Source organism: Tachyglossus aculeatus, chromosome 1 (assembly GCF_015852505.1).
Source record: "Tachyglossus aculeatus isolate mTacAcu1 chromosome 1, mTacAcu1.pri, whole genome shotgun sequence".
Classification (NCBI taxonomy): Eukaryota; Metazoa; Chordata; class Mammalia; order Monotremata; family Tachyglossidae; genus Tachyglossus; species Tachyglossus aculeatus.
Genome location: NC_052066.1, coordinates 93,093,508 through 93,670,223, shown reverse-complemented (window position 1 = coordinate 93,670,223; position 576,716 = coordinate 93,093,508). Strand labels below are relative to the sequence as shown.

The 576,716-nt window shown below is 42.1% G+C and overlaps 1 protein-coding gene and 8 non-coding genes across 25 annotated transcripts; 3 read left to right on the top strand and 6 right to left on the bottom strand.

The window, feature by feature from the left end:
- Window positions 1-20,477: 20,477 nt before the first annotated feature.
- On the bottom strand, window positions 20,478-20,614 carry LOC119937670. The gene has a single exon (XR_005454180.1). It is a non-coding gene; the product is annotated as a small nucleolar RNA SNORA7 (small nucleolar RNA).
- Window positions 20,615-50,401: 29,787 nt separating this feature from the next.
- Window positions 50,402-50,539, bottom strand: LOC119937540. The gene has a single exon (XR_005454151.1). It is a non-coding gene; the product is annotated as a small nucleolar RNA SNORA7 (small nucleolar RNA).
- Window positions 50,540-64,744: 14,205 nt separating this feature from the next.
- Window positions 64,745-64,882, bottom strand: LOC119934675. Its single transcript, XR_005452996.1, has one exon. It is a non-coding gene; the product is annotated as a small nucleolar RNA SNORA7 (small nucleolar RNA).
- Window positions 64,883-140,637: 75,755 nt separating this feature from the next.
- On the bottom strand, window positions 140,638-140,775 carry LOC119936580. Its single transcript, XR_005453805.1, has one exon. It is a non-coding gene; the product is annotated as a small nucleolar RNA SNORA7 (small nucleolar RNA).
- Window positions 140,776-161,156: 20,381 nt separating this feature from the next.
- On the top strand, window positions 161,157-161,294 carry LOC119936184. Its single transcript, XR_005453659.1, has one exon. It is a non-coding gene; the product is annotated as a small nucleolar RNA SNORA7 (small nucleolar RNA).
- Window positions 161,295-183,292: 21,998 nt separating this feature from the next.
- On the bottom strand, window positions 183,293-183,430 carry LOC119933464. The gene has a single exon (XR_005452546.1). It is a non-coding gene; the product is annotated as a small nucleolar RNA SNORA7 (small nucleolar RNA).
- A 15,383-nt stretch (window positions 183,431-198,813) lies between these two features.
- LOC119936401 lies at window positions 198,814-198,951 on the bottom strand. Its single transcript, XR_005453733.1, has one exon. It is a non-coding gene; the product is annotated as a small nucleolar RNA SNORA7 (small nucleolar RNA).
- Window positions 198,952-205,419: 6,468 nt separating this feature from the next.
- On the top strand, window positions 205,420-510,866 carry MBNL1 (muscleblind like splicing regulator 1). Of its 17 annotated transcripts, none has more exons than XM_038758800.1 (12): window positions 205,420-205,558; window positions 304,643-305,606; window positions 445,102-445,272; window positions 446,696-446,806; window positions 466,879-467,079; window positions 483,833-484,090; window positions 485,249-485,302; window positions 486,119-486,272; window positions 496,221-496,256; window positions 496,950-497,044; window positions 500,416-500,490; window positions 507,450-510,866. In XM_038758800.1, the coding sequence occupies exons 2-11, from the start codon at window positions 305,433-305,435 to the stop codon at window positions 500,470-500,472; spliced, it is 1,311 nt and encodes a 436-aa protein (XP_038614728.1). In that variant the 5' UTR covers window positions 205,420-205,558; window positions 304,643-305,432; the 3' UTR covers window positions 500,473-500,490; window positions 507,450-510,866. The 17 variants fall into 17 exon arrangements, with proteins under 17 accessions (XP_038614728.1, XP_038614786.1, XP_038615445.1 ...); XM_038758858.1 differs by lacking the exon at window positions 205,420-205,558 and adding an exon at window positions 223,147-223,225; XM_038758728.1 differs by lacking the exon at window positions 205,420-205,558 and adding an exon at window positions 261,742-262,176.
- A 51,502-nt stretch (window positions 510,867-562,368) lies between these two features.
- LOC119937169 lies at window positions 562,369-562,506 on the top strand. Its single transcript, XR_005453936.1, has one exon. It is a non-coding gene; the product is annotated as a small nucleolar RNA SNORA7 (small nucleolar RNA).
- The last annotated feature ends 14,210 nt before the right edge of the window (window positions 562,507-576,716 follow it).

Sequence of the window (576,716 nt, the reverse complement as noted above, 5' to 3'; positions counted from 1 at the left end):
GAAGACCTTGTTACAGCCAAGTAGGGGAAAATGATTGAAGGAATAAATAAACAGAGTAGGAGAAACAATACACACTATAGTGAAGTGCAGAGGGCAGATGTTGACATGCCATGAGTAGAGGAAGAAGTGAATTGAGAAATGCATCCTGTTGAAAGAGAGTTTCAGAGGGCTTTGAAGCTGGTGAATGATGTAGTCTAGTGGATATGAAAAGAGAAAGGGTTTCAGAAAGAGGAAAGGCATAAGGAATTGATCGGAGGTAAGAAGTTGAGTAAGACAGTTTAGGAGGAGAAAAGAGTGACACCTGGGAAATAGGAATTGAAGGGAAAAAATATGTAAGGAAAAAGGGCTGGTGGAAGATCTTGGAACTAGTGGACAGGATTTTTGTGTAATAATAATACTAATGATAATTGTGGTATTTGTTAAGTGCTTACTATGTGCAAGGCACTGTACTAAGCTCTAGGGTGGAGAAGCAGTGTGGCTTAGTGGGAAGAGCACGGACTTGGGAGTCAGAGGGCATAGGTTCTAATCCTAATTCCGCCATTTATCAGCTGTGTGACTTTGGGCAAGTCACTTAACTTCTCTGGGCCTCAGTTACCTCATCTGTTAAATGGGGATTAAGACTGTGAGCCCCACATAGGATGACCTGATTACCTTGTGTCTCCCCCAGTTCTTAGAACAGTGCTTGGAACATTGTAAGTGCTTAACAAATACCTTCAATATTATTATTATTATTACAAGCTAAACAGGTTGGATACAGTCCCTGACCCAAGTGGGGCTCATAGTCTCAATCCCCATTTTATAGATGAGATAACTAAGGCACAGAGAAGTAAAGTGACTTGTCCAAGGTCACACAACAAAGTGGGAGAGCTGAGTTCAGAACCCATGACCTTCTGACTCCCAGGTCCCTGCTCTGTCCACTATGCCATGCTGCTTCATATGATGAAGAATGACCTAGACTGTAAGCTCATTGTGGGCAGGGAATGGGTATGTTTATTGCTGTATTACACTCTCCCAAGCACTCAGTACCGTGATCTACAAACAGTAAGTGCTCAGTTAATATGACTGAACGAACGAAAGGAAATAGCATTTGGAAGTTTCTGAGAAAACAAATAGTAAGTGCTCAGTAAATATGACTGAATGAATGAAAGGAAATAGGCAGCATTTGGAGATGCTGGCAGAAAACAGTTTAAAACAATTCTTGAGCAAGATGATGCTGGCAGCCAAGTGTAGGATAGACTGGGGAGGGGAGAGGTTGGATACAGGAAGAACAGTGAGGAGACCGATTCCATAGTTTAGTCAAGAGATGAAAAAAGACTTGAACCAGGGTGATGGCAATAAGGGAGGAGGGACATATCGCTTCTGAGATGAAAACAATATGTGAGGAATGTGTAATGTCTGTCTCCCGCTCTAGACTGAGCTCACTGTGGGCTGGGAATGTGTCTGATATTACATTGTACTCTCCCAAGTGCATAGTACAGCACTTTTCACACAGACAGTGCTCAATAAATACAATTGAATGAATGACTATCCCCTTGTTATTTTGTGAGTGTTATACTAAACATGCCAAATTAGGACCAGAGGATAGCATAATCTAAAATGCTTCTTTTCAGAGAACGGTTTTAAACACCTCCCGGCAGCAGGACTTGGTGGTAAGAGCATCAGACTGGGAATCAGGGGACCCAGGTTTTCACCCAGGCCTTGCCATAGACTTGCTGTGTAGCCCTGGGTGATTCAGTTTTTCTGTGCTTCAGTTTCCTCACCCATAAAATGGGAGTAAAATACTTCTTCCCTCTTCAGTGGGGATCTCCATGTGGAGTGGGGATTGCTTCCCACCTGATTGTCTGGTATCTACCCCAGTGCTTAACACAGCACTTGGCACTGCTTAATGAATGGTAATCAGTTAATTCATTCCTACAATCATATTTATTGAGTGCTTACTGTGTGCAGAGCATTATACTAAAAGCTTGGAAAATACAATTCAGCAACAAAGAGAGACAATCTCTGCCCACATCAGGCTCACAGTCTAGAAGGGGGGAGACAGGCATCAAAACAAGTGAACAGGCATCAATAGCATCAATATAAATCGAATTAGATATGTATATATATATATATATACACATCAGAACAAGCAAAACAGGCATTAATATAAATAAATAGAAGTATAGATATGTACAAATGTACACAAGTGCTGTAGAGCGGGGAGAGGGGGCAGAGCAAAGGGAGTGAGTTGGGGCGAGGGGACAGGGGAGGGGGAGCTGAGGAAAAGGAAGGCTTAGTCTGGGAAGGCCTCCTGGAGGAATTGAGCCTTCAGTAGGGCTTTGAAGAGGGGGGAAGTGTGATTGTTGTTGCGATAAATGAAATCATCATCATTACATGAAATTCATTACGGGAAGTTGTGCAGGTGGAAAATGTTCTTAGGTTCAGGAATGATTTGGATAAATTCACAAAAAAGCAGTCCTTAATGCTCTCCTCGAGGGAAGATGGGAATAGAGGGGGAAATGGGGGATTCGTCCACCCCTGACCTGTAGAATGGATGTTAAAGTGAATGAACATCAGTTGTTTACTCCAACCATTAGGTTTCCGCTTTTGGTCAAGAATACTGGGTAGGAAAGACTGTTGATCTACTCCAATAATGGCAGTACAAATGAAAATAAAAATAATAGCAATGGTATTTGTTAAATGCTTACTATATTCAGTCATGTTTATTGAGCACTTACTGTGCGCAGAGCACTCTATTAAGCATTTGGGAGAGTACACTACAACAATGAATAGACACATTCCCTGCCCATAATATCAAGCACTGTCCTAAGTGCTCAGGTAGATACAAGTGAATCGGGTTGGACACGATCCCTTATCCCACATGGGGCTCACTGTCTAAGTAGGAGGGAGAACAGGTATTGAAACCCCATTTTCAGTTGAGGAAACTAAGGCACAGAAAGTTAAGTGACACAGCAGGTCACACAGCAGGTAAGTGGCAGAGCAGGGATTAGAACCGAGGTCCTCTGACTCCCAGGCTCAAGATCTTCCCATCAGGCCACACTGTTTCCCGATCTTAGTATCAGGATTTTATGATCTTACCACTGTGGTAGACAAACAAGGATCATCTTGGATGAATTAGCTGTAGTCATGAATGGAGCCAGGAGCCAGAATGAGAGGATCCAGATCTATGATGAGTGGTCTAGTGGTTAGGCCATAAGCCCCAGGGGTCAGAGGACCTTCTTGACTGCTGAAATACCATGTGCAGGTCACTTAACGTACCTGTATTTCAGTTTCCTCAACTGTAAAATGAGGATCAAATCAATCAATTAATCAATCGTATTTATTGAGCACTTACTGTGTGCAGAGCACTGTACTAAGCGCTTGGGAAGTACAAGTTGGCAACATATAGAGACAGTCCCTACCCAACAGTGGGCTCACGGTCTAGAAGGGGGAGACAGAGAACAAAACCAAACATATTAACAAAATAAAATAAATAGAATAGATATGTACAAGTAAGATAAATAAATGAATAGAGTAATAAATATGTACAAACATATATACAAATGCTGTGGGGAAGGGAAGGAGGTAAGACAGGGCGGGATGGAGAGGGGGACAAGGGGCAGAAAGGGGAGCAGGGGGAGAGGGGGGTAAAGGGGAGAGGAGGAGAGATACCTGTTCAAATACCTGAGATATCAAATACCTGTTCTCCCTCCCTCTTAACACTGTGAGCACCCTGGGTTACAGAGATTATGCCCTACGTGATTATCCTGAATCTACCCTGAGGACTTAACACAGTGCTTGTTACACAATATTAAACAAAGACCACAATTTGCAGCATGGCCTAGTGGAAAGTGCATGGGCTTGGGAATCAGAAGGACCTGGGTTCTAATCCTAGCTCTGCCACTCATCTTCTGTGTGACCTTGGGCAAGTCAAACTTCTCCATGCCTCAGTTACCTCCTCTGTAAAATGGAGATTAAGACTGTGATCCTTGATTAATTTATATCTACAGTGCTTAGCACATAGTAAGCTCTCAACAATGACCATTTTAAAGAAGTGAAGGATAATAAATGAACAAAATTTTTACATAGGTGATAGGGTGCAGTACCCCACTGCACTTTGTTCAGCATGCTGGGTGGAGGAGGTCAGATGTCTACCTGCCATGGAAACATGTGCCTCAGTAGTGGATTTGATTTTGATCAGGCACTGATAATAATAATAATAATTATTATTATTATTATTGTGGTACTTGTTAAACCCTACTATGAGCCAGACACTACACTACTGTACTAAGCACTGGGGACATAGAAGTGAATCAGGTTGGATACAGTCCCCATCCCACATGGGGCTCACAGTCTTAATCACCATTTTACACATGAGGTAACTGAGGCCCAGAGAAGTTAAGTGACTCACCCAAGATCACACAGCAGACAAATGGGGAAGCCGGGATTAGAAATCAGGTCCTCTGACTCCCAGGCCTGTTTTCCTTCCACTAGGCCATACTGCTTCCCTGTTTATAATACAGATTTTCATTCTGCTACAGTCACTTGAGCTGGACTGCATTCTACCCTGACCACTAATCAACCAATCAGTCAGTCAATCAATGGTATTTATTGTGTGCTTTTTGTGTGCAGAACACTCTACCAGCCACTTGGGCGAATACAATACAACAGAATCAGCAAATATGTTCCCTGTCCATAATGAGCTTAGAGCATAGAGGAGGAGACAGACATTAGTATAAATAATTTATAATATATAATGTAAAGATTTGTGCATAATTTAAAGATATGTACATAACAATACTAGGAATAATTATAACAATATTTATTAAATGCTTACTATGTGTCAAGCCCTGGGAGGATAGGGGTTACAGTTCCTGTCACATAGCCTAAGAGGGAGGGAGAGGGGGTATTGTAAGCAGGGTGGCTCAGTTGAAAGAGCTCGGGCTTTGGAGTCAGAGGTCACGGGTTCAAATTCCATCTCCGCCAATTGTCAGCTGTGTGACTTTGAGCAAGTCACCTAACTTCTCTGTGCCTGTTACCTCATCTGAAAAATGGGGATCAAGACTGTGAAGCCCCATGTGGGATGACCTGATCACCTTGTATCCCCCCAGTGCTTAGAACAGTGCTTTGCACATAGTAAGCGCTTAACAAATACCATTATTATTATTATTATTGTAACCTCATAGTTCAGATAGGAAAACTGAGTGACAGAAAAGTCAACTGATTTGTCTAAAGATACCCAGCAGGCAAATGGCAGAGGCAGACCTAGAACCCAGATCTCCTAAATCATAGTCCTGTGTTCCTCTTCCCCCACTCCCCTCTGCATCACCCTGACTTGCTCCCTCTATAAATCCCATCTCCCACCCCCATGGCATTGGCTTACAAAGCTATAATTGCTGTATTTATTCATTTATTTATTTAGTCATATTATCTGTCTCCCCTGCTAGACTATAAGCTCGCTGTGGGCAGGGAATGCATCCATTTATTGTTGTACTCTCCCAAGGGCTTTGTACAATGCTTTGCTAATAGTAAGCGCTCAGTAAATACGATTGAATTGAATCAAATTGAAATTGTTCTTTCCCCTTAGCCGCTACTGTGGCAATCCAGCACACTATTGTTTGAAGCGAAAGTATTTATTTGGGGAAGCCAGGAAAAGCAGCAAGATTAATCCTCCCAGAGACCCAGTTATGTCTTACTTTATGCTGTTGAGTCGTCTCCGACCCATAGTGACACCATGGACACAGCTCTCCCAGAAATGCCCCACCTCCATCCAAAATTGATCTGGTAGTATATCCATAGAGTTTTCTTGGTTAAAATAAGGAGGTGGTTTACTTCTGCCTCCTTCCACACAGTAAACGTGAGTCACCACCCTCGACTCTCTCCCATGCTGCTGCTACCCAGCATAGGGGAGTTCTGACTTGTTGCAGATTGTTTTCCACTTGCTAGCCATTGCCCAAGCTAGGAATGGAATGGATATGCCTATGCTTGACTCTCCCTCCTGTAGTCCAGACTGGTAGAGTACTGGAAACATAAAATCAGCGGGGCTGTTTGGTTTACTCCCAGAAGAAGTAAATGCAGCCCTGCAAATTTGACAGGCCCAGAGATTCCAAGAAATGAGGGTACAAAATCAACCTGACTGCCAGCTAATGAAAAATGTGGCCCAAGTAAGTCCTGCTGAAGGCTCTAGTTTACACATGCACACTTAACTTTGCCTGAACGCAGGTTGGTGTCAGATTCACTGGGACAAATTTGCAGAGAATGAATCTGCACATTTGGTTCAATCATGACTGGACTCTTTAAGAGTCATATTAATCCACTCAAACTTCCTCTATCTCCACATAATCCTCTGCTAATTGAATTTTGAGAGAATGTGGAAATCTACGTTTACCCAAAGTACTGCTCTCTATATTATCAGTTATCTGAACATTCATTACCTAGACTTCCATTAATGTAGAGTTAATTATTCATGCACTCATTCATTTGGTAGTATTTACTGAGTGTCTACCGTGTGCAGAGCATTATAATGTATCCATGGCTTTATATGGTCATAAGGACTCTGGGTCATATTTAAATGAATGCTCTCTGAGCGGTGCCCTTAAGCAAGATAAAAAAAAAAGGATTAATTTCTAAAAACAAAACGTGAAAAACAAAGGAATTCAAAGGCACATTCATTTATGCTAACATCTTCTCCCAGCTCTGAAATTTAAGTTGCCAAAGCCAAGGAGTGTAGGATTATAATTGGAAATCAGTGTCACCTCATTACAGTCAAGTTACTGTTTATGTTTCTACTATTCATTTATGGGATGAGAGCATAAAATCTTCTGCATAAGTGATGTCACTCTTGCTGGAGGGGGCGGGAAAAGAACAATGTTACAAGGGTTCATCCGGGAGTCTTTCCTTTGACACATAAATATGGTAAATGCTGTTCACTCAACAGAAGTAGCTTTGAACTGCACATTTGAAAATAAGCGTCTGTGCAGTTCAGCTCCACCCCATCTATGGGTGTGGTTCAAGGTGTAAGAAGAAAAGTTCAACTGGCTCCGTGTGTATGATTTAGGAGTCCTTGATTGTTTTTCAAAAATGGACAAGGAAATCCTTTCACATCTTTTTCTGGCGTTGCTTTGGCAATTTGAAGCCATAAAACGGCCTGTAGTGTGCAGCGCGGGTTTTCTCTAAAAGCCACCCAGGAGGAAACAAGCATTAAGTAGACACATGCCAAAGAGTAAAGATCATAAGGATGGATTTGGGGCTTTTTGGCTTATGTGAACGTTTTTGAACCAAGCTGGAAACTTCATTTTCTGTCATATATTGTCTTCCATCAAGGCTGCCCCTGTACTCTAGCGACCCGTCTTCTTGCCATCTATGGGTTTACGTGGGAAAACCACTTTTATTTACTCATTTGTCTGGAAACAAGACACCATCCAGTGTCATATCAAAATCAGAGAGGCTAACACAGCTCTTTGGTTGGTGGTAATGAGTTTGAGGAAATATCCTGTGAGTAATGCAATGGAGGAGAATAGATTCTGGCATGCCAAGAGAGCGGGTAGACAGACTTGGCTAAGTCAGTTACACCCTAGCTTCCCTTCTGCACCCTGCCCTCACCCATTCTACGATTACAGGTGTTGCTCAACAGGGTAGACTTTGCTTTCATGCAATGATGCATCTCTTCAGGGAACTCAGTAAAGGTCTCCTTATTCTCAACCCAAGAAAAACCAGAAAAGGTTCCAGGTCAAGAACACTTGGGAACTTGTGGCATTTTGGCTTTCAGGCAATGTGGTTCAGAAGAGATTCCCTTGGTATTCCCAAGCACTGCCTCCTAGGCTTTCTGTTCCATAGCAGCTGAGTGAAATGTGTTCCCTGTACACTCTCAGCCCTCCCACCAAGGCTGAGGAAATCTCTGCCAGCCCCTGACATGCTCTGTGACTGTCGGGCTGGAGATAAGAGCCATTACTGTGCTTTTTTTGTTGTTTTTATGGTATTCATTAAGCACGTACTATGTACCAGGCTCTGTTCAATGCACTGGGGCAGGTACAAGCTAATCAGGTTGGATACAGTCCCTGTTCTTCATGGGGCTCCCAGTCTTAATCCACATTTTATAGATGAGGTAACCGAGGCCCGGAGAATAACAATAATAATAATAATAATAATAATAATAATAATAATAGTATTTGTTAAGCTCTTATTATGTGCCAAGTATTGTTCTAAGTGCTGGGATAGCTACAAGATAATCATGTTGTCCCATGCAGGCTCACAGTCTTATTCCCCATTTTACAGATGAGGTAACTAAGGTGCAGAGAAGTTAAGTGACTTGCCCAAAGTCATGCAGTTGACTAGTGGCAAAGTCGGGATTAGAACCCATGACCTCTGACTCCCAAGCCCATGCTCTTTCCACTAAGCCATGACTTGCCCGAAGTCACACATCAGACAAGTAGTGGAGCCGGAATTTGAACCCAGGTCTTTCTGACTCCCAGGCCTGTGCTCTCTCCACTAGACAATGAAGCTTCTCCACGATTAGAATCCAGGTCTGTTCTAACTCTCAAGCCCAAGCTCTATCCACTATGCCATTCTGCTTCTCTAGCCCCTCTAGATCTGGAGCCAAACTAAACACCCAGCAATTTCAGGCTTGCCTCCCTGTATGCTCTCAGCCCCTCTTGGGGCTGTGCTCTTATAAGCTGCCTTCTCTCCTTGCCCCCCAGTGCTGGCAAAGGCTCCCCTCTGCTCTGGCGATGAGACCCCCATCCCATCCTCTATTCCACCGCCCCGGTGGAGATGAGAACAGCACTTGTACCATTTAGTCTGCATGGCCTCGTTGATAGAGCACAGACCTGGGAGTCAGAGGGACCTGAGTTCTAATTCCGGCTCCACTACTTATCTGCTGTGTGACCTTGGGCAAGTCACTTCACTTCTCGGCGTCTCAGTCACCTCAGCTGTGAAATGGAGACTAATACTGGGAGCCTCATGTGAGAGGGGGACTGTGTCCAAACTGACTATCTTGTATCTACACCAGTGCTTAGTTCAGTGCTTGGCACATGGTAAGTGCCTAACAAATACCATCAAAAAGAAAACATAACTAAAAGCCTCAGAAAAGCTAGTGACTGTGAAAACTATTGCTGTGGACTCTGAACCATGGGGAGAAATTCTACTCCTCTAGCCACAGATCCTTACTGACTTTTGTTTTAATTTTGTGTATTGCGTATTTGTCCTTGTCCCTTATGTTGTTGTACTGTCTGTTTCATTACTTCCTATATGTCTGTCTCCAGTCATCTTCCCCACCTATATTCAAAGACTGTGACCCATTCAAGGGACAGGGTCCATTTCTAATCCCCACATGTATACTTATTCCCACACCTTAGTACAGGTATTCTGCACACAGTGAGCTCTTAATAAATATTACTTACTTCAGCTACTGCTACTACTACTTCTACTATTACTACTGATTATACTTGTTTTCTAAAGTAGCAGAAGTGGGCATTTGGAGGGTTCCAAGACAGGGGTACATTTTTCTCTCCAGCACCTTATTCAGGCAGTTCTTCAAGATGAAATATGGGTGGCATTTTCCAATGTCTTCAGGACAATCTCTCTCTCTCTCTCTGTTTGAATTACTAGGTACCCCAATCTGGCATGCCGGAGGTAGCTGGGGAAGTGGGAGGGGGACTTTCTGTGGAGGTGGGAAGGGAGGACCCAGGATGATGGTGGGTTTGCCTCCAAAATGGGGGGGGGGGGGAGAGAGAGAGAGAGAGAGAGAGAGAGAGAGAGAGAGAGAGAGAGAGAGAGTCAGTCAGTCAGTCAGTCTGGAGCTGATCCCCACAGCAGGGGAAAGCCCAGCATAGCAGGGGGAAGGGCTTCTATGAGCCACCTTCATGGAGCACTCATGCAGGGTTCATATTGTTAATAATAATAATAATAATGGTATTTGTTAAGTGCTTACTATGTGCCAGGCACTGTACGAAGAGCTGGGGTGAATACAAGCAAATCAGGTTGGACACAGTCCCTGTCCCACATGGGGCTCACCATCTCAATCCCTATTTTACAGATGAGGTAACTGAAGCCCAGAGAATTCATTCATTCATCCGATCATATTTATTGAGCACTTACTGTGTGCAGGGCACTGTACTAAGCGCTTAGGAAGTACAAATTGGCAACATATAGAGACGGTGCCTACGCAACAGCGGGCTCAAAGTCTAGAAGGGGGAGAGTGAGAACAAAACAAAACATATTAACAAAATAAAATAAATAGAATAAATATGTACAAATAAAATAAATAGAGTAATAAATACGTACAAACATATATACATATATACAGGTGCTGTGGGGAGGGGAAGGAGGTAAGGTGGGAGGATGGGGAGGGGGAAGAGGAGGAGAGGAAGGAGGGGGCTCAGTCTGGGAAGGCCTCCTGGAGGAGGTGAGCTCTCAGTAGGGCTTTGAAGGGAGGAAGAGAACTAGCTTGGTGGATGTGCGGAGGGAGGGCATTCTAGGCCAGGGGGATGATGTGGGCCAGGGGTTGAGTTGACGGCGGGACAGGCAAGAACGAGGCACAGTGAGGAGATTAGCGGCAGAGGAGCGGAGGGTGCTGGCTGGGCTGTAGAAGGAGAAAAGGGAGGAGAGGTAGGAGGGGGCGAGATGATGGAGAGCCTTGAAGCCGAGGGTGAGGAGTGAGAAGTGAAATGATTTGCCCAAGGTCACACAACAGACAAGTGGCAGAGCTGGGATTAGGACCCATGACCTCTGACTCCCAGGCCCATATTCTATCCCTAAGCCATGCTGCTTCCCAAGCACTTACTATGTACCAGGCACTATACTAAGCGCTGGGGTGGATACAAGCAAATCAGGTTGGACACAATCCCTGCCCCACATGGGGCTCACAGTTTTAATCCCCATTTCACAGATTAGATAACTGAGGCGGAGAGACGTGAAGTGAACTGCCCAAGGTCACATAGCAGACAAGTGTCAGAGGCAGAATTAGAACCCAGGTCCTTCTGACTCCCCATCCCTAGCTCTCGCCACTGGACTACAATGCTTTCGGCGCCGTCTTAAATCATCTTCACTTTGGGATTGGCTGAATTGATAAGATACCCAGACAGCTTCATAAAGCAACCACAAGCCTTAAGTGCGAATCGCTGTGGCGTCACGTCTCTCTTAGGAGGGGACTATTATGACATGCTGCAAGATGCAAGGATTAACTTTAAATCAAACAAGAAATGAAAGAAGATAAACAATACCAAATACTAAAAAAGGAAGGGGAAAGAGGAAAAGGGAATGAGGTCAGAAAGATTAATTCAGAGTAGAAGATGAATTAGGGAAACCTAAACCAGAAGCACTTGACTAAGTAATCTTCAAACTCAGCCTTTATCTCTGGGCATATTACTCTGATTGTGAAAGGAACTATAGAAATGTAATATAATGATAATTCCTAGGATTTGTATAGCACTTTAATTGTACCAAAGAAGTTTCACAACAACTGTCTCAGTCTCATTTCACAACACCCTTGTGTGGTAGGGAGACACAGACGTTAATATCCCCAATTATAGATGGGGAAAATGTGGCCCAGAGAGGATGACTTGCCCAAAGTCACACAGGAAACCAGCAGTAGAAATGGAGCTAGTCACGGGTTTCATGATTCCCTGACCCATGCCTGTTCCATTAGGCCATCTTGCCTTCATTAGTAGTCCTTTTGTGTATTAAATACTGAAAGAAAAGAAACTTAATGACCTAAAAACATGGTGCTATATCATAATATTTAAGGCTTTCGTGTCTTGTAGCACCAGAAATATGAGCAATGATATGGGTGAGGTATTAGCTTTTACTTTTGCAATATTATTATTGAGTTCAACCAAGAAATTTATTTTATTGGGTGCTTATTCTATCAGAGCGTTGTAGGAGTGTACAGAATGAGCAGACACATTCCCTGCCCATAGGATACTTACAGTCTACAGGCTTGAGACAAGGACTGTGTCTGTCTGGATTCCCTTGTATCTACCCAAGTGCTTAGTATTGTACTTGTCTCAGAGTAAGTGCTTAACCAGTACCACAATTATCCTTATTACAGGGGGTGGAAGACAGCTGGTTTTATAGAGTCCCTCGTCGTACCTCAGGCCTAGACCTTGAGCTCTCCTCCTCTGTCCAGTCTTTTTTCCTGTCCCCATCCTTGGATATGTGGGACCTATTCTAGTAGTTGGCTGGCTGTGTGGCTTAGTACTGCCTTGTGAAATAACTGGAGATGTCCAAGTCCTATTTCATTATCTCTCTGTTATCTCAGGCTAGAAGGTGAGCGCCTCCTGGGCAAAGAATTTACCTCCTGCTTCTGTTGTACCTTTACAAGAGCTCAAAACAGTGCTTCCAGGAGTGAAAGTCAAAGTTGACTGCTAACATAGACCAGGCCAAGGCAGGTAAAGCTGCCACCGCCGCCACTGTCGTATTGGTATCTTTAATATCTGGCTTTTTTTAATTCATTCATTCAATTGTATTGTGCACTTACTGAGTGCAAAGCACTGTACTAAGCGCTTGGGAAGTACAAGTTGGCAACATATAGGGACGGTCCCTACCCAACAACAGGCTCCCAGTCTAGAAGGGGAAGACAGGCAACAAAACAAAACATGTAGACAGGTGTCAAAATGGTCAGAACAAATTAAATTATAGTGATATGCACATCATTAACAAAATGAATAGAATAGTAAATATGTTCCAGTAAAGGATCAGGTATTATTCCATGACAAGAATAGTATCGACCAACTCTATTGTCTTGTACTCTCCCAAGTCCTTAGGGCAGTACTCTGGACACATTAAGTGCTCATTAAATGCCACTGATTTTGTGTGTGTGAGGAGAGGGGGCGGTGTTTGTTAAGAACTTACTACCAGCCAGCCACTGTTCTAGGCACTGGGATAGATACAAGCTAATCAGGTTGGACACAATCCTTGTCCCACAAGGGACTCACAGTCTTAATGAGGCGGAGAAGTTAAGTGACTTGCCTGAGGCCACACTTCTTCTCAATTGATTGATTGAGAGGGTGGGTGGAAGGTCAATCAATCGATCAATCATTGGTATTTATTGAGTGCTTTCTATGTGCAGAACACTATACTAAGGGCTTGGGGGAGTATGATACAACAGAAGCAGCAGTCACATTCCCTGCCCAAAACGAGCTTACAGGTTGAGAACCACGGAGGCTTTGACTCAGCCCCATCGAAAAGAAATGATTCATACTGCAACGGACATACCGGCACTTACTATTATTTTTTTGGTTTCCTGTTCTAGTCAGTTCTTGTGGGTTTCCTTGTTTTTTTATGGTAGTTGTTAAGTTGTTAAGTGCTTTCTTTGTGGGGCTCACAGTCTTAATCGCCATTTTACAGATGAAGTAACTGAGGCACCTACAAGAATACAAAATAGACAAGTGGTGGAGCTAGGATTAGAACCCAGATCCTGTGACTCTCAGGCCCGTGCTCTATCCACTAGGCCTCTCTGTTTTTCTTATATTCCCTGAGTGCATTGTAGTCAGTAAACACTCGAGGAATACTATGTTGCTTCTTTTCAAGGCCAAATCTGAAGAAGTCTTATTCCAAAATAGAAATAAAGACAGAAGCCCGTTATTTGGGAAGGGTATGATGATTTTTTTAAAATCAAAGTCAAAAATCCTTTCTCATCATTTTGAAGACCAGAGAGGGTGGCTGCTAGATAGAGAGCAGGACTAGCCTTCATCTTTGGTCATAGAAAAGACAGTCTCAGAGGAATTCTCAGGGGACTCCTCACTCTTGGCTTCCAAACTCTCCATAACATCACCTCCTCCTACCTCACCTCCCTTCTCTCCTTCTCCAGCCCAACCAGCACACTCTGTTTCTCTGCTGCTAACCTCCTCACTGTGCCTCGTTCTCGTCTGTTCTGCTGTCGACCCCGGACCACATCCTACCTCTGGCCTGGAATGCCCTCCCTCCACACATCTGCCAAGCTATCTCTCTTCCTCCCCTCAAAGCCCTACTAAGAGCTCACCTCCTCCAGGAGGCCTTCCCAGACGGAGCCCCCTCTTTTCCTCTCCTCCTCCCCTCCCAATCACCCCCTCCCTCCCTCTGCCCTATCCCCTTCCCCTCCCTACAGCAGTTGTGTATATTTGTACATATGCATTACTCTATGTTATTAATGATGTGTATATAGCTATAATTCTATTTATTTTCATGGTATTGACACCTGTCTACTTGTTTTGTTCTGTTGTCTGTCTCTCCCTTCTAGACTGTGAGCTCTTTGTTGGGTAGGGACCATCTCTGTATGTTGCCGATTTGTACTTCCCAAGGACTTACTACAGTGCTCTGCACACAGTAAGCACTCAATATGATTGAATGAGTGAATGAATGAATGAATGCTTCTCTGAGGACCTCTCACTCCCCATCGTAGTTACTAGGGCTCTGCTCCGAGCATGCCTAGTGACCCTTGGGCCATGTGGACTTGAACCACTGGGGATCACAGTCAGTCGGTCAATCAACCAATTTTATTGAGTGCTTCCAATGTGCAGAGTACTGTACTAAGCACTTGGTAGAATACACTAGAACGATGTAACAGACACATTCCCTGCCTAGAGTGAGCTAACAGTCTAGTCTAGAGGGGGAGACAGATATTAATGTAAATAAATGGCTTAGTGGAAAGAGCCCGGGCTTTGGAGTCAGAGGTCATGGGTTCAAGCCCCGGCTCCACCAAGTGTCAGCTGTGTGACTTTGGGCGAGTCACTTCACTTCTCTGTGCCTCAGTTCCCTCACCTGTAAAATGGGGATTAAAACTGTGAGTCCCCCGTGGGACAACCTGATCACCTTGTAACCTCCCCAGCGCTTAGAACAGTGATTTGCACATAGCGCTTAATAAATGTCATCATCATTATTATTATTATTATTATAAATAAATTACAGACATGTGTAGAAGTGTTGTGGAGCTGGGATTGGGGGATGATCACATCTTGGACCTGTCCACCTGATAATAATTGTGCTACTTGTTTAGTGCTGATTATATGCCAAGCACCGTATTAGGCTCTGGGGTAAATACAAGATAATCGGGTAGTACCCAGTTCCTGTCCCACAGAGGACTCACAGTCTTAATCCTCATTTTACAGATGAAGTAACCGAGGCACAGAGAAGTGAAGGGACTTGTTCAAGGTCACACAGGAGACAAGTGGCAGAGCTGGGATTAGACCCCAGGTCCTTCTGACTCCCAGGCTGGTGCTTTATCCACTATGCCACAGTGCTTCTCATGACAGATGGTGCCTGATGGAACCATTGTGGTTCCCAGTCCCTCAGAATCCTCTCCCGGGCTGCCAACCTGCCTTCGTGGGATCCCACACTAGTTCTCCTCTGCATCACTGAGAAGCCTTCTTCTCGACCTTTCCTCCACCACCCAGAAGGAACAGAGGAAAGCTGGCTCAGGATGCTGCCAACTTCACCAATCCAATCAGGTTGGCCATGGCGGGAGCTGTTTTTGCTGCTGCAATGGTGTCTCTGCCTGCAGCTGTGATCGGACTCTGCAGCCCGAGGAGCTTGAAATTCCACTCCACTATTCATGCTATTATTCAGCCATATTCATTGAGTGCTTACTGTGTGCACAGCTTAGTATTAAGTGCTTGGGAGAGTACAATATAACAATAAGCAGACACATTTCCTGCCAATAATGGGCCTGCGGTCTAGAGGGGGAGACAGACTTTAATATAAATAAATTAATTAAAGATGTGTACATAAGTGCTGTGGGCCTGGGAGGGGAGATGAATAAAGGGAGATAGAGTGACGCAGAAGGGAGTGGGAGAAGAGGAGAGGAGGGCTTAGTCATGGTGGGTCTCTTGGAGGAGATGTGCTACAGTACCGTACTGATCTTTTTTTTACTCTACATGGTGTCTCAGTGTTTTATTTCATATCTCCTTAATTAGCTGTTGCCAATCCTGTCTTCCCTTCTTTTTCTCAGACTGCAAGTGCCCTGAAGGACAGGGACCATGTCTAATTCCCAGAGCTCTGTACAGTGCTGTGCAAATAATGATTGCTTAATAAATACTATTACTATATCTAATTCTCTGGGCCAGCCTGCATGAAACTCTAAAGAGAAGCTACCTCTCCTTTCCATATCTTTGCTATTGTGTACATTTAGAAAGACAGCTGTTGCTAGATTATTCACAATGGTTAACTGGAACTTCATTCATTCATTCATTCAACTGTATTTATTGAGCACTTACTGTGTGCAAAGCACTGTACTAAGAGCTTGGAGGAGTACAATGCAACAACAAACAGACACATTCCTGCCCACAACGAGCTCACAGTCTAGCGGGGGAGACAGATGATAATATAATTAAATAAATAAATAAATAAATAAATAGGTAAATAAATAATTAAATTACAGATATATACATGCAGCTATCTATACACAGAAATAGATAGATGCAAATATATACAGAACTATATATATATATATATATATATATATATATATATGCATAGGCTCACTAATTCTTCCATCTCAACCTCCACCTACCTTCAACCAGAGTGGATCAAGAGAAGTAAATGCATTCAATAATAATCATCATCATTATTATAACTGTTAAATGTTTACTATAATAATAATAATGTTGGTATTTGTTAAGTGCTTACTATGTGCCAAGCACTGTTCTAAGCGCTGGGGTAGATACAAGGTAATCAGGTGGTCCCTTGTGGGGCTCACAGTCTTTGTCCCCATTTTACAGATGAGGCAACTGAGGCCCAGAGAAGTGAAGTGACTTGCCCAAAGTCACACAGCTGACAATTGGCGCAGCCGGGATTTGAACCCCTGGCCTCTGACTCCAAAGCCCTGGCTCTTTCCAATGAGCCACGCTGCGCCACGCACTGTTCTAAGCACTGGAGTAGATGCGAGTTAATCAGATTGGACACAGTCCCTGTCCCACATTGTGCTCCCAGTCTAAGTAGGACAGAGAACAGGTATTTAATCCCCATTGCACAGGCAAGAAAACCGAGGCCCAGAAAAAATGAGTGATTTTCCCATGGTCACACCACAGACAATAGGCAGAGTCAGGATTAGAACCCACATCCTCTAACTACCAGGCCCATGCTCTTTCCATTAGGCAATCTTTTTTTCTTTTCTCCGTCTACCATAGGGGAAGACATTGGTGATCATGGGAATGAATAAAAACCAGGAAGCATGAGTCTGAGGAGAGGAAGACCAGGTCCTGGATAATCCACAGGAACCCAACTGGCAGGGATTAGAGAGTGATAATTGTATTAAGCAAGCCACTCACACAATAATCAATTCCTCTCCCCAAGTTCTTAGACCCAAATTCTCTGGGATTGAACCATGGCCCATCCACAGTTTAGGACTCGGGGCTCCATCCATAATCATCAAGAAGTTGGATTTGCACAAATTTTTCAGTTAACTTTTGCTCCGGCATTTCATAGTCTTCAACCAAATGAGGAACCGACTCTGAACTTTTAGAGTTTTTTTTTCCCCTTCACTTTTTTCTTTTTCCTCCAATTTTCCCCCCTCCTAGATGGTAAGCTCCTGAAGGGCAAGCATTGTGACAACTGTAATGTACTTTCTCAGTGTTCTGCATAAAGTAAACACTCAGTGAATAGCATGAGAAGCAGTGTAGCATATGGACCTGGAAGTCAGAAGGACCCAGGTTTTAATCCAGGATCCACCACTTTTCTAATCTGTGACCTTGGGCAAATCACTTCACTTCTCTGTGCCTCAGCTACCTCATATGTAAAGTGGGGATTAAGGCTGTGAGCCCCATGTGGGTCAGGGACTGTTACCAACTGAACTTGCATGTATCTACCCCAGTGCTTAGTACAGTGTCCGACACATAGTAAGCGCTTAACAAATATCACAATTATTATTATTACTATGTATCAAACACCTTTCTAAGCACTGGGATACATGCAAGTTAATTAGGTCAGACACAGTCCCTTTCCAGCATGGGGCTCCCAGTCTAAGTAGGAGGGAGAACAAGTATTTAATCCCAATTTTACAGTAATAATAATAATGATGGCATTTATTAAGTGCTTACTATGTGCAAAGCACTGTTCTAAGCACTGGGGAGGTTACAAGGTGACCAGGTTGTCCCACGGTGTGCTCACAGTCTTAATCCCCATTTACAGACGAGGTAACTGAGGCACAGAGAAGTGAAGTGACCCAAAGTCACACAGCTGACAATTGGTGGAGCCAGGATTTGAATCCGTGACCTCTGACTCCAAAGCCCATGCTCTTTCCACTGAGCCATGCTGCTTCTCTACAGTAGAGGGAACTGAGGCACAGAGAAGTAAAGTGACTTGTCCAAGGTCATACAGCAACCAATTGGCAGAGCCGGAATTGGAACCCAGGTCCTCTGACTGGCTCAGGCTCTTTCCACTAGACCATTCTGCTTCTTTACTGACTGATGTTTCCTGCTAGAAACAGTCTCAAAGGCCATGCTCTTTTGGAGATCTGAGGGTTGTGCCCAGGAGAGAGTTCGAATTAGCATGGTGGCAATTAACCATGATTTTAATTTTGCTTAGGTAGAGTGATCAGGGATGGATCTGTATGATTCTTCTCCTAGTTACTCTATTGCACTCTCACAAGCACCCACAGCACAATGTTATGTACAGGGTAAGCATTCCATAAATACCATTGATCGATTCTTCTGAGGCCAGTGCATAGGTAATTTAAATGGAGAATAAGGAGAGGATGGAAGTTGTGCTGTTCTTTGTGGCTCTCACATATCTGTGAATGCAAAACTGGAAGCTAAGGAGGAAAGAGTCGAACTGAATATCCTTTAGGGTAGCTTTATCATGCCCCTTCTCAGGGTCACAGCTGGAGAGCATCTAGTACTCTACCAGTCTCGACTATGGGAGGAAGAATCAAGTAGATGCCTACCCATTCCATTCCTATCTTGGGAAGTGGCTAGCGAGTGGAAGGCAATATGCTAACAAATCCAAACTCATGGGCAGCAGCAGCATGGGAGAGAGTCGAGGGCAGAGATTCAAGTTCACTGAGCAGAGGAAGGCAGTGATAAACCACTTCCACATATTTACCAAGAAAACTCTGTGGATACACTACTAGAATGATGGCAGATGGAGGTGGGGCATTCTGGGAGAGAAGTGTCCATGGAGTCACTATAGGTGGGAGATGGCTCAACAGCATAAGACAAAACAAGCTGTATTATGACTGGCAAAGTCATAGATCGAAGTCATTTCCTTCCTATTCAAGGTCCAACACCAGCAGACATGCCTCTGTGGGATAGACATTCAGAAAGTTGAAAATATCTAATGAGAAATAGATCACTTCACTAGATGATTGTGGTAAATTAAATTAGGAAAATAGACCATTGACATATACTGCCTCAGTACAAGACTCTTCAGCAAAAGAGGGTAAATATTTAATTTCGTGGAAAAGATGAGAAATGATTTATCTGCTGCTTGGGGCAGAATATGTAAAACAAAAACGTTTGACTGTAGTTAACTTCTAAATTCCCCCGCATGAAGATAGATGTGCTGACGGGGATAAGGGCTGGCATTTACCCTCACGAACCACTAACTCAATTGGTGATTTGACTTAGTATGATGTCCAAAGTTTGCAAAAATCCAAAGATTATTCAAACAAGAAAAATTTCTTAGCAACTAGAAAACTCTCAGTTGGAAACCTTGTCCTGCTTATTGAGGGGCTGAATGCAGTAAGCCACTAATCTCTTTGTCACAAAAGAAATAAAACACCAGTAGAATTTACCTTAATAGATGAGTTACTGCTCCTTCTCTATGAACTTGGTTTGCAGAACGTATTAAAATGTAATGAACTGTAGCTTTTTGAAGGCATTTTTATGTTTCCATTCTGTAGATGATTAATGGAGATTGAGTAAGCCTTTAAAAATGACTTAATAGGATTTTCTATTGTAAAAATAACCCCATTGTAAAAATAGTAAGGAAGCAGTGTTGCTTAGTAGAGAGAACCCAGCCCTGGGAGTCAGAGGATCTAGGCTCTACTCCTGGCTCCGCAACTAGTCTGCTGTGTGATCTTGCTTGGGGAAGTCACTTAGCTACTTTGTGCCTCAGTTATCTCACCTGTAAAATGGAGATTAAATCCTCCTACCTCCAATTTAGACTCTGATCCCCACTTGGGACAGACACTGTGTCCAACCTGATCATCTTGTACCTACAACAGCACGTAGTACAGTGCCAAGCATGAGGTAAAGGCTTAACAAATGCCATTTTTGTTTTGTTTTGTTTTTTTTTTAATATATATTGCCATCCTCTAACTGCCCCAGCTCTTAGTAGAGTCCTCGGTACATAGTAAGTGCTTAACATGTCTTATCCTAACAAGTCATTTCTTACCCATAGCGACATCACAGATGCATCTCTCCCAAATGCCCCGCTCGCCCTCTGCAATTGTTCTGGTAGTGGATCCATAGATTTTTCTTGGTAAAAATATGGAAGTAGTTTACCACTTCTGCCTTCCATGTAGTAAACTTGAGTCTCTGCCCTTGACTCTCTTCCATGCCACTGCTGTCCAGTACGGGTGAGTTTTGACTTGTAGCAGATTGCTTTCCACTGGCTAGCTACTGGTCAAGCTAGGAATGGAACGGGTAGGCCTCTGCTTGACTCTCCCTCCATAGCCAAGACTGGTAGAGACCTGGAAACTCTCCAGGTGTGACCCTGAGAGGGGAGTTCTTAACTAGTACCAAGAAAAAAAAAGTAGCAGGAACTATCAGGGAGTCTAATGAAGAGATTAAAAAGGAATTAACACCAATTATTATTGGTTCATGAATCATTCAAGGCATACTTACATTATATAATGCAAATATATATGTATATATATTTACATACATAAAAATCCAGGAGAAAATATTGATTTAATAAACCTACCAATACTAAACTTGCTATGAAAAATGGTGGCAAAATTATTTTGAAATGCACCCTGTCCATTTTTCAAACAATAATGTCATTCTAAACTTGGTATGGAGAAAGATGACAAAATTGTTTTGAAATTCACCCTATACATTTTTCAAATAATAACACCATACATCACTGCACTTTTCAAGATTTTTATTTCTCTGAAAAAGATCTCATTGGGCAATGTATCTATAAAAACACATTTTTTTCCCTTTTAAAATATGGGTATTTGTTTCCAATATCAAGGCAGGTTAAAAAGTAGCAGGTTTCTTTTCAAAATCCTCAATTCCACCATATATTTTAATGGCATAGCTCAGGTTACCTCCCCTTACCACGAGATATCTTAGGGCAATAAAGCATCTGGTTCTGATATTTCAGTGACTTAGGGCATTGAAGCAACATGGTCTAGTGGAAAGAGCACTTCCACTCAGAGGAATCAGAGGACATGGGTTCTAACCCTGGATCTGTCACATGTCTGCTGTGTGACCTTGGGCAATCCATTTCACTTCTCTGGGCCGCAGTTACCTCATCTGTAAAATACTGTGAGCCCCATATAGGATGGAGTCTGTGCCCAACCTGATTACCTTGTATCTACCTCAGTGCTTAGAAGAGTTCTTGGCACATAGTACTCACTTAACCAATTCTGCAATTATTATTATTATCATTATTATTATTGTTCAGAATGTATGCAGTACTCACAGTGGAGAGAAAAATGCAGAAAATAGTTGCTGAAGGGTTTATACATATTTATTCACTCATTCAATCATATTTATTCAGCACTTACTGTGTGCAGAGCACTGTACTAAGTGCTTGGAAAGTACAATTCGGCAACAAATAGAGACAATTTCTACCCACGGTCTAGCAACCATTTAACTCCCACTGCAGGGAACAAGACCCTTATTCATTAGGCAGTTATATGCCTGTCCCCATAGCTCTTTTCTGACTTGACTTTGAATTATTAGTAGGCTTTTTGTTTCGGGGTTTTTTCATGACTTTCTTTTCTAGAAGGTAGTTTAAAGCCATTGTGGTCTTACCATCCAGGCAAAAAACCAAATAAAGCAATCAAAATGTGGAATTGTTTTCTTCTGGCAAATTTATTAAAGGAAATCCTCCTTCTGAGGGAGCACAATGGATCTTGATTTCTCCAGGGTCTGCTGGAGCCAGTAAAAACAAGCATTATCCTGTTAGTGCATTTTAATCTAGACCTGTACAAAATGCCCTATCCCTGTATGGCTCTGAGAACCACGCAAAAGACAGAAATGAATAATGTTTTGGGGTTGAAAGGACTTTGAATCATTTTTATTCGATTTATTATGTGAAGGGAGGGGACCAAAGTGAACTGAAGAAAGTCGAGCCAACTGCACTGTTGCTTTAAGGCTGGGGAAGATGGAATCAATCAATCAATAGTATTTATTGAGCTCTTACAATGTGCAGAACAATCAATCAATCATATTTATGGAGTGCTTACTGTGTGCAGAATACTGTATTAAGTCATGGGAGAGTACAATACAACAGACACTTTCCTTGCCCACAATGAGCTTACGCTCTAGATGACTTTAATAAATACTTGGGAAAATACAATACAGCAGATTTGGATAGAGCATGGGCTTGGGGGTTAAAACGACTTAGGTTCTAGTCCCAGCCCCATACCAAGTCTGCTGTTACCTGGGCAAGTCATTTAATTTCTCTGGGCCTCAGTTACCTCATCTATAAAATGGGGATCGTGACTATGAGCTCAATGTGGGACAACCTGATGAACTTATCTACCTCAGGGCTTAGAATTGTACTGGGTACATAGGTAAGTGCTTAACAAGTGCCATAATCATTATTATTATTTTTATTATTGTTATCATTATTATTAGATTTAGCAGACATATTCCCAGCCCACAACAATCTGAAAGTCTAGAGGATATTGGCAATATATCAAATTATATTTCTCCTCAGAATTGCCTGTTGATTTTTAGGTGCTTCTCATTTTTACTTTAGTGGAAGATCTATTGAGGATGAAAAAGGTTAATTCATTTTCAGGGCCTGGTTAATACCCAAGCCGTTTTTGTTCTTATCTCTAATTACGCTGTACTCTTTTGACACGCACAGCTCATTCCTGGATCAGCAACAGGGTCAGCTCTGAATTTGAGCTAATTTCCCCAAAGATAAAAATAGACAGTGTGTTTGTCATGTCTTGATATTCCTAATCCCTCAGGACTCCAATTTGTAGACCGCTGTGCAATGCTCTTCAGCTGGATTCTGATCTGTCAGGAACTCAGAAACAGGCCTAGATGAGTTGTTCAAACGTGAACAGCTAGGGAATACCAGGAGACAGAGGTGATGCCTTAATTATACCCATGAGATGGAGAATGGGTATTCAGCTCCTATCTCGGAAACGGCAACAAGCCCCATCACAGTGCTTTGTAAGAAGTACCATGGCATAGTGGATAGAGCATGGGGCTGGGAGCCAGAAGGTCATGGGCTCTAATTCCAGCTCTGCTACTTGTCTGCCGTGTGACCTTGGGCAAGTCACTTCACTTCTCTGGGCCTCAGCTGCTTCATCTGTAAAATGGGATTGAGACTCTGAGCCCCATATGGGGCAGGGACTGTATTCAACACGATTTGCTTGTAATAATAATAATAATAATAATAATAATAATAATAATGATGGCATTTGTTAAGTGCTTACTATGTGCAAAGCACTGTTCTAAGTGCTTGTATCCACCTCTGCACTTAGTATAGGGCCGGGCACATAGTAACTGCTTAATAAATACCATAAGTATTATTATAATCCTGCAAAGTTTACAGAAAACCAAGTTATCCAAACATTGATGATGGTAATACTTTCCACACTTCGTTGAGGGCAGGTAATGCATCTAACCTGCTCTGTTATATTGTCCTCTCCCATGTGCTTAGTACAGAGCTCTGCACAGAGTGAGTGCTCGCTAAAAAAGAGTCATTGATTCAATCTTCCATTTAAAGGTGCTTTGGTGTGTACTCCCCTTCCTCACCCATCTCCATCATCATCATCATCAATCGTATTTATTGAGCGCTTACTATGTGCAGAGCACTGTACTAAGCGCTTGGGAAGTACAAACTGGCAACATATAGAGACAGTCCCTACCCAACAGTGGGCTCACAGTCTAAAAGGGGGACTTTTAGTCTCCATGCAGGACTTGAGTCCTAACACCCACCAGGAGTGGCCAAGAATGAGGAAAATGGCTGAGGGATTCCAAAGACTGGGAAGGCTGCTCGGTTTCCAGTTTGAAATACAGTCAGTTTGAGGGAATTTGTCCATTTTTTGTTATATTTTACTCTCCCAAGTGCTTAGTACAGTATTCTGAACATGGTAAGCACTCAATAAATACAAATGAATGAATGAATGAATGGAATTAACTAGGACTTTTTGTGACTATCCCCAGGACTCATGCTCCACACACACTGATCTCAACCCAGTAACAACCCCCAAATTCATAATTCTGTTCAGTCATCTTATCATTACCAAGCTGTTGATTCAATGTAAAAGCACCTGAAGATAGCCAGTATGGCTTGTAGAAAGAGCATGGGCTTGGGAGCCAGAGGATGTGGCTTTTAATCCCACCTCTGCCATTTCTCCGCTGTGTGATCTTGGGCAAGTCACTTAACTTCTCTGTGCCTCACTTACCTCATCTGTAAAATGCTGATTTAAAGTATGAGCCCGACATGGGACAACCTGACTACCCTGTCTGTACCCTGGCACTTAGAACAGTTCTTGGCATGTAGTAAGCGTTTAACAAATACCATAATTATCATTATTATTATTTTAACCAGGGCTTCTCTCATGAACCTCCCCATCCTGAAGTGGCAGACAAGCCAATTGAGACACATGCCTGATTGTTTGAGGGAGTTTTCTCCTGGAGAAGCTGAAGTTGCCACAGAGTGATGCTGCATTATTTGATTCTGTGTATTCCCCGCAACACTGATTCCAAAACACAGAGGTTACACTGAGTCACTCTCTAGGTCAACTGCCCTGACTTTAACTCTTGCTGCATAAAAGTAGATTTATCATTCTTTCCAAGAGCTCAGAGTCTTAAAAGTGAAATTCCCTCCTGGACTGGGGTATATATTCCATGGAAACTGGCTTTGGAGGGTTACCTCTAGGCTAACAATAATAATAAGAAAAAGAACAATAATAATAATGATATAATGGTGGTATTTGTTAAGCACTTAACTATGTGTCCAAGCACTGGGGTAAATACAAGCTAATCAAGTTGGACACAGTTCCTGTCCCACATAGAGCGCACAGTCTTAATCACCATCTAGCAGATGGAGTAACTGAGGCATAGAGAAGTGAAGTGACTTGTCCAAGGCCACACAGCTGACAAGTGGCAGAGTCGGGATTAGAATCCATGTCCTTCTGACTACCAAGCCTATGGTTTATCCACTAGTCCAGGCTGCTCTTTGTTTGGAAGCATAGGCTCGGTGTATCATGATGTCGCCTGTTCAGTTCTTTGAGGAAAATAAACAGAATCCTATCCAAGAATCATCCCAGAGTGGGCAGCCTTCACCCTGTGGTCAAGGAGTGACAGTGAACTTGAGAGTTTTGGGTCTTGACACATCTCCCTCATGGTTTATTTCCTCTGACTGTAAGCTCATTGTGGGCGGGGAACATGTCTACCAACTCTGTTTTATCATACTCTCCCAGTTGCTTAGTATGTTCTGCACACAGATAGTGCTCGATAGAATTGATTAATTTCTAATTTGAAGTCAAATCTCAGGGACCTTCACCACTGAGCTAGTTTCTTTAGAGAGATTCTTCTCAAGAGGCAGTGGTCCCCCAGGGAAGATCCTAGAGACAATTTGAATTTAGTAACAAATGCTGAAACCTCCCCAGTCAAGGTCAACTAAGGACGAGTCACTCTGCCTAGGGTAAAGACTGAGAAGGACCCTACTTGGGCCAGCTCTAGCATAGAGGCTCTGGATGGGGAACTTTTTTTTTGCCAAAGATAATGAAAACTTCAAGCTGTTAATTTGTGGAGAGCCATGGTGATAAGGCTTATCTCTTACCGTTAGGCCATTCCGTCTCAGTGGCTCCTCCTCTGCCTCCCATCCCCTAATTATGAGGGGGTCCTTCAAGGTTCAGTTCTGGGTCCCCTTCTATTCTGGATCTACACCTACTCCCTTGGAGACCTCATTTATCCCATGACTTCAACTATCACCTCTAAGCAGATGATTCCCAAATCGATATCTCCAGCCCTGATCTGTCTCCCTCACTCACCTCACATTTCCTCTTGCCTTCAAGATATATCTACTAGGATATCTTTCCATCTCCTCAAACCTTACATGTCCAAAACAAAACTCCTCTTCCCACCCAAACTCTTCCCTCCCCCAGACGGGAGATGGCACCATCATCCTTCCTGTCTCACAAGCCAGTAACCTTAGCATTATCCTTGACTTCTCTCTCGCACTCAAACCACATATTCGATTCAACTCTAAATCCTGTCAGTCCCTCCTTCACAACATTGCTAAAATCCACCCTTTGCTCTCCATCCAAACTGCTACCATGTTAATACAATACTCATCCTATCTTGCCTAGATTACTGCATGAGCCTCCTTGCTGACCTCCCAGCCTCCTGTCTCTCCCCATTCCAGTCTATACTTCACTCTACTACTCAGGTAATTTTTCTACAAAAACCCTTGGGACATGTCATCCTGCTCCTCAAAAAACTCCAGTGGTTGCCCATCCACCTCTTCATCAAAAAGCCCTCCTTACCATTGGCTTTAAAGCACTCCACCACCTTGCCCCCTTCTACCTCATCTCGCTACTCTCCTTCTACAATCCAGCCCACATGCTTAAATCCTCTAGTGCTAACCATTATCACTGAGTCTCAGCCTCACCTATCTCTCTGCCAACCCCTTGCCCTTTTCCTGCCTCTGTCCTGGAATATTCATTCATTTGTTCATTCAATCATATCTGTTGAGTGCTTACTGTGTGCAGAGAACTGTACTAAGCACTTGGAAAGTACAAATTGGCTCCTCAAATCGACTACTCACCCTCCTCAAATATGACAGACAATTATTTCCCCAGTCTTCAAAGCCTTATTGAAAACACATCTCCTCCCAAAGGCCTTCTCAGACTAAGACCCACTTTGGTTTTCTCTCACTCCCTTCTGCATCTCCCTGACTTGCTCCCTCTAGTCTTCCCCCATCCCATCGCCACAGCACTTATGTACATATCTGTAATTCATTTATTTGTATTGATGTCTTTCTCTCCCCCCTGCCCCACCCTCATCCCACCTGGACTGTAAGCTTGTTGTGGACAGAAAATGTGTATGTTTATTGTTGTATTGTACTGTCCCAAGTACTTAGTACAGTGCTTTGCACACAGTAAGCGCTCAATAAATACAATCAAATGAATGGATGAATGAATATGGCTTCGCATGTGGCACATGACATCATTACGTCACACAGTGTGGCTTAGTGGAAAGAGCACGGCCCTAGGAGTCAGAAGGACATGGGTTCAACTCTCAGCTCCACCACTCATCTACTGTGTGACCTTGGGCAAGTCACTTTGCTTCTTTTTGCCTCAGTTACTTCATCTGTAAAAAGGAGATTAAGATTATGAGCCCCATGTGGGACATGTTTTATGCCCAAAATTCATTGATTCATTCAATCATATTTATTGAGTGCTTACTGTGTGCAGAGCACTGTACTAAGTGCTTGGGAAGTACAAAATAATTAGCTTGTATCTACCTCAGCACTTAGTGCAGTGTCTGTCACACAGTAAGCACTCAACAAATACCTTTGAGAACAAAAAAAAAATACACACAGTACGTGGCAAAACATGATGATGTCATTGCATGGCATGGCTGCTTAATACCAACAGCCAAGGGACAAGGTAAAGGTACAGAGATGGGAAAGGAGAAGGGACACAAGAGAAAGGGAGAAGGGGAAGGGAAGGGAAGGGAACAAAAGGAGAAGAGGAGAGAAGATAAGGAGAAAAGAAGAAAAGAACCCCTAGATCCTCTGACCTTTGAGGATTTGTGTCACATAATAATAATAATAATAATAATGGTATTTAAGCACCATCATTATCATTATCATTATCAGTATTATTGTTATCATCATTATTATTATTACATTATTAATAATAATATTATTATGTGCCAAGCACTATTCTAAGCATTGGGGTAGATACAAGGTAATCAGGTTGTCCCAGGTTGGACTCACAGTCTTAATCCCCATTTTACAGATGAGGTAACTGAGACACAGAGACGTTAAGTGACTTGCCCAAAGTCACACAGATGACAAGTGGCAGAGCAGAGATTAGAGCCCACAACCTCTGATTCACAAGTGCATGCTGTTTTCACCATGCCACATGGCTCTCTGAGTAGTAGTGGAGTAGCAGCAGCAGCAGCATTTTGCAGGTGTTTACTTGGTAAGGGAAGGTGTACTAGGTACTTGGGTACATTCACTGCCCACAAGGGGCTTACACTTGAAAGGGGTTGGAATATTTGAATATTTGAAAGCCGGACTCCACATGGAGCTTGTGAGCTTGATTCATCATATGGTCATAAGGAGGGCTTGGACCATGTTCCCTTTTGCGGTGGAGAAGAGAGAAGAATCCTGCCCATGTCTCTTTATCAGTGAGGTTTCCTCCCACCTGAATGAAAATAATGGGTCTTCCCAACTTGTAGCTCTAAAGGTCATAGGGTCAGGGGTGGACAGGGAAAGTGTTACCCATTTCTTTGCTAAAGAACTAGAAGAAAGCTCTTCCCAGGAAGGGGAATAAGAGAGCCTCAACCACTTATGGCTGTCAGATTTTGCCGCCTCCAGTTCCCTTTCCTGTGGTGGGCAGGGAGAGTCCATTTAGCAGGGAGAGGCAATAATACTAATGATGGTATTTGTTAAATGCCTACTGTGTGTCAAGCACTGTTTTAAGCTCTGGGTAGATACAAGCTAATTAGGTTGGGCACAGTCCCTGTCATTCATCCATTCATTCATTCATTCAATCATATTTATTGAGTGCTTACTGTGTGCACAGCACTGTACTAAGCACTTGGGAAGTACAATTCGGCAACAGATAGAGACAGTTCCTACCCGACAACAGGCTCACAGTCTATAAAGGGGAGACAGACAACAAAACACAACAAGTAATAATAATAATATTGGCATTTATTAAGTGCTTACTATCTGCAAAGCACTGTTCTAAGCACTGGAGAGGTTACAAGGTGATCAGTTTGTCCCACAGGGGGCTCACAGTTTTAATACCCATTTTACAGATGAGGTAACTGAGGCACAGAGAAGTTAAGTGACTTGCCCAAAGTCACACAGCTGACAATTGGCAGAGCTGGGATTTGACCCCATGACTTCTGACTCCAAAGCCCGTGCTCTTTCCACTGAGCCACGAAGTAGACAGGTGTCAATACCATCAGAATAGAGTTCAAGCTATAAACACATCAATAAAATAGAGTAATAAATATGTACAAATATACACAAATGTTGTGGGGAGGGGAAGCGGGTAGGGACAATGGGGAGGGGAGGAGCAGAGGAAAAGGGAGGGCTCAGTCTGGAAAGGCCTCCTGGAGGAAGCGAGCTCTCAGTAGGGCTTTGAAGGGAGGAAGAAAGCTACTTTGGCAGATGTGTGAAGGGAGGGCATACCAGGCTAGAGGTAGGACGTGGGCCAGAGTGGGACAGGTGAGAATGAGGCAAATGAGGAAGTTAGCGGCAGAGGAGCAGAGAGTGCGGGCTGGGCTGTAGAAGGAGGGAAGGGAGGTATGGTAGGAAGGGGCGAGGTGATGGAGAGCTTTGAAGCCAACAGTGAGGAGTTTTTGCTTGATGTGATGGTTGATAGGCAACCACTGGAGATTTTTGAGGAGGGGAGTGACATGCCCAGAATGTTTCTGTACAAAGTCCACCTGGGCAGCAGAGTGAAGTATAGACTGAAGTGGGGAGAGACAGGAGGATGGGAGATCAGAAAGGAGGCTGATGCAGTAATCCAGTCGGGATAGGATGTGAGATTGAAAACCAACAAAGTAGAGGTTCGGATGGAGAGGAAAGGGTGGATCTTGGCGATGTTGTGAAGGTGAGACCGACAGGCTTTGGTGACAGATTGGATGTGTGGGGTGAATGAAAGAGCAGAATCAAGGATGACACCAAGGTTGTGGGCTTTTGAGATGGGAAGGATGGTAATAAATACAGTAATGGGAAAGTCAAGGAGAGGACAGGGTTTGTGAGGGAAGATAAGGAGCTCCGTCTTGGACATGTTGAGCTTTAGGTGGCAGGCAGACATCCAGGTGGAGATGTCCTGAAGAAAGGAGGAGATACGAGCCTGGAGGGAGGGAGAGAAAACAGGGGAGGAGATGTAGATTTGGGTGTCATCTGCATATAGATGGTAGCTGAAGCCGTGGGAGCAAGTGAGTTCACCAAGGGAGTAAGTATAGATGGAGAACAGAAGGGGACCAAGAACTGACCCTTGAGGAACCCCTACGGTAAGGGGTTGGGAGGGGGAGGAGAAGCCCATGAAGGAGACTGAGAACATACGGCCAGAGATAAGAGGAGAACCAGGAGTGGATGGAGTCCATGAAACCAAGATTGGATAACATGTTAAGGCAAAGGGGAGGGTCCACAGTGTCGAAGGCAGCTGAGTGGTCGAGGAGGACTAGGATAGAATAAGAGCCATTGGATTTGACAAGAAGGAGGTCATTGGTGACCTTTGAGAGAGTGGTTTTGGTAGAGTATAGCGGAAGGAAAACAGATTGGAGGGGATCTAGGAGAGAGTTGGAGTTGAGGAATGCAAGGCAGCGAGTGTAGATGCCTCTTTCTAGGAGTTTGGAAAGAAGGGTATGAGGGAGATAGGGCGATAACTGGAAGGGGCAGTGGGGTCAAGAGTGGGTTTTTTTTAGGATGGGGGAGATGTGGGCATGTTTGAAGGCAGAGGGGAAGAAACCATTGGAGAGTGAGCAGTTGAAGATGGAAGTTAGGAGGGGAGGAGGGAAGGGGTGAGAGTTTTTATAAGATGAGGGGGAATGGGGTCTAAAGCACAGGTGGATGGGGTGCACTTGAGAGGAGGGAGGGTATCTCATCTGAAGGTATTACTAGGAAGTATGGAAAAGTAGAGGAGAGGGTTGAGAATGGGGGGATGGAGAAGAGGGAGGGTGACATGGGGCTCACAGTCTTCATCACCAATAACAGATGAGGGAACTGAGGCACAGAGAAGTTAAGTGACTTGCCCAAGGTCACAGAGCAGGTTGGTGGCAGTGATAGGCTTAGAACACAGGTCCTTCTGATGTCCAGGCTCGTGCTTTATCCACTAGGCCATGTACAACCCACTCTGCTTTCCCGGAGAAGCCAACCACCCCATTGCATGGTCTGGGGCAGCGTAAGGACAGAGGAAAGGGCCAGGAGTGTCTATGGGGAAAACTAGGACATAATAATACATTTCAACCCAGAATTTTTCTCAAAATCTAAATTTTGAGGCCAACCTGTCCTTTTACATAATATGAAATCCAAGTTAAGTGGTAAAAACTGCTCTTTATGATTGATCACAGAGGCCTGTGATTTTTCTTTTAATTGCAGGTTTCAAAGATCACGATATAGGCATCTCCTACTGCAAACCCCATAATATTGGGTGGCATCTCATTAATCTCTGAGAGTTTTTCTTTGCAAAGATTTAGACAATCATCACTGAGAAACCCATTTTAAGGTCTGCTGGTATTTGATGAATGAGTCATCGATCAAAGCCAAAGTCCAAGTAATTCTCTTGTGGTACAATAACCTCATCAGTTAATTAGTCTTGATACTAAAAATGCTCTAGATTAATAAACTTTTTTTGTACTGCTATAAATCAGATTGGTACTAATGCTTCAATCCAGGATATGTTATCTCCAAGTATATTTTGAATAATGCATGTTCATACCAAAACTCATTTTATCAAAAAGTTATGCAAGAGTCTTGCTGACAGTCTGAATATGTTTAAGAACATTTCATATTATTTCCACAAGAAAGCAAATAATTTAAGAAAGCAAAAATTATTTGTGATGGATTTCCTCTAAATGAGATTCATAAGATAAATATATTTAGCTCTTTCTTTCTGAATTGTAATGGGTCCAGACAATATTAAATAAGGCTGAAGAAACAGGCTCAAATTGGAATGCAAAAGGCATTCGTGGGCTGGAAGGTTTATACTGAAATGGAACTTTTAGGAGGGAACATTTTTCCTTTGGCAAAGCGCAACTTGCCTATTTTTAGAAAAAAAGGATGCAAAAAGATCAATTAAATGTTACTTTTTTCTGGATGGCTACAGCTTTTGAGACCCCAAAATATCTTCTAGATCATTTTAATTCAGATGATGATAAATTCAAAGAGCTAACTTTCCTAGGTAGGCTTTACTGTACTGAGCGTTCAACATTGCAGATTGAATTTAAGATCTTGTAGGAACCAGAATCAAATGAATTTCCTCCACCCCAAGTCTTAAAGCCCACACTAACACACACCAAATAAACAGTACTAGACTGAGAGAAGATCATCGCAAGCCTGGAAAATAAATCATAGGGCATCGTCATAATATCGACTCACTGGGGAGGAGGAAATGGCATTTAAGCCTTTTCAATTTCCCAGGTCTCTGTTTTCCTCATCTGTAAATAGAGAGCAATAAGAACTTGATTTTTGTTAGTCCAAAGGGATGGTGAAACAACCAAGATACTTGGAAAGACTTGTTTTGGGGGGAAGAAATGTTCAATCTAAATGCATAGCCGGTAGGTTTTGTGATCCTTAGCTCTTGGGAGCCTTTGTAGAAACATTTTGGGTTTCGATACTCACATTTAATGTGTGAATGTTGGCGGGAATAGAGACTTGGCCATGTACTGTAATTTGTAGACAGTCGGAGACTATTTATCAGCATCTGTGAGTAGAATAGCCTCCCTCTCAAAGAATTTCATTCTTGGCCTCATTTGACTGGAAAAAAAAAGTAGCTTCTGTAGGGTGTGCCTTTGGAAAATGCTAAAAGCTTCCATTTGTGGAAAGTCTACTAGTGATACTCAGAAATATTTTATACTTCATGGAATGAAATAAACTTTTCTAGGATGTCCTTGTTAGGGGCTTTTGACTTCAGCAGAGTGATTCAGCTGAAAGCTTGTTTTCTTTCCCTGCTACTAAAATGGGTGGTAAACCTTAGGTGGTGAAAGAGGGATTTTTAAATGAAAGATAATTAACTAGTCCCCTAGCCAGTTAGCCAGTAATGAAAAGGTCCTTTGTGGGTTGCTTGCCTTTTGTCTCTAGCACATTAAAAAACATTGCAGGTAGATTAACACATGCTACGGCACATTTACTGCTGAACTTTTCAAGGAAATAAGCTCCATTTAAAATGAACTCCACTTTAGTTCTTTAATATTTTATGAAGGGATGGGGAAGAAGACAAAGGACAGAGAGAGAGAGAGAGAGAGAGAGAGAGAGAGAGAGGCAGAGAAAGACAAAGATGGACAGCAGAAACCTACGCTGTCCTTCATTTTCAAAGATCACACCTTGCTACTGGGAATCTGTCCACTAATTAATCAATTGTATTTGCTGAGTGCTTCCTGGGTGTAGAACACTGTATTATGTGCCTGCGAGAAAACAGTAAAATAGAGTTGGTTGGTAGAGTTGAGAAGCAGAGTGGCTCAGCGGAAACGGGCTTTGGAGTCAGAGGTCATGGGTTCAAATCCCGGCTCCGCCAATTGTCAGCTGTGTGACTTTGGGCAAGTCGCTTAACTTCTCTGTGCCTCAGTTACTTCATCTGTGAAATGGGGATTAAGACTGTGAGCCCCACGTGGGACAACCCGATCACACTGTAACCTCCCCAGTACTTAGAACAGTGCTTTGCACATAGGAAGCACTTAATAAATGCCATCATCATTATCATTTTTATGGCATTTGGTAAGTGCTTACTATGTGCTGGGAACTGTATTAAGTTCTGGGGTAGGTTCAAACTAAACAGGTTGGACACAGTCCCTGTCCCACATGGGGCTCACGGTCTTCATTCCATTTTGTACACCAGATAACTGAGGAGCAAAGAAGTGAAATGACTTGCCCAGAGTCACACAGCAGACAAGTGGTGGAGCCAGGATAAGACTCCCAGATCTGTGCTCTATCCACTAGGTCCTGCTGCTTCTTTGAGGCAACTGTATGCAGAGCATCGTACCAAGTGTAAGGAAGAGTACAGTGGAGTTAATAGACAATGTCCATCAGAGCGATTGTCCACCAGATATGAGGGGGGAGGGCATTCCAGGCCACACCATCTCTTGAAAACATAGACAACCAACCCACTTATGTTTTCCATTTGCAGTGCCAGCCATTTTCTAATCATCATCATCAATCGTATTTATTGAGCGCTTACTATGTGCAGAGCACTGTACTAAGTGCTTGGGAAGTACAAATTGGCAACATATAGAGACAGTCCCTACCCAACAGTGGGCTCACAGTCTAAAAGGGGGAGACAGAGAACAAAACCAAACATACTAACAAAATAAAATAAATAGAATAGATATGTACAAATAAAATAAATAAATAAATAGAGTAATAAATATGTACAAACATATATACATATATACAGGTGCTGTGGGGAAGGGAAGGAGGTAAGATGGGGGGATGAAGAGGGGGACGAGGTGGAGAGGAAGGAAGGGGCTCAGTCTGGGAAGGCCTCCTGGAGGAGGTGAGCTCTCAGCAGGGCCTTGAAGGGAGGAAGAGAGCTAGCTTGGTGGATGGGCAGAGGGAGGGCATTCCAGGCCCGGGGGATGACGTGGGCCGGGGGTCAATGGTGGGACAGGCGAGAATGAGGTACGGTGAGGAGATTAGCGGCAGAGGAGCAGAGGGTGCGGGCTGGCCTGTAGAAGGAGAGAAGGGAGGTGAGGTAGGAGGGGACGAGGTGATGGAGAGCCTTGAAGCCCAGGGTAAGGAGTTTCTGCCTGATGCGCAGATTGATTGGTAGCCACTGGAGATTTTTGAGTAATCAACCTCTCACTATCATACTGAAGCCTCTATTCAAGGAAGACATCCTTTGTTCTGATTCCTGCCCAGCAGACTAATGCTCTGTCAGTTTTAGTGATCTCCCACAAATCCATTGCTTTGCCTTAATGTTTGTGACTGCTTCATACCACAAGTAAATCATTTCTTTGGGCATCCTAACTAGTATGTGCCTCCTTTCATTATGAGCGGAGAATATGTCTGCTAATTCATTCATTCATTCATTCATTCAGTTGTATTTAGTGAACACTTATAGTGGGCATAGCACTGTACTAAGCACTTGGGAGAGTACAATACAACAATTGTATTGCATTGTTGTATTGTATTGTACTGAATTGTACACTCCCAAGTGCTTAATAGAGTGCTCTTCATATAGTAAGCACTCAATAAGTTCATTGATTGATTTCAATTCCCCTCAGAGCACTGCTTACACATCCATCCTCATGACAGTCCCAATCAGAGAAACAGGGTGCGATGAACATTTCTTAGATGCTTTGTGAGTCTATGTCATGCCAGGACAGCATTGCAGGTAATCCAATTCATTTATTCAATCATATTTAGTGAGAGCCTAGTGTATCTAATGGAGAGATAAATCCCATCAATACATTCCCATAGTCTACTGTTCCTGTGTGGGAAAGTAATGATGTTCATTCATTCATTTCATTCAATCATATTTATTGAGGGCTTACTGTGTGCAGAGCACTGTACTAAGCGCTTGGGAAGTATAAGTTGGCAACATATAGAGACTGTCCCTACCCAACAGTGGGCTCATAGTCTAGAAGGGGGAGACAGACAACAAAACAAAGTAAAACATGTAGACAGGTGTCAAGTCATCAGAATGAATAGAATTAAAGCTAAATGCACATCATTAACAAAATAAATAGAATAGTAAATATGTACAAGTGAAATAAATAGAGTGATAAATCTGTACAAATATATATACAGGTGATATGGGGAGGGGAAGGAGGTAGGGCATGGGGGATGGGGAGGAGGAGAGAAAAAAGCGGGCTCAGTCTGGGAAAGCCTCTTGGAGGAGGTGAGCTCTCAGTAGGGCTTTGAAGGGAGGAAGAGAACTTGCTTGGCAGATGTGTGGAGGGAGTGCATTCCAGGCCAGGGGGAGGACGTGGGCCAGGGGTCGACGGCGGGACAGGTGAGAACGAGGTACAGTGAGGAGGTTAATGGCTGAGGAGTGGAGGGTGCATGCTGGGATGTAGAAGGAGAGAAGGGAGGTGAGGTAGGAGGGGGCAAGGTGATGGAGAGCCTTGAAGCCAAGAGTGAGGAGTTTTTGCTTGATGCATAGGTTGACAGGCAGCCACTGGAGATTTTTGAGGAGGGGAGTGATATGCCCAGACCGTTTCTGCATACAGATGATCCAGGCAGCAGCATGAAGTATAGACTGAAGTCGGGAGAAACAGGAGGATGGGAGATCAGAGAGGGGGCTGATGCGGTAATCCAGTCGGGATAGGATGAGAGATTGAACCAGCAAGGTAGTGGTTTGGATGGAGAGGAAAGGGCGGATCTTGGCGATGTTGTGGAGGTGAGACCAGCAGGTTTTGATGACGGATTGGATGTAAGGGGTGAAAGAGAGAGTGGAGTTGAGGATGACACCAAGGTTGCAGGCTTGTGAGACTGGGAGGATGGTAGTGCTGTCTACAGGGACGGGAATGTCAGGGAGAGGGCTGGATTTGGGAGGGAAGAAAGATATGGGACGCTTCACGAATTTCCATTGTTCTCAATCAATTAATCAGTCAGTGTTATTTGTTGAGCCCTTACTGTGTGCAGAACACTGTACTAAGTACTTGGGACAATGCACTCCAATAGAGTTGGAAAACATGTTCCCTGCCCTCAAGGAGCTTACAGGAAGTCTTCACCCTGAAAAGTTAACAGGAAAGGGTGGTATTTCAAAAGATGACATGAAACCATTCAGGAGCATTATGTCAGTTTGCATAATAATATTCCCTCATTCATTATGGATGAAATAAGTGGTATTTCCGAAAAGCATAAATGGAGAATAATAGAGTCTGACAACATGAATTTGAATAAGGAATACAAATGCTATTTATCACATGCTTGAGAGTATCATAAATCTAACAGAATTATCCATTTGGGGCAGTCCATTCCTGATGCTGAGGAGAAATGTAGTCCGGTTTCTTTTCAAATGATGACTATATAATGCTCCCAAACTAGTCTTAAGTAAATTGTTTCTGAAAAAAAAAAATGTGAAAATGGCTTTCTTCTCCTTTCCCTGCACTACGGCTAATTGAAATGTGTTGTTGTGGGCATTCAGGACCGCAGGAGGAACCCCTGAGAGGGCTTCATCAGGCTGGCAGCTCCTTGTTAATGATGTGCATCTAGCTTTACTTCTATTTATTCAGATGACTTGACACCTGTCCACATGTTTTGTTTTGTTGTCTGTCTCCCCCTTCTAGACTGTGAGCCTGTTGTTGGGTAGGGACAGTCTCTATATGTTGCCAACTTGTACTTCTCAAGTGCTTAGTACTCTGCTCTGCACACAGTAAGCGCTCAATAAATGCGATTGAAATGAATTGAATTGAACTGAATTGAATTCAGAACAGCGCCAGGCTGTGGCCCCGGACACAAACTCTGTCCACCACAATGTCCTTAGTGATCTACTGCTTATATTTCGTGGAGTGTTGAATGCCAAAGCTTAGTCAGGATAAAAATGGAGTAAGAGCAAAAGAAATGACTGGGTGTTTTGAATAGTGTTCCCTTGAGTTGCCCAATTTCCTGTTTTGACTCTAAACTTTCTCTGCCTTGTAGGTGATGGGGCTTTCAATCCATCCATCAATCAATCAGTGGTATTTATTGTGTGCTGACCATGTGCAGGACACTGTACTTTGAGCTTGGGCTCACTTTGAGCTTGGGCTTGTCCAGAAACGCTCTGGGCATGTTACTCCCCTCCTCAAAAATCTCCAGTGGCTACCAATCAATCTGCGCATCAGGCAGAAACTCCTCACCCTCGGCTTGAAGGCTGTCCATCACCTCACCCCCTCCTACCTCACCTCCCTTCTCTCCTTCTCCAGCCCAGCCCGCACCCTCCGCTCCTCTGCTGCTAAACTCCTCACCCTGCCTTGTTTCTGCCTGTCCCACTATCGACCCCTGGGCCTGGAATGCCCTCCCTCTGCACATCCGCCAAGCTAGCACTCTTCCTCCCTTCAAGGCCCTCCTGAAAGCTCACCTCCTCCAGTAGGCCTTCCCAGACTGAGCCCCCTCCTTCCTCTCCCCCTCTTCCCCCTCCCCGTCCCTCTGTCTTTACCTCCTTCCCTTCCCCACAGAACCTGTATATATGTATATATGTTTGTACTTATTTATTACTCTATTTATTTATTTATTTAATTTACTTGTACATATCTATTCTATTTATTTTATTTTGTTAATATGTTTGGTTTTGTTCTCTGTCTCCCTCTTCTAGACTGTGAGCCCACTTTTGGGTAGGGACTGTCTCTATATGTTGCCAACTTGTACTTCCCAAGCACTTAGTACAGTGCTCTGCACACAGTAAGTGCTCAATAAATATGATTGATTGATTGATTGAGGGGACACTACAATAGAGACTGTGTACCTACAATATTGTCTCTACAATAGAGACAGTCCCTTCTGGACTATGAGCCCCATGTTGGGTAAGGACTGTCTCTATATTCATTCATTCATTCAATCGTATTTATTGAGTGCTTACTGTGTGCAGAGCACTGTATTAATAATGATAATAATAATAATAATGGCATTTATTAAGTGCTTACTATAAGCAAAGCACTGTTCTAAGCGCTGGGGAGGTCACAAGGTGATAAAGTTGTCCCACAGGGGGCGCACAGTCTTAATCCCCATTTTACAGATGAGGGACTGAGGCACAGAGAAGTTAAGTGACTTGCCCAAAGTCACACAGCTGACAATTGGAGGGACCAGGATTCGAACCCTCAACCTCTGACTCCAAAGCCCAGGCTCTTTCCACTGAGCCACGCTGCTTCTCTAAGAGCTTGGGAAGTATAAGTTGGCAACATATAGAGACAGTCCCTACCCATCAATGGGCTCACAGTCTAGAAGCATAAAAGCATAAAGATATATATAAACATAAGCTATATGCATATACATCTATAATATATATAAATAAAGCATAAGCTATAAGCATAAGGTATATGTTTCCAACATGTACTTCCCAAGTGCTTAGCACAGTGCTCTGCACACAGTAAGCACTCAATAAATACGATTGAATAGAGTTGGTAGATATAATCCCTGCCCATGAAGACATTACGGTCTAGAAGGGGAGACAGACTGTAAAATAAATTACAGTTAGGGCAAAAGGCAGAGTATAAAGATCTGTACTGACATCTTTGTCCTTATGGCATAATCTTACTAGTAAATAGGGAGTGTGGGAGTGTGTGTGTGTGTGTGTGTGTGTGTGTGTGTAGAGTGGTGGTTGTGGTGATCTTGGGAAGATAGAAAAAACATAAAACACAGAGAAGCAGCATGGCTCAGTGAGCAAGCTGTTGGGGATACTGTTTTCCCAAATTAAAAATGGAAACAAAAACCATCTCCACTTCGAAATAGCAGGGATGTTAGAAAGGATAGCTATTACTGACACACATCTGAATAACATGTAAAAAAGATCCCCTAGTGTTCTGCCTTTAGACCCTTTTCATCATTTGATGTTGAATATGACTTGTGGTGATACTTATTAGTATTAATAATAAGAAATGCCACAATTATTATTCAATATGAAACTTCATGACCAATTGTGACTTTATTTTATCTAACTCCATTGCTACTGTTCCAATCAATAAATGGTGTTTATTGAGTGCTTACTATGTGCAGAGCACAGTAAGAAGCACATGGGAGAGTACAACAGAATTATCAGATACATTCCCTGCCCAAAATGAGCTTACAGTCTAGAGGGGAGCTTACAGTCTCCACTCTCTCCATGCGACAATAAAGGGTGCCAAGTAGCAGAACAGGACATGACATTCAGCTTTGAGTTGTGGAAAGTCTTCGGTAGTGTGTAGAATATTCTGGATTCAGATTGGTAAATGTTTGTTTTCAGCCCCTAGCACTAAGTCTGACAGGGCATCATCGCTGGCCCTATAAGAGTATCCTAAGGATCTTGGGAAATTTCCCAGGACAGCAAAATATTCTTGGTCTTTTCCAGAGCTCAGATGTGTTAGTAATCAATGGCTCGTGTAATATATATGAAAGCAGAATAGAGGGCTTAGTATTGCTTTCTGCACTTTAACTGGTGTGCTGTGAAAGTCGTCTTCGTGGGACTGTATAGTGGTTATGGAAAAATAGCACACCTCGTTAGGAAAGAAGAAACATTCAGACAGACCAATTAGAATGGTTAGGTTTGTGAATGTTGGGCTATTTTGTGTGATAAGGCCTAGATTTGGTACATAGTGTGTGAATTTTACACATGAACACTACATTTTTGTTAGCATAGGTATGCAGTAGTGATTTATGTTGCCTGTAAAAGTTAACGTATAACACATACAGCATTGCCAGCTGTGCTCATTACTCAATCTGAGGAGTTAGACTAGCTTTTCAGTGAAGGCTAAGATTACCAGATGTCCAAAAAATACAGGACTGACCCTTATATCATTTCCTTGTTCTTCTGGCCCAGAAAGGTCTAAATGGAGGAGATGCATGATTGTTCCACATTTGACAGGCTACGAGCTTCATCCAACTCTGCAAGGCCAGAGCATGGGAGAAGCTACTTTGTAGCCTGGATGCTATAAAGTGCAAATTGTAAACAAACAACCTTCATTCAGTCCTATTCATTGAGCGCTATCTGTGTGCAGAGCACTGCACTAAGTGTTTGGGAGAGTACATTAGAACAATAAACAGACACATTTCCTTCCCACAACTTACAGATTTGAAAACATGGCATTGGAGGTCTGTTCGCAACTGTTGCTATCAGCATCACAGAAGAAGTTAAAACTCTTAAACCTTCATCAGGTAGAGACCTACTTACCTATTCGGGACTTAAATTCTCTCCTCCACTTCAAAGTCCATTCAGTACACCACAGTCCAGATTTCTCAGCCACCCACCTACTATTTCGCTTGAAACCCCTGAGATTCGAAATAGAATATTAAGGGGAAACAGCTTTGAATTGAACATTTCCCCAAGGTTCTGATCTGAGACATCAGGAAGATGGGTCAGTCAAGAGATACACTGGAAAACAGAGATAGTTGTTTCAAGCGGCTAACATGCCCATGCTACAGAATGCCAAGTTTTACTTTGCACAGTGTGGAAGGCAAGTTTGTTCATGCAAAGGTTGCTTCAGCCATATCTTTACATCTTTTATTATGAAGGAAACCATCTTTCCTCCAAGAGGCCTTCCTGCCTAAACCCTTATTCCACCTACTCCCTCTCCATTCTGTGTCACCTCTGCACTTGGTTCTGTACCTTTTAAATACCCTTGATGTCCACATTTGAACTTACCCATTATTTTTAATGTCTGTTTCCTTGGCTCTAGACTATTAGGAGCTTGGCCTAGGGGAACAACCTGGGGCCTAGGAATCAGAAGACCTGGGTTCTAATCCCAGCTTCACTTAAAAAAACACAATAATCATGATAATCCTCCTCATCCTCATCATCCTCATCATTATTATTATTGTTATGCTACTTCTGGGTAGAGAACATGTCCAGGACTGAACTCCTTGTCTTCCCTCCCAAACCCTGCCCTCTCCTTGACTTTCCCATCACTGTTGATGGCACCACCATCCTTCCCGTCTCACAAGCCCGCAAACTTGGTGTCATCCTCGACTCTGCTCTCTCATTCACCCCTCACATCCAAGCCGTCACCAAAACCTGCTGGTCTCAGCTCCGCAACATTGCCAAGATCTGCCCTTTCCTCTCCATCCAAACCGCTACCCTGCTCGTTCAAGCTCTCATCCTATCCCGTCTGGACTACTGCATCAGCCTCCTCTCTGATCTCCCATCCTTGTGTCTCTCCCCACTTCAATCCATACTTCATGCTGCTGCCTGGATTGTCTTTGTCCAGAAACACTCTGGGCATGTTACTCCCCTCCTCAAAAATCTCCAGTGGCTACCAATCAATCTGCACATCAGGCAGAAACTCCTCACCCTCGGCTTCAAGGCTCTCCATCACCTCGCCCCCTCCTAACTCACCTCCCTTCTCTCCTACAGCCCAGCCTGCACCCTCCACTCCTCCGTTGCTAATCTCCTCACTGTGCCTCGTTCTCGCCTGTCCCGCCATCGACCCCCAACCCACGTCATCCCCTGGGCCTGGAATGCCCTCCCTCCCCACATCTGCCAAGCTAGCTCTCTTCCTCCCTTCAAGGCCCTACTGAGAGCTCACCTCCTCCAGGAGGCCTTCCCAAACTGAGCCCCCTCCTTCCTCTCCCCCTCACCCCCCTCTCCATCCCCACCGTCTTACCTCCTTCCCTTCCCCACAGCACCTGTATATATGTATATATGTTTGTACATATTTATTACTCTATTTTACTTGTACATATCTATTCTATTTATTTTATTTTGTTAATATGTTTGGTTTTGTTCTCTATCTCCCCCTTCTAGACTGTGAGCCCACTGTTGGGTAGAGACTGTCTCTATATGTTGCCAACTTGTACTTCCCAAGCGCTTAGTACAGTGCTCTGCACACAGTAAGCACTCAATAAATACGATTGTCTACCAACTCTGCTGTTTTGTACTTTCCAAAGTGCTTATTACAGTGCTCTGCACACAATAAATTCTCAGTATCATTGATTGATTTATCCCTTCTCCTCTACCTGTATGCGGGTGTATGTGTGTGTGTGTGTGTGTGTGTGTGTGTGTGTGTGTGTGTGTGTGTGTGTGTAAAATGGTGGTTGTGGTGATCTTGGAAAGATAGAAAAAACATGAAACATAGAGAAGCAGCATGGCTCAGTGGAAAGAGCATGGATTTGGGAGTCAGAGGTCATGGATTCTAATCCTGGCTTTGTCACTTGTGAGCTGTGTGACTTTTGGCAAGTAACTTAACTTCTCTGTGCCTCATTTCCCTCATCTGTAAAATGGGGATTAAGACTGTGAGCCCCATGTGGGACAACATGATTGCCTTGTATCCCCCACCGCTTAGAACAGTGCTCGGCACGTAGTAAGTGCTTAACAAATGCCATCAGCATCATCATAAAACAATTCCACTGAGAAATAAAAGGAAAGTAAATGACTTTTTACAAAAGCCAAAGGAAATAATTACAGGAATTGCGCAAATGTCAGTCAGTCAATCATATATATTGAGCACTTACTGTGTGCAAAGCACTGTACTAAGCTCTTCGGAGAGTATACTATAACAAAACAGACACAATCCTAGTCCATAGCAAGCTTACAGTCTAGAGGATGACAGACATTAATATACAAAATTAATTTTTCTGAGATAGAAGGGGTAATTATTTTTGTTTTATTACAAAAAATACTTGTTTTTAATGGTCTGAGCCCGTGATTGCAAGGTATTTATCTACTTCCATATTTAAAAACTTGGAAATTTTCCCTGATTTCCTTCATAAACAGTGTCAGTTCTCATCTCCAGTCCCCTTACTGGACCCCTGTATGTGTTTTTGTGGTTCAGTTTTCCTTTCCATTTATTATTCTTTGCTCTTACTCTGGTTTTCCTAGCAATGTGGAAAATATCCCCCGTGAGTCTTACTAACATCTCTGTGAATATCATGTCTAGGGAAGGGAACGTGTCTACCTAGTCTGTTGTGTTGTAATCAATCAATCAATCAATCAATCAATCATATTTATTGAGCGCTTACTATGTGCAGAGCACTGTACTAAGCGCTTGAGAAGTACAAATTGGCAACACATAGAGACAGTCCCTACCCAACAGTGGGCTCACAGTCTAAAAGGGGGAGACAGAGAACAGAACCAAACATACCAACAAAATAAAATAAATAGGATAGAAATGTACAAGTAAAATAAATAAATAAATAGAGTAACAAATATGTACAACCATATATACATATATACAGGTGCTGTGGGGAAGGGAAGGAGGTAAGATGGGGGGATGGAGAGGGGGACGAGGGGGAGAGGAAGGAAGGGGCTCAGTCTGGGAAGGCCTCCTGGAGGAGGTGAGCTCTCAGCAGGGCCTTGAAGGGAGGAAGAGAGCTAGCTTGGTGGATGTGCGGAGGGAAGGCATTCCAGGCCAGGGGATGACATGGGCCGGGGGTCGACGGCAAGACAGGCGAGAACGAGGTACAGTGAGGAGATTAGCGGTGGAGGAGCGGAGGTTGCGGGCTGGGCAGTAGAAGGAGAGAAGGGAGGTGAGGTAGGAGGGGGCGAGGTGATGGAGAGCCTTGAAGCCCAGGGTGAGGAGTTTCTGCCTGATGCGCAGATTGATTGGTAGCCACTGGAGATTTTTGAGGAGGGGAGTGATATGCCCAGAGCGTTTCTGGACAAAGATAATCCGGGCAGCAGCATGAAGTATGGATTGAAGTGGAGAGAGACACGAGGATGGGAGATCAGAGAGAACGCTGGTGCAGTAGTCCAGACGGGATAGGATGAGAGCTTGAATGAGCAGGGTAGCAGTTTGGATGGAGAGGAAAGGGCGGATCTTGGCAATGTTGCGGAGCTGAGACCGGCAGGTTTTGGTGACGGCTTGGATGTGAGGGGTGAATGAGAGAGCGGAGTCGAGGATGACACCAAGGTTGCGGGCTTGTGAGATGGGAAGGATGGTAGTGCCGTCAACAGAGATGGGAAAGTCATGGAGAGGACAAGGTTTGGGAGGGAAGACAAGGAGCTCAGTCTTCGACATGTTGAGCTTTAGGTGGCGGGTGGACATCCAGATGGAGATGTCCTGAAGGCAGGAGGAGATGCGAGCCTGGAGGGAGGGGGAGAGAGCAGGGGCAGAGACGTAGATCTGGGTGTCATCAGCGTAGAGATGATAGTTGAAGCCGTGGGAGCGAATGAGGTCACCAAGGGAGTGAGTGTAGATTGAGAACAGAAGGGGACCAAGCACTGAACCTTGGGGAACCCCCACAGTAAGAGGATGGGAGGGGGAGGAGGAGCCTGCAAAAGAGACAGAGAAAGAATGACCGGAGAGATAAGAGGAGAACCAGGAGAGGATGGAGTCTGTGAAGCCAAGGTCAGATAGCGTGTTGAGGAGAAGGGGGTGGTCCACAGTGTCAAAGGCAGCTGAGAGGTCGAGGAGGATTAGGACAGAATATGAGCCGTTGGATTTGGCAAGCAGGAGGTCATTGGTGACCTTTGAGAGGGCAGTTTCCGTGGAATGAAGGGGACGGAAGCCAGACTGGAGGGGGTCGAGAAGAGAGTTGTTGTTGAGGAATTCTAGGCAGCGCGTGTAGACAACTCGTTCAAGGAGTTTGGAAAGGAATGGTAGGAGGGATATGGGACGATAACTAGAAGGTGAGGTGGGGTCAAGAGAGGGTTTTTTAGGATGGGAGAGACATGGGCATGTTTGAAGGCAGAGGGGAAGGAACCAGTGGAAAGTGAGCGGTTGAAGATGGAAGTTAAGGAGGGAAGAAGGGATGGAGCGAGAGATTTCATAAGATGAGAGGGAATGGGGTCAGAAGCACACTCTGTGTTGTACTCTCCCATGTGCTCAGTACACCACTCTGCAGACAGTAAGCACTCAGTAGATGCCATGGATTGATTGACCTATGATGGCTCACGAATCAGGTGAGAGCACAGTGGAGGCTGCTGCTTTTGAGGTCCAAAAGATAATCTTCTTACTGCATCTATTCTCCTTACTATGATAATAATGATGGCATTTGTTCAGCACTTGCTATGTACCAAGCACTGTCATCAGGTTGGATGCAGTCCCTGTTCCACTTGGGGCTCACAGTCTTAGTCCCTATTTTCCAGATGAGGTAACTGAGACAAAGAGAAGGGAAGTGACTTGCCTGAGGTCACACAGCAGACAAGTGGCAGTGCTGGGAACAAGTGTAATATCAAAGTAATAATAACAACAACCACCACAATAATGATAATAATAATAATAATGAGATTTGTTAAGCACTTCCTATGTGCAAAGCACTGTTCTAAGCACTAGGGGGATACAGGGTGATGAGGTTGTCCCTCTTGGGGCTCACAGTCTTAATCCCCATTTTACAGATGAGGGAACTGAGGCACAGAGAAGTTAAGTGACTTGCCCAAAGTCACACAGCTGACAATTGGCAGAGCTGGGATTTGAACCCACGACCTCTGACTCCAAAGACCAGGCTCTTTCCACTAAGAGTACATATCACTGGCTACAATGGGATCCGGGTAAAGAGTATGGATGGCTCAGCACTAACCATCACTTCTAGTTCTGAAGCAATTCAAGTTCTTGTCCTTACCCCTTTCCCCTCCTGGTCATTGGTACCTGAGCAAAACTCATCCCATATGGTTGCAGAGCAGAAAAGATATACTAATAATAATGATAATAATTACGGTATTGGTTAGGCGCTTATAATGTGCCAACACTGTTCTAAGCACAAGGGTAGATAACTGGCACATAGTAAACTCTTAACAAATCGATCAATCAAGAAATCAATCAAAAGATATTTATGGGCAAACTGCAAATAGTAGTAGTAAGCCTGTTTATTAAGTGCTTACTGTGCACAGAATACTGTACTAAGCACTGGGAAAGAATCCACAGTTGGATTTACACACACACACACACACACACACACACACACACACACACACACACACACACACACACACACACACACACATCCTTGGGGTTCTCCAATCTAAAGAGGTTCTTTCTTAAATACAAGAGATGCAAAAAATTTCCTCTCAATATACTCACCCTTATGGATGCCACCTCACTAACAGCAGTGTGTCCTTTGAATTGGAGGGCAATGCCAAGGAACTACAGTTCCCTTGAGCCAAAAAGTGATGGTGTTTAATTGGATTTTTAAGGACCTGATTTCCCATGCTCATATGTCTCTGTGCACAATTTGCACCACCTTTAGAGTCATTTTCCTGCAATTATGCAGCTGAGATGGTAGTGAGCTAAGGCCTTTCCCTCCTACTTAGGCTGTGAGCCTCATGTGGGACAGGAACTGTGTCCAACCTGATTATCATGCATAGTAATCATGTTAACCGCTTGCTATGTGCCAAGCACTGTACTAGTTCTAGGGTAGGTACAAGACAATCAGGCAGGAGAACAGTTATTGAATCCCCATTTTGCAGATGAGGCAACTGAGGCACAGAGAAGGTAAGTGACTTGCCCAAGGTCACATAGCAGGTAAGTGATGGAGCTGGGATTAGAACCCAGGTCCTCTGACTCCTAGGCCTGGGTTCTTTCCCCTAAGCCACACTGCTTGAATCTACCATAAGGCTAAGAATAATAATAATTGTAATAATTATAATAATAGTGGTATTTGTTAAGCACTTACTATGTACCAAGCACTATTCTAAGCCCTGAAGTAGATACAAACTAATCAGTTTGTACACGGTTCCTGTTCCACATGGGGCTCACACTCTTGATCCCTATATGAGTCCCAGAGAAGTGAACTAACTTGCCCAAGGTCATATAGCAGACAATTGGCGGAGCTGGCATTGTAGCTCAGGTCTTTCTGACTCCCAGGCTGATGCTCTATCCACTAAGTCACGCTGCTTCTCTAACAGTGCATCATACCTAGTAAGTGCTCAACAAACACAATAATTATTCATCTAGTATAAAATGTGTGCAGAAATCTCTTCCTTGAAAGAAGGCAGGAAAGAAAGAGCAACTGAGAAGACCCAGAATAAAGCCCGAACTAAAGAGAGAAACAGGAGTAGCCCATCAGGGACAGAGCCAGGAACATGGGATGAGGGAAAATGATCACCATGAAACAATGCGCACGTATTCACTGAGTGTGTAAAACAGCTGTGTGCCCTGAAGTCTTCAGTGCAATAGCACCTGCTGGTGTCATGTAAACATGATTTAAAAATAAAAGAGGCAATAAGTATGTTCCAGATTACTGGATGAAAGACCGCTGGAAAGCTAAATCGGTGGCTATGTAGTTTTCCTATTTCCAACTCAACTCTGTCTGTCGTCTATTCAACATGATGTGGGTGTGGCTTCTTTAGCTTTTGGGAATGCTTCAGGAAATCACTTAGGAGAAGCAGCAGGGCCTAATGGATAGATCAGGGTCCTGAGAGTCAGAAGGACCTCTGCCACTTTTCTGCTGTGTGACCTTGGGGAAGTTACTTCACTTCTCTGGGCCTCAGTTACCTTATCTGTAAAATGGGGAATAGACAGTGTGGCTAAGTGAAGTGTTTTGCCCAAGGTCACACAGCAGACATAACAATAATGGCATTTATTAAGTGCTTACTATGTGCAAAGCACTGTTAGCGCTGGGGGGGATATAAGGTGATCAGATTGTCCCACGTGCGGCTCACAGGCTTAATCCCCATTGTACAGATGAGGTAACTGAGGCACAGAGAAGTTAAGTGACTTGCCCAAAGTCACACAGCTGACAAATGGAGCTGGGATTAGAACCCATGACCTCTGACTCCCAAGCCCGTGCTCTTTCCACTAGGCCACGATGCTTCTCTATGTGAAGAGACATGTGGCAGAGCTGGGATTACAACCCAAGTCCTTCTGAGTCCTGGGCCTGGGCTCTGTACTATAATTACTATAATTATAATTATAATGAGTTTGCTTTAATTCTGATCACTTTGCATTAAATGGCAAAAAAAGCATTTCACTAATGAGTCGAGGAGATTAGATCAGCCTTGGGGCTAAGGTTGCAGCAAAGGTTTTCAGTAGCAGAAAGGCTATTCCAGGGTTAGCTGCACTTATAAACAGATGGCAGTCTTCTTGAACCTTGCATGACTCTTACTGCTCCCATTATATCTTGGATCAGGCTGTAATGTCACTTGGAAATATTTTCATATTTAGATTGGTAACTTTTCTATTTTTAAAACACCTTTATGCGTGACTTTTATAAACACCTACAAAGTAGAAGAAATATCAGAATTGACCTCAGAAATCATGGAGCTGAAAGTAGATCAAATTACTCCAAACTGGTTTGCAGTAACCCAGCCTAAAGTACCATATTCATCACCTTATTAGAGGTTCCAGACTCTAAAAGACCTCCTTGTTTTGGAATAAAATTCAGGAAACATGAGCTCCAAAACTTGACAAAAGTGAAAAGGTAAAACAGTCATTATTTTTCCCTAAATTTTTCATTTGAAAACTTTGGTGTATCCCAGTCTGAAATGCTCATGTTTTCTCAAATCATAATGAGGCAGCGAGAACAGCAAACACGCCTACAGATACAGACACAAAAAAAGAATTAGGGGCAAGGGAAGGAATGAGAAACTAAATCAATTTCCCCTGAAGTACTTGTGGCTTGTTTTTGCTGTTTCTTTCCTCAGGTTCTGTGTTGTTGATTCATTTAGAGGATTGCCCCAGACACCTGGCCCAAGTCCTACCTCTGGCCTGGAACGCCCTCCCTCCTCAAATCCTCCACTCACTCTCACTCCCCCTTTAAATCCCAACTGAAGGCACACCTCCTCCAAGAGGTCTTCCCAGACTAACCCCCCTTTTCCACAGCTCCCCGTCCCTTGCGCGTCACCTCGATTCACTCCCTTTGCTCTTCCCCCATCCCCATCCGACAGCACTTATTTATATTTGTATATAACTATCATTTTATTCGTTTATATTGATGCATGTTTACTTGTTTTGATGTCTGTCCACCCCTTTCTAGACTGAGCACCCATTGTGGCAGGGATTGTCTCTCTTTAATACTGTATTGTACTTTCCAAGTGCTTAGGACAGTGCTCTGCACACAGTAAGCACTCAATAAATATGATTGAATTCATCCAGAGAGAGAGAGAGAGAGTGGCTGTTATTCATTCTTGGCAATGAAACTATACTTTATTGGATCCTGGCCATATCAGAGAGTATGGTAGAAAAGTTGATGGAAGCGATTGAGACTGTGAGCCCATTGTGGCAGGGGGATTGTTTCTTTTTGTTGCTGAGTTGTAGTTCCCAAGTGCTTAGTGCTCTGCACACAGTAAGTGCTCAATAAATGCGATTGAATGAATGAATGAGCAGTGTTCTAAGTGCTTGGGAAAGTGCAGTATAGTAGGTAGACATGATGCCTGCCCTCAAAGAGCTGACAGTCTAGCAGGAAGTTCACAATATATCTGAGGTCTAGCAAACTTTCATTCCCTTTTTTATTTGCATGTAGAGATGGGTCCTTACTGGGTTAATAGGATTGACCCACCCAGGTCCTGATTTGCAAGCCTGCCTCTTGGAATCCCTGTCTTTGCAATGCTTTTGCTGAAAGAGAGCAATCCCTCTCCTAGTCAATGTCCACTAGGCTGTTCTGCTGCTGCCACCCATCTCACAACAATGCCCCATGCTTATTTCAGCATGTTTGAGACTGTTCTGTTAACTTCAGGCTAGTGAATGCCTTGTCTTGTCTTACGCCGTCGAGTCTTCTCCGACCCTTAACGATGCCATGGTCACATCTCTCCCAGATCACCCCACCTCCATCCGCAGTCATTCTGGTAGTATATCCATAAAGTTTTTTTGGTAAAAGTACAGACATGGTTTACCATTGCATCCTTCCATGCAGTAAACTAGAGTCTCCGCCCTGGACTCTCTCTCATGCTGCTGCTGCCCAGCAAAGGTAAGTTTTGACTTGTAGCAGATTGCCTTCCACTCACTAGCCACTGGCCAAGCTAGGAATGGAATGGGTATGCCTCTGCTTCACTCTCCCTCCCATAGTAGAGATTGGTAGAGTACTGGAAACTCTCCAGGTGTGACCCTGAGAGGGGCTGATGAATGTACCCTTGAAGTTAACCATGAAGCAGATGACTGGATTGCCTGCTGTCTTTTTTTATGTCATTTGTTAAGCACTTACTACATGTCAAACACTGTTCTAAACGCTGGGGTAGGTACAAGTGAATTGGGTCAGACACAGTCCCTGTCCCTCATGGGGCTCACAGTCTAGGTAGGCGGGACAAAAGGTATTCTCATTTTTCGGTTGAGAAAACTGAGGCACAGAGAAGTAAAGTGACTTGCCCAAGGTCACACAGTAGAACCGGGATTAGAACCCAGGTTCTTCTGACTCCCAGGCCTGTGCTGTCTCCACTAGGCCACTCTGTTTCAATGCTATCTTCCACTGTCTTCATTCATTCCCACCCAACCTTCTAGATTGTAAACTCGTTGCAGGCAGAGAATGTGTCTGTTTATTGTTGTACTTTACTTTCCCAAGCACTTACTACAGTGCTCTGCATACAGTAAATAAATATGACTGACTGACTGACAGTCATGCCTCGTGAACATTGTAGCGTGGCTGAGGGATGAGAGCACCACCTTGCGAGTCAGATGATATGAATTCTAAACCCTGTTCTCCCACTTGCAAGCTGTGTGATCTTCGGTAAGTCACTTAGCTTCTCTGTGCCTCAGTTTCCTGTAAAATGGGGTTTAAATCTCTGTCCTCCCTCCCCCTTAGACTGTGAGCCTCATGTGGGACAGAGGCTGCGTCCACCTGATTGTCATGTATCTAGTGTTTAGTATGTGTTTCGCACATAATAAACGATTAACAAATACCATGATTATTATCGCTTTGCAGCTGATTCATTCATTCATTCAATTGTATTTATTGAGCACTTACTGTGTGCAGAGTGCCTGGAGAGTACAATTCAGGAATAAAGAGAGGCAATCCCTGACCACACCGGGTTTACAGCCTAGAAATTTATGAGTCAATTGTGTTCCTAGATGCCATTGTTGGTAATCCTGTCTCGCCATTGGAAGCTGAGTGGTACTGGACTAGTTGCTCCTGAAGCCAGATCAATCAATCAATCAATCGTATTTATTGAGTGCTTAATGTGTGCCGAGCACTGTACTAAGTGCTTGGGAAGTACAAGTTGGCAACATATAGAGACAGTCCCTACCCGACAGTGGGCTCACAGTCTAGAAGGGGGAGACAAATGATAACATTTATTAAGTACTTACTATGTGCAAAGCACTGTTCTAAGCACTGGGGAGGTTACAAGGTGATCAGGTTGGCCCACGGGGGGCTCACAGTCAATCCCTATTTTACAGATGAGGTAACTGAGGCGCAGAGAAGTTAAATGACTTGCCCAAAGTCACACAGCTGACAATTGGCAGAGCAGGGATTTGAACCCATGACCTCTGACTCCAAAGCCCGGGCTCTTTCCGGTGAGCCACGCTGCTTCTCTAAGCAGATGTGCTTTAGATGTGTCTTCTGTAAACAGTTCAGGTCTCAGAACCCCATTAGAGTAGTAGACACCACATCTTTGTAGACCTTCAATTTAGCATGGAATCGGAAACTCCTCGTTGTCATCATATTCCATCTGATACTCTGTAGAAAGGCATGCTGGCTTTTTTTTCCCCTCTTGATTATAAATTCTTTTGGACTGAGAGTAGGGCTGAAGAAAGTTGGATTCATGTACCAGTCTTTACATGAAGGGAAGCAGTGTTGCCTAGTGGATAGAGCTTGACCTTGGAGTCAGAAGTACCTGGGTTCTAATCTCGGCTCCACCTCTTGTTGCTTTTTGATGGTGGCCAAGTCACTTCACTTCTCTGGGACTCGGTTACCTCATCTGTAAAATGGGGAGTAAAACCATGAGGCCCCATGTGGGACAGGGACTGTGTCCAACCCAATTTGCTTGTATTCACCCAGCACTCAGTACAGTGCCGGCACATAGTAAGTGCTTAGCAAACACCACAGTTATTAGTATGAAAATCCTACACACAACCAGAGGTTTTCAATCAGTAAAGCTGAACTCAGTGCTATTCCTGAATTAACCCGAATCTTGATACAACACGTTTTCATTATACAGTGATAGAATCTTCACATAATATGAGTCTGTTCTGGTATAACATGATTCATATGTTGGCACAAGAAGAGTCAGTGAAACAAGAAGTCGTTGTGAATGGCGTATTGGGCAAGGTGTGATAATGACGTGCTTCCCTGTCTCCTCCTCGCCTTACTGAACTGTTCCACACAGTACTCAGTGTTTCTGCAACTTTACATAATTTAATATTGTAAAATTATGAAGGGTGTCAAGAGTATAAAACAACCTTCTCATGCGGGGAGTACAATTATATGGAAATTTTTATCCACCGTTGTCAATCGTAGTGAAGCAGGGTGACCTAGTGGAAAAACCAGGGGCCTGGGGGTCAGAGGACCTGGCTTCTAATGCTGTTGTGACCTAGAGCAAGACTTAACTTCTCTGTGCCTTTATTTCCTCATCTGTTGAATGGGGATTAAATACCTGCTCTCCCTGCCCCTTAGATCAAGCCCCAGGTGGGACAGGGCTTTGTCAGACCTTATTATCTTGTATCTACCCCAGCAATTTTAGGATAGTGCTTGGCACAGAGTATATGGTTAACAAATACCACAATTATCATTATTATATCTTTACACTGCCCTTATCCAGCAATTCCCAATAAATCAAGGATTACTATAACATGATTTTCCCATAGCACGAGATTCTTCAGCAAAATAATCTCTGCTTTACAGTATCTTTCTCTTTAGCACTTTGTATAAATGAACTACATTGCCACAGTTAGAGCTTAATGAATGGAAATGAGTGTTTTATGCATGAATATTCTGCTTCTTGGTAATGAAAAGCCACAGGCAAAATGTTCTTTTGTTTTTAGCCAAAAGTCCTTCAGCAACACAAATCATACTATTTCCCCATATTTTGAAAGATATGCTAGTTCAGCTCTTTGGGATTCCATGGCATAAAGTTCCTGGTTGAAAAGATAAATAACCACTCTATTCTAGTTCTGCACCTAAACTTATCCACCCTTGAAGAATGGGAGAATTATGTTGAATTCATGTAGCTTTATAATATTTCCACTTCAATGAACTCAAAGTGCAAAGACTAAATGTTCCTAGTTCTTCTGAACATCATTTATCCAAGCATTAAGAGGTTGTTAATTTCATGAAGTCAACTGATTCTTTATCCTGGAATGATTTTTGAGCAATCAGTTTTCATCCATTCATTCATTCATTCAATCATATTTATTGAGTGCTTACTATGTGCAAATTCTCCCTGTGAGTTCTAGGGACTGAATTTTTTTTTCCAATCTGCTTTCTCACAAATTATTCACTGAGGCAATCATTCCATACTCCTCAATACGACTCCTTGCTCACTCTCCCTAATTCCATCATTTGTAAAGATTTTTATCTCTATCTTCCCTATTAGAGTACAAGCTTCTTGTGGATAGGAAAAGTGTCTTATGTTTCTTTTGTACTTTCTCAAACACTTGGCTGAATGCATTGCATACAGCAGGTGCTTGATGCATACCTTTGGTACTACTTTGCCACTATATAACTATATTGTACTCTCCCATGTGCTTAGAATATTGCTCTGCACAAAGTAAGAGTCCAAAACATACCATTGACTGATTGATTGATACTTGGAAACTGAACGGCTAACCTTCTCACTGTACCTTGATCTCATCTATCTCACCATCGACCTCTTGCCCACATCCTGCCTCTGGCCTGGAATGCCCTCGCTCTGACAGACAGTGACTCTCCCCCACTTCAAAGCCTTATTGAAGGCACAACTCCTTCAAGAGGCCTTCCCTGATTAAGGCCTCCTTTCCTTGCCTCCCACTCCCTTCTGCATCACCCTGACTTGCTCCCTTCATTCATCCCCCTTCCCAGCCCAACAGCACTTATATACATAGCTGTAATTTATTTATAGTAATGTCTGTCTCCCCCTCTAGATTGTAAGTTGATTGTAGGCAGAGAATGTGTCTGTTTATTGTTATACTGTACTTTCCCGAGCACTTAGTACAATGCTCTGCACATGGTAAGCCCTCAATAAGTATGATTGACTGATTAACTGATTACCAAGAGGGTTGAGAATGAGATGAATGTCAGTAGTCCTTCAGAAGCCAGGGGAACTCACTAGCCTGTGAAAATAGTCATCTTAAAATTGAAGCAGAAAATGGAAAGGTTTATCCTGAGTGATGTCTTGAAGAGTATTGTGCTCTACTGTGGACTTTTATACCCTACATCTTTTGGCTTCTCCTTACTAAGCCTTTTCAGTGTGAAGAGGGAGCATCTGAGGTCCATGTCATGTCTGATACTTTCCTTGCGGACAACATATCAGGAGAAATAAGCCTGATTTTTCAAGGAACTAGCCTCACAAAGGTTTGCACTCTGATTTAAAATAAAAAAAAAAACATTAGAGCACAAAGTGCAAATGACTCTTGAACCTTGATACTGGTGGTAGTGGCAGTGTGACACATCTTTCTAGGTCTCAGTTTCTTAGCTCAGGCAGTGAAGTTAGAGGGTCAAGATAAAAGCAGATTGAGACCTCATGTGCTGATCCTACATTAATAAGCAGCAGGATGAAGAAGGAAAAGTAGATACGCTAGTTAACAAAGACCGGAAACATCCCTAGAGAAGAGAGTGGTTCATTCAGGATGGTTTCTTCCAATTTACTAGTTGCCAATTTATTCTTTTCACTGATTTTTTTGCCCTGAGTAACTTATAGTAATGACTTTGGGAAAATGAGTGACCTCACAAACTCAGAATTCATGTTTCACTCTCTACGAGAGATTGGCCAAAAGCCTACTTATTACTCTATGGCAAACCAATACACAGGCATCTTAATATTCAACAATAAATGCAATTAAGAAAAAATCTGGTGCAACTTCTCTTTTGAAAATACTCTATAGTGGTGTTCACATTTTGAAACTGTAGTGTTGGGGAAAAAACCATATGCATATACAAGCACTTAGCACAGTGCTTTGCATAGAGTAAGCACTCAATAAATATGGTTGAGTGAATATACTTTTAGATAAAGATGTCTTCAAAACCCCGTAAAAAGAATGCAATTTAGATGAGTTTATCATTGAAATTGTCAGAGTTCCTGCTTAATAACTTTTGCATATTTCTGACCTTTGCATTTGACTGGAATAATGTGGGATTGGACTATGGCATCAAACTTTCACAGTTGAAAGAAGTATTTTTTATGCATGTTCATATTTTCAAATGTCACTGGACTCCGTAATATTTCTTTGTGAATATCATTAATTAAATTGTGCTTTTGCTCATTAGTGTACTTTTTTGTTACCAATTGTAATGACTTTTTCTAATGAAACATTTTTCCAGCTCTTTCCTTTCCAAAAATAATGCAGCCAGGCTCTTCAAAGACAATTTAGTAGATACAAGTCTTCAGACTCACTCTCTGGAATGCTAGTGATAGGGCCCATTCATATTCTAGAGAACATTCCCTAGTCTTTTTTTTGTTTTGTTTTGTTTCACCTTGTAACCCCCAGTGCTTAGAACAGTGTTTTGCCCCTAGTAAGTGCTTAACAAATACCATTATTATTATTATTTTATGGTGTATGTTAAGCACTATGTGCCAGACACTGTACTAAGTACTGGTGTAGATAAAAGCTAATCGGGTTAGATGCAATTTCTGTCCTACAGGGAGGTTACTGCCTTAATCCCCACTTTACAGAAGAGGTAATTGAGGCATTAAGAATTTAAGTGACTTGCCCAAGGCCACACAGCAGACAAGTGGCAGAGCCAGGATTAGAACCCAGGTCCTGACTCCTAGACTCATGCTGTATCCACTAGGCCATGCTACTTCTCATAGTCTTGTTAACACTATAGTATGCATCATTCAAGCGCTTAGCACAGTGCTCTGCACACAGTAAGCACTCAATAAATACGATTGAATGAATGAATCATTCTCGATGATATATTACTGAAGCCAGGCCTGGTGTGTGGGTATCACAGGTGGGGAAGGTGTTCTGTGTACAGGGGTACACAGTACAGATGGGAGAGCTAGATTGTAAACCCGCTGCATTAAGAGATTATTGCAGGCAGGGCAAGCATTCAATCAGTCAATCATATTTATTGAGCACTTACTCTGTTCAGAACACTATACACACTTGCTTCTCTTTTTTTTACAACCAGGCCCTCTAACCTTCTCAATGTGAAACACTATTGCCTGTCTCATGGCCGACCCCTCACCAATGTCTTACCTTTTACCTAGAATGTCCCCTCTTCTCAAATCCTACAGGCAGTTATTCTCCCTGCCTTCAAAGCCTTATTGAAGGCACATCTCCTCCAAAAGGCCTTCCCAGATTAATCTCCACTTTTCCACATCTCCCACTCCCCCTGTGTCACCCTGACTTGCTCTCTTTGCTCTACCCACCTCCCAGCCCCTCAGCACTTATGTACATATCTGTAATTTCATTTGTTTGTATTGATATCTTTGTTCCCCACCTTCTAGACTGTAAGCCCACTGTGGGCAGGAAATGTCACTGTTTATTGTTGTATTGTCCTTTCCCAAGTGCTTAGTACAATGCTCTGCATACAGTAAATGCTCAATAAATATGATCGAATGAATAAATTTCCTGTCTGCAATGAGCTTACAGTCTAGAGGGGGAGTACTGTACTCTCTCACAAGCACAAACTACAGAGTTAAGCATTCAATGAACACAGTGAACGATCAATTTAGCATGAGTCCAAATTGAAGGAGAGTGGCCGCTGCCATTAGTCGTCATCTTAGAGAAGCATCATGGCTCAGTGGAAAGAGCACAGGCTTGGGAGTCAGAGGACATGGGTTCTAATTCTCCACTTCTCTGCTCTGTGACCTTGGGCAAACCACTTAACTTCTCTGTGCCTCAGTTACCTCATCTGTAAAATGGGGATTGAGACTGTGAGCCCCACATGGGATAATCTGATTACCTTGTATCTACCCCAGTGCTTAGAACAGTGCTTGGCACATAGTAAGCACTTAACAAATACTATTATTATTATTATTATTATTATCTTACTTCCTGCTCCACTTGCATTTGCTGAGCTGCAGTTACAACAAGAAGGCCTTTATTTTCATGTTTGTCACCTACCCTTTTCCCCACATTATTCTCTGTTTGGGAGCATCGGGGAAGGCAGTGACTATACATATGACACCCATGTCCTTTTCTCCCACAGTTTATCGTACTCTGCACATAATGGATGTCTATTAAATACTATTCCTCCTGCTGATACTGAGGGCAGTGGGGACATTGTCACAGATGGATGTTCATTCATTCATCCATTAGATCATATTTATTAAGTGCTTGCTATGTGCAAAGCACTGTACTAAGCATTCGGTAGAGTATGATATAACAATAAAGAGACACATTCCCTGCCCACAGTGAGCTTACATTCTAGAAGGACAGGGGACGAGGGTACTGCTTGAGACCATGTTCTGATTCTAATAAAACCCCTTTCCATATATGCACTTATTCTTTTTCATCCACTTGAGCTGTATTGCTGCCGTTTGCCTCTTTCTGGCCTGCTTTGAACAGAGACTCTCAAAGCATAAAAACATGAGACTATGTGTGTGTCTGTTAGCAGTCCAGACTGATGGGGCTTTGAGCCCAGTTTTCTGCCCAGAGAGTCACAACAGGATTCTTGCCCTCTTTGACATCTGTGGACTGCACATCATGAATCGATCCAAAACACTGTAACAATCCAAACCAGAGCATTTTTTGTGGACACAGCTTTGATAAAACCAGTCTAAAGATGATTAATGGTTCTGCACTGAGAAGGTGTCTAGGCAAAACAAGAACTTAATAAAATAGCTAAGTGGAAGTTTAGATGAGCACTTTTGTTCTTTTGATCATTTGCTTTCTTGTTCATGGCTATGCTAACCTCACCAGCTAGCTGTCTGTGTGCTTTCTGGCTACCCTAAGAATTGCTGTTTATCTGCTGTTAACTATTATTGATTTTCTAGTTCTAATTGTTATTAGCTCTTGATTAGCTAGTGAGTAGCCATTCTCTTACCAATGTTTATTTTTCCAAAGGCTTCAATTTTTATCCTCGAGGGAGTACTAGTGCCTGCTCCTGATCTTAAGAAAGTCACAACTTCCTTGTGCCTCAGTTTCCTCATCTCTAAAATGGGGATTAAGTACCTATTCTCCTTTCTACTCAGAACTGTGAGCCATATGTGGGGCAGGGACTGTGTCTGACCTGATTGGAGAAGCACCGTGGCCTAATGGATATAGCATGGCCCTTGGAGTCAGAAGGACCTGCGTTGTAATTGTGGCTCTGCCAGTTGCTTGCTGGGTGGCTTTCAACAAATCACTTAACTTCTCTCTGTCTCAGTTTCCTCAAATGTAAAATGAGGATACCTGTCCTCCCTCCTACTTAGACAGTGAACCCCATGAGGGACAGGGACTGTCTGACCTAAGTCACTTCTACCAACCCCAACACTTAGTACAGTGTTTGACACAAAGTAAGCACTTAAATACTATAAAAAACAAACCAAAAAAAATTGTCTTCGATAATAATAACAATTTTGGTATTTCTTAAGCACTTACTATGTGCAAGGCACTATACTAAGTATCCTCCCTAGAACTTAGAACAGTGCCTGACACAGTAAACCCTTAACAAATGCTACCATTATTACGGCTATTATTATTTAATACTAATTATTATTATGGTATTTGTTAAATGCGTGGCTCATTGGAAAGAGCACAGGCTTTGGAGTCAAAGGTTAAGGGTTCTAATCTCTACTCTGCCTCTTGTCAGCTGTGTGACTTTGGGTAAGTCACTTAACTTCTCTGTGCCTCAGTTACCTCATCTGTAAAATGGGGATTAAGATTGTGAGCCCTACGTGGGACAACCTGATCACCTTGTATCCCCCCAGCGCTTAAAACAGTGCTTTGCACATAGTAAGTGCTTAACAAATGCCATCATTATTAGTATGTGCCAAACACTGTTCTAAGCACTGGGGTAGATACAAGGCAATCAGGTTGACCCACATGGGGCTCACAGTCTTAATCCCCATTTTACAGGTGAGATAACTGAGGCACAGAGAAGTTAAGCGGCTTGCCCAGGGTCACACAGTGACAAATGGTGGAGCCAGAATTAGAACCCACATCCTTCTGACTCTCAAACCCATGCTCTTCCCACTAAGTCACGCTGTTGCAGGATTCTGTTCTAGTTGCAAAGAGATTTTCAGAAGTAGAAGACTCAGTTCCTATCCTTAAGGAGATTACAAGGTATAGAGTGAACCATGACATGATAAATGCCAATGTATGTGTCTTAAACCAAGTGACAGAACAAATGAAAATGTATATAACTATAGACATACAGCTTAGTGCTAAGTAGTTAAGAAGAAATATAGGCTGCAGGAAAGACAAGTTTACTGGGCCTCTGGGATGCTGTCCTTCCTAGTGTTGATAATAATAATAATGATAATTATGATATTTGTTAAGCACTTACTATGTGCCATGCACTGTTCTAAGCACTGGGGTAGATATAAAGTAATCAGGTTATCCCACGTGGGGCTCACAGTCTTAATCCCCATTTTACAGATGAGGTAACTGAGGCACAGAGAAGATAAGTGGCTTGCACAAGGTCACACAGCAGACAAATGGCAGAGCTGGGATTAGAACCCATGTCCTCTGACTCCCAAGCCCTTGCTCTTTCCACAAAACCACACTACTTCTTTTTAGTGATAATACCAGAGCCTAATTTACTGAGGGACACTTTTTTAAGGCAGTGATGTGTAATGGAAACAACATTGGACTACGAGTCAGGGGACCAAGGGTCGATTCCCAAGATCTGTTACCGACTCACTGTGTTACCTCGAGCAAATCGCTTAACCTACCTGAGCCTCAATTTCCTCATCTGTAAACTAGGGTGAAGATACCTGCTCTCCCCACCTCTTCGATTGTAAACCCTCTGTGTGACATAGTCTGTGTCTGATCAACCTCAATATTTACCTCAGTGACTTAGCACCTAGGAAGCACTTAGTAAATAACCATGATCAGTATTACTATCATTAATAACAATCATCATCCTTTTAGGTGATTGTTTCTACAAATTCACACCTGTTTAAGTCAACTAAGGTAAAATAGCTGGAACCCCATAATCTAATCGGAAACAACTTTCCAGATTGTAGCTTTGGTTGAAAGATATTGAAGCTTTGAATCTGAGACCAAAAAGTGCAAAATCCAAATTCAGTAGGACTCCCTGAGAGATGAGAATCAAGAGAAGATGCAGAAAGGAGATCACTATAAAACTTTGTTTCTCCTACCTCTCTGTTTAGGGACACTGAAGCAGAGAGGCACCAGCCCAAATCTCCGGTGCATATGAAGAGTCACATGGCCATCTGGGACCCAGAAATCACAAGTTTAGCGCAAATGAACAAACTGGATCGAAACATAGCTTTAATTGCCGAGAACATCAACAGGTACTTCCATCCACCAGAACAAAACCCTTATAGCAGTTCAAGTCGGCGTTTTTAAGGATCACAACTAGTAAACAATGCTTCTCATTTCTCAGTTATGCCCATTTCCCCCATCAGTTCACCTGTTAATACCGACCTTTACCTTCCACGTGAACACCCGTCCCATGACTCCCCATCAACCTAATCCATTCGGTTGATGAAAAAATTAAAATGATAGGGTGTGAGCTCCCCAAAGTATCCCTCAACTCTCAAACTCCCTCCCACTCCCACATCCACTCTTTCCTCTTTGGCCATCTCTCAAGAGGAAAGTCCCCTCTCAGGATCACACCTGAAGAGTTTCCAGTACTCTACTAGTCCCTGTTACAGGAGGGAGAGTCAAGCAGAGGCCTACCCATTCCATTCTGAGCTTGAGCAGTGGCTAGCAAGTGGAAGACCATCTGCTACAAGTCAAGACTCCTCTGTGCTGGGCAGCAGCAGCATGGGAGAGAGTCGAGGGTGGAGACTCAAGTTTACTGAGTGGAAGGCAATGATAAACCCCTTCCTTATTTTTACCAAGGAAACTCTATGGATACACTACTAGAAGGATTGCAGATGGAGGACGGATGTTCTGGTAGATGTGTCCATGGAGTCGCTATGAGTCAGAGTCGACGACAGCATAAGACAGGACAAGAGGAAATGACCCCCCTGCTTTTAAAATCTACCCTCTCCATCTATGCCTCTGACCGCATCCCTTCTCACCTTCTAGTACTGGTAGCAATATCATTCATTCAAATATATTTATTGAGCACATACTGTGTGCAGAGCACTGTACTAAGCGCTTGGGAAGTACAAGTTGGCAACATATAGAGATGGTCCCTACCCAACAGCGGGCTCACAGTCTAGAAGGGGGAGACAGACAACAAAACAAAACATATTAACAAAATAAAATAAATGGAATAGTAAATATGTACAAGTAAAATAAATAGAGTAATAAATATGTACAAACATATATACAGGTGCTGTGGGGAGGGGAAGGAGGTAAGGTGGGGGGGATGCGGAGGGCGGGGAAGGGAAGGGGAAGGAGGGAAGGCCTCCTGGAGGAGGTGAGCTCTCAGTAGGGCTTTGAAGAGAGGAAGAGAGCTAGCTTGGCAGATGTGTGGAGAGAGGGCATTCCAGGCCAGGGGGAGGACAAGGGCCAGGGGTCGACAGTGGGACAGGCGAGAACGAGGAACAGTGAGGAGGTTAGCAGCAGAGGAGCGGAGGGTGCAGTCTGGGCTGTAGAAGGAAAGAAGGGAGGTGAGGTAGGAGGGGGTGAGGTGATGGAGAGCCTTGAAGCCAAAAGTGAGGAGTTTTTGCCTGATGCTTTGGTTGATTGGTAGCCACTGGAGATTTTGGGGGAAATACACGGTACTTGGGAAGCACAAAATCAAGGGACATTTTTTCTGCCCATATTGAGCTTACATTCTAATGAGAGGATGGCCATAAAAGTATTTACTAACAGAGCAATCAAAATAAATAATTGAATTTGTGATTTAATAAATGCATATACATAAATGTTAAGTATGTAGAGAGGCCCTCCTCCACACAACGGGGGTCAGGGACCATACCAGAGTGAAGGGGCAACCATTCCTAAACCCTACCAGTGCAGGCTGAGGGGCTGGAACCTAGTTAAGGGGAGTATTGATGATTCCCCTATCTGTTCCTCCATAACCTGGGGGTCTGGGACCACAGTGGAGGAAGGGAACCCTGGCCTCCTCAATGCTCCCCTCCATGCCCTAGTGGTTAAGAGGAGGGTTGCCAACCATCCTAGCAACTGCTCTCCTACCCCCAGCAATGTGCCCAGGGCCTGGGACTGTGCCAAGAGAGAGGGGGAACCCCTCGGACCACTCTGTGGAGACTGTTAGCCCATTGTTGAGTAGGGACTGTCTCTATATGTTGCCGATTTGTACTTCCCAAGCACTTAATACATTGTTCTGCACATAGTAATTGCTCAATAAATACGATTAAATGAATGAATGAATGAACGAACCAGGGGCCTGGGATTGAGCCATGACAAAGAAATGCCAAATGCCCCCCCACTTCCCCTTCCCTTCCACAAACCAGCGTCCCTTCATCATTGACCTGTTCCTGACCTGTTCCTTACCCAATCACTGCTTCTCATTGCCATCATTGAAATCTGGCTCATCCCAGATGATACTGCTTCTCCTGCCACTCTCACTGGGGGACTCATTTTTTCCCACTTCCCCAGACTCACTGGGAAAGGGGGAGGAGTTGGCTTCCTTCTCTCTCCCCAGTGCCACTTTGGCACCATTCCACCACCCCCATTGCTCCCTTTCCCTTCCCTCAAAGCCCATATCATCCACTTCTACTACCCATTCCAATTACTTGTCTGGTCTTCTACCGCCCTCCAGACCCTACCTATAACTTTATGCATCATTTTAATCCCTTTCTCACATGCTTTCTCTCTTTCTCCATCACTACATTGATCCTTGGGGACTTCAATATCCATGTGGATGTTCCCGACAACACTTCCATTCATTCATTCAATTGTATCTATTGACTGCTTACAGTGTGCAAAGGACTGCACTAAGCACTTGAGAGAGTATAGTAGAACAACCAACAACTTCCCCAGTTTGTTTCCTCTCACTTCTTAACTCCACTGACCTTATGCTCCACCTCACCTCACTCGCTCACCAATTTCTGGTCACTTGTACAATCTCTACCCTCACCCTTGCCTCACAAACTCTGAAATTCCTCCAATCAGACCACATCCTCCTCACCTGACTTTTCTCCCACACATCCTCTCCACATAGATCTGTTCTGTTCCCTCACAAAGACCTTTGATGTTTTGACTACCTCCATTTTCTTAAATCATCACTTCTCACTTGGTCTCCATACCCAAATAACTTCTCTTAATGCACAATCCAAAGCCCTCAACAAGCCCCTCTCTAATAAACTTAACTTCCTCACTCTCCTACCCCTCCACTGATCTCCTACCAGTACCCCGACCACTCTCATTCCCCTGTCTTTCCCATAACTATAGACAGCACTGCCATCTTTCCTGTCTCACAAGCTGATAATTTTGGCATAATACTCGACTCATCTCTCTCATTCAACCCACATATTCAATCTGTCACTAAATTTTGTCGGTTTAGTTTTCACAATAGCACTAAAATCCATGCTTTCTTCTCCATCCAAACTTCTACCACATCAATCCAAACACTTATCTTATCCCACCTTGATTACTGTATCATCCTCCTTGCTCACCTCTCTGCTTCCTGTCTCTCCTGACTCCAGTCCATACTGTGCTCCGCTGCCTGAATCATTTTTCTACAGAAATGCTCAGTCCATGTTTCCTTACTCCTCAGGAACCTCTGGTGGTTGCCCATCCACCTCTACATCTCACAGAAACTCCTTACAATCAACTTCAAAGCGCTCAATCACCTTGCCCCCTCCTACCTGACCTCGTGTTTTAAAGCCTATGTTGAGGAGTTTCTCCTTGCTGTGGAGGTGAAAAACAATAGGTGTGGTATTGTTTAAGGGCTTACCACTTGTCAATCAATGTTCTAAGCACTGCGGTCTTGTCTTGCCTTATGTTGTCAAGTAGCGTCTGACTCACAGTGACACCATGGACACGTCTCTCCCAGAACACCCCACTCTCCATCTGCAATCATTCTGGTAGCGTATCCATAGAGTTTTCTTGGTAAAAATACAGAAAGTGTTTACCACTGCCTTCCTCTTCACAGTAAACTTGAGTCTCCACTCTCAACTCTCTCCCATGCCTCTGCTGCCCAGCACAGGGGAGGTTTGAGTTATAAAAGATTGCCTTCCACTCTCTAGCCACTGCCCAAGCTAGGAATGGAATGGTTAGGCCTCTGCTTGACTCTCCCTCTTGTAGCTGAGACTGGTAGAGTACTGGAAACTCTCCAGGTGTGACCCTGAGAAGGGAAGCACTGCAGTAAATACAAGTTTATTAGGTCAGACACAGTCCCAGTTCCATGAGGAGCTCACAGTCTAAGTGGGAGGGAGTGGATGAGAAACAACTGAAGGTTCGTGATGAGTAGAGAGACATGGACTGACCATTTGTTTAGAAAAATGACCTGGGCACTAGAGTGTATTGTGGATTGGAGCAGGGAGAGACAGGAGGTCAGCAAGGAGTACAATACAGTAGTCAAGCCAGAATAGGTTAACTGCTTGGATCAGTGTAGTAACAGTTTGGACAGAGAAGAAAAGGAGGATTTTAGCAACGTTGTGTAGGTGGAACCAACAGGATTTGGCAACAGATTGAATATGTGAGTTGGGTGAGAGAGATGAATCGAGGGTAATGCCAAGGTCAAAGGATTGAGAAACAGGTATCATAATAGTGTTATCTACAGTGATTAATCAATAGTATTTATTGAATGCTTATTGTTCACAGAGCACTGTAGTAAACACTACGGAGAGAACAATATAATAGAATTGAAAGGCACATTCTCTGCCCACAAGGAGCTTACAGTATAGTCGGGGAGACAGAAATTAATATAAATAAATATATTACAGACATGTACATAGGTGCTGTATAGGCTGAGGGAAGGAAGAAAAAAGGGAGCAAAAAAGGTTCAAGGGTGATGTAGAAGGGAGTTGGAGAAGAGGAAATGAGGTATTAGTCAGGGAAGGCCTCTTGAAAGAGATGTGCCTTCAATAAGATTTAGAAGGTGGGGAGAATAATTGTCTGTCAGATGTGAAGAAGAAGGCCAGGTGCAGGACAGTGAGTGAGAGATCAGCAGTGAGATAGGTGAGATCGAAGTACAGTGAGTAGGTTGGCTTTAAAAGCGTGAAGTGTACGGGCTGGATTGTATTGACAGGTGGTAAGCCCTTAAACAATACCACACCTATTGTTTTTCACCTCCACAGCAAGGAGAAACTCCTTAACATAGGCTTTAAAACACTGTCAGCTCCACCTCTCCTTCCTTATATTGCTAATTTCCTAATACAACACATACTTTGCTCCCTTAATGCCAATTAACTCACTGAACCTTGATCTCATCTATAATAATAATAATGGCATTTATTAAGCACTTACTATGTGCAATTGCCCTCAACTTCTTGACCATGTCCTCCTTCTGACCTGGAACTCCCTCCCTCTCCATATAGGACAGACCACCACTCTCCCTGTTTTCAAAGACTTATTAAAATGATATCTCCTCCAAGAGGCCTTTATCAACCAAGCTTTCTTTTCCCCAACTCCCTCCCCCTTTTGCGTTGCTTATGCTCTTGGACCCTTTAAGCACTTGATATTCATCCCATTCTCAGACCCACAGCACTTACGTACATCTCTTGACATTTCTGCATTTATATTAATGTTTATCTCCCACTCTAGATCTACACTCATTGTGGGCAGAGAACATGTCTACCAACTCTCTTGAATTTTACTCTCCCAAGCTCTCAGTACAGTGCTCTGCACATAGTCAATGCTCAATAACTACCACTGATTGATTGATTGATGGGTATAAATAAGTTCCTAACTTCTAGAGTTAGTTAATTAGCTTATGTGACTTGGGATGCTACGATTTAAACAGAAAAAGCTTATTATAGGGCGTGGGATTTCAAGAAGACTGTGAATATGGAGGAGGCTGTGGTTTGTTGGATTTGGGAGGGAGAGAGTTCCAAACTGGGGAACTGTGTTCTATAACTCCTTCACTGCCAACTCAAACTCAACATATCATTCATCCATCCATTCAATCATATTTATTGAGTGCTTACTGTGTGCAGAGCACTGTACTAAGTATTTGGAAAGTACAATTCCACAATAAAGAGAGATAACCCCTCCCCACAATGGGCTTACAGTCCAGAATGGGAAAGACAGACATCAAAACAAGTAAAAGGGCATCAATAGTATCAATATAAATAAATAGAATTAGCGATATATACACATCATAACAAGTAAACAGACATTAATATAAATAGAATTATAGATATGTACATATATACACAAGTTCTGTGGGGTGGAGGGGGGGTAGAGCAAAGGGAGTGAGTAGGGGCCATGGGGAAGGGAGGAGGAGCTAAGGAAAAGGAGGGCTTAGTCTGGGAAGGCCTCCTGGAGGAGGTGAGGCTTCCATAGGGCTTTGAAGGGAGAAAGTGTGATTATTTGGCAGATTTGAGGAGGGAGTGTGTTCTAGGTCAGAGGTAGGATGTGGTCCAGGGGTCAACAGCAGGACAGATGAGAACGAGGCACAGTGAGAAAGTTATCACCAGAGGAGCGGAGTGTGTGGGTGGGGATATAGAACTTAAGTCCCCATCTTCCCTTCCATACTCTCCTTTATTAACTATCAATCAATCAGTCAGTCAATACAGTGCTCTGCCCACAGTTTAGCACTTATCAATCACACTGATTGATTGATTATTTCATTGAATGTCCCAAACACTAGGGAAGAGTTTGATTGAGATCACCCTTCAGTCAGGAAAGACTTTAAGAGGAAAGTGGGAACTGAGCTTCATAAATACAGAAGGGGAAGAAATTGGAGAGGGGGAGAGTAGGACCGTTCTAAGAAAAGGTGGAGATTGTGATTCACTCTGGGGATAGTCATCAAATTATACCCTGCTTTGAATTAACTCACTTCAAATTAATGATTTTAAGGTAACCAGGAAGAACAATAAATTCCCTTCTGTGCCCTTTGAAATGAGGCATTTAACACTTCATTTAGCTGATCATTTGGATAAAATGCCATTTCTCTTTATAGTGCTTCCCCATGCTTTAATACAGTCATAAGTGAATTAGCAAATGTATGCCTTTCATATAAAATACTGAGCATTTTAATAAGTGGCTTCACCTCAAAATAACACAGATGTCCAAAGCCATAGATAACTGAAAACAGATAAAGGACATTTTCAGTTAAACCTGCTGCTAAGGAAAATTAAATTATTGCTAGGAAAATTAAAATAGCCCAATATGCATTTTATTTTGTCGATCCTTTAGCTTGTTGCAACAAAAATGTTGACAATTATAAATATAGTACTTTCTCTCTGCCAATGTAGCTATCATATCTTCCTCATAAAAGTCACATGTGAGAGATGAATTTCACATCTGGGGTAGGAAATTGAATAGGAGAAAAGAAATCAAGTATAAATTCTTATCTCCCCCACAACTCTCCCAGCAAAATATGAAAGTCACTTTCATAATAGAGTGACTTTTCTGAGAATGCAGAATTGGAATTTTAAGGATGAGTTTATTTCTCAATCAATACAATTTCAGAGATAAGCATTCATTTCCCTTTGGAGAATACTGTATATTGTCATTCTGAGTAGGTGAATCAGCATTTATGAAATGCCCTAGAAGAACAAAAGAGGAATTTAAAAGACAAAATTATCATCAATAACAAAAAATCCAAAACTGAAAAAATGGGCATCACATAGAAAAATATTTCCCAGTAATTAAATTATAGCTCAGTGAAAGGACAACATACCCTCTCAGAATTGCACCTGGAGAGTTTCCAGTACTCTACCAGTCTGGACTACAGGAAGTAGAACCAAGCAGAGGCATAGCCATTTCATTCCTAGCTTGGGCAGTGGCTAACAAGTGGAAGGCAATCTGCTACAAGTCAAAACTCAACTGTACTGGGCAGCAGTGACATGGGAGAGAGTTGATGGTGGAGACTCATTTACTGCGCAGAAGGTGACAATGGTAAACCACTTCTGTATTTTTACCTAGAAAACTCTATGTATGCACTACCAGAACAATTGCAGATGGAGAGATGTGTCCATGGTGTCTCTAGGGGTCAGGCACGATTTGACAGCATAAGACAACAACAACAACAACAACAGGACAACATGTTTTGCAATCAAGGATAGTAAAATACCTGCTTTAGCCAGAACTTACCCCACTACCTGGACACAAGCAATCTTTTTTGAGAAGCTATAATCAATCAATCACTTATACTGACTGCTTACACAACAAACAGAATCTTCTCATCAATGGCGTTCAATAGGATTCCCACCTCCAGCTTCCACCACTTAGCTTCACTCCTCTCCCACTACAACTGAGGCAGCACACTTTGCTCTTCTGGCAACAACCTACTCACTGTACCTCAATCTCCTCTGTCTTGCCACTGACTCCTTGGCCATATTCCCCTCCTAGGCTAGACCTCCTCAAAAATCTCCAGTGGCTACCAATCAACCATCAGGCAGAAACTCCTCACCCTCGGCTTCAAGGCTCTCCATCACCTTGCCCCCTCCTACCTCACCTCCCTTCTCTCCTTCTACAGCCCAGCCCACACCCTCCGCTCCTCTGCTGCTAACCTCCTCACTGTTCCTTGTTCTTGCCTGTCCTGCCATTGACCCCTGGCCCATGTCCTCCCCCTGGTCTGGAATGCCCTCCCTCCCCACATCTACCAAGCTAGCTCTCTTCCTCCCTTCAAGGCCCTACTGAGAGCTCACCTCCTCCAGGAGGCCTTCCCAGACTGAGCCCCCTCTTTCCTCTCCCCCTCCTTCCCTTCTCCATCCCCCAACCTTACCTCCTTCCGTTCCCCACAGCACCTGTATATATGTATATATGTTTGTACGTATTTATTACTCTATTTATTTATTTATGTTACTTGTACATAACTATTCTATTTATTTTATTTTGTTAATATGTTTTGTTTTGTTCTCTGTCTCCCCCTTCTAGACTGTGAGCCCACTGTTGGGTAGGGACTGTCTCTATGTTGCCAACTTGTACTTCCCAAGTGCTTAGTACAGTGCTCTGCACACAGGAAGTGCTCAATAAATACGATTGATTGATTGATTAGACCTCCTTCCCCAGTCACATGATGATGATGAAGACAATGATATTCGTTAAGTGCTTATTTATTCATTCATTCATTCAGTTGTATTTATTCAGAGCTTACTGTGTGCCAAGCACTGTACTAAGCACTTGGGAAGTACAAATTGGCAATTGGCAACATATAGAGATGGTCCCTACCCAACAAGGGGCTCACAGTCTAGAAGGGGGAGACAGACAACAAAACAAAACAGGTAGACAACTGCCAATACCATCAGAATAAATAGAATTATAGCTATGTACGCATCATTGATAAGAGAAATAAATATGTACAAATATATACAAGTGCTGTGGGGAGGGGAAGGGAGTAGGGCGGGGTTGCGATGGGGAGGGAAGGAGGAGGAGGAGAGGAAAAAGGGGGGACTCAGACTGGGAAGGCCTCCTGGAAGAGGTGAATTCTCAGTAGGGCTTTGAAGGGAGGAAGAGAGCTAGTTTGGCGGTTGTGTGGATGGAGGGTATTCTGGGCCAGAGGTAGGAGATGGGTCAGGGGTCGACTGCGGCACAAGCAAGAATGAGGCACAGTGAGGAGTTTAGCAGCAGAGGAGTGGAGTGTATGGGCTGGGCTATAGAAGGAGAGAAGGGAGGTGAGGTAGGAGGGAGTGAGGTGATGGAGAGCCTTGAAGCTGAGAGTGAGGAGTTTTTGCTTACTATGTGTCAAGTGCTTACTTTGTACCTTACTAAGCTTACTAAGTGCTTACTATGTGTCAAGTACGGTACTAAGAACTGGGGAAGATACAAGCTAATCAGGATGGACACAGTCCCTTTCCCACATGGGACTCACAGTCTTAATCCCCGTTTGGCAGATGAGGTAACTGTGGCACAGGAGAGTTAATCAACTTGCCCAAGATCACATAGCAAGTAAGTGGTACAGCCGGTATTAGAACCTAGGTCCTTCTGACTCCCTGGCATGAGTTCTACCCTCTAGGTCATGCTACTTCCCGAGATCCTACATGTTTATTCATTCATTCATTCAATTGTATTTATTGAGTGCTTACTGTGTGCAGAGCACTGTACTAAGCACTTGGGAAGTACAAGTTGGCAACATATAGAGATGGTCCCTACCCAACAATGGGCTCACAGTCTAGAAGGGGGAGATAGACAACAAAACAAAACATATTAACAAAATAAAATGAATAGAATAGTAATTATGTACAAGTAAAATAAAGTAATAACTCTGTACAAACATATGTACAGGTGCCGTGGGAAGGGGAAGGAGGTAGGGCAAGGGGAAGAGGAGGGGGAGAAGAAGGAGGGGGCTCAGTCTGGGAAGGCCTCCTGGAGGAGGTGAGCTCTCAGTAGGGCTTTGAAGGGAGGAAGAGAGCTAGCTTGGTGGATGTGCGAAGGGAGGGCCTTCCAGGCCAGGGGGAGGACGTGGGCCAGGGGTCGACGGTGGGACAGGCGAGAACGAGGCACAGTGAGGATGTTAGCGGCAGAGAAGAGGAGGGTGCAGGCTGGGCTGTAGAAGGAAAGAAGGGAGGTGAGTTAGGAGGGGGCGCGGTGATGGAGAGCCTTGAGCCAAGAGTGAGGAGTTTTTGCTTGATGTGTAGGTTGACTGGTAGCCACTGGAGATTTTTGAGGAGGGGAGTAACATGCCCAGAGTTTTTCTGCACAAAGATGATCCAGTCAGCGGCGTGAACTATAGACTGAAGCGGGGAGAGACAGGAGGATGGGAGATCGGAGAGGAGGCTGATGCAGTAATCCAGTCGGGTTACATATACTACTTATGGTATTTGTTAAGCACATACTATGTGCCAGGAACTGTACTAAGCACTGAAATAATTTTGGTATTAAGCACTTACTATGTACCAGGCACTGTACTAAGTACTGGGGTAGGTACAAGCAAATTGGGTTGGGCACAGTCCCTGTCCTACATGGGGCTCACAATCTTAATCCCCATTTTACAGATGAAGTAACTGAGGCACAGAAAAATGAAGTGACTTGCCCAAGGCCACACAGCAGACAAGTGGCAGAGACAGGATTAGAATTTATGGCCTTCTGACTCCCAGACCTGTGCTCTATCCACTACACCATGCTGCTTCTGTAAAATGTAGGATACTTTACAGACCACCACTCTCCTCATCTTCAAAGCCTATGAAATTCATTTCTCCTCCAAGAAGGCTTCCCTAACTAACCTCTTTCCCCCATCCTACTCGCCCTCTCTTCTGTGTCACCTATGCACTAGAGTCTCACCCCTCCTCCATAGGCAGAGTACATGTACTCTGCCATTTCCCCTCTCTGTAATTTCTTTTAATGTCTGTTTCCCTCACTAGTCATATTTACCAATTCTCTTATATTACCCTCTTCCAAGCATTTAGTACTGTGCTCGGAACAAAACAGACACTGAATAAATACTAGAGAAATCCTGTATTCTCCAAAAACCTTAGTACAGTGCTCTGCACACTGTAAATGCTCAATAAATACCACTGATTGATAGATGCTGTGTACAGAACATTGTGTTAAGTGCTTTGGAGAATACAATAATAGTTAAGAGGCATTCTAGACTGTAAACTCACCCTCTAGATTGTAAACTCTGTCCTGTAGACTGTAAGCTCATTGTGGACAGGGAAAGCAGTGTGGCTTAGTGGAAAGAGCCCGGGCTTGGGAGTCAGCGGTGGTAGGTTTTAATCCCGGCTCCGGCACTTGTCTGCTGTGTGACCTTGGACAAGTCACTTCACTTCTCTGGGCCTCAGTTCCCTCATCTGTAAAATGGGGATTATACATTTGAGCCCCACATGGGACAACCCAATTACCCTGTACCTACCCAGTGCTTAGAACAGTGCTTAGCACATAGTAAACAGTTATCAAATACAATCATCATCATCACATTGTACTCTCCCAAGTGCTTAGTACAGTGCTCTGCACACATTAAGTGCTCAATAAATATTATTGGCTGACTGACTGACATGACTCCTGCCTTCAAAGAGCTTCCCATCTAGCATCTTTCAGGAGCTTCCCAGAAAAGCCTGGTGCCTGAAGAGCAATGGGACAGTTAAGATACAGTATATGTCATTGGCCTCCCATATGGTCAGAGTCTGGATACACAATAACAATAATAACTGTGGTGTTTGTTAAGCACTAACTATGTGCCAGGCATTGAACTAAGCACTGGGATAGGTATGAATGAATAAGGTTGGACACATTCCCTGTCCTACATAGGGCTCACAGTCTAAATCCCTACTTTACAGATGAGGTAACTGAGGCATAGAGAAGCCAAGTGACTTGCCCAGGGTCATTCAGCAGACAAGTGATGGATGTGGCATTCTGACTCCCAGGCCAATGCTCTATCTACTAGGCCATGCTGAACTGCACTTCTGTCAACCTCGAATCCCAAATCGCCTTCTAGGATGGCCCTGATTGGAAGCATCTTTGATTCTAACTCCCCATTGTCCAGGTTCAGAACATGATCCACCTGTTGGCAGGCATTCATGTACTAACCTGAAGCAGCCTAATTACCATCTGGGTGCCTTCAAGGAACTAATGAAACTTCCCAAAGGACCTTATTTGCAATTATTCTCACTCTAATTAGGAATATTATGAATATAAGTGCATGATGGCACTTAGCTGCAAGGTCTAATCAATCAAAAAGTGGTACTTACTGAGCACTAATGTGCAAAGCACTCTACTTAGCGCTTGAGAAAGTACAGTATGATAAAGTTGGTAGAGATGTTCCCTGCCTACAAGGAGGATGACCTAGTGGAGAGAACCTGGTCCTGGGAATCAGACAACCTGGATTCAAATCTATGCTCCACCACCTTTCTACTGTGTGACCACGGACAAGTCACTTAACTTATCAGTGGCTTAGTTATCTCATCTGTAAAATGGGGGTTCAATTCTCCTCCCTCCAACTTAGACTGTGAGCCCCTTGTGGTACATGGACTGTGTCCAATATGACTGTCTTGACTCCAGCGCTTAGTCCAGTGCCTGGCACAGATTAGCGCTTAACAATTTAGATTTACAAAACATAGGAGTTTGTGGTACCTTTCTTCATCCCTATGTTGATCCTCAGAGACTTTAATATCCATATGGACATTCCTGATGGCCCTTCCACTGCCCATTTTCTATCACTCCCTGACTCTCCCGACCTCCTGCTCCACCTCACCTCACTTCACCACCTTGGACGCACACTCGATCTCATCACCTCTAGTCAGGGTATAAGCTCTGCCCACCCTCACCAACTCTGAAATCCCTCTATCCATCCATAACCTCCTCACTTGTGTTCTCTCCCACACATCCCCTCTCTGCAAATCTCTCCTGTTCCCTCACAGAAACCTCCAACCTTTTCACCTTATATAATTTTCTCGAGTCATCATGCTCCATATAATCTCAGTACACAAACTACCTTCACTTCATGACCAAATTGACACCCTCAATACCAACTTCTCTGCTGAACTCAATTCACTCACTCACCTATCCCTTCACTGATCTCGTACCACTAACTCCCAGCCCTGGATTACCTCCACAGTCAACTGCATTCACTCTTTTACCAAAGCCTTAGAACGCTGCTGGCAGAAATCTAAATATCAGGCTGACCTCATCCACTTCAAGTTCATTCTTGCCTGCTTAAACACTGCCCTCACCTCTGCCTGGCAATATTATTTCTCCATCCTTATTGACTCCCATGTCCATTGCCCTTGCCAGTTGTTTCAGACATTTAACTCTTTCCTCAATACCATCCTTCCCCCATCTCTTTCCCCTAATGAACTGGCCACATACTTTACCAAGAAAATTGAAACATCAGGCTTATCTCCCTAAAATCTCCCCTTGACTTCTCCAATTCCTCCCTTCTCCACCCCTTCTTCAACTTTCTCATCTTTCTCAGCAGTGCCTCAAAAGAAGATGTTACTTACTATGTGCCAAGCTCTGTAGTAAGCACTGGGGTAGATACAAGATAATCAGGTGATGATGATGATGGTATTTGTTAAGCGCTTACTATATGGTGAGCACTGTTTTAAACGCTAGGGTAGATGCAAGATAATTAGGTTGTCCCATGTGGGGCTCACAGTCTTAATCCCCATTTAACAGATGAGGGAACTGAGGCACAGAAAAGTGAAGTGATTTTCCCAAAGTCATACAGCTAAGTGGTGGAGCTGGGATTAGAACCCATGACTTAGGTCCCACATGGGACTAAACATTCTATGTAGGAAGGAGTAAAGGGACTGAATACCCAGTTTGCAGATGATGGAACTGAGGAACAGAGAAGATTAACGACTGACTTGCCCAAGGTCACACAGCAGGTAAGTGCTGGAGCCAGGATTAGAACCCTGGTCCTTTGATTCCCAGGCCCATGCTCTTTCCACAAGGCCACACTGCTACTATCTTATAATTAATTTGTCTCCAATTACAATGATAATTGTGGTATTTGTTAAATGAACTTTTCTAAGAGCTGGGTTCGATACGCAATAATCAAATAGGAGACAGTCCCTGTCCCACATGGGTCTAACAGTCTCAGAGGGAGGGGCGACAGATATTTAATCCCCATTTTACAGATATGGAAATGGTGGCACAGAAAATTGAAGTGACTCACCCAAGGTCACACAGCAGATGGAGCTGGAATTAGAACACCAGATTCTCTGACTGGTAAGGTCTTTGGGGCAGACATCTTGCTTGTGACCAATGATGTACTCTCCCAGGTAGCTATATAGTAGACTTTCAACAAGTATTATTAATCGGTTGAGCTCTGTGAGTGTTTCAAAATAATATAGAGGGAACAGTTGTAGCTGACAATCGGGTCAGATAAAATGAATTCTAGAAGCATTAGGAGCAGGAGATAAGGTAAGCATGTCCCATGCTATTGTGTAATATGTTTGTCAAATCTGAGATCTTTACAAAAGATCAACTGCACACTGATAAGAAAATTAAAGACTTGATATGTAACATAGCAATAATCAAAACAACTGAAGATGTTACGTATACATACACATAGTAGTAGCAGTATTGATATTTATTAAGCACTTTACTGTGTTTCAAGCACTGTATTAAGCTTAAAGGGGAAAGTTACTAGCAACGGACAAATATGGAAAGATAAAGCAATAAAAAGACAAAACAATATAAAAGACAAGGTCAGGGATACCTACAACAATAAAATGTGTCTAAAAGAACAGCTTCAGGCTCTTCACAGTTTAGGGTCCAATAGTCATAACCACAGCCTCCATAAATGCCAGTTACAATTTGCCTGTCTCCAAGAGCATTGTTCATTCACTTCATTCATTCATTCCATCATATTTATTGAGTGCTTACTGTATTCAGAGCACTGAATGCAGAATATGGGCCTGGAAGGCTGAAGGTCGTGGGTTCGAAACTCACCTCCGCCACTTCTCTGCTGTGTGACCTTGGGCAAGTCACACTACTTTTCTGGGCAACAGTTACCACATCTATACAATGGGAATTAAGATTGTGAACCCATGAGGCACAGTGACTGTGTCCAACCCGATTTGCTTGTATCCACCCAGTCCTTAGTACAGTGTCTGTCACACAGTAAGCACTTACCAAATACCACAATTATCATTATTATTATTACTGTATTAAGCACCTGGGAGAGTAAATATAACAATAAACAGACACATTCCTTGCCCACAACGAGCTTACAGTCTAGAGGAGGACAGACATTAATATTAATAAATGAATTGCAATAATAATTTACAATAATAAATTCATTACTGCATTAAAGCTGTGTCATCAACACCTACAGGTAGAGCCTATTGCAGAGAGATATCTCATGCTGAACATGTCACCTTCCTGGGGCTCTTCCAATCTTGGAACAGAAAAGAAAGTCCTAAACACTTGTGTTATAAATGTCAACCCTGGAATTCCAGAGGTCTGTTCTTTGACTTGATCTGTAAAGATTGCAGGAAGATGATTTGGAATTCTGTAAGTGCATTGGAATTTGAATATTTTTAGTGTTAATATCAAGAGCACTTTCACGGAAGAAATCAAGTTTATATTAGCATGAAGAAATTAATCAACTCTGCAGTCTGTGCTGTTTTAGATTTTTTAGTTTGTTTGAATATGTTTCAGGGCAACAGGATGATATTACGCTCATAACAGTTAACATAGTTACAGATTGCAGAAGGGTATAATAATGTATGATTCTGAAAGTATGTAATAGGAAAAAAATTAATTACATTTAAACAGTTCACACTGTCGAAGCATGTTTTCATTAAGCAACACATGATAATGTCAGATTATGTCTAAAACTCTGAATCAGAGGAAAGGAAATTTTTAACAAAATGACATTATTTAACCTTCATTTTATAAATTACTCTCACCTACAGCAACTGTGAAAATAAAGTCCCAGAATGAGCATAGACCTCTTCGTATTTTGAATGCAATTCCTTTTAAGTAAAAAGAACTGGGTTGTAAATAAAGAAGCATTTCCTTTCCCTTTTAGCGTTAAGCACTGCTTGGTTAAATCCAGGAGAAAGAGTCGTATTTCTGGCTGTATTTTAGAGTGCTTTCTCAAATTACTGGAAAAGAAGGATATGTTAGCTTTTGAACTGGGAACTGTTTATGTAAGAATCGGTGCAGAATGTATTAATCTCAAATATTGAGGAAAAGTTGTTCTTGCTTTCATTCATATTATAAGAAAAGGACAATTCATGTAAATGAAGCAAGGTGACAACTTTCAAGAGATATGAAGCATCAGATTCATGAATGCAAAGTAAAGGTGTGCTTTACCTCCCACGCCAAACAGGAATTGTTTACAAGAAAGTTGAAAACTTGCAGAGGAATGGGTTCCTTGAAGCTTTACTATGTCATAATATCTCACCACTTTATCTATTTCTAAGTGATTGAAACTACATCTTGGGTAGGGAATGTGTCTACCAAGTCGGCTATACTTCACTATACTATGCTGTACTTCACAAGTGCTTAGTACAGTGTTCTGCACACAGTAAGCTCTCAATAAATATGATTGAATGAATGAATGCTTTATTGTACTCTCCCATGTGCTTAGTACAATGTTCTGCACACAGAAAGCACTCAATGAATACAAGTGATTGATTTGATCAGTGGCTGGTCTAGAGAAAAGGGGGCAGATCCAGGAAAGAAGAAAATGGGACAGTCCAGTGAGCCTGGCTTTTACCTCTCCTGCTGTGCCCTCTCTGTCCCCCTCCATGAACACCACGCCCCCATGAGCACCCCTTTGCCTCATCTCTGTACCCCGGAGGAGGGATAATGCAGGAAATGCCCTGGGTGGACATGCCCCTCCTGAAAATAATGATAATAATAATAACTGTGGTATTTGCTAAGCCCTTTCTAGGTGCCAGGTACTGTACTATGCAATGGGGTTACTACACGCACATCGAGGTTGGACCCAACCCCATCCCACCTGGGGCTTACAGTCTCAATCTCCATTTTATAGATGAGTTAATCAAGGCAAAGATAAGTGGTGTGACTTGCCCAAGGTCACACAGCAAACAGGTGGTGGGGTTGGGATTAGAACCCATGACCTCCTGACTCCCAGGCCTATGCTGTATCCACTAGGCCATGTTGCTTCTCACAAACTGGGACAGAGTTGCTTTAGATTTTCCTCCCCTACACTGAGGGGTAAATTGGAGAAAATTTGCAGAGAAAGATTTAGCTTAAATGAGTCTGGAATATGAACTCAAAAAAAAAGGGGGTGGGGTCAAAGATTATCCAGAGGTTTTGGCTTTGGGAAATGGAAATCAATGACTAAATCAATGGTATTCACTGAGTGCTTGAATATAATGATTATGATCATTATGATATTTGTTAAGTGCTTACTAGGTGCCAGGCACTGTACTAAGCACTGGGGTGGACACAAGCAAATCGGGTTGCACACAGTCCCTATCCTGCATGGGGCTCACAGTCTTAATTTCCATTTTACAGATGAGGTAACAGGCACAGAGAAGTGAAGTGACTTGGCCAGGGTCACACAGCAGAGAAGTGGCAGAGCCGGGATTAGAACCTGTTACCTTCTGACTCCCAGGCCTGTACTCTAAATGAACACACTAGCCAAGGTGATAGAGAAGATGCACTACAGGGAAAGCCTTGAGGGAGTGTAGGAGATGCAGCATGGAGTAGTGGATAGAGCATGGGCTTGGGAGTTAGAAGGTTATGGGTTCTAATCCAGGCTCTGCCACTTGTCTGCTGTGTGACCTTGGGCAAGTCACTTAATATCTCTGTGCCTCAGTTCCCTCATCTGTAAAATGGGGATTGAGACTGTGAGCCCCACGTGGGACAGGGACTATGTCCAACCAATTTGCGTAGTCTCTAGACCAGTGTTTAGTACAGTGCCTGGCACTTAGTAAGCACGTAACAAAATACCATAATTATTATCATTATTTTTATTATTATTAATATTGATTGTCTGGACTAGATCTTGAGCAGGATAGCATTTACTTTTGGTTAGATACTTTGAAAATGTGAGCTCCTTGAGAACAGGGACCATATCTATTAACTCTATTTTATTGTATGCTTATTAGCACGTAGTCTAGTTTTCTGCACACACTAAGTGCTGAATAAGTGCTTCGAGAAGTCAGTGTGGCCTAATGGAAAGAGCATGGGCCTGGGAGTTCAGATTACCTGGGTTCTAATTCCAACTCTGCCATTTTTCTGCTGTGTGACCTTGGGCGTGTCAATTAATTTTTCTGTGCCTCAGGTACCTCATCTGTAAAATGGGGATTAAGACTGTAAACCCCATGTGGAACATGGACTGAGTCAGTGGGTAGATAGAAGGTAATCGGGTTGGACACAGTCCCTGTCCCACATGGGGCTCACAGTCTTAATCCCCAATTTAACTGAGGCATAGAGATGTTAAGTGAACTCCTCAAGGTCTCACAGTAGAGAGATAGTGGAGCTGGGATTAGAACCCAAGACCCCTGACTCCCAAACCCGTGCTCTTGCCCCTAAGCCATGCTGCTTCTCAAGCAGTAACCAAGCACTTATCCTATCCTGCCTTCACTACTGCATCTGCCTCCTTGCTGACTTCCTGGCTTCCTGTCTTTTACTACTCCAATCCATACTTCACTCTGCTGCACAGATCGTTTATCAACAAAAAATGTCCCACCCGTGTCTCCCCACTCCTCAAGAATCTCTGACGGCTGCCCATCCATCTCTATATCAAATAGAAACTCCTTAACATTAGCTTTAAAGCATTCAATCAGCTCACCCCATCCTTACCTCACCTCACTAATCATCTACTACAGCCCAGCCCTCACACTCTGCTCTTCTGTCAGCTTCCTCATTTATCTTGTCTATCTCACTGTTGACCCCTTTCCCACATCCTACCCTTAGTCTGGAACTCGATTCCTCCTCCATATATGCCAGACCACCACTCTCTCTACCTTCAAAGCATTACTACATTACTAAGGTCACACCTTCTCCAAGAGGCCTTCCCCGATTAAGCTCCCTTTTCCCCGGCTCGCTCTCCCTTCTGCATTGTTTATGGACTTGGATCTGTGATTTTTGGACATTTGATATTCTCCTTATCCCCGACCCAGAGCACTTGTGTACATATCTTTAAATTATATGGCATAAAGTATTTTTTCATATTAATATTTGTCTCCCCCTCTAGACTGTAAGCTTGTTATGGGCTGGGAACGTGTCTGTTAATTCCATTGTATTGTACTCTCCCAATTGCTTAATACAGTGTTCTGCACATAGGAAATGCTCAGCAAATACCATTGACTGCTTGATGGTAAATTCAAAAAAGTAGTATAGAAAAATTAAAATAACAATTGTAGTATTCAGCACTTGATATGTGCCAAGCACTGTACTAAGCACTGGAGTAGATACAAGGAAATTAATGCTCATTTTGCAGATGAGTAAACTGAGGCATAGAGAAATTAAGTGTTTTACTCAAGGTCGCTCAATAAGCAAGTGACAGAGCTCGATTAGAACCCAGCTCCTCTGACTCCGAGTCCCATGTTTTTTTCCAGTAGGCCATATTGCTTCTCTATGTTTACTCCCAATCTCCCTGTAGATGACCGCATTACCAGGTTCCCCATGAACTTATCATTTGGTAAGTTTGTAAATCTTGTTAGAGTCATGCAGATGAGATTATATCAGTCAGTGGTATTTTTTGAGTGCTAACTGTGTGCAGAGCATTGTCCTAAGAATTTGGGAGAGAACATTGAAATAGAGTTGGTAGATACATTCCTTGTCGACAAGGAGTTTGCAACCTAGAGAGAATATAATTATATACTCAACAACTGATCCTAGGTTAATAAATAGTTGATCCTCAATCCATATTTAGATTCTCAAATGATACCCAGACACCTAGCAATAGTAAATTACCCTGCTACCTCACTTCTGTATCAGGCAGTGGTAGGAATTGAGTGGTACATATAGTAACTGAATCTTCGCCCCCCCTCATTTGTCAAGGAAGGTACATAGCTCTGCTATCAAGTCTGTTAGAAGAACAAATATGACAACTGAGATGTCAAATGATTTGTCCAGAATGCAGAATAAATGTTGGTATTCTAAATTATTTTTTTAAAAAACTTCCAGTTTAGATCTCATCACATTCAGGAGAAGATGCTATGTTTATGCTGCTATTATGAACTGATCTTGTAGATAAACTCAACCTTTGATAGAGGACGTTACTCCACTTGTATGGGCAGGGATCATGTCTACCAACCCTGCTGTGTCATACTTTCTCATACTATCTCTAAGGCTAACCTTCTCACTGTACCTCGATCTCAGCTATTTCACCATAGACCTTTTGCCCACATCCTACCTCTGGCCTGGAACATCCTCCCCCCTCATTTTAGACGGATAACTGCTCTCCCCCACTTCAAAGTCTTATTGAAGGCACAACTCCTCCGAGATGCCTTCCCTGACTAAGCCCTCCTCTCCTCTTCTCCCACTCCCTTCTGCATTTCCCTGACTTGCTCCCTTCATTCATCCTCCTCCTATCCTCACAGAACATTTACATATATATATAATTTATTCATTTATTTATATTCATGTTTTTCTCCCCCTCTAAACTGTTAAGTCACTGTGGGCAGAGAGTGTGTCTGTTGTTGTTGTATTGTACTCTCCCAAACGCTCAGTACAGTGCTTTGCACACATTCATTCATTCATTCAGTTGTAATTATTGAGCACTTAACTGTGTGCAAAGCACTGTACTAAGCACATGGGAGAATCCAGTATAATAACAAACAGACACATTCCTGCCCACAAAGAACTCACAGTCTAGAGGAGGAGGCAGACATTAATATAAATAAATAGATAAATGAATTACAGATATATACAGGTATATATATAATACCGATATATACATACATACAGAATAAGCGCTCAATAAATATGATTGAATGAAATGAATGAATGAGTCCCAAGTGGTTAGCACAGTGCCCTCCACACAGGGAGCACTCAATAAATACCACTGATTGACTGAGTCTTTCTCCAGTATGTCCACGATATCCTCTACAGAAATCTAAGCAATATACTTTCTTTTCCTGAGATAATTTTTGCTCTTTGATATTCTTCTAAATTCTTTTATAAACACTAACACATTGCTGAACATAATAGCCAAGTCATGGGATACCTGACTGCCCTTCCAAATGTACAGTACCACATTTAAAAGAATTGGGTTGAATTGAAGAAGCTGTAAATATGAAAGTTGGGCCATAAAGCAAGAAGTGAAATTGGGCCTACAGACCTTAATAATGAGACAAAACTAATTTAAACATTTTGTGGGCATTAATACAGGACTGCTCTTTGATGTATAATTAACAATTAAAGAGGAGTAATTCCTGTTAAGCTACTCCACCCTTAATGGAAGTAAATTGATGTGCATTTTTCATCCCTCTTCAGATAAACTATAGCATAATCTTAATCTTTCCTTAAAAATTTAAAGTTTCAGTGCTAGCAAAGGCTTAAATATCCTTGACTCATTTTTCCTTTACAGAAAATGAGAGTAGTAAATTTCAATTGAATTCCAGAGAGGATGTCAGCATGAATTCATGTTATGAGAACATGGAGAATTAATTGTTACCCCAGTTACAAACCATTCCAAGCAGTTGTACGTTACCTCAGAAGACTATGGCTGCCATGTGGACAAGGCTTCCCAAGATCTCAGGGACATACTCACATGGCCTGCTTGTTGCCCAGAGCTAGGTTTAGCCAGTTAGAAAAGTTTGAGGGCCCAGAGAGTGAAACTTCTCAGGATTGCACCTGGAGAGTTTCCAGTACTCTACCATTCATTCATTCATTCATTCATTCAATCATATTTATTGAGCACTTACTGTGTACAGAGTTCTGTACTAAGCACTTAGAAAGTACAAGTCAGAAACATATAGAGACGGTCCCTACCCAATAACAGGCTCACAGTCTAGAAGGGGGAGGCAGACAACAAAACAACACATGTAGACACGTGTCAAAATCGCCAGAACAAATAGAATTAAAGCTATATGCACATCATTAACAAAATAAATAGAATGGTAAATATGCACAAATAAAATAGAGTAATAAATCTGTACAAATATATGTACAAGTGCTGTGGGGAGGGGAAGGAGGTAGGACAGGGGGATGGGGAGGAGGAGAGGAAAAAGGGGGTTCAGTCTGGGAAGGCCTCCTGGGGGAGGTGAGCTCTCAGTAGGGCTTTGAAGGGAGGGAGAGAGCTAGATTGGCGGATGCGTGAAGGGAGGGCATTCCAGGCCAGAGGAAGGACGTGGGCCGGGGGATGATGGCAGGACAAGCAAGAACGAGGTACAGTGAGGAGGTTAGCAGCAGAGGAGCAGAGGGTGTGGGCTGGGCTGGAGAAGGAGAGAAGGGAGGTGAGGTATGAGGGGGCAAGGTGATGGAGAGCCTTGAAGCTGAGAGTGAGGAGTTTTTGCTTGATTCATAGGTTGACAGGCAGCCATTGGTGATTTTTGAGGAGAGGAGTAACATGCCCAGAGCATTTCTGCACAAAGATGATCCGGGCAGCAGAGTGAAGTATAGATTGAAGTGGAAAGAGACGGGAGGATGGGAGATCAGAGAGGAGGCTGATGCAGTAATCCAGTCGGGTTAGGATGAGAGATTGAACTAGCAAAGTAGCAGTTTAGATGGAGAGGAAAGGGCAGATCTTGGCAATGTTGTGGAGGTGAGACTGGCAGGTTTTGGTGACGGATTGGATATGAGGGGTGAACAAGACTCAACTACGGGAGGGAAAATCAAGCAGAGGCCTATCCATTCCATTCCTAACTTGGCCAGTGGCTAGCGAGTGGAAGGCAATCGGCTACAAATCAAAACTCACCTGTGTTGAGCAGCAGCAGTATGGGAGAGAGTGGAGGGCAGAGATTAAAGTTTACTGCATGGAAGAAGACAATGGCAAACCATTTCTGAATTTTCACCAAGAACACTCTATGGTTACACTACCAGAACGATTGCAGCTGGAAGTGGGGCATTCTGGAAGAGATGTGTCTATGGAGTAACTAAGGGTCAGAAACGACTTGACAGCATAAGACAGAATAGCGAAAGCCCTAATCCGATCCTCCATGTTTAAGGCGGAGAATTGATTTAGTCCTCACCCAGGATTGCCTACTCCTGAGATTGGTTTTTACAGCGATGAGTAAAAATGAGTGACTTTGAGATTTTTGTACTGACAGACTAAACGTAAGAGTCAGTCATTCAGTCCTTATATTTAAGGAATTTTTACTTTGTGCAGAGCACTCTACTAAGTCCTTGGGAGAGAACAAAATAGTTGATAATCATCAATCAATCAGTGGTATTTATTGAGAATTTACTGTGTTCAGAGTACTGTAGTAAACACTTGGGAGAGTACAATTCAGCAGAGTTATTATTATCATTAATATTCATTCAGTCATATTTATTGTGCACTTACTGTGTGTAGAGCACTATATTAAGCTCTTGGGAGAGTACGATACAGCAATAAACAGTCACAGTCTCTGTCCACCATGGGCTTACAGTCTAAAGTGGGGGCGGCAGGCATGAATGCGAATAAATGAAATAACAGATATGTACATAATTGCTGTGGGGTTGGGAGTGGAGAAGAACAAAGAGAGCAAGTCAGGGCAATGCAGAAGTGGGAGATGAGGAGATGACAAAAGCGGGGCTTAGTTGGGGCTTAGTCAGTGATAATTGTGGTATTTGGTAAGTGCTTTCTATGAGCCAGGCACTGTTCTAAGCATTGGGGTAGATACAATATAATCATGCTGGGCACAGTTCCAGTTCCACATAGGGCTCAAAGTCTTAAAACCACTTTACAGAGGAGGGAACTGAGGCACAAAGAAGTGAAGTGACTTGCCCAAAGTCATCAACAATACTAATGATAATAACTGTGGTATTTGTTAAGCACTTACTATGTGCCAGGCACTGTACTTAGCACTGGGGTGGATACAAGCAAATCGGGTTGGGCACAGTCCCTGTCCCATGTGGAGCTCACAGTCTCATTCCCCATTTTACAGATGAGGCACAAAGAAGCAATATGACTTTCCCAAGGTCACATAGCAGACAAGTGGCACAGCTGGAATTATTCATTCATTCATTCAATTGTATTTATTGAGTGCTTACTGTGTGCAGAGCACTGTACTAAGCGCTTAGGAAGTACAAGTTGGCAACATATAGAGACGGTCCCTACCCAACAATGGGCTCCCAGTCTACAAGTGGGAGGCAGACCACAAAACAAAACATGTGGAAAGGTGTCAAGAATTAGAAGCCAGATTCTTCTCATTCACTCCCAGGCTTGTACGCTATCCACTAGTCCATGTAGACATGATCCTTGCCTTCCAGGAGCTTACAGTCTAGTGGTAGATGTGATCCTTGACCTCGAGAAGTATCCTGTCTAATGGGGCTTACAAGACAGCAGGGAGGCATTCTTGGAGGGCTGCAAGGTGGAGTCTGTTCACTTAGGAGCTGCCGGCCTGACTCACAAAAACTCCCCATTCAGGCTCCTGCCCTTTTGAAGGAAGAGACAGCAATGCGGTGTCAGGGGCTGTTGCCGTGGCAAAGACACCCCTTGATTTCTCCAGCCAGATCTTCAGTGTGGTGGCTGCCCACATTTATACACATTGAAATGTCTGTACCATCTTCACAGGAACAGTATATTTTAGCACATATTTTACGGTCCGTTCATAAGACAGGTGGCAACCCTATGTTACCATCCAAAACCCAACCAAGGTATAGCAGGTGACGGAGCATTGTGAATTCTGGGTAGAGAACTCCAGTGGCTACCAATCAATCTGCGCATCAGGCAGAAACTCCTCACCCTGGGCTTCAAGGCTCTCCATCACCTCTCCCCCTCCTACCTCGCCTCCCTTCTCTCCTTCTACAGCCCACCCCGCACCCTCCGCTCCTCTGCCGCTAATCTCCTCACCGTACCTCGTTCTCGCCTGTCCCGCCATCGACCCCCGGCCCACGTCATCCCCCGGGCCTGGAATGCCCTCCCTCTGCCCATCCGCCAAGCTAGCTCTCTTTCTCCCTTCAAGGCCCTACTGAGAGCTCACCTCCTCCAGGAGGCCTTCCCAGACTGAACCCCTTCCTTCCTCTCCCCCTCGTCCCCCCTCCATCCCCCCATCTTACCTCCTTCCCTTCCCCACAGCACCTGTATACATGTATATATGTTTGTACATATTTGTTACTCTATTTATTTATTTATGTATTTTACTTGTACATATCTATTCTATTTATTTTATTTTGTTAGTATGTTTGGTTTTGTTCTCTGTCTCCCCATTTTAGACTGTGAGCCCACTGTTGGGTAGGGACTGTCTCTATATGTTGCCAACTTGTACTTCCCAAGTGCTTAGTACAGTGCTCTGCACACAGTAAGCGCTCAATAAATACGATTGATGATGATGATGATAGAGAGAGCAGGAGTTAGAAGTGACTATTTCTACTGAGGCAAAAATACAGCTTATTCAATGCCAAAAAAATTTTTGTCCCCAGGTATTCAGACAAATCAGGTTTGGAAACAGAAATACCTGGAACGTTATATGAAACCTTTCCTTTGTGGTTTCAGAGGGATCTCATTTTTGCCAATGGGTTCCTCAATACTGATGGGATTTTTAAAAGCTCTGACGGCACCACCAGGAACCCATTTCAGAATTCTCTGATGTATCATAAATGTACCCACCAAACTCATTACTCTTTGCAAATGCTAAAAGTGAAGGAAACCATTTTGCATTCAATACTTAAATATTTGATTATGAAAAAAAAGTATTCACTGGTTAGTTTTTCAGAGCATAGGCCTGAGTGTCAGAGGACTTGCTCTCCACTTCGTGTTGTGTGACTTTAAGCAAGACACTTCTCTGTATTTCATTTTCTTCATCTGCAAAATGAGGATTCAAAACCTGCTCTTCCTCCCCCCTTAACAAAATGCTTAGCACAAAGTAAATGCTTAACAAATCCTTCCATTATTATAATAATTATAATTATTGATGTTATTATTAACATTAGCAGTAATGTAGTGTAGTGGAAGAGTGCTAATCTGGAAACCAGAGAACCCCAGCTTTGAATCCAAACTCTGCCACTGGCCAACTGTTATGTCTTGGAGAAATCACTCTATGTTCCTCAGTTTCCTCAAATGGAGAATGGGGATAAAATACCTGTTCTCTCTCCCTCTTAAACTGTGTGCTCTGTGTAGAATAGAGATTGTGTCATTATCATCTTGTATCTATCGAAGTCTTAGCACAGTGCTTGTCACGCAGAACTCAATAAAGTAGAAAAATCAGGACAACTAAATTGAAGAGAAAAAATGAATTCAGGTAGAGCAATTTGGAAATGAAAAGAATTTAAAACCAGGATATCATTATAGGAATATTTTTTTATGATTCAGATTTCAAATATAACAAGTACTTGGTGTTTGGGGACTTACACAAAACTTCATAACCAGACTTGTTCCCTCAAAATCTCAACTCGGGGAGCTGAATCTTGGCCAGAATTGTATTTTTTCTCTTAGTAATAATTGTGATGTTAAGGGCTTACTCTGAGCCTAGAACTATACTGAGGGCTGAGGTAGATAACAGTGTGGTTCGGTGGAAAGAGCCCGGGCTTTGGAGTCAGAGGTCATGGGTTCAAATACCAGCTCCCCTACATGTCAGCTGTGTGGCTGTGAGCAAGTCACTTAACTTCTCTGTGCCTCAGTTACCTCACCTTTAAAATGGGGATTAAGACTGTGAGCCCCCCGTGGGACAACCTGATCACCTTGTAACCTCCCCAGTGCTTAGAACAGTGCATTGCACATAGTAAGCGCTTAATAAATGCTATCATCATTATTATTATAACAAAGTATTCAAGTAGGACACAGTCCCTGTCCTGCATGGGTCTCACAATCTAAAGGGAAGGGAGAAAAGACAGTTGATTGACATTTTACAGATGAGAAAACTGTGGCACAGAGAAATTAAATGACTTGCCCAATGTCACGCATTCTGCTGTGTTGGAAAGTATCAATTTATATTAAATTAATGAAATTCAAAAGAGCCACCAACCAATTCTGGCTAATCATTGATCAGGGATGAACAAGGAATGAGAAACAACACGTTATTTTCCTAATATCCTTAAGATTAATCAGTCAATGAATCAGTGCTATTTACTGAGCATCTACGGAGTGCTAGGCAGTGTATTAAGCAACTACTTCTCACTTCATATATTGCAGACCACCCCTCTCCCCATTTTCAAAGTCTTATTAAAATCACATCTCATGTATCTTGCCGCCGACCTCTTGCCCATGACTTGCCTCTGGCCTGGAATGTCTTCCCTCCTCATATATGTCATTTATGTCCTTGGATCTGTGTCCTTTAGGCACTTGATATTCACCACCCACCCCTGGACTTGGTCCCACAACATTTATGTCCACATCTGCAATTTATTTTAATGTTTGTCTCCTTCTCTAATAATAATGATGGCATTTATTAAGCACTTACTATGTGCAAAACACTGTTCTAAGCACTGGGGAGGTAACAACGTGATCAGGTTGTCCACGGGGGGCTCACAGTCTTAATCCCCATTTTACAGATGAGGTAACTGAGGCACAGAGAAGTGAAGGAACTTGCCCCAAGTCACACAACTGACAATTGGTGGAGCTGGGATTTGAACCCATGACCTCTGACTTCAAAGCCCGGGCTCTTTCCACTGAGCCACGCTGCTTCTCTAAGCTTCTTATGGGCAGGAAATGTGTCTACCAAATTTGTGGTATTGTACTTAAGTGCTTAGTACACTGGTCTCACACAGTAAGTGCTCAATTAATCCATTCATTCAATCATATTTATTGAGCACTTACTGTGTGCAGAGCACTATACTAAGCTCTTGGAAAGTACAAATTGGCAACATATAGAGATGGGCCCTTCTGAACAGCGGGCTCACAGTCTGTAAGGGGGAGACAGACAACAAAACAAAATGAATAGACAGGTGTCAAAACCACCAGAATAGACAAATAGAATTGTAGCTATATACACATCATTAATAAAATATAGAAATGATTATGTACAAATGTATACAAGTGCTGTGGGGAGGGGAAAGGGGTGGGGCAGAGGGAGGGAGTGGGGGTGATAGAGAGGGGAAGAGGAGCAGAGGAAAGGGGTGGGGGGCTCAGGCCTCCTTGAGGAAGTGAGCTCTCAGTAAGGCTATGAAGGGAGAAAGAGAGCTAGTTTGGCAGATGTGTGGAGGGAGGGCCTTCCAGGCCAGGGGTAGGGTGCCCAATAAATTCCTTTGATTGAGAGGGTACAAAAGTAGCAAGGGAAATGTTCCCTGCCCTTAGGAGCTTGCAGTACAACGGGAGAGATGGACAGACAAAAAAAAAAAAAACTTTACAGGTAGCGAAAACCAAAGAAATGCCAACTACAAAGAAGGAAACAGTGTAAATCTATTGACCAAACTGCTGAAAAGTTAAATTAATAATTTAATATACAGATAAATGCATTTAGTACAGTGTTCTGTGTATAAAAAGCTCTCAATAAATATCATTTATTGATTGATCATTCATTCATTCAATTGTATTTATTGAGAGCTTACTGTGTGCAGATCACTTGTACTAAGTGCTTGGAAAGTACAATTCAGCAACAAAGAGAGACAATCCATGCCCACAGTGGGCTCACCATCTAGAATAGGGGTGACAGACATCAAAACAAGAAAACAGGCATCAATAGCATCAATATAAATAAATAGAATTAGAGCTATATATATACACCAGAACAAGTAAAACAGGCATTAATATAAATACATAGCATTATAGATATGTACATATATACACAAGGGCTGTGGGGCAGGGAGGGAGGGTAGAGTAAAGGGAGAAATTTGGGGTGACGGGGAGGGGAGGGGGAGCTGAGGAAAGGGAGGGCTTAGTCTGGAGAGGCCTCCTGGGGGAGACGTGCCTTCAGTAGGGCTTTGAAGGAGGGAGTGTGATTGTTTGGCAGAATTGAGGAGGGAGGGCATTCCAAGCGAGAGGTAAGACATGGGTTGGGGTCGACGGCGGGACGGGAAAGATTGAGGCCCAGTGAGAAGGTTAGCACCAGAGAAGCGGAATGTGCGGGCTGGGATGTAGAAGGCAAGAAGCGAGGTGAGGTAGGAGGGGACAAAGTGATGGAGAGCTTTGAAGCCAATAGTGAGGAGTTTTTGCTTGATACAGAGGTTGATAGGCAACCACTGGAAATTTTTGAGGAGGGAGGTGACGTGCCCTGAAAGTTTCTGTAAAAAGATAATCCATGTAGCAGAGTGAAGTATAGATGGAAGATGGGAGAAACAGGAGGTTGGGAGATCAGAAAGGATGCTGATGCAGTAATCCAGTCAGGATACGATGAGTGGTTATACTAACCTGGTTGCGGTTTGGATGAAGAGGAAAGGGCAGATTTTGGCAATTTTGTGAAGGTGAGACCGGCAGGGTTTGGTGCCGATTTGGATGTGGAGAACATTTCTTGGCACATAGTGAGCACTTAACAAATACCATCATTATTATTAAGTGTGAGGTAAATGAAAGATCAGAGCCAAGAATGACACCATGTTTGCGGGTTTGTGAAATGGAAAGGATTGTAGTGCCACCCACAGTAATGGGAAAGTCAGGGAGAGGACAGGGTTTGGGAGGGAAGATAAGGAGCTCAGTCTTGGACAGGTTGAGTTTTAGTTGGCAGGAGGACATCCTGGTGGAGATGTCCTGAAGGCAGGAGGAGATGCCGGCCTGGAGGGAGGGAAAGAGGACAGGGAGGAGACATAGACTTGGTTATCATCCTCGTAGATGTGATAGTTGAAGTTGGGAGCAAATGAGTTCAGCAAGGGAGTGAGTATAGATGGAGAATAGAAGGGGACCAAGAACTGACCCTTGAGGAATTGAGGAACCCCTACAGTAAGGGCATGGGAGGAGGAGGAGGAGCCCGCGAAGGAGACTGAGAATGAATGGCCAGAGAGTTAAGAGGAGAACCAGGAGAGGATGGAGTTAGTGAAGCTAAGGCTGGGGAATCTGTTGAGGAGAAGGGGATGGTCGACAGTGTCAAAGGCAGCTGAGAGGTCGAGGAGGATTAGGATGGAGTAGGAGCCGTTGGATTTAGCAAGAAGGAGGTCACTGGTGACATTTGAGTGGGTGACCTCTAAATGACCTTTGAGACCTTTGAAATTGATCATAACTCTGTATCAGAAGAATTTCAGTGTTTAAATGAAATCAGTTTCGCCCTGATGCATCTCCTACCTGGTATCATAGAGTGGTTTAAAAGAACACCTCAAAAGATCATTAACAATATTATTATTGTTAACAATATTATTACTTACAATGTTGTACTTTCCAATTATTAACAATAATAATGATATTTGTTAAGCACTTACTTTCTGCCGAGCACTGCACTAAGTGGTGGAATAGACGCGAGACAATCAGATCCTGCCTGGGGCTCATAGTCTAAGTAGGAGAGAGAAATGGGTATTGAATCCCCAGTTGACGCATAAGGGAACTGAGGCACAGAGAAGTAAAGTTACTTGTTCAAGATCGCACAGCAGACAAGTGGAAGAGCTGAGATTTGAACTCAGTTCCTCCAAATCCCATGCCCATGCTCTTTCCTGTAGACCACACTGCATCTCATCATTCCATCATTAGCTCCAGGGACAGGAAACACATAGAGATCTTCACATTGAAAGGAAGTTAGTTTTCATTGAGTTGAATCAAGTTCACTTTTTGAAATCCCTATCTAACGTTGATTGGGAGCTGGGGTTAAGAGAAGTACCAGTCACTCTCATTGGTAATAAAAATAATGATAACTGTGATATTTATATATTACATATTACTCTATTTTACTTGTACATATCTATTCTATTTATTTTATTTTGTTAGTATGTTTGGTTTTGTTCTCTGTCTCCCCCTTCTAGACTGTGAGCCCACTGTTGGGTAGGGACTGTCTCTATATGTTGCCAACTTGTACTTCCGAAGCGCTTAGTACAGTGCTCTGCACACAGTGAGTGCTCAATGAATACGATTGATTGATTGATTGATTATTTGTTAAGCACTTACTTTGTTCCAGGCACTGTACTAAGTGCTATGGTGAATACAAGCAAATTGGGTTGGACATAGTCCCTGTCCCACATGAGGCTCACAGCTCACAGTCTTAACTGCCATTTTGAGGTAACTGAAGCACAGAGAAGTGACTTGCCCAAGGTCACACAGCAGACAAGTGGTGTTGTTGGGATGAAAACCCAGCTCCTTCTGACCTCCAGGCCAGTGCTCTATTCACTAGACCACACCACAGTGTTTCTCTACTAGTTTGTATTAGAGCACTATATTGCTCTATATTTCCTCTAATACTGAGGAAAAGGAATAGAAAGAAAAACTATTGTTCCACGGTTATGAACTGGGAGAGAAAAGAGACATTTTACAAGAAGCAGCATGGTGTAGTGGATAGAGTGCGGGCCTGGGAGTCATTAGGTCATGGGTTCTAATCCCAGCTCTGCCATTTGTCCGCTGTGTTACCTTGGGCAAGTTACTTCACTTCTCTGGGGCCTTAGTTACTTCATCTATAAAACAGTGATTGAGATTGAGCTCTTCACGGGACAGGGACTGTATCCAAACTGATTTGCTTGTAGCCATTCCAGTACTTAGAACAGTGCCTGGCAAATAGTAAGTGGCTAACAAATGCCATAATTACCATAATTACTATTACCTTGTATCTGCCCCAGTGCTTAGTACAGTGCCAGGCACATAGTAAGTGCTTAACAAATACCATAATCATTATTATTATCATCTTGATTTCACTCATTGGATATAGATTATAACTGGAAAATTTTTTCAGTTTTTTTTTCAAATTAGGATTTGGGTCAAAGTGGGTTCTATCCCAAGCAGCACAATGACCAGGTTCATTTAAGTTCCCCTCTGAAAGTCTTTCTTGACTGCGTCCATTCCATGATATTGTTACTTTTCGTCTGCATCCTATTTTCTTGGCCTAGCACTTGGGAGAATTTGCCACGTTCAACTCAGGATAGGAAAAAAGGATTGAATGCTCATTTTAGGCATTTGTCAACCAATTTAGCTAAATGGAAAGCATTATAAAGCACAGGAAGGAAGGAAAAGATAAAAAGAGAAAGGAGTAAAAACTGAACTATGATTGAGTATGGGCAATAGTAAGTGATTACACTCACTTCACATGTGCAAGGAAAGTCCCTGAAAATATGCTCTTTGCACAGAGGAGTTAAGTGACATTGAAAGGAAGAAATGATCCTTTTAATCTGTCTGGCAAGCCTCACCTGGAATAAAATATTCCACTCTTAATACTTAGATACTAAAAAGATCTAGCATTGTTCAGGGTAATCTGAGAGACTGACATGATTAAAGGGCTCGGGGAAGCAATTTAGGTGGCAGATTAAGAGTAAAAATATATTTAGCACTGGCCAAATTGCAACCAAATGGGTAAAGGCTTAAAAGGACTGTGGGTGTTTGAAGAGTGAAATTTTCAAGTAAGAAAATTAGTAATTAGAAGACATATGATAGTCTTAGTATTACTTTTCATCTACATCCCTCATGAGTCCTCGAATATGGCATTCAAAAGGAAAGGGAAAACCATAACAATTTTATAAGATCCTGAAAGAGTTGCAAGGGAAAATCAAAGTCAGAGTATTTCACTGAAGTGGGCAAATAGTATTACATTATGGTGTCACACGTATTTCTAGTTTTTTTTTTGAGCTCTGTTACATAACCATATGTTGCCAAGAAATTCTGGTTTTTTTGCTATATTGAGCTGGGGTCCCAGGTGGACTGTACTTCCACGGGTGATAGCCTGTTGGATCAGACTAAAGGATAACCCACCCCCATATTCTACTCAACAGTTGAGTCAAAGAATATTTCAAAGAGCTGTGCAGTGGCTACTACCATCAATAACTAATTGTACTTATTGAGTGCTTACTCTGTGCAGAGCACTGTATTAAACACTTGGGTGAATAGAATACGACAGAGTTGGTAGACACATTCCCTGCCCAAGTTGAGTGTACAGTCTAGAGGAATACAAACATCTATACAAAAATCCTATACAAACATTTTTATGGTCAAGGATAAATGCTAACGTCTGCTTTTCTTTTGAAGTAGCGTGACCTAGACTGTAAGCTCTTGTACTTAATACATATTGTACTCCACTCTTGGGAGAGTACAATATAATAATAATAATAATTTTGGTATTTGTTAAGCGCTTACTATGTGCAAAGCACTGTTCTAAGCGCTGAGGAGGATACAAGGTGATCAGGTTGTCCCATGTGGGGCTCACAATCTTAATCCCCATTTTACAGATGAGGTAATTGAGGCCCAGATAAGCGAAGTGACTTGCCCAAATTCACACAGCTGACAATTGGCGGAGCCGGAATTTGAACCCATGACCTCTGACTCCAAAGCCCGGGCTCTTTCCACTGAGCCACGCTACAATATAATAATAAAACATTTTCCCTGCCCACAATGAGCTTACAGTATAGTGGGGGAGACAGATCTTAATATAAATAAATAAATTACAAATATGTACATAAGTGCTATATGGCTGGGAGGGGAAAGAACCAAGGGAGCAAATCAGAGAGAAGCAGAAGGGAGTAGGAGAAGAGGAATGGAGGAATTAAGGAAGGCCTCTTGGAGGAGATGTGCCCTCAGGAAGGCTTTGAAGTGGGGTAGAGTAATTGTCTGTCAGATTTGAGGAGGGAAGGTGTTCCAGGGCAGAGGAAGGACATGGGTGAGGGGTTGACGTCAAGATAGGTGAGATGGAGGCATAGCAAGAAGGTTAGCATTTGAGGAAGAAAATGTGCAGGCTGGGTTGTAGTAGAAGAGTAGCAAAGTGAAGTAGGAGGTGGCAAGGTGATGGAGTGTTTTAAAGCCAATGGTGAGGAGTTTTTGTTTGATGCAGAGGCGAATGGGCAGCCACTGGAGTTTCTTGAGAAATGGGGAAATATGTCCTGAGCCTTTTTGTAGAAAAATGACCCTGACAGCAAAGTGAAGTATGGACTAGAGTGGGGAAAGACAGAAAGCTGGGAGCTCAAACAACATTTCCCCACTCCTGGACTGGGAGTCAGAGGCCCGAATTTATTATGAATATTAATGTCTGTCTTCCTTTCTAAACTGTGAGCTCCTTGTGGGCAGGGAATGTGTCTGTTTGTTCTTGTATTGTACTCTCCCAAGTGTTTAGTAAAGTGTTTTGAACACAAGCACTCATTACCACAATTGAGTGAACCTGGGTTCTAAGCCTGGCACAGCCAGTTTTTTATTTCAAATGGTATTTCTTTAGAACTTACTATGAGCCAGGCACTGTACTTAGCACTGGGGTAGGTAAAAGCTAATCAGGTTGGACACAGTCCAAGTCTCACACGGGGCTCACAGTCTTAATCCTCATTGTATAGATGATAGCAAAGTGGCAGAATTGGGATTGGAGCCCAGGTCCTCTGATTCCCAGACCCGTGCTTTTTCCACCAGGCCATGCTACTTGTTGTATGCCCTTGGACAAGTCACTTAACTTCTCTGTGCCTCGGTGTCTGCAACTGTAAAATGGGAAAATAGTACCTGTTCTCCCTTCTTTTTAGGCTTTGAGCCCCATGAGGGGCGGTGACAGTCAAATCTGATTATCTTGTATATACCCCAGCACTTGGTACAACGTTTTACACATAGTAAGCTCTTGACAAATATAAAAATAATGTCACTGAAGGCAGGGCTCATGTATACTAATTGTACCATACTCTCCCAAGCACTTATTACAATGCTTTGCAAACAGTAAACGCTCAGTAAATATTTTTGATTGATCAAGGGAAGGGGCATGAGGATAATAGCTTGAGATAGGTGAAGGGGGTCAACATTGTAGAGGTCATGTCAAGGGAGCTAGTGGGCTTTTGTAGTAATAACAGTAATAATGATGTCCAAGACTAAGCTCCTTATCTTCCTTCCCAACCCTGTCCTTTCCCTGACTTTCCCATCACTGTGGACGGCACTGCCATCCTTCCCGTCTCACAAGCCCGCAACCTTGGTGTCATCCTTGACTCCACTCTCTCATTCACCCCTCACACCCAATCTGTCACCAAAACCTGCCGGTCTCACCTCCACAACATCGCCAAGATCCTCTCTTTCCTCTCCATCCAAACCGCTACCTTGTCTGTTCAATCTCTCATCCTATCCTGACTAGATTATTGCATCAGCCTCCTTTCTGATCTCCCATCTTCCTGTCACTCCCTGCTTCAGTCTATACTTCACTCTGCCGCCCGGATTATCTTTCTACAGAAATGCTCTGGGCATGTCACTCCCCTCCTCAAAAATATCCAGTGGTTGTCTATCAACCGTCGCATGAAGCAAAAGCTCCACACTATTGGCTTCAATGTACTCCATCCCCTTGCCCCCTCCTACCTCACCTCCCTTCTCTCCTACTACAGCCCAGCCCGCACATTCCGCTCCTCTGCCACCGCTAACTTCCTCACTGGGCCTTGTTCTCACCTGTCCCGCCATCGACCTCAGGCCCACTTCCTACCTCGGGCCTGGAATGACCTCCCTCTACACATCCACCAAACTAGCTCTCCCCATCCCTTCAAAGCCCTACTGAGAGCTCACCTCTTCCAGGAGGCCTTCCTGGACTGAACCACCCTTACCCTCTGCTCCTCCTCTCCTCTCCATCGCCCTCACTCTTTCCCTCTCCCCTACCCCCTTCCCCTCCCCACAACGCTTGTGTATATTTGTACATATTGATTACTCTATTCATTTTATTAATGATGTGTATATATCTTTAATTCTATTTATTTTGATGGTATTGACACCTGTCTACTTGTTTTGTTCTGTTGTCTGTCTCCCCCTTCTAGACTGTGAGCCCATTGTTGGTAGGGACTTTCTCTGTCTGTTGCCAAATTGTACTTTCCAAGTGCTTAATACAGTGCTCTGCATACAGTAAGCCCTCAATAAAGTGAATGAATGAATTCATTCATTCAATGATATTTATTGAGCACTTACTGTGTGTAGAGCACTATACTAAGTGCTTGTAAAGTACAATACAATAATAAAGACATTCCCTTCCCACAACGGGTTTACAGTCTTGGGGGTGGCGGGGTGGGGGGAGACAGACATCAGAACAAGTAAATAGGCATCAATATAAATAGAATTATAAGTGCTGTGGGGAGGGGAAGAGGGGAAAGAGCAAAACGAGTGAATCAAGGTGAAGCAGAAGGGAGGGGGAGCTGAGGAGAAGGGAGACCAAAGATCCGGGGGGTAGAAAAGAGAGCAGAGGCACGTGGGGGCCCATAATAATAATAATGGTGGTATTTGTTAAGCGCTTACTATGTGCAGTTTACTATGTGGAATTTATTAAGTGTTTACTATGTGCCAAGCTTCCCAGACTTCCCAGACTTCAGGAGGCCTTCCCAGACTGAGCCCCCTCCTTCCTCTTCCCCTCCTTCCCCGTCCATCCCCCCTGCCTTACCTCCTTCCCTTCCCCACAGCACCTGTATATATGTATACATGTTTGTACGTATTTATTACTCTATTTATTTTACTTGTACATATTCTATTTATTTTATTTTGTTAATATGTTTTGTTCTCTGTCTCCCCCTTCTAGACTGTGAGCCCACTGTTGGGTAGGGACCGTCTCTATATATTGCCAACTTGTACTTCCGAAGCGCTTAGTACAGTGCTCTGCACACAGTAAGTGCTCAATAAATACGATTGAATGAATGAATGAATTGAATGAATGAATGAAGCTCTGTTCCAAGCACTGGAGTAGATACAAGGTAATCAGGTCAGATACAGTCCCTGTCCCACATGGAGCTCGCAGGCTTAATCCCCATTTGACAGATGAGGTAACTGAAGCACAGAAAAGTTCATTCATTCACATTATTGAGTGCTTACTATGCTTACTACTTACTACTTTGCTTACATCAAGCAAAAACTCCTCAATCTTGGCTTCAAGGCTCTCCATCACCATGCCCCCTCCTACCTCACCTCCCTTCTCTCTTTCTACAGCCCAGCCCGCACCCTCCGCTCCTCTGCCACTAACCTCCTCACTGTACCTCGTTCTCGCCTGTGCCACCGTCGACCACTGGCCCACGTCTTTCCCCTGGCCTGGAATGCCCTCCCTCCACACATCTGCCAAGCTAACTCTCTTCCTCCCTTCAAAGCCCTACTGAAATCTCATCTCCTCCAAGAGGCCTTCCCAGACTGAATCCCCTTTTTCCCCTCCTCCTCCCCATCCCCCCCATCCTACCTCCTTCCCCTTCCCACAGCACTTGTATATATGTTTGTACAAATTTATTACTCTATTTTACTTGTACATATTTACTATTCTATTTATTTTGTTAATGATGTGCATTTAGCTTTAATTCTATTTGTTCTGACGACTTGACACCTGCCTGCATGTTTTGTTTTGTTGTCTGTCTTCCCCTTCTAGACTGTGAGCCCGTTGTTAGGTAGGAACCATCTCTATATGTTGCCAACTTGTACTTCCCAAGGGCTTAGTACAGTGCTCTGCACACAGTAAGTGCTCAATAAATATGATTGAATGAATGAATGTGCAGAGCACTGTACTAAGCACTTGGTAAAGTACAATACAACAATAAACAGTGACATTCCCTGCTCACAGTGAACTTCAGTCCAGAGGGGGAGCCGAGGGGGAGAGATAGACATGAATACAAATAAATAAAATTACAGATCTGTAGATATAAGTGCTGTGGGGGTGGGATGGGGAAGAGCAAAAGGAGCAAGTCAGGACAACGCAGAAGGGAGTGGGAGATGAGGAAATGTGGGGCTTAGTCTGGGGAGACCTCTTGGAGGAGCTGTGTCTTCAATAATAATAATAATAATAGTGGTATTTGTTAAGTGTTTACCATGTGCCAAGCACTGTTCTAAGTGCTGGGGTAGATACAAGGTAATCAGGTTGACCCACATGGGGCTCACAGTCTTAATCCCCATTTTACAGATGAGGTAAATGAGGTGCAGAGAAGTTAAATGACTTGCCCAAAGTCACACAGCTGATAAGTAGTGGAGCTGGGATTAGAACCCATGATCTCTGACTCCCAAGCCCGGGCTCTTTCCACTACACCATGCTGCTCCAATAAGGCATTGACAAGGGGAGAGTAACTGTCTATTGGATTAGAGGAAGGAGAGCATTCCAGATCAGAGACAGGACGTGGCCTAAGGGTCGGCGGTGAGACAGGTGAGATGGAGTGATTTGCCAAAGGTTACAAAGCAGATAAGTGGCGGAGACAGGATTAGAACCCATATTTTTCTGATTCCCAGGCCCGTGCTCTAGCCACTAGGCAATACTGCTTCTCACTGGTGGCTGAGGCAGAGTAAAGCTGAAGGTGAGCAGAGTTGACAAGTGACCAGAAGCTGATACAGGCACGCCTGGCCAGGATATTATGAGTGACCAGACCAGGATGGTGACCATTTGAATGGAGAATAATAATAATGGTATTATTGGAGAAGAAGAATAATGGAGAAGAAGAGATAGGTCTGGAAAAAATTGTGGATGAAAAATTGACAGGATTTAGCCATGAGATTGAATGTGAGAGTTGAGCAACTGAGGAGTCCAAGACAATCCTGAGACTAAAGGGTTAATATGTGAACCTCATCTATGGGAATCTAGGTGCCCGGGGACAGTGTCTACAATAAAGGATTCTCAAAGCAATCACACTATCCTACCTACAAGGGCATATTGACTCCAGATTATGAGAATTGGAGGAGGATGCCAAGCAAGTGTCATATTTGCAACGAAATGATGTTCAGAGTAACGGTCTCAACCGATCATAAAAATAATGGTATTGTTACGTGCTTACTATATGTCAGGCACTGTTCTAAGTGCTGGAGAGATAAAAGCTAATCAGGTTGGACACAGTCCCTGTCCCACTTGGGGCTCACAGTCTTTATCCTCCTTTTATTCATTCATTCATTCAATTGTATTTATTGTGCGCTTATTCTGTGCACAGCATGTACTAAGCTCCTGCGAAGTACAAGTCAGCAACATATAGAGATGGTCCCTACCCAACAACGGGCTCACAGTCTAGAAGGGGTAGACAGACAACAAAACAAAACATGTAGACAAGTGTCAAAATAATCAGAACAAAAATAATTATAGCTATATGCACATCATTAACAAAATAAATAGAATAGTAAATATGTGAGGCCCAGAGAAGTGAAATGATTTGCCCAAGGTCACACAGCAGACTAGTGGAGGAGCTGGAATTAGAACTTCTGACTCCCAAGCCCCTGTTCTATCCACTAGGCCCCATTGCTAAACAGGGTTGATTTGGTCCTGTGCAGAAGGGTCCAAGGCATTGCTTCCAAGGCAGTCTGCAGCCAAAATTTCTGACTTTCTCACCAATGTTTTCTTAGTTATAGTGTATTTTTCGAGATGGCAAAGACTTGGATTCAGTTGGAAAAAGCACAGACCACAGTGTATATGATCTCCATTGGTGATCAGCCCTGTTTGTTTAACATTATCTGAGCTGGGGAATTCCCTTGCTTTCGTTGGAAATCCCACCATTGAAACTGAGCATTCTTGTGGTGGCTTGATGATAAACTCTCTACTTTGAAGCTGTGAAAAATAGGCAGGTAAATTCCAAAATGATGTCCTAATAGAGAAAGAAATGTTGAGAGAAAATAACCTCTGATATTGGATAGCATGTGATTGCCCTCAAGAAAGCCTAACAAAATTGTTTCATTGCCAATTTAATTCCTCCGGAGCCGTTCTCTGCCCCAGTTGCTTTTTAACATCATTTCCCTGTTGACTGTAAGCTCGTTTTGGGCAGGGATTGCATCTCCCAACTCTGTTGCTTCATACTCTGCCAAGCGCTTAGTACAGTGCACACAGTAAGCTTTCAATAAATACCACTGATTGCTTTGGCATCATCTGAGCACTTTAGTACCCACATGCCCTTGTAGCACTTAAGAAGATTTTATATTTTATTGCTTCCTCTAATCTGTAATTTATTTGTATCCTAAGATCCAAAAGGGCAGAGTGCACAGCACATGCTCAATACTTACTATTGATTGACTGGTTAATGGATCGAAAGGGGGCATTTCATTGTTGAAACCCTGGGAGTGTTGAGTGATGGAGATATTTGCCAGCCTCACTGTTGTGATTCTCCAAACTCTGCCTAATTAGCTTCCTTCAGCACCTTACACCATTCCCTCCACAGATTCCACAGTGGAATGAGAAGCAGTGTCCCCTAGTGGCTAGAGCATGGGCCCAGGAGTCAGAAGGATCTGAGTTCTAATCCTGCCCTGCCACTTGCCGGCTGGTCACTTAACTTCTCTGGGTCTCAGTTACCTTATCTGTAAAATGAGGAGTAAGACTTTGAGCCTTATGTGGGACATGGATAATAATAAATAATAATGATGGCATTTGGTAAGTGCTTACTATGTGTGAAGCACTGTTCTAAGCGCTGGGGGGATACAAAGTGATCAGATTGTCCCCTGCGGGACTCATAGTCTTAATCCCCATTTTACAGATGAGGGAACTGAGGCTCAAAGAATTTTTTGTGACTTGGCCAAAGTCACATAGCTGACAACTGGAGGAGCTGGGATTTGAACCCATGACCTCTGACTCCAAAGCCTATACTCTTTCTACTGAGCCACGTGTGTCCAACATGATTACTTTCTATTTACCACCGCACAGAGAACAGTGCCTGGCACATAGTAAGTGCTTAACAAATGCCATAAAAAATATTAGAATCCTGAGATTATCTAAAGCAGTTGCAACTTTTGTTTACTTTGTTCATGATGCTTTATTAAAAAGCATTTTTAATTAAGGTTGTCTATTATGTCACCTATTATACAGTCTCTATTGGTAAATCAACTAACCTATTTGATAATATTTTAACATAGATTTGCCTTTGAGACTATGTTCATTGTAAACAGGGTGGATAGGAGAAAGATTTAGAGGCAAAGTGTGGCAAAATCTCAGGAAAAATAATTCAATTCAGTCATATTTATTGAGCACTTACTGTGCGCCGTGCACTGTACTGAGCACTTGGGAGAGTACTAAATAACAATAGACACATTCCCTGCCCACCAATATGACATAGCAGCAGAAAGATGGAAGACAGTGCAGTAGGTAGGTCAGACAGCATTCAACCATCACAACTGAGGTGGTTGTTGTGGTCAGCAACGTCTACCAACTCTATCATATTGTACTCTCCTAATATTGTTCTGTGCACTGTAAGTGCTCAATAAATACCATTGATTCATGAAGACCGCAACCCGACAGGGAGAAATAAAACCAGTTTTAAGCACTGGGGGTAAAAAATGAAAGAGGAGCGATACTCATGTACACACAGCACACAGGAGGTTGTCCTTCAAAAAGACATTGGCCACCAATTCTCTCATCTTTGAAACTGTAGGACAGCTCTCTGTATAAATATATAGAAGGAATGCGTCTCCCTTTTCACATTTACTGAACCTTCAGGATTCAGCAGCAAAATCGTATTTCACAAGGTTTAGTTTCATTTATCTTCTCATTTTATGACTTGAGTTTTACAGATTTATCCATAAGCAAACCACTTCAGTGTTTGCATAGCTTGAGGTTTGCATTAGCTGACACCTCCCTCCGGATCTTCCCTCTGCCACTTGAACTCTTTACAAATTTTTAACCATCAATGAAGAGATAATTCAGAACACTAATCCTATCTTGGGGGCTTGGTTTTCTTTAGGAAAGGACATTATTATAAAAGGTCCTAAATTATTGATCTTTAGGGAACATTATTTTACAAGGCAGCACTTAAACAATCCTATATACTAATCGAATTGCTTTTATGAATGGAAATATCAGCCACTAAGTTGCACCCTGACTTTTGATCTCAGCAGCCCACATCCCATAAGCTTTTTCCACCAGTTTAAAATTCATTAAAGCTCATATTTCACTTTCAAGGAGCATCAAAAGGTGTCACAAGCCACCTGATCCTGGGTAAACATGATCTCTTCCAAACCAGCTTCCAGGATTGAATGAAAAATGGAAATGTCTATCTCATCTATATGCTATCTTGTTCATCTTGCTGCCAACCTTTCACTCATGTCCAGCCTCAGGCTTGGAAATCCTTCCACCTTCATATCCAACAGATGATCACTCTTCCCACCTCCAAAACCTTGGTAAAATCACATCTCCTCCAAGAGTCCTTCTTTGTCTTCTCCCACTCACTTCTGCATTGCCCTGACTTATTCCCTTTATTCATCCCCCTTCCCAGCCCCACAGCACTTATGTACCTATTTGTAATTTATTTATTCATTCATTCGATCGTATTTATTGAGTACTTACTGTGTGCAGAGCACTGTACTAAGTGCTTGGGAAGTACAGTTCAGCAAAAAATAGACAACCCCTTCCCACAATGGGCTCACAATTAGAAGAGTGGAGACAGACATCAAAGCAAATAAATGGGCATCAGTAGCATCATTATAAATAAATAGAATTATAGATATATACACATCATTAATAAAATAAATGGAATTATAAATATGTACAAATATACATAAGTGCTGTGGGTTGGGGAGGGAGGTAGAGCAAAGAGAGTGAGTAGGGGCAATAGGGAGGGGAGGTGGAACAGAGGAAAAGTGGGGCTTAGTCTGGGAAGTCCTCCTGGAGGAGGTGAGCTTTCAGTAGGGATTTAAAGGGTGGAAGTGTGCTGGTTTGTTGGATGTGAGGAGGGAGGGCATTCCAGGCCAGAGGTAGGATATGGGCCAGTGGTCATGGGTGGAACAGGCGAGAATGAGGTATAGTGAGAAGGTTAGTACCAGAGGAGTAGAATGTGTGGGCTGGGATGTAGAAGGAGAGAAGGTAGTTGAGATAAGAAGGGACAATGTGATGGAGAGCTTTGAAGCCAATAGTGAGGAGTTTTTGCTTGACATTTATTTATATTAACATCTGCCACCCTCCAGACTGTAAATTTCTTGCGGGAAGGAAATGTGTCTGTTTATTGTTATATTGTACTCTCCCAAGCACTTACTACAGTGCTCTGCACAGAGTAATTAATAAATATGATTGTCTAGGTTTTCATTTCCCCTACTCCCTCTCCCTTCACTGTTGCCCTTGCACACAGTAAGCACTCAGTAAATGTGATTGAGTAAATAAATTTGTACCCGTTATTCACCCCACCTTCAGTTCCATAATACCTATGGACATAGCCATAATTTATTTTAATATCCTTCTCCTCCTCTAGACTCTAAGCTCCTTGTGGATAGGGATCATGTTTACCAACTATTATACTGGACTCTCCCAAGTGCTTAATGCAGTGCCCTCTGCACAGTAAGTATTCCATAAAAATGATTGATTGATAGATATGCTAGGAGTAATCCATTCCATGTGTCATTCAGACAAGTGGAACGGTAGGGCTCACACTCTGGTGAATCACATAAGCCTTCCTCATGATTCAGCTGGCTTCTGAACTACCAGACAGTGTGTCACTTCATAACAAATGTGTGTTTCTTTTGGATTTGGGGAGGCAGAATGAGTTTGCTTATCAGAGGCCCATAGAAAAAAGGCATTCCATTACTGTGCCCAAACTTTCATATCCCCTACAATGTTGAACTCAGTTTATCATCGTGAAGCAACAATTTCCATTTTGAAATTTCAGTTTCCACAGGGTGACATAAAGACAAAGAAATAAAGTCAAGTTTGGTTAATCCTGAAGCTGGAATTCCTCCTCACAATAATGGAAAAGCATTTGGGTCTGGTTTAACCTTCTCCTCTTTCTCAAGTTAGTTTACAGCTCATCTGTGTCTGGAGGAAGCATGAACTGTTCTTGGATTCCTCCCCCAATAATCCAAAATCTGCCAAATGCCTTATGGATAGTCAGGCACGTCTGAGCTTCGAATTGTCATCTGAGACCACTTGAAAAGCTCAGGGACAACAGTTCCCAAATAGGAGATCTTTCTCCCATAGCAAAGTCAGATGCTAAATGACAAACTGGTTAGTTTGTGATGGTTTGTCATTCATTCATTCATTCAATCAATCATATTTATTGAGCACTTATTATGTGCAGAGCACTGTACTAAGCACTTAGGAAAGTACAATATAACAATAATAACATCCCCGCCTACAATGAGCTTACAATCTAGAGGTGGAGACAGACATTAATGTAAATAAATGAATTACAGATATGAACATAAATGTTGTAGGGCTGGGAGAGGGGATGAATAAAGGAAGCAAATCAGGGCAACACAGAAGGGAGTTGGAGAAGAGGAAAGGAAGTATTAGTCAGGGTAGGCCTGTTGGAGAAGATGTGCCTTCAATAAGGTTTTGAAAGCTGGGGGAGTAATTCCCTGTAGGATTTGAGGAGGAAGAGTGTTCCAGACCAGAGGCAGGAAGTGGGCAAGGGGTCTGCAGTGAGAAAGATGAGATTGAGGTACAATGAGAAGCTTGGCAATAGAGGAGCAAAGTCTTCGGGCTGGGTTGTAGTAGGAGAGTAGCCAGGTAAGGTAGATAATAATAATAATAATAATAATAATGGCATTTATTAAGCACTTACTATGTGCAAAGCACTGTTCTAAGCACTGGGGAGATACAAGGTGATCAGGTTGCCCCACGGGGGGCTCACAGTCAATCCCCATTTTACAGATGAGGTAACTGAGACACAGAGAAGTTAAGTGACTTGCCCAAGGTCACACAGCTGGCAACTGGTGGAGGCAGGATTTGAACCCATGACCACTATCTCCAAAGCCCGTGCTCTTTCCATTGAGCCATGCCGCTTCTCTAGATGGGGACAAGGTGATGAAGGCTTTTTCAACCGATCCATTAGTATCTTGATTTAGGATACACCCACAATACACAGCTCTTTCCATCTTCTAAGCTTATGGTGAATTTTAACAGAGCATCATGTGACCTTTTTATGGAATATGTCAGCACTTAGTATGTGTCAAACACTGTTCTAAGTGCTGGGGTAGGTATAAGTTAATTAGATCAGACAAGGTCCCTGTCCCACATGGAGCTCACAGTCTAAGTAGGAGGAAGAACAGGCAACTCATCCCTTATATCCCCATTTTACAGTTGAGGAAACTGAGGCACAGAGAAATTAAGTGAGTTGCCCAGGGCACATAGCAAGCAATTGTCAGAGCTGGGATAAGAAACCAGTTTCTCTGAGTCTGAGGCCCATTCTACTTCTTTATTTCTAGTTACTGTCCTTGCCTTATTGCATTAGCCCTAAAAATCTTGCTCTATATGGTGAGACCCCTTGGTTCATTTGCAACATATTTCCTGTGGTTATATTTTGCTATAAAGTCACGTGAGGAATATTGATTCCATTTTGCGAGGGCTGTTTAAATCCTAAATTGAGTGTCAAGGGCTAGGTTCCCAAGAAGAGTGTTTGACTTGGTGATTCATTAAGTGTTTCTTAAAGTCTAATTACCCTTAAGTAAACATGGTACTCTGAAAAAATGTTTAGGGGTAATCTAGACAAATTTTACAGATATCTCATCAAAGAAGACAGAGTTTCTTTCAAATATTTACAGAAGCAATGTAGCCTTGTGGAAAGAGCAGGTGCTTGGAAGTCAGAGGACCTGGATTCTAATCCTGGCTCCACCACTTGCCTGCTGTGTGACCTCGACCAAATCACTTCACTTTCCTGTGCCTCAATTCCCTCATCAGCAAAATGGGGATTCAATATCTGATCAATCAATCACATTTATTGCACACTTACTGTGTACACAGCACTCTTACAAAGTGCTTGGGAGAGTAAATAAATGAATATATATATAGTATATATAAAGTATATATATACTTTCATTCATTCATTCAATCATATTTATTGAGCGCTTACTGTGTGGAGAGAACTGTACTAAGCGCTTGGGAAATACAAGTTGCATTTACAGATATATACATAAGTGTTATGGGAACCAGAGAGGGGTGAATAAAGGATGCAAATCCTAGTGCAAGTGTGATGCAGAAGGGAGTGGGAGGGGAGGAAATTACGGCTTACTCAGAGAAGGCCTCTAGGAGGAGATGAGCCCTTAGTAAGGCTTTGAAGGTGAGAAGGGTGAATGTCTGTCAAATATGAAGAGGTAGGGAGTTCCAGGCCAGAGGTAGGATAGGGGGGAGGCTTCAGCAGTGAGAGAGATTAGCTCATATTACTGTCTCTCTTCCCCTCTAGGCCGTAAACTAGTATGCAGGGAACCTATCTGCTAATTATGTTGTAATGTGTTCTCTCTAGCACTTAGAACAGTGTTCTTTACAGAGTAATTGCTCAAAAAATACAATTGATTGATTGATTGATCAAGGTACAGTGAGTAGGTTGGCATTAGAGGAGCAAAGTGTGCAGACTGGGTTGTAATAGAAAACGGGGGAGGAAAGGAAGGTGGAGGCAAGGTAATTGAATGCTCTAAAGCCAATGGTAAAGCATTTCTGTTAGATGGATGGGTAACCATTGGAGATTCTTGAGGAGTGGAGAAACATGGACTACGGTTTTGTAGAAAAATAATCCTGGCAGCAGAGTGGAGTATGGACTGGAGTAGGGAGAGACAGGAGGCAGGGAGATCAGCAAGGAGGCTGATACAATAATCAAGGTGGGTTAAGATAAGTGCTTGCATTAATGTGGTAGCAGTTTGGATGGAGAGGAAGGGGGAGGATTTTAGCGATGTTGTGAAGGTAGAACTGACAGGAGTTAGTGATGGCATGAATATATGGGTTAATCAATGTAGGGATGGACAAAGAGAGAAGAAATCTGAGAAAGGGACCAAAATCAATAATAAAGTTAGAGGTGGGGTCTGGACAGGGTGATAAATGACAGTAACTGGAGTTAGTGGTAAAGGCAGGTGATATGGGCATTATAGAAAAGGAAAGAGAGGAATAGGGGAGGTGGAATGGTGAAAGAGTGGTATTGGAAAATGAGAAGGAAGCCAACTTTTCCACTAAGTCCTGGGGAGTGGGAGAATATGAGGTCCTTTTTAGAGAGAAGAGCAAGGGAGACTGTGTTTTCTGGGGATAGCTGGGTTACTGTTATGTCAAGGAGGATCAGTAACTGGATCAGGATTAGGATTAAGGGAAGCTTTCCAATTACGGAGCGGGGTTCCACAGGCCATATTCAATAATAATTTATTTCTTAATAATATTAATATTTATTAATGATAATAATAATTGTATTTGTTGAATGCTTACTATATGCCAGGCACTGTTCTATTCAAAGTGCTGGGTTAGACACAAGATCACTGGGTTGGATACAGTCCCTGTCCCACATAGGTCTTAATCCCTACTTTACAGATGAGGGAACTGAGGCCCAGAGAAGTTAAGTGACTTGCCCAGGATCACACAAAAGACAAGTAGCAGGGCTCGGATTATGAACCCAAGTCCTTCTAACTCCCAGGCCCACGGTCAGGGTACACACAGGCTGAGTCTGTATTGTGTATGTGCATGTGTGAGGTGGGAAGGGGAGCAGGGAGGAGTAGAGAGGACAGTGTGAGGGGTGGGGAGGGATTAGATGGGCATGATCAGTCAGGGGCCAGCATGGGGTGGGGGGAAAGGGGAATGAAGAGTTGGCAGCCTGGGACAGGGTAACAGGAATAATAATGATGGTATTTGTTAAGCGTTTACTATATGCCGAGCACCATTCTGAGCACTGGGATAGAAACAAGGTCATCATGTTGCCCCACATGGGGCTCACGGTCTTAATCCCCATTTTACAGATGAGGTAACTGAGGAACAGAGAGATTAGCTTGCCCAAGATCACACAGCAGACAAGTGGTGGAACTGGGATTAGAACCCACATCCTTTGACTCCCAAGTCCGTGCTCTTTCCACTAAGCCACGGGCTTTGGGGAGGACCCTGGGGGTGATACAGGACATGGGGAGGGGTTGGGTGGATGGAGATGATGGGGTTTGCTGGGAAGGAAGGACTGAGATGGGCTAATTAGATGGAGGGGATTAGGGGGACATATTTGGGTCAGAGAAGTTTAAGGGCTATAGACAAGGTTGTCAGCAGTAATAACTGCTTAGTCTGGTGGTTCCTTTGAGTAATTACTGAAATGAATGCAACTCCTTGGATCCTTGAAAATGCCCAGAATATCTTTTTTTTCCACTCCCCACCCCACGGCTTTCCTACTTGGACTGTGAGTTCCATGTGGGATCTGATTATCTCATATCAACCCTAGTGCTTAGTATAGTGCTTGGCACAAAGCAAGTGCACAACAAATATTATTATCATCAGTAGTAGCAGTCCGCCCTTTCCTCTCCATCCAAACCACTACCCTGCTGGTTCAATCTCTCATCCTATCCTGACTGGATTACTGCATCAGCCTCCTCTCTGATCTCCCATCCTCTGGACTCTCCCCACTTCAGTCTATACTTTACGCTGCTGCACAGATCATCTTTGTGCAGAAATGCTCTGGGCATGTTACTCCCCTCCTCAAAAATCCCCAGTGGCTACCAGTCAACCTACGCATCAGGCAAAAACTCCCCACTCTCGGCTTCAAGAGTCTCCATCACCTCGCCCCCTCCTACCTCACCTCCCTTCTTTCCTTCTACAGCCCAGCCCGCACCCTCTGCTTCTCTGCTGCTAACCTCCTCACTGTGCCTCGTTCTCACCTGTCCCACTGTCGACCCCCGGCCCACGTCCTCCCTCTGACCTGGAAAGCCCTCCCTCCGCACATCCGTCAAGCGAGCTCTCTTCCTCCTTTCAAAACCCTATTGAGAGCTCACTTCCTCCAGGAGGCCTTCCCATATTGAGCCCCCTCCTTCCTCTTCGCCTCCTCCCCCTCCCCATCCCCCCACTTTACCTCCTTCCCCTCCCTACAGTGCCTGTATATATGTTTGTACAGATTTATTACTGTATTTATTTTACTTGTACATATTTACTATTCTATTTATTTTATTTTGTTAATATATTTTGTTTTGTTGTCTGTCTCCCCCTTCTAGACTGTGAGCCCATTGTTGGGTAGGGACTGTCTCTCTATGTTGCCAACTTGTACTTCTCAAGCACTTATTACAGTGCTCTGCACACAGTATGTGCTCAATAAATATGATTAAATGAATTAATGAATAGTAATAGCAATAGTAGTGATAGCATAGTAAATGTTTCCCAAATTCTGTTCCTCCAAACTTGAGGTTGCAACCTCATTCCAAATTTTCCTATCAACGGATTCATTCATACAAATTTTTCAGTAATCCTTTAAAAGTGGCAGCTGAGACATCTTTTGAAAATTATCCCAAGCTCAAGTTTGAGGGTGTAGCTTTACTTCAAAGTCAATGATTGAAGACAGCATAGCAACCTACACAGAGATCGTTAGGCATAAAATCTTAAAAACCCAATCATTATATTTTCTTTCCTTTTTGTTTAGCATAGGTTTTTTGTATTTGTAGAACAAGGATGCTTTTCTTAGTGAAGTTTCCCAAGCATATCCTCGTCCTTTGTTTTTGTCTTTGACTCCTACAGTGATTGCAGAGTGTGTGTGTGTGTGTGTGTGTGTGTGTGTGTCTGTGTGTGCGTGTCTGTGTGTGTGTATTTTGAGGGGGGATTGTGAGGAAAGAAAGGGAGAGGGAAATTGTGGCTAAAAGACTGATGCAAGACCAACAATTCTTTCCACATTTCCCACACAGAAAGATGCTATTTACAGAGCCTGAGCACTTTTGTCACCTTCTAACCCAGAAGTTACGATAATTTTGCATCTCACAACCTAAGGTCCTTGTGCCTTCAGGACTTTGGGCTCTGCTGGGGATCCCTGCCTATCCCCTGAGAGGCTCCTTCATCCCCAGTGACCAGTGGGGGAGTGAGAAACACTATTTCTTCCCCTGGAGGTCATTCATTCTTTCATTCAGTCATATTTATTGAGCACTTACCATATTCAGAACACTGTACTACTACTAATAATAATGATAGCATTTATTAAGCACTTACTATGTGCAAAGCACTGTTCTAAGTGCTGGGGAGGTTACAAGGTGATCAGGTTGTCCCACGGGGGCTCACAGTCTTCATCCCCATTTTACAGATGAGGTAACTGAGGCATAGAGAAGTTAAGTGACTTTCCAAAGTCACACAGCTGGCAATTGATGGAGCCGGGATTTGAACCCATGACCTCTGACTCCAAAGCCCGGACTCTTTCCACTGAGCCACGCTGCTTCTTTAAGCGATTGGAGAGTACAATAGAGCAATAAATGGAGACAATCCCTGCCCACAGCGGGCTCACAGTCTAGAAGATTGTGAACAGAATCCCCGTTCAATAGTATGTAAGAGACAGGAAAGTGGCCAGGAGAAATAACATGGCCTCTATGCAGTATTCATAAATGTTATTAAAGAATTTGACACCATTAGAAGATGTAGACTCTGGAAATTAGTAAATTTGGCTGCATTAAGAAGTTCATCAAGTTTCTGAGACCTCTCCCATATCTACCAATTCTGTTGTATCGTACTCTGACAAGCGCTTTGCACAGTTCCCTGTAATAACGATAATAATTATGCAATTTGTTAAGCCCTTAATATGTGTCAAACAGTGTTCTAAGGGCTGGGGTAGTTACAAGGTAATCAAGATGTCCCACGTAGGGCTCACAGTCTAATCTCCATTTTACAGATGAGGTAACTGAGGAACAGAGAAGTTAAGTGTCTTGTCCAAGGTCACACAGCATACAAGTGGCAGAGCTGGGATTAGAACCCATGTCTTCTGACTGCCAAGTCCCTGCTGCACACAGTAAGCACTAAATAAATGCTACTGAGTGAGTGATTGGGTGAAATGGCTGAAAGGAGACTATGGCTCAGGGTTCTGGGAAGTTAGGGAACGTTTGCTGAAGAGAGTGGGGATTTGAATGTGGGGAGAGCCTTAGTTTGATATGGGGAGAGAGGGAATTCTAAGCCTTAGAAATAATGTAAGTGAGGGAATGAAGGCAGGTAGAATTGAGAGAGAGATACAGCTGAAGAATGAAGACAGCAGGTTGGGGAAAAATGTGAAGAGAGCAGATATTAAAGGCAGGGCAAGATGGTGGAGCGCCTTGAAGCCAGTTGTGAGCATTTGTTTGCTGTAAAGAGACACGTAGTGGCAACAAAAGGTTTTGAGGAGAGGCAAGTGGCAAGCGATGCTTGAGGAAGGTGATCCATTCATTCATTCATTCATTCATTCAATCGTATTTATTGAGCACTTACTGTGTGCAGAGCACTGTACTAAGTGCTTGGGAAGTGCAAGTTGGCACCATATAGAGACGGTCCCTACCCAACAGTGGGCTCACAGTCTAGAGGGGGGAGACAGACAGCAAAACAAAATATATTAACAAAATAAAATAAATAGAATAAATATGTACAAGTAAAATGAACAAATAAATAGAGTAATAAATGTGTACAAACATATATACATATATGCAGGTGCTGTGGGGAGGGGAAGGAGGTAAGGCAAGAGGATGGGGAGGGGGAGGAGGGGTAGAGGAAGGAGGGGGCTCAGTCTGAGAAGGCCTCCTGGAGGAGGTGAGCTCTCAGTAGGGCTTTGAAGGGAGGAAGAGAGCTAGCTTGGTGGATGTGTGAAGGGAGGGCATTCCAGGCCAGGAGGATGACGTGGGCCGGGGGTCGACGGCGGAACAGGCGAGAACGAGGCACGGTGAGGAGATTAGCAGCAGAGGAGTGGAGGGTGCGGGCTGGGCTGTAGAAGGAGAGAAGGGAGGTGAGGTAGGAGGGGGCGAGGTGATGGAGAGACTTGAAGCCGAGGGTGAGGAGTTTTTGCCTGAGATCCATGCAAAGGCATGTAGAATAGATTGGCAGAAGAGAGGCCAGAGGCTGGGAGACCAGGTAGGAGGCTACTGGAATGCATAGTCTAACTGTGGCAAGAATGGAACTTGTACCAGGGTGGTAGCGCTTAGGGTGGAAAAGAATGTGAGCCTTGAATGATAGGGGATCAGACAGGGTGACCCCAAGGTCGTGGGAATCTGAGACAGGGAGGATAGTGGTGGGATTGAGATGGGGAAGTAAGAGGTCAAAAATATTTTAGGCAAGTCATATTTTGGAAATAAAGCAATACATTTGTATAGCAATTGAAAGTTATGTTGAAATAAAAAAAGCATACCAAGCTGTATGTTTTAAGGGTGTATCAATTTTTTGTTGGGGAGAATTCGGTCCCTTTATGTCATATTTTCCTGTGCTGCTAAGAGCTAATGTGTCTGTTTATTGTTGATTGTACTCTTCAAGCTCTTAGTACAGTACTCCGCACACAGTAAATGCTCAATAAATATGATTCAGTTAATGAATCGTAATGATGGTATTTATTAAGTCCTTACTATGTGCTAGGTACTGTATTCAGCACTGGAGTGGATACAAGCAAATCGAGTTGGACACCATTCCTGTCCCACGTGGGGCTCACAGTCTCAATCCCCATTTTACAGATGAGGTAACTGAGGCACAGAGAAATGAAGTTACTTGTCCCAGGTTACACAGCCGAAAAGTGGAAAATGAATGACAATATGGCTGGTCTTTCTTTGATATTTGTTCAGCACTATTTTTAATGGTATTTGTTAAGCACTTATGTGTGCCAGGCTCTATACTAAGCTCTGGGGTAGATACAAACTAATCAGGTTGGACACTGTCCATGTTCTAATGGGGATCTCAGTCTTAAACCCCATTTTACAGATGAGGGATCTGAGGCCCAGAGAATTTAAGTGGCTTGCCCAAGATCACACAGCAGACACATGGCAGAGCCAGGATTAGAACCAAGGTCTTTCTGACTCCAAGACCCGTGCTCTATCCACTAGGCTTTTCTGCTTCCCTATTCTTGTCAGAACTGGGGTGCTCCATCCAATCCATTCCCTATCTTCAATTCCCCATCTCCTTCTACATCCCAGACCTCACACTTCATTCCTCTGGTGCTAACCTTCTTAATGTGCCTTGATCTCGTGTGTCCCGCCGTCAACCCCTGGCCCAAGTCCTACCTCTGACCTGGAATGCCTTCCCTCCTCAGATCCCACTATACAATCACTCTTTCCTTGCTTCAAAGCCCTACTGAAGCCTCATCCCCTCTAATAGGCTTTTCCAGACTAAGCCCCCCTTTTCCTTAGCTCCCCCTCCCTTCCGCATCACCTCGACTCGCTTCCTTTGCTCTTCCCCTCCTCTCCCAGCCCCACAGCACTTAAGCATATATGTATAAAGCTACAATTCTATTTATTTATATTGATGCCTGTTTACTTGTTTTGATGTGTATATATCTATAATTCTGTTTATTTGCATTGCTGCCTGTTTACTTGTTTTGATGTCTGCCTCCCCCCCTTCTAGACTGTAAGCCTGGTGTGGGCAGGGATTTTCTCTCTTTACTGCTGAATTGTACTTTCCAAGTGCTTAGAACAGTGCTCTGCACACAGTAAAGCTCAATAAATACGAATGAATGAATGAATGGAGCAAAGCAAGAATGACTATTGAGTCTACATAGCTATGCTTTAAGATGCAACAAGACACCTAGATGATAGGGTTAAAATGTATTGCTGCTCTGGACTCCATACACAAGAACTGTGGTACTCAGATGACTCTATCCTAGAGGCATACTCCTCCTAGGAAAACATGCAAATTATAGCAAACTGCTCCAAAATATCATCCAGGTGACCTGGACTGATGTAAGTCTAAAAGAAAAACTACTGAGGTAATGCATCTGGCTGCACTGGGGAAGTCATACATACAACCAAAGATCTGTATTGGCAACACAGAGCTTAACCCGGTCACAGAATTCTGTTACCTCAGTAGCACTGACCAATGATTCAATCATAGTAAAGAAAGTAAAAGGTGGAATCTAGAAGGCCAACACATCCTTTGAGAGACTGTCTCAGGTGGTGTGATATTCGACTCCAGGCCAAATATTGCAACTATAGAGTTGTAATATTGTCCAACCTTCTCTGTAGTTGTGAGGCCTGAACTCCCCCTTGTTGACACTTCTGAGTCCTACAACAATTCCACCAACATAACATAGGATAAACTCGGCATCAGACGAAAGACAAGATCACAAACACTCTGAAACAAAGTCAGCCTTCTAGCATCGAAGCTGTATTCACTGCAACACAGCTGTGCTGGGTGGGCCATGCAAAGAAAATGGACAATAGCAGGATACTGAAACAGCTGCTCAGTGGTGCCCTGAAATTGGGAAATCAGAAGTGAGGAGGACAAAAGACACATTTTAAGAATACAATAAAACAAAGCTTCAGACAATGCTGCATCCCAGCTGCAAACTGTTAGCTTATTTTATTACTTTTTATTTGTTTTGTTTTGTTTTTTAATGGTATTTGTTAAACACTTATTATGCGCTGGGCCCTCTGCTAAGCCTGGATACAAGATACACAGTTGATAAAAGATTATGAGGTTGGATCCAGCTTATGTCCTGCCTGGAGCTCACAGTCTTATTCCCCATTTTACAGATGAGGTAACTGAGGCACAGAGAATTTACGTGTCTTGTCTGAGGTCACACAGCAGGCAAGTGACAGAGCCAGAATTAGAACCCATGCCCCTTGACTACCAGACCTGTGTTCTTTCCACTGGGCTAGCTGCTTCGCAGACGACACAGAGATGCTAATGTAGTTATCGCTGGGGACTTAATTGTCAGTCCATCCGGGGGTGGAAAGGCGGGGTGGGGGTTTAATAGCCGAGAGGATGACGGCGCAGCTTAACCATAGCCGGGGGTAGGGGGGACTTAATCTATCGCTGGAGGAGATAGGTTGGAATTGTGTCCGGTTGATCTGGCCAGCTGACGGAGTCCAGGTCAACCTGGTGACTGTCACGGTACCGGTCGACCTCGTGGCCTGACGGGGGTCGAGGTTAACCTGGTGGCCCGTTGGGCTGCAGGTGTGCTTAGGCTTCATTAGTTGCAGACCGTGAGCCTGCTGTTGGGTAGGGACCGTCTCTATATGTTGCCAACTTGTACCCCCAAGCGCTTAGTACAGTGCTCTGCACACAGGAAGTGCTCAATAAATACAGTTGAATGAATGAATGAATGAATGAATCAGTTAGTTTTGATATTTATCAGGAGGGATTGTCTCTGTTATTGAATTGTACTTTCTAAGCACTTAATACAGTGCTCTGTGCACAGTAAGTGCTCAATAAATATGATTGAATGAATAAATTAATTAGGAGCTTACTATGGACTAAATGCTGAGATAGAAACAAACAGATCAGAAGCAGCCCCCATCCCATAAGGAACTCACAGTTTAGGTGGGGGTAGGCTGAAGATAAGGGTAACAGTGGAATGCAAAAATGAGCATTCAAGCAATCGATAGTATTTATTGAGTACCTACTGTATGCACAGCACTGTAATGATCACTTGGACCAATGCAAGAGGATTAGTGTACATGATCCAAGCCCTTAAGGAGTTTACAGTGAAGCAAGGAAGACAGACTCTGAAATAAATTATGGATCAGTGGAAGAAGGAAATGGGAACATGCACCCCAATTAGTGCTTAGGTAATAGAATCTGTAAATGATGAAGAAAAGTGCAGTAGAAGTTATGAGTAATTAAGTGCTTAGGTAGCAGAAATCCTAAACAAGAACTAAAGGGTAATATAACCAGAGGAAATTAGAAAATAATGAACATAGTCCTATTGGAGGAGATGTGATTTCAGGAGGGTGTCAGGGAGAGTAGCCTAGAGGAAAAAGCATGAACCCGGGAGTCAGAAGGACAAAGGTTCTAGTTTTTCCACTGTCACTTCTCTGGCTTGTGACCTTGGGCAAACCCCCTAAATTATCTGTGCCTCAGATACCTTATGTGTAAAATGAACCTGAACTATTAGGCACAAATGGGACAGGGACAGTTAGATCTGATTACCAATCAATCAATCAATCAATCATTGGCATTTATTGAGTGCACACTACGTGCAGAGCACTGCAATGTGACTTAGTGGAAAGAGCACTAAGAGAAAGTGGAAAACCTTGGGAGTGAGAGGACATGAGGTCTAATCCTGGTTCCACCACTTGTCTGCTGTGTGACCTTGGGGAAACCACTTAACTTCTCTGTGCCTCAGTTACCTCATCTGCAAAACGAGGATTAAGACTATGAGCCCCATGTGGGGCAAACTTATTACCTTGTATATACCCCAGCGCTTTGAACAGTGCTTGGCACCTAGTAAGTGCTTAACAAATACCATCATCATCATCATCATGACTGTACTAAGCACTTGGGAGAAAACACTACAACAGAGTTGATAGTCACATTCCCTGCCCCAAATGAGATAACAGTCTAGAGCTTACAGTCTAGAGAAGCAGCGTGGCTCAGTGGAAAGAGCACGGGCTTTGGAGTCAGAGGTCATAGGTTCAAATCCCAGCTCTGCCAATTGTCAGCTGTGTGACTTTGGGCAAGTCATTTCACTTCTCTGTGCCTCAGTTACCTCATCTGTAAAATGGGGATTAAGACTGTGAGTCCCCCTGGTACAACCTGATCACATTGTAACCTCCCCAGCGCTTAGAACAGTGCTTTGCACATAGTAAGCACTTAATAAATGCCATTATTATTATTATTATTATTAAATATATACATGTATATGAGGTGGGCATTAATATAAATAAATAAATTATGGATAGGTACATAAATGCTGTATCTTCTCAGAATTTAGTCCAATAAGTGGCACACAATAAGTACTTAACAAAAAAGCAATTATTATTTAGAGGGCTTTAGAAATGGGAAGAACTATAGCTATTGAATTTGAATCAGTAAAGAATTCCAGATAGAGGAGAGGTTGGCAATAGCAGAAACAAGTGTAAGGCACAGTGAGTAGATTAGATTAAAAGGAATGAAAAAGCCTCATTGGGGTATTGTGGGAGAAGACAGGGAATAAGACAGAGAGAGCTGATTGAGTGCCATTGGTTGATAATATCTCTTTGATGTGGAGAGGAAAAGGTAATAATTTGAATTTTTAAGGAGTAAGGAGGCATGTATAGAATGACATTTTAGAAAAATGATGCAATCAGCAGAGTGAAGTATGGTCTGCTGGGAGAAACTGAAGACAGGGAGTCATTAAGGAAACTGATGCACTAGTCAAATCAGAATGTCTGAAATGCTTGAACAAGTGTAGTAGCTGTTTGGATGGAAGGAGGGGGTAGAATTGGGAAATATTGTGGAGGAAAAACCAACCGAATTTAGTGAGATTGAATATGGCAGATGAAAGGGAGAGAGGGGATTAAGGGAAAATGCCAAGTTGTGGGCTTCAGGGAGAGAAAGGATGGTAGTGTTGTCAACTTTACAGGAGAGTATTTGGTAATGAAGGTGAGGAGTACAGTTTTGGACTTTTTGAGTTTGAGACGCTGGTAGGACACCTATGAAGAGATGATTTAGAGATAATAGGGGCTATGCAGAGAAAGGGCAAGATTGGGGCTATTTTGGCAGACTTTGTTTCCCTGACACTGCCTTCTCATGGTTTTCCTCCAGTGCCTCTGGCCGCTCCTTCTGGATCTCTTTCCAAAGCTCTACCTCACCCTCCCAGCCTTTAACTGTGGGTATCCCTCAAGGCTCAGCTCTAGGTCCCCTTTAATGCTTCATCTACACACACTCCCTTGGAAAACTCATTCACTCTCATGATGTCAAAATCATTTCTCCTGATGATTCCCCAATATATATCTCCAGCTCAGACTTCCCTCCTTTTAAATAGTCTCGAATTTCCTCCACCTTCAGGACATCTCTACTCTGATGTGCCACCAACACCTTAAACTTAATATGTCTAAAACAGAACTCCTGGTCTCCCTACCCAAACCCTGTCCTCCCCTGTCTTCCTATCATTGTAGAAAACACCGCTGTCCTCCTTATCTCACAAGATTGTAACAGGGAAGTAATATGGCCTATTGGAAAAAGCGGGAGGCCAGAGAGTCAGAAGGATCTGGGTTCTACTAACAGCTTTGCCATTTGTCTGCTGTGTGACCTTGGGCAAGTCACATAACTTCTCTGTGACTCAGTTACCTCACTGTAAAATGGGGGTTAAGACTGAGAGCCCCCGGTGGGACAGGGATTTTGTCCAACCCAATTACCTTATATCTACCCCAGGGCATATAGTAAGCACCTAACAAATACCAGAATTATTACTATTGTTATTATTATTATTATTATTATTATTATCTTGACATTTTCTCCACCTATCTTTCTCATTCAACACACATATTCAATCTGTCACCAAATCCTCTCAGTTCTATCTTCACGACATCTCTAAAATCCACCTTTTCCTCTCCATCCAAACTAATACCATACTGATCCAAGCACTTATCATATCCCACTACAACTACTGCATCAGACTCCTAACTGAACCCCTTGCTTCCTGTCTCTCTCCAATCTACTCCATACTCCACTCTGCTGCCAAGATCATTTTTCTAAAAAAAATTCAGTCCATATCTCCCTTCCTCAAAAACCTCCAGTGGTTGTACATCCATTTCCACAGCACTTAGCTGGGGAAGGCCTCTTAGAGAAGATGCAATTTTAAAAGGACTTTGAGGACAGGGAGAGTGATAATCTGTTGTACATGAAAAGGGAGGGAGCTCCAGGCCAGAGGTATGACAGGGGGAAGGGGTTGGTACTGAGTTAGAAGAGATTAAGGTACAGTGAGTAGTTGGCTGTACAGCACAGTGTGGGGCCTGGGCTGTAACAGGAAAGCAGTTTGGTAAGGTAGGAGAGGGCAAACTGATTGAGTGCTTTAAAGCTGATGATAAGGAGTTTTGTGTAATGAGGAGAAGATGGGCAACCACTGAGAACATGGTAAGTTTGAGGAGTCAGCAGGACATCCAAGTAGAAATGTCCTGAAGTTAGGAAGAAATGTGAGACTGCAAAGGAGAGGTAAATACTAGAGAGGTAAATTTAGGAATCATTTGACTAGAGATGATATTTGAAACCATGGGAGTGAATGAATTCTCCAAGGGAGCAAATAATAACTACTTTTCCTTTCAATTTTCTACTGTATTTTGTAAATAATCAATCAGTCGAGCAAACAATCAGTGGTATTCATTGAGCACCTTTTGTGTGCAGAACAATCAATCAATAATATTTATTGAGCTCTTTCTGGATGCAAAACACTGCAGTAAGTACTAGGAAGAGCACAATAAAACAGAGTTGGCTCATTCCCTGATTACAAGGAGCTTACAGTCTCAAGGGAGATAAAGACATTATTCTAAATTAATTAATTATAGATATGTACAGCAGTGCTGAGGAGCTGAGTGCTGTGATATTAATAAGACTTTGAAGGTGGAGAGTGTGATTGTCCATCCAGTATGAAGTGGGAGGGAGTTCCAGGCCAGTAGCAGGGAGTGGCTGAGAGGTCCGTGGTGAGATAGATGAGATTGAGGTACAGTGAGTGGGTTGGCATTAGAGGAGGAAAGTGAGCATGCTGGGTTCTAGCAGGAAATCAGCAAGGTAAGATAGGAGCGGGCAACGGGATTGAATGCTTTAAAGGAACACCAGCATGTTGGATTCTTAATCTGCTGGGGTTGTTTCAGGACTGACAAGCCCTAAAGACAGAGTGCTGACTAGGGTAACCTTGTAGAGTCCTTTCTAGATCTATCTTTTTTTTAAATTGTCACTGCCTAGAGAATGACACAGATGTAGCTTTGGCCTTCCCGCTGCCTGGCTGTACTAGTCCAACACAAAAAATGGTTTTCTTTGGCTAGGATTCTCGGGGAACAAGAAAGCAAGTTCTCCACAAGAAGCAGTCTAAAACCAAAACCAAACAGCCTAAAACCAAAGTTTCAGAAGAAGGAATTTCTCTTGTCCATTGTGAGCCTGCGGCTCTAAGAACAGAGTAGGCCTGCCTGCCCTGCTCCCTGAAGCTGGGACATTTTACAGTTCCCCAGAGAAGTGAATCCACTATTTTTATGCAGCCAGACAGCACTTCTCATTTGCCTGACACAGTCTCTGGAATTGTGGGTATTTAGCGGTGGTCTTTTCTCTGCTCGGAAGATGTTAACCCTCTCGGTGCCAACAACAGAGTTGGATGAATCATCCTGTGGCAACTATGTACATGTGTTTTTATTTTATTTTTATTTAGCCTTACTAAGGTCACATCTCCTCCAAGAGGCCTTCCCCGATTTTGCACTCATTTCCCAATCTCCCTCTCCCTTCAGTTTTGTCTATGCACTTGGATCTGTACCCTATGGGCATTAACTAATAATAATAATAATACTAATGGCATTTGTTAAGTGCTTACTATGTGCAAATTACTGTTCTAAGCTATGGGTGTATACAAGGTAATCAGGTTGTCCCACTTGGGGCTCACAGTCTTAATCCCTGTTTTACAGATGATGTAACTGAGGCACAGAGAAGTGAAGTGACTTGCTTAAAGTCACACAGCTGACAAGTGGTAGAGCTGGGATTAGAACCCATGACCTTCTGATTCCCAGGCCTGTGCTCCATCAACCACACTGTGTTTAAATATTGTAGCAATCTCAGATCTTTGATGTCTGCCTGTGGTAGAGGCTGATGAAGAAGTCAGGGAGACATGTGTCTTGGGGAGCCAGGAGCAGGAGTTCCCTGTCCACAATCTTCCTGCAGCCATCCCTGGGAGAGGGTGGGAGAGAGTTCCCGATGGCCTTTACACCTTTGCTCTATGTCTGGGCTTCAGCCATAGAGCAGTGGCAGTAAGAGGGTTGCAGAAAACTGGGAGGCAGTGAGTAGAATGCCCCCAATCTGTGGTAGAAAAGGAGATATGGAGGTCCTTCGCACCTAGTGGAGGCTGACTGTGATCCGGGCATTCCTAAAGTGACTTAGGGGGCTCTTTCAGCCAGGATTCATTCTTTCATTCATTCACTCAATGGCATTTATTGAGTGCTTATTGTGTGCAGGGCACTGTACTAAGCCCTTGGGAAGTACAAATCGCCAACATATAGAGACGGGCCCTACCCAACAACAGGCTCACAGTCTGGAAGGGGGAGACAGACAACAAAACAAAACAAGTAGACAGGTGTCAATACCATCAGAATAAATAGAATTATAGTTATATACACATCATTAATAAAATAGAGTAATAAATATGTACAAATATACACAAGTGCTGTGGAAAGGGGAAGGGGGTAGGGCAGAAGGAGGGAGACGTGGTGGTGAGGAAGAGGAATGGAAAAAGGGGGCCTCAGTCTGGGAAGGCTTCTTGGAGGAGGTGAGGTCCCAGTAGGGCTTTGAAGAGAGGAAGAGAGCTAGTTTGGCAGATATGTGGAGGGAAGACATTCCAGGCCAGAGGGAGGACATGGGCCAGGGGTTGACAGCAGAACAGGTGAGAATGAGGCACAGTGAGGAGGTCAACGGCAGAGGAGCGGAGTGTGCAGGCTGGGCTGTAGAAGGAGAGAAGAGAGGTGAGGTAAGAGAGGGCGAGGAGATGGAGAGCTTTGAAGCCAATAGTGAGAAGATAACTATAATGATGGTATTTGTTAAACACCTACTATGTGCCCAGCACTGTTTTAAGAGCTATGGGTGATACAAGGTGATCAGGTTGTCCCACATGGGGCTCACAGTCTTAATCCCCATTTTACAGATGAGGTAACTGATGCACAGGAACATTAAGTGACTTGCCCAAAGTCACCCAGCTGACAAGTGGCAGAGCTGGGATTTGAACCCACAACCTCTGACTCCCAAGTCCATGTTCTTGCCACTGAGCCACGTTGCTCAATAACCCCCCAGTAATATCACTGACTCTTCAGGGGGAAATAGGGTGGAGGGATGAGAGATTGACTGGGGAAGGATTCCTGGAGGAAATGTGATTTCAGAAGGGCTTTGACGAATCACAGAGAAGTGTTCTACCAAATTTGAAAGGGAGGGAGTTCCTGGCAGAAGGGAAGGCACGGACAGGAGATCGGAGGCAAAAGAGAGGAGAATGACGCAGGGTGGGTAGGTTGACAGTAGTGGAGAGAAGTGTTCAATCTGGGGTGTAGAGGGAGAGAAGTGGGGATCAGAGTCATTAAGCAGATGGGCAGCCTCTTTCTGATCCGGACTGAGGGTAATTCGAGCTGGAAGAATAATGTAGTGTTTCGATCTGAAAGTGGTGAGGTAACAAAACATAATCTCCTAGACTGCAAAATGGGAGAATGTTCATTCATTCATTCATTCATTCATTCAATCGTATTTATTGAGTGCTTACTGTGTGCAGAGCACTGTACTAAGCGCTTGGGAAGTCCAAGTTGGCAACATATAGAGACGGCCCCTACCCAACAGCAGGCTCACAGTCTAGAAGAGGGAGACAGACAACAAAACAAAACATATTAACAAAATAAAATAAATAGAATAGTAAATATGTGCAAGTAAAATAAATAGAGTAATAAATATGTACAAACGTATATACAGGTGCTGTGGGGAGGGGAAGGAGGCAGGGGTGATGGGGAGGAGGGGGAAAGGAAGGAGGGGGCTCAGTGTGGGAAGGCCTCCTGGAGGAGGTGAGCTCTCAGTAGGGCTTTGAAGGGAGGAAGAGAGCTAGCTTGGTGGATGTGCGGACGGAGGGCATTCCAGGCCAGGGGGAGGACATGGGCCAGGGGTTGACAGCGGGACAGGTGAGAACGAGGCACAGTGAGGAGGTTAGCGGCAGAGGAGTGGAGGGTGCGGGCTGGGATGTAGAAGGAAAGAAGGGAGGTGAGGTAGGAGGGGGCGAGGTGATGGAGAGCCTTGAAGCTGAGAGTGAGGAGATTTTGCCTGATGCGTAGGTTGAGATTTTTGAGGAGGGGAGTAACATGCCCAAAGCGTTTCTGCACAAAGATGATCTGGGCAGCAGCGTGAAGTATAGATTGAAGTGGGGAGAGACAGGAGGATGGGAGATCAGAGAGGAGGCTGATGCAGTAATCCAGTCAGGATAGGATGAGAGATTGAACCAGCAGGGTAGCAGTTTGGATGGAGAGGAAAGGGCGGATCTTGGCAATGTTGCAGGGGTGAGACTGGCAGGTTTTGGTGACGGATTAGATTTGAGGGGTGATCGAGAGAGCAGAGTCGAGGATGACACCAAGGTTACGGGCTTATGAGAGGGGAAGGATGGTAGTGCCATCTACAGTGATGGGAAAGTCAGGGAGAGGGCAGGGTTTGGGAGGGAAGATAAGGAGTTCAGTCTTGGACATACTGAGATGGCGGCCAGACATCCAGATGGAGATGTCTTGAAGGTAGGAGGAGACACGAGCCTGAAGGGAGGGAGAGAGAGCAGGGGCAGAGATGTTCAGCAAAGGGGGCAGATCTGGGGAGTGAAAACATTATCCTAAAGGTATCTGTGGAAAAGAGTGCACATTTATTATACATGTGGTAGGGTATTCTATAGAGACTGATGCAAATACTTGCACAGCACTATTCTTTCTAGGCATCTGTGGGCAAAAAAGCCAATTAAGGAATCTGAAAGGCCAGAAGTTTACATGAACTTGTAAAATATTACTTAACAAAAAAAAGCACCTAGAATTGAGCAGCAGAGAAGAAACAGCTCTATTTGTTCTGCTAGGTAAGATGAACTGCAGTCTTCCAGGACTGGTTTTCAATGACTGACCCTGTTTATATAAATAATTATTTACCTATCAAATGAGTAATTGTAAGTAGTTTGAGGGGTCCAAGAAATGACCAGAGGCAGCGGTAATGAGGGAACAGGGCCCAGAAAGGAAACCTGGTGATGTTGACATTCACCTTGGAGGCAAGGAGCGCTACAGAGAGAAGCAGAAGGGCCCTACGTCAACCCCAGCCTTGGGAATCCTCCTGCCCCCACAGATTTTAGGGGATTTGGGCTAGAAGGGGATGCAGAAGTGATACCACAGTCATATCTCACGCAATAGCTTGAGATCATAATAATAATTGTGTTATTTGTTAAGAAACTTACTATGTGTCAAACAGTGTCCTAAGCAATGGAGTAGATACCACATAGTTGGATTGGAAGCAGTCACTGACCTACATGGGGCTCGCAGTCTCTGGTGGCTGGGAAAAGAGATATTTAATCCCCATTTTTACATATGAGGAAACTGAGGCATGGAGAATAACAATAATAATAATAGTGGCATGTGTTAAGTGCTTACTATGCATGAAGCACTGCTGTAGGCACTGGGGAGGCTACAAGGTGATAAGGTTGTCCCACGGGGGACTCACAGACTTAATTCCCATTTTACAGATGAGGAAACTGAGGCACAGAGAAGTTAAGTGACTTGCCCAAAGTCACACAGCTGACAGTTGGTGGAGCCAGGATTTGAACCCATTACCACTGACTCCAAAGCCTGTGCTCTTTCCAGTGAGCCACGCTGCTTCTCTGTACTGTACTTTCCCAAGTGCTTAGTACAGTGCTCTGCACACAGTAAGTGCTCAATAAATACCATTGAATAAATGAATATCCTCATAGTCTATAATTTATTTTAGTGTCTGTCTCCCCTACTAGACTGCACACTTGAGGTTTAGAGAAGTTAAATTACTTGAGCTTACAGTCTCATCTACACTCTGACATTGAGCACCAGTGGCCATCTTGAGAGGTAGCATGAAGCTAATATGACTATATGGATTGTGATTCACCAAGATTGTTTTCCAAGAGCCTTTTACAAAGTGACCATTTCCTGTCTGAAGTCTACTGAGGCTCTATTTCAGCACTGCTAGGAAAGAGGGGTTATGTGGGTAGTGGAAGTAGGGTGGATCAGGGGTCTGCCTGGCTTTTTCAAGAGAAACTGAGAGCGAGCAACAGAAACGCTGACAGAAAAGTTCTCCTGGGCCAATTTGTAAACTATAAGCTCCTGGTGGGCAGGGATCATATCTACTAGACATGATTCTACATATCCCTGTTCTAGAATATGAACCCGTTGTGGGCATGGATTGTCCCTATTTGTTGCTGAATTGTAATACTAATACTAATAATAATGGCATTTGTTAAGTGCTTATTATTATGTGCAGAGCACTGATCTAAGCGCTGGGGGGGATACAAGGTGATCACGTTGTCCCACGTGGGGCTCACAGTCTTAATCCCCATTTTACAGATTAGGTAACTGAGGCTCAGAGAAGTTAAGTGACTTGCCCAAGGTCACACAACAGACATGTGGCAGAGCCCGGATTAGGACCCATGACCTCTGACTCCCAAGTGCTTAGTACAGTGCTCTGCACACAGTAAGCGCTCAGTAAATACTATTGAATGAATGAATGAATACTAACTCTATTGTATTGTACTTTCCCAAGCGAATAGTACGGTGCTCCCACATAGGAAATACTACATACATACCATTAATTGATTGGGTTCTCTGAGAGAGTGATTTGGCTCAGACCAAGCCTCTCACTCATCCATCTGAACTCCACTTCCTCCTCCACCTGCCACCTCCAGCAGTTTCTGATATCCTTTTCCCCAGAGTTTTTGCATTTGCTATCAGGGGGAGCTGGGAAACAAAGAGCCTTCTGCCATTAGTAGAAAGATACAGTGCATGTTGAGGTCCTACCATACACACCTTCCCTCGTTCAAAGTGAGAAGGGCTGTTTCACTGGTTCAGGGGACTCAACAAACACATTTTCCCACCAATTAGATCTGGCCTAGGCTTGGCAAGCACTCAAAAGGTAGATTTGTCCACCATTCAGATCCTGCCTTGGGGAACCAATCAGAGAAGGAGCAGTTCCTGAACCAAGGCATTCATTAGAAGTATCCTAGCAACAAAGACTTCTGAAAGCCTAGCTTGTTTCAGATGCCATCTATATAATGTTCCAAGAGGTGGCCATGATTCCAAGTGACAAATTCCCTCTCAGCAGGGGAGTGGGGGAGAGGATGGAGAGGGAGGGAAGGCAAAAGGTTTCTCTAGCCTGGGGCCCAGGGTCTGTAGTCCCACTAACCCTTTCAAAAATCCATCCAAGTACATGTTTATTCATTCATTCAATCATTCGTATTGAGCACTTACTGTGTGAAGAGCACTGTACTAAGCGCTTGGAAAGTACAATTCAGCAGTAAAGAGAAAATCCCTGTCCACACCAGGCTTACAGAGAAATGTCTTTACTCTCTGAAATCAATGATGCCTGAAAGTGACCTCAGGAGATTGTTGAGGCTGAGACACAGTTCAATAACCTGGCAGGCATGTGCCTTGGTAGACACCATGGTCTTCATTACCCATGTGTCAGCATTCCTGCTGACGCAATACTTTACATGGTTCTTTGGTCAAAACCTTCACTGTTGATGGCATTGCTGCAGCAGGCAAACTTTAGGTCCTAATTCCCAAACAAATGCTCTTTTCACTGGTCTGACTGGGGCGAAAAAGAGAGAGAGAGTGAGAGAGAGGAGAGAAAGAGAGAGAAAAGAGAGAGAGAGAGAGAGAGTGTGTGCACTGTCTTCTTGGTGTTGAAAACCAGAGCACCACCAAGAAAAGCAGCATGGATTAGTGAATAGAGCATGGGCCTGGGAGTTCAGAAGGATCTGGGTTTTAATCTCGGCTCCACCATGTGTCTGCTGTGTGACCTTCGCCAAGTTACTTAACTACTCTGGGCCTCAGTTACCTCATCTGTGAAGTGGGGAATAAGAGCGTGAGCCCCATATAGGACAGGGATTATGTCAAGCCTGATTGATTTATATCTACCCCAGTGCTTAGAACAGTGGTTGGCACATAGGAAGTGCTTAACAAGTACCATTATTATTGTTATTATTAATACCATTATATTATATAATACTATAATACCATTATTAATAATAACAATGGGACACCAACCATATCTGTAAGTATCACTGAAGGCAGCCTGCAAGCATTCCTGGGAAAGAATGCTTGAGAGAATCACTTTCATATAAAGTCAACAGAAACAGAAATAGGTAACTCATTATCTTGCCTTAAGCTGTTCAAGTTCAGGCACAACACTGGAATCAGTTAGGATTGCCATGACATGGGAAAGTGAATGCAAGATTCTCAACTTTTTTATTTCCTTTCTAACAGGGTGTTAGTGTTGAAGTTGATCCTCCAGCAAGTAGAAGAGGAAATATCCAGGCTTCTCAAAACATTTCTTTGATTCCTTCTCTGATTCATCTGTCAGAATCTTGGCTTTGGCACTCCAGATTATTTCTTATTTGTTCTTTTGTATTCAGGTATAGACTTTGTGCTTTTACACACATATGCAGTCAGATTTGATGAGAACATGAACGATCCCAAAGATAAGGAACTGGAGTTTCTGAAAAGCAAGAAATAACATCCCAAGCCCTTAGAGTAGAAAACAAAATTAAAAGTCCCTAATCTTCCTCTGGAATATAAAATCATTGTGGGTAGGGAATATTTTTGCCAACTCTGTTATATTGTATTCTCCCAAGCACTTAGTACAGTATACTTGCCACAGGTAGTGTTCAATAAATATGATTGATCGATTATAATTTTGTGCTTGTGAAAAGACAGTTGTGGAGCTCCAGAGTAGGTTATAACTGGGCTGAAATATTTAAGCAAGACTGCCTCCTGAGCGTTTTTATTTTCTAAGTGCTGGACATCAATTTAAATCCTTGAATAATGAATTTCTTAATGAGGGATGGAAGTATGTGTGTGTGTGTGAGTGTGTGTACGTGTGCATGCACACACGCTCATGCGTGTGTGTATGTCAGAGTATATGTGCATGTGGGGGTTTTTGTGCATGATTGTAATGAGAATGTTTGTCACAGTGAGCTATTTGTTGCTGAAATATGAAGTAAACATTTCTGTAAAAGTGAATCTAGTGTTCTGTTTTTCAGATCAGACAAACCCAGGATGGACACTCTCTTCCCCTTTTTTATTTTTCCTTTCAGCTCAAATTTGTCTTCAGCAGCATTTAATGCAGTTGTCTTTCCCCCCCCAGTTTGTACAATTACTCATTCCTTCGATGAGTAATTGAGAAGTGGCCGGTTACACCCATGAGATTGCAGGCTTTGTGAATCATTCTTCACAGGATAACAATGTTTGTATGAGCAAAACTAGATTTATGTGAAAAGGATATAGGAATTTTTTTAATAACCATCATCCTCAGATTGGGCAAGCCTGGCAGGCAGCATGTCCATGCATTCAAGCTGCAAATTACAGCTCCTTGATACTGTTCAGATGTCACATGCCTTCGTCCTGTTAGGTGATTTTGAACAAGAGTATTTACAGTGGGTTTCTACTCTAAAGGTGAAGACCTTCATGACACTGAAAGGAATGTTTTTAAGCCTCCAGTTGGTAAGATCTATTTCCTGTGGTGAATTTGGATTAACAACTACTTTAAAGACACTGTTGAATATTCCACTGTTATTTTGATAAATTGAACTTTGTGCTGTGGCACTTTTAGCCGGCTGAATTTTCCTTGGTTTATCAACCTCTATCTCCCACTTCCCTTGTTAGCGGTGTCTAGGGGAAAATAAGAATTCTCTTTCGCAGTGAGTGTGTAAGACTATGCCAAGCAGCCAGCTTTCCTGATGGTGGCTAGACTTAATCCAGTGCTCTATACCCAGTAAGGGCTCAATAAATACCATTGATTATTAGGCTGGCACAGTCTCTGGAGGCCATGGTGGACCTTGAGTTCACGTCTAGCTCTGTGGATCCAGAAAAATATGTAAATTTGTAACGTGAGAAAAGAACAGATGGACTCTCTCGAGCACTTAATACAGTGTTCTGCAAACAGTAAGTGCTCAGTGAATGCAATTGACTGATTGATTCAAGTACACAAATATACAAGATAGGCATATAGCACGAAAGAAGCTCAGATCTAAAAGACATTCAAGTGAACAATCAGATCATTTATCCCTACTGTACTTGAAATAATTGAGGTTTGAGGCACTTATGCCAAGCACTGTATTAAGCACTGGGGTTGATAGAAGACAATCAGGTCCCTCATGGGGTTCACAATCTAAGTAGGAGGATAAACCAGGTGTTGAATTCCCCCATTCTGCAAATGAGCAAAAAGAGGGACTGAAAAGTGAAGTGACTTGCCCCAGGTCACACAGCAGACGAGTATCTGGGTCAGGATTAGAACGCAAGTCCTCTGACTTTCAGGCCCATGCTCTTTCTTTTCACTAAGTCCTGCTCCTTCTTGTATAGGGAGAGAAAACCATAAGATTAAGTCACTCAATCAGCTGCCCATTATCCTACCTATCCTCACTCCTCTCCCACTAGAACCCAACCGGTACACTTTGCTCCTTTCATGCCTATCTGCTCACGGTACCTCCATCTCATCTATCTCGGTTCCAAACTCTTGCTCACATCCTCCCCCTGGCCTGGGACTTCCTCACTTTTAATACCCAACAGAGAAACACTCTCCCCATTTTTAAAAACTCTAGTAGAATCATATTTCCTCCCAGAAGACTTCTCTGACTAATCTCTCATATCCCCACCCTATTTGTTTTCCTTTCCATGCTGCCTATGCATTTGGGTCTCAACTTCTTAATCCATCAATTGTATTTATTAAATGCTTACTGTTGGGTAGGGACTGTCTCTATGTGTTGCCAATTTGTACTTCCCAAGTGCTTAGTACAGTGCTCTGCACATAGTAAGCGCTCAATAAATACGATTGATTGATTGATTGATTGATTGGGCAGAGCACTGTACTAAGTGCCTTGATAGTCACCCCTCCCCCAGCCCCACAGCAGTTTTGTACTGTTTATTGTTTTACTGCAATAATAATAATAATAACGGTATTTGTTAAGCACTTACTGTATGCAAAGCACTGTTCTAAGCGCTGATAATAATGATGGCATTTTTTAAGCACTTACTATGTGCCAGCACTGTTCTAAGCACTGGGGAGGTTACAAGGTGATCAGGATGTCCCACGGGGGGCTCACAGTCCTAATCCCCATTTTACAGATGTGGTAACTGAGGCACAGAGAAGTTAAGTGACTTGCCCAAAGTCACACAGCTGACAATTGGTGGAGCCGGGATTTGAACTCATGACCTCTGACTCCAAAGCCCGTGCTCTTTCCAGTGAGCCACGCTGCTTCTCTGTACTGTACTTTCCCAAGCGCTTAGTACAGTGCTCTGCACACAGTAAGTGCTCAATAAATACCATTGAATAAATGAATATCTTCATAGTCTATAATTTATTTTAGTGTCTGTCTCCCCTACTAGACTGCACACTTGAGGTCAAGGTTATTAATATATATTATTATTGTATTATATAATTGTATTATATGTATTATTATTTTATTATGCTCCCCCAAGCATTAAGAATAGTTCTTTATTCACAGTAAGCACTCAATAAATACGATCGATTGATTGACTACACAAGACATTGGGTTGGAGAGTGGGAGCATGGGGAAATTGCTTTTGCTTATTTGCTATTGTGGACAGAGTGTTGACTCTTTTCCGTGCTTACCCATTTTCTCATCTCAGCACTTCTTCTAGGGTTTAAAACACAGCTGTTTCTCTGTATATCTTCAGAGAGTAGGAGAAGAAGAGAGCCAGGATGTTTCTGCTTGGTGGAGTCATTGTAGAGTGGGGAGGGGTCAAAACTGGGCAATTGGGCTGCTACTGCTGAATTGTTATTTATCTGTATCTGTCGCCTGTGGGCAATGAGTTCTCTGTGGGCAAAAAAAGCAGTAACCTCTTATCATTCATTCATTCATTCATTCATTAAATCATATTTCTTGAGAGCTTACCTTACCAGGTTCATGTTTCAGGGATTTGCACAAATTAATGGAGACTTTGGAGCTAAGACTCAGTAAAGGGAGTAATGGAATAATAATGATGATACCAATGATGGTATTTGTAAAGCACTATTCTAAGCACTACCATAGATAAAAGGTAATCAGGGAAGAGATAGTAAAGCAGGTATAATGCCAGCATGCCAAATTACATGAACAGGAGGAGAAATAGTGTGATTATTAGCCAGGCAAGCTTTTGGCATGCCACCTTTTGATCTTATTGTTAAGGATCACAGTAAGCCATTACTACCCCTTTAAATCCACCAAACCAGCTCCCTTCCAATCTAAGAATATTATAATAATGATGGTATTTGCCAAGTGCTGTTCTAAGCACTAGGGTAGATACAAGGTAATCAGATTGTCCCACATGGGACTTGCAGTTGTAATCCCCATTGTACAGATGAGGTCACTGAGGCAGAGAAGTTAAGTGACTTACACAAAATCACACAGCTGACAAGTGGCGGAGCCTGAATTAGAACCCATGACCTCTGATTCTCAAGCCAGTGCTCTTTCCACTAAGCCACACTACTTCTCTGCATGGAAATGTTATTTAAGTTCCTGTCTACCCCATTAGACTTGAAGTTCCTTGAGGGCAGGGATCATATCTTCTATCTATTTTGTACTCTCTTACACACAAAGTACACACTAAGTACAGTATACATACTGTACACACTAAGTACAGTACTCTGCACATAGTAAACAATAAATGCTACTCTTGATGATGATGATGAAGTCCTGCTAAAAACCCACCTTCTTTGATGATGATGGTATTTGTTAGTGCTTACTATGTATCAAGCAAAATTTCCTGCCTAACCCCCCACCTTCCTCCTCAGATCACCTCATCAGCCACCTTTGTGCTCACTTGACTATTTTGTCATGAGTAATTTATTTTCTTATAATAATTGATAATTATCACTATGATATTGATTAAGCACTGTATCTCTCTGTCTCACATGGGGTTCACAGTCTAAGAAGGAAGAACAGTTAATGAGTCTCCATGTTACAATTGAAGAAACTGAGGCACAGAAAAGTGACTTGTCCAGGGTCACACACAGCAAGTAAGTGGGGGAACCAGTATTAGAACCCAGGTCCTCTGATTCCCAAGCCTGTGCTCTTTCCACTAGGTCAAAGCTGCTTTCCTTCTCTACTTATTTATCTCTTATTTAATTTTACATTTATGTAGCCATTACTTTGTTTCACTGATACATAGCTACATATTTTTCAACGGTATTTGTTAAGTGCTTACCACGTGCCAGGCACTGTACTAAGTTCTGAGGTAGATGCAAGCTAATCAGTTTGGACACAGTCCATGTCCCACCTGGGGCTTACTGACTTAATTGCCTATTTGCAGATAAGGTAACTGAGGCTCAGAGAAGTGAATTGCCAGAGATCACACAGCAGACAAGTGGCGGAGCAGGGATTAGAACCCAGATCCTTCTGATTCCCAGGCCTGTGCTTTATCCACTTAGACCACACTGCTACATTTGATCTATGCTCTTTTATCTAATGTACTTTTGGAAATGTGTGTCTTTTGATGAGTCTTATCTGTGTAGTGTGTTCTCAAGGACTTAGTTCGGGGCCAAGCATAAAATACATATAAATAAAAACCGAGTATGGTCATCATGATGATCACAATGACATTCCATTCCATCATGAAGTTTACAATCCAGTGGAGAAGACAAACACATTTAATACCTTTGGATCTGTTCCCACTGAGCACTTGATATTCCCCCCCACCCTCAACCCCAAGGGACTGATTTACATATCTGTAATTTATTTATTTATATTAATGCCCATTTACCCCTCAAGACTGTAAACGCCTTGTGGGCGAGAAACTAGTCTGCCAAATACACTGTATTGTATTCTCCCAAGCACTTAGTACAATGTTCTGCACACAGTAAGTATTCCATAAATACCATGGATTAATTGCCTGATTGAAGTACCGTTAAAATGATGCCCATTACTGATATGAGTGTATATAGTAGTTCCCTGCACTTGAAGAAGATTCCACTGTTGGTGAAAATTACCTCTGGTTGCATGTACTAGACCAAAAAGGCCTAAGTGGAACTGTGGCCCCAGGTGTATCAAGCACACAAAAGGTTATACAATGTTGTCATGTTTGATGTTTGTGGTGCTTTGCACTGTTTTTGCTTTAACCAACCTGAATTTTTTTATGGTTTTGGCTAGCCTTTACTATATGGCAGACACTACACTAAGCACTGGGGCATATTTAAACTGAATGGGTTTGTCCCAGTCCCACTCCCATGTGGAGTTCACAGTCTTAATCCCCATTTTAGTGATGAGGTAACTGAGGCCCAGAGAAGTGAAGTGAATTGCCCAAGGTCGCACAGCAGACAAGAGGTGGAGCTGGGTTTAAAATCCAGGTCCTCCTGACTCCCAAGTCCATGATCTAACCAGATGTCCATACTGCTTCTCTTATTTTGTATTATCCACCCCAGGGCTTAGTACTTTGGCTTGGTATATAGTACAGAGGTGCTTAACAAATACCAGAATCATTATCATTATTGTTATTTATTTTCTTTTGTTAGTATGTTTGGTTTTTTTCTCTGTCTCCCCCTTTTAGACTGTGAGCCCACTGTTGGGTAGGGACTGTCTCTATATGTTGCCAAATTGTACTTCCCAAGCGCTTAGTACAGTGCTCTGCACACAGTAAGCGCTCAATAAATACGATTGATGATGATCATTATTGTTATCATTTTATTATCATTAATATTAGCAATAATAAAAATAATGTGGCTGTTTTATAAAAAGCTGTTTCTTTGTCCATCAATAAAATCATTGAGGCAACAATTCATCATTGATATTTATTGAGCTCTTACTGTGAGCAAAGCACTATATTAAATGTTCGGGTTCAATAGTGTAGTTCAGTGCTCAAATGCTTAGTAATAATAATAATAATGATGATGGTATATGGCATTTTTTAAGCACATACTATGTGCCAAGCATTGTTCTAAGCTCTGGGGTAGATACAAGGTAATCAGGTTGTTCCACGTGAGCTCACAGACTTAATCCCAATTTTACAGATAAGGTCACTGAGGCACAGAGAAGTTAAATGACTTACCTGAAGTTGCACAGCTGATAAGTGGCAGAGCTGGAATTTGAACCCATGACCTCTGACTCCCAAACCCAAGCTTTTTCCACTAAGCCATGTTGCTTCTTAGTACACTGCTCAAGTGCTTAATACAGTGTTTTGCACACAGTAAGTACTAAGTAAATACAATTGAATGAATGGAGTAGGTAGGCAGGATCTCTGCCCTCAGGGAAGTTCAACAGGCCTATACCAGAGTGGTGGAAAGGAAGAAGTCGATCCCTGAAATATTCCAGTCCAGCAGGACCAAGGAGGTAACTGCAGTCAGGAGGAAATGCTAGAGAGAATAAGAAGTTGAGGCTGGAGACATAAATTTGCGAATTACCTGCTTACAGTGGGAAGTTGAAACCATGTGAACTGACGAGAGTGAGTGCAAAGTGAAACAGAGAACTTAGAACTGAGCCCTTCAGGACTCTTGCTAGGGCTGGAAAAATTGTGCAGGTCTGTCTAGAGATGGAATTGGCCTGGGATATTTATATAATTGCAATCTTGAAGTCAGTTCTGAATGTACAATATAGCATTTTAAAGTAGGTCAGCATTTTGAAGTGCACCAGCTTAGCAGTATGCTTTCAAGAAGACAAAATTTTTAAAGCAAGTCCATGCCAAAAAACAACTGGAGTTTCCAAAATCAGTTATCATTGTAGGAGTCTGCTATCACCAATAAAGTTGGGAAGAGGTACGTTTAAGAGTCTACATAGAAACACAAACACACAGAATTATACTACTGAATGGAATGATATTTTTTTATCAGCATGTCAGGTTGTTTTTTGAAAGCTTAAGTGTCTATCTGCTAGATGGTTCTAAAAACTTTGAATCTCTTGGTGTAGTTCCAGTCATAACATTTAGAACTTTATTTCAAACCCGTAATAGCAAGCTTAAGTAATGTCTAAATATTTTTTTTCAAACCACAATATCCTATTTTCAGCGATGAACTATAAACCATCTTACCCTGGTTCTGCTGCTTTCTACAATGGAATAGACCTTCTGTGGAACTCTTGTGGGCTACTTAGAACCTTGCCAGGTGCAGTGAGGTTTAAAGACCAACTAGAAAAAAGGAATAAGATTTGAATTCTTGCCTTTCAGGGCCTCTCTCTACCCTGAAACTGATTTGAGTGCAGGCATTTATAATAATTTCACTTTGGACATGAATTACTTGGTAACTTTTTAAAATATCTTATGTTATCTCTGATATTCGATAATATGCAATTAAAGAAACATGATTTGTGTTAGTGTGCAGCTTGAGGAATCCAAATGCCAAATGCCATTTCAACTATTTGGCTTGTGATGCTTTGTACTTTCCACATTTGATGTGTTTGTTACTCTTGGACAGAGGTATTGACAGTAGGTTAGAGAAACATCTGCTCCAAGTTTACGTTAATTTGTTTGGCTTGTTGTCTGACTTTCTTTCCCAAATTAGAATGATGAAAAAAGAAGATTTACAGTTCTAAAATATGTAAACTCTAAAAAAACTCACAGATGTACGGAAGACTTTGTGTTTTATTGGAATGGAAATGTACTAACAGGGAGACATGACAGACAGTTCTTTTTGCTCCGGATCTGAACAATAGGCAGATTTTGGTTATTTCTACTCAATCATTAGCAAATACCAGATTACAGGCAAATAAGAGAGAATACCTCACAGGTCGGGCATATCAACAGAAGGAAATGTTGGGGGGATGAATGAGGGAAATTTAATTTAATTTTTCTCTAGTTTTCTTGAATTGTTCTCTCTAGAATTTTGTTGCATACTGACATAGATTTCCATTCCTCATACTTCTTTCTAAAACAGGGAAGCCTTCCCTGTGTAAGATCCCACCCCCTAACCCTATCCATCCTCCTACCAGTGATGCCTATTCATTTAATTCCACCTCCTGAGCTCTTAGTTACAGACCCCAGCCCCACCCACAGCACTTACATATTTATTTTTATACCCAGTTGCTTCCCCTTCCTGTAATTCATTTTAATATCTGCCTCCCTCAGTAGACTTGAAGGCAGAGATCGGTTCCACCAACTCAAATTGTGTTTTAGATTGTGAGATCAATCAGAGGCAGGGATCATGTGTAATTCACAACTGTGTATTTTCTCCCAGTGCTTAGTACAATGCTTTGCACACAGTAAGCATTTAATAAATACTATTACTATTACTATCAATCAATCAATCAATTGTATTTATTGAGCGCTTACTGTGTGCAGAGCACTGTGCTAAGCACTTGGGAAGTACAAGTTGGCAACATATAGAGACAGTCCCTACTCAACAGTGGGCTCACAGTCTAGAAGGGGGAGACAGAGAACAAAACCAAACATATCAACAAAATAAAATAGAATAGATATGTACAAGTAAAATAAATAAATAAATAGAGTAATAAATATGTACAAACGTATATACAGGTGCTGTGGGGAAGGGAAGGAGGTAAGATGAGGGGGACGAGGGGGAGAGGAAGGAAGGGGCTCAGTCTGGGAAGGCCTCCTGGAGGAGGTGAGCTCTCAGTAGGGCCTTGAAGGGAGGAAGAGAGCTAGCTTGGCGGATTTGCGGAGGGAGGGCATTCCAGGTCAGGGGGATGACGTGGGCTGGGGGTCGACAGCGGGACAGGCGAGAATGAGGCACGGTGAGGAGATTAGCGGCGGAGGAGCGGAGGGTGCAGGCTGGGCTGTAGAAGGAGAGAAGGGAGGTGAGGTAGGAGGGGGCGAGGTGATGGAGAGCCTTGAAGCCGAGGGTGAGGAGTTTCTGCCTGATGTGCAGATTGATTGGTAGCCACTGGAGATTTTTGAGGAGGGGAGTAACATGCCCAGAGTGTTTCTGGACAAAGACAATCCGGGCAGCGGCGTGAAGTATGGATTGAAGTGGGGAGAGACACGAGGATGGGAGATCAGAGAGGAGGTTGATGCAGTAGTCCAGACAGGATAGGATGAGAGCTTGAACGAACAGGGTAGTGGTTTGGATGGAGAGGAAAGGGCGGATCTTGGCAATGTTGCGGAGCTGTGACCGGCAGGTTTTGGTGATGGCTTGGATGTGAGGGGTGAATGAGAGAACGGAGTCGAGGATGACACCAAGGTTGCGGGCTTGTGAGACGGGAAGGATGGTAGTGCTGTCAACTGTATTCTACTCTCCCAAGCTCTGCACACAGCAATTGCTTAATAAATGCCATTGACAGAATTAATTGATAACATCTAAAAGCATCTGTTTTTAATAGCAGTCCTAAACACAATAACCCTTGGTCATCAGGTTGTATTTTGCCAAGTAGCTCTTATTGTCTAAAAATAATAACAGCTCACCATGATGCAACTGAAGTAAAATGACTGCTTCAGCCTCCTCTCAGACTTCCCTGCCTCTAGCCTCTCCCCCTCTCCATTCCATAGTTTGGGTTCCAGGAAGGATTATCACCATTTTGAACTATGACCTGTTTATCCATTTAGGCCTTCCAAGATGAGTGGATAAGCTATTGCAATATCTCACCACCCCATCCATTATCCAGGTGATTTAAATTTTGTGTGCTGCTGGCCTTGTGACAGGAGGATGGAGCTGGGGAAGAGGAGGTGGAACAGTCCAGGGATCCCATGTTCTTTTCGTGGTGGATAGAACACAGGCCTGAGAGTCAGAAGGTCAAGGGTTCTAATTCCTGCTCTGTTATTTCTCTGCTGTGTGACCTCAGACAAGTCACTTCACTTCTCTGAGCCTCAGTTACCTCATCTGTAAAAGGGGGATTGAGACTATAAGCCATATGTGGGACAGGGACTGTCCAGCCCGATTAGCCTGTATCCACCCCAGCACTTGGTACAGTGCCCAACACAGAGTGAGTGCTCAACAATTACCAAAACTATTATTATTATTAGTTCTCCTGCAGTGGTCTCTCTGTCTCATCCACCTTTACCACCCTTCCCGGAGTTCTCCCCCCAACACCCCACTTCCTCCTCCTCCTCCTCTGTGTCCCCTGGAGATTAGGGTTTATGGAGGGGGAAAGTCCCACATGGGCATGACCTCTCCCAAGGAGTAGGGACAGATATGCCTTGGATTTCCTCCCCCATCCTAAATATTGTGAGGCAGCATTACCCTCAGGTGGGAGACAGTGGCAGTGACATAAGTCATGATGCTATCCCAAGGAGCCGGGAAATGGTGTAATGAGGCTCAGGGGGACGAGGGAAGCGGAAACAGGTATGACACTCCTCCGAGGAACTAGGATGCAGTGGTATGAGGATTGTGGGGACAGCAGAGGTGAAAGAAACAACCCTCCCTGAGGAGCCAAGATGCGGCATTGTGAGTCTGGGAGGAGATGAATGTGGTCAGGCAATGGAATTGGGGACAGGGAAGGATACCGATTTTGATTTTTCAGAAACATTCTCCTTGTCTCTCTCTCTCAGTGTCTGTGTCTCAGTAAGATTTCACTGCAACAGAAGATTGTGGAGATCTCCCGATCGACCTGGGAGATATGCAAGACCCTAATGGAGGACTCGGCTCATGAGTGTGTCATGAATCAACCCCTTCAAATGGGTGTGAGGCAATCAGATAGGGGCTCCCAGGGACAGCCATAATTGAATCAAACAGACTTTGGCAATCCTCATGAGTATCATACTTCACTATATATATACCATACTATACTATACTATACTATACTAAACGTCACTAAACTTCACTATACTATACTAATATGCCCATACTTCACTATGCTGCCCAGATCACTTTTCTAAAATTTTTGCTTTGTGCATGTCTCCCACTCCTCCAAATCCTCCAACAGTCATCCATCCTCTCTGCATTGAGCAGATTCTCTTCACCATTGGCTTTAAAACACTCAATCAGCTCTCTTCCCCCTTCTTATCTTTGTTACCCTCCTATTACAACCAGGTTCACACACTAACTGTTCTCACACCAACCTATTCACTGCCTCAATCTCAATCCTCTCTCACCGTCAACCTCTTGCTCACCCCTCCTTTCTGCCCGGAATTCCCTACCCCCATCACATCCACCAGACCATTCCTTTCACCTCAGCAAACTCTAAATGAATACTATTGATTTATTGACTGGTAGATAGTAAAGCCCCTATGAAATCATATATCCCCTGAAGGCCTCCCTGATTCATCTCTCCTTTATGGGCATGGAACACATCTGCATAATCTATTGTGCTGTAAAAAAATAATAATAATGGCATTTATTAAGCTCTTACTATATGCAAAGCACTGTTCTAAGTGCTGGGGAGGTTACAAGGTGATCAGGTTGTTCCACAGGGGGCTCACAGTCTTAATCCCCATTTTACAGATGAGGTAACTGAGGCACAGAGAAGTTAACTGACTTGCCCAAAGTCACACAGCTGATAAGTGGCAGAGCTGGAATTTGAACCCATGACCTCTGACTCCAAAGCCTGTGCTCTTTCCACTGAGCCACACTGCCCTCCATGCTGCCCTCCAAGTATTCTCCAAGTATTCTCCTAAGTGTTCAGTGCAGTGCTCTGCACATAGTAAGCGCTCAGTAAATACTCGGAAACTACTCGATGGCATGACAAGACTATTACATGTACTAGTACTTTTACTATTACTACTAGTAATAGTAATAGTAATAGTAGTAATAGTACTACTACTACTTGTACTAGCACTAGTATTGCTTTCACTACTACTACTACTTCTACTACTAGTACTACTACATCTGCTACTACTTTTACAACTACTGCTACTACTACATCTACTACTACTATTACTACTAGAAGGTATGCTGAGTCAAATGATTTTCAAACTCCCCATGTCCTTCTGACTTTCTCAGGCCTTTCTGCCTGTTTCCCAGCCACACTGGACTAACCCCTAATCTCCCCACCTTTCCACTGCCACAGGCAAGCTCCTAGGTTTTCCATCCCTGTACTTGTCTTATGCCATTGAGTCGTTTCCGACCCATAGCAACACCACGGAACCATCCCTCCCAGAACGCCCTGCTCTCCATCTGAAATCATTCTGGTAGTTTATCCATAGAGTTTTCCTGGTGAAAATATGGAAGTTTACTGCCTTCCATGCAGTAAACCTGAGTCTCCGCCCTTGACTGTCTCCCTTGCTGCTGCTGCCCAGCATGGGTGATCTTTGACTTGTAGCAGATTGCCTTCCACTCGCTAGCCACTGGCCAAGCTAGGGATGGAATTGGTATGCCTCTGCTTGACTCTCCCTCCCATAGCCAAGACTGGTAGAGTATTGGAAACTCTCCAGATGTGACCCTGAAAGATCAGCCCTGGACTAATCTCATATTTCATTTTGGGGTATAGGGAGCAAAAGTTAGACACGCATCCTCTGTCCCTCAACCCCTTTCACTAATCTTGTGTCCCTGGAGAATCATCTGAGCCAATTAAAATGTTTCGGGGGTAGAGAATTAGGCTGGGCCATGTTGCCATTTTATACATCTAGAAGGGCTGGCAAAATGACATGGTCTAAATTTGCTTTTATGCTTAAAGTAAAAATGCCAGCTGAGCCAAGGAACTCCTATAAAAGCTATGGAAGACCTAGCCGAAAGTCTGAATTCTTCTTATTAATCCTTGTTCTGGCTCAATGGAAGCACCACACTGATAGGGACAACAAATCAAAAAATCAATTTTCGTGATTATACAAATATGGAAGAAAAATACTTCATTGAAACAGAAACATTGGGATAATGGGAGAGTGAAGAACACTCGCTTCAGGCTTTCAAAAGAAACAGTTACAGATTCATTTAAAACCAGAGTTTATAGTGCATTTTTCATTCCATTTACAAATTCACATCTACACTTTAGATGCCTTCTGAATAATTAAATCATGAATACAGAATAGCTGTTTACCAAAAAACCCTCCTCAGCTCCAAAACTGAAAACAGCTTTTCAGGGTGTTTAAGGGAACAGAAGAGTCTGTGGGATTGAGAAGGTTAGGGGTAAGCAGTGAGTGTGAAGAGGGAAGTGGGGAAGAGGAGAGGGAGGAAGGCAAAGGAGAGATTATCAAAAAACTCAGTTTTGCTAGTGTACTTCCATTTTTAGACATTCTAGCACTCTGTAGTGGTGGTCAATACACCTGGATGTTTCCACAGATACATTTTTTTTTCCTTTGCCCACAGGGTTTTGTCTCCATTGTCCATTTCTATTTGAGGTGCATGGAGAGGTTCTAATTTTAAAATCTTACTTCCAGATGTTTTCCAGATAGGAGAGAAGAAAAACCCAGTCTGGATAGCTATTGTTTATAGAAAATATTCTTCCACCACAAGATGGAAAGTGGTTTTTGTGACCATCCACAAAGCTTTTACCTCCGCTGGCAATTAACTTTTTGGCACTCTGCTATCTAGAATTATATAAATTCAGAACAGAATTGGGGAGAAGAATGTGTCTTCCATTTCTCCATCAATCAGTCAATGGTATTCATTCATTCATTCAATCCAATTTATTGAGTGCTTACTCTGTGCAGAGCACTGTACTAAGTGCTTGAGAGAGTACAATACAACTAAGATGGTAGGCACATTCCCTGACCATAATGAGCATGTCAGGTGCCCCAACATTATACAAAAGGAAAAAAAAAACCTGATGTGGGAAAATTTTCCTGTCCACAGCTTTCACTAGCATCCTGGACCTGTTTATTCTTATGGAAATTATTTTTTGTTAGGGACAAATGGAACACAAATGTGCTGTATGACCTTGGAAAAGTCACTTCACTTCTCTGTGTCTCAGTTCTCTGAACTGCAAAATGGGGATTCAATACTTGTGCTCCCTCCTCCTTAGACTGTGGGCCCCATGTAGGACCTGATTATCTTTTATCTGCCCCAGCTTTTAATACAGTGTTAGGCACATAGTAAATACTTAACAAACACTACAATTATTATTATTATCATTATTATCATATGATTCCATAGTCCCAGGAATCTATATATGCCTTCTTAATTCCAACAGTAAGTTAATTTCTAATTAATGACAAAAATCATTAATTTCAACTACTGCCCACATACCCTGAATATTTAAAGAAATAGGTCTCCAAGATTTCTGTTTTGGTTTAGTTCACTAATATAAACAATTCTATGCCTGGTTGCAATGACCTGAACAAACTGCTTGGGAAAGTACAATAGAAGAACATATTTTTTTTCCTTGTTCACCAGGCACTTACTTGGCTATGTGATTTTTGAGAAAAGGAATAATTATTTTTGGAAATTTTCTTCCAGTGTTCTGATCATTCTTTTTTTGCTCTTACATTATTTTGTAATGTTTCCTCTGCATCACAACATGTCCAGTGGGTCTATAACCCTAATTGTATAAAAAGCTTGGAAAAAGTGGGTGAAAGGTAAATCAGGCTGGAATCGACTCATTTTTCTTTTCCCCAATAAGCAGACAGACAAATCCCATTATGGTGGCTTGGTAATTAAAATGCAGTTATTAATTTGACTATTTAACCTCTTCATCAACAGCTATTGATTTTACAAACAACTATTTAAGCATCTATATCCAGCCAGCCATGGTCCAATTGGATTTTGTTGGTATAGACAATCATGGCAAATGTTAGTAAATTCAAGAGTAAATGAATAAACATTTTGATATAACAATACATGACTTCACTGGCAGTCGTAAATGGTCCATAACATTATTGAAGTCAATAATATTTTACTTCAATAAATGGCCCCAAAATTTTCCTTGGTAGCATTTTAAAAACTGTGTTTGTGGTGTTTTGTTTTTTTTTTGTTACGCTCTTTAATATGTGCCGAGGATTGTACTAAGCTCTGGGGTAGATACAAGATAATCAGATCCAACATGGGATTCATTGTCTAAGTAGGAGGGAGAACAGGTATTGAATCCCCATTTTGCAGATGAAAAAACTGAGGCTCAAAGAAGTTAAGTGACTTGCCCAAGGTCACTCAGCAGGCAAGTGGCAGAGCTGGGATGAGAATTCAGGTAATAATAATAATGATAATTGTGGTTTCTTAAGCACGTACTATGTGCTAGGCTCTGTAATAAGAACTAGGGTGGATACCAGCTAATTGGTTTGGACACAGTCCCTGTCCCATGTGGGGTTCACAATCTCAATCCCCATTTTGCAGAGGAGGTAACTGAGGCACAGAGAAGTGAAGTGACTTCCCCAAGGTCACACAGCTGACAGGTGGAAGAGCTGGAATTAGAACCAATTATCTTCTGACACCCAGGCCCGTGCTCTATTCACTATGCCATGCTGCTTCTCAATTTTCAGTTGGATACTGACCATTATTTATGTCTATTTGAGGGCATTACCTCCCCTGTAAGATCTGGTCTGTGGGAGTACTGCCATCCTAGGAACTGGCCCCTCTCCCAGCCCCTATACTTCATCCCTTCTAGAGTCTTTTCAATATTTAGAAAAGGTAGTTAAGGGCAAGTACCTAGGGGTGATTGGTGGTTTGGTACCCAGAAGGCCTGAAGTTAGCATTAGACTAGGCCTCTTGTGGCACCTGTGCCATTCATGTTGATTGAAGTCAAATGAGTTGAATTCTAAGATTTTTATCATTTTTTCTAAGATTTACCAGTACATTGCCTCTTCTGTTGTATTTCCAATAAAGTATAAACCATCTGAAATTTTAAGCATTTTAAACAAAATCATGACTTTATAGTTTATGGAGTGTACAAATGATTGTCATTATCATGAAGTTATTAAATCTACTAAAGCTTTTAGAGTGCCCATTTCCTCAGACTCTCCAACCATTTTGGAGACACTAAACCCCCGACTATCCCCTCTAGTTCAATGCTATTATTTTCCCTTGTTTCTGTGAGGAGTGGAATGCAGATGAGCCTTGTTAACTCCTTCAGGAAAATGAGATAGTAGAGTCTTCTGGCCTCCCACAGATCTAGGAATGAGCATATTATACTGTGGGAATAAGCCAATCTAATGGTAATAACCTATTCAAGTATATTAGGGCACATACCATCTAGGGCAAGGGAGAAAATGTGAAGCAGCATGGCAGGTGGAGAGAGCACCTAATCCCAGATCTGCCACTTTCATTCATTCATTCGATCATATTTATTGAGCACTTAATGTGTGCAGAGCACTGTACTAAGCACTTGGGAAGTACAGGTTGGCAACATATAGAGACGGTCCCTACCCAGCAACGGGCTCACAGTCTACAAGGGGGAGACAGACAACAAAACAAAACATATGGACAGGTGTCAAGTCATCAGAACAAACAGCTCTGCCACCTCTGTAACTTTGAGCAAGTCACTTCACATTTCTCTGTGCCTCAGTTACCTCATTTGTAAAATGGAGCTCAAGACTGTGATACCCATGTGGTGTTGGACTGTGTCCAACCCGTTTATTTTTTATCTACTCCAGTGCTTATTTCAGTGCCTGGCACATAATGCTGAACAAATACCATAAAAAAATAAAAATCTGTAAAGGGCAGTGTGCTTTCTAATATGGAGTTCAATTTCAATTTTCTCAATTTACCAGCTGAAGAAGATAATATCAGTCACTAGCTCTGAAATCTCTGCAAGTCTCCAGTGGAAGATCATACAATGCTACATCTGACCCGATAGGCTTTGATAGAAAATTTTCCAATACAAATTCAGAAATGAGCATTTCCACACTGGCTATCATGCAGTAATGCTGCAGAAAACTTTGGAAAGTGTTTGAATATGTCAGACAGGTTAAACTGGTTATGGACTCAGTAGGTTTTACAACCTGAAAATACATATCAGTAGGATTCAGGAGGAGTGTGGACAAAGTGAAGAATTAGTAGATGGGAAGTTAAGGATGTACAAGAAGCAAGTTTAGGTTATAAGATGGTCCACCCTTTACCATAAGGATGGATGTCCAGGAAGTTAATAATAATGATAATTGTGATATTTGTTAAGCCCTTACTAAGTGTCAAATGCTGTTCTAAATGCTTGGGTAGATATTAGTTAATCAGGTCGGACACAGTCCCTGCCCCACATGTGGCTCACACTCTTATTCCCCATTTTACAGATGAGGTAACTGAGACCCAGAGAAGTGAAGTGACTTGCCAAGGTCACACAGCAGACAAGTGGTGGAGCTGGGATTGGAACACAGGTCCTCCTGATTCTCAGGCCCTCGATCTATCCACTATGCCACTAGGTACCCCTAAGCACCTCATTGCCACTGTTGAAGACAATTGGACTAACCATGGTAATGTCCGTGTCCTTGTATTATTAGTCGGCAACCTACAGCAGCATTAGCAGTTCAGACAAGGGGCCTCCATTCCAGGATTCAAATGCTTTCTTGAGAAGAAGGCAATGCTTTTCTTTCATTCATTCATTAAACTGTATTTATTGAGCACTTACTGTGTGCAGAGCACTGTACTAAACACTTGAGAGAGTATGATGCAACAATAAAGACATATATTCCCTTCCCACAACAAGCTTACAGTTTAGAAGGTGGGAGACAACATTAATATAAATAAATAAATTATTCATTCACTCATTCAATCATATTTATGAAGCGCTTACTGTGTGCAGGGCACTGTACTAAGTGCTTGGGAAGTACAAGTAGGTAACGTATAGAGACAGTCCCTACCCAATAAAGGGCTCACAGTCTAGAAGGGGGAGACAGACAACAAAACAAGTAGACAGGTGTCAGTACCACCAGAATCAATAGAATTATAGCTATATACACATCATTAATAAAATAGAGTAATAAATATGTACAAATAAAATAGAATAATACATATGTACAAATAAAATAGAGTAATAAATATGTACAAATATATACAAGTGCTGTGGGGAGGGGAAGGAGGTAGGGCAGAGGGCTGGACGGGGCGATGGGGAGGGGAAGAGGAGGAGGAAGAGAGGAAAAAGGGGGCGCTCAGTCTGGGAAGGCCTGGAAGAGGTGAGCTCTTAGTAGGATTTTGAAGAGAGGAAGAGAGCTAGATATGTACATTAGTGCTGTGGGGCTGGGAAGGGGATGAACGTGGCTCAGTGGAAAGAGCACGGATTTTGGAGTCGGAGGTCGTGTGTTCAAATCCCCGCTCTGCCATTTGTCAGCTGTGTGACTTTGGGCAAGTCACTTAACTTCTCTGTGCCTCAGTTACCTCATCTGGTAAATGGGGATTAAGACTGTGAGCCCCACGTGGGACAACCTGATCATCTTGTATCCCCCCGCCAGCACTTAGAACAGTGCTTTGCACATAGTAGGTGCTTATTAAATGCCATTATTAATATTATTAAGTCAGGATGACACAGAAGAGAGTGGGAGAAGGGGAAGGCAGGGGCTTAGTCAGGAAAGGTCTCTTGGAGGATATGTGCCCTCAATAAGGCTTTGAAGAAGTGGAGCATAATTGTCTGTCGGTTTTGAGGAGGGAGGGTGTTTTCCTATTCTACTGACACTTTGATGGTCTCCCCAACCTCACTGCCACCTTCCCACACTCTGCCCCAACCGACTCCTAAGCTTGTGTTAACCCAGAAAGTGAAACCCACCCCCTGCTCTGAGACACTGCTCTAGCTCCAACTGCCCCTGGCGTGGAATCCAGTGAGTGAGCTACAACCCCAAAGCTATGGACTCTTCTTAAAATGGCTTATTAATCTTTCTGGACTCAAAGGTGGCTCACCCACATCAGCAACTTCAGAGGCACTTCTGGGCTGGCATGGTATAGAGAAATCTGCGCTTACAGGGTTGCAATCTATGGGATGTTAGCCATATTGACGGGAAGCCATAGCCCAACCTGTCATAGTAGTGGTTACTAGGTTCTCTAGACTGTGAGCTCGTGGTGGGCGGGACTGTGTCCAGTTCTTCTTATATTGTACTTGCCCAGGTGCTTCGTACAGTGCTATGCACACCGTAAACTCTCAATAAATATGACTGAATGAATGGGAGATTTCTCAGATTCTGGCTCTCTGGACTGGAGTAAGAATCGATCAGTCAATTGTATTAATTGAGCAGAGGAAATGACTCAATGGCATTTGAAGAAGAAGGAAAGTGTGTGCAGAGCACTGTACTAAGAGCTTAGGAGGGTACAATATAACAGAGTTAGTAGACACAGTCCCTTCCCACAATGAGTTTATAGTCTTGAGGATGAGCTTATGGAAGCAGCATGCCGTAGTGGCTAGAGCATGGACCTGCGAGTCAGAAGGTCATGGGTTCTAATCCCACTCTGCCACTTCTCTGCTGTGTGACCTTGGGCAATTCACTTCACTTCTCTGGGCCTCAGTACCCGCATCTGTAAAATGGGGTTTGAGACTGTGAGCCCCATGTGGGAAAGGGACTGTGTCCAACTCAATTTAAGTATTTCCATCCCAAAGCTTAGTACGCTGCCTGGCACATAGTAAGCGCTTAACAAATACCATACTTATTATTCTAGATCCCAGCTACCATTCATCTCTCTGAATGCTCCAAAATACTCTCTACTCCAGGAAACACCTCCCACTCTAGCAGATGTTCTTGCATAATTATAGGACTGTTAACTTTCCAACTATAGCAGCCCTGGACCCCATTCAATCTCTGACTCGTCTATGTGGCAACAGTGAATAGTCACCAAACCTAAATGTGGCCAGATCCCTTAGATTCTGGGATGTCCCAGAGCCAGAATGATTCAAGGTCCAAGAGCCTGCTGCTACCAGGCTCAAGGCCTGAGAGGATCTTGAATCTTTCTAAAGACATTACCAGACTCCAACCTACTACGGAATGATACCATAAAAACATGATGGTTGGGTCAGACTTTGTATGATCACTGCAGTGTTCTGCCTCTGGCTGAGGCTAGAGAATGTTTGATGGAGCCTACTTGAGTTAGCATAGTTTATCACTGACTACATGAGGCTGGGGCTCTGTTTACTCTTTTACTCCTCACTGGAAGCCTCCTGCAGCTACTGCTATAAACCCTGTTAGTTCTCTGGACTTATCCCTTTAAGGTTGTGCACTGAAATCCTTCATTTGAGCATCTGAGTTGTGAGCCAGCAGTAGCCAAACAAGCCTGAGGTGCCATACTGGGAATATTATTTCACCCCCACCATTTAATGAACCATTCCTTAATTGCCTACTGAGGTGTAAGCTCCTCGAGGGCTCCTGACTCTGGCTCTTGTCTGCTGTGTGACCTTGGGCAAGTCACTTTACTTCTCTGGGCCTCAGTTACCTCATCTACAAAATGGGAGTTGAGACTATGAGCTCCACGTGGGACTGGGACTGTGTCCAACCCAATTTGCTGGTATCCACCCCAGCGCATAGTACAGTGCCTGGCACATATTCATTGAACTCATTCAGTTGTATTTAATAATAATAATGATAATGATGGTATTTGTTAAGCATTTACTATGTGCAAATCATTGTTCTAAGTGCTGGGGAGGTTACAAGGAGATCAGGTTGTCCCACGGGGGCTCACAGTCTTAATCCCCATTTTACAGATGAGGTAACTGAGGCACAGAGAAGTTAAGTGACTTGCCCAAAGTCACACAGCTGACAGTTGGCGGAGCTGGGATTTGAACCCATGACCTCTGACTCCAAAGCCCATGCTCTACCCACAGAGCCACACTGTGCTGCTTCTTGCTGCTTCGATTTACTGAGCGCTTACTGTGCAGAGCACTATACTAAGCACTTGGGAAAGTATAATATAGCAATAAAGAGAGACAGTCCTGCCCACAAGTCTAGAGGGGGAAGACAAACATTAATACAAGTAAACAAATCAATATAAATAAATTAAATTATGGATATATGCATAAGTGCTGTGGAGTGGGGGGAAACAGCAAAGTAAGCGAGTCAGGGTGATACAGAAGGGAGTGGGAAATGAGGAAAAGTGGGGCTTAGTCTGGTAAGGTGTCGGAGGAAATGTGCCTTCAGTAAGGTTTTGAAGGAGGGGAGAGTAATTGTTTGTCGGATTTGAGGAGGGAGGGCATTCCAGGCCAGACGTAAGACATGGGCCAGGAGTTGGCGGTGAGTCAGGCGAGATTGAGGCACAGTTAGAAGGTTAACACCAAAGGAGATAGTAAGTGCTTAACAAATACCATAATTATTAGGTGGAACAAGCACACCAATTATATTGTACTCTTCCAAGCACTTTCTTTTAATGGTATTTCCTAAGTACTTACTATGTGCCAGGCACAGTATTAAACACTGGGGTAGATACAAGATAATTGCATTAGACACATCCATGTTTTATGTGGGGCTCTCAGTCTTAATCCCTATTTGGTCCCCATTTTATAGATGTGTTAACTGAGGACTGGGAAATTAAGTGACATGCCCAAGGTCACACAGTGGACAAGTGGAGGAGTCGGGATTAGAAAAGCAGCGTGGCTCTGTGGAAAGAGCACAGGCTTTGGAGTCAGAGGTAATGGGTTCAAATCCTGGCTCCGCCAATTGTCAGCTATGTGACTTTGGGCAAGTCACTTAACTTCTCTGGGCCTCAGTTACCTCATCTGTAAAGTGGGGATTAAGACCGTGAGCCCCCTGTGGGACAACCTGATCACCTTGTAATTTCCCCAGCACTTAGAACAGTGCTTTGCACATAGTAAGTGCTTAATAAATGTCATCATTATTATTAGTAGTATTATTATTAGTATTATTAAAACATAAATCCTCTGACATCTAGGCCCGTACTCTACTTTTTTCACTTGGCCATGCTGCTACTCTAGGCCACCAGGCCACTGAACTTAGTATAGTGCTCTGTACCCCATAGGCGCTAACTAAATATTATTGATTGGAATGTGTTGCATTTAGTCAGGCAGATTTGGCTTAGGGAGGGCAGAGGGAGTTCTATGTAAGGGGGAACATGACCAAAGGACCAGTGGTAGGAAAGTTGAGACTAAAGTACAGTACCCAAGGGAGTGAAAGTTTCTGCACTGATGGGTAACTCTTGCTAGGTTAGTGTTTTAATGGCTAATTTAAGAAGGACCCGAAAGTTCAGTTTGACTTTACCACATACAAAGTTTCATTTTCCATCATCTGAAGTCACAGAAGCATTAACAAAGACAGAACCTTCGGCCTTGAATTTTTCTGAGTGATTTCTAAAGCAAATTATGAAAAATGCTTATCAATTAGAACCTGTATGACTCAATCATCTTCTGCAGACTTCCTGAAATGGAAGATTAACTCTGGAATTGACACAGAAATTTCAACAGTATGTCCAACTTTGGAAAGGAAGTGTTATTTGACTTTTATTTAAAGGTAGGATTTCAACCCCTTACTCTTAAAAAGAAAAACCCACCTAATAAAATAGGGGAGGATTATTTTTTCCCCCTGATTTCACGGGAAATGGAAATTTCATAGCGTTGAAAAGACTACTACCTGTAAACAAAACATCCCTTCCAAACAAATTTACATTTAATTGACTGATAGAAAGAGCAGCACACTTAGAAAAGTGACGATCACCAGAGGAATACATTTTGTTTTATAATCCTAAGGAAAGTTTAGGGCCCTGTCCCTCTGATTCAGCTCATCTCTTTGTTTTATTTTTTTGTTCAGGATTCACTATCCTTACGACCTAATCTAAAAGAGTGGTTCATACTCTTTTTTCAGATCTTTCATCCCCTTTTTGGCTTCTTTCTTACTAACTTCTAACCTTGAGAATGTGGAAAGTAGTTTTCACAGACTTTAGAAATGCCCAATGCCTAGTGCTTAGAAGGGCTCGAAGAAAAAGTGCACTCTGCATGCATTATGACTTAGATTAGAACCAATGCAATTCATTCCCAGATTCAACCCACACAGTCAATGGGTAATGGAGTCCTCTACAGCTCAACAGAGCCTGTTGTTGGGTAGGGACTCTCTCTATCTGTTGCCAAATTGTACTTTCCAAGAGGTTAGTACAGTGCTCTGCACACAGTAAGTTCTGAATAAATATGACTGAAAGAATGAATATAGGCCATGAGCTCCAGGACTAACTAGGGAGTGGAAAGGAGACTTTATCTATTGGGAGGACATTACACAGAACAAAAGTTTCTACTGTTCCCTTCATTTATACATAAGAAAACTGAGGTTCAGATAACCTAGAGGCCAACTGAAGGTCACAGTTATCTGGGCCAGCATAAGCTTGAGAAATCTTAGTTACTGCCTCTCTAGCTTTTCAGTAGTCCAATTAAGCCACACAAACTCCACATCTTCGCAGAGAAGGTTATCGGCAACATCATGACACTTAACCATCTGCTTCTCTACTGTGTGTCCTTGGGAGAGTAACTTAACTTCTCTGTGCCTCAGATACCTCATCTGCAAAATGGGGATTTTTTTTAGTGGTATTTGTTAAATAATAATAATGATGATGGTATTTCAGTGCTTACTATGTGCAAAGCACTGTTCTAAGCTCTGGGGAGGATACAAGGTGATCAGGTTGTCCCACGTGGGTTCACAGTCTTAATCCCCATTTTACAGATGAGGGAACTGAGACACAGAGAAGTTAAGTGACTTGCCCAAGGTCACACAGCTGAGAAGTGGCAGAGCCGGGATTAGAACCCATGACCTCTGACTCCCAAGCCCAGGCTCTTCCCACTGAGCCATGCTGCTTCCTTAGCCACACTGTGTGCCAGGCTCTGAACTAAATGCTGTATAATAACACCATGTTTCTATGTGGTGCTTTTACTACCAAAGTGCCTTACATTAGCTAGTTATTTACTCCTCGCAACTCCCTTAAGAGGTAAGGTTCAGGTATTATTATCCCCAATTTGCAGCTGGGGAAACTGAGAAATGGGGCGGTTAAAGGGCTTGTCCAAGGCCACACAGGGAATGGGTGTCTGGGACTTGAAACGAGGACCTCCAGCTTTCAGGACCGCGGCTGTTCCGTTGCTCCACGCTGTGAGCCCCACATGGGATACAGACTATGTCCAACCCAATTTACTTGTATGCAAACCAGCACTTAGTATGGTACCTGCCACATAATAAGCACTTACCAAATACCGTCATTGTTATTATTAATTATTATTGTTATTGTCTTGCACCTACCCCAAGGTTTAGTACAGTGCCTGTCACATAGTAAGCACTTAACAATCAGTCATATTTTATTGAGCACTTACTGTGTGCAGAGCACTGTACTAAGCTCTTGAGAAGGGACAAAGAGAAACAGTGTGGCTCAGTGGAAAGAGCACGGGCTTTGGAGTTAGAGGTCATTCAAATCCCGGCTCCACCAGTTGTCAGCTGTGTGACTTTGGGCAAGTCACTTCACTTCTCTGTGCCTCAGTTATCTCATCTGTAAAATGGGGATTACAACTGTGAGCCCCCATGGGACAACCTGATCCCCAGGGCTTAGAGCAGTGCTTTACACAGAGTAAGTGCTTAATAAATGACATCATTATTATTATGATTATTATCATAGACACATTCCTTGCCCACAACAAACTTACAGTCTACAGAGGGAGAATAATAATAATTATTAATATTATTAATAATAATAATACATCAAAGATCTGCAAGGATAGGCAAATTTGTACCTATATGAAATGAAATCAAGTGAATTATATATCCATTCACAAATGAGATTAATGTAAGTTCTGACTTGTTTTCTTCTGATACTTTAAAAACACAGTTTGATTCAGTTTACTCAGGCAGGACAAATGTGTGAAAAAATTGCAGCAGCACAGTTTCTTGTTTGGATTGCTTTTATACATCTCTGAAGAAGTGAGAATCCTGTGCTGTGTACCTAGAATCTCCTAAGGGCAAATAACAGATGAGTGCTTGCTCTGATCTGAGAACAAGCCCTTAATAATAATGATGGCATCTGTTAAGCACTTACTATGTGCCAAATACTGTTCTAAGTGCTGGGTTAGGAAAGTACTAAACAATATTGTTGGGAGACATGACCCTTGCCCTGAAGGAGATTATGCTCCAATAGGGAACACAGATGCTAAAATGAGCTACAGGTTGGGGGTAGCAACAGAGATTAAGCATGTTTACTTACATGCCACAGGTAGCAGGGAGTGAATGCACAGGTGCTTAGGTGACAGGGAAGTGCTGAAGTAACAGCAGTGGGGAAAGAGGTTGTGGAGATGAGAGATCAATCAGGGAAGGCATCCTAGAGGAGACAAGATTTCAGAAAGGCTTTGAAGATGGGGAATGTGTTGGCCTGCTGGAATGAACTGGGAGGATGTTGCAGACAAAAAGGCACTGATTTCCTCAATGGATTTAAACATTTCTTCAGTTTCCTATCTCACCAACAATGCCTGCACAGAAGAAAATGGGCCTGTAAGACAGCTGAGAAGCAGAATGGCCTAGTGGAAAGAATGTGGGCCTGAAAATCAGAGGATGTGGACTCCAAACATGGCTTTGCCACTTACCCGCTGTGTGATCTTGGGTGAGTCACTTAAAAGCGAAGTAATTCCTAATCTGCAAAATGGGAATTCAATACCTGGGTGTTTTTGCTGTTGTTTTTTCATGGTAATTGTTAAGCACTTGCTATCTGCCATGCACTGTACTAAGCACTAGGATAAGCACAAACTTATCAGATTGGACACAGTCCCTGACCCACATAGGGCTTGCAGTCTCATTCCCCATTTTACAAATGAGGTAACGGAACCAAAGAGAAGTTAAATGACTTGCCAAGGATACATAGCAGACAAGTGTCAGAGCCAGGAGTAAAACCCAGGCAGTCCTGGCTCCCAGGCCTATGCTCTACCCCCTAGGCAACACTGTTCTCCCTACAGCGTGGCTCAGTGGAAAGAGCACGGGCTTTGGAGTCAGAGGTCCCGGGTTCAAATCCCAGCTCCGCCACTTGTCAGCTGGGTGACTCTGGGCAAGTCATTTAACTTTTCTGTGCCTCAGTTACCTCATCTGTAAAATGGGGACTAAAACTGAAATGGGGATTAAGGCTGTGTACCCCCCGTGGGACAACCTGATCACCTTGTAACCTCCCCAGTGCTTAGAACAGTGCTTGGCACATAGTAAGCTTTTAACAAATACCATTATTATTATTCCTACCGAGACTGTCAGCCCCATGTGGGACCTGACTATCTTGTATCTACCCCAGTACTTAGTACAGTGCTTGATGCATAGTAAAAACTTAACTAATACCATATTTATTATTAATTTGCAGGAGAGCTACACAAGACGTGAGTGTCCTATTAATATTGAAGCAACTGTCCATTATAAAGGGTTATGACTTCATGATTAGGTACACAAAACCCACAATCTCATTCATTCATTCATTCAATTATATTTATTGAGTGCTTATTGTGTACAAAGCACTTTACTAAGCACCTGGGAGAGTACAACGAGCTTACAGTCTAAAGAAGGGGAGACAGACATCAATACGAATACAAAAATTATAGATATGTACATAAATGCTGTGGGACTGAGAGGGGGGAAGAACAGAGGGAGCAAGACATGGTGATGCAGAAGGGAGTGGGAGAAAACGAAATGGGGGAGGCCTAGTATGGGAAGGCCGCTTGGAGGAAATGTGCCTTCAATAAGGCTGTGATGTGGGGAGAGCAATTTTCTGTCGGATTTGAAGGGGGAGATGCTCCAGTCAGGAAGCAGGATGTGAGCAAGGGGTTGTCAGTGAGACAGGAGATACAGTAATAATAATAATGACGGTATTTGTTAAAAGCTTATTATGTGCCAAGCATTGTTCTAAACACTGGGGTAGATACAAGGTAATCAGATTGTCCCACGTGGGGTACACAGCCTTAATCCCCATTTCAGTTTTAGTCCCTATTTTACAGATGAGGCAACTTAGGCACAGAGAAGTTAAGTGACTTGCCCAAAGTCACACAGCTGACAAGTGGCGAAGCTGGGATTAGAACCCATTACCTCTGACTCTGAGGCCCTTCTCTTTCCACTAAGCCACGCTGCAAGGCACATTGAGAAGATTAGCACTAGAGGAGCAAAGTGTGCGGGCTGGGTTCAAGACCAACTCACCCTTTCTGTTCAACCACAGACAAACACATTTTATTGGGAAACACCTGGATGGTTTCCATGATCTAATCTGCTCCAGAATCCATGTAAAGACAAGCCTTCCAGAGGTTCTTTCATCTCCCCAACCTCCGACTGTCACCTGGGAGTTTCTCTAGAATCAAGAATTCTGGGAGAATTCATTCATTCAATCATTTTTATTGAGCACTTACTGTGTGCAGAGCACTGTAGTAAGCATTCGGGAAGTACATTTCGGCAACAGATACAGACAGTCCCTACCCAACAACGGGCTCACAGTCTAGAAATGCAAGTACTCCTAGTACAGACTGGGAAGAGTTGAATAAGGTAACTAACAACCCAATGATAGGTAAACCTTAGTAATAATTGTGGTGTTCTTTAAGCATTTACTATGTGCCAAGCATTGTACTAAACACTAGGATCTCTTCTTCAAATGCTGTCATCATTTCCAATCCATAGAGGCTCCTTGGAAGCACCCTCTCCAGAACATCCCATCTTCTACCATAAATTCATTCTGGTATGTGCATCCATAGAGGTTTTTTGCTAAAGACAGGGAAGAGATTTACCATTGCCTTCTTCTGTGCAGTAAAAATTTGAGTCTGCCATTGTCTTTGATCAACTTTTTGATGCCTCTTTACTTGTTTTGATGTTTGTCTCCCCTCTTCTAGACTGTGAGACCAGTGTGAGCAGGAATTGTCTCTATTTGTTGCTGAATTGTACTTCCCAAGCACTTAGTATCGTGCTCTGAACACAGTAAGCACTCAAAAAATACTATTGAATGAATGAATGAATCACTAAGATAGATACAAGATAATCAAATCCCATAAGAGGCTAACAGTTTAAGTAGGAGGGAGAACAGTAATTGAACCCTGATTTTGCAGAGGAGGAAACTGAGGTACTAAGTGAAGTGACTTGCCCAAGGTCACACAGAGGACAGGTGGCAGAGCTGAGATTGGAACTCAGATCCTCTGAGTCAGTCAGTCAGTCATATTTATTGAGCGCTTAATGTGTGCTGAGCCCACTGTTGGGTAGGGACTGTCTCTATATGTTGCCAACTTGTACTTGCCAAGCGCTTAGTACAGTGATCTGCACAAAGTAAGCGCTCAATAAATACGATTGATTGATTGATTGATTTTGGGTTCTTATTGTTTTATTTTGTCCTTTTAAGTCTGTTTCCAGCCCCCTTTCATAATGGTATTTGTTAAGCACTTACTATGTTCCAGGCACTGTATTAAGTGCTGGGGTACATATAAGGTAACTGGGTTGGACACAGTCCCTGTCTCACATAGGGCTCACAGTCTTGATCCCCATTTTCTAGCTGAAAGAACTGAGGCACAGAGAAGTTAAATGACTTGAGCAAGGTCACACAGCAGACAAGTGGTGGAGTTGGAATTAGATCCCAGGTTCTTCTGGCTCCCAGAGCCATGCGCTAACCACTAGACCTTGCTGCTTTCCTTTCCGCAGTCCTCTAGACTATAAGCTCGTTATGGCCAGGCTATGCATCTACCAACTCCGTTGTACCCTCCCAGGTGCTTAGTATAGTGCTTTGAACACAGTAAGTTCTCAATAAATATAATTGATTGATTGATGCTGAGACTGGGAGCCCCTTGATGACCAGGAACCCTGTCTGATTCTTACCAGTGTATTCTTTCCCAGTGTTTAGCATACTGCTTTTTGCAAAGTTGGCACTTAATGAATACTATTCATTGTAAGCTCCTTTGGGGCAGGGATCAGATCTATCAACCCTATTTTATTTTACTTCCCCAAGCATTTAGTTCAGTTCTCTGTTCAAGGTCAATGCTCTATACATTCCATTGATTGACTGATTGATTGATTTGGAGATGCTTGTCTCCCTACCTACCTTCAGCAGTGAGAGCGACCCAGATTCCCTCCCCGACCCTTTCAGTCCCAATACTCACAAAAAATCAGCTGAGCAGGGAGAAGAGGTAGGAAGAGCCATGCCCTGACTAATAGGAGAAGTGTCCAGTGGCCTTCCTAGTCCCATCCCTGAAGCTATCCCAGCCGTAGACTTCATAAACTGGGATTCATTCAATCGTATGTATTGACCACTTACCGTGTGCAGAGTACCGTACTAAGTGCTAGGGGGAGTACGATTTAACAGTAAACAGCCCAGATGAACCCTGCCAACTCAACCATTCAATTAATGTTTTTTTGTCTTGAAACTCCCCCAAACAAGCAGTCTTTTCTTGGGTTCCTTTATTTCTGTTTCCTTTCAATGGACTGTGGGACTCCATTACCTCTGTCTGGCTCCTCTTCAATCGTATTTATTAGGCACTTACTGTGTGCAGAGCACTGTACGAACCTGTTGGGAGACTAAAATATAACAATAAAAGACACATTCCCTGCCCTCAACGTGCTTACAGTCTAGAGAGGGAGACAGACATTAATATAAATTAATACTACATCTTGTTGAAAATAATTCTGTCGATGCATTCCCTTGGAAACTCCCTGGAGCTCTGCAAGGGAAAAGTGATATGTCCTAAAAAGAACAAAAAACAAATACCCTATGTTCCTAAATAGGATGATTTAGTTCTGAAATAGTTCCCCACATCAGACTGTGCCCTCAAATGTCTCCTTTAAAATATATTCAGTGAAAAACTGTATTGGGCAGTAGGAATGATATGCATGCATATGTTGCAACACCCAGGCTAAATATCAAAAAAAAACTAACCAGTTATTTTACTAGGCTTTGGGGAAAATCTGGAGCAACAGAAAGTTTTGCAATGTTACATTTGAAACGCTGTTAACTTTCATCAATACAATGCATTAGTACCTGCGGAGAGAGATTCTAATTTTCCAGACATTTCTGCAGTGAGCTCCTGAATAATAATCTGTATGCATAGCATGCTTGTTAAAAATATGCTCATTTATTAAGCACCAGTTTCTGCACCAGCTTTAAAAGATTCAAAGGAGAAGTGGCCAGTAGAAAACAGTAGTTCAACTGATACTTTTCATAAAGCATATTTCATCTCCAACTCACCATTTGCTCATTTTCTCTGTAGTCTCTATTTCAATCTCTGGCTAGGAGAACTCCCCCAAAATCTGTGTTTTGGAAGAGAGTATGGAATGCATTTTTCCCCTCTAAATTATTCAGCCCTTTCCTAGCCTCCTCAAAGAAATGCTATATCATCATTTATTGGCAAATGATTCTGATTTCCTTTAAAAAAAACAACCTGTGATTCTTCTAAAGATGAACAGGCATTGGATCCAATGTAGAGGGGGATATGAATAATAATAATGATAATAATAATAATAATGGTATTTGTTAAGCTCTTACTATGTGTCAAGCACTGTTCTAAGCGCTGGGGGAGATACAAGATAATCAGGTTGTCCCACGTGGGGCTTACACTCTTCATCCCCATTTTACAGATGAGGTAACTGAGGCACAGAGAAGTGAAGTGACTTGCCCAAAGTCACACAGCTGACTAGTGGCAGAGCTGGGATTAGAACCCATGACCTCTGACTCCCAAGCCCGGGCTCTTTCCACTGAGAAACGCTGCTTCTCTGAGTCACATTTTCATTTCATTTCTCCAAAAAAAGGTAAATAAAATAACCAAATTAAAAATGTACATATATGTATTATATATATAAAATCATTGTATATATTTCAAATAGATATCTATACACAAAATCATGTAATTCATTTGAAGTAATCCATCAATCAATGGTATTTATTGAGCACTTACTAAGATCTTGGTAGAGTACAATACAAGTTAAAGCATTAAAGAATAATAATAATAATAATAATGGCATTTGTTAAGTGCTTACTATGTGCAAAGCACTGTTCTAAGCACTGGGGGGGATACAAGGTGATCAGGTTGTCCCACGTGGGGATCACAGTTGTAATCCCCATTTTACAGATGAGGTAACTGAGGCTCAGAGAAGTTAAGTGACTTGCCCAAGCTCACACAGCAGACATGTGGTGGAGCCACAGTAGTCCTATCCCGTTTGGACTACTGTATCAGCCTTCTCTCTGATCTCCTATCCTCATGTCTCTCCCCACTTCAATCCATACTTCATGCTGCTGCCCGGATTGTCTTTGTCCAGAAATGCTCTGGGCATGTTACTCCCCTCCTCAAAAATCTCCAGTGGCTACCAATCAATCTGCACATCAGGCAAAAACTCCTCACCCTGGGCTTCAAGGCTCTCCATCACCTCGCCCCCCCCTACCTCACCTCCCTTCTCTCCTTCTACAGCCCACCCCGCACCCTCCACTCCTCTGCCGCTAATCTCCACACCGTGCCTCGTTCTCGCCTGTCCCGCCATTGACCCCCGGCCCACTTCATCCCCCGGGCCTGGAATGCCCTCCCTCTGCCCATCCGCCAAGCTAGCTCTCTTCCTCCCTTCAAGGCCCTACTGAGAGCTCACCTCCTCCAAGAGGCCTTCCCAGACTGAGCCCCTTCCTTCCTCTCCCCCTCGTCCCCCTCTCCATGCCCCTCATCTTACCTCCTTCCCTTCCCCACAGCACCTGCATATATGTATATATGTTTGTACATATTTATTACTCTATTTATTTATTTATTTATTTTACTTGTACATATCTATTCTAGTTATTTTATTTTGTTAGTATGTTTGGTTTTGTTCTCTGTCTCCCCCTTTTAGACTGTGAGCCCACTGTTGGGTAGGGACTGTCTCTATATGTTGCCAACTTGTACTTCCCAAGCGCTTAGTACAGTGCTCTGCACACAGTAAGCGCTCAATAAATACGATTGATTGATTGATTGATTGTCAGGATTCGAGCCCATGACCTCTGACTCCAAAGCCCGTGCTCTTTCCACTGAGCCACACTGCTTCTGTGTAGATGTCCAAAGTATAGACCTTTGGACATCCACTTTGGCATTGCACATCTTCTGTGTAGATGTCCAAAGTATAGACCTTTGGACATCTGCTTTAGCATTAGCCACCTATAAATGCCTGTGCAAGCCAATACTGTGTATAAACCCATAAAAGGGAAGAAATATAATTTCATTTGCTCACACTTACTATTGAAAGGCTAAGATAGAAGAATATCAGAAATCAATTTTGCCAGCTCAAACTGAGAGGGTTGTGAAAGAACATCCATTCTTACAACTTACAACTTACATTCTCACAACTTACAACATTGTAAGTTATGCAGACAATGTTTGAGTTAACAATATATTTAACTTTCTATAATAGAATCTAAATACACTATGACTGATAACTATAAAACCCTGGAGTGCTTATGGGATGTATATGTATATTTGGGCTGTGGTAGTGAAATTGTTTTTTATATAGTATTTGCTGAAGTGTTTTTACTCTAAAATTGCCTTCCTATTCATGGCAAAGTGAAATAGAGATAGTGTCCTAGGTGTATCTTTTATCACTCAATAGAAAGAACGGCTTTTGTCTGGCCATTCTGTAAGTGCATTAATGGAAACATGTGAAATGATTCATTTCTTTAGGAAAGGATTGTGCACATCTTCTCTTCATATTTATTGGAGATTTAAAGACCATAAAATCCTTTTTCTGGCTATTCATAAATAGAGAATTCTTCAGTAAAGGCTTGGATGGGTTAGATTCTGCTGCAACACTCCTAATATGCAAGATCCCATTAGCAAATGCCTTGGTTCCTGAAATGGCTGATTGCTCTATTGGCAACCATTTATGCTGTAACTGGGTAACTGTCAGTTTTGCAATGTGTCTGTGCAGTTTGCAATAATGGCTTTGAAGAGCAAATACACACACGGAACCTAGTGAAACCCAAGAAAAAGATTGCTAAAATGCCTGTGTTCTAGTGCTTTTATGCTCTCAACAAGAAGGGTATCTTTGAATCGGAATTATTGGGGAATTACCAAATCTCAACTTCTAATATTTGCTACCTCTCAGGGTTGCACCTGGAGAGTTTCCAGTACTCTACCAGTCTCAACTGTGGGAGGGAGAGTCAAGCAGAGGCATATCCATTCCATTCCTAGCTTGGGCAGTGGCTAGCGAGTGGAAGGCAATCTGCTACGTCAATCAATCAATCAATCGTATTTATTGAGTGCTTACTGTGTGCAGAGCACTGTACTAAGCGCTTGGGAAGTACAAGTTGGCAACATATAGAGACAGTCCCTACCCAACAGTGGGCTCACAGTCTAGAAGGGGGAGACAGAGAACAAAACCAAATATATTAACAAAATGAAATAAATAGAATAGATATATACAAGTAAAATAAATAAATAAATAAATAAATAGAGTAATAAATATGTACAAACATATGTACATATATACAGGTGCTGTGGGGAAGGGAAGGAGGTAAGACGGAGGGGATGGAGAGGGGGACGAGGGGGAGAGGAAGGAGGGGGCCTTCTCCTCACCTTTCGACCGGTGAGTCGAAACTCACCTGTGCTGGGCAGCAGCGGCGTGAGAAACAGTCAAGGGTGGAGACTCAGGTTCACTGCACGGAAGGAGGCAATGGTAAACCGCTTCTGTATTTTTACCAAGAAAACTCTTTGGATACAATACCAGAATAATTGCAGATGGAGGTGGGGCATTCGGGGAGAGATGTATCCATGGCGTCGCTTTGGGTCGGACATGACTCGACAGCATAAGACAATAACAACAACAACATTTGCTAATTTCCACTGGAGGCCTGGATACCTGCTAGAACCACTGAATCCATCGGTAGTTGACGGTCCTTCTAATTTCAGTTCTAAGTCCTACTTCATCTCCAAGGCACATAATGGGAGTTTCAATTACTTGTAAAGTCTGCTGCGTCATCTTGGGTGGGTAACTTCATTTCTCAGTGACTCCACTGCCTTGTCTGCAAAATGGCAATTGAATCTTCCTCCATCTGATTTAGACTGTGAGCCTCATTTGGGACAGGGAACGTGTCCGGTCCAATTATCCTATATCTACCCCAGTGCTTAGTACAGTGATTGGTTCATAGTAAGTCCTGTTTAAAATAAATGTCAGAAGTATCTCTGATGCATTTATGAAAATATTTTGGTTTTCCTGAAATTTAAATTTCCCTCAAAACTTACACTTAAATCCTAAACCCCTAGCTCGGCTCATCATTTAGCATTTTTCCAGCGACATATATATATATATATATATGTATATATATATATATATATATATATATGTATATATATATATACATATATTGGTATACCTTACTTTCTTATCCAAAAATATTTTGTATATTTTTTCTGGAGGTGTATTTTTCAAAAAGTCCTCCATGAGGATCTTTCCATGAGTAATATTTCTACTTATAGTGCACTTGTGGTGACATAATTATCACAAAAATCATGGTTCTCACAAGGGGTCAACTAGACATATGTAGATTGATGGCCCACACAGTTTTGTGCATGTGGTTTGCAACAGTGGTTGCAAAAGTCTTGAATACAAAATACCACTTTTCAGAGAATGATATTAATATTCAAAGAACACTTTAAAATAGACTATTGAAACAAACAATTGTCTCAATCAATATGTTCTGACCAGAGGCTTTTATTTGTAGCTTGAAATAAGGATCTTGTTACTTGCCACTTTCAGGCTTTTTAAAAGGTCTCAAGTTTCTTTCCCAATGATATATGGTTAATTGTGCTTTAGTAATACAATTTAACCAGAATAATACGATAACATGTAATTAGCTTATGCTCATTTTAACCAGCAATCATATGCAAGAAACTGAGATTCAAAAATGTCTTAATACTCAGTGCTGTCCATGTTTGGTAATAAAGCAATCCCAAAAAAAGAGTTTCGGAAACTGGGTCCATTTTGAAACTTCTATTAATAAATTATGGAATTCTGTGCTATAATGTCATTGTTGCTGTTGATCAGTCACATCCTTGGAGGGTATTCATGTATCTGTAGTTAGCTTCACTTTCCAAAACTGATAGATTGTCATCCTCAAAGTACAGTTTTTCAATAACAATTATTTAGAAATCTAGGCAAGGCTCACCAAGTTCTCCCTATGGGTGGTAAAATGTAGAAAATCTATACTATTTATCTAACCACTTTCAACCTAATTTGCAGTTCTGTGGTGATCTGACAATTTAACGCAATACATAGAATTTTCAGCTCTTAGACCTCAGTGAGTTTTGTAAAAGTTTCTAATTTGAATCAGATGTTTGGTGCAGTGGTAAGGTTGGTAGACTTGTTTTTCTTCTTAGGACATCAATCAATCGATCATATTTTCTGAGCTCTCACTGTATGCAGAGTACTGTACTAAGCACTTGGGAGTACAATGCCACAATAGACACATTCCTTGACCACAATGAGCTTACAGTGTAGAGGGGGAGATATACATGAACATAAATCCATAAATTACAGACACGTACATAAGTGCTGTGGGACTGGGAGAGGGGATGACTAAAGGGAGCAAGTCAGGGCAACATAGAAGGGAGTAGGAGAAGAGGAAAGGAGGGCTAATTCAGGGAAGGCCTCTTGGAGGAGGTATGCCTTCAATAAGGCTTTGAAGAGAAGGGAGTGATTGTCTGTCAGATATGAGGAGGGAGGGCATTCCGGGCCAGAGGTGTGATGTGGCAAGAGGTCAGTGGCAAGATAGATGAGATCGAGGTACAGTAAGAAGGTTAGCACTAGAAGAGCAAAATGTGCGGGCTTGGTTATACTAGGAGAGTTGTGAGGTGAGGTAAGAGGGAGCAAGGTGATAGAGTGCTTTAATGCCAATGGTGAGGAGTTTCTGTTTGATGCAGAGGTTGGACAACCACTGGAGGGTTCTTGAGGAATGGGGAAACGTGGTCTGAATGATTTGCAGAAAAATGATCCAGGCAGCAAAGTGAAGTATGGACTGGAGTGGAGAGATTCAGGAGGCTGGGAGGTCAGCAAGGAGGCTGATACAGTAATCCAGGTGCTATAGGATAAGTGATTGCATTAGTGTAGAAGCAATTTGGATGGAGAGGAAAGTGCATATTTTAGCAATGTTGTGAAGGTTGAACCCACAAGATTTGGTGACACATTGCACAAGTGGGTTGAATAATGGAGATCAGTTGAGGATATCGCCAAAGTATGGGCTTGTGAGATAGGGAGGATGGTGGTGCTGTCTACAGTGTTGGGAAAGTCACAGAGAGGAAAGTCAGGAGGAGGAGAGGGTTTAGGTGGGAAGTTAAGGATTTCTGTTCTGGACCTGTTAAGTTTCGAGGAGTCAGTGAGACAGCCAAGTAGAGATGTACTGATGACAAGGGGAAATGTGAGGCTGCAGAGATGGAGATCACGCTTGGAGTCATAGATTTGGGAATCATCTGCATATTACGGGCATACTATGTCCACATAGAGACATGCTCCTACCTTCAATCCAATAATAATGATGGCATTTATTAATTTTTTACTCTGTGCCAGTATTGTACTATGAGTTGGAGTAGATACAAGGTAGTTCGATCAGAAACAGTTCTTTTTTTTAATAGTATGTACTAAGCACTTACTGTGTGCCAGGAGCAGTAGTAAGCACTTACTAAGTAAGAAGCAGTGTGGCTTAGTGGAAAGAAAATGGGCTTCAGAATCAGAGGACATAGGTTCTAATACCGGCTCTGCCACTTGTCTGCTCTGTGACTTTGGGCAAGTCACTTAACTTCTCTGTGCCTCAGCTACCTTATCAGTAAAATGGAGATTAAAAGTGTGAGCCCCACTTGGGACAACCTGATTACCCTGTATCTACCCCAGCGCAGAGAACAATGCTTGGCACATAGTAAGTGCTTTTTTTTTCCTTCTAGACTGTAAGCCCCTCTTCTAGATTGTGAGCCCATTGTTGGGTAGGGATTGTCTCTATCTGTTATTAAATTGTACTTTCCAAGCACTTAGTACAGTGTTCTGAACACAGTACACACAATAAATAATAATAATAATGATGGTATTTGTTAAATGCTTACTATGTGCGAAGCACTGTTCTAAGCACTGGGGGAATACAAGGTGATCAGATCGTCCCACGTGCGGCTCACAGTATTAATCCCCATTTTACAGATGAGGGAAATGAGGCCCAGAGAAATGAAATGACTTGCTCAAAGTCACACAGCTGACAAGTGGCGGAGCCGGGATTAGAACCCATGATCTCTGACTCCCAAGACTATGCTCTTTCCACTGAGCCAAGCAATTGAATGAATGAATATAAGATAAGCGGGTTGGACAAAGTCCATGTCCCACATGGGACTCATAGTCATAAATACCCATTTTACAGATGAGTTAACTGAGCCTCAGAGAAGTTAAGTAACTTGTCTAAGGTCACAAAGTTCTTCTCCCTCCCAAGGTTCATAGTGTAGGAGAAATGGAAGCCAGGTGTTTATTACCACAGTACACATGAGGAAAATGGGGCACAGAAAGAGTAACCTGCCCAGGGTTACAGAGAAGGTAAGTGGAAGAATTGGAACTCCTGATTCCAAATCCTGAGCTCTTTCCAGTAGGCCACAATGTTTTTCACTGCCTTCCTTTCCTAATGGGAAATTCTTCCAACTCAGTCAATTGATTGTATTTATTAAGCACTTTCTGTATAGAGAGCGCTGTATTAAGTGCTTGCAAGTGTACAATACAACAGAGATGGTAGACACATTCCCTCCCCAAAATGAGTTTACAGGCTAGAGGGAGAGAAAGACAATGAAATATATAAATAAAGTTTGGGTAGATATTTAAGTGCTGTGGGGCTGAGGGTGGGGAGAATTCCAATATTAACTCAACAGACTATGAGCATCATCAAAAGAGTTCGAGGCAGTTAGTGGAAGTCTTTAGGCTCAAAGGTAACACTGCTGACAATGTGACTAGATTATGGAGTGTGAGTGTCTTTGGGAGACACTATTTGGCACAGGGATGGGAGGCAGCATGGTGCAGTGGACAGAACACCGGGGTGGGAATCAAAAGGTCATGAGTTCTAATCTTAGCTCTGCCACTTGCCTGCTGTGTGACCTTGGGCAAGTCATTTCAATTATTTGGGCCTCAGTTACTTCATCTGTAAAATGGGAATTGAAACTTTGAGCCCTATGTGGGACAAGGACTGTGTCCAACTGGATTTGCTTGCATCCACCCCAGTGCTTAGTAGAGTGCCCTGGCACATATATGCACTTAACAAATGCCATAATTATTATCGTTATTATTAGGGATATGGGCCTATAATTGATGGAAGCAGCCTGGCTTAGTGGAAAAAGCACAGGTTGGGAGTCTGAGGATGTGGGTTCTAATTCCGGCTCTGCCACGTGTCTGCTGGGTGACCTTGGGCAAGTCACTTAACTTCTCTGTGCCTCAGTTACCTCATCTGTAAAATGGAGATAAAGATTGTGAGCCCCACGTGGGACAAGCTGATTACCTTGTATCTCCCCCAGCACAAGCCCAAGGTCAAACAGCAAGCAATTGGCATTATGAGTATTTAAACTCTGATCCTCTGACTCCTAGGCCTGTGCTCTTTCTTCTAGGCAATCCTGCTTCTTTTCCTTTCTGCTCTAGGATTCTAAAATACTCTAGAAAATCTGTCTGTATGCAGGGTAGGAGATAGCATACTTATCTCTGAGTATATTTAAATAATCCATGCTTATGCATATAAAAACACACACATACAGTACACACACACACACATACACACAAACTACGCATCCTATATATATTTTATACCCTTTATACTCCCAGGAGAAAACAATCAGTGATGAGCTTTACAAATAATGAACCACGAACTTGGATTAGAGAAACAGTATAGCATAGCGTATAGAGCACGAGGCTGGGAGTCTGAAGGTCATTGGTTCTAATCCCAGCTCTGCCACTTATCTACTGTGTGACCTTGGGCAAATCAGTGTGGATCAGTGGAAAGAGCGTGGGCTTGGGAGTCAAAGGTCGTGGGTTATAATCCTGCCTCTGCCACTTGTCAGCTGTGTGACTTTGGGAAAGTCACTTAACTTCTCTGTGCCTCAGTTACCTCATGTGTAAAATGGGGATTAAGGCTGTGAGCCACACATGGGACAACCTGATTACCTTGTATCTACCCCAGTGCTCAGAACAGGGCTTGACATATGGCAAGAGCTTAACAAATACCATCATTATTATTATTACTTCACTTCTCTGGGCCTCAGTTACCTCATCTGTAAAATGGGGATTGAGACTTTGAGCACAAGTGGGACAAGGGACTGTGTCCAACATGATTTGCTTGTATCCATCCATCGTAGTGCTTAGTACAGTGCCTGGCACATAGCAGGCATTTAACAAATACCACTATTATCATCATCATTATTATTATTAATATTATGAACTCAGTTCAGAGTAAACAAATCTGTATGTAGGTATGGAACTGTACTAATATTAGAATTCTAGTATTTCTAAATACATGTTTGGTATTAGTTGGTTATTTTTCATTTCACAAGACAAAAATAACATCAACAGACTTACTACTATTGAACAAGAGGAATTTAGGGGGGTGATCCTGTAGAAATGAAAAATTCTTCCTGTCCTGGGGGAAAAAAATCACCTTCTTTTAAAAATTAAGCTGTTCAAAATAATGATTTATGGCAATTTCTGCACCCTGGGTATGAGACTCTTTGTCCTCCTCTTCATCTAACTGTCAAACATAGATGGCTACTACCCTGCTCTTCTATTTGGCCTGAGATGAATTAGGTAGAAATCTATATGTCACTTCCTGAGAGATGGGCAGAGTATTCTCGCATCGTTGTCATGAGTTTAGACCCAATGATCTTTCATTTTAGCTTGGATTTTGTTTTTCTTAGAAAAGGCCAAAATTTAAAAAAGATTCCAGGCTTTCTGAAATTCTTCTATTTTTCTTTTTAATTTCATCAGATTTTGAAGTCAGAGGCCAAGGTCACTTTAGGTCCTTTGATATTGAAAATGAGAGGCTAAGGTTTTGAAGAAAGAAACTGAAAATCAAAGATAGAAAGGCAGAGAGATTCCCTGATATGGTGTCTCTGGGACTTTACCAGCAAGGCCATTGGCAACCCAGGAACAGTTTGCTGTGTAACCTAGTAAAATAATGTTTGGGACAAGTTCTGATAGTGGACCTTAATATCCTCCTCAGAAGGGGAGGAGCCTTTACATGAATCAGTGCCCTTTATGGATTGACACAAGGGAGAGAGCTTTCTTTCTCTGTCTCTTCTCCCCTCTAGACTGTAAGCTCGTTGTGGTAGGGAATGTATCTGCTTATTGTTGTTCTGTACTCTCCCAAGTCCCCTCTCAGGATCACACCTGGAGAGTTCCCAGTACTCTACCAGTAACGACTACAGGTGGGAGACTCAGGCAGAGGCCTATCCATTCCATTCCTACCTTGGGCAGTGGATGGCAAGTGGAAGGTAATCTGTTAGAAATCAAAACTCACCTGTGCTGGGCAGCAATGGCATGGGAGAGAATCAAGGGTGAAGACAAGTTTACTGAGCAGAAGAAGGAAATGGTAAATTACTTCCGTATTTTTACCAAAAAAACTCTATGGATATACTGACAGAACAATTGCAGATGGAGGTGAGGGAGCGTGCTCAGTGGAAAGAGCCCGGGCTTGGGAGTCAGAGGTCATGGGTTCGAATTCCAGCTCCACCACTTGTCAGCTGTGTGACTTTGGGCAAGTCACTTCACTTCTCTGGGACTCAGTTACCTCATCTGTAAAATGGGGATTAAGACTGTGAGCCCCATGTGGGGCAACTTGATCACCTCGTACATGCCCCAGCGCTTAGAACAGTGCTTTGTACATAGTAAGCACTTAACAAATACCATTATTATTATTATTATTATTATTATTATTATTATTATTATTATGTGCCCGTGGTGTCACTATGGGTCGAAGACAGCTCGATGTCATAAGACAAGGCAAGACTCTCCCAAGCACTTAGTATCATGCTCTGCACATGGTAAGTGCTCAATAAATATGATGGAAAGAATGAATGAATGACTAGGGATTGTTACTGTTGATTGCTATATTGCACTCTCCCTAGCACTTCTACAGTGCTCTGCACACAGTAAGAGCTTAATAAATATGATTGAATCAATGAATTATATTCCTGCTCTATATCTTGTTGTGGACAGGGATCATGTCTCTCAAACCTGTTACATTATTATATTGTACACACCCAAGTGCTTAGTACTTTGCTCTGCATATAGTAAGTGCTTAATAAATACCACTGATTGATTGATTGAGATCCTGAACGGACGTCCTAGACAGGCAAGGTCATGCCTGTCCCTGTAAAGGTCATGACTCTACTCTTTTGGTTCAGATTGAAACATTATTTAGGGGCAGAACAAGGCCCCAATGACACATTGGAAATGTATCTGTTTATATTTGTATTGTATCCTCCCAAGAATTTAGTGCAGTGCTCTTTCTACACACAGTAAGCACTCAATAAATATGATTGAATGAATGAATGAATGAATGAATGAATGAATGAATGAATGAACATCTTGGCATTCTGTTCAGGCATGAAAGGAGAGCGTCCTATCCCCATGGGACCAAGGTGGGGGCCTGCTTCCAGTCACTGGTGTCCTTGGGCCATTTGAGGCCAGAATATTTTCTGGTTCAGGTACCCCTGAATAAGGATGGCACAGGCCTAGTGAATAGAGCACGGTGCCTGGGGATCAGAAGGTCAATGGTTTCTAATCCCAGCTCTGCCACTTGTCTGCTGTGTGATCTTGGGAAAGTCACTTCACTTTTCTGGGACATATTTATCTCATCTGTAAAATAAGGATTGAGATTGTCAAGGACTGTGTCCAACTCGATTTGCTTGTATCCACCCCAGAGTTTAGTACAGTGCCTGGCACATACTAAGAGCTTAACAAATACAATTATTATTATTATTATTATTATTATTATTATTGTTGTTGTTATTGTTATTATTATTATTATTATTATTATTAAGTACAGCTTCTCTCTCTATGCAGATGATTCCCAAATCTACATATGCAACCCTAATCTCTCCCTTCCTGGGCAGTCTCACTTTTCCTCCTTCCTTTAGGACATCCCTTCCTGGATGTCTCACCGACATCTCAAACGTAACATGTCCAAAACTGAACTCCTTATCTTTCCACTCAAACCCTTCCCCCTCATCACATCTTTCCCATTACTGTAGACAACACTACTATCATCCCTCATTCACAAGCCTGTAACCTTAATATCGTCTTTGATTCATCTCTCCTTTTCAACCCGTAAAGTCTATCTGTTACCAAGTCCTATCAGTTCTATCTTCACAACATTACTTAAATCTGCCCTTTCCTCTCCATCTAAACTGCTACCATGCGGATCCAAGCACTTATCCTATCCTGTCCTGACTTCTGCATCTGCCTCCTCTCTGACTTCATTGCCTCCTGTCTCTCCCTACTTCAGTCAGTACTTCACTCTGCTACATGGATCACTTTTCAAAAAAAAATTCAGTTGATGTTTCCCCACTCTTCAAACATCTCCAATGATTGCCCACCCATCTCCACATCAAATAGAACCTCATACCCATAGGCTGTAAAACACTCAATCAGGTTGCCCCCTCCTACCTCTCCTTACTGATCTCCTGCTACAGCTCAGCCCACACACTTCACTCCTCTTGCTCCAGCTTTCTCGCTGTACCTTCATCTCATCTACCTCACCACCAACCCCTTTCCCACATCCTTTCTCTAGTCTGGAACTCCCTCCCCTTTCATATATGCCAGACCTCCGCTCTCCCAACCTTCAATCCTTCTTAAAGTCACATCCCCTTCAAGAAGCCTTCTCCAATGAAGCCGTCTTTTTCCCAACTCACTCTCTCTTCTGCATTTTCTATGCACTTGGATCTGTGACCTTTGGGCATTTGGTATTCACCCCACCCTCAATCGCACAGCACTTGCATACATAGTTTTAAAGTTTTAAACTTTATATTAGCATTATTCATTTATATATATGCCTGCCTTCTTCTCTAGACTGTAAGCTCAGTGTGGCAGGAAATGTTTCTGCTGACTCTGTTGAACTGTACTCTCCCAAGCACTTGGGACAGTACTCTGCACAGAGTAAACCCTTCTGTTGAATGTGCCGAGGAACCTAGAATATTGCTTTGCACACAGTAGGGCCTTAATCAGTGCTGCTGTTGATGAGGAATAGTCAATCAACCAATAGTATTTGCTGAGCACTTATTCATTCATTTATTCAATCGTACTTATTGAGCGCTTACTGTGTGCAGAGCACTGTACTAAGTGCTTATTGTGTTCACAGCACTGTGTTAAGCACTGGGAGAGTGCAATAGAACTGAGTTGGTAGCAGCATGGTTAGTGGATAGAGCACAGGCCTGGGAGTTAAAAGGGCCTGAGTTCCAGTCCCTGCTCCGCCAAATGTCTGCTGTGTGACCTTGGGAAAATCACTTAATTTCTCTGTGCCTCAGTCATCTCACCTGCAAAATGGAGATTAAGACTGTGATCCCCATGTGGGACAGGCACTGCATCCAACCTGATTAGCTTGTATCTACCCCATTGCTTAGCACCATGCTGTGCACAAAGTAAGCACTTAACAGGTACCATAATTATTGTTATAATATCTCTGATCACAAGGAGCTAACAATCTTGAGGAGGAGAAAACTATTAAAATAAGATACTGATAGGGGAAATGGCAGAGTACAGGACATATACATAAGTCCTGTAGGACTGGGGTGGGAGAACATCAAGGGCTTAAGAGGTACAGATCTGAGTGAATGAGCATGCAGACGTGAAGGTGAATAGAAGTAATCAGATATGGTCTCTTGAAGGATATGTGGTTTTAGTAGGATTTTCAAGATAGGGAGAGCAGTCTTCCATCATATATGAAGAGGGAAGGAGTTCCAGTCCAGAGGGAGGAAATGGGCAAGGGGTCAGAGGTAAGATAGATGAGATTGAGGTACAGTGAATAGGTTAGCATTGGAGGAGTGGGATCAAAACGTCCAGTCAATTCATTATAACCCATGAATCTATTACTATTAGAAAGAAAGGTAGCCTGAAAGACTGAGATCTGAAAGCCAGGATGTCACTAGGAAACTAGAAAATTGAAGAAAAATAAGGACTAAACTAACTCTGGTCCCTGTGCATTAAGAAAGGCTTTCTGAGACATGACATATTTCCATTAAGATCCTTCACAAACCCTCAGTGAAGTAAACTGTGTTCAGGCAATTTAGCCCTCTCAGCAGATCTTGGATCTAGAGCAAAAATGAATACTCTGAAATGGACATTAATTCAAAGACTAAAATGCTAAATCCAAAGGAAGATATGTAACAGAGATTGGTACTTCATTCAGTTAAGTATTCAGTCAATAGAATTTATGAGAGTTTACTCTGTGTGGCTTCACCTTCCAATATTATAGATGACTTGAAGGGAGAGTGACTGCTTTGGGAACAGAGGTTGATGAAAAACTATGTTGCAAGAACAGACTCAAAAGCAAACAAGCATCACTGAAGTAAACACCACAAGACTTGGAAAGAGTAAGGATAAAGCAGTAAGAAGGAAAAACAAAGACTTTAATTCCAGACCTTTATATTTTAAAGAGTTTCCCTTCCAGTTACAGAGGCAGAGATGGAAATAGTACTTCGTAACTAACAGATGGCAAAAGTAATTTATTGGCCTTATACTCTCTGTTGACACTATTTACGAAGGAAAAACAGAACCAGAAAGCCAACCTTCCTTCTCTAGTTCCTGCCAAATAACATTTAATGAGGTTTGTGTTTAGTTCTCGAACCATCCCAAATCATATGGTTCTGGTGGTTGGAATGCTTGGAATTCGGTGCAGTTTATCCTGATGAGAAACCAGGAGTGGGTATGCCCTTATTGAACCTCTGTTCTTCACATTGTCAACTGTCACAAGCATTTTATTATGAAACCAAAACACCTCCATTAGCCTCCCAGTTGAAAATTGGGTACCTACTACAAAGACAACCAAAAAATGATTCCTGTAGAAATCAGTGGGAATTTAAAATGACAGTTGGACTCTGCTTTAGGCCCAGGTAGATTTATTACTGGTCCTGAACCAGAAATCTAATGCTAATGGTGGCCTTCTGTATACTCATAGGTTCAATTCATAAAGACTGATGTTGCATCTTATTCATTCATTCATTTATTCAATCGTATTTATTGAGTGCTTATTGTGTGCAGAGCACTGTACTAAGCATTTGGGAAGTACAAGTCGGCAACATACAGAGACGGTCCCTACCCGACAACGGGCTCACAGTCTAGAAGGGGGAGACGGACAACAAAACAAAACATGGAGATGGGTGTCAAAATCATCAGAACAAATGGAATTTTAGCTCTATGCACATCATTAATAAAATAAATAGAATACTAAATATGTACAAGGAAAATGAATAGAGTAATAAATCTGTATAAATATATACAAGTGCTGTGGGGAGGTAAAGGAGGTGGGGCAGGGGGATGGGGAAGAGGAGAGGGAAAAGGGGGCTCAGTCTGGGAAGGCCTCCTGGAGGAGGTGTGCTCTCAGTAGGGCTTTGAAGGGAGGAAGAGAATTAGCTTGGCCGCTTTGTGGAGGGAGGGCATTCCAGGCCAGGGCGAGGACGTGGGCCGGGGATTGATGGCGGGACAGGTGAGAACAAGGTACAGTGAGGAGGTTAGTGGCAGTGGAGCAGTCTGAGAAGGCCTTGTACACAGCAAGTGCTCAATAAATGCGACTGAATGAATGAACGAGCTCATTCATTGTTCAGGCCCCTTGGCCTGGGTCACCCTGCCACCGATCCGGCCCAATTCTTCCAGGTAAGATACTGCATGGCCTAGTGGAAAGAGCACAAGCCTGGGAGTCAGAGGACCTGGCTTCTAATCCCAGCTCTTCCATTTGTGTGCTGTGTGACCTTGGGCAGGTCACTTAACTTCCCTGGGTTTTAGCTACCTCATCTGTAAAATGGAGATGAAGACAGTGAGCCCCATGTGGGACAAGGACTATGTCCAGTCCGATTGTCTTGTATCTACCCCTGACACTTAGTACAGTGCCTGGCACATAATCAGCACTTAAATAAATACCATTAATTAACATTAAATACTATATATAGTATAGTATATCCTTTCTAAGATGCAGCAACAAGAACAGCACATGCTTTGGAGATATATCCAAAGCATGTGCTGTTCTTGTTGCTGCATCTTAGAAAGGACAAAATAGAGTTGGGGAAAGTACAGACTAGAATAATCAAATGGATCAGAAGAATAAAGATATGATCTTTTAACTCTGGAAACATACAGGTTGAAAATGGGCATGATTGAAGTTCATAAAATCATGAAAGATGAGGACAAGATGAACATGGTCTCATTCTCATGGTCTCTCATGGTCCTGGCTCTGCCACTTGTCTGCTGTGTGACCTGGGGCAAGACACTTATCTTCTCTGTGCTTCGGTTACCTCATCTGCAAAATGTGGATTAAGACTGTGAGACCCACATGGGACAACCTGATTACCTTGTATCTACCTCAGAGCTTAGAACAGTGCTTGGCACAGTAGGCACTTAACAAATACCATAATTATTATTATTCATTCATCATATCCCACAGCCCAAGGCTGAGGGGGAACTCACTGAAGTTTGAGGATGCCAGGTGTGATGACCAATTCCACAGGCCTCCACACTCAGGAGAAGGAGAAGGAAGCCAGGAGGATCACTCCATGGTACCCTTCCCTGATGGAAGAAATAATCGCCCCCTCCTACCTCACCTCCCTTCTCTCCTTCTATAGCCCAGTCCGCACCCTCCGCTCCTCCACCGCTGATCTTCTCACCGTACCTCGCTCTCGCCTGTCCCGCCATCGACCCCCGGCCCACGTCATCCCCCGGGCCTGGAATGCCCTCCCTCTGCCCATCCGCCAAGCTAGCTCTCTTCCTCCCTTCAAGGCCCTGCTGAGAGCTCACCTCCTCCAGGAGGCCTTCCCAGACTGAGCCCCTTCCTTCCTCTCCCCCTCGTCCCTCTCTTCATCCCCCCATCTTACCTCCTTCCCTTCCCCACAGCACCTGTATATATGTATATATGTTTGTACATATTTATTACTCTATTTATTTATTTACTTTATTTGTACATATCTATTCTATTTATTTTATTTTGTTAGTATGTTTGGTTTTGTTCTCTGTCTCCCCCTTTTAGACTGTGAGCCCACTGTTGGGTAGGGACTGTCTCTATATGTTGCCAATTTGTACTTCCCAAGCGCTTAGTGCAGTGCTCTGCCCATAGTAAGCGCTCAATAAATACGATTGATGATGATGATGAATAGTAGTAGTAGTAATAGTATTAATTAATGACTCCCTGTGCACAAAGTGTAAAGACTTAATTGAATCAAACAGTCAGAAAGATTGGGGAAGAAGTAGAGGAGCCAGGCTGTGGGAGGAAATGACTTTCAACCATCTTGGAAGCAAGGGTAGTCAGCTGTGTAGGATGCAAGAAGATCTCATGCTATGGACTCTGTAAGGACTCAGGAAACAAGAGAAGATTAAGGGGATCCTGGATTATAATACTAATAATCGTGGTATTTGTTAAGCGCTTACTTTATGTCAAGCACTGTACTAAGTGCTGGGTTGGATACAAGCAAATTGGGTTGGACACCGTTGTTGTCCCACATGGGGCTCACAGTCTCAATCCCCATTTTACAGATGAGGACACTGAGGTCCAGAAAAGTGAAGTGAGTTCCCTAAGGTCACACAGCAGACAAGTAGCAGAGCCGGGATTAGAACCCATGACCTTCTGATTCCCGGGCCTATGCTCTATCCACTATACCAGTTATGGTTTAAATACCCTGGAGGTTCAAGATCTGGAAGCTTTGCCTCGGGAGGACTTGGATCCTGTACCTGAGGGGAGAAACGACACCCTGAGACTGAACAACTCGGAGAGGGAGAGACTAGAAACAGGGCTGACCCAAGGTAAGGGGAATGTGAGCCTCGGGATGCTTAGCAGGAAGTACATAATAATAATAATAGTGATAATAGCATTTATTAAGCACTTACTATGTGCAAAGCACTGTTTCTAAGCACTGGGGAGGTTACAAGGTGATCAGGTTGTCCCACTGGGGGCTCACAGTCTTAATCCCCATTTTATAGACGAGGGAACTGAGGCCCAGAGAAGTTAAGTGACTTGCCCAAACACACAGCTGACTCCACAGCCTGGACTCTTTCCACTGAGCCATGCTGCTTCTCTATAGTTCATAGGGGGAAAGTATTAGAGCCAAGAAAAGACATTTTGAACTGAATGTGTTTTCATTATTATCTTGTTAAGAAACTATTAAATATTATTGAGATAGCATATCTCACCTTCTGCCTGGGGTAAGGGCTTGGGGAGAAACTCCAGGAACCAGGGAATCAAGTAGAACTGAGGCATTGCAGAAATGGAGAGAAAGAGAGAGAGAAAGAGAGAGAGAGAGAGAGAGAGAGAGCGCTCTGTGAGCTTCTTGCAACCAGCCCTGGAACGTGGATGGTGGCCTCATCTCCATTAACCTCTTCACCTTTGGGGATGATGATGATGATGATGGCATTTATTAAGCGCTTACTATGTGCTAAGCGCTGGGGAGGTTACAAGGTAATCACATTGTCCCACGGGGGGCTCACAGTCTTCATCCCCATTTTACAGATGAGGTAACTGAGGCCCAGAGAAGTGAATTGACTTGCCCAAAGGCACACAGCTGACAATTGGCGGAGCCGGGATTTGAACACATGACCTTTGACTCCAAAGCCCGGGCTTTTTTCCACTGAGCCACACTGCTTCTCAAGGATTGGGGAAGTCCAGGGGATATGCCTGGACTTCAGTCTTAGGGTGGTGACAGTGACAGGGGTGCAGAAACTTAGGGAGCACTTAATCTGGGGTTTCAAAAACCTTAGTTAGAAGAATGAGGAAAACTGTTGGAGTTTAGGACCCAGCCAAGGCTGGTCTGGGCCCAAGTGCTTAGTACAGTGCTCTGCACACAGTACGCACTCAATAAATACTATTGAATGAGTGAATGGGCCCTGGTAGCTCCTAAAATGACTCCAGGGACTCTCCCAGTGCTTAGAACAGTGCTTGGCTCATAGTAAGCACTTAAATACCATCATTATCATTTCAGCCAGGATTTAGGGTTGAGAACTCCCCAGTAACATCACAAAAGGTTCAAAATAAAGAAAAGGAACCACGTCTCCCAGCAGGTGATAAGTGTATGGAATTTGTTCCCAAGGGAAAGTTCTGCAACCAGAAATATCAGTAGATTTAAGAGAAGTTTGGATACATTCATGAATGAATTGTCCACATTGAGAAGCAGCGTGGCTCAGTGGAAAGAGCACGGGCTTTGGAGTCAGAGGTCATGGGTTCAAATCCTGACTCCACCACATGTCTGCTGTGTGACCTTGGGCAAGTCACTTAACTTCTCTGAGCCTCAGTTACCTCATCTGTAACATGAGGATTACTGTGAGCACCCCGTGGGACGACCTGATCACCTTGTAACCTCCCCAGCACTTAGAGCAGTGCTTGGCACATAGTAAGCGCTTAGTAAATGCCATCATTATCATTATTATTATTATTATTATTATTATTATTATTATATTGGGTTGGTAGAAGGAAAACTAGATATGTAGCTAGGGAAAGTTAGCCATGTTGGATGGTTTAAATCCCTAGTTTTAGAATGAATGTCTAGGAGGTCAAATTATACAGGTCCTTCAAGAGATTTTAGTCCACAATCAGAGTGATTTGGAAATAAGAAGTGACCTCAAACTCAGGAGGCTATGCAGGCTAAAAATATCAAGAGGTTGAGGACAAATTCAAGGATGGTTGGCCTATAATGTAAAACTAGATTACTAGCTGCTAAGTTACTATTTACTGCAAGAAGCAGTGTTGTCTAGTGGTTAGAGCATGGGCAGGGAGTCCATGTGTTCTAACCCTGGATTTGCCATATGTCGGCTGTGTGACCTTGGCCTAGTCATTTCACTTCTCTGTACCCCAGTTACCTCATCTGTAAAATGGGGATTGAGACTGTGAGCCCACTGTTGGGTAGGGACTGTCTCTATATGTTGCCAACTTGTACTTCCCAAGGGCTTAGTACAGTGTTGTGCACACAGTAAGCTCTCAATAAATACGATTGATTGATTGATTGATTGAGACAGGGACTGTGTCCAACCAAATTTGCTGTATCTACCCCAGTGCTTAGTACAGTGCCTGTCACAGAGTAAGTGCTTAAAAAAATACCAGAATTATTATTACTATCCAATAGCATTAGGATGCAAGTCCTAAGCTTTTACGCTTTTTCATGTTCTTACTAAAGACCAAAGAAAAACTTATTCACCAAGTATGAAAGAATAAACTTGGCTTGGAATGGAAAGGAAAAGCCCCAAAATAATCAAAAAATTCAGACATTATTTTAATGGCAGTAAAATAGAATAATAAATAAATAAAATAATAAAATAATGTTATTTTATACATGGAATCCTTCCATTGGACCCTTCAATGCTTCCCAGTATGATACTAGTTGTAATAGTTTTTATCAAGTGCTTACTGCATGCGGAGCACCATATTAAGCACAAGTGGAAATTAGGCATGGTCCCTGTCCCGTGGAGGGCTAAGTATTCTGTCATTTTTTCAGCAAAATATGACTAGTGTCTGCAACATTTAAGATGAGGAGATTGGGATAAATGTTCATCTTTTTCACACATTTAATGAGAACAAATTACCAAACACTTTAGTCTGCAAATCTTATAAACCTAATTATTCATTTATTATGCCAGCTGCAGGTGTTGTGACATTTTCTCTATGCTTTTAATTCAGAGTTGTGTTCATTCTTCAGTAGTAATTGAAAATACTATTTTAGGGGCAATTTAACAAAACTCCTTTTTAGAAAAAAAAAGTGAAATTTGTTTCAGAAACCGAAGTGAGGTTTTTTTGTCATTTGTTTGTTTATGTCTGTGCTGAAGCACAGCGAAAAGCAAGCCTGGTTTTCAAATTGTATGTGATTGCATGCAGATACTCTTTGCATGCTGCAGACTCTCAGCTGGGGAATTTTACTTTTTCCTCCTCACAAGTAACTCATCTGTGCCAGAAGAGAGAGCAGGGTCTAGGATTGCCAATTCTTGAATAAGGATTTCAACCCTCCAGTCATTCACAGATAACCTTTTATTTTTTAATGGTATTTGTTAAACGCTCACTATGTGCCCTGCACTATAGTAAGTGCTGTAGACACAAGGTTGGACACAGTCAATATGCCTCCTGGGGCTCACATACTTAGTCCCTATTTCACAGATGAGGTAACTGAGGCACAGAGAAGTGAAGTGACTTGCCCAAGGACACACAGCAGACACGTGGTGAAGTCAGGATTAGAACCCAGGTCCTTTGACTCCCAGGCCTAAGCTCTATCCATTAGGCCACACTGATTCCAGAAAAAAAGTATGGCGGATTCCAGCACTAGGAGATCTTCAGTGTCAGCCAAAAATAAGACATTGGGGTTTGCATACTACGCTCTACCTATGTAACCATTTGTCTTGCCCAAGGTCACAGAGCAGACAAGTGGTGGAGCTGGGATTAGAACCTATGACTTTCTGACTCCCAGGCCTGCGCTATCCACTACGCCATACTGTCTTTATGTGAGGTCTCACTCTATCTCACTCTCAGTTGCTCTCTCCTTGTCTGTCCCTTTTTGTATACTGACTGTTGTCTCTGCCTACATACTTTACTGCTATGAAAACTAAAATCAAAGGATGTACACCATCAGTTGAATGAAAACAGGGACAATACGCGAACATAGGGGAAAAAAACTTGGACAGAAAGCAGGTGGCAGGCACACAAAGGGCCAGTGAAAAGGAATGAATTATTTTTCTAAGTTGAACCATTAGATTTTATGAGGACATCTTAAATCCAAGGTTATTTTGGTTTCGTACCAAAGCAGTAGAAACTTTAACCTTCAAGATAGTGCATCATCTCTTGGCCAAGAGCCACCAGAATCAGTTTGAATAAGTTTTTATCTTTGGCATTGTCCCTAATTCATTTTGTTTTCATGTGATCTTCTCATTGTTCTAGAGTAAATTTCCAAAGAAAAGGGGGCACTGGGAGGTTAGTATCTGTACACTGGGCATGCAAGTTTACCCAAGCAAAATCTATTCTGAGCTATTGCTTTGGCTCTGCTGGACGCTTGTTTTACTACACATCAAAGCTTTCTGTTTCAACTGCAGCCCAGGATTTGCAAAATTGCTGTGTCCCAGCAGGCCTTTAGAAGGTATCCAAGCATAAGGGAGAGGGAAGATTCCTGATATTTCTTTCCTGTTCTTCTCAGTGGGGCCACTTCTATGGGGGTAAGGAGCTGCAGGATAATAGTTGCAGATTCACCTCCTCCTCCTGCCCCTTACTCCCCTAGGTTCATATCCAGGTGTCACACAGGTATGCCAACATAGACAAAAATCCAGAAGTAATGCTATGGGAGTCTTCTCAGCAGTCTTGCTGGCTGGTTGGTGTCTTAGTACCCGTTCAGCCTTAAAAGAGTTCTGGAGGGATGGTAATAATGATGATAATAATGATAATAACATTTGTTATTTGTTATTTTCTGTGTGCCAAGCATTATACTAAACTCTGGAGTAGATACAAGATAATCAGTTTAGATGTGGCTCTTGTCCCTCAAGGGCTTACACTTTCAATAGGAATGAGAACAGGTATTAAATTCCCACTTAACAAATGAGGAAACTGGAGCATAAAGAGGTTAAGTGACTTACTCAAGTTCACACAACTGGTAAATGGAAGAGCTGGGATTAGAAACTAGGTCCTCTGATCCCAAGTCATCAGGAAAAGACCCTGGAGCAGGATGAGTTTAGGGCCTCCAGGGGGGGAGGGCCTAAGGATTTTTCTGGATGAACTGGGGCAAATGGTGAGATCCATCTGGTGCACAGAGAGCTCTGGTTTGAATGATGTGGGAGTGCATGCTGACCCAAATTCATTCGGTGATTCATTCAATCAATCATATTTATTGAGTGCTTACTATGTGCCGAGTACTGTACTGCCTTAATAGTGTAATACTCTTTTGTGTCTCGTCCTTCCCAAATGCATGTATCTTCCAGAGTGTGTGTGTGTGTCTGTGTGTGTGTGTGTGTGTGTGTGTGTGTAAACCTCTCCCACACCCTTGCAATGGTCTACAAGGCCACTACATTGCTGCCTGACAGCATATTTAGTAGACATCAGCAGGTAGAGGGTCATCACAATTGAGAACACCTTTTCCTCTCCATAATGGGGAGGAAGGTGATGCTGATGACTTTCTCCCCATTTGCCATGCCAGCATGCCATTCTTCATACTTAGCCCATCTCAGAATACTTCTGGTCCCTGAACTGTGTGGCAGCTGCATGGTTAAAGTGCCCAACAGTCAATTTACAAAGTCATCATTCATGTTCCATCGTCTTTGGATTAGTATCAGCTTTTTTTCCTCTATTACAGCTCTGGCTTAAGTAATTATCCTGAATGACATCCTCTGAGCTGTGGGTGATTCACTTCAAAGCCACCTAAGAGCAGAGGAGGTTAGCTTGTCCTGACAGGTGGTGGTGGAGGAGGTGATATCACACTGGTTGAACCTCATGAACTCTGAGCGCGGGGCCTGAAACTGGGGCTCCCATTTTTCACTATCAGACACTTTGCTCCACACAGCAGGCTGAGCACCTGATCCCACAGATGTTCATGTCATCAATCCCCTGGATTAGTTACCAGTTTTGAGAGTGCCAGACTTTTAGCCCAGGACCAGTATCAGCAAGTCTGCCCTTTCACCTCTCCATTCTCTCTGAAGTCTTGGGTGAAGCAGCAGTGATTTCCTCAGCACATAGTATAACGAGGGCCTTTAACTGAAAGAAACCAAAATGGCTCTCTTGAAGGAAAAATCCACCTTTTAAGACAGTCCAAATAACCTGCTAATTATCTCTGATTATTATCATCAGTATTTATTGAGGGATTACTGTATGCAGAACATTCAGCTCAATAGCATCACCTTCAAAATAGACTTCCTGTCCCAGAAAAAGTAAAAGTGAGGAAAATTCTGTGGTGGTAGATTATATAGCATATAGACATTCCTAAAACATTGAAAGGTAATAAAGTCATTTCCACCCCTGAAGTTAGATGTCCTGTTGATTCTGGTTGGCATGTATTATGTGCTATGTCCCAAGTACTGTGCTTAACTCTGGAATAGATACAAGATAATCAGATCAGACTGACCCTATCCCACACCAGACTCACAGTCTTAGAGGGAGGGAAAGCAGGTGTTTTATCTGCATTTGACAAAGGAGGAAACTGAGGCACAGAGAAGTAAAGAGATTTGCCTAGGGTCACACAACAGGTGAGTGGTGGAGCTGAGATTCAAACCCAAGTCTCTTGACTCCCAGTCCTGGACTTTATCCACTAGGCTATGCTACGAGGAGTTCAAAACCCAGGCACAAGAGCCAAGATGAGCTACTATTGTAAATAGTTTTTGGGGGTTATAGGTACTGGAGGAAAGGTGCGGTAAGGTAGGTTAGAGAGTGAACAGGCATCTGTGAGCATGTTACCCTCTTTAGGATTCCTGTGATCTGCTGAATGGTAATATTTGTAAGTAAAATAATATTGATAATGACTATAATTATCACCATCCTTGAGCACCTACTATATGGGGTGCATTCTGCTAAATGCCTGGGAAAATACAGGGACACTCCCCATTCTTGTCTTGTCTTATGCCATTGAGTCACCTCCAGCCCATAGTGGCTCCATGGAAACATCTCTCCCAGAACACCCCACCTCCAGCTGCAAATGTTCCGGTAGTGTATCCAGAGAGTTTTCTTGGTAAAAATATGGAAGTGGTTTACCATTGCCTTCTTCTGCGCAGTAAACTACAGTCTCTACCCGTGGCTCAGTGGAAAGAGCCCGGACTTGAGAGTCAGAGGTCATGGGTTCTAATCCCAGCCCCTCCACTTGTCAGCTGTGTGACTTTGGGCAAGTCACTTAACTTCTCTGTGCCTCAGTTTCCTCATATGTAAAATGGGGATGAAGACTGTGAGCCCCATGTGGGACAACCTTGATTACCTTGTATCCCCCCCCCCCCTCAGTGGTTAGAACAGTGCTTGGCACACAGTAAGCACTTAACATTATTATTATTATTACCCTTGACTCTCTCCCATGCTGCTCCTGCCCAGCACAGGTGAGTTTTGACTTGTAGCAGATTGCCTTCCACTCGCTAGCCACTACCCAAGCAAGAAATGGAATGGGTATGCCTCTGCTAGACTCTCCCTCCCACAGCCAAGACTAGTAGAGTACTGGAAACTCTTCAGGGGCAATCCTGAGAGGGACACCCCACAATACAGCTCTAATACATTCCTTGAAAAATATGGGTAGATTGTGAAAAATGGGTCATGTCCATCATGGGGTATATCAACCCATAGGATTATGCAATACAAATTGGCATTCATTCCAGAACCTCTGAAAGAATACTATGAAATTTCTTTGCATGCAATAGTCTGTAACATTAAACATCACTAAACTATCATTTATTCTCTATTAAAGCTATCCAAAGCATAACTAAATAAGGAGCTAAATAGGGAACTAGAAGATGATGGGTAATCTTTCGCAGGAAGGTGCAGAAATAGAAGCTTGCTCTGCTGACCACTTTAGCAATTTTTCAATTTTGGTGAAAAATCCATCCAATTTAGGTTGAACAACAGCCTTCTCCTTTTCTTTACAAAGTAACGCATAGTAGGTTAAGTATCTCCTTCATTTCTACACATCTTCAAAGATTTCTCCTTATCAGGGTCTTCTTCATTCATTTTTTTTTAATCCATGCATTTCTTGAAAATTGATGTAAGATTTTTTAAAATGTAAAAGTCTTTGCTTGTGGTGATGGAGCTAAGATCTTTGCTTTAAGAACCTTAGCAGCCGCCACAATCCCTTCCTTCTCTGCTTCTGGGGAGCCTGGGGATTTGAGCATCTAAAAGCAGCACAAAATTGAAGTTAGGTAGAAGGACAAGGATTTTAGCTATATTTTGTGTCCTTTTCTACCAGCCCGCAATTGTCTCCTGCTTATAAGTATGTGTGATATAAATAACAGAGTTAGGTGTACTCTGGGTTCTGGATGACTACAATACATAAAATCCAGTGAAACCTCAGGCACCTATCTGATGTATCGCAGGATTTTATGTATCATAGTAACTGAGAAACCATGGTACACCTGATTATTGTATTTGTTAAGTAAGTGCTCACTATGTGCCAGGCACTGGAAAGAGCATGGGCTTTGGAGTCAGAGGTCATGGGTTCAAATCCCGGTTCTGCCGATTGTCAGCTGTGTGACTTTGGGCACGTCACTTAACTTCTCTACGCTGATGACACCCAGATCTACATTTCTTCCCCTGCTCTCTCCCCCTCCCTCCAGGCTCGCATCTCCTCCTGCCTTCAGGACATCTCCATCTGGATGTCCGCCCGCCACCTAAAGCTCAACATGTCGAAGACTGAGCTCCTTGTCTTCCCTCCCAAACCTTGTCCTCTCCCTGACTTTCCCATCTCTGTTGACGGCACTACCATCCTTCCCGTCTCACAAGCCCGCAACCTTGGTGTCATCCTCGACTCCGCTCTCTCATTCACCCCTCACATCCAAGCCGTCACCAAAACCTGCCGGTCTCAGCTCCGCAACATTGCCAAGATCCACCCTTTCCTCTCCATCCAAACCGCTACCCTGCTAATTCAAGCTCTCATCCTATCCCGTCTGGACTACTGCACTAGCCTTCTCTCTGATCTCCCATCCTCGTGTCTCTCTCCACTTCAATCCATACTTCATGCTGCTGCCCGGATTATCTTTGTCCAGAAACGCTCTGGACATATTACTCCCCTCCTCAAAAACCTCCAATGGCTACCGATCAATCTGCGCATCAGGCAGAAACTCCTCACCCTGGGCTTCAAGGCTGTCCATCACCTCGCCCCCTCCTACCTCACCTCCCTTCTCTCCTTCTACTGCCCAGCCCGCACCCTCCGCTCCTCCACCACTAATCTCCTCACCGTACCTCGCTCTCGCCTGTCCCGCCATCGACCCCCGGCCCACGTCATCCCCCGGGCCTGGAATGCCCTCCCTCTGCCCATCCGCCAAGCTAGCTCTCTTCCTCCCTTCAAGGCCCTGCTGAGAGCTCACCTCCTCCAGGAGGCCTTCCCAGACTGAGCCCCTTCTTTCCTCTCCCCCTCGTCCCCCTCTCCATCCCCCCGTCTTACCTCCTTCCCTTCCCCACAGCACCTGTATATATGTATATATGGTTGTACATATTTATTACTCTATTTATTTATTTATTTATTTATTTTACTTGTACATTTCTATCCTACTTATTTTATTTTGTTGGTATGTTTGGTTCTGTTCTCTGTCTCCCCCTTTTAGACTGTGAGCCCACTGTTGGGTAGGGACTGTCTCTATGTGATGCCAATTTGTACTTCCCAAGCGCTTAGTACAGTGCTCTGCACATAGTAAGCACTCAATTAATACGATTGATTGATTGATTGATTGATTCTCTGGGCCTCAGTTACCTCATCTGTAAAATGGGGATTAAGACTGTGAGTCCCACGTGGGACAATCTGATCACCTTGTAAACTCCCCAGTGCTTAGAACAGTTCTTTGCACATAGTAAGTGCTTAATAAATGCCATCATTATCATTATTATTATTATTACAAAATGCTGGGTTAGTTACAAGATAATTGGGTTGAACACAGTTGCTGTCCCGCATGGGGTTCACAGTCTTGATCCCCATTTCACAGATGAAGAGACTGAGGTACAGAGAAATTAAGTGACTTGCCCAAGGTCACACAGCAGACAAGTGGCAGAGACAGGATTAGAACCCAGGTTCTCTAACTTCCAGGGTCATGCTCTTTCTGTACACCACAACAGTAGATTCACAAGATATTTTTCCCTGCCCGCAAGGAGTTTACACTCAAATAGGAATAGGGAACATAAAATATTTATCGAGTGATCAGACCAAGGGTAGTTATAGAGGAATCAGGATCAGAGGAGCAGTGTGTCCATGGGCTTCAAAGTCAGAGGAATTAGGTCTCAGTCCCAGTTCTGCCACTTGCCTGCTGTGTAACCTTGGATAAGTCATGTAACTTCTCTGAGTTTCAGTTTCCTCATCGGTAAAATGGGGATTCAATACCCATTTTCCCTCCTACTTGGACTCTGATCCATGTCATTCAGGGACTGTGTCCAACCTGATTATCTTGTGTCTACCCCGGTGCTTAGTACAGTGAGTCACATATAATAAGTGCTGAGCAAATGTCAAAATTTATTACTATTACTATTAATAATAATAATTTAATGTATCATTGAATATACAGAAATTCTGAGGATGGTTTAAATTAATGGAGGGGGCTGTTTGGGGTAGGAGTTAGGTTAGGTGGCTGTTGGGAGAGCAGTGGAGCTTAGAGCAAACAGGGTAGAAGGAAGAATAGAGTTATGCTTTAGAAAACTTTTTTTTCCATACCTAAATAAATAAACAAGAATCAAAGGGTTCAGTTGTGGCCAGGCAGAAGCTGTGGAAGGCATAAAACAAAAAGTTGAAAGCTAAATGGAGACCTTTGTCCATCATGACAACTTGTAGAAGGCTGTTCCAAGGCTGTTTCCTACTTTTTCTTAATTCTTTTCTCTTGTGGCCTTCATTCTTAGATTTCATCTAATAATGAAGTATTTGTTAAGAGCTTATTCTGTGCAAGCACTGTACTAAGTGCTGGGGTAGATGCAAAATAATCAGGTAGGAGAGAGCCCCAGTCCCACAAGGGGCTCACGGTCCAAGTAGGAGGGAGAACAGTTATTGAATCCCCATTTTACAGATGAAGAAACTGAGGAACAAAAATATTAAGTGACTGCCCAAGGTCACACAACAGGTAAATGGCAGAGCTGGGATTTCGCACCAGATCCTCTGATCCCTGATCCAAGTCATCAGGAAAAGACCCTAGAGCAGGATGCAGGCAGGGCCTCCAGCGAGGAGAGCCTAAAGAATTTTTCTGGATGAACTGGGACAACTGGTGAGATCCATATGGGCCACAGGGAACTCTCGTTTGAAAGATCTGGGAATGCATGCTGACCCAGGTAGCCTTTTGCATCTCCTCCCCTTCCTAAATGCGTGCATCTTCCAGGGTGTGTGTATGTTGGAGTGGGTACGTATGTGTGGGTTTGTGTGTGTATGCATGTGTGTGTGTGTGTGTGTGTGTGTGTGTGTGTGTGTGTGTGTGTGTGTGTGTGTGTGTGTCTTCCATGCTCCTGCATTGCTGTACGAGGTCACTACCCTGCTGCCTGACAATATAGTTAGTCGGGGCGGGACATGTGGAGGGTCATCACAGTGCCAGGGTTAGCTCGTGCTCCTTCTATTAGGCCTTGCTGCTTCTCTTTTTTCTAATTTTTCTGTACGATTTGGTTTTTTTTCTCCATTCACCTTTCATCAGACTGAGCAGGTGCAACCCATTAGAAAATAACCTCCTTAAAAGTAACTTCACAGAGAACAAGTGGCTTCATCATTCTGTATTTCCCAAGCACTTAGGTCAGTGCACCACTCCAAGTGGTTACATATATATCTGTAATGTATTTATTTATTTATCTATATATTTATCTGCTTATTTATATTAATGTCCATCTCCCTCTCTAGATTGTCACCCCATAACAGGCAGGGAATTTATCTGTTTGTTATAATATTGTACTCTCCCAACTGCTTAGTACAATGCTTTGCACACAGTAAGTGGTTAATAAATATGATTGAATAAATGAATGAAACTCTGTGCTCAATTAAATGCTTCTACTACTTAAAGTTTCCCTACTCTCCCTATCTTTTACACCCCTCCTCTCCCCGCCTAGGTAATAATAATAATAATGGCATTTGTTAAGTGCTTACTATGTGTGAAGCACTGTTCTAAGTGCTGGGGGGATGCAGGTTGATCAGGTTGTCCCACGTGGGGCTCACAGTCTTAATCTCCATTTTACAGATGAGGTCACTGATGCACAGAGAAGTTAAGTGTCTTGCCCAAGGTCACACAGCTGACAAGCGGCGGAGCCGGGATTAGAACCTACGACCTCTGACTCCCAAGCCCATGCTATTTCCACTGAGCCATGCTGCTTCTATAGATCCAAGATCACTCAATCAGTGGCATTTAGTGAGCACGTATGGTGTACAGAATGCTGTACTAAATGCTTGGGAAAGTAGAATGCAACAGAGTTGGTAGATGTGGTCCCTGCCCAGATGGGACTTAGAGTCTTCAGGGAGAGACAGATATTAAAATAAATTACACATAGAGGAAATAGTAGAGTATAAGAATATTTACCTCAGGAACAAAGCTGAACTCCTCCTGCCCCCAATAAGTAAGGTTAGGTAAGAAATACTGCATCTGTAAAGCATCTAAGATAATGTATGGGGAAAATGTCAAATTCAGAGGAAAGGAAAACATTAGAAAAGAATTAGGGACATAATGAATCAGCTAGTCAGTGGCATTTACTGAGCACAAGTACTGACAGCTACTTGCATTTCAAATGAAATAATTCCCTTTCAAATGAAAGATTTGTTTTCAAAATTCTAAATTGGCATAGTAACCAGTCCAGCTTACCTGATAGCTAAAGAAAAGTCAGTTCTGCTGACATGGTGCAGTTCTGAGTCCTACTTAGGGCAAAGCACTGAAACTAGTGCTTGGGAGAGTAAAGCTGCAGTAAGACACATTCTTTGCCTTCAGTGAGCTTGAAATCTAATGAAAGAGACAAATAGAAATTGTTTCTAAAGAGTAGGAGCACAAGGAAAAATAAAGCTATAAAATTTAGTAGTTCTAATACATCAGTATGACAGTGCTGAATAAACAATTCATTCATTCAGTCAGTCAGTCATATTTATTGAGCGCTTACTGTGTGCAGAGCACTGTCCTAAGCACTTGAATGTATGGATTAATATACATATTTACTTCTGTTGTTGGGAATGGGGATAAAATACGTAAGGGCTAAAGACAGATGTTGAGTTGACTTATCTTGAGATTTTGTGTCTACCATTAATGGAGGAGGTAGGATTGTAGAAGGACTTTGGAGATGGGGCAGTTCAAGAATTCAAAAATTCAAGAAATGTATCTGGGTGTCAATGGGTGTAATATGCTGAAGTGTAGAGAGAAAAGGTAGTAAGAGCAGCACATTGAAGAAAGCTTTGGGGAAGCATAAAACAGAGAAGTGACAAATTTCTTTCCTGTAGGATGTTTATAATAATTATGGTGTTTGTTAAGCATTTACAATATGCCAAGTACTGTTATAAGTGCTGGGGTAGATACAAGGTAATCAGGTTGGACACAGTCCCTGTTTCATATGGGGCTCACAGTCTCAATCCCCATTTTACAGATGAGGTAAATGAGGCACAGAGAAGTTGACTTACCCGAGGTCATAGAACAGACAAGTGAAAAAGTCAGGATTAGAACCCAAGTCCTTCTGACTCCCAGACTTAAAAGTATTTACAAATGGATTAATCTAAGTAAGTTATTAAATATACAACTGAACTGTGGACATGTCAAAGTGCTTAGAGGGAGCGTGGATATAGGGAGACTAGTGAGGAGACTGATCAGTCAATCAATCAATCAAATGTATTTATTAAGTGCTTACTATGTGCATAGCATTGTACTAAGTGCTTGGGAGAGTACAGTACAACAGTAAACAGACACATTCCCTACCCATATTGAGCTTACAGCTAGAGGGGAAGACAGATATTCATATAAATAAATACATTACAGATGTGTACATAAGTGTTGTGGGCTGAAGTGACGAGGTTGTAAATAAAGGGAGCAAATCAGGTTGATGCAGAAGGGAGTGGGAGAAAAGAAAATGAGGGCTTTGTCAGAGAAGGCCTTTAGGAGGAGATGTGCCTTCAATTAGGCTTTGAAGGTGGGGAGAGTAATTAATTGTCTGTCCGATGTGAGGAAGGAGGACATACCAGGCCAGATTCAGGATGTGGGTGAGAGGTCAGCAATGAGATAGATGAGATAGAGATACAGTGAGTAGGTTGGCATTAGAGGAGTGAAGTGTGTGGCTGGGTTGTCATAGGAGAGTAACAAGGTTAGGTAGGAGGGAGCAAGGTGATTGAGTTCTTTAAAGCCATTCTCAAGGATTTTATATTGGATGTGGAGGTGAATGGGCAACCACCGGAGATTCGTGAGGAGTGAGAAAACATGGAGAAAAATGTTCGAGCTAGTAGAGTGCAATATGGACTGGAATGGGGAGAGATAGGAGGAAGGGAGGTAAGCCAGGAGGGTGACACAATAATCAAGGCAGGACAAAACAAGGGCTTGGATTAACATGGTAGCAGTTTGAATGGAGAGGAAGGGGTGGATTTTAGCAAAGTTGTGAAGGTTGAACCAACAGGATTTAGAGATTGACTGAATATGTGAGTTGAGTTGAGAGGGCTGAGTCAAGGATAATGCCAAGGTTATTGGCTTGTGAGAAGGGAAGGTTGGTAGTGCTGTCTTTGCTGATGAGAAAGTCATAATAGCTATTTGGGTGGAAAGGATGAAACAGATTTGGGAAATGTGCAGAAAATGCCCCAGCCCCATGTCAGTTGTGTACATATCCTTAATACTGTACTATTTCCCCTACCTGTAGTTTATTTTAATGTCTGCCTTCACTTGTTACCCCTGTGTTGGCAGGGATCATGTCTAAAACCTAATTGTGTTGTACTTACCCAAATGTTTAGTACAGCGCTCTACGCACAGTAAGAACTCAATACATACCTTTGATGGATTGATTGATTGATTGGATGACCAGGAAGGATTAACAGTTGTTTAAATGTGGAAGCTAAAAGAAGGTGAGGAATGGAGGATAACACACACACACACACACACACACACACATAATCTGCCTGTCTGTTACCAATAGAGACAACTTTGAGAGGCATTGGATGCCAGATCTGAGACAAAAGTAGGTGGAGATGAAAACTCAATTAATCAGTGGCATCTTTTAAGCATTTACAGTGTGCAGAGCACTGTACTAAGCACTTGGGAGAGTATAATGAAACCAAATTGGTAGAAAACATTCCATATCCACCAAGATTGCAGTTTCCATGTTGAATACTTGATTTTAGGAGTGGGAGTCATTTTAAACCTTTTTCAGGACAGTGTCAGTAACAGCTATTAAACGATTGTCTCTTGAACTTGAACTTCATCTTGATGCTTCAGGGCTTTTGACAGAGCTTCCCAGGAGCCCAAGAGCATGTTCTAACACTGGTTTCCAGTCTTCCTATTGTAAAAAGAGATGTAGTAAAATATGAAGGTGGATCCTCTAATGGTCAACACTAGAGATGATAAAAATAAACCAAAATTTGAGTCTTGACCACATTAGCCTAAGATAGTTCTTGACCTATCTGGTAGCTGTACAAAAAAAAATAGCTTTAAAAAGCCAAAACAAGGAACAAAGAGCGGATTCTGTCCAACTTGTTGTTTGAAATGCAGAAGATTCTCTTGATTTCTGTTGGCCAGGTACTATTCCTGCCACTGCTGAATTATAAATCATTGGCAACAGCTTTAAGGTTTTGTAGATTTTAGAAATTTGAAAAATAAAAGGCTGCTAGGACAAATCTTGTATGTTAGGTAAAAAGGTGCTTCCATCCCTTTGCTATATGAATTTCAATTTCTCTGGAGCCCTTAGACCATGACCTTGATCTGTTATATTTGTAATTTGTTAGGGAAGTGCTGGTAGTATTTTGAACTGGCTTCTCTCCCAAATGATTGGTGCATACTCTCTAAATATCTTTAGAGAATTATAGTTCCTCTTCGGCTCTGGTTACTTCTCAGGGCCTGCCGTGTTCAATTTCAAAGCCTATTTTGGTTTGCACTGAAATGATTCAGTTGAAGAGCATTATTCTTCTCCTGTTTTGGAGTATCAGATGGGTGCAGATGACATCATTTTTACAGACCCTAAATGGCCATCCCAGACTAAGCAACCTTGAAATTCTAACGTCTAAGTAAGATCTTAACCGGCTCTAGGTTATCATCTAAATGAATAGGAGGAAAGTGGAATTGTCAATACCAATGTACTTTTCCTTCCTAAAATTCCAACTGTCCTCAAATACCAAACCCCGTGTTCACTCCCCACTCCATTTAATTTTAAGTGAATATCTATCTTAAATACAAACACGGGAATCAAAAGCACAGATTTCAAGACAGGTTGTTAAAACTTCACAGGTAATCTCCACATAAATTGAGAAGCCACAGTGATCTGGTTAAGCATCAGATAGAGATGGAGCATGATAATTTAACCTAAAATGGAAACTTAGGTCTAAATTCCAGCCAGACAACTGTTATGTCATAGTGAGATTCAAAACTGGGCTGCATCTGCTATTTAGTATTTGTTGCTGAATTGTACTTCCCGAGCACTTACTACAGTGCTCTGAACATAGTAAGTGCTCAGTAAATACGATTGAATGAATGGAATACTGGGAGTGGAGATACTGAGGTTCAGGTAGGAGCAATTTGGAGGGCATCAATGACGATGCTACTCTGCTTCCTGACTCCCAGGAATTGTGTCCCTCTGTGACCCCCTGATTGTCTTTTTTTTATTTTCTGCCTACACTCTGCCTAATGAGCATCATTTGCCTGACAGATTACCGGATTAGTTTTACCCCATTATCATCATTATCATCATCAGCAGAATTTATTGAAACACTTACTCTGTGCAAAGCACTGTACTAAGCACTGGGGAAAGTACAATACAGCAGAGCTGGTAGGCATGATCACTGCCCACAACAAGCTTACAGTCTACAGGGGGAGATATACATTATTAATAATGATAATAATAATAATAATGGTATTTGTTAAGCACTTAACATGTGCCAAACACTGTTCTAAGCACTGGGGTAGAAACGAGGTAATCAGGTTGCCCCACGTGGGGCTCACACTTTTAATCCCCATTTTATAGGTGAAGTAACTGAGGCACAGAGAAGTTAAGGGACTTGTCCAAGGTCACACAGCAGACTAGTGGTGGTGTCAGGATTAGAACCCATGTTCTCTGACTCCAAGCCCATGCTCTTGCCACTAGGCAACGCTGTTTCTCATTAGTATAAATAAATAATTTATAATACATAATTTGTAGATATGTACATGAGTGCTGTGGGGCTGAGGGTGGTGTGAATTTCAAATGCCCAAAAGTTACAAATCCAAGTGCGTAGGTGATGCAGAAGGGAAAGGGGGTCAGAAAAAAAGAGGGTTTAATTAGGGAAGGACTCTTGGAGGAGTATGACCTTAATAAAGCTTCTCACAGGGTTCACATATAGCAACATTAGTGTATTGTTCTCTCCCAAGTTCTTAGTAAAGTGATCTGCCCACACTAAACACTCAATAAATACCATAGATTGATTAATTGAGTATTTTTAAAATGGGCAGTAGAAAACAGCAAGCAGCTATGGAGATTTTACTTAGGAGGAAATGGTAAGATTTTCCGACTGTTGGTGAATTCCCCCTGCCCTGCACCCTCTCTCTTTCACCCTCCTATTTTTCTGTTTCTCTAACTCTGTACAACACAGTTGATTACGTTTATTGAAAGTCTGTCTATATAGGCAGAAAATGCACTAGGATCATTAAAGAAAGAGGAAGCTCAAATCAGATATCTTCTAATTTGAATAATGCTTTCCCCAATTGTAATTTCTTATATAGAACAGTTACTGGTATTGTAATACCTGAAGCCCTTTTGCATATGGTATAATTGTACATTCATTCATTCAGTCATATTTATTGAGCGCTTACTTGTACTTGGGAAGTACAAGTTGGCAACTTATAGAGATGGTTCCTACACAACAGCGGGCTCACAGTCTAGAAGGGGGAGACAGACAACAAAACAAAACATATTAACAAAATAAAATAAATAGAATGAATATGTGCAAGTAAAATAAATAAATAAATAGAGTAATAAATACGTACAAACATATATACATATATACAGGTGCTGTGGGGAGGGGAAGGAGGTAAGGCAGGGGGATGGGGAGGGAGAGGAGGGGGAAAGGAAGGAGGGGGCTCAGTCTGGGAAGGCCTCCAGGAGGACGTGAGCTCTCAGTAGGGCTTTGAAGGGAGGAAGAGAGCTAGCTTGGTGGATGTGCAGACGCAGGGCATTCCAGGCCAGGGGGATGACGTGGACTGGGGGTCGATGGTACGACAATCTCCTCACCGTACCTCTCCTCACCGTACCTCGTTCTCGCCTGTCCCACCATCGACCCCCGGCCCACGTCATCCCCCCGGCCTGGAATGCCCTCCCTCTGCCCATCCGCCAAGCTAGCTCTCTTCCTCCCTTCAAGGCCCTATTGAGAGCTCACCTCCTCCAGGAGGCCTTCCCAGACTGAGCCCCTTCCTTCCTCTCCTCCTCGTCCCCCTCTCCATCCCCCCCTTCTTACCTCCTTCCCTTCCCCACAGCACCTGTATATGTGTATATATGTTTGTACATATTTATTACTCTATTTATTTATTTATTTATTTTACTTGTACATATCTATTCTATTTATTTTATTTTGTTAGTATGTTTGGTTTTGTTCTCTGTCTTCCCCTTTTAGACTGTGAGCCCACTGTTGGGTAGGGACTGTCTCTATATGTTGCCAATTTGTACTTCCCAAGCGCTTAGTACAGTGCTCTGCACATAGTAAGCGCTCAATAAATACGATTGTTGATGATGATGATGATGATGACAAGCGAGAACGAGGCACCATGAGGAGATTAGTGGCAGAGGAGCGGAAGGTGCGGGCTGGGCTGTAGAAGGAGAGAAGGGAGGTGAGGTAGGAGGGGGTGAGGTGATGGACAGCCTTGAAGCCAAGGGTGAAGAGTTTTTACCTGATGCACAGATTGATTGGTAGCCACTGGAGATTTTTGAGGAGGGGAGTAACATGCCCAGAGTGTTTCTGGACAAAGACAATCCGGGCAGCGGCGTGAAGTATGGATTGAAGTGGGGAGAGACAGGAGGATGGGAAATCAGAGAGGAGGCTGATGCAGTAATCTAGTCGGCATAGGATGAGAGATTGAACCAGCAGGGTAGCAGTTTGGATAGAGAGGAAAGGGCAGATCTTGGCAATTTTGCGGAGGTGAGACCGGCAGGTTTTGGTAACGGATGGGATGTGAGGAGTGAATGAAAGAGTGGAGTCGAGGATAACACCAAGGTTGCGGGCTTGTGAGATGGGAAGGATGGTAGTGCCGTCAACAGTGATGGGAAAGTCAGGGAGAGGGCAGGGTTTGGGAGGGAAGATAAGGAGGAGTTCAGTCTTGTACATGTTTTTCAGGACTCACTCTTGCGGAAACAGTGCTTAGTTTACATAAACACACACATACACTCACACTGTTAGAAAGAGAGAGATGGACAGACATCAGATATATAGAATGCATTCTTAGATTAGCAGTAATTATTGATTAATCTCATAATTGTAGGCAGTAATTACTAGCTTGCAAACTCCTTGTGGTCAGGGAATGTGTCTACCAACTCTACTGTACTCTACTCTCTCAAATGCTTAGTACAATGCTCTGCAAGCAGTAATAAGTATTATTGATTGATTATTAAGAACTTTAAATCTTACCTAATATGAGCTATCAAATGTAGTGATTCTCAGATTTTTTTTTAATTCCCTTGTTAAAACAAATAAAGGATGTAAGTCTGTTTTTAGTGCTTGAATAATGCTACTTTATGCAAATAGAAAAAAACCAGCTCTGTTAAACATCCTCTGGATATTTGGGGAAATTTCCCACCCTGTTTTGACAGGAAATTTTTTGCTAGATTTCTATTTGCTAGAGAAAATAGAGTGTAGCAGTAAATATATCTTGTAATTCAATTTTATTGTATTTTTGAGATTGTACTTATTAAAGGGGCAACATATAAAGACTTGAAGTTGCTCTGGAAGGACTTTTTAACTAATAAACAATACAGAGGCCAACAAAATATTATTAAATCTATATATAAACTGTAATATCTCGGTTATCTTTACACTCTGTTTTATTAACTGTCTGGATAATTTAAGTATTACTGTATCATTTGTTGTGCATTTAATTTCTACTAGACTATTCTAAGGGCCAGGACTCTATCCAGTCCCTGGATTGTAAATTACTTGCTTTGCAAAAGCCTCAGGGGACATGGTACTTAATGAATTAGGGTATTTGAATGATTCTATACCATAGAACTCCTGGAGTGAGTAGTTATTTTTAAGACAGGGTTTGCTTCTGTAATAAAATTAAGGTTTCACGTATTTGCTTTTCATTAATGTTTTAGGATTATAATTCATAAGGCCCTATTCAGGCTGATAAAACAATGTGCGAAAGCAAAATGAAACCTATCAAATGTGACTGCAAGCAAGAAAGGATCAGGAATTCTAAAATATGTTTTTCTTGACTAAATCAGCTAGAGAGTTAAAGGAAGGAGGACTAGAAAAGCCAGAACAGATTACATCGTGTCATAGTTAACCTAACCTTTATGATGAAACCTTATCATTTAAAATGATTCCCATGACTCACTCAATTTCGTTCAACTATTGGGCACTTCTGTCCCATAGAAGTTGCTCTTGAATTTGTTTCCTTCCTTGGTTTGGTAACATGTTCTTCCCCTCAACTTTTCTTATTTACTATTTACTATTTCCCACATTGCCCAGGGAAGTGACCTCTTGGAGTCTAATAACACTCACCACGCTTTCTAGCATTGCCTTGCAATCTCATATTGATTTAATCAATTGTATCATTTGTATTTATTGAGCTCTTACTGTGCACAGAGCACTATACTAAACTTTTGGTGTGTGCAGTAAAACAGTGCTGGTAGACACATTCCCTGCCCACAATGAGTTTACAGTCTAGAGGAGGAAATGGACATTAATATAAATGAATAAATTATAGACATGTTTAAAAGTGGTATGGGGTTGAGGGTAGGGTGAATAAGGTGGAATTCCAGGAGCAATAGTCCTTATCCTCAATACCATTCTTGCTGTGATACCCGCCTCCCTCACCACCTGTGGTATGGTGGATCACAGACCACTCTAGTCTCATCTAGCATTTTTCTCCCCTTCAGAGACCACCTAAAATTATTTCTCTTTAATCATTAAGGCTTTCTAGATTGAGAGGAAATCAAAATCATTGCTGATTCCCTTTCCCCTCCACATTATCCCTCCCTTCCATGAGAAAAACACAAATATTAAACTTGAGTTTTAATACCAACACTAGGTTGTTGGTCCTTTATATATATATATATATATATATATATATATATATATATATATATAATTTATAAATATAAATATATGTTCATTCATTCAATTATATTTAGTGAGCACTTACTGTATGCACACATGGGAAAAACACAAATATTAAACTTGAGTTCTAATACTAACATTAGGTTGCTAGTCCTTTATATGTGTGTGTATATATATACATGTATATATATATACATATATATATATGTTCATTCATTCAATCATATTTATTGAGCATTTACTGTGTACAGAACACTGTACTAAATACTTGGAAGGTACAATTCAGCATTAAAGAGAGACAATCCCTGCCCACACTGGCTTCATGTAATATACGTCTATGTGTATGTATATTTGTATACATAATTTTACATATTTCCATTTTAGACACCAATAGGGAAGGGCTGTAAATGAGCCGATCAATAAATAATATGTACTGAGAGTCCATTATGTGCTGAGCACTGTGCTGTCTAGATGAGAACAATGGAGGTAGAAGCTCTAACTATGCCAACAGTCAATGAATCTATCAGTCATATTTATTGAGCATTCGCTGTGTACAGAGTACAATATAACGGAGTGGTAGACACGTTCCTCGCCTATAATGAGCTTACATTATGGGGGATGTATAGGAGGGGACAAGTTGATTGAATGTTTTAAAGCCAGTAGTGAGGAGTTTCTGTATGATGCAGAGATTCTTGAGGAACGGGGAAAAAGGGCTTTTTTTTTTTTGAAAAATGATCCAGACAGCAGAGTGAAGTATGGACTGGAGTGGGGAGAGACAGGAGGGGAGGTCAGCAATTAGGTGGGATAGAACAAGTATTTGGATCAATGTGCTTGGATGGAGGGGAAAGGGCAGAATTTTGAGATGCTGTAAAGGTTGAACTGACAGGATATGGTAACAGGCTGACTATGTGGGTTGAATGAAAGAGATGAGTCGAGGATAATGTCAGAGTTAAAGGCTTGGGAGCAAGGGAGGATGGTGATCCTTTATATAATAATGGGAAAGTCCAGGGAGGACAGGGTTTGGGTGGGAAGATGAGGAATTTTGTTTGGTCTCCTAAGGGAGACCATGTGAACTTAAAAGCTCCATACAGCAGTTTCCTCATACCCAGATACCCAGGTACCCAGACATAACTGTTTTCAGTTAGTAACATTACATTGTACTCTCTCAAGCACTTAGTACAGTGCTCTGAACACAGTATATTCTTAATAAATACCATTGATTGACCATTAATTTAGTTAATGAAAGGAGAAGGAAGGATAAAGATTCAAACTGGATAAGTAGAGTAAGGAATCTTGTCTTATGCCATCAAGCCATCTCTGACATAACAATGCCATGGACACATCTCTCCTAGGACACCCCACCTCCATCTTCAATCTGGTAGTGGATCCATAGAGTTTTCTTGGTAAAAATACAGAATTGGTTTATCATTGCCTCCTTACTCACAGTGGACTTGAGTTCCCATCCTCGACTCTCTCCCATGCCTCTGCTGCCCAGCACAGGCGAGTTTTGACTTGTAGCAGATTGCTTTCCACTCTCTAGCCACTGCCCAAGCTAGGAATGGAATGGGTATGCCTCTGCTTGTCTCTCCTTCCCATAGCCAAGGCTGGTAGAGTACTGGAAACTCTCCAGGTGTGACCCTGAGATGGGAGAGTAAGGAATAGAGTAAAAAATAAGCAACTGAATTAAGAGCACATATACTGACCACAGACCACAGCTCTCCCTATTCTCAAAGTACTTTGGAAAGGTCATCTTTTCCAGGAAGGCTTTCTCTATTAACTTAACTTCCCCAGATTAAATCCTCCAACTATCATTTCAGCACATCTACACCAATTATGCTTCAGCGTCCTCACAAACACTTCTCATGCTTCTATCTGTAACAACTTGTTACATGTTACAACTTCTAGACTGTGAGCCCGTTGTTGGGTAGGGACCATCTTTATATGTTGCTGACTTGTACTTCCCAAGCGCTTAGTACAGTGCTCTGCACACAGTAAGTGCTCAATAAATACAATTGAATGAATGAACTTGTTTCAACCCCATCACTTAGTACAATGCCTGGCACATTGTGAGAGCTTTACAAATACTATTAAAAACTGACTGCAAGGGGGTATGATCTGGTCACATCAGATTTGAAAGGGTGTTAAATGTGGATCCCCTATCATCATGGAGCAGAGCTGTGTTTTTAGACTGTGAGCCCACTGTTGGGTAGGGACTGTCTCTATATGTTGCCAACTCGTACTTCCCAAGCACTTAGTATAGTGCTCTACACACAGTAAGCGCTCAATAAATATGATTGATTGATTGATTGATTGTTATATAATCTGCTCTGTCTAATTCACTCATTTCAACAGAACCATGGGAACACAAGGGATCTAATGTTATGTTCCAAATGTTAGAGAAGCAGTATGGCTCAATGGAAAGAGCACGGGCTTTGGAGTCAGAGGTCATGTGTTCAAATCCCTGCTCCACCACATGTCAGCTGTGTGACTTTGGGCAAGTCACTTAACTTCCCTAGGCCTCAGTTAGCTCATCTGTAAAATGGGGATTAAGACTGTGAGCCCCCTTGGGACAATCTGATCACCGTGTAACCTCCCCAGTGCTTAGAACAGTGCTTTGCACATAGTAAGCATTTAATAAATGCCATTACTATTATTATTATTATCATTACCTGCCTAAAAAACATTTTTTACTATGATCATGCTAATTCTGCTGTATGTACTCTCCCAGGCTCTTAGTACAGTGCTCTGCACATAGTGAGTACTCAATAAATACCACTGAATGATTGAGTACCTCCAAATCTTGGAAATGGTAGTCCTGGAGCTGCTTCTGTATTCTAATAACTGCTCTGGTGATCCAAAAAACAAGGTAGGAGGATGGTTTGGAGCCACTTTCCAGAGTCAATGCAAGCCTGTTTTGACACTCTTCTCCAAAGAAGATTGAAGTCAAGACCAACCTACACAAAAAGTGAAAAATGTTCTTAGTCAACATTAAATTGAAGCAGCCCCATTGACGCCTGGTTCTACCTTCTTCCCAAGTCAAGAGCTGTTTATGACGGACATCGGGGAGGGTGAAAACCAAACTCCTGAGGCAAGAAAGAGTAGTTCAAAAAAGTTAAAAAACCAACAAGCTTTTGAAAGACTGTGTGAAAGTCATTAGCTGTTCATCAAACTTGATTTTCACTAGTCAATAAAAATAAAAACTGGCATTTTTTAAGCCCTGACTATGTGCCATGCCTTGGTATAGATACAAGATAATCAGATCAGTTCAGTCACTGTGTCACATGAGGCTCAGTCTAAGAGAGTGGGAGAGCATTCTAGACTGGCAACCCGTTGTTGGGTAGGGACCATCTCTATATGTTGCCAATTTGTACTTTCCAAGTGCTTAGTACAGTGCTCTGCACACAGTAAGCGCTCAATAAATACAATTGAATGAATTGAATGAATGAATAATCCCCATTATAGGTGAGAAAACGGAGGCCCAGAGAAATTAAATGACTTCCCCAAGGTCACACAGCAACCAAGTGGTGGAGCCAGTATTATAACCCAGGTCCTTTGACTCCCAGCTCCATAATCTTTCAGTCAGTCGATCATATTTATTGAGTGTTTACTGTATGCAGAGTACTGTATCATGCACTCGGGAGAGTACAATATAACAATAAAAGACACATTTCTTACCCACAATGAGTTTACAGCCTAGAGAGGAGACAAACAGCAATATAAATGAATGTTACAGATATGTGCTTTAAGTGCTGTGGGCCTGGGATAAAGGGGTGAATAAAGAGAGCAGGTCAGGACTTTTCACCAGGCCACCTCTTCTCATCACAGAAAAATAGGGAGTGAATTTCTTCTGCCTTGGAGAGAGCCTTAAAGCAATGATCTACAGAAATTAGGCAGGAAAGGAATTAAGGGTTGTCCTCAAATACCCTGCCAATATAATGAAATGTGATATCAGCAACTATGCTTAGATTTGCAGGATTACACATACTTTCAGGTGATGCAATCATGATCTGAGAGCATTTTGTCCATTATATGAAATGTTCTTGACTAAAGTCTGCATCAAACTATTTATTAAGGCATATACCTTTTAGATCAGTAGTTGTCCTCTTTTAGAAATCAAACAATCAGTCAGTGGTATTTGCTGAGCATTTACTGTACTCAGAGCACTATACTAAGTGCTTGGAAAAGTATAAGACAGCAGAGTTGCTAAATCCTACCTCCTTCTCCACCCCAGAGCAACTGTATATATGTTTGTACAGATTTATTTCTCTGTTTATTTTACTTGTACTTTTAGACTGTGAGCCCACTCTTTTAGACCGTGAGCCCACTGTTGGGTAGGGACTGTCTCTATATGTTGCCAAATTGTACTTCCCAAGCACTTAGTACAGTGCTCTGCACACAGTAAGCACTCAATAAATGCGATTGATTGATTGTACATATTTACTATTCTGTTTATTTTGTTAATGATGTGCATTTAGCTTTAATTCTATTTGTTCTGATGACTTGACACTTGTCCACATGTTTTGTTTTGTTGTCTGTCTCCCCCTTCTAGACTGTGAGTCTGTTGTTGGGTAGGGACCATCTCTGTATGTTGCCAACTTGTACTTCCCAAGTGCTTAATACAGTGCTCTGCACACAGTAAGTGCTCAATAAATATGATTGAATGAATGAATGAAAATGTAATCTCTGACCACAAAGACTTTACAATTTAAAGGGGAGACAGACATTGAAGATTATGGATCAGGGAAATAGGGGAGTATAAAAATATTTACATAAGTATTGTGGAGCTGAGGTGAGTATCAAAGTTTTTAGGGGTTCACAGCCATGTTCAGAGTTGATGCAATTTGAAGGGAAAGTGAAAGAAATGAGAGCTTAGTCAAGGAAGGCCTCATAGAGGAGATGTGATTTTAGGAGAGTTTTGAAGTTTGGGAGAGTGGTGGTCTGTTTCATATGAAGTGGGAGGGTGTTCCAGGCCTGTGGGAGGACTTGGGCAAGGGGTTAGTGGTGGAATAGATGAGATCAACGTACGGAGAGTAAGTTGGTGTTAGAGGAGTGGAGTGGGTGGTCTTGGTTGTAGTCGGAGATCAGAGAGGTGGGGTAAGAGAGGAAGAGCTGACATAGTAAGTGCTCAGTGAATGCCATTGATTAATTGTGAGTGCCTTTAAGCTCTGTTAAGGAGTTTCTGTTTGATATAGAGGTGGATGGGCTCGTGTATCTCCCCACTTCAATCCATACTTCATGCTGCTGCCCGGATTGTCTTTGTCCAGAAACGCTCTGGGCATGTTACTCCCCTTCTCAAAAATCTCCAGTGGCTACCAATCAATCTGCGTATCAAGCAGAAACTCCTCACCCTGGGCTTCAAAGCTGTCCATCACCTCGCCCCCTCCTACCTCACCTCCCTTCTCTCCTTCTACAGCCCACCCCGCCCCCTCTGCTCCTCTGCTGCTAATATCCTCACCGTACCTCGTTCTCACCTGTCCCGCAGTTGACCACCGGCTCACATCATCTCCCAGGCCTGTAATGCCCTCCCTCAGCCCATCTGCCAAACTAGCTCTCTTCCTCCCTTCAAGGCCCTACTGAGAGCTCACCTCCTCCAGGAGGCCTTCCCAGACTGAGCCCCTTCTTTCCTCTCCCGCTCGTCCCCCTCTCCATCCCCCCATCTTACCTCCTTCCCTTCCCCACAGCACTTGTATATATGTATATATGTTTGTACATATTTATTACTCTATTTATTTATTTTACTTGTACATATCTATTCTATTTATTTTATTTTGTTAGTATGTTTGGTTTTGTTCTCTGTCTCCCCCTTTTAGACTGTGAGCCCACTGTTGGGTAGGGACTGTCTCTATATGTTGCCAACTTGTACTTCCCAAGCGTTTAGTACAGTGCTCTGCACACAAGTGCTCAATAAATATGATTGATTGATTGATTGATTGATTGATTGATGGGCAACTAATGGAAGATTTTTAAGGCTGTTGAAATATGACTGGTGAGCAGTTCTTCAGAAAAATGATTCCATTCCACAGAGTAAATTATAGACTGGAGATGGGAAAGAGGATGCAAGGGGGTCAGGAGGGGACTGATGCAGTAGTCAAGTTGGGAAATGATGAATGCTTAGATGAGCATGGTGGCAAATTGGATGGAGAGGAAACTGCAGATTCTAGAGGTGTTGAGAAGGTAGAACAGACAGGATTTTGTGCCTTTGTTGTAATAGGGTTGAGAAAGAGAGATAGGTACTTGATAATGCCAAGGTTATGGGCTCGTGAGATAGGGAGAATGGTGTTGCTGTCTACAGTGATAGGGAAAACAAGATTTGAGTGGGAAGGAAAGAAATTCTGTTTTGGACTTGTCAAGTTTGAGGTGTTGGTGGGAAATCCAAATGGAGGTATTCTGAAGGCAGGAGGAAATGCAAGATTTCAGAGAAGGACCGAGGTCAGGGCTGGAGATGTAGACTGGGAAATCATCCGCATAGAGATGGTAGTGGAAGCCTTGGGAGTGAATACATGATCCAAGGAAGTGGGGGTAGATGGAGACTAGAAAGGGAGTCAAAACTGAGTTTTGAGGGACTCCCACAGTTAAAGGATGTACACAGAAGAAGATCCAGTTTAAGAGACTGAGAAGAACAGGTTAGAGAGGTAGGAGGAGAAGCAGGAGAGGACAGTGTCAATCAACTTGAGGTTGGATAATGTTTCCAGGAGAATGGGGTGGTCCACAGTGTCAATGGCAGCAGAATGGTCCACGAGGATGAGGATGGAGTAGTGGCCGATGGATTTGGCAAGAAGGAGGTTTTTGGTGACCTTAAAGAAGGCTGTTTCCATGGAGTAGAGAGAGCAAAAGCCAGATTGTAGGGGGTCAAGAAAAGAATTGGAGGGGAAGAGGTGGAGGCAGAGAGTGTAGACAACTCACTCAAGGAGTTTGGAGGTGAGTAGTGAGAAGGAGATGGGGCAATAATTGGCAGGTGCCATGGGATCAAGGAAGTGTATTTTGGGTTTTTTTTTTAGGATATGGCATGGACATGTTAGAAAGCAGTGGGGAAGGAGCCACTGGAAACTGAGCAATTGAAGATGGCAGTCAGGGAGGGCAAAGAGGGGGCAATTGCTTTGATGAATGAAAGAGGGTCACAAGCACAACTGGAGGGTGTAGAATTTGCAAAGAGGCAGGAAGAAGGGATTGTAGAAGAACAGTGGCATCTCAAGGGTTGATACCTTTCTTCTCTCCTGGGTATCACAATAACCCCACATTGGCAGTTTATGAATCAGCCGGGAGTCACTTGGATTTTGGAGCCTGTACATGAAAATTCTCATCTTGTAAGAAGAGTCTGAAGGTCATGATGCCATATCTCCATAAACACTAATATGGGCATTTCTTTTTCATCATATTATTATTCAAATAAAATTAAGGCACCAGTTCAGGATGAAAGGTACAGACTGTGAGTTTTAGCTTCCTGTGCACTCTTGAAAGCAAGAAAACACAGTTCCACTATAAAATTTAATAAAGCAACTATTCAAAATTGTGAAAAAGGCTAATAATAATTGCTTTGTGAAAAATGAATCCTTCCCTTGCATTACATGCTCAGCAGAACAAAACAGAATTAAAAAAGTGTCTTCCCAAAACTTACTGAGTGATTATGTCTCATCAATGAAACCAAAATGGCCTTAAAACCAACTGGTAAGCCACTGAAGGGGATCTCAATGGAGACTTGTAAATTATTCCTCAGGGTCACTTAATGGGAATTTTTTTTCCCCCTCTGATTCCTTCAATCTCTATGGAAACAAGTTCTGTAGAATAGGAGGAGCTCAGAAGAATGGACCACATCAGCATCTGGAAAGTTTTTGCTCTCTCATCTCTATGGCAACAGCAAAACAGAGAGGAGGAGGCGGAGGAGAAGGAGCTCTGGAAAACCAGAGCCCTTGAGATTTGCAATTGTAATTCTGACTCTCCAGCTCCACCTCCTTTTGGGATCTGAAGTGAAAACACATGGACCATTCAGGGGCTTTGTGTCTGCTTGGGTCACTATAGTAACAGTAGAACAGAGAACGAATGTACCTCTGTACAGCTAGGCTAATACTTCAGGACAAAAATGTTGATGGGATCCAATTGCCCAAAGAACAGCTTAGTAATGTGTCGGCATTCTGGAGTGCCATAGGGACATTCTCTAGAGGCTGGGGCAGATTCAACACGAACGTGGTGAATTGAGTGAAAGAAAAAATGCAGAACAAGAAGACACTGTGGATGTTGGGAATGAAGATTATGAGAAGGTAAAATCAAAAGGAGAAAAAAATGATTGAGAGTATTCTCAATAATTTGGGAAAACTATGTAAACCCTCTTCACTTCCTATCATTCAAACCTGACATTTCATCTTATTCCAAATACAAGACATCTATAATGGGGAAGAAGACTGTGAGCCCCACATGGGACAACCTGATTACCTTGTATTTCTCCCAGCGCTTAGAACAGTACTTGGCACATGGTAAGCATTTAACAAATACCAACATTATTATTATTATTATAAGCTCTAGTTATGTGTAATATTGTAATAGTAGCAGTGGTAGTAGTAATAATAATAGTAGCAGTAGCAGTAGTAGTAGTAGTAATAGTAGTAGTAATACTGAACATTGAACATCCACTTAGTGCAGTGTACTCTACTAGGCCCCATGTACCTAATGATAGATTTTTATATTCATTCAAGAGTGTTGTGTTGTTCTCCTTTGCTAATTCATGCCATTCATGTTGGGGACAATCTTGTGAATCCTGAGCCTTATAAAATAAAAATTTATGAGCAAACAAGAAATAAAGCTCCTTATTTTTATAGAGGGATACAGAGGAGACCAAGGTTTCTAGATCAGATTACCAAAAGTTTGAGTGGTCATGGGCTTAAGTGCTCCAAGTTTGTTCCAGAAGTGTGGTTTGTGCTATAACTCTGTAGTCATGTCATGAAAAACTTCTTGTTATGGAAAAAATACATTCACAGAGGCTATTGATTCACTGGGAATTAATGGGTTTGGAGTTGTGTTGTACTCGTATTATACTCTTCCAAGTGCTAAGTAATAATAATAATAGTGCTTTTAAGTGCTTACTATGTGCCAGGCACTTTACTAAGCACTGGAGTCGAGGTTGGGTACAGCCCCTGTCCCACGTGGAGTTCACAGTCTCAATCCCCATTTTACAGATGAGGTAACTGAGGCACAGAGAAGTTAAGTGACTTGCCTAAGGTCATAGAGCAGACAAGTGGCAGAGCCAGAATTAGAACCCATGACCTTCTGAATCCCAGGCCCATGCTGTATCCACTATGCCAAAGAACCCACAATAAGCACTCACTAAATACTCCTGATTGATTAATATAGTTCAAATATACCACTGTGACTGAAGTTATTTGAAACTAATTCCTATATTACAGTTGTGTATTGTGTGTTCTTTTATAATTGCTTTAGGCTGGTTTGATTTCATTGCATTAACTACTATACTGTAAAATTGCAGAAGCATAAAGCTGTCCAAAATGTAATGTGGTGGCCAAAGTTTGGTGCAGTTGAATTATGCTAGTTCAGCGGCAAAAGCTTTGTATGGCTCCATTAGCCTAGTGCGGAGACATAAGGCTGAGAGAGAGGCTGCTAAGTCTAGCAATAGCACTTGATGACCTATCCCTCAGGCATTCGCTCAATATTGTCTTTACAGTGCCAAATTTCTAGTTGTGCTGATGGAATTTATGTCCATCCCAGTTCATAATTGTGGAGAAACATTCCATAACTCCATAATAGTACTCTCCTTAAATTGCACAAAGAAAACTTAAACAAATTAATAATTGAGTGTATTGATAAGTTTGGCTACAAAAATAATGACCCCTAAATACTTGGAGTTTTTCAGATCTAAGGAGAATCAAGCTTAATTACTTCCTCTCTTTTGATTTAGCCATACCAGAAACTCTGTTTTAGGCATAAGCCCAGAGCTTCAAAGAAATCAGGTCTGGTCTCGTTCACTTAAAGTTTATCCTTTCCTGCCTTAACTCAGCCCTCTCCTCTGCCAGACAAAACTATTTCTCCTCCCTTATTGACACCCATGCCCATCGCCCCCGCCAGCTGTTCCGTACATTCAACTCCCTTCTCAGGCCCCCAGTTCCTCCCCCTCCTCCTTCCCTCACCCCCAACGATCTGGCCTCCTACTTCATTGGCAAAATTAAATCCATCAGGTCCGACCTCCCCAAAGTCACTTCACCCCCTTCTCCAACCCCCCGGCTCTCAACACTCTCTGCTACTCTCCCATCCTTCCCAGCAGTATCCTCAGAGGAGCTCTCATCCCACCTCTCAAGTGCTGCTCCGGCCACCTATGCTTCTGACCCCATTCCCTCTCATCTCATGAAATCTCTCACTCCAACCCTTCTCCCCTCCTTAACTTCCATCTTCAACCACTCACTCTCCACTGGTTCCTTCCCCTCTGCCTTCAAACATGCCCATGTCTCTCCCATCCTAAAAAAACCCTCTCTTGACCCCACCTCACCTTCTAGTTATCGTCCCATATGTCTCCTACCATTCCTTTCCAAACTCCTGGAACAAGTTTTCTACACGCGCTGCCTCGAATTCCTCAACAACAACATTCTCCTCGACCCCCTCCAGTCTGGCTTCTGTCCCCTACATTCCACAGAAACTGCCCTCTCAAAGGTCACCAATGACCTACTGCTTGCAAAATCCAACGGCTCATACTCTATACTAGTCCTCCTCGACCTCTCAGCTGCCTTCGACACTGTGGACCACCCCCTTCTCCTCAACACGCTATCCGACCTTGGCTTCACAAACCCCGTCCTCTCCTGGTTCTCCTCTTATCTCTCTGGTCGTTATTCTCAGTCTCTTTTTTCAGGCTCCTCCTCCCCCTCCCATCCCCTTACTGTGGGGGTTCCCCAAGGTTCAGTGCTTGGTCCCCTTCTGTTCTCGATCTACACACACTCCCTTGGTGACCTCATTCGCTCCCACGGCTTCAACTATCAACTCTACGCTGATGACACCCAGATCTACATCTCTGCCCCTGCTCTCTCCCCCTCTCTCCAGGCTCGCATCTCCTCCTGCCTTTAGAACATCTCCATCTGGATGTCTGCCCGCCACCTAAAACTCAACATGTCCAAGACTTAACTCCTTGTCTTCCCTCCCAAACCCTGCCCTCTCCCTGACTTTCCCATCTCTGTTGACGGCACTACCATCCTTCCCGTCTCACAAGCCCGCAACCTTGGTGTCATCCTCGACTCCGCTCTCTCATTCACCCCTCACATCCAAGCCGTGACCAAAACCTGCCGGTCTCAGCTCCGCAACATTGCCAAGATCCGCCCTTTCCTCTCCATCCACATCGCTACCCTTCTCGTTCAAGCTCTCATCCTATCCCGTCTGGATTACTGCATCAGCCATCTCTCTGATCTCCCATCTTCGTGTCTCTCCCCACTTCAATCCATACTTCATGCTGCTGCCCAGATTGTCTTTGTCCAGAAACGCTCTGGGCATGTTACTCCCCTCCTCAAAAATCTCCAGTGGCTACCAATCAATCTGTGCATGAGGCAGAAACTCCTCACCCTTGGCTTCAAGGCTCTCCATCACCTCGCCCCCTCCTACCTCACCTCCCTTCTCTCCTTCTACAGCCCATCCCGCACCCTCCGCTCCTCTGCCGCTAATCTCCTCACCGTACCTCATTCTCGCCTGTCCCGCCATCGACCCCCGGCCCACGTCATCCCCCAGGCCTGGAATGCCCTCCCTCTGCCCATCCGCCAAGCTAGCTCTCTTCCTCCCTTCAAGGCCCTACTGAGAGCTCACCTCCTCCAGGAGGCCTTCCCAGACTGAGCCCCTTCCTTCCTCTCCCCCTCGTCCCCCTCTCCATGCCCTCATCTTACCTCCTTCCCTTTCCCACAGCACCTGTATATATGTATATATGTTTGTACATATTTGTTACTCTATTTATTTATTTATTTATTTTACTTGTACATATCTATTCTATTTATTTTATTTTGTTAGTATGTTTGGTTTTGTTCTCTGTCTCCCCCTTTTAGACTGTGAGCCCACTGTTCAGTAGGGACTGTCTCTATATGTTGCCAACTTGTACTTCCCAAGTGCTTAGTACAGTGCTCTGCACAGAGTAAGCACTCAGTAAATACTATTGATGATGATGATGATGATGATGATGATGGTCTGGAGGAAATTAGACCAACACATCTAATATAAATCATCAAGGGGTCTAAATACATTCTTATTCCATATTCATTTGATTTTCATGGGATTCAGAGTTGTGAGGTAGATTGATCATATGTCAGCTAGCCATATTCAGCCAGCTCAACCCTGAATTTTTGTAAGCTGCCCTGAACCCTCCCAGAAAAATAAAAAAAGTCCCAGAATTGAGTCTATCCAGTGCACTGACTCCTAGCTGCTATTTCTGTTTGACAATAATTGTAGTTTTTGTTAAGTGTTTACTATGTGCCAGGCACTGTACTAAGTGTTTAGGTGGGTACAAGCAAATTGGGTTGGACACAGTCCCTGTCCCACATGGGCTCATAGTCTTAACATCCATTTTACAGATGAGGTAACTGAGGCACAGAGAAGTTAAGTGATTTGACCAAGATCACACAGCAGACATGAGGCAGAGCTGGGATTAGGACCCATGTCCTCTGACTTCCAGTCTATGTTCTTTCCTCTAGACCACACATGCCGCTTGTCATGTCTGGTCTGGATCATGCATCTAGGAAATTCCATCTGGGTCCTACAACTTGATGAGATTGAGGAACATTCTTGAATACTGGTAGACTTTAGCCCCACTCACCCTCAAAGGGAGAATTCAAAATAATTCTGGTGCGCTATATTCATTCTATCGTATTTATTGAGTGCTTACTGGGTCCTGCCTGGTGACGATGATCTCCACTGTATATGAACCCATCAAACATCCTTAAACTCCCCTCTAGACTGTAAGCTTGTTACAGGCAGGGGTTGTTTTCCCCAAATCCGATATACTGTACTGTGCTCTGGACACAGTAAGCGTTCAATAAATCCTGTGGGTCCCACCTTCACAACATAGCTAAAATCCACTCTTTCCTCTCCATCCAAACTGCTACCATGTTAATACAATCACTCATCCTATCCCACCTAGATTACTGCATCAGCCTCCTTTCTGACCTCTCAATTTCCTGTCTGTCCCCACTCCAGTCCATACATCACTCCACTGCCCAGATCATCTTTCTACAAAAATGTTCATGACATGTCACCCCTCTCCTCAAAAATCTCCAGTGGTTGCCCATCCACCTCCTTATAAAATAAAAATTCCTCATTGGCTTTAAAGCACTCCATCACCTTGCCTCTTCCTATCTCACATTGCTTCTCTCCTTCTACAACCCAGCCCACACACTCTGCTCCTCTGCTGCTAACCTTCTCACTGTGCCTCGCCACCAACTCCTGGCCAATGTCCTGCCTCTGGCCTGGAATATTCTCCCTCCTCAAATCCTCCAAACGATTACTCTGCCCACTTCAAAGGCTTATTGAAGACACATCTCCTCCAAGAGGCCTTCCCAGACTAAGCCCCACTTTTCCTCATCTCCCACTCTCTTCTGCATTGCCCTGACTTGCTCACTTTGCTCTTCCCCTCCCACCCCAGACCCACAGCAGATAGATAGATAGATAGATAGATAGATATAGATATGTAATTGAATTTATTTGGGTTGATATCTGTCTCCCCTGCTCTAGACTGAGCTCATGGAGGGCAGGGAATGTCACTGTTTTTTGTTATATTGTACTTTCTCAAGTGCTTAATCCAGTGCTCAGCACACAATAAATGTTTAGTAAATATGATTGAATTGATTAATCATTAATTAATTAATTAATTAACAAATACCCTAGAAAATAAACTGCCAGAGATAGGATTAGAACCCAGGTATCCGACTCCTAGGCCCATGCTCTTTCCACTAAGCCACTGTGCATCCTCGAAGATAGCTCTGTTTTTAGAAAGAAGGTTGCAAGGTATTTTTTGTGACCCAAAGCAACTACCTTACTTAGACTGTGAGCCCCCTGTAGGGCAGGGACTGAGTTCAACTTGGTTACCTTGTATCTACCTTAATGTTTAGTACAGTGCTTGGGACATAATAAGCACTTAACAGATATCACAATTATAATTAAGATCTTTTCTCCACAGAGGTATGTTTCCTTTCTTAATATATGAAATGATCTGTAACTGTTATCTGAATCTGGACTCATTAAGTAAAACAACCACATACATTGCTCTTGAATTATCTTTAAATCTAACTATTATTGTAAATATGCAGTCCAATAAGTGTGCCTCTGAATAAAGAACATAAAGTATAGCTTAAAGCTCCCAAATGAATTCAGAATCCAATAGACTAATGTAACGTAAACCTTACCTGAATAGATTTTAATTTTGGAATGATGGGTGTTATCTGCATTTCAATATAATTGCAGTGATTTTAACGGATCATATTATGTACTTATAATTGGCTCATTGAGTGAACTGAGTGAAAAATAGTGCATGATTTTCCTTTCAATATTTCAAAGTAAATAAATCTAGATATTACATTTTAAATAATTTAACATAAATTTTTTAAAGTGGTATCTAGTGAAAAATGGGGAAAATTACCATTGACAAATATGCAATAGACTCATTTAAATGACTTATTCATAACGAACGAACAGCACAGATGAACTCTCCTCCCTTCTGAAAAGACACAGTTGTCATTACCTCAGTTAGTAAGTTATATCAGGAACTAAGATTCAATACTCTGAATGCCTGGAATTCTGTAACTAATTCCAAGAGATCTGTAATTTAAACAACGGATTGCACATAATCTCTTAGAAGGAAGATTAATGATCCCTTTCATAATTCGCTGATCTTCTCAATGGGAAGAAAATTAGGATCTGATTCCCTCACGATACCATATAGATTATTTAGCCTTTTAGATGTTTTGGGACTCATTATCACATCAAAAATAATTTGAAAGTCCCTGGAAGTGATCATTTTCCATATTTTATTAGGCATATAATCACTAATAGTTTTGTTAAACTCAAGGTGTAATGTAACAGTGAAGGAGAATGGATAATGCTATTCAAACAAAATATATTCAGTTGAGACATATATTAATATATTCAATTATATTCACATATGTGTGCCTACACATGCACATACTATATATGTGTATATATGTACATCTGCCCATATCAAAGATGACTGACATTAAAATGCATTCATGGGTGCAAGTAGGGCTGATCAGGCCAGGTGTAGGATGACTGACAGTCTGAATCACACCATGAGCACCAAGGGGTTGACATGTTAGCTCTCTGGAATATTCTGTGGCATCCATCCTGAAGTTCCCAATATCCCCACCTCCATCATCTCTCTTGCCCCAGGTGATTTCATTAGCTAACAGAGAAACAGCATGACAGTGTAAAGATCACAGGCCTGGGAATCAGAGGACCTGGGTTTCTATCCCAGCTCTGCCACTGGTCTGCCTTATGACTTTGGGAAAGTCACTTCAATTCTTGGTGACTCAGTTTCCTTATCTATAAAGTGGAAATTCAATACCTGTCATCCCTCCTACTTAGACTGAGAGCCTCCTGTGGTACAGGGACTGTGTCTGACCTGGTTATCTTATATCTACCTCACCATTTAGCACAGTGCTTTGCAGCTGTGTGATTTTGGGCAAGTCACGTAGCTTCTCTGTGCCTCAGTTATCTCATCAGTAAATTGGGAATTAAGACTGTGAGCCCCATGTGGGATAACCTGATCACCTTTTATCCCCCCAGTGCTTAGAACAGTGCTTTGAACATAGTAAGCACTTAACAAATACCATCATTATTATTATACAGGAAGTGCTTAGCAAGTAGTCATTCATTCATTCATTCAGTCAGATTTACTGAGCGCTCGCTGGGTGTAAAGCAGTGTACTTAACACTTGCGAGAGTATGATATAACAATAAACAGACACATTCCTTGCCCACAATGAATTTACCACTATTATCATTGACTAAATCAGTAACAACAACCAATTCTATTGTATTGTACTCCCCCAAGTGCTTGGTTCAGTGTTCTGCACACCCGCAAGTACTCAGTATGTACTATTGATAAGAATCAAAATCATCTGGCACAAAGCCTCCAAAATCTCCCTCTCCCCTCCTCAACTCCCTCCCTCCCACCTGTTTTCATTCATTCATTCATTCAGTCGTATTTATTGAGCACTTACTATGTGCAGAGCACTGTACTAAGCGCTTGGAAAGTACTGTTCAGCAGCAAATAGAGACAATCTCTGCCCACAGTGGGCTCACAGTATAGAAGGGGGGAGACATATATCAAAATAAGTAAACAGGCATCAATAGACAGAATGTAAATAAATAGTATCATCATCATCATCATCAATCGTATTTATTGAGCGCTTACTATGTGCAGAGCACTGTACTAAGCGCTTGGGAAGTACAAATTGGCGACATATAGAGACAGTCCCTACCCAACAGTGGGCTCACAGTCTAAAAGGGGGAGACAGAGAACAAAACCAAACATACTAACAAAATAAAATAAATAGAATAGATATGTACAAATAAATTAAATAAATAAATAAATAGAGTAAAAAAAATATGTACAAACATATATACATATATACAGGTGCTGTGGGGAAGGGAGGGAGGTAAGATGGGGGGATGGAGAGGGGGACGAGGGGGAGAGGAAGGAAGGGGCTCAGTCTGGGAAGGCCTCCTGGAGGAGGTGAGCTCTCAGCAGGGCCTTGAAGGGAGGAAGAGAGCTAGCTTGGCGGATGGGCAGAGGAAGGGCATTCCAGGCCCGGGGGATGACGTGGGCCGGGGGTCGATAGCAGGACAGGCGAGAGCGAGGTACGGTGAGGAGATTAGCGGCGGAGGAGCGGAGGGTGCGGACTGGGCTGTAGAAGGGGAGAAGGGAGGTGAGGTAGGAGGGGGCGAGGTGATGGACAGCCTTGAAGCCCAGGGTGAGGAGTTTCTGCCTGATGCGCAGATTGATTGGTAGCCACTGGAGATTTTTGAGGAGGGGAGTGATATGTCCAGAGCGTTTCTGGACAAAGATAATCTGGGCAGCAGCATGAAGTATGGATTGAAGTGGAGAGAGACACGAGGATGGGAGATCAGAGAGAAGGCTGATGCAGTAGTCCAGACGGGATAGGATGAGAGCTTGAATGAGCAGGGTAGCAGTTTGGATGGAGAGGAAAGGGCGGATCTTGGCAATGTTGCGGAGCTGAGACCGGCAGGTTTTGGTGACGGCTTGGATGTGAGGGGTGAATGAGAGAGCGGAGTCGAGGATGACACCAAGTTTGCGGGCTTGTGAGACGGGAAGGATGGTAGTGCCGTCAACAGAGATGGGAAAGTCAGGGAGAGGGCAAGGTTTGGGAGGGACGACAAGGAGTTCAGTCTTCGACATGTTGAGCTTTAGTATTATAGATATATACACATTAAAACATATAGAATTATAAATATGTACATATATACACAAGTGCTGTGGGGGGGAAGGGGGTAGAGTAAAGGGATTGAGTTGGGGCTATGGGGAGGGGAGGGGGAGCTGAGGAAAAAGGGGGTTTAGTCTGGGAAGGCCCCCTGGAGAAGGTGAGCTTTCAGTAGAGCTTTGAAAGGGGGAAGTGTGATTGTTTGGCAGATTTGAGGAGGGAGGGCATTCCAGGCCAGAGGTAGGATGTGGACCAGGGGTCAATGGCCGGACAGGCGAGAACAAGGCACAGTGATGAGGTTAGTGGCAGGGGAGTGGGGTGTATGCGCTGGGCTGTAGAAGGAGAGAAGGGAGGTGAGGTAGCAGGGGGTAAGGTGATGGAGAACTTTGAAGCTAATAGTGAGGAGTTTTCGCTTGATACGGAAGTTGATAGGCAACCAGTGGAGATTTTTGAGGAGAGGGGTGACATGCCCAGAGCCTTTCTGTAGAAAGATAATCTGGGCAGCAGAGTGAAGTATAGACTGAAGTGCGGAGAGACAGGAGGTTGGGAGATCAGAAAAGAGGATCATGCAGTAATCCAGTCAGGATAGGATGAGTGATTGTACTAACGTGGTAGTGGTTTGGATGGAGAGTAAAGGGTGGATCTTGGTGATGTTGTGAAGGTGGGACCGGCAGGTTTTGGTGATGGATTGGATATGTGGGGTGATTGAGAGAGCAGAGTCAAGGATGACACCAAGGTTGTGGGCTTGTGAGACGAGAAGGGGCGGGAAAGTCAGAAAGAGGACAGGGTTTGGGAGGGAAGATAAGGAGCTCTGTCTTGGACATGTTGAGTTTTAGGTGGTGGGAGGACATCCAGATGAAGATGTTCTGAAGGCAGGAGGAGATGTGAGCCTGGAGGGAGGGAGAGAGAACAGGGGAGGAGCTGTGCCTCTGAAGGGATCTCCCATCCCCTCCTAAAAATGTCTGCACTCATGTTTCCTCCCTGACCACTATATTCAGCTGGTCACCCTCTGTTGGGGCTCTGTCCTCTCTGCTTTCAAACATGCTCCTGTTTCCCAAATACTAAAAATAACCTTTTCTGGATCCTACTGTACCCTCCCACAGAAAACCCACTACCCTCTTCCCATGTTTGTCAAAACTAATACAAGCCAGCCTACACGTTTCATTCTTCTAATGCTAACCTTCTCACTATACCTTGATCTCATCTATCTCGCTGCTGACCCCTGGGCCATGTCATCCCTCTGGCCTGCAATGACCTCCTTCCTCAAATCTGACACACAATTACTCACCCCCTCCTTCAAAGCTTTATTGAAGTCACATCTCCTCCAAGAGGTCTTCCCTGAATAAGCCCCCTTTTCCTCTTCTCCCATTCCCATCTGTGTTGCCCTGACTTGCTCTCTTTATTCATTCCCCCCTCCCAGCCACACAGCACTTATTAACATATCTGTAATTCATTTCTTTATGATAATGCCTGTCTCCCCTTCTAGATTGCAAGCTCACTGTGGGAGGGAATGTGCCTGTTTATTGTTATATTGTACTCACTCAAGCACTTAGTAGTGCTCTGCACACAGGAAGTGCTCAATAAATATTATTGAAGGAATGAATGAAAGGTTTCATACAATCCTTGCCCCACTTCCTCCTTTCCAATTCCTCTTTTGGATCCTCCATCTTAGCATAGTGGATAGGGCATGGGCCCGAGAGTCAGAAGAACCTGGGTTCTAGTCTCGGTTCAGCCACTTGTCTGCTATGTGACTTTGGGGAAGTCACTTCACTTTTCTGGACCTGTTACCTCATCTATAAAATTGAGACTGAGAGCACCCTGTGGGACAGGGACTGTGTCCAACCTCATAAACTTGTGTCTACCCCAACTCCTAGTACAGTGCCTGTCACATAGTAAGCACTTAATACCCTAATTATTATTATTATTATTGGGTTCCACATCCTTCACTCTCCTGATACTGCATTCTCCATAGTCTTCAATGTCCTTTTCTCTGCAAAATCCAATGGACCCTACTCTACCCTAATCCCACTCAACTGGTGGACAACTTTTGACAGTGTGGATCATTCCCTTCTTCTTGGAAGCAATAACTAACCTTGAGTTCACAAACAATTTCCCCTAATTCTTTTCTTACCTCTTTGGCCACTTATAATAACTGTGGCATGTTTTAAATGGGTACTAGTTGCCAAGTACTGTATTATGCAACCTTTATTCACCCCATCCTCAGCCTCACAACACTTGGATACAAATCCAAAATTTATTTTAATGTCTCCCCTTCTAGACTCTAAGCTTCTTGTGGGCAGGGAACTTGATTACCAAATGTTTATATTGAATTCTCCCAAGCACTTAATACAGTGTTCTGTGCACATTAAGCACTCAGTAAGGATGACTGCTTGATCCATTGAGGTCCAACATAATCCCTGTTTCATGCTCTTAAGTAGGACGGAGAACAGTTATTGAATCCCCATTTTGCAAACTGTAGGGGTCCCTCAAGGTTCAGTTCTTGGTCCCCTTCTGTTCTCTATCTACACTCAGTCCCTTGGAGAACTCATTCACTCCCACGGCTTCAACTATCATCGTTATGCAGATGACACCTAAATCTATATCTCCTCCCCTGTTCTCTCTCCCTCCCTCCAGGCTCGCATCTCCTCCTGCCTTAGGGACATCTCTACTTGGATGTCCTCCCACCACCTAAGACTCAACATGTCCAAGACAGACCTCCTTATCTTGACTCCCGCACACTGTCCTCTACTTAACTTTCCCGTCACTGTGAAAGTCACAACTATCCTTCCCGTCATGCAACCTTGGTGCCATCCTTGACTCTGCTCTCTCATTCACCCCCCCATACCAATCCGTCACCAAAGCCTGCCGGTCTCACATTCATAACATTGCCTAGATCCGCCCTTTCCTCTCCACCCAAACCGCTACCACATTAGTACAACCACTTATCCTATCCTGACTGGATTACTGCATCAGCCTCCTTTCTGATCTCCCAACCTCCTGTCTCTCTCCACTTCAATCTATACTTCACTCTACTGCCTGGATTATCTTTCTACAGAAACGTTCTGGGCATGTTACCCCTCTCCTCAAAAATCTCCAGTGGTTAACTATCAATCTCCATATAAGAAAAACTCCTCCCTAAAGCTCTCCATCACCTTACCCCCTTCTATCTCACCTCTCTTCTTTTACAATCCAGCCTGCACACTCTGTTCCTCTGGTGCTAACCTTCTCACTGTGCCTCGATCTCACCTGTCCTGCTGTCAACCCCTGGGCCACGTCCTACCTCTGGCCTGGAATGCCCTCCCTCAGCAAATCTGCCAATCACTCTCCTCCACTTCAAAGCCCTACTGAAGGCTCACCTCCTTCAAGAGTACTTCCCAAACTAAGCCCCCTTATCCTTAGCTTCCCCTCCCCTCCGCGTCACCTCGATTTGCTTCCTTTACTCTACCCCCTCTCCTCACCCCACAGCACTTGTGTATATATATATATTATATATATAAATATATTCTATTTATTTATGTTTATATATATTATATATTTATATATAATTCTATTTATTTATATTTATGCCTGTTAACTTATTTTAATATTTATCTCCCCCCTTCTAGACTTTAAGTCTGGTGTGGGCAGGGTTTGTCTCTCTTTATTGCTGAATAGTACTTTCCAAGCGCTTAGTACAGTGCTCCGCCCACAGTAAGCTCTCAATAAATATGATTGAAAGAAAGAAAGAAAGAATGAATGAATGAATGAATGAATGAATGAAATTGAGGCAAAGAGAAAGGACTTACCTAAGGTCACACAACAGGCAAATAACAGAGCTGGGTTTAGAAACCAGATCCTTTGGCTCCCAAACCCATGCTCTTTCCACTAGGCCACATTGCTAATTGACTCCTTTTTGATCTCTTTTTCTTTCAATAGTTAAATTGTATTTATTAAGCACTTACTGTTGTCAGAGCACTGTACTAAGTGCTTGGGAGAGCACAATGTAACAGTAAAAGACACATTCCCTGCCCCTTTTCTTCTGCCTCTCATGCTCTAACTAGGGTGCCCCTCTAGGTTCTGGATCTGGATGTTCATACTTAGCACTCCTTCTTTGAGGGGTTCATCCTCCTACATGGCTTCAAATGCCATCCTTATTGATCAGTCAGTCAATAGTATTTATTGAGCTTATTGTTTGTAAAACACTGTACTAAGCACAAATAGTAAAGTTAGTAGTCATGCTCCCTGCCCTGAAGGGATTTGTAACCTAGTAGCTACAATTAAACATTATCCAACCTTGAGTTCATAATAATAATAATAATAATAATAATAATAATAATGACAACATTTGGTAAGTGTTCATAATAATAGTAATAATGGCATTTATTAAGTGCTTACTATGTGCAAAGCACTGTTCTAAGTGCTGGGAAGGCTACAAGGTGATCAGGTTGTCCCACGGGGGGCTCACAGTCTTAATCCCCATTTTACAGATGAGGTAACTGAGGCTCAGAGAAGTTAAGTGACTTGTCCAAGATCACACAGCAGACATGTGGCGGACCTGGGATTAGAACTCATGACCTCTGACTCCCAGGCACGTGTTCTTTCCACTGAGCCACACTGTCCTTTCCTGGTTCTCCACATACCACTCTGACTGCTTTCTCTCAGTCTCTTGGCAGCCTCTCCCTCTGCCTCCCACCTCTGTATGTGGTGGTCACTTAAGGCTCCGTTTTGAGACCCCTTCCATTTTCCATCTACACCCCCTCTCTTGGAGAACTCAGTCACCCATGGCTCAAATACCATCTCCATGCAGATGATGCTGTCCTTGTCTCATTTCTCTCATACAACCCACTTATTCAATCTGTCGCCAGATCTGTCACCCAATCAGTTCAGCCTCCACAACAATGCTAAAATCCTCCTTTTCTTCTTCATCCAAACTGCTACCACAATCATCCAAACACTTATCTTAACCCACCTTGATTACTGCATCAGCCTCCTGTTTCTCCCCACTTCAGCCCATCTTTCACTCTGCTGCCCAGATCAGTTTTCTAGAAAACCATTCAGTCCATGTTTCCCCATGACTCAAAAACCTCCAGTGGTTGCCCATCCACCTCCGCATCAAACTGAAATTTCTTACCATTAGCTTCAAAGCACTCACCTTCCCTGCTCCTACCTTACCTCTCTGATTTCCTACTACAACCCAGCCCGCACTCTGCTCCTCTAATGACAATCACTGAAACTCGATCTTGTCTATCTCGACACCCGCCTCTCACCCACATCCTGCCTCTGGCCTGGAACTCCTTCCCTCTTCATATCTGACAGACAATTACTCTCCTCACCTTCAAAGCCTTATCAAAAGCACATCTCCAAGAGGTTGAGTCCTCATTTCCTCTTCTCCTACTCCCTTTTGCATTGCCCTTGCACTTGGATTTGTACCCTTTATACACCTCTCCCTGTGCCCTACAGCACTTGCGTGCATATCTGTAATTTATTCATTTATATTAAACTGTGCTATACTAAACAGTGAGCTCACTGTAGCAAGGAATGTGTCTACCACCTCTGCTTCATTGTATAATAATGATAATGGTAATAATGGCATTTATTAAGTGGTTACTATGTGCAAAGCACTGTTATAAGCGCTAATAATAATAATGATGGCATTTATTAAGCACTGGGGAGGTTACAAGGTGATCAGGTCGTCCCACGGGGGGCTCACAGTCTTCATCCCTATTTTACAGATGAGGTAACTGGGGCACAGAGAAGTTGAGTGACTTGCCCAAAGTCACACTGCTGACAGTTGGCAGAGCCGGGATTTGAACCCATGACCTCTGACTCCAAAGCCCATGTTCTTTCCACTGAGCCACGCTGCTTTTCTTGTACTTGTACTTTCCCAAACGTTGTACTTTCCCCAAAATTGTACTTTCCCAAACGTTTAGTACAGTGCTTAGCACACAGTGAGTGCTCAATAAATGTCACCAATTGATTGATTGATTGGTTGATTGACGGAGGTGTTTCCCTCCCTATGACCAGGACTAGGCTCATCAATCAACTTATAGGCTTTCCCTCTAGACTGTAAGCTCATTATGGGAAGGAGCGTGTCTGCTAATTCTCTGGAATTCTACTTTCTCAAGTGCTTAGTACAGTGCTCTGCACATAGTAATTGCTCAATAAATACCACTGATTTCACGGTGGCTCCATAGTTTGAGCCCATGGATACTAAGCCTGGAATTGATAGTGACCCTCCAGGAATTTCACTGAGCTGTTTCCTAGAATTCCTCTAATACCTAATTCCTCTAATTCCAAGTTAAAAAGACCTGGAAACATGACTTCATCAACCAATCAATAAATCAATCACATTTTTTGAGTGCTTACTGTGTGCAGAGCACTGCACTAAGTGTTTGGGAGTGCACATACATCCAGAAAGCATCGCCAGGGAGGAGGAAGGTTGTTTGTTAAGTTCTACTTGAGACCACTTTGATTGTGTTAACTGATTACTTTTCATTTACTCCAGCCATTAATGCAGGACTTTGCACATAGTAAGTGTTTAAAAATGTCATCATAATAATAATATTAATGTAATATTTTCTCCTTTCATGTCTTCCCTTTCCTTCATTTTGTATCCTTGAAAATGCATGTCTGAAAATGAAATGATGTCCCAGGGAAGATGGTAGATATTTGTAAAATTGCTATTACTCCCCCACCCACCTCCACTCAAAAAATGAATAATAATGTCACCTATACTAATCACATGGCTTGGTGGATAAGACAGCTGATGTTGGATCAGAAGATTGAGGGTTTGAATCACTCTCACCTTCGCCTTACACGCTGATGGTCCCCACTTCAAAACCGGATGGGAAACACAATTTTGAGAAGCAGTGGGGCACAGTGGATAGAACACAGGTCTGGAAGTCAGAAGGACCTGGGTTCTAAACCTGGCTTCGCTTCTTGTCTGCTGTGTGACCATGGGCAAGACACTTCACTTCTCTGGGCCGCAGTTCCCAGAGAATAAGAGAGGGATAAGTGTGTGAGCCCCATGTGGAACAGGGACTATATCCCACCTGATTAACTAGTCTCTCTCCCCAGTGCTTAAAACAGTGCTTGGCACATAGTAAGCACTTAACAAATACCATTATTATTATTATTTTCTATTCAGTGTTTACTATTTGCTAGGGTAAATGCAAGTTAATGTAATCATAAGCAGCATGGCTCAGTGGAAAGAGCGTGGGCTTGAGAGTCAGAGGTCATGGGTTTGAATCCTGGCTCTGCCACTTGTCAGCTGTGTGACATTGGATAAGTCACTTAACTTCTCTGGGCATCAGTTACCTCATCTGGAAAATGGGCATTAAGACTGTTAGCCCACATGGGACAACCTGATCACCTTCTACCCCCCAGAGCTTAGAACAGTGCTTCGCACATAGTAAGTGCTTAACAGTTTAATTTTTTTAGGGGAAGCAGCATGGCTCAGTGGAAAGAGCATGGGCTTTGGAGTCAGAGGTCATGGGTTCAAATCCCGACTCCACCAATTGTCAGCTGTGTGACTCTGGGCACAAATTTTATATTTCATATTTCATCTTCAGGTGAAGATGAGGATATTGTGTAGACCACTGATGGAGCCAGGACTAGAAGACTAACAACCAGGTCTCACCTTCCAACTCTGTGCTCTTCCCATCAGGTCTTGCTCAATTATCTGAGTAACTGAGAAGATCTGGAGAAAGTAGCTTGGTGGATCTATGGAATGCAAGGTTTAGTTAGTGCCGTTCTCAAACAAAAGGCTGTCAACTAAAGACTTGCACCTGGCATGTGATCTTGGTGGTTGGATCTGGGTGAAACAGATAGCTGGCAGATAAGTAACAGTTTCAGTTTTGCAATATTTTATCTTTGGGTAACAGGCAACTCTGCATGAGGAAGGAAGTCTATAAGACCTGTGGATGATGACAAACCACTAACCAGATTCCAGGAAAATGTCAGTTTGCTCAAGTCTTCTTTTTTCAAAACCAGATGTCTGTGGTCAGATTAGCATTTGGGTCACACTGCAAAGACTTAATTGGTAGATTTGAAACCTTCCTGATCCCCGCCCTCCCCCACCCCAGGATACACACCACTTTCTGGTAGAGGGATCCTTGGGAATACTTTTCCTCCTTGGCCTCATCTCTCAGATGTTCAGGGCACGTGGCTTTAAATTAAATAGTATACTTTAATGGAATATTTATTTTAAAGTCATTTTTCATTATCCAAATATATATATAATGTACATGTGTACTATGCAAACCGCAGCCTGTTGCTATGGTTACCACTGTATGCTTTTGTGACTAGCTAATTTCACATTCTTAGACCTATAGGGTTTGGAGTGCATAATTATTCTGGTCTTTCATTGCTTCCTCTTTAGCTATCCCACCATCCTTTTTCTGAGAAAAAAAGAATGTGATAATTAGCAAAAAGTGCATAGCAGAACTCAGCTTTCTGAGGTGGTAGTAGCATTATAAAATTATTTTAGCGGCTTTACACGACAAGCTAAACACAAGGCAAACAGGTAAGAATAAGGTTTTTTTTTCTCTCTCAAATGGTTTCATGCTGATATTTAAGTTGTAACTATTCAAGTGCCTTAGTTAAGTTACAAAGTGAAGGCAGAATTTTTCATACTTCACCCTTTGAAACTCCTTGAAAAGTGTTTTACATGGTCTTAATTGTCTTAATAACAGAAAGTTGAAAAGATCACCCCCGCTCTGTTTGTGTATTTACATAAATTCTTGATAAATTATGCTTGGTTTGAAAATTCATTTTGAACATTCTTTTTGCTGTTGGTTTCTTATTTTTTTCTTCTTAGAGACTAGCCACTTCTGTCTTCCAAAGAAAGGCAATATACCATTCATTGTTTTCCCTACTTTCTTGGTCAAAATATGAAATTTCATCTCTGTTTTTGACTTTCTCCTGTGGAAATTCAGACCCTTTGTATAGAGACTTTCAGGACAGAAAATAGTATTACTGGCCAAATACAATTCAAATGAAGTGAAAACTCAGCTTTTGGTACTCTAGAGATTTTTCTGAACCCATAATGTGAGCTCTCGGTGTTTAAGGGTTAACGATAGGACTAGAAGTATCAGAAGCATTTCAAAACCGAACAGAAATCGACCATATTCTTTTTTGGTAGCTGACTTCTCATAATTAATCCAGTAATACAAGGGAGATCTCTTTACCAAATACAGTCAGAGGAGCTTATTTTATTATTTAATATTGTGATATTGGTGTTCACTGTCTTGAAGTACAGTGGTTTTGTTCAATTACTTCTTTTAAAGACTGTTTTCTTATGTTCCTCAACCTGTAGATGACAGGGATCTTTATTAGATCATCCATTTCTTTTTAGGATTCCTGAGCAGGTTTCCTTTTATTGATCAGAATGGAAAACAAAATAGTGGAGAGTTATTTGAAAAGGCCAATCAAATCTCAAATGTTCTGGCAACATCTTATTCTGAGAAACAATTTAGGTAAATAATGATGCTGGAAAATGGCAGCATGTAGAAATGTAATCCTGAGTTTTGAACAAAAATTTACCCTGGTTCTCTTTTCAACTGCTTATGCTCCATCAAAGCTGAGAATCTTTGGCTTTGGGAGCATGTCTTATGAAAGTAAAAGATCATACCCTTATTCATTTGGACATTTCTCTTTTTTTCTAATTTTTTTAAACACTTATTTGTTCCTGAAGTGAAATATAGAGTTTAGACTCTAGATAGCCTTTACATGTTCACGTTCAATTCTTGTGACTTGTACACATAATCATTTGCCATTGGTTCAAGATGTCTGGAAACGGGCCAATAACTATTCTTTAAAGTGAAATTTGAAGAATCTCTGTATGAAGTTTTAAAGCTGCACTAAATTTCTACATTGAATTAATGGCGTTATGTGAACTCTCATACCTCTTCATACAATAGGGCAATTGTGCTAGATGTGTCCTGAACTTGATGGTGTTTTTATATATTTTCCTAGTTTAAGCAAAAGCTGCAGGAATTATAGCTATGCATTATTCTTCTTCATTACTTAAGCATGTGTGATACAATACAGTAGAGGAAGCTATGCTCAACAAAGAAGAGAAACTCCACTGAAAGGAAATTACAGTCTGAAACCACAAACAGAACGGTAACAGAAGTGAAAATAAAGGCTCAAATGCAGGGAGAGGAGTCACCCCTGGGTGCTTGCTCAAGAGGAGAAAGATCAGCTCTATGCTTATTTCCATATTTGGAATCAGGGTTTAGGGGTTTGTTTTTTCATTAAAAGCTGCATTCCCCAAACCAGCCGCTGATGGGCCTACTGCGGGATGTAAGGATTATCGAAAGAGATGCTTCAGCTCAATTGGGGAGAAAAGTGGGACTGATTTCACCTTCCACTATAGTTTACATACTTAACTCTGGGAAAACAGGCTGAACCCAAAAAAGACACATTCCTGAGGTAGCAAAAGTATGGCCTGCTAAGTACTTCTGAATTATGCAGGGTCAAAAATACACCATGGGTGTTCATGTTTTAAACCAGAAGGATTTTTTCAAACTTTTAAGAAAACAGTGGGAATTTGATTTACTGATAGTAGAACTAATGTTTGTTTTTCAGAATACAGTAGTGCCTGGCAGATAACCAATGAGAAAAATGTATTGTCATTAATAGCAACAATAGTGTGAATTTCCACCCATACTGGCTGATGTCTTGCCAGGATGGCAGCAACTGCCAGTGCAAATTTCTTGAAGATGTTTTGCTTTATTTTTCTCAATTTTATAAGCTAAATCCTGCACAATACATAGTTCTGTCTGAGATGAATGGTGGCTTGAGAAAAAACTCAAACACAAGAAGTTCCTTCTGCAAGTTATTGTTACTAGCCTTGTTTTAGAGGAAATAAAAAGGGTCTCAATTATAGAGGTCGGGAAGACAACATGATTTAGTGGGAAGAGCTCTGGAGATCTAGGTTGTTGTAATGGCTTTGAAAGAATTTGTTGTATGGCCTTAGGCTAGTCACTTAACCTCTCTCTGTGTCCCCAACTGTTTAATCACCCACCCTCAGTCCCTCAGCATGTGTTTATGTATCTGTAATTTATATGTTCATATTAATATTTGTCTCCTCATTTAGACTGTAAGCCTGTTGTGGACAGGGAACTTGTCCTCCAATTCTGTTGCACTGTACTCTCCCAAGAGCTTAATACAGTGCTCTGCACACAGTATGTGCTCAATAAACACCATTGACTGATGGATTGATTAACTTGTAAAATGATGATAATAATACCATCTTCTCCCAACTTCAGAGGGATGGTGTGGGGATAAAACTGATGTTAAAATGGTATAGTTTTTTTAAAGATCTCTACAAATACTAGGTGTTATGATTGTAAGCTCACTGGGGCCGAAGATAATGTCTACCAACTCTATTGTGGTCTCTCAAGAACTCTTAGTAATAATGATAATAATTAAGTAAGTAAGTACTGTTCTAAGCTCTGGGGTAGATACAAGGAGATCATGGTGTCCTACTTAGGGCTTACAGTCTTAATCCCCATTTTACAGATGAGGTAACTAAGGCACAGAGAAGTTAAGTGGCTTGCCCAAAATCACAAGCAGACAAGTGGTGGAACTGGGATTAGAACACACGTCCTCTGACTCCCAAGCCCTGGGTCTTTCCACTTAGCCACGCTGCTTCTAGAAGTGCTTCACACTACACTTAGTAGAGTGCTGTGCGCTCAGTAAGCCCATAATAAATACCACTGATTGATTGATCATTAGTAGTAATATTCATAATGCTATTTGGGTTCCAAGTCTGCGTTAGAGAGAATGAAATGCTAGATTGGGCATGTGCGTACAAGGTGGAAGACCATGAGGATGTGCTTCCTGATTGGCTAAGGAAATCTTATGATTGTCATTGCCTACTATAAAGCATTCATGTCCATGTGTTCCTCATCTCTCTGCTTGAAGTTTACATGGCCATTTTTCCTATCATTATTATTATTATTATTATTATTATTTTAATTATGTTGAAATGCAAATCTCTAAAAAACTGGAAAATATGAATCAACAGACATAGGTTAGTCCAACAGCCAGCAAAAAAAAATTCAGGGAAGCAGTTTGGTCTGGTGGAAAGAGCACAAGCGTAGTAATCAGAGGATTTGGTTTCTAATCCTGACTCTGCCACTTGGGTGGCCATGGGTAAGCCACTTCACTTCTCTGTGCTGCAGTACCTTCATCTGTAAAATGGAGATTAAGTACTACTCCCACCTACATAGTCTTTTGAGCTTTCTGTTAAGTCTGATGATCTTGTATCTACTCCAGCGCTTAATACAGTGCTTGGTACATAGTAATTGCTTACCAAGTATGATAATACAACAATAATAACACTAACTATGATAATAACAACAGTTCAGGTAACTACAGAACCCATAGTCATTCTCCCTTCCATACCACAATCCCTCCTTATTGGCAGGAAAAGGCCCAGGATGCCTTGGTTTCCATTGCTTAGCAGACTGGAAAAAGCAACTCAGAGGCACCTGAATAACTGGTCTGGGGTTCTTTGGGCCGGTTTAGGGAGATAGGGAAGGGTGTGAGAGGGAGAAATACCTGGTCCAAGGAAGACATGAATCACTTTGGATAAGGTCTGGGCCCAGTCCTCCCCAATCAATCAATCAGAATATTTATTGAGAATTTACTGTGTGCAGAGCATCATACTAAGTGCTTGAGAGAATACTATATGACAGAGTTGGTAGACCCATTCCCTGCTCACAGATCTGTGGAGTCAGACCACAGAACCCAGGGAGCCAACCTAATTTTGTGTCAGTCCAACACCCCGCCATACAGGGTCTGGCTTGGTAGGGACTAAGTATGGTCTCGTACATCTGAGCTCCAGCTCAATTCTGTTACTTGAGTTCCTTACAGTCTCACCGTGGAGACAGCATAGCATCATTTTAGAAGATTATCATCATCATCATTTTCCAGTAAGCAAATTAAACCGACAGGGCTGATTGCAAAACTTGCCCCTACAACATATGCATCTCAATTTCAACGATGCAGAATTTACAAAGAAAAGTGAGACAAAAACTGAGGAATAGTCTTTCTTTGCTTACTCTTGAAAACATAAAAAGGAGTCAAATTGAAACTGAAATGTACCTGGCAGTTTTGACTGTTATTCTACTGAGTGCTAGATAGAAGAGGGACAATTATGTGTGTAAAATACACGATTAAGGAAAACTGCTCCTGGTTGCTCAAGAATGGCACTTAACTCTATGTAACCAGTCACTAGGAACAATGCTAGTTAGTTCTCGCCATTTTTTTCTCATTCACTCAATCGTATTTATTGACCACTTACTGTGCACAGAGCACTGTACTAAGTACCTTTTTCTCATCCCCACTTACTCCTCTCTCATTAAATGAGCCTTTTGCCTCCTACTTCTCTCATCATTAATACCAATTAGAATCAGGAGGGGATTACCCTTGGGCATAAAGGGAAGTTCAATTCTGGTCCCATCCCACAAGCCCTAGGACCAAGGGCTTTCTCTGGGGAGAGCCTTAAAGCTGATGGGAATTTCAGGGATGAGGTATCCATGGCACTATGGCACTCCCTTGTCCCTTGGTGGTGTCTAACTTTCATCTTCTACTATACTTGTAGAAAGGGTTATAGTAAGACAAGCAGATAATTTTTGTATGATATTTGGTAAGTGTTTATTATGTGCCAGGCACTGTACTAAGCACTGGGGTAGATACAAAGCTAATCAGGTTGGACACAATCTATGTCCCTCATTGGGCTCACAATTTTAATCCCCATTTTACAGATGAGGTAAAAAGTTAAAAAACTCGCCCAAGGTCAGGCAGCAAACAAGTGGTGAAGCCAGGATTAGAACCCAGATACTTTGACTCCCAGGCCAGTGCTTTATCCATTAGGCCACACTGCTTCCTTGTTTCTATTCCCTAAAGAAATCATTGCAAAACTTTTCAGACTTTCCAAATCAAGTGCACTCTAAATCAAACTGTGGGAGTTTTCTCCACTTACATGGTGTTTTTTAGTACTTTCCTGTTATCTATAAGTGATAATTAACTAACCCCATCTATGTGTAGAGATACTAGCATATTGAGGGATATTCATTCATTCAGTAGTAGGTAGTGAGTGTCCACTGTATGCAGAACACTTACTGGACATTGCCCGTGTGCTGAGCACTGTATAAGCAACTACTGTGTGCAAGGCAGAGTACTGAGTCTTTGCAGTTTACAGAGGGCTGTACTAAATGCCTACTGTATATGGTTTACTATGCTAGCATTTGAAAGAGTTGCAAGGATGAGAAGGAGCATGGCCTAATGGAAAGAGCAAGGGTGGGGGGAGTCAGGAGTCCTGGTTCTAATTCTGGCTCTTCTGCTCCTACTATGTGACATGGGACAGGTCACTTAATTTCTCTGTGCCTCAGTTTCCTCTTCTTCAAAATGGAGATGCAATACCTGTCTTTCCTCCTACTTAGACAGTGAATCTAGACTCTTCTAGATTCTTCTAGACTGTGAGCCCATTGGTGGGCAGGGACCGTCTCTATATGTTGCCAACTTGTACTTCCCAAGCGCTTAGTACAGTGCTCTGCACACAGTAAGCATTCAATAAATACGATTGAATGCATGAATGAATGAATGAATCCCACGTGGGGCAGAGACTTGATTATCTTGTATCTGCCCCATTGCTTAGAACAGAGCTTGGCACATACTAAAAGCTGAACAAATACCATGCTTACTACTTTCAATTTGGACCCAACTCCTATCCCATCAGGGGCTCACAGTCTAAGAATAAAAGAGAAGGGGTATTAGTGTCAGACACAGAAAGATTGCAATGATAAAAACAATGAAAGACAATGAAACAATTTAAACAAACAAGGAAAACAATGAAAACAATAAGAGCAAGAGGATCTGGGAGGAGAGGAGCAGCTTTCAGACTCCTCTTCGTTCTGAGCAGCTGGTCAGAATCCAAAAACCTTAACATTCAGACTCTTCTAAAGGTTGGAAGATTCCTTACTCCCCTTCCTTCTTCCTGGCACATCACATTTCCTCAGTCTGGCATTTCCTTTGAATTGAGGTTTTACTTTTTGAACACTTTAACCCTGATTTCTTCCTTTACATCAGCATTAAAGTAAATTTCTTTCATCCACATTATGTAAATGATTTCTGAGGACACATAGAACAATGTTTTCAACTCCAAGTGTCACCACGGTACTTGAGGGATTTTAGTTACAGCCCTAGTTAAACCCAAAAGGGAGTTGTTCAGAGCATAACTCTGAACACATCACAGTGAAAATCATCTGTGGATGCAGTGTCTTCAATGAATCAATGCCTCCTACATTATTAATTTGGTAACTGTCTAGTCATGGTAGGGAATTATACATGGTGATGCTGTGCCGCTGTCAGTTTTTTTTTTTTTTAAAAGAATGAGCATCTCTTAAGCTCTTTTCCTTTCCCTCTTTCTGGGATGGAGAAGAGCTGAAGGCTGAACATGCCCCACTCCATCATTATTTCTTGTCTGCAGTCTAGGTTTTATCATTCTTCCCATCTGCTAGAGGGCTGGGGAAGACATCTCCCTCCTGGGACCCTCCTTCACACTCTGCCCAACCTTCAAATACCTCCTAAAATCCCTCCTCCTCCAACAAACTTCCCCAGCTATTAATTGGGAATCTTAATCTTATCAACCCATCTTCGGTTATCTCACGTTATAAAGCCATTCATTTACTGTCTATGTGCCAAGCACTGTAGTAAATGCCCTCTCTAATAGCAAGAATAATAATAATAACTGTGGCATTTGTTAAGCGCTTATGATGTGCCAGGCACTGTACTTAGTGGAAGCAGTATGACGTAGTGGATAGAACACAGGCCTGGGAATCAGATGGTCATGGATTCTAATCTTGTCTCTACCACTTGTCTGCTGTGGGACCTTGGGCAAATCATTTGACTTTTCTGGGCCTCAGCTACCTTATCTGTAAAATGAGGATTGAGACTGTGGGACAGGGACTGTGTCCAACCCATTTTGTTTGTAACTGCTCCAGTGCTTAGTACAGAGCCTGGCACATAGTAGCCACTTACCAAATACCACAATTGTTATTATTATTATTATTGTTATTATTATTATTATTATTATTAAACAAGCAAATTGAGTTGGACACAGTCCCTGTCCCAGGTGGGGCTCACAGTCTCAATCCCTGTTTTGCAAATGAGGTAACTGAGGCATAGACAAGTGAAGGGACTTGCCCAAGGCCACACAGGAGGCAACTGGTGGAGTCGGGATTAGAACTCATGACCTTCTGACTCTCAGGGCCGTGCTCTATCCACTATGCTAAAAAGTTCCTTGTGGGCAGGAAACGTGCCTACTGACTGTTATATTGTACTCTCCCAAGTGCTTAATGCAATTCTCTACACCCAGTAGAGCTTCAGTACATATCACTGATTGATTAATTCAGGGTAGATATTATATAATCAGATTGGGCACATGGGGCTCCCAGTCCAAGAGGGCAACAGACAAGGTACCGCACTCCCATTTTACAGATGTGGAAATTCAGTCACAGAAAAGTTAAATGACTTACCCAAGGTCACAGAGCAGACAGATGGCACAGCTGGGATTAGAACCCTGGTCCTCTGACTCTCCATCCTGTTCTCTTTCCCCTAGGCCATGCTGTTTCACCAGACTACAGACTAAACATCACTCAAAACATATATGTTTCCATAGAAAAGTAACTCTCTTGGCACATGGAAATGTGATTGCTTTGATAACACAAACTCCATTAATTTATCAACCAATCAATTCATCATATTATATTTATTGAGCATTTACTGCGTACAGAGAACTGAACTAAATACTTGGAAAAGTACAATACATCAGAGTTGCTAGACATGTTTGCTGCCCACAAGGAGCTCACAGATTCACTCAGGAATTCTAAGCTCTTGGAGGTTTAGGGGATCCATATAAACCCAAAGTCCTTTCTTTTCCTATTGTAGACACTGTGACCTCTAATTCCAATGGAGAGGACTCGGGGACCAGAGAAATCCCCTTTGTGTCAGGCAAATATCACCAAAGTGGGAGTAGTTGAATCAGTGCGGCTTAGTAAATAGAGCACAGGCCTGGGAGTCAGAAGGATCTAGGTTCTAATCCTGACTCCACCACATGTCTGCTGTGTGACCTTGGGCATGTGACTTAACTTCTCTAGGCCTCAGTTACCTCACCTGTAAAATGGGAATTAAGACTTTGAGCCCAATGAGAGACAGGGACTGTGTCCAACCTGATTATCTTGGATCTACCTCAGTGCTTAGAAATGCTTGGCACATAATAATAATAATAATAAAACAATAATAATGATATTTGTTAAGCACTTACTATGTGCCATGAACTGTACTAAGCACTGGGGTGGATACAGCCAAATCAAGTTGGACATAGTCCCTGTCCCGCATAGGGCTCACAGTCTTAATCTCCATTTTACAGATGAGGTAACTGAAGCACAGAGAAGTGAAGTGACTTTCCCAAGGCCACACAGCAGACAAGTGGCAGAGCTGGGATTAGAACCCATGACCTTCTGACTCCCAGACCCAAGCTCTATCCACTAGACCATGCTGCTTCTCCAAGTAAGCATTTAACAAGTACCATTAGTACTTGTTAGTAACAAGTAGTGATTGTAAGTGCTTAACGAATAATAATAATAATAATGATAATGATGGTATTTGTTAAGTGCCACACACTGTTCTTAGCACTAGGGTAGATACAGGGTAATCAGCTTGTCCCACGTGGCGCTCACACTTTTAATCCCCATTTTACAGATAAGGTAACTGAGGCAGAGAAGTTAAGTGACTTGCCCAAGGTCACACATCAGACAAGTGGCAGAGCTGGAATTAGAACCAACATCCTCTGACGCCCAAGCCCGGGTTCTTTCCACTAAGCCACACAATTATTAGTTGCTGAAGTGAGAGTAGTTGGCAAAGGGACCAGAAGTCCCACATTTAATAGAAAGACGCAAGACAAGGTCTCTGCTCTGGTCTGCCACTCCAAGGCAGCCCAAGGGAACATGAAATATTCTTCTTTCGGAAACTGTAGCAGCAGCAGGAAACCCCGGGGCCCAGCATGGGACAAATGGAGCCTGCAGTAGTATTCATACAATCATATTTATTGAGTACTTCCTGTGTGCAGAGCACTGTATCAAGTGCTTGGGAGGGTACAATACATCAATAAACAAACACATTCCCTGCCCACAACGAGCTTACAGTCTCAAGGACTTGGATAGGTGATCCCACCAGGTTCACTCTCTTCTTCCATATCTACTTGAACCTCAAGTTTTTCCCTGAGGTTTCTACCATCCCCTCAAATGGTTGAACTAGCAACAGGCAGCAGAAACAGACCTGGGTAATGTGGGAGCTGAGGCAGGCCAGACTGCTGCTCATCTCTTTGGCAAGTCCTTTCCATTCAGTCGGTGATATTTATTGAGCACTTACTGAGTGCAGGGCACTGTACTAAGTGCTTCGGATGGGTCAGTGAAATAGGGTTGGTAGACACGATCCCTACCCACAAGGAGCTTACAGTCTAGAGGGTTTCCTTATTAAATCCCAAAGTCACTCTTTACCCCGTGTCAAGGATAAGAACGTGGAGAGAATGGGCTTCTGTGTGTGTTTGTGTGTGCTTGTATGTGTGCATATGTGTCAGTGTGTGTATAGGGGTGGTGCATATGTGGGTGTATGAATAAGCCTGCCTCGCTTTCTCTCGGTATCCTTCTGCCTGGTTCTTCTTTCTCTGTCATTATGATCATCTCCAGCAGTACTTATAGAACAAATAATGCCCCCATCCATTGGCTTGGGAGTTAGAGGTCATGGGTTCTAATTCTGACTCCACCACTTAGCTGTGTGACTTTGGGCAAGTCACTTAACTTCTCTGTGCCTCAGTTATCTCATCTGTAAAATGGGGATTAAGACTGTGAGCCCCACACTGGACGACCTAATTACCTTATACCTACCCTAACATTTAGAACAGTGCTTGGCACATCGTAAGCACTTCACAAATACCATTATTATTATTATTATTATTATTATTATTCCATGTTTGGTGGACATACATGCTCCACCTTATAAGCAAAAGGGGAAATGAGCAGATGCAAATTGGTAAATACACATTATGCAAAAGAGCATGAGGCTAGAGAAAAATGACAAAGAAAACCTCATGTAAGCAATTCACTCAATAAAGAGCTACCTATTGCCCTGTCTGGCAATTAAATCAATAAAGACTTCTCCATTTCCTTGTCTGTTTCTCTCTTTCCCCCTTTCTGTGATGTCTTGTCTATCTGTGTTTCTCTCTCCCGCCTCCCTCTTCTGTCTTTTCCCTCTATTAGCTAGCTTAGACTTTGAGCCTTAAACCTTCAAGCTCCTCTGACCCCTCTCACAACCTAGCCCCCTCCCCATTCTGAGCTGTGGGAAATAGGCAAACCATGAAGACTAGAGTCCTGAATCTGAAGTCACAGTCGTGGAGGGGAGGAGAGCCCCATAGCCAGGGAGATGGAATTCCTCACGGGTCCTTTCTGCTAGTAGTAATGCCAGACAGGCAATTTGAAACAATTCCACATTTAGGCCATGTGCCTTCTGGAGCTTGTTTCAGATAGAGCCACCCAAAAGGGACAATTATCAGAAACTATATGTCTAAGATCCAAGGCTGTCTGATTTCTACACTGAGATGCCAGTCAAGCAGCGTGGCTCAGTGGAAAGAGCATGGGCTTTGGAGTCAGAGGTCATGGGTTCAAATCCCGGCTCTGCCACTTGTCAGCTGTGTGACTTTGGGCAACTCACTTAACTTCTCTGTGCCTCAGTTACCTCACCTGTAAAATGGGGATTAAGACTGTGAGCCCCCCCGGGACAACCTGATCGCCTTGTAACCTCCCCAGCGCTTAGAACAGTGCATTGCACATAATAAGCACTTAATAAATTCCATTAAAAAAATCCATCTTATTTATTGAGCACTTCCTGTGGGAAGAGTTATTCTCAGGGCTTGGGAGAGTACAGTATAACAATATAACAGATACATTCCTTGCTCACAACGAGCTTACAGTCTAGAGGGGGCATTCATAATAATAATAAGAAGAATGGTATTTGTTAAGCACTTATATGCAAAGCACTGGGGGGATAAAAGGTGATCAGGTTGTCCCAGGCTCTTTCCAGGGAACATGCTGCTTCTCTATTCATATTCATGCATATGCTGTCTACAATATACTTTGATATCCCAGCAGCCGACTAGATTGTTGGAGGTATAGAGGTGTGACTGGCTAATTCTGGGCTGCCAGGTCATTATCTGGGCTTCCTTTGAAATTGCCAGTGAAATTTAGATCATTTTAGGTGAGCTGAGTTCTAGCTGCATGTTGTATTGGTTTCAAAGGAAGTAGGTCAGGGTGGCACAGTGAGAAGCAGCAGGTACTGGTGGAAAGAGCACAGGACTAGGAGGCTGGCTCTAATCCAGCTCTGCTGCTTGTCTGCTGTGGAATCTTGGACAAATCACTTAACTTCTTTGTGTCTCAGTGTATTTAATTGTAAAATGGAGATTCAATACCTGTTCTCCGTCCCTTAGTCTGTGAGCCCCATGTGGGACAGAAACCGTGTCTGATCTGATTGTATTTTATCAACTTCAGCATTTGGTACATATGAAGTGCTTAACAAATGATACCATTATTATCAACTCCCCCCATACACTTTTGTACCTATTTTTAAACTCTCTTTCTTCCCTTTACCTGTAATTTATTTTAGTGTCTGCTACCCCCCACTAGACAGTACACTCTTTGAGGGCAGGGATTGAGTGAGTTTATTCTATTTTTCTCCCAATAGTTTAGGACAGTTCACTGCCAGATCAAGCACTTAATAAGCACTATTAATTGCTTAATTGCTCAATTGATTAATTGCTTTTTTACTATGTAAATTTCATTTTGAAAATGGCATGATTGACTGGTATGAGTTTTGATTACACTATTTTTTTTCTGCAGAGAACAGGTTAACAGAATAGGGGCAGTGCAGCCTAGTGGAAAGAGGCTGGGCTTGGGTGTCACAGGTCCTGGATTCTAATCACAGCTCTGCCTTTTCCCTGCCTTGTGAACTTGGGCAAGTAACTTAACATCCTTGGGCCTCAGTTTCCTCATCTGAAAATGGGGATTAGATGGTTATTCTCCCCTAAACTCAGACTGTGAGCCCCATGTGGGACAGGGATTATATCCAACCGAAATTATCTTGTTTCTAACCCAGTCCTTAGTACATGCTTGCTACATAGTAAGGATTTAACAAATGTCAGTAGTAGTAGTAGTAGTAGTAGTAGTAGTAGTAGTAGTAGTAGTAGTAGTAGTAGTAGTAGTAGTAGTAGTAGTAGTAGTAGTAGTAGTAGTAGTAGTACTAGCGAAGCAGCGTGGCTCAGTGGAAAGAGCATGGGCTTTGGAGTCAGAGGTCATGGGTTCAAATCCCAGCTCTGTCAATTGTCAGCTGTGTGACTTTGGGCAAGTCACTTAACTTCTCTGTGCCTCAGTTACCTCATCTGTAAAATGGGGATTAAGACTGTGAGTCCCATGTGGGACAACCTGATCACCTTGTAACCTCTCCAGCGCTTAGAACAGTACTTTGCATATTGCAAGCACTTAATAAATATTATAATAATTATTATTAGTAGTAGTAGCTTACTGTGATCTTGTTCATTTAAGAATTCAACATTTCGGATGTCTCAATAAAAAAATAAACATTTTCAAATTCAGAGTTCCCTTTTTACTATCATGAGAAACCTTAACCCTTGATACAAATTACTACATAATTAAATAAATATTAAATGGGTAGGTCTCTTCTTTCTTCTTTTAGTTTATAAAACCTACAATTTGCTTTCTTAGAATAAAGGGGTGCTATGTGGCCTAGTAAAAAAAAGCACAGGTTGCAAGTCAAGAGACCTGTGTTCTAGTCAGGGCTGCCATGGGCCTAATATGTGACATTGTGGAAGTCACTTAACTCCTTTGTGTCTCAATTTTTCATCTGTAAAATGGGGAATAAATGTATTTTTACTTCCCTCTCAACTGTGAAAACTGTGTGGGGAAGAAGATCTTTCAAATCTGATTAAAACAATAATTGAGATATTTGTTAAAGTGGTTGTGGGTTCAAATGCCGGCTCCGCCAATTGTCAGCTGTGTGATCTTGGGCAAGTCACTTTGCTTCTCTGGGCCTCAGTTACCTCATCTGTAAAATGGGGGTTGACTGTGAGCCCCCCCGTGGGACAACCTGATCACCTTGTATCCCCCCAGCACTTAGAACAGTGCTTTTCACATAGTAAGCGCTTAATAAGTGCCATTATTATTATTATTATTATTATTATTATTATTACTAAGCACAGGGATTAAAATGGGATAAGCATTTCTGGAACAATCTCTTTCCAATATGGGACTAATAGTCTAAGGGGGAGGGAGGGAGAATAGGTGTTTAATCCCCATTTTCATAGATTAGGAAACTGAGGCACAGAGAAGTTAAGTCACTTGCAGGCAAGTGGTAGACACTGGATCAGAATCCACATCTTCTGACTCAGGATTATCTTGTATCTACTCTAGCACTTAGGGCAGAGTAAGAATTTAGTAATTACCATTACAAAAAAACAAAAACGCTATTCTTAAAAAAAGTAACAAAAATACATTTAGCCCTTCAAATTTTATCTCTCATTACTCTAACTTACTGTTAGGGGTACATATTTTCAACTCATACATAACTGACCCTTTTCTGACACTCACATATGTGTAGGAAACTCACTTTTATACCTAATGACCTTGAGTTGGATTCGTAGTAGTAACAGTTCTGTGAATCAATCAGTCAGTCAATCAATCATATTTATTGAATGCTTACTGTGTGCAGAGCACTGTACTAAGCGCTTGGGAAGTACAAGTTGGCAACATATAGAGACAGTCCCTACCCAACAGTGGGCTCACAGTCTAAAAGGGGCAGACAGAGAACAAAACCAAACATACTAACAAAATAAAATAAATGGAATAGATATGTACAAGTAAAATAAATGAATAAATAAATAGAGTAATAAATATGTACAAACATATATACATATATACAGGTGAATCATCCTCCATTGTGAAGCGACATTGAACTCTAAAGCTTCGGGACACAAACTCTGGGATTCTTTTTAAATGAAAGTCTACGCTATCCATTTGTGCAGTATTTTAAACACATGACTGAAATTAAACACGTTTTACCCATTTATTCACAGTCATCTCTAAGTAGCCTACCAAGTAGTGGTAGTACGTGAGTGGTAGCCTCTTGAAAGCAATTGAATCTTACAAATCAAATTTTTCAGCTGTCTAATAAAAGTAGGACAGTCAGGGTTTTCCTGCCAAAATCGGCACCCAAAGTGCAGCTTCAACTTCACCTCCAAATTGATGATTTTTCACAGAATTCCTATTTTTTAGCTCTTTAAATCCAGTTCCTGGTCTGATAACAAAAGCAGGTCTTTCCCCAGACATTGCAGGGAGGGCAGAGGTCAAAAATGGAAAGGATCATCGAAAGGGAACGGAGATGGTGACACAATTCTTGTTTGGTTAACATGGTGATGATGATCGGTTCTTCCTGATGACACTTCCAGAAGCGGATGCAATGGAATGTCTTCTTCAGAGCCAAGAGACCTTATTTGGTTTGGCTGCTGCTTGTCGGTATCCATCTCGTTGGAAAATAAAGACTTTCTGTAGTGTAAATCTTCCCCTTTCTGGAGATGAGGTCATCATTCCTGTGGCCTCAAGCATTTGTTACTAAACAGCCCGTGGCAACTCATATTCATTATTTTCTCCTCTTATTTGGTATCAGAGGGCACATGTGCTTATAAAGTCTAGCAATACCACTCTGAAGTGACACGTGCACAGGCTGAAACAAGCCTTCTTCTTAGGCAGCGGCTGAAGTTAAAAGATGTCTTGGACTGTTTACCTAGAAGAAGTAGCTGGCGATTAAGCCAGGACATGCAGTTGGGGAAATAGTTCAATTTTCACTCCTCTAATTAGATTTGAACAGGACGCTCCCCTACAGTTTCCAGATGGGGACAGTCTCTCTGGGAATGTACACCGTATAGTCACTTTAAAACTGGTAGGTGCATTGTTTTATTTTTCTGGTATGAGATGGGGATAGGAAGAGATGTCTGGGCATTATTCGTTTGGATTGGGGCCTAACGGGTAACCACAAAAACCTAAGTGCATCCTAATAATAATTACTGTGGTATTTGTTAAGTGCTATGTGCTGAGCACTGTACTAAACACTGGCATGGAAACATGATACTCAGGTTGGACACACTAAACATTTAGAAAATTACTTCAACAGGCTTCAATGAAAGCAATCCTATATACTATTTAGTATAATCCATGTCAAGTATCATTTCCTTTAGATTCTGCTTTAATTTAGGCTGAACTATCACCCTCGGGGCAAACTCTAAGCTTCTTGAGGGCAGAGATTGCTTCTTCTAACTCTAATGTGCTCCCAAGCACTTAGTACAGGGCTCTGCACACAGTAAGCACTCAATAAATAATTCCCAGACAAAGCCCTCCTTTTCCTCTGCTCTCCCTCCCCTCCCCATTGCTCCAATCCACTCCCTTTGCTCTACCCCCAACCCCACAGCACTTGGTATATAGGTATATATTTATAATTATAATTCCATTCATTTTTACTAATGATGTGTATATATTTATAATTCTATTTATTTATAATGGTGCTACTGCTGCCTGTTTACTTGTTTTGATGTCTGTCTCCCCCCTTCTAGACTATGAGCCCATTGTGCACAGGGATTATCTCTGTTACTAAATTGTACTTCCCAAGTGCTTAATACAGTGCTCTGCACACAGTAAGCACTCAATAAATATGATTAAATGAATAAATACCACTGACTGACTGATCTCTGGCCGAACATCTCTCTGAAGAGATTTTGCACTTGGATCTATGACTTTTGGCCATTTGATATTCACCCCACCATCAACCCCAGAGTGTTTATGTACATATCTCTAAATTACATATTATAAATTATTCCTCTTAATGTCTGTCTCCTCCTTCTAGAATGTAAGCTCATTGGGGGCAGGGAACATGTCTGCCAACTCACTTGTATTGTTCTCTCCCAAGTCCCAAGTATAGTACTCTGCACATAGTAAGCACTCAATGAATACCACTGATTGACTGACATTCAATATATGGCACAGAAGTTGCCAAGTTCTCATTCTGAGCTTTGTATCACTTAACAGAGGGTTCCTAGGATTGAAAGAGCAATCACGACAAGTTGATGGCTAGAACACAGATTTCTATTCTCAGTTCCGGAGTGGATTTTAAGAAAATGGTTGTGGTCAGTGGAGAAGTCAGTGTGCATTACTACTTTAGCAAGAGTAAATTAGAGTTTTCCATTAGCATGCTGGTCTTTCCCTTTGTTCTGTTTGAAATCACCCTGGCTCATGCATGTGTATGTCATAGAGCTGGGATTTGTGGTAGCCCATTTTCCCACACTACTGGTGTTTGCCACTGTAGTATCCAGGACTGAGAGACACTGGGATATAATCTGAGACATCGCAGCCAAATGTGGCTTATTTGCAAGGCTCCTAAAAGCATAGAGTTGGACTGGGTCAGGAGAGGAGAGATTGTCCTCCCTCTCTCCAGCAAACAGGCTTCCTCTTCTGGAAGAATAATGCCAGGCACATTTTACACTCTCTCACCTCAAAATAGATTTCATCTCTACCTCAGGCATGTCTTCCCAGAGAGAAAATGAGGTCATCGCTTCAGCCAGGTTAAGATGTTTCATCTTTTACTTGTAAGTAATGGTCAAGCATTACAAGATGCTGGCCATTAGTCTTGCAGAGAGGAGAGAGGGTTGTGGCAGAGGCAGGATATGAACTCACAGACACTCCAGCTCTCCATGCCTCCAAGGCCCTGCTAAACTTACTTCATATTGTAAAAACATTTTCCTTCCATCCCTTACCCTGGAGTTTAGAGTTCCTATGGAGTTGTAAAACCCATCTTCTGTTATCTGTGGTCACCTACCCCTGTCCAAACAAACTCTTTTTAATGGATTCCATTCTCTTTTAATGAACAGGTCATGGGCTTCCTAAAGTCAAAAAGCAGAATAAAAAGAAATACCATGTTTGCAAACGTTCCTGTAGCTCTGCATTATGAATAAACAAAAGGATATTCATACTGGCCTAAAAAATTATCCTTTTAAACTCCCAACTGTTTTTTTGCTCTTTAATTACAGAGATGATGAAAGGAACAGATTGATTAGATCTTTCTACTTCTGCTATAACTGAAAAAATAGCCCTTTACCCCTCTGACACTTTCCTGATTCTATTCAGTATTTCCTTCTATATCTTCTTTTATAAATTGGCTTTTGATGCCAAACGGTTTCTTTTAAATTTACTGAGCCAAGTCTTACTTGACCACACCAGCATCTCACAGGTGTTGCTTCAAGCTTCTCATTAATTGGAGCCACTGACAGGATTTTTAAAGAATTCCCAATCAGGTCTACCAGACTCGGTAATAACAAACAAATCTCAAAAGCTTGAAAAAAGTCAGATTAAAGGGTTTTATTTTAATTTTATGGATTATTTTAAGATGGCAAATTTGAGAGAGAGAGAAAAAAAAGAGAGGAAACAGTTCTGACAGCTTGCTTTGAATTTCTAGACTCTTCTCAGCTTTAAGTTCTTGACAAAGGCAGGAGAAAAGTGCATTCGCGGAGTGTGGGGGTGGTTAAGTAGTGCAAAGAATTCTTACCTTATATGTGGGTGGGTACTTATCAGTGCTCATCATAAGGAATTGTTATTTAGTTAATACTCTGCAGTAAAGAAGCATAAATATGTTTGTGAGTCCCCCTCTGGTAACATCAACAGAGAACTATTAATTGGGCCAGACTAGATTTCTACATTGTTTTTATCATTTGCAAAGCTTGCTGCACATTACCCTTAGCAAGTGAGTTATAGGTTAGTTTGGTGAAAAGATTACATGGATTTATATGATTAAATCTGGCACTGGAAAGACTAAAAGGGGCCTCAGTACAGAGGAGCAATCAGGTGTTTCATTGTTCCTTACATCAGGGACTATTTAATTAAGAAATTTCCATAAAAGAGAAATAAAACAAAATTATCCATGCAGCATATAGTACAAGTCTTTCTTGAAACAAGGAATGGAATTCAGATCACGTGTGTGTGTGTGTGTGTGTAAAGTTGTTCTTCAAATTTGAAAAAAACAATGATGGTGAAATTCACGTCTGAGCACATGTGTGACTGAAAAGGCTCAGGTGGAATCCACATTGTGCTCAGAAAAAGGCTATCCCTTGTGATGTTATGTTTAAAGTTTGCAGTGCATGTTTTCTATTTTGCCTTCCTGTCTCTTCCTCAAATAATGTGACCAAGTGGAACATCGTACTGTTTTGGCTGCAGTTCTTTGCGAAAGCTTAGAGAAGACTGAAACTGCGGCCCTTCCTCTGTCAGTTGTTCATTTAAGGTTATCTGCCTCTACACAAAAAAACTCAAGCTGAAAGAAATAATTGACCCACGGTCAGACATAAAAGCCAATTTTTGGACCAAATTATCCAGATAATTGGCTTAATTAGCTGTAGAATTTTCAAAAAAGCACCCATGAAAGAGATTTTCCCCAGATGATAAATGAGTACAAATACATAAAGCAGTATAGCAAGGAAACTAAGTCAGAATGAAAGCAGAACTCAACAGGGCACACAGTGAGTTTCCAACACAAGAATCGCTGGAAGGTTGAGTTGGAACTCACTCACACTGATACTAAATTATGCAGACCCAGGCAAAATTCAGAACTCAGATTCAGCACCATCTAGCAACAGGACGAACACTTGATCAGCCACCACAAACAGAAATTTCTAGATCTTTAATATTCTAGGAGCTAAGGGAAGGCCTATAAATCTGAGTGGACCTGAAATAATTACTGACACTATAACTTGGAAGGAGATTTCCTTTGGCCTGCACCCTGCCTGTCTAACTCTTGCAATTCTCAACCTGTTTATTAGTGTCCCTAATTCTACATTTTGAATAGACCATTCCTGGTATTTGGCAAGTGGGTAAGGATCATTAATATGTAGCAAATAACAGTGTAATCAAGAAGTGAAAAGGGCTGCCTTTTAGGTTGAGGTGATTCAGTGGCCTCAAAAAACATAACGTGAGAAGGAAAAGGGAGCAAGTATTAATAATGATGGCATTTGTTAAGTGCTTACTATGTGCCAAGCACTGTTCTAAATACTAGGGTAGATACAAGGTAATCAGGTTGTCCCATCTAGGGCTCACAGTCTTAATCCCCATTTTCCAGATGGGGGAACTGAAGCACAGACAAGTTGAGTGACTTGCCCAAAGTCACACAGCTGATAAGTGAAGGAACTGGGATTAGAACCCATGACTTCTGATTCTCAAGCCCGCGTTCTTTCCACTAAGCCATGCTGATTTCCTAGCTTAATTGTTGTTTCTGAGGCCTAACATAGAAGCAGCCTGGCCTACTGGTTAGAGCATGGGCCTGAGAGTCAGAAGGATCTGTATTCTAATCCTGAATCTGCCATCCTAATGCTGTATGACCTTGGGCATGTCACTTAACGTCTCTGTGCCTCAGTTGCCTCATCTGTAAAATGGGGATTAAGACTCTGAACCCCTTGTGGGACAGGGACTGTGCCCAACGTGATTAGCCTGTCTCTTCCCCAGTGCCTAGGACGGTGCTTGACTCACACACAGTAAGTACATAAAAAATTACCATCATTATTACTACTATTATTAATAATTTCCTCTGAGGTCAGAGAGGAGAGGGAGAGAAGAGAGGAGAGAAAAAAGAAGAGATAGTTGGAACAGCTGCCCAAATAAGAAGAATTAATATAAATCAATCAATTATGGATATGTACATAAGTGCTGTGGGGCTGAGGGAGGGGTGAATAAAGGGTGCAAATCCAAGTGCAAGGGTGACACATAAGGGAGTGGGATAAGAAGAAATGAACATTTAGTCATGGAAGGCGTTTTGGAGATGTGCTTTTAATGAGGCTTTGAAGGTGGGGAGAATGATCAACTGTTGGACATGAAGAGGGAGGGCATTACAGGGCAGAGGCAGTACATGGGTGAGGGGTCAGAGGTGAGATAGATGAGATCAAGGTAGAGTGAGTAGGTTGGCATTAGAGGAGTGAAGTGTGTAGGCTGAGGTGTGTTAGAAAATCAGAGAAGTAAGGCAGAAGAGGGCAAAGTTATTGAGGGCTTTATAGCCTACGGTAAGGAGTTTCTGTTTGATGTGGAGGTGGATAGGCAACCATTAGAGGTTCTTGAGGAGAGGGGAAACATAGACTGAATGTTTTTGTAGAAAAGTGATCCAGGAATCAGAGTGAAATATGGACTGAAGTGGGGAGAGACAGAAGACAGGGAGGTCAGCAAGGAGGCTGATGTGTGGTATTTTGGTTGACATGTAGGGGCAAGGGGGCTTATGTGGGTATCAAAGAACAGCCTGCACTATTCACTGGATGTTTTGCATTTAGAAGATTGACAAAACCAACTGAGTATTGAAATGCTTGTGCTAGGTCTGCTAAGCATATGGAACCTTGTACAGTGTGTTGTCAAAGATGGGTCCTTTTTAAATGTTTTTGGACAAGTTTGCATCCTTTATCCTACATCACTGAATACAGGAGATAATGAAGGATCCAAATGTCACTTTCTGGAGCCATGAAGTTTAAATCCACTGCCTCATGATTTAATTTTCTCTCAAAACATCAAATGGAACTATAGCCAGCACATGAGCCCCTTCCTTCTTGCATGGAAAAGTAAGCCTGTCCAGTGGTATTTCATTGGTTTGCCCAGTGGTAGAACTGGAAGCAGTCTGGTAATGCTGAAAAAACAGAAAAGGAAAAGCCATGAGACACACAGGGGAACGATGAGGGACATGGAAAGCTCCTAGAGACTAGGACTTCAGTTTGGAAATGGTTTCCTGTCCTCCATTTGGTTATTGCAACCCTGTTACACTGTAGTAATTTTACATTGCATACTCAGCATCAGGTGAGTATTGGAATAATCTGACTTGAGTGGCTGAGGAATCTTCTTGATGAAAATGATCAAGCCCCAAGGCTAACTCTGATGTTGAGACTCCTAATTAGTTGGTACTCCGCTGGGAGATGTGAAGAATTCCACCCCTCATGACTCTCACTAATCAAATGATGGTTGCCGGGCCCAAGAGGACCATCATGGATACACATTATCCAATTCATTCCCCCACTTATCGGTGTACACTACATTGCATTGCAAGTTCCAAGGAATCTCCCTCCAATCTAGAATTTCCCCACATGCCCCATTCACAAAATGAAGGCCCAGGTGGCCATTTTTCTGGGCTTAGACCCCTGTGAAATGTTCAAAGTAAGTTGTCTTTGAATGGCTAGATAGTGAATGCTCAACCTTATGCATCTGTTCTGTTAGACAGAGGCAAGATTTTTTTTATTAACCATGGTTCTCTTTAATTCTACAAACACTGAGACAATGATTTGATTTCTTTGCAAGATGTTATCAAAAGCAATTATGAGTATTTTCAAGAAACCTGATTGAACGTGGCATTTGGTTTTTTAAACAAGTGTACAGTGAGGCAGAAGCTCATAATGTAAGACAGATAAGTGCCTTGGAAACATATATATTTCAGGATGGTTTCCAGATGTAATGCAAGAGACCTTTAAGTACTCAAGGGTTTGAAAACCTCTGGAAACTGCTACTTAATTTGTCTTTATGGTTGTCTTTCAGAAAGATTGGGTCTCCTGATGAGGAATGGGTAGTTGAGGCCTATAGTTGGAATAAGCATTCTTAGAAACTATCCTTGCAAATTCCCCACATGCAGATGAAAGAATAGATTCCTTTGTCTTCATCTAATTGGGCAAACAGTTACTTCAGCAACAAAGATACTAGAGATTCAGAAAACATTATTGTAGTAGCCTTAGGGTAACAATTCTCTAAATTGCTCCCTGACTGTGCCAACAGAAAAAAAAATACATTGTAAAGGCAGGTGGGGCATGAAATTTGGAAATAAAGTCTAGAACAAAAATCTTTTATGTTTGTACATCTTTTTAAATGGATTTGAAAATATTATCATTAGTATTATGGTATTTGTTAAGCACTTACTATATGCCAGACACTGTACCAAGCACTCGGATGGATAAAAGCAAATCAGGATGGACACAGTCCCTGTCTCACATGGGGCTCACATTCTCAGTCCTCATTTTAGGAATTAGTTAACTGAGACACAGGGAAGTGAAGTGACTTGCCCAAGGTCCCACAGCAGACAAGTGGCAGAGCCAAGATTAGAACCCATGACCTTTTGACTCCCAGGCCCATGTTCTAGTCACTAGATCATGCTGCTTCTCATGAAAGATCACCTACATTCCACACCAAAAAGCAAGTGTTATTGATGACACAGTACAAAGTATCCCATTTTCTATTTTCCCGAAAAAAAAAGGCCTTTTCTGGTCTCTTAAATTAGATGTGTGACTTGAGTTCCAGACATTACAAACATTGGTAATGGGATAGAGCTTTCAGGTGTGACTAGACTTGGGGGGATGGTCTGAGTGAATTCTGGGCCAAAGCAAACATTTTCCAAGGGTTCCTTTCTTACAAATGAAAAAGATGAGTAAAGTTTGGAGACCAGTTTTTCCAGAGCAGTGATCAGGATTCATAGCTGTCCAGCATGAAAGACATTAGCCCAGCATGCACAAAGTTGATCCATCAAACTTTATCCTGTACCATCTTCCTGGATGTAGACTAGATAAAAAGCTAAAACAACATCTGGGGGCATTTCCGGATTATTAATCATACTGGTTAATTCCTTCAGGTAGGTGTCTACATTCATGCTTCACCATAATCATGTTTCCATATCACAGGCAAGCAATATCATACATGTAGCATCTCCATTGAGCTGTAAGCTGGTCGTAGATGGTGATTTTCTTCTTCTTTCCCATTTTTCCTTCCTCTTACCATATTTCTTATCAGGTTGTTTCTCTTTCCCTCGCAATTGCTGCTTATCCCTTTCTTTCTGCCCCTTAATAATGCCTTCCTAATTTCTCTCCCTTTACAGATTCCCTGCTGATCAACCATTCCATTAGAACAACACAAGTCTAACAATTCTCCTTTCCATTTTTGGGCCTGAGAGCAAAGTATAATATCCTATATCAACAGATATAATAATAAGTATCAACAGATATAATAATGTCCTAAATCAACAAATGATCATTTTCATATGCTTGGGAAGGATTGCATTTGAAAACTAAATTTGGTTGGGGGTTGCAACTATTCAGTCTTTCAGGGTATTCCACATGATTAGTACTGCACTGCCTAACAAGGGCATCTTTGCACTGCACATTTCCTTTATTTATCTCTGGGGCCGTGTTTCCTCCCTAAACTCTATGTGAATTACTTTACTTCCCAGACCCATTGGCAACCCTTTCTGACTTTTTTTTCCTAATATTTGCAGAGGTCTTAGAATCATTTGAGGTCTCAATTTCCATTTTTGAAAACTACCTTTTTCAAGGAGTTCTTTATCATTCAGTTGGGAACTGACTACTTTTCTACCTTTCTTGCAGGCGTTTGGGTCCCCGCACAGTCAATTACTTTTTGTCACTTTTTCATAGGAATTAGAATTTATCCATATTTATTGATGCATTTTTTATTATCTTTTGTTCTTTCAGTCATTCTATTGACTTATTTACCCAATCTCTCTAGTTTTTCAGTGTGTAGCCTATTTGCATGGCTCAGTGGAAAGAGCACAGGCTTGTGAGTCAGAGGTCATGGGTTCTAATCCTGGATCCACCACTTGTCAGCTGTGCGACTTTGGGCAAGTCACTTAACTTCTCTGAGCCTCAGTTACTTCTCATCTGTAAAATGGGGATTAAGACTTTGAGCCCCAAGTGGGACAACCTGATCATCTTGTATCACCCAGTGCTTAGAACAGTGCTTTGCACATAGTAAGCACTTAGAGAAGCAGTGTGGCTCAGTGGAAAGGGCACGGGCTTGGGACTCAGAGGTCATTGGTTCTAATCCCAGCTCCGCCACTTGTTAGCTGTGTGACCTTGGGCAAGCCACTTAACTTCTCTGTGCCTCAGTTACCTCATCTGTAAAATGGGGATTAAGACTGTGAGCCCCACGTGGGACCTCATCACCTTATATCCCCCAGTGCTTAGAATAGTGCTTTGCACATAGCAAGCACTTAACAAATACCATTATTATTATTATTATTATTATTATTAACAAATACCATCATTATTATTATTACTATGTAATCATGCATCTTTTTTTCTCTTTCTGTTTCTCTTTTCATATTTGGCAGAGATGACAGCTTTGTTTTTAGGTCTGTCATAGCTAACTAATCTATTTGGCTGTTCCTTTAAAGAATGACAATTTTCCTTACTTGTTAACTCCTTTTAAAATTTATTCTCCCCCTCCACCCTCAACTTGGCTTTGTTTCTGACATATTTTTCATTTGGCAGCTCACTATGTCTAGGAGACATGTCCTACTCTCTCAGTACAGACCCTATTCACTGGTTATCCTCTCTCTCTCTTCCTCTATTCCCTGCATCCACTGCCACCCTTACCTCCTTGTTTGGATGTGCTGGTCAACCAGGAGTCGCTCCTTGGGAACAGAGGTTTGCCCTCCATATGCTTTGGAGAAGCAGCCTGGCTTAGTGGAAAGAGAACGGGCTTGGGAGTCAGAGGTCATGAGTTCTAATCCCAGCTCTGCCACTTATCAGCTGTGTGACTTAGGGTAAGTCAGCTAACTTCTCTGTGCCTCAGTTACCTCATCTGTAAAATGGGGATTAAGACTGTAAGCCTCACGTGGGACAACTTGATAACTTTGTATCTCCCCCAGCACTTAGAACAGTGCTTGGCACATAGTAAGCGCTTACAAAATACCATCATACGTCAGAATTATGTGCTCTAAGCAAAGTGGACAGTCTGCAGACAGACTACCCTCTTAGATAAGTAGAAAGTCAGATCGATAAATAGATAGTTAAATAGCTGGATAGATACATAAATGGATGGATAGATAGATTAGATAGGTAAAGAGAAAGATGAAGAAATAATCTATTTTTTAGTTTTTAGTCAGTGTCAGTCAATCCTATTTATGGGTGCTTACTATGTGTAGAGCACTGTACCAAGTGCTTTGGAAAGTACAATATAACAATAAACAGACACATCTCCTGCCCACAATGTGCCTACAGTCTAGAGGGGGAGTCAGACATTAATATAAATACATACATTAAAAATATATACATAAGTGTTGTGGGGCTGGGAGGGGGGTGAATAGAGGGAGCATATCAGGGCGATGCAGAAGGGAGTGGGAAAAGAAGAAAGGAGGTCTTAGTCAAGGAAGGCCTCTTGGAGGAGATGTGCCTCAGTAAGGCCTTGAAGGATGGGGAGACTAATTGTCTTTTGGATTGTCCTTAGCTGTCCACTTTTTAATCTGATCTTTTTAGTACTTAAAAATGCTAAGCGTAGAATACCATGCATTTAGATTGTCAGGATACAAGGAGTGAAGGCCACCACCAGGTCAGGTTACAAAGAGTGAAGCAAAATTTAATGTCCAGAAATGAAGTAATCACACAATTTAAAGATGTGTTTCACTTTCTGATTCTACACTACAAAACAGTGGGTATTTTTTTTCTTTTGAAAAGGCACTCAATGATCCTCAAATAGAAGATGCCAAATAAAGATGTTTGCCATAGCTGTTATTTTCACTAATGATTATGATGACTTTTGGGAAAAGTGATTGGGCAGAATTCAGGGAAATGCTGATGATCATTATCATCTTCATCATCAGTAGAATCAGGGTGTTCTAATGGAACGAGCACAGGCCTGGGAATCAGAGGACTTGTGTTCTAATTCCAGACCCTCTTATTGCCTGGTGTGTGATCTTGAGCTAGTCACTAAACTTCTCAGGACCTCAGTTGCCTCATCTGCAGGATGGGGATTGAATACCTGCTCCTCCTCCTACTTAGACTGTGAGCCCCTTGTGGGACAGGGACTGTGTCCCAGCTGATTGATTTGTGTCTACCCCAACACTTAGAACAGTGCCTGACACATAGTAAGCACTTAACAAATACCATAAAAAAATCAGTAGTATTAATTGAGCATCTACTATGAACAGTGAAGTGTACTAAGCAATGGAGAGAGCATAATGGACATGAAAGACACGATCCCTGTGCTCAAGGATTTCACAATCTATTGGACAGTGTTAAAAGGACAAAATCATCATCAACAACACTGGTCTTTACTGTGGAAAATTATTTCACTGAATACTATGGGGAAGTAAATGAATGTTTAAAAAGGCCCATGTTCTTGAGGAGCTTACAATCCAAAGGAAGAAGGAGAATTTGAAATAAGCCCTCTCTTAGGTCTTAGAAAGTACAGCAGAAGTTTGATTTGAAGCCCAGGATTAAATTCTTACATCAGTTTTGGGAGATCAGTCAATCAATGGTAGTTACTGAGAGCTCGCTCAGTGCAGAGCACTATAGTAAGCACTTGGGAGAGTATGCTGTAACAGAGTTGACAAACACATTTCCTGCCCGCAGTGAGCCTACAGTATAGAGGGGAAGACAGAAATTAGTCTAAATAAACCAATTATGGGTATGTATATAAGTACTGTGGGCCTTAGAGAGGGGTGAATAAAGAGCGCAAATCCGAGTGCAAAGTTGACACAGAAGGGAGTGGGAGAAGAGGAAATGAGGGCTGAGTTGGGGAAGGCTTCTTGGAGGAGATGTGCTCTTAATAAGGCTTTGAAGGTGGAGGGAGCCATCATCTCTCATCATTCATTCATTCATTCAATCGCATTTATTGAGTGCTTACTGTGTGCAGAGCACTGTACTCTCTGAGAGTCATCAGAGAAGCAGCCTGGCTCAGTGAAAAGAGCAAGGGCTTTGGAGTCAGAGGTCATGGGTTTAAATTCCAACTCCACCAATTGTCAGCTGTGTGACTTTGGACAAGTCACTTAACTTCTCTGTGCCTCAGTTCCCTCCTCTGTAAAATGGGGATTAAGACTGTGAGCCCCACGTGGGGAACCCTGATCACCTTGTATCCCCCAGCGCTTAGAACAGTGCTTTGCACATAGTAGGCACTTAACAAATACTATTATTATTATTATTATTATTATTATTGTTATCTCTAAAATGGAGCTGAAGCCTGTGAGCCCACCATAGGACAACCCGATTACTTTGTACCCCCTAGTGCTTAGAACAGTGCTTTGCACATAGTAAGTGCTTAATAAATGCCATTATTATTATTATTATCATCTGTCAGATATGAAGAGGAAGGGCATTCCAGGACAGAGGCCAGAAGTGGGTGAGGGGTCAGTGGTGAGATAGACAAGATCAAGGGAGAGTGAGCAGGTTGGCATTAGAGTAGTGAAGTGTGTGCACTGAGTTGTAGTAGCAAATCAGGAAAGTTAGGAGGGGGCAAGCTGCTTTAAAGCCCATGGTAAGGAGTTTCTGTTTGATACAGAGGTGGGTGGGCTAATAACAATAATAACAATAACAATAATAACAATAATGGTATTTGTTAAGTGCTTACTATGTGACAGACACTGTACTAAGCTATGGGGTGGGTACAAGAAAATTGGGTGGGACACAGTCCCTATGCAGCATGGGGATCACAGTCTTGATTTTGCAGATGAGGTAACTGAGGCACAGATAAGTTAAGCAACTTGCCCAAGGCCACACAGCAGACTAGTGGTGGAACCAGGATTAGAATCCATGACCTTCTGACTCCCAAGCCCGTGCTGTAGCCACTACACCATGCTGCTTCTCAAAAATGATATTTGTTAAGTGCTTAATATGTGCCAAGCACTGTTTTAAGTGCTGGGGTAGATACAAATTAATCAGGTTGGACAGAATCCTTGTTCCACCTGGGGTTCACACTCTTAATCCCCATTTTACAGATGAGGTTACTTCAGTCCAGAGAAGTTAAGTGACTTGCCCGAGGTCACACAGCAGACATGTGGCAGAGCAGGGATTAGAACCCAAGTCTTTCTGACTCCCAGGCCTGTCTTTATCATCTAAGCCATGCTGCTACCATTGGAGGTTCTTGAGGAGTGGGAAAACATGGACTGAATGATTTTGTAGAAAACTGATCTGGGCATCAGAGTGAAGTGTGGATTGAGGTGGGGAGAGAAAGGAGGCAACAAGGTCAGCAAGGAGGTTAATATAGTAATCAAGGAGGGATAGGATAAGTGCTTGGATTAATTTGGTAGTAGTGTGGGTGGAGAGGAAAAAAACAAATTTTAGTGATGATGTGAAGGTTGAACTGGCAGGCTTTGGTGACACTTTGAATATGTGGGTTGAATGAGAGAGACGAATCGATGAGACTAAAAGGCACACATTGAAATGGAGGGCAATGCAGAAGAGAGAGACAGTAGGGGAAATGAGGTCTTAGTCAGGGAATCCCTCTTGGAGGACATATTATTTTTAAAAGGATTTAAAGGTGCTAAGAACTAAGGTCTGATGGATATGAAGCAGGAGAGATAGACAGGCCAGAAGTAAGTAATGGTCAAGGGGCATACAGGGGAGATAAATGAGATCTAGCTACAGTGAGTAGGTTGGTGTTAGAGGAGTCTGGTGAGTATGCTGGATCATAGTAGGAGAAGCAGCGTGACAGTGGAAAGAGCATGGGCTTGGGAGTCAGAGGATGTGGGTTCTAATCCCAACTCTGCCACGTATCTGCTCTGTGACCTTGGGCAAGCCACTTAACTTCTCTGTGCCTCAGTTCCCTCATTTGTAAAATGGGGATTAAGACTGTGAGCCCCATGTGGGACAACCTGATAACCTTGTATCTACCCCAGCATTTAGAACAGTTCTTGGCACATAGTAAGTACTTAACAAATTCATTCAGTCATATTTATTGAGTGCTTACTGTGTGCAGGGCACTTTACTAAGCGCTTGGGAAGTACAAGTTGGCAACATATAAAGACAATCCCTAACCAACAATGGGCTCACAGTCTAGAAGGAGGAGACAGACAACAAAATAAAACATGTAGACAGGTGTCAAAGTCGTCAGAACAAATAGAATTAAAGCTATATGCACATCATTAACAAAATAAATAGAATAGTAAATATGTACAAGTAAAATAAATAGAGTAATAAATTTGTACAAATATATATACAAGTGCTGTAGGGAGCTCTCAGTAGGGCTTTGAAGGGAGGAAGAGAGCTAGCTTGGCGGATGTGTGGAGGGAGGGCATTCCAGGCTAGGGGAAGGACGTGGGCCAGGGGTCGATGGCAGGACAGGTGAAAATGAGGTACAGTGAGGAGGTTAGTGGTGGCAGAGAAGTGGAGGGTGCGGGATGGGCTGTAGAAGGAGAGAAGGGAGGTGTGGTAGGAAGGGGCAAGGTGATGGAGAGCCTTGAAGCTGAGAGTGAGGAGTTTTTGCTTGATTTGTAGGTTGACAGGCTGGAGATTTTTACCATCATCATTATAATTATTATTATTATTGTAGTAGGAAATCACTGAGGTAATTCAGTTTTATTGAGCTCTCCCAAGTATTAGTGGCCTGTATGCAGTAAATGGTTTGCGCACAGTAAGTGCTCAAAAATACCACTGATTGATTTGTTGATTATAATTGTTGTTCACCAAAATTCTCACCACTGGGAAAGGGGAAGTTTGAGAGTGACAAATAGGAGTAGTAGTAGTGGTAGTAGTAGTAGTAATTAAGTGCCTGTGTGCAAAGCACTGTGCTAAGTAATGGGAAACATAAAAGGTGAGAATTAGATAAGATTCCTGGCCCTCCAGGAGTTCAATCTAAAGCTAAAGATACAGTGGGAAAGGCTTTGGTGACAGACACAATAGAAAAGCTGAAATTATGTAAATAGAGAAAAACATTTGGGCTTCTCCCAAGTGCTTAGTACAGTGCTTTGAACACAGTAAGCACTCGATAAATGAGATTGATTGAAAAAAGTACAATGCCCAGTAAGGTTGATGTGACGGTAATGGGAATTTGGAAATGTAGTGGCAAGTTCAAAACCAACCGGAGGAAACACTTTGTGGCTGGGAATCATGTGGAATTTGTTAAGTAGGAAGATGGAAGGCTAAAGGTAGTTGAAGAGGGGTTTGGCTAGATTGGCAGGTAAGTAGTCACTTGAGGAAAAGTTGTGGATGTTAGCCCATTTCTAACAGTGAGGATGAACGATCTTGAGGACAATTATCAGACAGCCTGATAACACTGTCAGAGACAGTATACACTGAATGGGTAGCTGATCTGAGCTAGTTATTTCACTACTTGCATCTCTATGTTTTAGATTTTTTACTTTGTATGGTATTTGTTAAGTGCTTACTATGTACCATGCACTGTACTAAGCACTGGGGTAGATAAAAGACCATCAGGTTGGACACAGTCCCTCTTCCACATGGGACTCCCAGTCTTAATCCCATTTTACCAATGAGGTAACTGAGGTCCAGAGAAGTGAAGTGACTTGCCCAAGGTCACACATTGGACAGTGGCTGAGCCAGGATTAGAACTCATGTCCTTCTGACTCCCAGGCTTGAGTTCTATCCACTATATCATGCTACTTCTTAGATCCAACAGTGACGTTATTAGTATTGTCAGTTCAAATAATAGATGATAATTATTATAACTTCGGTACTTATTAAGCTGTTACTAGGTACCAAGCACTACACTAACTGCGCTGTGGGAGATACAAGATAATCAGGTTGTACACAGTCTTTTCTCACATGGGGATCATACCTACATAGATGGGAGAAGGATTAAAACCCCATTTTATAGATGAGGAAGCTGAGGCAAATAAGCTAAGTGGCTTGCCCAAGGTCACACAGGAGGCAAGTGGCAGAGACAGAATTAGAAAAGCAGTGTGGCCCAATGAAAAGAGCATGGGCCCCAGAGTCAGAGGACCTGGTTTATAATCCCAACTTTGACATTTGCCTGCTTTGTGACCTTAGACAGTCGCTTAACTTCTCTGTGCCTCAGTGACCTCATCCAGAAAAGGTGGATTCAAAACCTTTTCTCCCTCTTGCCTGGACTATGGGACCTGATTATTTTGTAACTACCTCAGTGTTTGGCTCATAATAAATGCTTAATAGTGTTTGGCACAAAGTAAATGCTTAACAAATACTACAATAATAATTATTATTGTTGTTATTATTATTATTACTATAATGTGGGTTCTCTGACTTCTTGCCCGTGCTATTTCCACTAGGCCACACTGTTTCAGTAGGATTTTTCTAGCTCACGCAAGTTTTTGCTGCGTATGGTTCGGTTCCCATTGCCTTCTATCCTGGATATTATCTGGGTTTTCAAGTTTTGAGATCCTTTCAGCCATTACTTCTTTCTCCAGAAATTCTTTTTTTTTCTCTCCCTTGTTTCATAACTAAGAGCTCATTTCATTCTAACAACCATGGGAGTTTCCTGTATTTCTTTCTATTTTCTTAATTGTAGCAGAAATTTTTCTGGTTTTAATGTATCTTCTGTCCCCATCAGGTCTCCCCAATCCCCACTGCTGAAGAGGCAAAATCATTTCCCCAGTTTCTTCACACACGGAACTAAGTGCCTAGTTTCAAATTTGAACTTGATTGCCCCTCCCCTTCCCATTATCCTTCTTTCAGTTTTCTTTTCTCTCCTCCCTGTGGGGGATGGGATGGAAACCCTCAATGGGAAACTTGAGTTTGGGGAGGAGTCTACATATCTGTATTGGACATAGTAGCTAGGCAGGTCCCACTGACAGCACAAGAATATAATCAATTATTTTACTGGTTTGGTAGCAGTAGTAGCAGTAGCTGTGGTACTACTATTTTAATTAATTAATTATGGTATTTGTTAAGCACTTACTACGTGGAAAGCACTGTTCTAAGCGCTGGAGGGGATACAAGGTAATCAGGTTGTCCCACGTGGAGCTCACAGTCTTAATTCCCATGGACAGATGAGGTAACTGAGGCTCAGAGAAGTTAAGTGACTTGCCCAAAGTCACACAGCTGACAAGCGGCAGAGCTGGGATTAGAACCCACAACCTCTGACTCCCAAACCCGTGCTCTTTCCACTGGTACTCATAGACTAAATTAGAGGGGGTAGTATTTAATCTCCATTTTACAGATGAGGAACCTGAGGCACAGAGAAGTCAAGTGATTTGTCCAAGGTCACACAGAAGACCAGTGGTGGAGCCAAGATGAGAACCTAGGCCCTCTGACTTCCAGGCCTGTGCTCTATCCTTCTAGACTGTGAGCCCATTGTTGGGTAGGGATTGTTTTTATCTGTTGCCAAATTGTACTTTCCAAGTGCTTAGCACAGTGCTCTGCACACAGTAAGTGCTCAATAAATACGATTGAATGAATGAATAAATATCCACTAGGCTATGCTGCTTCCCAGTGTAGATGTCCCTGCCTTGGACATAGTGTATAGAAAACTAACTGGGCAGGCCCCTCCAAAAGCACAGGAATGTAACTAATTACTTTACTGGGTCAGTAGTAGTACAACAATAGTAATACCTCTCTTAATTAATTGATTGATTAATTAATTGTGGCCCCCAAAGCACTTATATTCATATTTGTAATTTTATTTATTTATATTGTGTCTCTCCCTCCAGACTTCAACCTCATTGTGGGCAGGGAATGTGCCTGCTATATTGTTATATTGCAGTTTCTCAAGGCTTAGTACAGTGCTCTGCTCACAGTAAGTGCTCAATAAATGTGATTGACTGATTGACTGACTTGTTAAATAGTTACTATGTGCAGAGCACTATTTAAAATTTGGGAAAGAGTATACAGGTGGGAATTAGACACAGACCCTATCCCTTGAGGACCTCACAATATAGATGTGGGACAGACCCATGGGGAGGAATAAAATAACTGAACATTAAAAGGGTTTAGGGACTTGGAAAGTACAATTCATGGTGAAAAACAGGATGGGATAGGGTCTCCTCGATGGTGTGGAGGGGAGCTCGTTCCAGTGGCTGGCTCACAGAATTCACTTGGCCACTGTGCTGTGGAGGGAGAGGTGCGAGAGCATATAGATACTGGATTTTTGGCTCAGCTGTGGCAGTGAAGAAGGGCTGAGAAGGCGTAGCAGTGGCTTTTATATCTGGCCCACTGCGCAGACCACTCCAGGGGCAGCTAGACTGTTCATTGGCCATGGTCAGGTCACTGGTCCTTTCAGCCCAGAGTTCCATCTTTGGAGGTGGCCTCTGGAAACTTCGAGAAACTCCGTGATGCTTGCACATCTACCTTAATTTTTAGAGATGGACCACCTAAATGGAAGTCCCTAGCTTGTCCTTCAACATCCCTAACATTCTCTCCAATGAGAATGAATTTATCCAAACTCTTCTTGGATTAGTGATATTGCTGTTTTCTGCCTCTAAAACTTCCAGAGAGAAACAACTTTTGCGTGCCTATTCCAAGATGGACCCTGGGCCTGGAAGTAGGGAAGTTCATTGCCATAGTGACTCTGCTCTATTGCAGCCTTTTAAAGCAGCTGAGTGGTTCTGTGGCTGGCTGTCTGTCCTGGGGATGGAGGCAGAAGCCATATCCCCTATCCCCTGGATTGCTGTTTTTGTGTCATCCTGAATTCACTCACTCATTCAATCGTATTTATTAATAATAATGATAATAAGTGCTTAGAACAGTGCTTGGCACATAGTAAGCACTTAATAAATGCCATCATCATTATTATTATAATAACTGTGGTATTTGTTAAGTGCTTACTGTGTGCCAGGCACTGTACTAAGCGCTGGGGTGAATGCAAGCAAATCGGGTTGGACAGTCTCTTTCCCATGTGGGGCTCACAATCTCAATCCCTATTTTACAGATGAGGTAACTGAGGCCCTGAACCGTGAATGAGTGAGTAAGGTCACACAGCTGACCAGTGATGGGTCAGGATTAGAACCCATGACCTTCTGACACCCAGGCTGTGTGCAGAGCACTGTACTAAGTGCTTGGGAGAGCAAAATACAACAATAAACAGACACATTCCCTGCCCACAATGAGTTTGCAGTTTAGAGGGAACTATGAGGGAAGGTCTGTTTCTTTAAAACATACCCATAGAAACAGGGAAACACTCGTTGGGTCATTAATACAGAACCAGAGAGAAGACTGAATACTCCCAGAGAGCTACTCATTTGCTTTGTGCAGCATCCAGGATTTTTTTTCATGGCATTTGTTAAGTGCATAGTATATGCCAGGCACTATACTAACTACTGGAGTAAACACAAGTTAATCAGGTTGGACACAGACCCTGAGAATCAATCAACCAATAGAATTTACTGAACGCTTATGAGCAGAGCGCTGTACTAAGCACTTGGTAAAGTATAATACTACATATTTAGCAGACACATTCCCTATCTATAATGAGCTAGAGGGAGAGACAGACATTAATATGAATAAATAATTTATAATATATAATTTAAAGATATGATGGTATTTGTATGCACGTATGTACATAATGCTGTCCCACAAAGGAGTCACAGTCTGAATCCCCATTCTATCGATGACATAACTGAGGCACAGAGAAGTGACTTGCCCAAGATCACACAGCTAAGTGACCAGCCAGGATTAGAACCCAGGTCCTTCTGACTCTCCCAGGTCTGTGCCTTTTACACTGGGCCACACTGCTTCTCTGTGCTTCTCTGCCTCTTGTTTGTGACCACTTACATTAACTATTCAAAACTGCACAGCTGTAGGAGGGTGCATGGCCTATGGCCCATACGTCATGCTGCTGCCCGGATTATCTTTGTCCAGAAACGCTCTGGGCATATTACTCCCCTCCTCAAAAATCTCCAGTGGCTACCAATCAATCTGCGCATCAGGCAGAAACTCCTCACCCTGGGCTTCAAGGCTCTCCATCACCTCGCCCCCTCCTACCTCACCTCCCTTCTCTCCTTCTACTGCCCAGCCCGCAACCTCCGCTCCTCCACCGCTAATCTCCTCACTGTACCTCGTTCTCGCCTGTCCCGCCATCGACCCCCGGCCCACGTCATCCCCCGGGCCTGGAATGCCCTCCCTCTGCCCCCTCCGCCAAGCTAGCTCTCTTCTTCCCTTCAAGGCCCTACTGAGAGCTCACCTCCTCCAGGAGGCCTTCCCAGACTGAGCCCCTTCCTTCCTCTCCCCCTCTTCCCCCTCTCCATCCCCCCATCTTACCTCCTTCCCTTCCCCACAGCACCTGTATATATGTATATATGGTTGCACATATTTATTACTCTATTTATTTATTTATTTATTTATTTTACTTGTACATTTCTATCCTATTTATTTTATTTTGTTGGTATGTTTGGTTCTGTTCTCTGTCTCCCCCTTTTAGACTGTGAGCCCACTGTTGGGTAGGGACTGTCTCTATGTGTTGCCAATTTGTACTTCCCAAGCGCTTAGTACAGTGCTCTGCACATAGTAAGCGCTCAATAAATACGATTGATTGATTGATTGATTGATTGGGGGTGGGGGGGCTCCTCTCATGCTGAACAATGGAATGAGGCTTACTGTGTGTGTGTGTGTGGGGGGGTCCGCACTCTGCCTGATGGGCAGGACACCAGCAGGCTGCCTTAGTGAGAGGGGGACGGTTTGTCTGGGCTCGGCAGATAACTGCTCCTGACATTTCCCTGTTTGCAAGTAGCAAACTAGAGTCCTGCTTGCAGTGAGGAATGGAATCTCATAAATCAGGAGGCCTCAAATCTATTGGTCCACCTACTCCAAATGGGCCTATGTAGCAATCACTCAATCACTCAATCAATCAATTGTATTTATTGAGCACTTACTATGTGCAGAGCACTATATGGAGCACTTGAGAGTACAAACAGCATTACAGACACCTTCCTTGCCCACAACTAGCTTACAGCCTAGAAGGGGAGACGGACATTAATATGTACAAACAAATTATGGATATATAAATAAGTGCTGTGGGTCTGGGGGTGGGGATGGTCAATAAAGGGAGCAAGTCAGGGTGACACAGGAGGAAGTGGGAAAAGAGGAAATGAGGGCTTAGTCAGGGAAGGCCTCTTGGAAAAGACGTGTTCTAGACTGTGAGCCCACTTTTGGGTAGGGACCGTCTCAATATGTTGCCAACTTGTACTTCCCAAACGCTTAGTACAGTGCTCTGCACACAGTAAGCGCTCAATAAATACAATTGAATGAATGAATGAACGAATGTGCCTCCAAAAAGGCTTTGAACGGGGAGAGTAATTGTCTCTGGGATATGAGGTGGGAGGGTGCTTCACAGGCCAGAGGCAGGACATGGGTGAGAGGTTGGCAGTGAGATAGATGAGCTTGAGGTACAATGAGTAGGTGGTAGTAGAGGAGCTAAGTGTATGGCTGTGTTGTAGTGGGAGACTAGCAAGGTGAAATAGGAGGGGTCAAGGTGATTGAGTGAAGTGCCAATATAATCAATCAATCATTGGTATTTATTGAGTGCTACTATGTTCAGAGCACTGTACCGAGGGTTTGGGCAGAGTACGTTCCCTGCCCACAAATAGCTTACAGTTTAGAGGGGGAGATGGACCATGATATAAACAAATGATGGATATGTACATTAGTGATACAGGGCTGAGGGTGGGGTGAACATCAAGTGCTTAGAGGGTACAGATCCACCTGAGTAGACAACACAGATGGGAGAGGGAGGTGGGGAAAAGGGCTTAATCGGGGAAGGGCACTTGGAGGAGATGCAACCTTAATAAGGCTTGAAAGGTGGGGAGAGCGTGTTCTGGCATATAAGGAGGGAAGGGGAGTTCCAGGCCAGAAGGGGAACTTGTGAAAAGAGTCACCAGCAGGTAGATGAGATCGAGGTACAGTGAGCAAACTGGTGTACAAAGAGCAAAGTGTGTGGAATGGGTGGTAGTATGAGATTAATTCAGTGAGGTAGGAGCAGGCAAGCCAACTGAATGCTTTAAACCTGAGGGTCAGGAGTTTCTATTTGTTGTACAGGGGGATGGTTAATCACTGGAGGTTCTTGAGGAGTGGGGAGATGCGAACTGAATTTTTATTTTTAGAAAAACCAACCTGGGCAGCAGAGTTTAGTGTGGAATGGCGTGGGAAGAGACAGAAGGCAGGAGGTCAGCAAGCAGGCCGTTACAGTAGTCAAGTAGTCAGTAAACATACACTTCATCAATGATTTTCTGCACAGACTGTAACTTCAATTTTATAAGGTCCTAATGCAAAATCCCCTAAACTAAATTATGACAGCACAGATTCATTTATAACTCTTTAGGCTAACAATGCAGGTAGTTGTTCGATTTCCACATGCACACATAACCTGATTATCCTCCACTCCAGGGTAGTACTACAGTGGACCTGTTTTTGTTTTTTGTTTTCTCCAAAGCCTATTCACAACCTGGGAAATGTTGTGTTTTGCAGTTGAACAGATTGCTCTTAATTCGTAAAACAAAACCATAAGCAAAGCAAGAAAGAGTGGGGCATTTTCCAGAAAGCATGGAGCAATTTCCCTGCAAACTGATATAGAGTCGTGATACCCAATGAACTTGAATTTGATGTTGAGAGGGCGATTACTGCTGAAATAAGGGGAGATATTTGGCCCAGAAACATGTTTACTTGGATCTGTTCCACTATTGTTGTTTAAATTAACAATGTTGATTTAAAGACGCACTTTCCAATAATAGCATTGTGCGGGGAGTGGGGGATGGAGTGGTTCAAAGGGTACATATTTTTTTTTTTTTTTGCCAGAGGGCTACAGACTTGAAGTTGAGAAGGGTCAGGTTTAGGGGACTATGGAAAAAGGGTGGCTATTACAGAGAGATCATTCCCCTCCACCCCCGCCCCCTTTGCAGACCCTCTTTCTGCAGGTTAGTACACTCGGGGAACATAATGGGTCCAGTGCATGTTCAGGAACGAGGCTCTGCAATGTCCCGGGGCTTTATTTTCATCAGAATGTAACCTTCAGCCTAACCTTGCCGGCTGTTCTTTAAGAGCCCCATCAAAGGGCCTGTCGAAAAATGAGCCTATTTGTCCGCCCAGAAAGTCCAAAGGCACGCTAGGAGGAATGTGTCATTTACACTACAGCTCGGAGCTTCTAATGTTTTCCGTATAAGATGGGAGATACCAACAGGAGAACCGAGGGGATGTTGCTCTTGAACTCTAACTTTAGACGTCGATTTCCCCTTCTTGTTGGCCCAGGAGGCCGCCCCGGGGCCTCTTCCACCGGTCCCTATTTTGGCTCTGCCTCTTTGCAAGAGAGAGAGAAAAAAGGATTGCAAGATTTTTCCTTTCCCCTTTGCATTCTTAAGGCTCAGACAACTACGCCCATTGCTTCCTGGTAGGTTTTGCTGGATGGGGGAGGGGCAGGGCAGGCAGCAACGGAAACCAGACATTAGAGATAAGAGTCTGCACAGCTTATATGCAACAGTCTTTTTCACTGCAGCTGCATGAGTTGTGCCTCTCATAATGCTCCCGTGACCAGGACCTGACCAGTTCCATTTTTTTTCCACCTTTGTCATCTTCAAATAATGCATCCCGCAATGCCTTGGGCAATCTCCCTCCAGTCTGGTTGCCTCTGAAAAAAAATAAAAAACATGTGAGAGGTAAGTTTCCATTTTTCAGTTGCTCTATGCTTTATTTGGGGGAGGGGGTTGGAAGAGCAGGGGCCTTTATTTTCTCCCCCTCCCTCCAACCCGGGTCGTCTTTTTGGGTCGTGCAGAAGGTAGATGGCCGAACGATGAAGCGAGATGAGGTTTTCGCTGGCTTTTCATCGACCGCATTTTAGGGTTTCGTATCGCCACACCATCTCGAGCCGAAAAGGAAAGCAAGGAGGTCGCAGCTGCAGTTTTGCTCCAACCAGCCTCTTCCTGTGGGTTTGCTGGCTGCAGGCACTGTCAAAAGCGCAGCAAGGAGGCAATTTTGCAGTCTTTTAGATTTTTTTGGAAAAAAAGGAAAAGAAAGAAACAGGTGCGTGGAAGGGTCCTTGCAACTTAATGAGCTTTGTTCGGGGGAGCTGCAAAGTCTGTCGGTGGCGTAGGCTCAGGGCTTGGCTGAGCTTTTTTTTTGCAGAGATAAATCGCTCTCCTTTTGGCCTGCTCGAGGGGCTTTCGGATGGGCCAAAGATGTTCACTAAAAGGTTAATTCTTTGCCTACTGCACATAAATTACGCATGGCATGTTTAGCTGGGCTTCCTTATATGGAGAGTGCTGTATTTCAGTGCAGTTTGTCTTTTGCCAAGTTTATAGGGCGGAAGACGCCCTGCAGAAGAGGTTTTCTCTTTTTTTTCACAGTTTTCTAGTGCGTCACGCAAAAAAACTGCGCGAAAAGTAAGTCTCCGAGCTGCTCCAGGGGGGCCTGATTTGGTGCCTTTCCTTTCTTTCACTAGCGATTAAGCCAGGGATAAATATTTACTGTTTTGACTGTCGTTTTTAGACAGCAGAGAGGAAAATATGCACGCTCCCGCCTTCCTTCTCTCTCTCTCTCTCTCTCTCTCTCTCTCTCTCTCTCTCTCTCTCTTTTTAAACAGAGATGGAATGTGTTATTGGTAGTGTGGTGTCATGTGAGAATCCTCAGATTCAAGGTCCTGGAGCAACAATAGGTAGATGGCAGAGTTTGTGTCTCCTCTCAGAGGTCTGCTCGACGTGGATGGCAGGGAAATTAGGAGGTGTGTGAAGGTTTGCAGGGCTAAAGGGGAAATGTTTGGTGGAATTTCTTGAAGTCTTGAATTGCGCTTGTAATTTTTCCAGACTATAAAACAAGAATGGGAAGGTGAGAGGGGCGGGGAGGGTCAGGAAACCCTGTATAAATCACCCCTACACTCATGTAAAGTCCATCCAGGGTGGCATGAAGAAGCTTCCACTCTCATTTCTTCCCCTTTAGAAAGCCGAGGCCTTAAAACCCCTCAAAATCACCGGGTTTAATTTCCCAGTCCCTTCCCAGTGAACACCCAAATATGGAACCACAACCAGGGGGTATCCTGTGCTTAGTGCCACGATACAAGATGCAAAAAGCAAAGTCAAAAACACAGAGAACATGACTCCATTATGTTTCACACCCTACGCCCATGTCCTCTTATTCTCCATGAACACTTGCGAGAACTAATGCTCTGAGCCCTGAGGTTCTGAGAGAAAATGTTATTATGACATTTGTGGCTGTGAACCTTTAAAAAACTTTAAAAATCACTTTAGGAGCTGTGTGACTATTTAAAAAATAGGATGTTTCAGGGGGCACCTTGAGAGTCAAATAGATGGGTGTCAGGTTTACATTTATAGCCAGAGGAATCGACTAAAATATTCTGTATTATTTACAGTTGGTAGCAAAAAAGTCTCCTAGAGATAGATGTTTCCGGGATCACTTAATGCTCGTGTTTTCAGATAAGTGCCCACCTTTTTGCGTGGCAAATTGGTATGGAAGTCTGGCATGGTTTCTGATGTTCCATAGCTGAAGAGACTTTCAAACTGAAAATAGGGAACAAGTAACCTAATTTCAACAACCCTCGTCAAACATTTCCTTTTAATTTTTTTAATTGGATGGTTTCCTGAATGAGGGCCATAAGGCTAGGCCTTTATGCTTCAGAAACAGGTTGGTCAGCACCAGAGAACCTGTTTGCCCTTCTGTAATTGTAGTGGCACTTAAAACATAATAACCTGCTCAAATTACCAGCTAGACTCTGCAGAGCTTCACAAATTTGTACCCCTGTGATTTTAAAGAACTGAATTTTTTTTGAGGTTCAAGGAAAATCTTCCTAAGAGAAATAAAATTGTGTTTTTTGGATGTTTAAGGAAATTCTAAGATGAATATACCAACGCTAGGAGTAGATAACTTGCAAAGAGAACGATAATAAAATTCGAGAATAAAAATGCACTTCCACATTTCAAGCAAAATGATCTGGTTTCTGTTTTGACTCCGGCTTTCTGTTGTTCTGCTGGGTCTAGAATTCCGATGAAATGAAACATAAGTTCCCTCTTTGGATCAGGAACTAAGTATTCTCAGGCCTCTCATGGGGATCGAAGTCTAAAATGTGAAGGAAGTATGTTTACTCTCTCATTCGGATCTCACTGGCTACATAACTTATCAGATATTTCATGTAGTTTACAGTTGTGCCTCTACCACGGGAATGTGCTATGGTGTCTGCTCCTTAGTTGTAGTGGGGAGCGAAGGTTCAGGTTTGGTTGCCTCGTTATACTACTTTGGAGAGCTGAAATGTAAATGTGATTTGTAGAGGTGTTCAGCATCTATCAGAAGATGAGAAATGGGTGACTAATAAGTTCTCCTTAAGTGAACGGCTCTCTGTGAACTCTACCCTGTAATCAGTCTAATTAGCGGTATTTATTGAGCGCTGACTGCGTACAGAGAACTGTACTAAACGCTTGGGAGAGTACAGTAAAACAGAGTTGGTAGACACATTCTCTGCCCACAACGAGTTGCTACTTAGGGATGATAGTAAGGTGAGTCACTTTTTTTGGCTTTCAGAGATCTCCATGTTTGGGGACTGTTTAGAGAGAGGTTGGTCATTATCAATTACTGCCTTAAGAACGTAAGCCAGGTCAAAATTTGATGTCAGGTTCATTTTCATTAGGCTTTCTTTCATTCATTCAATTGTATTTACTGAGCGCTTACTATGTGCAGAGCACAGTACTAAGCACTTCGGAAGTATAAGTCGGTAATGTATACCCAACAACAGGTTTCCAAGCTCAGTAAATGAATTCGATCCACATATTCATACAGAAGCAGTGTGGCCTAGTGGAAGAAACACAGCGGTCCTGGGAGTCAGATGACCTGGGTTCCAGTTCATTCATTCATTCATTCAAATTGTATTTATTGAGCGCTTACTGTGTGCAGAGCATTGTACTAGGCGCTTGGGAAGTACAAGTTGGCAAGATGTAGAGATGGTCCCTACCCAACAACGGGTTCACAGTCTAGAAGAGGGGGGAGACGGACAACAAAACAAAACATGTAGGCAGGTGTCAAAATGGTCAGAATAAATAGAATTACAGCTGTATGCACACCATTAACAAAATAAATAGAGTAGTAAATATGTACAAGTAAAATAAATAGAGTAATAAATCTGTACAAATATATACAAGAGCTGTGGGGAGCAGAAGGGGGTAGGGTGGAGGGGGATGGGGAGGAAGAGAGGAAAAAGGGGGCTCAGTCTGGGAAGGCCTCCTGGAGGAGGTGAGCTCTCAGTAGGGCTTTGAAGGGAGGAAGAGAGATAGTTTGGATGATGTGCCAGTTGCCTGTTTGACTTTGGGGAAGTCACTTAGCCTCTCTGTGCCTCAGTTTCCTTATCTGTTAAATGGGGAGTAAATACCTGTTCTACCTCCTGCTTTGACTCTGAGTCCCATGTGGAACAGGGACTCTGTCCAACTTCATTAACTTTTGTCTGTTACCCCAGTGCTCAGAACAATGCTTGACTGGCAGTAAGCGCTTAACAAATACCATGTAGAATGCATAACAAAACAAGAAAGAAGGCAACAGGCAGGATCAAAACACACCTCCTAACATCTATTTTTATTTTCTTAAAACTACTATTTAGTTTTTGAGATTTAATGATGAGGTAGTAATAACAGAGGAAAACCCTATATTTAGTGGGATGAGTCTTAACACCTCTTGAAGGCCAGAAAAGGGTATGATTGCTACTTAGGAGCACTTTCGAAAAACTATAGTTATCATTGTCGTGAAGTTGCTAAGCTCATACAAGGCAAGGAAATTTTTTTTAAAATAGGCTTTTCAGTAAATAGCAATTATATTTTGGTGCATAATGGGTGTTTTACTTTGTGGTAGCTTCTTCCCTTATAAAAACTGCTGACCAAAATATTAACAAAATTATATAAAGAGAGACCTTTGGCTCAGGCGAATGGTCTATTCATTTAAAGGATAATGGAAAGAAAGAATCAGGGTTCATGTTTCTGCTATAACATTCGAACAGTCGTCGTAAAGCAAGGGATTGTCTTGATAATTCCATCACTTTCTTGAGAAAGGATCTGGTTTGTAAACAGAGTACAATGGGTTAGATCCTGTGACATTCTTTTTAGATATTTTCACAACTGAGGTACATATTGCCATATCCAGTACCCTGCCAAAGAATGCAGTCTCTTTCGATCCATTTAAAGCATAAATTTCTATCCTTGAAGAATGCAGAAAGTCAAATAACAGAAAGAAGGTTTTCAGTAGAGCTCGATTCCTCAGACATTGCAAAGGAAATATTCCTGGCCTTTCATTGCTAACGAATCTCTTTTCCCAGCATTATGCAAAGGGCAACTGTCATTAGCTCCAGGAGGAATTGTGCATTTATGAAGAAAGGCTCTATGCCCATTTCATTATCTCTGTGCTGTTTACCGTGACTCCCATATCATGTAGTCCGATGGTCAAAGGGTTGTGTATTCTAGATGAATAAATAGACCAAGTTCGAGAAGAGAATGTGGACATATGGTATTTTACATCTTGGAGTCTTTCTATCTTGGACAGTTAAATTCATCCTTGGTAATTTATCTAAAATAGATGCCTGCAAATGGATATTGCATCTATTCACCATTCTTTTTCTAACACGTGAGAATTGAAAACTCCATTCTTAAAATCTTCTGTGCAGGGTTGTACTTATTTGGTGATTGTACAGGCCTGGATATCCGTCTGTCAGATTTTCAGTCATACCATCTAAAGAAGCCATCTTGTCACTTGGGTCAGAGGCAACTGTAAAAATGAAGACTAGTTGATAAATTTATGTTCCCACATTATGCATTATGGCTTGACACTCTTTTTCATTATACTCTGAGTTCTTGCTCTAAGCCTACATGATTGCCTATTGTTATAACAGCTCAGAGTATTATTAATCTCAGGATGAAATCTAGCCATATATCATGAGAATTACTTTTCCACTGAGATCAATTATTTTAAAAATGTGTATGGGCTGTCTCCCTGAAATAGGATCATGCTTCAAATTGGGTCTATGTCCCTACAGAAGAAAGAATGTCATGTGGCATGACATTAATGCAAAAAAAGTTAAGGAAATACCTAGTATACTCCAGGGAAATCTGAATATCTTACTTTCTTGTACAGTGACATTCAGTGGCTTATATTGAGAAAAACAACAAGCAAATTAATAAAAGGCATTTTTAAAGTGTAACTTTTTCAGAGGATGACTGAATTTATTCAGACCATCAGGAAACTACAATTTCCCTGATTAAACATGATATAAACGATGACTGTCCAGTGCTCAGTGCGAGATGACAGTGTTTTCAGTTCTTTCCCAGTCAAGCCAACTATTTCTCAATGCTGCTTTATAAAGCTACATAGGTCAAGTGGACAAACATGTGGAATTATGAAAATGTTTGAAAATGGAGCAGGGGCATCAGAGGGAAATTATTTTGGAAAGAATTGTAAATTCTTATTTCCCGTCCATATTTTTCCCATTGATAAACTGATGGAGATTAGGACAACTCAAATTATCCACATCAAGAAAACACATCAGAGTTCTCAAGTTTGGAGATCTTTGAGTTCCATAAAAGAAACATAACAGGAGTGTTTTGAGTCTCTATTAGGATAGAAAGTGGATGCTTTTGCAAACTGAAGTTTGTCTCTAAATGAACAGTGAATATGATTCTTTGCTACTGCTATTACTATTATTATACATTTTAGAAATCCAAAGACCCTCTTTTGTATATTTTTTCAATGTCTTAAATGGAAAATATATGAGTTGTGAAAATGTTCATATGCTCGGTCATCATTCATTAGGTCAAGATATCGAATGTGGATTATCTTATTTTAGAACTACATCTACTTGAAGTCACTTTGGCATACTTCAAATATTTTCTCTGACTGATTTAATGTTTAGTCCTTTGGAAGCATGCTGTAAGGTTGTTTATTTGTCGATTATTTCATTTATGGTTATTCTTTTAATACTAATTTCTGGTGGTGTGTTATCCTAAATAATGGAAGACTACTGTATTTCTTTTACAAGTATTTTTTAACAAGAATGCCATCAAAGTTATTGTATTCATCTTACTGAATCAGTCTTCCAAATTGAATAAAAAATACATTGTTTTTAACATCATATGTCAGATAATTTCTAAACTGAGCAATCCTGTTTATATGAGTAATGATATCACCATACTAATTCACGAAACAGTCACGGATGTACTGAGAACCCTAAGGATTCATTGCAAGTGAACTCCGATCATAGATCTTCTTTAAACACACATAGTAGATAGGCCACAAACTGACAATGACTATCCATTAGGCCAAGATTTAGTGAGTTTAAGTGGTTTCTACACCAACGGCTCTGAGACTCTAAAAATCGGTCGAAATGGTCCCGTCATTATAAATAGGGCAGAAAATAAATACTTGTAATACTAAGTGATGCACATACTTTGAAATCTTTAGCAGAAATATGGTGTTAATAATAAAGTAAACACTGGTTCTGAAAGGGAATCTGAGGCTGTCTTTCACCCCTGTTGTACTCTCCCAAATGCTTAGTGCAGTTTTATGCACACAGTAGGTGCTTAGTAAGTACTATTGATTGATTGATTGATTAAATAATAACAATGATGGTATTTGTTAGTGCTTACTATTTGCCAGGCTCTGTACTAAGTGCTGGGATAGATATAAGCAAATAGGGTTGGACAAAGTCCCTGTCCCACAGGGAGTTTACAGTTTTACTCTCCATTTTCCAGATGAGGTAACCGAGGCCCAGAGAATAATAATAATAATAATTGTGGTATTTGTTAAGCACATACTATGTGCCAGGCATTTTACTAAGTGCTGGGGTGAATACAAGCAAATTGGGTTGGTAATAATCCCTGTGCCATATGGGGCTCACAGCTCACAGTCTTAACCCCCATTTTACAGATGAGGTAACTGAGGCACAGAGAACCGACTTGCCCAAGGTCACACAGCAGACAACTGGCAGAGCTTACTGAGGTAGCGGAACCCAGGTCCTTCTGACTCCCAGGCCACTAGGCCTTGGTACGTCTCAAAATGTGGAAGCAGGAGGAAGAAGTCTTCAGCCATGGTGAATCGTAACCCGAAAGTGTTTTTTTTAAGCTCCCTGTGGGCAGGAAACACGTCTACCATGTCTGTTGTAGTCTTCCAAGTGCTTAGTATGGTGTTCTGCACACAGTAAGCCCTCAGTTAATACCCATGATTGATGAATTGATCATGTAGCTTTGGGCTCCATCTCCCATTCCCTCCCAGGTGTCTCCAGTCATGAAGGTTCCTGTTTTGTTAACTTGAGTCCCCAATTTACAGCATCAAGCCAGATTAGATGGACCTACATGGAACCCCCTCCCTGTTTCTGGGCTGCCCTCCCTGCTTGCTTTCAAAGTAGAGAAAGCCCATTCCAGTAGACACCTACCGAACTTGTGGATGTTTCCAAAAGCAAATGAAGAGTCAGTGAACGATGCTGGGGCAGGCAGGTCCTGGCAGGATTCTTCACTCACATCAGGCCACAATGAGTCACAGAACCTGTGGCTCTTTGTTATCGACAAATATAAACACCTTGGAAATATTTCCATAGTTTAAATGTTTCATAGTTGGAAAAAAAAGTGTAGGTACAAGATAATATCATTTTAATTTTTTTTTCTAATTTGGTACCACATTGTTAACAAATCTAGAAAAATTGCTGTGGGATTCAGGAGTCTTGGCAATTCTCAAATCCCCAAAATTAGGCCCTGAATTGTAGAGGATTGTCTATAATAAAATATTTTGGGTTTATCCATGACAACGCAAGCAAGAAGTGATAGTGTTTTATTTAGGAACCTGATGAAAAACAACCATCCCAAGTGGACAGGGTTAGATAATTCATGGTTTTACAGCCTCTTGCTCAGTGGCCTGTGGAAGAACCTGTACATGGTGGAGTTTTCCCGAAAGAGGCTACAGCATGTGGAAAATCCATGTGGGCTTGGAAAGCCAAATTCTGGGAGCATCAGAGGCGGGTGTGGAATTTAGGACAACCCAGTGTTGAATACCCGCCAGACTAGGCAGGGGTGCGTTTCAAGAGTGATCATTCTGCTTATGCGTCACCCTCTATTCTCTGGCACTGACTCCAATCATCCCTGAGACCTAGGCCTCTCCCCTCCTGGAGGGTCGAACTTCCCTGAACTATCTTTGACAGGAAGTAGGCCGGAGCAGTTGTGTGCCCAAGTCATTTGCTTTCTGATGGGTTGCCTACCCTCCTTCCACCACTCAACAGCTCTCCTAAGGATTTTTTTTACTGGTATTTGTTAAACACATACTGTGTGCCAGGCACTGTACAAACCACTGGGGTAGATACAAGGTAATCAGATTGGACACAGTCCATCTCCCACATGGGGTTACAGTCTTAATCCCCATTTTACAGATGAGGGAACTGAGGCACAGGGAAGTGAAACGACTTGCCCAAGGTCACACAGCAGACAGCTGGCAGAGCTCACCCAGGTCCTTCTGACTCCCAGGCCCATGCTCTTTCCATTAGATCATTATGCTTCTCTGACTACCTGGAGTAAATGTCTCAAGGTCACTTTAGAGGTAACAATGACTCTCCTTCAATTGAATGTAGCCTGAGGTAGTCCTATTTTGACAGCATTTTTTGACTTTCCAAGATGAGACCCTAGTTTCTTGCCTTACAATTTGCATTTCAGCGCACTGCGTATACTCTAGGATGAAATATTCGAACAACAAGGTTGAGGGTTTGAAATGAGGACTGCTCCACTTTGTCAAGAGAAGGCATTGCGTACCGTCGGAATCAGAGTATTTTTAAGTCCGTATTCCATGTCGTAGAATATGTTGCATTTCTAGTGCACCCAGCTCTCTTTTATCAGACACACTATTCCGCCCTCATCCTTCTCAACCTGGCTGCCGCCTTTGATATTGTGGACCACCTTTCTTCTGGAAAGACTGTCTAACCTTGGCATTTTTTTTTAATGGTATTTGGCAGGCGCTTGCTATGTGCCAGTCATTGTACCAAGCACTAGGATAGGTACAAGCTAATCAAGTTGGACCCAATTCAGGTCACAGTCTTTACCCCCCAATTTTACAGATGAAGTAATTGAGGACTGAAAAGTTAGGTGACTTGCCCAAGGTCACACAACAGACAAATGATAGCGTTGGGATTAGAACTCAGGTTCTCTGATTCTCAGGCCTGTGCTCTTTCCACTAGGACATGCTGCTTCCCCACATCCGCCAAGCTAGCTCTCTTCCTCCCTTCAAGGCCCTACTGAAAGCTCACCTCCTCCAGGAGGCCTTCCCAAACTGAACCCCCTCCTTCCTACCCCCCCCACCCCCCCGTCTTACCTCCTTCCCTTCCCCACAGCACCTGTACATATGTATATATGTTTGTATGTATTTATTACTCTATTTATTTTACTTGTACATATTCTACTTATTTTATTTTGTTAATATGTTTTGTTTTGTTCTCTGTCTCCCCCTTCTAGACTGTGAGCCCACTGTTGGGTAGGGACCGTCTCTATTTGTTGCCAACTTGTACTTCCCAAGCGCTTAGTACAGTGCTCTGCACACAGTAAGTGCTCAATAAATACGATTGAATGAATGAATGAATGAACAGATATCAAATCCCCATGTTGTAGACGAGGAAGCTGGGACACAGAGAAGTGAAATAACTTGCCCAACATCACACAACAGACAAGAGGCGGAGCTGGGATTAGAACCCAGGTCCTCTGATTACCAGCCCATGCTTTTTCTACTAGGCCATGCTGCTTCCATGTGGATGATTTCCAAATCTACATCACTAGCCCTGACCTCTGTCTAATGCAATTTCACATCTCTTCCTGCCTCCAGGGCATCACTTCACAGATATCCTATTGGCACCTCAAGTTCACCATGTCCAAAACTGAATTAGTCTTTCATCTCAAATCCACTCCTCTTCCTACCTTTCCCAGTGTAGTTGATAGCACCACTATCTTCCTGTCTCAAAAGCTCATATCCTTGACATGGTCCTTGACTTCTCCCTCCTTTTCAATCCTCACATTCAGTCAGTCACCAAGTCCCAACAGTTCTTCCCCGAAACATCTTCGGAATCCACCCCTGGAGGATTTAGGTAACCTGGCTAATTTCCCAAGTATCTTGGTCAGCTAGATGGTAAGGGAGGTGATGGCTTTCTGTTTATAGCTTTCAGTACATTTCTTTGCAATATTAAGTATACATGACAGTTACCCAGAACTCACCAGAATATTTTCCTGATAAAAAAAATTCAGCGCTAGAGCTGGGATGAGTTATCTGTGAGCACCGAGCCTCACTCTTCCTTGGCTGATCCAGACTCATGTTTACCTGGAAATGAAACACATTTTGCAGTTGCAGAAATCCCCCCCCGTCAGCTGTTGGCTTTGGGGGTGCTGCAGTGAATGCCCCAGCAGTGCTCTCTGCTACCTCAGTGAGCCCCATGTGTCTTTAGAAGCACTGTGGCTTAGTGAATAGAGCACGGGCCTATGAGGCAGAAGGACCAGGGTGCTAATCCCGGCTCCGCCATGCCCGCTGGCGGCCCATGACTTGCCCAAGATCACTTAACTGCACTGGGCTTCAATTCCCTCATCTGCAAAATTCATTCATTCATTCAGTCTTATTTATTGAGCGCTCACTGTGTGCAGAGCACTGTACTAAGCACTTGGAAAGTACAGCTCAGCAACATATAGAGACAATCCCTGCCCACAATGGGCTCACAGTCTAGAAGGGGGGAGACAGGCATCAAAACAAGTAAACAGGCATCAGTAGCATCAATATAAATAAATAGAATTATAGATATGTACACATTAATATACATAGAATTAAAATATGTACTTATATAACAAGTACCACTGTTATTATTATTATCATTTTTAATATACTAATTAGGTGTGAGAATGGCTGGGACATCCCTGAATGGGAGTTCTGCATTGCCGGGGAGGTGGGCTAGACTCTGGGGAGATAATATGATTTGAGGTGTGCAGAATTACACTGTCTGGAATTAGCCTGGATCAGTCAATTACCTACCAATCCCACTGATGATGCTGATGATGCTGATGGTGGTGGTATTTGTTATGCACTTATTATGTGCCATGCAGTGTTTTAAGCACTCAGGTAGATACGAGGTAATCAGCTTGTCCTAGGTGGGGCTCACAGTCTTAATCCCCATTTTACAGGTGAGGTAACTGAGGCACAGAGAAGTTAAGTGGCTTGCCCAAAGTCACACAGCTGACAAGTAGAGGAACCGGGATTAGAACCCATTCATTCAACCATATTTATTGAGTGCTTACTGTGTGCAAAGCACTGTACTAAGTGTTTGGGAAGTACAAGTCAGCAACATGTAGAGATGGTCCCTACCCAACAACAGGCTCACAGTCTAGAAGGGGGAGACAGACAACAAAACTAAACATGTAGACAGGTGTCAAAACCATCAGAATAAATATAATTATAGCTATATGCACATCATTAATAAAAGAGTAGTAAATATGTGCGAGTAAAATAAATAGAGTAATAAATATGTACAAATACATACAAGTGCTGTGGGGAGGTGAAGGAGGTAGGGCGGAGGGGCAGTTGGAAGGAGGAGAGGAAAAAGGGGACTCAGTTTGGGAAGGCCTCCTGGAGGAGGTGAGCTCTCAGTAGGTCTTTGAAGGGAGGAAGAGAGCTAGTTTGATGTGTGGAGGGAGGGCATTCCAGGCCAGGGGATGGACGTGGGCCAGGGGTTGATGGCGGGACAGGTGAGAACGAGGCCCAGTGAGGAGGTTAGCAGCAGAGGAGCGGAGGGCGCGGGCTGGGCTGAGAAGGAGAGGAGGGAGGTGAGGTAGGAGGGGGTGAGGTGATGGAGAGCCTTGAAACCAAGAGTGAGGAGTTTTTGCTTGCATGACCTCTGACTCCCAAGCCCATGCTGTATCTACTCTGCCAGCCACTGCTACTCTTTGAACTGTCCCCCAAACCCTAATGCACACCACATCCTAAATCAGGTGAGAGTGCTGTTTCCCTGGAGGAGGTCATAATCGACCACCCTACCTCTCTCCCTCCTGCCACTCCTGCAGAGGTCCTTGGGGCAGGAACCTTATAGGGAAAGTTCAGACTGTGAGCTCGTTGTGGGCAGGGAATGTGTCTGCTTATTGTTATAGTGTACTCTCCCAAGGGTTTAGTGTAGTGCTTTGCACACAGTAAGCACTCAATACATACAGTTGAGTGAATGAATCAGAGAACTCCGAGCAGAGGAGGAGCAGGTGGGGAGAGGAGGAGCGAGCAGCCCCAATAATAATAATAATTAATAGTAATTATTCATTCATTCATTGTCGTATTTATTGAGCGCTTACTGTCTGCAGAGCACTGTACTAAGCACTTGGGAAGTGCAAGTTGGCAACATATAGAGACAGTCCCTACCCAACAACGGGCTCACAGTCTAGAAGGGGGAGACAGACAACGGAACAAAACATGTGGACAGGTGTCAAGTTGTCAGAATAAATGGAATTAAAGCTAAATGCACATCATTAACAAAATAAATAGAATAGTAAATGTGTCAAGTCGTCAGAATAAATAGAATTAAAGCTAAATGCACATCGTTAACAAAATAAATAGAATAGTAAATATATACAAGTAAAATAAATAGAGTGATAAATCTGTACAAACATATATACAGGTGCTATGGGGAGAGGAAGGAGGTAGGGCCGGGGAGGATGGGGAGGAGGACAGGAAAAAAGGGGGCTCAGCCTGGGAAGGCCTCTTGGAGGAGGTGAGCTGTCAGTAGGGCTTTGAAGGGAGTAAGAGAGCTAGCTTGGCGGATGTTTGGAGGGAGGGCATTCCAGGCCAGGGCGAGGACATGGGCCGGGGGTCGACGGTGGGACAGGCGAGAACGAGGTACAGTGAGGAGGTTAGCGGTTTTTGCTAAGTGCTTACTATGTGCCACAAACTGTACTAACCACTGGGGTGGGTACAAGGAAATTGGGTTGGATACAGTCACTGTCCTACAAGGGGCTCACAGCCTTAATTCCCATTTTACAGATGAGGTAACTGAGGCACAGAGAAGCAAAGTGACTTGCCCAAGGTCACACAGCAGACAAGTGGTGGAGCTGGGATTAAGCTCTGCAGGGCTGTCACTGGACACTCCCTGCCTCCATCCCCTGGAGGCGGGCCTCTGGCTCGGCCTCCAGCCCTTGTGCCACCCAAACTGTGGTTCCCTCTCCACATGGGAAGGGTCTGCCACAGCCCGAGCCCAAGAGCCCCAAATCTAAGCAGTGTGGCTCAGTAGAAAGAGCACGGGCTTTGGAGTCAGTGGTCATGGGTTCAAATTCTGGCTCCGCCAATTGTCAGCTGTGTGACTTTGGGCGAGTCACTTCATTTCTCTGTGCCTTAGTTCCCTCATCTGTAAAATGGTGATTAAGACTGTGAGCCCCCCGTGGGACAACCTGATCACCTTGTAACCTCTCCAGCGCTTAGCACAGTGTTTTGCACATAGTAAGCGCTAAGTAATTGCTATTATTATTATTATTTAAACCGGGCCCTCATTCCCAGCTGGCTGTGGGGGACAGAGGTCACCATCTTGGGGTACAGTAGGGAAAGGTGGAGTGAGAGAGGAACTCTACCTGGAGTTTTTGGCCCCCTGTCTGAAAAGTGAGAGAGGCCAGGAAAGGGTTGGGGCTTTCTGCCTCCATTCTTAGCCCCTGTCTCATGTCTTGCTCTCCCCCAGCAACTTCTCCTCTCATTTATATTTTTGCCCCTGCATTGATCTGGCCCAACCTGTGATATCACCACATAAGCTCGTTGTGGGCAGGGAATAATAATGATGGCATTTGTTAAGCGCTTACTATGTGTGGAGTACAAACCCAAACCCTGCCCTCTCCCTGACTTTTCCATCACTGTTGACAGCACTACCATCCTTCCCGTCTCACAAGCCCGCAACCTTGGTGTCATCCTCGACTCCACTCTCTCGTTCACCCCTCACATCCAAGCCGTCACCAAAACCTGCCGGTCTCACCTCCGCAACATCACCAAGATCCGCCCTTTCCTCTCCATCCAAACCGCTACCCTGCTCGTTCAAGCTCTCTTCCTATACCATCTGGATTACTGCATCAGCCTCCTCTCTGATCTCCTATCCTCCTGTTTCTCCCCTCTTCAATCCATACTTCATGCCGCTGCCTAGATTGTCTTTGTCCAGAAATGCTCTGGGCTTGTTACTCCCCTCCTCAAAAATCTCCAGTGGCTACCAATCAACCTACGCAGCAGGCAGAAGCTCCTCACCCTTGGCTTCAAGGCTGTCCATCACCTCGCCCCCGCCTACCTCACCTCCCTTCTCTCCTTCTGCAGCCCAGCCCACACCTTCCGCTCCTCTGCCGCTAATCTCCTCACCGTGCCTCATTCTCGCCTGTCTTGCCGTCGACCCCCGGCCCATGTCATCCCCTGGCCTGGAATGCCTTCCCTCCGCACATCCGCCAAGCTAGCTCTCTTCCTCCCTTAAAGGCCCTACTGAGAGCTCACCTCCTCCAGGAGGCCTTCCCAGACTGAGCCCCCTCCTTCCTCTCCCCCTCCCCCCCCTCCATCCCCCGATCTTACCTCCTTCCCCTCCCCACAGCACCTGTATATATGTATGTATGTTTGTATGTATTCGTTACTCTATTTTATTTGTACATATTCTATTTATTTTCTTTTGTTAATATGTTTTGTTTTGTTCTCTGTCTCCCCCTTCCAGACTGTGAGCCCACTGTTGGGCAGGGACCGTCTCTATATGTTGCCAACTTGTACTTCCCAAGCGCTTAGTACAGTGTTCTGCACACAGTAAGCACTCAATAAATGCGATTGAATGAACAAAAGAATGAACACTGTAGTGGCTGGTTGTACAGGTAATAATTTTGTTTTTCACTTTTGCCACTGATTTTAATTCTGCCTCATCATTAGTGTTTTGTACGTTGTGTTTATAGGAAGAAAGATTACAGATTACAAGTAAATTTAGTTTCCAGAAATCCTACCTAGCCCAGGTGCTAATAATTTTAGGAAGGTGCACGTATGCCACCAGTAGGACAGTATATACGAACATGTTGCTCTTTGTCACATGAACGTGATTTTGACATACAATGGCAAAAGGCAGTAAACAGATTCAATAGATGAAAAATTGGACAGCACGAGTGGTTGGAAAGTTTAAAATTGGATTTACAAAGTAGTTTGGAGAAGCAGTGCCTAGTGGATAAAGCATGGGACTGGGAGTCCGAAGATTCCTGAAGGTTAGTCCGAAGATCAGAGAAGCAGCGTGGCTCAGTGGAAAGAGCCCAGGTTTGGGAGTCAGAGGCCATGGGTTATAATCCCTACTCCGCCACTTGTCAGTTTTGTGATTTTGGGCAAGTCACTTAACTTCTTTGTGCCTCAGTTACCTCAGCTGTAAAATGGGGATTAAGACTGTGAACCCCATGTGGGACAACCTGATTACCTTGTATCCCCCCAGTGGTTAGAACAGTGCACATAGTAAGTGCTTAACAAGTGCCATTATTATTATTGTGGGTTCTAATCCCGGCTCTGCCAATTATCTGCTTTGTGACCTTAGGCAAGTCAGTTCACTTCTCTGGGCCTCAGTTACCTCATCTGTAAAATGAGGATTAAGACTGAGCGCTGTGTGGGACAGGGACTGTGTCTAACCAGATTACCTTGTTTCTACCCCAGTGCTTTGAATGGTGCGTGGAAATAGTAAAGATTTCATAAATGCCATATATTGTTATTATTGAATAAATATGGCTTCAATAATGTGTAAAAACAAAATTTAAGAAATTTAGGAATTTGTGGCCCATGCATACCTTCCAAAAATGCATGGTACTAGTAACTATACATGTGCCTTTGGTTCAAAATTACGGGATTTGGGGATAATACCAAATCAGTCAAGGGTGCAGCATTTATAAAGGCCTCTGCACATGACTCTCCGGATTTGTTCAGACATCTTATCTTTTTCCAGGTGGTTCAGAAATGGCATGTCATCGGTTCTTGCCCTAGGATGTGTTGGGAGAATGTTAACTAGTTATCTGTTTTTCTTCCTTTTTTGAGTACAGTGGGATCCTATTAAGGAAGTCTCTTTTTGTTCCATTACTTTAATTTCTGATCTCCTTCCAGAGAATATAATGGCCTCATTGTTCTCACCCTTTTGTGATATTTGGAGACCCTTTTGGTTTTCCTCTCCATCACCTTTAGCTTCCATAGACTGATTTCCCTGAAGCCTACATCTAAGGAAGGAGCATATTTTCCATCCCCTAAGTTTCTCCGCACTTTAAATGGGGAAGAGAAATCGAAACTTCCCGTAGCTTAAACTTTCTCATTTGCATCATGAAGATGAAATGTTCATCTCTCCAATTTCAGTTTTCTTCCCTATCCCATAGCATGTGATTTCCTCAAAAGAAGAAGAGGCTTGCAGATAAAGAATGAAGAACTCTCCATCACTATGTTTTTCTTTTTCCCTGCCCATCCTCTGCAAACTCAGGTGAAGAGACTATGCCCCTCGGTTCTCTACCCGTGAAGAACCTTTCCCCCAACATGTCTTTGAGTCTTATCCTGAAACCTGATTAGGCCACCTGAATATTTGTCACTTTCGTCATCATCATCACCGGTATTTATTGAGAGCTTACTCTGTGCAGAGCACTGTACTAAAGCTCTTGGGAGAGTAAGATGAAACAGTTGGTAGACACGTTCCCTGCCCACAACGAGCTTACCGTTTAGTGACTGTCAGGGTGAAATAAAAAAAGTCATTATTTTTTCAGATCTCCTTTTTCCGTAATGGCATCAATTTAGCAGTCTTTGCTTCCCCAAATATAAATAGCTCTTTCTGAGAAGATTCAACTCGGTTCAGCTTCTGCTGCTGCAGAAGCAATCAGCTATTGCCTGCCTTCAGCCCTGGTTACAAAAGAATCTTAAGTCCATTTCAAGGCCCCTCCGTGGCCTGCTTTGAATCGAATCAGAAGGGAGAGAAGGTTCCTTGGTTAATTAGAAAGAGATGCATCTCAAGCACCTTGAGCATTTAAATTCTGTTTTCCCCAAGGGCATGCTAGAGAGTTATTCAAGGTGTGGTAATTTTGTGAAGCAGAGATTTGTCAGGTTTCTCTACTAGGATGCCAAGCTAAAGGCAACTTTAGAAGCACTTAGTACATTCATTCATTCATTCAGTCGTATTTATTGAGTGCTTACTATGTGCAAAGCACTGTACTAAACCCTTGGGAGAATACAATACAGCAACAAGGAGGCACATTCCCTGCCCACAGCGAGCTCACAGTCGGTAGGTGCTCTGCACACATAGCTCTATAAATATGATTGATTGATTGATTAGACTGTGTATGTAACCCCGTGTTCCATATGTTGTCTGCTAGGACGTTGTCTGCTCTGACACCTGACTATTTGGGGCTGATTTTTTCGGTATGGGCCGAGGCTGTCTCCCTTCATTGATGCGAGCTCTGGGAGAACTGTGATTACAAGCATTTACAACGTGTCTGAAACTGACACTTCAGTGGACTCGCTATTTTAGGCAAGGTACTGCTAGAACTCTGCCAGTCAGTTCCCAGGGAATACAATCCCTAACAACCAGTCTACTAATAAACATAGAATGATTTACATATGAGGATAAATAAACAGCAGTGTTTGGACAAAGGTCATCTGGAGCTGCAAGAAAAGAAATATTCCAAGTCGACTGCAAGGTTTTATTACAGTCTGCAGAGCATGCTTTGTTTTGATAGTCTCTATTTGATAAATAAATAATTAATGACAGTCCAAAATTTATTTTTAATAGTCTGAGATAAATTAAAGACAGATAGATGAGAATTAGAATAACAGAGGAGAAAGGTTTTACCAAATTTGCAGGAAAATCCCAACATAGTAGATTGGAACTTAGTGGATCTAATATCAGAATTTCACTGCTTTAGCCTGTTGTAGGTTGCACTTTTTCCCTCAAATGTTTAGCAAGGATTTTTTTTATTTTAAAGAATAGCTGTGTTTGCTTTTTTGGAGCCATGAAATAGAGTGATTCTCATCCTAGCGTCTTTACTGTTATAGAATTACTAGTAAAGATAAGAAGGTTAGTGTATAAGAAATCTTCCCCCCAACCCCCCATATTCATAACTGTTTTGGCTGAATCAGTATTAGTTCAGGAACTCTTTGTTTCAGGTTAGAATTTTGTGCATTGCTTGCAACATGAAAATCTGTAGGAAGTTTAGTTTTCTTTTGTTGTATAGGATACGCTCCAGTGACACCTGTGAGACTCCCCTCTCAGGAACAGGAATTTAACATTCTTTCTGCTACATTATTAGAATTCTCTATTTGCAAATTTCAGGTTTCAGGGAAAATAAGCATATGAAAAATAGGAGCATTCAAATAAGGGAGAATTACATTCCCACATGAAAGATGATGGAAAATGTGACTGCAGAGCAGAGGTGAACAATAGGGAATACAAGAAATACTTTGGAAGTAGCACAGATTTCCTCCAAGGTGCAGAGTGACCTTTCTAAAAATGGTGCAAAATGAAAAGGACGTCAGTGCACAGAATTTGTGTCACGGCAAAACTTCTTCCCTGGATCACGTTTTCTGAACATTGTATGTGGGAAATGACTACTTTGGAGAACTCTGGTTTCATGCGTTGTGGCTTTTAAAATGAATATTGTATCGGGAAACCACTAATTGAGGTGATACTATATTATTTCACTGTAGTTGTACTGTGGCCGATAATGCTGATTTGTAGCTTATCAGATAGAAACCCTCTCTAGGCTAAATGCTTCTTGTGTGTATTTTATCTACAGGGCTTTAGAGACCTTTTGAATTTGTCCAGCAGCATGTGGTGTAGCCTTTGCCCTCACCTCTTCAAAGCCCCAAGATTCTTCCACTTAGCACTTTGCTCCTTTACTCCATCAATAGGTTTCTTTTCCATAGCATTATGTATGTATTTTTAAACTCTGTTGCTTCCTCCTACTCGCAATTAATTGTAGTGTCTGTTCCCCCACTAGATTGTAACTGCTTATGGGCAGAGATCATGTTTCTACCAACTCTGTGGTACTCTTCCAAGAGAGTGCTTAGTACAGTGCTCTGCACAGAATAACTGATAAGTGCTCTTAACTGATGCAGTATTCAATGTATTTCAGCAGAGCCCAGGTCTCTGTAAATAACTGTAAAAACACTATTCTCCACTTTCCCATGATATCATGATTTTTGGGATGGGGAAAAGCATTTGGTTGGGTTAAAAAAAGGGCCAGTTTTCCCATTTGGAATGCCCATTTGGTCCTTCTGTCTTTAACAATAAATCCCGTGTTTACAGGTAGCCAGTGGCTGTTTACACTCACGCAGTCTGGTCACATTGTGCTTGCCCACAATTGGGCAACCAGTTGTGCTTGCTCACTGTTTGAGGTAGAGGAATGTGGAAAAACTCACTAGTTTTATAGCTGAGAAAGGTTCGTTGTCATTGGAACAGTGCTGGTTCACCTCCTGGGAAAGATGGCTGTTTCCCAGAATTCCCTGCCATCATGGCGATTTACTGCTGATATCAATTCCACAGCTTTAGCCCTCCCAACAGGTCTTCCCTCAACTGAAAACCTTTAGCCTTTGTAAAAAGAACCTGTATGGGGCTGAGGAGACTAGCATGACCAAAAATGGGGCCACAAGCTCTCTGGGGAGAGGGACTTACTATTGACTTAGCATCACCAACAACTTTAACCGGCCTGCAAGAGAGAGATGTTCAGTGGCCGAGCTATCATATTATTAGTTACTGGCTTGTAGTGGAGAGGCATTTTCTGATATCTATGCACTTCTGTGACTTAGTGGAAAGAGCATGGGCTTGGGAGTCAGAGGTTGTGAGTTCTAATTCCGGCTCCACCACTTACCTGCTGTGTGAGTTTGGGCAAGCCACTTCACTTCTCTGTGCCTCAGTTACCTCATCTATAAAATGGGGATTAAGACTGTGAGCCCCAAGTGGGACAACCTGATTACCTTGTATCTCCCCCAGCACTTAAAACAGTGCTTGTCACATAGTAAGCACTTAACAAATACTATAATCACTATTATTATTATTAAGACTGGTTGAATAAAGAGCAAATCAGGATGTTTGATAGTATTGTTAATGCTTATTCAAGATGTTGGAATGCCAGGAGTGATCTTACTCAGTTGCAACATTTGAATGTGGCCCTTAAAAACTTTATCGACGGATATTGGAGTTGGTAATATTATCCAATGATAAATTAAAATGTACGATTAAGAGTATAAATTGGGCCTTTTTTCTTCTAAGTGGTCAACAAACTGTAGGATCCAGTACTAAGGAAACAGGATCATTCTTCCTAATCATGGGATTGAAGGAAGAAGTAAGGGCTCAGAAAGCAGTTCATCTGGATCCCATCCATACTAAAACCAAAAATAGAAACAGATCAGAACAGTTGGTGGTGACTATCAAGATTCACTGCCTGGAAATGGCCATTAACAGAAAGCTGGAATCCATAATTGAGAAACCATGTGTTTGGCCTTCATGTGTTTGGGAATGTTTTTGGGAATCTGGGTCTTGAGATGGGCTTTCCCTCTCCTGGGACTTATTCAGTTAACTTTGTGGTCCTTTTTATGTACATTTCAACTCCCAATTATGGACCCAGAGAGGAGGTTATTATTTTGTGGGCTACCAATTCCATGGGGCGATGAACAGGCAGGTTAGCACCTCGTTCTCAGTTAAGGTTACTCGACTTGAAATCTTTTTGATTCAAGTCTTATTTTGCTGTCATTCTGCAGCCCAAACAAGCAGTCAGACCTTTACAATAGTCCTGGCTGGTATTCCTTCCCCAGATACAGTCACATTTCTAGATCCCAAACTGGAAAGCAGAAGCCCCTTCTGAATGCAAGATAATAGTAACTGTGGTGTTCGTTAAGTGCTTACTATATGCCAGGAACTGTACTGAACACTGTTGTGGATGCATGCAAATCAGGTTGGATACAGTCCCTGTCCCATTTGGGGCTCACAGTCTTGATCGCCATTATACAGACGAGGTAACTGAGGCACAGAGAAGGCCACACAACAGACAAATGGTCGAGCAGGGATCAGAACCTATGACCTCCTGACTCCTAGGCCCGTTCTCTATCCAGTAGGCCATGCTACTTCTTTAATTTGGCCACTTAAGTTTCCCGTGGCCATGCTGAAGCGGCTGCAGAGGAAATGGGCAACAGAAGGAAACTGGCATAGACTTCCAAACAGTAAGACATATTCTGAGACCAGGGTTGTGCTCAGAATGTTCATTAACATTTTTGAAGACTTATCTGTTGAAGACGTTAGGACTGTTTTTCTTTTAAGGCATTAGGACTACTTTTCTTTTTAATTTTGTTATCTCTATGGTAAAGTAAAATTGACCTGTGCGATGGTCATTAGCAACCTAAGTGAGGGTCGAAGAAGCCAGAAGAAAAAGTTATAGCTCTACATGCTCTTGTGTGTTACTAAATAGTTGAGATCAGTTGGTTAGATTAATTTACAGGCTTTTAAATTGAAGAAGGAAATATGTGCATGCACACTCAATTTGGCCGGATTGTATACCTTTCATCATGCACTTTGGCCAGAATGTCATGGCTCAATTAGGGTACGTTCTTCTGACAGTGTTGGATATAGTGTGATGCAATTTATAAAGAAAATCACAGTGCTCATGTGCATGATGCCAGACATGGGGTGTGTACTACAACATGAGTGTTCCTTAGTGTGGAGTTCTGCAAGAATGTGATCCCCACACTGTAGTGAAACTGGGCATACTTACAAGGTATGTGAAATAATTTAATATAGTGTGTTTGGGATCTAAATTTAATGTCAGCCAATAATTGAAAGAAAACAAACTTTTAAGATACAGCCTTTCATTAACCCTCCAAGATGTAAATTCTTATTTTTTTTTAAGAGACCTGTCTTTTCTTGTGTGGTTCACTAAAGTAAGGGAGTGTACACTCTGGGATCCCAAATTATTCAGTACCTGCAGTTCCATCTAAATACTCACTAATGATCCAACATAATTTTGCATTTCTGTCTAGATGATAGAATAAAGGCCTCCTGAGAAGTAGTGTGGTCCAGTGGAAAGAACACAGGCCTGGGAGTCAGAGGAACTGGGTTCTAACCCTGACTGCCAGTTGCTCTGCCAATTGCTTTCTCTGTGAGCTTGGTCAAATCATTTAACTTCTCTGTGCCTCAGTTTCCTCAAATGTAAAATGGGTATTCAATACCTGTTTTTCCTCCTACTTAAGACTGTGAGCCTCCATTTGGGACAGGGACTGTTTCGGACCTAATTAACTTGTACCAACCTCAGTGCTTAGAACAGTGTTTGACACATAGTAAGTGCTTATTAAGTACCAAAAAACAAACAGTCCTGATTCTTGTGAAACGTAAAGCAGTTAGACCCCTTTTCCTTTTCTATGAACGCAATTTTCATGGTGTTAAAATAAAGAGGCAAGATCTTAATTCAGGTATCTTTCAGAAAACTGGGAAGAAGTGCCAATTAGTGGAACAAAAAAGCAGCAACAATCAATCAATCAATCTGTTGTATTTATTGAGCACTTACTGTGTGCAGAATACTGTAATAAATGCTTGGGAGAGTACAGTATAACTCTCCCAGTATAATTGGCAGTACAGTATAATTGGCAGACACATTCCCTGCCCACAGTGAGCTTAAAGTCTAAAGACAAACTTACAGTCTACAAAGTAGCTTCTCATATTTCATTGTTAATATCAGGATATGTGTACAGTGCACAGTCTTTGATATTTAATGTTTAAATTATAAAAGAGGAACATTTTATTACATTTCTAAATGTCAATAAAGATTCCTTTAAGATCGGTAACAGGGCTCAGATGAGTGTATGTTGTGCTACATATATTCTCAAAACATACTGATTTCCCATTTGAAATTGGGGAAACTATTTTCCCCAGTGAAAAAATTGACATGTTGCTGCCTTTTTTTAATTTCATGGTATTTGTATAGTGCCAGTAACTGTTCTAAGTGCTGGGGTAGACACAAGGTAATCAGGTGGGACACAGTCGATGTTCCACTTGAGGCTCACAGTTGTAATCCCCATTTTACAGATGAGGTAACTGAGGCATAGAGAAATGAAGTGACTTGCCCAAGGTCACCCAACAGCCACGTGGCAGAGCCGGGAATAGAACCTAGGTCCTTCTGACTCCCAGTCCCTTGCTCTATCCACTACGCTGTTTAGAAGGTCATAGTGTGCCATAGGAGGTAAGCCAATTTCAGTACAAAGTTAGCTTATTCCAGCTAGGCCGGAAGGTGAATGTAGGAATCCACCTTGCCTGTATTTTAAGCCATTTTTGGACAGGGCTGTCTCACCCTGGGTCACCATGATCTGAACTCTGTATCATTGTTAAAGTAAGAGAGAGTCCTTCTTTCCTGCCCTGAGCTAAATCTCTTTTTCCTATTTAAAAGTTCAGGTTGTTGATTGCTTCTGAGGTCTTTTTACTCATCAGGCATGCCATACTGCCAGTTCCACTCTTACCAGTTTGTGGGTGCACAGACACAAATTCCTCTCCCCCAGTTTAGGAAATGGGGAATATTTGAGCTTATCATGACTGATCCCTGGTTAACCAGTTCTCAGTAGTCTGACTGCTAAAACAATTGTGGTATTTCTACAGTTGAGCAGGATTAAAACAATCAGACTAGTCCTAAGTGAAGTGCTGGGGCAAAGCTTATGTAGTAGTGCCTTGTTAAAATAAATGCCATCAGCGGGGAATTTAGCGAATAGAAACCTTTTTGTTACATCTTGCATATGCCAGATTTCTGATGTAGTATAATAATGATAATAAATATGGTATTTGTTAAGCACTTACTGTGTGCAAAGCACTGTTCTAATCACTGGGGTAGATACAAGATAGTCAGATTGTCCCGCGTGGGGCTCACAGTCTTAATCCCCATTTTACAGATGAGGTAACTGAGGCCAAGAGAAGTGAAGTGACTTGCCCAAAATCACACAGCAGACAAGTGGTGGACCCAGGATTAGAACCCATGATCTTCTGATTCCCAGGCTCGTGTTCTATCCACTGCTGTGCCACAGAATGCTCAATAAATAGTATTGATTGACCAGGAAATCTCTGAGAACTTCATGACCTGTGATTCTTGGATTTTATTCTTGTACAGAAAAAAGCATCTCCAGTCAATCAGTGGTATTTATTGAGCTGTTACTGTCTGCAGAGCACTGAACTAAGTACTTGGGGAAGTACAGCACAACAGAATTTCTAGACTGTCAGCCCGTTGTTGGGTAGGGATTGTCTCTACTTGTTTTGTAATTGTACTTTCCAAGCGCTTAGTACAGTGCTCTGCACACAGTAAGCACTCAGTAAATACAATTGAGTGAATGAATTGGTAGAAACAGTTCCTGCAGAGAGTTTCGTTTGTCTTAGAGGTGGTTCAGAAGATATGCCTGGTGCTTAGAGAAATATGTCCTGTTCCTCTCCAGAGCTTGGCTGTCCGGGTTCCCAAGTTGGGACAGAAATAGTCCTTTTTGTTTTAAGGTAATTCATACATCTGTTCTACTGTGAGTTCATTCATTCATTCATTCATTCATTCATTCATTCATTCATTCATTCATTCAATCGTATTTATTGAGCGCTTACTATGTGCAGAACCCTGTACTAAGCGCTTGATAAAGCTTGTCTTTTTCTTGCAAGGGAATACTGTAATGTGAACTTTCATCTCTATATCATTAGACTTCTAACACAACCTGCTTCTACTAGTGCTTCTCTAAAAATTTCTCTCAGCTTGCAGAACACGAAGAGATTGAATGTGACGATTTATATAAACCCCTATTACAATCAAACGTAGAGTATTCTGTGCAAATCTCGCTGCTCCACTTTAGGAAGAACATGGTAGAGCTGTGGACAGTACAGGAAATGGCACCCAAGAGGATTAAGGAGATGAAGAGGAAAAACAGGAAAAACAGATTTTATGAGGAAAAATAGAGTTATAAAGATTTAGCACTCTTTAATCTGAAAGACTCACCTTGAGAGGGAACATGATGAAAGTCTACTGCATAAGGAAAGGAGTGGGCAGAGCAAACATGGAATTGTTATTCACTAAATCAAAGAGTACCCATTGAAACTTGAGGGTGCTAGGTTCAAGACAGACAAAAGAAAACACCTCTCTATCCAGAGGGAGATGCTTATATGGAAAAAGAACAGTAGGTCTGCATAAATTAATGATGAGAGGTATATAATGTGTTGCTGGAGGGAAAGGCAAGGATGTAAGGGATGGACAAGAGAGGAAAATTAGGTGACACAACTTTAAACATTAGGATGATTGTCAAGGAAAGTGTTTAGCACATTGTTGGAGACAGGAATCTGGACTGGATGACCCGTAGGTCTGACCAGTAATGGTCAGTCAATCAGTCAATCAGTCAATCACTTGTATTTGACTGAGTGCTTACTTTTAAGTGCTTGGAAGAATACAGTATAACAGAATTGGTAGACATTTTCCCTGCCCACAATAAGCTTATACAATCACTAAATCTAAAGATCTTGCTGAAATCCTAAGAACATCCTCCAGAAAAGCAGGACTGGAGATTCCATAATGCCTAACCTCTTCCTACTAATCTTGTTATTGCAGGCAAGTTTGCGCTTGTATATGTATTTAAATATCCTAGTAATTAGATTCCTAGTCATCCAGTGGTTGTTTCTATCTTGTGAGGCTGTTTCGACAAATGGAGGAAAAAGCATCAGCGGATCATTGTGCTAGGAGTGGTACATAGTGAGTTAAACTGGCCAAGAAATAATTTTAGAACTATGCCAGTGTATTGAAGATAGTAAACACTTAATATCAAATTATGGGGAAAAAATCCCTGCTCTTTAGGAATTTAGGATTCAAGGGAGCAGTAGAAAACAAGATATTTAGAAGAAATCCCAGCCCTCACATAAAAATACTAATTTGCATTTCCAAATTATCTTTGTCATTCAGGATTTGTGATAAGCAAAACTGTAGAAGAGACAGCTGAAGGATCTTGACTATTTTATTCACATCTTCAGTCCAGAATATTAAGTGAGTCTGAATAGATTCCCAAAATTGGTGTGGCCAGTAAGTTTAGTCTTCAGAATGTCATTGTGGCCCCCAGCTAACAGTGACTTCATTGTTCTCTTTCAGCCCCCACATTCAATCTGTCGCCAAATCATGTCAGTTTTTCCTCTTCGACATCTCCAAGATCCGCCCCTTCTTTTCCATCCAAACGATCACTACTCTGTTCTTGGTACTTGTTATATCCTGTCTTGACTACCGCATCAGCCTCTTCACTTGTCTCCCTGAATCCAAGCTTTCTCCACTCCGTCATTATTATCACTATTATTATTACCATTATCATTGTAGTATTTATTAAACAAGTATGTGCTTTTCTGAATATAAAATAATCAGATTGGGCATAATTCCTGTCTTGCACAGATTTCACAGTGTTTCCCTATTTTACAAATGGGGAAACAGGGACGCAGAAAGATTAAATGAATTGGCCAGGGGTATTCGCCGTCCAGTGGCAAAACTGGCACTACAAATGGATCAGCTGATTTCCAGTCTTGAACTCTTTACTCTAGAATACACTTGACTCCTGTCAATACTTAATTCCGCTACCTGGCTCATTTCTATAAAGCACCATTCTGCATACATTTCCCCCTTGAAAACCTTCATTGGTTGCCCATTACACTCTGCATTAAGCAGAAATTCCTGACAATTGGTTATAAGGCACTGAATCAACTCTTTCTCTCTGTAATTCACTTTTCCATTCTCATCTTTCACTACAACCCAACTTTCGCTTTGTGCCCCTCTTAAACTAATATACTCAATTTGTCTTATTCTCATCTCTCCTGCTGTTTATTTCTTCTTTAGGCCCCCTGCCCCCCCCCCCCCCCCCGCCTGAAATTCTCTCTCCCTTCAAAGTTATCCAACCACACTCTCCCTATCTTCAAATTCCTTTTGAAATCACATTTCCCCAGGAGAATTTCCTAAATTATTTTCTAATCTCCCCATGTTATTATCCCCAACTGTCATTTCAGCAGTATCTCTGAACTTTTGTACTCTCAATATCCTGTATACACTTACACGTATATGTACCTGTCCTGCTAAGCATTAATTCATATTTTTCTTCTTTCATATTTTTGTTAATTATTTTAGCATCTATCTCCCCCTTAGATTGTAAACTAACTCCGTTGTTTATTTCCAAGCATGTATTACAGTGCTCTGGATATAGTAGGTACTCAGGAAATACTGTTGATTCCAGAAGCCAGTGATCCCAGCTAGTGATGAAGTTGATGTGGCTCAGATATTATCAGATGTAAACTGAACATAATCAAAATAGAATAATAATGATGGCATTTGTTAAGCGCTTACTGTGTGCAAAGCACTGTTCTAAGCGCTGGGGGGATACAAAGTAATTAGGTTGTCCCACGTGGTGCTCACAGTCTTAATCCCCATTTTACAGATGAGGTAACTGAGGCACAGAGAAGTGAAGTGACTTGCCCAAAGTCACACAGCTGACAAGTGGCGGAGCTGGGATTAGAACCCATGACCTCTGACTCCCAAGCCTGGGTTCTTTCCACTGAGCCACTCTGCTTGGAGTAAACATACATGCTGATTCCAAGTAATGATAGATTTAGGTGTGTAGAGTTTAGAAGAAAAATGATTAAGCTTCTGCTTCATGATAATAAATAAAATGAGCTAATATAAAAATGTAAAAGAAATTAACTAAAACGTTTTTCATATCTGTATCGGAAAAGAAGTGTTTATGTAAAAAATTTAAATTAAGGCATATTTTTGGATCAGTTTTGCCCAAATGATGTCATAATAATTATAATTATGGTATTTGTTAAGCACTCATGCTTCCCAGTCCTGAATCTTCAGGATTTGGATATTACCACCCCTTAGGAAATAATGTCATAAGCAACATCTCCAGAAGTTGCCAGTAAATTCTACAGATGGTTTTGTTTAAAGTAGTTAAATCACCACATCATTTTCCATTTACATTGTCTCCTACCTCTCTGCTCTCCAGTCCACACGACATTCTAGATGATTTTTGTGATTCAATCCACGTCTCCCTACTCCTTTGAAACTTCCAGTGGTTGCCCATCCACCCCCGCATCAATCAGTCTGTCAGTGGTATTTATTAAACACTGTCTTCATTGAGGGCATGGGATGTGTCCCATGCCTTAGGAGTAGCAGTGTGGCTCAGTGGAAAGAGCCTGGGCTTTGGAGTCAGAAGTCATGGGTTCAAATCCTGGCTCCACCAGTTGTCAGCTGTGTGACTTTGAGCAAGTCACTTAACTTCTCTGGGCCTCAGTTCCCTCATCTGTAAAATGGGGATGAAGACTGGGAGCCCCCCTGGGACAACCTGATCACCTTGTAACCTCCCCAGCACTTAGAACAGTGCTTTGCACATAGTAAGCACTTAATAAATGCCATCATCATTATTATTATTATGTGTCTATCAGCTCTGTTATAGTGTACTCTCCCAAGCACTTAGTATAGTTTTCTGCACACTTTATGGGCTCAATAAATATGATTGATTGACGGGTTTCAAAGCACTATACTAAGCACTTAAAAGAACACAGTACAACAGAGATGGTAGACACATTCCCTGCCCACAACAAGCATACAGTCTAGAGGGGGAGATAGATATTAAATAAGTAAATAATGGATATTTAGCTGTGGGGCTAAGGTGGGGTGATTATCAAGGGCTTGAAAGGGTACAGATTCCTGTGTCTAGATTATGCGGAAGGGAGAGGGAGTTGTGGAAAGGATGGCTTAATTGAGGAATGCCACTTAGGAATGCCACTTTGAGACGGGAGAGGCTTGAGGCAGGTGTAGACCTGTGGTTAATATAATATTATACCCATCATGTGACAATACCTTGGACCAAGGAGGAAAAATCATCAGTGTGTCACTGTGCCAGGAGCCGTACAAAGTGAGTTCAGCTGGCCAAGTGATCATCTTAGAACTACCCCAGGGGAGAGGAATGGGTGGACGAGGGAAATGTCATGTAGGGAGATCTAGCAATAGCTCGAATGTGATGGTTGAAAGGTAGTGAGGAGTGAGCACTGAAACAAAGTGTGTAGGGTTCTAGGACAGGGAGGATAGTGATGTCACAGACAGAAATAGGAAAGCTGTGAGCAGGAGAGTGTTTTGAAGGGAAGGTGAAGCAGGGTGACACAGCCAACGAGATTTCCTGCAGGCAAGAGTCAATGTGAGATGGTCAATTTGATGAAATGCCAGGCCAGGAGGGGTGAATTTGGAAGTCAGTTGCATAGAGAAGCAGCATAGTTTAGTGGATAGGGCGTTGGCCTTGGAGTCATTAGGTCATGGGCTCTAATCCTGGCTCCTCCACTTGTCTGGTGTGTAGCATTGGATAAGTCACTTCATTTCTCTGTGCCTCATTTACCTCATCTGTAAAATGGGAATTAAGACAGTGAGCCCCATGTGGGACAGGGTCCAACCCGATTTGCTCGTATCCAGCACAATGCAGTGCCTGGCATGTAGCAAGCATGTAACGAATGCCACAGTTATTATAGAGATGATGGTACTTGAGGCCATATGAGCAGATGAGCTCTTCGACAGAGCGGTAGTAGGATGAGAAGAGAAAGAGACCCGGGAGAAAGCCTTGTAGTTCACCTACAGTTCGGGGCTGTGAAACAGCAGCAGATCCAGTGAGAAGTGATCAGAGAGGTAGGAGGAGATCCAGATTCATATTGTGTCGGTAAAATGGCTGCTGTCTAGTATTTCAAGAGAAAAGGGAGTGATCTGCAGTGTCGAAGGTGGGTGAGAGGTCAAGGTGGATTAGCACAGAGTAGAGCCCATTGGGCTTGACTATAAGGAGATCACTGGTTATTCTTTGGTCACGGGAGGGTTGGTTGAAGGGAAATGAAGGTAGCAGGTGCATACAACCCGTTCCAAGAGTTTGATTGGGAATGGGAGTAGGGAGATGAGGCAGTAGCAGGTGGGGGCTGTGGGATTGAGAGAGGACATTTTTAGTACAGAGGAAATTTGAGCATGCTTGAAAGCACTAGGGAAAGTGAGCGGTTGAAGATAGCAGTGAGGGAGGGAAGGAGAGTGGAAGCGAGTGCTTTTAGGAAGTAAGAGAGGAGAGGGTCAGAAACATGGGTGGAGGAAGTGGTTTTAGAGAGCAGGTGGCAGACCTTTTTTGGAGAAATAGCAAGAAACCAGAAAGAAGAAGAGGAGGAAGGAGTAGCAACATTGTAAGGAGTTGGGGGCACTTTGGGGAGTTCAAGCCTGTTTGTTTCAGTTTTCCCCACCAAGTAGTTAGTGAGATTATCAGGCCTTAGGGAGGGAGGTGATTGGGGGACTGGGAATCTTTGGAAAGGTTGTACGCATGCAGCAATTTGGGAGGAATAGAAGAGTTGCTAGTGGAAGAGAGAGCTGAATAATAGTAGGATAGAGTGAAATTGTCAAGGCAGAAATTGGCCTGGATCCTGAATTCCCACCTCAGCAGACAGTAGAAATGTAGTAAATACTATAGCAAATCAGTGTATAAAAATAGGCACATTTTGAGGCTCCTAGAACACTGAAGTCAGTAGCTTCAATACCTCCCTCAGAGGGGACGTGGGGTCTTGAGAGCCCATCGCCTGCAGCCTGCCTTAGTGGAAAGAGCACGGTCTTGGGAGTCAGAGGATGTGGGTTCTAATTCTGACTCCGTCACTGCTCTGCTGTGTGACCTTGAGCAAGTCACTTAACTTCTCTGTGCCTCAGTTACCTCATTTGTAAAATGGGGATTAAAGTGTGAGCCCCATGTGGGACAACCCGATTTCCCTGTATCTACCCCAGCACTTAGAGCAGTGCTTGGCACATAGTAAGTGCTAATCAAATACCATTATTATTATTATTATTATTTACCTCTGTTATTCTCTGATAGTCTGGTTCCCTTGAATTGCCCAGCCATGCATCCTGTTTTAGCTGGAACAGTGTCAATTTTTGTCAGTTGCTCTGATGGTGGTCAGGGTTCTAATACTGGCTCTGCCGTATGTTTGTTATGTGACTTTGGGCAAGTCACTTACCTTTCTTGTGCTTTAGTTCCCTTAGCTGTAAAATGGGGAATAAGAGTGTGAGCCCCACGTAGGTCAGGGACTGTGTCCAAACTGATTAACTTGTATCTAACCCGGGGCTTAGAACAGTGCTTGACACACAGTAAGCTCTTAACATGTACCATAATTGTTATTAATTAGTATTTTTATTGTTAGTATCTGCCAACTTTGTCGCACTCTCTCAAGTGCTTGGTGCAATGCTCTGCATACAGTAAGTGCAGACTAATGGTATTTAATGAGTGCTTACCATGCATAGATCATTTGATTAAGCATCTGGGAAAGTACAATACCCCAGAATTGGTAGACATGTTCTCTGCCACAGTGAGTTTACAGTCTAGATGGGGAGACAGACATTAATATAATACATAAACTTTGTTTATGTACGTAGGTGTGGTGGGGCTGAAGGTGAGGTCCATATCTAGTGTTTAAAGAGTTCAGATCTATGTACATAGATGATGCAGAAGAGAGAGAGAATCAGGGAAAAGAGGAGATGACCTCTTTGAGGAGATGTCAACAAGGCTTTGAAGGTGGGGAGAATGGGGGTCTGGAGTATTTTTAGGGGGAGGGAGTTCCAGGCCAGCGGGAGGATATGGGAAAGGGGTTGGCGGCAAGGTAGACTTATATCGAGGTGAATGAGTTGGTGCTAGACCAGCTAAGTGTAAGCTTACGAGCCTTCGTAAGAGATCAGTGAGGGGGCAAGCTGATCGAGTGGTAAAACCAGTGGTAAAGAGTTTCTTTGTGATGTGGAGGTAGATGGGCAACCGTTGTAAGTTCTTAGAGACTGAAGGTTTTCTTGGGAAAATGATCTGGGCAGCAGAGTGAAGGATGGACTGGAGTGGGGAAAGACAGGTTGGCAGGGAAGTTAGTGAGGTGGTGGAGGCAGTTGTCGAGTTGGGATAGGATAAGTGCTTGGATCAGTTTAGTAGAGTTTGAAGGGAGAGGAAAGGGCAGAATTTAGTGATGTGAAGGTGGGACTGACAGGATTTGGAGGCAGATGAATATGTTGGTTGAATGAGAGAGATGGCTTCTGGGCCAAGGTTATGTGCTTGTGAGAGAGGGAGGATAATGGTATTGAATGATTGATAAATTAACAAAATACGCAAAGGTGACTGTCCTGGCTAAATTGGTCCACCTTGCTTACCCTAACCGCCAGCTTCTCTTCCTCACTTTAAGAGGTTGATTGTCCCCATTTGAGCTGGAGCTTTGACTCTTGGTGGTATGGGTAGTCCAAAATATATTGAGGCTTTAGCCCCACAATCCTCTTTCCCCCATTGAGAGAAGAAGGAAAACTGCCTGATTTGGGGACAGAATCCTGATATTCTAGCTTTCAAACAAAGTAACACAGTGAGCCTGCTGGTAGAGCTTTCCTAGGTCCACACGGCAAGAACACGTCATCCAACGTCAGTTTCCTCAGACTTCTTTAGACCCCAGGTGACTTGGGCTGCCTCGGTCTTCTGAGGTTCGGGGAAACCGAAGCCAGGCAAGTTCTACTCCAATCCTGTGGACCTGTCCGCTACATTTCCCATCAGTACCAGTTCTATCCTTATGAAAGATTGTGTTCCATTGCCATTTGCAGTCCACAGCTCTTTAACCTACAACAGAATCATTCAGAATGATCCTGTCTCTTTTCCATTGTAAAGTTGCCTAAACGTACGGTGTTGTGTCTTTCATCTTGTACCTACCTCAGTGATTAGTAAGCACTTAACAAATATCACATTTGTTGTTATTATTATTATCAGAGTGTCATTTGCCTAATTTACCTGTAATCACTCATTTTGGAGGTGGTGTGATACCCTGCTTATGCATTTGGCTGTATATCCCTTCCCTGTTCCTCACCCCAGCCGCTCAGCACTTAGTTATGTATCCTTATGCTCTACTATTTTCCAAATTCGTAATTTATTTTAACGTCCCCCTTTAGACTCTATTATCTCTGTAGTTAAGGATTGTATCTGAACTCTATTGTTTTGGACTTGCCCAAGCACTTAGTACAGTGCTGTATGCACATTAAGAACTCAATAAATACAATCAATTGATTGATTGATTGACAGTAGCCATCCAGAGCTCTTCAAATGGAAAAGGGTGTAGGTGCATTCTGTGCTGGATCAATCAATACAATGGCTGTGTGAAAAATGAAGGTTGTCATCTCTCCAGTACTTCTGGATCGTAACAGCCTAAACATTTCGATTGAACACGTATGTTTTGCCAGCAAACATTTCTAGAACCAAAGCATTTATTTCAGTCCCTTCATCGGCACAAGCGTTTATTTTGGGATACTATAAATAGGGCAACATTTTTGCAAATATTTTCCCCTGGCAGTTCGTCTCCCTACGGAGCTCACTGGTGGAAATTTTCATAAGAAAACATTTGAGGATTTGAGACAGTGGCATAGCATCTTTCTATGGGGACACACCCAGGGCAAAGATGTTTGAAGATACCTGCTCATTTCCACAAGGCATCCCAGACAGCTGAGGTTCAGGATTTCCAAGTTTTAAAGTGGACGCAGAGGATTGGATTGAAGAATTTGTACAAGGAAGGGGTATGGAAAAAAAAATTAAGGATTATGCATCTACGTCTCTCTCTGCATTTGTGTTAAGCCCACAGGTAAGGTGCATCTTTACACGTTATACCCTAATTTTCTGCGGACACATAGTAAGAGCAAAGGTTCCCAGCAATTTGAGTTTGAATTTGGGGAGAGCCAGGGAATTATTGAGCTCATCATACTAACTCCACTGCCTAGAATCACCTAAACAAGATTGATAAACAGGCATAGGTTTTTGTTCTCACGAGCCTGCTGTACATGAGGAAACGAGAGGGTGTTTAGTGCCTGCTTCTTTACACTAGGCATAAAAGTAATTTAGACAAAGCAATTTGATGGTACAATTCCTCCCCCATACCGTTCTGCACCTTAAACAAATCACCTTCTTTAATTCACAAAATGCTTTGGGTTGTCCAAACCATTTTCATTTCAAAGTGAAAGGGTATGAGGAACCATCTGTAGAGTTCTCTTCTCCATCTTTATCCTCCCTCTTCTCTCCCTCACTTGTTCCCCCACCCGGCTTCAGTGTCAGCCTTGGGAATGGGAAATAGAGTTCTTACCGACAACTGCACAGTGTGTCTGCCGCTTACCTCTGAACAGAAAAGAAGTTCTGGGTTTGCACCAGGCTTGATTGAGCATGCTTGAGGATCTATCCCTGTGTGGGCAATAAAGTCAGATCTGAAAGGGCCTTATTCTTATCTTATCATTAATAAGGCCCAGAAGCATGGTTGGGAATCAGTGCCCTAGACCAATTCTTCATTAGTGGAATCAGTTGGTCAATCAGTGGTGTTTATTGAGTTTCTGCTGCACGGGGAGCACTGTATTAAATACTTGGGAGAGTCAGTAGAGTAAATAGGCAAGATCTCTGTCTACTGAGGGAAACAGCATGGCCTTGTGAAAAGATCATGGGCCTGGAAATCAGAGGACCTGGGTTCTAATCCAAGCTCCACCACTTGTTGTGTGACCTTGAGCAAGTCACTTAACTTTTTTTCTTTATGGTATTTGTTAAGCACTAACTATGTGCCAGGCACTCCTAAGAACTACAGGCTAATCAGGTTGTACACAGTCAATGCCCCACCTGGGGCTCACAATATTAATACTCATTCTACAGATGAGGTATTTGAGGCAGAGAGAAGTGAAGTGACTTGTCCAAGGTCACACAACAGACAAGTGAGTGGGGATTAGAAACCAGGTCCTCTGACTCCCAGGACTGTGGCCTATCCACTAGGCAACGCTACTTCTCCATCTTCGGCTTCTCTAACTTCTGTGTCCTTCAGTTACCTCATCTGTAAAATGGGAATTAAGAGTGTGAGCCCCACATGGGATGTGGACTGTATCCAACATTATATCTACCTCAGTGCTTATTTCAGTATCTGACCCATGGTAAGGATTTAACAGATACCATTAAAAAATATATTGAGGCGCTTCAGATTTCACATTTCACATTTTGTCCATTTCTCGGGCTTTTTAGGAGATGAACATTTTTTCGGTTTTATGAATTTTGTGGAGATAATGGAAACCTACATTTATAATGCTATCAGTTTTATTAATTTTATTCACAAACAATCACTTTTGTACTTTCTGTATTTAATTAGAAACATAGATTTTCCTGCTTCTTCTCAGAACAATTAATGTTTAATGTAATTTATTACCAGTAGTCTACAACACATCAATTGAAAGTAAAACTATGAAATTTCATGATGAGGATATCACGCAGGACAAGGAGGTTTTAAATCAAACCTCTGGAAATCTAATTCAGTCTTGTGTTGAGACTGGGCTGAACTAGGGGTGATGTATGAGAAGTAAGCAAATGATATGGGAATAATTAAATGTTGAAATTATTTTATATTCTTAAGACTTCAAATGGATAGCTAATGTAATTAAGTTTCAGGTTCAATGGCAGAGTACATTGATGAATCATGGCCTTTGCCATACTAGCTCTGTACCTTTATTAGGAGGAGGGTTAAATTTAGAAACTTATTTTGATTTCGTCTTCTGACCATCTCAAATTTTCAGCTCATCAATTTGCCTACACATTCATTGTTGGGTATCTTCAGTATTTAAATTGAAAATGAGCTGCAAATTTAGAATCTGATTTTGATTTAGTCTTCTGACCAGCTCAAATAATCAACTCATTAGTTCACTTGCTCATTAATTGGTGGGTATCTTCAGTATTTAAATTGAAAATGAGCTGCTGGTTACATAGTGTTAGATTCAGTCGATTGGATTAGGTCATTGGTGGCAGAAGATAAACAGAATTGCGATAGTACATTAGCAGTCAAAAATCACGGAACTGAAATGTTGTGCGACTTGTTCAGAGTAATGGAATAAGAAGTAAAAAATAGGATCTTGGCTCCCCCACCCCCACCCCATGAAAATGAAAATAATCTAAATTCATGACAGCTGAAAGAATACAAACTGGCAATCATTATGACCAGGAGATGGAATTATTATTATATCAATAACCCATCTTTTGGTATTCTCAGATTAGTTATCAAAAGGATAGTTTGCTATCGCTTGAATTTTCAAGTTGTTCATGATCAGGAGATTAGAAATAGAATAATCTTAAATTTGAAGCACATAATAGCATGCTTTAAAAAATTCTAATGTAATAAATACCATTGATTGATTGATTTCACTGCCATTCTAATATATGCTAAATTATTTGTGTAACAGTCAAAGCGAAAGAATAGAAAATGACCAGTGGATTGAGATATAGAAAGAATTTAGAAAAAGGTACTGATGTGCATTAATTCACAGTATAATTAAAACCTTGAGTCACAATTTTTGGACAAAAATTGTTTTGGGAGCAAGAATATGCCATAAATAATGAAAAGTAATTTTGCTTTCTGTTTTCACAATCATGTGCCCCTCTATTGTCATAATGGAATATTTGCTTTGTCAAATTAACACGTTTGAATGATTTGGTTTGACTTTGTCTTACATACCATTTTGAATTGAATCAAATTCTATGGGTATATAATCCTTCTTTTTTCTTTGGATGGGAAAATTTTCAGTTAAAGTTGTATTTTTCCCCTGTCGAATGTACTTATCATGAATGGTTTAATTTGACTTTATTGTTGAGGTTATGTCTATTCATTATCCTTCACTGTACATCTGCTGCCTAGCATTGTAAAGATTTATGAGATTAATATCTGCACAGCGATTTATGATATTTAGGAAAGAAGGTGCAGTTGATACTAAGCAACATCATCCACTATAATTTGCCTGTTCCTTGAATTTTAAATCCTGTTCTTTGGCAGAATCAACCCAGTAGCTCCCCATATAGATACAGCTGCATTGTGTCTATTTCCCTGTCACAAATTGCACTTTCAAATAAGTAATTTCCATTTATTCCAGCTTCTTTTTAAGATAACTTAGACAATTGCTCGTGGAAATTAAATTCTAAATCTTCAGCTCAGTACTTCTGACCTCCCTTTAGTGCCATCAGTAGAAGGTCCATGTTGATGGATAGAGTGTCAAACTGACAAAGGCAGGGAGATTTAGAGAGGAAGCTTTAATATAACCTTATATTACTTATATGACCCTGGCAACCAAGCCCACCCCATCTTGGCCTGGACATTTCATCTACAATGCAATGTGTCAACCCCAATATTACATGTCCAGTACAGTGGTACGGTTTGATGGTTTCTAACTTCAGATCTTTGTGCCATGCTGCTTGACATGTGATAAAGTGAACAATTAAAGAATGGGCTAGGTGGAGAGTTTCTTAGGTAATGAAATATTATGAGGTCTCATAATGTTATATAGGGATCATATTATTTGTGGTTGTTGCCTTATAGATTTAAACCTGTCACAGAAATCATCATTAGCTCATGACAAATGTCTTAAGAGTGGTTTAATACTGTGTGTTGGCATGCCTATGTTCTATTTGTGAGAGATAAATCTAGTAACATGCCAGCTGTACTGTGTTCCAGGAGATTTAATTCTCACCCAAATTCCATCTTTCTTTTTAAAGTATGCTTTTTAACTCACCCATAGGTTTAATCCTGCACACCAGTTCTCCTTTTTGCTCTTGCTTCTGAGTCTGGGCATTCTTATCAAGCTCTGATGAGGAGTAACAAAGAGGCAGGTTACCATTTTGAATTTAAAAGGTGACACAAGGGTATTTTTGAGCTAAAGAGAGAATAGGGGATTAAAAGTAGCTTTTTGAGTGATGCAGGCTGTAAAAATGGTGCTCTCTTTTTGGCCATTATTTGACTGGCAACCTGTTTTCCAAAAGAAGTGGTTGTGTCTTGGATAAATGTGTTGTTACGACACGTCTTAACAGTGGAAACATTTGCTTTGGTTGTGAGCATTTGTTTCCCTGAGCAAGCCTTTGTAACTTGGAATCACTTTTTTCAATCGTGGGCTGCAAGAGTGGTTTGATTTGGTCCCTGAAGTTTTGTAAGCATTTTCACGGGCTGGCTTTCATGCACTTTCTTACCTTGGCCAAGATTTACAGGACGGAAGCAGTTCTCATTTCCAAAATAATTTTTGAGTACCCGAATTCTGGGAATTGTTGTGATTGATAGCTGCTGACAGGAGTTAGGGAGCCTGTAATGCTTTCCTCCCACCCCATTGCCAGTCTGCCTTTACTCCTGAGATGGTCACAGGCTTCCATGGGCAGCACCAGGATGGGAGAAGCTTGTTGTGGACAAGGAACATGTCTACCAACTCTGTTATATTTTAATATTGAACTCTCCCAAGTGCTTAGTACGGTGCTTTTCACACAGTCAGCGCTCAATAAATACAAATGATAGATTGATCGATTGATTAAGAACAGGGCTCTCTACAGAGGAGATGTGCTGACATCATCACATCCGGGATGAAATCCGTTGAGGGCCTTGTGTAAAGGCCCACAAAATGATAGTCCTGAAGAGCATGACACGGTGTCCACATATACACTCAGTTTGCCAAAGGGCCTAGAGTTGTCCAGTTTTGATTCAGGTCACAAGATGAGATGAGTTTTTTCCATTAGAAAAATGTTTTCTCTAGATATTTGTCAGCCCCTACAGATGTGCATTCACAAAACTCTAACGCTAAATCTTTGGGTAGTCATATTCTCCTGTATCTGATCCCTGTCCACAAGGAGCTTACAGTTTACAGGGTAAGAGAAATTGAAGTACATTACCGATAGGGGAAATGATAGGGTATCAGGATATGCACGTGAGTGCCATAAGGCTGAGGTTGGGGTGAATATCAAGTGCTTAAAGGATACACCACCAAGATATATGTATTGCAGAGGGGAGAGGGAGTAGGGGAAATGAGGGCTTCATCAGAGAAGGTCTCTTGGAGGATATGTGATTTTAAGATGGCTTTGAAGGTGTGGAGAGAGGTGGCCTGGTGGATATGACGGGGGAGGGATTCCCAGGCCTGAAGGAGGACCCTGGCAAGGGGTTGATGGGGAAATGGACAGGATTGAGGTAGAATGATTAGGTGGTGTTAGAGGAGCAAAATGTGTGGGCTGTGTTGTAGTAGATCAGTGAGGTAGGGGAGAGCTGATTTAATGCCTGTAAGCCGATGGTAAGGAGTCTCTGTTTGATGTGGAGGGCAACCATTGGAAGATTTTGAGAAGTGGGGAGACATGCTGAATGTATTTTTAGGAAAATGATCCAGGCTGCTAAGTGAAGTATTGCCTGGAGAGGGGAGAGGGCGGGAGATCAGGTAGGAGTCAGTAGTCAAGGTGGGATATGCTGAGTGCTTGGGTTAGCGTGGTAACAGTGTGGATGGAGAGGAAAGATTTAAGAAATGGGAGATGAGTTGTTGAAGCAAAATTGGCAAGCCTAGTCTTCCTGAAATTTTGCATAATTTAGTACTCAGCCAATTATAGATGAGCAATGTAGTTACATTAATGTATTGATATTGAATCAGATGCCACAATAGAGTTGTCAAATTGTAGTTTACAGGAAATAAATACCCTCCATCCCCACCTTGAGGTCTTTCCCAGCATCCATCCTCCAACCCTTTTTTGCCCCTCTCATCCTAGTTTTGTAAATTGTTTCTCCATTTCCCTGATATATTTGTGCATCCTTCTATCCCTGCTATCTGTGTTCATGGTAATAAAGTTGAAACCCATGTGTTCTAAAACTGAAACGACCTAAGTGCTATTTGTCCTAATCCAAAGTGTTTTAAATCAAGGCCTACCCCTATTGGAATTTGACAAGTTTTACTATACAGGTAAATTGTTGATGCTCAGATTTTCCTTGAAATTTTTAATATAATTAGTATTTACATTCCTGTTGGAGTGAAAACCTAGACATGGAACCCCATCTGGAACAGGAACAATAATAATAATAATAATAATACTAGTGTTATTTGTTAAGTACTTCCTATGTGCCAAGCGCTGTTCTAAGTGCTGGGATAGATACGAGGTTATCAGGTTGTCCCAGGTGGAGATGAGGTAACCAAGGCACAGAGAAGTTAAGTTACTTGTCCAAAGTCACACAACTGTCAAGTAGTGGAGCCGGGATTAGAACCCACAACCTCTGACTCCCAATCCTGTGCTCTTTCCAGTAAACCACGCTGCTTCTCCATGCCACGCTGTTTCTCTAAAGGAACCATGCCCGACCTGATTATCTTGTATCTACCCCAGCGCTTAGAACAGTGCTTGGGGCATTGTAAGCACTTAACAGTTACCATTATCATCCTGATCATCATTAGGTGCTCAGTGTGCCATATTTGTAACTGTGTTTGGATTTGGAGAGTTAAACTGTGTGTCCCCTAGGAATTGGCAGAGGTGTTTGAAATTAACTATGTCCCTGGTGAAGTCATGCCTGCTAGTGGAACCAGATTATTCTGAAATTTCCGTTGAAAGTTGAAGCGTAACTATAGGCATTATTCAGTTGTCTGATTGGGGAGTTGCAAATTGCATATGCCATCTGGGATTGGTGCAAGTGCAAATAAACCATTCCGGTAGATGGTGGGTTTTCAAACTTTTTTTCCGTCAGAAACTTATAGGACTTCGGAAAGCAATTGAGTCAGGAAGTTATAGTGGACTTGGATGGGTTTTTTATAATCAGCCATCAGTTTTAGAAAACTGAATGAAAATATAACTATTATTAATATGTCAAAATTAGCGAATTTGCCTACATTAGGAATATTCTTTCGCAGATAGTATCAGCATGTAATTTGCATATCAGATTCCCTCTTTAGTTAATAAATGCTTATTGAAGTGAAACAATTGCCTTTTGTCAAGTAAATTAATAGCTGTTTCTGTTAAAATTACCTATGTGTCTTTTGCCAAACAGAACGTTTTCAGTCCTTGAGTAGATAAAACAGCCTCTAATAGTTGTTTTTTTCAAGAAAATAAATAGACCACTATTTAAATAACCAAGGTTGGATCCAATATGGCTCTAATCAAAAATGAAAATGAGAATCAATTCAGTAAAAAATCACTGGTTTACTTAATTTCCACAATTCTCCTTGTGTCTCTTTAATTGGCCAGGTCCAAAACGGTAATTTTAATGAGGTGAATAACGTGAATCATCAGCATAGCACTTGGTCTCTAGAAGGGAGGGTAAAGTGTTCAACCAAGATGCCATTTTAAGATAAGCTGACTGCAACCCTGAGCTAATGACCAGCAAGCAGCAGCTGATGGCCCTGCTTTCATGGGGAAGTGTGGCCTTGAAGTGCATCACGTTGCTTAAATCAAATTGCTTCCTTCTTATTTAATGTTTCTGCGATGGAATCACATTCTCCCTTGAGGTTATAACTTATGTCTGGCCAGCCGTCCTGACAGGCCTGCAGTCCTTACGCCCCCTTCCCGACCTGGGCTTTTTTGCTGGAAAACTGTCCAAGTAAAGGATACTTTTGTTCAATATCTAGCCTGCCTGTGATGTATTTGCTGGCTGAATGGACTAGTTTTAGAGTCCGAGTGAGTGCTGATTTCGGTGGAGAGGCAGGGCTAACACGGCTTGGAAGGAAGTGAATTGGATAGGTCAGGAGACTGTACCATTTGAAATCCACCCCCCTCTCCCTTTCCTTTTTATTCACGTGTCGGATTCAGTGGGCTGTATGTTGTCGGTGCCCAAGGCTAAGCAGGAGGGAAAGCAGCCAGAAAGTGATCTGTAGTTTAAAAGCTTGCCTTTTCTGTAGTCATTCTGCAGGCGCTTGTGCTCGTGTTGGAAGCTGTTTTTAAAACTAACATGGTTTAATCCACTAACTGCATGTTGGGTAAATTCAAAACCCACATGCTCGTCCTCTTGCAGTGGAATAAGTCACATCTGATGGACATTTTCTGTGCTTATAGCATAGTAATGAACGTCTGACAGGCGCGACCTTTCATAAGACAACCCACACTATTGGCTTTCTGCCCAGAATATTGCTGCAACACTATCTGTGATTGGTTATCTCCCTATCATGCATTGCTTCACAAGGGGAAACGGCCCCTTTTTTAATAAATCTACGATGGCTGGCTGCAGTGTGCTCCTCTGTAAGTATTTCGTGTGAAAGAAAGCGACGGACTTGAGTATTGACTAGTCTAGGATCACGTGGCAAGGGTGTAAATGCTGTGGGACATCAGTGAAGTGCTGCTTGGTAAATTTTAACGTATCTGTTTTTTCTACAGGTTGGTACTAAGAAGTGCCTTTCCTGACGTCTCTGCTGCTTGGAACCGCTTCTAGATCAGTTTCTGCTTTTGCCTTGCTTGCTGCCAGCTAGACTGCGACGACAGCACGTCCACCCTCCACCTCTAGCCCAGACACCCCCATTTCTACTTATAATCAAGAGAAAAGCTCTAAGTATCTGGCATTGTCCTAGGCTGCTTTAGTGTAAAAAAAAAAAAAGAAAAAGAAAAGTTTGCTGAAAAAGTAAGATATCTTCTGCCAGAAAAATCAAGGAGGAAAAAAAAAATCATTTCTCGATTGTTGCTCTAAACTGCTGCATCTGTCTATGCCAAACTAATCAATACCAATTGCACCACAAAACCCGATTGCAAATTCAGCTGTGAGGAGATTACCTTTCAGACAACTTTACTGAAAGCAGCTTGGAAATTCTGTGTCAAAGGGTCTGCCACGTTTTCATGCTTGCATTTTGGGCTCCAAATTGGCACTGGGAATGGGTTTCTGAGAGCACAAGGCTGATTCCCAGGCCCACTTTTAAACGTTCAGTCTACTTATGATCCTAGCGTTCCTCTGAGTACCCAAACCTCTTTCGATTAACAGTTTCATGCTGTGCATTTCTAGTGGGAGATCATTTCCTTGATATCGACAACACCATTTTACGTGTTCCTGTAAAGCAGGGAGCTGGGGAAGAGCAGTTTTGGAGGTGACTATTTCACCATTTCCAGTCTATCAGTTTGGCTTTTTTGGGGGGTTTGTTTGTTTCACTGAAATTTTAACTACCTGTAAAATCTAAACATGGCTGTTAGTGTCACACCGATTCGGGACACAAAATGGCTAACGCTGGAAGTGTGTAGAGAGTTCCAAAGAGGGACTTGCTCACGACCAGACACGGAATGTAAATTTGCACATCCATCGAAAAGCTGCCAAGTTGAAAATGGACGAGTAATCGCCTGCTTTGATTCATTGAAAGTGAGTAACTGTTCTATTTTTTAAGGATAAGCATTAATTGAATGAAGGAATTATAAACAGAAACCACAGAGCCTGGGAATCCTGGCAAGCTGTCTGTGTTAGTATTTTAGATATATGGTATCTCTTTTTATTGCTGGTTTTGTGGTTTGTTTTCTTTTCCAGGGAAGGGGTGGAAAAACGGATTAAAAGCAAGAGTTCAGGCTGACATGTTTTTGTGGTTACTTTTTATCAGTTTTTTTTTAACTCCAGACTACCACCTGGAGCAAAAAAGTAGCAAAGCATATTTTACTTAGAGCCTAGTCAGTGTATAAATATGTGTGTGTGGGGGGTGGTGGTGTGTGTGTGTGTGTGTGTGTGTGTGTGTGTGTCTGTGTGTGTGAGTGTGAGAGAGAGAGAGAGAGTTTTTCCCCTATCCGTGCTAATTGGTTGACATGTATTGTGACCCACCTCTACATGGGCACACAGACTGATTGGAGAATAGAAACAGACTATTTTTATAAATGATGGAGCAGATGCCTCCGTTATGTTTACCAGAATGGATTGCAACCGTCGGAGGTTAGTGATTTGAGCTGAGAGATAGCATTTCCTTTACAGGTTAAAGCTCGTTCTAGAAAGAACACTAACAATTACAGTCCTTTGGCCTTTGTGATTTCCACCTTTCTTTCTTTCTTTCTTTGAAGTCCAGAGTGCTGTGGAGGTAGAAGCCAATATATTTCTCAGGAAATGTAATAGTAAGGTATTTGTGTAAATGCATGAATTACAAACTTGGGTAAATTTCATGAATTTGGAGGAATATTGAATCAGTAAAGCAATCATATTTGTTTTTAGCTTCCAGATTCCTTATCTAAGTAGCTTAGAGTTCTTTTTTTGGTGAATGTCATCATTTCTGCTTCAAAAGGCACAGAATCAGAACCCAATGTCAAAAAGTACTATCTTCAGTGCAGAATTCCCAGTCAGACGACCGTGTCATCTGATGCCCAGGCGAGTAGTCTGTCGGGAAATGGGTCTTCGCAAGCCCGAGCTGTGTCCTGACGTAACGTATAGTATAAAGCTTCCTACAGCTTACAGTGTGCTGCCATAGTACATTTTTCTTTCTACAATATCATTTTCTTATTTGCCCATTCCATACCTTGGAGTCAGTTTGCTCTTTTTTTTTTCACTTTTGGTCATTAAAGTTTTTTTAAAAAACATTGCCACACAAATCATTTCAAAATGATAATAGTACCAATATTGGCTCTGTTTTAATAAATAAATGGCTGGGATTCTGGTGTATGAGTTTTCTGCAGCAGCATATTTACCTGTGCTACTGCCTGGCAAACTTTAGCATTACTCTGGGGATTTCCCATCTACAGTGTCTGCATAGGGTGAGGAAGAAGGAACCGTTGAAAATGAGCAGTCAATGTTAGTTTAAATTCAGACACATCTCCGCCTGCTCCCTGAACCTTCCATCTCAGCTAATCCACTCACACCCTTCCTATCTCCCCTAACGTGTGCATGTACAATAGAAAAACTCAAGGCAGTTCCTCTGGAAAGTATTCCCCTTATCCATCTGGGGAAATTTTAGAGGCTAAACTTTAACATTTCCCTTGGACTTATTTCTTATCCTCCACAAAATGCAATTTCTCGGCCTGCAGGTAAATGCAGGTGGAAAACTATCTAGGGAAGTCATTGTGCATGTGGTCGCCTAGGCACAAGTGTAATCAGTCACTGGCCCCTTCAAAGTAGGAGACAAAGTGAGGTGCAGGGATCCAGCTATGCCCACAGGGAACCCATTTTGACCCAATTATTTGTGCGTAGCTGTGTTCTCGTCCTGACAGACCATCCAGCCTGCCCATGTGCTGGACACACCAAAGGCCACCTTTAAATTTGGCTGGTGCAGAGTGTGTTTTCGCACCAGAACAGTTGTCTTCACAATCCTCAGCTACCACAAGAACCTTTTAAGATTCAGATGTTATTTTTTCAACTCTCCTCCCATCCATCCCCTCACATTATTTTTAATCAGCCAGGTGCTTATAACTACAAAACTGTCTCCAATTGAGTAATGTGGTAGAGGTGCATGTTGTCCAGGCAGTGTTCTTAACAAGTACTGAGATAAGGTATTGAGGGGTTTCCAGAGACTTTTTTTTTCTTACTTTGTGATTCTAGGTTTCTGTGCGTGAAAATGTGACATTATTAATATGGATAATCATGCCCGCAGTACCCTGGATTAAACAGCATCTTTCTTCCCCAAGCACAAACCTTCTCATATCTATTTTCTCATTTTTAACTTTACAAGCTCTCTATTTGGTTAGAAGGGGTAGGTGTTATTTATAGCATTAAGTAACTTCCATTTTCCTTCCGTTTTATTTTTTTTAAGTTTTCAGAATAGAAATGAGCATTTATTTAATGTCATTTAAAATTTTCCATAGTTCTGTCTGCTAGTTAGAAAAAAACCCCACCAAACATCTACCAAAAGTGTAGCTCGTGTTCCCTTTAACAGCTGACTGGAAACCATAGAAGGAAAACTTTAAAAAAAAGGCTTTGGACACCCGGACGTTTCTTTTATGTACACAGCATTACCGATATTATAACGGTGAACATACCCTTTGTTTCTAAATAGGCCAGTAGTCTACTTTAAAAGCCCCATAGCTAGGTTGTCTGCAGCTTTGCGACTAAAACTGCAAATCAGACTTTACAACAATTAGGAATCATGACTCATTTGTTAGAAACCAGGGGAATTTTGGAGAGTTATGAAGTTTCCTCCATGTCAGTAATGAATAGATCATTCATGCAGTCAGAAGGAATTTTGAAAACCTGTTATATGCTGACTAGTCAGTTAAAAGGTGCGCCAGCTACTGCAGAATGCTGGAACCTTGCCTTTTCTGTGCACTTGAGCATGAAATGGATGATGTCTGTGTCATCTGCTATTTTTAGAACATCAGCGAGGCACACCAAATACTTTTGCCGGGTTCCCTGTGTAATGGTAGCACCTACCAGCCGTGCTGTTTCAGACTTTGACCATTCTCCCTGGGCCCTGTGTAAAATAGAATAGACCCCCCGCTCTGGCTGGAAGAGGAGAATTTGTTTCACTGGAAGTGAGTGGGTGAGAGGTTCTGGAAAGTGCCTGTTTATTAACTGAAAACAATTGGCCCATTGCGTCTAGCAGGAAGAAAATTGGGTGCTGATATTTTAGTTTAATAGGTAGATTTTAAGGTCAGCGAAGAAGAATACAAAAGTACAGATGGGAATTGCAGTTTATTAGCTCTCAAGAATGTATGTCACATTAAAAAGGAGAAAATCATTAAGATGAGTATATGATAATGAGGAATCAGCCAGCACTTGATAAATAGACATCAGAAACAGAGGGATAGCAAAATAATAGTACAGTGCTCTGCACACAGTAAGCACTCAATAAATAGATTGATTGAATGAATGAATGAATGAATGAAATGGTCTGGTTTTCATTGTTTTTCAGTAAGGGCTTTAATTTTTACAGTAAGAGCCTTAATTTGCTTCCCATCTCAATCTTACTGCATGCTGTCTGACAATTAAAGTGCCTTCAAATGACATATTGTACATATTAAGTATTCAAATGAATCAGCCCTTTTGAAAATGTGCTTTATGATGAAGAAGGGTGCTTTTATCATTGTTGGTGAAGGAAGAACAGAAAGAAAGGTAATCTGAGCTGCCCATAAATAACAAAATTCCACAATGTGATCAGATTCATCAGTGAAGACAAGTAAATGACAATATTCAAACTTCAAGTTACTTGTTTTGCCTGAAATTATCCAGTTGTAGGATTATGCTGTTTTTGTTATCTGAGTGAAATTGTATTAGGCGTATTTTGACTTTGAGAGGTTTGTGTCCTTGTAGATCAGGATTCTTTTTTACAATGTCATCACCTTAAAACATGTGTGTCTGGGTGTTTTTTTTTTTTTCCTGCAGCATGCTTTGCAGGTTCTGGGTTGGATGCTGCGATCTTTATTTTTAACATCATAGGGGCTTTTCAGGATACCTGTTACCATTACCTGTATCTGCAAATTCCAAACGCATTTCATCTTACTGGGTTATCACTTATCCTAAATTGTCCCTTCCTTTTCAAGCCATAGAGCAAAGAAGTGAGTTATTGGGTTTGAAAGAGTAGCAACACAGTGTACTGTAAATACAGATTTTGTGGTCACTGGAACAAACTCGATCCGTTGAATAATTGGATTGAGAATTACCAGTCACAACAGTGCTCTGCACATAGTAAGTGCTTAATAAATGCCATTATTATTATTATTATTAAGACAATTGAATTTTGAAGCTGATGTACTGGGGGTGGAAAAAAACCCCTGAAACCAAACGTGGTGTAGGAAAGGGGAGTCTTTTCTCTTCATTACTTAAAAAGAGCATAGATGTTGTCAACCAGCATGTTTTCAATTTTTAGACCATTTGTACTTTATTCCTCTTGTCTTCAGTAGTTTCTTTTAAAAAGAATCAGTCAATCGTATTTATTGATTGCTTACCTTGTGCAGAGCACTGTACTAATTGCTTGGGAGAGTACAGTATAATAGATGGTAGAATGGAAAATTTTAAATAATGAAATCTGTGTACCCCTGGAACAAAATGCATGTCTTACCAGACAAACTAAGCAATGCAGTAGGTTGTGAACTGAAGGAACAGAGACTTAAAAAGCTTGTTCTTGTGACAGTTGAGACTTTTGAGCAGTTACACTGTAGCCATACACTATATATACAATACGTAACATGTACTCCTTTTTTTTCTTAACATGGACCGTCATTACACTTTTTGGCCAGAATATTGTTATGGGCTTAGGTAATGTTTGTCCAGCATAACAAGCCTGTTTGGATCCAGGCCAGTGTGGTGCTGGAAAAAAAAAAAAAAGGATTACGTGCACATTTGCCCTGTCAGAAGAGGCAAATACTGCAGCTCAAGCTTTCCTTAATAGGGGATATTGGAAGAATGCAACCTCCACATTATAGGATAATTGGCTGAATAGTTATATGTGATTTACATTCCAACTAGAAGCAATTTTAGAGACAGACTAATTTTTTTCTAATAAGCAAGTTTACTAAGGCATACAGGCATTCCTTATTTCTATTGTGACAATTTCTCTCAATGTAAAAACATTAAGAAGTTCAGAGAAAAATAATTTCATTTTTTTGACTACTGATTCTCTACTATTAATGAACTACATCATTTTGCAGTTGAACAAGTTGAATCTTTCTGTTTTTGGAAGCTCATAGAAAAGCAAAGTATATAGTACACCCAAACTTTGAAAATTTATCATTTTGAATCGAGCAGGAAACCCCCACTGAGCATAGTACTGGTTATTTTGTTCCCTTGCTTAATATCTTAACATGTTGCTTCCCATTTTTGGTCCCACAGATGAAATCTTTTCTTAAGGTGTAACTTTGGCAAGGAAAAAGCCAATTTAAATGTAATAAAATGTGGTATTTGGGATAAAATTAGACTTTTGTTGTCGACTTCAAATCATTAATCCAAAATTCGAATTCCTCATCCTCCTCAATGCCCTGTATAGCTTCACAGAGTGTATATATGGAAGGCCTTTGGTACTACCAACGGCCATTTTATACAATGTAACTATAGTTCAAAGAGGTATGCAAAAGAACTCCACATCCATGGAGTGATCACCAAAAATGGCAGTCAGAGTAGAGAGGCAAGAGATCAAATGTCAGGACAGTAAACAGACTGAGGAACATAGGGATTCAACTTGGGAAAGCTTACCTGTCATTTCCTGTGACAAGGATAAGTAGTGGATTTCAACTATCAGCATCCCTAATCCAGTACTTTTCTTGTTGAACATAGTATCTCCCTTCTTGCAGAGAAATACAAAGCTTCTTATTTCCCTTCAAAGAGATTGCACATAGAAAGCTTTTGTTGTTTTTTCATTGTTTTGAATTGTAGCAGAAATGCTTCCTCTTACGCTGATGGAAGTCACTGATTTTCCCAGTTACTATGATTAAGGCAGAGTTAATGGTGTCCTTGAAAGTTGGAGGGAAAAGGGGAACGCTGAGGAGCAGTTGAAACCATGACCTGGATTTAGTGGAACTAATAGATGTGATATGGTGAACAGCGGTGGTATCTTATAAAAATAATTACCCATGTGAAGTCCTACTATCTATTAACACCTTCATTTCTTTATCTCTGAATATCTTGATTATTTGAAGAAGTCAAAGGGGCTGTTTCAGAATCATCACCTGGGATATCTGTGTTTAAGATTGTAAATAAGTTATCTATGTCAATGCACTTTAGCCAAATAAGCCCCTAAAATAAATATTACGTCCCCCTCATTACAATGTTTTGTACTCCCAGGGAGAAGTGTTTAAAGATTTACTTTGGGCAGAGACGCCAGTGAGTATATCTCCTGGAGTCCCTTTCCTCATAATAAATAAGGTTTTATTTACTCAAAAATATAGCCATTGAATGTTAGCTGTTGTGAAGCTGTATGTTCAACATGGCTATCTTGCATCTATCCCAGTTTTTAGTACAGTGCACATAGGTAGTCTTCCGTTTTCCTCCTCTTCCTCCTCCTCCCGCTCCTCCCTCATTATCATCATCATAATCATTATTATTATTATCATCATCATCATTTGCAGTTAGTTACGGGACTCAGCTAGTGGAGTCAAGCAAGACTGAATAAAGCCTGTAAAGAAGACACTAGTCAGAGGAGCCATCAAATAATACATCTTGGAGGAAAATGAATGCTAGGAGTGGAGAGTTTTCCACCTCATCCTTCTTTAGTGCAAAACACAGACTGTAGACGGTTCCTGTTGGCAGTCTTGATTTCAGAGACCCTTTTAAGGAAAGGAAATTCCTGAGCTCCCTCCTTAACCCAGTGTAAACTATCATTTCTACCAGGGAATGCAAACTTGTAGTGAATAATTCATAGTCAATTTTATATTTCAGGGAGAGAGTTCATTCAGTCATTCATTCAGTCGTATTTATTGAGTGCTTATTGTGTGCCGAGCAGTTACATATGTGGTCTCTTATGGCACAATTCTTTCCTCAGATTTTTCCATGAGAGTACTATTGCTGCTGGCACCCCACAATTGCAGTTAGACTCTGACTCTGGAGACATGATTATTTGTAATTAGCTTTGGGTTCATAGAGAAGCAGCGTGGCTTAATGGAAAGAGCACGGGCTTTGGAGTCAGAGGTCATGGGTTCAAATTCCGACTCCAGCACTCATCAGCTGTGTGATTTTGGGCAAGTCATTTAACTTCTCTGGGTCTCAGTCACCTCATCTGTAAAATGGGGATTAAGACCGTGAGCCCCACAGGGGACAACCTGATCACCTTGTAAATTCCCCAGCGCTTAGAACATTGCTCTGCACATAGTAAGCGCTTAATAAATGCCATTATTATTATTATTATTATTATTATTATTAACTCCAAGTGTTCTCAATAAAGAAAGAATCTGATAACTCCAAGTTTCATTTTCAGATGGAATTTGAACACTTTTTGAAGGTTTTCTCCATTGGTTGCTGTATTCTAAGTCACTTAAAACTTAGAAGTTAGAACTTAGTAACCAACTTTCTAAGAGATGCAATTCTGGATCCTCTAGAAATCTCAGTACTGAAACCTTGTTCTATTCCTTCATTGCTGTATGCATTGGGAAAGACCCAAGAAGCCTCATATTTTCCTATAAAAAGGTGGCACTGCGTATCGATTTCTAAAGAAAGTAATTTCACCAACTTAAATCCCCAAGACTGAACATTACTGTAAAGCAGCAGAACCATTTGAACATTTGCAATGAGTTTCCTATCCCATTCAGAACCTTGGGATATGCCCGAGTTATCTAGTACATGAGTATATTTTACATTACTTCTGTGTATTTCTCTCAAGGCCCAGGAAAAACATGTGTTTATCTGTCTTAGTGGGAATGAAGAAATTAGTACATTAGTTTAGACAATTCTTTTGTAACACTGAAAGACAAAATTAAGCTATATTAATTTTATAAGCCCCAGGTACAGGATTACTGCTATGAACTGTACATCTTTCCTGTAACAAAAAAATAAATAATGATTGCATTGACAGCCATTGTTTCAGTGTTAAGCAAGGAGTTTGTGAAAAGATTCAAAAAACAGGTGAAATAGTAGAGGAGATTAGCAACTGCAGGTCTTCTGTATTGTACTCTCCCAAGCACTTAGTATAGAGCTCTGCACTTTGTAAGTGCTTAATAAATATGATTGAATGAATGAATGCTTATAAACTTTGTTTAAGCAGTTTGAAATTGTGGGACTGTATCTGAAGCGCTATATTCATTCATTATCATTTTATTGTGAGCTAGCCTAAAACTGCATAAGATTTACCATTGTAGAAAACAACATGGTTACACAGTCACATTTCTCCATAATGCTAATAAGTCATCTGATCAGTAGTATTTGTTGAATGCTTATTCTGTGCAGTGCACTGTACTAAGCACTTGGGAGAGTACAGTACTGTTAGTAGATGTGGTGGCTGACTTCGAAGAGTTTACAATGTAGCAGGGGAGACAGACCAGAAAGTAAATTACAGATACAGGGTAGCAGTTTATAGATAGGTACCCAAGTCCTCATAAATTGGTACAGTGATTCTGATACCAGATCACATTGTACTATTGATTGATGCCATTCCTGCACAGAGACAAGAGATTGTTACGACCAGTTTTTTTTTTAAATGGTATTTGTTAAGTGCTTACTATGTGCCAGACACTGTTCTAAGCGCTGGGGTAGATACAAGGTAATCAGATTGGTCACAGTCCATGTCCCGCATTGGGCTCACAGTCGTAATCCCCATTTTACAGATGAGGTAACAGGCCCAGAGAAGCTAAGTTACTTGCCTAAGGTCACAGAGCAGGAAAGTGGTGGAGCCGGGACTAGAACCCAGGTCATTCTGATTCCCAGGCCTGTGCTCTACCCACTAGGCCATGTTGTTCATCAACCAGTTCATGGCTGTGTATTGCAGTACATTTCCTGCTGCTTCCTTCACCTTCTCCCCAAATTGCAGAGTGTGTTGTCACTGGAAAATAATCTTTCTATTGTTCTCTGGCTCGTTCATCTTAAATTAATTCCCCAACTGGATCTGCTTCACATGCTAGTATTACGTGGACTTGATAAATAATTCAGTGAGTATCAGTCGTGAGCCAGGTTGAGTACCAAATTGTTCTCTGAAGTGGTCCCTACCTTTTGTGAGCCCCACTAGATTATTAGCTCCTTGAGGGCAGGGATAATTGCACTATTGTACTCCCCCAAGGGCCTTGTACAGTGCTCTGCCTTTAAGAGGTGCTCAATATATTATCTTGCTGAATTGAATGATGAGCTCAGATTCTAAGGTAACAATTTTGCACTCTTTACACAGAGTTTTCACTTTGTATATAGAGACCCTACAATATTTGACAGTGCATGCTTAAGCCCCAACTGTGAGTAAATAAAAAAAGCCTCTGCATTTAATAGTTTAGAGCAAATTATGGAAAGTAAAACATGGCAAATTTAAGTTAGAAAAGCCAAGAAGATTTTGTATCATTTTCAATTTTCTGCATAAACACTGATGTAATCAGCATTTAGAATCTGCATGCGACAGATAAATTACATCTGTTTTTCATCCCTCTCCGTGTTAGTGTGTTAAAACAGAAATAATAATTCACTTTCAGAGAGTTTTTGCACATCCAAGATTCTAAAATCTTCATAGATGGAGAATGAGTGCAGAAGAGCCCTCCACCTATGTAGCAATTATAACAAGACAGAAATACAAATGGTGAAAACATTCTTAAGTGGGTGATTAAATAGGCCAAATTCAAAGCATCATTTGGGGAAACAATAGAGTCAAATTTATCTGAAGTGGCAGAATTGCATTCTGTTCTTAATGGAAAGTATTGCCTTGCATAAACCCCATCTACCTACAAGGGGAAAGAACTGAGGGAGAAAACAGAGGAAGAATAACTGAGGCACTCACTTCAGTTGCAAGAAGAGTCTCATTAAGAATTATCCATTTTAAATAAGCTATCTTTAGTTAGATTATTTTATCCTCTTTGTCAGCTAAGTGGAGGCTAATGAAGTAGATATCTGGCCTTGAGGAAATCAAGTGTTTCATTGATGGGACACATATGAATTATATGTTCATATAATTATGAACAATTATGATTGTTCATAGTTATAAACATTATGTGCTTTACAGCATACTAATTAATGGAAATCCTATTAAAATGCAAGGTAGATACTGGAAAAATGCTTCCAGGACACTGAATTCTTCCTAGGAAAGTAGGTACAAGGAACCTGACTTGTTAGGGAAGCAGATCCATTTTGGGGCTGTTTGAATCTAGAATTATCAGCTGAAAACCAAAATTTGTATGGTGCTTTTTCATCACGGGTATACATTAAATCTAGAACTGTTAGTCCATTCTCCAGTTGGCAATGTTTCATACTAAGGTTCTCAGATAATGTTACAGTAACTTTTATGCTTCATTTGCACAAAATCTCAGGTAGAGTCGGATAAAAAGTAAGATGTATGGCTCCTGATCGGGTTTAAATCCCTAGGTCTCGCAGCAATTAGCCCAGGTTACTCGCCTTTCATTTGGGCCCCAAAGAGGCCACTGGGCAACTCTCCATTTGAAAAGCAGCTCAGGTGGGTGATGTGAAACAGGAAATGATGAGTGTTCTTAAGAAGGAGCAAAGAGCAGTGGTGCATGATAAATGTAAAACTGTAAAAACAGTTTCCATTTGTTTCTACTTCATGGTCATGGCTTTTACCATTAACTAAAGGACTGCAAACTAAAACAGTTCATATTAATTGTGTCAAGCAAGCACTACATTTACTAAGAAATGTGACTAAGGGTTACTTTAGCAAAATACTTACTATACTGAGAAGAAGCATGCCCTGAAGGATCAGCGTGGCCTAGAGGAAAGAGCACAGGACTGGTAGTCAGAGGACCAGGGTTCTAATTCCATCTCCATCATTTTTCTGCTATGTGCTCTTGGGCAAGTCACTTAAACATTCTGTGCCTCATTTGCCTCATCTGTAAATTGGGGATTAATTCCTCCTCTCTCTAGTTTAGATATGAGCTCCATGTGGGGTAGGCAAGGACTGCAATGTGATTATCTTGTGTCTACCCCATCATTGAAACAGTGCTTGAAACATAGGAAGCCTTTAATATCATAAAAAATACAGGAGATTACTGTCCTGATATACACCCTCAGTTTATAAGTAGCATATAGGCTAAGAATGGAATAAGAGATTTATTATAAAACATATTGGGTGAGGTCTTCTGTCCTTTTTCATATCATCATGGCAAGAACATTACTACTTGGAAAGCATTCTGCAGTGAATAATACATATTAGAAAGCAATTGTTGCATTTGAAGGAACCGCTTACATTCCAAGTAGAAATATAATACTTTGAATTGAGTTCTCAAATCTAAAGTAATTCAACAAGAGACAAGGTTAAGAAAGAATTAAAAAAAAACTCTAGAAGGTGTAACTTCAAATTCCTTCATTTTGGCCAGTCAAGTACAAAATTAAGTTTGATGACAAATGAAACACTTCTCATGCCCAACCCTGACCCAGGAAGAAGAAATGTTCCCTATGCTCTCCCATTTCCCATATTTGTAATTTATTTTAATGTCTGTTTCCCCCTCTAGAATGTAAACTCCTTGAGGATAGGAAACATGCCTACCAACTTGAGTGTATCATACTCTCACAAGTGCTTAATACAGTGCTCTTCACAGTAAGTACTTAATGATGATATTTGATAAGCACTGTAAGAAGCACTAAGCTGGAAGGTAATCAGGCTGTGGACTCATTGACTGATTGGTTGATATAGCTGTGAAGCTGTCAACAGATAATTAGCCCTAGAAATGTTTTTTTTAATGGTATTTATTGAGTGCTTAACTATATTCATTCATTCATTCGATCATATTTATTGAGCGCTTACTGTGTGCAGAGCACTGTACTAAGTGCTTGGGAATTACAGTTGCCAACATATAGAGACGGTCCTTACCCAACAGTGGGCTCACAGTATAGAAGGGGGAGACAGAGAACAAAACAAAACATTTTAACAAAAAAAAATAAATAGAACAAATATGTACAAATAAAATAAATAAATAAATAGAGTAATGAATATGTACAAACATATATACATATATACAGGTGCTGTGGGGATGGGAAGGAGGTAAGGCGGGGGGGATGGGGAGGAGGGGGAAAGGAAGGAGGGGGCTCAGTCTGGGAAGGCCCCCTGGAGGAGGTGAGCTCTCAGTAGGGCCTTGAAGGGAAGAAGAGAGCTAGCTTGGCGGATGTGGGGAGGGAGGGCATTCCAGGCCAGGGGGATGATGTGGGCTGGGGGTTGATGGCGGGACAGGTGAGAACGAGGCACGGTGAGGAGATTAGCGGCAGAGGAGCGAGGGTGCGGGCTGGGCTGTAGAAGGAGACAAGGGAGGTGAGGTAGGAGGGGACGAGGTGATGGAGGGCCTTGAAGCCAAGTGTGAGGAGTTTTTGCCTGATGCGTAGGTTGATATGTCAAATACTGTTGTAAGCACTAGAATAGATTCAGGTTAATCAGGTAGGACGCAGTCCCTGTCCCACATGGGGTTCTCCAAGTAGGAGGGAGAACAAGTATTTAATACGTATTTTACAGTTGAGGAAACTGAGGCACACTGAAGTTATGTGACTTGCCTAAGGTCATAGAGCAAACATTTGGTAGAGGCAGGATTAGAACCCAAATCCTCGACTGCCAAGCCTGGACTCTTCCCATTAGGCCATGCTGCTTCTTCTGTCATGAGGTATTTTGGAGTTAATTACTAATTATTTCTATGTTATTATAGATGGTAGGAGTATTTTGGGAGACTTGTATTTTTTCCCATGGGTGTTGTTTCCATCCACTTTTGAATGGGATGGCCATGTGGGCACTGATGGTATGAATTCATTTTCATCATTTTTTCTCCATTGTGAAGTAAAATGAATAGCAATTGTCATTCTTCGGTGATCCATCCAATTGAGTAGCCAAATAAAGGAGCCATGGTTTACAGAGATGTTGAGGGTGCTGAGAAGAGTTTGAGAAAAAGTTGAAGGCTATCAGGTGAAGTAGGGCAGCTGATGTAGAGTTCAGACCAAGCTGCCTTTTCTGAAATTGTCCTTATAATTACTTTCCTTCAATATTCCTGATTTTATGAAGAAAAAAATTCACACTCTAGTATTTGGTCTACCGTATTTTACCTTTGACATTTCACTATCCTTTTGAAATTTGTTGTTCAATTAAGATGCTTTTGAACCTTACCTTCAAGGTTTTTTTTTTAAGTATCCAAACACTACTTTGAATTTATAAACAAACTGTGGTTTTAAGCATTTGCATTCATTGTAATTTATGCTGTATGATGTGAAAATCTAGTCACTACTCAAGTTAAACAATCTTTACAGTGTCGCACTCTGAACACATTGTTCATCTGATAATCTTTTGCATGTATGATGAGATAACCCTTTTCAGAAATGCATTACATGCATATTAGTGTATAGTACTTTTTATTTAGATGTTGAGAATCTTTAAATGGTGGATCATAATTCTTTGAACACCTGTCATAGTTAACAGTTATATTTACTAGAGGCGCACTTATGGCAGGCTGAGTTCAAATGACTGTAGATTCAGTAATTGTAATAATGCTGTTTATTACTTATAGTGTACTTAAAAAGTGCACGCATACTTTAAGCCAAATTTTGCAAACAAATCCTTTTTTACATAGAAATGAATGACACAAAAATTTTACAAAAGCAAGATAGGAATTTTTGATTGTCAGTCAGTTTTTTCAGTTGTTTCTAAAGGGTTATATAGACACAGCAGTCAGTTGTATGCAAATCTAGAAATGCAAACATGTCACGGTTAACTTTAAATACACAAATCTGGTTTAGTTCTGTCAGTCTGTACACAAATACACACACACATGCACACACACTCTCTTTACTTTATTCAAATAGTTTTCTCATCTCCCTTCTGAATTTCCAATATCAAATCACCTTCTAGTCAAACTTTATCATCAATTTATAATCACGATATACTTTCCTTAAAAGCCTTCTTTTAGTAAGGAAAACATCATGTGCTTTAAGGATGTATTACTTAGCTAATCTCCTGTCAAACTCCTTTAGCTCTTGCTTTCCCTCAGTTCAGCTTCAATTAATATTAGATGTCTTTATTGACAGGAAATTTCATATTAACTTTCTCAGGAGTAGAGGTATTTGCAACAAATGTTCATTTTTCAAGTCCGATCCTCCCGGCAAATATCAGTAATCCATAACAAGAGGGAAACTGGGATTTCAAGTTCAGTGTAAGCCATCACTGTTTAGAGGAGCATTACTCATCATCATCCCAGGTGCCAGGCTGGATCCAGTCTGGTCCAGTTCTGTTTCAGAAGCCTGATTCCAAAAATTCCCTCTCCAGATGCAGAAAGAAGCCTACAAAATAATAGTAGCAACTGACAAAGTGGCAGGATCATTTTGGTAGTGAATGTTTGTGGAGAGTACTTCTCAAGCACTAGTTGTGCCCCATTTAAGAAAGAGTGAACCAGATCCAAGCTAAAGACCAATGAAAGAGTTTCTTGCAACTCCAATAGGAGGAAAAGTTTTCACATTCCAAAACTGCACTTGGCAGCAGTGAGACAGAGGAATTGTGGCCAGGAAAATCAAGCCTAATGCACTCTAATAGAACATCACATTACGTTTGAGCCGTGTTTGGCTCTTTGTTGTGCAACTCTGGTGAGGTGGTGGTGCGGCAGTGTTAGGTAATTGTACAGGATGCCCTGAATTTTGTAAAAAGAAACAATATAACAAAGCATTCTCTTGCCCTTTTAAAGGGAATGGCTTCTGACAAGCTTTCTTGCTTTTTTGGGAAAAAAACATCCGTAAGTTGGGGATTTCAGCAGAGGCTTCCTGGAAATCTTTCACCTGATAGTTTGAGACACTCTGCTCTGCCTACCCCCACCCACCTGACTGCTGCTTGAGGAGTATGACTTATTCATTAGTTGTATTTTTTTGTATTCTTATTTTTATTTTATGGTACTTGTTAAGTGTTTACTATGTGCCAGGCACCATACCGAGTGCTGGGATAGATACAAGATAATCAGGTTGGACATAGTCCATGTCCCTCATGGGGCTTGCAGTCGTAACTTCAGCTGACTCATTTGTAAAATGGGAATTTACGACTGCAAGCCCCATGAGGGACATGGACTATGTCCAACCTGATTATCTTGTATCTATCCCAGCACTTGGTATGGTGCCTGGTCTCTGTGCCTCAGCTGACTCATCTGTAAAATGGGAATCACAGAGAAGCGAAGTGACTGTCCCAAGGTCACACACAGCCCACAAGTGTTGGAGCCAGGATTAGAACCCAGGTAATTCTGTCTCTTAGGTCCATGCTCTATCCTTCCTTTAGCTGATAGCTGAAGGACACTAATGTAAAGACAGTCAGATGGCTCGAGAAGAATTCAAGGATGCCTAAGTTGACACTGGAGAGTAGCTAGTTGTACTGTTTCTTTTTAAAAAAAAATTTAATGGTTCAGAAAATTAAAGCTTTATATTTGATATAACATTTCAATGAAGTCAATCTGCAATACATGTTAAAGTGAAGAAGAGAGTTGGGAAAGCACATACCCTCTTCCGTAATGAACAATGTATAGGATAAGTTAAGGCAATCTTCTAACTGAACTTGGAAGAAGGTTGACCATGTTTCTCCAAAACAAGAAAGTTGAAATTGCTTTAAATGAATTGTTTTCCATGAAGACACACATATAAAAAAAACTGAGCATTATAAAATAGAGAAATGTATTCTTGCCCATGAATACAAGACTATGCACCTCTCCATTACTTGATGAGATTAATGTTCCAGGGTCCAGTTTCCAGTCTCCCCCTCTAGGTTGTAAGCTCATTGTGGGCAGGGAACTGGTCTACCCAGTCTGTTCTATTGTACTTTACCAAGTGCTTAATGCAGTGCTCTGCACAAGGAAAACACTCAATAAATACCATTAATTGATTGATTGATTTTGATAGTGGCAAACAACTATTTGATGGTTGCCTCCTAATCATCTATGGTAATGGCTAGAAATGGATTTACTAACATCCTTAACTTTTCCCTCTAAAACCCTAACTTTACTGCGAGTAACTCCTTAAAGGACATCTTGGCCATAAATTCACCCCCAACCCCATTTGTACTTACTCATTTCCTGTACTTGTCCAGCTTCCTGTGGTAACAAATTCCATACAAATTCCACATTTATATAACTCACTGAATTAAAAAAAGTTTCCCTTTGCTTATTTTGAATTTTCATATTAGAGAGTCTAGAAATACAGTTACAGGACTGATACAGTTTGAATATGTTTCCATCCAAAATTATTAACACTATATTAAAAAAATCAAAAATACCAAATTAATGCCTCAATATAGAATGAGGTTTTTGAATTACCCTCATATTTTTATTCATTCAATCATATTTATTGAGTGCTTACTGTATGCAGAACACTGTACTAAGCGCTCGAGAAGTACAAATCGGCAACAAATAGAGATGGTCCCTACCCAACAACGGGCTCACAATCTAGAGCGAGGAGAACAGTCTAGAAGGGGAAGAATATGAATTTCTGATCTGTGAAAATGTGCACTTCTATCATTTTTATGCCTTCTTGGAAAATAATATGAAGAGGGCAGTTGTAAATATTTGGAAAACTGGATTTCCATCTTGTGAAATAGAACTGTGTGGTGTCAGCAGTAGGCTTAATTTGTCTCTGTTATTATTTGTGGAAGTTTATTATTCGTTTAAGATTTGCAGGGTAATTTTCAAATACAGGTAAAAATAAAACTTCATGTAAATGTTCAAAGTGAATATCTTCAATTTGAATTAAACCAAAATCCTAGATTACTAAGGACTTCTCATCACACCTTTACCTCATGATCACATTAATTGTTCTGATGTATTTTTATTGTAAGCAGATGTTGTTCACACGCTACCCAAGATGTCCTTTGTTTTAATCATCCAAATTCAGCAGTATTAGGGAACAGGAACTCTAAAGTGATGTAGTAATAATTAGTTTATGAAGTATAGGTTCTCATATGTAGTGTCTGAGGATATAATCTTTGGGAAGCTTAGGTGGGCACAACAAGAGATAAAACTACAGTTTAATGCAGTTCGGCTTGTGAAATGGGTACTCCCTGTTTTGGCTGACAAAAAATATATATTAAATCGAAGGTATCTGTCTCCTAATATACCTTTAGGTCAAAATGCAGGTTGTCTAGAAGATTCCAAGTTGCAATGTAGATCTTCACACTTCATCTCTTCGAAGATGATGTACTAGCCCAAGTGCTTAGTACATTGCTTTGTACACATAAAGTGCTGAATGAATACAATTAATAATAACAATAATAATTATGATGATGATGCTTCTCTGTCATGAGATAGCAATCCCAATATTCATTTAAACTTCATTAATGAAGTAAAATTACTACACCCTATCTCCTTGAATTGTTTGACTTCAAAAATATTGCTTCCCGATTTAGCCTTGTACCCCAATATATTTTAGTTTCAAAAATGTGTTCTTTTTTTCACAGGAATATAGCGAATTCCATACAGGGTCAGACCCAGCCTTAGTATTCTGACTCAAGGCATGGTAACAAAAATGCATAGATGCTTCTCAATAATTTTCACCTGCAAGATTAGGGATACATAACTGGGAACCCACTACTCTTCCTTATGGGTCCCATTCCTGACCTACCTATTACCTATGAATTTGTGAAACCCATCTTAAATCTGGTGGAGTTATGTGTTGTCTCAAAGTAAATCCAAGGCTATAATAAGGACATCAGTAACCACCTGACATTTTGTATATCATACTGTTTTGTTACATCACCCCCTAAAATGTTCCCTGAACTGCTTTTACAAAGTGTGTAATATTTTAGAAAGGCGAATTCCTGCACCTGGATGGCAGATGAATTACTTTCTTATTTATGATTCCCATTTTTTCCAAACCTCAGTCGAGTTTCTTCTGGTTAATCAATCAATCAATCAATACTATTTATTGAGCGCTTACTGTGTGCAGAGCACTGTACTAAGCGCTTGGGAAGTACAAGTTGGCAACATATAGGGATGGTCCCTATCCAACAGTGGGCTCACAGTCTAGAAGGGGGAGACAGAGAACAAAACCAAACATATTAAAATAAAATAAATAGAATAGATATGTACAAGTAAAATAAATAAATAAATAGAGTGATAAATATGTACAAACATATACAGGTGCTGTGGGGAAGGGAAGGAGGTAAGACGGGGGGATGGAGGGGGGACGAGGGGGAGAGGAAGGAAGGGGCTCCCAACTTTTTTCCTCTCCTCCTCCACATCCCTCCCGCCCCACCTCCTTCCCCTCTCCACAGCACCTGTATATATGTTTGTACCGATTTATTACTCTATTTATTTTACTTGTACATATTTACTACTCTATTTTGTTAATGATGTGCATATAGCTATAATTCTATTTGTTCATTCATTCATTGTCGTATTTATTGAGCGCTTACTGTGTGCAGAGCACTGCATCAAGCGCTTGGGAAGTACAAGTTGGCAACATATAGGTTAAAGTATGTGATTAGAATTTTTTGAGCAGTATTCAAACCACCTCTCTTTCTTACCTCCCTTGTCTCTTCCATTCCACATTGCTATCCTCAAGTACACAGACCTATTTTCACTTACCCATAATTTTTAATGTTTGATATGTTCCTGTGACTTTCTTTCCAGCTAATCAGCTTTTTTCCCTACCATGCAGAAATGATCTAAAAGCAGTCATAACCAGTTGAAAAACTATTCCCATCTATCCTTTAATTAATGGCTTAAAATAATTTGATGAATTCATATTTTTGCAAACAGCTATTGGAACTGAAACAACACTTACTTTTTAACAGCATGGCCTAGTGGATAGAGCCTGGACCTGGGAGAGAAGGACCTAGGTTCTCATCCTGGCTCAGCCACTTGTCTGCTGTGTGACCTTCAGCAAGTTACTTAAATGATTTGTGCTGCAGTCGCCTCATCTGTAGAATGGGGGTTGACTGTGAGCCCCATATGGGACATGGACTGTGTCCAATCTGGTCAGCTTCTGTCTACCTCTGTAATTAGTACAGTTCCTGGTACATAGTAAGCACTTAACAAATACTATTAAAAAACAAGAATCAGAACCTGGTCAAAATGATTTTAAATATGTCTGAAATTCTGTACCTGAGTCTGTTTTTCTTTTCACCGTTTAGTCTTAGAATAATATTGGGGCTTGGTTTTTTGGTCAGTACTTTTGATCTGCCTCCTTGTTGTTAACAATATTGATTATTATTCCTTCTGGTAGGTATTGATTGGATATGGGCTAAATGAGGTCTCTTGTATCGTCAGTTTAAGAAATAATGGGTAGACTAAAGCATGTAGCTATAAGCTCACTGTAGGCAAGGAAGGTGTCTGTTAAATTGTTGTGTTGTACTCTCCCACGTACTTAGTACAGTGCTCTGCAAACAGTAAGTGCTCAGTAAATACCATTGATTGATTCATGATTGCCATTGAACAGGAGTAAATGCATTCCATGGAAAATGCCTCCCAACTCTTTTAAATCTATGGCAGAGAGCATACCTAGTTTCTTAAGGAGTTTCCAATTAATGTCTGTCTCCCCCTCTAGACTGTAAGATCATTATGGGCGGGAAACATGTCTTCTAATCCTCTTGTATTATACTCTCCCAAGCACCTAGTACAGTGTTCTGCACAAAGTAAGTGCTCAATAACTATGACTGATTGATTTCATTGGTTTATCAAAAGGCAGAGTAGGATTGCCCTCAAAAGAACTTGTGGAATCAAGACAGCCTCCAGCACTAATGCAATTCTCATTTCATCCCATGTGAGGAGAATTCGTGGCTGTAGTATAACCAAGCCCTAAACCAGGTATGGGTAGCTAATTAAAATTAGTTTTACTCGGACAGGCAGGCCAAACTAACTTTTAAAGACATAGCAAGGCACCATTGCATGGACTATAGTATAACAACAGTCTTCTGGATGATAATAGCAGCAGGATATATCAGCCTGGCATGGGACATCAAGAGAAAAGTTATTCTTCTCGAAAAGTAGTTTTTTTGGAAAACTGAAATAGTAAGTGGAAGTTCTGTAAACAGCAGTGACTTTTACAAGTGACAAACACTTCATCATCTCAGTGTGGAATGAATTGGCAACTGACCAAAGGTTTCTTTCAGCCACACCTTTATGTGTGCTTACTATCCACACCAAATTCAACAGGGGACAGTATTTTCTTTTTCTCTTCTTTCTTCCTTTCATTCTTTCTTTCTCTCTCTCTCAGGAGAAACAAAGAGTAAGGGAAAGAAGTAATTGCAAGAGGTTGCTAATGACGCCTGGAAGTAGAAATATTATTTATGACTGGTCTGTTTCTTTGCCATGAAAATTTCACAGCTTTTTCTTCCCCAGCGTACTACAGCCAAGAAAAGAAGTTCACAATTAAATTTGGCTTTACGTAGAGGTTTATTTTAGCTGCCTCTCCTTAACCAAACACTTCTCTTGTCCCAAGTCTTTATTAATAAGTTGTGTTAAATGATATTTCAAGAAAAGCTCGAGTAGCCTGTGGTGGGGGTTATAGTGTATTCACCAAGTGTCATTTCCCCAGTATTCAGCCTAACTCACACTTACTGTAACAAAAAAAAAATCACCTTTAAAATGAGCTCATGGGGCAGCTGGCCTGCTGCTGAATGTTACCTTGTTTCATCCGCTCGCTTGGCCCCTGCCCACGGAAAGGGTTTAATTTCCCATCAGCTCCAAGTCAGCAGCCAAGCCCAAGTCTTTAAGTTAAAGAAAAGTTTTCAGGCAGACATGTTTCTGCAGATAACATCAGCACTTTTCTTTTTGTTCTTTTCTGTGAAAGATTAGGGTCAGGGAAAAGTGTTGAAATTCCCTTAATGAAATGTAAACTCTAGCGTTCATAAAGACTTGAAGTTATCCCACAATAATTACTTGCACTTAACAGAAATACGTCTCTTCCCCTCACACCGGTGACTGGAGGTTTCTTTAGAGTTCCATTTGGCTTTTTCTGAACTTGAACGAGCACATTATCCCCTCAAAATGCCCACCTCCGAGGACTCCATGTTCCTTTGGTTTTCGCCACGGTTCTCTGCTTGGCGAAGGGTGGATTATGATTGAGTGGAGATGAGCAGAGCACAGCCCTGACTGGCTTGGGCAGAGGGAGGCTCTGTTTTGGCATACCTGACAACGAACCACTAGGTATCCCATTCAGATTCTTTGCTAGGGAAAATCAGAAAACCAGTATTTAGGTCAGAAGCTGGATCAGAGCCTTGGCTAAATTGGACCCGGCTGTTAGCGTGCCAAGCTTTTAGCCCAACACCAGTTCCTAGCACAGTGTTCACTTTTACAACAATGTCTCCCATCATCCCTCACTGACTTACACAGTTTTCTTAAGAAAGTAGTCTATGTGCTTAGAGAGTCTCTTGAATCCCCTGTGCTTGAAAAAAATTAAGCATCTGGAGTAGGGAGGGGAAAATTTTTCTCCCTCCCTTTGTTCTCCCTTCTGTCTCCTTATTCTAAGGAATTCTGATCCCACCTGTTGTAGATATAGGCATTTCCCTTCCCACCTCCTTCTCTTCTGGAGTTCTGCTGTTTCATTCTTAGGACACAGTATTTCTAACATGTGATTTTCGGTAGGTTTACATTTTATGCAGATATATTCCCGAGTGGGATAACACCATTCAGGGAATTCCACGTGCTGCAGCTTGCTTATAGTGCTGGCTTTGTTCCCCTGTTAACTCTGTGGATAATTTGACAAACACAGTCTCTAAAAATGAATAGCCCATTCCCCAGTTTAGAAATTCCGCATTCATATGTGTCACATAGAATATTTTCTACACCTCTACTTTCCCTGGAGTTTCCCCAGTTGAAAATACTATTTCTCTTTGAACATTATTTTAAGTTCTGCACTCAGAACCCAACAACTCCATTACCAACTGTTGTACTGTTACCAACTTTGTTACATTGTACTCTCCCATGTGCTTAGTACTGTCTGCAGACAGTAAGCGCTTAATAAAACCGACTGATTGATAACTAATAATTAACTGACAAAATTATTTCTTCCACATATATTGCCTAACATTTTATCTTGCTTGGGCCAAAATGCCGGTAAAATTCAGAGCATTGTGATGGAAGAGAACTACATTGACTTTGTGTATTCAAAAAATAAAAGGAAATGTCACATTTAACACCTAGGTTAGTGGGTCTCAAAAAATATTTTGTGATATCTAGTATTGTGGATTTCCCCTCATTTCTCTGGTGGCACTTTTTAAAAAATGATACTAATAAAGATTAAGAGTTTTTAGGTGATGGTAACTGGGCATATATGAACTTAGTACATGATACATGATTACAGTGAGTATTGGTGAGAAAAATTAACATGTTGGATGTTCAGTTATTTTGTTGATGGCTACAGCATAGTTGTTAGGATACCATGGTCATTCTTTTGTATTCTATGCTTTATCCTGTGATTTTTAGTTGAAGGAAGCCCTGAGGTTCTTCCTTTGCAAAAAGAATGGAAAATTCTATCAAGATTTTGTAGGAATACATACCTGTTATTAACATGAGACACAATCAAATATGAATATTATTTTTTAAGGACTTTGGCAGGCAGCGAAGATGTCAGATCTGTGTGGACAATTGATTACTAGTTCTGAAGTCCGTAATAGTGATGATGATGATTATTATAAATAATAATATTACTGACAGCAATAATAAAATATTTATTATTCATGTAGTATACACCACCAACTAAATTAAGTGGTGGGATAGATGCAGCCTAATTAGGTGAGACAGTCCCTGTCCCTCATAGGGCTCACAGTGTACGGAAGAACAAGTATTTCATCCTCATTTTATAGTTATGGATGAGGAGGCCAAGGCACAGAAAAGTTAAGTGAGTTGCCCGAGTAACAGGCAACTGGGAGAGCCAGAATTAGAACCCAGGTCCTCCTTCCACTAGGCTATGCCACTACTCTGTCAAAGTAATGGGAATATTAATAGTATTTAGTAAGTGCTTACTGTGTGTGCAGAGCGATGTATTAAGTGCCAGAAAAGAATACACATGGGGGAATTAGACACAGTCCCTGACCCTCAGGCACACAATCTATAAATAAAAATGGGGAGAGAAGCCTGGTGACAGACACATAAGAAGAGATGAAATAAAACAGCAAGATAAAGACATGGACAAATTCACAAAATAAAAAAAGAGAAAGAATGATCAAGTATCTGTGAAACCCTTTCTTTCCAAATGAGAATCTTTTGGCTTTGAACATCAACAAAAAAAAAGTTGTTCTTTGGAAGCCCATCGTGGTGTTATAAAGGAGGACTGGGGAGACTTTTACATTTTGAAATTTGTCAACTTTGGGCTTTATAATTACGAGCAATTGTGGAACCACCCCACCTTTCCCCCGACCTCTGTTTTTAAAAGAAAGAGCTGCTTACAAAAGCATACTTAGTCGATGTGACCCAATTAGGCTGGCAAGGATGGCTTTGAATTGACAAACTATTGATCCATTGTTCTGGCGTGAAAGTTGGGAATGCACTTAGTTTAGACGGCCTTGCACAAAACACGTTTGTTATCCTAGGAAGCTGGTACGGATTTTACCTCTGCTTGTGGAGTCTTGTGTCGGCCCCTCTGAGTAGAGTGATTTACCAGCTGTTAAAAGAGTGCAATGGAAAGGACATTTTGGGTGCCATTGGCATTCCAATGATGTGATGAAACATATTTTTGTTAGGAACTCATCTGGAAAAAAACAGGTCACATCCTGAAAAGAAATGGTAAACGACAATGATGCTGCAAATGATCTCATCTTAAAGATATGTTTATCTCATCGGTAAACTTCTTAAAATAAATATGTTCAGTAAAGTTGCCTGAGGTTTTAGCACTGCAGGAAATACTGAAACCATCTTATAGGTCTTAATTTCACCTGCAATGAAAAGTACAGTCACTTGAGTTTCTATTCCGTGTTCTTGATGTTTCATTAGACTGAGTACAGTGTTCTCAGCTATTTCATGCAAATTTAAAAATAACTGAAAATTCATTCTGGATACTGGTGGCTTCGAACTTTGATTGAAAGCCACTTGTTTGTGGTTTCGCATCACTGTTTTCCAGGGAGTTGGAAAAGATGCATTGGCCAGCAGGTCACATTCATCCTGTGACCTGTCACTAGTGGGAATATGTGGGATAGATCACTGGTCTAATCGCCATTTCACAGGTTTTTTGAAGCGACTCTTTGCCAGTCTTATTTTTTTCTCAGGCACCCTAAGCTAGCCCGAGGAGCCACTCAAAATTCACTCCCTGAATATTCAGCCAGATTAGCTATCTATCCAGTATAAATACTTTGGCTCTCCCTACGTGGGTCTTATTGGTGCCGGTATAAGATTGTCAACAGTGTTCTAAAGGAGAAAATCTGAGGAATAATTTTCTAAAGCATGCTGGTGGCATTTGAAACCACTCCGTTTCTATTTTTACTTTTGATTGTGTAGCCTACTATAACGGACTGAAGATATTCTAGAAGTATTTGTAGTGAAAATAGAAAATCCCTTGGAATCCCAACTGAGACCATGCGTGGTAAATTTCAGCCAGAGCAAATATTGTATTGGCAAGTCCTTATGTCTCTGAGCCTATATCTTCAGCCAAAATTGTAATCAGATTTTTAGGGTTGGGACACCTTTAGAGTATGTTGTTAATGTGTGACCTTGACCCTGCCTGTTGTAGCAGTCAAAGGAGTAATCCCTTCCTGGAGTCTGGTGGGAGCCCCCAGCCTACTGCAGTTTAGCCGACACGATGATGCTCTGCCTCATGTTGGCTTCTTCTGCGATACTTTTACTTTCAAAAAGGATTACTAACGGGAAGAGCAATAATGCATTTGTTCTGATCAGTTTTTCTAATAATAATAATATGAATGGTCTTTGGTAAGTGCTTACTATGTGCCAAGCACTGTACAGATGTAAAATTATCAGATCGCCTTCAGTCCCTGTCCCATAGAGAAGCAGCGTGGCTCAGTGGAAAGAGCACAGACTGGGGAGCCAGAGGTCATGGGTTCTAATCCTGACTCTGCCACTTGTCAGCTGTGTGACCTTGGGCAAGTCACTTAACTTCTCTGGGCCTCAGTTCCCTCATCTGTAAAATGGGGATGAAGACTGTGAGCCCCACATGGGATAACTTGATTACCTTGTATCTACCCCAGTGCTTAGAACAGTGCTTGGCACATAGTAAGTACTTAACAAATACCAACATTATTATTATTATTATCATTATATGGGGCTATCAGTCCAGAAGGGAGGAGAACAGATTGTGTTTTCCCATTGTATGGATGAGGAAACTGAGACACAGAGAGGTTAAAGGTCACAAAGCAGAAAACTGGAGGGGAAATGGCAGAGTGGGGACAAAAATGGAGGTGTCCTGACCTTCAGTCCCATTCCTTCAGAACATCCTGTGTCCTTTCTGAAGGACATTTCTAATTATAGACTTAGGATTTAACAATGAGGTCCCTGGGGTCCCTTTAGGAAAGTGAGGTGTGGGAAGAGTGAATTGTGAGTGGTGTAAATGAATCACACAAGTAAGGTTTAGTGTACTGAGAGTAACTTTGAGCCTTTGCTTATCCTACAATTCACCCAGTCATTCATTCATTCCATCATATTTATTGAGTGCTTACTGTGTGCAAAGCACTGTACTAAATGAACATTTCAAGTCCAGTCAAGGCTAGGAGAAGTAGCATGGTGTAGTGGATAGAGCATAGGCCTGGGAGTCAGAAGGTCATGGGTTCTAATGTTGGCTCTGCCACTTGTCTGCCGTATGACCTTGAGCAAGTCACTTCACTTCTCTGGGTTTCAGTGACCTCATCTGTAAAATAGGGATTTCAAATGTGAGCCCCAAATGGGACAGGGCTACAGATCTGACTCGATTTCCTTGTTTCCACCCCAGTGCTTACTAAAGTTCCTGGCACATAATAAGCGCTTAACAAATACCATCATTATTATAATTATCATTATTATTATTATTATTCATGTGTTTGGTATAGGATGGCTTTTCAAAGTTTCATCTGGGTCACCTGCAAGCCAAACTAACCATCCTGAACAGCAAAGGGCAGAAGAGGAACAGTAACAAGTGGAGCTTTGGAAAGCAGTCAGCTCACCACCCTTGAAATAATGTTTAGAACAGTAACACAGCTTTGCAAAACAGAACACATCAGGAGAATTGATGTTAGTGGGATACCCACACACTTCTTATAGTGCTAACTGAGTTGAGGAAGGCAGATAAATATTTGAAAGGCAGTAGAGAGCGTCAAACATCGAAGCATCTGAGAGATCTTGGAAATAAACACCTCTCACATGGACATGGTTTTAAAATACATAATGTGTGGAGAAACACGGCCTTGGTATTTGAAGTGAAACTAGTAACGGCGAGGTCCTCTCCAAGTGTGTGAACGTATCTGAAAAAAACAACGTGAGATCAACATTCTCTCCTGTGTTTTTTGCAAGTGAGGACAGGTCCTCATTGTGCTTGTTGGTTTGTCCCACATGGGCCATCCCTGTTTTCAACTCTGCCTCCTTATGTTTCGATTTCACGAAGGCCTTGTTTTGGAAGAACCTCTTCTGTCCTGATTTTTACCTGCTAGCCTTGTCTGTCTGCTGCGGGGATCTCCCTATTATGTTGCATTGTTACTCTAAATCTTTAAAACATTGTTTATGACCCTTCAGGGTTATGTGCACCCCTTCCAGTTTCTCATGAAGCAGTGGTTTTCGAACCCTGCTGTCATCCATTCTCCTCACATGCACCACCCAGCAAAGTATTGGAGAACCGGAGGGTTCCAGAATCTCCCTGTTGATGTGACATTTGTTCTGTCATTTGAAATTGGGTGTGGTGTCCAGAAGATGTTGATGTGAAACAGCTCCAGAGGCTGCTGGTGTCTCCTATACTGTGGCCTAGGAGAAAGAGCACTGGCCTGGGAGTCAGAGGACTTGGGTTCTAATCCTATTTCTACCACTTGGCTGCTGTGGGACCTTAGACAAGTCACTAACTTCTCAGTGTGCAGTATCCTCATCTGTAGATTGTCTTTTGAGTAACTGTTCTCCCTCCTACTTAGACTGTAAGTGCCATTTGGAAATGCAGCTGTGCCTGATGTGGTTATTTTTTAATGCCAGTGCTTAGTACAGTGCTGGGCACATAGTAAGCACTTAACAGATGTCACGATTATTTTTAGTAGCACTGAGAATAAAGCCCAGGTTTACAGAAACACTGTTAAACCCTGAGAATCAGCATGGCCTAGTGGAAAGTACATGGGCCTGGGAATCAGAGGACCTGAGTTCTAATCCCTACTGCATCAGCCTTCTGACTACTGCATCAGCCTTCTGACTACTGCATCAGCCTTCTGACTACTGCATCAGCCGTCTCTCTGATCTCCCATCCTCGTGTCTCTCTCCACTTCAATCCATACTTCATGCTGCTGCCCGGATTATCTTTGTCCAGAAACGCTCTGGGCATATCACTCCCCTCCTCAAAAATCTCCAGTGGCTACCAATCAATCTGCGCATCAGGCAGAAACTCCTCACCCTGGGCTTCAAGGCTGTCCATCACCTCGCCCCCTCCTACCTCACCTCCCTTCTCTCCTTCTACAGCCCAGTCAGCACCCTCCGCTCCTCCACCGCTGATCTCCTCACCGTACCTCGCTCTCGCCTGTCCCGCCATCGACCCCCGGCCCACGTCATCCCCCGGGCCTGGAATGCCCTCCCTCTGCCCATCCGCCAAGCTAGCTCTCTTCCTCCCTTCAAGGCCCTGCTGAGAGCTCACCTCCTCCAGGAGGCCTTCCCAGACTGAGCCCCTTCCTTCCTCTCCCCCTCGTCCCCCTCTCCATCCCCCCATCTTACCTCCTTCCCTTCCCCACAGCACCTGTATATATGTATATATGTTTGTACATATTTTTTACTCTATTTATTTATTTATTTTATTTGTACATATCTATTCTATTTATTATATTTTGTTAGTATGTTTGGTTCTGTTCTCTGTCTCCCCCTTTTAGACTGTGAGCCCACTGTCGGGTAGGGACTGTCTCTATTTGTTGCCAATTTGTACTTCCCAATCGCTTAGTACAGTGCTCTGCACATAGTAAGCGCTCAATAAATACGATTGATGATGATGATGATCCCTATTCTGCCACTTGCCTGCTCTGTGACCTTGGGTAAGTCACTTCACTTTTCTGTGCCTCAATTACCTCATCTGTAAAATGGGGATTAAAACTATGAGTCCCATGTGGGACATGGACAGTGTCAAACCTGATTACCTTGTTTATACCTCAGCACAGAGTACAGTGCCTAGTACATAATAAGTACTTAAAAAACAATTTCCAGTACAGAGAAAAGTAAAAACTTGATTCACAGCTATTAGTTGCATTGTAACTGAATATCATTTAGACTGCAAGCTTGTTGTGGGCAAGATTTAACAACTCTGTTGTATTGTGTTCGACCAAGCACCTAGTACAGTATCCTGCACATAGTAAATGCTCAATAAATGTGATTGATGATGATTACTAATGAGGTAAGAGAACTAGGTTGGTCCATATTTTGGACAGGATTATAGGATAAATTTAAAGTTTAGTACTACATTCGCTTAAGGGGTGTCGAGGGAAGGATTAGGGAAGCTGGTAACACATTTTGCAAATCCCATTACGTCAGAAGGATATATTGCCTTGTGTGACTTTGCTGGCTTTCGGTCTTAGAGTAATTTGAACAATTTGCACATCTCATCTTCTGCTCAGGGAGGGAGATTTGCTATCCCATTATCTTAAAATGTGCATGTCTTTTTACAAACCAAAATCTATATCTTGCTGAGAAGGGAACACTTCAGTAATAGACCTGAAGAGACTAACAAATATATGAGCTGTAGACAATCACCTTACCCATAAAGTAATAGCATCGTGATCTGGTTCTCTGAGTCTCTTTATGATTAAAATGTCAGGAGTGGGGGGAAACGTCTAGTCATGGTAGACCCTCACGGATTGCCTTGACAAATAGGGAATCTATTAAAAATGGCCAGATCTGGCAAATTAGAAATTCATATATATTTATGATGAAAAATAAATAAACCACATCTATCATAGGAGCAGGTGAGGTGTTTCTCTAACCTTTATTACATCCTTTTCCAAACTTTAAAAGTCTGGAATGACAACATTTAAAGAATACATCCATCCTATATCCAATCACTTATCATTTGTCTTCATTTTGGAACTGTTGGAATCACAGTGGATTTTTTTTTCTACTCCGTCACATAATAAACACTACTTCATTAGTCACTGAAATTTAATGTGATATTATTTTTATCAAACATGCAAATCATTTTCTTCTTCACCTGGCAGCATCAAAGGTCACACTCAAGAGTTCTATCAATCTAGTATTTATTGAGCGCTAACTGTATGCAGAGCACTCTGCTGAAGCACTTTGTTAGTTGTACAGAGATATACTAATCAAGTGGTCCTCTAATCATGCTGCATTTCCTATCCTCTTATTTTTGTCTGGTAATAGTAGTTTTCATGTTAGTTATTAAGTACTTACTATGTGTGAAGCACCTTGCAAAGCTCTGGAGTAATTACAATGTAAACAGATTAGACCCAGTTACTCTCCCATAAACCTCACAATCTAAATGACCTAAACAGACACAGAATTTTAAGGATGAGAAACAAAACAACTATAAATGATCAAATGAACAATTCAAGATAACACAGTAAAACAGTAGCTGAGCAAGATACTCAGAGGGAGGAGCCCTTTCACTCCTCCTGGCTCCATTGGAACCGTTTAATTATGGTTCTGTGATTTCTGTCCATGTCTCTGAAACATGCCCCCAAATTAATTCAGTACAAGTAGCCTGCTGTTTTGATCAATGGTGTTTATTGAATGCTTACTGTTTACTGAACTCTTAAGTGCTTGAGAGAGTACAGTGTCACAGAGTTTGTGGGCATGGTTCCTGGCCTCAAGAAGTTTACAGTCTAGCATTTCCTCCACCATTGCTGCAGAATTGAAAATTCTTGTCTTCTGGAATTTAGTTGTTTTCTCTGTCATTCATTCATTCATTCAGTTGTATTTATTGAGTGCTTACTGTGTGCAGAGCACTGTACTAAGCGCTTGGGAAGTACAAGTTGGCAACATATATAGATAGTCTCTACCCAACAGCGGGCTCACAGTCTCGAAAGGGGAGACACCTAGAAGGGGGAGACACCTGTCCCACCTGTTCTTTCCCACTTAAGGGTCCTGGAAGATACGCTAAAGCCATTTAATAATTACTGTGGTTTTTGTTAAATTCTGACTCTGTACCAAGCACTGGATTAGATGATAATTGTAGCATTTGTTAAATGCTTACTATCTTCCAAGCCCTGTACCAAGCACTGGGGTAAATACAGGTTAATCAGGTCAGGCAGTCTCTGTTCCAGATGGAGCTCAAACCGTGAGGTGAAGGGGGGAAGAACAGGTACATAATCCCCATTTTACAAATGAGGGAATACCTAATCCCCATTTTTACAGATGAAGAAACTGAGTCACAGTGAAGTTAAATTACCTTCCTGGAGTCAAACAGCAGACAAGCAGCAGAGCTGGGATTCGAATACAGGTCTTCTGACTCTCAGGCCTGTGCTGTTTGCCCTGAAAAACATGACGTCTATAAAATAATCTGATTGTTCACAGTCCCTGGCCAACACAGGAATCATGCAATGAGGAAGATGGAAAAATATATTCAATCCCCATTTTACATCTGGGGAAACTGAGTCACAGAGCTATTAAATGATTTGCCAAAGGCCACAGATATTTTCCATTATTAACTGATTTTTTTTCTGCAGTGAGATTACCTGTGTTATGCCTAGCTATTTCATAATGAGTATAGTTTACTGTGGTTTGGTGAGCTCTGGAAGGGATAGCCATGCATTTACGTAAGAATGGTGGACTTCGAGGGGAGCAATTGTTTTTTAACGGTATTTGCTGAGCACTTACAATGTGCCATACACTGTACTGTGTGCTGGGTTATGCACAAGATAATCGGGTAAGACACATTTCATGTCCCACATGAGGCTCACAGTCTTAACTCTGTTTTATAGATGAGGTAATTGAGGCACAGTGAATTGCCCAAGGTCACACAGAAGACAAGTGGTAGAACAGGAATTAGAACCCAGGTCCTCCGACTCCCAGGTTCTTGCTTTTTCCACTAGGCCTTGGCGCTTCTGTAGAGGAATTTCAATGAGGTTGACTTTTCATATTGAGTTTATTTTCTTCCAGTAGTGCATTAGAGTTAGACATGATAGGAGTGTGTGGCTCTGCACCATCTTTCTCTATCTGCTGCATAGTATAGCTTTAGGTATGAAGCAACAGCAGTAGTATCGAAATTCTAGGGCCTCATTGTAATCACATTAGCAGAGGAAGGAAATCCACCTTTTCCCAGAAGAACAGCACCAGCTTGTCCTGGTCAATAAGAATACCACTGGATCAATCCCCAAATTGTATAAATTCACAAGCAACAGAATAACCGATTGATTTGCTTGAATGTGTTCTTATTCCAGTCCCATTTCCTCTGACAGTTTCCGAAATATATCTAGGGCTATGATTGGTTGCATACCAGAGCCAAACAAATGTTTTTTTCATTCTCATTTCTCTATTTGACTATCACAAGAGTCCGAATCCATCTTGTTCCAGAATTCACTCAGTCATGTTGCTTGAGCACTTACTGGGTGGAGAGCAGTGTACTAAGCACTTGGGAGAGTATACTCCCAAGCAGCGTGGCTCAGTGGAAAGACCCCGGGCTTGGGAGTCAGAGGTCATGGGTTCTATTCCCGGCTCCGCCACTATCAGCTGTGTGACTTTGGGCAAGTCACTTAACTTCTCTGTGCCTCAGTTACCTCATCTGGAAAATGGGGATTAAGACTGTGAGCTCCGTGTGGGGCAACCGGATGACCTTGTATCTACCCAGTGCTTAGAACAGTGCTTGGCACATAGTAAGCGCTAAACAAATACCAAAATTATTATCATTATTATTACAGTACAACAGAGTTAGTAGAACATTCCTTACTCACAGCGAGCTCACAGTCTAGAATGCGTTCACAGTCTAAGGATCCTTAACTTTTACAAATACTCACTGCTTGGGAGAGTACACTACAACAGAGTTGGTAGAACATTCCTCTCTCACAATGAGCTCACAGTCCAGAATGCATTCACAGTCTAAGGACTTCAAATTTTTTAAATTAGGGATTGTCTCGTATGTATTCCTTAAAGGACAACTATTGTAATGGAAAAATCAAGTTTGTAATTATAATTTATTAGCCTTCCTCACTATCACCAATAGCATTTATTGAGTGTAGGGCACTGTTCTACATTCCTGGGGACACACATTGACAGTGGGATTTTTTTTTGAAGCCCCCTTCAAATCTCACCACTCTTTTGGAGCAGGTGCATGATTCTCCCTATCTGATTAACTCTCTTACTTTGTCCTGTGTTCCTCTATTGTCCTGGGAGTTACTGTTTCAAATAGGAAATGGCCATTGGTTTTTATACATTAGTGTTGTAGATAAGGTTTTTAAGTATGCAAAGTGGTAGTTATTCCCCTTATTTTGATGTATCATTTTCCCTGTCAGCTGTGCACTCAGCTCTTTCACCTGTCCCCATGTGGAGTCCTGGAGGGCCACAGATTGTTTTCCAGATTTACAAACATGAACAGCACTATGGATTTTTCCCAGTTGGGTTCCATTTTCAAGCTATACTCTTTTCTCTCTATTTCCTGGGTAAACCCGATTCAGTCTATTTTCTTTAAAAGTTCAGCCATATGTATCATTGGTATAATTTTTTTAGGTGCCAAAGTTTCTGGCTAGTACTTTTCTTCCGAATTCTCTGTCTGTGCCATTCAGAATAAGTTAATCCGTTTTCAGAAAAGCACCCATCGTCTTTCCTTTAAAACCATTGTCAAGTGATTAGCTTGTCTGGTGCAAAGTATCTTTTCTTGAGAATAGTCATCTAATTGGTTTGTTCATTTCAGCTGTTATATCAAGAAAGGAGTGGCTCATTTGAGCAAAACACTATAAAGAATGAAAGACAAGGAGTTAGAAAAGAAAATAAGTAATAGGCAAATTTCACTGTCAGCCGTGTCTTCATCCAGTATGAAGGACAGATATATAATATGTTATATTATGTTATAATGCCATATTATATTATATATTATATGTTATAGTAAGTTATGTTATAATATATAATATAATATAATATAATATAATCATGGTATTTTTAGGTGCTCACTACATCAATTAATGGTATTTATTGAGCACTTAATAAATACAGAGCATTGTTCTAAGTACTTGGGAAAGTACAACTCAACAGAATTAGTAGACAAATTCCCTGCTCATAATGCGCTTATAGGCACTATACTAAGCACTGGGGTAGGTGCAAGCTAATGAGCTTGAACACCTGTCCATGTTCCAAATGTGACTCACAGTAGTAATTCTCATTTTGCAGATGTGGTGACTGAAGCACAGAGAAGTTAAGTGACTTACCAAGTTCACATAACATATGTAAAAATAGCACAGCATATATACATAGCATATATGTAAATAAATGTAAAAAGACAGTTTCTATATTGTTTATATTTTGTCTATAATTTTGTCTATAATTGTCTATATTGTTTCTATATTGTTTATATTTACTGTCTTTCCCTATTATTCACCAAAGAATCTCCCACTTTGAAAAAAAGAAACTTGAACTTTTTTTTCCCCACACAATGCTAGTTCCCCAGGGGCCCAAATTCCTGTGGCCTCTATAGCATTTTCAGAGATGTTCCATATTGTGTACATGGGAGCAAGTACTGCACGTTGCAGCTGAAAACATCTGTCATCATGAGTCAGGAACAGCCCTTTTACCTCATATTCTAAAATAGGGTTAGACAAAGGAACTTTGAAATATAGTGTCAGGTGGCCAGGAAGATCTGTTCAGAGGAAAAGCAGTAGTATCAGATGCAGATCGATGAAGAGGGTGATTCTTTTCCCTGGCTAGAAAGAGAAGGTAGAAAGAGGGAAAGGGGACCAAAAAGACTTGATTGATGTAGGAGTTGATAAATTTTGCAGAAAATTAGTCAGTACCTTTAGTGGCTCCACATTGTTTACAGGGAGTGAGGGTAGCATAAAAATGGGTTGCAGGGGTTGGGGTGTAGGGAGAACTCAGAAGAGGCATAGAGATGTAAATATCTCAGTATTTAGTTGTTTTTCTGCTTTTTCATGCATTTGATTTCCATGAATTTCCTATTCTGGGATCTGACTGAAAATGATTGAGAAACTGATTGTGTGCTTTTTATATGGTATTTGTTATGTTCTTACTATGTGCCAGGCACTGTATTAAGCACTCGAGTAGTTGCAATGTCGTCAGGTTGGACACATTTCCATATCCAACAAGGGACTCAAAGTCTTAATCCCCATTTTACAGATGACCCAGACTGGCCCCAGATTCTTGTTCTGAAAAGAGCCAAAATTTTGCACATTTTGGTACACCTGCAGGGAACAGAATACTTTGTTAGGCCAGTCTTCTGGAGTGCTTTGAAAGTACTAGGAAGAAGAGTCATTAGGGCTAGCAGAACCCAGGTTATGATCATTTGAAGTAGTATGGGAGCTTAAGCTGAGGGGAAAAATGCAAACCTAACTTGTTGCCAGCACTTACAATTCTTGGTGCCTAAGTAAGTGTTTAATGGATATCAAATATCAAAATTAGTATTATTATTATCATGATTACCATTGTTCTGTATGATTCCCATGAAGAGATGACTGGAAAATATTATTGTTTGCTGTGGTTGTGCAGTGAATCAGGAGAGTAAGCTGAGTCCTTGTGGATGCTATGTCTGCCATCCTAGGGATTAGGCTGAATTTGACCTTTGGGGTCAACATGATGTTTATATTTTTCCCATGCAGAGAATGGTCAACATTTTGGTATGGGGAGACCTCTTAATTTGAACACCAAGAGTCGGATAATAAATGAACATCCACTTTGTTTCAGACTGGGAAGGAATAGAGAGTAGTACAAAGGAGACGGAATAGGATTAAGACCAAAGGAAGCCCTTGGCAAGCAAACATTACTCATCATGAAAAGAATATTGGGGGAAAATCTGACAGAGTGGAATAACAGGAAAGTTAGTCACTTCTGAGAGAAAAGAAGCCTCCCCACTCCCCCGCCAAAAGGGAAGAGATATTTAAAATAGGAGTGCAGAACTGAAAGTGCAAGTGCTGAGAGACAGATATGAGCTAATTGGGAGAGCCGAGAGAGAAAAAGAATTTGACTGGCAGGGTGAAAGCATCAACCTAAGAAGATTGTAGAAGGGCTAAACAGAAACAAAACTGGAGGAAGTTTGTTGTTTTGGATAAAGAAAAGTCTGAAAATAAATAAAAGAATGACATATGCTTCTGCGCCTAGCACACCAGAATCAGTCAAAAACAAACAAATAGATAAACAGTATGGAACATAAGAAAAAAAAATCATTTCCTTTACAAAACACACCCTTGATTCCTCTTTTCCCCCTTCCAGGTTTTTTTTCACATATACATATGCATATGAAAATATGTGATGGTTAGAAAGCTTTAAATCAGTGCCACTTTTATTCCAAGACCACATTTTCATTTTGATGCATTCCATTACTTTAGAATTAATGAAGATAACCATTTTGGAAATGCATTAGTGAGCTTGTCTTATCTTTTGCTGTCGAGTTGCTTCCGACCCATAGCATCTCCATGGACACATCACTCCCAGAGCTCCCCACCTGCATCTGCAATGGTTCTGATAGTCTATCCATGGAATTTTCTTGGTCAGAATATGGAAGTGGCTTACCATTGCCGCCTTCCGCTCAGTCAACGTGAGTCTCTGCCCTCGACTCTCTCCCATGTTGCTGCTTCCCAGCACAGGTGAGTTTTGACTCAGATTGCTTTCCACTCGTTAGCCACTGCTCAAGCTAGGAATGGATTGGGTATGCCTCTGCTTGACTCTTCTGCCCATAGCCAAGACTGGTAGAGTACTGGAAACTCTTCAGGTGCGATCCTGAGAGGGGATTAGTAAGCTATATCCCTTCAAACACTTTGTAGAGCTAATGGCAAAGTAGTTTGGGGCTGAAGAAGAGGTATATTTCTAGAAAAAGAATGCTAGATATTGCAGACTGTGTGTAACATTTACCCTTCCATTTGGGATTCCACCTGAAGTAAAACTTGTCTGTTTTTTTGGCTTTCTTTTCGGTCAGGGAGACCCATTACCATGTGGGAAGTGGAGAATCCCTAGAGACTGCAGTACCTTTGTCCACCTGGATATGGGCCTTGATCATGGAAGGGTTAAAAAAAGAGGTTGCTTAAAAATAGAGCCCAAAGGCAATACATCCATTCATTCATTGTCATATTTATTGAGTGGTTATGTTTTTCAGAGCACTGTAATAAGCACTTGGAAGCATATAGTGTGACAATAGACAGGCACATTCCTTGCCCACAATGAGCTTACAGTCTAGATGGAGTACGCTGTAAGATAGACTATTCTACAATCTAGTCTATAGTCTAGAGTAGTCTGCCATCAGAGATATGATTGAAAGACATGTGAGTCATAGAAATTGGGACATGAACAAAAGCTTCCAATGTTTGAGTGAAATAGGAAAGCATTAGATGATTTCAGCCTGGATGAAGCATTCCTGTTGATGCTACAACAAAGTAATATGGAGATTTTCCCAGAATCCTAACCTGACCAGAATAGTACCTTTCATGCAATACTAATGTAACTAAGAGGACACCCTGATTACAGGACAGTGATTTTGCATTTCCCAAAACTCTAGGGTCATCTGACCTTAGTTAAATGGATCCTGTAAGCATCACAGATGAAAGAAAACTAAGGACAATTTTAAAGCAAACAACAACAAAAACCTTCTCACATATCAAAGAGGCCACAAGGGAGTTTGTTTGAATTCAGAAATGTTTCTTTCCAAAACACTTGACAGTGAATATTACCTCAAACTCTGAATGTTTGTTCTTTTTCTGCCTTGGAAATAGTGTCATACTGAGCCAGTAGCAGACCTGCTTGACAGATCATTTTGGTATATTTGAGACAAACTTAAGAGGACTGAGTGTCTCAGGAAGTATGGAACGTCCTGGGACATTGGAGCCTTCCATTTTTCAGTCGCTAGTTCAACTTGGCTCCAGGCACTGATGATTGATAGTTGCTCATACCTGGGGGGGATCCCAGCTCTACCACCTGTCTTGCTGTGTGTCTTTGGGCAAGTCACTTAAATTATTTGTACCTCAGTTACCTCATCTGGAAAATGGGGATTAAGACTGTGAGCCCCATGTGGACCACGGAATGTGTCCAACTTGCTTAGCACGTATTTACCCCAGCTCTTAGAACAGTGCTTGGCACAAAGTAAGCACTTAACAAATACAATTATTATTATGTGTCATATTCAGTGGGAAATCACTTTCCACCCTACATCCCTACCAGACTTATCTAGTGACATGCTTCTCCCTGGTGTCCCCCAGGAGAAGCAGATAAAACTTAAAAGGGGGTAAATGAAATCAAAAGAGCAGTGCACCTGAGATGGAAGCCCTGATCCAGGATCAACCGTCTAACACTGTTCACAAGAAATGTCTCCCCTTTGAGAAGCAAGTGTAATAAAGATCTTTGGAATGCTTTTCCAGATCACCTGGTTGTAAACAGAGCATCCTTTTGAGCCAATGTAACAGTTTGCCTTCTGTACATCTAACCATTTGGGTGTGCAGGGGTGTTCTCCCATAGCTAATGTATGAGCCAGGTGAATGAAATTTAGCTGTTTGGTTACACAGGAACAACAACCTGTTTTTAGCTACCATCCATGATTCCCCAGCATCTGTGCCCAAGCCACTCTGAGCACATAAAACAACCCTTGGTTTTTACACTTTATCCTGATAGATATATTACAGGGTTACCATTTCCAGAAAATGTCAGCGAATGCTTCTAAAATCTTTTTGAATAATTTTGTTTGTTTTCAGTGAGTATACTAGGAACACAGACAAGATGGACTTGTGCCACCAGCAAAATAAGTATGACTTGTTTTTTTAATGTAGACTTCATAGTCACTACCCGAAGAAGCAAGGTGGAGGTGCTAAAAATAGTTTCACAGTAGCTTCTGTTTTCTCTTGACAGGCTTCTTCTGTAAGGTACTTCAAAAAAGTGTAACAAACTGCATGATTGATGCTTTTCATCTAAAGATCACAGCTCTTTATGGTCATCAGTTCACTAAGCCTCTCAGTATCCTGTTAGATTAAGATATAGCTTTAAGCATGTTTAAACTTCTTGAAGTTTTGGTTATAAAACCAACTTTAATCAAGGTACTGGGGTACCTCATTTTTCCACATTTTTGACAGAGGGAGTATTTGCCATCTCCTTCTGCCTCAAACATAGAAATAAAAAACCCAAAACACTCCATAACTGGAACTGTAATGGACCCCAGATCTTGTGATTCTTACCAGACTGGAACTCTGATATTTTTTGAGGAATGAGTAGTTCAGGCAAACCATGGTAAAAGCAAATTGACAGAAAGGATAATAGCAAGGGTAGAATAAAATCATATTGAAATTCTGCTAAGGTGAATACTGTATGGAAGTTTACAGTCTCAATGATAATAATAATGATGGCACTTATTAAGTGCTTATTATGTGCAAATCAATCAATCAATCAATCGTATTTATTGAGCGCTTACTATGTGCAGAGCACTGTACTAAGCGCTTGGGAAGTACAAATTGGCATCACATAGAGACAGTCCCTACCCGATAGTGGGCTCACAGTCTAAAAGGTGCAAAGCACTGTTCTAAGCGCTGAGGAGGTTACAAGGTAATTAAGTTGTCCCACGGGGGGCCTCACAGTCTTAATCCCCATTTTACAGATGAGGTAACTGAGGCACAGATAAATTAAGTGACTTGCCTAAAGTCACACAGGTGACAGTTGGCGGAGTTGGGATTTGAATGGAGAATAGATTGTGCCCACACTGTATGTGTGCATAGTTTTCACTAATGCTAATGAGGAATTTCATTTGTCCATGGAGAAGAGAGTAGACCTCTTGATGTTTATATTCCTTCCCTAAATGATTGCATGATAAAGAATATAGTACGTCTAATTTCCCTTAGTCTCAGTTTGGTGTAATTTCCATGGAAAAGTTCTAGATACTTTTGGTACACATATTCTTTTTGAGAAAGTACTGATGGAGAAAGGAAATGCTGTGTTAGAAAACACTTGCCTATCTTGTCACATCCTATCACGGTCTTGTGAATTGAGCATTATTACCAGGCAGGCAGCATGATCCCATTGTGTCTCATTTGGAAAAAAAAAATTACAATAATTTGCTGTCTATGTATCCCGCTCCACCATCAGGAGTCATGAAGGGATCATAACAAAACAAACATATCTTAAATTTGATAATGGGTTTAAAGGCTGTAGCCTGAATATCGTTAAGTATACGCTGGGAACAAAAATGGGGTAAAAATCCTTTGTACTGCAAAACAGTGGAGCTTTGCTTTTTCCTGTTGTCAAGGAATTTCAGCATTACGCACTGTCCCATTGCAAATATCCCCAAAATCACCAGCAATATCCATGTTTTACCACACCTGGCCCATGAACCGATATTTACTCCATCACCCCAGAATGTGCCCATTGGGAAGGTTTAAAAGGTCATTAGAGAGAAACACACTCGCATTTTGCCTCTGACAGGAGATGGTGTCCGGTCTTTGGTGTAAGCAGATAAACGGTGTCTCTAGGTGAACGGTAAATGGGAACGCTTTGGCACAGGCTCTTCAAAGAGGTGGGTCTGTCTGGACTCACCCCAGCTTCTGCTGCTGCTGCTGCTTCCATTTTTGCTGGCCAAGAGAAAGCGGCTGACCTGGCATATCCTTTGCTCTTGGTGGTCCAGCAGTGGGTTAAAGGGCACCTTCTTGGATTCTTACCGCAGCACCCCGGCAAGAGGAAGCCGTGTCCTCTCTGTTGGAAGATACAGCATGGAGGTGGCTAATGGATGCTGGTGAGTGAATCAATTGACCGGCCCGGGAAAACTAGATGTCACCAAGGTGGGGCTTGAGTTCAGGAGTCCCCGAGGAGTGGTTGAGGATTTTATCTGAAAACCACACAGTGCACCATCCACTCTGCGAGGTGATTTTAAACTAGATGGTCTTATTTTGACTTGCCATTATGTAGGCAATTACTTTATACCCGTGCAAACTAGTCTTCAATACCATTTTACTTTACTCAGCCTAGTTGCTTGAAGGTCTCCCAGTGAGGTGTGTTAAATATAGTGTAAGGAACATGATTTTCCTACTGTTTTCCAAATCACTCCCGAGCTTGTTTTTTTTTTTTTTTCATTTGTTTGGCTTCTGGTGGCAACAGAATCAGTTTTATTAAAAATGATGGCAACTATCATCCTCTGTTATTGAACAGAGATTTCCCATTATGTAGGGCGGATAGATGACTACTTTTCATTGGTAGAATCATGAATTGGGTTATGAGACAAAGACCACAATTCTTGCCTGAGAATGGGATTGATTTTTTCAGTTCTTCCCATTCAGTGAGTGACTTGGAGGCAAAATAACAAGGTGAGTTATCTGGATTGGGCCAGGGAAAGTGTCAATGAGGTGTTTTTACTGTAAATTTGCCTCCATTCCCAAAACCGCTCTGCAGCCTGCCTTGTTCATTGAATGGGTGTGGTACCCAAAATGAAAATGGATTGAGGTGGGAATTTGGTTTAAATTCAAAGAAGGATCAGTTTTCATCTTGGGACAGTAAAAAGAACATTGGTACATTTGAACTTCACCTGGGGGTGCTCTACAACTTCAGGTAATAGGAATAGTTTTGTTGGGCAGGGATCTTGTCTATCTACTCGAGTGTCTTTTTCTCCCAAGCTATAGTATAGTACTCTGCACAAAGTAAGTAAGCACTCAGTAAGTACTATTAATTAATTGATCAATTGATTCAGTGTTAGGGGATTGAGACAGGGAATCCCTTTATTAAGCAGTGCTGTGGGAACATCTTTCCAAGTGTGAATTGTACTTTCCTAGCGCTTAGTACAGTGCTCTGCACACAGTAAGTGCTTAATAAATATGATTGAATGAATGAATCAGAGAAGCTATAAAAATATGAACATATGTGTCACCAAATTCTCTGATATTTTCCCACTGCAATTGATGTTGAAATCTATAAGAATCCAAGGGACCTTGAACAAGGACAATATCTATAAGGCTGATGTGGAATTTATTCCAAATTGCTCTGGAGTAGAGAATGCTTGGTTGCAAATATTTCGGTTTCTACCCTTGTTAAAGCTGCATATGTCTCTGTGCTGAAGAAATCGGTTGCTTCTGTGGCCTGGATTTAATTTCCTTTTTTTTCAATGATAAAACAAGGATTATTTGAACTAATTAGTAATTATATTGGTCAGGTAACCATAGAGAAAGTTACTATATGTCAGATTGCCCTTTGATGAAACTTAGAATTTTTCTTTGCATCTGATAAAATGATGCAGGTGAAACCTAAAATGTCAACACTTTACTTGCATCACATTGATGCGTTTTGCTATCTTCTGTCAGAGACAAAATTGTAGGAGGATATACAATTGGAATTGATCATCAGCAAGTCAAAAATAACTATCAAGGTTTTATTTAAAGTTGAAATGGAATCATTTTAGGTCATTCCCATTTGGATTAAGTAGCGATTAACCATCAGAGGCTGTTCTGTTTCAAACCACTTCAAATATAATGAGAATTCTATGTTAGTTGCTTTTGAGGATCTAGATTAATCTAGAAGCCCAAATAGTGTGATATGATGAGGTACCCTAGATTTAATTATGCAAATGTAGTAGATAATTTGACATGGCGATGGGAGGCATTGTGGGAGCCATAGTACTTAGTGACTATAAGCAAATAAATTTGAAGGTCACAAGTCTATTCATCTTTGACACCGAATTGACTTTTCTTCAAGTTTAAGCCATTAAATCCCATTAGGCTTGGCTGATTTATTTCAAAGACCAAAAACGTGAGTGCCTTCGAGAAGATAATTATGGTCATTTATGTAAAATGAAGACTGGTGTGTCATGGGGACCTTCTTGAGCTCAGTTAAATATTGCAAACTGGGATCAAATTGAAATACTAACACGTATTCCTTGCTCTTCTCTTTAGAGCTTTATATCTATTCCCACTCTAAAGTTGTGGCTTCTATGGGATACTAAGCATTACTTATCTCCATGATCCTCGTGTCCCTTCCACATGGCTCTGCTGTTTCCAAATTCTTTCCCTATCATTCTTGTTGGGCAGCTGCTCCCCTCATTCTAGGATCATTCTGTTGGGTTATGTGATCATTTTCCCCATCTCTTTACCTCTACCTATATGACAGTAACTCTGGGTTTTAAGCATCCCTTCTCCTGCCTCAACCTGGGCTGCTGTACTGTTTGCCCTTTAATAATGATAATTGTGGTATTTGTTAAGCGCTTACTATGTGCTAAGCACTGTACTAAGCGCTGGTGTAGATACAAGGTGATTGGGTTGGACCCAGTCCCTGACCCACATGGGGCTTGCAGTCTTAATCCCCATTTGACAGATATAGGATAGTGACTTACCCAAGATCACACAGTAGACAAGTGGCAGAGTCAGGATTAGAACCCAGGTCCTCCTGACTCCCAGGCCCAGGCGCTATCCACAAGGCCACGCTTCTTCCTTAAACTTGCATTCAATTTACTGAGATTCATTCATTCAGTTGTATTTACTGAGCACTTACTGTGTGCAGAGCACTGTACTAAGCACTTGGAAAGTTCAATTCAGCAACAAAGAGAGACAATCCCTGCCCACAATGGGCTCACAGTCTAGAAGAGGTTTTCCAAGCTGTGACTACAACTTACTACTCCAACTGACAAAAGCTCAGTGTTCTCCAAGCTTCAGGTCAGTGGTAGTAGCAGGTTCTGGACTGTCTCCTGTCCACCTGCTGTGGTGGCCTGTACGCCAAAGAACGTGGGGTAAAGAGAATGACTGTTGAACTTAGTGGGTCAGGAGTCTTCAAGGCACCAAGAACCCTCTGCAGAAGATTTCAAAAGGTAAGACTGTTCCAGTATCTGCAATAAGAGGGCAGGGATCAGGTGAAATCATGAGGGCATTTTAAGATCTGAAGTGCTCTGTGAAACTGCTGATTAATGATCCCAGCTCTGCCACTTGTCAGCTGTGTGACTTTGGGCAAGTCACTTCAATTCTCTGGACTTCAGTTCCCTAATCTGTAAAATGGGGATGAAGACTGTGAGCCCCACGTGGGACAACCTGATCACCTTGTATCCCCCCCAGTACTTAGAACAGTGCTTGGCACATAGTAAGCACTTAACAAATGCCATCAGTATTATTATTATTATGACATCAGAAACCAGAGGTACTCTCCAGCTGGAAACTTAAGCACTGAGATTGGCCCATCACTTGCTTGACATCAGAGTTGAGATTTTTAGTATTAAGTTTTCATATTCTTCTAGACTCCCCTTCTAGACTCCCCCTTTTAATAATAATAATAATAATGTCAGTATTTGTTAAGCACTTACTATGTGCAAAGCACTGTTCTAAGCGCTGGGGAGGCTACAAGGTGATCAGGTTGTCCCACGGGGGGCTCACAATTCTAATCCCCATTTTACAGATGAGGTAACTGAGGCACAGAGAAGTTAAGTGACTTGCCCAAAGTCACACAGCTGACAGTTGGCAGAGCAGCTTCTAGACTGTGAGCCCACTGTTGGGTAGGGACTGTCTCTATATGTTGCCAACTTGTACTTCCCAAGCGCTTAGTACAGTGCTCTGCACACAGTAAGCGCTCAATAAATACGATTGATTGATTGAGAAGCAGCGTGGCTCAGCGGAAAGAGCACGGGCTTTGGAGTCAGAGGTCATGGGTTTGAATCCCAGCTCTGCCAATTGTCAGCTGTGTGACTCTGGGCAAGTCACTTCACTTCTCTGTGCCTTGGTTCCCTCATCTGTAAAATGGGGATGAAGACTGTGAGCCCCCCGTGGGACAACCTAATCACCTTGTAACCTCCCCAGCGCTTAGAACAGTGCTTTGCGCATAGTAAGCGCTTAATAAATGTCATTATTATTATTGATTGATATTCTTATCCCCAAATCTGCCTTTTTTGATCTATGTATTGCAAACTGACCCTAGAATGAGAAAAAATATGTAGTCAATGAACTCCAGCTATCCCATCTCCTTAGAAGGGACATCAGATCCTCACATAAGTAAACCATTGAACAATGCACATGTGTTTTAATTATAATAATAAGAAATAAATGACCTGAGTTTATGTTATTGAAGGTACTTCTCCAATTCTTCACCCTCATGGCAAGCATTCTGATTACCACAAAAAGGAATGACAAATAATAATAAAAAAAACTAGACTTCATAATTTTGGTTTTACCATTGGGTTCATTTTTATTTATTTGTTTATGTATTCATTTATTACTAAGTGCAGTTCAAATAAAGTGACTTTTTGCTAATCTTTCCTGCCAAAAATGTTGGAAGCCAGTAGCTGCTTTTGAAGGAATCAGCAGATTGACTGGCCAGCTTGGTAGCATGACAGAGTGTTAATATCTTTGGATCAAAATCAGAGTCTTGCTTTGAAGACAGAACCCACTACCTTCATTAAGAGATGCATTTTCTGCCCCATTTACAGAGCCTTCACCTTTACTCCTGGCATTCAGATTGTAAAGTTTGGAATATTTTTTTTTCTTCCAATTGGCATGGCACAAGGCTATCTAAACATAAATGTAGAAGCTGGTTTGGAGCCACTTGGAAAGTTTTGCTCATTCAGTTTAGGTAGGATAGGCACTGTCAGCCCTCCCATAGGCTGGTAATGGAGATGCAAGTGAGGTCCCCCACTTTAGTGTTTCTCTGGGAGTACCCTGACTGCTCCAGAGGCTTTGCGCCCCCTTCTCAGAACAGCATCCCAACCATAAAGCTTGGCAACAGGAGGAGTAACAATCGATCAATCAGTCAATCAATTGTATTGAGTGAGTGCTTACTATGTGCAGAGTGCTATATTAAGTGCTTGGGAGAGTACAGTACAACAAGATTAGCTGACACTTTCCCTTTCTATAACAAGCAGTAACATATGGAGGCTTAGTGCTGAAACTTAAAAAATAGCTTTAGAAGTGGCAGATATTAGAAGCAGGCAAGGGACAGTTGAGCTGAAACTGGATTTTTTGGTATAAAAGTCTAGTGTCTGGCCGCACTAGTATATGTCCAAATCAACAGTTTCCCACAGAATGCTGGATGCATGCCAAGGGTTAATCTAAGCCCCTTCCTCCCCCAGCCTAGAACTCCCTCCCTCTCCAGATAAGCCATGTCATCACTCTCTCCATCTTCAAAGCATTATTAAGGTCACATCTCCTCCAAAAGGCTTTCCCTGATTAAGCTCTCTTTTCCCCAACTCATTTTCCCTTCTCTTTCATCTTTGCACTTCGATCTGTGTGACCTTTGGTCATTTGATATTCTCCCCAGCCCCACAGCACTTATGTGCATATATTTAAATTATATATTATAAATTAATTATTTATTCATATTGCTTCCTGTCTCCCCCTGTAGATTTGAAGCTTATGAGCAGAGAACGTATCTCCTAATTTGGTTGTATTATACTCTTCCAAGTGCTTACTACAGTGCGCTGCACATAGTAAGTGCTCAGTAAATTCTATTGATTGATTCTTTGGTGCTGGGACCCTAAGGTTCAAATTCAGAGGAACAAATGTAGGTGAGGACAGCATTTGCAGCTCCCAAAAATGGAAAATTGACACAGTACTCCAAGTCTCCTGCCTTTCTCTTAGCCCCAGGACCCGGGGACCTGCCGTCCAACACATAATAAATTCCCTTGGTAGGCTGAAAGCCTCCACAGTGGTCACACTGGCCAACACCCTAACAGTAGTGGTAATAATAATAACAATAACGGTATTTGTTAAGCCCTTACTATGTGTCAAGCACAGTTCTAAGGTCTTATGTAGATACAAGGTAATCAGGTTGGACATAATCCCTGTCCCTGTCCCACAAGGGGCTAACAGTTTTAATCCCCATTTTACAGATGAGGGAGCTGAGACCCAGAGAAGTTAAGTGACCTGTCCAAGGTCACACAGCAGACAAGTAGTGGAATCAGGATTAGACTCTACGTCCCTCTGACTCTCAAACCCGTGCTCCATTCACAAGGCCATGCTGCTTCAGTCTCTCAGGAGTTTCCTGCTCTGACTATAGCCTTGTTAGTGGCTCTTTTGTCTTTTTCATCCCTTTTTTTCCTTCACTGAGGAAGAGCCCTAACATAGGCTCTTCCAAGAGTATTAAATTGTAGTTCATCCTCCCTACATTTCAGGCCTTAAGTCCTAGGACTGAGGGTGGTGCTTCTTGACATACTTTATCTGGCTGGATCCAGTGTTTTGAAAAATTGGGAATTCCACACTAAATAAAGGAAGATTCATTCATTCAGTCAGTCGTATTTATTGAGTGCTTACTGTGTGCAGAGCACTGTACTAAGCGTTTGGAAAGTACAATTCAGCAACAAAGAGAGGTAATCCCTGACCACAATGGGCTCACAGTCTAGAAAGATCCCAGAAGATCCCATACATGGTTATCAAGGATGATGAAAAGGGAATCTTTAGAGCTATTCAGAGCAATCTTTCCTAATTGGTCTTCTGCCTTCTTTATGCTTTAATCTTGTACCAAAGGATCTGGAAGACGAGAGAGAATTTTAGGAGAGTACTGAAATGCCTTGGTAATGGGACAATTGGCAGTGCCCCATAATCTCAGGAACACAGATCTAGCAGACCTTTATGTGGAAATAGTTAACTGACAAATTACATAGCTAGAGTAGATTTATTGTGTTCATAAGATAAAAAAAACACACACACGGGGACACTCGATCACCTTTACACTTGTTCTTCCCAGTGTGGCAGTTAGAGGAAGGGTCAAAAACTAGAGATCAGCATTTTATTTCTAGTGTCTAATGATGTGAAAGTAAATATCTACGTGGTTATCCCATATTTTATGAACCGATAAAACCATGCAAATCAAGTGTTTTCATAAGCACACTAATGATTATGAATAAACAGTGAATAAGTCTGTTATTTGTATGGTGAAAATTACATTAAAATTACATTAAAACTGTGAAAAATGGAACATTTGCCTATAATAGATGAAGAGAAGGGTGAAGTTTGAATTCCAAAGTAACTGCCTAGTAGCCTGGTATTCCTGAACAATAGGACATAAAGTTCCCTTTTTAGGCATCTAGTCCTATGAAGACAATTTTTATTCATTTCTCATGTGCTTCTTTTGGAAGCAAAAATTGTCCTGAAAAACATCATTATTAGGTACTGTCAGAATTGGTTTACAGTGGAGGCTCTCAGTTCATCCAGTGCTGGAAATATATGTTCTTCCAGAAATATTGGAATCATAATACTAATACTACTACTATTACTAGTAATAATAGTACTTGTTAAGCGCCTACTATGTGCCCAGGATTGTTCTAAGCATTGGGGTAGATACAAGTTAATAAGGTTGGACACAGTCCACGTCATCTTCAGTGGTATTTATTCAGCACTTAGTGTGTGCAGAACACTGTACTAAGCATTTGGGAGAATACAGTGGAGTTGGTGAGACCCATTACTGCTCATAACGTATTGTCTAGAAGGGGAGACAAACATGAATATAGGTAAATAATTTGTAATTAAAATGTAGTGTTAATATGAATAATTTGTAAGGGGGAAAGAAGTTAATCTCAATGACATGAGGGCAGCTCCCAGGAATCAACTCAAAAGTGTGAGTCCCAAGGTCCAGCCCTTCAGCTCTTCGAGGTTAAACAGCCCTGGCGGTCAAATAAGATTGGGTACCAGTAACTTTAGGTTGACCCATCTTTACTATTCCTTGCCTGAGGGATCAACCCGTGTACCACAACTGTCCCAGCATGGCTTAGTGGATAGAGCGTGGGCCTGGGAGTCAGGTGGTCGTGGGTTCTAATCCCAGCACTTCCGCTTGTCTGCCTTTAGACTTTAGGCAAGCCATTTCTGTTCTCTGGTCCTCAGTTGCCTCCTCTGGGGATCGAGAATATGAGCCCTATGTGGGTCAGGGACTGTGTTCAACCCAGTTTGCTTGTATCCACCCCAGCACCAAGTGCAGTGCCTGGCACATAGGAAGCACTCAACAAATACCACCATTATTATTATTATTACCTTGGTGAAGGGCAAACATCAGCACTGGAATCCAAGTCAGAGCTGCAAGGCTCTTCTAATCTCGGACTGAACCCCACATCCAGGCTGGTGGAGTGTGAGGTGAAGGAGCATCTCATCCACCTCCTCAGCTGCTTACCCAGCCAGGGCTGGGCCTGCTCTGGGCTGCCTCCCCCGCTGAAGGCTCCAGTCACGGCACTATGTCCCACATGGGACTCACATTCTGTGTAGGCGGGAGTATGATTGACCCCCCGCTGAGGCAACAGGGGCATTAAGTGACTTGCCCAAGATCACACCATAGACACAATATTAGAACCCAGATCCTCTGACTCCCAGGTTAATGCTCTTTCCACTAGACCACACTGCTTCTCTTCATTTCAGGGAGATCAAATAATTTTTTTGAACACAAGTATTTCATTGTTTTTGTTTTTGTTTTTCTTTCGGTGGGATGCACTTTTGAAGAGGGTACTTGAAAGGCCATCTTAAATACATATTTTCTAAAATGCACAGAAACAATTCCCAGATCAAAACCCACCTTTGAGCCCCTAAAGTTATTGGGATTTCTTAATGTTCATTCAGTTGTATTATTGAGCACCTGCTGTGTGCAGAACACTGTACTAAGTGCTTATCCTGTTGGTGCCAAATACTGTATTGTATTCAGAAATTTGGGGGTGATTCCAGGAAGCTGTGGAATCTGAAAAAGTCCATAGGGTCAAGCAGAGTGTAGATAAATTTGTTGGTGAGAGATCCATAGTGGGCTTGCCAAAAGAACAGCTTGGCACATAGTAAATGCTTAACAATTACCGTAGCTATTATTATTATTAGCATTATTATTAAAGTATAGATGGGACATCTCTAATGGTTAGGATGGGTGACCAAGTGTCCTATTGCCATTGTCAGAACAGAATGCTGGGATGAATGGACCATTTGTATAGTGGCTAGAGAATGAGTCTGGGAGTCAGAAAGTCATCATGGGTTCTAATCCTGGGTCTGCCACTTGTCTGCTATATGATCTTGAACAGTTACTCCATTTTTCTGAGCCTCAGTTACCTCATCTGTGACATGGGGATTGAGACTGTAAAACCCCATGTGGGACAGGGACTGGGTCCAGCCTGATTTGTTTGTATCCACCCCAGCACGTAATACAGTACCTGTTACATACTAGGCACTTAACAAATACCGTGATTATTATTGTTACCTGGTTATGGGGTTGCGTTTCGTCTTATGTTCTTTCGAATTCCATACTGCAGCAATGAAATGTAGGCTCCACGTATTCAACTGAACATCCTTACAAAAGGACAAAAGGAAGGCCATTTCTTTTGATTCACTCAGAAAAACTTGGCAATTGGACAACACAGATAACCTTCTTTGACATTTCACATTAATAGAAAGAAGGTTCTGGTCTCAGCTTTCACAGATAAAGCTCTGTAGCACCACCAGTTCAGAGACCATTTTTACTTGACGATTGTTGTGATCAGTGGACTCCAGAATCTGCCTGCCTATTACTCGGAAAGAAAGTCGAATATTTTCATCACTCTGGGCATCCCCTTAACATTTTAAAGCAAGTCTGCAGAGGCATTAATGCTTCTGCAAGGAGCAAATGGTGCAATCCCCTGCAGAACAACCTAAGAACAGGCTATTAAATCACTTCCTCTAGTGAGTTCTGAATTATTACTCTGGTTTATTTTTCTCTTTCCCCTCTGTCTGCTAATGTCTCCACAGAGGAGTACAAGAAAGTGATTGCCTTGAATGCAAAACATAAACATGAACAAAAGCAGTCAAGGTTTACCGCTGACACATGCATCCTGCTTTATAATGAAGTATTATGTGGGACAGTAACATCAATGCTAAATATCTCTTTATGGCATGCAGATGTGGTTGTAAACACCAACAAATACAGGAGAATTTCATTAATATTGTATTGCTTTACCGGAGACCCTTATTTTTACAAAGTTGATCTCAATCCCCAGCAAAGAAATCATTTTAGGATTTGAAGTATGTCTTAGGACATCTGGTTATTTCTTACAATGTCAGTGCTTTCCTTAAGTGCTGTTCTAGTTATATGTTTTAAGTAACTGATATCATTCTTTCTCCTCTGGATCATGATCATAGTGTTCATTGAATGAAGGGGTGTCCGAGTCCCTGGGGTACAGTTTCAGAGAAGCGGTGGGTGTTGGGAGATGGGAGATAGCAGCCTTTGCTTTATTCTCAATTGCCTCAGAAGCTGGCTTCTTCAGGAGAACCCTCTCCTCTTACCTCATCTGGAAAAGGCTCTTCCACCATCAAGAAATCCCAATCTTCAGGCCTCTAAGATCTCAGGAAGTGACACTTCTTTCCCATGAGCCCAGAGGTGCACCCCCAAAGGCAGAGCCACACTGCAGATTCAGAAATCTCAACTGGGAAACCATGGCCCACACCCTTGATGGGTGCCAAGGGTTGGAGTGTTGACTGGGGAGGAGAACTTTCAGTTCTTCCAACTGGCTCCATGCAGTTCTCTGCCTACTCAGAACTTCAGGTCTCATCTCCAGGAACCTCCCCTGGCCCCTTAGTCCTGCCCTCATATTTCCCCTTGGCAATGTGTTCATTTCCTTTCCCCTCTGTAGGTAGAATAATGAGTAGGATGTCCACCATTCCTCCATATCAAGGCCTACAATCAATACAATATAGTAAAGTCTTAACTGTGAGCGGAGCACTGTACACTTGGGAGAGTACAGTAGCATTAGTAGATATGTTCCGTACCCTCAGGTTGCCGACAATCTAGGGGTTTGAGACTTCACACTCCTGCCCAAATAAAGTGTCCAGGTTCTTCACTACCAAGCCCCAGTAGACAGGACTGGAACTGGCTTGTGAAGATACAGTGGTGATTTATTACTCTGTAGCAGGCACTGTGGTGGATTCAAGATGGTCAGATCAGACACTGTCACTGTCCCACAGAGGGCCCACAGTCTAAGCGAGAGGGAGAACAGAGGAGGGATCCCCGTTCTACAGATGAGGAAACTGAGGCACAGAAAAATTAGCGACTTGGCCAAAATCACACAGCAAAGAGGCAGAGTTTAGATTAGAACCCAGGTCCTCTGGCTCCCAGGCCTACACCCTTTCCTTTGGGCTACGCTGCTTCTGCATGGAAAATGTCGGAAGGGTGGTGCCCATTGAGGCTGGTGAGAATTGTGTTTGTCCCTGCACTTTCATAAAACATCCTGCTTCCATCTGCCACTTCCTCCTCTCAGTTAGGATCCAGTGGCTCCCTGAAAGCTAGTCGCCTGGCCAAGATAGGAGCTGATCTTAGCCAGTTTAAGAGGGCGATGATGACCAAAAGTAAAGGAAATTCCGCTCTTCAAAACCTCTCTCACCTACCTCATTCCCTGTCTGATCTTAGTATTGAAAAGGATGACAGAACAGGTGAGTAAAATAGAGCGTCAAAGTAGATGTTAGAGTGGGGCTGCATAATAACAATAATGATTGTGCTATTTGTTATGCGCTTATTATGTCCCATGTGGGGCTCACAGCCTCAACCCCCATTTCATAGATGAGGTGAGGCACGAAGAAATGAAGTGGCTAACTCAAGGTCACACAGCAGACAAGTTGTGGAACCGGGATTTGAACCTACAACCTTCTTACTCCCAGGCCGATGCTGTATCCATTGTGCCTTAGCGGCTGAATCCATGTACAGTGTGGTTCGGACCTGGGTTTATTTTTGAAAGAAAAGACTGTCTACTTGACTGTCCTGAAAATACTACTGAAAAAATCACCTCCCCCAAGCTTATTTATATAGTTCTGTATTCGCAGATGGCAGGGATCTTCCCTCTTCATGTAAAATACAATCAAGGGTTAAAAATGATTAGTTTCCACTACCATGAAGCATGTGACATAAGTTTCGTGTCTGGACATAACATTTTTACAACAAGTTCAGATTAATTATTTAGGTGTTATGCCTGTACATGTGTGAGTAATATTTGTTCATTCTGATAGGCATAGAAGCATTTTTATTCAACATAAATTCTGGAGAGAGAGTGTCTTTGTCTTGGTTCCCTGACATCCTCCTCTCGTTTGTGTTTAGTGACTGCTTTTCATTTATTTGGGCAATTCGTTATGTGAGTTTTAATTAGGTAGCGAGCTTTGGATGTTATTGAAACAATATGTTTTAACTCGTGAGTTTACTTTATTGTAAAATGCCTTACACATGTTGGGGTTTTGGCGCCAAAGTAGTTTTCTCTCTGCTGTACTTGGATCTTTAAATTCTATTTCAGTCTCTGTGCATTTTGGTATTTTTCAGGGTAGGAAAGACTTGGGCATGAATCAAGCCAGTGCGTTTTTGTATAATTAAACTAAAATGTATGTGGACCCTGAAAGGCAAATAGCTGCAAGAAGCATTTATTGTTTGATAATCATCATTTAAAAGTTTTCACGTGGAGTTTAGTCCTTAGTAGTGGTGGTGGTGTTTTAGCAGTTCTCTCATTTTTAACAATGATTAAATGAAATACGGTGGTGACCAATTACCCCCACCAAGAAAATATGTTTTTTCACTCGTAAATGTGGGAAGACGTCTGTATTTGCAGTGAAGTATGCACGTTTTAGTTCCTTACTCCCTAGTCTGAGGGGAAAAACAATAATAATACAAGCTCCAGTCTGTGAGTTAGAAATACATCTAGAAATACAATATCAACCATCTCTTTAAAGATTTCCAGAGTCATTCCTTCCTACTTCGTTTCTGAGAGCACTCCAGTGACTTAGGACAATCTTCCTAATAACTCAGAAAACCCTTCCTTGTCCAATTCAAGACTCTTTCCTTTTGTCTTGTTTTCAATGGAAATGGAAAATGCTATTTTCCATATATAGCCCTTCAAACACATGAGGACTATTTTTCTGTTTTCCCTCTCATTTCATCACTCCAGGCTAAATAACCACAACTCTTTTAGCCTTTTAGTAAAGGCCTTTAATTGGCTTTGTCCTCTCTGTTGGACCCTTTCCAATTTCTCTTATCCTGCTCCGAATCCAAATGGCTGACATCTCCCTCCTTGTGCTAAAACGAGACTCAGTTCTCTAAGATCAGTACTTAGTTCAGAAGATCAGTAATAGTAGCCCACTGATTCACTTCCGGGCTACTAAAATCAACTGTTTGACCATAACACAGACTACAGTGAGTTGTTCCTTGTGTCTGTTTATTGTTGTATTGTACTCTCCCAAGCGCTTAGTACAATACTCTGCACACAGTTAGTGCTCAATAAATACTATCGACTGACTGACTCTGTGTGTACCTCTAAATTTAGGGAGTAGAGAGTTTTTCTTAATACAGGTTTTTCAGAACAAAGCCCCATTGTTACAGGGAAATCAATTATAATAATAATACTGTACCAGCACCAGGGTTGTTTCCCTGGTTTAGAGCCAACCAAAGGAAGTAAGCCAATAATATTCAAGCTAGGCTCAGGAATGTGAGACACTTTTTTAAGGGGATTTTTGGGCCATTTTTTTCCCCTCAAGTACCATAGTGTATATTTCATGTGGTGCACTACCCTTATCACTGTTTACCACTAAAGAATACAAATTGGGCTTGATGATTGTAGAGTGTATTTGAAATACCCCTTCCTTCATATATATCTTGCATTTCTCCAAGATGTTTGCGCAGACATGAATTTACATACCTAAGAAGAGGTTATCTGAACCAAATGAAGTTATTTTGGGAAATGATGCACCGTAAAATGATTCCTTGGATTATTTCTCAGACCTCCTGAGTACCCTAGTGCAGGAAGTACTGTGTTCTTCAAAAGATAGATTCACAGAAGCTTCTCCTGCTTTGGATCAGTGAGTCCAAGAAGGGTTCTCTGGTCTGTAAGCTCCTTGTGGGCAGGGGATGTCTATACCAGCTCTGTTATATTGTATTCTCCCAAGTAGTTAGTACAGTACTCTGCACTCAGCGCTCAATAAATATGATTGATTGATAAGGGGCATGTTCTCGTTATTCTTCATAGCATTGGAGTCCCCGAGCCTACATTCGTGTCCTGGAGTTTGGATCATGTGGCATTTGGGCTCTGATGCAAATCTAGAGTTTGCAATGGAGAAATGCAAACTGCTAGGAAAAGGGAGGTTTCAAACAGCCATGAAAATAATTTACTGGTTCATGCATCCAAGGTTCTGAAATAAACAAAATTGGGGGAAGTAGGATTCAGGCAGTAGGAATTAAAGATGTATTGAGTATTTTGGGGTACCCTCTTTAGTCCTCATCTGATTTTCATGGATTAAAGTTTTAAGAAAGGGGACTTGGAGCAATAAATCAATCAATTGTGCATTTACTTTTCTTGGCTTCTCCTTTTAGGGAGCAGGAGAAGGAGGGGAAGTACAGTTATTTGAGTGACACAGTGTGGCCTAGGCCAGTACAAATTTTGTGGCCCTAATAGAATTGTTTTGAGCCCAGGGGCTTTTGGAGCTAATTTTCAGGTGGTTTTGCATTGGGAAGTATTAATCAACCTCTAAACTGTTGTGGGCTGGGAATGTGTCTACCAACTCTGTTGTAATCTTCCAAACAGTTATTAGATTGCTATGCACTCAGGAAGGGCTTAATAAATGCCTTGATTGATAATAATTAAATTAGTGGTATCTTTTGAGTGCTCACTGACGCAGAGTGCTGCACTAAGCTCTTGGGAGAATACAAGCTCCTTGTTTATTGTTGTATTGTACTCTGCCAAGTGCTTAATACAGTGGTCTGCACACAGGAAGTTATCAGTAAATATGATTGAATGAATGAGTGAACGAATGAACAGTATAATGCAATCTAATTAAGCCTGGTAAGCACCTACAGATATTGTTTATTTTGTGGACTTTCACACACAGAACAAGAGGCATGGTAGTAGTGGGAAGCAGCATGTCCCAGTGGAAAGAGTATGGAACTGGGATTCAGGGGACCTAGGTTCTAATCCTGGCTCTGCCACCTGACTGCTGTGTGACTGTGGGCAAGTCACAACTTCCCTGTGCCTCAATTTTCTCAGCTGTAAAATGGGGATTCAACATCTGTTCTTCCTGCTACTTAGACTCTGGGCCCCATGTGGGACAGGTCTGTGTCCCATTTGACTGATATATGTCTGTCCCAGAGCTTAGATCAATGCATGGCACATGGTAAGTGCTTGACAAATACCATAAATAACCCCCAAAACAACTTCATCATATGTTTTTCAGACATATAGAAAGGACGTGGTGCTTGTTTACAAATGATACTTTTTATAAATTCCTAGCTATCATTTTGGTTTATCCAAATTAACTGCTTTCTGAGCAGTTAATTTAAATTTATTTAAATGACTGTCCTGTGGGTTATAATTACCTTGACCTGTAGCTTGTATCTTTTAATCAACTTGAAAAGAAGCCTATTTTTGACTGTTTTAACCTACAGTACCCTGTTTCATGCAGTTTAAATAAGCGCATGAATGTTTAAGCAGAAATGCAAACAGCGCTGGTTTACTTGGGTAAGTAATCCAATAGAGGACTTTATCTTTGAGTCCCTAAAAAGTGTGCTTTCAGGTTTTAAAAATATTTTCAACTTCTGAGACTGAAATATCAAACTATATTGGGACTTTTTGTTATCCAAACTTCACTGTAGCAGTTTTCAGGCCAAAAAAAGTAGAAAGATCTAGTTGAGAAAATGAAAGAGCTATGCTCTAAATTCAGTTTCTTCACTGTGGTTTTAATAAATTAACCTGTCTATGGCTTGGTTTTTCCATCTGTAAAATGGGACAAATGACATCTGTCTCCCATCAATTACACATGGATGTCATAAAAATTGAAATGGTTTTGTTCATTTAATCAGTGAAGTGCTTTGAATTTAATGACTGAAGTCACTGTCTAAATCCAGGGGAGTGGCTTCCAAAGGCTCTCTCTTCTCTAACAATTTATGCAATTCACTTCTGGTCCAGTGTTTGTATAAAGTGCTCTTTCCAGCAGACCACACCTCTTGTCTCTTTTACTGCTCAGTTTCCTTTAATGATAGGCATTAACTTCTAGTGCTTGCTAAATTCTATTCCCTACATTTTTGGCTGAAATATACATATATGTGTGTATCTCTATGTGTATATGCTGTATAAAAGGGGGATAAAATGCCTGTTCTCCCTCCCTCTTAGACCTAACCCAGGTGGGTTAGGTACTGTGTCTAATCTGATTATTCTGTTTTTACCCCCGTGCTTAGAACAGTGCTTGGTACATAGTTGATGTGGAACTGTGAGCCCGTTGTTGGGTAAGGACTGTCTCTATATGCTGCCAACTTGTACTTCCCAAGTGCTTAGTACAGTGCTTTGCACATAGTAAGAGCTCAGTAACTACGATTGAATGAATGAATGAATGAACTGAGGAAAGGTTTGAATATCTCATGTTAAAGGGTACAGGGGGCAAAGTTTATACATAAGGGAGTAGGAGCAGGGGAAATGAGGGCTTAGTCTGGGAAGGCCTCTTGGTGGAAATGTGATTTTGAAAGGACTGTGAAGGTGGAGAAAGTGGTGGTCTTTTGTATATGAAGGGGGAGGGAGTTCCAGGGCAGGGCAGAGGGAGGATGTGGGTGAGGGGTTGGCGGTGAGATAGGTTCAAGGTACAGTGAGTGGGTTGGTATCAGAATATCAAAGGGTTGCAGTAGAAAATCAGTGAGGTGAGGTAAGGTAAGGAGGGGAAGAGCTGATTGCCTTAAAACCTATGATGGTAAGGAGTTTCTGTTTGATGTGGAAGTGGGTGGACAACCCCTGGAGGTTCTTGAGGAGTGAGGAGAAGTGGACTAAAAGGTTTTTTAGAAAACGAGCTGGGGGAGCAGTGTGAAGTACAAACTGGATTTGGGAGAGGCAGGAGGCAGGGCGGTCAGCCAAGGCAATGCAGTAATCAGGGCTGGCTGTGGTAAGTGCTTGAATCAGTATAGAGCAGTTAGGCTGGAGAAGAAGGGGTGGATTTTACTGGTGTTGTGAAGGTAGAATTAACAGGATTTGGGGACAGATTGAATATGTGGGATGAATGAAACAGGTGAGTCAAGGGTATAGCATGGGCCTTGAAGTCAGAAGGATGTGGTTTCTAATCATCATCAATCGTATTTATTGAGCGCTTACTATGTGCAGAGCACTGTACTAAGCGCTTGGGAAGTACAAATTGGCAACATATAGAGACAGTCCCTACCCAACAGTGGGCTCCAGCCTTGAACTTGGGCAAGTCACTTAACTTCCGTGTGCCTCAGTTATCTCATCTGTAAAATGGGGATTAATACTTTGAGCCCCTGTGGGGCATGGCCTGAGTCCAACCTAATTAGCTTCTATCTACCCCAGTGATTAGAACAGTGCCTGGACATAGTAAGCACATGTGAGACTGGGAAGAGTGATATTGTCTATGGTGCTGGGAAAGACAGGCGGCACACAGGATTTGGATGGGCAGAAGAGGAGTTCTGTTATGGATAGGTTGTTTGCTAATCAAAGCAATGTATGTTCTAGTTAAAAAACTTAAAGAGATCAAGGTTCAAAAGATGTTAAATATATGTTAAATAAAATAGGTATGCATATGTATAGAGAAGCAGTGTCGCTTAGTGGAAAGAGCACAGGCTTGGGAGTTAGAGGACGTGGGTTTTAATTCTGGCTCCACCACTTGTCTGCTGTGTGACCTTGGGTAAATCACCTAATTTCTCTGTGCCTCAGTTCCCTCATCTCTAAAATGGGGATTAAGACTGTGAGCCCCAAGTGGGACAACCTGATTACCTTGTATCTACCCCAGCACTTTGAACAATGCTTGGCACATTAGTAACTGCTTAACAAATGCTGTAATTATTATTATTATTATTATTATCATTATCATTACATAGTTGTCCTTAAAATTTGAAGATGCCACTGACAGTGAAATTCACCTGTGAGTGCATATGTGACTGATAAGGTCTATTTGAGATCAAAAGTCCAGATCCATTGTATGCACAAGAATACAAAATTTTGTGCTGTCAAATATCATGTTTTCAGCTTAATGGCTGAAACAATTTCTCTTCATTTTCTTTACTGATAATGGAAAGCTTTATTGAGATACCAATTTTCATTTCCAGGTAATTATTTGTGATGTCACAACAAATATCTGTGCAGTGGGAAAAAATAGTTTAAGCACTTGATGAGAATTTAATTATGAAATTCTTGTGACCATGAAAGAGGTGATTACAGGGTAGGCTGTAAAAGTAATAGTTACAATGACCCGTTAGTTTATCTGGTAATTCCTTTGAATTTTTTCACAGCATGTTTAGCATCTTTGTGAAATTCAGTAAATGGATAACAAAGTCCGTATTTTTTCAAGTCAGAATATTTTCCTCATATTGACAGTTTTCCTTTTTCTCAGAGGTGTTGATTTAATACTGTCTTTCATAGATGCAATATTTATCGTTGATTACTTTCACAAAACATGAACTAAACTGGAGATAAATATATTTTACAAATATATGCTATATTAAGAACTGCAGTCAAAACATCTTTAAGCATGGAAAACATAGACAATTTTATGGAATTACCCTGCAGGCTGCCCTCAAATTAGTAGCCACCTAAAAGCTATTTTATAAGAAACCTGCCCAAGTGCACTGTTATTCATGTCTTCCTCGATGACACATTATATTGTAAAAGGGCATGCAAATATTGGTGGAGATCATCAAAAATAGAAAATTAAGATTATATAAATTATAAATATAAAAATATAGTTCAAACATATTTTTTGGCTTTTTTCTTGATTAAAAATCATACTTAAATTTCCTGTGAAGTATGTATTAATTAAAGCAGTAGAGGTTGAACGTGTAACAAAAATTCCCCTTTTATATTTTTGGACATTTCTGTTGTATTTTTGCTCTCTTACCATCGTATTTATCTTCATGTAGTCACCTAAGATTCTTGTTATTATAAAATACAGATGGTATTATATCTGTCTTTTATTTCAAAAGTGGAGAGTATGCATGGAGCTTTTGATTCTGGATAATCTGTTGCATTGTTTCCAATGGAAAATACTGAAATGACAAATGACCTAATGGTGGGAGAGAGAAAGTGATGATAGCAGCCAAATAAAATGCCGAATTCCTGACTGGCTATTGTAGACACTGCCTTAAAAAATTGGGGAGTATTTGAGAATGTGACAGGTGAATTATTACTTTTCTTGTGTTGAATTGCTTATCAATAACTTCTTGAAAGGATTCTTATATTGTATGCCTATGGAAATATAATTTGGTTTCCATTCAAATTCAGAAAATGGGGTGAATTTTACTGTTAATGTTGAAGCTTTGCTCTTTAACACTGCATTTCTTCTGATGAAGCGTGTTTGGCTTCGAAATGAAAATTGACGTGGAAAAGGGGGAAAAAAGATCTCCCTCTACGTTTAGTAATAACTATTTAGAAGACCATCTGCACAGATATACCAATTAATTTGAACAAGTAGTGGAAGTAACAATTTCATCCCATATTTAGTTTTTTAGTTGGGCCAAGCTCCATGATTCACATAATCATATTTTCTGAGACAGTTGAGAACAAAGAGAAAATGTGCCTTTCCCCTTTCTCTCCCCATAATGGGAAATCAAAAGAATCTAATTCCGCACATGTTACTCTGATATTCTAAATTTCCAGTGGTTCTCAAAGGCAGTTTTGTTGACAGCTCCTTTTTCCTTTTTACCCTTGATAAATGACTTGAAGTTAAAGGTATCTAATGAAATGCATGCAAATACAATTTTCAGTGAGAATATATCATTTAGATTGTTTTGGTTATTACATTAATTTGATGATGACAGTTTTCAAACTCCATGGCTGCCCCTGAGATCCACTGGAGTAGATGCTTAGGGTAACTTCAACTTTCAGTAATACAGTTTTCTGCTGATTGTATTTATACAAATAGTATCAGACCTTCTTTAATGTTTGTCCTTTTCCTTATCATAGACTTGTAGTGCTCTATAAATCAAGACAAGAAATATTTTGTTAATTGTACTTTAAAAATGTAAATAGCTAACTCTCTGGACTGAACCTAAAGAATTGTAACTCAAACAGAAAAGCTTTAGAAAAGTTATAATGAAGTGAAAACAGAAGTCTCACTTCCAAAATCAGTTTAGGGGTGAGGTTCTATTTACTGGATTAAAGGTATAATTCAGATGTGTTCATCACTATAATGGAGAGTCCTCCAGTGAATTTAGAGTTAGAAGAAAACACTAATCATCCAGTTTAAATGTCTGTGACAACCTGTTTATTCATGAGTTTTGGGAGAAAGGCTTAAAGTAATATCTCTAGACCAAATCAAAGGATACTCCTAGTTACTGTAATAAAGCTCAAACCAAACCTATATGAATGCATATTTATATCAATATAATTCATACAAATACCATATATGTGGAAACATAGATGCAAAATTAAATGAAATCGAACTGAAAATGTTCTTGAAACATAAAGATTATGAGCCTCTATTGCTGTTAATTAGGAAGATACATCAATTATTTTGAAAGATTATTGGTAGAGTTTTCATAGAACCTCTATTTGCCAGAATTTTCTAAAACTGTTTTTCTTTTAAGGGATGTCCACCATGTAAGCCTATCAGTAAAACAATAATCAACCTTACCTAAGCATTTATTCTCACATTTTTACAATTGTTTTAAAACTAGATCCTACAATTAAATTAAGAAACAATTTATAGAAAATTAAATTAAATCTATTCATCTGAAAAATAGCACTATCTCGAGAAAATTCAGGAACAATTAACATTTCAATGCGATTGACTATTTAGTGGTTAAAGTTATTGAGTCATTCTGCCAGTGAATTGTAGACAGTTGCTGGAATTGTTGATGAAAGTCATCCACTATACCTGCAGCTGAGTGCTCTCTGAAGATTGGTCCTTTATTCATAGGCCCTTGCTGGTAGACCTTACATGAAGTTGTAATGATAAATAGATGGAATTGTTTATGTGTCTTAATTTATCATAGAAAAAGTCACTGCTTAACTGTTAGATATATTTTGTATGGTGAAGAATGTACTGATTAATTAAAAAAAATACCAATGGCTTCTAAAGGTGCATTCCACCCTCTGTTATTCATCTTATTTTTTTTACAAAATATAAAGTAATTCTCTGCAGTCAGTCCTCCAATGGAACACTTGCAGCCCCTGAACATTTAATTTGACTTTGGTCACATAAAAAAGTAGGTAAAATTTGGCCAGTTGATATGTGTGCTTGGGTTTTCTCACAAATGATTTTAGTTGAGAACCACATGCAAAACCTTTATTAAAATCATGCAATTATTAAAATATTTTCAAAGATAATTTTTTATCTTATATTGCCATCATAAATTCACCCTAGATACTGGCTATGTTCTCAGTGCTCACAGACTATAATGTCAAAATTTCAAAAAAATTATCCAAGCAGTATATCAAATCCATTATTTCTCATCACTCTTACCTCATTTTAGGAACATATTTATTTTATACTTTTCCTATCATGCTAAAGAGATCTTTGGCATTCAGTGTGTGTTTTAAGGAGACAGTTGACAGAAAACATAGTGAAAACAATCACTGATATCATAATTATTGACACAGGAGGACAGTTATTTGCACAGTAAGGTAATTTGATCATTGTTGTCAATTGACCTGTAATTTTGTTTCATCCCACAACTTGAGTAGATAAAAATCAAATCTGGAAGCAGTGTCCCAGGTTAAAAAGTGAATGTTAATACATCCTCTTGGTATTTTCAATATGGAACTTTGACACTAAGAATTTGATAATGTGGACTGTCACTATATAAAGTGGTAAGGTTGAAATATAAAGTAATTTAAATACTTACCTGGTTCTTTATAAGAAAAGATACTTTGAATTTTGGTTGAATTGAAAACAAATTCAGAATCCCAGTTTAGAAACAGCGTGGGCTAGTGGAAAGAGCATGGGCATGGAAGTCAGGAGTTCTGGGCTCTGACTCTTGCCTCCTGTATGACGCTAGGCAAGTCACTTAACTTTTCTGTGCCTCAGTCTCTTCATCTCTAATAATGGGGACAAGATATGTGCTCTCCCTACCCTTTAGAATATGAGCCCCATGTGGGTCAGGGACTGTGTCCAGTCTGTTTAAATTGTGCTTACCACATGATTATTATTTCAATCCTGCAGAATAAGTTCCTTGTGTTTGCTGATGGTTGAGTGAATGAGCCAAGAGGAAACTTTGAATTCTCACATGAAAATATCAGAACTTTGCTTATAAATGAAATTTCCTCACTAGAGTAAATTTAGTCAACAGGTGACCCCTTGGCATTTTGAAATGAGGCATATATTAATGATGGCATTTATTAAGCGCTTACTATGTACAAAGCACTGTTCTAAGCGCTGGGGAGGTTACAGGGTGATCAGGTTGTCCCACTGGGGACTCACAGCCTTAATCCCCATTTTACAGATGAGGTAACTGAGGCACAGAGAAGTGAAGTGACTTGCCCAAAGTCACACAGCTGACACTTGGTGGAGTTGGGATTTGAACCCGTGACCTGTGACTCCAAAGCCCGGGCTCTTTCCACCGAGCCACGCTGCTGAAGAACACCAATTCACCATTTACCCTACAATTGTATAGCTGTCATAAGATTTCCTACCGACAGCTCCTTTTACAACTATTCCTCATGAAGGATATAAATAAGTAGTTTATTAAGGTAAGAGCCCATATGAGAACAGTCTATTCTTTCCCTTCCTTGTATAGAGTAGAAGATTGAAAGTCCTTCTACCTAAAATTCACAGACATTTGAAATCCACGGTGCAGCCCATATGGGAGCTAGGTAGTTTTGCAGCTTTGTACAACTTGTAGCCTGAGAAGTTTGTATATAATGCAAAAATGAAATACTGAAAAACTCCATTAAGTATACAAAGCATAGGCTTTTGAGACCTTCAGAATACCGTACTTTTAAAATATTTTAAAAACTTTTGTGAGAAGCAGTGTTGTTCAGTGGGTAGAGCATGGGCCTGGGAGTCAGAAGGACCTGGGTTGTAATCCTGACTCTGCCACTTGACTGCTGTATGGCCTTGGGTGAGTCACTTCACTTCTCTGTGTTTCAGTTCCTCATCTGGAAAATGGGGATTAAGACTGTGAGCCCCATGTGGGACAGGGACCTGTGTCCAACCCAATTTGCTTGTATCTACCCCCGCACTTAGTACAGTGCCTAGCACATAGTAGGTGCTTAACAAGTACCACAGTTATTATTATCATTATTATTGTTATCATAATCCACAAAATTCCGAAGTCCACCCATTGTTTAGTCCCAGGTTTTTCAGAACCGTGATCAGCTGTGAACCTGCTCCATCACTTGCCTGCTGTGTGACCTTGGGCAAATCACTGAACTTCCCTGTGCCTCAGTTACCTCATCTGTAAAATGGGGATTAAGACTTTGAGCCCCACGTGGGACAGCCTGATTACCTTGTATCTGCCTCAGCACTTAGACCCATGCTTAGCACATAGTAAGCACTTAACAAATACTATTATTATTATTATTATTATTATTATTATTATTACTATTATATTCAGCTATACCACCTGAGAAATTCAGAGTGCTTTATAAAACTTTTGAGTCCAGTTTTTCTGGTATTCCAAGGAGTCTAAACTCAGGTATATGGGACCATGTGGTACACAGATGTCAAAAACTAGAATTAGAGGCCATAATTCTGTATTTAAGTTCAAAACCAGGAAATTAGGCTCTATTCCAAGATTATGTGCTTTTTTCTTCCTTCTTGGTTAATTTGAGGAAGAGGGAGGGAAACAAAGTAGTTTAAAGTACTTTGGCATTCTGAGATGTCTTAGTACTGTGCTCTGCAAACAGTATGCACTCAATAGACTGTGAGCCCACTGTTGGGTAGGGACTGTCTCTATGTTGCCAACTTGTACTTCCCAAGTGCTTAGTACAGTGCTCTGCACACAGTAAGTGCTCAATAAATATGATTGATGATGATAATAGATACGATTGAATGAATGAATAAATGAATGTCTGAACTTCAACTCCCAAAATGGTGAACTAATATTCAGCTCTACTGGGCATGCTCCAGTTCAGATTTGCCAGTCTGAGAATTCCAAGGAAGGAAGGCCAAGGGGTGATCAGTTTAAGAGCAAAATATCTAGCAGCAAAACTGGGGCATTTGTATACTTTGACTAAAGTTGTTTATATCTGCTGGTAAAAATGTGACAATGTCCTAGCCGAACCAAGATGTACAGTGTGCTTAAATCAATGTTATGGCAAATTGCATGTGTTTAGACCATCACATTCCAACTAAGTTCTAAAGGGATAAACTCAAAACAGCCTTTCAAATAAGGGAAGATGAGAGTAACTCCACAATCCTCTCTGAGAATGAGGCTGTGTTTTGCATATAACTAATCAGGATGATTCAGATATGAAGATTTATCAAGATATTCAGAGAGATGTTTTATTTGTCTGGAATATGTAGACAGTGGGTTCAAAATTTTTTAACTCTCAATGATTTAGGTAATTCTGGCACATTAAACTTCACTCTGCAAGGAATGGTGATAGCCTGTAGAACTCTGAAATAGAGAAGGTATGTGCTTTAGTTTTTATAGTGAGGGAAAACAACAAACATCCATGAATTCAGTGTGTGGGGCTAGGGAGAATTTTGAATAGCCCTATTGTCCATCCTTTGGAAAGAGCACTACTCTGGGAATGAGGGCAAACATCACATAAGCGCTTCACAGTGTGTCTTATCCTTGCCCTCCAACTTCCTTGTTCTGCTCCGTGCTCCAGCAGGAATGTGATTGGCAGGGATTGGCAGGGAGTGTAAGTAGCCCAGAGCAAGTCAATAGCATGATAATCAGTGCCTCTGCACAAGAATTTGGTCCTGAAGTCTCAAGGCTTGAGTCCCATTTGTCTTTCCTGTTGGCAGACTCCATTATTGTCACCATGTGAGTGGGTGAATTAGTGGTTGGAGCCCTATAAGGTCCATACTTTTACTGAACTCCTTTAACTCTACTCACTTGCTTCTCTTCTTTGTATTCAAATGATACTCTGCAGGCTTTTAAAAAGCCCCTTCGAGGGATATAAAGCAAATATAATACTTTTCGATTATTGCAAAAAAATCATTGCAGAATCATCATTATGGTAAGTCACTTTGCACGCTTTAGTAAGAAACTGATGTTAAAGTATATGGATATCAAGGAAAAAATGAACCCCAGAACCTGCAAAGTTTTAATTTATCAGAAAGGTAATCATATCATCATATGAATTGAGAAAATTGGGGAGAATTTTCCACTAAATTAACAAGTGATCACCATCAGTACTTGAGGAACGGTGCACAGAGCAATGTACTAAGTACTTGGGATCTTGCAGTTGAAATGACAGACTTCCTACCCTTCAGTAGTTTACAGTTTTGTAATAGCTTTTATGAGGAAAATTACTATCCAACTTCTCTAAGAAAAGGGCTTAAAATATTGAATGAATACTTTAATATTGAATATATTTATTACTCTAGGAAAGTTTATCCATCCATTGTATTTTTGAAGTAAGAAATATCTTTTATTTCTCTAAAATTCACAAACATTCTAAAAACATTTGCTTTGTAGTGGTAGAAAAAAATGGTTTGAGATTTAAAGTGAAAGAAAATGAAAAGTCTAAAAAATCATTTAGCAATGACACCTTTCTTGGGACAACCTAATTACTTTTATCGACCCCAGCATGTAGAACAGTGCTTGGCACATAGTAAGCACTTAGCCAATACCATAATTATTATTATTATTGTTACTAGAGCTTGAATTGCATTGATATGGCAGTGCAGCATATCAAGAACTAAATTATCATTATTGGGTCATGGGGAATAAAATAGGCAGATTTTCTAAAAAAACTGCAGGACAACCCCTTTTTCCAAATAATAATAATAATAATGATGACATTTATTAAGTGCTTACTATGTTCAAAGCACTGTTATGAGCACTGACATTGTTCTAAGCACTGATTTTTAAATATGATTGAATGAAAGAATGAATGAATGGAGTCAGAGGTCATGGGTTTGAATCCCTGTTCCACCACATGCCTGCTGTGTGACCTTGGGCAAGTCAATTCTCTTCTCTGAGCCTCAGTTACCTCATCTGGAAAATGGGGATTAAGACTGTGAGCCCCACGTGGGACAACCTGATCACCTTGTATCCCCCCAGCGCTTAGAGCAGTGCTTTGCACATAGTAAGCGCTTAACAAATGCCATCATTATTATTATTATTATTTTTGGAGCACACAGATTCTGTTGCTATTTTATATTCACTCATTTTCAAACATCCTCTTAAAGTGCATAGGTCAGGTTGAAAATTAACAACCTTTAATTGATATATGAAGCAGGTGGCTCTGCTAATCTAATGTATTCATTAATGTGCTTTTAGGCTTTGTAGTACTAACATAATGAACATCAGTACTGCTCTATTATAGCCTTCTGAAGGAAAAATTAGTTAAACAAAAACAAGTGATTAAGAAAATTAGCCTCTGGCTGTAAGGTGCTTTTCTTTCTAAAGTATTTAATGTATACTCTGGGATTCCTTTTCACCCCCAAAAAACCAGTCTCATTCTAATAGATTTCAGAGGAACTTGCCCAATATATAGTTCAGCCTTAAGTTTCATGAAACATGCTAGAACTCCATTAAAGACATAAATTTAAAATGTGCACCTTAATAAAGCATCTAGCACCCTGTGAATTCTCCATAAATGTTAAGCAAGAATAGCAGGTGTTACCATTAAAAGCCCTAAATGATGCTATGGAGGGCTAAAGAGGAAGAACATTGAAATTACTTCGCTGACATCTATAAAACTGTCTCTATCCTCAGCTTCATGACTCATCATTTGTAATGGGATTGATTTTCCATCTATTAACAGTAAGCGAGAGCAACGGATATGTGTGAGGTTTAAGTAAGGCTGATACTCATTTCAGCAGATGGGTCTGGTAACCCTTTGTAGCAGAAAGGGGACAGGTTCGTCATTAGTAGTGGTCAGAAGGCAAACATCCATCACTCTTTTGAGTGTTCCACGGCTCCCTTTTCCTTCTTTGTCAAAGCCTGCATTGATCAAGGTTAACTGCACCTTTAGTCATCTGCAGCCCCAGCTGCACTCTGGGTGATGTGCCCCTGAAGTCAGAAGGTTAGCTCCGGGGCCATCATCTCTCTGGCTGTTACGTAGAATTCCTTGGTGCTGTGGTAGTTCTCCTTTTGAAATGTTGTTCCCCTCACCAACTCAGGTATGAAATTAGGCCTTGGAACCTTCTGGGATTGCCCAGTTTCCCAGACTTAATCTGGGGAAGGGAGTGTTCACGGAGTGAGCCTACTAGAGAGGCAAGTAGTTTGACTCTTTAACTGCCCCTTCTTTACCTCCTGCCTTTCTCTCCTGGGTGTTTGGGCCTCTGAACTGCTAGCTCTGGACCCTGAGTCTGACTGTGCTAAGAATGGAAGTTTTCTTTTTTGATTGGGGTACTAAAATAGCCAGTTCTAGCCCTGATTTACTTCTCTGACTGAGATGTAGTGGGAAAATAGCACCTGTTTTTCAATATCAGAATAAAAAGTTACCTAATATTTCAGATGCATATGACCAACAATTTAAAAAATCCCACTGGTGGTTCATGGGCTGCTTGCCCAGGTGAGATTATACTAAGGCAGACACATTGAATAAATCTGTTTCTCCAATATTTTAAAGGAACTCTGATTCACCTGGGAGGGGTTTTATAGAGCAAAAATCACACACTGGTTTAGTCGAGGACACTTTTGTCCCACCCAGTGCCATAGATCCTCATTTACAGTCCCTTCAAAGTAGGAGAGATTTTTAAAAAACACATTTTAAGTTAAAGGAAAATAAGCATAAGGGTTTCTTGTCTGTGTTAGTTTTGAATGTGAAACTAATTTTTCTGGGCATCTCACAGGTATATTACATTTTTAATATATTTTTTGATTAAGAACAGGGTTTTTCATTATTTCATCCCACCTAGAAATTAGAGGTAGCATCTTACAAATCAGTCAACCAATCAATGTATATTAGGCCCTTACAGAACAAGCTCATACAATAGAAGTTTTTATGGTATTTGTTAAGCACTAACTATGTGTTAAGCACTGACTATGTGTTAAGCACTGTTCCAAGTGCTGGGATAGATACAAATAGATCAGTTTAGACAGAGTCCCTTTCACACATGAGGCTCACAGTCTGAGGAGGTGGGAGAACAGGTGTTAAATCCCCATTTTACAGGTGAGAATACTGAGGCACTGAGAAGTTAAATGACTTTACCAAAGTCATGCAACAGGTATGTGGCAGAGCTGAAGTTAGAACCCAGGTTCTCTGACTCTCAGGCCTTTGTTTAAGAAATGGTTTTAATTGGGAGATAAGTAAAGATAGTTTAGAAACATAGTAGTGGTCTGTTCAAAATACTGGTTACTACAGCTGCAGGGTGTGATGTCATCTGGAGGTAAAAACTTGTGTGTTGGTCAAATCTCCTGCTTGGAAGTGGCAATACATTTTCTTGAGGACTTGTACTTTTAACCCAAGAATAGCATGAAGTTCTAGACAGCAGATTGGACACATATAGCCAAACTAAAATGAAGCATTGAGCAGCTATTTGGTAATTGCTTCCTCGTTTGTATATGTGTAGACATATGCCATTTTCCTCTGTGCTCAAAGGAACTGACAGTGCAATGTATCTATGGGTGCAAGTTTGGTTGCAGATTCCAGTCTAGGGCACACAGCCTCCACTGCATTGTGTCCACACAAAGACTGATCATAGCTCCCTTGTCGACAACCCAAACATATCATTGAGGCCAAAAAAGACCCTTTAGAGCCCTAAATTATCATTCAGCGTGGCTCGGTGGAAAGAGCACGGGCTTGGGGGTCAGAGGTCATGGGTTCTAAAACCGATTCTGCCACATGTCTGTTGTATGACCTTGGGCAAGTCACTTAACTTCTCTGAACCTGTTGCCTCATCTGTAAAATGGGGATTAGAACTGTGAGCCCCACATGGGACAACCTAATCACCTTGTATCCCCCCCATCGCTTAGAACAGTGCTTTGCACATAGTAAGTCTTAACAAATGCTATTATTATTATTATTATTATGGCCATCAACATGGAGCCACTCAACCAGAATTCTGCTCAAGCCTCCTCTTCCCTTGGGCTGTTCAGGCTCAGCTTCTGGTCCTACTTTGCTGATAAGAGAAGAGCTTTCATGTTGACCATATTCTTTGAGCTGAAGAAATGTTATCAGAAATTCCAATTCCATTCATGAAGGATTCAGGGCTGTGTCAACTCTCCTGCCCTTGGGTCGCATTTAAATGCTGGCTTAGATTTGACTCAGTGACTCTATGCTCCCTTGATCTATTAGTATATATCATCCTAAGTATTTTTTTGATTTAATATTCCCCTCACAGCCACCCTATTAAGAAGGGTACAAAGGGTGGTGTTCCTGCTTTGTAGGAAGAGTCAATGTGACAGAAGTTTAAGGCTGCTAGGATGGAGTTATCTATTAATATTAACATGGGTTAATAGCATGTTAACATATTATTAACTTCCAGGGCCTAAATATTTTTGGTTCAGAGACCCTTCCTCTTTCTCACTAAACCCTCTCCACTGAAGGGCATCTTTGGATGAGCTACTGGTTCAGGCACAAAAGGGATATCTTTATGTTCAGTGTTGTCTCATGTGCCTTTTTACTCTAAAAAAAATATAACCACAAGTTTCTGATCTCTGATTCATCCTCAGAATGTTAGCCCTAAAGAGATTTAGAAAATAAAAAGCATAAAACAAATTGCCATTTCTTTTACTCTTCTGCACCTCACTTGGGCTCAGGGTCTTAGGAAGTCAATCAGTCTTTTACTGCTGTGGATGAGGCATGGCATACAGGTTGCTAGATGGACACTCTGGTAACTCTCCAGTGGGGTTTCTAAGAAATGACATGGCCTAGTGGAAAGAGCGCGGGCCTAGGAGTCAGAGGTCCGGGGTTCTAATTCCTGCTCTGTCGCTTGCCTGCTGTGTGACTGTGGGAGTTCACTTACCCTCTCTGTGCCTGTTACCTCATTTTTAAAATGGGTACTAAGAAGGTGAGCTCCGTGTGGGACATGGATTTTGTCCAACCTATTTACTCCAGCATTTAGTACAGTGCTGAAACAGTAAGCGCTCCACAAATACAATTAAAAAACAAAAAAATTAATAGAAATAACTCTCATAGTCCTGTATCCTGTTTTGTTCTCTTAGTCTAATCACCTTCGTACCCCAGTGTCTTTGGCTTGGTCCTCCCATTGGGCTCTTATGTATCAGCAGAGATGTCTAGAAAACGGTGTTTTTCTCTATTAGAGGATACAAAAGTGGATCCATCTTGCTTTATCAGGTGAAGAGCCTGCTTCTTCCTTTTTTTATGTTTTCCTGATCAGATTCTCTTCTTATAGCTAAGAGTAGTAACTCCATCCTCCTCCCGCTTGATTGATAACTTCGTTAAAGTCAGGAATTCAACTTTGAACAAAGGGGTGAAATTTGGCTTGTGAAATGAGGTGCCCCAAATCTGAGATGGAGTAAATTTGACATTAGTAAGAACAAGAATGTGTTCCCACTGCTGGAAGTATTCAGGTGAGGAGTAGAGATAGAGTGGGAAGAGAGAAGGAGAAGGTGCCATGGAGAAGCAGCATGGCCTAGTGGCAAGAGCACAGGCTTGGGAGTCAGAGGACTTGGGTTCTCACTTCATTTCTATGTGCCTCAGTTACCTCATCTATGAAATGGGAATTAAGACCGTGAGCCTCACTTGGGACAAACTGATTGCCTTATATCTACCCAGTGCTTAGAACAGTGTTTAGCACATAGTAAGTGCTTAACAAATGCTATTATTATTATTATTATTATAGAGAAATAGAAACTCATTCCATTGGAGAGCTGTCTAATTTATGTTTTGTGATGGACTTTTTTTACATATTTCCCACTCTTAATAAGTCATCTTTGTATGTTTCCTCCACTTCCCAATTATAGATTATAGGTTTTTCAAAGGCATGCATTATGTGGCATGGATCACATCTACCAACTCTATTCTATTGTACTTTCCCAAACGTTTATTTCAGTCCTCAGCACACAATAAATATGCAATAAATACCATTTATTGTATTTACTGCATGTCTCTTCCAGGTGCCCATTATAGTGTTCTTCACTGAGTATGTACTGTTGAGGTTGGTGATAGAGTTGGAGCTAACTTTAGATGAGAGAAAGATTCATATGAAATTTTTAGGAAAGGATTTAAATTTCATCAGTCTCCATTTTTTAGAATATAGCCCCCTACTTTGTTCAGGTGTGCCTGGGTTGATTTAGTAAAATTAATTAACCTTTTATGTCCTGAGCTGTTTCTCAAAACTTACCTCCAAGAGCTGTTCTTCTGATTGTTCTAATTTACAATCATTGTGTTTTGCAAGGATTGGGCTGACAGTATGGAGTCAGGCAAATCACATTCTGCTGCTAATGGTACCTGATTTTTAAAAGGATGTTACTAAAATTAGCCACATAGAGAATGGCATTGTAAATCATATTACCTCTCAGTGCAAAATGGTCTTTCTGTTGGGTAAATGAGAAGGAATGAATCGATTGAAAACATGACAGTGATTGTGAAGATTTTGTAATTGATGTAATGTTTTTGTTTATTAGACCAATTAAGCATGATTGACTTGCAGATTACACCAGCACTGCTTTCACCATTTCCTCTCACTCTGCTATTTTGCTGCAGTGCAGAAACCCAGTTGGAAAGAATGGGTGACTTGGCTTTATTTCAGAGATGATATTATAAACAGTTTGTGCATACAGAAGTTTCGGCTCTGTTCCCGTGCTTTCAATAATAATAATCTTGTTCATGAATTATTATTCTAAGTTTGAACCACTGCAATTAGCTACTTAGAAGCAATTGATCAACTAGCCGGTGAGCAAAATTGTGTCCGCCCCCCCCCCCTGGCACTGAATTGATGCTTTAATGATTTAACCCGTTAGAGTAGAGATAAGGGGTAAGAATCAGTTTTCTTTACCTTTTTTGAATTGAAAGCTTCAACATGGGGGAATATAAAGCATCCTTAATGTCTTATTTAAGATACTGTACTGGATATATATATATATATATATATGTAAAAGTTAACAATATGTTTCTTTAAAGAGTGTTTATGTGTATATTTAGTCAACTATTCTAAGTATTGGGACAGATACTATTCTCATACCTATTCTTGGGCAGGTCTGTAGGAGATAAAGTACAGTCAAATTATGCCATCAAGCAAAAAACAACAGGGTGGAAAGAAAGTTGCTCTATGGAAATGGAGAAATCAGAAAGAAATCATGATTCCTAATAATGATAGACTTTCTAATCAAATAAAACACCTTCAGGTGTCATTTCATTTGAAGAATATGGCAAGTAGAATGTTGGGAGATCTTGATATGGTCTTTTCTGTATGCCTAAATGCAAAGGCAGTATGGTGCTTTTCTGACCCAAGGGTTAATTTTCAGTAGCTAAGCTTGAAGAAGGAGGAGTACGTAGGATAATGAGGAAGATGGGAGTGGGAGAGATGACTGTGAGGGAAGGAAAATATACAGTACTGAGGCATAGGGAACCAAGTCTAATGACATGGATGCTTATTATCCAAACCGATGACCCAAGCATTATTCCATCTCCTTTTCTTAGTGACAGAACTATGCAAAAATCAATTTGACTAGAAAACTAGAAAGAGTGCAAAGGGGTTTTTAATACACAGCATGTGCCTCAAGAGTGCTTCAGCCAGCTATCTTGAATATTAGCTTTTTCAGGGGCAGAGAAACAGTGTATCCACAGTTTTACGCGCTGTTTGGGATAGTTAGCATAGAGTCCTCAAAGTAGTATCCTCAGAGTGGACAGTTACCCAGGATTAAAGGGTAATTGTAAAGAGCAAAAAAGTAAATATCTCATGAGTGTCTCATAGTAAGGGGATAAACTGAGATAAGCAGTGGAAGCGTTCTTTTAGGCTCTTGAATTAGACCATTTTCCTTTTCTGAATCCTTTTATCCTCTTCTTTCTCAAGTCTGGAAGTACTTTTATATTTCAGAGACAGGTGTGATTTGGCAACTGGCAAGAGGAAGAGGTGGTAGGCCACATAGGACTTGAACTTTTCACTGGGAAAGGTATGGCCTAAAATCAAATCTCGGAGCTCAGATCTACCAGTATCTGATTAAAATCCCCAAAATTAACCTCCTAAAGCTGCCGGAATTTATTATCTAGGCTCAAGTTAGGCTTGCTAATAATGATCTCACCAGGATTTCAGGATTCAAACTGGTAGTATTTATGATGCTTTTTAGGGGTTTTATGACTTGAAAGCTTCAGCCACTTGCCTGTTAGAGGTTTAACAAGCCTAGATCCTTCACCCTAAGGTTGGGGCAAAAGCCTTTTCCCTATAATGAAAGTCAGCCATTAAAACAATTTTTTAACCTCTTTAACGAAGCAGGTTATGAGTGATGTTTGGAAAGAAAGGTCAGGGTCCATTGTATAAAGCACACACTGCCACAGCGAGCTAGACTGGTTGAGAACCTGTACCATATTTCTTTCTCTTTAATTTCTAAAGTGGCCACATCAGACAGCAAGAGGAAAATTTAATCCATCTTCATTTAATCCTTTTTTATTTGCTGAGAGGTGGCCAGAGGGGTGGGATGGTTAGGGATAAAGATGGAGATGTTGCAAAGTCCATTGTTAACTGAGATCTGTGGATAATTTCAGATATTTCATCCAGTATCCAAAAGGCAGGAAGAGTGTTCAGAATCTTTTGACTTAAGGTCCATGAGGACAGCCTTCTGTCTATTTTTAAAGCAACCAATTCTAAAGAAGCCAAAAAAGAACTAATCCTCAGTGATTCCATTTGTTCGCTAATCAAATCAAACAACTTTCAACATCTGCTTGCTGGTCTATTTAGGATATTGAGAGGCGCTCTCAGTAAATACCAATGATTGGGTGATTCTTGATAATTTTTGCTTTTCTAGTTTTGAGCAGCTCAGTTATCTGGGTTGAAGTGAAATTTTGAGGTTTTATCTTGGGCGGGGGGATTAGTTTTTGTCAGCGAAGCTCACTGTAGGCAAGCAACATGTCTACCAAGTCTGTTACAGTGTACTCTCTCCCAAGTACTTGGTACAGAGCTCCGGACAGTAAGCACTCAACTAATATGATTGATTGATCAAATTAAAAATAGGATGAGGTAAGACGTGAGCCCTTTGTGGGACAGGCACTCTGTTCAGCTCGATTAGCTTGTGTCTACCTCAGTGTTTTGTACAGTGCCTGGTGTATAGTAAGGGTTTAACAAATACCATTAAAAAAATGGCTTGAGGACTTCGCTGTCGTTCTCATTAGGAAGATCCTCTTTGAGACCTATGGAAATTTGATATTTGCCCCACCTCAAGCCCACAGCACTTGTGTATATATCTTTGTGGGCAGGGAATGTGTCTGTTTATTGTTATATTGTACTCTCCCAAGTGTTTAGTACAGTGCTATGCACATAGTATGTGCTCAATGAATATGATTGAATTGAATATTATAAATCACTTATTCATTCATATTAATATCTGTCTCTCCCTGCTCCCAACTGTAAACTTCATGGGTAGAGACAGTGTCTGCTAATTATGTTGCATTGTATTCTCCCAAGTGCTTAGGGCAGTGCTGTCACTTAGGGCTCAATAGATAACATTGATCGATCGATTGAGAATGAAAGGCAGTTATATTTCTGCTGTCATTCAGATCTGCACACCATGAATTGATTCTGGAAATATAATGTATTCTATCAAAAGTAAGACCACACCTTTGCTTTTGAAGCAGCATTGAATTTTGCACTGCCATTTATGCTTTGTCATTCAGCCTGTTTATTATTTTGTTTGGTAGCACTCATTTTTTCTCTCTTTCCATTCCATTGTTTAATACCTTATAAAGTTGTAGTGGGTAGGGACTGTCTCTATATGTTGCCAACTTGTACTTCCCAAGCGCTTAGTACAGTGCTGTGCACACAGTAAGCGCTCAATAAATACGATTGATTGATTGTCATTGCACGGGAAACTGCAGTATAATGCCTCAGTCTGTTAACTTCCCTAGGTAACATATTTTCTTGTGCAAATTCATGCTAAACAAAAATAAATCAAATTGAACTGTAATGCTTTATTTGCTGTCTCAGTGGTACTTATTAAAAAGTTTAACAAAGCAATTTTTCAATATGGTGTTCTATTTGGGAACTCAGAAATCTGATGGTCGAGTGGGAGAATTATGACAGGTACAAAATTAAATTAAAGATGGTGTGAATACTAATGAAGAAAAAAATAGTGCAATTAGGTCAGCAAACACACACTGAATGTCATCTTACCATCATCCTTTCTAGTCTTTTCATTATGAAAATGAATGACAAAATTAATTACTTACTAATATCAATTATTTTGGTTGATGAGTTAAGATAAATTTCCTCTAGGTGCAGTTTCCTATTTTCAACCTTAATTAACAGAAAAATCAGAAATTGTGGCATAGTTAGGAAATCACAGCTGTGTCTGTGGCAGCCATTTTAGGATTACTTGTAATTGACTTGACATGCTTTTAAAGTAGACTGCAATTAAATGCAATAGAAGTGAATAAAACACTTAAACATTAATAAGCCATAATGAAGCATACCAGAATTATGCAAAAATTATCTTCTATACTATCCAGTAAAAGTCTAAAATGGAACTATCTGACAATATTTGGGTGATGACCTCGCTTGTCATTTTAAGGGATTTGATTATTGTAATACGTATTGATGAAGCAGTTTGAAGTAGTTTCGTTCAATAGGTGTTTAATTCATTTCATCTTACTACAGCTTCTCAAGAAACTTTATCTTCAGCAGAAATAATAATAATAATAATAATGGCATTTATTAAGCAATTACTACATGCAATGCACTGTTCTAAGCAGTACCTTTAGGACAATCATAATGAAATGATCAGATTATATTTATGAGAATTTCAGTGCTAGTTAGATAACACACAGTATATGCTATAATTATCCTTTGATTTATAATATTCCAGTGTACTTTCTGTTATAATTTCTGCAGGTGAGGAATTATATCAATTAATCCAGTTATAAAAGACTTAGGAGAGGCAGGCACCATTTGTTTTAGTGGATGCGGTAGAGATATTGTTGTCCCTTTGCTAGAGGACAAACAAGATTAGCACTTTAATATCCTGCATCCATACCAGGAAAAAAAAATCCAAACAAAGAAGCTCTGAGACATTTTCTTCTAGGAAACATCTGTGCCGATTTCTGTGTGCTGTGTCAGACACCGATGTCCCGAGAGTGTGGCGGCAGCCTCACAAACAGCAGTTTCTCGGCCCTATTAGCAGTGATTAGACAGCAACACAGGCATCCCTCAATCCTCTCAAACTGCAGGATCCACCCTGAAAACTCCTCCATTGGCCAGGACCAGGCAAGCCTAGGTGTCCACTCATGGATATAGGAAATGGACTGAAAATTGGACGGGATCTAATTGTCAGGGAAGCAGAATCGATCCGTCATTCATCGGTTGGATACAGGTTAGACAACATGAGCAGAGTATTTAGATTGGATCAGAATGGGGCAGTAATGATTGGAAAAACAGATGAGGTCTTAAAGAGGTACTTCAACTGTTAACAAGACAGGCAGAAATAGCCATTTATCATCAGCAGCCTGCCTGCAAATAGTTTGGTTTCTTTTGGATCAAAAGAAGGTTTGTTTTAGTTGAGGCAGAAATGCTTTTCACAGAAGGGGATAGCATTGGTTCAGATATGATCCTTCATTTGCATTTTACAGCTCCACTGAACCTGTCCCCTGAAAAGGGTTCTTCAGGGTGTTGAAAATTGGATCAGTCCTCAGTGATCTTATAAAATGCCTCTCCTTTCCTGTCTCAAGCAATTACAGAAAACTATACTAAATGCAGACACAGTTTTTTTCAAGATCTCAGTGTAGGAAATTTTTGGGTGTGAGCTGAGAGAAGTCCTTTGACACTAGCTCTCTCCATGGAATTTTTGTCCCTTTCTTTAATTCCAGTTTTGCAGTGAATTGAAATATCTGAGACTTCACCACACCTCAGATAGCATTTATTTTCCTTTCAGAGAAGAAACGTGATTTCATAGCCTGATATTGGGCCTTCATTTCCTAGGGCAATTTCCATAGCAAAGGAGAAGAATGTAATGTGACAGTCACCTCTTAAAATTGAAGTGTCAGCTTTTGTGATACTTTAAAATGTATACAATATATAAACACCTTTTCCTCAGATAACAAGATATGTTGTTTCATGGTTAAAAGGAGAAATGCTTAAAAGAATAGCCCGGTCTAGCACTTTAACCCTTCGAAATTTTAAGTGACTTGTGAAAATGAGGAGTCTATTCTTCTTCTGTCATTTTGCTGAAATCGATAGAAGTCCCCACCTTACAACGGATTGCAGCTCTAACTGACTATTTGTTAAGTGTCTGGAAAGCAACTGATTAAAAAGTTCAGCTATCAGCAAATAATCCTTCGTCTTCTTTATTGCCATCATTATTGCTTCTGGTTCATACTGTTGTTCTTGATGAAGTCATCCCTGACAGGATTGCTGGGTGTTTGTTTGTGTTTGTGTATGCATATGAGAGAGAGAGAAAGAGAGAGAGTGGGAATGAATGAATGAATATGTATGACTTTCAAACCTAGTCTGTATTCTGAAGACACACATAAATAATCTTTGAGCTTGTTTCAGGTACTCAAATCCCCTCTCACCAATGAGGCAGCAGGGCCTTCTGGAAAGAGCATGAGAAGCAGCATGGCTTAGTGGATAGAGCACTGGCCTGGGAATCAGAAGGTCCTAGATTCTAATGTGGTTCTGCCATTTGTCTGCTGTGTGATTTTGGGCAAGTCACTTAACTTCTCCATGCCTTGGTTACCTTATCTGTAAAATGAGGCTATAAACTGTGAACCCTAGGTGGGACATGGACTTTGTCCAACCTGATTATCTTCTATCTAAGCAGCGTGGTTTAGTAGAAGCAGCATGGCTTAGTGGAAAGACCACGGGCTTGGGAGTCAGAGGTCATGGGTTCTAATCCTGACTCCACCACTTGTCAGCTGTGTGACTTTGGGCAAGTCACTTCTCAGTGCCTCAGTTACCCCCTCTATAAAATGGGGATTAAGACTGTGATCCCCAGGTGGGACACCCTGATTACCCTGTATCCTCCCCAGCGCTTAGAACAGTGCTTTGCACAAAGTAAGCGCTTAACAAATGCCATCATTATTGTTATTACCCCAGCTCTTAGAACAGTGCTTGGCACATAGTAAGCACGTAACAAATACCAACATTATTATTATTATTATTATCTACCCCAGTACTTAGTACAGTGCCTGGCACATAAGTAGCACTTTAAAAATACTATTAAAAAAAAGAGCATAGGTCTTTGGGTGTGGAAACATAATACCTAACTACAGCTGTGCTGCTAGTCAGCTGTGTGACATCAGTTCAGGTGCCTAATCTTGTTCTGCCTCTGTTTCCTCACCAATACAGCAGAAATGATAACTCCTTCCTCATGGGATGTTTGGAGAATAAAATACAATAAATGATGTGAAGGTGCTCTTGAGCACTTGGGCAAAGCACTGCACTAAGTGCTTGTCCATTACAACAGAGGTGATAGACAGGTTACCTGCCCACAATAAGCTTATAAAAGCAGTATCCAGTTTCAAGTTGGAGATATTTCACATAGTTTGCGTAAAACCTTGGAGTGCAACAGGAGCCAGTGGAAGGACACCAGGGTAAAAATCCCAGCTCTGCCACTTCATCATCAGTGGTATTTATTGATCGCTTACTGTGTGCCAAGCACTGTAGGAAATCTTTGGGATGTGACAGTGCTTTGCACATAGTAAGCACTTAACAAATGCCATCATTATTATTATTATGTGACCTTGGGCAAGTCATTTGCTCCCTCTGTGCCTCAGTTTCCTCATCTGTAAATTGGAGAGTAAATATTTTTCCTCTTCTCCTTTAGACTCAGTGTCCCAAGGGGGCTAGGGGCTGTATCTGCTCTGAGTGAATTGTACCTACTGTAGCCTTGACATAACTATCAGTATTATTAAGGATCTTAGAATGTAATTGGTGGACAGGCAGTCACAAAATTATTTATAAATTGGAGAGGAAGACTATGAAAAGGTATTCAACTGCTTGGAATGAGTATAGAAAGAGGAAATGGAGGACTAAAGTGAATAAATAATTACTGTATGAAGAATGATAAAAACTGCTGATCTTTATGTTGATTACATACTTAAGTGCTAAGGATAGGTGTCAGTATCGCTATGGATCTCTGTTAAGTTGATGCAACTTTGGGTAGTTGGATTTAACTGGGGAAATTCAGGAATTAGGACACAACTTTTTCCGCATAAGAATGTGCCTCAAGGAATTGGGTACAGAAGTTAAAAGATCCCAAAGCAATGCTTTTTTCTAGTGATAGTCTGTGATATTTAATGCAGTGCACCCCACAGGCTTGATAAATTGTTTTCATTGCAGAGAATTCCTTGCATAAACTCTATACCATTGGTTTTAAGACTCTACCACAGTTTTCTCCATTTTATGTATCTGCTCTCATCACCTCTTGTTACTCCCTGCTCTTACTCTTTTTTTTATTCCTTCCTGTTAAGTCCCAGCACTTCTTCTTGCTCCCACTAATTGTAAATAAATTTGTTGGTGTTCCCACCCTCTTAAATTGTAAGCTCCTGGAGGGCAGTGATCATGTGTCTTGCTTGTATTGTGCTTTACTAAGCCCTTGCAACTTCCCGTTGTTCAGTAATAGTTCAGCAAATACCATAGGTGTTGGTGATTTCACCCTGATCCAGAGCTGAGATGGTTTTGGGGAGGGCCTCCTAGAGGCTGAGAAGTGTTACTCATTCATTCATTCAGTCGTATTAATTGAGCGCTTACTGTGTGCAGAGCACTGTACTAAGCGCTTGGGAAGTACAAGTTGGCAACATATAGAGACGGTCCCTACTGGGCTCACAGTCTAGAAGGGGGAGACAGAGAATAAAGCAAGACATATTAACAAACTAAAATAAATAGAATAAATATGTACAAATAAAATAAATAAATGGAGTAATAAATACGTACAAACATATATACATATATACAGGTACTGTGGAGAGGGGAAGGAGGTAAGGCAGAGGGGATGGGGAGGGGCAGGAGGGGGAGAGAAAGCAGGGGGCTCAGACTGGGAAGGCCTCCTGGAGGAGGTGAGCTCTCAGGGCTTTGGAGGGAGGAAGAGAGCTAGCTTGGCAGATGTGCAGAGGGAGGGCATTCCAGGCCAGGGGGATGACATGGGCCGGGGGTCGACGGCAGGACAGGCGAGAACGAGGCACGGTGAGGAGATTAGCGGCAGAGGAGCAGAGGGTGCGGGCTGGGCTGTAGAAGGAGAGAAGGGAGGTGAGGTAGGAGGAGGCGAGGTGATGGAGAGCCTTGAAGCTGAGGGTGAGGATTTATGGTATATTACACTCAAACCTCCTGCTCTGAGATGACTAGGCTACTGAAATAAGTCCTGGGGGTCCTAAAGACCCTGAGAATGCACTAAAGGAGCATGAGCTAGGTTTGATAGTGTAGGAATTCACTCCAAGTATCGATAGACAGCATGCATCACCAAAATGTCTGGCCAGACTAAGCCCATTCCCTTATTGGCCTAGAAGGACGTCATCCATTAGTATGCTCCTTTAGAAAATGGAGTGTGTAACCTTGGTCTAGTCATGTAATTTCTCTGTGTCTGTTACCTCATCTATAAAATGGGGATTGACTGTGAGCCCCATGTGGGACAACCTGATTACCTCGTATCTACCCCAGTGCTTAGAACAGTGCTTGACATGTAGTAAGCACTAAGCAAATACCATCATCAGCATCACATATTCAGTTCTGAAGTAATCAGGATTTGGCAAATGGGGCTAGCAGAGAAGCAACTGATTTAAAACCAATAATGGTGGTATTTAAGCAGTTTTTTAAATGGCATTAAGTGCTTACTATGTGCCAAGCACTCTTTTGAGCACTGGGGTTATCAAGCCCCATTGGACCCATTGGACTGCATTGGACTCACAGTCTAGGTAGGAGGGAGTTGGATTTAATCTCCATTTTACAGGTGAATAAACTGAGGCACGGAGAAGTTAAGTGACTTGCCCAAGATCGCACAGCAGGCAAATGGCAGAGCTGGGACTAGAACCCAGGTCCTCTGATTCCCAGACCCGTGCTGTACCCACCAGGCCACGTTGCTTCTCAGTTATTTACTGTGTGCCAAATTAAGTGCTGGAGTAGAAACAAGATAATCACATCAGACACAGCCCCGACCTTCATGAGGCGCACAATCTCAGTAGGAGAGGAACGGGTTTTGAATCCCCAATTTGCAGATGAGGAAACTGAGGCCCAGAGAAGTTAAACCCCTTGCCCAAAGACACACAGCAGGCCAGTGGCAGAGCCAGGATTGGAAGCCAGGTGGTGTGATTCTCAGACCCGTGCTCTGTCCACTAGGCCATGCTGCTTCTACCATAGAAGTTCTTAATCTACCCCGATCCTTCTGATTTTGACGACAGCCAAATTTACTCCCTCACAATTTCTAGAATATTGTCACTATTTCAGGAAAAGTGTTGTTGTTGGAGACTGCATTTTTGGAGATGATATGCTCCCAAGGGAGTCTGGACAGAAATAGAAAAAAAATGACTTGATCCTTTCTCCATGCCTTCACGTGAACTTAAGCAGCTGGGTGGTTTTCCACAAATGAGCTATATTCCCCCAAAGAATCCTCCCTTAACAGTTTTTCCTTCTTTGAAGAAAATGACACATTCCATTTTAAAATGTTTTCTAGTTCGGCTCAGAAATCGTACCCTGTGCACAGCTTGTTTGGCTGGAACACAGTTTTTGAAAGAAAACAAATTTCACACTGGGCAGAGCAAAAAGAATTGTTCTAGAAATTGGTGGTTCTGGATGTTTTAACTTGGTCTAAACGCTAATCTAGACAGGGTTACAAGCTTGTAACGCTGTTTGAAATGGTAACTTACTAAATAAGATATACTTCCTCTGGGTGAGAAATTTAACTGCATAGGTGGCCTCTCAGTTGGGAAAACCCAGCAAATCAATAAGATTTTTAAGGAAAACACATTCCTATCATCTCATTTCTGCAGCAACCCGATGCTTCAGTAGAAGACAACAGAGAGGGTATTGGCCTTGCCTGGTTGCAATTCTTCATTAATACGGGATAATTAATTGGCACCCTCTCCTCAAATGATGTTTTGGCTGCGTGTCTAGCCGTGAAACCAGAACTGCCATTTTTGGAGTATCTCATGAAAAATGAGTGCCGGCTTTTACTTCTAAATACCATCTTAGTAATCGTTTTAAAATGCTTTTCTCAAGATGTTGCTTTTCTTTTTTTCCTTTTCTTGGCGTCATCCAGCATTGCTCTGTTATTGTTTTTAGATTTGTGGGAACACATTCTTTGGAAGGGTCAATAGGATGATTCTAAAAGGAGGGCTGGAATGGCTTTGCTGTAATTGACTAGGCAGCTTCTTTCTTGTTCCATAGAAGACTCAAGGAAAAACTGACTTTTATTTTCTCCTGTGGAGTTAGAGCACATGTTTGCTTTCTCCACTTTCTTCGGGTCGCAACAGGAATAAGAAGCGTGGCTTCAGTTACCCCTTCTATAAAATGGGGATAAAGACTGTCAGCCGTATATGGAACATGGACTGTGTCCACCCTGATCCACTTTAGTAGATACAGTGCCCTGCACCTAGTAAGCAAATAAAAACTACCATTGGATACACTACATGGGGTGATGGTATTTAGAGAAGCAGCATGTATAGTGGATAGAGCACAGGACAGGCCTGGGAATCAGAAGGTCATAGGTTCTAATTCCATCTCCTCCACTTGTCAGTGTGGGGCCTCGGGCAAGTCACTTCACTTATTTGTGCCTCAGTTCCCTCATCCATAAAATGGGGATTGAGGGACTGTGTCCAACCTGATTTGCTTGTATCCACCCCGGCACTCACTACAGTGCCTGGCACGTAGTAAGCACTTAACAAATACCACAGTTGTTATCATTATTATTGAGGGGAGGTTGTGAAGCACTATTTCCACAAGTCCCAGGAAGATTGTTTGAGATACCAAATCAAAGTTGGTATCGTTTGGTGGTTGTCCGACTCTTCTGTTGTGTTGATAGAGTGCCCGCTTTTTCATGAATAGAACCAGTGGGACAGTCTATTTATTTTATTATTTACTAGTTAAACAATGCCTATTTAGAACTGAAGTGTCAGTGTGATTTGGAGTATGCTGATGCTATATTTGGTAATATTAAGGTGCTTGGTCTGTTGAGCAATGTATTTGCGCTTAGAACAGTGCTTTGCACATAGCAAGCACTTAACAAATGCTATCATTATTATTATTATTACTATCATTATTAAGTGTTGTGTTTGGTTCTATTTACCTAGTTTTCCCTGAAAAATCTCATAGCATTCTGTAAATACCAGCTTTATGTGCTTTCTACATTTGCAAAACGTGTAAAATTGAGCTACAGGTAAGAATGGCTCTTGTATCAATCAATCAGTTGTATTTATTGAGCTCCTACTAAGTGCACAGCAATGGACTAACCACTTGGGAGAGTACAATACAACAAAATTAGCAGACATTTGCCCATAACGAGCTTAAAGTCTAGAGAGGGAGACAGACATTAATATTAATAAGTAATTTATTATGTATAATTTAAAGCTAGGTATGTAAGTGATGTGGGGTTGGGAATGGGGCGAATATCAGATAGTCAAGGCCATAGACAATGGAAGGGAGAGTGAGCTGAAGAAAAAAGGGCTTAATTGGGGAAGGTCTCTTGTACTTTTGTGACATGCTCTGTTTCCGTGGATTTACATTTGAGGACCTTTGGTTGTGTTATACTCTTCCAAGCACTTAGAGTGCTCTGCACATAGTAAGCGCTCAATAAGTTCCATTGATTGTTTGATATGATATTAGTAAAATTGAGGACAGAGAATGCAAATGCATCCAGTCTGTCATTTTTTTCTTTTATTTTAATGAATCATAAAACATAAGAACAGAACTATGAGCTGAGCCCCTTCCCAGTGTTTTGGATGAAAGTCGTTTCACATTTAATACATGTCAAGGGATCCCACTGCAGAATTTTGTAATTTGAAAATTTGTTCTCCTAAAATACTTCATTATGACTTTTGAGATGAGGTTTGATTGAAATATTTTTCCGTGATATTTGGAAGTCCAAAATGGCCTCCATCTATATCCTTGACTCTCCATTTGGGAGTGGACTTATTTCAGATGTTTTCAAATGGCAATATTTTAAAAATAGTTTTTATGAGTTTTTTTATGGTGCAGGTTTTACATTTCAGAAAGCTAGTTCTGAAATGCACACTGTTCCAAACCCCACCCACATTCAGAATTCTTTGAAACAAAGAATGAATTGATTGAAGGACTGAAGGGTTCTGGAGAGTGTGTTTATATGTTGTATATGTGTGTGGGGGGGAGAGAGAGAGAGCGAGAGCGAACAGTAGCTTTGTGTGCACTCTTTCCGTGCCAAAAGCCAAATAAAACACCCGGGAATACAAAACAGCACCCAAACTTCAACTCTTCAATTAAGGAAAACCGTTTCTGAATAACTTGGTATATGCCTGCTGTTTGAAAGTCACACCAAAAGATAAAGAAGCTTGCCGTTAGTTAATTATTGAAATACCATAATTCAAATGTATACTGACTGGAGAAATCTTCTTGTGCAATAATTGCCCTTTGGACGTAGTTTATCTGGAAATACAGAAGCTGGGTGGAGGAGTGAACTTTCTTTTGAGCCGCCCTTTTTTTTTTTCCTTTATTTTTGGCTCAGGGAGTTGAAGTATTTAAAAAATATGGAAATGAGCTAATTCGATCCTCTAGAGTCTATTCCTCACATTTATTGCTATTTCGATTTAGTTCTTGTAGAACAAGGGCCTTCTCAAGGAGCCAGCTGGTCTGAACATTTTTGTTGGCTCCATTTTAGTGGTTTTCGTTAGAAAGGAGTTCAAATGAAATCAGAACTGCGATATGAGATGGAGGGGGAAGGGAGAAATTGTATTCCCCCTGGGGTAAATCTAAGGTAGTGTTCAACCCCCTCCAGACTGAAAGATGATTTGCTCACTGCCCAGAGGACAGTGGGCTTAATGTTTAACAGAGTCAACAAATAGTAGCATGAAATCATTTACTTTTATACCCACACCAACTGGGGCAGCAAGCCTGGAAGAAGAGAGAGATGTCTGACCATGCTCATCAGTCTCCATTCAATAAAATTAGAGGCCAATGGCATCCTACCAGGGTTTATTGGGACTGGGAATATCTCCCTAAAACGACCTCATTGTGCTCTTACAAATAGTGAAGGATGGCATATTTATTTGTTCTAGAATCTAAGTTCTCTGGCATGAATGAAGGTTAAGGCCCAGAGCAAGATAAGTGGGGAGAAGAATGACAGAGAAGTTAAAATGAGAGATTAAGAATGGGAGAGCCTTGAAATTCACACCTGAGGCTTAAAGTTCATCGGTTCAAGAGACACAGAATTGAGAAGCAAAGCTATGTGTTTTGCTGTCACATAGCTAAAGCCTAGGGACAGGGGGAGTTAAGATTTGATTGAAGGAAATAAATAAAAATCCTGGAGAGAGCAGATAAATCTGCTCAATAGACCCATGAAACATACAAGAATATCTTGGGCTTCCTCTCTGCCTCCCTCCCCATCTTTTTTTTATCCATTTCCACCTCCTTCATTGTCTCCCTCCGTTACCCCAGTGGTATCTCCTGTATCTCTTCCTCTTTTCTTCCCTCACTGCCATCCTGCTGTTGGCATCCTGCCATCTTCCAACAGCACGTCTCCCCTTTTTGCTTGTCCCTTTCATTCTCTTTCCTCTCTCTCCCCCTCAGTCCTTCACAAAGTCCCATTTTCAGATGCCCTGCCTCTCTTCCCCTTCTTTTTGCCTGCCTACACTGTTACAGTTTCATTATCCTATGTCTTCACCTGCTCCCTAGACAATCTCCTTTTATTGCTCCCCAAAATTCCTTCATTCCTTCCCCGTTGTAAGCTCCTTGTGGGCAAGTGCTTACTACAGTGTTTTGCACACAGTAAGCACTCAATAAATACCATTGATCTATTGACCGATGGCCCTCCCAGCTCCTACACTCCCTGATCTCCTTTCCCTTCTTCCTCTACTGCCAAGGGCAGGAAGATTCTCTCCGTCATTGGAGCCTAGAGCTGGAGTGCCCCTTCCACTCACTGCCACTGAAATCATCTACCTGGTACTTCTTCTGAATCCACATCTCATTATCGTGGCAGGCCTTGTGCCAGCTTCCAGCAGCGGTGGATGCTTCCTCCACCCAGATCATTTTGGGATTGGGAATTGGAGGGAATTGCTTTTTCCTCCCTTCCATTGCTGAAAATAGTCTTCCTTCCGAGGTGCCTTTTAGCAATGACAGCCAGACTGGTATGGTGCTTCTCAGCCCTTTGGCCTGCCGCTGTCCTCCCTTTTCATCACGGTGTCATGACTGGGGCCTCTCCTTCCTGCAGAGGTGGTAATCTGCACGAGTCGTGCCTGCCCCGATCTGGGGACAAGGGTCAGTGCTATTTCTAATAAGTGGACTTTTGGAGTAGGGTTAATCCTCACGAAGAGTGAGAACGGACAGCTATTTGCTCTTCATGTGTATATACTTACAGAGACACAGTAAAGCTGTGAGACCTGGCGATCCGCCGGAGGAGCCCATCAAGCTGATATCTCTCATTGAAAGGCAGTCTTAGCTGACTCATTCCTTCATCGGAATCCACCCCACCCACACAGCAGAGGGGTTTTAGAATGATCAAAGTCCGTCCAAGTTCCCCGAACAAACATTCCCCAGGAGTCCTCTCGGGATGGCCCTCACTTCTGCGACACTTTGAGATTTGGATCTTGTTTCCCTTAAGCACTGTGATTATCTCCCCATCCCATCCCTGCATCATCCACGTGCACTCTGATGCTTTGTTACTCGCCCCATCCACCAACCCCTCAGCACTTATTCATATACCCTGTACTCTATCATTTCCCCCATCTGTAATTTGTTTTAATGTCCATCTCCCCCACTAGACTGTAAGGTCCTTAAGGGCAAGAATTATGTCTACAAAATCTAATGAACTGTAATTGTATTGTACTGTGTCCAACCTGGTTAACTTGTATCTACCCCAGCACTTAGAACAGTGTTTGGCACATAGTAAGGGCTTAACAAGTACCATCATTTTAAAAATGATATTAATAATAATAATAATAATAATTGTAATATTTGTTAAGCCCTTACTATGTGCCGGACACTGTACTAAGTGCTGAGATAGATACAAGATAATAAGGTCCCACATGGGACTCACAATCTAAGTTGGAAGGAGCAGAGGTATTGAATCCCCATTTTGCAGATGAGGGAACTGAGGCACAGAGAAGCAGTGTGCCTTGCCCAAGGTCACAAAGCAGGAAATGGTGGAGCAGGATTAGAATCCAGGTCCCTTGACTCCCAGGCCTGTGATCTTTCCGCTAGGCCATGCCACTTCTCCATGCTGTACTCTCCTAAATGTTTAATTACATTGCTCTGTACATAGTAATCACTCAGTAACTACAGTTCAGTGATTGATTTTCCTAGTGAGGACATTGAGGCACACAGAAGTTAAGTACCTTGCCCAAGGCCACACAGTAGGGAAGTGGCAGAACACAGGTCTCTTGGCTTTCATCCCTTTGCTCTTTCCAGAGAGCCATACTGCTTCTGTGTGTCTCTCTCAAGATTGTAGGGTCGTCCAGGGCAGGGGTAGTGACAACTAACTCTCTTACACTCTTCCAGGGGCATAACTCTTGTGTTCTGCATGCAGTAGGTGTGTGTAATGAATAGGATCTGGGCAATCCTTCTTGAATACTTCTAATGTTTGGGTGGTTCGTGTTCTGGAAGGTTTTCTTCTAAATGAGAGGTCTTGGTTCTTTTGTGGGACTGTCAAAAAGAAAGCCACTTTTGAAAAGTGGTTTTGTTGCTTTGGCTGTTGTTTACTATTAATTGGTTTTATGCCTGAAAGTCATTGAACTGCCATCTGATTTGGATGGCTTTACGTGCCATTACGTGCCACCACTGGATCAGGTGCAAACTAGGCTTCAAGCACTGAAACATGAAAGTCCCTTCCCCGCTTCTTGAGCTCTTGAATTCCTCAAGGCTTAATCGGTCTTGGTTCACTGGAGTGCAATCTCAAAGGGCACAGTGAATTTTTAAGTGGAGGGCGAATGAGGAAATATGAATATGGTTGTTTGGAGAGGTTTGTAAGTGAAGCAAGCAGGAGGTCATAAAGTACAGTAAGATCCAGTGGGGAAGAACTCGTAAATCAAAGGGGAGGTAGTCATTTGACGCAAAACCGTGATGCTTGGATTATTTAATGTCCATTTCTCCTTGCAGACTTAAAGTTCTTTGTAGGCAGGGATCACGTCTACAGACCAACTCTATTTTGTCGTACTTTACAGAGTGCTTAATCCAGTTCTCTGTACACAGTAAGCGCTCTATAAATGCCATCGATTGATTGAAATCCTTTCTCATGCAGAACTGTGAACCTATTCAGATTCCATTACTCCTATTTCTAATGACATTGCTTGCTAGATTTCTAGATGCTCCACAGGTAGCAGCAATTGATGATTGCCTGTGTAACTGTTTTTAGAGTATATTTGACCGTGGGTCTCATTCTGAACACTCTGTAGAAAAAAAGGCATTTGTTTCATCAAGAAATGAACCAAAAGCTATTGATTATTTAGTGACATTCATTTCCGTGTAGCCCAAGGGAGCAGCAGAGTGTTGAAAGCTGTCATGCTTATTTTGGTAACTCAGGAGGAAGGAATGAAGTGAGCCACTATCCATACAACTCAACACAAACAAGGCCACTTTAGCAGAGCTCTTAAAATATGTAGAATTATTCCATGATGGGTCCCATTTATTCCCCCCACCTGCTTTGTTTGCCAAAGCTGTGGCCTCGGATAATTATTTCCAAAAAAAAAGAAAAAAAAAGGATAACCTGAACTCTTAGAGTGTTCGTTTACCTCTAGTTTAAGTAGCTGCTAGACATTCTAGATGTTTGTATCCTGCTAGGTTAGTCAGAAGTGCCTCCTGAGGGAGCAGCTGACTGATTTGTCTATGAGTAAGCTGTAGGATATAGAGAGTCTACTGCGTCATCATGGTTTCAGGTTCCAGTTAGATTGGCTTTCTAAGACTTGGCAGAGAAGGCATTAGAGAATAGGGAATGCATATTTTAGAGGATCTCTGGGGCAGTGGGATTCAGTCAATACTGGAGAAGAATGATGACTCTTGGATTCTGGTCTTGATCTGCCATTTAGTCCACCTTATATTATTTGGAGAAGTCCATTCCCTTTCACAGAATTCCCTTTTCTTTTTAGTACAATAGGGGGACCAGCCCTCTCTTCCTCAAAAGGGATTTGAGAGGATTACTCAGAGTGATCCCGTAAAGTTCTCAGAACTCCCATATAAATACAAAATGATGCTGTTATTGGTATTAATGATGATAATATGCTCCAAGAAAGAAACTTTTTGAGGAGAGTCAATTTAGTATTCTGGGTTTGATTAAAAGTTTTTGATAACTGAGAGCCTGGCTCAGCCTGAAAGATGACATTTTTCACTCTGTAAAAGTTAAATTTATGTTTGAATAATCACTGACCCCTCCCAAAAGCTGGTGTACATATTGGATTAATTTTAGTGTGACCTCTCCACGAATTTCCCAAGAAATTGACATTTGACACCTTCCAGAAGTTTCATGGCCTTTTATTACAGAAATTTCAAAGGGATTTTTTTTGTCTGCCCTTTTTTTTTTAAAGGCCAAACTTGGGCCACAAAAATTGATCCTTAGTAAAGCTATGTAGCAGTTGAAGCATGCTACTGCTGATGTACCCTTCAGCTGCAAACCAAAGTAGTAAGTACATTTAAAAAAATGGTTTTTACGAACAAAAATTATTTGGCCAAATGGGTGTGACTTTTGGACATCTGCCTTCGTACAGAGTCATAAGCAAACTCGCTGACTCGCTGAGAATGGAATTTGTACATTTTATAATGAAGCCAGGGTCAGTAAAATTGATTTAGACAACCCTTTGTTTTTTAGCTTCAATAAAATTTATTGTGAATTGCAGATTCAGTGCACTGAGAGCATAAATAGTCCCACCATCGCAATGTTAGTAATGGTTACTGTTAGGACAAAAAGAAAATAAAACCAAGTTGATATTTTATATCCTGTACAAGAGACTGTTAGAATACTTTTCTATGAATCAAAACAGATGTGCATCAATTGTAGGTTGTTTTTGCCATTTACAAGCAAGCCGTGGGTTTTATGTGGTGTCTGTTTTCTGATCTTTAGGTTTAGTGCACTGAGATCTCCGTTCTCAGAAATCATTCTTGCTTGCTAAGGACAGAGACTCTTTAGGCAAAAAGTACTTAACTTTGCAAAGTTGTGGTGTCATGTGGTGACTTGTATTTTATGTTGTACTAACTGAATAATTTAGGACAGTGGCAGTAAGTTTCCCTGTTTATCCAAGTGTCACTTAATACTGATTTTTAAATGGAAGGATTCTTATTAGGAGAGTTGCAGGAATTAGTGTTGACTCATTTAGGCGGGGGAAGAGTTATCAAGTCAGCAGAGGATTATTTTCAGTTTTATTTTGGATGCTCATGGAATGCAGTGTAGAGCGTTTGGAGAAGCTAAGTGCCTTACAAGTAGTGTGTCATGGGGGTGGTTTCACTACTAGTAATTTCCAGAATTAGGACTTCTGAATCTTCCCAGAGATAGAAGTGACTGTTTAATGATACTGAACTGCCCCTTAAAACATATGCCCCTCTTCATTTGTCCAGTTCCAGTCTGTTTAGCTTTGTAGGGGACAACTGCATCTCATTTTTCTTAGCGGTATTTGTTAAATGCTTACTGTGGGTCAAACACTGTTAAGTGCTGGGGTGGCTATGGGTGAATTAGGTTGGGGATAGTCTCTGACCTGTGTGGGAGGAGAGCAGGATAACTGAGGCACAGAGAAGTTAAGTGACTTGCCCAAGGTCACACAGCAAGCATTTGGCAGAGCCAGGATTAAAACCTAGGCCCTCTGACTCCCAGCTATGTGCTCTTATCACTAGGCAGTGCTGTTTCATCAGTCGGTCAATCTATTCATTCTGTGACTTGATTTAACGTGTTTCTCTCTTGCCACTGATGGGCCTTTTCAAGGAATCAGATGTGGTGTTTCAAATGGGTCATGGTCTCCCACCTATAAATAAGGATGGACAGGGATTATCCCCCAAAATATCATCACTGAAGTAAAGGAGGTTACAATCATATGAGGGAAAGAGTTGGTACAATGGATGTAAATACCAGGATTACATATCATCCTTCTACTCGGAGTGTTTTCTGTTGTCAGGTACATTGCTCTGTGCACACATCATTACTCGTATTTTCCGTGGTTACTAAAAGATGAATAACTAAACCTTAAAAGGTGAAAAGCATGAATCAGTTCAACACATTTGAGTTCCATTAACGATATTGTCTGTCAGCGTTCTGATGTGTACTCTGGGACTCCGTGTTAATGCAACCCCAATATTTATGTTTTAACAAATTGTGGCAACATTTTTTTAAATTTTATGTCTTTACTCTGTATGTCTTTCCATCATTGTCTTTAGACTGTCAAGGAATAGTTGTATGAATCCATCTTTAAGCCATCTAAAAGGAGGGGAGAGCTATTTTAGAAATTGTAGGCTGTCTCTGAGGCATACAAAAGCATTTACTGGAAATTTTGAAAATAAAAAAAACAAGATTTGTAAATAGAAAAGAAAATCATATAATCCCGTGAAAAGGTGCTGCTCTATCTTTCTGGCAGAATTGAACAACCTGAGAGGACATGAAAGCGTGTGCCTCTTTTGTGCATTCCTGGGGTTGGGGAGGAAGGGAACGAGGACAATAAACAACATATTTTGCTGGACCCCTGATGAAAACACTGATTCCCCAGAAGGCTTAGCTTCAGAAACATGAACAAGTGGTTTGATATCTTGAGGACTAGCCCAGCCTACTGGAAAGAAATATTCCGGCCGCTGGACTGTGGAGATATTTACCAAGTGACGTATTCTGAAAAATGCCACATACAGGGAATGGGTTTTACGTTGTAAAAAACAAAACCCCAAAGTTTTGCTTCTAATGAAGAAGAAAGTCCATTCCCTCTGGTAGAGTTCCAAATATATTTGTACAATATATTTCTCAGGTTTTATGCTCAAATGTAAATGACAGAAGAGATAGCGTATCCCGCTCATATTTTCTGTAGTTCATATTAAAGCTTGTTTCTATGGAAACAACCTTTATGTGGAAAACTACCACTCTGCTAGCCTGCTCTAGCATATTTTCCTTGGGTGCTTTGAATTGCTAAGAATCCTGCACAAAGGAAAAGTTAGATATGACATTGTTCTTTCGTACAAAAGTTTTTTTTCCCCCCAAGGTTAAGGATTTGGTTTTGCTGAATTATTTAGCTATACCTTACAAATGCTGTAGGTGCTGCAGTGATTCCACATCTACAGAAGCACCCTGCTGGCTTGTCAAGAAGCTTCCCAGGATTAGCACAGACAGTTCAGCCTCTTACCTGTTAGCTGTGAATAGCTAATTATGTCACTTCATAAGGGCAAAGTAGTTGGGTCTCTCACCTTGTAGAAAGAACAGACTTGTACTCAGATCATATTTCAGGCTTTAATAAATAGTATGTATGTCGTTTTTAGTCTTCTTGCGTCCGTGAACCCTCACAGAGATATTTTAGCATTCCAGCATTAGCTGATTTATGAAAAACAAGATGCTTTCCAATTGGGTGTCTCTAAGTTCTGAGTCTTGAATAAACATAGGGCGGAATGCTATAGCAGGTATTTGGTAACTTGGGTTAGGCTGCTGCAGTGTTTTAAAAATAGCCTAAATAAACAGACACAGCGAGCCTTTGCAGCTCAGGTCTGAGGCCTTCCCAGACCAAGAGCAGCTTTGAAAGTGTCGTAGCTCCAAAATAATATATTTATGAGACTTCTGTAATGGAATAATACAGAAATTTGGTAGTTTTCTTTAATTGGGGCTTTATTGTAATGACTCATTTCATAAAGCTCTTCAGGATTGCTGTGCATGTGCTTTTGCTATCCTATTTTTATATCCCTGCAGTAGCATAACCTTACCCAATGCAGGTACAGTGTTGGACTCGGCCTTGACTCTGGAACATTTGCCAGGAGAGACCAAATGAAGCCGCTGTTTGACTATGATAGAGCCGCTGGTTTTATTAGCCTTGAGATGTAGAGCTTCACTCCAAAACAGACCTGGGGGAAAAGTCATCAATAAGGTCATTCCCCAAAACATTCCTTTCAACATCATCTCCTTCCTGGAGTGTGTCTGTGTTGTCATGACAACGACCAATATTTTTGTTGTTGTTTTTGTTGTTGTTGAGACTCGGAGGGGCTGTGCACTCAAGGATTCATTCATTCATTCAATCGTGTTTATTGAGCGCTTACTTTGTGCAGAGCACTGTACTAAGTGCTTGGGAAGTAGAGGTTGGCAACATATAGAGACGGTCCCTACCCAACAGCGGGCTTACAGTCTACAAGGGGGGTAACTGATGAGGTAACTGAGGTACTGAGGGGGTAACTGATGAGGTACCTTACAGATGAGGTAACTGAGGCACAAAGAAATGAAGTGACTTGCCCAAAGTCACACAGCTGACAATTGGCGGAGCCGGGATTCGAACCTATTCATTCATTCATTCATTCATTCAGTCGTATTTATTGAGAGCTTACTGTGTGCAGAGCACTGTACTAAGCGCTTGGGAAGTCCAAGTTGGCAACATATAGAGACAGTCCCTACCCAACAGTGGGATCACAGTCTAGAAGGGGGGTAACTGATGAGGTAACTGAGGTACTGAGGGGGTAACTGATGAGGTACCTTACAGATGAGGTAAGGAGACCCGCCCCCGCCCCAGGTTTTGGGGTGTTTCGAGGGTTTTGTGATTCTGTGGAGGCCTAGTGGGAGTCCTGGAACTTATCCGGACTATAGGCTACCTCCTCCTTCCTCAGTACACCCCCTCCGGCCAGTTCTCCCCCCCAAAACCACCAGGCAGTAGCCTGAATCCCCTTAGTTGATCCTGAATGCCTTCAAGGATTCTCGGGAACATTCAGTAACCCAGACAGACTCTCCTGCATAATAATAATAACACTTATGGTATTTGTTAAACCCTTACTATGTGCCAAGCACTGTTCTAAGCACTGGGGTAGGTACAAGTTAATCAGGTTGTCCCACGTGGGGCTCACAGTCTTAATCCCCATTTTACAGGTGAGGTAACTGAGGCACAGAGAAGTCACGCAGCAGTCAAGTGGTGAAACCAGGATTAGAACCCATGTCCTCTGAATCCCAAGCCCGTGATATTTCCACTAAGCCACACTGCTTCTCAGCATCTGCATTTCAATCCCTGGGCAGACATGCCCTGATAAACTGAATTTCAGCTTGCTGGTCCATGATCATGAATTGCCATCTGCTTCCGGGAATCAGTATTCATTACACTCGCCCAAAGATACCACCATCCCCAGTCCTCCAAATGAGGCACAAATATTGTGAAGACAAAGCAGTTGAATTATTCTGATTATCACCCTTGGATATAAGTTTTTCTTGGGAATATGTCCTTCTTCCTATTTCCATGGTCTCTGCAAGCTTGGTTTCTCTTACGTGGGTAGGTATTTGTGTCGTGCACCATGAAACAGATGCTGCACTTTGCCTCTGCAGTTTCTCTTATGTAACAAACCTGGATATTCTTCAAGAAGAAAGGCAGGATTTAGCTGTTACCTAAATGGCATATGTGATTAGCAAAAAGATGACCTTGTAATTTATGCTCGTGAGTGTGCATAGAACTGCCTTAGGCTTATTGGATTTATCTCTTTGTTTTTATTTAAAACACACAAACTGCCCCTCCCCCCAGAAAACAAACCTCACAGTGATTCAACTATTGCACGCATTTTATCGGACTGAACTTTAAGGAAATACTAGTTCTACTCTCTGACGTATGCCTTCCCGGGTACTATCACTCAGTTTTGTTTTGGAAGGAAAAGATTAACCAGTGGAGAATGCTATTCATGTCTTACTATCATTTTTTTTAGATAGTCTATAAATCCAGTGAATAGTAGACTTTGTGTAGAGGTCTCCTTTTCAGGGTAGGAATTTCAGGTGGAAGAAACATCCCCAACTCCATCCACTTCAGCTGTTGCATGCATTTTCAATTGTGTAGTTTGAATATAACTAGATGGAAGATTTAGGAAATATTATAATACAATACTATGAATAATTTAGCCTATGTAGATTCTGAACAAGGCATCAGTTAAGGAGTGATGCAGCTACCAGGGGGTCATTCGTTGACTGGATGGTCTAGGTTTTGGCTGGTTGGTCCCCTCGCTGGTAAAGATTCGGATTGAACTTCCTTTATGTCTGGGATTTTGATTTTTCAGCATTCAGTCCCCCTGCGTATCCAACTCTTGCGACCAATTCCATGGATTGAAAAGATTGGTTTCTGAGAGACCTGGAAGGGGATCACAGTCTAGAGCAGATGGAGGTGCAGGTTTATCACCCGCTTCTTACCCCCGCCAGAGGAATTCTAGGTGTCTGCACACTTTTGCAGAATGGCACACGGGAGGATGTTGTGTTTCTGGGTATCCGGTTTCTGTGAGTTCTTTTGGGGGTTCCCTAGTGTCTCTGATTCCCAGTCTCTGCCTCAGCCTTCCTATACTGGATTGTGAATTTTTTTCTGTTTTGGCAGTTTTACAATTTTTAATGCAGTGAAGTAGCAATGAAGCACCAGGATGTAAAACAATCTGCTGGTGGGGGCATAACGCTAAATAGGACTATGAATTGCCGAAGGTCAGTTGCAGTGGTATCTTCAAACCATCTGGTCCCCAGGAAGCACCATGTCATAGTGGATAGAGCATGGGTCTGGGAGTTACGAGGTCATGCATGCTGATTCCTGCTCTGCCACTTGTCTGCTGTGTGACCTTGGGCAAGTCACTTCACTTCTCTGTGCCACAGTTACCTCATCTGTAAAATGGGGATTGAGACTGTGTAACCCACATGAGACAAGGACTGTGTCCAGACCCAATTTGTCTGTATCCACTACAGTGTTTAATACAGTGCCTGGCACATAGTAAGCACTTAACAAATGCCATAATTAATAGCACAATCATTAATTCATTCATTCAGTCATATTTATTGAGTCCTTACTGTGTACAGAGCACTGTACTAAGTGCTTGGGAAGTACGAGTACAATATACATCAATGGTTAAAACAGTATGACTGCCCCAAAATATGAAGTTCTTTTAGAACATAGTCACCTTTCTGTGGTTTCATTTTATGGATAGGTCTACATGCAAAAATGTTTTCTTTTAATTAATACTGGTATGTGTTCTGTTTCATCAAATCATCGATATCAGTCAGTCATATTTATTGAGTGTTTACTGTGTGTAGAGCTCTGTACTAAGTACTTGGGAGAGTACAGTATAACTGAGTTGGTGGACATGTTCCCTGCCCACAGTGAGCCTCCAGTCTAGAGGGGGAGACAAACATTACTGTAAAAAAAACCCCAAACATTAGGTTTATGTAGATCAGTCCTGTGGGGCTGAAGTACGAATGAATAAGGGTACAAATCCAGGTGCAAGGGCTTAGTCGGAGAAAGCCTCTTGGAGGTGATGTATGTATTTGGAGGCTTTGAAAGTGAGGAAGATGATCATCAGGAGAAAAGTTCCAGCACCCTCTTTGACAAAATGTAAATCACTTTGAGCTGTTGGCCTTAAATTTATGGGATTTTTATTGCTGAAGCATTCTTCCCAGATTCCATCTCCTTAGTTAGACCCAAAATAGCCTATTTCCCAAGATTAAAACATACCTCCTAGCATTAAATTATTTGTGAAGCAACGTCACATAGTGGAAAGAGCACAGGCTTGAGAGTCAGAGGTTCTGGGTTCTAATACTGGCTCTGCTACATGACCTAAGGCAAATTACATAACTTCTCTGTGCCCCAATAAAATGGGTGATGACCCCCTTCGAGATATAGACTGTGTCCAATGTGATTAGTTTCTATCTACCCTAGCACTTAGTACAGTGCCTGGCACATATTAAGCATTTGATAAATACCATTGAAAATAAAAGAATTTCTAGTGTAATTATTTGAATTGCAGCGTGATCTAAAAAGTTCAACTCTTCTCAAACAAAACCGTTTGTTCTTCAACTTTTTCTCTTGGTGCATAATTTTTCTCACTGTACCCACTGGAACCATATTCTGCAGTACCATTAGCTAAGGAGTCAAAACGGCCTCTTGGCACCCTGATAATATTGAGGGTACAAAAGCCCTAAAGATTGACTCCATCGCAATAGAGACTAGTCTCGAACACTCTGCAGTGACCCAAATCACATTCTGGGTGCCACATAATTCATGACTTTCGATGAAAGCGCTGTTGGAGCATGAGAATGCAGAGTGTTGTCCATTTTTTCTGCTTCTGCAGACACTGCAATAACCTGCAGATAGCCAAGCCTTCTTAACTGAAAGACAAACCAAAAGCATAATATGGACTGGAGCAGCAGATCGGTAGTGGTGGATGGTAGGCATTCAGGGTGGGAGAGAGAGTGAGAGGAATACATTTGGCCAAGTATATTGTCCTCAAACCAAAGATGGTGTGGCCCAGGAGAAAGGAAATTGGATTAGAGCCAGGAAGATCCAGGATCTACCCCTAGTTCTGCCACTGGCCTGATAAGTGACCTTGATTAAGTAATTCAACCTCTCTAGGTTTCAGTTTCCTTATCTGTAAAGTGCAGATAAAAATGCCTTCTCTCCCTAGCTAATAACACATCTTAGATGGGGTGCCAGGGACCTTTTCTGATATGAAAAGCATGTACCAATTCCAGTGCTTAGCACAGTGCTTAACAGTACTCAGTAAACCCCATTGTTGTGATTGGCGTCAAGTACAAGTCCGTTAGCATCTGCAGTCTGTAGTTTATAATCATTTCTATTTAGCTCCAAAATGTTCTTGAAATACTGCTGCTAAAGTTATCCTTGTTGCCTACCCCTTTGGCCCATATCATACTTTCCTCAGAATCCTACAGTGAAGCCCCAGCATCCTTTACAGTATTATGGGGCTTCTCCCCTACCCCTGGTCCTTCCCCAGGTTTCTCCACTCAACCGGGGAGGGTAAAATTAGAGTTAAAAGGAAGTCATCCCTTTTATTCCAAACATACTCAGTAATAACAGTAATCATAATAGTAACACTTACTGTGGTATTGAACTGCTTACTATGGCCCAGGCTTTGTATTAAACTCTGGGGTAGTTGGATTGGTCACAGTCCCTCTCCCCCATAAGGCTCACGTTCTTATGTTATTCTTATGTTTGGTTTTGTTCTCTGTCTCCCCCTTCTAGACTGTGAGCCCACTGTTGGGTAGGTACTGTCTCTGTGTGTTGCCAACTTGTACTTCCCAAGCGCTTAGTACAGTGCTCTGCACACAGTAAGCACTCAATAAATATAATTGATTGATTGATTCTTAATCCCCATTTTCCAGATGAGATAACTGAGGCACAGAGAAGTGAAGTGACTTGCCTAAGGTCACACAGCAGACAAGTGGGATTAGAACCCAGGTCCTTCTTACTCCCAGGCCTGTGCTCTATCCACTAAGCCACGTTGCTCCCTCTGGGAAGAATTATAGAGCGTGGATGTCACGTTTCATTTTATTCATTGCCGTAGACATCCCCTTTTAGATTATTTGCAAGATATAAGATTCAAAGTTCAATGGTTTAGTCCTGCTACTGTGGTTATTGCCAAGGCTTGTTCCAGTTAAGTGCACCAGGTTTTTTAAAATTATATTTATTGAGCATTTACTGTGTGCAGAGCACTATACTAAGTGCTTGGGAAGTACAAATCGGCAACATATGAGACGGTCCCTACCCAACAATGGGCTCACAGTCTCGAAGGGGGAGACAGACAATGAAACAAGTAGACAGGTGTCAATACCATCAGAATAAATAGAATTATAGCTATATACACATCATTAATAAAAGTAATAAATATGTACAAATAAAATAGAGTAATAAATATGTACAAGTATATACAAGTGCTGTGGGGAGGGGAAGGGGCTAGGGCAGAGAGAGGGAGTTGTGGATGGGTGTCAGTTTTCTCAGAAGTGGTTTTAGTGTGACAATCCACATTGAGTAATAGTAATTGTAGTATTTGTTAAGGGCTTACTATTGGCCTAGTACTGTACTAAGCGCTGGGGTAGATACAAGATAATCAGGCTGGATCCTGTCCCACATGGGGTTTACAGTCGAAGGGAAGGGAGAACTGTTATTAGAGAAGCAGCGTTGCCTAGTGGAAAGAGCACGGGCCTTGAAGTCAGAGGACCTGGGATCTAATCCTGGCTCTGCCACTTTTCTGATGCTTGACCTTGGGCAAGTCACTTAACTTTTCTGGGCCTCACTTACCTCATCTGTAAAATGGGGGATTAAGACTGTGAGCCCCATGTGGGATATGGATTGTGTTCAATCTCATTAGCTTGACTCTACCTCTGTACTGACTAAGCACTACATAAATACCATAATTATCATTGTTAGGTATTAAATCCCTATTTACAGATCAGGAAACTGAGGCAGAGGAAAGTGAAGTGATTTGCTCTAGGTTACCCAGCAGGCAGGTGGCAGAGCTGGGATTAATAATAATGATGGTATTTGTTAAGTGCTTACTATGTACCAAGCACTGTACCAGGTGCTGGGTTAGAATCTAGGTCCTCGGACTCCAAGGTCCATGCTCTTTCCACTATAATCCTGTAAACTCCTGGTGGAAACATATCTACTCACTCTATTTTACTGTCTTGAATGCTTAGTAAAATGCTCTGCACATAGTAAGCATTCAATAAATACCATTGATTGATTAAGCATTGACATTAAGAGTCATGCCAGTAATTTGTCTAGCCTAGCATTCCATGTCCAACGGTGACAGCAGGAGGCCTGGAGAAATAGGTTGATGGCTTCCACCCTTTACATCCTCCTCCTAGGGAAAAATGCCCCTTCTAACATTCCTAACTCTTCGCTCTGGTAACCCATTATGGACTTTTCAGCCATGGATTTATTGAACCCCCCTCTTGAATCCTATTGAGTAAAGAAGGTCATACTTGAACAGAGATTCACGTTTGGTTAAATGCCCTTTGCTCAAGTTTACTTTTCACTAATTATACTGGACAGGGTCAACAAAGGGCCTTTACTCAGCCTGTGCAGGGCATATCTTTTAAAGGGGAAGTAGAAAAGAACAAATGTGCGACATGCGCGCTACATGACCACATTCAGTCGGTTGGGAGAAATACATCTTTATGGTGGTGGTGCCCAGTTTCATTTGCAGAGGTTTCCAGATGGTTCTTCCTAATGTTTGAAGGTGCTTTTTGAATTTCAGGCAAAAACTCATTGTTTCAGAGGGAAATGCAACAAAAGCAACCCAACAATAGATGCATTCTAGTCCAAAGCCTGAGCAAAGGTAGTTATTCTAGGCTTGATTTGGGGAGTCCCAAATTTAGACGAGCCTTCATAGAAGTGAGGTTTGAAGCATATCAGAAGTCAGTAACAACTATGCCTTTTATTATGGAAGTATTACTCAGCTCCAGGCATGATATCATCTTGCAACAGGGACTCAATTATGAAATAAAAATAGGCAGTGTACCACACCTCCCCTGAGACTGTTGCACAAAGATTACTAGCAATGTGACCAGGATGTCCTTCTCTCTTTCAGTTCCAAAAATACAGGGTTACCATGCAAAATCATTTCCAACTGCATATATAACTTTGTTCTTTTCTTGCCTCTAAATGGTTAAGTTAATCCTGGGCTTTTCCCCCCTTCTGTTCCCTGCAGGGAAAAGAGTTTCTGTGTTTGGCTTTTCCTTTTACAACAGCACAATTTTTAAGCAGGCATTTATGATCTGGTTTGCAGAGACAATGCCGTTGTTATTTAATTAATGGTATTTATTGAGTGCTTAAGTGTGTGCAGAGTACTGTACTAAGCTCTTGCGAGAATATAATAATGCGGGAGGATTGGTAGGCACTGCCCTCTAGGACCGTTTTGTGTAGGAAGTAAAAATAAGTTTAAAATAATCAAGCATAAGCTCATCTAATATGTTTATGCAGCAGTGACAGTGCCTGTGTATGTGAAATGTCTGCACATGCGGTGAGTTTATTGACGAATCCACGATTCTGGGTCTCCTCTGTGAGGAATCTGGGTAACTGTGATGCCTCCAGCTTCTCTTGGACTCCCCATGGCCACCTTTCTCCGTGGCTCGGCAAGGGGAAGGCAAGACACCAGCTAAATCAGCCTCCCCATGGGCACATCGATGCCAGCCTTCCAGCCTCTCTTCCCCCTGTGATTCCCCAGGCTGGTCTTCTTTTAGCTTCCACCTTTGATTGAGGTGCCCTCTCCGTGCCCACCACCAATCGGTCGATGGGGCTCTGATGGGGCTCTGAGTTCCAGAGTGCATTCTCGTTCCTAGCAGTAACTTTTTTTTTCCTGTCCCCTTGTAGAGCCACTAAGTGTGCTGACAAAAGTTACAGAATAAGAACTACCATTTTTATTTTGTATTAAAGTCTCCCAAGCACTTAGTATGGTGCTCTGTACAAAGTGAACGCTCAGTAAATACCATTCATTCAATTGCATTTATTTAGCGCTTACTGTGTGCAGAGCACTGTACCAAGTACTTGGGAAATACAACCGATTAGTCCTTCCCGGGAGACTTTTAGAAATAGGGAAGGCAACTGGCCGAGGTATGGTCCAGACCCAGGGCCAAGAAGTTTATATGAGCTTAGTACAGTGTTCAGCACACAGTAAGTGCTCAATAAATACGACTGACTGACTGAATGAATGAACTTGAGTCAGTCTAATTGGGTTTCCTACAGTCTCACCAGGTGGTATGGTACACAGAGATTACACTGTAAAAATAGACATATTCCTGTCATTACTCGGGCAGAATCCGGGCATTTCTTGTCTGTTAGGTAGCTAAATTTGCATGTCAGGCCTTCTTGGGTGGTTTATTCAGTCAGTTGTGTTTTTTGAGGGCTTACTGTGTGCAGAGCACTTTACTGCGCACTTGGGAGAGTACAGTGTGACAGAGTTGGTTGACATGTTCCCAGCCCACAACAAACTAACGGTTCATAACATCCCACAAACAGGAAGGTGACCACCAATACATAATGTGGACAAGCAACTTAACTTAGTGGAAAGATCACAGGCCTGAGAGTTTTTCAATTGGTGGACCAATTTGTAGACAATACCAATTTGCAGGCCCTGTGCTCCAGTTTATGGATTAAAGTGCTGTGCACACAGTAAGTGCTCAATAAATACAATAGAATGAATGAATGAAGGAAGGAATTTGGCCTACTCATGCTTCTACCCCATCACTGGTTGCCCTTTAGACCCTCCCTGATAACCCCTGCTGCGAAGGAAGATAAGAGCAAAGAGAGGAGGGAAAGTTTTGCTCCAAATCATATTGGCTCTTGTTTATATCTCTGGCCAAAAATAGAAGACAGGGAATGCATCTACCAACACTGTTATATTGTACTCTAGACTATAAGCTCATTGTGGGCAGGGAATGTGTCTGTGTATTATATTGTACTCACCCAAGTTCTTAGTACAGTACTTTGCACTCAAGTGTTCAATAAATACAATTGAATGAATGAATACTCTCCCAAGTGCTTAGTACAGTGCTCTGCACACAGTAAGTGCTTAAGAAATATGACTGAGGGAGACAATAGTGGGGAAAGGAGAGAGGAAGGTAGCAGTAGGTATAGCAATTACTCTGCAACCTCTAGGGTAGTAATAGTGTGAAGGCAATGGCCTTTCATCCTGCTCTATTGGTGCTACTTCCTGCTATGCCATTGCTCTGTCTCCCATCCTTACAATTTGTGGATAATATTTGTCCCTTTGTCCCCCACTAGTAAGATAAGTTCCCTTAGGGCAGGGGACACCTCATATTAATAATAATGATGGCATTTATTAAGTGCTTACTATGTGCAAAGCACTGTTCTAAGCGCTGGGGAGGTTACAAGGTGATCAGGTTATCCCACGGGGGGCTCACAGTCTTAATCCCCATTTTACAGATGAGGTAACTGAGGCACAGAGAAGTCAAGTGACTTGCCCAAAGTCACACAACTGACAGTTGGCAGAGTCGGGATTTGAACCTATGACCTCTGACTCCAAAGCCCGCGCTCTTTCCACTGAGCTGCTATGCTGCTTCTCATCTGTTGTGCTCTCCCAAGCACCTTAGTGCAGTACTAGCACTGTATGAGAGTTCAATAAATTGCATTTATTCTTTGAGGGTCCAGGGAATACAAGTGATCAAGTCAGTTTGAAAGGGAGACCAGCAAAAGTCTTCTCCCCATGGGCTGATCTGGGATCTGTGATGATGAAGGATTAGAGTAGTGGGAAGTGACCAGTTAGGGTGCCTGTAGTCTGTACAATGTCCAGAATCCAACAGACCCAAATGTATGTGGGTATGTATGTGTGTGTTTTAAGAAATTCTGGTCATTCATTTGTTCTAGTATGTAGCCCCATAGAATTAGCAAAAGTGTTTTCTTTAATCAAGTTTGTGGCTGCTCTATAAACTTAGTAAGCAAGAAAAGTGCATAGGGGCAAGGGCAATAGAGGTAAACTCTAAGATGACCTGGAGTTAGCTCAGGGTGACAGTAGAGAAAAGCATGAAGGACTCAAACAAAGAAGCAGTGTGGCCTAGTGGAAAGAGCATGGCTTGGGAGTCAGAGAACCTGGGTTCTAATGCCGACACTGCCAAGAGTTCTGCCAGTTGCTGGCTGTGTGACTTCGGGCAAGTCACCTACCTTATCTATGCCTCAGTTTCATCAACTGTAAAATGGGGATTCGACACCATTTCTCCCCCCTACTTAGGACTGTGAGCCCCATGTGGGAAAGGGACTGTGTCTGACCTTATTGACTTGTACTTACCTCAGTGCTTAGAACAGTGTTTTGCACATAGTAAGCACTCACCAAGTACCATAAAACAAACAAACAGACCCAGGCCCAGTGAAGTGTGGGTTCAAGATCAAATTAAGACACTTTATTACTCAGGCAAGGGAGGAAGTTATTTGGCATGCATCGTCTGGTTTTCTACTTAATCTGGGTATAGTCACAACTAAATACTTTTTTTAATAGCACCTGAGCACAGGAAGCTAGTAATGTGGCCTAGTGGAAAGAACATGGGACTAGAAGTCAGAGGACCTGGTTTCTAATCCAGGTTCTGCCAACTGCCTGCTGTGTGACCTTGAGCAAGTGATTTCTCTATGCCTCAGTTTCCTCATCTGTAAAATGGGGATTCAGTACTTGTCCTCCTTTCTACTTAGTCTGTGACCACCATGTTGGACAGGGACTCTGTCCAATATGATTAACTTATGTCTTCCCCAGAGCTTAAAACAGGGCTTTCCACATAGTAAATGCTTTACAAATGTCATTATTCTTATTGTTATTTTCATTGAAATCATGAGCCATTATTTCCTTATTGAAGGTAATGTGAAATTATGTTAATTTGACAATATCTTTGAATAAGGGATTGGGGTCTCTCTGCTATGATCCTTAGTGAAATAATCAGCGCCACGACCCGTTGTGAGGTGTCACTGGGACCTGAACTCAGAGCCAAGGGATTTTAAGGTAACCCAGGCCAGCAGGGAAGACCATAAACTCCTTATGGGCCAGGAACGTGTCTACCAACTATGTTACATTTATTCTCCCAAGCACTTAGTACAGTGCTCTTCACACAGTAAGCGCTCAATACATACCGTTGATCAGGCTGGCATATTCATGCTTATTTCTGATCACAGGAACTCCCACAGAGTGATTCAGGAGAAAGTGGAGAATTCTATCCTCTTTCCAATTAAATCCACAGATTTAATGCCTCGAAGCCTCATAAAGGAGAGAATCCTAGTGGTTATTTTTAAAGGATCCATTAGGTAAGAAAATTCACATCAAAGCTGACATATTTGGAAAAACTCAGAATTCACTTCTGCTATCCCGAGGCAGTTTGTGCTCTTTGGTTAAATTGTATGGCTTCTACTGATGGGTTTTTGTGGGGCTTTTTGGTACATATTTAACACTATTTAATTCTTTAATACCATTCCTTTCCTTACAAAATGTGTGGACAGGATGTCAGAATTACTGACATTTCGGTAGAATTCCCCTGGGGAAAGAAGGTAGTAAATCCATAATTCTCCAGAATTCCAGCAATACGGGCTATGAGGAAAAATTCAGGATATTTCAAACTTAAATAATAACAGTAGTTATTAACCTCTAGAATCAAATGAGGTGATAATACATATTTTAAGTGCTTGCAGCTGTTTAGAGATGGGAAAAACTTAAACATGTATTAAAATATGAGCGACTCCAAAGGAAAAAGTCATTAGCCATCCCGAGCCTCCTAATGTTAGCACTTAACAATCTATGCCAAGTCTCCCTCAGGCAATTTTTCAAAAATCTTGCTGCACTGGCAAATGTACTGATGCTTCCAAATATCATATTCCAGCCAGAGAAGTTCAGATTTTAATTATCACATGTTCTTCCCGAATGCAGTAGTGGCTTTCTGGGTACAGTTTTTAGCTGCAGATGAAATGGACATCAAATCCAGGCAAGCCAGATCATTGATTTTTACTAAAAATGCATTACATTGTGAGAAATTGGCAAAGAAAATGTCTTGACTAATATGCAATCCTTTTATCCTTCCCCATCCTCCTTCCTTGCCACTTTTTACCCCATTTCACTTTATCGCTCTTTTCCACATAGTATCATTCATTCATTCATTCAATCATATTTATCAGGCAAGAGCAACAGTGAGGATAGCCACTGGAAGTTTCCTATAGTACAAGGAATCTCCCCTTGATCTTGTTATGTGAATTACATTGCAAATTTCAGTTTTTGAACTGCGTGTATGATGCAGGGTAAAACAAAACTTGGTTTTGTTGTGGGCAGGGAATGTGTCTATCCACTCTGATATATAACATCCTCCCAAGTGCTTAGTATAGTGCTCAGCACACAAGAAGCACTCAATAAATAAGTGAATAAATAAATAATTGTATAAATTATTTGTAGTAAATCCTTAAAATAATTAGTAACAATTCTCTGTTCTTAGCCTACAATTACTCTCCCCCCACCAAAGCCTTTATTGAAGCCACATCTCCTCCAAGAAGCTTTCGCTAAGCCATCATTTCCATTTCTCTTATTCTCTTCTGCATTGCTCTGATTTACTCTCTTTATTCACCCGTGCTCTGCCTCACAGCACTTTTGTACATAACCATAATTGATTTACTTGCATTAATGTCTTTCTCCCTCTCTAGACTGTATGATTATTGTGGGTGGGAGTGTGTCTGTTATAATAATAATAATTATTATTATGGTATTTAAATGCTTAGTATGTGTTGAGCACTGTTCTATGCGCTGGGGTAGATACAAGGTGATCAGGTTGTCCCGTGTTGGGCTCACAGTCTTAATCCCCATTTTAAGATGAGGTAACTGAGGCACAGAGAAGATAAAGAAGCGGCGTGACTCAGTGGAAAGAGCCCGGGCTTTGGACTCAGAGCTCATAGGTTCGAATCCCGGCTCCACCAATTGTCAGCTGTGTGACCTTGGGCAAGTCATTTCACTTCTCTGGGCCTCAGTTCCCTCATCTGTAAAATGGGAATTAAGACTGTGAGCCCCCCGTGGGACAACCTGATCACCTTGTAACCTCCCCAGCGCTTAGAACAGTGCTTTGCACATAGTAAGCGCTTAATAAATGCCATCATTATTATTACTATTATTACTATTATAAGTGGCTTGCTCAGAGTCACACAGCAGACATGTGATGGGAGCAGCATTAGAAACTGTATGACTCTCAAGCTCTCACTCTTTCCACTAAGCCATGCTGCTTCTGTTATATTGTGCTCTCCCAAGCACTTAGTACAGTGCTCTACATGCAGTAAATGCTCAGTAAATATGATTGAATAATTACCATTCATTGATTGACTATTTACTCCACTTACTTTCAATACAGGCCCTTTGTCTACACAGAGACATGCCAAAACTTGAAAAAGTACAGCTTATAGGAAATATGGGTATATTCCTATCATTTGTGATTCAGGTCTAGGTTTAGGCCAGGTCTTGTCAAGCAAGTTATCCAAGTAATTTCAGAAATACTCAGCAGTAATATTTCTGAGAAGTAGGCACTGGATGAATGAAAATGGGAGCAGGAGTTGGTTGTTACTGGCTTTTTCTCCTCCTGAAATGAGTTTAACATGGAGAGTGCTGAAAGGGAGGGGGTGAAATGCCAACCTTTTTTTTCTCTCATTTACTTTTATTGTTAACAAGTTGGTGCTGGATTATTTAATAATAAAGATGGTATTTGTTAAACACTTACTATGTGCTAAGCACTGGGGAAGATTTATTAAAGGCTTGAGCCCAGCGATTGACTTCAGGAATGGTTGGGCTTTGCTTTGCTGTTGAGCACAGTCAGTGGCCATAATGGCTGGAAAAACACTGAGTCTTCTTCCTCAGCAGGTGGGCATCATAGGTGTAGTTATTTTATATGTAAGAATACGTTCAGGGAGTTAACTGAATGAAAACACCCATCTGAGTGTAGGCAGGGAACGTCTACCAACTGTTATATTGTTATATTGAACTCTCCCAAGTGTTTAGTACAGTGCTCTCCGTGCAGTAAGCACACAGTAAATAAGATTGATTATTTGATCTGCCTCGCAGATCCGGAAAACATAGTGCTTCCCAGAGTTCCAGTGTTCCAGAGACAACTTTTTAATTATATTTTAAGTTCAAGAAAGTAAAATCATAGGCACCAATCTAGCTAAAATCCCAGGGCTTATCGATCAGTCGGAGACATTTTTTGAGTGCTTATTGTGTGTAGGGTACTATAGTAAGCACTTGGGAAAGTATAATACAGCAGAGTTGGTAGACACATTCCCTGCCCACAGTGAGCTGACGGTCTAGAGGGGGAGACAGATTCTAATAAAAATAAATCAATTATGGATATGTACATAAATTCTGTGGGGCAGAGGTGGGAGTGAATATCTTCCCAAAGGATACAGATCCAAGTGCATAGATAATAATAATTATTATTATGGTACTTGTTAGCAGATACTGTGTGCCAAGCATTGTTCTAAGTGCTGGGATAGATACAAATTAATCAGGTTGGATATAGTCCCTGTCCCACATTAGGCTCACACTCTTAATCCCCATTTTTTAAAGATGAGGCAACTGAGGCCCAGAGAAGTTAAGTGACTTGACCAAGGTCACACAGCAGACATGTGGTGGATCCAGGATTAGAATTCCTGAACTTCTGACTTCCGGGCTCATGCTCTAACCAGTACATCATGATGCTTTAACTATTTTTCTAGGTGGGACTTTTATTACCAAAGCACCTTACGTTACTTAGTTATTCCCTCCTTGCAATCCCACCGTGAGGTAGGTTTCGAATATTATTCCCCCCCAGTTTACAGCTGGGGATACTGAAGTATGGGAGGTTGTGACTTTCCCAAGGCCACACAGGAAACGGGTGTCAGAAATGAGTATCAGAGCCGGAACTCAAACTCGGGACCTCTGGTTTTCAGCTCCGGGGCTCTTCCATCGTGCCATGCTGCCAGGGAAAGGGAACCTGGAGAAGAGGTTTTAATTGGGACATGCCTCCTGAAGGCCTAGTCAGCCGATTTAGGTCTACATGGTTCTTTGGAGAGCTGCAGCCACCATAAAGGAATTTTTATTCCCAGCTGTGTCCTTTTCCAAACACTCTCTGCAGTGAAACCCAAGAAGGCTAACTGTTAAACTTTTATAGCAAACCCAGACCACTGCTCGTTCGCCTGCCTTCCTTTTTTCCTTGTCAAGCATCGTCACAGCGGGAGATGAGGGAAAATTTAAATTTTATTCTGGAAGAGCCAAACAAGTGACAGAAGGATTTGGGACCTAAACTGACCATTAACTGAGCATACTTCAGCACAGTTGTGGATGTCCAAATGTGTAAATTGAGCAGTGAATTGATGCAGAGTTGTCTGATCAGTGTAGCCAGGGCATTCTCAGTTCTGAGACAGTTTTTAAAAATCCGGGACTGTCCAGACCTGTTTTTTATGCTATTTAAGCACTTACTATGTGCTAGGCACCATACCAAGTGCTGGAGTAGATAGATACAAGCTAATCAAGTTGGACACAATCCATCTCCCACATCATCATCAATTGTATTTATTGAGCGCTTACTATGTGCAGAGCACTGTACTAAGCGCTTGGGAAGTACAAATTGGCAACATATAGAGACAGTCCCTACCCAACAGTGGGCTCACAGTCTAAAAGGGGGAGACAGAGAACAAAACCAAACATACTAACAAAATAAAATAAATAGAACAGATGTGTACAAGTAAAATAAATAAATAAATAAATAGAGTAATAAATATGAGCCCCACATGGGTCTCATAATCTTAATCTCCATTTTACAGATGAGGTAACAGGCCAAGAGAAGTGAAATGATTGGCCCAAGGTCATACAAGCAGGTGTTATTATTATTTATTATTATTATTATTGTTATGGTATTTAAGTGCTTACTATGTGCCAAGCACTGTTCTAAGCACTGGGGTAAATACAAGGTAATCAGGTAGTCCCACGTGGGGCTCACAGTCTCAGTCTCCGTTTTACAGATGAGGTAACTGAGGCACAGAGAAGTTAAGTGATTTGCCCAAGGTCATGCAGCAGACAAGCGTCGGAGCCAGAATTAGAATTCACGTCCTCTGTCTCCCAAGCCTGTGCTCTTTCCAGTAAGCCACGTTGCTTCGCCGAATGCGATTAGAACCCAGATCCTCTGACTCCCAGGCCTGTGCTATTTCCACTAGGCCACACTGCTTCTCTTTGCCAGAATGCGTGGCAAGCCTAACCACAAGCATTTTCCATGCCTCTCTGACCATATGAATCCAGTGAAAGCATTCAAATTGTCAGGAAAAATGTTTAATTTTATGCCTGTTTACTGAGCATCCATAGCATGCATGGCGATGTCTAAATTCCTGAGGAACTTCCTTTCTCCTGCACAGTGTCACCATGCCAATTTGCTCTCGGATTGCTAACAGCACATAACCTTATGCAGTCAACATTCTGGGATTTCAGTGGGGGTAGCCTGAAACATCTGGTTTTACTCCTGTCTCTGAGAGTAGTAGGTTTGTTGTCTTTGGTGGGCCGGCATTCAGGAAGGACGTATTAGGTGTATTTGCTGAGTGCTTTGGCAGGGAATGTGTCTGTTCTGTTGTTCTAGTGTACTCCCAAGCTCTTAGCACAGTTCCCTGCACACAGTAAGCTCTCAATAAATAAGATTGACTGACTTCCTGTGTGCAGAACACTGTACTAAGTGCTAGTACATAGATGACTGTGTATCTGAATGCACAAGAAGTGAGTTTCTGGTTTGGTTTCTTAAAAATCTCCAGTGGATGCCTGTCAACCTACGAATCAGGCAAAAATTTCTCACTCTCGGCTTCAAGGCTCTCCATCACCTCGCCCCCTCCTACCTCACTTCCCTTCTGTCCTTCTACAGCCCAGCCCGCACCCTCCGCTCTTCTGCCGCTAACCTCCTCATGGTGCCTCGTTCTCGCCTGTCCTGCCGTCGACCCCCAGCCCACGTCCTTCCCCTGGCCTGGAATGCCCTCCCTCCACACATCTACCAAACTAGCTCTCCTCCTCCCTTCAAAGCCCTACTGAGAGCTCACCTCCTCCAGGAGGCCTTCCCAGACTGAGCCCAATTTTTCCTCTCCTCCTCCCCATCCCCCCGCCCTACCTCCTTCCCCTCCCCACAGCACTTGTGTATATCTGTACAGATTTGTTACTCTATTTATTTTACTTGTACATATTTATTATTCTATTTATTTTGTTAATGATGTGCATATAGCTTTAATTCTATTTGTTCTGATAATTTTGACATCTGTCTACATGTTTTGTTGTCTATCTCCCCCTTCTAGACTGTGAGCCTGTTGTTGGGTAGGAACCATCTGTATATGTTGCTGACTTGTACTTCCCAAGCGCTTAGTACCGTGTTCTGCACGCAGTAAGCGCTCAATAAATACAACTGAATGAATGAATGAATGAATGTTTGGGGCCGTCAGTGCTCATCAAATCAATGGTTTAGGATGTCAGGTGGGTTTAAAGCAGTTTCTGTGAGGGCTGTTCTCAAACCCTGAGAGAGAATAATAATAATAATTATAATTGTGGTATTTGTTAAGCTTTTACTATGTACCAAGCACTGTACTAAGCACTTTGGTACATACAAGATAATCAGGCCCTACATGGGATGCACAGTCTGAGTAGGAGGGCGAGCAGGTATTAAATGTCCATTTTGCAGATGAAAGAACTGAGGCACAGAGAAATGGCAGAGTCAGGATTAGAATCCAGGTCCTACCTCTGACTCCCTGGCCTGTGCTCTTTCCACTAGGATGTGCTGATTCTCAGAAAGATGTCCTGGGGAGAGATGAGGCAGCAATTGGCCTAGTTTATGCTTTGTTGTGAACCCTGGAATTTAACCACACTTGGAGATGCTTGGAAAGTTGGGAAGTGATGTACAGGGTTTGTTAGAACGATATCAATTTAGGTCTCCCTGACTCTATATGTATTCTGTTTACAATATTCTGTTCTGTTTTTATAACTCACATGAAGATCAGCAAAGCGTTGTTTGTAGGTACAGTTCTGAACTTAGTTTGAATCCCAAGATTAATGTATTCTTCCTGTACCATCCACATTCTTCCCCAGCTACCACTGGGAGCTTTCTGAAGCACAACCCACTGGTTGTATTTTCAGTGAGAAGCCCTGTCAGGCAGTCAATGGTATTTATGTAGGAGCCGCATGGCCCTGGGAGTCAGATGACCTGAGTTCTCGTCCTGGCTCTGCCACGTACCTGCTGTGTGGAAAAATCACTTACCTTCTCTGTGCCTCATTTTCCTCATCTGCAAAATGGTAATTCAGTGTTTGTTCTCCCAGCTACTTAGACTGTGAGCCCCATGTGATACCTGATTATTTTGTATTTACCCCAGTCCTGGCATACACTACAGTGCTTAACAAATGCCACAGTTATTATTTATTTAACACTTACTGTATGCGGAGCAACATAATAAGCGATTCTCCTGTCTCTGTGGCTTCCCGTTTATTCCATAGTGCACAGACATGTGTAGAGAAGGTGGTGTTATCTGTCCTTCCCACTTCATTTTTTTTCCCTCATCCCCAGCTGCCTGATTCATGAAACTTTTGTCTTGAAACTGCTCATGATGTGTCATACCATGGTGGCCAGGTTCTAGCATCCCTTCAGTGTTGTTTGGCTATTCTTGTATGAGGATTTGGCATGGGCGTTCTTTAATTAGGTCTAGCTAGACCACTGCCATCCCCTACTTAACCAAGGGGCAGGGAGACTAGTAAGTTTGAACCCATTGTGTTTGTCGTGAACAGGTGTAATCAATCAGTGGTATAGATTGAGCACTTACTATGTGCAGAGCACTGTACTAATCCCTTGGGAGAGCACAATACAGCAGAATTAGCAACACGTTCCTTGACTGTAATGAGCCTACTATTACAACTAACCTACCTACACAAACCTAATTTTAATAAACTTCAGGGTTCCCTAATTTGCGTTTGTTAACCTGAGCTGATGTTTTGAAATTGGATTGGGCTAGGACCTCATGTACACTCTTTAAAATATTCTTAAAAATAAAAAGTCAGCCATACACCTCCTTAAAGCAAGAATTGACCGTACAGTACAACGTGTAACCATCGTCCAGGTTCACTTCACCCTTCCTTTTCTCAGAAGGAGTCTGAATTCACCTTCAGGTAATTATTCTTTGGCCCACGAATATCACCATTCACCTCAAGAGTATTTAGCAATATTGCACTGTATCCTCACCCTAATTTGGTAGACTAGAACAAGATAATTTTATATGTTTTGTATATTAGGGTCTATTATTCAACTAGAGTATCTTCTGTATGCTTAACACTTTATTAAACTCTTGGGAAAGCACAGTAGAGGTAGTATGACATAATTTCACAAAGGTCAATTGATCGGTGGTATTTATAGAGCATTTACTGGGTGCAGAGCACTATACTACGTGCTTAGTAATAAATAACTAATAAATAATAAATAAATACAAATAACATTTATTTATTTTACTTGTACATATCTATTCTATTTATTTTATTTTGTTAATATGTTTGGTTTTATTCTCTGACTCCCCCTTCTAGACTGTGAGCCCATTGTTGGGTAGGGACCATCTCTATATGTTGCCAACTTGTACTTCCCAAGCGCTTAGTACAGTGCTCTGCACACAGTAAGCACTCAATAAATACGATTGATGGATTGATTAGGAGAGTTCAGTACAACTGAGTTGGTAGACATGTTCTCTGCCCAAAAGAAGCTTATTCTTATAATGTAGTAGGACAGATATTAAAACAGATTACACCTAATAATAATGACTGTGATATTTTGCAGTCATTTACTATGCAATAATAATAATAGTAATGATGGTATTGGTTATGCGCTTACTGTGTCCCAAGTACTGTACTAAGTACTGGCTTAGATAAAAGAAAAATGAGGTAGGGCACAGTCCCTGTCCCTCAGGGGGCTTGCAGGCAATGGGAAAGGGAGAATGGGTGTTTATTCCCCATTTTACAGATGAAAAAAAGTTATGGTAAAAAAGTAAGTGGCAGAGCTGGGATTAGAACCTAGGTTCCCTGAATCCCAGATTCATGCTCTTTCCACTAGGCCACGCTTCAGGAAAAGGAGATATGTTTCTGAGTTTGTGACGAAGTAATAGGGTATGTAAGATATGTGCACAAAGGTATAGTCAGGAGACTGTGAGTACTTAAGTGCTTATGTGACACAAAAGTGACTAAAAGACAGTAGGGGGAGATATATAAAGTGGGGAGATTAGAAAGTAATCAGGGAAGACATCCTGGAGATTTTTTTTTCAAAAGGGCTTTGAAAATGGGGAGTCATATTTGTTCAGTTGAATTTGAATGGTATAGGAGTTCCAAGCTGGGAGAAGAGTTTGAGCAAGAGGTCATTGACAGGGGAAACTTGAACAAGATATAGGGAGTAAGTAGCCTTGAGAGGAATGAAGAATGTGAGCTGAGGAACAGGAGGAGAAGAAAGTGACTCAGCAGGAAGCAGAGAGTTGATTCCCTTAATGCCAGTGGGGAGAAGTTTTTGTCTTACATGGAGGACAGTGGATAACCACTGGAGGATTTTGAGGAGTAGGGAGACTAGCATGGAAAAATGTTGTTGAAAAATGGTCTGGGCTGAGGAGTGAAGTATGGACTAAAGAGGAGAGAAACTAGGGGCAGAGAGATCAGTGAGAAGGCTGGTGCCATGCTTGAGCCAGAATATGAAAGGTGCCTAGATCAGAGTAGCAGTCATTTGGTTGCAGAGGAAGGGGCAGAGTTGAAAATATGGAGAAAGAGCCAACAGGATTTGGTGACTGACTGGATGTGGAAGTTCAAAGAGTGTGTGAATCAAAGAAATACCAAGATTTTGGGCCTGATGATGATGATGGTGATATTGTCAACTGTCATGCCCCCCTTTTCCGCTGCTCCTCCTCCCCACAGCACTTGTGTATGTTTGTACATATTCATTATTCTATTTATATTATGAATGATGTGTATATATCTATAATTCTGTTTATTTTGATGCTATTGATCCCTGGCTACTTGTTTTGTTGTCTGTCTCCCCCTTCTAGACTGTGAGCCTGTTGTTGGGTAGGGATTGTCTCTATCTGTTACTGAATTGTACTTTCCAAGCGCTTAGTTCAATGCTCTGAACACAGTAAGCATTCAATAAATATGATTGAATAAATGAATGAATGAATGAATGGGAAAGGTTAGAAGGGGGAGGAGGAGCAGATTTGGAAGTGAAGAGGTGCTTTTTATACAGTGAGCTTTGGGGGAAACGGGGTTCTGGTGTGTCATTTGTCCAGAGTTGCCCTGAAAGTAGGAGGAAGTATGAGATTGTAGAGGAAAGAGGTCAGGGCTAGTGAGGTAAATTTGTGAGTCATCTGCATTGAGATGGTAGTTAATAATAATGATGGTGATAATATCAATCATGGTATTGGTTAAGTCCTTACTATGTACCACAAACTGAACTAAATCCTGGAGTAGATACAAGATAATCAGATACCTCAAGGGGCTCAGAGTCAAAGTAGGAGGAAGAATCCCTATAGAATCCTCATTTTGCAAGTGAGGGAACTGAGGCACAGAGAAGGCAAGTGAATTGTCCTAGGTCACACAGCAGATACGTGGAGGAGCAGGGGTTAGAATTCAGGTTCTCTAACTCCCAGGCCAATGCTCTTTCCACTAGGCCATGCTGAGAGTGAAGCCATGTGAGCAGATGAACTTACCTAGTGAGTGAATGGCTAGTAATAATAATAATCATGGTATTTGGTGATCACTTACTATGTTACAAGAGTTTTCCAAGAGTTGAGGTAGATACAAGTTAACCAGGTTGGACGAAGTCCCTGTCCCACATTGGGCTCACACTCTTAATCCCCATTTTTTATCGATGAGGTAACTGAGGCACAGAGAAGTGAAGTGATTTACCCAAGGTCACACAGCAGACAAATGGTGAAGCTGAGATTAGAACCCATGACTTCCTCCCAGGCCCGTGCTATATCCACTGCACCATGCTGCTTCTCTAGTAAAAAGAGAAAAATAATCCAGGACCAAGCATCAAGAGAGACAGAAGGAATTGCTGATGAAAGGGACTAAGAAAGTTTGATGAGAAGAAAAGCAGGAACAGGACTGTGCATGTAGAACCAAGGCTAGATGTTAATTTAAGGCAAGTTTTGTAAGCAGCATAAACATGAAGCTGTTTTGGTCTCAAAGAATATAGTCAAATCATTTATTACTGTAAACAGATATTTAAATGTATATCCAGAGGTGAACAATCCGGCCCTGCGAGGACTAGAATGCCTGATCATTAGGGTAGCCAGTCATCTGGTTTCCTAGTGGACAGACTGGTTTGCCCCTCTCTGGTACCGACATGGAAAGAAATGTTTTGCTGTGTGGTGTTCTTATTTTCCTTTCTGAGCCTCCCTCTGCTGTGGTGCCTGCTGCTGCAGTTTGGCCATGGCACCAGAGTTCACACTGACCTCTCGGGATAGGCTGTAGTGCAGGTGGGAGGAACACCCTGGAGGGCAGAAAAGCAACAAGGATCATGGGAAGTTGGCATTCCCCCACCTCCAACCCTTTTATGTAGGTGACATCATCGCCTTGCATCGTGTGCCCTGAAGCCCTATGTCTGCTGGAGAATCAGGAGTGAAACTGGAAAGAGGGGAAATCAGGAGAACCTGGAGCTGGTCTGGGGAAGAGGCAGTGGCCGGATCTGCAGCCATGCCCTCCCCTGCCCCTGAGGCAGGGAAAGGGAGCAGGCCCCTCCCCAGCCTGCCATTCACCCATCTGCCTTTCCTCACGAGAATTGTCTTTTTTTGAGTGATAACTCTGGAGGGAAACTGGGATCAGAGATCCAGACCAAGGAACAGGGTTGATGGAGAAGCAAAGGTACTCTATGCCCTGCTGAGAAAGTTGCTGAATCGTGGGAGACAAATGAGGCTCCGGGAACATAAATTGGGAATGAAAATTAAAAATCAGCAGCAGCAATAGACAGTACTCTTAATGGTATTATTATTATTGTCTTTTATTGATAATAATAATAATTGTGGCATTCGTTTCTAGGGTCAGGGGCTATATCCAGCCTCATTATCTTGTATAATAATAATAATTGTGGTATTTGTTAAGCGCTTACTATGGGTCAGGCACTGGACTAAGCACTGGGGTGGGCAGGCACAATGGGTTGGACACAGTTCCTGTCTCATATGGGCAGTCTTAATCCTCATTTTACAGATGGGGTAACTGAGGCACAGAGAAGTGAAGTGATGGCCCAATGTTACACAATACACAAGTGGCTGAGCTGGGTTTAAAACTCTCAGGCCTGTGCTCTATCCTCTCACCATTTTTGCCTTCACAACCATTCTGTGAGGTAGGTAGAAAGGCAGGTGGTAGCATCACCATTTTGCAGATCAGAAAACTAAGGTTCAAGGTGGTTAGGTTTTTTGCCCGCACTGCCTTCTCTTTGGGTCAAGATAGCAGAGTAATTATTCTGTACTCATTTTTGCCCTGCTTTTCATTAGGAAGTCATGATGTGCTGAGGTAAACTGGTAACAAGCATGAAAGCTACACCACACAAAGATCTCATAGCATTCTCAAGACCTGGACACAGTGCAAGAAAGCTATTCCTATTAGCCACCAGCGACAGGAATATTAAAACGTCCAGATCTAATGCTAAGTCAGTCCTGATTTAATGCACACAGGCTGGCGAAATAGCTGGACCTGGGCTTCCAGCCGCAATGTGGATATGATAGCAGAAGAAAAACATCATGTGACAGCCGTCTGTGCTTTCCCCTCTCACTTTCACATTCCTGCTTATTAAGATACATGTTGCTGTGGCTGACATTACTGTGAGTCACATCATCTTCATACTTCTGGGCTTAAATAAGCATTTATGAATATTCTCCGCAGCATCTAATTACAGTTCAGAAAATGGCACCACCACCCCTGAGAAGTCAAGTGTTTTAATTGGTGTTAGGGGTAAAGATAATTACACTCTGAAGGAGGGTCAAACAGCCAGATACCAGAGAATGTATCCTGATTCTCACAAAAATGCAGGACTGGGTTAAGTAAGAGCTGATGTTAGATGACTACATTTCATAACTGGTAGTTATATGGGTTTTTAATCAATCAATAGTATTTATTGAGCACATACCGTGAGCAGAGCACTGTACTAAGAGCGTGGGAGAGCACAATACAACAGAGTTGGTGGACCTCTTACCTGCCCACAACGAGAGTTCCACCATGTTGTCACAGGACTTTCTGCCTCAGCAGCCTTGTGATATTGAGTGGACACTTTTGGGACCCAAGGCAGTGAGGAAGGGGTGAATGGTACTTGGTTGATGTTACCTGAGTGAGGATACTTTCTATTTCTGAAGGTATGAAAGCCTTATTAAAAGCACATCTCCTTTGAGAGGCCTTTCCCGACTAAGCCCTCATTTACTTTTTTCCTACTCACTTCTGTATCGCCTTTGCACTTGGATTTGCACCCTTTATTTACCCCCTCCCCCTGCCCCACAGTACTTTTGTACTTATCCTTTATTTATTTTACTCTGTCCTCCTGTAGACTAAGCTCTTTGTGGTTAGGGAACATATCTACCAACTCTGTTACGTTGTACTCTCCCAAGTATAGTGCTCTGCACATGGGAAGTGCTCAGCAAATGTGATTGATTGATTGATTGTGCCCTAGTCGGTGCCTCTGCCTTGACTCAGTAACCTACCAGATGGTTAGTACAGTGCTCTGCACACAGTAAGCGCTCAATAAATACAATTGAATGAATGAATAGCCCTCCCCTGTTCCTCCCCTTCCAGACCTCTGAGGACCACACTGAGTTTGCCAAGGATGGCCGTAGGAAGGAGAGAAATCAAAAAGGTCTGGAGTGTGGATGAGGCTAAAAAGCTGTCTTTGGGCTAGGGGACAGACTGAGTGCATGCTCTCAGGGTGGGATCAGGATCGTGACTATTATATATGTCTCCAAAAACATTGGTCTTGCCTACGTGGTATGAGGCTCCTGGTTTCATCCTGCCCCTTATCTGTAGCTTGTCCTATGCCAATTCAGGGCAACGTTGGCATTTTTATTGGGTTTTTTATTTAAATGATGAGTCTTGAATACGTTTAAAAAATGGAGAAGTGATCTGGAATTAATTTTTTGTTGTTGTTTATGATAGTAAAAAAGTACTGTACCTAAAATTTCAGCCTGAAAGACTAATGCTAATATAGCCAATCCCCAGTGCAGATAAAGTCCGACCATTCCCCTGCCATAAACAGATAATAATGATAATAGCATTTATTAAGCGCTTACTTTGTGCAAAACGCTGTTCTAAGCACTGGGCAGGTTACAAGGTAATCATGTTGTCCCACGGGGGGCTCACAGTCTTCATCCCCATTTTACAGATGAGGTAACTGAGGCCCAGAGAAGTGAAGTGACTTGCCCAAAGTCACACAGCTGACCATTGGTGGAGCCGGGATTTGAACTCATGACCTCTGACTCCAAAGCCCGTGCCCTTTCCACCGAGCCACGCTGCTTCTCTGATGTCTAATCGTCCTCTCTGCTAGCAGCAGTCTGAAGGAAGTGATTGAGTGAGCCATGCTGGTATGGCCACAGACCCCAGTGGTGTCCTTTAGATGACAGTTCTTGTCTGGGGGGGGTTGAACAGGTTCATGAGAAGGGGGGCGCGGAGGGTTTGCACATGAACTGAGGTACTGCACAAGGTGCTGCCCTTTCCCCGTGAGCATCTACTCACCCTCTACCCCTCCCTTGTCCCTTGGAATGGAGTTGGGAGCCCCAGGACCTCGAAAATGAGCATGTCAGATGGAGCAAGAGGCAGGTGCTCATAGAGAAAGTTTAATTACACAAACAAACACTGCTTCCTATTTGTCCATAGCTTCCCATTCATCACTCACGCAAACATTTTCACAGCCCAAAAACAATGAGGGCAGGCAATGTCACTTTGTTTTTTGGGGGTTTTTTTACTTCCCAAGCACTTAGTTCAATTCATTGCACCCCATGGGTGCTCAGTAAATGCTATTACTATGAACACACAGATTTTCACAACCCAGCAAGCACACACACATACACATATGCATACTCGTGGGCCAAAATCCGGGTAGTAGAGGTGGAAACTGGAGCCCAGATGCAGGATTACTGCCAGTGGAATAATTCCCAAAGAGATTATTCAGACACTTAGTTCAGTGCCCCGCACAGTGTAAGTACTCAGTAAATACTACTCATGATGAAGCTCGAACACCCACTCACCCTTGTTTAGGGGCTGACAGAGATTCATGTAACTAGACTGTAATTATATTATGGGCAAGGAACATGTCTGCTAATTATTTTGTATTGTATTTTCCCAAATGCGTAGAGCAATGCTTTGCACTAGTAAGTGCTCAGTAAATACCATTGATTGATGTAACTGAATTTCAGATTCTATGGGACACAGAGGCAGCCCATTCTCTCCTTCCCTCTCTCTCCCTCTGCCTCTTAACTGGGATGAACACAGAAGTACAGCACGGACTTTCATGGTGGACGTATGATCTTCACCTGGTTTTAATTTCTGGGGATGATGATAATAATAATGGTATTTGTTAAATGCTTACTGTGTGTCAAGCACTAGGGCAGACACAAGATAATCAGTTTGGACACAATGCTGTCCCTGTCCCTTATCTGCTGTGTGACCTTGGGCAAGTCATTTAACTTCCCTGTGCCTCAGTTACTTCATCTGTAAAATGAGGATTTAAGAGTGTGAACCCCATGTGCGACAGGTATCCAACCTGATTAACTTGTATCTACCCCAGCGCTTAGAACAGTGCTTGGCATATAGTAAGCATTTAACAAGTACCATAATAATAATTATTATTATTATTATTAAATGCAACTGGCATTCTAAGTACCAGAGAGAACAGGTGTTTATTTCCCATTTTAAAGATGAGAAAACTGAGGCACAGAGAAACTAAGTGACTTGCCCAAAGCAATAGTAGTAGTATTTAGTAAGTGCTTACTATATGCAGAGAACCCTACTAAGCACTGGGCACTGTAATCAATCAAACAACCAATCAATTGTATTTATTGAGCGCTTACTGTGTGCAGAGCACTGTACTAAGCGCTTGGGAAGTACAAGTTGGCAACATATAGAGACGGTCCCTACCCAACAGTGGGCTCACAGTCTAGAAGGGGGAGACAGAGAACAAAACAAAACATATACAAAATAAAATATAACTAAGCACTGTACTGTACCAACGTCACACAAGAGGCAAGAGACTGCTGCCCGGATTATCTTTGTCCAGAAACGCTCTGGACATATCACTCCCCTCCTCAAAAACCTCCAATGGCTACCGATCAATCTGCGCATCAGGCAGAAACTCCTCACCCTGGGCTTCAAGGCTGTCCATCACCTTGCCCCCTCCTACCTCACCTCCCTTCTCTCCTTCTACTGCCCAGCCCGCACCCTCCGCTCCTCCACCACTAATCTCCTCACTGTACCTCGCTCTCGCCTGTCCCGCCATCGACCCCCGGCCCACGTCATCCCCCGGGCCTGGAATGCCCTCCCTCTGCCCATCCGCCAAGCTAGCTCTCTTCCTCCCTTCAAGGCCCTGCTGAGAGCTCACCTCCTCCAGGAGGCTTTCCCAGACTGAGCCCCTCCTTCCTCTCCCTCTCCCCCCTCCATCCCCCCGCCTTACCGCCTTCCCCTCCCCACAGCACCTGTATATATGTATATATGGTTGTACATATTTATTACTCTGTTTATTTATTTATTTATTTATTTTACTTGTACATTTCTATCCTACTTATTTTATTTTGTTGGTATGTTTGGTTCTGTTCTCTGTCTCCCCCTTTTAGACTGTGAGCCCACTATCGGGTAGGGACTGTCTCTATGTGATGCCAATTTGTACTTCCCAAGCGCTTAGTACAGTGCTCTGCACATAGTAAGCGCTCAATAAATACGATTGATTGATTGATTGAAGAGACAGAGCCAGGATTAGAACACAGGTTCTCTGACTTCTAGGGCCGTGCTCATTCCACCAGACCATGCTGGCTTTTCTGCAGTGTCTGTAAGTTTTTGGGAGTTGGAGTTCCAGTTCTTCAGAGTTCAGCTGAAGCTTACATTTTGGGAACTTGTAAAAGAAGGGTGTATCAGAAAATCCCTGCACAATGGCCACCAGGTAGTTGATATCATGTTCTCTCTGTAGTGTGAAGAGAGCCCCAGGGCCACAACATGTACTCACTGAAGGGAGAGTGTCATGAAATCAAGACTGCAAATCTTTATTGTTTGCTCATGGCTTCAGTTTGACCAAAAAAAAAAAATTATGTTGCCTTATTTAGGCACATTCATTCAGAATCCACCTACCCATGATCCCTGTAACTCTGATAATTGGCCCTTTCAGGGTGAATTCTTTCAGGTGTCCCAGCTTTCCTTCTTCCTTCTCTTCCAGTTAAGATTTTCAGTCATCTGTCCCTGAACTCCAGCAGTAATGTCTGAGTGAATTATCTTGTCCTGAGTGCATTAATTGGATGGCATGGGTTCAAAGTGGGTTTAGTGGTGACCCATACTTAGCCAGTCCTGACAGTACATGTTAGGGTGTGGGTGTCTTATGTCATTTTGCTTTTAAACCTCAACTGTCAGTATGTTCTTCCACTTGGTCCCCCAGGGCACCTGGAGATGATCACACATTTGGGAAAGCCCCAGGATTATCCCCAAGTAAATGTAGTGACTCATTAGATTGGGTAGCTCCTAGAGAGCAGAGACCATGTCCTCTGCTTCTTCTTTACCTTCATAAACACTGATAACAATCATGTCTGCTTCTTCTCTACCTTCCTAATTGTGCAGTACAATACTTTTCATATAGTAGGTACTGAAACACTCATAATCAATCAGTCGTATTTATTGAGCGCTTACTGTGTGCACAGCACTGGACTAAGCGCTTGGGAAGTACAAGTTGGCAACATATAGAGACAGTCCCTACCCAACAGTGGGCTCACAGTCTAAAAGTCATAACAGTCATGTTGATGAGCCAGTACAGTAGTATAACCGTGTTTACAGCCCCTTCTTCTCCTATCAGTGCTCCCCTGTGCCATCACCCCCAGGTTTGATAGACGACTTGAACATTGGAATTCCATTAGCATTCTTTTGTCACTTCTTAAGCAGCAGAGCCGCCTGATATCATTATTCCACTTTTAAGATGTACAGGGTTTCAACTCCATAACCTTTTTAATTTAAGACCCACAAGTGAACTATGAAGGCATGGTATGTGAATTTCACCCTCTATAAAAGTAGAGGCAAGGGAACGATAAATGGTATGGAAATTGCATTTCTTCTTATTATTAGTAACTCTAATAGTACCTAGTAGTGCAAGTGTGCTCTGTGATTAGTGATGTTTAGAACATACGAAAGGCACAGATCCAGCTCTCAGGAACCTTGGAGAAGGTTTTGCAAAATGTTCCAAACTAATGCATGGAAATGCTGCAGTAAATAGATTCATTCTATTTACCTTTATAGTGGTTTCCTGTGAGAATCAATTTGAACTACTACTGTGTAGCCTGAACTCCCTTCTCTCCTTCTACAGCCCAGCCCGCACCCTCCGCTCCTCTGCTGCTAACCTCCTCACTGTGCCTTGTTCTCGCCTGTCCCGCCGTCGACCCCCGGCCCACGTCCTCCCTCTGGCCTAGAATGCCCTCCCTCCGCACATCTGCCAAGCTAGCTCTCTTCCTCCCTTCAGAGCCCTACTGAGAGCTCACCTCCTCCAGGAGGCCTTCCCAGACTGAGCCCCCTTTTTCCTCTCCCCCTCCCCAGCCCCCCCCACCCTACCTCCTTCCCCTCCCCACAGCACCTGTATAAATGTTTGTACAGATTTATTAATCTATTTATTTTACTTGTATGTATTTACTATTCTATTTATTTTGTTAATGATGTGCATCTAGCTATACCTCTGTTTATTCTGATGACTTGACACCTGTCCACATGTTTTGTTTTGTTGTCTGTCTCCCCCTTCTAGACTGTGAGCCCGTTGTTAGGTAGGGACCGTCTCTATATGTTGCCAACTTGTACTTCCCAAGCGCTTAGTACAGTGCTCTGCACACAGTAAGCACTCAATAAATACGATTGAACGAATGAATGAATGAATGAACTCTTAGAAGAATAGGGTACAGGGACTGTCTGATCTGATTCTGTTTCTACCCAATCAGTGGTATTTATTGAACACTTACTGCATGCAGAACACTGTAGTAAGCACTTGGGAGGGTATGATACAATAGAGTTAGGCTCAGTCTCTCCCCTCAAGTAGATTACAATCTAGTGGAGGAGACAGACATTAAATAAAATACAGGTGAGGGAAGCAGTAGCACTAGTGAAAACTCGTATGTTCTGGGCAGCAGCATGGGAGAGTTGAGGGCAGAGACTCAAGTTTACTGCATGGAAGGAGGCAATGGTAAACCACTTCTATACTTTTACCAAGAAAACTCTATGGGTATACTACCAGAACGATTGCTGATGGGGGTGGTGCGTTCTGGGAGAGATGTGTCCATGGCGTCGCTATGAGACGGAGACAAGTCGACAGCATAAGACAATGCAAGGGAAGTAACTGAGTTTAAGGATATCTACACAAGTGCTGTGAGGTGAGCAGCTAGGTACTTAGGGTGTTTGGACTTAAGTGCGTCAGAAACACAGTAATAGTGAAAGGAGCACGGTCTGGGATCCCAGCTTGCTTGCTGTGTGATCTTGGGGAAATCAATCAGTCAGTGGTATTTATTGTGCGTTCGCTATGTGCAGAGCAATGTACTAAGCAATTGGGAGAGTGCAATATCAGTTAACTTCTCCGGGCCTCAGTTTACTGATCTATAAAATGAGATTTCAATACTGGTTCTCCATCCCCAGTAGCCTGGGAGCCCCATGTGGGTTGTGTCTGTTGGGTCTATCCTGTATATACCTCAGTGTTTCGTACAGAGTTTGGCACATAGTCGGTATATCAGAGGTTCCATTATTAGGAGCCCACAGTAGTACCCCAGCAGATATGACAGTACTTTTCATATAGTAAGCTCTTAATAAGTACCATGATTGTTGCCATAATATGTTGGGATAGAGGTAATGGAAACAGAAGAAGGAGGAGGGAGAAGGTAGCTCTAGTGGTATTGAAGTATGTGAAAGTCTCAGTGTTACTTTAGGCCTGCTGAGGGCAGGGGCAGCTTTGACCATAGTTTGTTCCTCCCTGTTTCCTCTCTGCTCCTCCCAGACTTCCCCTTCTTTCTATCTTCCCTGCATGTTGATGAGCTGGAATTCCAAACAGCTAACGAGTGAACATTCGGGGGAATGTACTGGAAATAATACAGCAATGGGAATAATGCTCAGCAGGCAATAATAGCCTAATTGCCAGAATTTCTCTCCTTTCTGGTTTTCTTCCCATGTCTGTGGTATGCTGTTGTTGGCTTGAAAGACAGCTGGTTTACACTTCTGACCTCTCCCAGGCACACAAACCCTTTCTTTTGTAATTCTTAGGTATCTTACCATTCACTCAGTTTCTGAGCCAAGCACAAATAAATCAGCATGAAAAATCACCTGTCCAAAGAGACAGTTTACAAGTGTAGATAACTCTAGAGTATCCGTGGTAAGGGCACAAGGAAAAGTAAAATCATGAAATTCAAAAGCTTCGATTAAAACTAACATTCTCCCTCACCAAACCTTTCTACAAGCAGCAAAAGGGACTGTTTTAGTTTTATCTCCTCTCCCTCTTCCTGCCATCTCTCTAACAGAGGTGTGATTGAACAGGGAAATGGTCACCAGCACGAAGGAAAGAGAAGTAAAGAGCAGTGAATGAGCACTCTAAACCGGATAATCAGCTGTCCTGAGCATGTCTCTGTATATGCCATTCGATTATGCAGTCCGTTACTTCCTTTATTCATATGTATTTTCATATCTGTCTTCCCCGTTGGAGTGGAGCCTCCTTGAAGGCAGTGCGTGTGTCACTTGCCTGTTCGGTACTTGTTCCTTGTGAACTGGTATCATGTGCACTTACTCTTTTGTAGTGTTCTGCACACAGTAAGTTTTCAAATTCCAGTTATTGCAGGTTTCTAGTACAGTGAGTGCTCAATAAATGCTGTTGCTACTGCCATTAGGGACCCGGATTTTTATACTAGACTACTTTGACCTGAGATGTCAAGGTTTCATGAAAGCAGCACTCTAGCCCCAGTATCTCTTCATATCCCCTCCCTATGAAGCCCAATCAATTCAGTCAGTGGAATTTTGGAATTTATTAAGAGTGTACCGTGTATAGAGAACTGTGCTGCTGCTGCTACTACTACTACTACTACTACTACTACTACTACTACTACTACTGCTGCTACCAATAAGTATGGTATTTGGTAAGTGCTTACTATGTGCCAGGCACTGTTCTAAGCAGTGTTTGAGAAGCAGTGTGGCTTAGTGGAAAGAGCACGGGCTTGGGAGTCAGAGGTTGTGGGTTTGGATCCCGGCTGCACCACTTGTCATCTGTGTGACTTTGCGCAAGCCACTTAACTTCTTTGTGCCTCAGTTACCTCATCTGAAAAATGGGTCTAAGACTGAGGCCCTCGAGGGACAACATAATAACCTTGTATCTACCTCAGTGCTTAGAACAGTGCTTGGCACATAGTAGGTACTTAACAAATGATACCATTATTATTATCATTATTATTATTATTATTATGCTCTGGGGTGAATATGAATTGGGTTGGAGGGAGTGTAGTACAGCTGAGTTGGTATAAGTGTTCCCTGCCCAAAAGAAACTAGCAGTGTATAGATGAGCTTACAGTCCAGAGGCCACTATGGAATTGCTCAGACTCAGAATTAGGGTATCGGGGATGTAGCCAAAAGAGATGAGAAGAGAAACTGCTTCTGCTGCTGAGACTCCATCAGCTCCGCAAAATGTATATATTCCGAGCTGCTTCTTATTGCCCTCCCAGCAGAGGCCCAAACACTGGAGAACCACTATCAGCCACAGCAAGAACATTTTTTCTGCTTCTTCAATTCTCCCTGAACTCCAGAAAACCTAGGAAGAAGAACCTAGCAGAAAACCATTTTGGCCTCACCCCATAAAGAATAAAAGCAATAATGATTATGGTATTTAAGTGCTTACTATGTGTGTGGCAAGCATTGTTCTGAGTGCTGGGGTAAATACAGCATAGTTGGACTGGACTCAGTCTCTGTCCCACAAAGAGCTCACAGTTTTAATCCCCACTTTACAGCTAGGGGAACTGAGGCCCAGAGAAATGAAGTGACTTGTTGAAGGTCACACAGCAGACAAGTGGCAGAGCCAGGATTAGAACCCATGACCTTCTGACTCCCAGGCTCATGCTCTATCCATGAACTGTAAATCACCCTCAGAGTGGCCTTCCCTGACTAGGCACTCATTTCCTCATTTCTCATTCTTTTAGGCATTGTTCTTGCACTTCGATTTCCATCCTTTATTCACCTCTCTCTCAGCCCCACAGCACTTAAGCACTTAAGTACATATTCATAATTTATATATTTATATTAATGTTAGTTTTTCCCTCTAATGTTGTGGGCAGGGAACATTCCAGTGCTTAGAACAGTGCTTTGCACATAATAAACGCTTAACAAATGCCATTATTATTATTATTATTATTATTATTATGTCTGCTAAATGTATTATACTGTACTCTCCCTGGAGCTTAGTACAGTGCTGTGCACATAGTAAGTGCTCAATAAATACCATTAATTGATTGATTGAGAGAGGCATATATTGGGTTGAAAACCTTTATATCATACTTAAGAAAGTAGTTACAGTCGGTATGGAACATTGAATGTAAGCACATCTAAAGAAGAGGCCAGGTTTTATAGTTCTAGAGTGGACGTGAGTGGATATAACATGCAAAGTGGTTTATTTTTGAGAAGATTGAGTGCAAACATCTTTGATTAAATATGAAATGTTGTCTGCAAAAAGCAATTTTCCTCCAGTATGAATTTTCCTGTTGGTTCCAGAAAAGGCTTCATGAAAAAGCATATTTCAGTGAGGAATCTGGCACACACACAAAAAAAAGATAGCTTGATTGAGTCTTAGGAAACAGAGCACTATAAACAGCCGCATAAAATAATTCTTAAGAGAAAAGCGAGGTAGACGCCTATAAGAGGGATAGTTTGGGTATTTATTCTCAATACCCCTAAGCTTCTGTGTTTAGTTCATTCAGCAAAATAAAGATGATTATAAAGTTATGCTACTCACGCAGTGTTATAGGATTTGTAAGCTACTATTTGTATATTGAGTTTCTCAGTTGAAAGGCATGCATTACAAATTGAATATTAATTGCCTAAGTGTTAAGGGTTATTTATCAAGATTGAGCATTGCCTGATCTAGATGACAGAGAGCTTCAAAAGGGTCTGGCCTGCAGATAGTATAAGCACTCATAAAATTATATGGTTCCAATTTGATGGCTGTACAATAGTGTGTAATCCTGGAATGAATGTCTAAGGAAATACAAAGTACTTATTTTTAGGATGTGGATTGGCAAAAGTCATTGATGTGAAAGCCAGAGAGACCTAAGGGCACTGAGGCCACAGAACAGGTGTGAGGGATAGATGAAAACTTTGTCGGTTTTCCCTGGTCCTTCTTGCCTCTAAATAAAGGAGTAACAACAACAACAATAATAATAATACTGGCATTTGTTAAGTGCTTACTATGTGCAAAGCACTGTTGTAAGCGCAGTGGTAGATACAAGGTGATCAGGTTGTCCCACGTGGGGCTCACAGTCTTAATTCCCATTTTATAGATGAGATAACTGAGTCACAGAGAAGTTAAGTGACTTGCCCAAAGTCACACAACTGGTAAATGGCGGAGCTGGGATTAGAAACGCACGACCCCTGACTCCCAAGCCCGGGCTCTTTCTATTAAGCCTCGCTGCTTGGCTGCTGTGCGACTTTCAGCAAGTCACCTTACTTCTTTGTGCTTCAGTTACCTCATCTGTAAAAAATGGGGATCAAGAATGTGAGCCCAATGTGAGACAGGGACTGTGTCCCACGTGATTAACTTGCATCTACGCCAGTGCTTAGACTGTGATCCCGTTGTTGGGTAGGGACCGTCTCTACATGTTGCCGACTTGTACTTCCCAAGTGCTTAGTACAGTGCTCTGCACACAGTAAGCGCTCATTAAATATGATTGAATGAATGAATGAACAATACTTGGCACAGAGAAGCGCTTAACAAGTATCATTATTATTATTATTATCACTTCCAGCACCGCTACCAGCCTGCACTGTGACCTTGGACAAGTCACTTAACCTCTCTGTGAGCCCCATGTAACACACGATTTATGCCCAAAATGTGCCTTTTTTTTTTTTACATGTGTTCACTGCTTACTCTACCAGGCACTGGTATGAGCCATGCTGCTTCTCTAATCTGCTGATCTAATCTCCTCTAATCTGCTAATCTAATCTTCTCTTCTGCTAATCTGTTTGGACGCAGTCCATGTCCCACATGGGGCTCACAGTCTTAGTCCACATTTTACATAGGGTAACTTAGGTATAGAGAAGTTAAATGAGTTGCCTAAAGTTACCCAGCAAACAGTTGGCAGAGCAGAGATCAGAACCCAGGTCCTTACTCTCATCACTAGGTAAACACTGCTTCTGCAGCATATTTGTAGATGTAAGGTTAACATGGCACAAAGTTTAACACCTAATTTCACCACTATTATTTTTTGGAGGACTTCAAGCAGTCATGACAATAGAGACTTTAGTACTCCGCTTTAGCCTGTATAAAGCGGATCTTCTTGGGCCTCTCTAGAGGCAAAGGAATCTGTTTTGCACACTGTTCGTTGGGTATTGGAGTCCCTGTAAGGTATGTACTAGCACCCTCAACTTGGACCTTCTGTGGTCACACTCCAGTTCGTTAGTGCTTGGGAAAATCACCCATAGGCCTCTTCTTCTGAGGCTCCATATTTGGGGGGCGAGGGTAGGACTGAAGGGAGTCAGCTGTCTGGCACTTAGAATCAAAAGGATGTTGGTGAGACTTATGCCCATGAATGAATGTATGATTTACGGCCCCACGGACGTGGCTAATAGCACTCTCACTGCTCTCATGACCCTCATCGAACTGTGTGGCGTTTCAACACTGCTGTTATCATGATGATTAATGAGAGTTGTGCAATGAAAACTACTCGAGTTTGCTGGGGTAAAGTCATAGTATCCTGATGTTCGAGTCAGCAGGTGATGTTACGTCAGCATTGAGGATATTTTGGGAAGGCATTAATGTCAACAGTGGGTGCAATGTCAGAATTCCTTCACTAAGTTTGGGACTATTCTTTATGACAAGGAGTATCCCAGTGAGAAGTTGTGGTATTTTTTTTTTTTGGATAACTGGTAAATCTCACCCAAATCCTAAATTATGAGCCAGTTTGAAAGTTGATGAAGAGCAATAATGGGATATAAACTTTGGATCATTCCTGTTATTTTGGGTAAAATATACATTTTAATCTGTAGTTAATAGAGGTTTCTCTCAGTAGCAGGCTCACACACTGGCAAAAAAATGCATTTCAGAAATTGTATTTTTTCCAAGGAAGAAAGTATATTTATTTAGAAATCCTCTTTTTTTTCCTGTGTCATTTCCTTTGAAAATCCAGAGAAGCAGCATGGCTTAGTGGAAAGACCCTGGGCTTGGAAGTCAGTGATCATGGGTTCTAATCCCAGCTCCACTGCTTGGCAGCTGTGTGACCTTGGGCAAGTCACTTAACTTCTCTTGCCTCAGTTCCCTCATCTGTAAAATGGGGATGAAAACTGTGAGCCCCTCGTGGGACAACCTGATGACCTTGTATCTACCCCAGCACTTAGAACAGTGCTTGGCACATAGTAAGCGCTTAGCAAATACCATCATTATTATTCTAAATCTGGGGGAACTTAAAAATTTTTAAGAAAAATTACATTGAAGCATGACAGAGAAATTGAATATGTTCATTGCTCTTATGGAGCAGGATAGTGATTGGGCTTGAGCACCAAATGAGTCAGTGGAATCCTGGGTTTCGGTTCCAGTTTTGCTGTTTGTTTTCCACAGCCAAAGTACTTGAGAGTCTCTTAGCCCCCACCCCATAGAGGAAGTAACAACAGTTTCTGTTTGAAAAGATTTTCAAAATGTGAAAAATTGGTCAGTTATATTTATAGCCAACAGTATTGCAATTTATATATTTTTCATGTTTTGAGAGTCTGAGAGGTTGCAGTGTCTTGCTGTAATGAATTTAATTTAAGCATGCCATTGAAAACACCACTTGTAGATTGAGACCCAAACCTGGGGATTACAGTCACACATTTGACAGTCACCAGGGGGTGACTTAAAAAAAGTAACTTTAAGCTGTTTTTTAGTTTAAAAAACAAAAATGAACCTGCTCATAAGTCCTCAAAGGCCACCAAATCATTTTGGGAGACAGGGGAACATTTCCAGAAACTTTTGACTGGATGTGTTTAGACTTCCAGTGGGTTTTGCCTGCATAGCTTTATGACAGTATTTGAGTCAATAGAAGAAATACTTTTCCAACCTTGACAGGAAGTTACTGAAGTCTTTGGAGAATTCCTGCCCAAAGGAGAAAGTTCTCAGGAGGCCAGGATCAGGGGTCCTGAATGATGAACACAAATACATAATCCCGGCTCTGCCATCTGTCTGCTGTGTGACCTTGGGCAAGTCACTTAACTTTTCTGGGCCTCAGATACCTCATCTGTAAAATGGGGATTGAGACTGTGAGCCCCACATGGGGCAGGAACTGTGTCCAACCGAATTTGCTTGTATCTACCCCAGTGCTCAGTACAGTGCCTGGCACATAGTAAGTGCTTAACAAATACCAATATTATTATTATTATATCCTACACTGTAAGCTCAGTGTGGCCAGGAAATGTGTTTACCAAGTGTGTTGTACTTTCCTAAGGACTTAAGACAGTACTCTGCATATGGCAATTGTTCAAATATAGGACTGATTGATTATACTTAGTGTACTTAGAGCAAAAAATGACATTTTTTCCATTTTGAAAGTGCTTACTAGAAACATCGTCTTCTGACCCATTATAACTGTGTGTGGACTTTTACATAAAAAGCTTACTAATAACAATAATAATAATTGTGGCATTTAAGTGTTTGCTGTGTGCCAGGCACTGTGCTAAACACTGGGGTAGATACAAATTTCTTAGCTTGGACACAGTCCCTGTCCCACATGGGGCTCACAGTCTCAGTCCCCATTTTATAGATGAGGTTGCTGAGGCACAGAGAACTTAAGTGACTTGCCCACGGCACATGTAGCGGAGCTGGGATTAGAACCCATGACTTTCTGACTCACAGGCCCGTGCTCTGTCAGCTACACCATGCTGCGTCTACTAGTAGGTAGTGATGTGGTTTAAGTCTTTCATAGTTGCCTATTTTTACTGGTATTATGTCAATAACTGTTTGGCATACCCTGTGTGTACCTAGTATATACTAGGAACCAGACCAGAACTTCTTAGGTATCTAATCAAAACCTGTGTCCCCAAGGTAACCAAACTAGCCTTTGAACTGTCCAAGAATCAGTCCACGCTTTGGCCATTTGAAGCCGTTTGTCATTAGAGAAGCAAGCAGCGTGGCTCAGTGGAAAGAACAAGAACTTGGGAGTCAGGGGATGTGGGTTCTAATCCCGGCTCCGCCACTTGTTTGCTGTGTGACCTTGGGCAAGCCACTTAACTTCTCTGTGCCTCAGTTACCTCAGCTGTAAACTGGGGATTGAGACTGTGAGCCCCATGTGGGACAGCCTGAATACCGTGTATCTACCCCAGTGCTTAGAGCAGTGCTCAGCACATAGTAAGCGCTTCACAAATACCATAATTGTTATTATTACTATTATTATAAGACAACCCAACCTTGTAATATGTAATATGATTTATTCATATCATTGATTTCAACAAACACAACTACTGTTGCTATTTTCTATATTATTATTACCATTGTTATTGATTTTATTGGATGAGAAGGGAGCAAAAAAGTATTGAATAATTTCAATCTATCATATTTATTGAGCACTTATTGGGTGCAGAGCACTATAGTAAGAACTTATTTCACCTTATAAAATTAGCTTTGGCTAAGTTTTTTTTGTCATTCTACCATGCTTGGGTTTCAATACCCTTTTTGTAATTTTTTTAAGTCTGGTCAATCCCTTCTAATATAATACTATTCACAATTTTGGTTAAACTATTTTTTTTTTGCCTTGGGTTCAACATAAATCATTATGTTTTCTGGGACGATTTTATTTTATCAGGGTTATTAGTGAAATATTTACACCATAGTTAGTATTTGATTTTAGGTTGTGAAAGTAGAAAGCAGCATAGCCTACTATTCTACACTTTTATAATAAAATTGTACCCAAGATTTGTTGCTTAAGGAACAGATGGATCAGCGAAATTGCACTAGCAATTCTTCATTAGTTTGATAAGATGACCAGAAAATAAATTGTTTGTAGTTAAACCATGGAATGACTTGTGGAGCAGCTATCGAATCCCACAACTTTCTCCTTCTTTTTAATTTCTCTCACAAGCCCCAGTCTGCAAATGAAAGTGAACTGGATAGTTGATGCCAGAGACAGAGCTATTTCAAGTCAAATTCTTCATCCACCTGAAATAGTTGGATACTTGAACCAGAGAACATTGCAGAGGCGTGAAAATATCCGGATGATTTACATTAGTACAATCAGCCACATTTTAGGTCAAAACAATGACATAGATTTCCACAAAATAGTGTTTGGAGAATTTTGAAAATTGATCATTTTCTGTCTTAAAAAATGTGCAAAAAAGATTCTGTATTAGCAGTCTAAAAATTCTAGCATTACTGTAATCTTATGAAAAATAAGGTATTCAGAAAGGATGGAGGATTTGTAGACGTTAGGTGGAATGGAAAGCAGGAATCTATTCCACAGTGTGTGATTCTTGAGAGACCTTGTTAAAATCACCTGCTTCATTTGTTTTTTTCTCTTGGCCACAGTCGAGCTGTACATTTGGAGCTAAATTAATTAATACGCAAGCACTACCTCTTTTTTTCTCTTGGGGCTTCAAAGAAGCAGCATGGCTTAGGGGATAGAGCTTGGGGGGTCTGGGAGTCCGAAGGACCTGGGTTCTAATCCCCGCTCCACCACCTGGGCATGTCACATAACTTCTCTGGGCCTCAGTTACCTCATCTGTAAAATGGGGATTGAGTGTGAGCCCCATGCAGAACAGGGACCCTGTCCAATCTGGTTAATTTGCATCTACCCCCATGGTTAGAAAAGTGCTTGGCACATAGTAAGTGCTTAACAAGTACCATAATGATTATTTCAAACTCCCTTCCCTTTCATTGGACACAGACTCTTCCCAAACCTTTTAGACTGTGAGTCTTCCCCTTCTGCCCTGCCCCGAAACAGGGGCTGGATCTGTGTATTCTTTCTCAGTGTTTAGTACTGTGTTCTACACACAGTAAGTGCTTAATAAATACTATTGGTATTACTATTGCTTAGAAGGGCTGACTATGCTTCAGTTTGGACTTTGACATCCAAGCATTTGAAGTGAGCAAGAGCAGTTGGGGCTTTGTAGAAGACACATTGACTAATTTATTCAGGATGGTACCAATCCGAGATATTTGTATATTTTTCTAAAATTGACTGGGACAACCCAGAAAAATCTGGGCCTGTCCTTGTTAAACTGGACTTTTTGTAGCTGAGTAATAAGTCCTAGTGTCTGCAATTTAGAACAGACAGTAAAGGAACAGATTATTACCTATTGCAGTTCATTATAATAGAATTATCTGTAAAGAAAAGAAGATACTTTTCTATGCCTTATCGAGGGTGAATGTTCCACATTCTTTAAGCTGTCGGCTTGCGATTAATCTGCCACATCCTGGTGCCTTGTAGATAAAACAGTATCCTACAAGAGCAATAGGCCAGATAATCTCCGGCTGTCAAAGTTGCAGAAGATTCTTGGTTCTACTGTGTTATTATGAACACCGATTAGAATTTCTCAGGATAACATGAGATGGCAATTTGACCTGTGGTAAATTCTGTAGTCCACCAGGCAGGTCTGCTAATCCTGTTCTTTTATAGTTGGATGATCTCTTTTCATGTAGGTTTGAGACTCTGCACAAGATTTTAGGACACGGTATATGCGTCGTGTACTTGTTTATATCTTCAGTTTTCCCAGTTGAGCCACACAGGCATCTGTTGCTCTAATGATGAATTTCGGTAGGCTGCCCACACTCCAATATGGTGACGGTTGTGACGAGAGGCCGTAAAATGAAGGAAGGGAAATAGAACTACTTGGCAAACCCAAAGGGAACACAATCCTTCCTGTGGTTATGTGTTACCACACAAGCAGGGAAGCAGTGTTGCTTAGTGGAAAGAGCCTGGGCTTAGGAGTCAGAGCCTGTGGGCTCTAATCCCAGCTCCACCACTTATCAGCTGTATGACTTTGGGTGAGTCACTCAACTTCTCTGTGCCTCAGTTACCTCGTTTGTAAAATGGGGATTAAGATTGGGAGCCCCACATGGGACATCCTGATTACCTTGTATCTACCCCAGCGCTTGGAACAGTGCTTGGCACATAGTAAGCGCTCAACTAATACTGTCATCATCACCAGGCTGCCATTTCTCCTCAAGGAGGTAGTAACAGGAAAGACTGCTGTTCTGTGGGATGAACCCCTGGCCCAAAACAAGAGAGCAACAGAGAAAGCAGCATGAATAGAGCACAGGCCTGGAAGTCAGAAGATCATGGGTTCTGTTTCCGGCTCTGCCACTTGTGTGCTGTGTGACCTTGGCCAAGTCACTTCACTTCTATGGGCCTCAGTTACCTCATCCGGAAAATGGGGATTAAGACTGTGAGCCCCACGGGGGACAACCTGACTACCTTGTAACCCCAGCGCTTAGAATACTATTACATAATCATTATTATTGTTATTATTGTTATTATTATAGGCTGAAAAGTCTCTTTGGTACTTGGGGATGGGCAAGGTATACCTCCCCTCTTCTCCCTTGTTTTCTCAGCGCAAAGACACTAAAGTTCTACTGTGATTTCATTATGGCAGGTCATTTTTTTTTATGGTACTTGTTAAGCACTTATGTGTCAGGCACTGTTGAAAGTGCTGGAGTAGATACAAGTTAATCAGCTTGAATACAGTCCCTGTCCTACATGGGACTTTCGGGCTAAGTAGGAGGCAGAAGAGGTTTTGAATCCCCATTTTGCAGTTGAGGACAATGAGGCACAGAGAAATTAAGTGACATACCCTGGGTCAGCAGCAAGCAAGTGGCAGAGCCAAGAATTAGAACCTAGGTACTCTGCCTCCCAACTCCATGCTTTATCCACTAAGCAACACTGCTTCTCCACAAAAAGGAAAAACACGAACCAAATCAAAAAAAGAGATTCTGGTTCTTCCAAGGAAACTCCAAGCAGTTAGTATTCATATTCAGTCATATTTACTGAGCGCTTACTGTGTGCAGAGCACTGTACTAAGCACTTGGGAGAGTACAAAATAATAAACACATTCCCTGCCCTTAGTGACCTTACAGTCTAGAAGAGGAGATAGACATTAATACAAATAAATGAATTACAGTTCTGTACTAGAGAAAGGTACACACAATGTCTTTAATTCAATCCATCCCAGATTCCAGTGTTGTTCTTCCATTCTAAGAACGTAATTCCTGAAGTTGACTCAGAACTCTTTGGAGAAATGCTTCATGAGGGTATCTTTCTGGAGGATACTTTCTCCCAGCTCGTCAAGCCAGGAAGTGATTCAGGGAGCTTGGAGAGCCTCCATATGGTGTGAAATCTATATTTCCCAGCAATCTGAGTGGGCTTTGCTACAGTTCTGGTGAACCATTCAGAGAGCGTCCGACTGACAAGTGAAGAACTTGCATTTCTTTTAGGCAGTGGTTGGGCTTTCGAGTGGTTAGTGATGGTGTCATTTCAGGGCTACCTAAAGATAAAGAGGTCAGTTTGATAGTCTAATGAGACAGAGGATCCCCAATTAAGGGTGGTTAAAATAACTTGGAGAAATTATTCTTCTGTGCTCAGAGGAAGAAATTCCTTCAATTGCACATCATGGGAATCTCTTGATTCCAAGAACACTGATGATACCAGTATGTAGATAAATTTAAAGAAAAAAAAGTGAGATGAGGGTAGTTGGCTTCAAACTTCCCTTCTAATTCCCTCTAATGGGGTTTTTTTTTTGGTGAAATAATTTTTCCCTGGGATATTTTATCCCCTAGTCCTCAGAGATCAAAGTTTTGGTGACCTTGTGGACCTGGCCAAAGAGATCATGATGTTTAGAATCCTCAACTTGGATGATAAATTGTCAGTTGTTAATGACTTGGACCTGTAGCCGAAATTTTTTTTTTTCCAGTGAGACTGATTGAAAACTGTCAAGATTTTGATGATGAATCACTTATTCAAGGCAATCTAATGTGGATCATGCCTTATACTTGGAAACTAGGTTTTATTCATGGAAACATTTTTAATAGTTATAAACAGATGTACCGTGGATTGGGATACTTTGGGATTATGAGTACACAGCTCAAATCTGATGTATAAAAAATCTTGTTATTAAAAGAACTGAATTATTCAAAGGTTATTATAGTGCATATTAGTTGGTAATGAAAATGAGGTTCATGCATGTTGAGCTGTCAAGTGTGTAGACAGGTGGTGGAAAAATCCCTGTAATCCTGATTCAAAAAAATAGAAATAGATCATCCAAATGAAGTTATTTGCAGACTTTATAACCAAAGGACTGTACGTTTCTGAGTCAAATTGCAGTGTGAGGTCAAACTCCACAAAATTGATTTTTTTCAGAAAAATCAAAGGAGGCTTAAGAAAAACAGCTCATTGTTTAAGTAAAGGTTTTTTTTTTTTTAAATCGGTAGTAATGCGTAATTATTAGATATATTGGCAGAGACAGGAAACTGGTGAATGATAAAAATCCAGCACCCATCCATTTTCCCAAACACTGCATATTTGGAGACACTCTGATTATAAATGGGGAAGGAAATGTGGAGCAAACTCCAAATGTGGGAGTTATTGTGGGATGTATTTTGCTGAATTGACTGACGTTCTTATGTCCCCGTGCAGGCTATTTAGAGTCCCCTCTTGACTGTAAGCTTGTTGTGGGCAGGAAGTGTGTCTGTTATATTGTACTCTCTCAAGCACTTAGTACAGTGCTGTGCACACACAGTAAGCACTCAATAAATATGATTGATTGATTTATTGATTCTGTGAGACCTGGCCTGCGGGGGGTGTCTTGAAAAACGTAGCATAAGATATTGCGTTCACAAACTCCACTAAGTCAAAGTGTTTAGTGCATTTTCAGGCTTTCTTCTTGATAGCAGTAGGAAGGCTACACATCAATATAGCTAGTGACCTGGGAGCTAATTAGATGACTATGGATTTTCTCGCAGATGTTCCATTTAGAAATATTAGAAGTCTGCCCTACTCAGCAAGCCCACTAAATGTCTAGTATTTTTTTCAAGAAGGTAAATTAACTACATCAAGATTGGACAGGAAGTACAATATTTCCACGTCAAACTCAGATGGCTGCAGAAATATCCGGGTAGGGAGTTTAGAAAGTGAACACTACGTTTATCTAGGGTACTGCCAGAGGTCATCAAAGTAATAATAATAATTATTATTATTATGGTATTTGTAAAGTACAAATCATTGATTTATTGATTGAGAGGAAGGGTGTGCCCAAACATTTTGGGGCTTAGGGTTCCATAGGCCCATAAAACCTAGTGTGTTTTGTTATTATTATCTTTTACAGTGCCTTCAGTGTGGTAAATACAGTGATATATAAAATGTAGTTTTTGAGCTTTGTTCAAAGACCCTAAATTGCTCTAACATCTGTTGTATGTTCCCAAGCACCTTACTAGGTTATCACTAGAGTGATAACAATGATGTTGATAATGATGATACTAAGGCTATATCATTAACTTTTAAGGGAAGTTTTTATCTTCTGTTAGACTGAAGAGATCCATTTAGTTCAAAGAGCATTGTAAAGCCTCAGTTCTCCAGTCAGCTTGGATGCTCATCATCAGTGATATTTATTGTGCACTTACTGTGTGCAGAGCACTATCTTAAACACTTGAAAGAGTACAGTACGAGAGAGTTGGAAGACATGTTACCTGCCTTCATTCTGATGAGTGATTAAGGGTTCTTTCTTTTGGTTGGGTGGATGGGGCATGGGCCTGGGAGTTGGAAGGCCCTGGTTCTAATCCTAGCTTACCCACTTGTCTGCTGAGTGACCTTGGGCAATTCACTTCATTTATCTGGGCCTCGGTTACCTCATCTGTCAAATGGAGATTAAGACTGAGAGCCCCATGTGGGACATAGGCTGTGTCCAACCTAATCTGCTTGTATCTCCTCCAATGCCTGGAACAGTGCCTGGCACGTAGTAAGTAATAACAAATGCCATGAAAAAAGGAAAAAAAGACCGAGAATCTGTCATTGGTATAAAATAGCAATCTGGGGCACTGTTAGCATGAGACTTTATTAACAGATACATCTGTGCTAGCTACCACAACAGTCAAGATGGCCTGCTTTACCGATCCACTGTATTTGCAAACGTTACCACAGAATATAGTCTTTTGCTTGTTTCCAACTGAGTATTGTTCCTTCTGTGTTTCAGGGTCGTTGTTCAAGAGAGAACTGCAAATATCTCCATCCTCCCCCACATTTGAAAACACAGTTGGAGATAAATGGACGCAATAACCTGATTCAGCAGAAGAACATGGCCATGTTGGCCCAGCAGATGCAACTAGCCAATGCCATGATGCCTGGTGCCCCATTACAACCTGTGGTAAGCAGATTTTTAACTCTCACTAATCAACCTTGTGACCCAGGGTCAAGCTTCTTGTAAGACAGCATATTGCCAGTGGATTCAGCCTGGACTAAGATAGCAAGTATCAGGTATCCCACAGTTGCCAAGAAATTTGGGCCACAGCTCCTACCCCAGTGAGAATCCGTCCACTGTACAGTTAAGCGCCACGTTGTATCGGGTGACTGTTTTCTAACAGTTTCTTTCATCCCATAAGTTGTTGCTGTGAATTTGAAACATCAGGAGAGTTTTGGGCAACACCAGTGCAGAAAGACAGCTGCTGGGCAGAGACTTTCCTTTCGGGAAGCAGCTTTTTAAAGTAGTCATGGTTTCCTGAAATTGCTGGTGCCATATTTAGCTGTACAGCAAAAAAAAAAAGCTGTGCTATAAGACACAAAATGAGGAATTTGAGTCCTCCTCCGTCCTACCTCGAGGAGCCTCTAATTTACTTGTTTTTCTTACCTGAAATGGATTCTCCTTCAGGTGGCAATGTGACTTCTTGGTCAGCTTTGCTCTTAGAGAAGACTACGTGGCAACCTGGCCCAGGTCTTTGCTTAGTGGTACTTTGATATGTGAGATCCATATGATATCTCTGCAGGCAGGAACAGGAGAGTGGGCGAATCTGAGGGCTTTTAAAATGTGAAGAGAAGAAAATCTGTCAAAAATCTGGCCAGCTCTAGCCAGCTTGCCTTGTCACCCTGGTGGGGGTTAAGAGTCCAGAAGCAAAACGTTACTTTATAGCACACTAGATTTTTTTGGTTGTGGGAACGATTGTGGAATAATAATGATAAGAGTAATAATTCTGGTACTTGTTAAGCACTTACTGTGTGCCAAGCACTGTTCTAAGCCCTGGGGTAGATACAAGTTATTCAGGTTGGACACAGTCCCTGTCCTACATGGGGCTCACAGTCTTAATCCCCATTTGACAGATGAAGTAACCGACACCCAGAGAAGTAAAGTGACTTGCCCAAGGTCACATAGCAAACATGTGGAGAAGCTGGGATTAAAATCCAGGTCCTCTGACACCCAGGCGTGGGCTCCATCCACTAAGCCATGCTGCTTCTGGTTACTAGGGAAAGTAATCCACAGGCATGACCAGAATCCAGTCCTCAATCATGTTCTACTATAAACTTTTCAAGTTTAAGGTCATTGCTCTTGTTTCCAAAAGCACTGTGATTATTCATTATTTTCTTTTAATTTGATGACATGGCAACACTTAATTTTAAATGCATAAATGTGGAGTTTGAAATGTCAACCCGCTTATTAGTGTCTTCTTTAAAACTGTTTTGTCGTAATATGGGGAGGTGCTGATTTTGCTATCACATGGATCAACTGATTGGGGATAAGTAATGATTTTCATCGATTTTTGACTATTGAACTCAATACAATTATTATTCTCTCTTAGAACTTTTTGCATCAATCATTCCAAAAAAGAGGGGGGGATTGCTTGGTGAGGTGGGAGGGATCTCCATATTACATCGTCAGTGATACCAATGATCAATTCCATACAGTCGAGGTGAGAAAATGCTATATTTTCATTCTTTTTTCTTTATTTTAACCTGCATTCTTTAAAAGTTTAAATTAATAGTAGCAGTTCAAAAAGTCCACAGAATACATTGAATTTGATACCCCCAAACTCATTTCATTTTACTACAGTGGGACGACAGTGAGTAGCTTCCAAATTCTAAATGAGGAGGGAGAGATGGAGTTCCTCCAAAGTAGAACTTGGAAAGTTCCTTTGCCTTCTTGGATCAGGGGCCCTCCACTGGCATCAATTAACAGATTGGCATCTTAGAGTGGGTACCAATATGTTGATGTGTCTCTTGATGTTTAGTAATTTATACTGATAAACTATGTAGAGCACACACACATGCACACACAACCCCCATCCCCCCATCCCCCCAACTGCCCCCCCCCCCCCCCCCAGTTTTGTCCTGGGGAGAAAGGAACAGTTCCTCATTCAATAAAGATCTCTGCATGAAACAGAGGATAGGATTCAGTCCAAATTATCACATAGGGATGGAGGGAATCACTGTAGGGCTCCGTGAAACCTCATTTTGGGTAAGGATGTGTCTACTAACTCTGTTATATTGTAGTCACCCAAATGCCTAGTGCAGTGCTCTGTATGCGGTAAGCACTCAAAATTGTGATTTACTGATTGATATGATGGGCATCTTTGACGGTAGACTATCAGCCTGTTAATACCAGTGTCAGCGTATTCTGTGCTGGACTAAGGTCATTTGTGAGGCCTGCATGAGCCAAATTAGCCTCCTGGGGTGTTCCTAATACACTTTTGTGGGACCCTAGACCTGTGCTAAAGATGTCCTCACCACTTCACCACCTAGGGTTGAGTCAGTGTATTCTGTGCTGGACTAAGGTCATTTGTGAGGCCTGCATGAGCCAAATTAGCCTCCTGGGGTGTTCCTAATACACTTTTGTGGGACCCTAGACTTGTGCTAAGGATGTCCTCACCACTTCACCACCTAGGGTTGAGTCCCAGGCAATCCCTGCTTTGTGCCTCACGCGTTGTATGCAGTGCCCTCTTGTGGGTGCCACAGAAACACTGTTATTTTTTCAGTTTTCCCCAGTTCTTAAATGGCTCTAAAGTTTTCTGTGGGCAAGCACCTCAGTAAATGTAGCGGAATTTCCCATTTTTGGATGAAAGAAAATCTTAGCGCTTACCGGGAACATAAATAGGATGAGGAGCAGAGTGGCCTACTGGGAGGGGCACGGGTTTCAGAGTCAGAGGACCTGGGTTTTAATCCCGGCTCTGCCACTTAAATTGCTGTGTTACCTTGGGTAAGGCATTTTGATACGTTGTGCACCTGTTTCCTGATCTCGAAAATGGGAGTTTGTTTTTCTCCCTTCTACTTAGACCGTGACCCCATGTGGGACAAAGGACTAGATCCAACCTGATTATGTTGAATCTACCCCAGTGCTTAAAAGAGTACTTGACACACAGTGTTTAACAACCACAATAATAATAATAACAGACACTCATTCATTCATTCAGCTTTATTGATTGAGCGCTGTGTGCAGAGCACTGTACTAAATGCTTGGAAAGTACAGTTCAGCAACAGAGACAATCCCTACCCAACAACAGGCTCACTCCTCTCAGTTATGTTCTCCCTACCATGCCCTGAATAGACTGTAAGTAAAATGTCTGACAGTACTTGAATAGAATAGAACACTAATCTACTGGAAGATGGTTTCATCATTTTAAGTATTGCATTAAATCATATGATATAATAATAATTATTGTTATTATAATGGCATTTATTAAGCGCTTAGTACGTGCAAAGCACTGTTCTAAGCACTGGGGAGGTTACAAGGTGATCAGGTTGCCCCCCGGGGGGCTCACAGTCTTAATCCCCATTTTACAGATGAGGTGACTGAGGCACAGAGAAGTGACTTGCCCAAAGCCACACAGCTGACAATTGGCGGAGTCGGGATTGGAACCCATGACCTCTGACTCCAAAACCCGTGCTCTTTCCACTGAGCCATGTTGTTCCCATATATTAATACAAGCAAAGTCTCAATTTTTCAATTAAGTTTGCCTGGTAACTCTTTGGCTGCTGACCCTGTTTTTAATGGGTAGATATGATCTGGGGTCAGGACCAGGAAATGTAAAAAGAAACAAAAACAAAGAGGAGCTGCAAATGTGTTTCTTAAACCTAGAAATGGCTCCTTATGACTCTAACACATGGTCTTCCAAAACACTAACAGCCATTTTGAGATTTTTAAAGTGAGCTCATGCCATCACCTTCCCAAGCGCTTAGTACAGTGCTCTGCACACTGTAAGCGGTCAATAAATACGATTGAATGAATGAATGAATGAATTCAAGCCTTGGAAAAACTGTAAACACTGAAGGGAATTAATTTCCCAACAGCACCCCCATTAAAGGTTGAATTCCCAAAGAGATATAAAAATAATTGAGGTATTCGTTAAGTGCTTTCTGTGTGCCTAGCAAAGCAGCGTGGCTCAGTGGAAAGAGCATGGGCTTTGAAGTCAGTGGTCATGGGTTCAAATCCTGGCTCCACCAATTGTCAGCTGTGTGACACTGGGCAAGTCACTTAACTTCTCTGTGCCTCAGTTACCTCATCTGTAAAATGGGGATTGACTGTGAGGCCCCTGTGGGACAACCTGATCACCTTGTCACCTCCCCAGCGCTTAGAACAGTGCTTTGTACATAGTAAGTGCTTAATAAATGCAATCATTATTATTAGTAGTAATAATGATAATGTAATAATAGTATTTGTTAAGCACTTACTATGTACCAGGCCCTGTACCAAGCTCAAAAGTAGATACAAGATAATCATGTCCCACCTGGGCTCACAGTCTCCATTTTGCAGATGAGGAAACTGAGGCACAGAGAAGTTAAGTGACTTACCCAAGTTCACACAGCAGACAGGTGCCAGAGCCAGATTAAAACTCAGGTCCTCTGACTCCTAGTGACCCACATTCTTTCCACAAGATCATGATGTTTTCTAGGACCCACTGCTTTGATATGTCTCAAAAACTCAGTAATGGCTAACGTAGAAGTCAGTAACATTGCATGTTTCAAGTGCTTGAAGTATAATAGTTTTTCTAGGAAATTTTGTCACTTGCGCTAGGTTTAACAGAGTTCTGAAAGTGCCAGCTGAATCAGCAATAACATTTGTTAAGGGCTTACTCCGGGCAAAGCACTGTACTAAGCACTGGGGTAGATATAACAATATAAGCAAATCAGAGATTCTCCCTGACCCTCATGGGGCTCACAGTCTTAAGAGTGCGAGTGAACAGGTATTTTATCCCCATTTTAGAGGTGAGATAACTGAGGCACAGGGACGTTAAGCGATTTGTCCAAGGTCACACGGAAGAACTGGTGGAACCAGGATTAGAATCCAGGTACTCTGTCTTCCAGACATATGCTCTATCCACTAGTCCATACTTGCTTCTTTAATTCAGTCATTTGTTTATCTCTCTCCTAAAGTATCTTTTTCCAAGAATGCAGTCTGCTCAATCTTACATTCTTGGACTCCACTATAAGTAGTGCAAACACTAAACATTGCACAATTTACTCTTTTTAAAAACCATCACCTACATTCTAGAGTGATTCATAATTCACCTGGGCAAAGGTATTATTACTTCCAAATTCCTTCTTTTTTTTTCTTTTTTTAAAAAATTTTGATCCATCATTTTCTCCAGGGAGAGGAAATCTAAAAAGATTTAGGGATCTGCTAGGCCACTGGTGCATGCTGTGCTGGGCCTCAGGACACTCTGGTGACACACCAGGGGTTTTATTGAGCACCTACTGATTGCTAAGCACTGTACTCAGCACTTGGGAAAGTACAATAGAAGTAAGATACACATCCCTATTCTCAAAATGATACTAATATAAAGAGGGAAACACATCACAGTAGCGCTTTACTTTTGATTCATTCATTCAGTCGTATTTATTGAGCACTTACCATGTGCAGAGTGCTGTACTAAGTGCTTGGAAGAGTACAATACAACAGTAAACACCCTGCCCACAATTAGCTTACAGTCTAGTGGGATTTACAGGTAGTGGGAGCAGGAAGAAGAACAATGATATTCTCAGAAGTAGTTCTAATCCCAGCTCCGCCACTTGTCTACCGTGTGACCTTGGGCAAGTCACTTCACTTCTCTGTGCCTCAGTTCCCTCATCTGTAAAATGGGGATTGAGACTGGTAGCCCCATGTGGGACAGGGGACTGCGTCCAACCCAATTTTCATGTATCCACCTCTCCCCCCACCGCCGCCCACCCAGAGCTGAGGTAACTGAAGACCAGAGAAGTGAAGTGACTTGCCCAAGGTCACACAGCAGACAAGTGGTGGAGGCAGCACTTGAATCCATGACCTTCTGACTCCCAGGCCTGTGCTCTATCCACTACACCATGCTGCAATCAGTCTAGACACCCAACTTTCCTAGCCAGATTTCAGTATTTAATAATGGCAAACTAGAGTGTTTCTGTTCATTCATTCATTCATTCATTCATTCAGTCGTATTTATTGAGCGCTTACTGTGTGCAGAACACTGTACTAAGAGCTTGGGAAGTACAAGTTGGCAACATATAGAAATGGTCCCTACCCAACAGTGGGCTCACAGTCTAGAAGGGGGAGACAGACAACAAAACAAAACATGTGGACAGGTGTCAAGTCATCAAAATAAATAGAACGAAAGCTAGATGCACATCATTAACAAAATAAGTAGAATAGTAAATATGTACAAGTAAAATGAATAGAGTAATAAATCTGCACAAACATATATACGGGAGCTGTGGGGAGGGGAAGGAGGTAGGGCGGGGGGATGGGGAGGAGGAGAGGAAAAAGGGGCTCAGTCTGGGAAGGCCTCCTGGAGGAGGTTCATGGCTGGTATGGGTTAATGAAGATTGACAAATGTAAACAGCTAATTTTACTAGTGGAAAAGTAATAAGGAAATCACAGGGAAAATCTTTTTCCTTTAGATAAGCATTTCTTCATTCATACATTTTGCTTTGTTTTTTGGTAATAGTAGCAGGTCCTGGGAATAAATTTTCAATGTATCCCACTCTGCCACACCCTTCCTAATTTTTATTGAAAATTGTGGTTTTTGTTGATGGAGGGTATGAGGTAAATAACTTCACTTTATTACAACTGCAACATTTGCTACGTATTACTTCTGTGGGGAGACCACAGCGTAGAAGAATGGCGAGACTAAAATCCAGACTGTCGGAAAACAAGCACATTATGTGCAATGTTCATTTCCAAGTAATCATTATGGAAAGTTAAAGCTTAGGGGAGAAATATTAAAAAAAAGCACTACTACTTTCAGCTATCATAAAGCTAAGTATCTTTGCTCTTTTGGGCTCCTACACCAGCTACTTCATTTTACATTTAAATATGAGCAAGTGCTTAATGAAAAACACTTATCAAAACAATGTCTTGCATTTTTTTTTGGTAGGATCACATAGAATTGAAGTTTTGTAACTTTTGTTAATTGAAGTGTTAACAAGCCCAAGGAAATGCTGAATAAATGCCAGCAGGCATTTTCATCATCAGTATTTTATAGCGTGCTTACTTAGTGTGAAGCGCTCTACTGTGGACTGAATTACAAATTAAGATGTGGGCCTTGCCTGCAGGAGTTTACAGTCCATTGGTGGAGATGTTACAAAAAAACAAATAGATAAAAAGTGCAGTCCTCAGGGGTATAAATGGTTTATAAGTAGGCATAATGATAATAATAATTATGGTACTTGTTAAGCATTTTATGCCAAGCACTGTTCTAAGCACAGGGATAGGTAGTAATAATAATAATGATGGTATGCCAAGCAACGTTCTACGCGCTGGGGAGGTTAGAAGGTGCTCAAATTGTCCCACGGGGGGCTCACAATCTTAATCCCCCATTTTACAGATGAGGTAACTGAGGCTCAGAGAAGTGAAGTGATTTGCCCAAAGGCACACAGCTGACAAGTGACAGAGCTGGGATTTGAACCCATGATCTCTGACTCCCAAACCCTTGCTCTTTCCACTAAGCCACACTGCTTCTCTAACAAGTTAACAAGGTACAAGTTAATCAGGGTGTTCACAGTCCCTGTCCCAAGTGGGGCTCACACTCTTAATCCCCATTTTAGAGATGAGGTAACTGAGGTCCCATGAAGTGACTTGCCCAGGGTCACACAGCAGACACATAGTGGAGCTGGGATAAGAACCCAGCTCCTTCTGACTCCCAGTCCCGTGCTCCGTCGACTAAGCCACACTGCTTCTCTGTAATGTATCCATGCAGTTTAAAACCGGGTCGTCCAACACCTTACCAACAAGTAAGCTCCATTTATCACGTTTCTGGCATCGCCAACTCGTGGACCATCTTGGCTTATTATTCCGTGGCCATCCCCCACATAGCAGTGATCATGCTACATCTGAGTCCTTCCCCTTGGGAGGTAAAAGGCTGAGAAAGCCAAGCTAGGCAGCATCTGGGCGGTGAGCAGTGAGGAGCCTGCTAATTTGATTAGTAAACAGCTCTCCCTCTAAACAACAGTGTCAGCTGGGGAATTTTCAGGAGCTGAATCCCCACCAAACATCTGAAGTAGACTGGGCTTCTTTGGGGATTTTCTTCCAGTTTACAGAGCTCTTTTGAGCCCTCTGCATGATCCTGACAGAGTCCCCTTCTGGGAGTGTCTCCCCAGGACAGCCCTGCCTTTTAATTAACTGGAAATCCTGACTAACTGACATTCCCCATTGTCCCAACCTGCTGGGTAGCATAGCTGTGAGTTTTTGTGTGTATGTATGTGTCCGTTTGCACATGCAGTGGTAGGTGCATTGGGTGATGTCACTATTTGGGGAGCTCTTCCAATCCCACCACTTTAACTACCCATGCTTTGCAGATGAACTCCAAAGTTTCCTCACTAGCTCTGATCACTCTCCCACCTATACAGTCACACAATTCTTCCTCCCTCCAGGACATCTCTATATAGATATCTCAATAGTGCTTTAAACTCAACTTTTCATTGATTCCTCCCAAATCCCTTCCACCTCACAACTTTCCCATCGCAGTTGACAACATCACCAGCTTTCCTTCTTCTGAAGTCTGCAACCTTCTCCTTGATTCCTCTCTCTCCTTCAGCTTCTATAAGTCTGTCACCAAATCTTGGTCGTTGTTTTTTTTTTCCCTCCATAGCATTTCCAGACTCCTCCCTTTTCTCTCCAACCAAACAGGCACCGTGCTGGTCTGGCCTTTATCATTTCCTAGCTTGACTACTGCATCAATCTCCTTGTTGTTCAGTCAATCAGTGGTATTTATTGAGTGCCTCCTTTGTGCCTAGGCCTATATTAAGTACTTTGGAGAGAACAGAACTACAGAGTGTGTAGAAACATTCCCTGCCTACAATCTCTCCGCCTCCAAACTCTCCCTACTTGAGTCCATTTTTCATTCTGCTGCCTAGATGATTTTTCTACAACATCTTTCTGCAAATATCTCACCACTCCTCAAAACCTAATTGTTCCCTCTTCCCCTGCATCAAGCAGAAAGTTGTGACAATTGGCTTCAAGGCACTCAATCAGCTTTTGCGTTTATTCATTGTCATATTTATTGAGCACTTACTGTGTGCAGAGCACTGTACCAAGCGCTTGGAAAGTACAATTCAGCCACAGAGAGAGACAATCCCTACCCAACAGTGGGCCCTCCTCCTCCTACTGTTCTCCCTCCTATTAAGACTATAAGCTCCATTTTGGACCTGATTATCTTATATCTATCCCAGCGCTTAGTACAGTGCTTGGCACCTTCTGGCACGTAACAAGTATTAATATTAGTATTACTGTTCCTTTTCCACCTCTTGTACCCTTGCACCCCACCTTTCACTTTTCATCCCTCTTGAGCAAGCGTATTAAATATGCCATGTTTTAGAAACTCCCACCCCCAAATCTTCCTTGTACTGTCCGACTGTTTGAATTTCCTTTCCCTATTGATTGATTCTCAAAGGCTCAGTCAGCCAGCGGTAATTATTGAGCACTTAATGTATGGAGAACCCAGTCCAAAAAAGTTGGTACCCATGATCTCTGACCACAAGGAGCTAACTGTCTTGCAGAGGAGACAGACTTTAAAATAAATTACAGATAGGGCAAATAGAAGGATAGAAGTGTATGTAGTTGACATGGGTGAAGTTGATCTGGAAAGACTTCTTTTAAGAGGTGGGTTTTAAGTAGGCAGCTGAAAGAGGAGAGGTGGAAGCCGACTTGCTCCCTATATTTATCCCCCCCCCGCACCAGCCCCACAACACTTATGGACATATCGGTCATTTATTCATTTACATTAAGGTCTGTCTTCCCCTCTAGATCTCTCCCTCTACACTGTAAGCTCATTGTGGACAGGGAATGTGTCTATTGTTATATTTAGTGGTGTAGTGAGTAGAGCACAGGCCTGTGAGTCAGAAGGTAATGGATTCTAATCCAGGCTCTGCCGCTTGTGTGCTTTATGGCCTTGGGTAAGTCACTGCATTTTTCTGTGCCTCAGTTCTCTCATCAGTAAAATGGATATTAGTATTTTGAGCCCAGTGCAGGACAGGGACTGTGTCCAGCCTGATTTCCTTGTACCCATCTTAGCGCTTAGTATAATGCCTGCCACACAGTAAGCACTTAACAAATACCACAATTATCGTTATTTTTATTATTGTTATTATTAGTATTATTCATTCATTGATTCATTCAATATATTTATTGAGCACTTACTATGTGCAGAGCATTGTACTAAGTGCTTGGGAAGTACAAGTTTGCAACATATAGAGGTGGTCCCAACCCAACAACGGGATCACAGTCTAGAAGGGGGAGACGGACAACAAAACAAAACATGTGGACAGGTGTCACATCATCAGAATAAATAGAAGTAAAGCTAGGTGCACATCATTAACAAAATACATTGAATAGTAAATATGTACAAGTAAAATAAATAGAGTAATAAATCTGTACAAATATATATGCAAGTGCTGTGGGGAGGGGAAGGAGGTAGGGCAGGGGGGATGGGGAGGAGGAGAAGAAAAAGGGAACTCAGTCTGGGAAGGCCTGCTGGAGGAGGTGAACTCTCAGTAGGGCTTTGAAGGGAGGAAGAGAGCTAGCTTGGTGGATGTGTGGAGGGAGGGCATTCCAGGCCAGGAGGAGGACGTGGGCTGGGGGTCGATGGCGGGACAGGTGAGAACGAGGCACAGTGAGGAGGTTAGATGCAGAGGAGCGGAGGGTGCAGGCTGGGCTGTAGAAGGAAAGAAGGGAGGTGAGGTAGAAGGGGGCGAGGTGATGGAGAGCCTTGAAGCCGAGAATGAGGAGTTTTTGCCTGATGCCTAGGTTGATTGGTCGCCACTGGAGATTTTTGAGGAGGGGAGTAATATGCCCAGAGCGTTTCTGCACAAAGATGATCCGGGCAGCAGCGTGAAGTATAGATTGAAGTGGGGAGAGACAGGAGGATGGGAGATCAGAGAGGAGGCTGATGCAGTAATCCAGTCAGGATAGGATGAGAGATTGAACCAGAGCGTAGCAGATTGGATGGAGAGGCAAGGGCGGATCTTGGCGATGTTGCGAAGGTGAGCCCTGCAGGTTTTGGTGACAGATTGGATGTGAGGGGTGAACGAGAGAGCAGAGTCGTGGATGACATCAAGGTTGTGGGCTTTTGAGACGGGAAGGATGGTAGTGCGGTCTACGGTGACAGGAAAGTCAGGGAGAGGGCAGGGTTTGGGAGGGAAGATAAGGAGTTCAGTCTTGGACATATTGAGTTTTAGATGGTGGGCAGACATCCAGATGGAGATGTCCTGAAGGCAGGAGGAGACCTGAGCCTGAAGGGAGGGAGAGAGAGCAGGGACAGAGATGTAGATTTGGGTGTCATCAGTGTAGAGATGATAGCTGAAGCTGTGGGAGCGAATGAGTTCACCAAGGGAGTGAATGTAGATAGAGAACAGAAGGGGACCAAGAACTGACCCTTGAGGAACCCCCACAGTAAGGGGATGGGAGGGGGAGGAGGAGCCCACAAAAGAGACTGAGAATGAACGGCCGGAGAGATAAGAGGAGAACCAGAAGAGGACGGAGTCTGTGAAGCCAAGGTTGGATAGTGTGTTGAGAAGAAGGGGGTGGTCCACAGTGTCGAACGCAGCTGAGAGGTCGAGGATTACAATAGAGTAGGAGCCATTGGATTTGGCAAGAAGGAGATCATTGGTGACCTTTAGTCATTATTACAACATATAACTATTTAGTAAGGTATTCTGCACACAGTAAGCTCTCAATAAATATGGTTGATTGAATGAAAGAACATTCCAGGTCGAAAGGATAGTGCTTGCTGTGTTTCTGAAACAAGGAAGCCAAGTGAACTGTCCAGTGAGTTGTTTTACTTGAGCAGAGTGAAGATCACGAGCTGGGATCCAGAAAGAGAAAAGGCAGCTAGGGAACAAGTGTCTAGGGAGGGCCTACTGGACAGAGTCAATAAAAAGTCACTTCTGCCCTTGGAAAAAATGTCCTGCCCCTGAAATGCCTCCCCAAGCAAAATGGCCTCAACTGTCTCATGTAAAGTAGACTTAAGTGGCTGACAGGAGGAGAGGACCTCTGTTCATTTTTAAAATTTTTTTTTATTAATGTTTATTTTTTTTAAGTGCTTACTACGTGCCAGGCACTGTACAAAGCACTGGAGTAGATTCAAACCAGTCAAGTTGGACTTAGTCCATGTCCCACATGGGGTTCACAGTCTAAGTCACCATTTTACAATTGAGATAGCTGCGACACTGAGCAGTTAAGTGATTTGCCGAAGGTGTCACAGCAGACAAGTGGCTTAGGTGGGATTAGAACCCAAGTCCTTCTGACTCCCAGACATGTCCTCTATCCTCTAAACCATGAAACTTCTCATAGAGAAGCAGCATGGCTCAGTGGAAAGAGCATGAGCTTTGCAGTCAGAGGTCATGGGTTTAATTCCATCTCTGCCAATTGTCAGCTGTGTGACTTTGGGCAAGTCACTTCACTTCTCTGGGCCTCAGTTACCTCATCTGTAAAATGGGGATAAAGACTATGAGCCCCCCGTGGGACAATGATCACCTTGTAACCTCCCCAGCACTTAAAACAGTGCTTTGCACATGGTAAGCACTTAATAAATGCCATTACTACTATTATTATTATAAAAATGTTACTGAGGAAGAATCAGTAAGTATTGCTGAGAGCAATTTTGTGTGGACATTGAATAAGGGAGAGGAGGTCATGGGAGATACAAAGGAAGGGAGACAGGAAATAGTATGGCTGTTGACAGTGATAGATAAATTAGAAGTCTGTGGTCAGTTTTTGAAATGTTAAATTTGAGGATCATTGTTCTGGAAAAAAAAACATTCAGTCCGTGTTTCCCCACTTCTCAAGGGCCTCCAATGGTTGTCCATCCACCTTTGCATCAAACAGAAACTACATACCACTGATTTTAAAACACTCAGTCATCTTGCCCCCTCCCATCTTCCTTCACTGATTTCCGTCATTCTTTCATTCAGTCATATTTATTGAGTGCTTACTGTGTGCAGAGCACCATACTAAATCATCATCAATCGTATTTATTGAGTGCTTACTGTGTGCAGAGCACTGTACTAAGCGCTTGAAGAGTACAATACAACAATAAATGAACATATTCCTCCTACAAATCAGTCCACTCACTTTGCACCTGTAATGCCAACCTACTCATTGTACCTTGTTCTTCTCTATCTTGCTGCCGACCCCTCGCCCACATTTTCCCTTTGGCCTGGAACTCTCTCCCCATTCTTATCTGACAGACCGCCAATCTCCCCAACTTCAAAGCTTTATTAAAATCATATTTCCTCCAAGAGGTTTTCCCCATCTAAGCCTCCATTTTCCCCACTCTCTCTCCCTTTGGATTTGTACCCTTAATTCACCCCACCCTCAGTACCACAGAACTTACGTATATGTCAATACTTTATTTCAATGCCTTCCACCCCTTCTAGATTCTGAGTTTGTTATGTGCAGAGAACATGTCTAACAACTCTGTTATAATCTACTCTCCCCAGCACTTAGTACAATGTCTGCACAGTAAACTCACAATACATACCATTGATTGATTGCTTGAGGTTGCAGTGGATTTTCCAAGGGGAGATGTCCTGAAGGTAGGACTAAATATGAAACTGGATGTGAGTCATTCAGGCAGTAATCAGATTTATTGAACACTTATTGTACACAGTGCACTGTACTAATCACTTGAGTAAGGTGGGAGCAAAATATGTAGATATGAGTTTTTGCATAGAGTTAGAATTTGGGAGCATCTGAACAGATGAGTCCCTAAGAGATTACTTGTAAAGTGAGAAGAGCAAAAGGTCCAGAATTGAACTTTGAAGGCACTCCCATTTAAAGGGCAAAGAAAAGAAGAGAAGCCAGCAAATGAAACAGATACAGAGGTCAGAGAGCTATATAAGGAGAACTGGGATCTTTCTGAGTCATGAAAAACAACCCTGTTGACACTGGCTAAGTTTGCACAGGACAGAGAAAATGTCCTTTAGATTAAAAATAAAATCCCTAAATCCTCAGTTCCTTATCAGTGGATTATGATACGAAGTAGCTTATTGTATTTTCCTTTAGACTGCAAGCTCCTTGTGGGCAGGGAACAAGTCTACCAACTCTGTTATATTGTACGCTTCCAAGTGCTTAGTATGATGCCTTGCATTCCGTAAGTGCTCAATAAATATGATTGATTCAAAACTATAAAATCAAGAATTTCTCATCTCCTGATTGCAGGGAGATATGGAGAGGAGAAAATATGAAGAACACACTCAAAGTGTTTATCAATTAATCAGTTGTATTTGTTGAGTGCTAACTGTTTGCAGAACACTGTACTAAGTGCTTGGGACAGTACAATATACAGAATTGGTAGATACATTATCTGCCCACAGCGAGCTCAGAGTCGAGAGGGGGAGTCAGATGTTAAGAGAAATAGATAAATATGGCTATGTACATTAAGTGCTGTGGGGCTTGCGGGGAGGTGAATAAAGGGAGCAAGTCAGGGTGACACAGAAGGGAGTGGAAGAAAAGGAAAAGAGGGCTGAATTAGGGAAGGCCTCTTGGAGGAGATGTGCCTTCAATAAGTCTTTAGAAGCAGGGGAGAGTAATTGTTTGTTGGATATGAAGGGGGAGGGCATTCCAGGCCAGAAGCAAGATGTGGGTGAGTGTTTGGTGCCAAGATAGACTAGATTGAGGTACAGTGAGTATGTTGGCATTAGAAGAGTGAAGTGTGTAGGCTAGGTTGTAGTAGGAGAGTAGTAAGGCAAGGTAGGAAGGAGCAAGGTGATCAAATGCTTTAAAGCCGATAGTAAGGAGTTTCTGGATGAAGTCATAAATGGAGAACCACCGGAGGTTCTTGAGGATTGGGGAATCATGGAATGAACATTTTTATAGAAAAGTGATGCAGGCAGCAGAGTGACGTATGGACTGAAGTGGGAAGGGACAGGAGGCAGGGAGGTCAGCAAGGAGGCTGATACAGTAATCAGGGTGGGATAGGATAAGTGCGTGGATTAGTGTGGTAGCAGTTTGGATGGAAAGGAAAGGGTGGATTTTAGCGAGGCTGTGCAGGTTGAACCAACAGGATTTGGGTGATAGATTGAATGTGTGGGTTGAATAAGAGAGAGGAGTCAAGGATAATGCCAAGGTTATGGGATTGTGAGACTGGAAGGATGGTGGTGCTGTCTACAGTGATTGGAAAGTTCTGTTTTTGACATGTTAAGTGTGAGGTGCCTGCAGGACATCAAAGTAGAGATTTCTTGAAGAAAGGAGGAGATGTGAAACTGTAGAAAGAGAGGGAGATCAGAACAGGAAATGTAGATTTGGGAATTGTCTGCATAGAGGTAGTAGTTGAAACCATGTGAGCAACTGAGTTCTCCAAGGGAAGGAATGTAGATGGGGAATAGAATGGGACCCAGAACTTAACCTTAAGGGACATCAACAATTAGGGGGTGGGAGGCAAAGGAGGAGCACGTGATTTACGTGTGAATGGAAGATGGGTTTAGATGTGCTTGGGAGATGGGTAATGGAACAATAGCTTGAAGAACATTGAAGCCAAAGGTTATTTTTCTTTTTTTCTGAAGCAGTTTGAGAAGGCAGGGGAGAAATTGCTGATATTAGTGAGAGAGAAGAGAAAGGAAAAAAGCAGTCTCTACAGGGTCAGCCGAAGCAGCATAAAAAACTAGGTCAGGGAAATATAAGTGGAAGGAGAGTCCTTCCTGTTCCTGATCAGAGGCCTCTGATTCCAGTGCTTAGGTCCAACATTATCTGGGAATTTTTAGAACTGGAAGTTGACCATTCTAGGAATTTTTATAATAATATTGGTGCTCTTCATTCAGGGCTTACTATGTACCAAGCACTGTGTTAAGTGCTGGGGTAGATTCAACACAATCAGATCAGGCACAGTCCCTGTCCCACATGGGTCTCCCAGTCTAAAGGGGAGGAAGAAGAGGTATGTCATCTCCACTTGGCATACGAGGAAACTTAGACCAAGAGAAGTTAAGTGATTTTTCCCAAGGTCACACAGCAGGCAAGTGGCAGAAGCAGTATTAGAATCCTGTTCTGTTGTTAAGTTCTTTGCACTTAGCCTTGCTGCTTCTCATGGGGGAAGAAAACAAACAAACAAAAATCCCTCTGTATGTATGCAATTGATATTCTTTGTTCGGAACATCCTCTCATTGAGTTAAAAATGCAGAGTAATAACAACAATGAAAAAAATATTTATTAAACACTCTGTGCCAAGTACTGTGCTAAGAGCTGGGGCAGATGCAAGATAACCAGATTGGACACAGTCCATGTCCCACATGGGACTCACAGCTTAATCTCCATTTTACAAATGAGGAAATTGAAGCATGGAGCAGTTAAGGCATTTACCCAAGGTCACACAGCAGGTGAGTGGCAGAACCAGGATTAGAATGCGGGTCTTCTGACTGCCAGATGCATGCTCTTTCCACTAGGCCATGCTGCTTCTCTAGGAAGCACTAGGAAACAAAGTAAAAATGAGGAGATTTTAAAGAGGGAAGTGCTCAGAATGCCCCAATTAGGTTCACGTCTTCCTCGGATGAATACATTATGGGAAATGGGAGAGTTGCCTAGAAAATTTTATATGCACTGTGATGCTATTGCAGTGGCAAGCTAGCTTCTGCCTGCGGGCACAAATGGGTTGCAGTGTATTCTGACCGAGGTTCTTTGATCAAGTCTGGCTTGCCCATACAGTGAGAACTCAGTCATTATGCTTTTTTTTTTAATCAGTAACTCTTACATTTTGCAAAAATGTAGGTTTGGGTAGTCACTGAGAATCCAGTTTGAAGGTCTCCCAGATTTTGTTATTGATAGTGTCTGGTCTTTAGGAAAATGACTCTTCTTTTCCTGAATGAGAGGAATTGGAGATGATTAAGCTGAAGAGATTGAAGCACCAGCTGTGTTGAAACTGGTGACACATTTTACTTACCTGTGGTTTGTTGTTACTGTACTAGGCTGAATAAAGTAAAGAAAACAGATGTGTTGGTCTTGGTCTAAATCTAGTAGAGAGGGATTTTGATGGAAAAGGACCATGAGAAAAACTTGCTGAGAGTTAATGCCATAAATGGTGTTATAATAATAATTGTGGTATTTGTTAAGCGCTTACTATCTGCCAGACACTGTACTAAGAGCTGGAGTGATAGAAGATAATCAGCTTGGCCACAGTCCCTATCCCACATAGGGGTCACAGTCTTAAATCCCATTTTCAGTCTATCACCCTATTCCATCTAAAGGATCATCTGCAAAACTCATTACATTATATATTGCTAATGAGCTGGATGAATTAAATGTAATTGAGCACCACAAAAGTTCATTATAGTACATATTTATTATAGTCAGTCGGTTATATTCATTGAGCTCTTGCTTCTGGTACAGCACTTGGGAGAGTACAGTATATCAATTTAATAGACACATTCCCTGCCCACAATAATAAGCATAGTTTAAACTTCCATATCACTTTAACAATAGTAGTGATTGTGGTATTTATTAAGCATTTTACTATATGCCAAGCACTAAACTAAGGCCTGGGGTAGTTATAGTATAATCAAATCAGACACGGATCCTCTGCCACATGAGACTTACAGTCTAAATGGGAGAGAGAATGATCAACCCCATTTTACAGATGAAGCAATCAAGGCACAGAGACGGTAAGTGACTTGTCCAAGGTTATACAACCTGCAAGTGCCAAAGCCAGCTTTAAAACCCAGATTTCCTGACTGCCAGCCCTGTACTGTATTCAGAGCATGTCAATCACTTCTGCAAGTGTTTTACCTATGTTTGGGCTTTAAAATATATACTTCGTGCCTCTGCTGCCTAAGCAGTTTAAATTATTCTAACAGCCTACAAGACGTGCATTTGTGCATTGTATTTGCTGCCAAGTATGGAGGAAAGATAGCCTAGTGTTATAGGGAGAAAGAGCCATTAAGTCTTTAGGAAGCATATATTGATTAGCTGCCATAGCATGTATATGGAGGAGAAAACTTAGATGCATTTTATTCCATTATTTTGAAGCAACATAAACTAAGAAATCCCTTCCTTTGCTTCTGTGCCCAGTTCTTTTTACTGGTGGTCAGTGAAATGCAGTACTTTGCTTCCTTGCTTTGGGTAAAATATTATTGCTTGCACTTTCATTTCCCTAGATACAAAATAGGGATATGCCTCCCTCCCTCTTTTCCTCCCCAGGACTTTATGAGGTAAAAGGAAAATCAATTAGAGATTCTTGGGGGAAAATTGGCAAAATATAACTCCTGGTAACTAGATTTACTCTGACAGGTCAGTAAAAGTTACATGGACCATCTGTCCTGTGGTGTGAGAAGAGAGAGATAGTGGATAAATAATTTCACTGGAGCTTAAAATTGTCCCCTTTCATTATAATGACATACTCATATTGTACTTTGCTTAAAAATGTCATGTTATATTTATCGAGCACTTACTGTGTGCAGAGCACTGTTCTAAACTCTTGAGAGAGTATAGTATAACGGAGTGAGTAGACATGTTCCCTGTCTACAGTGAGCTTATAGTTTAGAAGGGGAGACAGACATTAAAATCAACTACAGGTCTGTACAGAAGTGCTGTGGGGCTGCTGTGTGACCTTGGGAAAGGTCATTTAACTTCTCTGTGCCTTAGTTCCCTGATCTGTAAAATGGGGATTCAGTACCTGATCTTCCTCTTAACAAGACTGTGAGTTCCATGTGGAAGAGCGACTGTGTCCTACCTAGTTAACTTGTGTCTACTCCATGGCTTAGAACAATGCTTGACACATAATAAGCACTTAACAAACGCCATTCATTGAACTCCTGCAGAGTTCAGTGAGCTATACTAAACACTTGGAAAGTATAAAATAAAGTGGAATGTTCATTGTCCACTAAGAGCTAATATTTAAAGAGACAAAAGTAAAACTATTTTAAGTAGAGTCAGTAACCAATCAAGTAATGATATAAATTGAGTGCTTACTGTGTGCAGATCACTGTATTAAGCACTTGGGAGAGTATAGTATAATGGAGCGTACGATCTAAAGGGGGAGACAGACATTAATATAAATAAATATATGTACATATATGTGCATGAGAAGCAGTGTGGCCTAGTGGATAGTGCGTGGGTTTGGGAGTCAGAATGACGTATGTTCTAATCCCGACTCTGCCACTTAATAATAATAATGATAATAATAACAATAATGATGATATTTGTTAAGTGCTTACTATGTGCCAAGCACTGTTCTAAGCTCTGGGGTAGATAACAAGGTTATCAGGTTGTCCCACATGGGGCTCACGGTCTTAATCCTCATGTTACAGATGAGGTAACTGAGACCCAGATAAGTGAAGTGACTTAACCGAAGTCACACAGCTGACAAGTGGCGGAGCCTGGATTAGAACCGGCGGCCTCTGACTCCCAAGCCCCTGCTCTTTCCACCAAGCCACACTGCTTCCCCACTTCTCTGTGTGACTGACAAGACAAGTCCCTTAACTTCTCTGTACCTCGATTCATCTGTAAAATGGGGATTAAGATTGTGAGTCCCATGTGGGACAATGACTGTCTCCAACCTGATTAGCTTGTATCTACCCCTGTGCTTAGTACAGTGCCTGTCACATAGTAAATGCTTAACAAATGCCATAAAATATGTAAATGTATATGTAAACAAAATCAAAACTTGAATATACAAGTGAGTAAACATATACATATTGTATGTGTATGTATAAATGCTGAAGGTGGTTATAAATAAGTACAAATGTAGCAACCTCAAAGTAGTCAGAGAGTTACTTTCCCAAGCTTTTAGTACAGTGGTATGTACACAGTAAGGACTCAGTAAATCCCATTGATTGATGGTATTTCATTCCAAAATATTACAAAATAATTAGAATGCACTTGCCCCTGATCAGGATACACTATCTGTTTGTTCCTAGTCAACACTGGGCATAATTGGAAAAAAAATAAAACTACGATTCTCTCTGGTGGCCCAGGATCAGAAAAGGTTTGAACGTTCACCTCTGGTGTATTCTTGTGGCACCATCACCCGTAGACAGATATCCCAAGATACCTCACATAGAATTAACCCATGTTGGGGGAAGTGGAGAGTGCAATTCCAGTGGGAAATTATGTGCCTTCTGAAGAAAGCGCTGTTAGTTTTTGCTTGACAGGGAATTGTAGTACAATGGGCATCTTCCCAAACGTTTACCTTTCCTCTCAGAAGGAATGTCACTGCTTTACACATCCTGGGTTATAGAGTTATAGTGTACTGATCCCTCCCATTTACCTCTGGAAACCATCCCAATAGGACACACATAAACTGTTCTTTTGAATGGATCAGACATCACAGCCCTGAGGTATTTCAGATATTTGCCCGATAAGTTTTCCATTTAAATCGGGCTAGATTTGAAGCTGATTACTCTAAAAGAATGGATGGTCTCTTGCAAGGAAAAATAGTTATTATTCTCAATTCCAAACTAGGAAAATCCATTTAGGGCAGGAAGGAATAATCTGTCTGCCATCTCTATTGTACTTCCCCAAGGGATTAGTACAGTGCCCTGCACAGAGTAAACACTCAAAAAAAATGTTTGAATGACTGATAGGATAAACACCTGTAGGTGGGACAGGTTTGAATTTTGAGAAATACCAAGCTTCACCCACTTTCACCCACCCTCAACCCGTGTGGTGAATAGGGTGGCCATGACAGTCTGTTTCCTGTTACTGTGGCTATGGCCTCAGAAACCTTGAATGTGTTTTATTTATTGTAAGACCCCATTCTCCCTCCAACTGCATTCATTCATTCAGTCATATTTATTGAGTGTTTACTCTGTGCAGAGCACTGTACTAAAAGCTTTGGAGAGTAAAATATAACAATAGACACATTGTCGGCCCATAACGAACTCACAATCTTTGCCACCATGTTCTGCAGCTTGAATCTGTGTCCTTGTTCATAGGTCCCTGGGAGAGGAATAGAGGGACTTTGGAGCACGGCAGGGACATAGGGCTAGAGTTGCCTTGGAGGAAACTCTAAGTCTGGGACGATTGTCACAAAATCATGAATAGAGAAGCAGCATGGCCCATTGGATAGAGCATGAGCCTAGGAGTCAGAAGGACTTGTCAGCTGTGTGACCTTGGGGAAGCCACTTAATTTCTCTGTGCTTCAGTTGGATCATTTATGAAATGGGGATTAAGACTGTGAGCCCCACGAGGGAAAGGGACTGTGTCCAACATGATGATCTTGTATCTACCCCAGTGTTTAGTACAGTACCTGGCACCTAGTAAGTGCTGAACACCATAAAACAAAATTGTCCAGGTGGAGCCCGGGTATCTTGTATCTGAGTCCCACTGCTGTCCACCCTAGAGCTGAGGTGAGGCTCACTCGTGTTACCCACGTTCAGGTGTGTCCCTTCTGATAGACCGTGTCCCCCTAAATTTCAGCCAATTGCAAAGGCATGAAAAGCAACGTCCACTTGTTTGAGATTTACCTTCCCTTAGTGGAGCATCATCTTTGGGCGTGGGGTGGAGAGAGCCAATAAATGCTGGTGTTTTAAGGGAATGAATTCAATCTCTGGGACTAGTTTAAAAGCTATGTTAACGTGTCTTTTTCCTCTTCTTTTTCAGCCAATGTTTTCAGTTGCACCGAGCTTAGCCACCAATGCATCCGCAGCCTTTAATCCCTACCTGGGACCTGTTTCCCCAGGCTTGGTCCCAGCCGAAATCCTGCCGACAGCACCGATGTTGGTTACAGGGAATCCTGGGGTCCCTGTACCTGCGGCTGCGGCTGCTGCTGCCCAGAAATTAATGCGGACGGACAGGCTCGAGGTAGGAAATGACAGCTTGCCTCTAAGATCTTGGTGGTGTTGTGGGGCTTTTTAGGTAACGTATCCTAAATTTTAAAGACTATTTTGACTTTTCGCCCAAAGGAGGGGTGAACTGCCCCAAAGAGGTTATTTAGTTTTGTGAGGTTACTCTGTTGGACTAGAAGTCTGGTGTTGATTTTTTTTTTCTTTCCAGATTCTATCTTTGACATACTGTGTAACTCTGTAGGATCCTCATGTTCACGTGTGGTAAATGTATTTATCTTCCACTGGTTTTCCTTCAGTAGGTATTATGAGGTGTAATGAGTATGTGTGTTTGTGTTCACGTATATATAGTCACAGATATATATTATATAGAGAGAGAGATATATATTTATGTATGCTTATAAAATTCATGGATGATAGTTTAAGCAAAAATTCAAGTGTTATTTGAATTGTGATTACTACCGTATAGCATTTATATTCCAGAATTGTACTTTCCAAGTGCTTAGTACAGTGCTCTGCACATAGTAAGCTCTCAATAAATATGATTGAATGAATGAAAATTGTACTCTAAGCAGAAACAAGAAGAGAGATGAATCTGGTGGAAATCAAACGTGACATTTCTGATAATCTAGTAAAAGTAAATTAGGAATGTAATTTAAGCACTCGTTATTCATACCCACCCCCAAGCCCCATGGCACTTATGTTCCTAGCGATAATTTAAAGTCCTAGTAAACAGGGACTCTGTCTACCAAGTGTATACTCTCCCAAGTGCTAAGTACATTGCTCTGCACCCATTAAGCACTAAATAAATAGCATTGATGGATTGATGGTACTGTACTTTGACCACTGTGATGGCTTGGAAAGCCTAGGTTCACTGAAAGCCGGGATTCTGTCTTGTTTCCTTTTGAGCATGCCATGGGAGGGTCATAAATGCTTAATAATGATAAATTATTTGGTAACATGAATTTGTTTTGAAGCTGTAAAGTCACGCTTCAGCTTTGACATTGAATTAAGTAATCAAATTCATTTACTTGTCCCCCTCAACTGATCAGTGTTGTTTAAGTATTGATATTTTTTGCATAGATTTTGGAGCAAGAAAAAAAAATCACAACATACACCACCGTAATTAAAGGCAGCTTTCACATCGAGTGAAATGAGGAAGAAGTTTTTGTTGTTTTCCTTTGATAAATGATTTTTGGACCATGTTTAAAGCTATGTTATGCATATCTTGTAATGTGGATTTAGAGAAGTTAATTTGGATCAATTTTTCTACTACATTTCATAAAATTTGATATAATTTTTAAAAGGAACACCAGAATCATTGTTGCAGCATCAAAAGTAATTAACAGTTGGAGATTATAAATCCTAGAAAAAACCCTTTTTCTTTTTAATCTTATCAATTCTGGTCTTTTGCATATTGCATTTATAATTTTAACATGCATTAACATTATCATGGACTTTCGCCCTAAGTCTCAGTTTGCAAGTAAAGGAAAATGTAATGTAGAGCAAAAAATAAAGCCAAGCATTAATCCTAAACAAAATATTTACACTAAAGCAAATTAGCTTGTTAGGAGAGACATCTTGAGTTACACATATTCAGTCCAGCAGAGTTGTAGAGCATCACAGCCCTCTGTGTTGGAAGACTGACAACTTTCTGGGATCTTACTGTTGATGAGTTTTCCTTGTCTGTTCCTCTTAAGCATGATGAAATTGCTCAAGCAGTTCCAATAGCAGTTCCAATAGTAAGAATAATTGTGGTATTTGTTAAGTGCTTACTATGGGCCAAGAACTGTATTAAATACTGGAAAAGATGCAAGATGCTGATGATAATAGTGATGATGATAATAATAACAATAATAACAATAATAATAATAATAGGTGGGGTTTTTATTAAGCATTTTGTGCCAAGCACTCTACTAATTGCTGGAATATGTACAAGATAATCAGATCACACAGTCCCTGTTCCACATGGGGTTTCCAGCCCAAGGTGGAGGGAGTACTGGTATTTAAAACCACATCGTACAGATGAGGAAACTGTTTCAGTTTTCTTATAAATAGTGAATATGAAATACTTTTACTGCTCTTTTAATAGGCCATCATTTTGATGTAAGAGAAGCTATGAAAAGCATAACAATCCAGCCGGCAGCAGTTTGAGATTTTTGTTCTTTTAAAGCAGAGATGAATGTGGAAAGCAAAACTACAAACAGCATTAGATTCTAAAAAAAACCCAAACAAAAACCATGAACAGTCTGTCTGTCTGCCCCGTGTGGAAAGTCTTATTGGGTATTTCTCAGTCTTTCCTGCCACACCTTAGTGAGGCTACCATGGAACACGAAAGAAAAAGTAGAGTTGTGGGCCTCCAGATACATGGTGCCTCTTTGTGGAATGATGCAAAAGTTGGGTGAAGGCGAAAAGCTGAGGTCACGGTACAAACGTTCAGAGAGAACGTAAGCAAATATTGGTAAGTCAACCAATCAATGGATTTTTTTTATTTTAAATTTTAAAGAGCTCATGTTGGGAAGTAAACCCAAATGATGTGCCAGAAACCTTTGAAGATAATATTTTTCACACTTTTCTCAAAGAAGAAATCAGAAATTCTATCTTCATCATAGTATAAATCTTTCTTCATCTTACCTGTTCTCCCTCCTTCTTAGACTGTGAGTCCCATGTATCTGACCTAATTAACTTGTACTTACAGTGCTTTGAAAAGTGACACATAATAAGGATTTAACAAATACCATTACAAAAAGGAAAAGCTAACTAGTTTCAAGGTCCTTTCAAATAGCAGTGATTTCAAATGGTTGGACTGTGCCCAACCTGATTAGTATATATCTACCTCAGCGCTTAATGCAGTGCCTGGAACATAGTAAGCGCTAAATAAATTCTATTAAAAAAAGTGATGAGAGGAGGGAGCAGAGAAGGTCAAAACTTCCAACACATCTGTTAGGTAAGAAAGAGAAAATAAACCATCTTTTACTTAAAAAAGAATTTAAAAAGGTAACAGCTTCTAAAAGAAAGACACATTTGTTTCACCAGGGCATTCTTTATCCATTTGTGATTTCCAAGCGCAGATGCTTTCAAGAAAACTACGTCTTCCATTTTCCGCTTAGTGTTTTTTTTTCAAATTGGTATTTAAGTACTTACTATGTGCCAGGCACTGCACTAAACACTGGGGTAGATGCAAACTAATCAGGTTGGAGACAGTCCATGTCCCACGTGGGGCTCACAGATGAGGTAACTGAGGCCCAGAAGAGTGAAGCAATTGCCCAAAATCACACAGCAGACATGTGGCAGAGTCAGGATTAGAACCCAGATCCAATGACTACCAGGCCTATGTTCTTTCCAGTAGGCCATGCTTGCTTAAGCATGTGTTCATTCATTCAGTCGTATTTATTGAGCACTTACTGTGTGCAGAGCATTATACTAAGCGCTTGGGAAGTACCAATTGGCAATATATAGAGACGGTCCCTACCCAACAATGGGCTCACAGTCTAGAAGGGGGAGACAGACAACAAAACAAAACATGTGGACAGGTGCACCTCACCCCCTCCTACCTCACCTACCTTTTCTCTTTCTACAGCCCAGCCCGCACCCTCCACTCCTCTGCCTCTAACCTCCTCACTATGCCTTGTTCTTTCCTGTCCCGCCGTCGACCCCTGGCCCACGTCCTCCCCCAGGACCGGAATGCCCTCCCTCCACACATCTTCCAACCTAGCTCTCTTCCTCCCTTCAAAGCCCTACTGAGAGCTCATCTCCTCCAGGAGTCCTTTCCCCTCCCACATCCCCCCCCACCCTACCTCCTTCCCCTCCCCACAGCACATGTATATATGTTTGTACAGATTTATTACTCAATTTATTTTACTTGTACATATTTACTAATCTATTTATTTTGTTAATGATGTGCTTCTAGCCTTACTTCTATTTATTCTGATGACTTGACACCTGTCCACATGTTTTTTTTGTTGTCTGTCTCCCCCTTCTAGACTGTGAGCCCGTTGTTAGGTAGGGACTGTCTCTATATGTTGCCAACTTTTACTTCCCAACCGCTTAGTACAGTGCTGTGCACACAGTAAGCACTCAATAAATACAATTGAATGAATGAATGAATCATTAACAAAATAAATAGAATAGTAAATATGTACAAGTAAAACAAATAGAGTAATAAATCTGTACAAACATATACAGGTGCTGTGGGGAGGGGAAGGAGGTAGGGCGGGGGGATGGGGAGAAGGAGAGGTTAAAGGGGGCATAGTCTGGGAAGGCATCTTGGAGGAGGTGAGCTCTCAGTAGGGCTTTGAAGGGAGGAAGAGAGCTAGCTTGGTGGATGTGCAGAGGGAGGACATTCCAGGTCAGGGGGAGGATGAGGGTCAGGGGCTGACAGCGGGACAGGCGAGAACGAGGTACAGTGAGGAGGTTAGCAGCAGAGGAGCAGAGGGTGCGGGCTGGGCTGTAGAAGGAGAGAAGGGAGGTGAGGTAGGATGGGGCAAGGTGATGAAGAGCCTTGAAGCCGAGAGTGAGGAGTTTTTGGTTGATGCTTAGGTTGACTGATTGCCACTGGAGATTTTTGAAGAGGGGAGTAACATGCCCAGAGCGTTTCTGCACTAAGATGATCCGGGCAGCAGCGTGAAGTATTGACTGAAGTGGGGAGAGTCAGGAGGATGGGAGATTAGAGAGGAGGCTGATGCAGTAATCCAGTGTGTTGTAAGAGTGTCATAATATTAATTAGTGAACTGCTATACTAAAAGCAGAACACTCCACACATCCGCCAAACTCTCTCTCTTCCTCCCTTCAAAGCCCTACTGAGAGCTTTTCCAGGAGGCCTTCCCAGACTGAGTCCCCTTTTTCCTCTCCTCCTCCTCTCTCCGTTGCCCCACCCAACCTACCTCCTTCCCCACTCCACAGCACCTGTATATATTTGTACATATTTATTGCTCTATTTATTTTACTTGTACATATTTACTACTCTGTTTTATTAATGATGTGCATATAGCCATAATTATATTTATTCTGACAGTTTTGACACCTGTCTACATGTTTTGTTTTGTTGTCTATCTCCCCCTTCTAGACTGTGAGCCCATTGTTGGGTAGGGACTGTCTCTATATGTTGCCGACTTGTACTTCCCATGCGCTTAGTACAGTGCTCTGCACACAGTAAGCGCTCAATAAATACAGTTGAATGAATGAATGAACAGAGGTAGTAGAAACCATTCATGGCCTCAGAGAGCTTAGAATCTAACAGGGGAGACAAGCATCAAAATAGTTTACACATAGAAGAAAGAAGGAATGTGGTTATGTATATGAACTAGTGCTTAAATAATAGGAGGATAATAATAATAATAATTGTGGTATTTGTTAAGCAAATGTATTAAGCACTGTATTAAGTGCCGGGGTGGAAACAAGCACATCAGGTTGGACACAGTCCCTGTCCCAAATGTCTCAATCTCCATTTTACCGATGAGGTAACTGAGGCACAGAGAATTGAAGTGACTTCCCTATTATATTTTATACTGTGTAATGCATTTATATGATAGTAATAATATTATAATACCACTCTCTCCACCCTCAAAACCCTTCTAAAATCACATCTCCCCCAAGAAGTCTTCCCAGAATAAGCCATTTAATTCCCCTCTTCACGCTCCCCTCTGCTTCAACTGTGAACTTGGCTGTCTACCATTTAAGCACTTTGATAATTCATCCCAGCCCCACAATACTTATGTAAATATTCTTATACTCTCTCTACCATTTTCCCTATCCGTAATCCACTTTAATGTCTGCCTCCATTTCAGTGGATATAAGCTCCTTGTAGTCAGGAATCACATTTATAAACTCTGTTGTATTGTACTTTCCCTTGTACTTTCCCAGGCGCTTAGTACAGTGCTCTGTGCACAGTAAGCACTCTATAAATAACATCAATTGATTAAGGATTTACTATGTACCAACTACTGTACTACGTGCTGAGGTAGATTTCCAAAGAATTTTACTACCAAATTTATTCTTTTCATTTTTATTTTAATAATGAAAAAGTTTAGCTACTCATCAGTTTCAGAAGTTGCTCAAGAAATTTAGCTTTGAGATTCCAGGCTGTAAGTGCCGTTGATGCACTTGGGGATTCTGCAGAGAGCAGAGATTGGGTCAGCCAACTTTTTGGATCCTGTGTCAAACAGTTTCATATTTCAGGAATTTTGTTCCCTTTACTGATATTCTTTTAGGAAAAGGGTGATGGGGTAAATGGAGGAGGAGGAGAAGGGGAAAAGATCCAAGGAGGCGATGGGGGCATGTCACTTGCTGTGGGGCTTAGTGGAAAGAGCCCGGGCTTGGGAGTCAGAGGTCATGGGTTATAATTCCAGCTTTGCCATTTTTCATTCATTCATTCAATAGTATTTATTGAGCACTTACTGTGTGCAGAGCACTATACTAAGCGCTTGGGAAGTAAAAGTCAGCAACATATAGAGATGGTCCCTACCAAACAACGGGCTCACTTGTCAGCTTTGTGATTTTGGGCAAATCACTTAATTTCTCTGTGCCTCAGTGGCCTCATCTGTAAAATGGGGATTAAGACTGTGAGCCCCACGTTGGACAACCTGATTACCTTGTATCTACCCCAGTGCTCAGAACAGTGCTTGGCACATAGTAAACACTAAACAAATACCATTATTATTATTATTATTATCATTGTTATTATTATTAGTAGTAGTAGTATTATCTCCACCCCACCCCTGCTACCTCCCATCCCATCCCTGTGACTTTGCTGCCTTAAAAGGCAGGGGGAACGAGACTTGATGTCAATGGCAGATTCAGCAACCATGAGGTTTTGTTCATTCATTCATTCATTCATTCATTCAATTGTATTTTACTGTGTGCAAAGCACTGTACTAAGGGCTTGGAAAGTACAATACAGCAATAAAGAGAGGCAGTCCCTGCCTACAATGGGCTTACAGTCTAAAAGGGTAATTCCCTCCTCTGCCCTGCCCCCATGGAACCCAGTAGCAGAGTTGTTAAAAACATGAAACAGTCCCATACTAGGACTGTAAGGTCCTTGGTGGGGGCAGGGATTGGTTCTACTTACTCCACTGAACTCTCCCAAGGGCTTTGCACACAGTAAGCACTCAGTAAGTTACTTTGATTAATTAGTGAGGAATAGAACTGAAATATAGTTCATTCATTCAATCATATTTTCATTCAGTTGCATTTTTTGAGTGCTTACTGTGTGCAGAGCCCTGTACTAAGTGCTTTCAGCAACAAATAGAGACAATCCCTGCCCACAACGGGCTCACAGTCTAGAAGCGGGGAGACAGACATCAAAACAAGTAAACATGCATCAGTAGCATTGTTATAAATAAAAAAGTATAGATCCATACACATCATTAATAAAAATAAATAGAATTATAAATATGTACGTATATACACAAGTACTGTGGGGCAGGGATGGGGTAGAGCAAATGGAGCGAGTCGGTGCGATGGAGAAGGGAGGGGGAGCCGAGGAAAAGGGGATGATGCCAGGGCTCGAGAGTAACAGGGAGTAGGTTTGAGGGGTCAGAAGAGGCCTAACTGAACTGGAAAGTTGGGGTAACCAAGGTGGGCTGGCCTGGAGGTGCAGGAGCGGGAGTGAGCAGAATCATTTCTCTGTTGAAAGTGGACATCTATGTGGCAATCTCTTCAAGAGAATGAGATTTCCTTGGGGCTGCTGTAGAACCGTCTTTTAAGTAGGTACACCCCTTAGTGAGTTTATATTCATTTTGTGGAACCCACAATAAGAGTTGTCTTGGGCACTGCAAATGAAAAAGAAACTCATGCAGATTCTTTTGTCCATCTCTTGGCTGGGAGAGTTTTTGACATGGCATTTGAATATAGGAGGCTTTGGTGCAGAAAATAATATGTGTGTGTGTGTGTGTGTGTGTGCACGAGCGTGCATGTCGGGGAGAGGGGGGAATTATGTAGCATTAACCCTTTATGGTCTGTAAACTCCTTGTTGGCAGGGAACATGTCTACCTGCTCTGATATTCTCCCAAGCACATAGGACAGTGCTCTGCACACTGTAAGTGCCCAGTAAATACCATTGGTTGATAGATATGCCCCTTTTTATGCCCCTTAAGACTAGAGTGGCGAGGTAGAAAAAGCATGGCCCTGGATGTCAGAGGACCTGGATTATAATCTGTTTATATTCAAAGCAAATGCTTGAATAATCTGAATGAGGTGAACTGCAGATTCACTATGGCTCAGTGGAAAGAGCATGGGCTTTGGAGTCAGAGGTCATGGGTTCCAATCCCGGCTCCCCCACTTGTCAGCTGTGTGACTTTGGGCAAGGCAGTTAACTCCTCTGGGCCTCAGTTCCCTCATCTGTAAAATGGGGATTAATGTGAGCCCCCCGTGGGACACCCTGATCACCTTGTAACCTCCCCAACACTTAAAACAGTGCTTTGCACATAGTAAGTGCTTAATAAATGCCATCATCATTATTATTTTTATTACAGGGAGGGGCCACTCTCTGCATCCCCTCCCAATCTCAGCAGCCAAAGCCATAGGTGTATGTCTGGTCAGCTGAACACCAAATCCTTCCCGTGCCTTCCGGAGGGCTAAATCTAAGAGTCAAAGGATGGAAGCAGCAATATTTCAGGACACAGCCTAGTGCGGTTGTTGGAGGGTCAGTTTGATCGCCAGACAAAATGGAGCTCCATGATTCACAGCCCCATTCCCATCACCAGACACTCGTGTCAAACAATGTGTCCCTGGGCCTCACTGACAGGCAGGATCAGAAGGTCAGGGTTGGGGCCTGGGCAGATCCCAACCATGGAATGCTTGTTATAGACAGGGATTGTGTCTGTTTAGTGTTGAGTTGTACTCTCCCAATTGCTGAGTACTGTGCTCTGCCCGCAGTTAGAGCTCAAAAGATAAGATCAAGTGAATGAGTGAATGGCTTGCCTGAGTATACCAACTCTAAGACAGCCCCACAGGCTCCTGAAAACCCACTTAGGACTGATGTTCAAGTACTTGACACTGAGAACTAGTGATTCCACCAGTCAATCAGTTGTATTTATTGAGTGTGTACTGTGTTCAGAGCAGTATATTAAACTCATGGGAGAGTACAATATAACAAGAGTTGATAGACACATTCCTTATCCGCAGTGAGCTTACAGTCTAGAGGAACACCCTCCCTCCTTGGCCTGAATACCCAGAAGCTACCCACAAACATTATGAGACAGACTCGGGGATGCTTTTGAAAGAAAGCCACAACTGTACAACTGAAACTTATGATTGAGATAAAAGCTTTGCACTGTCTCTCATTTCCTAGCCTCTCCAGAAGCAGGACCAAACATACCATATATAGGGAGAGAAAAGATAAGCTCTACATGTGATTGCATAGGTATAGGTGAAATAATTTGGCAAGTGGTATTTCTGAGGAGATGCCTGAAGAAGCCATGAACCTGGCAGGAAGCTACTACAGTAGATAAGGGGGATAGAGAGACTATGCAGCTTTTCAGCTTGTGGCTTTTGGTAAGCATGCAAACTGCTTATTTCCCAGCTGGCCCAACTAGCCTTTATTATGTCCTTCATTTTTCTCTTTTTCCTTAGCTTGATCTGTCACCTCTCTTGCTCCGTGATTCCTTCCCCGTTCTGCTGCCAGAATTGAACAGCACCACTACATCATGCACCCAATCAAGCATACAGTTGATGTTTTTTGAGTACTTATGTGTACGGAGAATTGTACTAAGTGCCTGGGAGAATACACTACAACAGAGTTGGAAGACATTCATTCATTCAGTTGTATTTATTGAGCACTTACTGTGTGCAGAGCACTGTACTAAGCGCTTGGGAAGTACAGGTCGGCAACATATAGAGACGGTCCCTACCCAACAATGGGATCACAGCCTAAGCACTGGATGCAAGTTAATCAGGTGGGACACAGTCCCTGTCTCACATTGGGCTCACACTCTTGATCCCCATTTTTTACAGATGAAGTAACCGAAGCACTAAGAAGTGAAGTGACTTGCCCAAAGTCACACAGCAGACAAGCAGCGAGGCTTAATGGAAAGAGCCAGGGCTTGGGAGTCAGAGGTCATGGGTTTCTAATCCTGGCTCCACCATTTTTCAGCTGTGTGACTTTGGGCAAGTCACTTCTCTGTGCCTCAGTTTCCTCATCTGTAAAATTGGGATTAAGATTGTGAGCCCCATGTGGGACAACCTGATCAACATGTATCCACCCCTGCACTTAGAACAGTGCTTTGCACATAGTAAGCGCTTAACAAATGCCATTATTATTATTATTACTCCTTTATTTAGAGGCAAGAAGGACCAGGGAAAACCAACAAAGTTATCATCTATCCCTTACACCTCCCTGCATGTGATAAGCTTACGGTCTATAGGGGGAGACAGGCATTAATATAATTAAATGATTTATAGGTATGTAAATAATGGCTGTGGGGCTGATGGAGGAGTGAATACCAAATACCCGTAGAGTACCAATCTGAGTGTATAGATGACACGGAAAGGAGAAAACAGCGCTTAATCGGGGAAGGTCTCTTGAAGGAGATGCGATCTTAAGGCTTTGAGGATGGGGGAAAGTGTTCCAGGCCGGAGGGAGGATGTGGGAAAGGGGTCGGCAGTGAGCTGAGATTGAGGTATAATGAGTAGGTTTGCATTAGATGAGTAAAGTGTACAGCCGGCTGGGCTATAGTGGGAGATCAGTGAGGTTAATGTAGGAAGGGGCAAGCTGATTGAGTGCTTTAAAGCAGATGGTAAGGAGTCTCTGTTTCATGTAGAGGTGGATGAGCAACCACGGGAGGTTCTTGGGGAGTGGGGAAACATGAACTGAACACTTTTTAAGGAAAATAATCCAAGCAGCGGAGTAAAATGTGGACTGGAGAGGGGAGACACAGATAGGGAGGTCAGCAAGCAGGTAGATGTGGTAGTTGAGGTGGGGTAGGATAAGTGCTTGGATCAGTGAGTAGCAGTTTTGATGGAGAGGAAATTGCACATTTTAACAATGCGTGAAGGTAAAACTGACAGGATTTGGTGGCAGATTGAATATATGGGCTATCTGAAAGAGAGGAGATGAGGGTCACACCAAGATTATGGGTTTTTTGAGATAGAGAGGGTAGTTGTATTGTCTACATTATAGGAAAGACTTGGGGAGGGGGCAATTTGGGTGGGAGGTTCTGTTTTGGAGCTGTCCCCTATCTCCACAAAAATGCAAAATGTGTGTGTGTATAAAGTAAGTTAAAATAACTCCTTGAACATAAGGACATTAGCAGTACTTTTATTCATTCATTCATTCATTCAATCATATTTATTGAGCACTTATGTGTGCAGAGCACTGTACTAAGCGCTTGGGAAGTACAGTTCGGCAACAGATTCATTCAATCGTATTTATTGCGCGCTTACTGTGTGCAGAGCACTATACTAAGTGATTGGGAAGTACAAATTGGCAACATATAGAGACAGTCCCTACCCAACAGCGGGCTCACAGTCTAGAAGACAATACCTACCCAACAATGGGCTCACAGTCTAGAAGGGGGGGAGACAGACAGCAAAACAAAACAAGTAGACAAGGATCAATAATATCAAAATAAATAAATATAAGTATAGATATATGCACATAAATAATTAAATAATCAGAATAATAAATATGTACATATTTACACAAGTGCTGTGGGGCGAGGAGTGGGGTAGAGCAGAGGGAGGTAGTAGGGGTGATGGGAATAAGAACAGTCATTCAGGTTGCTATTTTGTTTCTGAAAGTGGCAACAGGATACTTGGAGACATGCTGATTTCCCCCTGGACAGCCATCATAATGATTAGTTTCCCCCTGTAGACTGTAAGCACCTCGTGGGCAGGAAACTTACCTTCTAATGTAGTTGTATTGTGATCTCCCATGTGTTTAGTACAGTGCTCAGCACACATTGTGCTCAATAAATACGATTGCTTGAAATCCAATTGATTGATTGAAAATTTCCTCTAGGAATCTACTATGACTGATAATCTTGAATTTATCCAAATCCCTCTTGAAGCTATTGATACTTTCAGCCCTACTTTGTGATGAAGTGTGTCACTGGAATAAAATGCCTTTCCTTCTACTGGCCTTTGTCTGGTTTTTCTTAACCAGACTACCGTTCTCTTGAAATATCCATCTCAGACTAGCTCCTCATGGCACCTAGCACATCATCATAGACCTGAAAACACTAAAATTTTGTTTGACCGACCGGCTAACGGCTTCTGGAAGGGTGGCCATTCGTCCAGTTTTACACTGGGCACTTTTTATGTTGAGGATATATACTTTCAGGGCTGTATAATGCTCCTCTCCCCCAACTCTTGCCACAAATTTCTGAAGGGGTGAACATTCAGAGGTACCTGCAAATAGAATATATTAGCTCTGAAGCAGTTACAAGGGATTGATACTCCATAAAAAACACTAAAGGTTTGGGCCAACAGTGTGTTTACAGACATTCACCCAATCAGTGAATTAATCAGTGGTATTTTTTGAGCACTTACTGTAGGCAGAACACTGTACTGGGCACTTGGGAGAGTACAACAGAGTTGATAGCCACGTTCCCTGTCCATAATGAGCTTACAGTCTAGAGGGACTGTACAGGCTGAAAAATAGAATGGCCAGCATTAAAACAGTGGCCATGTTATTGGCCTCGCTTTTGGAACTCAAGAAGGTTTGAGTCCACCTCAATTTTGATGAGTTTCCTGCTGTTTGATGAGATGCTAAGGATCTGCTCCCACCTGGTTTTGTATTAGCTTATTCCTCTGCATTCTACTCCATATGGTTTAAGAACAAGGTTTTTATCTGTGGACCTTAATTATCCTTGTGAATGAGTGACTCTTCAAAGACTGCTCAATTAACTGCGTACTCAATTCCTTAGAGCGTGAATCATAACGCTAATGCAGTAATTTGGGGTAAAGTCCTCCTTGCCCTCCATGCTCCCAACCTCTCCATGCCCTTCCTGGTTGGTGTGTAAGGAGCTGGCCACGAGTTATGTGGCTTATTGTGCCTCTCCATCTTGGAGACTGGAACCATTTTGTCTCGATGTTGCCTGCCTATGTATGATCACCCTGAAGATTTGTTCATTAGTAGGTATAACCGACTACAGAGGCCTTCAAAATAAAGTGCAAGGGGTATTTCCGTGTGCAGTTTTCAGAAATTTCAGAGAATTTGGAATTAGCCTTCTGAAATGATTTTGACAGTAATGGTGTATTTTTTTCCATCTATCAATTGTATCGTCCCCTTTTAATGATAAAAATGATAATTGTGGTATTTGTTCAGTGCTTACTATGTGCCAGACACTCTTCTGAGTGTTGAGGTGGATACAAGCTAATCAGGTTGGACACAGACAGGGCTAACAGTCTTAATCCCCATTTTAAAGCTGAGGTAACTGAGGCCCAGAGAAGTGAAACGACTTCTCCGCGGACAAGTGGCAGAGCCGGGATTAGAAACCGGGTCCTAGATATGGTTTTTATAATTGTTGGAACAGGCACTTTGCATTTTTCCAGCACTTACAACAGTGCTTCGCACATAGTAAGTGCTTAACAAATATCATCATCATTATTATTATTATTTTTACAGTAGAGTTGTTCAACAAAATACAATTTTACATTTTGCAATAACGCATATTTATGTTTCCACAATCTTGCCTACAGATTTTCTTTCTCTTAGCATCAACCTCCTGGGTGTTGATCATTAGCATGCTGGATATGCAATCCTTTATGTAATTAGAGGGCAGATATTCATAGCGCATGCTCTGAAGACGCAAAATTTAGTTAAAGGGAACTCAGCCTGGCGAGTGGGCTGGATTTCTTAAATCTAGGTTTAAGAGTATTGGTTCTTCTTGTCATTATAAAGCTAAACTTTTAGAAATGATGAGTTTTGTTGCCAGTCGTCATGTCTTGGATGTTAACCCTGTTGATCTACCGTTTAATTGTTTTGAGCAAGATTTATTATCGAAACAGTGCCAGAACCCTTGACTCGGCAGTCTGAGCACGGCTGATGTCGTCTTACTTAGAGGGATCGTGAGGGAAGAGAATATTTAAAAACTCCCAAGGTTTAGCTCTAATTAAACAGCCACTCAGATACTTGGATGTTCATTCGGCGTACATCTCAGCGTTTCCCGGTCTCTGTGGTCCGGAGATCTCCCCAGAACAGGTTTTCAGACAGGATATCCTCTACTTCCTCATTCTGCCTTCTGCAAGGGCAGTGGGAGAATGGGCCTATTCTTATAGCTTCTCTCCTCCCACTTTTCAGTTCAGCACAGACCTCACAGTGGAGAGGCATGCATGTGGAGAAAACAAAAAAAAGAAAAATTCCAGTTGTTGACTGAACTCTTTGAGTCTTTTGGAACAGGCGGGATTTGGCTCGCGTTTAATGGCCAAGTTTGGTGGTGGTTTTTGTTTTCCTCAGACTGACTCAGTAACATTCAAACACTCTGAACTGCTGCTGAATCCCAGGGCAAAATTGCTACCTCCTAATATGGCATTTTCATTTTATAGGCAGTAAGAAGAGGGTGAGGGAATACCCAAAACTCACTACTTCTTAACGTGCAGGGAATAACAATATTTTCCCTACTCAAAAATGTAAGATAGGAAATAAGTGGAAGATTAACTTCTTATCGACTTAGGGTAAAATTTCATCCCGAATTTAAATTCTAAGCAGTTTTCAAACATACAAGAAATACGAACTTCCGATGAGCCCAATTTTTCCCTTTTTTCTGAGCTCTTTAGGCAGCAATTGATTTGTCCTGGTTCAAATGGGATGGTCTTTCCACATACTGAAACTGTTCCCCTTTACTATATTTCCTATTCTGCCTTCCCAAAGCTTCCTATTCAGAAAATAGCCCTTTACTGAATAAACACTTAGCTTTTGCTACAGTTTTTTGCTCTCTTAGGACCTAAATATTGTCATGAAAAGTTTGCTTCAGATTTGGTGATCATTTTCATTTCCTCATAAATGTGTAAATCAGAGAATACCTTGGCTGTCTGAGTCATAACATGCCTTAAATGTGTGCGTGCTTCCTAACTAGCACAGAACTTACTGTTCCTACTCTCCAAGTACAGGAAAAGGGAGGATTCAGAAAATAAACCCACAGTGATGGCATTATGTGCTTTAGACGGCCCTCTTGTGGTGAAAGGATGGAATGGCCCTATTTGCTCAATTAGCTGTATAAATACTGATAAATGCAGTTCCTCAAAACTCTCAAAATAAATGCGTAAGGAAACTGGTGGGCGGGGATCCTTTAGTTTTACCAGAAAGCCTAGACATAAGTCATTTTAACTTATTCTCCATTACCAGCACAATTTCAATATGTCTTTTCAAACTGATCTCAAAGGTATTGCAGGATGTCTGGGTTGTATAACCACCCAAGTTGATAAATGAATTTACTGGAAAAAAAAAAACCAAATTGAGAAATTTTCAGAACTAATTTGTTAGCCGTAAGATCATTAATAATAATAATAATAATAATAATAATGGTATTTGTTAAGTGCTTACTATGTGCCAAGCACTGTTCTAAGCCCTGGGATAGATACAGGGTCATTCATTCATTCAGTTGTATTTACTGAGCACTTACTGTGTGCAGAGCACTGTACTAAGTGCTTGGAAAGTACAATTTGGCAACAAATAGACTGTGAGCCCACTGTTGGGTGGGGACTGTCTCTATATGTTGCCAACTTGTACTTCCCAAGCGCTTAGTACAATGCTCTGCACACAGTAAGCGCTCAATAAATACGATTGATTGATTGATTGAAGTAGAGACAATCCCTGCCCAATAACAGGCTTATGCTCTAGAAGCGGGGAGACAGACAACAGTACAAAACAAAACAAGTAGACAGGCATCAGTAGCATCAATATAATCAGGTTGTCCCAGGTGGGGCTCACAGTCTTAATCATCATCATCAATCGTATTTATTGAGCGCTTACTGTGTGCAGAGCACTGTACTAAGCGCTATTTTACAGATGAGGCACAGAGAAGTTAAGTGACTTGCCCAAAGTCACACAGCTGGTAAGTGGTGGAGCCTAACATTTCTTTTTAAAAATTTGCATTCTGAATGAGGATACTGTCACTACAAGTCTTTTAGAAGAAGCAGCATGGCCAATTGGATAAAGCATGGGCCTGGAAGTCAGAAGAACCTGAGTTCAAATCCCGGCTCCATACCACTTGTCTTCTGTGTGACCTTGGGCAAGTCACTTAACTCTTCTGTGCCTCAGTTACCTCATCTGTAAAATATGAACCCCATGTGGGGCAGGGACCACATCCAACCCAGTTAGCTTGAATCCGCTCCACTGTTTAGTACAGTGCCTGCCACGTAGTAAGTGCTTAACAAATACCATAGTTATTCTTATTATTTTTATCATTATCGTATTTGAAACTCAGAGGGCAACCAATGTGTAAACCTCACTAACGAGTGGTGAATAATGGGCAACTAGGGGGAATACTGGGGAAGCAGAGGGCAACGTCAGGAATGATTGACATCAGTGCCCAACAAGGATGATGGCTGTCAAGGAAGGCAACCACCATGCATTTTCTCCAGGCGTCCTTGTTGGCTTGCCGAGTGACTGCATCCCAGACTGGACAGCAGTGATCCTGTGTTTGTCCTAATGTAGAAATCATTTCTGGTTATGCCGCCTCACTCTTTGAAAAGAAGTATCTGCAACCACCTTCATGTGGTCCATTCGGTTGCCAAGCTCCATTCTTCTCGGCCTCTCTATCACTTTCCAACCAGTCGAGAAAAGTTCCCGTTGGCCCAGCGTACTAACTGGCTTTCCCTCCGTAACCCTGCAGGTATGTCGAGAGTATCAACGTGGCAATTGTAATAGAGGAGAAAATGACTGCCGGTTTGCTCACCCCGCTGACAGTGCAATGATCGATACCAATGACAATACGGTCACCGTGTGTATGGATTACATCAAAGGGAGATGCTCTCGGGAAAAGTGCAAATATTTTCACCCCCCTGCACACCTGCAAGCCAAGATCAAGGCTGCCCAGTACCAAGTCAACCAAGCTGCAGCTGCTCAAGCTGCAGCCACTGCAGCTGCCATGGTGAGTCAAGAAAGCACCTTCCTCCAAAAGAGGAAAGAGTCAGTAGCATTTTGGACTGTAGGCTATTCGTTTATTAATTTCTTTTTTTATTTTTTTGGTTTTTTGTTGCTGAAAATATGTTTGTTCAGGTATCCCCATCATGACTCCAGGCAGTGAAATTCAGTAGCACAGTGTAGCGGAGCAACTCCTAAAAAGTTTCAGATTGTCCAAATCCATTGCTTTGCTCATTGGGGTGGTTTTGGAAAGCATGGAGTAGCAAGCGCATGCCACCTTTCAATCATTTACCTCCCCCTGGTAACCCCAGTTCTGCATTCCGCCTGGCGATGGTGTTTCATTTAGGCTCCCAGATCTATTGTCCAAAAGTTTCATGCTTAAAATCGATTACTAATCTGAAACTATTTAGGAAAGGGCTCCAAAATAATCAATTTTTTTTACCCCAGAAGGGAGATAGTTCATGTTCTGCTATTTTGATTGTCTTGAATGATATTGTGGCTACCAAATAGTTACATATTGGAGAGGTTTAGTATGGCCCGGATGTAGACTAGGAAGGCCACAATTCTTCTGAGTTTATTAAGAATTGGAAGACTTCCCCCTTTTGCTAAAAACAATGTATTCTTAAAGTAAAATTGTAAATGTGCTCTATTAGCTGAATTTAATGGGTCCATTCTTTGTTCTTTGCTTAGCTGTTGTTAATGTTGTCCAATTTTTTTTTACATGGCTACATGATTTGATCATTAAAATATTACTTCATTATAAAACATTGTTGTGTGATATCCATAGCATAGTAAAATGAATGAACATGAGAGGTCTTTTTCTGTGTTTGTTTATGGATACTTGAGCAAAAATACAGAAGGCAGACCCTCTCTCTTTCTATCCTCCCTTTCACTCTTTTTTTTCTGTTAGAGTATCTTGTTTGTAATTAACTACATAGAGGTTGTATCCTCCCAAATAACAACTCAGTAGTGCCTTTATTGTGCATGCTTAGTCTTGTTATTCGTTGTATATGGCATTCCGATGATTTGTTTTTTTATTTGTTTTTTCTCACCTACCCAAAAATGCACTGCTGCCCCCATGATGCACCTCTGCTTGCTGTTTATGTTAATGCGCTTGAACCCCACTGGCCCATTGCCATCATGTGCTCGCTGCCTGCTAATTAAGACTCAGTCGGCTGTCAAATCACTGAAGCGACCCCTCGAGGCAACCTTTGACCTGGTACTATGACCTTTCACCTTTTAGCTTGGCATGTAGCTTTATTGTAGATACAAGTTTTATTAATTTTGTAGTAAATATTCCTTTTTCTGTTGGAAAATATTGTAATACAATGGAAAACTGAGTGTGGTTTCCTGACACAATTGGTGGCAAGACTGAACTGTCGATGTAAATACGTACCAAACGACAACCAAAGGTTCCTAAAGCCCAGCGGCCCACATTCAGTTTCACCACATTGTAGAATGTTCTAATGAAGTTCTTGGAGGACATTAAAACTGTATTTATGACTGTGTATTTATGTATCTGTTTGGATGGCATGGCTTTAGTGATATTCTTAACGTAGTTTTAACATTGGTAACTCAGTGTTAACGTACCTGCATGCCTCGGTACACTTTGCATGACTAGTTAGACTTTGGGGAAGAGCGGGTATAATTTTAATATCGATCTCACCTGTTTGTCACACTGTAAAATTGCTATTAACATGGCTTTTATTTGTTGATCCTCATGGAGCAGGCAGTGCAGCTTTTCTTTTTCCAAAATAATTGCCTGAAGCAATATGTAACGTAGAACATTAGGGCTCGTGATAACATACGGCTCCAACATGTTTTCTCGTACTAGCCTTTTTTTAAAAAAAACTAAAGTAATGCTTCCTTCAAAGCTTTTTATCTTGCCCTTTTATTTGATAGTTAAGTCTGCTCCGCTGCTTGCTTGCTCATGGAAAAAGATGGTCTTCCTAAATAATTTGGCCTTCTACTGATTTTTTTTCTTTTCTTTTTCTTTTTTACTGGACTTTATTTTTTCTACCCGTCCGCCACACAGGGAATTCCTCAAGCTGTCCTTCCCCCATTACCAAAGAGGCCTGCGCTTGAAAAAACCAATGGTGCCACCGCAGTCTTTAATACTGGTATTTTCCAATACCAACAGGCTCTTGCCAACATGCAGTTACAACAGCATACAGCCTTTCTCCCTCCAGGTAAGGAGTTCTGCTTCGGGTCGGCTGGTCTAAACCATTGACGGTCACCATAAAGACCCCATCGCATGTGCAGTTGAGCTTTTAGTTTTCACAGTTCCCCTCCTTCGGAGTCGGGCAGGAAAGGGGCTTTGTCTAGTCGATCCAATACAGAGTACTCCCGAGTTTAGGACAGAATGTCATGTCTCCATCATGAACAGTGCATTCAAATTCTAGAGTTCTCAATTTAAAAGGGAAATTCAAGTTGTTTCTCTTTCCCTCCAATCTTTGCCACACATCTGGCCCTGTCCATCTGGAAGACTACTCTTTAGCTTGTCTTCCTGGAACAGTAACTGAATGAGAGTACATGAAATCATAGATTTCTGGAGACTGATTCTTCAGGTTTTAATCCTTATTTGGTGTAAATGCAAAATTATAAAAACCAATGAACCATTTGGACAAATCAGCACCTTGCATTGAGTCAGGGGTTTCAAATGTTTTAGGAATTATGGCCCTAAAACCTCAAAAGTTTCCCCCAAATTGCCTCCCTTGCCTTGTCTCCTATCAAACACGAACCTCCCGAGTGGAGCAGAAGCAGCAGCCTGCGCAGGTAAGCAGAAAAAAGCAGTAGGTACCCCTGCTGCCATGAGTACTGAAATCCTTGGGTTCATGCCTCTGAAGTTGGGGGAATTGTTTCTTGCCATGGTTGCAGCAGAAGCCCAAACTCCCAGGTTCTGGTGGGGCTGGCAAGAGTAGGAGGACTTCCTTGTCCTCTTTTTTTTTTTTAATGGTGTTTGTTAAGCACTTATTATGTGCCAGGCACTGCACTAAGCACTGAGGTAGGTACAAGCTAATCAGACTGGATACAGTCCATGTCCCATGTGGGCTCACAGTCTTAAGCCCCGTTTTACAAATAAGGTAACTAAGGCATAGAGAAACTAAGGCACTTACCCAAGGTCTTGGAGCAGACAAGTGGTGGGCCTGGGTTCTAATCCATGCTCTAATCAACTGGGCCACGCTGCTCCTCCTCAGCTAGACCAGCAGATCCTGCAGATTTTCTTCTTGCTGCTCTCTAGAGAAGCACCTTAGCAGGGGCAGAAGCCTCTGCTACTGCTGTACCCACTGCCGAGACCACAGTACGACATTTTTGAGGAACCCCCACAGAAACTAATTCGCTGGTTTGGGATCTCCACCCCAGGATATTTACCGACCAGGAATTCCACTGTGCTGGAGAATCATTCTGCCAATCATTCTGGGCTACCATTTTAGCACTTGGGGCAATAATAATAATAATAATTGTGGCATTTGCCGAGCACTGTACTAAGTGCTGGGGTGGATACAAGCAAATTGGGTTGGGCACAGTCTCTGTCCCATGTGGGGCTCATGGTCTCCATTCCCATTTTACAGATGAGGTAACTAAAGCAAAGAGAAGTGAAGTGGCAAGAAAGGAAACTAGTACTGGCTATCTGGATTGATGTGAGGGGCAGGTTCAAGCACTTTAGTAGTGCGTGGGCAAAGCAGGACTTTGCAGCAAGAGAGGGATGATGGAGTTTACCATATAGAACCACTTGCTACTTGCTCCAGCATGTGTGGCGCCTTATATCCTGCTTCTCCCTTATTTGAGCCTAGAAACCACTGGGGTCATTTAGATAATGGGTTATTGCATTCCCAGCATCCCAGGCTCTGTTTAGGAGGAGGCAGATTATTATTAATAATAATAATAATTTGTGTATTTTTTAAGTGCTTGCTACAGACCAGGCACTGTACTAAGCACTGGGGTGGATACAAGCAAATCACATGGGACACAGGCCCTGTCCCACATGGGCCTCCAGTCTCAATCCCCATTTTATAGATGAAGTAACTGAGGGACAGAGAAATGAAGTGACTTTCCCAAGATCACACGACAGACAGATGGCAGACCAGGATTAGGGTAAGGAAGCAACCATAGTGGCAGATGCTTCCACTTTTTACAGCTCCCCAGTTGGGACCCGAGAATGCTGGCTTCCCCAGGGCTGCCAGTTTTTGACCCCTGTAGCCTCGTTCCTTGGGCAGACACACCATTCATTCATTCATTCATTCAATCGTATTTATTGGGTGCTTACTGTGTGCAGAGCACTCTACTAAGCATTTAGGAAGTACAAATCGGATGATGCCCTGGATGCCACTCTGGGCAAAGGGACCTCTCTGATGATTGTCACCACACACACACCCATCTCCCTCTGAGATTATTGAAAGGCTTCTGCCATTTGTCAGCTGTGTGACTTTGGGCAAGTCACTTAACTTCTCTGTGCCTCAGTTCCCTCATCTGTAAAATGGGGATTAAGACTGTGAGCCCCATGTGGAACAACCTGATTACCTTGTATCCCCCCCTCCCACGCCCCGTGCTTAAAACGGTGCTTGGCACATAGTAAGCACTTAACAAATGCCATCATCATTATTATTATTATATTACTAAGAGATACATATCAGGAGTATTCTCCGCACATTGTAATTGGTCATTTTTCACGTGGTTCTTTTTGCACATAATTTCTAAAAGGGCCTGACTCATTGAAAATAGAACTGCCTGAGAAACGGTCATCTATCCCCTTTCATCCTCCAAATTTCTCACATTCCTTCTGTCTTCCTCCAACCCTACATTGATCCTCAGGGACTTCAGGATCCATGTGGATATGCCCGTCTCTTCTGCTACAAGCTTCCTATCATTCCTCAACTCCACTAACCTTCTGCTTCACCCCACCTCACCCACTCACCAACTAGGACACGTGCTTGATCGCCCTCATCTCTAATCACTGTACAGTCTCTACCCTCACCAACTCTGAAATTCTTCTGTCTGACCACAACCTCCTCACCTAGCTTCTCTCCCCCGTCCCCACCAAATCTGTCCTGTTCCTCCACAGAGACCTCTGATCCTTTGATCCCCTCCAATTTTCTTAAAGTCATCATTCTTCATTTGTTTCCATACACAAACTATCTTCTCTCAGTGGACAAATCCATGCCCTCAACACTGTCCTGTTCACTCAATTCCACTTGCTTGTTGCCCCCGTCTATCCACCAATCTCATACTATTAACCCTCAACCATGGATCACCTCCTTGATATGCTTCCTCCAGTCTTCTGCACAAGCTACAACATGCTGCTGACAGAATTCTAGACACCAAGCCAAATGTATCCATCACAAATTCATTCTCACCTGCTTAAACCTGCCCTCTCTTATGCCCGGAAACAACACTCTCCCTTACCCATTGCCTGTGCCAAATGTTTCAGACTTCTAACTCCCTTCTCAAACCCTCTGCCCTTGCAAACCCTCATCTCTTGCCCCTCATGACCTTGCCATGTATTTTATGTATTTTATGATAAAATTGAAACTATCAGGCATGATTTCCCTAAAATCTCCCCTGCTTCTCTCCCTCCTCCTGCTCTTTCCCATCTTTCCCACCAGTACCTCAAAAGGAAATCTCCCATCTCCTCTCAAAACCTACTCCCTCTACACTTTATCAAATCACTTGCCCTCTCCATTCTTCCCTCTTAACTGCCATCTTCCATCATTCACGTTTCAATAGCTGCTCTCCCCAATACTTTCAGACATGCCCATTTATGACCTATCCTAAAAAAAAAACCCTCAGCTCATGGTTCCCTCCAGTTACTGCCACATCTCCCTCCTATCATTCCTCTCCACTCCTTGAATGAGTTGTTTGCACCCATTGCCTCCACTTCCTCTCCTCCAGTTCTCTCCTTGACCCGCTCCAATATGACTTCTACCCCCTTCACTCCACTAATGACCTCTTCCTTGCCAAATCCAGCGGCAACTAAGGCTATCCTCAATTGTCTCCAAACTCTCAGCTGCCTCCAATGCTGTGGACCACCCCCTTCTCCTGGAAACATTATCTAACCTCGGCTTAACAGACACTGTCCTCTCCTGGTTCTCCTCCTATCTCTTTGGTCACTCATTCTCAGCCTCTTTGCCAGGCTTCTCCTCTGCCTCCCACCCTCTAACTGTGGGAGTCTCTCAAGACTCAGTTTGGTTCCCTTCTATTCATCATGTACACCCACTCCTTTGGAGAGCTTCCTTTGATGATTTCCAAATCTACCACCACAGCCCTCATCTCTTTCTGTCTCTGCAGTCTCTCATTTCCTCCCTGCCTTCAGGACATCTCTACTTGAATTTCCACTGACACCTCAAGATTACCAGGACCAAAACAGAACACCTCCTATTCTCACCCAAACCCTGTCCTCCCCATCACTGTATACAACACCACTATCCTCCACAAGTCACAAGCCCTTAACCCTGGTAATATTCTTGATTCATCTCTCTTATTTGGCACACATAGTGTGTCACCAGACCCTGTTACCTTCACAACATCTCAAAAATCCACCCTTTCCTCTCTGTCCAAGGACATTGGTCCAAGCACTTATTCTATCCCGCCTCTACTACTGCATCATTCTCCTTGCTGATATCCCTGCCTCCTGCCTTTTCCCCACTCCAGTTCATACTTCACTCTGCTGTCTGGATCAGTTTTCTATAAAGAAAGTTCAGCACACATCTTCCCATTCTTCAAGGCCTACCAGTGGTTGCCCATCCACCTCCACATCAAAGAGGTACACCTCACCATTGGCTTTAAAGCACTTGATCAGCTTGTTCCCTCCTCTCTTACCTCACTGCAGCTCAGCCCTCACACTTCTCATCTCTAATGTGAACCTAGTCATTCTCTACCCCTTGCCCAAGACCATCCTCTGGCCTGGAACTCCCTCCCACCTCATATCTGCCAGACCACCATTCTCCCCACCTTCAATGCCTTACTAAAATCATACTTCCTCCAAGAGGCCTTCCCCAACTGGACCCTGATTTTTCCTACTCCCTTTCCCTTCTCTATGCACTTGGATACAAGGTTCTTGTCCGCAAGGAATTTCCAGTTTAGTCTAGGAATTGGGAAGACACAGAGTAGAACAAACATTTGTTTAGATATAAAGGGTGAATGCTAAAAGCCCATAACTTGGAATACCATAATAGAAACATGAACACATAAGATTCAAAGAAGGGATAATAATTGCCTGATGAAGTATCAAAGATTGGGAGCCTTAATCTGGGAAGACCATGCAGGAAAAGGAATTTTGAAGAAAAGGAGGGGTTTAGGTTGGCAAAAGAGGAAGGTGGGGTGTCATTCCAGGGAGGGCCAATGATAACAATAATAATAATAATTATGGTAGTAATAATAATGGTATTTGTTAAGCGCTTGCTATTTGCCAAGCACTGTTCAAAACTCTGGTTAGATATACGGTAATCAGATTGTCCCACATGGGGCTCACAGTCTTAATCCCCATTTTACAGATGACATAACTGAGGCACAGAGAAGTGAAGGGACTTGCCTAAAGTCACACAGCTGACAAGTGTCGGGGCTGAGTTTAGAACCCATGACCTCGGACTCCCAGGTCCGTGCTCTTTCCACCAAGCCATGCTAAGCGCTCACTATGTGCCAGGCACCGTACTAAACTCTGGGGTGGCCAGTCATGTTAGCAGTGAATTGGAAAAATGCCTAGTTCTGCTAAAGTGGTGGGTTTCAGTCTTCGCCTAGCCATGCATTAAGACATGCTTTCATGGAGTTTACCATGCATGCACACAATTCAGTTCATCCAATAACTGCCCTGTGCTATATGCAAACAAGCTCCATTGTTAGGTGAATACTCTGAATACTCTCTAGTACCATTCCACCCAAAATAGGTAGTGAAAGTGCACATTAATAATAATAATAATATCAATGATGGTATTTGTTGAGTGCTTACTATGTGCCAAGCACTGTTCTAAGCATTGGGGTAGATACAAGGTAAACAGGTTGTCAATCAATCAATCAATCAATCGTATTGTCCCACATGGGACTCACAGTCTTAATCTTCATTTTACAGATGAGGTAACTGAGGCACAGAGGAGTTAAGTGGCTTGCCCAAGTTCACACAGCAGACAAGTGGTGGAACCGGGATTAGAACCCATGTCCTCTGACTCATTCATTCATTCATTCACTCATTCAGTGGTATTTATTGAGCGCTTACTTTGTACAGAGCACTGTACTAAGCACTTGGGAAGTACAAGTTGGCAACATATAGTAACAGTCTCTACCCAGCAACGGGCTCACAGTCTAGAAGGGGGAGACAGACAATAAAACAAAACATGTGGACAGGTGTCAAGTCATCAGAACAAATAGAACTAAAGCTAAATGCACATCATTAACAAAATATAATAGTAAATATGTCCAAGTAAAGTAAATAAATCTGTACAAACATATATACAGGTGCTGTGGAGAGGGGAAGGAGGTAGGGCAGGGGGAATGGGGAGGAGGAGAGGGAAAAGGGGACTCAGTCTGGGAAGGCCTCTTGGATGAGGTGAGCTCTCAGTAGGGCTTTGAAGGGAGGAAGAGAGCTAGCTTGGTGGACTCCCAAGCCCATGCTATTTCCACTAAGCTACACTGCTTCTGGCCCAGCATGGTGTACCCAAGACCTCTGCGAAGACATGGTCCACTACAGAATAAGGAAAATACAGGCTCATCTTGGATCCTGATATTTTCATTTCAGCTAGTACTTTGAGTTCTGTGCTTCCATTGCCACAGGAGTTTACAAAGAACTCAGGATCCTCAGTTCAAGAACGAGTTTTTCCCCTGAAAAGCTGAAGTATCTTGGGCCAGTCATTATACTTTTCTGTGCTTTGCTAGGGATAACAATCCCAACACCTGCCCTTACCTCATAAATGCAGAGAAGAAAATTCTGTGTTTAGGCACTACTTTGGAAAGGTCTGCAGACCCCAGTATAAATCAGTGTACAGTGTAACATTTGGCTTTATGGGGAATTTAGCTTTGTAAAAGTGCATAAATGAACTTTTACCAGAAATTCTGGAATTACGTCCAAATCCACCCATTGTTAAACAGTGGAAAGGGAAGCACAGACTACTCCCAGTCACATAGTCTTTCATTTCATATAGTCTAGGTAGACTCTGCACTTAGTGTCTCCCACTCTCTTCCTTGATCAAAGTAAGGAACCACTTACCCAGAGGTAAATACATTAGCACAGCTTCTGAATCTTCTTTCCTGTTTTTCACTAGCTTCTATGCCAGAAAAGGGTAGATTGTACTCCTTTCTTCTCAAAGGCAGAAATAACAATCACTCTCCCCATTCAGAGTCCCCTTCTCAAAACAAGTACCAAGTCCTAAAGTAGTTCCCACATCAATTCTAAAATATTCTTTCAAAAGTCAGAATCCCCACCCCAATCATTTTTTTAGTGATGTTCCTCACGGAAAAAAACAGATAGGAGATGCATCAGTTTAAGGGTAGGGAATTATTTACATTGTTTTCATTGCAAGTAGCATATTTTAAAGCCACAAATGACATTCCTCAGCAATTTGATATGCATCTACCAAAATACTTCAGTGGAGGAAAAATGAATTTAGCATTTATTTCAACTCAAATTCTTCCTTCTGCGCAAGAACCGAGGAAAGTTTGAATTAACTAATGTGCTGTTTAGGCCTTCTTATTTGTAAATCAAGATGAATATTAAGGTCATTTCCAAAATGATTTTTATTAGTGGTAAGTGGGTCTGATAGCATTATATCTCCATATTTTTTAATTATTGCACTCTGGCTAGTTGTTTCACTGTGGCCTTATGTTTATTTGTGGCAAACTCCTCTCCAAACTGTGTGGACTGGTAATAATCTTAATTATGACGATAACTCAAACTACAATTTCAGCCAAAAAGCTTTACAGTTCTGTTTCATTAGGATATTGCAAGACTAGCTCTGTTTTCAGCATGCTGGCTGAATTATGCTTGGAATGATGTAATAGGAAAATGAAAATATATAAACATAGAATAATTAGAGACATGTACTATCACACAGTATTTAAATGGACCTTGCCAATAAATACTCCTTAAAAGTGATTTCCATGCATATTTTGATTTTTCCCATCAGCAGAACCATTAGGAACTAATGATTTCCCAATCACTTAACAAATACCATCATTATTATTCTCCTCCCAGCCTTAAGTAATATGTCAGATGAAATTCCAATTTTAGTAGCAGTATCAATCAATCATATTTATTGAGCACATACCTTGCGTAGAACACTGTACTAAGAGCTTGGGAGAGTACAGTATAACAGAGTTGGTAGGCACATTCCTGACTACAGTGAGCTTACAGTCGAGAGGGTTTAGGGTGGCCCCACCCCCACATGTCAAGCCAGTGCAGTGTATATCATATCCATTGCTTAGGCCAGGCACAAAAAGGGAGTGACCTATCAAAACCAAATGCCTAAAATTCAGTGGTTGACAAACTCCATCAATCAATATTTCCAAATCTCAGAATCAGCCCATCATTAAAATCCACCCCTAGTTTCAGGAAGGCCTCTTTCAATTCAGAGCGTGGCCAGGGTGATGGTTAAAGGAAGATTTAGGGTTAGAACCAGGTTGAGAGGTAGAGAGTTAGGTATGGGTTAAGATTGGCAAAGTTAAGATTTGTGGTTTCACATTCAAGATAGATTTTCATAATTAGGTTTGCCAGCTATTGGCCTGTAGTCATCTTTCTCTTCTAGACTTTTGTCAATGGCTGTCTTCAGACATTAGATTTTTGCCAATTTACTGCATGAGCAAATGGCTGCGTGTCTCGGAAGTTATGCTAGACAGAATAAAGGAGAACCACCCTCCCTCCCCAACCTCCATCCTTATCATGTAACCCACCACTTGAGCACATTCTTTAAATTCAAAGACTGATGATTTGGTTTCTAACAGGGAGTTGAGTTTGGATATAAGTTAATTATGTCTGTAGTAGTCTGTCCAGCTGAAGCCTCATCTTCAGGAGTCTGAGACAATTCACATTTAGCATAAACTTTTCAAACACATGTTCACCACAGATGTCGTTGTATTTAAAATGGGACATGCCAAATTTAAGAGTAAAAATGATTAAAATGGGTTGATATTTTCCGAAGTCTTACTATGCAGGGAAAGGTCTCACTTTAAGATGTCACTCTGAGTGTGAGATAATGCCTTGTAGTTTGTAAAATCAATTTGACTTCCAAGTTACTTGTGTGTGAGGGTGCTATTACATGTGATTTTTTTTAACCTAGATAAGTGGAAAAATATATAGCCCTGCAAGCACCTCAGATTCAGTAGTGCTGTTTGTAAAATTTGCACTGAAAGCCTACCAGCTTTCACTGTTACTAACACACTGCACTGTAAATATTCCTCTTGGTACTTCAGATCAAAGGCATTTTATGAATCCTTCGTGCCCAGACAGTGAACATTTATCAAGTTTGCTTATTCTATCAGTTAGAGGTTTGAGTTTTGTAAATCAGAGCAGAGTTTTTTTAAATCAGAGTAACTTCTGTTACCTCATTTTAATGTATGTAAAATGCAAAAGCATGGAAATCTTTAGTGGCTTCTGTTTATTAAGCTTATAGCCAAATCTCCATAGAAGGAAGTCAGTTGTACAAACACCACATCCATTTCCAGGTATTATCTTGAGATGGACACAAAAACGAAATCTCTGGCTTTCCTTGTTTTTCAGAGCTAAAGTGAAAATCATTTTGTGTTCTGAATTCCTTACTAGCCAGTGGTATCTTCAGTAATTGTAGCTGAACAAAAATGTGTTTCTTTTTACATTCGTAACCACGAAGGAGGCCAAAAATATTATTTGTTTGTTGAAAGTGATCAAGAGGGTTTTTCCCCTTAACATTCAATTGTGAAATGGTGCTAGGAAGTGATATAAAAAAAGCAGAGTGTACCAGCACACAGTTCTATTGGCTTTTACTCCTCACTTGAGACGAGTTCTAATTGATCACTTGCTACCGTATGATGTGATTGTGCTGACAGTTACATGCCACTGTTCCCATAATAACAATTTTTCTTCTTTGTTCAAATGAATTTTCTAATTACACGTGTGATGGGTTGTTTTAATTCTTTTCCCTTTTCAAATCCACCTTCCTGTTGCAATGCATGATGGGCAGGCTCAATATTGTGCATGACACCCGCTACAAGTGTTGGTAGGTGCCAGCTTTGTTTCTTGATTATCTTAAACCTATGGTGCAGCTCAAAGCCCCTCAAAATCCACCAGTAGGGTCTTCTAGGAGACTTTCAGGCACCCCCACCCTGCCTGGGCTAACAACTATCCATTCAGTGCCACTGATCAATTCAGTTGCCCCACGGACCACTGGAGTTATTTTCTTTACACAGGAGTTTTCCTTTTACTGTCAACCTTGGTGGATTTTGACTGGACTCTGAGTTCCGGTGTTTAGAATCTTTCTCATAAAAGTAACATAACAGTAATTTTTCATTATTAAATATGCAAGTATACATTCCGTTCCAATTGATAAATGAACGTTCAGAGTAAATAAGCTGTGTCTTTGGCTTAGATTTTGAATCAGTATAAATATGAACACATGTTAAAACTCTTGTATTGACGTAGCTGATTAAGCTTGTTTGTGTTGATTTTCTTGATTTGATGGTAACAAGCTTTTTTCCCCTTTTTTTCTCTTTCATTTCCCCTCCCCCTCTCTCCCTGGAATGTTGTCCCGCTTGGCACTGTGATTGCATGTCACTCGCTGGTGATGATGTCTCGTCACATGGCTTCCGCTGTGATCAAATACCATGCCCAATTCTTCTACCCCCATGTTGTCATGGTTTCCATACCGCTACACTCTTCCGTATGTTTGCTTATATGATTTTCCCTCCGAAAGTTCCCATGGTGCACGGTGCTACTCCAGCCACTGTGTCCGCAGCAACAACATCTGCCACAAGTGTTCCCTTCGCTGCAACAGCCACAGCCAACCAGGTTTGCTAATTTACAGCTTTGTTTCTTAAAGACCAACTCTAATAGGGCTTCAATCGAACAGACCCCCGTGCACACCAATTTCCCGCTGGGATCAGTGGGGGATTTGTGTGTGCCAGAGGGTTCCGGGTGGGGCTTTTACTGAGCATGAGGATTTCGACTCTACTTCTTGTTGGCCTACACATTCTTTTTTTTTCTTTTGATGAGCAGCAGAATGCTTTGGTGCCTTCTGTCGGTACCCTGAGGGTGTTGCAGCTCCATTGCTGATGCTACTAAAATGACATTTGCACGAGCATTTCTGATTTGGTCTGGACCGCTCTTTCTGATTAATTATTCAATTGTGAATTGGATAATTAATATCTTAGAGGGTTGTTCATTCATTCAGTCGTATTTATTGAGCGCTTACTGTGTGCGGGGTTGTTTTTCTTCTAATGAGAGTAATGACTGCGGCATTTGTTGAGCGCTCACAGTGTGCCAAGCCCTTTTCTAAGCGCTGGGGTAGATACACGATAATTAGGTTGGACACAGTCCCTGTACCATACGGGGCTCACAGTCTTGATCCCCATTTTACAGGTGAGGTAACTGAGGCACAGAGAAGCTTAGTGACTTGCCCAGGGTCACACAGCAGACATGTGGCAGAGCAAGGATTAGAACCCATGTCCTCTGATTCCCAGGACCGTGCTCTTTCCACTAGGCCACACTCCTGCGCTACCAAGAGAACAAGAACACACAGAATCCAAAATAAATATCGCGGTGAAGAGCAATGTTTGAATTATCACCTGGCTTCTTTAAAAAAACCAGAAAAGTGGCTCATTATGCCACCAGAGACCACTCTTGTAATTGAGTCTGTTGAAAAATGACTCAGATAGAATGGCTATTCAAAAGAAATTGAGTTTTTCCACAATGTCTCCCCACTGTAATTGAGTTTCTAGATCTAAGATAAAATACTGCCATGCATGGAAATTAAAAGTCCCCTCTCAAGTGTCAGGGAGTTGCAGAGATAAACCTGTTAGCTCAGAACCTTTCCAGAATCTAGGTAGAGGATTAGAACTATGCCCATTGCTTTTTAATTAAAAAAGCTGGAATGAAAAATGTTATACTTCAAAATATGCACCCTTCCCATACCCGGGAAGAGATGTGGCCTGGAATCCATCACCTCATCCCTAAATGTATCAAGAGTGTGCTTTTCACACATTCAGAAAGCAAAATGCAATAAGAGGACTATGACAAACTGTGTTTCACTCCAGATTTCCTCCATTTTAAAGCTCTAGCCACTTGGCAACAACACGGTGCCCAAAGGACAAAGAAAAATGAGAGAAAGAAGATAGAAGTCTCACTTTAGAGCAGCAGATTCAATTTGCCGTATGTGCTTTTGCACTTACTTGACATAGGATCGTAAAACCCACTTGTGCCCAATGTCCTGTTTGAGCAACTCTTAAAGAGAAAAGAAATCTGTGGAAAAAAAGTTGATTTTTGTCAGCTACTTTTTTTTAGATGTCCATGAAACACTTGCACATATATAACTTCAGTGTAACTTGAGGAGCAGTGTGGCCTAGTGGAAAGAGCATGGGCCTGGGAGTCAGAGGTCTTGGGTTCTAATTCCAGCTCTGTCACTTGTCTGCCCTGTGACCTTAGGCAAGTCATTTAACTTCTCTGAGCGTCAGTTATCTTATCTGTAAAATGAAAATTAAGACAGTGAACCCCATGTGGGATATGCACTGTGTCCAATGTGATTATCTGTACCTACCCCGGCACTGAATATAGTGCTTGGCACATAGTAAGTGCTTAACAAATACCATTAAAAAAAGAAAAAAAAACCTTGGATTTTGGAAACATTTTCAGACAATCTTTGAGCATTTCTGAACAAACAGTTGATTTTGACAGGCCCCTCAGAGGACGTACTCGCTTACAAGGAGGCCAACTTTGGCAAATGTGGCAGCTCAGGGAGACTTTTGAGTCTCGAATTTCCAAAAGCATTTACCGGGAGTCATTTACCAAACAGAACAGTTCATCTAAACTTCCTTTCTTTACTTTGAACCACGGGTTGACCTCAGAACTGCTGGTGTAAGCAAAACCACAGCAAAGCAAATATCGACATGCTCTCAGCCATATTGACTTCTAGGGACACTTTCTATTTTGCATTGTGCTATGATCATTTCATGCATATCTTTCTTGGGCCCTTGTGACATAGGGAAATTTTGCAGCCCCAAACCAGAACAGCTTTCTCTTTTTCTACAAATATATATATATACATATATAATCTATCTACATATACATGTATATGTATATGCCTACAGTGCGTACGCATTGCCGAGTTATCTGATGCCACCAAATGTAGCTTGCATGAACGCAGAAGGTGATATCTGGCCCTTCATCTTCATTGACTGGTGTTGAAGGTCCTTGGTATGTTTTGACAGCCCCATCCTTGATGCTTCTACTGTTGGGTTCAACCTCCCGTCCTGCAGCAGTAAGAAAAATGGTATGAGAAGCTTCTTTATGCTTGGAGCACTTTCCAGTGCCACTTACCAGTAGTGTAAAATTGCATCTTTGAAAGTTGAAGGATGAATCAAACCCAGAAAGTAGCATCCATTCAAACAGAGAGGGGCCGTCATTAAGGCCTGGGCTTCCTTTCCCAGTCAGAGTCCTGCTTAAACATTGCAGTCGTGGGAAACTACTGACTAGATTAAAGTTTTAAACCACAGGAATTTGTTGAATTCAGTTCTTAGTTTTGCGTATCTAGGGAAATCTCTGTCCCTCCATTCATTTTCCTGCCTAATTAAAACCCAATAAAATGGGCTGCTGGGTTCTGCAGAGGGATTTTTCTAAACTGCGGTTATAATTTTGAGAGCATCACTTGAAAGAGACCCTAGATTCCCGCTTTGAAAACAAGAACTGCCTTAGGTTTTTCTCTACGACTTGTCATTTGTAATTCTTGGTAGCTATTTTTGGGCAAAAAATAAAGGTACAAAGACTGTTAGTTGATAGAAAGCGTTAGAAATTGGTATTTTCCTCTTCGTCATTTACCAAATCGATGTACTCTCACACTCATGTGTAGGCCAACAAAAAGGGCTTCTTTTCGATGACTGCACTGCATGCACTTTTGGAATTTAACTTCTCTTACTCCCTAAACAACTGGTAACACTCTTTTTGCCTGGGTGGAATCGTTCTTTAACACAATTAAAAATACATATATATATATAAGTTGCTACTTTGGCATTTGGGTTTACATTAACGAATTATTATATTGTACTGAGTAAGGACTGTCACCTCACAGCTGAACTTCACTTTTCTTAAATATGAATAATAAAATGTTTGAGTCTCTTGGTTGTGCTTGCTTGCATGAGTCATTCATTCATTAATTTTTTATTTGTCAGATACCCATAATATCTGCCGAACATCTGACTAGCCACAAGTATGTTACCCAGATGTAGATTTTTCATCACCAAACAGTAAGTATCCTTTGTGTGTTTGTCATTTTTCTTATTCTAGTAGGTTTTATAGGATTTGGTTGCCTTGGAAATGAAAAAAAAAAATCTATTGAGCATTGGCCATGTAGCAGGGAAAATGTTCAATGCTGCTTTCTTTCAAAGATATAAAACTTAGATAGGTCTGCTAATGCTGCTGTATTGTACTCTCCCAAGCACTCAGTTCAGTGCTCATCACACAGTAAGTGCACAATAAATACCATTGATTGATTGATTGATAATAATAATAATGATAATAATAATAATGGTATTCATGTTAAGCGCTTACTATGTTCCAGGCATTGTACACAGCCCTGATTGATAATTGATATTTCAACCTCTAAGCTAGGAGTAATTAAAATGGATCAGAAAGGACAGGTGTTAAAAACTGAATTTTTTCAAAATGACCACACTAATCTCAGTTCTCCAAATTCAGGTGAAGGGGTGCCACCTCTCCAAGTGTAGCCTCAAAGAAGGCTTGGGCTGGGTTTGCCCTTATGTAAAAGAAAGGCTGACCAACCCTACTACGCTGAGAGGTAGTGTGGCGTAATGGGAAGAGCATGAGCCTGGTAGTCAGAAGACCATGGATTTTAATCCTGATTCCACCACTTGTCTGCTGTGTGACCTTGGGCAAGTCCCATTACTTCACTGGGCCTCAGTGACCTCATCTGTAAAATGGGGATTGAGACTGTGAGCCCCACATGGGACAGGGACCGTGTCCAACCCGATTTGCTTGTATCTATCCCAGCTGCTTAATGCAGTGCCTGGCACACAGTTAGTGCTTAACAAATACCATAATTATTATCATTACTAAAACCACATCTCTTCTGGAGATGTTCCCTAATGAACCCCTCATTTTCCTTTATTTGCCCTCCCCACATGCATTGCCCACACACTCAGGACTGTACCCCCTAAGCGCTTTGATACTCTTTCACCACTTTCACAGCCCTAGCGTATACCTTCGTACTAGGTTGTTTCCCCTGCCTATTATTTATTTTCCTGTCTCTCTTCCCCTGTAGACTGCAGGCTCCTTCTGGGCAGGAAACATGTCTACCAACTCTATTGCATTGTACTCTCCCAAGTGCTTAGTAATAATGATAATAATTATGGTATTTGTTAAGTGCTTACTATGTGCCAAGCACTGCTCTAAACACTGGGGCAGATACAAGCTTAAAAGGTTGGATACAATCCCCGTTCATAGGGGGCTCATAGTCTAAGTAGGAGGGAGAACAGACATTGAATCCCCATTTTGCAGCTGAGGAAACTGAGGCAAAGAGAAGTTAACTTGCTCAAGACCACACAGCAATCAAGTGGTAGAACTGGGATTAGAACCTAGGTTCTCTGACTCCCTCTTTCCACTAGGTCATGGTGCTTTTCCCTGTAGAGTACTCTGCTCACAGTAAGCACTCAGTAAATACCATGGATCACTTGATTGATTGACTGAGTGCTGGAAGAGCCCCAAGTTCCTTTTGGCATTCTGTTGGTTCTTAAGTACAGTCATCAGGCTGCAGGCTCCCAAATTCAGGCCTCCGGTCAGCCTCTGGGGGCTTCCTCTGTAGTAATAATAATTATGGTATTTAATAATGATGGTATTTGGTAAGCGCTTACTATGTGCCAAGCACTGTTCTAAGTGCTGGGGTAGATACAAGGTAATCAGGGGGTTCCACATGGGGTTCACAGTCTTAATCCCCATTTTACAGATGAGGTAACTGAGGCACAGAGAAGTTAAGTGACTTGCCCAAAGTCACACAGCTGATAAGTGGGAAAGCTGGGATTAGAACCAATGACCTCTGACTCTCAAGCCCATGCTCTTGACACTAAGCCACGCTACTTCTCTTAAGCACTTACTATTTGTTAAGCACTTACTATGTGCCAAACATTGTTCTAAGCACTGGGGTGGATACAAGGTAATCAAGTTGGACACAGTCCCTATCTGACGTGAAGTGCACAATCTTACACTCCATTTTACAGATGAGGTAACTGAAGCACTTAGTACATGACTTTGCACACAGTAAGCCCTCAGATACAATTGAATGAATGAGAGACAGAGAAGTGAAGTGACTTACCCAAGGTCACACAGCAGACATGTGGCAGAGTCGAGAATTAGACCAGCACTTTGGAAGAAACCAGGTATGATGAGGTGGTCTCCCAAGATGGGGAGTCTCTGAACCAAGCTTTGTCAGCAAAACCATGCTGTGATCTAAAGCTCCAGAACTGTGGCCAGGACAGAAAAGTGGCAGGAGTAGGCCCCTCCCCACCATCCCCACACCACCCTCAGCGGGCACACCTTGTGTGGGGATGGTGCAGGATAAACACCAATGGAAGGCAAACTCAGGACTCTTTGGAGTCCTGCTCTCTTCTGAGAAAATAGGGCTCAATAAAAATTAGTCATTGGTATTTATTGAGCACTTACTGTGAGCAGAACATTGTACTAAGTGCTTGGGAGAGTACACTACAACATAGTTGATAGACACATTCCCTGCCCACAACAAGTTTACAGTCTAGAAGGGAGTAAATGAAAATGACCCTACTGTGAATGCATCCTGCAGGAAGTTAGCTTAAATTGCAAAGTTGACAATTTGTAGGGGAATCCTAGCAACCTAGTCAGAATGTGAGTGGCAGTGTTTCTTCACTTCTGGGTTTTCAAAAATCCATCAGTAGTGATAATAATAATAATGGCATTTATTAAGTGCTTACTATGTGCCAAGCACTGTTCTAAGCACTGGGGAGGTTACAAGGTGATCAGGTTGTCCCACGTGGGGCTCACAGTCTTCACCCCCATTTTACAGATGAGGTAACTGAGGCACAGAAAAGTTAAGTGACTTGCCCAAAGTCACACAGCTGACAAGTGGAGGAGCTGGGATTAGAACCCATGATCTTGGACTCCAAAGCCCATGCTCTTTCCACTGAGCCACGATTTCTTGAGCACCTACTGTGTGCAGAACCCTGTGCTTGGAGGAATACAATAAAGATAGAAGTCACGGCCCCTGCCCTTGAGAACTCAGTCCGTTGTATTTATTGAGCGCTTACTGTGTGCAGAGCACTGTACTAAGTGCTTGGAAGAATACAATATGACAGACACATTCCCTGCCCACAAGCTTACAGATCTGATGTGGGAGACAGTGGGAGCAAGAGTTATAAAACAGGAGTATGGCATGATATGGGGAAAAACAAGTGTAAATTAATGTAAGTTGAGGATTGTTGTACCACAAAAGGGGCTTCATGTAAGCTCATAAGGGTTTCAGTTACCAGAGCGGTTGTTTGATAGACACAGTTTTGCGAGGAGGGCATTAATTGGGTAAAGTCTCCTGAGTAGGTGGGTCGTAAAGATGGGGGAGAGCTGTGGCCTTGTGGAATTGGAGGGGAGGAAGTTCCAGCAAGAGAAAGAAAGTGGGCAAAGGGCATGGAGGGTGGAAATTAGGGACTAGGGCACAGGAAGTAAATTAGCTTAGGAGGAGAAAAAATACAGGGTTGTAGCAAACAATTGCTGAGGGAGAGAGAACTACTGGAGTGCTTTGGAGCAAGGCTATAGTCTGGAGTTTGGACTTAAGCCAGAGAGGAGTGATTTTTGAGGAAGCAGAAGCCATGAGCAGAATCAAATTTTAGACAACCAGTCTCGCTAGCTGAATGTATACATTGGAGAGGGAGAAGTTGGTGTCAAGTCACGTAGTGAAAAGGTCCAGATAGGATGGTAGTTCTCATTTAGGTACGATAGGAGTGGATCCAGGAAATGTTTTTTGTAGGAAAAGGCAGAAGGATTAAGGAACGAGCTGAGTGAGAATTGAAAGAACAAGGAATTGTGGACCAATAACGGGGTTGTGAAGTTCTGGGCCAGTCAGTCGTATTTATTGAACACATACTGTATGCAGAGCACTGTACTAAGCCCTTGAGAGAGTATATATAGCAATATAGCAAACACATTCCCTACCCACAGTTAGCTTAAAGGAAGGATGAGGGTGGGATCCCTGCTATGGTAAAATTAGAAGGAAGAGTGTGATGTGGGAGAGGGAAAAGTTTTGAAGTACTCTCATTGATTTTTCAGCACCACTTATTGTCTTCCACATTTAATAATATCAATTTCTTTCCATTAGTCGTCCCTCTTATTCTACATACACTTCAGTTCCAACTTGACCTTTCAGTAGAATTATTAAATTGATATTCCTGTAGTTCAGATACAGGTGTGTTAAGGTCAATTTAATCAATCCGCTCTCTAAAACCTCTTAAGTCTGTAAAATAATGAAATAAGATCTGCTTGAGGCCTGATTGGTGTGAGGGGGAACAAAACAGGATGCTTACAGAAAGGGAATATTGGACAACTGAGTCACTGAAGTCGCAGTAAAGCTTCACTTCCTATGGAACCACAGGGGGAGCCAAATTCTGGCAGCCACTTCCCCTTCCACCAGGGATGTGAGAAAAGCCCTGTTGCTTGGCTTAGGAAAAGGTACAGGCATATCATTGTGAACCTGCTGTTGGGTAGGGACCATCTCTATATGTTGCCAACTTGTACTTCCCAAGTGCTTAGTACAGTGCTCTGCACAGAGTAAGCACTCAATAACTATGATTGAATGAATTGAATGAATGAGTGTAAGACTGTGCACTTCATGTGGGGCAGGGACTGTGTCCAACTTGATTACCTTGTATCCACCCCAGTGCTTAGCACATAGTAAATGCTTAACAAATAGCGCCTAAGAGAAGTAGCATGACTTAGTGGCAAGAGTACGAGCTTGTGAGTCAGAGGTCATGGGTTCTAATCCCAGCTTTGCTACTTATCAGCTGTGTGACTTTGGGCGAGTCACTTAACTTCTCTGTGCCTCAGTTTACCTCATCTGTAAAATGGGGATTGAGACCGTGAGCCCCATGTGGGACACCCTGAGTATCTTGTATCTACCCCAGCACTTAGAACTTTGGAGAGTACAATATAACAATAAGCAGATACATTCCCTGCCTACAAGGAGCTTACAGTTTGCGTTCTCTAAGGGAATGGGTGTAGATGGAGAATAGAAGGGGACCCAGATCTGAGCCTTGTAATGTAATGTTTCCAGGAGAAGGCGGTGGTTGACAGTGTCGAAGGCTGCTGAGGGTTTGAGGAGGATTTGGATAGAGTAGAACCTGTTGGATTTGGCAAGAAGGAGATCATTGGTGACTTTTGAGAGGGCAGTTTCTGTGGAATAAAGGGGGTCAGGGAGAGCATTGAAGGAAATGAACTGGAGACAGTGGTGAAGACAACACATTTAAGACGTTTGGAGAAGAATGGGAAGAGGGAGATGAAGTGATAACTGGAGGGAGCTGTGGAATCAAGGGAAGGTTTTCTTAGGCTAGGTAAGACACGACCATGTTTGAAAGCATGGAGAAAAAGCCATTGGAGAGTAAACACGACTCCTCGAACCGTACTGAGGTGCAGGAAATGAGAACTGTCACCCACCCAGAATCACACGGGGGTCTCATAGCCTTTCTCCAGTCCCCTGCTGCAGGCCCCTGGTGGCACTGAGTGGGCAGGGGCACCCCTGGGTCCCAGGACTAGATGAATGCCCTGGAGCTTGGCTTGGGCTTCCTCCCAGAATCTGTCTCAGTGTCCAAAATGGAGATCTATTTCCATGAATTTGTAAGCTTCCTTAGGTCAGCCTCTAGGAGCTGAAAAATAACGGTACCTTGTATCTTCCCCAGCATTTTGTATAGTGCTTGACATATAGTAAGTGCTTAACAAATATCATAAATATCATTATTAACGCTGTTAACATTGCAGGGATATGGCCCTCCAAATTTAGTGCAGGTGCATGGCAAATGATTGAGCTAACTAGTCTAGTCTCTGTGAAACCATTGGTTGAAGACTTAGACTGTGCACTGGTGCTTCACTTCCTTTCCCTGCATAGCCATCAGCTGATAACGCTCCCCATACGTAGTTGATAGAGCACAGGCCCAGAAGGTCATGGGTTCTAATCCCTGCTCCATCTCTTGTCTGCTGTGTGACCTTGGGCAAGTCACTTCACTTCTCCTTACCTCAGTTACCTCATCTGTAAAATGGGGATTGAGACCGTGAGCCCTATGTGGGACAGGGACTGTGTCCAACCCGATTTGCTTGTATCCACCCCAGTGCTTAATACTGTGCCTGGCATATAGTAAGGGTTAAACAAATATCATAATTATTACTATCATTAATTATCATTATCCAATGCCTTATTAATAGCAAACCTCCTCAAAGTAGCCTTTTCTAATTAAGTAAGCCCTCATTTCCTCTACTCCTTCTCCCTTTTGCGTCGCTCTTGCAGTTTGGATTTGTACCCTTTATTTACCACATCTTCAGGACCACAGCATTTATGTCCATGCAAATATGATTGATTGATCTCTGTAAGTTATAATACTGGTGATGTTAGGTGCTTACTATGTGCCAAACACTGTTCTAAGCGCTGGCATAATACAAGATACACATGGACCACATGGGGCTCACAGTCCAAGTAGGAGGGAGGTATTAAATCCCCATTTTACAGCTGAGGAAACTGTGGCACTGAGAAGCCATATGACGTGCCAAAGGTAACATAGTAGATGAGTGCTGGAGCAGAGATTAGAACCCAGGTCCTCTGACACCCAGGCCCATGCTTTTTCCCGTGTACCACACTCCGTCTCTGTTGTTTGTCTCCCCCTCGAGACTCTAAACTTGCAGGCGGGGAACAATTTCTACCAACTCTGTTGTATTGTACTCTCCCAGATGCTTAATACAGTGCTCTATGCAAAGTAAACGCTCAATGCAGTTTATTGGTTGATCAGTCAACCAGTTTGATTAAAAGTTGATTAAATCAAACTCCACTTGAGGAGAGATTTTACTCCACATTTTTAAGTTGTGTGGATTTTGCTGGTTGTCTTCTATGATTAAATTTTCATTATGGGTTTTGTGTCTTTTGTATTATAACCTATCATTGATTGAGATTCTCTTTTTTTTCTTTTTCTAGATCATACTAAAGAGAAAAGGACAGTGTGCTTGGTTAGAGTAAAGGACAAGGTCATTAGCCATATTGTATATATCGTCAAGCAAACCACACCCCTCCCCACACACACTCACACACACACACACAATAAATCCCTCAGCAGCATCCACATATTGCATGTTAACAAGATGAACAGACAACTTGGATATCCACTGCACACTGTTGCCTATATACTTTGTACATTTAATTGATATTTGTGCTGAGGTGACCTTATTGTCCAAAAGTACAACATCGTCTTTCTTTTCTAGCACAGAAATATGCATTGGAATATGCACCCATAGTTAAATTCTGATAAACTCATGTCATCTTGAAAAGACAGACTATGGTGTAACCATGACTCTATTATGTATTGGTACGTCTGTAGACCAAGATATAATTTTTTAAAGTAAGTTTATTTCTTTCAAGGTTTACAAATAACAAAGGTGCACCTTGTATTTAAAATTGCCATTGTAGACAAAAGCGTGCATGCGCAGTCATTCTTGTTTAAGAGTAATATTTTTAATGTAATAAATTGTAAGAATTGGTAAGGGAGGGATCGGACAGAGATGAATGTGCCAAGCAAAATCACAACTGTGTATATTTTAAAGCAAATCGTAGCTTTAAATACCATGTTGGTAAGGATTCTCTTGAAGTGCCATAGACTGTACATCAAATTAGAGTATTATTTCTGCAGTGTTATTATTTTCAGAGCCACTTTTTTTTTTGCTTATTTGCTAGAATTGAACAAAGGGCACCATTTTTTTTAAACCAAAGCTGTCTCAGAAATGGCCAATTTAACCTTAAAATAACCATAGACAGCACAAGACAAACTCTTATTACAGACAACTTACACATACTGGAGATACATAGAGATTATATATATATACATATATATATAATTATTTTAATGCATTTTAGTGTAATATTTATGCATATTATACTGTGTAACATGATACTCAAAAGGGAGGTGCCATTTCTGAGACACGGCAAACAAAAATATTGGAAGACCTTATTTTGCTTCTATTTATAGCCTCTGTCAGAAGTCAAAAGACTATAAATGCTTTGCAGAAATGGTTTCACTTTTTGCTTAAATGCTTCATCTAAGTCACATTCAAAATAGTGACTCTAAAACAAAGAAGCAGCACTGTCATCAGATGCATGAAAAACCAAAATATGAAAAACAGAAATGTTAATTCAGTAGTAATTGGGTGGGTTCAGTACTTGGGGAAGTTTTATATGTGATTTTTGTTTTGTTTTGTTTTGTTCAGATTAACTGCTTATAGCCTTAGAAAGCCTTTACAAAATAAAAAAAAAATAGATGTGCATTCAGTTTTTAAGAATGGATTCATCCAAAGGAATTCCTTTTTGTGGTTCGGATGTTGCAGCTAGTAAAGGATATTTTTGCTCTGTTCAGCAAGCCTGTGGTTGCTGAAGTGGGAGCCAGGTCACTGGTAGTTTAGTGTGGAATGGAAGAGGTGAAGGTTTAGTTATAGAACTTTCTGTACTTCCAAGTTTACTGCAAGTTTTTATGCTTGAGAGATATGCTTTCTAGTATAAGAATGATGTGTTGATTTTACTGATTGTACTGTACATCTATTAAAGCCTTAGATTATTACATTACGGGTTGGAACCCATACCAATGTAATTTCAATCGTGTTAAGAAAGTATAGGTGACTTCACATGTTATTGTAGTTACTTACATTATAGAATATTACTTATTTTTCTTGTTAAAATATAGATTTTCATTTCTTACATTTATTAGATTGTTTTCATTTTCTATTACAAGTTGAATACCATTTCAATTTTTAGAATTTTGTTTTATTAGATTTTACTGATGTATTTTGCAAAATACAAAAAAATTAAAAAGTAGTTTTTTCCTTCATAACATACTCAGTTTTAAATTACATGTAGTGTCATATGAGTATTCGTATTACTGTTAACTAAATGATTTATATTTTACTGATTTAATATTACAATGTAAGAATGTCAGTCATCGTTAGTTCTTGTCTAGTTTTCATTAAAAGAACAAAGATCTTTTATATGGATATCTTATAATTATATAATCATTGCTAAGTAAGAAGTTAAGTTGTTGCTATCGCAACAATCCTGGCAGACAATTGAGTAATATTTTGATGATTTATTTTGTTTGTAATTAGTTATTATAAGAAAAATCTAGTTCCTAGATATTAGAATAAAATTTATTTTCTACTGTATCCATTACAAATGTTAAAATATTGTTTAAATATTTTTTGAAATCCCTGAATATCAGGCCTTGTTATAAATAAGCTGCATAATCAATAGATCAAGGGACTTTTTGTTGATAATCCAAATACTCAAAGTTTACGTAACAAGAATTCTAGTGGTTGTGCAAACTCTTGAGGGTGGATTATGCTGCAGTTTAGCATGTTGGGATGTCTAGAGAGAAGGTTGACTTTTTGCACTTCTGTATATAGTCAAAAAAGAGAGAAACCTGTATAATAGTAAGATCTTATTTTGAATAAAAATGTCTATAATTACAAGGAGTTTTGTTAAGGCTAATACAATGACAGGCTGAGCAAAATTGCTTGCAAAAGTGGCACAGAGTTAGCACTCCATACCCCTTCCAAAAAGTGGCTTTGCTTTTTTGTGGACAGCTTGTAGTTTGCCAGGATTTTTTTCAGCTGGAAAGATATGCCATCCTTCCGAGATCTCATGACTGACAAAAGCTCAACTGGTCCAAATCGGCCTGAAGATCATTGCCCAAACGAGCAGGTACTTCAACCGCTAAGGGTCAAATCATGGATCAAGTATTCCTTACATTATTCAAAACTACTGCATGTTTAAACTATCAGAAAAAAAGAGAGAGACCTATATTAAGGATATATACTATTCAAACCAGTTTCTGACCATTTCAGTGGTTTATCGTTCACAAAACCAAATCTTCAAAACAAGTATTGACTTTCACACAAAGTTAATTCATGAACAGGCAAACCAAACAGCACACCGTAGCTGTAGTTGTTATGTGATTGTTTTTGATCGCTGTAGTGATCCTGTTCTTTTAGCAGGTGAAAAGAAAATGTGCAAATTTCACTGTTTCAAGATTCTGAAACATTCAAAACAGAGCCTAACGTTCTAAGACAAATGGGGATAAAGCAGTGAGATTTGGCTGTCGTTTGATCGGTGTATAATCAGTAACCAGATTTGATAATGTTGCTCTGATTTGCAACCCTAAAACTTTCATCTGCTGAAAGGACAGATGTGCTTGGTTTTACTATTATGTAATCACAGACTTACTTTCTGCTTGTAGTTGCTCCAATTATGTATTCTGTCCTGGGCTGCAATTTGTTTTTATGCTTATTTTATTATTACTGCTCTAGTTGACCTTGCTGTATGGAAAAATAAAGTGAAATTGCCCTAATAAAACTTCTCTTTCTTAATTATATTCTTATATTTGAGGATACAACTTAAATTATTTTGTGTGTATATTTTTTATGCATTCACAGGTGTCTATCCTCATTCAAATTAGTTGTCTAGAAAAACTTCATTCAGTTCTGAGTATCACGATTGTGGATGACATCTTTAGCAAGTCAGATGCTAGGTCCTGTAGTATCATCAATTGATTTCTTTCTCTCCACAAGGTATCCTAGCAAAAATATCCCATTGAAAATCTGGCAAATCTGTGTCAGGTGCTTAGGGAAAATCCAGTTTTCTGATTGGCTGGAAAGTGGTGGAGTTAGTGGGTCCTTTAGCTTAGATGCACCCATTTTAGTTTCATGGAAAAAAATGAACAGAATCAATCCCATTGAACTCTAGACAGGCCCATTTCTCTTCGTATAAGTCTCAGTCACCAGGAAAGAACCATATACTCATATGAACCCTGTGATGGAAGGAATCATTTAGCCAGGGAAGGATTAAAGCTTCCTGCCCTCTTAGTTTCTGGCTAATCGAGATCTCTGTGAAATGAAGCAATACCCCCCATGCTAGATTTGTTTGTTTTTTTTTTTTAATGAAGATCTAGTTCATATTTTCTATTCCCAACTCCGCCACTTTTCTGCTGTATGACCTTGGGCAAGTCACTTAACTTATCTGTGGCTCAGTTACCTCAACTGTAAAATGGGGATTAAAAGTGAAAGCGCCACTTGGGACAACCTGATTACCCTGTATCTACCCCAGCACTTAGAACAGTACTTGGCATGTAGTAAGCGCTTAACAAAATCCATAATTATTATTATATTTTAGATCAAATAGGAAAAAAGTATGCTGCCATCTTTCAAAGCTATTCATTCTAGTCATTTGATGCTCTGCTATTATGGGTGTTGTTCTGTATATTTGTCCAAGGTGCAAATTCCTTTTCTTGTATGGTGGTTTCATTTGTCCTGTAGATAGCACTAACATCCTCCCCATCTCACAAGCCCATATCCTTGGCATTATCCTCAACTCCTCTCTCTCATTCAACCCACATATTCAATCTGTCCTCAAATCCTGTCAGTTCAAACTTCACTAAAATCTTTCCTTGCTCCTCCATCCAAACTGCTACCACATTAATCCACACACTTATCCAGTCCCACTTTGATTGCTGTATGTCTCCTCGCTAACTTCCCTGCCTCCTGTCTCTCCAAATTCCAGTCCATGCTTCACTCTGCTGCTCAGATCATATTTCTACAGAACCATTCAGTCACTGTTTCCCCATTCTTCAAGAATCTCTAGTGGTTGCCCACCCACCCAAACTCCTTACCATAGGCTTTAAAGCACTCAATCACTTCACCCCTCCTATCTTTCCTCCCGGATTTCATACTACAACCCAGCCCATACATTTCACTCCTCTAACACTAACCTGCTTACTATACCTTGATCTCATCTATCTTGACACTGACCTCTTGCCCACATCCTGCCTCTGGCCTGGAACGCCTTCCCTCTTTGTATCTGACAGATGATCACTCTCCCCATTTTCAAAGCCTTATTAAAACCACATCTCCTCCATGAGGCCTCCCCCGACTATGCTCTCATTTCCTCTTAACCCACTCCCTTCTGTCACCTCTGCACTTTAATTTGCACCCTTTATTCACCCCGCCCTCAACCCCAAAGCATCTATGTACATAGCCATAATTTATCAATTTATATTAAATTCTCTATACCCCTCTAGACTGTAAGCGCATTGTTGATGGGGAACATGCCTAACCACACTGTTAATACTGTACTCTCCTAAGTGTTTATTGAACAGTACTCTGTACACAATAAGCACTCAAAAAATAGAATTGATTGATTACACCAAACACCTCAAGGTAACTAACATGCTACCAAAGGCATGTGACTTAGTGGAAAGTGCATGGGCCTGGAGTCAGGGGACCTGGGTTCTAATCCTGGTTCTGCCACTTGTCTCCTGTGTGACCGTGGGCAAGTGACTTCACTTCTCTGTGCCTCAGTGAGCCCCATGTGGGATGTGATACAGAATGAAGCCAAAATACAAGAAAAGGAATTTTCACCATGGGATGCTTATGGAAAAGCAGTGTGGCTCAGTGGAAAGAGCCTGAGCTTTGGAGTCAGAGGTCATTGGTTCAAATCCCGTCTACGCCACGTGTCAGTTGTGTGACTTTGGGCAAGTCACTTCACTTCTGTGGGCCTCAGTTACCTCATCTGTAAAATGGTGATGAAGACTGTGAGCACCCCATGGGACAACCTGATCACCTTGTAACCTCCCCAGTGCTTAGAACAGTGCTTTGCACATAGTAAGCACTTAATAAATGCCATTATTATTATTATTATTATTATTATTATTATTATTATTATGTGATTATATTGTATCTCCTCTATACTGTAAGCACCTTGTGGGGAGGGAATGTGTCAAATGAGTCTATTATACTCTACTCTCCCAAGTGCTTAGTATAGTGCTCTGCACACAGTAAGTGCCCAATAATATATAACTGATTGATCTACCCCAGTGCTTATTACAGGGCTTAACATATAGTAAGCACTTAAATACCACAATTATTTTACTTTACATCATTTAATGTTGGAAGCCACTTCCTACATTGAAACCCAGCTCTCTCACTTTCAGCTAAGCCAGGGATTTGTGGACAGATGGAGACCTGCCAGTTTAGGGCTGAGGAGACAGTCACAAAAGGGTAGACCCACCAGGCTGTGGTGCTTATCCAGGCAGCAGGCCAACACCATGAACTACTTGACTCTCAGAAAAGGGACCTTGGGAGACCTGATTTCTACAGATCCTTTACATGGGTTAACAAGTCTAACACACCACAGATATGCCAAGGGTGAAGGAATGAGAAAGAGCAGGGACTTCAGAGATTATATATGCTGGTTTTCTTTTTCCTTCAAGTGAACAAAGTCTATTGCCTCAAGAACAGTGTCCCACAGCTCCATAAAGGATGCCACCTAACCACTTGCTTTACTACAATGTGCAAAATCCTTTTCCACTCCATGCCAAGATTCCTCCTAAGGTCAATGTGATTTAATTGTTTCCAGGAGACAATTCTATTTTAACTTCTAACGCCAATCCTGGAGAAAGGAAAAACACTTGCAATACTGTCATGAAAGTTCATCACAGAGACCACCCTGGCCAATAAAAACAATCCTGTCTACTCTCTTTTTGGGGAAAGAACTAGCTGGACTGTGAGCTTGTTGTGGGCAGTGAACATGTCTACCAACTCTGTTGTATTATACTCAACCAAGCACTTAATGCAGTGCTCTGCACACATTAAGGGCTCAATAAATACCATTAATGATGATAGGTAACTTTCTCCACTTACAATTTTAGGAGCTTTTTTTAATGAAAGAGAGAACCCTACCAAAGCACACAAAAGAATACCACCTTGAATTTATAGACCAGCTTTTCCTCCAAAGCCCTTTCACATAAATTATTATTTGTCCTTGTAACATCCCTGTGAGGTTGGGAAAGTCAGGTAGTATCCCCATTTTACAGATGAGGACACTGAGTTATGGAGATGTAGATGATCTGCCCAAGATCAATGAGCAGGATAGTTTCAGAGCTGGGATTAAAACCTGAGCCTCCTTACCATCAATTCTATAATCTTTCTACTATGCCACCTTGCCTCTAGATGAAAAGAGAGTACTAGCAGGGGAGAGGGAAGAGCAAAGAAAAGGATCTTCTCATCTCCTCAGCTCCTGAAGGTGGGTCCTTCCTGGAGGTCAAATAGAAGAACTCAGACTCCATAGGCAGAGAGCTTCCATTGGCAGGTCTTTAATCTTGGGCAGAAGGGGTAATGTTCTTAAGTCCTATTAAACAAATGTCTCATATACACCTCCTTCGAGTACTATAGGGAGAATTGATAACATTAAAATCAAGTGCAGCACCAGGACTGGGAAAAAAAAAACAAACCTTCATTCATGTCCTGGAAGGCCTCCATCCATGTGAGCCCTTTTCTTTGATGCTGTTTCAAGCAAGCACATAAACAATGTTATAGAGTTGAGGAGAAAGGAAAATACCTCTCCATTCTCATACACCTTTTTATAGAAACACAAAGTAAAGGCTCATTCCATTCCTTTAAATCTCACGCAGAAACGAAGAACTGAGTGTAGAGCATATTTTGAATGTCTTAGCAGGACTATGAAGTTGCCTAAAATTATTGCAATAAAAATAACTGCAGTAGTTCCAATTAACTCTTCTTATTAACGCAAAGCTCATTTTAGCCATATCGATCATGCTCACCCTGCTCATTCTCCACGGGAGCCGGTTGACTAGAGAGGACACAGATGAAACTGAGGTTCATTTCCTTTGGCTTCGTAGCCTCAGGATAAACCGCTGGTCCCATCTCCATTGTGGAGAGGTGCCTAACTTTAGGCCAGTCGTTAAGGCAGTCACCGGGCTCCAGATTCCTTCCAGCACTCACCAACTGTTAGGGGAGTAAGAGGAGGATGATGCTACCTTGGATGTGTTATGCAGGGGTCTTCCCAGATACCATTTACGGTCCAAACATAAGAAGCAAAAACCTGACAATAACTGTCCCACTGGGGTCATGACTCCGCCGTTTCCACAGGGTCTTGTGGGGATGACCGAGATGATACTCCATGCTGTGCCGCTCCAGGCTCTGACTGGGAGACCCGTCTTCCTGCCCATTCAGTCTGGGTTGGGGGGAAGAAAAGGGGGACAGCACAGCCAGGCCAACAGAGCAGCGTGGCTTAGTGGAAAGAGCCCAGGCTTGGGAGTCAGAGGTCGTGGTTCTAATCCCGACTCTGCCACTTGTCAGCTGTGTGACAATGGGCTAGTCACTTTACTTCTCTGTGCTTCAGTTCCCTCATCTGTAAAATGGGGATTAAGATTGGGGGGGACAACTTGATAACCTTGTATCTATCCCAGTGTTTAGAACAGTGCTTGGCATATAGTAAGTGCTTAACAAATACCATCATTATTATCATTATTACTAATGGACTATTTGCAAAGCACTGTGCTAAGCACTGGGAAAATACCCATTTGCAAATTAAACAGGGTTCCTGGCATCCAAGGGGCTTTTAAGCTATAAAAATCACCACCTGTTAGAATTTGGAGGGAAAAGAGGGGTGGAAGGGGAAACATTGAAGCTTGAAAACAAACAAAAAGTGAGTTGTTGGCCATCAGGTATTGTATAAGCCAACCCTTACTTACTGTGAACAACCTGGAACAGATCAAAAATAGTATATATCTATAATTCTATATATTTATATTGATACCTGTTTACATGTTTTGATGGCTATCTCCTGGCTTCTAGACTGTAAGCCCGGTGTGGGCAGGGATTGACTCTTTATTGCTGAATTGTACTTTCCAGGTGCTTAGTATAGTGCTCTGCACACAGTAAGCGCTCAATAAATATGATTGATTGAATGAATGAATTATAGGTAACTACAGGGGAAAGTTAGCGTGGGTGGAACTTCCCAAAATCCCTATCTGGCAAGAGTTCTAAAAGTATAAGCAGTCCACTTGTCTCCCAACCGTCCTTTTGTTCTCTCTTTGTGTCCAGGATCCTGGGTTGTATGGACCCTGAAGTCTGACCCAGGAAATGCATAGTAGAGCAGTTGAAAGTAAGGGGAATATTTCCTCCAATATTAGCAGAAAAAGCATCAGCAAATATATGAAACTGATGTACAAAGGCATGTGAATACCCAGCCCCTGTCAAATGCTACATATAATTCAGTCATATATAGCTCCATTTTTCCTGGTGTAGAAGGGACAACCATACAGGATGTCATCTGAAAATTATCCTGATACCTATTTTATGGCCTTATAATTGTTAATAATAGTTCACATCAAAACATCTCTACATTTATAAGCAAATGAATTCACCAATAGCAAACACCTTTTCTCCCTTAGTATGCTTTATTCATTCTGGCTAAACTCATAACCATATTCTCTAAAATGGATCAGTTGTTTTGCTAGTAAGGCTAGAGAAATTAAGGCAACTCAAAAAAGGTTGAACACAAATTAGAAGAATCAAGGATAGAACCCAAGCAGCATGCCTAGTGGATAGAACATGTGCCTGGGAATCAGAAGGACCTGGATTCTAATTTCCCACTCCACCACTTGTCAGCTGTGTGACCCTCTCTGTGTCTCACTTACCTCATCTCTAAAGTGGGGATTAAGACTTTGCACCCCACATGGGATATGGACTGTGTCCAATTTCATTAACTTGTATTTAACCCATTGCTTAGCACAGGGCCTGGAAGGTAGTAAGCACTTAAATACTATTTAAAAAAAAAACAGTATGTCTGAGTTGGTGAAAGGATGATGGAATGTCGAAAGCCTGGTACTAAGTATTAAAGATGCAAGGATAAACAGAGTCAAAAAAGCAAACAAACAGCATGTCTTTCAGTAGTCCACAAGACACAGTACGTTGATAGTAGGACAGAAAGCGCCTTACGCAGTTAGAGAATCTCAAAGCTGTTGTGGTATCCACTCATATATCACTGAGATCTAGACCCCACTCCCAAAAGCATAGGCAGTGAGCAGTTTGACCAGTATCATCTAGAAACTGTACTAACCATCAGGTGGCAGGCCAAGATAATCTTTGAGGGAAGCAGTGTGCCGAGTGGCAGGAGTATGAGTCTGGGAGTCAGGGGACTTGGCTGCCTTTGACACTGTGGATCACCCTCTTCTCCTCAACCTGCTATTCAACCTTGGCGTCACAGACTCCGTCCTCTCCTGATTCTACTCATACCTCTCCAGCCACTCATTCTCAGTCTCCTTTGCGGGCTCCTCCTCCCCCTCCCATCCCCTTACTGTAGGGGCTCCTCAAGGGTCAGTTCTTGGTCCCCTTCTGTTCTCTATCTACACTCACTCCCTTAGTGAACTCATTCGCTGCCACGGCTTCAACTATCATCTCTAAGCTGATGACACCCAAATCTACATCTCTGCCCCTGCTCTTTCTCCCTCCCTCCAGGGTCGTATCTCCTTCTGCCTTCAGGACATCTCCATCTGGATGTCTGCCCACCATCTAAAACTCAATATGTCCAAGACTGTACTCCGTACCTTCCCTCCCAAACCCTGCCCTCTCCCTGACTTTCCCATCACTGTAGACGGCACTAGCATCCTTCCCGTCTCACAAGCCCGCAACCTTGGTGTCATCCTCGACTCTGCTGTCTTGTTCACCCCACACATCCAATCCATCACCAAAACCTGCCAGTCTCACCTCCACAACATCACCAAGATCCACCCTTTCCTCTCCATCCAAACTACTACCTTGCTGGTTCAACCTCTCATCCTATCCTGACTGGATTACTGCATCAGCCTCCTCTCTGATCTCCCATTCTCCTGCTTCTCCCCACTTCAGTCTATACTTCACTCTGCTGCCTGGATTACCTTTGTACAGAAATGCTCTGGGCATGTTACTCCCCTCCTCAAATATCTCCAGTGGTTGCCGGTCAACCTACGCATTAAGCAAAAACTCCTCACTCTTGGCTTCAAGGCTCTCCATCACCTTGCCCCCTCCTACCTCACCTCCCTTCTCTCCTTCTATAGCCCAGCCCTCACCCTCTGCTCCTCTGCTGCTAATCTCCTCACTGTGCCTCGTTCTCGCCTGTCCCGCTGTCGACCCCCGGCCCACGTCATCCCCTGGGCCTGGAATGCCCTCCCTCTGCCCATCCGCCAAGCTAGCTCTCTTCCTCCCTTCAAAGCCCTATTGAGAGCTCACCTCCTCCAGGAGGACTTCCAAGACTGAGCCCCCTTTTTCCTCTCCTCCTCCCCATCCCCCTGCCCTACCTCCTTCCCCTCCCCACAGCACTTGTATATATTTGTACAGATGTATTACTCTATTTTACTTGTACATATTTGCTATTCTATTTATTTTGTTAATGATGTGCATATAGCTTTAATTATATTTGTTCTGATGATTTTGACACCTGTCTGCATGTTTTGTTTTGTTGTCTGTTTCCCCATTCTAGACTGTGAGCCCATTGTTGGGTAGGTACCATCTCTATATGTTGCCGACTTGTACTTCCCAAGCGCTTAGTACGGTGCTCTGCACACAGTAAGCGCTCAATAAAGTAAGGGCTTTACTTTTACTTAAAAGAAAGTAAAGTAAGGGAATAAGGGCTCCCAGACTGAGCCCCCTCCTTCCTCTCCCCCTCCTCCTTCCCCATCCCCCCCACCTTACCTCCTTCCCCTCCCCACAACACCTGTATATATGTATATATGTTTGTATGTATTTATTACTCTATTTATTTTACTTGTACATATTTATTCTATTTTATTTTGTTAATATTTATTGTTTTGTTGTCTGTCTCCCCCTTCTAGACTGTGAGCCCACTGTTGTGTAGGGACCGCCTCTATATGTTGCCAACTTGTACTTCCCAAGCGCTTAGTACAGTGCTCTGCACACAGTAAGTGCTCAATAAATATGATTGAATGAATGAATAAATACAATTGAATGAATGAATGAATAAATAATCCCAGCTCTGCCACTTGTCTGCTGTGTGACCGTGGGCAAGTCATTTAACTTCTCTGTGCCTTGGTTACTTCATCTATAAAATGGGGATTAAGATTTGTGAGAACCATGTGGGACATGGACTGTGTCAAATCTGGTTAGCTTCTATCTACCCCAGCCCTTAGTACAGAGCCTGGCTTACAGCAAGAGCTTAACAAATACTATTAAAAAATAAATCAAAATAAGGTCTGGTAAGGAGTCAGTTCAGCGTTAAAGCATCCCAGTTTGCTGGTCAGGTGGGCTGTTGTATATTTGGAGTGAAAAAGGCACAAAAAAACTGGGAGGCAGAATAAAAGCAGCAGCTTGTCTCAGTGGAAAGAGCCCGGGCTTGGGAGTCGGAGGTTGTATGTTGTAATCTCGGCTCCTGCATATATCAGCTATGTGACTTCGGGCTTCACTTCTCTGGGCCTCAGTTCCCTCACCTGTAAAATGGGGATTGAGACTGTGAGCCCCACGTGGGACAGGAACTGTGTCCAACCTGAGTTGCTTGTATACACCCCAGCGTTTAGAACAATGCCTGGCACATAGTAAGTGCTTAGCAAATACCACAATATTCATCATCATCATCATTATTATTATTGCTAATAATAATAATAAGCTATTTGGAGACATCACGAAGCACAGTTCTCATCACTGTGATATAACCACCACTGCATCGGAACTGTAGGCTGCTGCTAGGACAACCTGTCCTGCAGCAACTGGAAGAGGATTAGTCTCTTCTTGAGCAAAAGCTTTACACAGGTCATCTGGAAGCAAGGTCCAAAAAGACAGGCCCTAAACACGTTAATGCAACAGGATCTTCATGTTCAAAACAGTACAGTAGAGAGTGTAATGTGGGAACGTACAGCTTTCTTTTTAGCCTTAGTCATGGGCATAGGTAGGATCTCTCCTAAACATTAAGGACCAGTAAATGCTCCCTCCATAAATGAAACTGACTGTGTGCAGATCTTTGTACTAAGCACTTGGCAGCATGCAAAATAATTAGAAGACAGGATCTCTGCTTTTGGTGAGCTTACATCTTTGAAGACAAAAGACACAGACACACACACACACACACACACACAGACAATGAGGTAGCAAACAGATGAAAAGCTCGGTTTGGCTTCCTGCTAACTGCAAGACACTGTGCAGACTATATATATATACATATTGATATATAGTCTTTGACAATATATGTTCAATGAAATAAAGTTTCCAACGTCTCCTTGCCAAAGACCAACCTTTAAAGTCTATGCTTCTAAGCACCATATACAGTACCAAAAAAAGCCACTTCTCCCTCTACTTTTTAATCCCTGGGATTTTATGCAAAAGTCATTAAAATTGCATGAAATAATACAAGCGATGCATACCAGAGCTGACAAAAGCCTTCTATGCCCTACCCCACTGAGGTTTGAGGGCATAAAATATTAAACAGCCTTTCTAAGCACTCAAAGTTTTGATTTTTGAACCTGCCTACCCAGCTAGGAAGAGGCAAATCCCCGTTTTGGGGAGAGGAACACATTATCTCTAAGGCTTGTTGTCCCCGACAGTCCCTGTTGGGAAGAAGGAAGACTAGCGGTGTTCTTTCTCTCCTAGCTGTGCTCGCTACCTCTGTCTGGCCATGAAACGTTGGACCTTTTACCTGAGCCTCCGGGAAGATCTGCAGAATCTAAATTTTATAGTCGTTCAGGCTGTAAAATAACTGCCTCAGGAAATCAGCTTGAATGTTATCGTTGGATTAGCTTTACATCAACTGGAGAGATTATTTGGATTTTGAATTAAAGAGCCCTTAGCTCTGTTCTGCTATGTGATCGTGTGATTACCCACATCATTGTCTGGGGAAGAATTGGCAAGTCTGTGCTGAACTCTTGAGAGACTGATTCCTGACTGCGGCAATATAACATAAGTGTTTTAAGGGAGTGTTGATTTGTAAGTAAAGCGCTGAATTGTTAAAATCTCTCTGTGTCTATTCTTACATGATTCATGCTATCCCACTTGGTCGATAGCTCTCGGATAGTCTCCTTGGACCGATTTTCGTGTGGACTGCCAAGTTTCTCAGACATACATTTCAGCAAAATGCAGAAAATCATCCTAGTGAGAAAAAAAATTATGAATTGTCTCATAATACAGTTGGAAGGCAGTTGAGAACAACTGATTGGTTTATCTAGTCATTGAGCAATTGTACATCATTTTAAAGTGGAATTTCTCATACTATGAAATATTCAAGAGGTTACATTTGGCTGTCTGGGTGTTTTCAACTACCAGGGAAACATTTAAAGAAATGCCAGATGATAATTTCATAGCGGCAGACTGCCGTAGACAAGGGAGGATATTATAAAGCCCACAACACCTCTGGGAAGTTCGTCCCCATTGTTTTGTTTTTTAAGATACATTGCAGCATGATTTTTTAAAAATCCTTCTAAAATTGAAGACCTTTTATTTTTCCCCAAAAATGCACTGACAGTAAGAGGTATGGCTCACCTCATGGGAGAACATTATATTCCTTGAGGAGTATACAGTTTATACAATTATTCATACAATTTACAATGGTTTAAACAGTCTCCTTACCTATGACTGTCTGGACGTCTAGAGAATAACGATGATGATGCTGATGATAACAATAGCTATGTTCCTTAAGTGCCTACTGTGTACTAAACCCTGTGCTAAGAACAGGGGTAGTTATGGGATAATTAGATTAGGCACTGTACCTGTCCCACACAATCCAAGGGGGAGGGAGAACAGGTATTCAGTCACCATTTTACATATAAGGAAAGTCACATATTGCCACCCAAACTCTGCCTGCAAACATGCCCATGTCTCTCCCATCCTAAAAAAACCCGCTCTTGACCCCACCTCATCTTCTAGTTATTGCCCCATATCCCTCCTACCATTCCTCTCCAAACTCCTTGAACGAGCTGTCTACACGCGCTGACTCGAATTCCTCAATACCAACTCTCTCCTCAACCCCCTCCAGTCTGGCTTCCGTCCCCTACGTTCCATGGAAACTGCCCTCTCAAAGGTCACCAATGACCTCCTGCTTGCCAAATCCAATGGCTCCTACTCTATATTAATCCTCCTCGACCCCTCAGCTGCCTTCGACACTGTGGACCACCCCCTTCTCCTCAACACGCTATCCGACCTTGGCTTCACAGACTGTCCTCTCCTGGCTCTCCTCTTATCTCTCTGGTCATTCATTCTCAATCTCTCCTCCTCCTGCAGGCTCCTCCTCCCCCTCCCATCCCCTTACTGTGGGGGTTCCCCAAGGTTCAGTGCTTGGTCCCCTTCTGTTCTCGATCTACACTCACTCCCTTGGTGACCTCATTTGCTCCCACGGCTTCAACTATCATCTCTACGCTGATGACACCCAGATCTACATCTCTGCTCCTGCTCTCTCCCCCTCTCTCCAGGCTCACATCTCCTCCTGCCTTCAGGACATCTCCATCTGGATGTCTGCCCACCATCTAAAACTCAACATGTCCAAGACTGAACTCCTTGTCTTCCAAACCCTGCCCTCTCCCTGACTTTCCCATCTCTGTTGACGGCACCGCCATCCTTCCCGTCTCACAAGCCCGCAAACTTGGTGTCATCCTCGACTCCGCTCTCTCATTCACCCCTCACATCCAAGCCGTCACCAAAACCTGCCGGTCTCAGCTCTGCAACATTGCCAAGATCCGCCCTTTCCTCTCCATCCAAACCGCTACCCTGCTCGTTCAAGCTCTCATCCTATCCCGTCTGGACTACTGCATCAGCCTTCTCTCTGATCTCCCATTCTCGTGTCTCTCTCCACTTCAATCCGTACTTCATGCTGCTGCCCGGATTATCTTTGTCCAGAAACGCTCCGGGAATGTTACTCCCCTCCTCAAAAATCTCCAGTGGCTACCAATCAATCTGCGCATCAGGCAGAAACTCCTCACCCTCAGCTTCAAGGCTGTCCATCCCCTCGCCCCTTCCAACCTCACCTCCCTTCTCTCCTTCTGCAGCCCACCCCGCACCCTCTGCTCCTCTGCCGCTAATCTCCTCACCGTGCCTCGTTCTTGCCTGTCCCACCATCGACCCCCGGCCCACGTCATCCCCCGGGCCTGGAATGCCCTCCCTCTGCCCATCTGCCAAGCTATCTCTCTTCCTCCCTTCAAGGCCCTACTGAGAGCTCACCTCCTCCAGGAGGCCTTCCCAGACTGAGCTCCTTCCTTCTTCTCCCCCTCGTCCCCCTCTCCATCCCCCCATCTTACCTCCTTTTCTTCCCCACAGCACCTGTACATATGTATATATGTTTGTACATATTTATTACTCTATTTATCTTACTTGTACGTATCTATTCTATTTATTTTATTTTGTTAGTATGTTTGGTTTTGTTCTCTGTCTCCCCCTTCTAGACTGTGAGCTCACTGTTGGGTAGGGACTGTCTCTATATGTTGCCAGCTTGTACTTCCCAAGCGCTTAGTACAGTGCTCTGCACACAGTAAGTGCTCAATAAATACGATTGATTGATTGATTGTTCTACCCCTGATTTGCAATCACTATAGACAATACCACTATCCTCCGTTTCACAAGTCCATAACCTCAGTATTATCCTCATCTCTCTCATTCAACCCACATATTCAATGTTTCCAAACCCTCCATTTTTACCTGCACAACATTCCTAAAATCTACTCTTTCCTTTCCAAACTGCTACTGTTGGATCCAAACATTTACATCCCACTTCAACTACCCCATCAGCTCCTCACTAACTTCCCTGCCTCCTGTCTCTCCCCACTCCAAACCATACTTCACTCTGCTGCCTGGATCATTTTCCTAAAAACACATTCAGTTAATAGCATCCCAATCCTCAAAACTCTCCAAGTGGATGCTCATCTACCTCTGCATCAAAGAGTAGTTCCTTACGATCGGCTTTAAATCACTCAATCGCCTTGCCCCCTCCTATTTTACCTTGCTGATTTCCTTCTACAACCTCACATGTTGCTCCTCTCACATCTACCTGCCCACTGTATCTTCAATCTCCCCTATCTCTTCCCTGACCCCTTGCCCATGTCCCTGGAACTCCCTGCCCCTTCATATATGACAGGTCGCCATGTTCCCCATTTTCAAAGCCTTATTAAAATCACATCTCCAAGAGGCCTTCCCTGATTAAGCCCTCATTTCCCCTACTCCCTCAATCAATTGTATTTATTGATCACTTACTAGGTGCAGAGAACTGTTCTAAGTGCTTAGGAGGATACAATATGACAGAGGTGGTAGACATGTTCTCTGCTGACAAGAAACCTGAAGTCTAGAGGACTGTATCACGTATCATCCCTTACCTCTGCATCATAGCACGGGCTTGGGAGACAGAGGTCATGGGTTGAAATCCCCACTCTGCCACTTGTCAGCATTGTGACCTTGGGCAAGTCACTTAACTTGTCTGTGCCTCAGTTACCTCATCTATAAAATGAGGGTCAAGACTGTGAGCCTCATGTGGGACAACCTGATCACCTTGTATCCTCCCCAATGCTTACAACAGTGCTTTACACATAGTAAGTGCTTAACAAATGCCCTCATTATTATTATTGCATTCGAACTTAGATCCGTCTCCTCTGAGCACTTGAAATTCACCTCACCCCCAGCCCTATAGTGCATATCTATGCATATCGTGCTACGCTCCTACTACAAGCCAGCATGCACATTTCACTCCTCTAATGCTAACCTATTCACTCTACCTCTAACTCATCTATTTCACTGCTGACCTCTCGCCCACACCCTGCCTCTGGCCTGGAATGCCCTCCCTTCTCATATCCCTTCTTTCATTCAATCGTATTTCATTCATTCATATTTATTGAGCATTTACTGTGTGCAGAGCACTGTACTAAGCACTTGATTCAAAGCCTTATTAAAGGCACACCTCCTCCAAGAGGTCTTCCCTGAATAAGCCCTCTTTTCCTTTTCTTTGACTTGCTTCTGCATCACCCTTATTTGCTCCCTTTATTCAACAGGCCCACAGAAATTATGTACGTACCTGTAAAATATTTATTGATAATAATGTCTGTCTCCCCTCTAGAATGTAAGCTTGTTGTGGGCAGGGATTGTGTCTGTAATACTGTTATATTGTACACTCTCAAGTGCTTAGTACAGTGCTCTGCATATAGTAATTGCTCAATAAATATGATTGACTGATTTTGCACTTGGATCTGTACCCATTAAGCACTTGAGATTCAATCAATGGCATTTTTTTAAGTGCTTACCTCATCCTCAGCCTTTAGAACTTATGTACATACCCTCACACTCTGCCTTTCCCTTATATGTATTTTATTTTAATGTCTGCCTCCCCCTCCAGATTGTAAGCTCCTTGTGGGCAGGGATTGTGTCTACTAACCCTACTGTATTGTACTCCCCCAAGCACTTAGACAGTGCTCTGCATACAGAAAGCACTCAAATGCCATTGATTAACTGACAATAATGGAAATTTCTGCTGAATAATGGAAGCTTAAGAAACAACTTGCACTTCATATTGTTCATTTTTCCAATGGTATTTCTTAAGCACTTACTGTATGCCAGGCAAAGTACTAAGTGCTGGGGTAGATACAAGTTCATCTTGTTAAACACAGTCTATATCCCACGAGGGGCTCTCAGTCTCAATCCCCATTTTTACAAATGAAGGGACTGAGAAGTTTAGTGACTTTCCCAAGGTCACACATCATGCAAGTTTATAACCCAGGTCATCTAATAATAATGATGGCATTTATTAAGTTCTTACTATGTGCAAAGCACTGTTCTAGGTGCTGGGGAGGTTACAAGATGATCAGGTTGTCCCACGTGGGGCTCACAGTCCTAACCCCCATTTTACAGATGAGGTAACTGAGGCTCAGAGAAGTTAAGTGACTTGCCCAAAGTCACACAGCTGACAGTTGGCAGAGCCGGGATTTGAACCCATGAACTCTGACTCCAAAGCCCGTGCTCATTCCAGTGAGCCATGCTGCTTCTCAGGTCATCTGAATTCCAGACCCATGGCCACCCTGCCTCATGATCCAGATGCCTCTACAATCACCACCTTAATAATTCATGCATGGAAGAGTATGATTCTCCCTTCATGATAATTGCCTTAATTATATTGGGGTTGGCCATGCAAGGTTATGGAGTCTTGTGCTCCTCTTATAATAATCACAATCGTGATATTTGGGAGCTGCATGATAACCAGGTTGGACACGGTCCCAGTCCCTTGTGGGGCACACATTCTAAGTGGGAAAGAGTATTTAATCCCCATATAACAGATGAAGAAACTGAGGAACAGAGAAGTTAATTATTTAGTACTTTGTTCTGCAAACAGAAGATGCTCATTGAATCCCACTGATTGATTGACCGAATTTAAGCAACTTTTCCAAGGTCACACAGCAGACAAGTGGCAGAACCAGGATTAGAACCCAAGTCCTCTGACTTCCATGCATGTGTTCTTTTCACTAGGGAACTTCTTGTCTTTTCAGTTATAGAGCTGCTTTTCCCAAACACAGACTGTGCTCACAGTGTGGGAAAAAATATCCTTGAAAATATTCAGAGAACAAGCAAATAGTTTTACTGTGAATATCACCTAGCAATTTTTCTTCAGGGAATTTTCCACGTAATCGAACCTTTTTTTCAGCGAGAGGAAAACTTCTCTTTTTATTGTATTTCTTAAACGCTTACTATGTGCCAGGCACTTTACTAAGCATTGGTGTAGATACAAGGTAATTGGTTTGGTCACAGGCTCACAGTCTTATTGCCCATTTTACAGATGAGGTAACTAACACAAAGAGAAGTTATGTGACTTGCCCAAAGTCACATAGCAGACAAATGACAGCTTTAAGGTACTTTAAAACCTGAAGGCTTACTTAAATTTCCAGTGCTTAGAACAGTGCTTTGCACATAGTAAGCGCTTAATAAATGCCATCATTATTAAATGAACATAGCTAGTATTCAAAAGTCTTGTTAACCTGGCTTGTGATGTCATTCAATTTTCCCCTTACTCTATTCTGGGAGCATAGTAATCAAGTTTGAAATGGATTGCTCAGAACATAAGACTGTTGATGTATACACTCACCAAACCTTTAAAAAATATCTTTTGTTCCTCAATGGCCCTCTCTTTTTGATTCTGTTTGTTTTCAGAATAAAGGAAAACAGTTTGCTGGAAATTTTAAACTAAAAACACATGGTTAGTAGTTTATTTCATTCTTTCTCCAGTTTTGATTGTGTCATTATCATTAATTCAGAAAAAAGCATTAAACACTGGAGAAGGCCAGTTGACACAGTACAACACATGGTTGATTACAGATTTTAAAAATGTGTTTCAAGTGCCCTACCTTTCAAATGGTTGACAGTTGAAACATCCTATGACTGACAATAAACATGGATGTAATTTATTTGTCATTAGTCCATTAGATCTAGGGGATCATGGGACTAGAAATCAGGAGACATGTGTTCTCATGCCAGTTATGCCACTTTACTGTGATGTAACCTTGGATAACTCACAACTATTTCTCCTCCCTTATTGACACCCATGCCCATCACCCCCGCCAGCTCTTCCGTACATTCAACTCCCTTCTCAGGCCCCCGGTTCCTCCCCCTCCTCCTTCCCTCACCCCCAACGATCTGGCCTCCTACTTCATTAACAAAATTAAATCCATCAGGTCCGACCTCCCCAAAGTCTCTTCCCCCCTTTCTCCAACCCCCCGGCTCTCAACATTCTCTGCTACTCTCCCATCCTTCCCAGCGGTATCCTCAGAGGAACTCTCCTCCCTCCTCTCAAGTGCTACTCCGGCCACCTGTGCTTCTGACCCCATTCCCTCTCATCTTATGAAATCTCTCGCTCCATCCCTTCTCCCCTCCTTAACTTCCATCTTCAACCGCTCACTCTCCACTGGTTCCTTCCCCTCTGCCTTCAAACATGCCCATGTCTCTCCCATCCTAAAAAAACCCTCTCTTGACCCCACCTCACCTTCTAGTTATCGTCCCATATCCCTCCTACCATTCCTTTCCAAACTCCTTGAACGAGTTGTCTACACGCGCTGCCTAGAATTCCTCAACAACAACTCTCTCCTCGACCCCCTCCAGTCTGGCTTCCGTCCCCTTCATTCCACGGAAACTGCGCTCTCAAAGGTCACCAATGACCTCCTGCTTGCCAAATCCAACGGCTCATACTCTGTCCTAATCCTCCTCGACCTCTCAGCTGCCTTTGACACTGTGGACCACCCCCTTCTCCTCAACACGTTATCTGACCTTGGCTTCACAGACTCCGTCCTCTCCTGGTTCTCCTCTTATCTCTCCGGTCGTTCTTTCTCAGTCTCTTTTGCAGGCTCCTCCTCCCCCTCCCATCCTCTTACTGTGGGAGTTCCCCAAGGTTCAGTGCTTGGTCCCCTTCTGTTCTCAATCTACACTCACTCCCTTGGTGACCTCATTCGCTCCCACGGCTTCAACTATCACCTCTACGCTGATGACACCCAGATCTACATCTCTGCCCCTGCTCTCTCCCCCTCCCTCCAGGCTCGCATCTCCTCCTGCCTTCAGGACATCTCCATCTGGATGTCCGCCCGCCACCTAAAGCTCAACATGTCGAAGACTGAGCTCCTTGTCTTCCCTCCCAAACCTTGTCCTCTCCCTGACTTTCCCATCTCTGTTGACGGCACTACCATCCTTCCCGTCTCACAAGCCCGCAACCTTGGTGTCATCCTCGACTCCGCTCTCTCATTCACCCCTCACATCCAAGCCGTCACCAAAACCTGCCGGTCTCAGCTCCGCAACATTGCCAAGATCCGCCCTTTCCTCTCCATCCAAACCGCTACCCTGCTAATTCAAGCTCTCATCCTATCCCGTCTGGACTACTGCACTAGCCTTCTCTCTGATCTCCCATCCTCGTGTCTCTCTCCACTTCAATCCATACTTCATGCTGCTGCCCGGATTATCTTTGTCCAGAAACGCTCTGGACATATCACTCCCCTCCTCAAAAACCTCCAATGGCTACCGATCAATCTGCGCATCAGGCAGAAACTCCTCACCCTTGGCTTCAAGGCTCTCCATCACCTCGCCCCCTCCTACCTCACCTCCCTTCTCTCCTTCTACTGCCCAGCCCGCACCCTCCGCTCCTCCACCACTAATCTCCTCACTGTACCTCGCTCTCGCCTGTCCCGCCATCGACCCCCGGCCCACGTCATCCCCCGGGCCTGGAATGCCCTCCCTCTGCCCATCCGCCAAGCTAGCTCTCTTCCTCCCTTCAAGGCCCTCCTGAGAGCTCACCTCCTCCAGGAGGCCTTCCCAGATTGAGCCCCTTCTTTCCTCTCCCCCTCGTCCCCCTCTCCATCCCCCCGCCTTACCGCCTTCCCCTCCCCACAGCACCTGTATATATGTATATATGGTTGTACATATTTATTACTCTGTTTATTTATTTATTTATTTATTTTACTTGTACATTTCTATCCTACTTATTTTATTTTGTTGGTATGTTTGGTTCTGTTCTCTGTCTCCCCCTTTTAGACTGTGAGCCCACTATCGGGTAGGGACTGTCTCTATGTGATGCCAATTTGTACTTCCCAAGCGCTTAGTACAGTGCTCTGCACATAGTAAGCGCTCAATAAATACGATTGATTGATTGATTGAACCACCCTGGGCCTCAATTTTCTCATCTATAAAATGGGAATATGTCCTTTGCCTATCTTTGAATGCTTCATCTGATTATCATGAATCTACCCCAGGGCATAGGCAGGGATTGACACAAAATGCTTAATAAATGTCCCTATTGTCATTTTTTAAAAACATATTCAATGTCCTCTTTCTGGAAGACCTGTTTATTTAAAGATTAGCCTATTTAAAAGTCACCCTTGTCTACACCCTGATGAAAGATATGAATGGGACTTCTTTTTGCCCTGGGGTTCTTCTTAAAAGAGAAAAGAAAAACAGAAAAAGAATGAGGGCTGCAAATTTATTCCTGAGGCTGCCCCAATCAGCAGGGCCTAGAATCCCGAAAAAGAAAGCTCAGGGTGGCAAGGCAGGCTGACCCGTCTGTCATTGCACCTACATATTCCATCTGTCACCAAATCCTGTCAATTCTACCTTCACAACATTGCTAAAATCTACCCTTTTCTCTCCATCCAAACTGCTACCATGATGATCCAAGCATTATCCTATCCCTTCTTGACTATTGCATCTGCCACCTCACTGAACTCCCGGCCTCCTGTCTCTTCCCCACTCCACACTTGACTGCTCCGTAAATCATTTATTCACAAAAATGTTCAGTTCCTGTCTCCCCACTTCTCAATTCATTCAATTGTACTTATTGAGTGTTTACTATGTTCAGAGCACTATACTAAGTTCTTGTGAGAGTACAATGTACGAATAAACATACACAATTCCTACCCACAATAAGCTTACAGTCTCCCATAGCTGCACATCCATCTCCAAATCAAACAGAAACTCCTTACCCTGGACTTTAAAGTTCTAAATCAACTCACCCCCTCCTACTTTGCCTCACTGATCTCCTACTACAGTCCTGCCTGCACATTCTGCTCCTCTGTTGCCAGCATACTGATGTGCCCCAATCTCATATATCCCACCACCCACCTTCTTCCCACCTCCTCCTCTAGGCTGGAGCTTCCTCCTACTCTGTCTATGCCAGACCAACACTCTCTCCACCTTCAAAGCATTACTTAGGTCACATCTCCTCCAAGAGACCTTGACCTATTAAATTCGCTTCTCCCCAGCTTGATCTCCTTTCTGTGATGCTTATGCACTTCAATCTGTGACCCTTGGACAATTGCTATTCTCCCCACTCCCAATCCCACAGCACTTATGTACATATCTTTAAATTATATATTATAAATTACTTGTTGATTCATATTAATGTCTGTCTCCCTCTCCAGATTGTAAGATTGTTATGGGCAGGGAACATTTCTGCTAATTCTGTTGCATTGAACTCTCCCAAGCACTTCCTTCCTCTCCCCCTCGTCCCCCTCTCCATCCCCCCATCGTACCTCCTTCCCTTCCCCAGAGCACCTGTATATATGTATATGTTTGTACATATTTATTACTCTATTTATTTATTTATTTTACTTGTACATATCTATTCTATTTATTTTATTTTGTTAGTATGTTTGGTTTTGTTCTCTGTCTCCCCCTTTTAGACTGTGAGCCCACTGTTGGGTAGGGACTGTCTCTATATGTTGCCAACTTGTACTTCCCAAGCGCTTAGTACAGTGCTCTGCACACAGTAAGCGCTCAATAAATACGATTGATGATGATGATGATAGCAAGTGCTCAATAAATATGATCGATGGATTGAATGATTGATTGATTAAAGTTAGCCTAGGGGTTAGCTTTCCTCCTGGGACTGATAGCATTTAGGCAGCTCAGTCTGCCTGTTCCTTAACCCAGATTTTGAAACCCTGTTCCCTTGTGTTCCTAAGGGAACAAGATCCTCCTGAATTGAAAGAAATACACCACTAATGAACAGATTCCTTTCTCAAGGAGGTGTTCCGTATAAAAATGAGAAAGGTAAGGATGTGTCCATTTGGCTCTTTGCAGAGTGAGATGATTTCTAAATCCAAACTGAGGCTTCCCAACTCTGCAGGGTTTGCCTTATTCTTTCTTCTGTCTCGGCAGCCAATAAGTGAGACTGACCAGAGTGGAGTTCCAGTAGGTGTCAGTGTTGGAATTTGGTGAGATCTTGCAATGGATAAACTCCTCAGTCTTGCAGGGTCGATAGGCAGTATTTGCAGTTATTCAATTCTGACCCAAGTGGACAGAGTTTTCAGGGAAGGTCTGGTCTTTGGAGAACTCTGAAAATGGTCCCTTGGTGGCTGTATTGTGCCCCATTGCTCGCTATTATGCAGTAGGTTCATCTGTTTTGATAAGGTCATCCTGCTAGTTTTTGAGGACCTTAACATTTTTGCTACTGAGAAATGTTATGTCCTCTTATTCACTCACTCCAAAGCGATCCGCACACCGAATTTCAGTCCAGAATGTCAGAGAAAAGAAGGACCCTGGAACCTTAATAAATGTTATAATGAAAACAGTCCATTAGTTGGTATTTTTCAACGAGATTACAGATATTCTAACCAGTCCTTGGAAAAGTGTCAGATATTTGCTGTATCATTAGGAATAAAAAGGACACAAATTGGAAGTGTCCAAAATGATATTCAGAATATGACAGTTTCATGTGGGAATATCTGGCCATCTAGGGCTGGAACAATGATCCAACACCTATTTTCCTCCCCTTCACTCCAACCAGTGTCTGATGCTTCTTTTATCAGCGGCAGAGTGATAGTTCCTGGGAGCATGGCAGGATCGGGATGTGTTTGCTTATTGTTATATTGTACTCTCTCAAAAGCTTAGTACAGTGCTCTGCCCACAGTAATGAATGAATGAGTCTAGTTAAATTGGAGCCCAGCAGTCATCTGAAGCCCCCTTGCTGAACCAGGGAAAGAATATCATCTATCTATATTGTGATGGAAAATGGCAATTTAGCTCCAAAGTGAGCCTCCTGCAAACGGCTTCATTGCCTGCTGCATGTAATCGCACCCTTCCTGCCCTCAACCCCACATTGGCTAGCTTAAATCTATCTAAGGCACTGTCTTCAGTCAATTTTTTGTTAGCTCCTACCTATTGTAAGGGGATCCTGCAAACAGATCAGCCTTCTTTTCCCCAGCTTGCATTGGCAACTTCGGCAATGCCTTCACCCTCTGAGGCGAATTTCTGGATTTACCCAGGATATGGGGGTTAGGGGTTAATGCTTACCTTCTGACTGTACCTCAGTCACATCTATCTCACCGCCAACCCCATCACCCACATTCTGCCTCTGGTCTGGAACGCCTTCCCTCCTCAAATCCAACAGACATTTATTCTGCTCCTCTTCAAAGCTTTACTGAAGGCACATCTCCTCCAAGAGGCCTTCTTGACTAAGCTCTCTTTTCCTTTTCTTCCACTCCTTTCTGTGTCACCCTGACTTGCCCCTTTATTCATCCCCCCTCCCATCCCCACAATGCTCTCCATCACTTTCTCGCCTTCTACAGCCCAGCCCGCACCCTCCGCTCCTCTGCCGCTAACCTCCTCAATGTACCTCGTTCTCGCCTGTCCGGCTGTCGACCCCTGGCCCATGTCCTCCCCCTGGCCTGGAATGCCCTCCCTCCACACATCCGACAAGCTAGCTCTCTTCCTGACTTCAAAGCCCTACTGAGAGCTCATCTCCTCCAAGAGGCCTTCCCAGACTGAGCCCCCTTTTTCCTCCCCTCCTCCCCATCCCCCCCGCCCTACCTCCTTCCACTCCCCACAGCACCTGTATATGTTTGAACAGATTTATTACTCTATTTCACTTGTACATATTTACTATTCTATTTATTTTGTTAATGATGTGCATTTAGCTTTAATTCTATTTGTTCTGAGGACTTGACACCTGTCCACATGTTTTGTTTTGTTTATCTCCCCCTTCTAGACTGGGAGCCCGTTGTTGGGTAGGGACTGTCTCTATATGTTGCCAACTTGTACTTCCCAAGAGCTTAGTACAGTGCTCTGCACACAGTAAGCACACAATAAATACAATTGAATGAATGAATGAAATAGTATAAATATATTTCCTTGTTTAGTAAGTTATTGTTTAGGTTTCCTGAATCTAAATTTATCCCATGAACAGGGAATGGAACTATTTTCTAAATGTTCATTGCATACAGATTAGTTCCCATTTTAGTCTTAAAATTCAACTTCTCCCAAGGGTTTAGTACAGTGCTTTGCACACAGTAAGTGCTCAATAAATGTGATTGAATGAAGTATCCACCCTGTCAATGTTAGTCAATCACAATGGTTGCTTCCAGGAATTTCCCCAACTAGAAAAAAAAAACCTCTTCTAGACCCACTGAAATAACGTTTCCTTTCCTTAAAAAAAGTTTCTTCAACCACACCGAATCCTCCAGCTATATCACCTACTACTACTACTATTACTAGTAATATTAATAATAGTCTTTGGTAAGTGCCAAACACTGGATTAAGTATTATGGTAGATACAAGATAATCAGGATGGACACAGTCCCTGTCTCACATGGGACTCACGGTATAAGATAACTTTTAAGTTGCATCTTAAATCCCATAGTTCCTTGCCTGCCCATCTCTTGGCACTAATGATCTCACCACTTATTTCGTCAATAAAATTGAAACCATCAGGTGTAATCTGATGGTCAGTTCATTTTCAGTTCTTGTTCAGTTCTTGTTCCCCTTCTGTTCTCTATCTACACTCACTCCCTTGGTGAACTCATTCGCTCCCACGGCTTCAACTATCATCTCTACGCTGATGGCACCCAAATCTACATCTCTGCCCCTGCTCTCTCTTCCTCCGTTCAGGCTCGTGTCTCCTCCTGCCTTCAAGACATCTCCATCTGGATGTCTGCCCACCATCTAAAACTCAATATGTCCAAGACTGAACTCCTTATCTTGCCTCCCAAACCCTGCCCTCTCCCTGACTTTCCCATCACTATTGACGGCACTAGCATCCTTCCCGTCTCACAAGCCCGCAACCCTGGAGTCATCCTTGACTCTTCTCTCTCATTCACCCCTCACATCCAATTTGTCACCAAAACCTGCCGGTCTCACCTCCGCCCTTTCCTCTCCTTTCAAACTGCTACCCTGCTGGTTCAATCTCTCATCCTATCCCGACTGGATTACTGCATCAGCCTCCTCTATGATCTCCCATCCTCCTGTCTCTCCCCACTTCAATCTATACTTCACACTGCTGCCCTAATCTTCCTGCCTTTGTCCCACAGCACCCTCTAATAATTGTCCCATCTCCCTCTCTCCTACCATTCCCTTCAAAACTCCTCGAGTTTATATCCACTGCCTACAATTCCTCTCTTCCAATTCCTTCCTTGACCCCTTGAAATCCAGTTTCCACCCCTTCCATTCTACTGAAATTGTCCTCTCTAAGGTCACCAATGATCTCCTTCTTCCCAAATCCAATGGCCTCTACACCATCTTATCCCCCTCCACCTCTCAGCTGGTTTCGACACTGTGGACCACCCCCTTCTCTTGGGAACATTGTCTAATCTTAACTTCACTGATGTGATCCTCTCACAGTTCTCCTTCTATCTTTCTGGCTGCTCGTTCTCAGTCTCTTTCACTGGCTCCTCCTCTGCTTCCCATTCTCTGCCTTTAATGCTTAGAACAGTGCCTGGCACATAGTAAGTGCTTAACAAATACCATAATTATTACTCAGGGCATCTCTACTTGGATGTCCTACTGCTATCTCAAACTTAATATGTCCAAAATAGAACTCCTTGTCTTCTCACCTAAACCCCCTCTCCTCCTCTTGATTCACTGACACTACTGTAGAGAACACCATCACAGTGCTTTGCACATAGTAAGCCCTTAACAAATACCATTATATTATTATTATGATTTTGAAGAGGGAGGGTGTTCCCGCCCAGAGGTAGGATGGAGTGAGAGGTCAGCAGCAATATAGATGAGAGCAAGGTACAGTGAGTAGGTTGGCATTAGAAGAGTAAAGTGGGCAGATGGGTTGCTGCAGAAAAGCAGCAAAGTAAGGTAGGATGGAGAAAGGTGATTGAGTGATTTAAAGTCAGAAGGAAAGGAGTATCTGTTTAATACAGAGGTGGATGGGCAACCTTCGGGGGTTATTAAATGAATAGGTCACAAATCAAAATGATGCCAGTGCTTCATGGAACCAGTAAAACCAAAGAATCAAGATTTGGTTGAACTTATTTGGGTGCCAATTCTCTATTTCCCCTTTCCCTAAGCTACTTAAATGTCTGTCCCCTACAGGCTGTAAACTACTTGCAGGCAGGGATTATGTTTTACCAGTTCTGTTGTTTTGTACATACCCATGTGCTTAATATAGGGCTCGGCACACAGTAAGCATTCAATAAATACTATTGATTGATTTATCCATAGTCTCTTATTTGGTATGATCCTGGGGGAAGAGTTTTTGGTTGGGGGGTTAGTGGATTTAGTTCTAATCTCATGTCTGCCGCTGGTCTGGGCATTCAGGGGAGCCCAGTAGAGTACAGTTTGGATTGGGAATTCTGGAGTCTCAAAATTCACTGGTAATTTTGCACTCATCTTGTGGAAGGGGCATCAGGAATGGTTGCCATCAACAGGGACTTCAGATCAATTTGTTCTTCATCATAAAGTGAGATGTGAAGTTTATTTCAGAACCAGAAGAAATGGTCCTGATGTCTTGGGATGGAGTTCGGAATTTTTCTATGAAAAACTGCATTTATGGTTGTTAAAATGTCATCTTGAAGTTTTATTAATCTGCATTTGTTTGGGGAGGTTTACACAGGCAACATTTGTCAAGCCATTTTGTCTTTAAGTTGGGGCATTTCTTCAGGTGGGCAAAAGAAGATTTCAAAAGAATCCCTTTTCAGGCTGATTGATGCAAGTGCATCTCCCCCAGAAAGACTTCCCTAATTAACATTCTCACTGCACATTTTATTACAAAACACATCCTAGGCTGTATTCACAGACAAAGGGAGAAAAATCCTAAACAAATATATGAGCTTCATTCTAGGTATAATTGTGACCAATTATGATTATTAATAATAATGATAATGATAATAATAATAACATTTGTTGAATCCTTACTAGTGTCAAGCACTGTTCTAAGCGCTGGAGAAGATTCAAGATAGGTCAGACACAATCCCTGTTCTGCACAGGGCTCACACTCTAACTAGAAAGGAGAACAGATATTGAATCCCCATTACAATTACAGATTACAATTATAGATCACATAAAAAGGCAATAAGAACTATTTTCTTCAATGAATTACAAATGGTGAGAGAAAAAGCAGCTCAGAAATGGAACCTCCATTCTGCTTGTTTAATAAAAGGTGAGCACAATCATGTTTATTATGGAGCATTTTTTTTTTACTGCCCTGTCATATAAGGACTTTAATAAATACTCCAGAGAGATACTGCAAGGCATGTCTGAATCATCAGCTATCTACTGCCTTCTAAAAGAAACTTTAAAAATTCTATGGTAATGAATCTAATGAGTCTATCCAAGAAATTTTTATCTTTGAACAATCTAGAATTAATTTTTTTAAAGGCTTTTGACAAGTCTTCATGCCCATATCAGAAATCATGCTGCATTTCAAGGCACCTAAATGCAATCCCTTTTATTCTTCCCAGGGAACAAGTCTCATTATAAGAGCTGAAGTCTTACTGTAGAAGAATGTAAGCATTTTGTGGGGAAGGAAATGGTGAATTTCATTAGAACTTTCTTTTGAGAAAACTGTAGTAGATGTATCACAGAAACAGGATTTGACATAAGATTTTTTTTCTAGGAAGAACACTGAAGCAAACTGATTTCACCAAGAGCCAGTTTCAATAGAGGAAATCTATTATTATTCACAATTGCCCCTGAGGATAGATCTTTCAGATAAAGAGCAAACTATATTGCATACAACCATCAGAAGCCAGAGGGGTAGTATGCAATGCTTTGCAAAGTGGTAATTAGACTTTTGGGAGTCAGGAACCAATCTTGTTAACAGTATGAGGCTTTTATTCTTGCCTATAATAAATTATTTATATCGTCAGGAATTTTACACAGCATAAAAGTCAAGGTCCCGGGTTTTAGAGGACATATTCTCTCAGAGATGCTGAAATGATCTTTCAGTGGGCACTGCATGCTTTCAATATGTTGCCTCTTTTAAGGTGTTTGTTAAGCACTTACTGTGTGCCAGACATTGTAGTAGACAAAAGGTTTCCGGCTTGGTCTCAGTCCTTATCTCACATGGGACTCACAATCTCAATTCACATTTTACAAATGAGGTAACTGAGGCCCAGAGAAGTGAAGTGACTTGGCCAAGATACCACAACAGACAAGTGTCAGAGCCAGGATTAGAACCCAAGTGCTTCTAAGTCCCAGACCCATGCTCTATCTACTACGCCATGCTGCTTCTCATTTTCTTATATGCAGGAGATTTAAAGCAAGTTATTCCTTTATCATGATTCTTTCTTGACCAGAAAATGGTGTCCTAGCTTCCAGTGACAACATTCACTGCTCCAAGGGGTGGCGGAAGGGCAGTTCTCCACCTTCAGCATGACATCATCACACCAGCCAAAAAATAACACAGCTATTTCCAAAAGAGTGTTTCTCCCCTACCCCCTCCACCATTCAAACAATGGTATTCCTTGATCACCTGCTCTGTGCAGAGCACTGTACTGAATACTTGGGAGTGTACAATAGTTTGTAGAGATGATCCCTGTCTTTAGGGAGCTTGCAATCGAGCAGGGAAGACAGAGCTTAAAATCTAGCATGGGAGACAGACACTAAAATATATTACAGGTAAGAGACAGCAAGAGAGCTTGCATGTAAGTGCTGTAGGGGACTGGTGAGTACCCAGATGTAGCTGAGAGGTGACGTAGAAGTTTCCAAATGGCAGAAGTGGGAAATAAGATGGCCTGCATCCAACCCTTGACCAAATGCCCCCTGATCCCCTGACCATATTCTCTGTTAAGTGTCTGTCTCCCTTCTAGACTGTGAGCCCGCTGTTGGGTAGGGACTGTCTCTATGTGTTGCTGACTTGTACTTCCCAAGCACTTAGTACAGTGCTCTGCACACAGTAAGTGCTCAGTAAATACGATTGATTGATTGTTAATGGATTAGTTCTGTTCTGCCTCAATCTTTGAGAAGGGTGGCAGTGCTACATATCTGAAAAGGGCAGCAGTGCAGTCATCTCTAGGCTGGGCAATGTTGTGGCCATCTTTAAGAGAAGTTGCATAGCAGCCATTTTCAAGAAGGGGCATCAATCACCATTTTTGAAATGTCTCCTGTGGTCACCCATGCCCCCAGCCATGTGGACCTGGGTTCTAATCCCAGCTCCATATCTGCCTGCTGTGTGACCGTAGGCAAGTCACTTAACTTCTCTGTGCCTTCGTTTCCTCATTTGAGGCAATGCCTTTTACCTCACTACCTGAAACCAGCCAGTTTCAAGAGTAGCGATACCCTAGGCAGAAAAGAGGCATGACACGACTGATAGACTGTGCTTTCTAAATTTGCCACCTAGTAGTGATAGCACTTATTAAGCGCTTACTGAGTGCAGAGCACTGTACTAAGTGCTGGGAGAGAATACGAATGATGAAACATTAAAATGCAACACAAACACACACACAAAATGGGCTCTAAGCCCTGTGGGGTGACTGGAGGAGTCAGAGTGTGTAGAAGCATCTTATATCCCCAGGACACAGAGCATGCAGGGATCAGGCACCCTACGTGGTGGGAAGGAAGGCGGAGGATATGGCAGGAGGGAAAATGGAGGTTTCTATGGTGCTTTTCTCAGCAGCAATGGGTGGCCACCTGCTAGGATTTACCAGGCCAGCAAAATCACATGTTTCTGGATTTCGGGAAAGACAAGTCTGTGAAGGCAGCCACATTGTCTTCTGGGATGTGCTCAACCCCCTGAGAGTAGCAGCATTGCCGAGTGGATAGAGTACGGTTCTGGGAATCAGAAGAATCTGGATTCTAATCCCAGCTCTGCCATGTGGCTGCTGTGTGACCTTGGGAAACTCACATCACTTCTCTGTGCCTCAGTTACCTCATCTGTAAAATGGGGATTAAGATTTTGAGCCCCATGTGGAACAGGGACTGTATCCAACCCAATTTGCTTGTATCCAGCACGGCACTTAGAACAGTGCCTGACACACACTAAGCATTTAACTACCACAATTATTATTATTGTTATTATTACTCATTCATTCAATAATACTTTTTGAGCACTTACTGTGTGCAGAGCACTGTACTAAGTGCTTGAAAAGTACAATTTGGCAACAAGTAGAGACAATCCCTACCCAACAACGGGCTCACAGTCTAGAAGTGGGGAGGCAGGCAACAAATCAAAACAAGTAGACAGGCATTAATAACATTAATATAAATAAATAGAATTATAGATATATACACTTATTATTAATCAGAGCTGGATAGAGTAGAAATGTGGGTTTCCGCTGCTTCCAGTCTACCTCACCCTTGCACTGCAAGATGCCTCTGGCCCCATTCTAGGTTTTGTCTGAACTGGTGGCCCTGCTGGAGCATTGGAAGAGGTGAAGCAACTGAGTGGTTCCCTTCCTACCCAACCATCTCAAAATGGTGGCAAGAGGATACCAACTCCAAACTGTTTCACGGGGACCTTACAAAGAGTCCCTACCAGGGTCTGTCTCCACCTCCCAAGCATCCAGTTGATGGGCTGTGGGGAAGCAGAGTATGTTCACCACGAATTCATCTCTGACGCTTAATCCTCACTAGCCTTTTTCCCAGAAGTCTCATTAAAACCTTTAATGGTATATTTCTATCTGCATTGGATTCCCTGCTTGCTCTCATGCAGTGGATACCCTGGCAAAAAGTCCATTTAAGAAAAGTTAAAGGGGTCACTTGAATGACAGAAATTGCGACGTTTCTTAGAAACTTTGGGAGCAACTAGACACTATGGAATGGGAGATAATTGCAAGGAACACTGACTTCCTTCACTTCATTTTCTAATTTTCATTTGTATTTCTTAGGAGTGGTTCCAATAGCAGGCAAGGGGAGCCCTGGGTAAATCATCACCCTCTCTATCCCCCACACCAGGCCCCCAGTCAAGGGGAGCTTTAAGAGGGTATATTATTTTCAGGGTAATAGATCCTCTTATTCTGGGGATGTCACATCAGATTTTCCTAACTTGATGACAACTTGATAATTGGCATTTGCTCTGGTGGGCAAAATGAATGCCAGTCCACCTGGTAACCAGCATGGGCAATCAGTGTGTTGGATCTTGTCTCCTCTGCTCTAGACTGTGAGCTCCTTACGGTCAGGGATAGTCTCTCTTTATTGCTGCATTGTACTTCCCAAGAGCTTAGTAGAGTGCTCTGCACACAGTAAACACTCAATAAAAACGATTGAATGAATTAATTAATCTTCCACTTCCGACTTTGTTACTGGCTCCACCCAACAGGTCTCGTCTCAAAGTCCGATTCCAAACTGGCTTTGTATTCATGGCACAACCGATCCCCCTCACCCTAGGCCTTTCCTTGACAGTGAAAATATATTTTAACACTGCACCTTTGGAGTATGTACAGAGCAAAGCATTATAGGCTGCTAAGATTGCCTGCACCAATTTATACCTTTATTTAGAAACAGCTACAGCACATGGAGACTGACTAAATTTACTTCGCGGAGTAGAGAGAAAGTGGAACCATTGGGAGAGATGGAAAACTGACAGCAAATTAAGCAGAGATAAGTGAGACATTGCAGAGGAGACAAGATGAAAAAAAAAACATGAAAAGCCTAGCCTCAAAATAATTTGTCTAGCATTCTCTTCTTCAGAGAATGAAGAAAAAGTAGTTAGGATATTGTTCAAGGAGGAAAGACCCAGAGCGACTCGCCAGAGATTTGCTTTCATCAACCACTGAGACAGGTGTAGTTGACAACTGCCTTCCTGACTGGGAGACAAGAATGAATAAAGAGTCTTTGGCTGAACAATTCACTCTGCCTGTCTGCTAATCTCCAGGAGGCTTGTTCCATAGACTGGGAAAGCCTGCCTTGGGAGCACAGTGTAGAATGATGAGGAACGATTTGGAAATGGCTTTAAGCCACTCAAATCAACAATCAGCTTCGTATCTATCCTCACTCCTCTCCACTACAACCCAGCTCACCCAGTTGGCTCATCTCAAATCAACCTACTTATTGTGACACAATGTCCTCTCTCTCATCAAGCCTTTGTTCACATTCTCCCTCCTGTCTGCAACTCATAACCTTAAATTTTATATTAGAAATTATTCATTTATTCATATTAATGTCTGTCTCCCCCATTAGACTGTAAGCTTGTTATGGGCAGAGAACGTACTCACTGATTTTGTTGTATTGTACTCTCCCAAGTGCTTAGTGCTCTGTGCGTAGTAAGCACTCAGTGAATATGATTGATTGATTGAACTCCTTTGCCCTTTTATATCCAACAGATTACCACTCTGCACATTTTCAAAGCCCTACTAAAATCATATCTCCTCCAGGAAGCCTTTCCTGATTTATCTCTCATTTCCCCACTGATTTTCTCTCCTGTATCATCTGTGCACTTCATTCATTCATTCATTCATTCATTGAGTGCTTACTGTGTGCAGAGCACTGTACTAAGTGCTTGGGAAGCACAAGTTGGCAACATATAGAGACGGTCCCTACGCAACAGTGGGCTCACAGTTTAGAAGTGGGAGACAGACAACAAAACATATTAACAAAATAAAATAAACAGAATAGAACATATGTACAAGTAAGATAGAGTAATAAATATAAATAGAGTAATAAACATATATACAGGTGCTGTGGGGAGGGGAAGGAGGTCGGGTGGGGGGGGATGGGGAGGGGGAAGAAGGGGAGAGAAAAAGGGGGCTCAATCTGGGAAGGCATCCTGGAGGAGTTTAGCTCTCAGTAGGGCTTTGAAGGGAAGAAGAGAGCTAGATTGGCGGATGGGCAGAGGGAGGGCATTCCAGGCCAGGGGGATGAAGTGGGCTGGGGGTCGACAGCAGGACAGGCGAGAACGAGGCACAGTGAGGAGGTTAGCAGCAGAGGAGTAGAGGGTGTGGGCTGGGCTGTAGAAGGAAAGAAGGGAGGTGAGGTAGGAGGGGGCGAGGTGATGGAGAGCCTTGAAGCCAAGAGTGAGGGGATTTTGCCTGATGCGTAGGTTGATTGGTAGCCACTGGAAATTTTTGAGGAGGGGAGTAACATGCCCAGAGCGTTTCTGCACAAAGATGATCTGGGCAGCAGCGTGAATTATAGATTGAAGTGGGGAGAGACAGGAGGATGGGAGATCAGAGAGGAGGCTGATGCAGTGATCCAGTCGGGATAGGATGAGAGATTGAACCAGCAGGGTAGCACTTGAGTCCATATCCACTAAAACCACTTAGGTACATATCCAGCATTTATGTACATATCCTTATACTCTGTCGCTTCCCCCTACTTGTAATTTATATTAATGCATATCTCCCCAACTAGATTATAAACTCATTGAAGTGAGGGCAGGGATCTGCCTACCTACTTCATTGTAAGCAATCAATTAATTAATGGTATTTTTTTGAGTGTTTACTATGTGTCTACCACTGACAACCTGATCACCTTGTATCCCCCCCAGCGCTTAGAACAGTGCTTTGCACATAGTAAGCACTTAACAAATGGCATTATTATTATTATTGTTATTATTATCATTGCTAAGCACTTGGGAGAGTACAATACAATAAAGTTTGTAGACATGATCCCTGCCCACAAGGAGTTTACAGACTGGAGAGGGAGAGAGACATTCAAATGAATTACAGATAGGGGAAATGAGAGATTATAAGGATAGAGAAGCAGCATGGCCTATTAGATAGAGCACAGGCCTAGGACTCAGAAGGTCCTGGATTCTAATCCTTGCTCTGTCACTTGTCTCCTGTGTGACTTTGGGTAAGTTACTTCACTTATCCATGCCTCAGCTACCTCAACTGTAAAATGGGGATTAAGTCTGTGAGCCTCATGTGTGACAGGGACTTTGTCCAAACTGATTTGCTTGTATTCCCCCTAGCACTTACTACAGAGAAGCAACATAGCTTAGTGGAAAGGGCAGGGTCTTGGGAGTCAGAGGTCATGGGTTCTAATCCCAGCTCTGTCACATCAATCAATCAATCAATCATATTTATTGAGCACTTACTGTGTGCAGAGCACTGTACTAAGCGCTTGGGAAGTACAAGTTGGCAACATATAGGGACAGTCCCTACCCAACAGTGGACTCACAGTCACACATCAGCTGTGTGGCTTTGAGCAAGTCACTTAACTTCTGTGTGCCTCAGTTACCACATCTCTAAAATGGGGATGAAATACCTGTTACTTCTCTTGTATAGCCTGTGAGTCCTATGTGAGATAAAGAATGTGTCCCACATGATATTCTTCTATCTCCCCCAGCACTCAGTACAGGGCTTGTTATGCAGTAAGCATTTAACAATTACTACAATTACTATTATGACTATTACTATTATTAGACACAATCACTGTCCTCAAGGAGTTTCCTGGGGATTCAAACTTTCCTCTTGTCCTCTTCTGATACCTTGGAGGCTTTTATGGCTGTTCCAAAAACCCAGTCAGCCTAGCAGTTTTAGGATAAAAGCAGCGGGGAATTCCCAGCACTGAAGGACAGCCACTGTCATTCATTGCCTCCTAAACTAATCAGAGCCACACACTGTGTGGAACAGACAAACCCAGATCTCTTTTGGAGGCAGAGCTAAGGGTCTGGGGGGAAGTGAGCCTGTTGTTGCATAGGGATTATCTCTATCTGTTGTAGAAATGTACTTTCCAAGTGCTCTGCACACAGTAAGTGCTCAATAAATTTGATTGAATGAATGAAATGAATGAAAGTGACATGGTTTAAAGAAGCAGCATGGCTTAGTGGATAAACAAGAGGCCTGGGATTCAGAAGGACCTGGCTTCTAATCCCGGCTCTGCCGCGTCTGCTGTGTGACCTAGAACAAGTCACTTTACCTCTGTGTGGCTCAGTAACCTCATCTCTAAAATGGGGATAAGAGTGTGAGCCCCATTACCTGATTAACTTGTATGCACCCCAGTGCTTAGAACAGTGCTTGGTACATAGTAAGCACTTAATACTGTAATTATTATTTTTAAATAATAGAAAGAAGGTACAAAACTCCCAAAGGAGGCTGTTTATTACCCTGGAGTCCTCTTCCTCTCTCTGACTACAGCGTTTACTCTTGGATTGCTCTGGATGGCTTCTCCTTATGTCATCTCTTTAGAATCCTTCTAAGGTGACATCACCAAGGTTCTAGATAGAGATTTGAGCATTTAGGAGTTTGTCGATGCAGTTTCAATTTTCTGTAGGTTTTCCCCTTTGCTTTTGTTTTTTGCCTTCAAGTTGTAAGCCCTCTAACTACTGTATTTACTATTATCTACTATCTGTATCTATTTATATTGATGTCTTTTTACTTGTATTGATGTCTTCCTCCCGCCGCCCCCCACCTCCCTGTCCCCCCGCTAGACTGTGAGTTCGTTATGGGTAGGGATTATCTCTCTTTATTACTGTATTGTACTTTCCCAAGTGCTTAGTACAGTGCTCTGCACACAGTATGCGCTCAATAAATATGATTGAATGAATGAATGAATAATTCAGATTATTCCAAGCTATGTATTTGGATTCTTTCTTCTTTCTCTGAAGCAATCCCTAAATTTCTCAGGGGTCTATTAACACCACATTTCTGTTGGTCATTGTTTGTTGGTTTGGGGATTTGAATTACCTTTCTAGATATAGGGAAGCAGCGTGGCTCAGTGGAAAGAGCCCGGGCTTTGGAGTCAGAGGTCATGGGTTCAAATCCCAACTCTGCCACTTGTCAGCTGTGTGCCTTTGGGCAAGTCACTTCACTTCTCTGGGCCTCAGCTCCCTCATCTGTAAAATGGGGATGAAGACTGTGAGCCCCACGTGGGACAACCTGATTACCTTGTATCCACCCCAGCGCTGAGAACAGTGCTTGGCACATAGTAAGCGCTTAACAAATACCAACATTATTATTATTATTATTATATATTTTGAGAGACCCATTACCTAATAATGACAGTATTGGTTAAGGCCTTACTATTGAGAGTGTGTTCCCCATGTGGGACAGGGACTGCGTCCAACCCGATTTGCTTGTATGCAACCCAGAGCTAAAACAGTGTCTGGCATATAGTAAGCACTTATAAATACCATTATTATTATGATGATGATGGTGTGTCAAAGACCATTCTAAGCCGTGGGGCAGAAACAAGCTAATCAGGTTGAGCACAGTCCCTGCCCCACAAGGGTCTCACAGTCTTAATCCCCATTTTACAGACAAGGTAACAGACACAGAAAAGTGAAGTGACTTGCCCAAGGTCACACAGAAGGCAAGTGGAGAAGCTGGGATTAGAACTCAGGTCCTTTTGATTCCCAGGCCCAAGCTCTATCCACTAGACCAAAATAAAAGGCAGTAGCCTGACTTGAAAGTCCTACCAGTAGAGATGAATCAGAATAGATATCAGATAATCCATCTGAACATCCATCTAAGGATAGCTTTAAAAATTCCCCTTCCAGTATCCATATCAGCTGTCTTAATAATAATAATAATGATGGCATTTATTAAGCACTTATTATGTGCAAAGCACTGTTCTAAGCACTGGGAAAGTTACAAGGTAATCAGGTTGTCCCACATGGGGCTCACAGTCTTAATCCCCATTTTACAGATGAGGTAACTGAGGCCCAGAGAAGTTAAGTGACTTGCCCAAAGTCACACAGCTGACAATTGGTGGAGCAGGGATTTGAACCCATGACCTCTGACTCCAAAGCCCGTGCTCTTTCCACTGAGCCATGCTGCTTTGTCTTCACCCAATCTCCAGCTCACACTCTTCACTCATTCCAGTAGATTGTAAATTTCTAAAATCAAACAATAGTATTTGTTGATAGCTTACTGTGTGCAGAGCATTGCATTAAGCTCTGGGAGAGTAAAATAAAATAGAGTTCGTGGATGCAATCCCTGCCCACAAGGAACTTACTTCATGGAGAGACAGACGCTAAAGTGGATTAGGGAAATAGTAGAGTATAAGAATATTTATATAAGTACTGTGAGGCTGGGGTAAGTATCAAAGTGCTTGAGGGCAGGGAGTGTGTTTACCAGCTCTACTGAATTATACTTTTCCAAGCACTTAATACAGTGCTTTGCACACAATAAGCACTAAAGAAATATCATTGATTGATTCTAAGTTAACGCTCAACTAAACCTCTCTCTTGGCTATCCCACCTCTGACTCTTCACTCCCCAGCTTGGAACTCTCTCCCCTCCCATATGTGCTACATTATAGCTCTCCTTATCTTCAGAACCCTCTAAAATCCCATGTCCTCCAGGAAGCCTTCCCTAATTAAACCAAATACCCCAATCACATCAACCCCGACACAATCCTATCCTACCCTATTCCTATCTTCAGCACCCACGTATGTGGGCATTTTTTAAATTTACGTTTATGCACGGTCATTCAATTATTTGTTTAACCACTTCTCCCTGATGTGCTTTTGATGATTCCTACTTTGTTCTTCCTCCTGATTTTTCTCTGAATCCCCCCTTAAACTTTTAGTCCCTCAAGGAGGGGGACTGTGTATTGCTTGGACTCTCCCAATTGCTTAGTACAGCTCCTAGAACTCAGCAGGGCTTAATAATAATAATAATGATAATTATGGTATTTGTTAAGTGCTTACTATGTACCAAGTGCTGTTCTAAGTGCTGGGGTAGATATGAGACAATCAGGTTATCCCACATGGGGCTCACAGTCTTAATCCCCATTTTACAGCTGAGGTAACTGAGGCACAGAGAAATAAAGTGACTTGCCCAAGGTCAAACAGAAAACAAATGGTGGAGCAGGGATTAGAACCCATGGCCTTTTGACTCCCAGGCCCGTGTTCCATCCACTATACCACGTTGTTTCTCTAATACTGATTGATTGGTTAATTGATTGAAGAATCTTGGCTGCAAACATTTTGAAATATTCATTTTTTTTTTCCCCAGGGAGTTACTATCAGTGTAAAAGCACAGGAGTGAGGTGAGCATATCAGCCTTGGTCTTGCTCTCCCTTTTCTGAAGAAAGCATATACATTCCCCATCAGTCCAGGCATCCCCACTAGTAGAATTTTTCATTTAAGAAGCTGTATCAAGCACGCTTTGGTTGTACATGCTGTATTTGGGGAACATGGTTTGCCAAACAATAAGGTTGAACAAAAAAGAAGAAGCAGTGATCCTTGAAAATACGACTGGAACCAGAAAAGCCCTTATGACAAACAAAAACAACTAGACAAAAGCAGAAATGAAGAGAAAGGCATGAAGTGGTAATTAAAGGAGTCATGCTTTAATTGACTGGAAACTGGAAACCAAATTATCCTAGAATTATCATCTAGCTTTGTCTCGAGAGACCCAGCCAATGTTGTTGAAACACTAACTATGGCCTAGTGGAAAGAGGACTTGGGTTTTAATCCCAGCTCTGCCACTCATTCATTCATTCAATAATATTTATTGAGTGTTTACTGTGTGCAAAGCACTGTACTAAGTGCTTGGGAAGTACAAGTCAGTAACATATTGAGACGGTCCCTACCCAACAACAGGCTCACAGTCTAGAAGGGGGAGACAACAACAAAAGAAAACATGTAGACATCTGCTGTGTGACCTTGGGCAAGTCACTTAACTTCTCTGAGCCCCAGTTACCTCTTCTATTAAATGAGGATTAAGACTGTGAGCCTCATATGGGACAGGGACTGTGCCCAAACCAATTACCTTGTATCTACACAAGCATGTAGCACAGTGACTGGCACACAGTAAGTGCTTAACAAATACCACAATTATTGTTATTATTATCAATGATACTAATGCACCAAATCATCCAAGATCTGTCATCTAGCTTTGTCCTGAGAGACCTAGACAATGCTGTTGGAATACTAAATGTGGCCTAGTGGAAAGAGGTCTGGGGTTTTAATCCCTGTTGGGCCACTTGTCGGCTGTGCGACCTTGGTCAAATGACAATTTCTCTGTGCCACAGATTTCTTATCAGTAAAATGGGCTTTCAGTATCTGTTCTCCTTCCCTCTTAGACTGTGAGCTCCATGTGGGACAGAGAGTCCCTGTCCGACCTAATCATACATCTTATCCTAGTAGTGCTTAGTACAGTGCTTGGCATGCAGGAAGCACATAACAAGTACCAATATCATTAAATAAGGGAGAAAATGTCATCCTGTGGTTTGAACAACAGGTTGTTAGAGGGTTAAATTGTGGAAGAGTCTGTTTCTCTCTACATTTAAAAGGAAGACTTGGAGACTTCTTCCTACATTTTTGGACATCTGGGCTCAACTAATGCTCTAGGGAAAAAGAAGTTCCCAGCTGTGGCCCTCTGACTCAGAAATGCTGGCCACAGTTTACAAAAGTAAAATAGGAAATGCTGCTCCACTTCAAAACCCTGCAGAAGCAACCCAAGGCATCCCTAGTAATCATGGTATTTGTTAGGCGCTTTACTATGTGCCAGGCACTGTACTAAGTGCTGGGATGGATATAAGTAAATCAGGTTGGACACAGTTCCTGGGCTCACAGTCTCCATTCCCATTTTACAGATGAAGTATCTGAGCTACAAAGAAGTGAAGTGATTTGCCCAAGGTCACACAGCAGACAAGTGGAGGAGCCTGGATTAGGACCTATGGCCTTCTGATTCCCAGGCTCACGCTCTATCCACTGCACCTTGCTGCTAGTCTGAGGAGACGTTCATACAGCCCCTTTGATGGCTAAAACCTGAGGTTTCCTTGGGATCCAGAGAAGATGGTTTTCTTGCCAAGTTTTCCTCAACTGGCAGATATTTTTCAACAAGCACCATTGCACTGTTTGGAGTGCACAGGCTCAAAGATGACACTGTGGGCAATCAGATTGCACTCATGAGTGTCTTCGTGAGAAAATCTCTTGCACACTTTGTCTAAGAAGACAGGAGTTCACATTGTCCTCCTGTCATGTGGGTGAGCTTCACTCAGACACAGATGGTAGAAAGGGGAGAAGTTTGTTCAACTTTTGGGGAGGCAGAAAACTGGAAAAATCGTGGGCCTGCAGGTTGAATAACCTGGGTTCTAGTCCTGGCTCTTCCTCTTGCCTAAGGGGAAGTCACTTCACCTCCCCACTACCCAGTTTCTCCTTCTGTAAAATGGGGATGATAATAACACCTATTACCCTTTATCTACATCACAGAGACATTGTGAAGTCTGAACTGAGATCAATAATATTAAGTGCTTTGGCAGAAAGAGCACTAACTAGAACTAAGTTGTCATTGTCAACTTCATTGTCAACTACATTGTGAACTTCTTGAGGGCAGGGTTCACTTTGACCAAATTTATCAGATTGCTCTCTTCCAAGAGCTTGGCAGATATTGAGTGCCTAGTAAATGTGATGGTTTCATTGATTGCTATATTGTGGCATTTGTTAAACACTTACTGTGTGCCAAGCACTTTACTAAGAGCTGGAGTGGATTTGGACACAGTCCTGGCCTCACATGGGGCTCACAGTCAATCCCCATTTTACAGATGAGATAACTGAGGCACAGAGAAGTTCAGTGACTTGCCCAAGGTCACACACCAGACACACAGTGGAGCTGGAATTAGAACTCAGGTCCTTCTGACCCCCAGGCCTGTGCTCTTGCCACTCTTTTGCTCTCCTGCTTTCCCCTTCATATCTGACAGAACACTAGAACTCTTTCTCTGGTCATATGACAAACCACAGCTCTCCACATCTTCAAAGGCTTTCCGAGTTCATATCTCCTCCAAGAGATCACCCCCAATTAGTTTGTAATCTCCCCATTCATAGCCCCAACTACTAGCTCAGCATTTCAGTGACTCCTAAACATTTAATTACCAGAGCTTAATTACCAGCACTATTGACTTGTCTTACACCATTGAGTCGTCTCCGACCCATAGTGATACCGTGGACACATCTCTCCCAGAATCAATCAATGGTATTTATTGAGTGCTTACTGTGTGCAGAGCACTGTACTAAGCGCTTGGGAAGTACAAGTTGGCAACATATACAGACAGTCCCTTCCCAACAGTGGGCTCACAGTCTAAAAGACAGTGGGCTCACAGTCTAAAAGAATGTCCTGTGTCCATCTACAATTGTTCTGATAGTGGATCCATAGAGTTTTATTGGTAAAAATACAGAAGTGGTTTACCGTTGCCACCTTCCATGCAGTCAACCTGAATCTCCGCCCTCGACTATAGCCAATTGCCTTCCACTCGCTAGCCACTGTCCAAGCTAGGAATGGAATGAAAGCTCCTCCCTCCCTCCCATAGTCAAGACTGGTAGAGTACTGGAAACTCTCCAGGTGTGACCCTGAAAGGGGAACAGCACTATGGCTTAAAAGCTCTGCCCTCTATCTCTATCTTAGCATCTGTCTTACCTGATAGATTGTAAATTCCATGAGGTCAGGGTTTGTGTCTTCTGACCCTCTTTACTCTCCCAAAGATTAGTACAAAGAAGAACTCCCAATCTAGGGATAAGTGGGGCAATGGCCTTGTGACAGACATAGAGGAAAGATGAGAGTAATAGATACACAAAAACAAGAAAACTGAAGAGGAAATTTAGACAAATATAGACACCCAAATCCAAAATGGACATGTAGAAGCAGGGTGGCCTTGTGGAAAGAGCATGTGATAGGGAATTGGAGGACCTGGGTTCTAATCCTGTCTCTGCCACTTGTCTGCAGTGTGACCTTGGGCAAGTCACTGCACTTCTCTGTGCCTCAGTTACCTCAACTGTAAAATGGGGATTGAGAGTGTGAACCCCATGTAGGACAGGGACTGTGTCTACCCTGATTTACTTATATCTATCCCAGTGCTTAGTAAAAAGTTCCTGGCACATAGTAAGCACTTAAATACCCTCCCCACAAAAAAAAAAAAGAAAAAAATCCCTCTGATCCCCATAGGAGATGACAGTATTGGTTCCAAGCCAGAGAACTCTGAAGGTGAATTGCGCTCCACGGCCTCATGTTATGGAGGCTGATTCAACTTGGGCCCAAACCTATCCTTGGCTTTTTTTTTCCCCAATAAGGTATTAAGTGCTTACCACGTGTCAAGAACTGTTCTAAGTAATAATAATATTAATAATGTTGGTATTTGTTAAGTGCTATGTGCCAAGCACTGTTCTAAGTGCTGGGGTAGATACAAGGTAATCAGGTTGTCCCACATGGGTCTTACAGTTTTGATCCCCATTTTATAGATGAGGGAACTGAGGCACAGAGAAGTTAAGTGACTTGCCCAAAGTCACACAGCTGACATGTGAGGGAGCTGGGATTAGAACCCATGACCTCTGTGTCCCAAGGCCATGCTCTTACCACTAAGCCATGCCACCACTTCTCTTACTGGGATTGATACAAATTAATCAGGTGGGACATAGTCCCTGTCCCCCATGAGGCACACAGTCAAGCTGGAGGGAGAATAGGTATTGATTCCACATTTTACAGTTGAGGAAACTGAGGCACATAGAAGTGAAATGACTAAACTAAATTCACAACAGCAAACAGGTGGTGAAGCCAGAATTAGAATCCATGTCCTCTGACTTTCAAACCTGTGCTTTTTCCACTAGGCCATTGTTTCCTAGAAAGTCCTTGAGTTAATTCAGTGCCCAAGGGTGAGAGGAGATGACATTGGCTGCAACATGAACTCCAAGATGCTGCATTTCTCCCCTCAGCTGAACTAATTCACCCAGTGTAAGTCCAACTTCCCCACGCCCATTCTCAGGTGCAGCTCTGAACTGTTTCAACATCCCACTGGTTGGAGCTTTACAGAGATTATCCCTGCAGGTGTGCTCAGTGATCCAGAAGGGGAGTGCTCCCCTAGGCATTTTTTTAATGGCATTTAATTAAGCATTTACTATGTGCAGAACACTGTTCTAAACGCTGGGGAGTTTACAAGGTGATCAGGTTGTGCCACGTGGGGCATACAGTCTTAATCCTCATTTTACAGATGAGGTAACTAAGGCACAGAAGAGTTAAGTGGCTTACCCAAAGTCACACAGCTGACAAGTGGCGGAGATGGGATTTGAACCCATGACCTCTGACTCCAGAGCCTGTGCTCTTTCCCCGGAGCCACGCTGCATTGATATCCATCCTTTTAAAGTCCCTAAGTTTCTCTTCCCTCTGATAAGCCATTATGGACCAATCAGCTACTGATATATAATAATAATAATGATGATGGTATTTGTTAAGCACTTACTATGTGCAAAGCACTGTACTAAGCCCTGGGGGGATACGAGGTAATCAGGTTGTCCCACACGGGGCTCACAGTCTTAATCCCCATTTTACAGATGAGGGAACTGAGGCACAGAGAAGTTGTGACTTGCCCAAAGTCACACAGCTGACAATTGGTGGAGCCAGGATTTGAACCCATGACCTCTGACTCTGAAGCCCATGCTCTTTCCACTGAGCCATGCTGCTTCTCTAAACCCTCTAAACCCTCTGTGAACCTTGATACTTTCAGTAGTAATGAATTTCTGACACAGCTAACCATTTAGAGGGTAAAGTTGCAATTCCATTCATTCTTAGAGAGCCATGATTGATGAAAGTATCTTTAAAAAACGAGGGAAGCAAGTACTGCACTGAAAAAAAAAACAGTTCTATCCCTTGATATTTAAACCTGACAATGCCCCATACGTTAGAGTCCAGTTTCCTCAATCTAATTAAGAGGGGCTCCCCATAGAATAATTTTAGCAGTCAGCTGCAGCCTGGGTCCTTTGGACATCAGTGGATTTAATAACTGCATAGTTTAGGCTAGTTAAGCAGCTGATATAATTAAGCAATATTAAGTGCCTCTAACTGCAGCCTGCCTTCTGCTTTTACATTCCTGAAGAACATCAGTTTTCAAAGAAAGTCTCGCTGGGAAAATTTCATATAGTCAGATCCCACAACTATTATTATTCCACTTGAAGTTAAAAATACATCACCTCCAAGAGGTCTTCCCAGACTAAGCATGCATGTCCTCTTTTCTCACTCCCTTCTGTGTCACCCTTGCATTTTGATTTGCACCTTTATTCACCCCCCACCCCCCATCCTTTATGTACATTCCTGTAATTCATTTATCTATCATATTTATTGAGCAATTAATGTGTTCAGGGCACTGTACTAAACACTTTGGAGCATACAATATATATTTATTATAATTCATGTATATTAGTATCTGTCTTCCCCTCTATACTGTAACCCTGTGGTGGGCAAAGATCATATCTTCCAACTCTGTTAATATTGTATTCTCCCAAAAGCTTAGTAGAGTCCTCTAGACTGTAAGCTCGTTATGGGCTGGGAATATATCTGCTGGTTCTGTTGTATTGTACGCTCCCAAGCTCTTAGTATAGTGCTCTGCACATAGTAAGCACTCAGTAAATATAATTGATTGATTGCTATACGCACAGCACTTGCTCAAAAAAAAAAACATTGTTTAATTCAAATTTGCTCTTACCTGACCAAGATGCTCTGTTCTGGGTCCTCTCTCCTCCCCTGCCTCCAGCTGATCTCTTAGCTGAGGAAAGAAGGACTCTTTCTTGGCCTCTTCATAGGCTGAGAGTTCTCTTAAAGGGATAGGAATCCCACCCTTCCCTATCCTAGAAACACTGGTTATGTTTTGAAATGCATTCCCTGTCTCTACCTGATTCCTTATGCCCCTCATTTCTGTGTCTGTCTTTCTACCTCTCTCTCTCTCTCCCTGTCTGTTTTTTTTAATTGTCATTTGTTAAGCACTTACTATTTGCCATTCATTCACTCATTCAATCATATTTATTAAGGGCTTACTTTGTGCAGAGCACTATACTAAGCACTTGGAAAGGGAAATTCAGCAACAGATAGAGACAAACCCTACCCAACAATGGGCTCACAGTCTAGAAGGGGGAGACAGACAACAAAAAAAAACAAGTAGACAGGCATCAATAGCATCAAAATAGATTAATAGAATTATAAATATATACACATCATTAATAAAATAAATAGACTAAAATATGTGCAAATATACACAAGTACTGGGGAGGGGAAGGGGGTAGGGGAGAGGGAGGGAGTGAGGGTGATGTGGGGGGAGGAGGCTCAGTCTGAGAAGGCCTCCTGGAGGAGGTGAGCTCTCAGTAAGGCTTTGCAGGGAGGAGGAGAGCTAGTTTGGCAGATGTGCGGAGGGAAGTACAAGTTGGCAACATATAGAGACAGTCCCTACCCAACAGTGGGCTCACAGTCTAGAAGGGGGAGACAGAGAACAAAACCAAACGTATTAACAAAATAAAATAAATAGATATGTACAAGTAAAATAAATAAACAAATAGAGTAATAAATATGTACAAACATATATACATATATACAGGTGTTGTGGGGATGGGAAGGAGGTAAGACGGGGGATGGAGAGGGGCCCAAGGGGGAGAGGAAGGAGGGGGCTCAGTCTGGGAAGGCCTCCTGGAGGAGGTGAGCTCTCAGTAGGGTCTTGAAGGGAGGAAGAGAGCTAGCTTGGCGGATGTGCGGAGGGAGGGCATTCCAGGACAGGGCGATGACGTGGGCCGGGGGTCGACGGCGGGACAGGCGAGAACGAGGCATGGTGAGGAGATAACAGCAGAGGAGCGGAAGGTGCGGGCTGGGCTGTAGAAGGAGAGAAGGGAGGTGAGGTAGGAGGGGGCGAGGTGATGGAGAGCCTTGAAGCTGAGGGTGAGGAGTTTCTGCCTGATGCGCAGATTGATTGGTAGCAACTGCAGATTTTTGAGGAGGAGAGTAACATACCCAGAGCATTTCTGGACAAAGACAATCCGGGCAGCGGCATGAAGTATGGATTGAAGTGGGGAGAGACATGAGGATGGGAGATCGGAGAGGAGGCTGATGCAGTAGTCCAGATGGGATAGGATGAGAGCTTGAACGAGCAGTGTAGCAGTTTGGATGGAGAGGAAAGGGCGGATATTGGCAATGTTGCGGATCTGCAACCGGCAGGTTTTGGTGATGGCTTGGATATGAGGGGTGAATGAGAGAGTGGAGTAGAGGATGACACCAAGGTTGTGGGCTTGTGAGACAGGAAGGATGGTAGTGCCATCAACAGTGATGGGAAAGTCAGGGAGAGGGCAGGGTTTGGGAGGGAAGACAAGTCTTGGACTTGTTGAGTTTTAGGTGGCAGGCAGACGTTAAGTGACTTGTCCAAGGTCACACAACAGACAAGTGTCTACTGAAGTGTCTGAGAAGCAACATGGCCTGGAGGAAAGAGCATTGTCTTCTGTGTGACCTTGAGCAAGTTATTTAACTTCTCTGTGGCTCACCTGTAAAATGGGGATTAAGACTGAGCCTGAATATGACATTAACTGATTAGTTTGTATTTATCCCAGCGCTTAGTACAGTGTCTGATACATAGTAAACACTAACAAATATCAAAAAAGTAGCAGAATCAGAGTTAGAACCCAGGTAATAATGATAACAATAACAGTATTTGTTAATAACTTACTATGTTCCAGGCACTGTACTAAGCACTGGGGTGGGTACAAGCAAATTGGGTTGGACACAGTCCCTGCCCCACATGGGACTCATAGTCTCCATCCCCATTTTACAGATGAGGTAACTGAGGCCCAGAGAAGTGAAGTGACATGCCCAAGGTCACACAGCAGACAAGTGGCAGAGTTGGGATTAGAACTCATGACCTTCTGACTCCAAGTTCTGTGCTCTATCCACTACACCATGCTGCTTCTCCACTGGTCCACTGACTCCTAGGCCTGAGCTCTTTCCACTAGACTAAGCTGCTTCTCTTTTTGCTTCTCAGTCTCTACCTCTCAGCCTCTGACTCTGTCCTGTTATGGCCTAATGGATAAAGCTCGGTCCTAGGAGTCAGAAATACCTTTGTGCTAATTCCCCCTCCGCCTCTTGTCCACTGTGTGATCTTGTGCCAGTCACTTAACTTCCCTGGGCCTCGATTACCTCATCTGAAAAATGGGGATTAAGAGTGTGAGCCCTATTTGGGACAAAGACTTTGTCCAACCTGATCAGGTTGTATCTGTCCCAGTGCTTAGAACAGTGCTTGACACATAGTAAGTGCTTAACAGATATAATCATTATTATTTTTATAGAGTAGTGTAGTTAGACAGAACTTTTACTGAAAAGGCATGGCTAAAGGCAGGCAGCATTGCATGGCTCAGTGGAAAGAGCCCGGGCTTTGGAGTCAGAGGTCATGGGTTCAAATCCCAACTCCGCCAATTGTCAGCTGTGTGACTTTGGGCAAGTCACTTAACTTCTCTATGCCTCAGTTACCTCAGCTGTAAAATGGGGATGAAGACAGTGAGCCCCCCGTGGGACAACCTGATCACCTTGTAACCTCCCCAGTGCTTAGGACAGTGCTTTGCACATAGTAAGCACTTAATAAATGCCATTATTATTATTATTATTATTATTATTATTATTGCATCTAAGCTCCCTGAGAAGAGGGACAGAGCCTTTTTGATGTTTCTGTTGATGTCTACCTTATCTAAAGTGAGTACAAGTGATAATATCAAACAGAAATCAGCCACTTGGCAAGAACTTCAAAAATGTTCCCTAATTTAAGAAAAATCGCATTTAACCCTGTATATGAAAGCTCGTTATGGGCAGGGAAAATGTTTGTTAATTCTGTTGTATTATGCTCTCCCAAGCACTTAGTACAGTGCTCTGCACATAGTAGGTGATCAATAAATACAACTGATTAATTGATGAAGGAATAACAGTTTTGCTTATTGCCAAGCTTGCTGGTTTGTAGAACTTTTGCCCAGTAAATTAGGTCTTTCATAAAGAAGCAACTTAGAATAGTGGGAGTCAGAAGACCTGGGTTCTAGTTAGGTCTATGCCACTTATCTGCTGGGTGATCTTGAGCAAGTCACTTGACTTCTCTGTGCTTTAGTTACTTCATCTGTAAAATGGGGATTAATTCTCCCCTTCTAGACTGTGAGCTCGTTGCGGGCAGCGAATGTGTCTATTTATTGTCATATTATATTCTCCCAAGGGCTTAGTACAGTGCTTCTCACACAGTAAGTGCCCAATAAATATGATTGAATGAATGAATGAATGAAAGAGTTCTTCCCTCCTACTTAGACTGTGAACCACATGTGGTACAAGGACTGTATCTAACCTGATTATCTTGTATCTACTCCAGCGCTTAGTACAGCACTTGGAACATAGTAAGTGCATAACACGTATTGTTAAAAAATGTGAAACAATGATTTATAAAATACTGATAGTATGGCAAAATCTTTGGTGAAGAAAAACTCCTTGAAATTGAGCCAGGTATTTAGGGACTTAAATCAGGGTACATTAATAAAATGTGTTTTCTTTTCAAACAGTGTTTCATATTTAATGCTTAAATGTTTTTTCTGGCAGTTTAATTCCTGAAGACAAACTGCTTTCAGTCTTTGGGGAATTTTGGATTTGTCGGTAGAGTAAATCAAATTTAAAGGGTATTATTAAATAATAATAATAATAATAACAATAATGGCATTTATTAAGCGCTTACTATGTGCAAAGTACTGTTCTAAGCACTGGGGAGGTTACAAGGTGATCAGGTTGTCCCACGTGGGGCTCACAGTCTTAATCCCCATTTTACAGATGTGGTAACTGAGGCACAGAGAAGTTAAGTGACTTGCCCATAGTCACACAGCTGACAATTGGCGGAGTCAGGATTTGAACCCATGACTTCTGACTCTAAAGCCCGTGCTCTTTCCACTGAGCCATGGTGCTTCTCTACCCTTGTACTCCACCAAAACTGCATAACTTCAAAACTAAACAACTAATCTGACTACAAAAATTCTCCACAACCATCTTTCTAGATTCAATTTTCAGAAATGCCACAAAAGATCCTTGAATAAAACTAAGCTAAGCTTTTGTGCAGTTTCTAATCCATCAATCGTACCCTGTCTGTTCTGAATATGTTCTTTTTCATCACTTCAAAAAGTTGACATTTTACAATTTGATTAAGATCATCCAGTCTTTTCTCCTTGCGTCTTTCAGTTAATTTTTTTCCCTATGAAATGCTAATGAATGATCTTCTGCTGAATTCAAGGTTTTCTGAACTGCCTCAATAACTAGAAAACCTCAGTAATCAGCAGGAAGAAGATTTGCTATTTTTGTGTTTCTTTACCCAATGCAAAACAATCTGAGTTAAATTATGCTTTTCTAAGTTTATCAAGCCATGTTTTCAGAAGTTGGGAAAAAATACATCATCATCACTATCGTCACTATCAGTTAATCAGCCAGTAGTATTTACTGAGCACTTGATGTCAAGCACTGCACTAAGCTCTAGAGACAGTACAAGAGAAGCACATAGATGTTCCTTGCTCTTAAGGAACTTAGAATCCAAATGTGACCCAAATGTGATTTCCAAATTGTAGGAGCAGAAGGAAATAATACAAATGTATTGAGGTGAAATAGTGGAATAAATCAATGTACATATGAGTATATATATATACTCATATATATACAAATGAAATGGAATGTATTGTTATCACTATTTACAGAGTACTTCATATGGGCAGAACATAGCTCTAGTTGTCTGATTGGCCTACTGTAGTTAAGCTTTTCTTGGCTGCGGTGATCACTATGGTTGTTTTTATCAGTCAGATTTTGATACTAATATAATGATTAGGGTATTTAAGAGCTTATTATGTAATAAGTGCTGAGGTACATATGATAGAAGCTTATCTAACATTGTCTCTGTCCCTCATGGAGATTTCCAGCTCTGATCTCACTCCCTCTCTCCAGTCTTGCATCTCCTCCTGCCTTCAACACACCTCTACTTGGATGTCCGCCCATCACCTTAAACTTAACGTGTCCAAAATAGAACTTCTCATCCTCCCACGCAAATCCTGTCCTCCCCATGACTATTCCATTACTATAGATGGCACTACCAACCTTCCTGTCTCAGAAACCTTGAGTAAATCACTTAGTTTTCCTGTGCCTGAGTTTATCTCAGCTCTAACTGTGGTTAAAATAACTGCTTTTCCTCCCTCTTCCTCCCTGTGTGAGACAGGGCTGTGTTGGATCTCAGAATCATATCTTCTCCAGTGCTTAGCACTGTGCTAGGCACATATTAAGTGCTTTACAAAAACCACATTTATTATTATTTCTTGGGCAGGGGCTGAATCTGTAAATCACCCGTATACTTAGAATAGTCTTTGCATACAACAATAAATATTATTGCTACTATTACAAGCTCCCAGTAGTAATATTAGTATCACGTGTGGCTCAGTGGAAAGAGCTCAGGCTATGGAGTCAGAGATCATGGGTTCAAATCCCTGCTCTGCCAATTGTCAGCTGTGTGACTTTGGGCAAGTCACTTAACTTCTCTGTGCCTCAGTTATCTCATCTGTAAAATGGGGATTAAGACTGTGAGCCCCCTGTGGGACAACCCAATTGCCTTGTAACCTTCCCAGTGCTTAGAACAGTGCTTTGCACATAGTAAGTGCTTAATAAATGCCATCATTATTATTTAGTAGCAATAATAGATTATTTATTTATTATTTATTGATTGATTACAGAAGGAGTGTGGCCTAGTAGAAAAAGCATGGGTCTGGGAGTCACAGGATCTGGATTCTAATCCTGGCTCTACCATGTATCCACTGTGTGATCTTGAGCAAGTCACTTAACTTCTCTGTGCCTCAGTTTCCTCAACTGCAGAATGGGGATTCAATACTTGTTCTCCCTCTACTTAGACTGAGGGGCCTGACTATCTCATATCTACCCCAGCATTCTGTAAAGTGTTTGGCACATTATAAGTACTTAACAAAAACTATTATTATAATTGTTATTGTCATCATTATTATCATTATCATTACCCATAGCATGATGCATTGTACTAGGTGCTTGGAAAATACAGGAGAAAGAAGTGACAGGATCCCTGCTCACCAGGAGCTCACCTTCCAATTGGGGAGAGAAACATAAAAGAAAATTTACAACTAGAGAGTTAAAATAAATGCATTTATCAAGCTATAAGCTATACACCAAAGTACTGCAGAGAGTCTAAATATGTTTATGAATGCTAGAATTGGCTAAAGGGATTTTATGCCTCAGATGCTGGGAAATTAATTGGAGAAAGCTTGTTGGAGGAAGCTACAATTTACTAGGCACAAAAAGCTAATATAAATTGCATTGATGAAAAGAGCAAGAGAATTGATGTGACACAGGAGGATCAATAAATCACCCAGTAATTACATGGATGGGTCCATCATCAATCAGCAGTATTTGCTGAATGCTTACTGAGGGTAAAGCACTGCACCAAACACTTTGAAGTGTCCAGCAAAAAAACAAGATATATACTCCCTACCTTCAAAGAGAAGGGACAGATAAAAATGATTTACAAGCAGTAGGAGCAAGAGAGGGGATATGCCAGGTTATGTCAGGGTGAAATAGCTGAATAAACATGTCAACATACAAAGACATCTTCATTTATGCACTAGTTTGGAGGATTGGAATAAAATATCCAAGTTGATGTTGGATTGAAGGATTGGGATGCTGCAAATATATGAGGGAAGGCTTCCTGGAGGGGTTGGGCAGAAGTATTGAGTTGCCTTAGGAGGTGGTTTGATTGGAAACAGGGTGAGATTAATGAAACATGCCCCACAAGATACTCAGATTTAAGGAAAGATGACAACCATAGCTGAAATACTGTACAGCTACACTCTCTAATGACCTCCTTACATTTATTCAGTTGTATTTATTCAGCTCTTACTGTGTGCAGAGCTCTGTACTAAGTGCTTGGAAAGAATAATTCAGCAACAAATAGACAATCTAAGAGGGTATAATCTAATCTTACAGCCAAGTCTACCAGGCTCCTCTCTTTTCTGATCGTCTTTGACCTCTTGGTTGCCTTGACACTGTAGATAATCCTCTTTTCTTCACTTGTACTCTCTTCACTGAGAAGCAGTGTGGCTCAGTGGAAAGAGCATGGGCTTTGGAGTCAGAGGTCATGGTTCTAATTCTGACTCCACCACTTATCAGCTGTTTGACTTTGGGCAAGCCACTTTACTTCTCTGTGCCTCAGTTCCCTCATTTGTAAAATGGGGATTAAGACTGTGAGTCCCACGTGAGACAACCTGATGACCTTGTATCTATCCCAGCACTTACAACAGTGCTTGGCACATAGTAAGTGCTTAACAAAAACCTCATTATCATTATTATTATTATTATTGTTAATATCATAAGTATTATTCTTATTACTTCTCTGTGTCTCAGTGACTCAGTGGAAAGATCACGGGCTTTGGAGTCAGAGGTCATGGATTCAAATCCCAGCTCTGCTAATTATCAGCTGTGTGACTTTGGGCAAGTCACTTAACTTCTCTGTGTCTCAGTTACCTCATCTGTAAAATGGGGATTAAGACTGTGAGCCCCCCAAGGGACAACCAGATGACCTGGTAACATCCCCAGCGCTTAGAACAGAGCTTTGCATATAGTAAGCACTTAATAAATGCCATTATTATTATTATTATCTGTAAAATGAAGATTAAGACTGTGAGCCCCAGGAGGGACACAAACTGTTTCCAACCTGATTAGGCTATATCTACCCCTCTCAGGATGGCAACTGGAGAGTTTCCAGTACTCTATCAGTCTCGGCTATGGGAGGGAGAGTCCGGCAGAGCCCTACCCATTCTGTTCCTAGCTTGGACAGTGGCTAGCGAGTGGAAGGCAATCTGCTACAAGTCAAAACTCATCCGTGCTGGGCAGCAGTGGCATGGGAGAGAGTCAAGGGTGGAGACTCAAGTTTACTGCATGGGAGAAGGCAATGGTAAACCATTCCCGCATTTTTTCCAAGAAAGCTCTATGGATACATTGCCAGAACAATTCCAGATGGGAGTTGAGTGTTCTGGGAGAGATGAGTGCGTGGAGTTACTATAGGTCAGAGATGACTCGATAACTTAAGTCAAGACAAGACCCCAGTACTTAGCATAGTACCTGTTACCTAGTAATGGCTTAGAAAATACCATGAAAAATAAATAAATTAACCCATGAGTTATCTCTAGCACATATGGACTTACTTATACCCATCTTCAGCCCTTCCGTATATGCAGTAAAAAAGAAAAATGTTTCTAGTTTTACTCCATTTCCCTTTTCAAGAGTCACTGACATACAGATGCAATCATTTGATTGGTCATATCTCTGATCAAATCAGAAGGGCCCCAAGTAGAAGCTCACATATGGTTAAGAGAAATCTGTCCTTACAGGTGAAATAAACATCTGTAAAAGCAGTGTTGCTGCTGCTCAAAATGTGTTGAGACTATTAAGAAATATAAAGCTTCAGGATAATTTGAGAAAATCTACACCTATTTTGAATTGCCCACCTTTCACCAATAAATCACCACCAATCAATGGAATTTATTGAGGGATTACTGTAGGCACAGCTCAGTACTAAGCACCAACAACTGTAGCAATGATGCTATGCTTTTCATTTGGCATTTCCCATATCTTCATATAAAGGAGTGGAAAGTACACCATTGGCTTGTGCCACAGCTCTGATCAACTATAGCTCTTAGCACATGGAGGAGCCAAAATGGATAAAATGTCAAGAATGCTTTCTAGAGTACTGATGTTTGGAATTTACTACCTGTCCCCTTTAAAGGAATGTACGCATTTTTAGTTTTTTTGAGAAGAAATAGTGAGGAAAACCTTTCTGAAATGTCAAAGCAGGGAGATCAATATCATAGCTCTATAGAAACATACCACCTTCAGGCTATACAATCCTTCACAGACACCTATACAAAGAAAATGAAATGACCTTCAAGTTTGCCAAAGATTTAAATAAGAACCGGAAAGACGATGGTGTTCATTTTTATTTAAAAGGAACTCAAAAGTCGGCTTTCATCTTTCTTTGTCAACAGCTGGAGACATTTATTCAATTATAAAATTCATTTGAGAAATGTCTTCCTTCTTCATGGGGGAGAGAGAGGTGTTTAATTATACTTCTAGACTGTGAGCCCATTGTCGGGTAAAGGACCGTCTCTATAAGTTGCTGACTTGTACTTCCCAAGCGCTTAGTACAGTGCTCTACACACAGTAAGCACTCAATAAAGCCGATTGAATGAATGAATACTTGAGATAAGCGGGGAACAGTTGATGCTTGAATGAGTGGACAATAGGGTTGAAGGAGAATTAGATGGAACCTACTCTCACCAGATAGGGCCTAGGAGAACAAGAACAGGACTGGGAATCAAGAGACCTGGATTCTAATCCCGACTCTACAATTTGCCTGCTGTGTGACCTTGGGCAAGTCACTTAACTTCTCTGACCCTCTGTTTCCTCATTTGTAAAATGGAGATAAAATCCCTAGTTTCCCTTTCTCTTAGACAGTTAACCCTGAGTGGGACGGGAACTTTGTCCAATCTGATTATCTTGTATCTAACATAGTGCTTGACACATAATCAAGTGCTTAATTCAGTCAATCAATCCTGTTTACTTAACAAATACTACAACTATAATTATTACTCCAATATCATCAGTGTTTCATTTTCCCTGGCATTTCTAATCCTTCTCACAGAGAAGTTGGAAAATACAAAGTAGATATTCGTTGATTGTCTGCTGCTAAGTCAAAATGGTAACCACCTGGATTAGGAGATCTGTGGTGTGTGATCTATGTGCTCTGCACACAGTAAGTGCTCAATAAATGCAATTGAATGAATGAATGAACGAATGAATGGTGAGAGGAGGCTTGTTAAAGCTTCCAGCTAAAGCTAACAATCACACTTTCCCAATTCAAAGCCCTACTGAAGGCTCACCTTCTCCAAGAGGCCTTCCTAGACTAAGCCCTCCCTTTCCTCAACTCTCCCTCCCCTCCTCATTGCCCCAAGTTCTTCAATCATTCATTCAATCGCATTTATTGAGCACTTACTGTGTGCAGAGCACTGTACTAACCGCTTGGGAAGTACAAGTTGGCAACATAAAGAGACGGTCCCTACCCAACAGCAGGTTCCCTTTGCTCTACGCTCCCCACGCCTCACAGCACTTGGGTATGTATTCTAGACTGTGAGCCCATTGTTGGGTAGGGATTGTCTCAATTTTTGCTGAATTGTAGTTTCCAAGCACTTAGTACAGTGCTCTGCACACGGTAAGCACTCAATAAATATGATTGTATGAATATGCATATATCTAGAATTCTATTTATTTTTATTGATGCCTGTGTGCTTGTTTTGATATGCATATACCTATAATTCTATTTATTTATATTAATGCCTGTTTACTTGTTTTAATGTCTGTTCTCCCCTTCCAGACCGTAAGCCCATTGTGAGCAGGGATTGTCTCTCTTTACTGCTGAATTGTACTTTCCAAGCTCTTAGTCCAGTGCTCTGCATACAGTAAGCGCTCAGTAAATATAATTGAATGAATGAATGAATGAATGAAAGCTTCCTGGCCTCTGCCACTGCCAAATTGCTGTTCAGAGAACTTAGTTCCAATAACCAAGGAATCATACCCACTCTGGTCTCTCCCTTGGGCTTGATCCTAGAGGTTGACAAGGGCCAGTGGTCCTGGTCAGAATTCATCCTGCTCCATTATTTACAGGTCTATACTAGAGCAATTGGATGCCCAATAACTTTACAGTTTGGTAGTCAACAACTTCCAAATGAAAGAGGTTCGGGAAACAGTTATTTGGATTCCTCCAGTTAAAACATGGTTTATGATTCGTCCTTCCTTTGACTGTTTTCATCTGGCAGGATATGATTGGTGCTTAAATCTACCTGTTTAGTGCGCTCCACAATATGATTAGTGAGCAAATCTGCATGTTGAATCCCCTGCACCAGTGATGCTACGACCTCTGGTTTTGAACGTGAGAGGGTGGTTGCAGTTGTTGGTCAGCAGCCACTATATCTTGCATTTCATGGTAACAGGCCGTCTGTTTCCCAGGTCTCCTGACTACTGGTCCTGTGCTCTTTCTGCAGCAAAAGCAAAAACTATGGAAAAGAGATAACAGAACCTGCAGGGAAGTTGGGAGGGCAGCAGCTTGGATGAGCAAATCGAAGGCTGACTCTGAGGTGAATCACGCTCTCCGGTGCTTGTCCTCACTGTGCCTTTTGGGGAGCTCAGGAGAGCCTTAGGACAGCATGGAGAGTGTGGTGGCGTGGGGGCACCTCTCTGCCCTCCACCTAAATTCAATTCAATTCTATTTATTGTGTGCTTACCATGTGCTGACCACTGTACTAAGCTCTTGGGAGTGTTCAATACAACAATAAACAGATACATTTCCTGCCCAGAACCAGCTTACAGTGTAAAGGGGAAGACTGACATTCCCTTCTCCCTCCTGCAGATCCCTGTACCTTCCACAGCCTGGATTGGAGACCAGCTCTGTCTTCAGTCCCACAGTGGAGGGAGAGGTGGGGAGAGGAGGGGGTCCAGAATCCAGCAGGGCTGCTTTCCTTCACACAGTGTCCCTTTCAGAGGCTTCTCCAGAGAAAATTAGACCTGGGTCTTTTTCCCTACTTCCCAGCTGCAAACGAATCCCCTGGAAAAGGCCGGGCCCACTAGTCTGCATTCCCACCCACCCACTTCCCCAACTTGGTTCTGAAGGGAGTTCCACCTTACTTTCTCCCCCACCCCTCCCCCTCTTCTCTAGGAGTGCTGAAACTGAGCCTTACTTCACCTTGAGAAAGACAGTAGTCACCAAGGCCGCCTCAAAAATGACCAGTCTTGAGAAAATCACCAAACAGGATAATCTCCTTCCATAAAGGGTCCCCATTTGCAGGGAATGTGTCTGCCAGCTCTGTTGCATTGTACTTGCCTAAGCATCTAGTTCAGTGCTCTGCACACAGTAAGTGCTCAGTAAATACCACTGATTAATTGATGGATTGATTAGCTTCATGGAATGGATCTATCTTCACCCCCAACAGCTGCCACAGTGGAATTAGGAGCAGGGGGATGAGGAAAAGGTTGGTGTGGAGATTCCTTTCAGTGGATGTGGAGCCTGTTGTGGGGCATGCCCCTCCCATCATCATCATCATCAATCCCAGAATGGGGAGAGATAACTCTATGATGAAGGGCCTAAGAAGCTGCCATTTGTCCCCAGTAGATAGACACTTCAGACCTGACGACAACATTAAATACTGGGAGCCTTATGCAGTACAGGGACTGTGTTCAGCCTGATTTTCTTGTACCCACCCCAGGGCTTAGTACAATGCCTAAGACATAGTAAACACTTAAGAAATATTATCATTATTATTATTATTATTTGCTTATGTGGCCCTGGAAAGATCAACATTCCTCCCTAATATCCCTGATTCAAAAGTTTGGGCTCACATTTCTGTGTAAGATAATAATATGAATAATAATGATGGTATTTGTTAAGCGCTTACTATGTGCTAACTATGCACATAGTACTATGTGCATGTATATCTTACTATGTCTAGACTGTGAGCCTGCTGTTGGGTAGGGACCATCTCTATATGTTGCCAACTTGTACTTCCCAAGCGCTTAGTACAGTGCTCTGCACACAGTAAGCGCTCAATAAATACGATTGATTGATTGATTGACTAAGGCGGGGGGATTGAGGGGGGGGGAGGGGGAGAGAAAGGGGGGGCTCAGTCTGGGAAGGCCTCCTGGAGGAGGTGAGCTCTCAGTAGGGTCTTGAAGGGAGGAAGAGAGCTAGTTTGGCGGATGTGGGGAGAGAGGGCATTCCAGGCCAGGGAGATGACGTGGGCCGGGGTTGATGGCGGGACAGGCGAGAATGAGGCACAGTGAGGAGATTAGCGGCAGAGGAGTGGAGGGTGTGGGCTGGTCTGTAGAAGGAGAGAAGGGAGGTGAGGTAGGAGGGGGCAAGGTGATGGAGAGCCTTGAAGCCAAAGGTGAGGAGTTTCTGCCTGATGCATAGGTTGATTGGTAGCCACTGGAGATTTTTGAGGAGGGGAGTAACATGCCCAGAGGGTTTCTGGACAAAGACAATCCGGGCAGAGGCATGAACTATGGATTGAAGTGGGGAGAGACAAGAGGATGGGAGATTGGAGAGGAGGCCGATACAATAGTCCAGACGGGATAGGATGAGAGCTTGAAAGAGCAGGGTAGCGGTTTGGATGGAGAGGAAAGGGCGGATCCTGGCAATGTTGCGGAGCTGAGGCCGGCAGGTTTTGGTGACGGCTTGGATGTGAGAGGTGAATGAGAGAGCAGAGTCGAGGATGACACCAAGGTTGCGGGCTTGTGAGATGGGAAGGATGGTATTGCTGTCAACAGTGATGGGAAAGTCAGGGAGAGGGCTGGGTTTGGGAGGGAAGACAAGGAGTTCAGTCTTGGACATGTTGAGTTTTAGGTGGCGGGCAGACATCCAGATGGAGATATCCTGATGGCAGGAGGAGATGAGCGTCTGGAGGGAGAGGGAGAGAGCAGAGGCAGAAATGTAGATTTGGGTGTCATCAGCGTAGAGATGATAGTTGAAGCCGTGGGAGCGAATGAGGTCACCAAGGGAGTGAGTGTAGATCGAGAACAGAAGAGGACCAAGAACTGAACCTTGAGGAACCCCCACAGTAAGGGGATAATAATAATGGCATTTATTAAGTGCTTACTATGTGTAAAGCACTGTTCTAAGCACTGAGCACTGTTCTAAGTGCTGAGCACTGTTCTAAGCGCTAGATGGGAGGGGAAGGAGGAGCCTGCAAAAGAGACTGAGAATGAACTACTGAAGAGATAAGAGGAGAACCAGCAGAGGACGGAGTCATTGCAGACAAGGTTGGATAGCGTGTTGAGATGAAGGGGGTGGTCCACAATGTGGAAGGCAGCTGAGAGGTCGAGGAGGATTAGGATAGAGTATGAGCCGTTAGATTTGGCAAGCAGGAGGTCATTGGTGACCTTTGAGAGGGCAGTTTCCGTGGAATGTAGGGGATGGAAGCCAGACTGGAGGGGGTCGATGAGAGAGTTGGTGTTGAGGAATTCGAGGCACCGTGTGTAGACTACTCATTCAAGGAGTTTGGAAAGGACTGGCAGGAGGGAGATGGGGCGATGCCTAGAAGGTGAGGTGGGGTCAAGAGAGGGTTTTTTTAGGATGGGAGAGACATGGGCATGTTTGAAGGCAGAGGGGAAGGAACCAATGGAGAGTGAGCCGTTGAAGACGGAAGTTAAGGAGGGGAGAAGGGACGGGGTGGAACTTAACATAATCACAGATATTTGGAGAGAAAAAATATGCATTGATGAATGTATTATTTTTTAAAAAATAAACTGTCGTTACAATAGTATTCATATAAGAACAGTATTACTTATAACAGTATATAATTGGATGCATAATAAAATGGAACTACTATTGCCACCTAATGGTGTCATAGAAAACTGCAACGGTATCTAGCCAAAGTTTCTTAGACATTAAAGTCAATTTCTGCCCATTACTGTCGAGACTCTCAAGTGTCAAACTACTACTATTATGTAAAGCTAAACCTGGCAAGATGTATAATTAAAGTTCTCACCTGATAGTCCCTAATAATACCATATATATCCTATTTAATTTGTGTTACCTTTCTTAGACAGGGATCAAAGGGCATACCCCATTAATTCAAATAACAGTATGTAAAGAAGATCTATGAGTAGTCTCTTGCTAAAACTGAGGTTTTAGCAAATTTCATCTCAGCTAGACATGACTAAACGCTGATTAATAGTCATTTTTAACAGCATGCCTAAAATTTAGCAAAAATTAATGGCAGCATATTTCAACTCTTAACAAGTGTAATGCGGTGGATCCATAGCAAACTTCAAGAGTGAAAAGGGAATTAGTGACTCTTTTTTAAAAATTATGGCTAGATTTGAAATGAATATATGGATTCCTGATTTAATTTCAAGAATATCACAGCATAACCAGTCATTAGGTGAAAATGTGATACGCAAATTACACAGATAAGTTTAGGTGGAAATTCTTTATGAATTGCTAAGAATTTGACACTGGACATAGATAAATTCTTGTCTTAGGGTACTTGAGTTGCTTCCTGAGATTTATGTACATTTCTTCTTCCTAGTCAATGATGACCCGAAAGGCAGGGAAGTGCACATAGGATGTGTGTAGCTGAAGATGGTAATAATAATAATTATAGCATTTGTTAAGCTCTTACTATGTGCCCAGCACTGTACTAAGTGTGGAGGTAGACTAACAAATCAGGTTGGACGCAGTTCCTGTCCCATGCGGAGCTCACAGTCTCAATCTTAATTTTGCAGATGAGGTAGCTGAGGCACAGAGAAATGACGTGACTTGTCCAAGATCATACAGCAGACGTGTTGCAGTCAGGATTAGAACCCATAAACTTCTGACTCCTAGGCTCGTGCTCTATCCACAACACAATGCGATTAATACATAGAACCCCAGCCAATCAATTTGTCTGCAAAGATTGTCCTTTCATTTCTTTTGTCTTCATTTTCAGGTTCTGGTGCTGTTTTCACTTTTCTCTTTGTTTCGGGATTCTGTTGAAACTTTTAATACAAAATACAAAATTACCTTGTGTTTGTACAGCCCTTTCTTCTTTTTCCAAAATACTTATGAATCAATTATCTAATTCTATTGTGACAACACCCTTATTAGGTAGAGAGAGGCAGGGAAGCAGAGTGGCCTAGTGAAAACAGCGTGGGACTGGGAATCAGGGGTCTTGGGTTTCAACGCCTGTTCTGACACCTGCCTGTTCTGTGACCCTGGGCAAATCACTTCTCTTTGCTTCAGTTTCCTCATCTGTAATATAGGGACTCAATATTGGTTCTTCCTCCCTCTTAAACTGTGAGCCCTGTTTGGGAAAGGGATCGTAGTCTACCTGATAATCTTGTTTCAACCCCAGCACTTAGCATATAGTCACTAAGAAAACTGAGTAACAGAGACGTTAAGGGCCCTAACCAAAGTCAGACAGCGGGTCATTAATGGAGGTAGGACTCAAACCCGCATCTCTGACACTCAGGACTGATGATCTTTCCAGTAGGCCATGCTACCACTCCAATTTCGGGTGCAGGGAAGCATTCTGGTTCTGCCACAGTTGTCTGCCAGTCTTCAACTGTGACACCATATTGTTGGAGCTTTTGCACTAATATGTTCTTAAAAACATTTCCCTTGTCCTTCTTGCTTTCCCTTGCCCCACTTAATCTCACTTTAAAGCTGTGCTTTGGGCATCCATCTGTCTCCTTATATGTCCTACCCCCTGGCCCACAAATCAACAGCCTCTTCAGGGCTGCAATCGGTGGGAACAGCGGCTTGCCTTCTTGAAAGCAGGCAAGTCTTGGGAGTCAGAGATCATGGGTTCAAATCCTGGCTCCGCCACTTGTCAGCTGTGTGACTTTGGGCAAGTCACTTAACTTCTCTGTGCCTCAGTTACCTCATCTATAAAATGGGGATTAAGACTGTGAGCCCCCTGTGGGACAACCTGATCACCTTGTAACCTCCCCAGCGCTTAGAACAGTGCTTTGCACATAGTAAGCACTTAATAAATGCCATCATTATTATTATTATTATTACCCTTCCAAGATGGACACTGTTTGGGACATTCAAGATGGCACCCACCCTATAGTTCTTGTCAAAATGGTCACTGTACAAGCAGAGGGTCCCCACTGCCCTCCTCACCAACCTTCAGCCTCATTGTGGCAGCCATCTTTAATTGTTACAAGAATCATCTGCTTTGTCACCCTCCCTGTAGCAGCCTTTCCCAGCTATGGCTGTAATAAAGGAATCTACTAAAACTGATTGATGTTTTGTTTTTACTTTATTTTGTCTTCATTCACGTTTTGGGGAGTCAGGGGGCTATGGGAAGCCTGGTGACTTGGGCCTAAATGCCTGGTAAAATAGGCTCCTAGCCACTTTAAGAGTATTTGAAACCCAATCAGCCTCTGTTGGATCCTAAACCCTTCAGGGCTCCTGTTCTTTTAATGCAGGTTTTGGGGACCTGATGGGTGCTACCCAAGTTCCTGCATCCTGAATGAATGAATGAATGAATCCCCATCACCGCCAGCACCCTTCAGGTGAACCCCAGGTGACTCCCCAAAGGTGAAGAGGTCATCGGGCACTAGCCTAACACCCCTTCCATGGCCTGCAACAGAAACATCTCAGAGAAAGCATTCCCTTCTAATCCCATGCCTCTCTGGGTTCACTTGTTTCCTAGGTGCACAGGGCTTCTCCTCCAGTCCCTACCACAGGCAGACACCAAGACCTGAGAACTCACTCACATTTAGTAGTTTCTTAGATTTGTAACAATGAAAACACGGCAGTTAAAACAGCCTTTCCATGGAGCCAATACTCTTCTCCCCCAGGACTCTCTGAATCAAGATATCAGTCAATCATATTTACTGAGAACTTACTGTTTGCAGAGCACTGTACTTAACAACTGGGAGAGTGCCATAAAACAGAGTTGGTAGACATGTTTCTTGCCTGCAAGGAGCTTATAGTCTAGAAGGGCACACAGATATTAATAAAAATGAATAAACTGTAGATGTGTATGGATGTGTAAGTGCTGTGGTGCTGAGGGAAGAGTGAATAAAAGGTGTAAATACAACTGCAAGGGCAACACAGAAGGGAGTGGAAGAAGAGGAAACGAGGGCCCAGTCAGGGAAGGCTTCTTGGAGGAGATGTACCTGGGAGGCAGGTGGGGAGAGCGATTGTTCATTGACCATGAAGAGGGAGAGCTTTCAGGTCAGAGACAAGACTTGGGCATGAGGTCAGCAGTGAAATGAACAAAATCAAGGTACAATAAGTAGGTTGGCATTATGGGAGCGAAGTATGAAGGCTGGGTTTTAGTAGGAAATCAGGGAGGTAAGGTTGGAAGGGGCAAGGTGATGTAGTGCTTTAAAGCCAATGGTAAGGAGTGTCTGTTTGATGCAGAAGTGGATGGGCAACCACTGGAGTTTCTTGAGGAGCGGGGAAAAGTGGACTGAATGGTTTCATAGAAAAATGATCTTGGCAGTAGAGTGAAGTATGGACGGGAGTGGGGAGAGACAAGAGGCAGAAAGGTCAGAAAGGAGGCTGATACAGTCATCAAGATGGGATAGAATAAGTGCTTGGATTAACATGATAGCAGTTTGAATGGAGAGGAAAGAGCAGATGCTGTGGAGGCCGAACTGACAAGATTTAGTGACAAATCGAGTACGTGGATTGAATAAGTGAGATGATCAAGACAGGGAGGATGTCTTGTGGTAGCCATCTTTAATTTAACTCCTCACTCTGGGCTTCAAGGCTCTCCATCACCTCGCCCCCTCCTACCTCACCTCCCTTCTCTTCTTCTACAGCCCACCCCGCACCCTCCGCTCCTCTGCAGCTAATCTCCTCACCGTACCTCATTCTCGCCTGTCCCGCCATCGACTCCCAGCCCACATCATCCCCCTGGCCTGGAATGCCCTCCCTCTGCCAATCCGCCAAGCTAGCTCTCTTCCTCCCTTCAAGGCCCTACTGATAGCTCACCTCCTCCAGGAGGCCTTCCCAGACTGAGCCCCTTCCTTCCTCTCCCCCTCGTCCCTCTCTCCATCCCCCCCATCTTACCTCCTTCTCTTACCCACGGCACCTGTATATATGTATATATATTCGTACATATTTATTACTCTATTTATTTATTTATTTATTTATTTTACTTGTACATATCTATTCTATTTATTTTATTTTGTTAGTATGTTTGGTTTTGTTCTCTGTCTCCCCCTTTTAGACTTTGAGCCCACTGTTGGGTAGGGACTGTCTCTATATGTTGCCAACTTGTACTTCCCAAGCGCTTAGTACAGTGTTCTGCACACAGTAAGCGCTCAATAAATACAATTGATTGATTGATTGATGTGAAAGGGAGGATGGTGGTGCTTTCTACAGTGATAGGGAAGTCGTGGAAAGACAGGGTTTGGCTGAGAAGGTAAGGAGTTCTATTTTTGGACATGTTAAGTTTGAGGTGTTGGTGAATAATAATAATAATATTTGTTAAGTGCTTACTGTATATCACACATTGTTCTAAGCACTGGGGTAGATAAAAGGTAATCAGGTTGGACACAGTCGCTGTCTCACATAATAAAAAGGCATTTGTTAAGCGCTTACTATGTGCAAAGCACTGTTCTAAGTGCTGGGGAGGATATAAGGTGATCAGGTTGTCCCACGTGGGGCTCACAGTCTTAGTCCCCGATTTACAGATGAGGTAACTGAAGCACAGAGAAGTTAAGTGACTTGCCCAAAGTCACACAGCTGACAGTTGGCAGAGTTGGGATTCGAACCCATGACCTCTGACTCCCAAGCCCGTGCTCTTTCCACTGAGCCACACTGCTTCTCACATGGGATTCACAATCTTCATCCCCATTTTACAGGTGAGGTAACTGAGGCACAGGGAAGTTAAGTGACTTACCCAAGGTCACATAGCAGGCTAGTGGCTGAGTGGGGATTAGGTCCTCTGACTTCCAAACCAGTGCTCTTGCCAATAGGCCATGCTTCTTCCCATTCTGCTTCTACTTGGTGCATCCAAGTAGAGACATTCTGAAGGCAGGAGGCAGCGTGGCTTAGTGGAAAGAGCCCAGGCTTGGGAGTCAGAGATTATGGGCTCGAATCCTGCCTCCACCACTTGTCAGCTGTGTGACTTTGGGCAAGTCACTTAACTTCTCTGGGCCTCAGTTTACCTCATCTGTAAAATGGGGATGAAGACTGTGAGCCCCACATGGGACAACCTGACTACCTTGTATCTACCCCAGCACTTAGAACAGTGCTTGGCACATAGTAAACACTTAACAAATACCATTATTATTATTATTTATTGTTAAATGTGAGACTGCAGTGAGGGAGAGAGATCAGGGCTGAAGATACAGGTTTGGGAATCTACATAAAAATGGTAGTTGAATCCATGGGAGTGAATGAGTTCTCCAAGGGATTTGGTGTGGATGGAGACTAGAAGGGGACCCAGAACTGAACCTTGAGGAACAACCACAGTTAGCATGTAGGAGGCAGAGGAGGAGTTCACGGAAGATACTGAAAATGAGCAGCCATAGAGATAGGAGGAGAACCAGGAAAGGACAGTGTCAGTGAAGCCAAGATTTAATAATGCACTGCCCTTTAGGCTTCCTGGGGCTCATGTTCCTCTACTTTTGGGACATCTCAGATTTCAGTCTCTCCCTTTAGCAGTTTAATTTGGCTCAGGATGTCCTTTCTCCCATTCAGGGCCAAAAGCCTCACTCTTCTGGAGTCGCTGGAGACCAAACCTCCATGATATCCAAACCCTCTCCCAGGATCGTCTCCAATCTTTCCCTGCACCCTGTGTCCATCCAGGATCACAACATGAGCTCTCCCCTTATCCTGACAGCTCAGGCCCACAATTCTCTATCTCTTGCTTCCAAAATGCCTGAAAGTCTACGTCCTTTTTGGTCCTTCCCTCTGATTGGCCCTCTCTGATTTACACTTCCCTCAAGGAGGGGACATGAGATAGTGTCTCTTTTGGCTTCCTCCTTCCTGTCCCAAGTTTGGGGGCCAGTCACAGAGAAGTAGCAAGGCCTAGTGGAAAAAGCCTGGGCCAGAGAGTCATCGGACATGGGTTCTAATCCCGACTCCCACCACTTGTCTGTTGTGTGACCATAGGTAAGTCACTTTTTTAATTCATTCATTCATTCATTCATTCAATCGTATTTATTGAGGGCTTACTATGTGCAGAGCACTGTACTAAGCGCTTGGGAAGTACAAGTTTGCAACATATAGAGACAGTCCCTACCCAACAGCGGGCTCACTGTCTGCACCTCAATTACCTCATTTGTAAAATGGGATTAATTTTGTAAGTACTATGTGGGACAGGGACTGTGTGCAACCTGATTATCCTGTATCTACTCCAGTCATAGTTCAGTGCCTAGCATGTGGTAAGCACTTAACAAATACCATAAAAAATCACAGTGTTAGGAGGGGTTCCTTGATAAAAAACACCTTCTGCCTCCTGTGTGCCTCCATGCATTGGGCTGAGGTCAGGGCCCAGGTAAATCAGCTGCCTTCCTCCATCTGGGTGTGGTCTGTCAGATGGCCCAAAATGCTGGATTTTGGCTCTTTGTGCCCCAGAGAAGGAGGTCAACAGGTTATCTGGGGGTCCACGAGTGCTCAGAATGGGGACTTGTGGATGGAGAAACCTGGGATCTCCACTCCCTGATTGCAGAGAGGCAGTGGAGCAGTTGGCCACGGGGAGAGGAGACAGATTAGCAGATCAGGGTCTAGGAGGGGCTGTAGTGGGAGGGGCAGGGGCTGACAGTGAGGGGTGTTCCCATTCCAGGGACAGGCTCATGCCCACAGAAGCAGTATGACTTACTGGATAAAGCACAGTCCTGTAAGTCAGAAGGACCTGGGTTCTAATCCCACTTCTGCCATATGTCTGCTTTGTGACCTTGGGCAAGTCACTTTGCTTCTCTGTGCCTCAGTTATCTCATCTGTAAAATGGGGATTAAAAGTAGGAGCCCCACTAAGCTACCCAGCGCTTAGAATAGTGCTTGCCACATAGTAACAAATACCATAGTTATTATTATTATTTTCATTATTCTCTGGGCCTCAGTTACCTCATCTGTAAAATGGGGATTAAGACTGTGAGCCCCATGTGGGGTGGGGACTGTGTTCCAACCTGATTAATTTCTATCTACCTCAATGCTTAGAACAGTGCTTGGCAGATAATAAGTGCTTAAGAAATACCATAAGAATACTAAGAATAATTCTGAACTGCTCATCCCACAACTGGATGTTGGAGCACAAGGCCATGGGGCATCCAGGGCTGCTGTGTTTTCTGCACCATCAGGGAGACCCCATCCCATCCTGTTTTCCAACTCCCTGGAGGGAATGAGAACAGCCTATATAACCCCAGGAAAGCTAATGGCTGTGATAGTTATTGCTACTGATGCTGAATCATGGGAAGAAATTCTATTCCTCTAGCCACAGCTCCCTACTGACTTTGTTTCTGTTTTTTCGTGTATTTGTCCTTTTCCCTTCCTTCCCAGGGTTGCACCTGGAAAGTTTCCAGT

Coding starts and splice junctions, on each gene's coding strand:
- MBNL1 (XM_038758800.1), top strand. CDS start 305,433: ATGGCTGTTAGTGTCACACCGATTCGGGACACAAAATGGCTAACGCTG. Junction 305,607..445,101: donor CCTGCTTTGATTCATTGAAA/GTGAGTAACTGT, acceptor TCTGTGTTTCAG/GGTCGTTGTTCAAGAGAGAA. Junction 486,273..496,220: donor TACAGCCTTTCTCCCTCCAG/GTAAGGAGTTCT, acceptor CATGATGGGCAG/GCTCAATATTGTGCATGACA.